The 510,457-nt window shown below is 39.8% G+C and overlaps 1 protein-coding gene and 1 pseudogene across 2 annotated transcripts; one reads left to right on the top strand and one right to left on the bottom strand.

Moving 5' to 3' along the window:
• Positions 1 to 161,290: 161,290 nt before the first annotated feature.
• On the bottom strand, positions 161,291 to 411,770 carry SHROOM4 (shroom family member 4). 2 transcript variants are annotated; one of them, XM_087859655.1, is made up of 10 exons: positions 411,264 to 411,770; positions 301,171 to 301,322; positions 204,465 to 204,599; positions 199,421 to 201,914; positions 194,231 to 194,292; positions 175,092 to 175,886; positions 171,412 to 171,561; positions 170,363 to 170,543; positions 166,155 to 166,424; positions 161,291 to 164,943 (listed from the first exon to the last, which is right to left on the bottom strand). In XM_087859655.1, exons 1-10 carry the CDS (start codon positions 411,378 to 411,380, stop codon positions 164,674 to 164,676), a joined length of 4,626 nt encoding a protein of 1,541 aa, XP_087715781.1. In that variant the 5' UTR covers positions 411,381 to 411,770; the 3' UTR covers positions 161,291 to 164,673. The 2 variants fall into 2 exon arrangements, with proteins under 2 accessions (XP_087715781.1, XP_045661087.2); XM_045805131.2 differs by lacking the exons at positions 301,171 to 301,322; positions 411,264 to 411,770 and adding an exon at positions 209,464 to 211,475.
• Positions 216,631 to 216,730, top strand: LOC123797331 (U6 spliceosomal RNA; annotated as a pseudogene).
• Positions 411,771 to 510,457: the final 98,687 nt, after the last annotated feature.

The following is a 510,457-nucleotide window of genomic DNA, read 5'->3' as shown; positions in this document are numbered from 1 at the left end:
GCCATTCCTACTCATTTGCTGTCCATTCCAAACCTGCGGTAGGAAGCATCTGCTTTTTATCAACACTGCCTTCCCCTCCCATTAACCACTTCCTCCCATCCTTGCCTGAGAATATTGTTTCCTTTCAAAATCCTCCGTTGGGCTTGTGTTCTTTCCCAAGAATACTGACTTTTCTTCCAACTGCAGCATAGAACTGCAGCCTTATTCTACTACTTCTTCATAGGAGAAATGGAAACTTAGAGTGGAGATGAGAACTTTGCCCAATCTGCAAGCTTCTTTGAAATTTCAGGAATAAAAGGCATAAAGATGGAAATGTCTTAAATTGTTTACATGAGCATAGCCTCGAGGAAAGCAAACAAGAGGAGCAGGAAGAAGTGCTCCAATGCAGTTTGAATCTTCTCTTGAGCTTATTGAAGAAAGGAAGTGTTGGGGGGAACTGGGAGCAGATACAGATAGTATACACTAAACTAACTCACCACTAATAACTTGGAGTTGCTACCTTTAAGGGGAATCCTAGGAGGGTGTCTTAGTCAGCTTGGGTTGCCATAAAAAAGTGCCATACAAAGGATTTGAAGAGATGTGTCTCCAAAGAAAATACACAAATGGCCGATAAGCACGTGAAAAGATGTTCGATGTCTTAAGTCATTAGGGAAGTACAACTCAAGGTTATAATGAGATATTACCTTACACTCACTAAGATGGCTGTAATCAAACAGACAATGATAAATGGTCGCAAGATTATGGAGAAACTGGAACCTTCATTCCAATCCTAGGTATGACCCCAAAAGAATTAAAAACATATGTCCACACAAAAACTTGTATATGAATACTCATAGCAGCATTATTGATAATAGTCAAAAAGTGGAAACAATCCAAATGTCTAACAACTGAGGAATGAATAAAATGTGATGTATCTATACAAGGGCACATTATTCAGCCTTAAGAAGGAATGAAGTACTGACACATGCTACAACATGGGTAAACTTGAAACTAACACGCTGTGTGAAATGTCCAGAATAGGCAAATCTATATGGACAGAAAGTAAATTAGTTGTTGCCAGGGCCTGAGAGGAGGGGAGAATGGGGAGTCATGGCTGATGGGTGTGGTATTTCTTTTTGGGGGTGATGAAAATGTCCTGGAATTAGTACCGACTGTTGTCTATCAAAGTATACCATTGGACTGTATACTTTATGATGTTGCATATTACATTATATGGATTATATCTCAATTTAAATAAAGAACCATGTTGGGGTAAATAGAAAAAAAAAAGTGCCATAGACTGGGTGGCTTAAACGATGTAAATTTATTTCTCATGGTTCTGGAGGCTGAAAATCTGAGATCAAGATGATTGGGTTCTGGTAAGAGTGTTCTTCCTGACTTGCAAATGGCTGCCTTCCTGTTTTGTCCTCATATGATGAAGAGAGTGAAAGAGCAAGCTTTCTGGTGTCTCTTCTCTTATGGCCATTAATCCCATCGTGAGGGCTCCATCCTCATGACTTCATCTAAACCTAATGATCTCTGAGAGGCCTACTTCTAAATACTATCACATTGGGGGTTAGGGCTTCAACATATGAATTTTGGTGACACACAGCAGAGAATCAAACTGCACTGCCAGGTCCTCATTGAACGTTTTCCCTAGTATTAATTAATACAGTGAGAATGTAGGGCATTGACAACAAAGTCAGTCAGCAAACCTGGGTGAAATTTGTATGACTGTCCATGTTTTCCTTAGTACCATCAGCTATGGCAGTGCCTGTAGAGCTGACTCACTTTTTGCCTTTAACCACTTTCTTTTTGCTGAGTTCAGGTTGGATTTTCACTCCTGCTCTGTAAATCTCTGTCTTCTGTGCTATATTAAGCGTCATCAAGACACACTCTGGTATGATGATAAAAGAGGTGGCTAGATTGACTACATACTGAAATATCATAGACTTTCCTCCCTTGATAAAGGTTCTCTTTTGTGTGGCAAGTAAAGGTGGGTGAGCGTAAGTCAGAGGATAGAGTTCTTAAAAGAGATTTGACTTCTTTGGAGACAAGAGTGATGAGGGAAGATTTTGTAGTCTTGACGACATCACACGTGTGCTCTCTCTCTTCCATGGAAACCAAAACGTGTGAATGAGACTGAAGAAGTCGGCTAATCCTCACTCCCCCCTCCACTCCAACTTCCCCCAGTAGCCTAAGGGTTAGTGTTTTTCTTCTTCAGTGCCAAGAAGGAATGTACTAAAGAATAGAAAGGGATATTACAGTGCCATAAGTAACTAAGTAACTTAGTTTCTTAGTTATTGTAGTTCTGGTTGCTGCTATAGAATCTTTCATTATTGCCCTAGGCTCCTTTAGAATAGAATTCATGTAGTCATTGACTGTGAACCCAGATGCTTGGGATCCAAGTAATCATGGGTCTCAATGCATGTATGTAACTCTGTGGAGATTTTTTTTGTTTTATTATGATTTTATTGGTTTAGTGCCTTTCTAGGCAGTCAACCACATTTATCCTTTCACCAAACTGCTATTGATTATCTATTATGTGCCAGGCACTGTGATAGTTATTGAAGGTATAAAGACACATAAGATACCATTTCCTGCTTTTGTTTCATTTATAGCTCTACACACAGATCTATCTTCAAGACAAAGGTGCACACAAATAATTGAAATACAGAATAATAAATGTGATGATTAGATGCCTGGACAAAATGCTAACTCAGAAGAGGAATAGTCTCTCCTTGCTCCAGGGGAACCAAGGAAGTGTTCATAAAGGAGGTGACATTTAAACTATGTTTCAAAGATGGAGAAGAAGGGAAGAGTAATTTTAGGCATGAGGAACAGCATTTGCAAAGACAGAGAAATATAAAGGGCATAGAGTGTCCAGGGATCTGCAAGAAGTTCAGTTTGACTGAAGCAATGTCAGATGATCTTGCTAGAAAAGGAAATTAGAGTGACTGTGAGGGACCTCCCTATGCCATACTAAAGCATTTGGATTTAACACTGAATATTTTGGGGGCAGAAGCGTGGTATATTATTGACAATTTACAAAGTTCACTCCAACAGTTACATGGAGGGCAGTTTGGAAGGAGGCAAGAATGGATGTTGGGAGATCAATTAGAAAGACTGTTGCAAAAATCCAAGTGAGAGGTGATAAGGGTCAGAACAAAGTCAGTGACAGTGGAAATAATGAAGAGGGAATATGATTAAGAGGCAATTCCAAAGAATGTTATAATAATATTTTGTGGACAATTGAATGTGGATATTAGGGAGAAGGAGAATTTTTTTGTGACTCTCGGATTTCTAGTTTAGATGACTTTATAGATGACGGTGTCATTAATGGAGATTAGTTGAAGAGATTCAGTAGATAGTTGAATATAAGGGTCTAGAGTGGAGGAGAAATGTGTAGGTTGCAGATAAAAACATATGTATCATCAATGTGATAGTTGAAACTAAGGGAGTGGAGAAGATTTCCCTGAGAGAGTTTGCAAAATATGAAAAGGTCATTATGAATGGGACCTCTAGAAACAGCAACCTTTAAGGGATAGGCCCAGGAAGAAAAGGTGTTGAAAGAGGAGAATGAATAATCAGAGAGATAGTAGGAAAACCTGGAGAGATGGATGGTTTGGTCCACAGTGTCAAATACTGCACAGCGGTCAAGATGATGACAGAAGCAGGGCCGACTTGATTCCATAGTTGGGATATTGGTGACCTCAAAGAGAAAATATTCAGTAGAATGGTACCAGAAGACACCCTGGCCAGGTGGGCTGAGACACAAATAGCAGGGAAGGAAGTAGAGACTAAGAGTGCAGATGGCCCCCCTTTTTTATTTTGAAATACAAATTCATAAACATTCCAATAACAATGAACCTTGCCTCGAGAGTCTGTTGTACACCGAGGTACATGGCCAGAATGATTAGGAACAGATGCTTTTTTAAATTTGTATCTAATATTTAGTATTTTTTTTTCATATTTAGTGTTTTATATAATATATACACATATATGAGGGTATCTTGTTTCTGATAGTTGAGCAACCAATTATAGTTTTGGAGATCTCTTCTGGAGAGTAAGGCCCATGGACCTGACTGAACTTTTGGTTCTGGAACAGCTCCTATCTGCCTCAAAGCAGCCCCATCTTCAGCCCAGAGGGAATGTTATTGTATAGTGCATGAAGCACTCCTGGAAACATCTCAATTTACACATGCTGAAAACACTCCTCTTTCTTTTTTTTTTAAGATTTTATTTATTTATGTGACAGAGAGACAGCCAGCGAGAGAGGGAACACAAGCAGGGGGGTTGGGAGAGGAAGAAGCAGGCTTCCAGCGGAGGAGCCCGATGTGGGACTCGATCCCGGGAACGCTGGAATCACGCCCTGAGCCGAAGGCAGACGCTTAACGACTGCGCTACCCAGGCGCCCCAACACTCCTCTTTCTGTGTACCTTTAATGAGCAGAAAGACATCCCTGCAAATCAAGCCTGGGAATCCATCAGAGATCCTCAAGGCAGTTAGGAAGACTAAACTCTGAAATCTATGGAGTCACCACCTCAGAGAGTGGTACTCAATCCTTTTATCACTCTAGCACACCTGGGAGGGGGTGGGTTCGACTTTCACTATTAATAACAGTAATTCATTGATAGTGAGGCAAGGAGTAAGATAATAGTGATGGATCACTTTTATTAAATAGCCACTGTCCTCAACATTTTACATCATTTAAGTAAATTATTACATACCCAAGACACAGGCGTAGAAACTATGTCAGAGAAGTCGAGTGACTTTCCCTGACAGATTACTGTTTTAAGAAGTGTAGTAGTGAAGGAAGAGAGAAAGTGAAAGGAACAAGTATGGAGAAGGTAAGTTTAATTTGCCATTCAACTGAATTCTTATCTGAATCCAGTCTTGGAGAAGATATAGGCTGTGTGCCTGGCCTAGTTTTGGGGAAACCCTGGATAAGAGATGAAAATGGTAGGATGCCTAACTCTGAGTTGTTTATGGGCTATTTGATGAGGCAAGAAACAAATACACAGAAAAGTAAATAACAGGTGATGTTTTAAAGTTGGGTTGTAAGACACTTGTTTGGACTTTGCAATGCATGTTATATCAGGAACTTGCTAAAGATGGGTACTTTTACAGGTGCATCCATAAATCCAGTTTGTTCCATGGCATAACTGAAATTGTATATTTGTTACAAAAATTCACATGAGAATTAATGTTATTGTACTAATAATTAAATAAAATAAACTATAAAGTTGAATAAGATGAGTTTTAGTGCTGGTGCTTTGAAAGAAGATGGTTTAATTAGGAGTGGGATAAAGTAAGATGAAGGCTTTTGTAGAGATTCTGAATAGGACTTTTGGCACTTTCAAGGACTTTAGAAGATGCTGCACAGGTTTTTTTTTTTATCATGTCTAATTTCACTTTAAAGCATACGGCTCTTCATTCTTTAATTTGGTTGCATCAGCACTGCTCTTAACACTCATCAACCATAATTAGAGCTCTTGGTTGAAACACAAATGGAACAAAGAAGAAAATGTTCAGGCCACCATAGATTCTTGGCTACCTAGGAGTGGTAAACTTTTCACCTTTAAACATTTGGCCCTTAGTTTCCATCCAGCCTATTTTCTCAATCCAAGGATCTAGTTGCATATCTCCCCCAATTTCTGCCTTCATTTCCCCCTCTTCCCCAGACTGCCTCATTCTCTCCTTTCATTTCTCCATTCATCTCCATTCATCACTTCTGGGGTGCTTCTACCCATTTTAATACCTAGCCTCTGGTATCTTTTGTGAAATTCCCAAGAGCTGCCCAACATAACCACAAGATCTTTGCTGCTCCCACTTTTCTTTCTTTTTTTAAAAAGTAGGCCCCAAGCCCAGCATGGAGCCCAATGTGGGGCTTGAACTCATGACTGTGATATCAAGACCGGAGCTGAGATCAAGAGTCGGATGCTTAACCTACTGAGCCACCAGAGGACCCCCTTCTCACTCTTCTTGAAGTAGCAACAGTTGTAACTTCCCACCTATACCCATTTTGTCCCTAATGTAAACAACAGAGATGAGGGAGTCTCTCTGGGTCAGTGGAAAAGAGCCAGAAGAGAAAGAGCAATTGGGCTTGAGGTTATGAGAATATTTATTTTAAAAATCCCAGAAGAAGAAATACGAGTGGTAGAAGAGAGACAAAAAAGGAGGGAGCACAGTATTCTTAAGTGGAAAAGAAAAAGCTGTATGACAGATATCAGAGAAGATGATGTCCTTAGGCAGGGAAAGTGTATTATTCTACAGAGAGGTCTTGATGTGGTAGGAGAAACTGTTTTAAAGGTTAAAGAGAGAGTATCCATGAACCAAATGAGAAAGTAAAGGTGCTAAAGGAATTTGTGGAGTTGGCGATTTCAGTGAGATCAAATAATCACAGATTGTTTCACAGAAGAGAGACGGTATAATCTTGGTCTTAAAGATGAGTACGACTCAAATTAATAGAGAAGGGGACTAAGCAAAAGCGGCGCTGTGAATGTAGGAAGCAAATTCAGATTTAAGGGAAGGTACTTCCAACTGAAATGCAGTTTCTTTGGGGGAAGTAACTAATGATAAAGTTAGAAAAGTGGAATGGAGCTCAATTGCGACCTTAAGTGTCCAGGTCAAGGAGTTTATATTTTATCTGAAATGGAAAGAGGAGCTAGTGATCATTTCTTGAGCAAGAATAGTGACATGATTAACGTGAAGTTTGTGAAACTTAGATCAGCTGTGGTTGGGAGGATAGATTAGAGTGTTTAGAGGATTGATGCAGTGAGACCGGATAGGAGGTTGAGGCCCTGGCCTGGGTTGATATTACATGGGATGGGAAAGGGTGAAATACAAGAGACATTACCAACTAAAAAGTAACTTTGTAATTAATTGGATAGGAAGGAGGGCAAAAAAAAAAAAAAAACGGGAGTAGTGAACAATGACCATGAGGTTTGAGTCAGAGCAAATGATAAATTTTAAGGAAGGAATTTATCATAGGAAAACAACTCCACATATACGGAAGTCATTCACTGTAGCATTGTTTGAAACAGTAAAAATTTGGAAACAACCTAAGGGTCTGTATTAGTCAGGCTAAGCAATGATAGATGTTGTAATAAACAATCCTAAAGTCTTAGTGACTTAACACCATAAAGATATATTGCATGCTCGCATGGCATTCCACAATGTGGTCAGTGAGAAGAGGGATCATCCTCGCAGTTATTCAGAGATCCCATTTCTCCCATCTTGTAATACCACCATCTTCCACATATGGCCCCCATGGTCACAATAGAAGGGGAGAGAGCAGTTGCAGATTTTAGTGCCAGGCCTAAAAATAGAATGTGTATTTCCATCCACATTCCATTAGCCAGGTCTAGTCTTGTTGTCCACCTGTGACTTTTTGTGTGCCCAGGAGGATAACGGAGTGGTTTGCTGAACACAGCAGTGTCTGTGACACAAGGTTCATTATTAATAGGAAACGGCTAAACTATGGACGTCTTTTCTATGGAATACTATTCAGCACTTAAAAAAGAATGAGCTATGTCTATGTGGATTGACATGGAAAGATCTACCAAATATTTTGTTGATTGCAAAGAACAATTTGAGAATGATACATTATAATATAACAGTGAGATTTTTTTCAAAAAAGAACAAAACAGTGCGTTATGTTTTCTATAGTGACATATTCTGTATATGTATGCAAATGTGTAGAAAGAGATCATTCTACACATTCATTGGGTTTTCCAAACCCAAACTATCAACAACAGTTATTTCTGAGGAGGAGAGGGGTGGACCTTGATTGTTGATGGTATACAAAATGGACTTTATTTATAACTTTAAAAATTTTTACAAGGAAAATGAATTCATGTATTATGTATGATTAAAAATACATGTAAAAGACATATTTGGAGATGCGTAGGTTTGTTTATTTTTCTCCAAAAAGGATTTCATGTATGAGTTTAGTTTTTAACTTGTTGAGTTTAAAGAATATATTGGGTTGGTGGTGGTGGTTGTGGTCTAGCAGGCAGCTAAGATACAGGTTTGGAGCTCTGGGAAGAAGCTGGGTTTAGAGATGCTGATTTGAATGAATTTTATTTGAATAGAGATGAATACTGAAGCAGTAACAGTGTAAAAAATCTCGAGGCACTAGGCCATGGCAAGAGGACACACTTGCGGCAGAATGTAAATCGATGCACTGCTTCCTTCATCGAGAAAGCTTTGTTACCAAAAAATGCCAGTTGAACTAATCTATGTGCTTAGTGATGTGAGTGATTTACATTCTGGATAAGCTTCTTATCTCATTGTGGACCAGTAACTAGTGCTGATGGGCATTGGTACATGGACTATAGTTTGAGTAGCAGTGATCTATGAAAGAGAATCTAGAGATATAAGGGATTTCAGTTGTGAATCTTAGGATGTGACCACATTTGGAGGAGATAGGAAGAAAAAAGAAAGGAATAATAAGACACTACACTAATGCATAGTGACAGAAACCTTCAAGAATGGAAGGAGAGTGGTCAACAGTGTCAAATGCCACAGAGATAACGAATGAAAGAATGAAAGCCATTGGAATTGACTGTGTGTGTGTGTATGCGGGGTGTGTGTGTATGTGTGCATATGCATGGGTGCACACATATGCTTGCTTATGTTTGGGAAGATGTACCATGTTATTGAGTACTTATTCTGTGTCAAGAACTGTGCCATATGCTCTACCAATATTATTTCATTTCATGGGTTTACTGATGAAAGTAGAGGAGTGTAGAAGAGTGGTGGAGATAGAAGCCAGAGTCCTGGAGGTTAAGGAAAGGGCAAGTAGACAAATACAGGCAGTTGTTGCAGAGAAGATAGGTGATACAAAGAAGAAAATAGAATATTGGGTAGAAATGTAGGGAGAAGGGAGTTCCAGGGAGCTCACTTAATGTTGACTTTGGTTTCAGTAAGGTGGGAGGTAAGACTGAGTAGATGGGGCTTGTATGAGCAGAGAAGTTATGTGACAGATACTTTGGGAAATGAGATGGGGGAGCTGAAAGCTATACCTAAAATGACTTTAGCATCATTTTATGACCTCTTTTATCAAGGCTCAGAAGAGCAGAAATCACAAATGCAGAAGGCAAGGATTACTTGTGCATTGGCAGAAGGTTAAGGTGGTTGAAAAATTGGTGTTACCAAACCCCCTAACCACTTTCTTAATTGTGAATTTACAATAGCTTATTTTTTTTTTCAGGATCCTATTTCAAATAGACAACTGTGACAGCTGAAAATCCCTCCTCTAGATTGGGATGTCATTGATGCATTGGTAGAAAAAGCTTTGGAGGCTTCCAGCTTCCCCCTCCCCCAAAATAAATCTGAAAACAAACTGAAATCTGAAAAACAAGCTCATGTAACTCAGGTCCATGCAAACATTGTCGCTGCCACTCTGTAAGTGGCTTTAACACAGAAAGGATAGATGGGAGCCTGTCTGACCTGCAAAGAGGCAGAAGATTGGGTAAGTCTCAATGCGGGGTGAAAGTACCACATAGCATAGCCTAGGGCTAAGGACAATTGAGGAGATTATACTGGGGAATGGAAGACCAAGCGCGGCTGATTAATAGCGATACAAAGATGACAGCCGCTGAGCTCAGGGATCATAAAATTCCCAATAGCGTTTGCAGTGTGACTCTCAAATAATTTCTGTGCAGATTCTGTCCAGCTAGTAAGTATTGGAAATTTCAGACTTTCACAGGTTCTTATCCCCATCTAAGTCCTTGAATAGTTTGAAATCCACCATGCTTTCTTTTTCTTTCTCCCTGTTCTCTCTTTATCCTTCTCTTTGGGTCCTTTCTTTTATAGCTTTTGTTGTGTACATTTAAGTTTGCAAGGCACACAGAGAAAGAGCAGTTCTGGACAAAGTTGTGAGCAAAGGCAATTAATGGACTATTTCAGGATTGGACTGGGGAGTCAGTGCTGCCACTAATTGGCTGTATAACCTTGGATGAGTGCCTTCCTTCCCTGGACTTCAGGTTCTACATCTTTAAAATGAAGAGTTTGAATGAGATCAACTAGGTTTGTGATTGGAAGCAGTAAGAGGTACATTTGTTGAAAATCTAGATGCCTAGGTACACATGCATTGAGACCCAGCTTCAATAGATATGGAGTAGGGCTCAGGTATCTATAGCTTTAAAAAGTGACCTAGCTCAACATCACTTGGCATCAGGGAAATACAAATCAAAACCACAATGAGATACCACCTCACACCAGTCAGAATGGCTGAAATTGACAACTGAGGAAACAACAGATGTTGGAGAGGATGTGGAGAAAGGGGAACCCTCTTACACTGTTGGTGGGAATGCAAGCTGGTACAGCCACTCTGGAAAACAGTATGGAGGTTCCTCAAAAAGTTAAAAAGAGAACTACCCTACAACCCAGCAATTGCACTACTAGGTATTTATCCAGAAGATACAAAAATAGTGATTTGAAGGGGCACCTGCACCCCGAGGTTTATAGTAGCAATGTCCACAATAGCCAAACTATGGAAAGAGCCCAGATGTCTATTGACAGATGACTGGATAAAGAAGATGTGGTATATATATATATATAACAGAATATTACTCATCCATCAGTAAGAATGAAATCTTGCTGTTTGCAATAAAGTGGATGAAACTAGAGGGTATTATGCTAAGCGAAATAAGTCAGTCAAAGACCAATACCATATGATTTCACTCATACATGGAATTTAAGAAACAAAACAGATGAACATAGGGAAGGGAAGGAAAAACAAAATACAATGAAAACAGAGAGGGAGGCAAACCATAAGAGACTCTTAACTCTAGGAAACAAACTGAGGGTTACTAGAGGGGAGGTGGGTGGGGTGATGGGGTAACTGCGTGATGGGCATTGAGGAGGGCACTTGATGTAATGAGCAATGGGTGTTATATGTAACTGATGAATTACTAATGTCTACCCCTGAAACTAATAATACAGTATATGTTAACTAAGTTGAATTTAAACAAAAAATTAAAAAATAAAAATAAAAAGTGACCTAACTGATTCCAATCCATACCCTCAAAGGAGAAATGCTGGCAACAGATGATTGTTAAAGGCATTTCAGTTGTAATATTACATGAGAAGATGAGAGAGAGAGAGAGAGAGAGAGAGAGAGAGAGAGAGAGAATATCTTTCACTCTCCTCAAAAGAAGCCATCTATTGTTTACAAAATTCAAAATTGGGGGCCTGGGATGGTAATTGAAAATTTCTATGTTTTCACTTAGTATTGCAAGGAGCACTGGGTGTTATACGCCAACAATGAATCATGGAACACTACATCAAAACCTAATGAAGTACTGTATGGTGACTAACATGACATAATTAAAAAAAAAGACTTGGCAGATAGTACATATAGACATTCAACTGCCTTTCCCAAAGAAATAGAAGCAGGGCCTGCTTGGGGACTGAATATATAGATGTGTCAGTCACAGACCAAGCCCTGAAGAAGCTTGAGGTTTATGTCCCATATTTTCCCAAGTTGCTGTGAAAGGACTCCCAGAATCACTGACACTCAAGTATTAAGACTTATTGTGCTTTAAAGTGTTATTCTGCCAGTGATATTTGCATTTTGAGGAGCCTATACCAAAGAACTGTATTTCAAACAAATGTTTATGGGAAAATTTAGGGAAAGCTTGCATACCCCGAGACTGAAATCTAGTTTTTGGATGCCTATGATGGTGTGGGGGGAACTAAATAATTGAGAGTCTATCATGGAAATGGATACCTGCTATGGGTATTAAGCATAGAGCAGAGGGCCTTCAGAGACAGTGGGGGAGAGGAGCTTTGCATAAGCCCTATGAGGTACATTGTTACCTCTGATGGTAGCTACTAGAAGTAGGAGTTTAGGAATGTCAATATGGATGTTTCAGGGTACAGAATTCTAAGCATGGACTTTAGTTAGTGGGAGAACTGAGAAGGCCCATGTATCCAAGTTCCATCCTCTTTTGGAATGAATTGTCGGTGAGGCAGTATTTTGTAGTCATTCCACTGGAAGGAAAAGTCCATCCCAGCCATGTGGACTCACTGCTAAAACAGATTTACAGGCTCCATGTCTCCCACTAGCTCCCAAAGACCCAAGGTGTAAGCTTAGGCCTGAACTAGTGCCAACAGTGTGGCTTGGACATGGTTAAAAAAAAAAAAACCCAAACACCCCCAGGGTTGGCTGTCTGCCATTGTGGCTCTGGTGAGCAGTGAAGAGGAGATTCTCCCCTAGGGCCTTCTCATGTTGCACATAGTAGCTGCAGTCTCTGAATGAAGAACTGGCTTACAGCTTTTCGTGATTGGAGGGGCAAGTTCCTTGCTCTAAAAAAGCAACCCTACTTTGTGCTTCTCTATAGGCAGAGCTGCAGTCTCTCAGCTTCCATAATCCCCTATTTAAAATGCAGTTGCTCTGGAATCGTCCCTACCTTATTATCTTCTAAAATCTCTTGAGCTGCTTTTAGATGTTCTTTGAAAGTGAAGCTCTAGTTTAGTACTTTTGTGCAGTGATCCTTAGTGTGGTCCCTAGACCAGAGCATCAGCATCACCTGGGAACTTGTTAGAAAGATAAATTCTCAGGCTCCACGCAGACCTAAAATTTTAGTGGTGAAACCTAGTAAACTGTTTTAGCAAGCGCTCCAGGTCATTCTGAGGCATGCTATGGTCTGAGAACTCCTGCTATAATGGAGGGAATTTGGGCTTTGCGCCCGAGAGACCTGGGTTTGATTCTGATCTCTATACAACTTAGGTAACCTTGGATAATGACAACAGCTAATATTTATTGACCAATGATGTTCTATTTACCAGATAATGTGCTGAGCACTTTCAAGAGATGTGTGTGTGTGTGTGTGTGTGTGTGTGTGTGTAATCCCTATGGAGTTATATATTATTTTTATCCTCACTTTAGAGACAAGAATGCTGAGGCTCTGAAAGATTAAGTGAGTTGTCCAAGATCTCATAGTGATGGAGCTCAGCTCCAAAGTCTGAGCTTTTAAACTTTTATTTAACTTGAGTCTCAGTATTCTTATTTGCAAAATGGGGGTAGTATTATTTTACTTTAGAGGTCATATATCTTGGACCAATTCTTGATAGTCCAGCTTAGTCCTGCTGAACTGATGCTTTTAGAAAGAACTTTCTGTAGAATCTACAGTATAGATGGTGCTTTTCCATAAAGATGTCACTGATAGTGTAACTAGGGCAGCAGGAGAGAGCTGCAGCTGTAGAAAAAGCCCCAGAGGTGGCACAGAGCCTATCTCCTGCTTCACAAATTGCAGCTTTAATCCAGGCTAGGCCCCCTCCCCCTTGCCATCCCCACCTTTCACCTAGGCCTAATGGAGCTAAAGGAAGCAGCCTTCTCCATGGAAACTCCTCCCCCGCAGTGATTCAGGTAGGCCCCAAGGGATCACCTTACTGGGAAACTGGCACTGTGCTGCACTCCTCCCATTAGTGAGCTTCAGTGGGAACAAGATTGATGAAGAAGCCTCTCCCCAAACCTACCCTGCAGGCAGTTTGGAGATCCACACCCTGTTAGTGGAAAAGAGAGTTGATGTGGGCCTTAGAAAAAAACACCTCTCCTTTTTTTTCATCTTCCTTCTAGCTTCTATTGGGCCCGGTGGAAAGGTATAAGATAAATTCCTTCCTATGCTTTCTATTGAAAGGTTGCCATGGAGATCAGGCCCAGCCTCTGCCTTTGGCCTGTTGGCAGTCAACAAATGGCTTCTGGGCTGCTTTCCTCATTATTGTGGCCCTCTTTCCCAGTGGCTCTCCCCATCTCAATGTCGCACACAGTAGGTGCACACCCATTCCTTCATTTAACCATTGTTAGTTGAGCATCTACAATGTGTCAAGCACTTCCTAGGTTCTGGAGAATCAGAGGTGAATAAAACAAATAAATGCTTGTTGGACTAAATTAAATCGAATCAGATTGAATTGCTCAGCCCTGGGCAAGACGCAGAACTAACTCAGTACTGAAAATGATCCCAACTGATTTTCACCATAATTTATTTCATGAATATTTATTAAGCCAGCTTCTTCTGTATGAGGCACTATTCTAGCTGCTGAGGACACAGCAGTGTATAAAGCCTTTGCTTTAATAGAACCTACTTTCTTAAAAAGGAAGACACACAATAAGCAAATATATAAATAAGATAATGATATTAGATGGTGATAAGTGCTATGACGGTAATGGTTTAGGAAGTGACCAATGGTGGGATGGAGGGTTACTTTAAATGGAATGGTCAGGGAGTGATATTTGACTTGAGACCAGAAAGATGAGAAGGCACCGGTCCTGAAAAGATCTGTAGGAAGAACATTCCAGGCAAGGGGAACAGTATTTGCAGTCTCTAAGCTGGGAATAGTTTGGCTTGTTCAAGAGACTGAAAGAAAATCGGAGCAAGGTAGAGAATTGGTTAAGAGAGGTAGGTAGGGATTGAGTCATTTAGGGCCTGTTAGGTAGGAAGTGTGGATTTTTGTTCTCATTTGGTCTGAAGTCAATGGAGAGTTGTAAGCAGTGTACATACATGATATAAATTATGTTTTCATGAGAACACTCTGGAAAGCTATGTGCAAAATGGACTGTGCAAGGGAAAGAGTAGAATCCGGGAGACCAGTGGAGTATAGAGATGGCAATGTTCCATTTAATTTTTTTAAGTTGTGACCAGACAAGTATGCAGTATAAGCAACAAATTAAAAAGACTCAATATGCATGCCTGAGTTTAAATTAGTGGCTTACGAAAGTGTCAGGCTATGTTCATTAAGCTGCATCTTATCTCAGTTAACTGGGACCCTCTCAGGTTAGAACTGAGACCAAAAAGATCTCTTTAATTTACAACCCTTGTTCCTGTGTGTGTGTGTGTGTGTGTGTGTGTGTGTGTATGAGAGAGAGACAGAGACAGAGACAGAGAGACAGAGAGAGTGATCTCAGTGTCTTCTCATCTAGTTCTCTAAAATTAATTCTGATCCTACCTAATTTATAAATACATATTCCAAGGAGGAAAAACAGTAAAATTGCAAAATTTAAAGTAATCACAGGAGTATGTTTATGTTTGCAGGAAAAAAAAAAAAACAAACCCCAAAACCCTGTTTATGAAATCTTGGATTTACTAACCAGATAATTAGGAGATAATTATTCACATTACACATTCCTTTTTTTCTTTCCCCAAACATTCACTAGCCTGTTCTTTTAAATAGCAATTTCTCTAGTTTTTGTTTACAGATCATGAACCAATCCTTACTAAGCATTAATTGTGTGACAGTGGGGCTAGAGGGCAGAGAAATTCAATTCAACAAACGTTTATTGAGGTCTACTTTGTACAAATAAGGAAGAAGGTAGGTCCCAGGGAAAATACAAAGATAAATAAGGTTAATTCCCTGCCCCCTGGAAGCATGAAACATTGTGAAGGAAGACATCTAGTACATAGCTAGTTATAACATGAGACAGCCTAGAATAGAAGTCTGTAAAAAAGTGCTATGAAACATGGAAAGAGCAATTTGTTCTGACTGGGAGAGGTGGGAAAGGCTTCACAGAAATTAATTTTCTTTCAATTATTCATTCAACAACCTTCATTGAGCATTCACTATGTGCCAGAAACTGCGATAGATGCTTGCAACTACCATGATGAACAAGACCGCAAACAAGCCATTAGGATCAAGTGTGATCAGGGCTATGAGAGGAGTACAGAGGAATGGCATTGAGTCTAGCCTTGGGTAGCCTTGGATGGACTTCTTGGAGGTATCATCTAAGCTGAGAGAAAAGAGTACAGGTTAACTGAGTTGGAGCTGGGGTGGAAATGGGGGACAGTGTTCTAGGCAGAGGAAGCAGCTTGTGGTAAGGCTTGGAAGTATGCACAAGGAGGGAAAGAGTGAGACAGAGAGAATAGGCTGGATGAAAATAATAATTTCCTGATATTTTATTGGGTAAGCCAACATTTGAATCTGCACCAGGAGATTTTTGTATAGCTGCTCCTTAGCAATCAGGTTCTTTTCCACTTTAGTCACTCTTAGTGAATCATCCTTGGTTAAGACAAAGAAATATCCAATAACAAACAATGCAGTAACTCTTCCACCATTCTTGTATTTCCAACTAGTCCTGGATAGGTTAGGAAATAAGGGTGAGATGACCATTCTTGGGTGCTTGTTTTTCTCACAGCAGCATTATATCTAGTCATTGAGCTTCAGATAATGTCAACAGGATTCTAGAAGACAACAACACACAAAAAATTTTTTTCAGAGATTTGTACCCCAAACTAATCCTTGTGGATCTACTAGAGGTGATTGCTTTCATTTGATAGGGGCAAAGTAAGCCCTTTAATGGGGATTTCAGAGTTAATGGAGGTCTTATCACTTATGACATGTTGTTCCAGAGATAACAAATACAACTATTACTTTTACATATTTCAAAAGCACTGTCTTATAATCATCTATTACATTTTAATACTTCAAACAATCTCCACAAGTACATATTTTACATTGTCAATTGAAAACAACAGAACTTCTTAAGAGCTTTTTTTTGTGAAATACAACACACATACAGAAAAATGCATGAAACATAAATGTGCAGCTTAACAAATTATTTTAAAGTAAACACCTGGCAGAATGCCTGAGTGGCTCAGTTGGTTAAGTGTCTGACTCTTGATTTTGGTTCAGGTTATGATCTCAGGGTGCTGAGATCGAGCTCTGTGCTCAGCAGGGAGTCAGCTTGAGATTCTCTCTCTCCCTCTCCCTCTGCTCCTCCCCCCTGTGTTCTTTCTCCCTCTCTCTCTCAAATAAATAAATAAGTCTTAAAAAAATAAAATATAAACACCTGGCTAACCACCACCCAACAAGCCATTGGAAATACGGATTTGGAATGACCGTTTTTATTATGTGTAAGATTAGATTCAGCCCTGCAAAATGTATATTAAACTCTTCAACACGATAGGCATATATTTGTTTTTTTTGAAAAAAAGATAAGAATGCTTTAAAATTGGCCTTGTCTTAAAATGTGAGATCACACTTTGCATGTAGCAGAACTGTCTACATGCAGTAGGAGTATATCAAGTGGTTTTTCTAGCAAGGTAGATTGCTTGCAGAATACAGAGTATTCTGATTCCCAGTATTACCTCTGGGATCAGGGTGTTCTCTAGAAGGAAAAGGTGGAGGGAGTAAGCAAGCAGCCCCATCTGCCATGTTCTCCCAGCATATAAGCAATGTTCAGCCACCATTTCTGGGAAGTTGCCCCGTTCTGCCTGAAGTCAGTTCCTTGGAGAATAAGATCAATTTGCTATTTATCTGAAGACTACTGGAATTTTCCACTTATTTAATTCACTTACTCTGTTTTTTTTTTGAGTACCTACTATGTGTCTAGCCCTGTTCTAGGCAGTGCCGTGGATGACTATTCTCTACCCTTGATGAATGCACAGAAAAGGCAGCAGTCTGTGTGATCAGACTCCCAGAGCAAGATAGATGCCACAAACAGGGCAGTTGGTGTCCTGAGAAGCAGGACATTATTAGGGCTTGATGTGATCTGAAGGACCAAGCATTAGTGGAGATAGAAGTGAAAATAAATTCTGCTAGATTTATCATATCTCAGAAAAGAATTTTATGTTTTAGCTCACCCTCAACTTTCTATAGGAGGGTGCATGTATGTGCACATGCACACACATACATATCTTGAATCGTATAAAACAGTTGTGAGCACTCATGTGTCAGGCACTAGGCATTAAGGGCATAAGATAACTAAGGCTGTGTGTCTCATTTGGTTCACATCAAGCACCTCTTAAAATAGCCAGACCTCAAGTACTTTTTAGCTTGATTCTTTACCACATGCTTCTCTTTTTCCTAGTCCCAGCCTCTTGAGGACTCTTTTTTCTGGTTTTTCTTTTCCTCATCACTTCTTTTTACCACCTCTTGCTTGTGTTTTTTGCTTTGAGCCTGTTGAAAAATGAATGGACATATCTACAGCTCATCCCTATAGATAACCCTGAGCTCCCCCTTGCCTGCTACAGTCACTCCAGACTGTGTTCTACCCTGGAGTTTCCTTCATGGCCCCAGTCCTGCAGCAGGCAGAAAGTCAGCACCGCTGATTTCCTTCTCCATTTCATCACTGTTACCATCAAACATCCCCAGGGTGTCTACAAATCCCTCTCCCACCCCTTTTTCTTCTTCCCCTCCTCCCCTCTACCTTGTTTGTCAGTGCTTCATCTCTCCAACCCCCCATCTCTTTAGCATTTATAAATCTTTTATTTTTCAGTGGCAATGAGCTTCCAGGCCATTCTATTCTTTTTCTCTGGGGTTTTATCTAGTTCTTTAATTTCTAGTCTATTCTCAACCAGATATCAAACGTGATCTACCTCTGGATAGCTAAAATATATATGTGTCTATTTTCACTGCATGGATTTCATCAGATTACATGTTTGCATGTACCTCAGGGTGCCTTCAGAGAATCAAATCTACTCTTAATTACATGCACTACTTGAGGTTATCATTGGTACTGATAAGCTCTGAATTTTCTCCTTTTGACTTAGAGATATATTTAAGAATTTGTTTTATAGTTACCTCTGTTCCTAATTCTGTTTTTCTTGGGCTGATATTAGAATGAGTTTGCATTTCCAGAGCACACATGAATTGTTGGCAAAGGGAGGGGGGAGCCTAGTGGTTGGGAGTGGAGGTGCCTGGATTCAGCCTCTGCAATTGGGAGGAGGGGCAAACTAGGGCTCTAAATGACCACAGATAATTCACAAAATAAATGATCCACAGGCTGATAATAAAGCGGCGAATGTGCTTTAAACACTGCGGCAGGCTTCAAGCCATGATGAAGTGTTTTTTGGAGCTGCTCTTGTCGCAGCTGTGAGGCTGCTTTTCATAACAGAGCAGAGCAGTACTGCGGACACTGACTGGGCTGCAGAGGCCAGACTTTGAGGGGCCCCCAGTGGGTCTAGTGCATGGTGTTTAAAGAGTGAGGTAAGCCTCAGGCCATCAGAAAAAGTGGATTGAGAGTCAGAAGCCAAAAGGGTAAAGGGTTCCTCAAAGCCAGGGCTTCTGGACAATTAACTTATTAACTGTAGATTCAATTTAGGGACAGGAAGGTTCAGAGATCTGGGTTCAGCCTCATCCACATGGACTAGGATTTGGAGTAGGGCCTTAGGACCAAGCTGTAGAATAGAATTTAAGAAGGAAATGGAGACAGACAGACAGACAGATACCCTGTTGTACTGCCTGGACTAACACAGAGAAGTGGGAGGAAATAAGAAAAGAGGGATACATTTTAAGGAAGTGCTGTAACTCAGAGATTATACAAAAGCTTTGTGTTTAGCCCTAGCATTGCCAATGGGTTGCTAGTGAGGCTAATTTAGGTCCCACCAAGTGGTGAGCTAAAACAGCAGATACTCATGTTTAATCAACTTTAAGATGCATGCTATTCTTTTCTTTGAACACAGGATGGGTCTTAGAATCAATGGCATCTTACAATGGCTCTCAGCCATTTTTCATTTTGATGTTTTTGAAATTTAGATGTTACTTCCATTTGATGCCATTTTAGACTTGAAATGCACTACATGCCTTGCCTAAGTCAGGATGGCTCACGATGAGGACAGGGCTGAGCTGCAGTGACTCTAGCTGTGAGGGGTTGAGCTAATGAGGATTGCTATCCCTTTAGATTTTTGGCAGCCACATCCCACTGTTGGCTGGAATAGGGATTATTGTCAAACCAGTCATCTATATGGTTCTTACACTGGCTGGTGTGAAGACAAAGATGCCTGTACTGTATTGTACAGCTGGTTCTTGGAACTCAAAGGCAGTCCCTTACACCCTTACATTCATTCCTGGTAAATTTCATTTTGTTTCATTCAACTTATCATTCTGTTCATTCACTCAGAAAACATTTAGTGGTATAGGTCTTGTGCTGGATGCTGTGACACAGGCATGCCTGACCCCCATATATTATGAAAGGAATAGAGAATAAAAACACTGATAGATAAATGCCAAATTAAAAGTGTGTTTATAATTATGTAGAAACACATAAAAGGAGTACCCAGTCTAAGCTTAGATTTGGGAGGGATGATCCTAGAGTGATAGATTCACTTAGTCTCTTATTAATTGTTTGATCCCTCTGTGCCTCATTCTCTTTATCAATAAAATGGAAATAATAGTATTACCCACCAATGGGATTGTAGGGGGAAAAAGAGTTAATGCTTATGGAACTTATAGAATACGTCCTTGGGTGTGATAAGGGTTATGTTAGTGTTAAATAAATCAAGGAAGGGTCTTCAGCAACTTAAGCTTGAACAATTGAGCAGCTTCTTAAAAGATGAAAAGTTTTCTTAAAAGGGCAGAACAAAATCTTCCAGACAGTAGACATAGAAAGAACATGGTACATTTTGAAGACTCAAACCTTCCTAAGGAGAGTATAGATTGTGTTATCAGCAATGACAGGGGAGGAAGTGACAGGGAAGGTGTCAAAACATGGGACTAAGCCTTGTTTGCTATGGTAACGGGTTTGGATTGGATCCTAAAAGAGAGGGAAAGCCTTTGAGGAATTTTAAGTCATAATAACCTACCCTTCAACGTATGAGGTAGTTGAATCCAACTTTACAGATGATGAAGCTAGTGCAATAAAAAATTAAATAACTTGCCCATAGCTATGTAGCTCATAATAAACTGTGCTTGAATTTGAATCTAGGCTCCAGAGTATGCATGGTTTACCACTATATTATATTACCTCCATGGAAATACAGGCAAAAATCAGGTTTCAGGTGAAAAATGATGAACTTAATTTTTGACCTGTTTGGTTTGTGATATTTGTGAAGTATTCAATGTTCATGTTCTGTAGGCAATTGGATATATGGATGGGGAGTGTGAAAAAAAGAACTGAACTTGATATATAGATCTGAAAGTCAATCATGATAGGATATAGGGTGAAAAATTAGAAATCTGAGAGTGAAACCTGGGAAACCCCAAAACCTATCAGGTGGGCAGGGGAAAAAGAGCTCAGTGTTGACTAAGAATGAACAACAAGGCAATTAGGAAGAAATTCAGAGAGTGGGATAACAATAAAAATAAAGAGAATTTCAAGAGGAAAGGTGTAGTCAAAAGAGTCAAATGTTGCAGGGAGGTCAAATAAATCAAAGATATAAAATGATTATTTGGGATTATGGGGCTTCTGCTTCCAGTAAGATGGGGTAAACATACTTCTCCTTATTTCTCCCACCAAATATAGCAAAACCCCCTGGTAATTATTTGTAGAATGAAAATAAGACTCTACAAGGTGGAAAGAAGGCAGACTGTTAGAGAAGCTTTGGACCCCAATGAATGACAGAAAAGTGAGGCCTCCAATGTTGTTCTGTGCTTCATATATCTCAGGTTGGATGTTGGAGAAGCCAGCAACAATGGGCACAGAGCCCCTTTCCCCCAAAAAAATCCCTAGTAAAGCCTGCTGTCTCCAGACAAAGGACTGGGAAAAGGGAAAAGTAGCAAGGCAGAAAACTCCAATTAAACACCACAGAAAAATCTCTGGCCCTACCCCATCACTGTCAGCAAAGACCAAATAGGGAAGCTAGACTTGCACCCTGTGACAAGGCACCCAGCCTTTCATTATCCCCTGCCAAGGAGATGTCAGAGAATGCTGAGTGGGGAGCTGGGATTTTTATCCTCACCAAGAGATAACAAGACCCCTCTTTCTTGGGGTCAGTGAAAATCACATGGAGAGCTTGAATGTTCATTTCTACCTGGTGGTAATGAGGAACCCCACACTCTACTTGCTGGAGTGATGTTAGGAAAAGCCTTGTGGAGAGTTGAGACTTTCTTTTTTTTTTTTTTAATAATGATTTTTTATTATATTATGTTAGTCACCATACAGTACATCCCCGGTTTCCGATGTAAGGCTCGATGATTCATTAGTTGTGTATAACACCCAGTGCACCATGCAATATGTGCCCTCCTTACTACCCATCACCGGTCTATCCCATTCCCCCACCCCCCTCCCCTCTGTAGCCCTCAGTTTGTTTCTCATAGTCCATAGTCTCTCATGTTTCATTCCCCCTTCTGATTACCCCCCCTTTCTTTATCCCTTTCTTCCCCTACTGATCATTCTAGTTCTTATGTTCCATAGATGAGAGAAATCATATGATAGTTGTCTTTCTCTGCTTGACTTATTTCACTAAGCATTATCTCCTCCAGTGCCGTCCATGTTGTAGCAAATGTTGAGAACTCATTCTTTCTGATTGCTGAGTAATATTCCATTGTATATATGGACCACAACTTCTTAATCCAGTCATCTGTTGCAGGGCATCTCGGCTCCTTCCACAATTTAGCTATTGTGGACATGGCTGCTATGAACATTGGGGTGCATATGGCCCTTCTCTTCACTACGTCTGTATCTTTGGGGTAAACACCCAGTAGTGCAATGGCTGGATTATAGGGTAGCTCAATTTTTAACTTTTTAAGGGACCTCCACACTGTTTTCCAGAGTGGCTGTACCAACTTGCATTCCCACCAACAATGTAGGAGGGATCCCCTTTCTCCACATCCTCTCCAACAATTGTTGTCTCTTGCCTTGTCTATTTTTGCCATTCTAACTGGCGTAAGGTGGTATCTCAGTGTGGTTTTGATTTGAATTTCCTTGATGGCTAATGATTTTGAACATTTTTTCATGTGTCTGTTAGCCATTTGTATGTCTTCATTGGAAAAGTGTCTGTTCATATCTTCTGCCCATTTTTTGATTTGTTTATTTGTTTCTCGTGTATTGAGTTTGAGAAGTTCTTTGTAGGTCTTGGATACCAGTCCTTTATCTGTAGTGTCATTTGCAAATATCTTCTCGCATTCCGTGGGCTGCCTCTTAGTTTTTCTGACTGTTTCCTTGGATGTGCAGAAACTTTTAATCTTGATGAAGTCCCATAAATTCATTTTGTCTTTTGTTTCTCTTGCCTTTGGGGATGTATCATGAAAAAGGTTGCTTTGGCCGATGTCGTAGAGGTTGCTGCCTATGTTCTCCTCTAGGATTTTGATGGATTCCTGTCTCACATCGAGGTCTTTCATCCATTTGGAGTTTATTTTTGTGTATGGTGTGAGATAGTGGTCAAGTTTCATTCTTTTGCATGTAGCTGTCCAATTTTCCCAGCACCAATTATTGAAGAGACTGTCTTTTTCCCACCGGATGTTTTTTCCTGCTTTATCAAATATTAGTTGCCCAAAGAGCTGAGGGTCCATTTCTGGGCTCTCTATTCTGTTCCATTGGTCTATGTGTCTGTTTTTGTGCCAGTACCATGCTGTCTTTGTGATCACAGCTTTGTAGTACAGCTCGAAATCCGGCATTGTGATGCCCCCAGCTTTGTTTTTCCTTTTCAACAGTTCCTTGGAGATTCGGGGTCTTTTCTGGTTCCATACAAATTTAAGGACTATTTGTTCCAGTTCTTTGAAAAACGTTCTTGGTATTTTGATCGGGATAGCATTGAAAGTGTAGATTGCTCTGGGTAGCATGGACATTTTAACTATGTTAATTCTTCCGATCCATGAGCATGGAATATCTTTCCATCTTTTTATGTCTTCCTCAATGTCTTTTAAGAGTGATTTATAGTTTCTAGAATAAAGGTCCTTTACGTCTCTGGTTAAGTTAATTCCAAGGTAACGTACGGTTTTTGGTGCTATTGTAAATGGGATGGATTCCCTGATTTCTCTTTCTTCGTTCTCGTTATTCGTGTACAGAAATGCAACTGATTTCTGAGCATTGATTTTGTATCCCGCCACGTTACTGAATTGCTCTATAACTTCTAATAGTTTGGGAGTGGCTTCTTTTGGGTTTTCCATATAGAGTATCATGTCGTCTGCGAAGAGAGACATTTTGACTTCTTCTCTGCCGATTTGGATACCTTTGATCCCTTTTTGTCGTCTGATTGCTGTTGCAAGGACTTCTAGTACTATGTTGAATAATAGTGGCGAGAGTGGGCATCATTGTCGTGTTCCTGATCTTAAGGGAAAGGCTTCCAGCTTTTCCCCATTGAGAATAATATTTGCAGTAGGCTTTTCATAGATGGCTTTTATGAGATTGAGAAATGTACCTTCTATTCCTACACTCTGAAGGGTTTTAATCAGGAAAGGATGCTGTATTTTGTCAAATGCTTTTTCGGCATCGATTGAGAGGATCATATGGTTCTTGAGTCTTTTCTTGTTGATATGATGTATCACGCTGATTGATTTGCGAATATTGAACCACGCTTGCATCCCAGGTATGAAACCCACTTGATCGTGGTGGATAATCCTTTTAATGTACTGTTGGATTCTATTAGCAAGGATCTTGTTGAGGATTTTGGCGTCCATATTCATTAGGGAAATTGGTCTGTAATTCTCCTTTTTGAGGGGGTCTTTGCCTGGTTTGGGGATCAAGGTAATATTGGCCTCATAGAATGAGTTTGGTAGCTTTCCTTCTGTTTCTATTTTTTGAAATAGCTTTAGGAGAATAGGTATTATTTCTTCTTTGAATGTTTGGTAGAATTCCCCAGGAAAACCGTCCGGGCCTGGAGTTTTGTTATTTGGAAGGTTGTTTATCACTGACTCAATTTCTTCATAATTAATTGGCCTGTTTAAGGAATCAATTTCTTCCTGTTTCAATCTTGGTAGTTTATAGGTTTCCAGGAAGGATTCCATCTCTTCCAGATTGCTTAGTTTATTGGCATATAGCTGTTGATAAAAATTTCTAATAATCCTTCCAATTTCAATGGTGTTTGTCGTGACCTCTCCTTTTTCATTCATAATTTTAATAATCTGGGTCCTTTCTCTTTTCTTTTGGATAAGTCTTGCCAGTGGTCTGTCAATTTTATTGATTCTCTCCAAGAACCAGCTTCTAGTCCTGTTGATCTGCTCTACCGTACTTCTGGTTTCTGCTTGATTGATTTCAGCTTTAATTTTGGTCAACTGCTTCCTCGTGCGTGGATTAGGCCTGTCCCTCTGTTGCTGTTCCAGCTTCTTGAGGTGAGAATATAAAAACTGCATTTTAGATTTTTCTATTCTTTTGAGTGAGGCTTGGATGGCTATGTATTTCCCCCTTAGGACTGCCTTTGCAGTATCCCATAGGTTTTGGACTGTTGTATTTTCATTCTCATTGGTCTCCATAAATTGTTTAATTTGATTTTTGATTTCCTGGTTTATCGAGTCATTCCTGAGCAGGATGGTTCTTAGTCTCCAAGTGTTTGAGTTTCTTCCAAATTTTTCCTTGTGGTTGAGTTCCAATTTCAGAGCGTTGTGGTCTGAGAATATGCAGGGGATCATTTCAATCTTTTGGTATCGGTTGAGACCTGTTTTGTGTCCCAGAACATGGTCTATTCTTGAAAATGTTCCATGGGCATTAGAATAGAATGAGTATTCTTTGGTTCTGGGGTGTAGTGTTCTATATATATCTAAGAGGTCCAACTCGTCGAGTATGGCATTCAAAGCCTTTGATTCTTTGCTTAGTTTTTGCCAGGGTGTTCTGTCTATTTCTGAGAGTGGAGTGTTGAGGTCCCCTACTATTAATGTATTTTTATCTATATGTCTCTTTATTCTGGTTAAGAGTTGGCTTGTGTATCTTGCTGCTCCCCTGTTGGGGGCATATATATTTATAATGGTCATATCCACTTGTTGAATACTTCCTTTAAGAATAATATAGTGCCCTTCTGCATCTCTATCTATAGTCTGTAGTTTAAAATCCAATTTATCTGATATGAGAATTGCTACCCCAGCTTTCTTTTGAGGTCCATTTGCGTGAAAGATGGTACTCCATCCCCTTACTCTCAGTCTGAATGCATCTTTGGGTTCGAAATGAGTCTCTTGTAGACAGCAAATGGATGGGTCATTTCTTTTTATCCAATCTGCAACCCTGTGTCGTTTTAAGCAAGAATTTAAACCATTAATGTTAAGGCTGAGTACTGAGAGATATGCTTTTAATTCTGCCATGTTGTCAGTAAAGTCTTTGTTTGTATTGGCTGTGACTTTCTGTTTTGTATCACTCTTGGGGCCTTTTTACTTTTATAGAACCCCCCGTAATACCTCCTGTAGGGCTGGTTTCGTGGTTACGAAATTGGCTAGTGACTGTCGATTCTGAAATGTCTTTATTTCTCCATCAATTCTGAATGACAGCCTTGCTGGATAAAGGATCCTTGGCTGCATGTTTTTCTCTGAAAGAGCTTTAAAAATGCTCCCCCAACCCTTTCTCTCATTCCAGGTCTGTGTAGACAGGTCTGACGTAATTCTGATGCCTTTGCCTTGGTACGTGAGAAATTTCTTTGCCCTGGCCGCTTTCAATACTGTCTCCTTGGATCTCATATTTGCGAGTTGCACTATGACGTGACGTGGTGTAGGTCTGTCATGGTTGAGCTTGGGAGGGGTCCTCTCTGCCTCTTGGACACGAATGTTTGTTTCCCTTGCTAGATTAGGGAAGTTTTCAGCTACAATTTGATCAAATATCTCTTCTAGACCTCTGTTTTTCTCTTCCCCCTCGGGGATGCCGATGATTCTAACATTGGATCGTTTCGTTGAGTCAGTAATCTCCCGTAGCCAACATTCGTGGGCGTGGATTTTTTTAAGACCATCTTCTATTTTTATTTTTTCCTCTATTAACCCATCCTCCAATTCACTAACCCTTTCCTCCGCTTCGGTGACCCTGGCCGTCAGAGCCTCTAGTTTTGCCTGCATTTGGCTCATAGAATTTTTAATTTCTGTCAAATTCGCTCTCATTTCCGCCCTTAGGGATTCTATATTCTCAGTAATATTTTCCTGAATACTTTTTTCAAGTCTACTCATTATCTTGACCATTGTTACACTGAATTCCATTTCTGATAATTTGGTTACATCCATATCCGTTACTTTTGTGGCAGAGGTCACTGACTCACTGTCTTTTCTTTGCTGGGGGGGGGCTTCTCCTTCTTGTCATTTTAATGAGGGGAGGTTGCGGGGTTGTCCAGAGCCCAAAATTATTGACTGGGTCCCAGGCCGTGCCCCTTGTTTTATAGGGATCTTAGAGATGTGGGCTTCTTCTTTAAAGATTTTATTTATTTACTTATCTGAGAGAGGGAGACAGACAGTCAGCAAGAACGGAACAGAAGCAGGGGAGTGGGAGAGGAAGAAGCAGGCTCCCAGCGGAGGAGCCCGATGAGGGACTCCTTTCCGGAATGCTGGGATCACGCCCTAAGCCGGAGACAGGCGCTCAATGACTGCGCCACCCAGGCGCCTCCGGTTGTGGGCTTCTTGATTTTTCAGCCTGCCTTCTGTGTTCTGGGGGAGGGGCCTGCCGCACCGATACTCAGGCAACCCTGTTTGGGTAGAGTCTCCGTGTCCCCTGCGAGGGAGGATGGGGATGGGCACTCTCTGAGCCGGTATTTCCAGGCTTTTGTTCTCTGGCGGCATTCTCTGGCGGCCGGCTATGCCTCTTCTGAGGGTCAGAGCAGCAGAGGCTGCATTGTCTCAGAACAGAGGGATTGCGGCCCGTTCTCCACTGATGTTCTGGCCACTTTAACTCTATTATTGTTGGTGCTGCTCAACCCTGCAGCATCCCGGGATGTGCGCACCAACTCGGCGTCCCTGCCCTCACTTCCAGGGCCAGCGCGTCTCTGTCTTTTGTGTTTCTAATGCCGCCAGCCACCTGCCGCCCCGCGCGCGCTCCCGGATCTCCCGGTCTCAGTCTATGCCCGGTGAGCACACCTCGATTCCGGAGTTTCGGGAGAAGCCTGGTGGCGCGCGCACCCGGTTCAGGGTCTCAGTTTGCTGTTTCGCGGGTGCCGACCGCGAGTCCGCCTGCTCCCCCGTGCAGGTGGCCCGCCAGCCGCCAGCCGCCCCGCGCGCTCTGGGAGTTCCCGGTCTCAGTCTGGATCCCGTGAGCACACCGGGATTCCGGTGTTCCGGGAGATGCCTGGTGGCGTGCGCGTTCACGGCTCACCGGTCTCAGTCCGCTCTCTCGCGGGTGCCCTCTGTGAGTCCGCCCGCTCCCCCGTGCAGGTGGCTGCTGCTTCCCGGCGCCCAAACGCGGCGGCTCCCTCCCCCTTCCGTTTATCTTCCGATATCCGTGCACGGTTTACAGCTCCCCTCTTCGTACCTCAATACTCAGCGCTGGAGATGTTCATTTGTAGAGATCCAGATGCATCATCCTGCGTCTCAGGCTGATTCCGTGGTTATTTAGGCTGGTCTGGTACCTATCCAGCTCGACTCAGGGGACCGGCTGAAAAAGGGGTCCCCTACTCCTCCGCCATCTTAACTCTCTCGAGAGTTCAGACTTTCAACAATGCTCTCTCTGAATATCACTAGAGGTCTATGGAGAACCTGGATTTCAATTCCATCGTGGCAGTAATGAGGTAGCGCCCACTCTTCTATACCAGAGTGGTATGAGAGGAGAGCTGTAAAACAAAATATTTAAATAAGATCCAGTTTCATAACACGATACCCCAAATGTCCAGTTTTCAATAAAAAATAACTCACCATACGAAGAACCAGGATGATCTCAACTTGTATGAAAAGACTATCAATAAACACTAACAAGATAACACAGATGTTAGAACTATCAAAAAATTGTAAGTAGCTATCATAAAAGTGTTTCAATGAGCAGTTACAAACATGCTTGAAACAACTGAAAAAATAAAAAGTCTTAGCAAAGAAATGGAAAATTTCAGCAAAGAATGCAAGATATGAAAAAGAACCAATGGAGATTTTAGAACTGAAAAATACAATAACCAAATACAAAAACTCAATGGATGGGCTCCATATCATTGAGAAAGGAGAGGAAAGAATCTGTAAACTTGAAAATAGAGCAACAGAAAATACCCGATGTGAAAAATAGACTGAAAATTTTTTTAAAAACTTCACTAATTTCCATGCCATTGCAGTTCCAGAAAGAGAGGGAAAAAAGGGTGGGACTGGAAAAGGATTTGGAGAAAAAAATGGCTGAAATTTCCCCTAATTTGGCAAAAACCAAAAACCTATAGATTCAAGATGCTAAGTGAACTCAAAACTTAATAAAAGAAATGTATGCTAAGACACAATGTAGTCAAACTCCTGAAAACTAAAGACAAAGAAAAACAATCTTTAAAGCAGCCCTAGGAAAAGAATGTATTTCCTAAAGGGAGCAAAAAACCCAATTAGACTGATAGTGAATTTCTCAAAAACAAACAAACAAACAAACAAACAAACAAACAAACAAACCTATGGAGACTGGAAGAAAATGGCACGAGATTTTTTTTAAGAGCTGAAAGAAAACAACTGCTGTATCAGAATTCCATAGCTAGTGAAAATATCCTTTAAATATGATGGAGAAATCAAGACATTCTTAGAAGAATGAAACTAAGAGAACTTGTGGCTAGCAGACTTATTTAAAAGAACGGCAAAAGAATTTCTCAAAACAGAAAGGAAGTGATAAAATAAGGGATCTTGGAACATCAGGAAGAAAGAACAGCAAAAGAGCAAAAATACGAGTAAATGCAATATGCTTTTGGTTATGGACTGAATTATGTCCCCCCTCCAATTCATATGTTGAGGTCTTCAGCTCCAGGTCCTCAAAATGTGACTGTATTTAAGGATAGAGCCTTTAAAGGGGTAATTAAGGTAAAATGAGGTCATACGGGTGGACACAGATCCAATATGACTGGTGTCCTTAACAAGAAGAGGAGATATAAGACACAGACATGCAGGCACAAAAGGAAAGACCATGTGAAGACACAGCGAGAAAATGGTCATCTGTAAGCCAAGCAGAGAGGCCTCAGAAGAACTCAAACCTGAAAATGTTGTGATTTTAGACTTTTAGCCTCCAGAACTATGAGAGTATGATTTTCTGTTAAAACCACCCAGTCTGTGGTGTTCTGTTATCACAGCCCTAGTAACACACTTTCCTTCTCATGAGTTTATAAATTACATTTGTTGGCTAAAGAAAAATGATAACACTGGTGTTCTCAATGTATATAGAGAAAATATTTAGGACACTTATATTGTAAATAGAGGAGAACAAAAGAACATAAAGGGAGGTGAAGTTTCTACACTTTAACTGGAAAAATGTTAACACCAGTAAAATGTGGTAAGTTATGCATGTATAGTGGAGTACTAAGATCAATCACTAAAATGCTATACAAAAAGATCAATTAAAAACTAAACTAGGGGGTTGGGGTGGGGGGAGAAAAAAATAAAAAATAAACTAAACTAAAAATGTTCTAGTAACCTAAAGGGAGGCTAGGGGAAAAATGGAACACCACAAAACAAACAAACAAAACCTCAGAACAACAGAAAAACAGATTTGTTAAAAATAAAACCATAGGCTTAAAAGCAACCTTTTTCATGACACATCCCCAAAGGCAAGAGAAACAAAAGATAAAATGAATTTATGGGACTTCATCAAGATTAAAAGTTTCTGCACAGCCAAGGAAACAGTCAGAAAAACTAAGAGGCAGCCCACGGAATGGGAGAATATATTTGCAAATGACACTACAGATAAAGGACTGGTATCCAAGACCTACAAAGAACTTCTCAAACTCAATACACGAGAAACAAATAAACAAATCAAAAAATGGGAAGAAGATATGAACAGACACTTTTCCAAAGAAGACATACAAATGGCTAACAGACACATGAAAAAATGTTCAAAATCATTAGCCATCAAGGAAATTCAAATCAAAACCACACTGAGATACCACCTTATGCCAGTTAGAATGGCAAAAATAGACAAGGCAAGAGACAACAATTGTTGGAGAGGATGTGGAGAAAGGGGATCCCTCCTACATTGTTGGTGGGAATGCAAGTTGGTACAGCCACTCTGGAAAACAGTGTGGAGGTCCCTTAAAAAGTTAAAAATTGAGCTACCCTATGATCCAGCCATTGCACTACTGGGTGTTTACCCCAAAGATACAGACGTAGTGAAGAGAAGGGCCATATGCACCCCAATGTTCATAGCAGCAATGTCCACAATAGCTAAATTGTGGAAGGAGCCGAGATGCCCTTCAATAGATGACTGGATTAAGAAGTTGTGGTCCATATATACAATGGAATATTACTCAGCTATCAGAAAGAACGAGTTCTCAACATTTGCTACAACATGGATGGCACTGGAGGAGATAATGCTAAGTGAAATAGGTCAAGCAGAGAAAGACAACTATCATATGATTTCTCTCATCTATGGAACATAAGAACTAGGATGATCAGTAGGGGAAGAAAGGGATAAAGAAAGGGGGGGTAATCAGAAGGGGGAATGAAACATGAGAGACTATGGACTATGAGAAACAAACTGAGGGCCTCAGAGGGGAGGGGGGTGGGGGAATGGGATAGGCTGGTGATGGGTAGTAAGGAGGGCACGTATTGCATGGTGCACTGGGTGTTATACACAACTAATGAATCATCGAGCCTTACATCGGAAACCGGGGATGTACTGTATGGTGACTAACATAATATAATAAAAAATCATTAAAAAAATAGAATATTCTGACTAAAGAAAAAAAATAAATAAAATCATAGGCTTAAATCCTAACATATCAATAATTACATTAAAAGCAAATTGTCTAAATACATCAATTCAAAGATAGATTGGCTGAGTAAATTTTTTAAAAAATGACCAAACTTAATGCTGTCTATAAGAAACTTATTTAAAATATAATGATATACATATAAGATGAAAGTAAAAGTATGGAAAAAGATATAACATGCAAACATTAATAAAAAGAAAGCAGAAGTGGCTAAATTAATTTTAGATAAAGTAAATTTCAGAGCAAAGAAAATCACCAGAGACAAAGGAATATTGCATGATGATAAAAGGGTCAATCTAACAAGATGACATGAGAATCCTAAATGTGCATTAACAAAGCAATGGAACTACAAAATATGTAAAGCAAAAATTGACAGAACTGAAAGGAGAATGTGAAGCAAAACTTGATAAAACTGAAAGGACAAATAGACAAATACAGAATTAAAGTTGGAGACTTCAACGCTCCTATCTTAGCAATCAAAAGAACAACTTGTCAGAACATCAGCAAGGATATAGGAAACTGAACAACACCATCAACCAACAGGATCTGACTGATGTTTATAGAGCACTTCACCACAAAACAGCATACACATTCTTTTCAAGTGCTCAAAGAGCATATACCAAGAGAGCCCATAGCCTGGGCTATAGAGCAAGCCTCAATAGATTTAAAAGAAATGAAATTATACAAAATGAGTTCTATGATTGCAATAGAATCAAACTAGAAATCACTAACAGAAAGACAAGTGATGTTTATTTCAGGGATGCGAGGTTGCTTTAATATTAAAAAATCAATCAATGTCATCCACCACATTAAGTGGCTTACAGAACAAAAATCACATGATTCTATCAATTGATGCTGAAATGCATTTGACAAAATTCAACATTCATTAGTGGTAACAACTCTCAGCAAACTAAGAATAGAAGGAGACATTCTCAAGTTGATAAAGAACGTATACAAAAAACCTACAACTAACATCATACTTAACAGATAAAGACTGAATGTTCTCCTAAGATCTAAAACAAGCAAGGTTATCCACTCTCACCATGACTATTCAGTACAGTACTAGAAGTTCTAACCAGTTCAATAAGGAAATAAAATGTACACAGGTAAAGAAAAAATAAAACTGTTTCTATTTGCAGAGGACATGATTGTCTATATGTAAAATCCCAAGAAAGCTGCAAAAAACTCATGGAACTATAGTGAGTTCAGCAGTCACAAGATATGATATCAAATACAAAATCAATTGTATTTCTATATACTAGCAAGGAGCATATGGAAACCAAAATTTAAAATACAATGCTATTTATAAAATCACTCAAAAATGAAAATTGAACACTTAGGTGTATATCTAATGTAACATGTGAGAAATTTGTATGTTGAAATTACAGAATGCTAATGAAAGAATTTTAAAAAGATTTAAATAAATGAAAATATATACAGTGTCCATGGATTGGAAGATTCAACATAGTAAATATGACAATTATCCCCAAAGGGTTATGTAGGTTTAATGCAACCCTATCAAAATCCCAGCAAGACTGTTTATAGATATTAGAAAAAATTATTATAACATGTATATGGAAATGCATAGGCTCTAGAATAGTTCTTAAAAATTTTTGTTTTTAATGGCCCAAACTGGAGACAACCAAAATGTCCTACACAGGTGAATGGATAAACTGTGGTATATTCATATGATGAAATATAATTCAGCAATAAAAATGAATGAACTATTGATACATGCAACAATTTAGATGAATCTCAAAGGAATTATGTTGAGTGAAAAAAAGTCAATCTCAAAAGGTCACATATTGTATGATCCTATTTATATAACATTCTCAAAATTATAGAGATGGAAAACAGTTCAGTGGTTACCAGGAGTTAGGGATAATGAGGGTAAGGGGGAGGCAATTGGACTATAAAGGGATAGCATGAGGAAGATTCTTATGGTGATGGTATGGTTCAATATCTTGATTCCAGTGGTTGTTACAGGAATCCACACATATGCTAAAATCAGTGTCAACTTTCTGAGTTGATATTGATTAAATAAAGTGTAATCGCTGGGGGAAACTGGGTGAAGGATACATGGGGCCACTCCTGAACTAGCTTTGCCATTTCCTGTGAATTAAATTATTTCAAAATAAGTTAAACAACTTAAAAAAAATGACTGTCTCCAAGTAATCATTGGAGACATACAGAAGGACCATTTTAGCAGAGAGGGAAATGTGAAAGGTACAGAAGAGAGGGAAAATAATTGAGCAAGGTTCTTGAGGAACAAGAGTGTGAGATTAAGAGCACAGATGGAGGGGCACCTGGGTGGCTCAGCTGGTTAAGCATCTGACTTTGACTCAGGTGATGATATCAGTGTCCTGGGATAAAGCCCCACATTGGGCTCCCCACTCAGTGGGGAGTCTGTTTGTCCTTCTCCCTCTGCCCCTCTTCCCCCCCACACCCCAGCTCCTGCTCTCTCTTTCAAATAAATAAATAAATAAAATCTTTAAAAAAAAGAGTGCAGATGGAGGAATAAACCTTAATTAGAAGGAGACACCTCTTCCTCTGAGGCGTGAGGGATCAGGTTAGGGTCGTTGCCAGTGCAGATAAATTTCTAGGTACAGGAATAAAGTTGGGAGAGTTCCTGTCCTGATGACCTCTGCTTTCTTAGTGAAATAGGAGGCAAGCTCATCTACTATACATGTTGGGAAAAATGGTGGGTTGGTAGGGGACTTAAGGGCTTGATGAAAGTTTCAAAGAGCTACTGAGAGTATTGGGAAAGGAATTTGGTTAGGGTCACATAGTAGGATTATCTGACTGCTTGAAGATGAAGCTAAGGTTGGATATCAAAATTTTATACTGGTAGTCATCCACAAGCTTGTGTGATTTTCCTCTAGCCTTATTTAGCTTAAGATAGGTGAAGAAAGGGCAGGTGACCCACAAAAGATTTTGGTTTTTAGGGTGCAATTGGAAGGACACATGGAAAGGAAGTAGCAGAGAGAGGATAGTGAAGAGGTGAAGTTATTGCTTACGGGATCTATGCTGGTTAAAAAAAAGTAACTTAAGGTCTCAATGAGATTAAAAAATTAATGTCATAGGAGTAAGGGAGTGAGAGGCTTAGAAGGATAGGAAAGTGTAATTAGATGGTAGGATAGTAGAGTTCAAAATTTCAGAAATGGAGCAGTTTCAATCACCAAAAAGTCCAAGGTGTGGTTGTAGTTGAAACAGAAAAGAGAAGTTCATTAGAAAGAAACTGTGAGAGCATGGGGTTGAATGGGCTGGTGACCACTGAAGTCCCCAAAGGATGACAATGAAGCCTATGTGAGAGGAGAGGTTAGGGATGGGTTCCAAAGTCTTCAGTGAATGTGGAAGAATGACCAAGAGGTTTTTACATGGTATTGACTACCTGCTAAAGATATGAACCTCAGAAGAGGAGGATTATTTTTATAATAATTTTTTATTATATTATGTTAGTCACCATACAGTACATCCCTGGTTTTTGATGTAAAGTTCGATGATTCATTACTTGCATATAACACCCAGTCCACCATACAATACGTGGCCTCCTTAATACCCATCACCAGCCTATCCCATTCCCCAACCCCCCTCCCCTCTGAAGCTCTCAGTTTGTTTCCCAGAGTCCCTAGTCTCTCATGGTTCATTCCCCCTTCTGTTTACCCCCCCTTTCTTCTTCTCTTTCTTCTCCTACCTATCTTCCTACTTCTTATGTTCCATAAATGAATGAAACCATATGATAATTCTCTTTCTCTGCTTGATGTATTTCACTTAGCATAATCTCCTCCAGTCCCATCCATGTTGCTGCAAATGTTGTGTAACTGTTCTTTCTGATGGCTGAGTAATATTCCATTGTATATATGGACCACATCTTAATCCAGTCATCTGTTGAAGGGCATCTCGGCTCCTTCCACAATGTAGCTATTGTGGACAATGCTGCTATGAACATTGGGGTGCATATGGCCCTTCTCTTCACTACGGCTCTATCTTTGTGGTAAATACCCAGTAGTGCAATTGCTGGATCATAGGGTAGCTCAATTTTTAACTTTTTAAGGGACTTCCACACTGTTTTCCAAAGCGGCTGTACCAACTTGCATTCCCACCAACAGTGTAAGAGGGATCCCTTTATCCACTTCCTCTCCAACATTTGTTGTTTTCTGCCTTGTCAATTTTTGCCATTCTAACTGGCGTAAGGTGGTATCTCAATGTGGTTTTGATTTGAATTTCCCTGATGGCTAATGATTTTGAACATTTTTTCATGTGTCTGTTAGCCATTTGCATGTCTTCATTGGAAAAGTGTCTGTTCATATCTTTTGCCCATTTTTTGATTTGATTGTTTCACATGTACTGAGTTTGAGAAGTTCTTTGTAGATTTTGGATACCAGTCTTTTATCTGTAGTGTCATTTGCAAATATCTTCTCCCATTCCGTGGGCTGCCTCTTCTTTTTTTTGACTGTTTCCTTGGCTGTGCAGAAGTTTTTGATCTTGATGAAGTCCCACAAGTTCATTTTATCTTTTGTTTCTCTTGCCTTTGGAGATGTGTCATGAAAAAAGTTGCTTTGGCTGATATCAAAGAGGTTGCAGCCTATGTTCTCCTCTAGGATTTTGATGGATTCCTGTCTCACATCGAGGTCTTTCATCCATTTGGAGTTTATCTTTGTGTATGGTGTGAGAGAGTGGTTGTGTTTCATTCTTGTGCATATAGCTGTCCAATTTTCCCAGCACCATTTATTGAAGAGACTGTCTTTTTTCCACTGGATGTTTTTTCCTGCTTTGTCAAAGATTAGCTGCCCAAAGAGCCGAGGGTCCATTTCTGGGTTCTCTATTCTGTTCCATTGGTCTATGTGTCTGTTTTTGTGCCAGTACCATGCTGTCTTTGTGATCACAGCTTTGTACTATAGCTTGAAATCCAGCAACGTGATGCCCCCAGCTTTGTTTTTCCCTTTCAACAATTCCTTGGTGATTCAGGGTCTTTTCTGGTTCCACACAAATTTAAGGCTGTTTGTTCCAGTTCTTTAAAAAATGTCATTGGTATTTTGATTGGGATGGCCTTGAAAGTGTAGATTGCTCTGGGTAGCATAGACATTTTAACTATGTTTATTCTTCCAATCCATGAGCATGGAATATTTTTCCATCTTTTTGTTTCTTCTTCAATGTCTTTCAAGAGTGATTTATAGTTTCTAGAATATAGATCCTTTATGTCTCTGGTTAAGTTAATTCCAAGGTAACGTATGATTGTTGGTGCTATTGTAAATGGGATGGATTCCCTAATTTCTCTTTCTTCAGTCTCATTGTTCATGTATAGAAATGCAACTGATTTCTGAGCATTGATTTTGTATCCTGCCACATTACTGAATTGCTCTGTAAGTTCTTGTCGTTTGGGGGTGAAGTCTTTTGGGTTTTCCATATAGAGTATCATGTCATCTGTGAAGAGAGACAATTTGACTTCTTCTTTGCCAATTTGGATACCTTTTATCCCTTTTTGTTGTCTGATTGCTGTTACAAGGACTTCTAGTACTATGTTGAATAATGGTGGTGAGAGTGGGCATCCTTGTCGTGTTCCTGATCTTAAGGGAAAGTTTTCCAGCTTTTCCCCATTGAGAATGATATTCGCTGTAGGCTTTTCATAGATGGTTTTTATGAGATTGAGGAATGTACCCTCTATCCCTACACTCTGAAGGGTTTTAATCAGGAAAGAATGCTGTATTTTGTGAAATGCTTTTTCTGCATCAACTGAGAGGATCATATGGTTCTTGACTCTTTTCCTGTTGATATTATCTATCACAGTGATTGATTTGTGAATGTTGAACGACCCTTGCATCCCAGGGTTGAATCCCACTTGGTTGTGATGTATAATCCTTTTATGTATGTATCCATATATGTATGTATTTATTTATTTTTATAATACAAATTTTTTATTTCTTGTGATGAGAATTTCTAAGATCTAATCTCTTTTTTTATAATAATATTTTTTATTATATTATGTTAGTCACCATACAGTACATCCCTGGTTTTTGATGTAAAGTTCTATGATTCATTAGTTGCATATAACACCCAGTGCACCATGCAATACGTGCCCTCCTTACGACGCATCACCAGCCTATCCCATTCCCCCACCCTCCTCCCCTCTGAAGCCCTCAGTTTGTTTCTCAGAGTCCATAGTCTCTCATGCTTTCAATGTACTGTTGGATCCTATTTGCTAGGATCTTGTTGAGAATTTTGGCATCCATATTCATCAGGGATATCGGTCTGTAATCCTCCTTTTTGATGGCAACCCACAATTTAACACTTAGATGATATTAAATAGCTCCCATATTTTGCTTTCTTGCCTTGGGGTCTTTGCACATGCTATCTCCTTTGACAAGAATATCTTTCTATCCCCTCCCTTACTCTTTTTGCCTTGTTAATTCCTACTTGCCCTTCAGTCCTTACCCTAGCTATCACCTCCTCCCAGAAGTTTTTTCAGCCTCCAGGAGGCATAATATTGTCCCCTCTTCTACTTTCCTATAGTACTGTATGTTTCACTCCATAATAACCCTATTCTATAACTGTAATTGTGTTTACTTGTCTGTGTCTCTTAACAGTCTGTGAGCTCCATAAAGCCAGGGACTGTGTTTTGTTCATAAGTGGATCTCTAGTACCTTGTACAGTGCTTGCCACACAGTAGACACCCAATAAACATATGTTAAATGAATGAGTGACCAAAATTTCTAAATCAAATGGTTTAAGATGTTGATTTGCAACTATGAATATACAAAAAGGATCATGCAGCTGAATATTTTAAATGAGAACTGACCCGGAAAATCCAGGACTTTTGGTAGCCAAATTCATTTGCTAGGTCTGTTTTCCTTACCCACATAGAATTCTCCTCTGAGAAATCAAATTAATTCTCATTCCTCACTTATTTCTCACAGCCTCACATAGTACGGAATACATATGAGCATCTCAAAATGTACTTTTCAATTTATAGATGAAACTAGAGCACCATTTTAGCTACATGTTATTTGATGCTGTTTCCATTTAATTAATTCAGATAATGAGATGAAGAGCCCATTTCTCTCTTGTTACGATGGTCCACCTATCTTACAGGCATTTTTCTCTTTTATTACTCATTTTAGGATCTATTTACTTTCTGCATGCTGGAGATGGGGGTGGGGGGAAGGATTGCATTTGGTGCCAGTGTCTCTTTGTCCCAAATCTCCTCAGTTCTGGACCCACACAGATGGCACCAGTGACCAATTGTATGGAGATGAGCACAGGTTCCTTGTCTAAAAGCCCAGATTCCACAGTAATTCACTGGGCAAATGCGTCTGCTTTCTGAGCCACAGTGTCTTTATCTGTCAAGAGGGAGGATTCAATTAGCTGATTCCTTAGTTCTAAAATTTATCTGATTCTCTCCTTTGTAAGCTTTATTTCTAACCCCACAATATGCAGCTGTCCCTGGGGCCTCCAACTTACATCAAATTCTGTCACGCCTCAGATTTGAATCGTAGCAAATAGATCCCTGGGAAGCATCCCAATGTATGAATTATTAATGTTCCCACCACACAGTCTCTGTGTGAATATTTACTTATATCACTGGGTATCTAATCCTGACAACAAATCATCATTTGAATGGTTTACTGATGTTTTCTCTTCCCCTCAGTGATTCTGCACGTGTCTTCCTTTCACCTTGAGGATTGTGCAATTCTTTCTTCTCCCATGAGGCTCTGACACTAAACAGCACAGAGAATGTCAACATCTGAATCCCACCTTTAATGTGTTTTTCTTACTCCCTTACAGATTGTTGCATTTTTTTCTTCCATTCTCTATCTTCCTCCACCCCCAACTCCTTGAAATCATTCTCACATCCAGGAGCTTGTCTTTTGCCTTCCCCAATCCATAGCTCCAGCAGCTGTAGCCACAGTTCTGCTCAATGAGGTTCTTTTTTTTTTTAAAAGATTATATTTATTTATTTGAGAGAGCAAGCAAGAGAGTGAAGGCAAGAGCCGGAGGAGGAGCAGAAGGAGAGGGACAAGTAGACTCTGTGGTGAGTGTGGAGCCTGATGTGGAGCTTGATCCCAGGACCCTGAGATTATGACCTGAGCCCAAATCAGGAGTCGGACACTTAACCAACTGAGCTACCCAGGCACCTCTCAATGAGGTTCTTAATACGCTCGCTGATCTGGTTATTTCCCAGAGAAAACACCCTTCCAGATAGCTCTGTGCTTTGGGGCTTGATCAGCAGCTGTTGCATCCTTCACCTTCTCTCTGGTCTTGGCTCTCCAGTATTCCCCTCACTCTCACCCTTCCATACATGCCTCTTATCTCCCTTCCTCTATCTCTCCCTTTTCCCTCTTTTCTTTCCCACAGTAGTTGCTGCAAGCTTTGTTTCAGCCAATACTTTTCTCTGTCTACAGGTTGGAGAAGTCCTTTATTCCTTCAGATATCCTGAGCTAACTACCCTTTATCATCTCTACTGGGGGTGGGTGCCACAACATTGATTTAATTAAATGTGTAATAAAATCAAGCTGCAGAAAACACTTAGAATGGTAATTCTCTGGATTGTTACAAACCACTCTCTCTACTGCCTTGTAGATTGGAAACTTGGGGGTGGGGGATCAAGTATATGCTTCATTTCTTATTCATGATAGGACTGGGGGGGTGCCCACTTCAATTAGTGTATGCCTTTCTGTAAGCAAAGGTATCCCAGCCAGCTCAGTGGGGGCTCTGGCATGATAAACCTGATTCTGAATATGTGGGAGAACCTAAGTTGAATGTCTTTGAGTGGCATGTAGTGAGGTATTGGTATGTCAGATAGAAGTGCCTTTAGGAGATAGGGTTTGGGCTAGGTTCTTGTCTGCTCTATTTGGCCATCATCCATTAAAACTAACAAAACATTACTAAAACTCAGTCACCAAACTGACATGACAAGTGTTTGTCAAAAAACAAGGCAACAAAAGGCAAGTGAAGTGAAAGGTAAGTTGGATAGTAAGGGGTTAGGGGAGACAATTATTTTGACAATCCCTATTGGGAAAAATCAAGTTTGCTCCTGGAAGGACAGCAAGTTCTCAAAGTTCTCATGGGGCTTGCTTAGGTCTAGTATATTCTTATATTCCTTACTATGTCATGCCTCCCCTCCCCTAGACTGTGCTCTACCCCTTAACAAAGAGGACATAGATATCTAAATTAAAAGTTCAAACTTTCTTAAAGGGGACACTCCCATCATGAGTTAACTCTGGCATTTCTCTTTGGCATGGTACTCGTCCTGGGTGGTACATAGGGCAAACTGAGGAGAAATTTAATGTTCTGACACCAATCACTGTGCATTTTCTAAGATGAGGTTGTAGGGATTTAGTCATGGGAAATCTCTGAAAAGATGGACTCTGCCCTTGCTAAATTCAGGGATAGGGGTGAGGAAGTAGTTTGTGACATCTATGCCCCTAGGCTGCCACATGCTCACCTCTCTGACTTTGGAGTAAAGCAGGGGAAGAAAAAGAGATAGTCAGAAATGCTGATTTCCTCTGCTGACACCAAATCTCTCTTCCTACTTCCTATCACACCCCCCCCCACCAATAACAAGGAAGAATTTTTGCTAATGGCCTTGTAGAATTGGGAAGGCAAATGCCTCCTTCTAGCCAACTAGGCCTAACATGATGCAAGCAGCCTACTGTACTTAGTTTAAGAGACAGATCACTTGTGTTTGATTTATTGCTCCATCATTTTCTTTACTGTGTGATCTAGGGAAAATTGCTTAGCTTCCTTGTGTCTAATTGTCATTATCTGTAAAATAATATGGTAATACTAATGCCTACCTCATTGAGGGTGCTGAAAGAATTAAATAACTTAATAAATGTAACACCCTAAGAAACATGCTTTGTAATTAATAAATTCTGTATGAGAGTTTGTTACCAGTATTCATGGAAAGAGCACTAAAACAAGTCCAACTGATCTTTACCATTTATAAGTCATTTCACCTTCCTGTCCTCAGCATTATTACCATAGAATAGGAGGAAAGCCTCATTTCACATTATTACTTTAGGGAATAAATGAAATAACGTACATCAAATATCAGGTACCTAAGAGGCATTCAATACCTGGGGAATTTTTTTTTATTCCCCCATCTTTTACTTACAAAGAACCTATGCTTTAAGCCCTAGCAAATCCCATGCCCTTAAGCCTCAAGAACCTTTCCCTAACTTGCTTTCACTAAGAATTCTAAAATCAAGTGATCTCTGCCAACTCTATTCCATTTCCATTATTTATTTAGGTAATGGTATTATTACTGCCATTTATTATGCATCCACTTATTGAAATGGTACTGTAGTGGTTGCTGCATGGGGCTATGCCACCTTCTCTGAGAAACCTTCCCCAACATCCTCCCCCTGCATACCCCATCCCCCAGTTAGTTCTTTTCTCTGTGCTCCCTCAGAGCTCTATGCATGCTTTTACCTCTATTATAGTTTGTTGAATGAGTGAGTGATGAAAGAAAGACAGAAAGACAAAAAGAAGCTTATCTCAGGTTCCAGAATATGCAGACATCTCCCTGCCACTAATGACTAATGGAATTGATGATCAAGCCACACTACCTTGCCTAATATCATCCATAAACATGATTCATGTCTGTTTCTGTTTGATTTTGAAGGTGAAATTGTGGATTAAGTTGGAAGCCGATTCTTATTAAATAGATATTTATGATACCTATTCCTTGCCAAGCACTATACTACTAGGCACACTGGAACTATAAAGATAAATAAGACATGGTTGTTCCCTTCAATTAGCTCAGAATCAACCGGGGATGCTGAGAGAAACATGTGAAGAGAAGCCTAAGGACACCAGTTGGTGGAATATTGTGGGTAAGAGTATGGTCTTGGGGATTATTACATGGCTTGGATTGGAACCCTGTCTCCTTCACTTACTACCCATGAACAAATTACTTAGCCCTGCTGAGCCTCAGTTTTCTCATCTGTACAATGAGGCTGTTAATAAAAGTATTTAACTCTGGGCTTCTTGGGAGAATTAAAAGAAATCATGCATTAGCTGATCCTAGGTACACATTAGGCATTCAGTGTTAGTCACTAGTGGTGATGTCAAAGGTTTGGTGTAGACACTGAGAATTCCAGAGTCGAGAGGCAAAGAGATTGGCATAAACTGGAGATCAAGTCAGTGGGGCTCCATTATGCAAGGCAGACTTTCATTTAGGCCTTGATTAAGAGAGGGGGTAAAGAAATGGGAAAAGACATTCCAAGCAAGGGACATAGTGTGTGCAAATGTGTGCTGGGGCAAGGTACATTTGGGGGCCAGTGAATATACTAGTCCGAAGAAAGCAGTTACGTAAGGGAGAATTGGGCAATAAAGGAAGGGGAAGAAAACTCTAGGACAAAAAAAAATATATTCATATAAAGCTCGAATTCTGGATCCACCACTTCTAGCAGTAAGATTTTAGACAAGTTACTCTTTGTATTCCAGTTTTTTCATCTTTAAAATTAACCTTCCCCAGCCTTTTCCGGTCTTGCTCCAGGCCCAATTCAGTCTTTCTAGAAGGCATTGTTTGAAAGATTTTATGTGAAATAAGCCACTTAATACCTTATCATGCTATTATTATTATCTTTTTGTAAGGGAAGAAACTGAAACAGAGAGGTTACATAACTTAATGAATGTCACACAGTAAGTGGTAGAGACATAATTTGAACATAAGCAGTTGTTTTGTTGTTGTTGTTGTTGTTTAATTTTGAAGCCAAGGGAAAGGAAGCAAGATGTCAATGTATTGAAAGAAAGAAGCTTACAAATCACAGCTGTCTGACCTTGAGTTTAGGCCTAGTTTGTCTTGGCTGATAAAATTGACTGATTACCTGTCCCTTAGCTAAATGAATAACTATAATAGTACCCTTTATTTAGCATCAAAGTCCTATGAGCTACGTGCTGAATTTAGTCCTCTATAAACATATTTTCTTGTCACAGAAACCCTATGAGGTAGGTACTGTTATTCTTCCCATTTTACAGAGAAAGAAACAGAGACACAGAGTTAATTCATTTGTGCAAGGCTAAGATGCAAGAACTGAGATTTGAATTGAAGCAGCCTGTTAACTTAGTCATGAGCAAGATAGTTAAAAACAGAGGGGTTGCGCTTTGAAAAAACAAAACAAAACAAAACAAAACAAAACAAAACAAAACTAATATGAATGATGACAAAGCTGGTTTCTTGTTCAGTATGATTGTTCTGGTTTCATAGTTAATTTCACTTCCCAGATTACATGTGTGACATTCCCCTGTCCATATATCTGGGGGCCTTTTAATGTGTCTCCCATGTCAAAGCAGGCTTATAGGAGACTAGCACATAGGAGGTGGTCATCTCTACATGAGATTGGAAACTACAAAGAATCAATTCATAGTGCCAGTCCAGACCCCTGTCTGGCACCTCTTTCATACCCACACATTAGAGCCATTGTAAATTGGAGTGGTAGGTTGAAGGCTCTGAAAGGTGTATATTGCAGTGTTCGGTTCTTTCTCTAGTGTAACTGCCTGTCATGTCAGCTCTATAAAGACAACCTGCCAGTCTTCAGTTGATGTCTTATTTTTATAAGAATAAAGGAAAAGATATCCACTGCCTCTCCTCTTATTGTTGAAATAATTAGGAAGAACAGTTTGGGGGTGGTTTGAGGTTCATATTCATCCAGGAACCTCAAAGTCTGGCTATTTGCATTCCATAGTTATTATTCTGTTATATTCTCTTTAAGAAGGTTGAAAAGACACACAGCCTATGGAAGAACAAATAAATAAAATCTTACGTTTGTTAACTGGTAACCTCGGGAAAGCTGATAAATTTCTTTCGGTCCATTTTGTATTTGGTCTCTGATGTTTGAACCATACTCAGGGCCCTTTGGCACTGATTAGATAAATCATACAGGCCCCTTTCTTAGTGATGTGTATTATGAGACTTGTTACAAAGTTGTAAATTGGTTACATCATTTGTTTCCAGCAAATGATTTTAGTTATAAAGTCCATTATCATTTGGATCCCTTGAATAGAATTTATAGTTCTTTTAACTATATTAAGAAATACATTTCTGTTCTATTTTGCTAACACACTAATTTGCCCATATGTGAAAAAAAAACAGTATTCTTATTCATTTGAGAACACTGAAAGATTATATCTGTAACAATCATTATGGCTTCATTCCTCTCTTCCCAGGACTTCCAGAATTTCTGAGAAAAGGGGAGAAAAAGGGTGTGGGAGCACTGGTCCAAGCAGAATCAAAAAGGAATCTTTAGAAGCATTTTCCTAAGTGGGGTCTACTCAATGCATTTTGGTAACCTTAGTGTCTCTCCTGGAGACAAGAAGAAATTAGATAATTAGATAATTCTGGGAGGAAGAGAATATAAGCTGAGAATTCCTTCATATGCAAACTTGAGAGGCTCTCTGAGAGTCTCAATGTGTACTCCCCTTTAATAGAATATAAGTTCAATAAAATTTCCCAAAACTGGTAAATCTGCCAACAACTTCTCACACAAGTTGTTTCAGATAGCTTCCCACTAATGCTCCAGTGATCTTCATTTTTCAATGATCTTTCAAATTTTCTTATTACACGATATAGAGAGCTTTGGTTAGGTGTCTGGAATAATCTGTTTTTTCAACAAATATTTGTTGAGTACCGACTATTTCAGGAGCTGCTCTAGGCATTGGGGATATAGCAGTGAAAAAAAAAAACAGATCGAAATCTCTGCTTTTGTAAGGCTTATGTTCCTCTGGGGCTGTATTAATAATCCTCACCATCACTGTATAGCAGCATTTTGTGCAAGAATGCACACCACAGATATTTTCTCAAAGAGGAGACATTTGAGCAGAGACCTGAATGATGTGAGAGAATAAGTTGGGGGAAGAGTTTTCCAGGCAGAATAACAGCAAGTATCAAATCTCCTGCACAGGAGTATTCAAAGACCAGATTAGTGTAATAGTAAGGAAGCTAGTATGGCTGAAGTGCAAGGGAGCAAGGAGATTGTATTCAAATTTCGTTTGAGCACCCACTGCACGTCTTTCACTCTGCTAAGCATCAGGGACACAATGGAAAGCAAAACAATATAGTTCCTGCCCCCCTGGAGCTTACAGTCTAATGAAGGAAATAGAGATTAATTAAATAACCATGCAGGCAAATCTGAAGGTCCAAATTTGAAAAGTTCTGGGAAGGAAAACTTCCACATGCTGTGAGAGAATAATATGAAAGCCTAATTTAGACTGGCAGATCAAGTAAGGCTTCTCAGGGGAATTGCTATGTAGTAGAGATCTAAAGAATGAATAGGAGTTAAGTAGGTGAAGAGTGAAGAAAAGGAAAAACACTTCAGACTGAGGGAACAGTGTGTTCAAAATCCCCATGGCAGTAGAGGCTTGGGAAGGAAAAAAGGCTGAAAGAAGGCTAGTATGGCTGAGTGTAGAAAGTAGGGGGTGCATGCTTTGAGGTGTGATTGGAGATATACCAGGGAACAAACTGTAAAAGGCAATGTTAAAAAGTTGTTTTCTAAAAGCAATGAGAAAACACTGAGGAGTTTAAAATGTGTGTAGCACAATCAGATTGGTTTTCTATAAAGGTCACTGACTACAGTGTGGAATGGATTGATTGAGGGTGGCAAATATGGATGCAGGAGGATATTGAGGTAGTCCAGGTGAGAGATGTTGATGGCTTGGGCTATGGAGGTAGCAGGGGAAGCTAGTATGGCAGGAGAAAAGCAGGCGAATTCTAGATACATTTGTGGGGTAGAGCTTACAAGATTTGCTGATGACTTTTATGTGGAAATGAAGAGGTAGGATGTGTCAAGGAAAATTCTCCAGGGTTTTACCTGGTGCATATGGGTGCTTGTGGTGTCATTCACTGAGATTAAGAGTACAGTAAAAGGATAGACCATAATTTGGAGGAGATGGTAATAATTCCCATACGTACATATGCAGAGCTGTGCATTGTTCTGTGTTCAAGTTGGTTGATAGTACTAATGTAGGAGTTCATATGAATTATGTATACTTCTATTACTTGTTGTAATAGACCCTCACACATCTCTATAATCTGGTTCAATCCAACATTTTCCATCCAAGCTATTCACTTCAGCAATAACCCTTAAATATACCCTGGGTAATTCCTGCTTTAATGCCCTGGATCCCACTGTTTCACCTGCGTAGGATGTTTTCTGTACAGTTCTAAATATTGTAAGTTCCTCAGATGCTGTCTACAGAGTCACCTAGAACAAAGACCCTTCCCTATGTACCCAACCCCTGAAGTAACTATACCTGAACTGGTCATGTTTTAAAGCTTTCATCATTAATTTCAGAACCCACATTTTTTCCAACAGTCCTCATCTTTCAGTCACCTCCTTACTAGTCTTTCTAGGTGTCACTGAGTCAAGGTTCCTTTTTTCTACAGACCCTAGTCCTCACACTCAGGTATTTGCCTGAACCAGAACACATTTCAATTTCATTTTTGTAATTCTAGTACAATGTAAAAGGAAGACTGTTTTCAAACCACAGTTGACTGAATAAGAAGTACAGCAATTTTTGCTGTCAAGAGTCCATTTTCTTCCACAATTTAGCTATTGTGGACATTGCTGCTATGAACATTGGGGTGCATATGGCCCTTCTCTTCACTACGTCTGTATCTTTGGGGTAAATACCCAGTAGTGCAATGGCTGGATCATAGGGTAGCTCAATTTTTAACTTTTTAAGGGACCTCCACACTGTTTTCCAGAGTGGCTGTACCAACTTGCATTCCCACCAACAATGTAGGAGGGATCCCCTTTCTCCACATCCTCTCCAACAATTGTTGTCTCTTGCCTTGTCTATTTTTGCCATTCTAACTGGCGTAAGGTGGTATCTCAGTGTGGTTTTGATTTGAATTTCCTTGATGGCTAATGATTTTGAACATTTTTTCATGTGTCTGTTAGCCATTTGTATATCTTCTTTGGAAAAGTGTCTGTTCATATCTTCTTCCCATTTTTTGATTTGTTTATTTGCTTCTCGTGTATTGAGTTTGAGAAGTTCTTTGTAGATCTTGGATACCAGTCCTTTATCTGTAGTGTCATTTGCAAATATATTCTCCCATTCCGTGGGCCCAGATGCCCTTCAACAGATGACTGGATTAAGAAGTTGTGGTCCATATATACAATGGAATATTACTCAGCTATCAGAAAGAACGAGTTCTCAACATTTGCTGCAACATGGACGGCACTGGAGGAGATAATGCTAAGTGAAATAAGTCAAGCAGAGAAAGACAACTATCATATGATTTCTCTCATCTATGGAACATAAGAACTAGGAAGATCGGTAGGGGAAGAAAGGGATAAAGAAAGAGGGGGTAATCAGAAGGGGGAATGAAACATGAGAGACTATGGACTATGAGAAACAAACTGAGGGCCTCAGAGGGGAGGGGGTTGGGGGAATGGGATAGACCGGTGATGGGTAGTAAGGAGGGCACGTATTGCATGGTGCACTGGGTGTTATATGCAACTAATGAATCATCGAGCTTTACATCGGAAACCGGGATGTACTGTATGGTGACTAACATAATATAATAAAAAATCATTAAAATAAAAAAGAAAAATTGTTGACTGAAAAAAAAAAGAGTCCATTTTCTTGCACCATCAGTTTATACATAGTCCAACACCCACACCATCAAGGTATGAAATGGGAACTTACCAATGTAATGTACCTTTTGTACATTTCTTTGGCTGTTTCTTTTAATAGGAAGGATTTAGAAAGTATTCCCTAAACCACAAATTTGAGATGATTTTTGTCTTAAAACTTTTAAAGCATTTTTTTCTCTTATTCTGCTATTTGATAACTTCAGTCTTACTTTGAATGTTGAACTTGGTTTTGATTTAGTTTACTTCTAATTTGGAAGTGAGCAATAAATTGCATTTGCATGTTATTAAAGCAGACTATAATCAAGTTGTGAATATCTGTTTATGTTATAGTTCTATAAGCTGAAGAGAAGTCTGTCACCGAAGTTGCTGGTTGACTGAATCTGAATAAGTTGATGCACGTTTAATCAACAGATTGGATGGAAATGGATTGTCACTTGCTAATTAATGGAATAACAGGGGAGGAAAAATTTTAAATTCACCTCTCTTTTGACAAAGGGGTAAATCTAAAGAAAGCCTTTTTTTTCTTTTTTATAAGGCTGAAATAGCAATTTCCGACTCTTACTGCTTCTGTGGCAAATGACATGAAAATTCAGTTTTGTGTCCAATTACTCTTCATCGCTTTGCTGCCATAAAACTTCTGTGTGCCAACTAGAATGTCTTCTTACCAGGAGAAGAAGGGGTTTTTGTCTGATAGAGAATATCAGTTGGGCAGCTATCATTTTGATCTGCTTATTTGGGAAGTTGAAAATTACCTGCAGTTCCTATATATCTCTTGCCAAACAAAGAAAGTAAAAAGAAGGCAAAGATTGAGAGGGATAAAAGTCCTGTTAAGATACTTAAAGGTCTGTACCAGATTTTTCTCCTAATATCAGGGTTTTAACTGTTGCTAGAAATGTACAGCTCTCTGCTCAAGACCCCAAATCTTCCAGACTTTTTAGCTACATGACATGTTTTTTCTATATTATTGAATTTATTTTCCTTCTTTATTCCATTCTATTCCAAATATCCAAATAATTGGGGGTGACTTTTATTCAACTTCGAACAATCTCCTGGACTCATATGAGTCAACAAGATATTTTACCAATATGGCATTGATTAGGTAAAAAAAACAAAACCAAAAACCATGCAGTCCTTATTGGTGCAGATTACAGAGAGTAGGAAGGGGAGTGTGGGAGCAGTCATCTATCAAGTTGACCACTTTAGCCTCTGACCAAAACTATACCCAAATCCCCAGGAATAATCCTACTTTAAAATTCTTTAAATGATTATTTTTTCTCATTTTAAAGGCAATTACTGATCACTGTGAAAGAAAAAAGATCGGTAAATACAAGTAAACAAAAAACGCAAAGATCTTATGAAATTTTGGCTTAACACATTTTCTTACTTTTTGATTTTTCATGGGTGTTAAGACTTATTTCAGTTACTGCTGCAAAACTAAGTTGTTTAAAACAATGTTTTATTATTTTTCATGATTCTGTGTGTTGACTTGGCAGTTCTGCTTCATGCACTATCAGGTGAGGTGCTGGGATGGCTGGAAGGTCCAAAATAGTCTCATCCACATGGTGGTTGATTGGTGCTAGCTGTTGGCTAGGAGTTTTTGGACTTTTGGCTGAAGGCTTGGTTTTCCTTCATGCCAGCCTCTTCACATGGCTACTTGGGTTTCCTTACAGCAAGGCAGCTAGGTTCAGTAAGGAGTGCACTAAGTGGTGAAGACAGAAATCTTATGTCCCTAACACTCAAAGTTACAAAGCATCATTTCTGCCACATGCTATTGGTGAAAATGAGTCACAGGGCCAGCCATAGTCAATGTGGGAGGGGAGCATACAATGGTGTGAACACTGGGAGGTATGGTTCATTTGGAGATTAACTGCCACAAAGCCCTTCTCATCACCTGATCCCACTAGCCTTTGCACTTTTGCAGCCATAACTGGGCAGATTTGGGGGAACAAGGACGGTGGTGGTGGTGGTGGTGTGTGTGTGTGTGTATGGGAGTCACGTTAAGGGGATTGATTGGATATGCAGCTGAGCTCCCTGATATTGAATGCCTCCTAATTTATGTTTTGGCCCTATTTCTAAGTAACTGACCATTGAGAAGATTGATGAAAATCATGGTTTCAACTTACACATCACTTCCTTGAAGAATTATTTTTTTTAGGTTTTATTTATTTATTTGTCAGAGAGAGAGTGCACAAGCAGGGGGAGTGGCAGGCAGAGGGAGAAGCAAGCTCGCTTCTGAGCAAGGAGCCCCATGTGGGACTCAATCCCAGGATTCTGGGATCATGACCTGAGCCAAAGGCAGACATTTAACCGAATGTGCCCCCAGTCATCCCATCCTCAAAGAATTCTTGAGGAATTTCCCCAATTATTCTCCCCTTTATGTCATCACGGTTTTAATAATTTCCAATTTACATTTCTTTTATATACATTCATGTGGTTATTTGTTTTGTTTTGTTTTTTTCTTAACAACCTCATGTATCACATAAAGGTAGGGACTTAATCTGTATTGTTCAGACCCCACCTAGCACAGAATCTGGCAGAGAGTAGATGCTTGCTGAATTTTTGTTGAATGAATGAGTGACTGAAAGGGGACCTGAATGTCTGTCCTCATCACTCAATCACTCACGCACATGCAACCACAGTAATCTAGCCCTGGCTTCTATCTGGGAAATTTCAGCTTTATCCCCAAACTTTGTACCTCTATTTGCAATGGCTGTAAATCACTACCTGGATATCTCATGTTTACATTAAATATAACCAGTCCTATTTCAGCATTTTTATTTCAATTCAACTAGCTTTCCATTCTCTGCCATTGATAGGAACATCCCCAATTATCTTTTCTGCTTTATTCATCTTACCCACCCAAGGCCTATTGTCTCTTCTATTTTATATTCCTATGGTTGCTACCATAGGTTGGGTCTCTTATTTTATATAGGGAGAAGGTTGACAGCTTCATCAATTCATCCTTTAAATTCAACAAACATTCATTGAGCACACACTATGTGTCAGGCACTGAAGATACAAAAATATTTATGAACCAGTTTCTGTCTTTGAGGAATTCATAATCTCATTGGGGCATATAATGATTGCCATTGGAATCTATTAGTGCTAATAGAGGTACTGTGTTGAAATAGAGGGCAGAACAACAAACTGGAGGATTGGGAAATATGGAAGAGGAAAGAGTGAAGAGATTTCAGGGCAGTGAGTCAGGAATGGTGGAACAAAGGAAATTACATTTGAACTGAGTCTTGAAGGAAGAGAATTTCAACCAGTGACCAAGGAGAAGAAATGTATGAAAAAGTGGGAAAACACATATAAAGGCATGAAGGTATGAGAAAGCAAGGCATTCAATATGGCCGGAACACAAAGTATGCAGGAAGGAGAGAGGGAAAATGAGGCTGGAAGTTTAAATAAGGGCCATAATTCTAAAAAGCCATGTACAACATACTATCCAGTTCTGTATTTGAATTAAAGGATTTTAAGCAGAGCAACAACAACACGGTTAGATTTACATTTTAGAAAGTTTGTTCTTACAGCCAGTGTGGAGAATAGACTTGAGATAGTAAAAGTGGGGAAAAGAGATTAATCCAGACAAGCAATGATGGGGATCTGAAGTAAAGGAGTGGTATGGAAGTTGAGAATAAGAAAACACAGTGGAATAGGGACAAGGAGAAGACTGGAAACAGACTAGGTAATATGAGGTGTGAAATAGGATTTGTCAATTTGGTGGCTTTGGCAAAAGTGATATCATGCAGTGGTAGAGACAAAAAATCAGATTTCAGTGTGGGAGCTGAGAAAGTAGAGACAGGATAGAAAAATATTTACAGACATGTGAAATGAAGGGTATGAACTAGGATGGTGTTTATAGGGAAAAAATAACCTTGGGTGAAATTGACCCTTTTGTTGGCTCAATATTATTTTTTAGTAGATAAGACTTTAGGGTATATATTCACTGAGAGGAAAAAGTCCATGGAAGTAGAGAGGTTGACTTTGTAAAAGAAAGACAGGGGATAGTTGCTGAAGAAAGACCCCAAGGATGTGGGAGGAGATAGTTGAAATGGAACCCTCTCAGGGTAGTGGTGCAGATACCACTCAGTCTCAGACGATAATAGTTATAAGGTGATCTTGGAATCAAATAACCCTAGGTTCAAATCCCAAATCTGCCACTTGCTATCTGGGTGAACTCGACAAGCACTTAACCACTCCAAGCCTCAATTTTCTGTTACAAATTGAGGATAACTAAACCTTTCTCACAGTGTAGTTGTAAGGATTACATGAGACAGTAAGTGCTCAAAATAGTAGCTATTATTACTAGGGAGGATAAGATGGGGGCAAGCTAGATATAAATTTGGCAGTAGAGAGTAAGAATGGAAGGCATTCCTACATAAGGCCTTTACCTTTCTTTCAATAAAGGCCAGTTGCTGAAAGCAAGCAATGGGGGTGAGTAAAGGACTGAAGAAAATTGTTAAAAAGCTTGGGGGTTAATCAGAAGGGGGAATGAAGCATGAGAGACTATGGACTCTGAGAAACAAACTGAGGGCTTCAGAGGGGATGGGGATGGGGGAATGAGATAGGCTGGTGATGGGTAGTAAGGAGGGCACGTATTGCATGGTGCACTGGGTGTTATATGCAACTAATGAATCATCGAACTTTACATCAGAAGCCAGGGATGTACTGTATGGTGACTGACATAATATAATAAAAAAACATTAAAAAAAAAAAGCTTGGAACCTGTTGAGAGGAAGAAGAGAGGGAATTGCTGAGGAGCAAGATTGCTGAGCAGTGTCAAGAGCTCTGACTTGTCTCCTGTCCTTCAGTCTCTTGCCCTCAAATCCATCTTGCACAATGGCACTTGATTAATATTCACAAAAGGATACATTCATCATGTCACTCCTATATATGTCTGCTGAATAAAGTCCATGATTCTCTGTGTGGCATTTCAGGCCATCTGCATTCAGATGTCTTCCTTCTATGCCAGCTTCTGCAAATCTACAAACCAGCTGAACTCTTTACTGTTTCCCATCTATGTATTGTCTTCTCAGTTCTGCACTTTTGTTTATGCTGTTCATTATACCCCCAACTTAATGTTCATTCCAGAAGTTTATAAAGTACAGGCTTCAGAGTCCTGAGGAACTGAGTTTTAATCCAGATTCTACCACTGACCAACCATATGTCCTTGAGGAAGGGATGTTGCTATTCTATGCCTCAGGTTCCTTGTATAAAACAGGGATAATAATGATACAAACTGTGGAGGATTATGGCAGGGTTGCAGTAACAGATGTAAAAAAAAATGCAAGAGTAGAGCACCCTGCACATAATAGAAACTCAGTAAATGGTAGCTGGTATTCATGTACAGAGCATTTACAGAACATCTGTTATATACTAGGCACTGTGCTAGGTTTTATGGATACAGATATGAAAAATACATTTGGAAACCCACAGGTCTAGTGAAGGAACAAATGCCTAATTTAGTATAGGGGTGCCAAGGATAGCCTCAGAGAGGAGTTGGTATTGGAAATGAATCTTGAAAAATTTGTAGATACTGTCAGGTAGTCAAAATATATAAGTGGGATACTCTAACTTCTTGAAGAGCTTCTGAGAAGACGATGAAGCAATCAAAAGCTGGCTCATTTGCTGAGTAACACAAAGAGCTCATGAATTGATTGGAATTGTTATTGTAAGCAACAGAAGCTTAATCTAAAATAGACAATATGTTTATTAAAAGAGTGCTGAGTAGCTTTGGGTACATGAGGGAAGGGATGGAGGAGGGCAGAAATTGTCAAGATTCGGGGCGCCTGGGTGGCACAGCGGTTAAGTGTCTGCCTTCGGCTCAGGGCATGATCCCAGTGTTCTGGGATCGAGCCCCACATCAGGCTCCTAGGCTGGGAGCCTGCTTCTTCCTCTCCCACTCCCCCTGCTTGTGTTCCCTCTCTCGCTGGCTGTCTCTCTCTCTGTCAAATAAATAAATAAAATCTTAAAAAAAAAAAGAAATTGTCAAGATTCAACCAGAAAAGTGGTCAGAGACCAGGTCAGGAAGGGCTTTATAGGACATAAGAAATTTGAACAATATCCTGTTCATGATGAGGAACTGTCATAAGGTTTTTACAAGGATAATGATAACATCATTTGTGTGTTATAAATACATCATTCTGGCTGCTGTGTAAAGGATGGGGAGGTGATGGGACTAGACTAGAGACCATTGGGTCAAAGCCAGACATGATGGTTGCTGCATTAAGGGACGGGCAGTAAGACTAGAGACAAAACGATGAATTTGAGAGATAATTGGAGAATAAAATCAATAGGACTTGGTGACCTGATAGAATTGGCAGTGGAATAAGGAAGAGCAATTAAGGATGATTTACAGTCTTCTCCTTTGGGGGGCTAGGTGGAAATTGTCACAATCCATTGAAAATGAGAATACAGAAGGTACAGGTTTGAGGGGAGGTAGATGATAAGGCCTGATTTGTAGATGCTGAATTTGAAAAGCCCAAGAAACAGCTGTGTGAAGTTTTTCAGCAGGCTTTTGGATACACAAATATCAAGTTCCAGGCAAGGTTATATAGATGTAAATTTGGGAGACACTTTAATATTGGTAGTACTTAAACAAAGAAGGTGAATTTGATTACCTAGGGAGAGTTCATAGAGGAAGAAGTGACAAGGAGGGAAGTCTGGGAAAACCCAACATTTAGGAGGCAGACAGATAAAGAAGAGTCTAAAAGATAGAATATCAAAGCATAGTTTGAGAAGTGGGAGGGGCGCCTGTGTGGCTCAGTCTGTTAAGTGTCTGCCTTAGGCTCAGGTCATGATCCCAGGGTCCTGGGATCGAGTCCTGAGTAGGGCTCCCTGCTTGGTGGGGAGCTTGCTTCTCCCTCTCCACCTCCACCCCCTGCTCATGCTCTCTCTCTCTCAAATAAATAAATAAATAAATAAAATCTTTAAAAAAAAGAGAGAAGTGGGAGGACACTCAGGAGAGAATGACATCACAGAAAACAATGTCAAACTCTGTGAAGAGTTTCTGGCGAAATTAGAACTGAAAAGTGTCTATTGATTTGACAGGTTAGAGGTCATTAGGAGATTTACCACATGGGAATAGTGGGGACAGGAGCCAAACTTCAATAGGTTGATAAAGGAATAAAAGGAGGAAGTAGAGAGACTAAGTGTAAACAACACATTCTACAAAAGTGGCTACAAAGAGAAAAAGGATGTTCCAATCCCCAGAATGGCAAGTAAGGCGCTCAAGGAAACCTCTCCCCCAGAAAAATATCTGAAAAATATTTGTTGATCAAAATTAGCAAAATCTCTAGGAGCTGATTAACAGGCTTACAAGGGGCGCCTGGGTGGCGCAGTCGTTAAGCGTCTGCCTTCGGCTCAGGGCGTGATCCCAGCGTTCTGGGATCGAGCCCCACATCAGGCTCCTCCACTGGGAGCCTGCTTCTTCCTCTCCCACTCCCCCTGCTTGTGTTCCCTCTCTCGCTGGCTGGCTATCTCTGTCAAATAAATAAATAAAATCTTTAAAACAAACAAACAAACAAAAAAAAGCAGGCTTACAAAAAAGTTGAGATACATTTATTTTTAAAATGTATATAAACTCAATAAAAACAGTAGGAGGCCATGGCATTTGAACTAGAGACTGCAGCCATCCCTGAGAGCTCTGCCATGCAGAAGAAGTATTTCATCAGGTTTAGTTGCCAAGTGGCAGATCTCATTTCCACAGACCCCTAGGATGGAAAAGCTATTTTGTGTGCTTTTGGCAGTAAACATCATCAGGTCCCATTTTCCACAGCTCTGTTACATAGAAGGTCTATATATAGTGGGTGGCAGTAACCTGGAGGTGCCTTTTCCCCACCCCATCAACTCCCACTATGTAAGGAGGATCCAGACAGGGCATCTGGTAAAGAAAACAGTCCCCTAATTGTGTAGAGTTCTGTGTTCTGAGAGAGGTGCTCCAAAGCACTTGTCAGTCTAGTGGTAGCTCTCATCTTGCCAAGATTTCTGGGACAGAAGACCTATTCCAGGTAGAATCAGGAGCCAGTAAACATTGCAGATTCCATCCTTCCCACCTCTGAGATGCAGAAGATCCATACTAATCAGTGTCAGCAGCTGGGAGTGGCACCATGCCTCCAGTACATGCACGTATGCACACACACCCATAATCTGCTCCAAAGAGAGGATCTAGGTGGGACATCTAGGGAATAGTGGGTTTTCCATCCCCCATTCCCACCCTACCCTCCAGTTCCTGATTTATAATTCAGAGGTTCTTCTTTTAAAAAAAATATTTATTTATTTATTTGACAGAGAGAGAGCACAAGCCGGGGGAGTGGAGGCAAAGGGAGAGGGAGAAGGAGGCTCCCTGCAGAGGAGCCTGATGTGACCTAGCCAAAAGCAGTTGCTTAACCAACTGAGCCACCCAGGGGCCCTCAGAGTTTCTTCTTAAAGATAGATCTGAGTAAGCATAAAAGGCTTGTAATACTGTGTCCCTGTCAAAGAGCCCAGCTACAGTTGGATCATATTGTGGAGCAATTTATGCTGCAAAGCACTGTTAAAAACAATAGAGCAATCAATAGAGACTAACAGCCGGGTATATTACTAATAGAAGCATACCAGCCAGAAGTTTAACAAATACATCAGGAAAGAGACACAGAGACAGAAGCTAAAACCACCGTCATTCATGGTGGTCAGGAAAACTGTATGCATGCTTAAGGTTGTGTCCTCTGGGGAGAAACAGGAGCTCTACATCAATGGGGAAATACACTTCACTTAAATAGTCCAGCTAAGTCACAAAATAAGCAAGCAAGCAAGCAAGCAAGTAACCAATAAAATCCTAGAAGGGAGAGGGAGAATGTGTATCCAGAGTTGTTTCAATATATTATCTAAAATGTCCATTTCAACAAAAAAATTGAGACATGCAGAAAGAAATAAGAAAGTATGACCCATATAGAGAAAAAAATAGAAACTGCCTTTAAGGGGACCCGGATACTAACTTAGTAGGCAAAGACTTCAAAGTAGCTATCACAAATATGTTCAAATAAGTAATGGAAACCTTGCTTAAAGAAAATAAGGTATGATAACAATATCTCATTAAATAATTAATAAAGTGAGATAAATTATAAAAAAGAACCAAATAGGATATCTGGAATTGAAAAATACAATAAACAAAATGAAAAAAAAAGTTGCTAGAAGGGCTCATAAATAGATTTGACCTGGTAAAAAAAATTAGCAAACTTAAAGATAGATTAATAAAGATTAGGTAATCTGAACAGAAAGGAAGAAGAATGAAAAATAGGGACAGGGATTCAGATAAATATGGGACATCATTAAGTATATCAACATATACAATGCAGGAATACCAGAAAGAGGGGAGAGAGAGAGAGAAATGAGCAGAAAAGTATTTAAATTGTATGGTGACTAACATAATACAATAAAAAATTATTATATAAATAAAATAAAATAAAATTTCAAAAAAAAGTATTTAAAGAAATACTGACTGAAAATTTTCCCAAATTGATGAAAACTATTAATCTACACATACAAGATGCTCATTGAAAGCCAAGAATAAATTTAAGGAGAGCCACACAGACATATCATAGTCAAAATGTTGAAAGACTATGATAAAATGAAAATCTTGAAATTAGCAAGAGAAAAACGACATTATGTACAAGGGAGACACAATAAGATTAACAGATGGCATCTCCTCAGAAACAATGGAAGCTAGGAAGCAGTGGCATGACATCCTCAAAGTGGAGGAAAAAAACCCTGTCAAGCAAGAATATTATACTCAGTAAAACTATCTTTTAAAAATGAAGGGGCTATAAAGACATTCTCAGATAAAAAAAACTGAGACAATTTGATGTTAGCAGTCATGATTTACAGAAATATGAGAGAAAGTTCCTCAGGCTGAAAGCAAGTGACATGAGATAGTAATTAAAATACACACATATGAACAAAAAATCAAGTGAGCACTGATAAAAGTAGTTATGCAAGAAATTATAAATATCAACATAGTTGATTTAAAAAAATCACATTAGGGGAGTTAAGATGGCGGAGGAGTAGGGGACCCCTTTTTCAGCCGGTCCCCTGAGTCGAGCTGGATAGGTACCAGACCAGCCTAAATAACCACGGAATCAGCCAGAGACGCAGGAAGATACGTCTGGATCTCTACAAATGAACATCTCCAGCGCTGAGTATTGAGGTACGAAGAGGGGAGCCATAAAACCGCGCACAGATATCGGAAGATAAACGGAAGGGGGAGGGAGCCGCCACGTTTGGGCGCTGGGAAGCGGCAGCCACCTGCACGGGGGAGCAGGCGGAGTCATGGACGGCACCCGCGAGAGAGCGGACTGAGACCGGTGAGCCGTGAACGCGCGCCACCGGGCTTCTCGCGGAACACTGGAATCCCGGTGTGCTCACGGGATCCAGACTGAGACCGGGAGCTCCCGGAGCGTGCGCGGGGCGGCTGGCGGCTGGCGGGCCACCTGCACGGGGGAGCGGGAGGACTCGGGTTGGCACCCGCGAAATAGCAGACTGAGACCCTGAACTGGGTGCCCGCCACCAGGCTTCTCACGGAAGTCCGGAATCCCGGAATCCCGGTGAGCTCACCGGAAATAGACTGAGACCGGGAGACCCGAGAGCGCACGGGGCGGCTGGTGGCTGGCGGCATTAGAAACACAAAGGACAGAGATGTGCCGGCCCTGGAAGTGAGGGCAGGGACGCCGGGTGTGGGGCGCACATCCCGGGACGCTCCAGGGTTGAGCAGCACCAACAGTAACAGAGTTAAAGTGGCCAGAACATCAGTGGAGAACGGGCCACAATCCCTCTGTTCTGTGACAATGCAGCCTCTGCTGCTCTGACTCTCAGAAGAGGCATAGCCGACTGCCAGGGAAAGCCGCCAGAGAACAAAAGCCTGGAAATACCGGCTCACAGTGTGCCCATCCCCATCCCCCTCACGGGGGACACAGAAGACTCTACCCAAACAGGGTTGCCTGAGTATCGGTGCGGCAGGCCTCTCCCCCAGATCACAGAAGGCAGGCTGAAAAATCAAGAAGCCCACAACCGGGGCGCCTGGGTGGCGCAGTCATTGAGGGCCTATCTCCGGCTTAGGGCGTGATCCCGGCATTCCGGAAAGGAGTCCCTCATCGGGCTCCTCCGCTGGGAGCCTGCTTCTTCCTCTCCCACTCCCCTGCTTCTGTTCCCGTTCTTGCTGACTGTCTGTCTCTCTCTCTCAGATAAATAAATAAATAAAATCTTTAAAGAAGAAGCCCACATCCCTAAGATCCCTATAAAACAAGGGGCATGGCCTGGGACCCAGTCAATAATTTGGGCTCTGGACAACCCCGCAACCTCTCCTCATCAGAATGACAAGAAGGAGAAGCCCCCCCCCCAGCAAAGAAAAGACAGTGAGTCTGTGGCCTCTGCCACAGAAATAATGGATATGGATGTAACCAAATTATCAGACATGGAATTCAGAGTAACGATGGTCAAAATGATGAGTAGAATTGAAAAAACTATTAACGAAAAGGTTACTGAGAATATAGAATCCCTAAGGACAGAAATGAGAGCGAATCTGACAGAAATTAAAAATTCTATGAGCCAAATGCAGGCAAAACTAGAGGCTCTGACAGCCAGGGTCACCGAAGCAGAGGAAAGGGTAGGTGAATTGGAGGATGGGTTAATAGAGGAAAAAATGAAAATAGAAGATGGTCTTAAAAAAATCCACGCCCACGAATGTAGGTTAAGGAAGATTACTGACTCAATGAAACGATCCAATGTTAGAATCATCGGCATCCCCGAGGGGGTGGAGAAAAACGGAGGTCTAGAAGAGATATTTGAACAAATTGTAGCTGAAAACTTCCTTAATCTAGCAAGGGAAATAAACATTTGTGTCCAAGAGGCAGAGAGGACCCCTCCCAAGCTCAACCACGACAAACCTACGCCACGTCACGTCATAGTGCATTTTGCAAATATTAGATGCAAGGATACAGTATTGAAAGCGGCCAGGGCAAAGAAATTTCTCACGTACCAAGGCAAAGGCATCAGAATTACGTCAGACCTGTCTACACAGACCTGGAATGAGAGAAAGGGTTGGGGGAGCATATTTAAAGCTCTTTCAGAGAAAAACATGCAGCCAAGGATCCTTTATCCAGCAAGGCTGTCATTCAGAATTGATGGAGAAATAAAGACATTTCAGAATCTCCAGTCACTAACCAATTTCGTAACCATGAAACCAGCCCTACAGGAGATATTATGGGGGGTTCTATAAAAGTAAAAAGGCCCCAAGAGTGATACAGAACAGAAAGTCACAGCCAATACAAACAAAGACTTTACTGACAACATGGCATCATTAAAAGCATATCTCTCAGTACTCAGTCTTAATGTGAATGGTTTGAACCTTCCCATAAACGCCACAGGGTTGCATATTGGATAAAAAGAAATGACCCATCCATTTGTTGTCTACAAGAGACTCATTTTGAACCCAAAGATGCATTCAGCCTGAGAGTAAGGGGATGGAGTATCATCTTTCACGCAAATGGACCTCAAAACAAAGCTGGGGTAGCAATTCTCATATCAGATAAATTGGATTTTAAACTACAGACTATAGTTAGAGACGCGGAAGGGCACTATATTATTCTTAAAGGAAGTATTCAACAAGTGGATATGACAATTATAAATATATATGCCCCCAACAGGGGAGCAGCAAGATACACAAGCCAACTCTTAACCAGAATAAAGAGACATATAAATAAAAATACATTAATAGTAGGGGACCTCAACACTCCACTCTCAGAAATAGACAGAACACCCTGGCAAAAACTAAGCAAAGAATCAAAGGCTTTGAATGCCATACTCGACGAGTTGGACCTCATAGATATATATAGAACACTACACCCCAGAACCAAAGAATACTCATTCTATTCTAATGCCCATGGAACATTTTCAAGAATAGACCATGTTCTGGGACACAAAACAGGTCTCAACCGATACCAAAAGATTGAAATGATCCCCTGCATATTCTCAGACCACAATGCTCTGAAATTGGAACTCAACCACATGGAAAAATTTGGAAGAAACTCAAACACTTGGAGTCTAAGAACCATCCTGCTCAGGAATGACTCGATAAACCAGGAAATCAAAAATCAAATTAAACAATTTATGGAGACCAATGAGAATGAAAATACAACAGTCCAAAACCTATGGGATACTGCAAAGGCAGTCCTAAGGGGGAAATACATAGCCATCCAAGCCTCACTCAAAAGAATAGAAAAATCTAAAATGCAGTTTTTATATTCTCACCTCAAGAAGCTGGAACAGCAACAGAGGGACAGGCCTAATCCACGCACGAGGAAGCAGTTGACCAAAATTAGAGCTGAAATCAATCAAGCAGAAACCAGAAGTACAGTAGAGCAGATCAACAGGACTAGAAGCTGGTTCTTAGAGAGAATCAATAAAATTGACAGACCACTGGCAAGACTTACCCAAAAGAAAAGAGAAAGGACCCAAGTTATTAAAATTATGAATGAAAAAGGAGAGGTCACGATGAACACCATTGAAATTGGAAGGATTATTAGAAATTTTTATCAACAGCTATATGCCAATAAACTAAGCAATCTGGAAGAGATGGAATCCTTCCTGGAAACCTATAAACTACCAAGATTGAAACCGGAAGAAATTGATTTCTTAAACAGACCAATTAATGATGAAGAAATTGAGTCGGTGATAAACAACCTTCCAAATAACAAAACTCCAGGCCCGGACGGTTTTCCTGGGGAATTCTACCAAACATTCAAAGAAGAAATAATACCTATTCTAAAGCTATTTCAAAAAATAGAAACAGAAGGAAAGCTACCAAACTCATTCTATGAGGCCAATATTACCTTGATGCCCAAACCAGGCAAAGACCCCCTCAAAAAGGAGAATTACAGACCGATTTCCCTAATGAATATGGACGCCAAAATCCTCAACAAGATCCTTGCTAATAGAATCCAACCATTCATTAAAAGGATTATCCATCACGATCAAGTGGGATTCATACCTGGGATGCAAGTGTGGTTCAATATTCGCAAATCAATCAGCGTAATACATCATATCAACAAGAAAAGACTCAGGAACCATATGATCCTCTCAATTGATGCTGAAAAAGCATTTGACAAAATACAGCATCCTTTCCTGATTAAAACCCTTCAGAGTGTAGGAATAGAAGGTACATTTCTCAATATCATAAAAGCATTCTATGAAAAGCCTACTGCAAATATTATTCTCAATGGGGAAAAGCTGGAAGCCTTTCCCTTAAGATCAGGAACATGACAAGGATGCCCACTCTCACCGCTATTATTCAACATAGTACTAGAAATCCTTGCAACAGCAATCAGACAACATAAAGGGATCAAAGGTATTCAAATTGGCAAAGAAGAAGTCAAAATGTCTCTCTTCGCAGATGACATGATACTCTATATGGAAAACCCAAAAGAAGCCACTCCCAAACTATTAAAGTTATAGACCAATTCAGTATCGTGGCGGGATACAAAATCAATGCTCAGAAATCAATTGTATTTCTGTACACGAATAACGAGACCAAAGAAAGAGAAATCAGGGAATCCATCCCATTTACAATAGCACCAAAAACCATACGTTACCTTGGAATTAACTTAACCAGAGACGTAAAGGACCTATATTCTAGAAACTATAAATCACTCTTGAAAGACATTGAGGAAGACATAAAAAGATGGAAAGATATTCCATGCTCATGGATTGGAAGAATTAACATAGTTAAAATGTCCATGCTACCCAGAGCAATCTACACTTTCAATGCTATCCCGATCAAAATACCAAGGACATTTTTCAAAGAACTGGAACAAATAGTCCCTTAAATTTGTATGGAAACAGAAAAGGCCCCGAATCTCCAAGGAACTGTTGAAAATGAAAAACAAAGCTGGGGGCATCACAATGCTGGATTTCGAGCTGTACTACAAAGCTGTGATCACAAAGACAGCATGGTACTGGTACAAAAACAGACACATAGACCAATGGAACAGAATAGAGAGCCCAGAAATGGACCCTCAGCTCTTTGGGCAACTAATATTTGATAAAGCAGGAAAAAACATCCGGTGGGAAAAAGACAGTCTCTTCAATAAGTGGTGCTGGGAAAATTGGACAGCTACATGTAAAAGAATGAAACTTGACCACTCTCTCACACCATACACAAAAATAAACTCCAAATGGATGAAAGACCTCGATGTGAGACAGGAATCCATCAAAATCCTAGAGGAGAACATAGGTAGCAACCTCTACAACATCGGCCGAAGCAACCTTTTTCATGATACATCCCCAAAGGCAAGAGAAACAAAAGATAAAATGAATTTATGGGACTTCATCAAGATTAAAAGTTTCTGCACAGCCAAGGAAACAGTCAGAAAAACTAAGAGGCAGCCCACGGAATGGGAGAATATATTTGCAAATAACACTACAGATAAAGGACTGGTATCCAAATCTACAAAGAACTTCTCAAACTCAATACACGAGAAACAAATAAACAAATCAAAAAATGGGCAGAAGATATGAACAGACACTTTTCCAATGAAGACATACAAATGGCTAACAGACACATGAAAAAATGTTCAAAATCATTAGCCATCAAGGAAATTCAAATCAAAACCACACTGAGATACCACCTTACGCCAGTTAGAATGGCAAAAATAGACAAGGCAAGAGACAACAATTGTTGGAGAGGATGTGGAGAAAGGGGATCCCTCCTACATTGTTGGTGGGAATGCAAGTTGGTACAGCCACTCTGGAAAACAGTGTGGAGGTCCCTTAAAAAGTTAAAAATTGAGCTACCCTATGATCCAGCCATTGCACTACTGGGTGTTTACCCCAAAGATACAGACGTAGTGAAGAGAAGGGCCATATGCACCCCAATGTTCATAGCAGCAATGTCCACAATAGCTAAATTGTGGAAGGAGCCGAGATGCCCTTCAACAGATGACTGGATTAAGAAGTTGTGGTCCATATATACAATGGAATATTACTCAGCTATCAGAAAGAACGAGTTCTCAACATTTGCTGCAACATGGATGGCACTGGAGGAGATAATGCTAAGTGAAATAGGTCAAGCAGAGAAAGACAACTATCATATGATTTCTCTCATCTATGGAACATAAGAACTAGGATGATCGGTAGGGGATGAAAGGGATAAAGAAAGGGGGGGTAATCAGAAGGGGGAATGAAACATGAGAGACTATGGACTATGCGAAACAAACTGAGGGCCTCAGAGGGGAGGGGGGTGGGGGAATGGGATAGGCTGGTGATGGGTAGTAAGGAGGGCACGTATTGCATGGTGCACTGGGTGTTATACACAACTAATGAATCATCGAGCCTTACATCGGAAACCGGGGATGTACTGTACGGTGACTAACATAATAAAATAAAAAATCATTATAGGGGCGCCTGGGTGGCACAGTGGTTGAGCGCCTGCCTTCAGCTCAGGGCGTGATCCCAGCGTTGTGGGATCGAGCCCCACATCAGGCTCCTCTGGTATGAGCCTGCTTCTTCCTCTCCCACTTCCCCTGCTTGTGTTCCCTCTCTCGCTGGCTGTCTCTATCTCTGTCAAATAAATAAATAAAAAATCTTTAAAAAAAATCATTATAAATAAAAAAAAACGAAAAAAGAAAAAAAATCACATTAAATACATAATACATATATATATATATATATATATATATATATATATATATATATATATATATTCATTCATATTTTGGGCCTATGACATACAGAATGTGATCAGTTTGATAATAAAAGGACAAAAGATGCAGGTTGGAATAAAGCTGATTTGGAGTAAGAAAATGACACCAGATATTAACTTGAGTATAATAAGAAGAAACAAAAAGAACCAAAATTGGTTAATTAAGAAGGCTACTATGATGAATTATATAAAATATACTTGCTATCCTATCTTCTCCCAGCTTCTTTCAAATATATAAATTTATTTTATAAATAAATATATACAAATAAAATGCATTATTGTTTTTGTGTTATTGGGTTTTTTTAGAGAGGGAAGAGGGAACGATAGAGGGAGAGAGAGAGTATCTTAAGCAGACTCCATGCCCAGTGAAAGTCCAATGTGGAACTTGATCTCACAACCCTGAGACCATGAACTGAGCTGAAATCAAGAGTCAGATACTTAACTGAGCAAACCAGGCATCCCTGTGTTATTGTTTTTTAAATCATATATAGATATAATATGTATAACAATTATAGCACAAAACAGGGGAAGATAGAACTCTAAAGGAATAAAATTTCCACATCATACTGAATTAAGTTAGTATACATCTAGAGTAGATTCTAATAAGTTAAAATGTGTTTGGTACTCCCTAGAGAAACCAGTAAGAATATAACTAAATACATAGTGAAAAAATCATTAGTGGGAATAAAATGTTACATCACAAATATTCACAAAATGCAAAACAAAACACTTAAAGAGGAACAGAGGAAAAGAAAAGACATAAGACAAAAAGGAAAATGATACACAGACACAAATCCTATCTGTCAATATTAATATTCAATATTAACATATTTAAAAATTCAATAAAAAAAGAAATTATATCAAGGTAGGTAAAAGTACAGTCATTAAAAGACTAACATCTAATTATAAGATCATAGAATGTTTCCCTTCCCCTCACACCTAACTACAACAACAACAGGGTCCCTTTATGATAACAGTGGCTTACAGATGAAAGAACAGTGGGCTTTATCTGGGAAGGAGTTTCTAGGCAAACTCAAAGACAGTAGGGAAGACAAATATAGGGACCCTAGATGAAATTGAAACTTTCTATAGAAAACATTAAACATAGCCACATTCCTAGCCAGATAAACATAAAACCTCACACTAATGGCATATTACCTCAGTTCCCATTACCTAATATATCATGTTTAGGTTTCAATAAAAATTAACAGAGAGTGGCAAAAGGCAAAACAAAACCAAACTAAAACAGTCTGAAGAGAAAAAGCAAGCATTATAACAAGACTCAGATAGGGCAGAAATTTTGGAATTATCAGACTCGATTTAAAATAACTGTGAATAATATGCTAAGGACTGTACTAAAAAACGGACAGCATACAAGAGCAGATGGGTAATATAAGCAGAGAGATATAAACTCTAAGAATCAAAGGAAAAATTATAGAAATCAAAACCACTGTAACATAAATGAAGAATGCCTTTGATGGATTCAACAGCAGGCTGGATATGGTCAAGGAAAGAATCAGTGAGCTTGAAGGAATGTCAATAGAAACATCTGAAATTGAAGTGCAAAGAAGAATGAAGAAAATGTAACACTGTATCTAAGAACTTGGAACAATTGGAATATATTTAACATATGTGTAATGGAAATACCAGGAGAAAAAGAGAGAAAGGAGGAAAAAAATTATAGTAATAATACCTGAGAATTTTTCAAAATTAATGACAGATATCAAACCACAGATCCAGGAAGCTCAGAGAACACCATGCGGGATAAATATCAAAGAATCTTCCAAATTCATTCTATGAGGCCAGAATTACCCTGATTCCAAAACCAGGCCAGAATTACCCTGATTCCAAAACTTCTCTACTAAAAGAACTACAGGCCAATATCCCTGATAAAAATGATGCAATAAAATATTAGGACACCAAATCCAACAATACATTAAAAAAAACCATTCACTACAATCAAGTGGGATTTATTCCTGGGATGCAAGGGTTGTTCAATATTTGCAAATATATTAAGTTGATAAACCACATTAATAAAAGAAAGGATAAGGACCATATGATCATTTCAGTAGATGCAGAAAAAAACATTTGACAATGTACAACAATCACTCATGATAAAACCCACAACAAAGTAGGTTTAGAGGGAGCATACCTTGACATAATAAAGGCCATATACGAAAAACCCACAGCTAATATCATCCTCAATGGGGAAGAAACCTCAATAGATCTTTTCCTCTACAATTAGGAACAAGACAGAGATGTTTACTGTCGCCACTGCAATTTAACTGGAATTCCTAGCAACAGCAATCAGACAACAAAAAGAAATAAAAGGCATACAAATGGCAAAGAAGTAAAATTTTCACTATTTGCAGATGATATGATACTCTGTTTAGAAAACCCAAAAGACTCCACCAAAACACTGTTAGAGCTGATACATGAAGTACAAATAATGAAGTAGCAGAGAAATTAAGAAATCGATCTCATTTACAATTGCACCAAAACCAATAAGATACCTAGGAACAAACCTAACCATAGAGGTAAAAGACATGTGCTCCTTAAACATTGTTGAAAGAAATTGAAGAGGACACAAAGAAATGGAAAAACATTCCATGGTCATGGATCGGAAGAATAAATATTGTTAAATATTTATGTCTATACTACCCAGAGCAATCTAAACCAATGCAATCCCTATCACGATACCATTGACATTTTCCCAGAGCAGGAACAAATTATCCTAAAATTTATACAGAACCAGAAAAGACCCCAAATAGCCAAAGGAATGTTGAAAACAAAAACCAAAGCTGGTGGCATCACAATGACAGACTTCAAGCTCTATTAAAAACCTGTAATCATCAAGACAGTATGGTAGTGGCAAAAAGCAGACATATAGATCAATGGAACACAATAAAGAACTGGGAAATGGACCTTCAACTCTATGGCCAACCAATCTTTGACAAAGCAGGAAAGAATATCCAATGGAAAAAAAGACAGTCTCTTCAAGAGTTGGTGCTGGGAAAATTGGACAGCCATATGTAGAAGAATGAAACTGGATCACTTTCTTACACCATATACAAAGATAAACTCAAAATGGATGAAAGCCCCCAGTGTGAGACAGGAAGCCATCAAAATCCTAGAGGAGAACACAGGCAGCAACCTCCTCGACCCCAGCTGCAGCAACTTCTTGTTAGACACGTCTCCAAAGGAAACAAAAACAGAAGCAAAAATGAACTTTTGGGGCTTCATCGAGATAAAAGTTTTCTGCACAGCAAAGGAAACAGTCAGCAAAACTAAAAGGCAGCCTATGGAATGAGAGAGGATATTTGCAAATGACATATCAGATAAAGGACTAGTATCCAATATCTATAAAGAACTTATCAAACTCAAAACCCAGAAACCAAATAATCCAGCGAAGAAATGGTTAGAAGGCATGAATAGACATTTCTCCAAAGAAGACATACAAATGGCTAACAGACAAATGAAAAAATGCTCCACATCCCTTGGCATCAGGGAAATACAAATCAAAACCACAATGAACCAAATGAATCAAAACCTCACACCAATCAGAATGGCTAAAATTAACAAGACAGGAAACAACAAATGTTGGTGAGGATGCGGAGAAAGGGGAGCCCTCTTACACTATTTGAGGGAATGCAAGTTGGTACAGCCCCTCTGGAAAACAGTATGGAGGTTCCTCAAGAAGTTAAAAATAGAGCTACCCTACAGCCCAGCAATTGCACTACTAGGTATTTACCCCAAAGATACAAATGTAGTGATCCGAAGGGACACCTGCACCCCAGTGTTCATAGTAGCAATTTCCACAATAGTCAAACTGTGGAAAGAGCCAAGATGTCCATTGACAGATGAATGGATAAAGAACATGTAGATGGATAAAGAACATGGAATATTACTCAGCCATCAGAAAGGATGAATACTTACCATTTGCATCAAAGTGGATGGAACTGGAGGATATTATGCTGAGTGAAATAAGTCAATCAGAGAAAGACAATTATCATATGGTTTCATTCATATGTGGAATATAAAAAACAGTGCAGAGGATCATAGGGGAAAGGAGGGAGAACTAAATGGGAAGTCATCAGAGTGGGAAAGAAACCATGAGAGACTCTTTTTTCTAAAGATTTTATTTATTTATTCGAGAGAGAGAGAGACAGAGACAGAGAGACAGAGATAGTGACAGAGAGCACAAGCAGGGAGAAGAGGGAGAATCAAGCTCCCTGCTGAGCAGGGAGTCCTACACCGTGCTTGATTCCAGGACCCTGAGATGATGACCCGAGCCGAAGGCAGACGCTTAACTGACTGAGCCACCCAGGAGCCTCAAGAGGGACTCTTAAGTATAGGAGATAAACTGAGGGTTGCTTTAGGGGAGGATGGTGGGGGGATGGGGTAATTGGGTGATGGGCATTAAAGAGGGCACATGATGTGATAAGCACTGTGTATTATATGCAACTGATGAATTATTGAACACTATATCTGAAACCAATGATATGTTGGCTAATGGAATCTGAATAAAAAAACTACAATGAGATATCACCTCACACCTGTCAGAATGGCTAAAAGCAACAACACAAGCAACAATAGGTGTTGGTGGGGATGTGGAGAAAAAGGAACCCTTCTGCTCTGTTGGTGGGAATGCTAACTGGTGCAGCCACTCTGGAAAACAGTATGGGGTTTCCTCAGAAAGTTAAAAATAGAAGTACTCTTCATTCCAACAATTGCACTATTAAGTATTTATTGAAGAATACAAAAATACTAATTCAAAGGGATACATGTTCCCTGATGTTTATAGCACCATTATCTGCAATAGCCTAATTATGGAAATAGCCCAATACCCTTAACTGATGAATGAATAAAGAAGTGGTATATAGATATACACATACACAATGGAATATTACTCAGACATAAAAAGGAATGAAACCTTGCCATTTGCAATGACATGGATGGAGCTAGAGAGTATTATGCTAAGGGAAATAAGTCAGAGAAAGACACATATGATTTCACTCATATGTGGAATTTAAGAAACAGAACAAATGAGCAAAGGGGGAAAAAAGGGGAGAGAGAGGCAAACCAAGAAATGGACTCTTAACTACAGAGAACATACTGATGGTTACCAGAGGGGAGGTAGGTGGGGGATGGGTTAAATAGGTGATTGGGATTAAGGAATGCACTTGTTGTGATGACCATCAGGTGTTGAATTACTATGTTGAACACCTGAAACTGATATTACACTGTATTAACTATAGGGAATTTAAATAAAAACTTAAAAAATATTTTGTCACCCCCTAAAAAAAACAAAAAATCTGCATTTAGGTATATCATATTCAAAGTACAGAAAATCAAAGTCAGAGAAAATTTTTTTGTTATTTTTTTCTTCAAATTTTTACTTAAATTCTAGTTAGTTAATGTGCAGTACAATGTTGGTTTCAGGAATAGTATTCAGTGATTCATCACTTACATATAATACCCAGTGCTCATCATAACAAGTGTCCTCCTTAATAACCATCACCCATCTAGGCCATTCCCCACCCAACTCCCTACATCAACCCTCAGTTTGTTCTCTATCTTTAAGAGTCTCTTACGGTTTGTTTCTCTTTCTCCCCCCCACCCATCTCCAATATGTTCATCTGTTTTGTTTCTTAAATTCCACATTTGAGTGAAATCATATGGTATATGTTTTTCCCTGACTGATATATTTAACTTAGCATAATACACTCTAGCTCCATCTGTGTCATTGCAAATGGCAAGATGTAATTCTTTTTTGAGGGCCAAATAATATTTCATTATATATATATATACACACACACACACACACACACACACACACACACACACACACACCCTACATCTTCTTTATCCATTCATTAGTCGATGGACTTTTGGGCTCTTTCCATACTTTGGCTATTGTTGATAGTTCTGCTATAAGCATGGGGGTGCATGTATCCCTTCAAATCTGTATTTTTATATGCTTTGAGTAAATACCTAGTAGTGCAATTGCTGGGTTGTAGGGTAGTTCTATTTTTGACTTTCTCAGGAACCTCCATACTGTTTTCCAGAGTGGCTGCACCAGTTTGCATTTCCACCAACAGTGTAAGAGCGCTCCCCTTTCTCCTCATCTTTGCCAACGACTGTTGCTTCTTGTGTTAATTTCAGCCATTCTGACAGGTGTGAGGTGGTATCTCACTGTGATTGGATTTGTATTTCCCTGATGATAAACGATGTTGAGCATCTTTTCATGTATCTGTTGTCCATCTGGATGTCTTCTTTGGAAAGGTGTCTATTCATGTGTTCTGCCCATCTCTTAACTGGATTATTTATTTTTGGGGTGTTGGTTTAGGTTCTTTCTAGATTTTGGATACCAACCCTTTATCAGATATGTCATTTGCAAATATCTTCTCACATTCCATAGGTTGCCTTTTAGTTTTGTTGATTTTTTTCTTTTGCTGTGCAGAACCTTTTGATCTTGATGAAGTCCCAATAGTTCATTTTTGCTTTGTTTCCCTTGCCTCTGGTGATGTGTCTAGTAAGGAATTGCTCCAGCTGAGGTCAAAGAGGTTGCTGATGCATTCTTTTCTAGGATTTTGATGGTTTCCTGTCTCACATTCAGGTCTTTCATCCAAATTGAATTTATTTTTGTGTATGGTATGAGAAAGTGATCCAGTTTGATTCTTCTGCATGTGGCTGTCCAGTTTTCCCAAAACCATTTATCGAAGACTCTGTCTTTTCCATTGGGCATTCTTCTCCACATTCAGAGAAAATCTTAAAAGAAGACAGAAGAAAATAAAATATCTTATCTATAGTGGGGCAGGTAAAAGAATTATTTCAGTTTTCTCTTCAGAAACCATACAAGAGAGTAGAATGAAGTATTTAAACTTTTGAAAGAAACCCCCTACCATCAACCTAGAGTTCATCATCCTTTAAAAGGGAAGGAGTAACAAAAGTTGGTTCCTCAGATTTACTAAAATTGTAGGAGTTTGTCACTAGTAAACCTTCTTTGCAAGAAATGTTAAAAGAGGGGTGCCTGGGTGGCTCAGTTGTTAAATGTCTGCCTTTGGCTCAGGTCATGATCCCAGGGTCCTGGGATCAAGTCCTGCCTCAGGCTCCCTGCTCAGCGGGAAGCCCACTTCTCCCTCTCCCACTCTCCCTGCTGGTATTCCCTCTCTCGCTGTGTCTCTCTCTGTCAAATAAATAAATAAAATCTTAAAAAAAAAGAAATGATAAAAGAAGTTCTTAAGAAAGGAGGAAAATGATATAAATTAGAAATTTAGATTTAAATAAAACAAGAATGTTGGAGAATGACAAGGGAAAAATAAAATATATTATTTTTCTTACTCCTAGTTAATCTAACAGATAACACTTTGTCCACAGTGATAATAGCCACAATGTATTTGGTGATTGTAGCTTATGGATAAATAAAATGAATGACAGCAATGTTATAAGAAGTGAGAGGGAGGAAATGGCAATATGGTCTTATAAAGTACCCACGTGTCCTGTGAATCAGTATATGATATATTTTTTTAAAAGTTTTTTTTATTACATTATGTTAGTCATCATACAGTACATCCCTGGTTTCTGATGCAAGGTTCGATGATTCATTAGTTGCGTATAACACCCAGTGCACCATGCAATATGTGCCCTCCTTACTACCCATCACCAGTCTATGATATTTTAACATTTAGAGTAATTGCAAATTTATATTACACTCTACGAAAACTACTAAAATATAATAAAAAGCATAGAATTGATATGCTGAGAAAGGAGAGACATTGAAATAATACAAAACACTCAATTAAAATCAGAAAAGGTAGAAAAAGAGAAGATAAAAAAAGAAAGAAGGAACAAGTTCAAGCAATATAATGAAGTTAAAGACAAGGTAAATATTAATCTAATTAAATCAATAAGAACTTTAAATGTGCATGATACAAATACATCAATTAAAAGGCAGAAACTGTCAGAGGAGGTAAAAAAAAAAAAGACCAAACTATATGTTGTCTAAAAGAAGCTTACTTTAAATGTACAGAAACAAATCAACTAAAAGTAAAGAAATGGAGAAAGATATACCAAGATCCTAGTAAAAAGAAAGCTGGAGGAGCTATATTAATTTCAGGAAAAGTAGATTTCAGAGCAAGGAAATATATCAGGGACAAAGAAGGAAATTACATAATAAAAAGGTCAATTCTCTAAAAGGATATGATAATCCTGAAAACATATGCATGTAAAGACAGAGCATAAAAAGATGTGAGGCAAAAATTGATAGACCTACAAAGAGAAATAGATTTCAGTATTATAGTTGGAGACTTCGACACCCCTCTATCAGTAATTGACAGATCCATCTGACAGAAAATCAGTCAAGATATAGTTGAACTCAACAGCAACATCAATCAACTAGATCTAATTGACATTTATAGAATACTTTACCCAGCAATAGAAGAATACACATTATTCTTAAGCCCACATGAAGCAACTCCAAGATAGACCACACTCTGGGTCATAAAAAACAACTTAACAAATTAATAAAAATAAATTATACAAAGTATGCCTTCAGACCTCCATGAAATTAAACTAGAAGTCAGTAACAGAAAGATAATAGAAAAATCCCAATACATTTGGAGATTGAGGAAAATATTTCTATATAACACATGGGTTGAAGAAGAAATCCCACAAAAAACTTTAAAGTATTTTGAACTGAATTAAAATGAAAACTCTACTTACCTAAATGTGTGAGATGCAGCAAAATCAGTTTGGGGGGAAATCTATAGCATTGAATGCATATTTTAGAAAAGAAGAAAAATATAAAACCAATAATCTTTGCTTCCACTTTAGGAAACTAGAGAAAGAAAAGCAATATAGAATAAAGGAAGAAGACAAAAGGAAATAATAAAAACAATATTAAAAATCAGTGAAATTGAACACAGAAAATCAGTAGAGAAAATTAACAGAATCAAAAGCTGATTTTTTGAAAAGATTGGCAAAACTGATGAACCAGTAACCAAGTAAACCATGAAAAAAAGGGAAGATATGAATTATTAATATCAGAAATGAAAGGTCATCAATACTGATTCCATGGGCATTAAATGGGTGATAAAGGAATATGAATAACTCTATGTCCACAAATTTAATAACATAGCTAAAACAATCCTTGAAAGACAGAAACTACCAAAACTCAGACAGTGAGAAATAGGTAAACTGAATAGCATATATTAATTACCTAAATTGAGTCAGTAATTAATAACTTTCCAAAACAAAAGCATCAGGCCCAGACGGTTTCACTGGTGAATCTACCAAACATACAAGGAAGAAATGATACCAATTTTCTACAGTCCCTTCTAGAAAATGGAAGTGTGATGGGTTGAAAGTCGGAGTGCATAATCTGATTTATGTTTCAAAAATTTTACTCGAGTTCTCATTCCGGGTAGGATGGAGTAAATATATGCCAGCCTTTCTCTCCCACTGAATATGACTATAAAACCTGGAATGAATTCATGTGCAGTTCTTTGAGAACTATAAAAAGTAAATATCAGCAGATAGAATGTGCCAGGAGTCAGAGTACTCCTGAAACAGCTGTGACTTTACCATTTTTCCTCCTCTGGAATCCTGTGGACTAAAGTTAATGGAACTCAAATACTGAAAGTGAACATTTTAATATGGGCACAGACAGAGATATATAGGGAAAAAACACTGCTTCTGGATAAAGTAAAGAAGGATTAAAAAGAAATAAAGAAGGATCAAATCATAGTGCTCAGAGGGAGTAGAAAAAAAAATCTCATGATTCTTTTTTCCTTCCCTTTTCTCCATTCTCTCATGCCCCATTCCACAAGTCCTTCCTCAGTGAAACAGGAGGTAGAAGGGAATGGGAATAGCAGCAGGACACTGGAGGAGCCAAATCCAACTTTTCACTGTTCAGTAGAACTGTGGCTCTAAGAAAGCCAGCCAAACTCCATTGATTATTTTACACTCTCTTTTGATCCTCCTGTTGCTTGGACTCTGATGCACCAAATCATAGAAGTGGGCAGTTTTTGGATGGAAGACAGAAAAAAGAAGGTCCATGGAACAAGAAATTAACAGGGAGATAGCAGAGAAGGAGCATGAGAAAATAGTCCCATAAAGAAGTTTATGAGGGGAGCCTGGGTGGCTCAGTTGTTAAGCATCTGCCTTCAGCTCAGGGCGTGATCCTGGAGTCCTGGGATCGAGCCTGCATTGGGCTTCTCCACTGGGAGCCTGCTTCTTCCTTTCCCACTCCCCCTGCTTGTATTCCCTTTCTCACCAGCTCTCTCTCTCTCTGTCAAATAAATAAAAAAAATCTTAAAAAAAAGAAGTTTATGAATTCCTGGGTTCAGTCCTGAATGTGTGGGGCTGATCTCCATTATCGTGATGAGATTTTGAGTACAAAGATACTGGAAAGACCTCATCCCAGGTCCTAGGCTGACCATTGAGTGCTGCACACACAAGGCAGATCCAAATAGCACCTGAAAGCTTTGAAAACTGAATTGACATTGGTACCACAGCCTACAGAAACTGGATTGGAACCTGTGGCTTGAACTAAAGAAGGTCAAGTGTCTCCTAAAACAAAACATCAATCTTTTTCATAGGGTTGAAATAAGACCCAAATATCATAGCAGAACAGTCAACATGTCTAGATTACTAACATACAAAGAACCATGAAAATCTCATCTCACTGGAAAGAGGCAGACAAGATGGCAGAGATGTCAGAATTATGTGACAAAGTGTATATTATAAAAATACTTGAATGAGGGACTTCTGGTTTCAGTTTCAAATGTAAAGAGCTCACCTCTACCCTCACAACAACAACAAAGTTGGATAACCTGAAAACTGACTTTTCTTAGATTTACCAGAGAGTTGAGGTGATAGGATGAACTGCAACATCAAAAGTTGAAGAGACAGGGGGAGGAGTTAAGATGGCAGAGGAGTAGAGGACCCCTTTTTCAGCTGGTCCCCCGAGTCAAGTTGGATAGGTACCAGACCATCCTGAACATCCACGGAATCAGCCTGAGACACAGGAAGATACATCTGGATCTCTACAAATGAACATCTCTAGCGCTGAGTATTGAGGTACGAAGCAGGGAGCCATGAAACCACGCACAGATATAGGAAGATAAACGGAAGGGGGAGGGAGCTGCCACATTCAGGTGCCAGGAAGCGGTAGCCACTTGCACGGGGGAGCCGGTGGACTCGCGGACTGGCACCTGCGAAAGAGCAGACTGAGACTGTGAGCCGGGGAACAGGCGACCAGACTGAAACGGAGCTCCGGTGCGCTCACTGGAACCAGACTGAGACTGGGAGCTCCGGAGCGCACGGGGGCAGCTGGCGGCTGGCGGCTGGTGGCTGGGGGCTGGCAGTGATAGAAACACAAAGGACAGAGACGTGCCGGCCCTAGAAGTGAGGGCTGGGACGCCGGCTGTGGGGCACACATCCTGGGACGCTGCAGGGTTGAGCAGCACCAAAAGAAACAGAGTTAAAGTGGCCAGAACATCAGTGGAAAATGGTCTGCCATCCCTCCGTTCTGAGACAGAGGCTGAGATTCGGCTACTGCTGCTCTGACTCTCAGAAGAGGCATAGAAAACAGCCAGGGAAAGCTGCCAGAGAACAAAAGCCTGGCAATACCAGCTCACAGTGTGCCCATCCCCATCTCCGCTCCCAGGGGACACGGAGACTCTACCCAAACAGGGTTGCCTGAGTATCGGTGCGGCAGGCCCCTCCCCCAGAAGGCAGGCTGAAAAATCAAGAAGCCCACATCCCTAAGGTCCCTATAAAACAAGTGCGCACTGCCTGGGTCCTGGTCAATAATTTGGGCTCTGGACAACCCCGCAACCTCTCCTCATCAGAATGACGAGAAGGAGAAATCCCCCCCAGCAAAGAAAAGATATTGAGTCTGTGGCCTCTGCCATAGAACTAATGCATATGGATATAACCAAATTATCAGAAATGGAGTTCAGAATAACAATGGTCAAGATGATGTGTAGACTTGAAAAAAGTATTAATGAAAATGTTAATGAGAATATAGAATCTCTAAGGGCGGAAATGAGAGCAAATCTGGCAGAAATTAAAAATTCTATGAACCAAATGCAGTCAAAACTAGAGGCTCTGACAGCCAGGGGAATGAGGCAGAAGAACGTATCAGTGAACTGGAGGATGGTTAGTAGAAGAAAAAGCTAAAATAGAATCTGGACTCAAAAAATCCAGTCTCAAGAATGTAGGTTACGGGAGATTACTGACTCAATGAAACATTCCAATGTCAGAATCATCGGCATCCCCAAGGGGGTGGAGAAAAACAGAGATCTAGAAGAGATTTTTGAACAAATTGTAGCTGAAACCTTCCCTAATCTAGCAAGGGAAACAAACATTCATGTCAAAGAGGCAGAGAGGACCCCTCCCAAGCTCAACCATGACAAACCTACGCCACATCATGTCATAGTGCATTTCGCAAATATTAGATCCAAGGATACAGTATTGAAAGCGGCCAGGGCAAAGAAATTTCTCACGTACCAAGGCAAAGCTATCAGAATTATGTCAGACCTGTCTACACAGATCTGGAATGAGAGAAAGGGTTGGGGGGGCATTTTTAAAGCTCTTTCAGAGAAAAACATGCAGCCAAGGATCCTTTATCCAGCAAAGCTGTCATTTGGAATTGATGGAGAGATAAAGACCTTCCAGAATCGCCAGTCATTGACCAATTTTGAAACCACAAAACCAGCCCTACCGGAGATATTAAGGGGGATTCTATAAAAGTAAAAAAGCCCCAAGAGTGATACAGAACAGAAAGTCACAATCTATAGAAAGAAAAACTTTACAGGCAACATGGCATCATTAAAATCATATCTCTCAATAATCAGTCTCAATGTAAATCACCTATATGCTCCCATAAAGCACCACAGGGATGCAGATTGGATAAAAAGACATGATCCATCCATTTGCTGTCTACAAGAGACTCATTTTGAACCTAAAGATACATTCAGACTGAAAGTAAAGGGATGGAATACCATCTTTCACAACAATGGACATAAAAAGAAAGCTGGAGTAGCAATTCTCATATCAGACAGATTGGATTTTAAACTAAAGACTATAGTTAGAGACACAGAAGGGCACTATAATATTCTTAAAGGATGTATCCAACAAGTGGATATGACAATTATAAATATCTATGCCCCCAACAGGGGAGCAGCAAGATACACAAGCCAACTCTTAACCAGAATAAAGAGACATATAGATAAAAATACGTTAATAGTAGGGGACCTCAACACTCCACTATCAGTAATAGACAGAGCACTGGAGCAGAAAACCAGCAAAGAAACAAGAGCTTTGAATGGCATACTCGATGAGTTGGACCTCATAGATATATATAGAACACTACACCCCCCTAACCAAAGAATACTCATTCTATTCTAATGCCCATGGAACATTCTCAAGAATAGACCATGTTCTGGGTCACAAAACAGGTCTCAACCGATACCAAAAGACTGAAATTATTCCCTGCATAGTCTCAGACCACAACGCTTTGAAATTGGAACTCAACCACATGGAAAAATTTGGAAGAAACTCAAACATTCGGAGAGTAAGAACCATCCTGCTCAAGAATGATTCGATAAACCAGGAAATCAAAAATCAATTTAAACAATTTATGGAGACCAACGAGAATGAAAACACAACAGTCCAAAACCTATGGGATACTGCAAAGGCAGTCCTAAGGAGGAAATACATAGCCATCCAAGCCTCACTCAAAAGAACAGAAAAATATAAATGCAGTTTTTATATTCTCACCTCAAGAAGCTGGAACAGCAACAGAGGGACAGACCTAATCCACGCATGAGGAAGCAGTTGACCAAGATTAGAGCAGAGATCAATGAATTAGAAACCAGGAGTACAGTAGAGCAGATCAACAGAACTAGAAGCTGGTTCTTTGAAAGAGTAAATAAAATTGACAGACCACTGGCAAGACTTATCCAAAAGAATAGAAAAAGGACCCAAATTAATAAAATTATGAATGAAAAGGGAGAGGTCACAACCAACACCAATGAAATTGAAAGGATTATTAGAAACTTTTATCAACAGCTTTATGCCAATAAATTAAGCAATCTGGAAGAGATGGAGGCCTCCCTGGAAACCTATAAACTATCAAGACTGAAACAGGAAGAAATTGATTTTTTAAACAGGACAATTAATTATGAAGAGATTGAAACAGTGATAAAAAACCTTCCAAAAAACAAAACAGCAGGACCAGATGGTTTTCCTGGGGAATTCTACCAAACATTCAAAGAAGAAATAATACCTATTCTCCTAAAGCTATTTCAAAAAATAGAAACAGAAGGAAAACTACCAAACTCATTCTATGAGGCCAATATTACCTTGATCCCCAAACCAGGCAAAGACCCCATCAAAAAGGAGAATTACAGACCGATTTCCCTGATGAATATGGATGCCAAAATCCTCAACAAGGTCCTGGCTAATAGAATCCAACAGTACATTAAAAGGATTATCCATCATGACCAAGTGGGATTCATCCCTGGGATGCAAGGGTGGTTCAACATTTGTAAATCAATCAGTGTCATAGATTTTATCCAGAAGGAAATAGCAAAAAATCATATGATTCTCTCAATCGATGCTGAAAAAGCATTTGACAAAATACAGCATCCTTTCCTGATTAAAACCCTTCAGAGTGTAGGGATAGAGGGTACATTCCTCAATCTCATAAAAACCATCTATGAAAAGCCTACAGCAAATATCATTCTCAATGGGGAAAAGATGGAAAACTTTCCCTTAAGATCAGTACTAGAAGTCCTTGCAACAGCAATCAGGCAACAAAAAGGGATCAAAGGTATCCAAATCGGCAAAGAAGAAGTCAAAATGATCTCTTCGCAGATGACATGATACTCTATATGGAAAACCCAAAAGAATCCACTCCCAAACTATTAGAAGTTATAGAGCAATTCAGTAATGTGGCAGGATACAAAATAAATGCTCAGAAATCAGTTGCATTTCTATACATGAACAATGAGACTGAAGAAAGAGAAATTAGGGAATCCATTCCATTTACAATAGCACCAAAAATCATACGTTACCTTGGAATTAACTTAACCAGAGACATAAAGGATCTATTTTCTAGAAACTACAAACCACTCTTGAAAGACATTGAAGAAGACATAAAAAGATGGAAAAATATTCCATGCTCATGGATTGGAAGAATTAACATAGTTATAATGTCCATGCTACCCAGAGCAATCTACACTTTCAATGCTATCCCGATCAAAATACCAATGACATTTTTCAAAGAACTGGAACAAATAGTCCCTTAAATTTGTATGGAAACAGAAAAGGCCCTGAATCACCAAGGAATTGTTGAAAAGGAAAAACAAAGCTGGGGGCATCACAATGCTGGATTTCGAGCTGTACTACAAAGCTGTGATCACAAAGACAGCATGGTACTGGTACAAAAACAGACACACAGACCAATGGAACAGAATAGAGAGCCCAGAAATGGACCCTCAGCTCTTTGGGCAACTAATCTTTGATAAAGCAGGAAAAAACATCTGGTTGAAAGGAGACAGTCTCTTCAATAAATGGTCCTGGGAATATTGGACAGCTACATGCAAAAGAATGAAACTTGACCACTCTCTCACACCATACACAAAGATAAACTCCAATTGGATGAAAGACCTCAATGTGAGATAGGAATCCATCAAAATCCTAGAGGAGAACATAGGCAGCAACCTCTACGACATTGGCCACACAACCTTTTTCATGACATATCTCCAAAGGGAAGAGAAACAAAAGGTAAAATGAACTTGTCGGACTTCGTCAAGATCAAAAGCTTCTGCACAGCCAAGGAAACAGTCAAAAAAAATGAAGAGGCAGCCCACGGAATGGGAGAATATATTTGCAAATGATACTACAGATAAAAGACTGGTATCCAAGATCTACAAAGAACTTCTCAAACTCAATATGTGAGAAACAAATAAACAAATCAAAAAATGGGCAGAAGATATGAACAGACACTTTTCCAATGAAGACATACAAATGGCTAACAGACACATGAAAAAATGTTCAAAATCATTAGCCATCAGGGAAATTCAAATCAAAACCACACTAAGATACCACCTTACGCCAGTTAGAATGGGAAAAATTGACAAGGCAAGAAACAACAATTGTTGGAGAGAATGTGGATAAAGGGGATCCCTCCTACATTGTTGGTGGGAATGCAAGTTGGTACAGCCACTCTGGAAAACAGTGTGGAGGTTCCATAAAAGTTAAAAATTGAGCTACCCTATGATCCAGCAATTACACTACTGGGTATTTACCCCAAGACTACAGACGTAGTGAAGAGAAGGGCCATATGCACCCCAATGTTCATAGCAGCAATGTCCACAATAGCTAAATTGTGGAAGGAGCCGAGATGCCCTTCAACAGATGACTGGATTAAGAAGTTGTGGTCCATATATACAATGGAATATTACTCAGTTATCAGAAAGAACGAGTTCTCAACATTTGCAGCAACATGGACGGCACTGGAGGAGATAATGCTAAGTGAAATAAGTCAAGCAGAGAAAGACAATTATCATATGGTTTCACTCATCTGTGGAACATAAGAAGTAGGAAGATCGGTAGGAGAAGAAAGGGATGGGGAAAAGGGGGGTAATCAGAAGGGGGAATGAACCATGAGAGACTATGGACTCTGTGAAACAAACTGAGGGCTTCAGAGGGGAGCTGGGTGGGGGAATCGGATAGGCTGGTGATGGGTAGTGAGGAGGGCATGTATTGCATGGTGCACTGGGTGTTATATGCAACTAATGGGTCATCGAACTTTATATCAAAAACCAGGGATGTACTGTATGGTGACTAACATAATTTAATAAAAAAATTAATAAAAAAATAAAAAAGAAATAAGTATAAATAAGAACTGATTTTTTTCAAGTATAGATAATCAAGACATGAATTCAATAAATGCGAAATCTCAAAGCACAGAAATTAAAAAAAAAGTTAAAGAGACAGGGAAATTCAGAGAATCACAGCTTAATGGAGTAGGGAGATGGGAGTAACACTTAAATGGTAACTTCATTGGGTTGATAGAGGCTTAGTGTGTACTATCTTGAGAGTTAAAAGCTCCAGGGGGATGTCCAAAACATATACACTTTTTTTTAATGATTTTTTTATTATATTATGTTAGTCACCATACAGTACATCCCCGGTTTCCGATGTAAGGCTCGATGATTCATTAGTTGTGTATAACACCCAGTGCACCATGCAATACGTGCCCTCCTTACTACCCATCACTGGTCTATCCCATTCCCCCACCCCCCTCCCCTCTGAAGTCCTCAGTTTGTTTCTCATAGTCCATAGTCTCTCATGTTTCATTCCCCCTTCTGATTACCCCCCCTTTCTTTATCCCTCTCTTCCCCTACCGATCATCCTAGTTCTTATGTTCCATAGATGAGAGAAATCATATGATAGTTGTCTTTCTCTGCTTGACTTATTTCACTTAGCATTATCTCCTCCAGTGCTGTCCATGTTGTAGCAAATGTTGAGAACTCGTTCTTTCTGATAGCTGAGTAATATTCCATCGTATATATGGACCACAACTTCTTAATCCAGTCATCTGTTGAAGGGCATCTCGGCTCCTTCCACAATTTAGCTATTGTGGACATTGCTGCTATGAACATTGGGGTGCATATGGCCCTTCTCTTCACTACGTCTGTATCTTTGGGGTAAATACCCAGTAGTGCAATGGCTGGGTCATAGGGTAGCTCAATTTTTAACTTTTTAAGGGACCTCCACACTGTTTTCCAGAGTGGCTGTACCAACTTGCATTCCCACCAACAATGTAGGAGGGATCCCCTTTCTCCACATCCTCTCCAACAATTGTTGTTTCTTGCCTTGTCAATTTTTCCCATTCTAACTGGCGTAAGGTGGTATCTCAGTGTGGTTTTGATTTGAATTTCCTTGATGGCTAATGATTTTGAACATTTTTTCATGTGTCTGTTAGCCATTTGTATGTCTTCATTGGAAAAGTGTCTGTTCATATCTTCTGCCCATTGTTTGATTTGTTTATTTGTTTCTCGTGTATTGAGTTTGAGAAGTTCTTTGTAGATCTTGGATACCAGTCCTTTATCTGTAGTGTCATTTGCAAATATATTCTCCCATTCCGTGGGCTGCCTCTTAGTTTTTCTGACTGTTTCCTTGGATGTGCAGAAACTTTTAATCTTGATGAAGTCCCATAAGTTCATTTTATCTTTTGTTTCTCTTGCCTTTGGGGATGTGTCATGAAAAAGGTTGCTTTGGCCGATGTCGTAGAGGTTGTTGCCTATGTTCTCCTCTAGAATTTTGATGGATTCCTATCTCACATCGAGGTCTTTCATCCATTTGGAGTTTATTTTTGAGTATGGTGTGAGATAGTGGTCAAGTTTCATTCTCTTGCATGTAGCTGTCCAATTTTCCCAGCACCATTTATTGAAGAGACTGTCTTTTTCCCACCGGATGTTTTTTCCTGCTTTATCAAATATTAGTTGCCCAAAGAGCCGAGGGTCCATTTCTGGGCTCTCTATTCTGTTCCATTGGTCTATGTGTCTGTTTTTGTACCAGTACCATGCTGTCTTTGTGATCACAGCTTTGTAGTACAGCTCGAAATCCAGCATTGTGATGCCCCCAGCTTTGTTTTTCATTTTCAACAGTTCCTTGGAGATTCGGGGCCTTTTCTGTTTCCATACAAATTTAAGGGACTATTTGTTCCAGTTCTTTGAAAAATGTCATTGGTATTTTGATCGGGATAGCATTGAAAGTGTAGATTGCTCTGGGTAGCGTGGACATTTTAACTATGTTAATTCTTCCAATCCATGAGCATGGAATATCTTTCCATCTTTTTATGTCTTCCTCAATGTCTTTCAAGAGTGATTTATAGTTTCTAGAATATAGGTCCTTTACGTCTCTGGTTAAGTTAATTCCAAGGTAACGCATGGTTTTTGGTGCTATTGTAAATGGGATGGATTCCCTAATTTCTCTTTCTTCGGTCTCGTTATTCGTGTACAGAAATGCAACTGATTTCTGAGCATTTATTTTGTATCCTGCCACGTTACTGAATTGCTCTATAACTTCTAATAGTTTGGGAGTGGCTTCTTTTGGGTTTTCCATATAGAGTATCATGTCATCTGCAAAGAGAGACATTTTGACTTCTTCTTTGCCAATTTGAATACCTTTGATCCCTTTTTGTCGTCTGATTGCTGTTGCAAGGACTTCTAGTACTATGTTGAATAATAGTGGCGAGAGTGGGCATCCTTGTCGAGTTCCTGATCTTAAGGGAAAGGCTTCCAGCTTTTCCCCATTAAGAATAATATTTGCAGTAGGCTTTTCATAGATGGCTTTTATGAGATTGAGAAATGTACCTTCTATTCCTACACTCTGAAGGGTTTTAATCAGGAAAGGATGCTGTATTTTGTCAAATGCTTTTTCAGCATCAATTGAGAGGATCATATGGTTCCTGAGTCTTTTCTTGTTGATATGATGTATCACGCTGATTGATTTGCGAACATTGAACCACGCTTGCATCGCAGGTATGAATCCCACTTGATCGTGATGGATAATCCTTTTAATGTACTGTTGGATTCTATTAGCAAGTACCTTGTTGAGGATTTTGGCGTCCATATTCATTAGGGAAATCGGTCTGTAATTCTCCTTTTTGAGGGGGTCTTTGCCTGGTTTGGGGATCAAGGTAATATTGGCCTCATAGAATGAGTTTGGTAGCTTTCCTTCTGTTTCTATTTTTTGAAATAGCTTTAGGAGAATAGGTATTATTTCTTCTTTGAATGTTTGGTAGAATTCCCCAGGAAAACCGTCCGGGCCTGGAGTTTTGTTATTTGGAAGGTTGTTTAACACTGACTCAATTTCTTCATAATTAATTGGCCTGTTTAAGGAATCAATTTCTTCCGGTTTCAATCTTGGTAGTTTATAGGTTTCCAGGAAGGATTCCATCTCTTCCAGATTGCTTAGTTTATTGGCATATAGCTGTTGATAAAAATTTCTAATAATCCTTCCAATTTCAATGGTGTTTGTCGTGACCTCTCCTTTTTCATTCATAATTTTAATAATCTGGGTCCTTTCTCTTTTCTTTTGGATAAGTCTTGCCAGTGGTCTGTCAATTTTATTGATTCTCTCAAAGAACCAGCTTCTAGTCCTGTTGATCTGCTCTACTGTACTTCTGGTTTCTGCTTGATTGATTTCAGCTCTAATTTTGGTCAACTGCTTCCTCGTGCGTGGATTAGGCCTGTCCCTCTGTTGCTGTTCCAGCTTCTTGAGGTGAGAATACAAAAACTGCATTTTAGATTTTTCTATTCTTTTGAGTGAGGCTTGGATGGCTATGTATTTCCCCCTTAGGACTGCCTTTGCAGTATCCCATAGGTTTTGGACTGTTGTATTTTCATTCTCATTGGTCTCCATAAATTGTTTAATTTGATTTTTGATTTCCTGGTTTATCGAGTCATTCCTGAGCAGGATGGTTCTTAGTCTCCAAGTGTTTGAGTTTCTTCCACATTTTTCCTTGTGGTTGAGTTCCAATTTCAGAGCGTTGTGGTCTGAGAATATGCAGGGGATCATTTCAATCTTTTGGTATTGGTTGAGACCTGTTTTGTGTCCCAGAACATGGTCTATTCTTGAGAATGTTCCATGGGCATTAGAATAGAATGAGTATTCTTTGGTTCTGGGGTGTAGTGTTCTATATATATCTATGAGGTCCAACTCGTTGAGTATGGCATTCAAAGCCTTTGATTCTTTGCTTAGTTTTTGCCAGGGTGTTCTGTCTATTTCTGATAGTGGAGTGTTGAGGTCCCCTACTATTAATGTATTTTTATTTATATGTCTCTTTATTCTGGTTAAGAGTTGGCTTGTGTATCTTGCTGCTCCCCTGTTGGGGGCATATATATTTATAATGGTCATATCCACTTGTTGAATACTTCCTTTAAGAATAATATAGTGCCCTTCTGCATCTCTAACTATAGTCTGTAGTTTAAAATCCAATTTATCTGATATGAGAATTGCTGCCCCAGCTTTCTTTTGAGGTCCATTTGCGTGAAAGATGGTACTCCATCCCCTTACTCTCAGTCTGAATGCATCTTTGGGTTTGAAATGAGTCTCTTGTAGACAGCAAATGGATGGGTCATTTCTTTTTATCCAATCTGCAACCCTCTGGCGTTTTATGGGATGGTTCAAACCATTTACATTAAGACTGAGTACTGAGAGATATGATTTTAATGTTGCCATGTTGCCAGTAAAGTCTTTGTTTGTATTGGCTGTGACTTTCTGTTCTGTATCACTCTTGGGCCTTTTTACTTTTATAGAACCCCCCATAATATCTCCTGTAGGGCTGGTTTCGTGGTTACAAAATTGGTTAGTGACTGGCGATTCTGAAATGTCTTTATTTCTCCATCGATTCTGAATGACAGCCTTGCTGGATAAAGGATCCTTGGCTGCATGTTTTTCTCTGAAAGAGCTTTAAATATGCTCCCCCAACCCTTTCTCTCATTCCAGGTCTGTGTAGACAGGTCTGACGTAATTCTGATGCTTTTGCCTTGGTACGTGAGAAATTTCTTTGCCCTGGCCGCTTTCAATACTGTATCCTTGCATCTAATATTTGCGAATTGCACTATGACGTGACGTGGCGTAGGTTTGTCATGGTTGAGCTTGGGAGGGGTCCTCTCTGCCTCTTGGACATGAATGTTTGTTTCCCTTGCTAGATTAGGGAAGTTTTCAGCTACAATTTGTTCAAATATCTCTTCTAGACCTCTGTTTTTCTCCACCCCCTTGGGGATGCCGATGATTCTAACATTGGATCGTTTCATTGAGTCAGTAATCTCCCGTAACCTACATTCGTGGGCGTGGATTTTTTTAAGACCATCTTCTATTTTCATTTTTTCCTCTATTAACCCATCCTCCAATTCACTAACCTGTTCCTCTGCTTCTGCGACCCTGGCCGTCAGAGCCTCTAGTTTTGCCTGCATTTGGCTCATAGAATTTTTAATTTCTGTCAGATTCGCTCTCATTTCTGTCCTTAGGGATTCTATATTCTCAGTAACCTTTTCGTTAATAGTTTTTTCAATTCTACTCATCATTTTGACCATCGTTACTCTGAATTCCATTTCTGATCATTTGGTTACATCCATATCCATTATTTCTGTGGCAGAGGCCACAGACTCACTGTCTTTTCTTTGCTGGGGGGGGCTTCTCCTTCTTGTCATTCTGTTGAGGAGAAGTTGCGGGGTTGTCCAGAGCCCAAATTATTGACTGGGTCCCAGGCCGTGCCCCTTGTTTTATAGGGATCTTAGGGATGTGGGCTTCTTCTTTAAAGATTTTATTTATTTATTTATGTGGCAGCCAACCAGCGAGAGAGAGAACAGAAGCAGGGGAGTGGGAGAGGAAGAAGCAGGCTCCCAGCGGAGGAGCCCGATGAGGGACTCCTTTCCGGAATGCCGGGATCACGCCCTAAGCCGGAGATAGGCCCTCAATGACTGCGCCACCCAGGTGCCTCGGGTTGTGGGCTTCTTGATTTCTCAGCCTGCCTTCTGGGGGAGGGGCCTGCCGCGCCGATACTCAGGCAACCCTGTTTGGGTAGAGTCTCGGCGTCCCCTGCGAGGGGGGATGGGGATGGTCACTCCCTGAGCCGGTATTTCCAGGCTTTTGTTCTCTGGCGGCTTTCCCTGGCGGTTTGCTGTGCCTCTTCTGAGAGTCAGGGCAGCAGCGGCCAAATTTCAGCCTCTGTCACAGAACAGAGGGATTGCGGCCCGTTCTCTACTAATGTTCTGGCCACTTTAACTCTGTTTCTGTTGGTGCTGCTCAACCCTGCAGTGTCCCGGGATGTGCGCCCCACACCCAGCGTCCCAGCCCTCACTTCCAGGGCCGGCGCGTCTCTGTCCTTTGTGTTTCTAATGCCGCCAGCCGCCAGCCGCCCCGCGCCCGCTCCCGGATCTCCCGGTCTTAGTCTGGATTCAGTGAGCGCACCGGGATTCCGGTGTTCCGCGAGATGCCTGGTGGCGCGCGCACCCGGCTCACGGTCTCAGTCTGCTGTTTTGCGGGTGCCGTCCACGAGCCCCGCCCGCTCTCCCATGCAAGTGGCTGCCGCTTCCCGGCGCCCAAACACGGCGGCTTCCTCCCCCTTCCGTTTATCTTCCGATATCTGTGCACAGTTTCATGGCTCCCCGCTTCGTACCTCAATACTCAGCGCTGGAGATGTTCATTTGTAGAGATCCAGATGCGTCTTCCTGCGTCTCAGGCTGGTTCCGTGGTTGTTTAGGCTGGTCTGGTACCTATCCAGCTCGACTCGGAGGACCGGCTGAAAACGGTGTCTCCTACTCCTCCGCCATCTTAACTCCACCCCACATATACACTCTTAAGACTCAACAATAAGACAGCAAACAACTTGATTGAAATATGAGCCAAAGACTTTGACACTTCACCAAAGAAGATAAACAGATGGCAAGTAAGCATATGAAAAGATGCTTTACATCATATGCCATCAGGGAAATGCAAGTTAAAACAACAACGAGATACCACTAGATTCCTATTAGAATGGTGAAAATGTAGAATACTGACAACACCAAATGCTGGTGAGGTTGTAAAACAACAGGAACTCTCATTCATTGCTGGTGGAAATGCAAAATAGGAGAGCCAGTTCAGAAGACAACTTGTTAGTTTCTCACAAAACTAAACATACTCTTTCTATATGCTCCAGCAACCATGCTCTTTGGTATTTACCCAAAGGAGCTGGAAATTTATGTCCACACCAAAACTTGCATGGGGATGTTTATAGCAGCTTTATACATAATTGCCAAAACTTGGAAGTAACCAAGATGTCTTTCAGTAGGTTAATGGATAGATAAACTGTGGTACAGCCAGACAATGGAACATTATTCAAAGTAGATATTATTGGTACCATTTTTTAAAAGATTTTATTTATTTATTTATTTATTTATTTATTTATTTATTTATTTATTATTTAGAGAGTGCATGCTCATGTGCACAAACAGGGGGAGCAACAGAGGGAGAGGCAGAAACAGACTACCAGCTGAACAGGGAGCTCAACGCAGGGCTCGATCCCAGGACCCTGGGATCATGACCTGAGCTGAAGGCAGATGCTTAACTGATTGAGCTACCCATGTGCCGCTTATTACTACAATTTTACAGATGAGGAAACAGGATTGGTGAAATGACCTGTCCAAGGTCATACACAGTTATCTGGAAGAATTTGGAGTCTTTTTCTTTTCTTTTTTTTATTAACTTTTTAATGTTCATTCCAGTATAGTTAACATACAGTGTTATATTAGTTTCAGGTGTAAAATATAGTGATTCCACAATTCTATACATCATTTGTCAGTGCTCAAGATGGTAAGTGTACCCTTAATCCCTCTCATCTATTTCACCCATTCCCCCCCATTCTCCTCTGATATGTTTTATTTTAAATCAGTACCCTCCGTTAAAATTACTTTTTTTTTCCAACAAGAACATTTATCACTTGAAGCATACTTCAGAATACATGGTTCTAAAAGATATATATAAGATATATATATATAAAACATCTCATCCAAGAAAAATAGAGTACACATTTTCTTTAAGTACACACAAAAGAGCCCCTTGGTTAAATCACATAAAAAGAGACATAACAAATATTACAAATTTAAGAAGACTGAAATCATACCAAGTATATTTTCCAACCACAATGGTACAAAACTAAAGATCAGCAATAAAAGAAAGCTAGAAAGTCTACAATGTAAATATTAAATATTTAATATGTAAATATTCAACAGTACACTACTGCACAATGGTCCAAATAAGAAATCAAATAAGAAATCAGAATATGTCTCAAAACAAAAGAAAAAGAAAACACAATACTCCAAAATCTATGGGATGCAGCAAAAGTAGATGTTAGAGTGAAATTTATGCTATAAATGTTTGTATTAAGAAAAAATAAAAGCTCAAATAAACAACTTAATATTATACCACAAGGAACCAGAAGAAGAAACTTAGCTGAACTTTAGTAGAAGAAGGAATTGACAAAGAAAAATCAGAAATAAATAACATAGAGATCAGAATAAATGATAACATCAAAAGTAATGACCAGTTTTTTAAAAATTGGCAATGCTTTAATTACATTAACTAAGAAAAAAAAGAGAGGACTCAAAAACCAAAATGAGAAATGGAAGAGAAAACAATACAAGAGATAACCACAGAAATACATAGTGTGATAACAGATTACTATGAACAATCAAATACTAACAAATGAAATAATTTAGAAAGAAAACCAGATAATTACTAAAAATGCACCTGTTATCATGATTGAATCATGAGTCTTGAATACAAGAAACAGGAAATCTTAGACCAATAACAAGAATGAAATTTGAATTAGGAATCAAAAATCTTCCATCACAGAAAATCTCAGGACCACATGGTTTCATTGGTGAATCCTACCAAACATTTAAAAAAATAATGACAATCTTTATCAAAATCTTACAAATAATGGAATAGAGGGAACACATTCAAAATCATTCCATGAGGCCAGTACTACCCTGAAATGAAAGCAGGATAAAAACAATACAAGAACAAAAAAGTCTAGTTTGTCTGATATAAGTATTGCTATTCTGACTTTCTTTTGACATCCATTTGTGAGATAAATGTTTCTCCACCCCCTTACTTTCAATCTGCAGGTGTCTTTAGGTCTAAAATGAGTCTCTTATAGGCTGGAAGAATTAGGATATTAACTCAGGTCTGTCAGATACGAAAAGCCCGTGCTCCTTCCATTATACCTAGTTCAGAAAGAAAGTGATAAATCAGATTTATTTAAAGTTTAATGACCTCAGAATTTTATTACTCTTTTTTTAATTTTATTTATTCATTTGAGAGAGAGAGACAGACAGCGAGAGAGGGAACACAAGCAGGGGGAGTGGGAGAGGAAGAAGCAGGCTCCCAGCAGAGGAGCCTGATGCGGGGCTTGATCCCAGAACGCTGGGATCATGCCCTGAGCTGAAGGCAGACGCTTAACGACTGAGCCACCCAGGCGCCCCAGAATTTTATTATCCTTAAACAGTTTTTATTAAACTATAATATGCATACAGAAAAGCACATGGGTAATAAAGTCATTTAATAATCACAAACTGAACACATCCATGTAACCAAAATTCATATTAAGAAATAGAACATTATCTTTCCCAGTCCCCCATTCCCAGAAGGCCTCCTGTGTCCTTTTTTTTAAGGCACTATTACTGACTAAGGAAAAACACTATCCTACTTTGAGCACCATATACTAATTTTGCCCATTACTAAACTTTATATAAAGGAAGTTATATAATTTGTACTCTTTTATATCTTGTAAATGTTGATCAACAATTTGTTTTTGAGGTCCATCCATTTGTTGCAGGTAGGTGTATATGTCTCCATTTTCGTAAGCAGTATAGCATTAAATTGTATGGCTAGCAGTATACGTACCCATTCTATTATTGATTTCATTGAGTTTAGAGCTATTATGAATATGAACTGCTACGAACATTCTTGTATATTCTTGTCTTTCTGTAAATGTGATTACATTTTTGTTTGTATAATCTTCATTAGGTGATTGAAACTGGCAATAGGGCAGAGACAGGTGGAGGTAGAGAGAGCAAGTGGAGGGCTGTTGCAAAAGATCAAGCATAAGGTGTAGATGGTAAATAAAAGTATGATAATGGATAGAAAGATAATGGAAATAAAGAAGTGGAAAAGAAATAAAAATGCTTAGATATAGAGATCAATTAGTACTAAAGAATAAAGGCAGTAGAGAAGTCAAAGATGACACTAAAATTTTAAATCCATTTAAAGAGGAAAGAAGTTGGGTCAGAACACTCATTGGCATGGGGCGATTACAACTTCGGTCATGAAATGCTCAGAGGATGAGGAGGAAGAGAGTATCTCAAATGGGAATGTATTGGAAATCTAGAATCAGAGAAACAAATCTGAGAAGAGGATGGGGGTAGGAAACAAAACCATAATAGAAAAATTTCTGGGGAGTGGTGATTATGATACAGCCTGCCAGGATCAGACTTGAGGAATCATCACCAATGTAAGGAGAGGCAAAAGAAAAAACAGTGAAGAAAACAAAGAAGGCAAAGAGGTAGAAGGATCCGGATAGGGTCCTGTTATAGAAGACTAGAAAGAGAAGAATTGTGAAAGTGTGTGTGTAAGGAGGGGGTGTGTTAAATTAGATTCAGGGTAGACTAAAGGAGAAAAAGTTCCTGAGGAAGGGCCTTTGAATTTGGCAGCAGCAAAGCTTTCAACAGAGCAGTTTCCATAGAGTTCTGGTAGCCTTGCAGAGTTCTGAAAGAAGTGGGGGATGAGAGAATGCCTCTGGGGGTTCCAAAGACTCATTTAAGAAGATTGGTAAGAGAATTGCTAGGCTAAAGGAAAGATTCAATGGAAAGAGAGAATGCATGATGTGTGTGGGATCTGAGATGGTTAAGGTAACAAAGTGAGATCTCCGATACACATATATTGAGATCAGAGATGAGGGAGTTGATTTATTCATTCGACACCTATTTATTGAATATTTCTTATAAGACAGGCACTGGGCTAGGAGCCAGAGATACAGAGATTAAGAAATGATGTCTCTACCTTCAAGTTACTTGTATAGTTGGAAAAATACTAGACTAAATTATAGTCTGGTAAGTACAAAATAAGAGTAGAGGATGCTGTAGAAATTTGCATAAGAAGCAGAGGCCTAAGAAGGTTTCTTGAAGGTACAGACATCTGAAATGATACTTGAAATTGCCAAAGAAAAAAAATGAGAAAACGGCATTTTAAGAGACAGGAGTAGCTTATGCAAAGACAGAATTTTGAGTAAGCTCTTCATAATTAGGGAAGTACAAAGATTTCAGTATGGACAAAGGGTAAAACTGGAAAATTAGTGCCATAAGTATAGGAGCTGAGAATGTAGGCAGGAGCCAGATTGTGGAGATCTCAGAGGCCAAGCTATTTTATGTGTCTTTGGACTTAACCCTACAGATTAATAATTCACAGATTTGTACAACCATCACAACAGTAAATTTTAGAACATTTTTGTCACCTCAGTAAGAAACTTTTCACACTTTATAACCATCCTGTCTCTCCATCTCTCCCATACCCTGAAGTGTAAGGAACATAATACATTTCCTGTGTCTATAGACTTTCCAATTTTGAACTTTCATATGAATGGAATCATATAATATGGGGTCTTTTGTAAGTGGCTTCTTTCACACAGCATACTGGTTTCAATGTTTATCCATACTGTAGCATGTATTAGTACTTCATCCCTTTTTATGTTGAATAATATTCTAATGGATGGCTAGGCCACATTTTGCATATTCACTTATAATGAACATTTGGGTTTTTTACAACTTTGGCTATTATGAATAATGCTGGTACAACATTCATGTACAAGTCTTTGTGTGGGCATATTTGGCAACTCTATGTTTAATCATTTAAAGAACTACCAGACTGACTTCCAAATTGGCTACACCATTTTACATCTCTACCAGCAGTGTATGAATGTTCTGACTTCTCCACATCCTCACCTACACTAGCTTTTATCTGACTTTTTGATTCTAGCTATCCTAATGGGTGTGATGTGGTAATTTATTGTGTTTTTTATAAAAATTTTTTGATGACTAAGGATGTTGAACATCTTTTCATGTGCTTATTGGACATTTGTGTATCATCCTTAAAGAAAGGTCTTTTCAGATTCTTTGCCCATTTTTTTTAAAGATTTTATTTATTTATTCAACAGAGATAGAGACAGCCAGCGAGAGAGGGAACACAGGCAGGGGGAGTGGGAGAGGAAGAAGCAGGCTCATAGTGGAGGAGCCTGATGTGGGGCTCGATCCCAGAACGCTGGGATCACGCCCCGAGCCGAAGGCAGACGCTTAACCGCTGTGCCACCCAGGCGCCCCAATCTTTGCCCATTTTTAACTGAGTGTTTTGTCTTTTTATTATGGCACTATAAGAGTTCTTTATATATTCCTGATACAGGTCCCTTGCCAGATATATAATCTGCAAATATTTTCTCCCATTCTCTGGGCTATCTTTTCACTTTCTTTATGATATCCTTTGAAACACAAAAGTTTAAATTTGGATAAAGTTTATTTATCTATTTTTTCCTTTGTTGCTTATACTTTGATGTCATAGCTAAAAATGTTTGCCACATCCAAATTCATGAAGATTTACCCCTGTTTTTTTCTAAGAGTTTTGTAGTTTTGTTATATTTACATCTTTGATGATCTAGAATTAATTTTTTAAATATGGTGTGAGGTAAGTCTCTGAAACGATTCTTTTGCATGTAGCTATCCAGTTGTCCTAGCACCATTTTTTGAAAAGACCATTTTTTCCCCCATAGAATGTTTTTGGAACTCTTGGCGAAAATCAGTAGATCATAAATGTATGGGTTTACTTTTGGATTCTAGATTCTATTACATTGATATATAGGTATACCCGTGTACTAGTTCCACACTGCCTTGATTATGATTGCTTTATACTAAATTTTAAATTGGGAAGTGTGAGTACTCCTACTTTGCTCTTCTTTTTCAAGATTGTTGAAAAATTTGGGTCTCTTGCAATTCCACATTAACTTTAGAATCACATTGTCAATTTATGCAGAGAAATCAGCTGAGATTCTGATAGAGATTGCATTGAATCTGTAGATCAATTTGAGGACTACTGTATAGAATCTATAGATATCTTTGGGAGTATTGCTACCTTAATACTATCATGGGATGTTTTAGATATTCTTTCTTTCAACAATGTTTGGTAGGGGAAATTTTGCAAGATGGTGGCATAAGAAGATCCTGAGCTCAACTCCTCCCATGGACAAACCAAACCTATAACTACATATGGATCATTTCCCTCTGAAAAAGATCCAAAAACTAGATGAACTGCTTCTTTACAACAAGGGATAATGTCCACATGGAGATGGGTAGGAAAGGCAGAGACAGAATATTACCCAAAATCCCACCGCTGGTGTGGCAACACACAATAGAGAGGAACCTCACCAGTCTGCTGCTTCTTCCACAGGAGTGAGGGGTAGGTGCCCAAATCAAACACCCCAACTTCTGAGGTTTGCACTGGACAGATGAGCCCCCAAAACATCTGGCTTAGAAAACCAATGGGGCTGACAGCCAAGTGACCCAAAATGTCATAAAAAATGGAGCTCCCCTTTATTTATTTATTTATTTATTTATTTATTTATTTATTTATTTATTTATTTATTATTGAGCTTTAATTTTAATTCCAGTATAGTTAAAATGCAGTGTTATATTAATTTCAGGTGTACAATATAGTGATTCAACAATTCTATACATTACTCAGTGCTCATTGAGGTTCCCCTTTTAAAAGGCCTCACCTGCACGATTACTCAACACAGAATCCAGTGAAAAAAACAGCAATTTCCAAGGTTCCTGAACTATATGTGAAGGAGATTCATTTGCTAATCTGCAAACATCTGCTGGAGAGGCAGAGGAGAGTTGAAACACTCTCCAGAGGTATAGGCCTTAGTTGACACCATTTTTGCATTCTCCACATGCCCTGCTAACACAGATGGGTGAGCTTGGATATGGCACGCTCCCACTGCCTTGCTAAGACAGGCAAAGGCAAGTGGTTATGACACTATCCCACTGCCTTGATGAAACCAGAGAGTGCTTGTGGTTGTAGCACTCACCTGCTCCTTGACTGGGGCTGGTGAGCATGAGCAGTTGCAGCACTCTCCTGTTTCCAGACTACAGCCAGTGTACAAACACAGGCAAGGCACTGTTCCACTGCATTCCTAAAGCCTACAGTCATATGTAGTTAGGACATCTTCCCACTGCTTTTCTGAAGCCAGGAAATGTGCCCTGTCCCCTACCCTCTCCAGTTGCTTAGCTAAAGCCAGCAGGCATGTGCAATCCACACAGGGGTAACCCTTGATCACCTGGCCCTACTAGCCAAGAAGGGTGGCATTTTTGACCTCCAAGGAAATGTGACAATTGGAAAGACTGTTCCTGGCAGGCCACTACCTCCAGGGCACTGCACAGAGAGTAGACTGAAACACAATCAGTCTTCCTGTTGAAAAGGCCTTTTTACTTAGCCTAGAACTTCACCTGAGGGATAGGCTTCAGGTTTCCCATACATATAGAGGCTAAAGAGGCATTCCCAGAGAACATGAGAAGGGAGATATCATCCTTGTGCACCAGTAGACTTGCTATAGCTCAATGAGACCACCCAGAAGGGAGTCCACTCCACTCATCTGAGCCCTGATTTTTGCAACTGTTACCCAGGGGACACCTCTAAACCTCATGATCTGGAGGCCAGCTGGAACTATGATTGCAACCCAATAGGACTATAAATATTTGTATACTTTAAAAGCTGCTGCCTAAAGGGCTGGCTTCTAATAAGCTGAAGCTGGGCGCTAAATGAGATTCCTCCCCTTGGAACAATGATAGGTCTTGACACACTCACAACAATGGGAGTATATCAAGAATAAATCAAAAGTTTAGACAGTAACAAAGGTTCACGAGACAATTGAGAACTAGGATAAGCTTGAACAAGAGGGATCATCAACTAAAGAATGCCACTTCTTCAAGACAGAAAGGTAGCTGCTTCACCTAATACATAGAAACACAGAGAGTCAAGCAAAACAAGGAAACAAAGAAATATGTTCTAAATGAAAGAACAAGACAAAACTTAAAAAAAAAAGAACTTAATGATACAGAGATAAGTAATCTACCTGATAAAGCATTCACAGTAATGGTCCTAAGGATGCTCACTGAACTCAGGAGAAGAAGGGATGAATACAGTGAGAACTTCAACAAAGAGAAAGAAAATATAAGAAAGTACTAAACACAAGCCATAGAGTTTAAGAATACAATAACTACACTGAAAATACACTAGAGGGATTTAAGAGCAAACTGGATGAAGCAGAAGAGATCAGTGAACTCGAAGACAAAGCAATGGAACTCACCAAGGCAGAGCAGCTAAAATGAAAAAGAATTTCAAAGAATTAACAACTTAAGGGACCTATGGGACAACACCAAGTAGACTAATATCTTCATTACAGGGGTCCTAGGAGAAGAGAGAGAAAAAGGTGCAGAAAACTTATTTGAAAAAAATGATTGAAAACTTCCCTAACTCGGAGAAGGAAGAAGACATCCAGGTCTAGGAATCCCAGAGAGTTTTAAAATAAACTAAAAGATACCCTCACCAAGATACATTATAATAATTATTATTTTTTTACTTTTCAAATTTTTATTTAAATTCTTGTTAGTTAAAATACAGTGCAATGTTGATTTCAGTGGAATTCAGTGATTCATCACTTACGTATAATACCCAGTGCTCATCCTAACAAGTGTCCTCCTTAATACACATTACCCATGTAGCCCATTCCCCACCCAACTCCCTACATCCAACCCTCAGTTTGTTCTCTATCTTTAAGTGTCTCTTACGGTTTGTTTCTCTTTCTTCCCCCTCCCAATACGTTCATCTGTTTTCCACATATGAGTGAAATCATATGGTATATGTCTTTCCCTGACTCTGATGTATTTCATTTAGCATAATACACTCTAGCTCCATCTGTGTCATTGCAAATGGCAGGAACTCATTCTTTTTTGAGGGCTGAGTAATATTTCACCATTTTATCTATATCTATCTATCTATCTATCTATCTATCTATCATCTATCTATCTATCATCTATCATCTATCTATCTATCTACCTATCATCTATCTATCTATCTATCTATCTATCTATCTATCTATCTATCTATCTATCTATCATCATCTATCTATCATCCATCATCTATCTATCTATCCACACCACATCTTCTTTATCCATCTATCTATCTATACACCCCACATCTTCTTTATCCATTCATTAGTCGATGGACTTTTGGGCTCTTTCCATACTTTGGCTATTGTTGATAGTTCTGCTATAAGCATGGGGGTGCATGTATCCCTTCAAATCTGTATTTTTATATGCTTTGAGTAAATACCTAGTAGTGCAATTGCTGGGTTGTAGGGTAGTTCTATTTTTGACTTTCTCAGGAACCTCCATACTGTTTTCCAGAGTGGCTGCACCAGTTTGCATTTCCACCAACAGTGTAAGAGCGCTCCCCTTTCTCCTCATCTTTGCCAACGACTGTTGCTTCTTGTGTTAATTTCAGCCATTCTGACAGGTGTGAGGTGGTATCTCACTGTGATTGGATTTGTATTTCCCTGATGATAAACGATGTTGAGCATCTTTTCATGTATCTGTTGTCCATCTGGATGTCTTCTTTGGAAAGGTGTCTATTCATGTGTTCTGCCCATCTCTTAACTGGATTATTTATTTTTGGGGTGTTGGTTTAGGTTCTTTCTAGATTTTGGATACCAACCCTTTATCAGATATGTCATTTGCAAATATCTTCTCACATTCCATAGGTTGCCTTTTAGTTTTGTTGATTTTTTTCTTTTGCTGTGCAGAACCTTTTGATCTTGATGAAGTCCCAATAGTTCATTTTTGCTTTGTTTCCCTTGCCTCTGGTGATGTGTCTAGTAAGGAATTGCTCCAGCTGAGGCCAAAGAGGTTGCTGCCTGCATTCTCTTCTAAGATTTTGATGGTTTCCTGTCTCACATTCAGGTCTTTCATCCAAATTGAATTTATTTTTGTGTATGGTGTGAGAAAGTGATCCAGTTTGATTCTTCTGCATGTGGCTGTCCAGTTTTCCTAACACCATTTGTTGAAGACACTCTCTTTTTTCCATTTGATAGTCTTTCCTGCTCTGTTGAAGATTAGTTGACCATTTAGTTGTGGGTCCTTTTCTGGGTTTTCTATTCTGTTCCATTGATCTACATGTCTGTTTTTGTGCCAGTACCATACTGTCTTGATGGCTACAGCTTTGTAATATAGCCTAAAGTCTGGTATTTTCTGATTCCATACATATTTTAGGATTGTTTATTTTACCTCTGTGAAAAAATGTTGGCGGTATTTTGATAGGGATTGCATTGAATGTGTAGATTGCTTTGGGTAGTATAGATATTTTTAACAATGATTGTTCTTCCAATCGATGAGCATGGAATGTTTTTCCATTTCTTTGGGCCTTCTGCAGTTTCCTTCATAAGTGTTCTATATTTTTCAGAGTACAGATCTTTTATAACTTTGACTAGGTTTATTCCTAGGTATTGTATTGTTTTTGGTGCAGTTGTAAATGGGATTGATTCCTTGATTTCTCTTTCCGCTACTTCACTATTGGTGTATAGAAATACAACAGATTTCTGTACATTGATTTTATATCCTGTGACTTTGCTGAGTTTATGTTTTAGTTCTTTCAATTTTCAGGTGGGGTCTTTCAGGTTTTCTACATAGAATATCATATTGTCTGCAAAAAGTGAAAGTTTGACTTCTTCCTTGTCGATTTGGATGCCTTTTGTTTCTTTTTGTTATCTGATCTCTGAGGCTAAGACTTCCATTACTATGTAAAATAGTAATGATGTGAGTGGACATCCCTGTCTTATTCATGACTATAGAGGAAAAGCTCTCAGGTTTTCCCCATGAGGATGATATTAGTTATGAGTCTCATATATGACCTTTATGGTGTTGAGGTATGTTCCATCTATAACTATTTTGTTGAGGGTTTTTTTTTTTTAAATCAAGAATGGAGCTTTATTTTGTCAAATGCTTCTTCTGCATCTATTGAGAGGATCATATTTTTCTTATCCTTTCTTTTATTAATGTAGTGTATCATGTTGATTGATTTGCTAATATTGAACCACCCCTGCAGCACAGTAATAAATCCCACTTGACTGTGGTGAATAATTCTATAGTGTGCTGTTGGATTTGATTTGCTAGTATCTTGTTGAGAATTTTTGAATCCATGGTCATCAGAGATATTGGCCAATAATTTTCCTTTTTAGTGGGGTCTTTCTCTGGTTTTAGAATCAAGGTAATGCTAGCCTTGTAGAAGGAATTTGGAAGTTTTCCTTCCATTTCTTTTTTTGGGGGAACCAATTTGAGAAGGATAGATATTAACTCTTCTTTAAATGTCTGGTAGAATGGAAGACATCTGGCCCTGGTCTTCTGTTTGATGGGAGATTTTTGACGACTGATTCAATTTCTTTGCTGGTTATGGGTCTGTTCAAATTTTCTGTTTCATCCTGTTTCAGTTTTAGTGGTTTGTATGTTTGTAAGAATTTGTCCATTTCTCCCAGATTGTCCAGTTTCTTGGCACATAATTTTTTAAATAATATTCTATTATGATTATTTGTATTTTTGTGGTGTTGTTTGTGAGATCTCCTTTTTCCTTCATGAATTAATTTATTTAGGTCATTTCTCTTTTCTTTTTGTTAAGTCTGGCTAGGGGATTTTATTCTTTCCAGGAACCAGCTCTTAGTTTTGTTGATCTGTTCTGGGTTTTTTTTTTTTCTATTTCATTTATTTCTGCTCTAATCTTTATTATGTCTGTTCTTCTGCTGGCTTTAGACTTTATTTGCTCTTCCTTTTCTAGCTCCTTTAGATGTAAGGTTAGTTTGTGAATTTGAGACTTTTCTTGCTCCTTGAGGTAAGCCTGTATTGCAATATCCTTCCCTCTTAGGACCGCCTTTGCTGTATCTCAAAGATTTCGGACTATTGTGTTTTCATTTTCATTTGCTCTCATGTGTTTTTTAAATTTCTTCTTTAATTTCCTGGTTAACCCATTCATTCTTTAGTAGGATATTCTTTAATCTCCATGTATTTGTGGTCTTTCCAAGTATTTTCTTATGGTTGATTTCAAGTTTCATAGCATTTTGTTCAGAAAACATGCATGGTATGATCTCCATCTTTTTGTACTTGTTGAGGGCTGATTTGTGACCCAGTATATGATCTATTGTGGAGAATGTTCCATGTGCACTGAAAAAAAAATGTGTATCTGCTGCTTTAGTATGAAATGCTCTGAATATACCTGTTAAGTCCATCAGGTCCAGTGTGTCATTCAAAGCCATTGTTTCCTTGTGGATTTTCTGTTTAGATCATCTGTCCATTGCTGTATATGGGGTGTTAAAGTCCCCTACTATCATTGCATTATTAACCATGAGTTTCTTTATGTTTGTTATTAATTGATTTATATATTTGTGTGCTTCCAAGTTGGGGCATAAATATTTACAATTGTTAGAGCTTCTTGATGAATAAGCCCCTTAATTATGATATAATGCCCCTTTTCATATCTTGATACATTCTTTGGTTTGTCTGATATAGGTATGGCTACTCCAGCTTTCTTTTGTTGTCCATTAGCATGATAGTTGGTTCTCCATCCCCTCACTTTTAATCTGCAGGTGTCTTTAGGTCTAAAATGAGTCTCTTGTAGGCAGCATTAGATGGGTCTTGTTTTTATCCATTCTGATACCTTATGTCTTTTGATTGGAATATGTAGTCCATTTACATTCAGAGTGACTATTAATAGATGTGGATTTAGTGCCATTGTTTTACCTGTAAATTTGGTGTTTCTGGTGATATTCTCTGTTCCTTTCTAGTCTTTGTTGCTTTTTGTATTTTTCCCTTGCTCAAAGAGTCCTCTTTAATACTTCTTGCAGGGCTGGTTGAGTGGTCACAAAGTCGTTTCATTTTTGTTTGTCTGGGAAACTGTCTCTCTTTTTATTCTGAATGACAGCCTTACTGAATAAAGTGTTCTTGGCTGCATATTTTTCCCATTTGGCATGTTGAATATATCCTGCCACTGCTTTCTGGTCTGCAAAGTTTAAGTGGACAGATCTGCTTTGAACCTGATTTGTCTTCCCTTGTAGGTTAAGGATGTTTTCCCTTCATGGTTTCAGGATTATTTCCTTGTCTGTGTATTTTGTTAATTTAACTATGATTTTTCTGGGTGATGGCCAAGTTTTTTTTTAATTTAATGGGAGTTCTCTGTGCTTCTTGGATTTGGATTTCAATGCCTGTGTCCTTTCCCAGATTAAGGACATTTTTAACTATAATTTGCTCAATAAACCTTCTGCCCCTTTTTCTCTCTCTTCATCTTCTGGGATGCCATTGATACAAATGTTATTACATCTTAAGAAGTTGCTGAGCTCCCTAATTCTACCTTCATGATCCAATAACCTCCTTTCCTTCTTTTCAGCTTCATTATTTTCCATAATTTTATCTACTGTATCTCTGATTCATTCCTCTGCTTCTTCCATCCTATTGTTATGGCATCCATTTCGGTTTGCATCTTGATTAAAGCATTTTTAATTTTGGCCTGACTAGATTTTAGCTCTTCTATCTCTGCAGTAAGGGATTCTCTGGTGTTTTTAATGCTTTTTTCAAACCCAGCTAGTATCCTTATAATTGCTGTTTTAAATTCTAGCTCTGACATCTTACTTATATCTGTACTGATTAAATCCCTGGCCTTTAGTTGTACTTCCTTTTCTTTCTTTTGGGTTGAATTCCTCTGTCTTGTCATTTTGTCCAGAAAAAAAAAACAAAACAAAAAAAAAGATCCTAGGTGTGTTTTGGTCTGCTTGTTAAAAGAAGCGAGATCCACTCCCCCATGAAGTAAGCTAGATTCTATTTCCCCAGACCTGAAGCTTTGTCACACTCTATGATCCATAGACTTGGTGTGTGCAATAGGTTTACACTGGTCTTCTTGGGGGAAGTCTTGTACTGATTTTCAATCCAACTTGCCCTTATAGAGATGCACCTGGAAAGCACAAGGGGGCATGGCTTGCTGTAAATGGTTCTGTTCTTCACTTGGTGTTGTTTAGCTCACTGAGTTCAGTCAGTGTTGATGGGTGGGGGAAAATGGCATCACCCCACTCTCTCATTCCCTGAGAAGAGAGCTTGCACACATTGCACTTTAGGAAGCCTTCACAGAACAGCAATCACCCCTCTTGTGTTCTTGGCTTCCACCAGATCACTACCTTCACCATCTGTGTGTCTGAGTTCTTTTCCTGCCAGGTGTCACAGCACTCCTGTGTTTTATCTCAGGCACACAACTTGGTTCCTAAAGTCCAAATTTTAGGGACTCACCTGGCAAGCCCCAATGCCGAACCTCTGGGGAGGGACTCGCTACACTTTTGCCATTTGCCAGCTCACTGTAGGAAAGCAGTCACAGGACCATGCAGTGGTTTGGAGTTTATGGAAAAGTGGAGCAGAAATCCAGCACCAAGGTTTACTGCCCTCAGCCAGGTTCCCTGATCTTATGCCTGGGAACAGTGTAGCACATTGGCACAACCCATTCTTCTGTCCCTGGAGAGGCTTTGCTGCCACTGCCAAATGCACTCCAAGCAACATTACAACTTCTCCCTGTGTGACCCAGGAGATCCTCAGACCACACTGTCTGCTCCTGGGTTTCTCTCCTTCCAACCAGGAGCACTGTTTAGCCAGGAACAACTTTGGTGGTGGCATACTTCTAAAATGTCAGATTTTGTGCTCCGCTGTTTATACTTTGCGGTAGTCTCTGTAAACACAGCTCCCTCTCCTCTGTAGCACCTGCAGTTCTTTTTTTTTTTTTTTTAAGATTTTATTTATTCATTCGACAAAGAGAGAGACAGCCAGCGAGAGAGGGAACACAAGCAGGGGTAGTGGGAGAGGAAGAAGCAGGCTCCCAGCAGAGGAGCCTGATGTGGGGCTCGATCCCAGAATGCCGGGATCACGCCCTGAGCCGAAGGCAGACGCTTAACCGCTGTGCCACCCAGGCGCCCCAGCACCTGCAGTTCTTATCTCTTCCAAATCAACTCTCTGCGACTCCTACCATCCATATTCTACTTGTAGACTTGCAGTTTTGTTCTCTCACTCCTCAGATTGATTTTTGGAGTGTTCAGAATGATTTGATATTTATCTATCTGTGTTTGAGGGACAAGGTGAGCTTAGGGTTCCCCTACTTCTCTGTTATCTTAACTCCAACTCCAAGACACATTATAATTAAAACGTCAAAAGTAAAAGACAAAGATAATCTGAAAAGCAGCAAGAGAAAAAAAATATAGAAGGGAAACCCCATAAGGCTGTCAGGAGATTTATCATAAGAGAGTGGTGTGAAATATTCAAAGGGTTGAAAGGAAAAAAACTAACCAAGAATACTCTACCCAACAAAGTTATCATTTACAATTGAAGAAATGAATAATAAGTTTACTGGACAAGCAAAAGCTAAAGGATTTATTACTACTAAACCGGCTTTACAAGAAATGTTAGAGACTTCGCTAAGCTTAAAAATGATGGCACTAATTAACAAGATAAAATGAGAAAGTAAAAATCTCACTGGAAAAGGTAAATACATAGAAAGCATAGTGGGTTAATCACTTACCAAGCTACTATGAAGGTTAAAGAGAAAAGTAGTTAAATGAACTAAAAGTACAATACTTAAGACATACATAAAATAAAAAGATATAAAATGTGACATCAAAAATATGAAATGAAAGAGGAAGTAAAAATGTAGAGCTTTGTAATGTGTTAAAATGTAAGTTGCTATCAACTTAAATTGGAATGATTTAGGTGAACCTCTTGGTAACCACAAAGCAAAAACATAGTAAACATACAAAAGAAAATGAGAAAGAAATCTAAACAAACCACTAAAGAAAGTTGTCAAACCACAAAATAAGAGAAAAAGAGAAGAAAGGAACAGAGTAAGTAGATATCTACCAATAATTACTTTAATTGTAAATGGACTAAATTCTCCATTTAAAAGACATAGTGGTTGAATGGATTAAAAAAACCAAGATGAATCTATATATTGCCTACAGGGATTTACTTCAGGAGTCCAGACACGAAGACAGTAAAGGGATGTGAAAAGATATTCCATGCAAATGAAAACCCAAAGAAAGCTGGTATAGCTATATTCATATCAGAAAGAATAGAATTCAATACAAAGATTGTAATAAAAGACAAAGAGGTGCATTACATAATGAAAAAGAGGTCAGGCCAGCAAGAAGATATAACATTATAAATATATATGCACCTAACATAGGAGAACCAAAATACACAGAGCAAATTTTAACAGACCTAAAGGGAGAAATTGTAACAACATGGATGGACCTTGAGGGTATTATGCCAAGTGAAGTAGATCAGACAGAGAACAAAAAATACTGCATAGGGCGCCTGGGTGGCACAGCAGTTAAGCGTCTGCCTTCGGCTCAGGGAGTGATCCCGGCGTTATGGGATCGAGCCCCACATCAGCCTTCTCCACTAGGAGCCTGCTTCTTCCTCTCCCACTCCCCCTGCTTGTGTTCCCTCTCTCGCTGGCTATCTCTGTCTCTGTCAAATAAATAAAATCTTAAAAAAAAACTGCATAATTTCACTTATATGTGGAATTTAAAAATAAAACAAACAATAAAACAAGAGCCAATTAGCAATGTAAACATATTTTAATCATTATGTTGCACACCTGAAACTAATGTAATATTGTATATCATTTCTACCTCAGTAAAAAGTAGATTTTTGTTGTTTTCCAAATATGTTTTGTATTTTTTTTGTTAAACTTATTCATAAGTATTTTATTCCTTTTTGGTGCTATTATAAATGAAATCATTTCTTTAATTTTATCTTTGGAATGTTCATTGCAGATGCAGTAGAAATACAACTGAATTTTGTATATTGATCTTGTATCTTGTATCTTTGCTGACCACGTTTATTCTAGTAGTTTTTCTAGTGGATTCCTTAGGATTTTCTATGCACAATCCTTAGGATTTTCCCGCGTCTCCTGTCAATGGAGATAGTTTTGCTTCTTCTTTTTCAATCTGGTCTCCTTTTACATCTTATGTTTGTCTAATTTCCTTGGATAGTTAATTTTGAATAAATGTAGTGAAAGCAAACATCTTTGTCTTGTTCTTGTCTTAGAGAAAAAGGATCTAGACTTTCACAATTAAGTGTGATGTTAGCTGTGGATTTTTCATAGATGCTTTTTATTGTTTTGGGAAATTTCTTATTTTCAAAATTCCTCCTTGTTGAGAACGTTGGATTTTGTCAAATGGTTTTCCTTATCTATTGAAGGATAGTGTGACTTTGTTTTTTATTCTTAAGATATGGTGTATCACATTAATTGATTTGGGGGTGTTAAACTAACCTTGTATCCTTGGGTTAAGTACAACTTGGTCATGGTATATTATTATCTTTTATATGTTTCTGGATTAGGTTTGCTATTTTGTTAAGGACTTTTGTATCCATTTTCATAAGAGATATTGGGCTGTAGTTTCTTTTTCTTTGACGTCCTTTTCTGATTTGGAATCAGGGCAATCTGATCAAATAAAATGAGTTGAGAATTATTTCCACCTTCTAATTTTTAGAAAAGTTTTAGAATAACTGGCATTCTTTAAAAGTTTGGCAAAATTCATCAGTAAATCAGTCTCATGCTGGGATTTTCTTAGTGGATAATATTTTTTTTATTACTAATTCAACCTCTTCACTTGCTATAGATCTATTCTGATTGTCTATTTCTTCTTGAATGAGTTCCAGTAGTTTGTGTTTTTCTAGAAAATTTCCATATAACATTTCATGGGTGGAATTGCACCCTCCAAAAAGATATGTTGAAGTCTTAATTCCTGAAACCTGTGAATGTGACCTTACTTGGAAATAGGGTTTTTGCAGATGAAATCAATTAAGATGAGATAGTACTGGATTGGGATGAGTGCTAATCCAGTTACTGGTGTCCTTGTAAAAGGAAGAAAATGTGGACACAAATATAAGGAGAATGCTATGTGAAGACAGTGGGTACTTAGAGTGACACATATATAAGCCAAGAGACACGAAGTGTTGCAAGTAACAGCAAGAAGCTGGAAAGAAGCAAGAAAGGATTCTCCCCCAAGAGCTTTAGAGAAGCATGGCCCTGATGGCACCATAATTTCAGGCTTCTATTCTCCAGAGAATAAATTTTTATTGTTTTAAGCCACCCAATTTTTAATCCCTTGTTACAGCAGTCCTGGGAAACTAATATGTCATCTAAGTTTTCTAACTTGTTAGTGTTCATAGTACTAATTTTTAATCCTTTTTATTTTTGTAAAGTCTTTGGTATATCCTCTAATTTCTGATTCTAGTAATTTTACTTTTTTTTCTTGGTCAGTCTAGACAAAGGTTTGTTAATGTTGATCTTTCCAAAGAAATAGCTTTTGGTTTTATTGATTTTTTCTATTGTTTTTCTATTCTATATATTTATTAATTTTCATTCTGATCATTATTATTTTCCTCCTTCTTGCTTTAGGTTTACTTTGCTCCTCTTTTTTCAATGTCTTAAGATAGAAGGTTAGGATATTGATTGTAGATTTCTTTCTTTTTTTCTTTAATTTCAGTGTCATTAACATACATTGTTATTTAATTTCATGTGTACAATAGTGATAAAATAATTCCATATATTACTAAGTTCTGGTCAAGATAAGTGCACTCTTAATACCCTTCATGTATTTCACCCAACCCTCACCCACCTCCCCTCTGGAAACCATCTGTTTGTTCCCTGTAATTATGAGTCTGTTTTTTGGTTTTTCTCCTTTTTCCCTTTGTTTGTTTGTTGTTTCTTAAATTCCACGTATGAGTGAAATCATATGGTATTTGTCTTTCTCTGAGTGACTTAGCATTATCTCCTCTAAGTCCATCCATATTGTTGCAGATGGCAAGATTTCATTCTTTTCTATGGTTGAATGATATTCCATTGTATATATACCACAGTTCCTTATTCATTCATTGATCAATTAACACTTGGATTACTTTCATATCTTGGCTACTATAAATAATGCCGTAATAGACATAGGGGTGCATATAACTTTTCAAACTAGTGTTTTTGTTTTCTTTGAGTGAATACCCAGTAGTGGGATTACTGGATCATACTGTAATTCTATTTTTATATTATATTATATTATATTATATTATATTATATTATATTATATTAATTTATTTTTAGAACAGGAGAAGTAGGGGAGGGGCAGGGGAAGAGAAAGATTCTTAAGCAGGCTCTACACCCAGTGCAGAGCCCAACATGGGGCTCAATCTCATGACCCTGAGATCATGAACTGAGCCAAAATCAAGAGTCAGAGTCATTTGGTTAAGACCAAATGAGTCACCCAGGTACCCCACTGTAATTCTATTAATTTTTTTGTGGAACCTTCATTCTGTTTTCCACCGTGGCTACACCAATTTCCATTCTCACCAGTAGTGAATGAGGGTTCCTTTTTGTCCACATCTTTGCCAACACCTGTTATTTTTCTCTTTTTATTTTAGCCACTCTGAGAAGTGTGAGGTGATATCTCATTGTGGTTTTGATTTGCATTTCCCTGATGATTAGTGATGTTGAGCATCTTTTCATGTCTGTTAACCATCTCTGTGTCTTCTATGAAAAATGTCTATTCAGGTCCTCTGCCCATTTTAATAAGATTATTTGTTTTTCTGGTGTTAAGTGATGTAAGTTCTTTACATATTTTGGATATATCACTTGCAAATATCTTCTCCCATTCAGTAGGTTGCCTCTTTGTTTTGTTGATAGTTTTCTTGTTATGCAGAAGCCTTTTATTTTGGTGTAGTCTTAATAGTTTAATTTTGCTTTTCTTTCTCTTGCCAGAGGAGATACAATTTGAAAAATGTTTCTATGGCCAACGTGGAAGAAATTACTGCCTATATTTTCTTTTGTTTTATGATTTCAGGACTCACATTTAGGTTTTTAATCCATTTTGAGTTTATGTCTGTGTATGGTGTAAGAAAGTGGTCCAATTTCATTCTTTTGCATGTAGCTCTCCAGTTTCCCAAATTTTCCATTTGTTGAAAAAACTGTTTTCCCATTGGATATTCTTGTTTTTTTTTGTCATAGATTAATTGACAATAAAAGTGTGGGTTTATTTCTGAATTTTATTCTGTTCCATTGATCGAGGTATCTATTTTTTTAACCATTACCATACTGTTTTGATTACTACAGCTTTGTAGTATGTCTTCGAATCTGGAATTGTGGTATCTCCAGCTTTGTTCTTCATTTTCAAGATTGTTTTGACTATTCGGGGTCTTTTGTGGTTTCATACAAATTTTAGGATTACTTGTTCTATTTCTGTGAAAAATGCTGTTGGTAATTTTGATAGGGATTGCATTAAGTCTATAGATAGCTTTGAGTAGTATAGAACTTTTAACAATATTTGTCCTTCCAATCTGTAAGAATGGAATATCTTTCCATTTGTTTGTGTTGTCTTCAGTTTCGTTTACCAATGTTTTATAGTTTTTGGAGTACAGATGTTTCACGTCCTTGGTTAACTTTATTCTTATATATTTTATTTTTGTTGCAATTTTAATCAAGATTGTTTTTTTAATTTCCCATTCTGCTACTTTATTATTAGTGTACAAGATACAACAGATTTCTGTATATTAATTTTTTACCCTGTGAATTGACTGAATTCATTTAACAGTTCTAGTTTTTTGGTGGAGTTGTTAGAGTTGTCTGTCTATGGTACCATGTCATGTGCAAATAGTGAAAGTTTTACTTCTTCCCTACCAATTTGGATGTCTTTTATTTCTTTTTGTTGTCTGATTGCTGTGACTAGGACTTCCAGTACTATGTTGAATAAAAGTGGTGAGCGTGGACACCTTTGTTTTGTGCCTAATCTTAGAAGAAAAGATCTCAGCTTTTCATTATTGAGTATGATGTTAGCTGTGGGTTTTTCATATATGGCCTTTAATATGTTGAGGCATGTTCCCTCTAAACCTACTTTTTTGAGGGTTTGTATCATAAATGGATGTTGCATTTTCTCAAATACTTTCTCTGCATCTGTTGAGATGATCATGTCTTTTATTCTTTCTTTCGTTAATGTGATGTATCATGTTGTTTAATTTGACAATATTGAACTACCTTTCCATCCCTGTAATAAATCCTGCTTGATCATGAATATTTTTAATGTATTGTGGATTTGGTTTGCTGATATTTTGTTGAGGATTTTTGCATCTATGTTCATCAGAGATATTAACGTGTAGTTTCCTCTTTTTGTATCGTCTTTATCTGGATTTGGTGTCAGGGGAATGCTGACCTTATAGAATGAATTTGGAAGCTTTCTTTTCTCTTCTATTTTTTTGGAATAATTTGAGAAGAATAGGTATTAACTTTTCTGTAAATACTTGGTAGAATTCACGGGTGAATCCATCTGGTCCTGGATGTTTGTTTGTTGGGAGTTTTTTTTTTTTTTTTTTGATTACTGATTCATTTTCATTGCTAGTATTTGGTCTGTTCAAATTTTCTATTTCTTCTTGATTCAGTGTTACAAGGTTATATGTTTCTAGGAATTTATCCATTTCTTCTAGGTTGTCCAATTTATTGGCTTATAATTTTTTATAATATTCTCTCATAATTCTTTTATTTTTGTGGTATCATTTGTTATTTCTCCTCATTCATTTCTAATTTTATTTATTTGAGTCCTCTCGTTTTTTTGATGAGTCTGTCTAAAGGTTCATCAATTTGTTTTTTTATCTTTTCTAAAAACAAGTTCCTGGTTTCATTCTGTTCTTTTTTTTTTAAGTCTGTATTTCATTTATTTCTGTTCTAATCTTTGTTGTTTCCTTCCTTCTACCCACTTTGGGTTCTCTTTGCTCTTTTTTTTCTAGCTTCTTTAGGTGTAAGTTTAGGCTGTTTATTTGAGATTTCTCTTGCTTCTTGACATAAGCCTGTATTGCTATAATCTTCCCTCTTAGAACAGCTTCTGCTGCATACCAAAGATTTGGGACCATTTTGTTTTCTTTTATTTGTCTCCGTGTATTTTTTATTTCCTCTTTAATTTCTTCATTGACTGTTCATTGTTAAGTAGCATGTTTAACCTCCATCTATTTCTGTTACTTCCACATTTTTTCTTGTGATTGAGTTATAGTTTCATACTGTCATGGTTGGAAAATATGCATGATGTGATTTTAATCTTTCTGAGTTATTGAGACTAGTTTTGTGGCCTAACATGTCAACCATTCTGAAGAATGTTTCATGTGCACTTGAAAAAAAATGTGTATTTTACTGTTTTTCTATGTAAAGTTCTGAATATATCTGTTAGGTCCCTCTGGTTTGATGTGTCATTCAAAACCACAGTTTCCTTGTTGATTTTCTGTCTGGATGATGTATCCATTAATGCAAGTGGGGTATTAAAGATCCCTAATATTACTGTATCACTGTCAAATTATTCCTTTATGTCTGTTAATAGTTACTTATGTATTTAGGCACTCCCATGTTGGGGGCATAAATATTTACAATTGTTATATCTTCTTGTTGGATTGTTCCCTTTGTAATTAAGTAGAATCCTTCTTTCCTCTTTTTACTGTTTTTGCTTTACAGTCTATTTTGTCCAATATAAGTATTGGTGTCCCAACTTTCTTTTATTTCAATTTGTGTGGTAAATATTTTTCCATCCCTTCACTTTCAGTTTGTATTGTCTTTAAGTCTGAAGTGAGTCTTTTGTAGGTAGCTTATAGATAGGTCTTTTCTTTTTATCCATTCACTCACCCTATATCTTTTCAACAGAGTATTTAGTTTAGTTACATTCAAAGTAATTATTGGTAGGTATGTACTTATCATCAGTTTGTTAGTTGTTTGCAATTGTTTTTGTAGTTTTTCTCTGTTCTTGTCTTCTCATGCTCTTTTACTTTGTAGTTTTATGGCTTTCTTTAGGGATATGCTTGGATTCCTTTCTCCTTTTATTTTTTATTTGTCTGTTATAGGTTTTTGAATTGTGGTTACCATTAGGCTCCTATATAGCATCTTATGCATATAGCAGTCTATATTATGTTGATGGTTGCTTAAATTTGAACCCATTCTAGAAGCACTAAATGTTTACTCCATCCCTAACACATTTTATGTCTATGATGTCATACTTCACACCATTTTATTTTTTGAATGCCTTGATTGATTTTTAGATACGTAATTGATTTTACTGCTTTTGTGCTTTAACTTCCATACTGGTTTTATAAGTAATTAATCTACTACTTTTATTATGTGTGTATTTACTTGTGAAATTTTTCCCTTTATAATTTTCTTACTTATGATTATGGCCTTTTCTTTCCACTCAAAGAATACTCTTTAAAGTTTTCTGTAAGGCTGGTTTAGTGGTGATGAGTACCTTTAACTTTTGTTTGTCTGGGAAACTACCTCTCTTTCTATTCTGAATGATAGCCTTGCTGGATAGAGTACTCTTGATTGCAGGTTTTTCATTTCAGCACTTTGATTACTTCATGCCACCTTCTTATGGCCTGAAAAGTTTTGCTGAAAAATCAGCTGAAAGCCTCATGGAGTTTCCCTTGTATGTAACTATCTTCTTTTCTCTTGCTACTTTTAGAGTTCTTTCTTTATCACTAGTTTTTGCCATTTTACTTATTATGTGTCTTGATGTGGACCTCATTGGGTTGATTATTTGGGGGGTTCTCTATGCTTCCTGGATCTGGCTGGCTGCTTCATTCTCCAGATTAGGGAAGTTTTCAGCTATTATTTCTTCAAATAAATTTTCTGCTCCCTTTTCTCTCTCTCTTCTCTTCTGGGATTTCTATAATGAATGTTATTATGCTAGCTTTTTTTTCTGCATTCCCTTAACTTATTTTCATTTTTATTATCTTTTTTCTCTTTGCTGTTTAGCTTGTCTTCTTTCCATTAGTTTGCCTTCCAGATCACTGACCTGTTCTTCCACCTCCTCTAATTGAGTATTGATTCCTTCTTGTGTTATATTTCAGCTATTGAGCTCTTTATCTCTGGTAATTTTTTACATTTTCTTCCCTTTTGTTGAAGGTCTCACTGAGATCCTCCACTCTTCCTCAAGCCCAATAAGTATTTTTATGATCACTACTTTGAATTCTTTATCATGTATATTGCTTGTTTCCATTTCATTTAGCTTTGTTGCTGTTTTTTGCCCTTTTTATTTGGGACATATTTCTCTGTCTCCTCACTTTGTCTAACTCACTGTTTTTTTCATCTATTAGGGAAGTTATTTATGTCTCCTGATCTTGAACGTAGTGGCCTTACAAAGAAGAGGTTTGGTGGTGCCCTGTGGTGTAATGTCCTTTGTTCACTGGAACCAGGCTTTTCAGGGATGTGTCTTATGTGGGTTGTGTGTGCCCTACTGTTGCAGTTGAGCCTTGTTTGGGTGTGTTCATTCTTGTCAGCTGCAATGGCCTGCTTTGCTTGTTGTGGGCCTGGGTGGTCTCTGTGTTGTTAAGGGGCCAGTGTGGTGTTTCTGTGTGCTTGTGGTTGTGTGGTGTCAGCAGTCAGACCAGAAGCCTACCCTCAGCTCAGTTATCTCTCTGTTATTGACTTTTAGTCTTATTTCATTATAGTGCAAGTGTTTACATTATATGATCTCTATTTTTTAAAAATCTGTTAGGGTGTGTTTTGTAGCCCAGAGTGCAATATATCTGGGTGAATAATCCATGCGAGGTTGAGAAAAATGTGCATTCTCTTATTGTTCAATAGTGTCACTATATCCAGTTGATTGATGATGTTATTGAAATCCTGTATGTCCTCATTGATATGCTGCCTGACTGATCTGCCCATTACTGAGTCAGGGGTGCTGAAACCTCTAACTATGATTGTGGGTTCATCTATTTTTCTCTTCAATTCTTTCCATTTTTGCCTCATATAATTTGATACTGTGATATTAGGCACATACATGTAAAGAATTGCTATGTTTTCTCAGAGAATTGACACTTTTGTCATTATGTTATGGCCTTCTTTAATCCTGATAACTTTACCTACTTTGAATTCTGCTCTGTCTGAAATTAATATAGTTATGTTCTTTTGATTAGTGTTAACATGATATATTTTTCTCCGCCCATCTACTTTTAATCTTTATGTATCTTTATATTAAAATGTATTTCTTGTAATCAACATATAGTTGGTTTTTTAAAAAGATTTTATTATTTTTCTGAGAAGGGGGGAGAACAAGCAGGGGGAGCAGCAGAGGGAGAGGGAGAAGCTGATTCTCCACTGAGCAGGGAGCCTGAAGCCCGCTTGATCCCAGGACCTTGGGATCATGACCTGAGCCAAAGGCAGATGTTTAACTGACTGAGCCACCCACTTGCTCTGGGTTGTTTTTGTTGATACACTTTGACAATCTTGCCTTTTAGTTGATGAATTTAGACCACTGATATTCAAAGTGATTATTGATATAGTTGTATTAATATTTACTATCAATTATTTTCTATCTGTTGCTTTTGTTCTTTATTTCTAATTTTGTCTTCCACTATTTTTCTGCCTTTTGTGTTTTATTTTATTTATTTATTTCTAAAAAGATTTTATTTATTTTAGAGAGAGAGAGAGAGAGAGAGACAGCATGAGTGGAAGGAGCAGAGGGAGAAGGAGAGAGAATCTCAAGCAGATTCTGCACTGAGTGTGGAGCCCGATGTGGGGCTTGATCCCAGGACCCTGATGTCATGACCTGAGCTGAAATCAAGAGTCAGACATTTAACCGACTGTGCCACCCATGAGGCCCTGTCTTTTGTTGTTTTAATAGAGCATTTTATATAATTCAATTTTTTCTCTTTTTTAGCATATCAATTATAATTCTTTTTAATTTTTTTAGTGGTTGTTCTAGAGTTGGCAATATACATTTACAACTAACCCTAGTCTACTTTCAAATAACACTGCCACTTCATAGGTAGGGTATCTTATAATAACAAAATATAATAATTAATTTACTTATATACACATACATAAGTGTGTATATATATGATATATACATTAGCATACATAATTGAATACATGGTTGCTATTTTTATTTTGAATGAACTTTCACCTCTTAAATCAATTTTAAAAATAAAGTTTTTATTTTACCTTCACTTACTTCTTCTTCAGTGCTTTTCCTTTCTTTATATAGATCTGAGTTCTGACCTATATTATTTACCTTCTCTCCATAAAACTTCTTTTAACATTTCTTGCAACTGGGTCTATTGACAACAAATTCCCTCAATTTTTTTTCTTCTGATAAAGTCTTTATTTCTCCTTCACTCTTGAAGAATAATTTGCAGTGTACAGAATTCTAGGTTGGTGGTTATTTTCTCTCAACACTTTATATATTTCACTCTTCTCTCATCTTCTTACATGGCTTTTGAAGAGAAATTGGATGTAATTCTTATCTTTGTTCTTCCACAGGTAAGGTGCTTTTTTCCTTTGGGTTCTTTTAGGATTTTTATTTATCTTTGATTTTCTGTAATTTAAAAATGATATGTTTAGGTACAGCTTTTTGGGTGTTTATCCTGCTTGGGGTTCTCTGAGATTTTTGCATCTGTGGTTTGGTAACTGACATTAATTTGGGGGAATTCTCAGAGATTATTGTTTCAAATATTTCTTCTGTTCCTTTCTTTTTTTTCTCGTAATCCCATTATGTATATGTTATACTTTTTGTAGTTGTCCCACAGTTCTTTGATATTTTGTTCTGTTTTTCATCTTTGTTTTCTTTTCTTTTAGTTTTTTTAAAAGATTTATTTATTTATTTGAGAGAGAGAGAACAGGGAGGGGCAGAGAGAGAGAAAGAGAGAAACTTTAGCAGACTCCTCACTGAGCTCAGAGCCCAATGAGGAGCTTGATCTCAGGACCTTGATTTCCTGACCTGAGCTGAAGCCAAGAGTTAGATGCTTAACTGGCTCTGCCACCCAGAAGCCTCTTCTTTTAAATTTTTAAGGATTCTATTCATATAGTCTCTAGCACAGAGATCCTTTTCTCAGCTATGTCCAGTCTACAAATTAGCCCATCAAAAGCATTTATTTTTTTATAGTGTTTTCTTATCTCTAGCACTTTTTTCTTAGGACTTCCATCGCTGTGCTCATATTGCCCATTTGTTCTTGTATGATGTCTAATTTATTCATTAAAACCCTTAGCAAATTAACTGTACTAGTTTTAAATTCCCACTCTGTTAATTCCAACATCCCTGCCACGTCTCATTCTGTTGCCTGATCTGTCTTTTCAAATTGTGTTTTTTGCTTTTGATGTGCCTTGTATTTTTCCTTGATAGCAGAATATAATGTACCAGGTAAAAGAAACTGCTACAAATAGGCCTTTAGTATTGTGGTAGTGAGGTGTTGGTGGGTTGAGGGGAAGCATTCTATAGTTCTGTGATTAGGTCTCAGTCTTTTAGTAAGTTTATGCCTCTGGCCTTTGAACTTCACAAGTGTTACTCAGTTTTTGTCTCCCTCCTTAGGTGGGAGAGGATGGCTAGATATAGCTAGATTTGGATATTTCTCCTCCCCTGAAAAGTAGCTTTTCAGTTAAGCACTGATAAACTCCAGCAGGTTAGGCCCTTGATTAACTAGGTTCCCCTGAGTGCAGGTCTTGTTTAGAATAGAGTGTTTTGGTGTAATTCAAAATGGTTCCTTTCCCCTCCCCCTGCCAGAAGTCCAAGAGAATTTTTCTTTGATACTTACCATGGGAAACTGGTCAAGCTACTGGAAGTATATCTCACAATATTATGAAACCCCATAACTGAGTCCTTGTGGATTTGTTTAACTTAAGAGTTTTTTGATGCTCAGCCTCCAGCAATTCATCAGTTATAGTTCAGAATTTTCTATTGGCACTGTTCTCCTGGTGGTTTCTGCTCATGAGTCTCTGCTCTGGTAAGCTGTGATAATCTTTATTTGCCTGTCTGTCTCTCTAATCTTGGGGGGCAGCAGTTTACCTGTGTTTTCATTTCTCTTACAAATCTAAGGTTTGTTGATTTTTCAGTCTGTCCAGCTTTTTACTTTTTGTTAGAATGGAGTAGCAACTTCCCTGTTCCTTATAAGAAACTGGAAACAAAAAGTCCAATTATTATACGTTTTTAAGTCCAGAATTTTCATTTTCTTAGAAGCAATAGTTTCTGAGTACAGTGTTTGATGTTTGTTCTGACCCAAGGAGGGCTCCTCCCAGCTGTCTTATTCCCCAGTTCTCTCCTGAAAACTGGCTGGCCTACAATCTAGACTGTATCTTTTTAAAAAGATATATCTATTTATCTATCTATCTATCTATCTATCTGGTGGGGGAGGGGAAGAAGTGGGGAGGGGCAGAGGGAGAGAGAGAATTCCAAGCAGACTCTGTACTGAGCATGGAGTCTGATGCAGGGCTTGACCTCACAACCCTGAGATCATGACCTGAGCCAAAAAAAAGTCAGATGCTTAACCGACTGTGCCACTCAGGCATCCCTGGACTCTATCTTTATTAAATACATGAACCTCCTCCCAATCACTTTTCACCTCATCCTCTACTGTTCTTGAGAGTTTCTTTAGGCTTGTACCTCTTCAAGCTCTGTTGAAATAAAGTCAGTTCCTTTGTAAGAGATTAGGTTCCCTGAGCCCATAATGTTGGGGACGAGGAGATGAGGAGCTGGGGATGCGGAGACGGCAAATTTCTTTCTGAGTAATGTTCCCACTCTAAGATTCTTTGGTGTGGGGAGGTAGTTAGTAAGCTGAGATCCTCTTAGCTTTCCTCTTCTGCCATGTAACTACCACCTCATGAGGCAGGGAAAGGGTGACCGAGGTCCCAGTATTGTCAGCATGCTTCACCCAAGGCAGACTCTCTGTTCCATGAGTGGGGACTGGGTGGAAGAAGTGAGACACCACCTCTTGACCACAGTCACCCAGGACTTAGCCTTAGCAACAGGTAGCTGGGAACAGGATGAGAAATGCTGAATCCTGCTTTTCATGGAAAGAGAGTCCTCTGACTGGGAGCTGGGAAAGAGGGAGCCCTATTTCTCAGCCGCGGTAGTCTGGAGTGGAGTTCTCCCTCTTCCTGAGCTGGGGGGGAGGATGGAGGAAGCAATCTAGGTTCAAATACCATGGACTCTCACCTTTCTTACTGAGTTTTTGCAGACTTTCTTGAATAGATGTTTCTTCATTGGCTGTTTGCTCTTAGGATAATTTCCAGAGATTTAAATGGTTCTTTTAAAAATATTTTTCACCAGTTTTACTGGAGAGTGGGTCAGTGGAGCTCCTCACACTATTATGATGCTTCCATAATATTGCTTTCAGTCTCCACAGAGGAGTTTTAAATTTTATAATGACATGGGGAGGTTTGAATTTCATTCCAATTATTTTGTGTATAATAGATTAGTAGGGAGTTCTGGTGGAAATACAGGGAGACCAGTTAGGAGATTATTGTTATGCTCTAGGCAGGAGATGAAGAAGCCTAAACTAAGGCAATAGAGGGGGGGAAAGGGCTAATATATTAGAATTAAAAAGGCTCAGGGATATTGGATAGCTTAGAAAGAGAAAGAAGCCAAGATAATTCATAGGCTGAGATATTCATTACTGAGATAAGGAAGACAAAGTGTGAAGTAGACTTTATTTATTTTTTTTTGAAGTAGACTTCAGACAGTGTGAGTTGATGGAAAATATAATTGTTGAAATGTGTAGGAGATGTCTGTTGAAAATCCAAGTAAAGTTGAATTGCTGTCATTTGTGCACATATGTCTGAAATTTAGGAGAACAATCTGGGTTGGAGACATATGTTTGAGAGACAGTCACATGGGAACAGTGGTGTGCTGGAGCCTACTTGTAATGGCTCATGGGAGACTGCCACATTTTCAAAGATCAGTGAGCTTGTTGTCAAACATAGCAGTTACTAAAAATTAAGTTATATAAAATTATAATTAAATAAATTATATTAAAAACAAAGGTAAATATTAAAAACTCAGCACTTCCTGTTTATTTTAATATTATCTATGCTCTTGAAGTTATTTAAGTGTACCATATTTATATGGTGGAAATTTAATACAATGGTATGCAACCGCACATCTCTTTCCATCTCTGTATTTAGTGATGTCATGTTGATAACTTGAAAACTGCCATGGTGGAAATATTTACACAAGAGAAATTAGCAAACACTACATATAAATCAGGAAGTTTTTTTTTCCCTCAGAGCCAGTGGTTAAATATTTACCAGTGCATCACTGCATGGGAGCCATTAACATAGAGGCAGGCAGTAATTAAAATTATGTGAATGGATATGATCCCCCAGGTAGAGTACAGGGTGGGATGGGAAGAGGGCCAAGGAATTGGACTAGGAAAAGAAGCTTTGAAACCTTAAGTCAGAATCCCTCAGTGGTCCTCAGACCGGTAAAAAGAAGGAAAATTACACTTTCCCCACTATATAGCTAAGGCCTCTGGTCAGGAAGGCAAAGTGTTAGCCAGTTAGGTTAATCAGTTTCCTAGAGACAAGTCCGAGAGTGAGAAATGAGCAAGTTAACTGGGGGGAAAAAATCCTGGGGTTCGTGGGTGGCTCAGTCGGTAAGAGTCCAGCTCTTGATTTCAGCTCAGGTCATGATCTCAGGGTCTTGGAATCAAGCCCCAGTGTCGAGCGCCTGGCTCAGCAGTGAGTCTGCTTCTCTCCTTCTCCCTCTGCCCCTCCCCCTACTTACACTCTTCCTCTCTCTCTAAAATAAATAAGTAAATAAATCTTTTTAAAAATACCACCCTAATATGTGGAATTTAAGAAACAAAACAGATGAACATAGGGGAAGGGAAGGAAAAATAAAATAAGACAAAATCAAAGAGAGAGACAAACCATAGGAGACTCAACTCTAGAAAACAAACAGGGTTGCTGGAGGCGGGTGGGGGGGGTTGGGATAACTGGGTGATGGGCATTAAGGAGGGCACTTGATGTAATGAGCACTGGCTGTTACATGCAACTGATGAATCACTAAACTCTACCTCTGAAACTTATAATACACTGTATGTTAATTAGTTGATTTTAAATAAATAAAAAAGTCCCACCCTGAAATTGAAATCTTGTTAAGCTAAGCTGTAAAAGAGTAAGAATGCCTGTACTGCCTAACTGGGCAGCAGGGCAGCTGGGAAGAGTCATCACATATCAAAAACAGCTAGCAATATGACTCCTTTATTCACAGATTTGTGTGTCTCCACAGGGATTCATTGAGCACCTTCTAGGTTCCAAGCATAGGTTAGGGACTGAACACAGAGTGGGTAACATGTTCAGGCAGGAAGTACTGGCAAACTGTGATGGTCAGAGAAATCTTTTAATTTAATTTTTATTTTAATTATAGTTAGTTAACACATACAGTGTTATATTAGTTTCAGGTGTACAATATAGTAATTCCACAGTTCCATACATCACCCTGTGCTCATCATGACGAGTGCACTCCTTAATCCCCATCACTTATTTAACTCATTCCCCCACTCACTTCCCCTCTGGTAACCATCAGATTGTTCTCTACAATTAAAAATCTGTTTCTTACTTTGTCACTCCCTTTCTCTCTTCTTTTTTTGCCCTTTGCTGGTTTGGTTTCTTGAATTCTGCACATGAATGAAATCATATGATTTTTTACTTTCTCTGACTCACTTATTTTGCTTAGCATTATACACTCTAACTCCATCCATGTCATTGCAAATGGCAAGATTTCATTCTTTTTTATAGCTGAATAGTATTCCATTATATATATACCTCTTCTTCTTTATCTGTTCATCAAACAATGGACACCTGGGCTGCATCCATATCTTGGCTATTGTAAATAATGCTGCTACAAACATAGGGGTGCATGTATCTTTTTGAATTAGTGTTTTTGTATTTGTTGGGTAAATACCCAATAGTGTGATTGCTGGATATTAGCTCTTTTTAACTTTTTGAGGAACCTCAATACTGTTTTCTACAGTGGCTGCAACAGTTTGTATTCCCACAACAGTGCATGAGTGTTCCTTTTTATCCACATCCACACCAACACCTGTTGTTTCTTGTGTTGTTAAGTTTAGCCATTCTGACGGGTGTGAGGTGATATTTCATTGTAGTTTTGATTTGCATTTCCCTGATGGTAAGGGATGTTGAGCATCTTTTCATGTGTATGTTGGTCAGCTATATGTCTTCTTTGGAAAAATGTCTATTAATGTTTTCTGCCTATTTTAAAATTGGATTATTTCTTTTTTGGGCATTGAGTTTTATAAGTTCTATATATATTTTGGATACTAGCCCTTTATCAGATATATTACTTGCAAATATCTTCTCCCATTCCATAGGTTACCTTTTGTTGATTCTTTCCTTTGCTGTGCAGAAGCTTTTTATTTTGATGAAGTCCCAATGTTTATTTTTGCTTTTAGTTCCCTTGCCTCAGGAGACATATCTAGAAGGAAGTTGCTACGGCCAATATCAAAGAGGTTACTGCCTGTGTTCTCTTCTAGGATTTTTATGGTGCTTTTCAGTTGGCTTGAGTTAGGGAAATTGCCCCACATGTGTACCCACCATTCCTAGGAGGTTGTGCTCCCTTTGAGGTACTACCATCGGGTTGAAGACAGCTAGAAGGGAAAGAGGCTATATCCTCCTTAACGTCTCTTCTTGATATTGGTCAATATGTCACTGCTAGACTCTGGAGATATCTGCATTTCTCAGTCTCTTTTATCAGTATCAGTCCAGTTCTGGGAAGAAAGCAGTGAATAATTGTGAAACACATGGTCTGGGCATCTTGCTGGGACTCTGGCCTCTCTCCACTTCCTAGTACACCTTCTTTCCTCTCTAATGAAGTGTCCTTTTATTTTTTGGATCTGCTAAGGAAACTCTTAACCTGCCTGCTGTCTTCCTGGAAATGCAGTTGTTAGAGGTGCATAATTGAAAGCATGACTAGGATTAGCTGCTATTCTCAAGAATCTTGAAACTGTAAATCCTAATAGTCAGGACCAAAAATCAGGGAGGGGAGAAGGAGCAAAACCTTTTACTTTTCACATGTCTCCAAATACCTTAATGTACAGCTGTCATTGAAAATAAAAAAAACAAAGCGTTTCTCTCTTCTAGTTTCTAAATGTCTGTCATGAGATCTGAGGGATTTCTTAAAGATGACATAACTGAAGTAGAATGGGACAGAATTCCTCTAAGATTCTGTCAAGTAGGCCTCTGCTGACTATCTGCAAGAGCCATATTATTTCCTGCTCAGGCCGTAATAGCTGCCTCACCCAGGAGGCAAATGAGCCTATATAGCCTCCAATTTCAGAATATTCTCTTTTCCTGCAGTGGTCCTGGGGCAAGTAATGCAGGCTAGGATAGGGCACATCAGGTCAGTTGCCTCACCTTCACTACAGTGGTTCAATGATTCTTCTGGCTTTAGCTCTTTCCCATGATTCCCTAGAGGGTAGTAGACTCCCCAGAGTATCCATAGAGTTGGATTAAAACTGAGACAGGAAGAGAGGATGAAAATTAATGGCTGCTGCTTGGTCAAAACAATTCTTGGGGCCAAAAGAGTGTGCTAAAGGAGTCTGAACCAGACATTCTTAACTCCTCTCTTTACACCTTACAACTATTCTTCCCCTACAATTGGGTCTACCTTCCATTTTTCTCATAAACTGATCACTTTTTTATCCTTTTCACCACTACCACTTTGTTCTAAGCTACGGTTCACTCACTGTAGCCTCTGTATTCACCGCCTTCTTTCTACCATTGCCCTTCTATCATTTGTTTTCCTTATAGCAGTCAGATGAGTGCTTTTGTTTCTCAAGTCAGATCATATCACTCCTGTGCTCCAAATCCTCCAATGACTTATCATCTCATTCAGAGTAAAAATCAAAGATCTTACAGTGGCTTACAAATCCCTGGGTGATCTTTTGCTCTATGACTTCAGGCCCTACTACGTTGCCTCATGCTCATTCTCTTCTAGTCACATAGGCTTCCTTACTGGTCTTTGGACATACCAAATGTGCTCCTGCCATAGGGGCTTTGTACCAGCTGTTTTCTCTGCCTTGAAAAAAAATCTTCCCCCAAATATTTAAATAATTAACCCTTCGCCTTCTTTAGATATTAAGAAAAAATAATGCCCTTTCAATGAGATCTTCCTTGACTGCTCTATTTAAAGTAGCAGCTATCTCTATACTCTTTTTGTCTCTTCTGTGTTTTATTTTTCTTATAGTACTTAGCAACTTTTAATACACTACTTTTATTTTATTAATTTGTTCATAATCCATCTCTTCCCTGCAATATAAGCTGTATTAAGGAAAGTATTTTTTTAAAGATTTTATTCATTTGTCCGAGAGAGAAAGAGAGAGAGTGAGAGAGAGCACAAGAAGGAGGAGTGGCAGGCAGAGGGAGAAGTAGGCTCCCCGCTGAGCAAGGGGCCCGTTGTGGGACTTTATCCCAGGACTCTGGGATCATGACCTGAGCTGAAGGCAGATGCTTAACTGACTGAGTCACCCAGGTGTCCCAGGCAAGTATTTTTTTAACTGTATATCTCCAGCACCTAGAAAAGGGCCTGGCATTAGTAGGTGCTCAGTAAATATTTGTTAAATGAATTTTCTTAAAAGATGCCCATGGTTTACCTCTTACATTGTTGGTGTGGATGCAAGCTGATACAGCTACTCTGGGAAACAGTATGGAGGTTCCTCAAGAAGTTAAAAATAGAGCTACCCTATGATCCAGCAATTGCACTACTAGGTATTTATCCCAAAGATACAAATGTAATGATCCGAAGGGGCACATACATGCCAATGTTTATAGCAACAATGTCCACAATAGCCAAACTATGGAAAGAGCCCAGAGGTCCATTGACAGATGAATGGATAAAGATGTGGTGTGTGTGTGTGTGTGTGTGTGTGTGTGCTATAATTAATATTATTATTTATAATAATAATAATATATATAATATATATAATATATATATTATCATCTTGTGGTACTGCCTATGTGGTACAAGAGGCTCATCTTGTACATCTATATATATATATAATATATAATAATAATATATAATAATAATATATAATATTATTAATATTATAATTAAGATAAAAATATATATATTTATATATATAATGGAATATTACTCAGCCATCAGAAAGGATGAATACTTACCATTTGCATCGAAGTGGATGGAACTGGAAGGTATTATGCTGAGTGAAATAAGTCAGTCAGAGAAAGATAATTATATGGTTTCACTCATATGTGGAATATAAGAAGCAGCACAGAGGATCATAGGAGAAGGGAGGGAAAACTGAATGGGAAGTCATCAGAGAGGGAGACAAACCATAGGAAACAAACTGAAGGTTGCTGCAGGGGAGGTGGGTGGGAGATGGGGTGATTGGGTGATGGGCATTAAGGAGGGCACATGATTTGATGAGTACTGGGTTTTATACACAACTGATGAATTATTGAACTTTATATCTAAAACTAATTATATGTTGGCTAATCGAATTTAAATTAAAAAAATTTAAAAATGCCCATGGTTCAGAAAAATGTTCCTTTCCCTAGTTAGGTTTTACTTTCCTTTATTGATAACATAAGGGGGTTGGAATGGGTGGTCTCTCAGGTCTTTTGCATCTCTATAAGTCTAGAGATCTGGGTAAAAGCATAGTCTCTGGAGGCAGATTTCTTAAGATTCTTTACCTACAACTTTGAGACAAGTTACTTCATCTTTCTGGGCCTCTTGGTTTTCTTACCTGAAAATGAAGATAATAAAAATAGACCCTGTCTCCAAAGGTTGCTCTGGAAATTAAATAAGATCATCCATATAAGTGCTTTAACACAGAACATGGCAGTCAATAAATATTAACTATTGCTTTTAGGGTGATGATTAGCAAGTAGCCACATTAACAAACTCCCTTAGGCTCAAAACCAGCTTTGGTAGCTGATGGTATAAAAAAAGCAAAACAGCCTCCATAATAACAAACTCACCTGAGGTTCATATGCAGCTCATATGCGACTCATATGCATACAGCTGGTCTCTTCCCCTTCCCCCATCCCATTACTAAGACAGAAGAACAGCTTGTTCCCTTGTAACCTGATGTCCCTGGATAAGAAGGAGGGGGGAGAGAGGCAACGTGTGATTGCCATGGCCACCCGCTGCATCTCAGATTCCACAGAGAGAAGCAGGGCATGGGGGTTTATTCACAATCACCCACATACCTGACCATGAGTGGTTTCAACACAGGGTGTGTAGAATACGTGTGGTCTCAGTGTCAGAGGCTCATCACAGAGGTTCTGCTAAGAGGGCAAAGGATGATGTTCAAAGCCATCATCAGCAAACATGATTCAGACAGCTAGCCTGGTCTTTGGGGCCAGAGATGCGTGGGCTTGCCAGAGAAAGAGGTTGTGGATAGGTTACCAGAATGGAAACTAGAAAAGGTAACCAATGAATAAGCCTAATAATAATGATGGTAATATTAATTATAGCTTACATTTCTTGTGTATTTATTGTGTACCAGGTGCTTTATACATGCTTTCATTTAATTCTCCAGTGAACTCAGTAATTCTCAGTCTTAGCTACACATTGGAGAACTTTAAAAACAGTATCTGTGCCTAGCCTTCACTGTAACAGTTAAATCAGAATTTCTGGTAATTTTTTTTTATTTTTCCAGGTAATTATAATATATACTCATGATTGAAAACCACTGCATGAGGGAGATATATATATATATTTTACAGGTGAGAAAAATTAAGTTCAGAAATTTTGCACCAGGTCACCCAGTTAAGAACCAGCACTAAGATACACGGCTTTGAATTCAGTACTACACACTGTGTGCCACAAGGAGAAAGTTTGCACTCAGGACTTGGGGGCCAGAACTCCATTTTAACAGAACAGGTGCATTGTGATGGGGCCAGGTGTGGCTTGAGATGAGCCTCTTGTACCACATAGGCAGCCTGAGGTCAAGTCTGGGATGCCATATTCCAGAGATTGATGAAGCAATACAATGAGCAACTGCTGTTGTTTAAGGACTTCCTGCCTCAGTCAAGATACCTGCCTTAGTGGTAAATATCACAAAGGTATCCCCCTGCCATTCACCCTCCCTTGCTTCCTCTGCCCATCTGATCCAGGCTTCATGCAACAGCATCAGTATGATTATTTTCTTAAGCATGGTGTTTATACCACTTGGGGTTCACAAGATGATTTAGAAAGTAAACGGATGAGCATTTTTTCAATAGTTATGTATTCATCTTAATATAGATCAGGAATATATTTTATATATACATTAGGAATATATATTTATATATATCCAATACACACAACCTATAATTTCAGACATATTGCTTAGAACAAGACTAAATTGATTTAAAATATTGAAAGTGACTTAGGTTAAAGAAAAATACTAAGCAAATAATCAATGAAGGTGATCAGCACAAAAATAGGGCTCCAAAATTCAGAACAGGAGAGATGAATGGCTGAAAGGAAAAAACACTGTTTAGGGTCATTCATTTGTTCACTCAATCATTTATTCATTCAACAGGTATTTTCTGAATAACAAGTATGTGCCAAGAATCATGTTAGACACAATATAGATGATTAAGAAATGGGGGGCGCCTGGGTGGCGCAGTTGTTAAGCGTCTGCCTTTGGCTCCGGGCATGATCCTGGCATTATGGGATCGAGCCCCACATCAGGCTCCTCTGCTATGAGCCTGCTTCTTCCTCTTCCACTCCCCCTGCATGTGCCCCCTCTCTCGCTGGCTATCTCTATCTCTGTCAAATAAATAAATAAAATCTTAAAAAAAAAGAAATGGTTTTTGCCTTCAAAGAGCTCACATAAAAGTAAATATACATTGGCAATTCAATATAAATAAGCATAGGGCATAGTAGGAGTTATAAGGGTGGGCAGGTTATGGACACATGGACAGAGATTTCCAAAATGAGGTGACTTAGCCATGTAAATGGAAGACGGAGAGGAGGCCAAATTGAGGGCAGTAGGAACAAATCACAGAAGTGAGAAACAGCAGGGTGTAAATGTGTAATGGTTGGCTGAGAGAGGGGGAGGATGACGGAGGGAATATTCAGTTATTAGAGCAAAAGATACAAGATGGAGAAGTGGAGAGAGAAGGCTAGGAAGATCTGCTGAGACTTGATTATTGCACTCCATGAAAAGGGGTTTGAGTCTTATTCTTTGGCCAGGCTTGGCTTTGTTCCTGAGAGAGAAGCTAGATACTCAAATCCTAGTTTAGCTTTTTTTTTTTTTTTTAACTGTGTGTCAGTGGACAATCTTTCTAAGCTTCAGTTTTTTCATCTGTCATTTGGGAAAATTAATAGTACTACTTTCTTAGCATTAACTGTAGAGAGTTAAATGATATCTCATTTATAAATCACTTTTCAAGGTGCTTGGCATGCAAGGTAAGTCCTACTCTAACTGTTCTTCCCTGGTTTTCCTCTTTAGAGAGCAGCATGTGTTTATAATATGAGCTTGTCTGTATTACTCTCTCATTTCATCTCCATATTCAACAAACTTTTAAAGAACATCTGCCACGTAGCAGACCTTTTACCTATTTTATTTCACTTAATTTGCACAACAGTCCTGATGGCAGGATGACTGTGTGATGAAAAGTTAAGTGAAAAGGGTAAGGCTGCTACACTACCCTGACTTCAACTAGAGCAGCTATGCTTTGCTTTTTCCACAACACTTAAGGTGCAATGGGTGCCACATTTTTTTTTCTTCGTGGCTAAAAACGATGAAGAAATATTTTCCCAAATATGTGGGAGGAAAAGGAGCTAAAGACATAGGGTCTATGAGCTAGGAATTTGCTCCAACGATCTCTGCTAGCCTGTGAGTCTGAAAGCGTTGGTATTTTTCAGAGTTTTGTTGTTTTGTCTCCTCGTATTCTTTTTTTTTTAATTTGGTAAAAAACACATAACATTAAATTTAGCTTCTTAACTATTTTTAAGTGTACAGTTCAGTAGTGTTAAGTATATTCACACTTCTGTGAAATAGATCTCCAGATTATTTTTTAATCAAATAAAATACTATATGAGTATGTTCATTTTGTGATAGTTTACTGGTGTGTAAACTTTAAATTCATTTACTTTTCTGTGTATTATACCTCAAGAACTTTTTTTTCTTTTTTTAAGTGATAATATTGAACAAAACCTCAGTGTGTCTCTGCTGACTTATTGGTAAATAATCCAGCTGGCTATTCAAATGTAAGATGATGTTAAGTTTCTTAAATATAAAGGAAGAACAGTATTTTCTAAAATGTTCTATACAATTTAGAAGAGGAAAGAGGTTAGTTCAATGCTAAGATATCCTACCTAGCATAAAAGAGAATACAGAGCTCTTCTGGTCCAGATAAGATGGAATAGACTCATTCTCCCTACTCTTCCTTACTAGGTACAGCTATAAATGCTGGAAATAAAACTCTTTGTTCTTGTGCTCCTTGAGGCTCCCTTCTCCACTGAAAGGCACTGGGTAGCCAGGGAGTCTCCTGAAAGCAGGAGACACTTGTCCCTCCAGAACAAGTGACCTATCCTGGAAGCTTCTTTGTGTTCAATGGTCTGAGAATTCCTTCCCCCACACAGACTGGCCAGGCTGTCCTGGAAGGCGGGATCCTGCCACAACAAGTGGTCAAATGCAGAAAGTGTTCTTCATGGAGACTCCCTTTCCCCACCTAGAGGCACAAAACAACCTAGCCTGAGGAAGCACCTTCTGCCTCCACAGGCAGACCAGCATAGACCAGTGGGAGCCCCAGAAGCGCCAGATAGCCTAAGCAGATCAAAGCACAGGAAAGGCTCTGAAAATTAAACTGTTACTGAAACTACAGCACATAAAAGTAGGACAGGATCTATGTGCTAAACCTAAACAAGGAGACTGCCTGCTAAAATAGAGGATTTATATAGAACTAAAGTTTCCTAACACAATAGCCAAAATATTCAGGATACATTAAAAAATCACCTGTCATACCAAGAACCAGAAAAATAACTCAAATGAGAAAAAGACAATCGAATGACGCCAACACTGAGATGAATCATGTTGGAATTATCTGACAAAGATTTTAAAGAAGCCATTATAAAAATGCTTCAGTGAGCAATTATGAACATACTAGAAACAAATGAAAAAATAGAAAATCTCAGCAAAGAAATAGAAGTTATAAAAAAGAGCCTAATGCAAACTGAAAAGTATATTAACAGAAAAAAAAACACCAGGTAATTATGTTGAATGAAAAAAAGCCAATCCCCAAAAGTTACATACTGTATGATTACATTTATTAAAATTTTTGAAACGGCAGTATCATAGAAAATAGGGAACAGTTTAGTGACAGGGCTTAAGGTTTTAGTTCAGGGGAGGGTTACTGCAAAGATAAAGGGCAAAGTATTAGGATATTAATTGAGTAGTGTATTGCCCTGCCATGCACATAAAAATTTCATTTAAAAAGTGGGGGTCTCCAATGCCACAAAAAGCTTGAAAAATATCAATTCTGATAATGCTAAATATCAACTTTGACTGCAGTTTACTTTTCCTAGTGGATATTTGGTTGTTCGGCTTAGGTTCTAAGTTGAACAACCTGGGTCTTCAGGATCCTGAACCAAAGATAAGTTGTTGGAGGAAATGCTGCACACTTGAGGAGGAGTAAATTCAGAGGTAATCATCAAAATATTTAACAATTAGTTTAACCTGGGCACTAATCAATCAGAGGAGACATTAGTCCTAGAGCAAGTTTCCAGAAGCGTCTGTTGAGCTGGATCCTGGTGGAACCTAGGAGATACATGGCGGGGGGGGGGGGCTAGGATAGTGGTGGAAGCAGTTGGAGAGCTTGAGTATTAAATAGCTATTTACTGGCTGGTATGAAAATGTTTCAATATTTTTACAATCAATATGGCTGAAATACAGCATGTCGGCTTCATATAAGCCCTGGATATATTTATCATTTTCTTCCTCTCTGTTGGTGCTATTTGTTAAGTGGTGTTTGCCACTATGAACAGTCCTAAAAGGATTTCTGAAAAACCATTTCCTATCCTGAAGTTAGGGTAGAATTTGCCTTTTCCTGGGGTCAATTCATCCCAGACAGGAACTTTCCTAGGTGCTGGGGACACTAAATATCTGCCTTTAAGGAGCTTGTACTCAGTGGGGGAGACCGATGAATAAATAGACAATGATCATAGAGTCTTATAAATGCTATGATAGAGGAAGGGATTCTTAGAGCAGCCTGGGTTGGAGGTCAAGGTTCAGAGTAAGCTTCCTGAAGCAGATTGCTTGAACCGAGTTCTGAATAAATAGAAATTACACAGATGAAAAGGATTAAGGAATAAGAGCCTGAGGAGAGGACATTGCAAACAGAGAAAAAAGCATGGTGTGAACAGGGAATTCTAAGCATAGGTCTTTGTTGATAGAACATGAGATGAAGGAGACTAGTTGTTGAGGCCTAGTTCGTGGAGTGCTTGAATGAAATGTAAAGAGCTTGAAATTTATCCTATAGTTGATGGGGTGCCATTGAAGAGTTTTAAGTAGGGTATTAACATAGTCATATTTTCATTTAAGAAAAATCAGTCTTGTTATTAGGGCCACTACATTGCACCCTGAAATACTTTCAAGGAAAAGATAGAACGTTTAGGTGGCAGGATTTGGCCTCCTGGATGTAGAGAGGAGGTGAAATGAAGGATGGCTTTCAGGATTCTGGGTTGGGTGACCAGATGTTACCATTGACTAAAGATAAAATATCAGATAGACTATTAGGAAGGTTGAGATAGAAGAATATCAGTGCTGATTTGGGCAGAGAGAGGTGGAGGTATCCAGTGGGCAATTGGATATATGTCAGAATGTTAGGCAGGACTTGCTACATAATTTGCAAGGTCTACTGCAAAATTAAAATGTGAAGCCACTTGGGGCACCTGGGTAGCACAGTTGGTTAAGAGTCTGACTCTTGGTTTTGGCTCAGGTCTTAATCTCAGGGTCATGAGATCGAGCCCTGCTTCAAGCTCTGCACTCAGCATGGAGTGTGCTTAAGACTCTCTCTCCCTCTCCCTCTGCTATCCTCTCTCTGTGTCTCTCTCAAATAAACAAATCTTTAAAATAAAATAAAATAAAATAAAATGTGAAGCCACTTGTTCAAAAATTATTAAAAATTTCAAGGCAGTGATAGCAGAGCATTTAATGAAGTGCAGGGTCTTTTCTAAACATGGGACCCTGTGAACCAGCACAGAGTTCATGCCCATGAGACCAGTCCTGAATTTGGCAGAGAAGCCAGAATGGTAAGTATGGGTTTGGGAATCATTGGCATATAGATAGTCTTTTAAAATAATGAGAGTGGGCGAGATTTTCTAAAAAGCAGAGGGTTAAGGATCAATTCCAGGGAAATGCTAACAGTTAAAAAATAGAAGAAAAAAAAGTCCTTGATGGCGACTGTAATGATGGCAAGAGCAGTAGAAGTTAAAGGAAAAGATTTTGGGTCCAGACTGCCTAGGTTCGAATTCTACCTCTGCCACTTTGCTTAGTAGCCTTAGGTGCTTTCATTACTTTATTTCTAAATATGCTGGCAATAGTATCTATTGTATAAGTTTGTATGTGGACTAACAATTTAATATACGTAAATGCTTAGGATGTTACCTAGGATGTAGAATATATATGTATTATATTTATAATATATATTATTGTTAGCTATAACATACATTTCTTCTTCTTAGTAATAGTAATAGAAGCAAAAGGAAACAGGAAAGAGCAGTGTTTTGGAAGCCAAAGGAGAAGATTTAAAGAAATTTGAAAACTTAGCAAATACAATAAAAAGGGCCAAAAAGATGACACCTAAAATGTCATTGACATTTGGACTTGACAATTAGGAAGGAGATCATTGTTGAACTTAAAAATGGGGCAGTGAGACAAAGTGTGGAAACCAGATTTTAACTGATTGAGAAACGAAAATGAAAAAATTGTGTGTGTGTGTGTGTGTGTGTGTGTGTGTGAATTAACCTTTTTAAAGTCTGTGAAAGAAGGAGAGAAGTAGAAGGATAAAAAGAAGAAGGAAAAAAAGATGGGGCATACTAGATTGTTTTAGGGTACTTATAGAATGAAGCAGTGGAATGAGGGTGGTTGAAGATGTTGGAGAAAGAGGAATAGTTAGTGGTGAAATGACACAGAGGACACAGAAGAGATGTCTTATCCTTGTAGCTAGAGGGGAAAAGGCAAGGATGGGTGTAGATGTGGTTGCATTGACCAGTAAGAGAGTAGCAAGCTGGGAGAGTTTATACCAGATAGTCTACATTTTTTCTTTCCAAAAATTTTAAAATAGTGAAATGTAAGTATCATACAGTAAAGTACATAAATCATATAGCTCAATGAATGGTCACAAAGTGAATACATATGTGTAACCATCACTCAGAGTAAGAAATAAAACAGGGGCACCTGGGTGGCTCAGTCGTTAAGCGTCTGCCTTTGGCTCAGGGCGTGATCCTGGAGTCCTGGGATCGAGGAGCCCCACATCAGGCTCCCTGCTCTGCTGGGAGCCTGCTTCTTCCTCTCCCACTCTCCCTGCTTGTGTTCCCTCTCTCGCTGGCTGTCTTTCTCTCTGTCAAATAAATAAATAAATAAAATCTTTAAAAAAAAAAAAAAGAAGAGAAATAAAACAATGTCAGCAGCCAGGAAGCATTTCTACCTGTATCACTTTCTATTGCACATCCCTCCACCCTGCTAAAAGGAAAATATGATGTGACTTTTGTGGTAGTCACTTTCTAGCACTTCTTTATACCTTTAGCACCCATGTGTGCATCCCTAAGCACTACAGTTAAATTTTGTTCTGAAATTTATATTGGAATAGTATATTTAGATTGGAATAGTATATGCTATCTTCTTTTGTGTCTGACTTCTCTTGTGCAAGATTACATTTGTGAAATTTATCCATGTTGTTTTGTGTACTGTAATATTTTTATTTTCTTAGTTAAATAGTAGTTTATTATATGAATACAGAAAAGTTTATCCTTCCACATGGAAAAAAATTTAGATTGTATCAAGTTTTCAGCTGTTATGAGTAAAGCTATATATCATTTTTGTGTATTTTCACACATTTCTGTTCCATTTATTACCCAGGATAAATCTTTTGGGTTATAGTGTAAGTATATCTTCTATTTTAATTGGTAATGCCAAACTGTTTTACAAAATGCTTATGCCAATTTACATTCCCACCAATAGTATATGAAAGTTACTGTTGATCCACATCCTTTCCTATATTTGGCCTTTGTCATACTTCTAAATTTTAGTATAGACGGGTGTACTTTGATGTCTATTAATCATTTGGATTTCCTCCTTTTTGAAGTGACTTTTCAAGTCTTTCATTTTTCTATTGGGCTATCTCCTATTGATGTGTAGGAAATTTATATCTATCTATCTATCTATCTATCTATCTATCTATCTATCTATCTATCATCTATCTATCTATCTATCATCTATCTATCATCATCTATCCATCTATATCTATCTATCTATCTATCTATCATCTATCTATCATCTATCTTCTGAATGAAGTTCTTTATAGATTGTGTGTTTTGCAAATATTTTCTCCCCATTCCAAGGATATGAATATTCCCCTATAACATTTTTCAAAGCTTTCTAGTTCTGCCACTTGCTTTTAGGTTTTTAATTAACTTGGTGTTGGTGTGAAATAGGCTTCCATCTGATTTTGTGTCCCATATGAATACCTCATTGCTCCAGCACCATTTAAAAAAAAAAAACTTTCTTCATCCACCACTTTGCAGTGCCATTTTGTCATAAAACAAGGGTCCACATATGTAAGAGTGCTTTGTGTGTTCTAGTATGTCTCATCGGTTTAATTGGTTTACTGCCTATACTTGTGTCAGTACCTCACCACCTTAATGACAATAGCTCTGTACTAAGTCTTGGTATCTGGTAAAGCAAGTCTTCCCACTTCATTCTATGTTAAGAGTGCTTTGGATATTTTTGGCCCTTTGCGTTTCCCCATATACTTTAGAATCAGGTTGTCAATATCTCAAATACACCCACCAAAACTCCTGTTGGGATTCTTATTGGGATTTCAGTGCATCTATAGATCAACTTGGGGAGAACTGACATCTTTACAGGTGATGCAATTAATGAATATGGTGTATCTCTCCTTCATAAGGGTTTTCATTTCGTCTGTCTTAGTCTGTGGGGCTGCTATAATAGAATACCATAAGCTGTGTGGCTTATAAACAACAGAAATTTATTTCTCATAGTTCTGATGTCTAGGAAGACCAAGATCAAGGCTCTAACAGATTCAGTGTCTAGTGAGATATCACCTCCTGGTTCATAGGTGGCTGTCCTCTCTCTGTTCTCACATGGCAGAAGGGTCAAGAGAGCTCTCTGGGGCTTCTTTTATAAGGACACGAATCCCATTGATGAAGGCTGCACCCTCAGGACCTTACCACTTCCCAAAGGCCCCACTTCGTAATACCATCACACTAAGGATTAGATTCCAACATTTAAATTTTGGGGGAACACATTCAGTTCCATAACAATACTTCCCAATTAATTTTTATAATTTTCCCTAAAGTGTTATCACACATTATGTTAGGTTGGCTACTGTGTCTTCAGTATTTTTTTGATGCTGTCATAAGGGTATCTTCTAAGAATTTTGTTTTCTAACTCTTTGTAGATGGAATATAGAAGTGTAATTGATTTTGGGGTTTTATTTTTTAATGTAGATACAGTAAAATTTACTATTTTTGGTGTACATTTCTATGAATTTTGACAAAAGTATAGTGTCTAACCACCACCACAATGAAGATATAGAACAATTCCATCACCCCCAAAATATCCTTGACCCTCTTCTTTGTAGTTAAACCTTCCTTCCCAACATTTAACCTCTCTCACTAAGTAATCCATTCTCCATTCCTACAGTCATGACTTTTTCAGAACATTATATATGTGGAATTGTACAATATGTAACCTTTTAAATCTAGTTCCTTTTATGTATCAGTAGTTTCTTCTTTTTTATTGATGAGGTATATTCCATTATATAGATATACCACTGTTTGTTTATTCATTAAACATTTGAGAGATAGCTGGGTCATTTTCAGTTTTTGGCAATTAAGAATAAAGCTGCAATAAACATTTGTATACAGATTTTTGTGTGAACATAAGTTTCCAATTCACTTAGGTAATTATCCGAAAGTGGAATTGCTGGGTCTTGTGGTAAGTGAATGTTTAACTAAGAAATTACCTAGAGGGAAGACAAACGTGAAGACACACAGAGAGAAGGCTACCACCAGAAGCTAAGAGAGAGAAGCATGGAACAAATTTCTCCCTCACAGCCCTCAGAAGGAATCAAAGCTGCTGACATCTTCACCTCAGACTTCTGGCCTCCGGAATTATGAGACAGTAAATTTCTGTTGCTCTAAGCCACCCTGTTTGTGGCACTTCGTTATAGCAGCACTAGCAAACTAATAAACTTATCTACACACCTTTAACACCAGAAAGAAGAAAGGCATAAGACACTAAAAATTAAAAGGGATTCACTTTCAAAAAAATTTGCCAAAATATTTTTCAAAATAACTGTATCACCTTTTAATTCTCACTAATGATGTATAAGAGTTCCAGTTGCTCTGCAGCCTTGCACTACTTGGTATTGTGAGTTTTTAAAATTAGCCATTCTAATAGGTATAGAGTGGTATTTTAATGTGGTTTTAATTTGCATTTCCCTAAGGGCTATTGGTATTGAGGTTTTCTTTCACTTTGCCAAGGACCTTTATAGAAAAGTTGCCAAGGTAGTACAGAGAGTTCCCATATCTCTCACACCCAGTTTCCCCTATGATTAACATCTTACGTTAATAAGGTACATTTGTCCCAATCAATGACTTAATAGTGACACATCATTAAGTAAAATCCTTACTTTATTCAGATTTCCTTAGTTTTTGCCTAACGTCTTCTTTGGTCACAGGATACCACCTAGGATACATTTTATTCAGTCATCATGTCTCCATAGGTTTCTCCTGGTTGTGATAGTTTCTTAGATTTTACTTGTTTTTGATGATCTTGTCCATTTTGAGGAGTACTGGTCAGATATTTTATAGAGTGTTACTCAATTGGGATTTGTCTGATGTTTTTTCTAATGATTACATAGGAGTTTAGTTTTATTTCTTCCTTTACATTCTGTATACCATTTATTTCTTTTTCTTGCATTATCGCAGTAGTTAGGACTTCTAATAAGATGTTAAATAGGAGTGGTAAAAATAAGGATGCTTGTCTTTTTTGTGGTCTTAAAAGTATTCAATCTTTTATAAGTATGATTTTAGCTATAGATGCACTTTATTGAGAGATGAGTCTATGCCATTTTGTGGATCAAAGTCCCTAGACTATTTACATTTAACGTAACTATTGATATGTTAAGTCCTTCATTTTGTGTATGTGTGTGTGTTCTGTTTGTTCCCTCTGCTCATTTCTGCTTTCTCTTTCCTGCTTTCCTGTGGGTTATATCAAGATTTTTTAGAATCTCATTTTGAGTTATCTAGTATTTTTTAGTACATCTCTTTCTATAGAATTTTTAGTGGTTGCTGTAGTTATGTTATACATACATAACTTATCAAAGTCTACACATTGTGTAGACATTTTATTAGTTTGAATGAGTTATAGAAAACTATTTCCTTTTAAATTCCTACACCTTCCCCATTTATAATATAATTTTATCAAATATTTCCTCTATATACCTTGAGAATCACATCAATATTCTAATTTTTATTTCAATCATAGAACGTAATTTTATTTTATTTTTTAAATTTTTTAAAGATTTTATTTATTTATTTGACAGAGAGAGAGAGACAGCAAGAGAGGGAACACAAGCAGGGGGAGTGGGAGAGGAAGAAGCAGGCTTCCATCAGAGGAGCCTGATGTGGGGCTCGATCCCAGAACACTGGGATCATGCCCTGAGCTGAAGGCAGACGCTTAAGGACTGTGCCACCCAGGCGCCCCTAGAATGTAATTTTAAAAACACAAGGAAATTCTATTGTGTTTACCTATCATTTTATTCTTCCATTGTTTTTTCTTCTTGAAGTTTCAGGTTTCCTTTTTTTAAAAATCATCACTTCTTTTATGTTTCAAGAACTTCCTTTAGACAAAGCATAGGCCTACTTGTGGAAAATTCTCTTAGTTTTCTTTCATCCAAGAATCTCTTGATTTCTGCTTCATTCCTGAAGGCTATGTTCACTGGATATGAAGCTAGGCCTGTGATTTTGCTTTCTTGTCATTTCATTGTCTTCATTTTCCTCTGAAGTAAAACTCGAAGTCCTTACAGGGCTGCAGTCTAGCACAACTAGATATATAATTTTCACTGTGTTCTATGTTATGTTCTAAGATGGCCATTCTCATATGAGAAAGTGCCTCTGGAGATGCACAAGTTGCTATTTCTCAGTCCATTGCTGAAAAGAAGAGGGTTTGGAGGGGCTTGATCAGTATGGTGGAGATTTGAATAGGTACTGAACAAGTAGAAGAGAAAGCTGACAAGTAAAGAGATAGCTGAGTGATGCTAAGGGCCCAGGCAAAAAAAGAAGCCACGTGTTTATGGTGGCTTCATTTGGCTGTGTGGTTTTCTTTAACAGTCTGGAATAGGGAGTAATTGGAGGCAGCAGTGAGAAGATACATTTAAGGAAAGTTTTTGAAGTTTGCTCTTGTAGTTCCTCTACTTGTCACAGTACCTATATTATCAACCCCTTCAGTACAGAAATCAGTGGAATCATCCCAAACCACAGTGACTAATGTCTGTGGATATATTAGAGTATATCAGGGCAGGAAAACTCTGCTTGTTTGAGTGGGAGGTTGTTTAAAATAGGTGGGGGCTACCTCATTGGATATTCACTCTTCTATCCCTTTCAGATCTCCAAGACTGGTAGATTACAACCTGGGGCATTATCTTCTCACAATTCCGCTTCTTTCAAAGTTTCAGGATGAAAACTTTATCACAGCAGCTGACTATGGAGTAGCAGCAAATGGGAATGATCAATAGGCTCTGTGGTACCTAGTGCTCCTTTCTGCCCATTCCTCAAACACATTGTGGCTGACACTGACTAGGAGAGATAAGACCTATATATGTATATGTATGTATAAACACATGAACACACATTATAATAAAATTTAAGAACATCAAAGACTTCTCAAATCTCCTAGATAGAAAAATCAAATTCTCTACAAAGGAAAGAATTAAATTGATGATTCCTTGTTAGCAAATTTGAACACAAGAAGACAACTGAGTAATATTTCAAAGATTGGACCTATAATGTTAAAAAGAACTTTGAACTTATAATTTTATTTTCATCCATTTTTATTGAAGTGTAATAAAATAATAAAAATATTCTGGGACATATACTGTCTCAGAAAGTTTGGCACACCTACTGCCCACAAAGATCCTGGTCGAAGCAATTTTGGAAGAGGTCTTCAGGTGAGAAGAGAAAAAAGAGATGCTGCAAGAGATAGGGAAATAAGAGTGATTAAATATCATAGTATAATTTATTGCTGATGCAAACAATTAAAAACTACTGGGCAGAAAAGAAGAAAAAGCTTACTATGGAGTAACCCAGAACTAAATTTTTAAATATTATCAGGGAAGGTGTGATGAGACCCAAAGGACATAAGAACATTTTCAAATAGTTACATTGTTAAGAGGAAAACATAAATATTTATAAATTGACAGAGTTAAATAAACATCGTTGTTAGGGGAAACCACAGTAAGAACAAAAATAACGTGTGTAACTTTTAAACCAGAAGAAGAAAATTCCGTCTATCCTATAGAAAACAGGAAAGAAAAAAAGATAAATGAGACAAAAAAGATTTCCAATGTGGATTTCCTCTAAGTGTTGAAAACATCCACTGTGTTGTCATGGGTAACAGTGGCTGAAGTGAAATAGAATTGAGACATTCAACAGAACTGGGAAGCTAAAGTGCTGCATGACATGTCTGCACGGAACCCATTGCCAGAGAAGAGAAACTGTATCTTCTCTCAAGACTCTTGTTTTTGGGTTTTCCTGTCTTCTACTTTCTTTGCCAATCTCCATAATTTATGAGTAATAAAAAAATAAAAAGATTTCACTAGAGGAGGTTGTATGGAAAGTAGAATCTTCAGGGGGAGTACCAGGTCTCAGTTAAGGAATGATCAATGAAGAAGAGCAACGACAATATTTCTGTATATTTCCATGGCCTGAGCTTGCTTTACTGTGCAACAGGGTTTCAGGGAGAGCTGTGGAAAGGTTTTAAAAGTGGGAAATCAATAATGGGAAGAGAATTGGATAAGGAGTTTATGATTAGAGTTGGAGGGTAGGAAGAAGGCAGGTGGTAGTGCAGGCAGGTACTTGCCTTTGGGTGGTATCTGGTGATGAAAAGTAAAGATGAAATTGGTTGTCCACAAACTCCTCAACATTGGTACATGTTGTTTTGTATCCAGAATGAGCTGATTTATTAGGTGGTAAACTACCTGATACCAGCACCTCCTACTTTCTCACCCTAGCTGACTTGCTATGTTCAAGGCAGCGATAAAGCTCCCTCTAGCCCTGTTTCTCATTCCATCTCTTTTCTTACTCTCCCATGTCCCACTTATCTCTCACATCCTTATAGCACATTACTACCGACTACTTTTTGACAGTTAGGTAACTAGACCAGAGATATACTTATTGTACCATTGGTCAACTCATAGGACTTTAGACAAAGGTTGCCACCTTGTGGTTGGAAACCAAAATAACCAAGATGGGACTTGGGTAAAATAGATGTGACTTGAATTTGGGGTCTCATACTTGAGTGTGCATCGGAATCACCTAGAGGGCTTGTTAAAACAAAGTGTTGGATCCCATCCCCATTGATTCTGATTCAGTAAGTCTGGGTTGAGACTCAAAAACTTGCATTTCTAACATGTTCCCAGGTGCCACCACTGTCGCTGCTTCAAGGACCACAGTTTGAAAACTGCTTTAGACAAACCTCATTCAGGATAGGCAGACTTCCATTTTGGCCATCCAAGACTGATAGAATTAGAGTTTGAACCTAGATCTAGTTAACTCCAAAATACATTAGTTTTTTGCTACACTATTATTAGGAAATGCAGGTGATACTGCTTGGGCAGCAGTGCAGTTTGTATTCTGTGTCTCTGGGAAAGGATAACTACTTACTAGAGGAAGGAATGGTATACCTTCTTCCTTCATGGATTAGATTTACCATGGTATAATTAACAATTCCCCTACTGTTGGACATTTAGGTTGCTTCCAAATTTGCACAATTATTAAAAATTTTAAAGTGAACTTCTTTGTTCATAAACCCTTCTCTTGCTATTTACTGATCACCTCTGATAGAATAAGTTTGATACATTTTTATGATGTTAACAGTCTCTTTTCTCATGAGGGATAAGGATAGGCGGGGGCAAAGGGGATGTGGGAACTAAGAATCCTATTCCACCAAATGTACTACTATGAGCAAAACTGAACATAGGCTCTTGCTCTTCTGGAGATAACAGTCTAGCATGAGACTCAAACATTAATCAACTAGTCATACAAATAAATATAAAGTTGTGGCTATAAAAATGCTATAAAGGAGAGGTCACCAGTATGGTTGGCAGTGTGACAGTGCTTGGAAATTTTGTTCCCAGATTACAATGATAAACTTTAAAAAATGACTGCTAGCATTTTAATAATTTTATTATGAGTAATATTTTGATATAATTGCCTATTTATTCTTGTATATCAGAATTTGAATATATAATGAGGATTTTGGGATTTGGTCTTAGCTTTGGCTGAGTATTGATTTTGATACCTGTCCAAGCAGCATTTGGCCAAACTGTGGATTAGGTGAACCTCTACCACCTACCTGGCACCATCATGTCCCTCTGTGGTGGACAGATTTTGAGGTGGCCCATTATGTCCCCATCACCTGGTATTCACTCCCCTGTATAATCCTCTCCCCTTGAATGTGAACAGGAACTGTGGCTTGCTTCTAACCATAGAATATGGCAAAGGTGATGGGATATCACCTGTGACTACATTATGTTATGTGAGACTCCATCTGGCTAGCCAACTTGCTGAGTCTCTCTCTCTTTTCATTGCTGGTCTAGAAGAAACAAACTGCCATGATTCCTAAAGTCACAAGAAAAGAACTCTGACAAATGGAGTGAACTTAGAAGTGGATGCTTCCCTAGTTGAGCTTGTAGATTAGAGCCCAGTCCTGATTATTACCTTAATTGCAGCCTTACAGAGAACTCAGCTGAACTTTGCCTTGACTCTCAGTACAAAGAAACTGTGAGATAACAAATGAGTGTTGTTTTGATTCATTAAGTTGTGGTAGCATTGTAAGCTAATACACCTTCCCTGCAGCACTTCAGCCCTTCTGGTATGTATTCCATCTTCCAATTCTTTTATATGCCACTCCTCAACCTGGAATCTTCCCCCACCTTCTTCATTCCACTTCTGCCTGGCTAATTCCTTTGGGTTTTAACTGAATTGTTTCTCCCCTTGGAAATGGTTTATTAATCTCCATTTTGGATATTTTTCTTCCCTGAAAAATTTGAGGTGGCAAAGTTGACATACATACATGTTTTAAGCCACCCTCATAGGATGTGAAAAATTCCCACATAAGATTTTTTTTCTTGAAAGAATGTCATTAACAACTAAATTTTAAATAAATATTTATTTTGTTTAGTGTTACAAGTGTTAATATCTCAAGCAAGTCTACAGTTTGGAATTACAGCATACTTGGATCTTTACTTTTTGAAAAATTTAAAGACTTATTGGCTCAAAATTGATATCGTATTCTTCCAAAGGTTATCTAGTGAGTGCCCTCTCTCAAAACTTATATTAACTACCAATCTACTTCCTTATTTAACTATTTTAAAGCTTTTAAGTTTTATGGAGATAAAATTAGTAGTTCTTACAGACACAATTAATTTTTGTTATATTTTGATTTTACAATAATAGATAAACATTTATCCTTCAAATGATTGATGGAATTAAAACTGATTGATATATTTTCTCTCCATGTTACATCTAGAATGTTTATCTATGTTTAAAGTGAATATTAAGATATTAACAATAAATCCAAATGACTTCCCTTGTTCATATTATTGTCATTGTTATGCTAAGAATGAGACTAGACCACTTTCTTACACCAAACACAAAAATAAATTCATAGAGGATTAAAGACCTAAATGTGACCTGAAACCATAAAAATCCTAGAAGAGAACACAGGCAGTAACTTATTCGACATTGGTCATAGCAACTTCCTTCTAGGCATGTCTCCTGAGGCAAGGGAAACAGAAGCAAAAAATAGCATATTGGGACCATATCAACATAAAAAGCTTCTGCACAGTGTAGGAAACAATCAACAAAACTAAAAAGCAACTAACAGAATATGAGAAGATATTTCTACATGACATATCTGATAAAGGGTTAGTATCCAAAATCTATAAAGAACTTATCAAACTCAACAACCAAAAAATAAATAATCCAATTAAAAAATGGGCAAAAAGCATGAATGGACATTTCTCCAATGAAGACACAGATGACCAACAGACATATGAAAAGATGCTCAACATCACTGATCATCAGGGAAATACAAATCAAAGCTACAATGAGACATGACCTCACCCCTGTCAGAATGGCTAAAATCAATAAAACAAGAAACAACAGGTGTGGCAAGGATGTGGAGAAAGGGGAACCCTCTTGCACTGTTGGTGGGAAGGCAAACTTGTGCACCCACTATGGAAAGCCATATAGAGGTTCCTCAAAAAGTTAAAAATAGAACTACCCTACCATCTGGCAATTGCACTACTAGGTATTTACTGACAGAATACAAAAACACCAGTTCAAAGGTATAGATGACCCCTGATGTTTATAGCAGAATTATTTACGACAGTCAAATCGTGGAAACAGCCCAAGTGTCCAACGACTGATGAATGAATGGGGGGGAGGGAAGAGAGAGAGAGAGAGAAAATAGAATATTACTCAGCCATAACAAAGAATGAAATCTTGCCATTTGCAATGACATGAATGGAGCTAGAGACTATAGTGCTAAGTGAAATAAGTCAGTCAGAGAAAGACAAATACTATGTGATTTTACTCCTATGTGGAATTTAAGAAACAAAACAAGCAAAGGGGGAAAAAAGAGAGAGGGAGGGAAACCAAGAAACAAACAGACTCTTAACTATAGAGAACAAACAGATGGTTACCAGAGGGGAAGTGGGTGGGGGTTTGGGTAAAATAGGTGATGGGGATTAAAGAGTGCACTTACTAGGATGAGTACTGGGTATTGTATGGAAGTGTTGAATCACTATATTGTACACCTAAAACTAATATAACAGTGTATGTTAACTAACTGGAATTTATATAAAAACTTAAAAAAAAAAGAAAGAAAGAGAACATGGGTTGTCTGGGTAGCTTGGATCAGTTAAGCATCTGACTCTTGATTTCAGTTCTGGTCATGATCTCAGGGTCATGAGATTGAGCCCCACATCAGGCTCCCTGCTTATTGGGGAGTCTGCTTCTCTCCCTCTTCCTCTGCTCCTTTCTCTGCTCATGCATTCTCTCTCTCTCTCTCACTCTCTCTCTCTTTCTAAAAATAAATAAATAGGGGCGCCTGGGTGGCACAGCGGTTAAGCGTCTGCCTTCGGCTCAGGGCGTGATCCTGGCGTTATAGGATCGAGCCCCACATCAGGCTCTTCTGCTATGAGCCTGCTTCTTCCTCTCCCACTTCCCCTGCTTGTGTACCCTCTCTCGCTGGCTTTCTCTATCTCTGTCGAATAAATAAATAAAATCTTTAAAAAATAAATAAATAAATAAATAAATAAATAAAATCTTTTATTAAAAAAAAGAGAACTATAAAGCCAAATTACTTCCCTTGTCCATTTTATTGTCATTGTTATGCTAATGAACAGCAGCCAAGGGGATAACATATCATTGATCATCACAAGCTTAAGAATAGCAGAAATTAAGCTTTTGTTAGATTGTATTATGCATTCAAAATTATTCCTTCCCCACCCTGTAGGCAGAGTATACCTTACTGCCCCATTGTCCTTGGGATTGGCTGGCCATGTGACTTACTTCTGTTAATAGAACGTAAGTAGATGTAATGTGCAGTCTCAAGAATGGCCTCCACAATCCTCATCTGCTGGTGTTCATACCCTTGTGCAATTCCTTCCCCTTGAGTGTAGCTGGGAATTGTGACATGCTTCTAACTGATAGAATATGGCAAAGGGGATGAATTGTCATTTCTGTGATTAAATTGCATTATATAAGACCTAGTCTTGCTTAGCAGATTCACTTTAGAGACTTCATGCTAACTTCATGAAGTAATCAACCTTATTGCTACATTGCACTGAACTTCAGGAAGGCCTCTAGAATCTACAAGTAGCATCTAGAATTATGGGAAGCTTCTAGGAGCTGAGGGCAACCTGTAGGCAATAAGGGTATCCTTCAGCTGACAGCCAGCAAGTAGCCAGTAAAATCATTAAGCAGAGAACCCAGTTAAGCCATGTTCAGAATCATGACCCACAGAAAATGTGAAAAAATAAATATGTTGTAAGCAACTAAGTTTTTGGTAATTTGTTAGATAGCAATAGATAACTAATATATAGACATAATATAACCCAATATCAAAGCAGAAGTTTTAAATATCTTTTTATGGTTTGGTTCTGTATTCCTTGAGATTTAGCCTTCCAACAAGAGATGAGTGTGCCCAAGACAGGAGCAGTTCCTTAGCTAGGGTCCTTAAATGAAAAGATTCATGAAGCCACTTGAACCCAGCTAAATTCAACAAAGTTATAGGTAACCATTAACCATCATATAAGATGACCAGGAACTGTTTGTTCTTGTAAGCTGCTGCAATTTAGTAGTTGTTTGTTGCTGCAACAAAAGCTAAGTAATTCAAAGTTGAAGAAGATATTCGGCTATTCAGCCTTTAAATATCAAAGCCAAAGCTGAGGAATAATGTCACCAGGATAATGAAGTAGAAGACCCCAGCCTCTGACCTCCCACAAATAACAAATTACCTAGCAGCTCATGAACAAAAACAGCTCTCAGAGGCAACAGAAGTTCACTTAAGAAATTTCAGAAACACAGTAGAACAAAGAACTTGAGAATAACCATACCAAAAAGGAAGAAAGAACAGCTTAATGGAGATATGTGAATTGCCTGACAATTCAAAATAATTTTCCTAAAGATTCTCAAAGACCTACAAGAGAACAATTTAATGAGATTAGGAAACAATACAAGAACAAAATGTGAAGTCCAACAAAAAGAAAACATAAGGAAGAATCAAACAGAAATTTTGGAGTAATGATTACACTGAAAAATTCAATAGAGAGCCTCATTATCTGACTGGAGCAATCAGAAGAAAGAATCAACAAGCTTGAAGACAAGATCATTTAAAATTATCCAGTCAGAGGAGCAAAAAGAAAAAAAAGGATGAAAAGGAATGAAAAAAGCCTCTAGGACTTATGGAACACCGTTAAAGGAAACAATCTATGCTTCACTGGAGTCCCAGAAGGAGAAGAGAAGAAAAAAGTTTATTTAAAGAAATAATTGCTGAGAATTTCCCAAACCTGAAGAAAGATTTGGACATCCAAGTTCATGAAGTTAATAGCTTACCCCATAATTTCAATCCAAAACAATCTTCTCTAAGACACATTATAATAAAATTATCTAAAATTAAATACAGAAGAGATTTTAAAAGCAGCAAGAAAAAAAAAATCTCACACAAGGGAACCCCCATAATGTTATCAGTGGATTTCTCAGCAGAAACCTTGCAAGTCAAGAGAAAGTGAAATGATATATTTAAAGTGCTGAAAGAAAAACTGTCAACCAAGATGACTTTACCCAGCAATGTTGTCCTTCAGAAATGAAGACAAGTTTTTGTTTTCCCCCCAAAAAGCTGAGGAAGTTTATCACCGTGACTTGGACATGCCTGATAGGAAAAGCTAAAAGGAGTTCAAGCTAATCAGTAATATGAAAACATAAGAAAATATACAACATACTGGTAACCATAAGTATATAGTCAGATTTACAATACTCTAATACTGTAATATGGTGGTATATTGACCAATTAACTCTCGTATAAATGTTAAAGGACAAAAGTGTTTAAAATAGCTATAATAATTTGTTAATGGCTACATAATATTAAAAGACATGAATCGTGACAAAAACATAAGATGTAGGGTGGTAAAAGTGTAGAGTTTTTATATGCAATCAATGTTAGGTTTTTATCAGCTTAAAGAGACTATTAGACCAATAAAATGTTTCCAGTAAGCCTCAGGGTAACCACAAAACAGAATCCTATAAGGAATGAACAAGATTAAGGGAAATGAATCAAATATGGAAAATCATCAATTCACAAAGGAAGAAGAAAAAAGAACAAAGGAACTTCAAAACATCTGGCAAACAATTAATAATATGTCAATAGTAAAGTCCTTACCTATCAATAATTACTTAAATATAAATGGATTAAATTCTCCAATCAAAAGGCATAAAGCGACTGAATGGGTAAAAAAATAAACAAGCAAGACCCAACTATATATTACATACAAGAGACTCACTTCAGCTACAAGGACACACATAGACTCAAAGTGAAGGGATGGAAAAAAATATTCCACACAAATGGAAACCAAAAGAGAGCAGAGATAGCTATACTTGGACTTTAAGTATAGCTTAAAACACACTTTAAGTCAAAATTGTAACAAAAGAAAAAAGGTTATCATAGTTAAATAATAATAAAGATAGATAAGGATAAAGAGGTCATTTCATCAAGAGTATATAACTATTGTAAATATATATGCACCCAATATCGGAGGACCTAAATATATTAAGCAAATACTAGCAGATCTGAAGGGAATAATAAACAATACAATAATAGTAGAGACTTCAACACTCCAATTTCAACAGTGGATAGATCACCCAGAGAGAAAAACAATTAAAAAATTGGACTTAAACTATACTTTAGACCAAATAACAGACACTCAAAACATTCTTTCCAACAATAGTAAAACATAAATTCTTTCCAAGCATGCATGGAACATTCTCCAGGATAGATCATATGTTAGGTCACAAAACATACCTCAGAAAATTTAAAAAGATGAATTTCATACCAAGTATCTTTTCCAACCACAATGATATAAAAATAGAAATCCATAAAAGGAGAAAAACTGGAAAATTCACAAACATGTGGACATTAAAAAACACATTCCTAAATAATCAATGGGTCAAAGATGAGATGAAAAAGGAAATTTAAGAAAATCTTGAAACAACCAATAGAAATATAATATATCAAAACTTACAGGATGCAGCAGAAACAGTGCAAAGAGGAAAGTTTACAGTGAAAAAAAAGAAAGATCTCAAATACACAATCTCAAGGAACTAGAAAAACAGAAACAAACTAAACCCAAAGTTAGCAGAAGTAAGGAGATAACAAAGATCAGAGCAAAAATAAATGAAATGGAGAACAGAAAACTAATAGAAAAGATAAACAAAACTAAGAATTGGTTTTTTAAAAAGATAAAACTGACAAACCTTTAGCTAGATTTACCAGGAGAAAGAGAGGCTTCAAACAAATAGTTATAAGTGAAAAGAGCAGACATTACAAAGTGTAATAAGAGACTACTATGAAAAATTATATGCCAACAAATTGGACAACTTAGAAGAAATTGATAAATTCCTAGACACATATAACTTACCAAGTCTGAATCATGAAGAAATAGAAAATTAGAGCAGATCAATAACAAGTAAGGAGATCGAATCAGAAATCAAAATCCTCCCATCAAAGCTGTGCCAGATAGCTTCATTTAAAGAATTAATGCCAATTCTTCTCGAACTTTTCCCCCAAAATTGAGAGGAGCAGACACTGCCAAACTCATTTTATGAGGTCAGCATTATACTGACATAAAAGCCAGATAAGGATACTACCAAAAAACCCCACAAACAAACAAAAAACTAAAGACTAAAGTCCCTGATGAATGTAGTTGTGAAGATTCTCAACAAAACATTAGCAAACTGGATTCAACAGCTTTTTAAAAATTTAAATTCAATTAGCCAACATATAGTACGTCATTAGTTTCAGATGTAGTGTTCAATGATTCATCAGTTGTGTATAACACACATTGCTCATCACATCACATGCCCTCCTTAATGCCCATCACCCAGTTGCCCCATCCCCCCTCCCACTTCCCTTTCTGCAACCCTCAGTTTGTTTCCCTCCCTCTCTGTTTTCTTCCCATTCAGTCTTCCCTCCCTTCCCATATGATCCTGTGCACTATTTCTTATATTCCACATATGAGGGAAACCATATGATAATTGTATTTCTCTGCTTGACTTATTTCACTCAACATAATACCCTCCAGTTCCATTCATGTCAACTCAAATGGTAGGTTTTCATCCTTTCTGATGGCTGAATAATATTCCTTTATATATATGAACCAAATCTTCTTTATTCATTCATCTGTTGAAGGACATCTCAGCTCCTTCCACAGTTTGGCTATTGTGGACATTGCTGCTATAAACATTGGAGTGCAGGTGCCCCTTCAGATCACTACATTTGTATCTTTGGTGTAAATACCTAGTAGTGCAATTGCTGGGTCATAGGGTAGCTCTATTTTTAACTTCTTGAGGAACCTCCATACTGTTTTCCAGAGGGGCTGTAGCAGTTTGCATTCCCATCAACAGTGCAAGAAGTCTTCCCTTTCTCCACAACCTTGTCAACTTTTGTTGTTCCCTGTCTTGTTAATTTTAGCCATTCTAATTGTTGTAAGGTGGTATCTCATTGTGGTTTTGATTTATATTTCCCTGATGACAAGTGATGTGGAACATTTTGTCATGTGTCTGTTGGCCATTTGGATGTCTTCTTTGGAGAAATATCTGTTCATGTCTTCTGCCCACTTCTTGATTGCATTATTTGTTTCTTGGGTGATGAGTTTGGAAGTTCTTTATAGATTTTGGATACCAGACCTTTATCTGTATGTCATTTGCAAATATCCTCTCTCATACTGTAGGTTGACTTTTAGTTTTGTTGATTGTTTCCTACACTGTGCAGAAGCTTTTTATGTTGATATAGTCCCAATATGCTATTTCCTTTGCTGTGCAGAAGCTTTTTATCTTGATGAGGTCCAAATAGTTCATTTTTGCTTTTGTTTCCCTTGCCTTTGGAGACGTGTCTTGCATAAAATTGCTGTCTGTGTTCTCCTCTAGGATTTGGTGGCTTCCTATCTCACATTGAGGTCTTTCATCCATTTTGAGTTTATCTTTGTGTATGGTGTAAGAGAATGGTTCAGTTTTCATTCTTCTGCATGTGGCTGTCCAATTTTCCCAGCACCATTTCTTGAAGAGACTGTCTTTTTTCCATTGGATATTCTTTCCTGCTTTGTCAAAGATTAGTTGACCATAGAGTTGAAGGTCCATTTCTGTTTCACTGATCTATGTGTCTGTTTTTATGCCAGTACCATGCTGTCTTGATGATCACAACTTTGTAATAGAGCTCGAAGTCAGGCATTGTGATGCCACCAGCTTTGGTTTTCTTTTTCAACATTCCCCTGGCTATTTGGGGTCTTTCCTGGTTCCATACAAACTTTAGGATTGTTTATTCCAGCTCTGTGAAAAATGTCAATGGTATTTTGATAGGGATTGAATGAATGTATAGATTGCTCTGGATAGCATAGACATTTTAACAATATTTATTCTATCAATCCATGAGCATGAAATGTTTTTCCATTTCCCTGTGTCTTCTCAATTTCTTTCATGAGTGTTCTGTAGTTTTTAGAGTACAGATCATTTACCTCTTTGGTTAGGTTTATTTCTAGGTATCTAGAAATTTGGTGCAATAGTAAATGGGATTGATTCCTTAATTTTTCTTTCTTTAGTGACATTGTTAGTGTATAGAAATGCAACTGATTTCTGTGCATTGATTTTATATCCTGCCATGTTGCTGAATTCCTGTATGAGTTCTAGCAATTTGGGGGTGGAGTCCTTTGGGTTTTCTACATAGAGTATCATGTCATGTATGAAGAGTGAAAGTTTGACTACTTCTTTGCCAGTTTGGATGCCCTTTATTTCTTTTTGTTGTCAGATTGCTGAGGCTAAGACTTCTAATACTATGTTGAACAATAGTGGTGATGGTGGACATCCCTGCTGTGTTCCTGACCTTAGGGGAAAAGCTCTCAGTTTTTCCCCTTGATAATGATATTTGCTGTGGGCTTTTCATAGATAGCTTTTCTGATATTTCGTAGATGGCTTTTCTGATAGCTATCCCTACACTTCGAAGAGTTTTAATCAATAAAGGATGTTGTATTTTGTCAAATTCTGTTTCTGAATCTATTCAGAAGAGCATATAGTACTTGTCATTTTTTCTGTTAATATGATCTGTCACGTTGATTGATTTGCAAATATTGAACCACCCTGTAGCCCAGGAATAAATCCCACTTGATCATGGTGAATAATCCTTTTAATGTACTGTTGGATCCTATTGGCTAGTATCTTGGTGAGTATGTAGGAGTCCATGTTCATCAGGGTTTTGGTCTGTAATTCTCCTTTTTGATGGGGTCTTTGTCTGGTTTTGGGATCAAGGTAATTCTGGCCTCATAGAATGAGTTTGGAAGTTTTCCTTCCATTTCAATTTTTTGAAACAGCTTCAGTAAAATAGATATTATTTCTTCCTCAAATGTTTGGTAGAATTCCCCTGGGAAGCCGTCTAGCCCTGGGACATTTTCAATTACTGCTTCAGTTTCCTTGCTGATTATTGGTCTGTTCAGATTTCCTATTTCTTCCTGTTTCAGTTTTGGTAGATTATGAGTTTCCAGGAATGCATCCATTTCTTCCAGATTGCCTAATTTGTTGGCATATAGTTGCTCATAATGTGTTCTTAAAGTTATCTGTGTTTCCTTGGTGTCAGTCATGATCTCTCCCCTTTCATTCATGATTTTATTAATTTGGGTCCTTTTTCTTTTCTCTTAGGTAAGTGTGCCTAGAGGTTTATTGATCTTATTAATTCTTTCAAAGAACCAGCTTCTAGTTTCATTGATCTGTTCTACTGTTCTTTTGGCTTCTATTTCATTGATTTCTGCTCTAATCATTATTATTTTTCTTCTCCTGCTTGGTTTAAGCTTTTTTGCTGTTCTTTCTCCAGTCCTTTAGGTGTAAGGTTAGCTTGTGTATTTGAGATTTTTCTAATTATTTGAGAGAGGCTTGTATTGCAATATACTTCCCTCTTAGGACCACCTTTGTGTATCCCAAAGGTTTTGAACCAATGTGTTTTCATTCTCATTAGTTTCCATGAGTTTTTTAAATTCTTTAATTTCCTGGTTGATGCATTCATTCTTTAGTGGGATACTCTTTAACCTCCAAGTGTGTGAGTTCCTCCCAAATTTCCTCTTGTGACTGAGTTCAAGTTTCAAAGCATTGTGGTCTGAAAATATTCAGGGAATAATCCCAATCTTTTGGTAACAGTTGAGGCCTGATTTGTGACCCAGTATGTGATCTGTTCTGGAGAATGTTCCATGTGCACTTGAGATGAATGAGTACTCTATTTTTTAGGATGGAATGTTCTGTATATATCTACGAAGTCCATCTGGTCCAATGTGTCATTCAAAGTCCTCATTTCTTTGTTGATCTTTTGCTTAGATTATCTGTCCGTTGCTGTGAGTGGGGTGTTGAAGTCCCTTACTATTTTTTTTTTAAAGATTTTATTTATTTATTTGACAGAGATAGAGACAGCCAGCGAGAGAGGGAACACAAGCAGGGGGAGTGGGAGAGGAAGAAGCAGGCTCATAGTGGAGGAGCCTGATGTGGGGCTCGATCCCATAACGCCAGGATCATGCCCTGAGCCGAAGGCAGATGCTTAACCGCTGTGCCACCCAGGCGCCCCTGAAGTCCCTTACTATTAATGTATTATTATCAATGTGTTTTTTTACTTTGGTTATTAATTGGTTGATATAATTGGCTGCTCCCATGTTGGGGGCATAAATATTTACAATTGTTAGATCTTTTTTTTTTTTTTTTGGATAGGCACTTTAAGTATGGTATACTATCCCATTTCATCTCTTACTATAGTCTTTGGTTTAAAATCTAATTTGTCTGATATGAGGATTGCTACCCCAGCTTTCTTTTGAGGTCCATTAGAATGGTAAATAGTTCTCCACCCCCTCACTTTCAGTCTGGATGTGTCTTTAGGTCTGAAACAGACTCTTGTAGACAGCATATGGATGGATCTTGCTTTTTTATCCAATCTGATACCCTGTGTCTTTTGATTGGAGCATTTAGCCCATTTACACTCAGAGTAACTATTGAAAGATATGAATTTATTGCCATCTTATTGTCTATAAAGTCCCTTTCTCTGTAGATTGTCTCTGTTTCTTCCTGGTCTCTGCTACTCTTGGGCTCTCTCTTCACTTACAGGATCCCCCCTTGATATTTCTTGCAGGGCTGACTTGGTGGTCACATATTCTTTCAGTTTCTGTCTCTCCTGGAAGCTCTTTATCTCTCCTTCCATTCTAAATAATAGTGTTGCTAGATAAGATATATTTGGATGCATCTTCTTCTCATTTAGTACCGTGACCATATCATGCCAGCCCTTTCTGGCCTGCCAGATTCCTGTGGATGGGTCTGATGTTACTCTGATGTTCCTCCCTCTGTAGGTTAGGAGCCTTTTGTCTTGAGCTGCTTTCAGGATTTTCTCTTTATCTCTGAAATTTGCAAGCTTCATTATTTTGGGATATTGATCTATTTTTATTGATTTTTGGGGGGTCCTCTCTACCTCTTGAAGATGAATGCTTTTTTTCCTTCCCCAGATTAGGGAAGTTCTCAGCTATGATTTGCTCAAATATACCTTCTGCCCCCCCTTCACCCTCAGGCACCCCAATAATTCTGATGTTGCCATGTTTCATGGCATCACTGATTTCTTGAAGACTCTCTTCATGGGCTATTAGTTGTTTTTCTCTCTTCCTCAACTTCCCTCCTTTCCATCAACCTGTCTTCTAGGTCACTTACTCTCTCTTCTGCCTCATTCACCTTGGCTGTTATAGCACTCAATTTAGATTTCCTCTCAGTTATAGCATTTTTAATTTCAGCCTGATTAGATTTCATTTCTGCACTTAGAAATCTCTAGTGTCTTTTGTGCTTTTTTCAAGCCCAGTTTTTAACTTTATAACTGTTATCCTGAATTCCATCTCTGACATCTTACTTATATCCATATCAATTAGATCTGTGGCACAGAAGCCTACCTCCAGTTCATTCTTTTGTTGTGAATTCCTCTTTCTAGTCATTTTGCCCAGAGAAGAATGGATGAGCAAGTGAGCAGAATAAAAAATATCAACCATGACCCCAGCAAAATACACACTAGATAAATCCGAAGAGGTCAGAAACTAAAAGAGAAAAGCAAACAAAAAGAAAACAAAACAAAACAAGAAAAGGGGGGAGAGAGAATATAATCTCACAGGGTGGAACAAAACAGGGTGAACTACTTGTTCTTGAGTGAATTTTGGTCTGTGTGTTAGAAGACACTAAATCACAAAATTGCAAAGAAAGCAAACATATATATATATATATATATATATATATATATATATATATATATATATATAGAATAGAGTGAAAAAAGACCAAAAATGAAGCATATATCTATAAAATGTAGACTTAAAAAATAAAAGTTAAACAGTGACTTAAGAACAAAGAGTTGACAAAATTAGAAACTAGTTGAAAAGGGAAAAAAGGAAAAAGAGAAATGGAAAATTTTAGACTGAAAGATAAACAAATCATGAGTAAAATCCTCAAGTTCTATATACTATTTTCCTCTAGCACTGGAGTTTTACAGTCTTGTGGGAATCTGTAAACTTGTTGTGCACCTGTTCTTCCAGTTGGTCTTTTGGGGGAGGGACCTGCTGTGCTGCTTCTCTGGTGTCTTTGACTGGGCAGAATTGCACCACTCTTTGCCAGGGGGCAAGCTGGTCCTTTGTGCGGCTTTTGTTTCCTGAAAGCTTTTGGCACCTCTTTAGAGGATCAAAATTAAAATGGCTGTGCCCTGATCTTCAGCCCCAGAGCTAAAAGATCACAGTCCCCCCCCCCTTCAGTAAATCCTCTGGGACAAACAGTCTTCACTTTTGTGTGTGCCAAACTCTGCAGTGTGTGTGCCCACAGTGATCATCCCTGGGTGGGAGGGGGTGTCTGAGGATCCTGTGTTACTGTCCTTTGTAGGGCTCTGGCACTGAGAGTGGTTGTGGGACTGTGCATGTACTGCTTTGCCACTCCTGGGGGATGGCAGGTGGTCCCCGTGCTCCAGTCTGCTGCTGGATGCCCAGGCAGAGAGCAGTCACCTGATCAGCCTGGCTCACAGTGTATGGTGACCTGAGCTGAGAGTCCCCTCCTGGGCTTGCTGACCATAACCAGTTTCTTTGCTCCATTGCTTGGGTACTCTACTGGCTCAGGCACCCCCGTTAGTTCTGTGATTCCTGGGATCCTGAGACAACACTGACCCACCTAGAATTCTGCCTGTTTCATCCCCTGAGCCCCTTTCAGACAGGGATGACTCTTACTGGAGCCCGTCTGGGGCTCTACCACTTTCTGGTAGCCAGCTTATGGAGGCTCCCTACGACCTCTGTTTATCATCCGATATCTCCCCTCAGATTCACTTCTCCACACCTCTTACCTTCTGTAAAGCAGTCACTTTTCTACTAATAGAGTTCCAGATATTTTTTTCTTACATCTCAGGCTGATTCATGGGTGTTCAGAATGGTTTGATAGTTATCTAGCTAAATTCAAGGGACCAGATGAAATGAAGTCCCCTACTCTTCCACCATTTTGCCTCCTCTTCCTATGTTTTATCAAAACTGGATTTGTTTACAGAAGGTTTTAGTAAGTGTCTGATTCTTACAACAGGCTTACTTAATAGCTACCTGGCTCTGGGAACGTGACCAAAATTATGTTCTAAATGCATGGCATTATCTAATTTATCCAGTCTCATTATTCTCTTCTATCTGCTTCTCCTTACTCTTACCACTGCTTACTTTTCTAAAAGAAAACTAAAGATTTCCAATTTGTAAAAGATGTTTAAATACATAGTCATTTATGAGACTTCTAAACAGTAGTTGTTTAAGCTTAGCCAAAATAGGAGTTTTCTCTTAAATAGAAGTTATCATCTGTTGTATCTATTAATGGGTTTTGTCTGCTACTACACTTTTATCAAACTAAAAAATGTGGACAAATCAGGATACAAATTGTTTTTTTTTTTCAGCACTTTAACTTATTCACATTTAACGTAATGTATTTTCAAGGTGGAAAGATTTTTCACTCATGGCCTTTTCCCAAATTATTTCCCCAGCAAAAATACAACCAATTCAGCACCTGAGGAAGTGAGTTCCATTAATTACTCTTTTTTAGATAGAAAATCAGTAGCTGGGAGGAAAATGGGAATTCAAAACCATGTGGTTTTACTCAGTTAACAGCAGTGAGCAAATCCTGGATGAAGGGCCATATTTAAGAAACTTAAACAGTTGAAAAATAGAGCATGGTCTCTTAAGGTTTAAATTGCCTAGTAGGAGAGGAGCTTTTGACAGAGCTCTTTAGCCTGTGGCTGTGTTTGAACCATGCACAAAATGGGCAAGATTTCCATGTGATATGAGTTGGTTGTCATTATCAAGAGTGGAATTCAACGTTTCTGTTTAAACTATCTTTAAATCTAACTTCCTTCAGTGACAGGGGTTTGCCATCTTTTTGCTAATTAAAAAAAATCCTATTACAAATTCCATTTAGTGAGAAAATAAGAACATCTCTGCTAAAAATTAATGTAAAAATATTTTAGTTACTGCAGTAATAAAATTTAGCCTATTGCTAATAGCTGTGGAATCAAGGAAAAATCTGTTTTGCCTTGATGTACTAGGGTAAAATGATTACGTATGTGTGTATATTTTTATATATAAAGTATCATGTAATTGTGTAAATCTCTTTTATTAGGACAGAAACCCCATAAAGGTGGGGACCTTTGCCTGTTTTGTTTACTTCTGAATCTTCTGAGCATAAAACAATACCTGAAATATTGGTTGAATAAATGAATGGATGGAATTATACACTTATATCCCTTTTGTTTAATTGACAAAAATGGTGCTATATAAAGTCACAGAGCTATTGTAAAAATTAAATTAGGATTTTTGTTTAAAAAATTGTATATTCAGACTTTAAAAGTAGTAGAAGTGAAGATATTTGAAAGGTAAGGAACTCAATAACACTTAAGTTGACCCCAAATCTAAAGAGGGGTTTGAGAAGAGGATTTCCTTAAACCATCCTCGAATTCAAGCCCAAGTAATCTATAGGTGAAATAATTCTTTCCCTACAGGTGAAATAGTTCTTTCCTTACTGTTATGAATGGGTCATTTTCTTGGGAATATAGATGGTCATCATGCCAGCAGGTAATAGATGACATTTTTCGCATCAGATGGTAGTGTTGAGATTGCCAGAACATTCTTCTATAGGGACCTCCTTAATTTGAAACATTTGATCTGCAAGTCCAAAAAAATCTTGACCTGGTGCACAGAAAGGATGGCTGAGGAGGAGAATCACCATTTACTGAGGACCAACCACATGTCCAGCTTTACTAAGGGTCTCATTTGTTTCCTACTTTAGCTTTATAATAATAGTTAATATTCATTGAGTACCTACTCTATGATAGGCACTTTACCTGGATTAACTCAATAACTCCTCACACCAACCCAAGGAGGTTAAGTATTTTTGTCACCTCCAATCGACAGAAGAGCACATCCAGGCACAGAGAAGTTAAATATGCTCTAAGGTGCACAATTTGTTAAGTGGTGGAGCCAGTATTCAAACCCAGGTGGTGTGGATTCCAGTGTCCATGTTTTAAACTGCCTCCCTAGAGGAAAATTATTATATTATAACAGAGGAGCTAAGGCTTTATAAATGAAGTGACTTCCCAAGGTCATATTAACAGAGCTGTCTGACTCCAAAGCTGAGGGCGCTTTACTTTTCCTTGTATTGTTTTGCTTTAATCTCACCTCAGTAAAAATAATAAATCTAGCAGCACACATTTATTGAATACTTAGTGTATGGAAAGCATTATCTTAAGTGTTTCACATGGACTATCTCATTGAATCTTCATAATGACACTTCAGATGGTGCTTTTATTAGTCCCCTTTTACAGCAAAAGTTGAGAGGTCAAGTAATTTATAAAGGTGACATAGTAAGTTGGTGGAGTCAGGATTTAAAACCTGGTTTATTTGCCTAAATAGCTGAAGTTCTTAACTACTCTACCTGCCTAGAAATATTGTTTCTCTTCCCCAGTAGGGCTTATCCCTCTTAGTCCTGCTGAAGTCATGAGACAGAGCTGAGACTACTCTTACTCCTTGTCTTTCTTGGTCTGTCATGTCTGAAAGGGAAGGAAATGATGAAAAGTTCCCTCCTAAAATTCAAACGCTGTGAATATTGTACCCTTTGGGCTCAGGCATGAACTACATGCTTACCATCAATTCAGACTTGGTCAAAAGGAATGAGACTGAAAAATAAGCAAAAGTTTTTTTAACACCTTTATTGAGAAATCAAATATCATGGAGTTGACCCATTTAAAGTATACAATTCAGTGGTTTGTGGTACAATCACAGGGTTGGGCAACCATGATTACAACCTAATTATAGGATATTTTTATCACCCCAAAAAGAAACCCCATGTCCATTAGCAAACACTGCTCATTCTCTCCAGCTCTCAAGCCCTTGACAAATATTAATCTGCTTTCTGTCTTTATAGATTTGCCTATTCTAGACATTACATATCAATGGAATCACACAATATGTGGTCCTTTGTGACTTAGTCATGCAGCATAGTGTTTTCAGGGTTCACCATGTTGCAACATGTATCAGTACTTCATCCCTTTTTATGGCTGAATAATAATCTGTTGTATGGCTAGACCAAAGTTTATCCATTCTTCGTTGGTGGACATTTAGGTTGTTTCCACTTTTTGGCTATTATAAGTAATGACTCTGAACATTTGTGTGCATGTGTTTGTTTGTTTTTTTTTTCATGCTATGCTTTATCTTTTTTTAAAAGTTTTTATTGTAATTCCAGTTAGTTAACATACAGTGTTATATTAGTCACAGGTATACAATATAGTGATTCAACACTACTATACAACACCCGCTGCTCTTCACAGCAACTGGACTCCTTAATCCCCATCACCTATTTTACCCATCCCCCCACCCACTTCCCCTCTTGTAACCATCTGTTTGTTCTCTATAGTTAAGAGGCTGTTTCTTGGTTTCCCTCCCTCTCTCTTTTTTCCACCCTTTGCTCATTTGTTTCTTAAATTCCACATATGAGTGAAATCACATGTTATCTGTCTTTCTCTAACTTACTTATTTCACTTAGCATTATACTCTCTGGTTTCATCCATGTCATTGCAAATGGCAAGATTTCATTCTTCTTATGGCCAATATTTGATGTATATATAAAAACACCATTTCTTCTTTATCCATTCATCAATCAATGGACGCTTGGGCTGCTTCCATATCTTGGCTATTGTAAATAGTGCTGCTATAAACATCAGGGACATGTATACCTTTGGATTAGGGTTTTTGTATTCTTTGGGTAAGTACCTTGTAGTGCAAATGCCAGACCATAGGGTAATTCTATTTTTAACTTTTTGAGGAACCTCCATATGATTTTCCATAGTGGCTGCACCAGTTTGCCTTCCCACCAACAGTGCAAGAGGGTTCCCCTTTCTCCACATCCTTGCCAGCACCTGTTGTTTCTTGTGTTGTTGATTTTAACCTTTTTAATAGGTGTGAGGCAGTATCTCATTGTGGTTTTGATTTGCATTTCCCTGATGATCAGCGATGATGAGCATCTTTTCATGTGTCTGTTGGCCATCTGTATGTCTTCTTTGGAGAAATGTCTGTTCATGCCTTCTGCCCACTTTTTAATTAGATTTGTTTTATGGGTGTTGAGTTCTGTTAAGTCCTTATATATTTTGGATACTAACCCTTTATCATATATGTCATGTGCCAATATCTTCTCTCATTCTGTAGGTTGCCTTTTAGTTTTTTGATTGTTTCTTTTGCTGTGCAGAAGCTTTTCATTGTGGTGTAGTCCCATCAGTGTATTTTTGCTTTTGTTTCCCTTGTCTGAGGAGATACATCTGAAAAAAAAATTGCTATGGCCGATATCAAAGAGGTTACTGCCTGTTTTAAATGACTGCTTTCCAATATGGCCACATCATTTTACATTCCCACCAGTAATGTATGAGTATTTCAATTTATCTGTATCCTCACCAACGCTTGTTATTGTCCTTTTGATTATACCCATCATAGTGTATGAAGTGGCATCTCATTATTGTTTTGATTTGTATTTCCTTAATGTTGAGCATCTTTGCCTGTACTTATTGCCCGTTGCATATATTCTTTGGAGAAATTTCTATTCTGATCCTTTGCCCATTTTTTAGTTACTTATTTTTATTATTGAGTTGTAACAGTTCTTTATATGTTATGGATAAAAGTCTAATATTAAATATGTGATATGTGAATATTTTTCTGATTATGTGGATTATCTTTTCACTTTCTTGGTGGTATGGTTTGCAGCACAGAAGTTTTTAATTTTGATGTACTCTAATTTATTTGTATTTTCTTTTGCCACTTGTGCCTTTTGGAGTTCTAAGTAATCTTGCCTAACACAATTTCAAGATGATTTACTCCTATGCTTTCATTTAAGCGTTTTGTAATTTTTTTGTAAATGTGATTCTTACATTTACGTTTATAATCCTTTTTTAGTTAATTTTTGTGTGTGGTGTAGGGAAGGAGTCCAACTTCATTTTTTTCTGTGTGGGCACCCAATTGTCCCCACATCATTTGTTGAAAAACTATTTTTTCTCTATTTTTTATTGTCTTGGCACCTTTACTGAAAATTAACTGATCCTAAATATGAGGGCATCTTTTTTTTTTCAAGATTTTATTTGTTTACTTGACACAGAGAGAGAGAGCACAAGCAGAGGTAGTGGCAGGCAGAAGGAGAAGCAGGCTCCCTGCCCAGCAAGGAGCCCAATGCGGGACTCGACCCCAGGACCCTGGGATCATGACCCGAGGCGAAGGCAGATGCTTAACCACCTGAGCCACACAGGCACCTCTGAGGGTTTATTTCTGTACTTTCAATACTATTCTGTTTATTTACATGTCTATCTTTGTATGTGTACCACACTGTCTTGATTACTGTAGCTTTGTAGTAAGTTTTGAAATTAAGAAGTATGAATTCTCTGTTCTTTTTAAAGACTGTTTTGACTTGAGTCCCTTGCAATTTCATATGAACTGTAAGTTTGACTTTTTAATTTATGCAAAAAAGACAGCCAGGATTCTTCTAAAGATTGGATTGAATGTGTAGATCAATTTGGAGAGCACTGTCCTCTAAATACTAGACTTAGATTTTGTGTTTTTTTTGTTTTGTTTTTTTATAATAACATTTTTTTATTATATTATGTTAGTCACCATACAGTACATCCCTGGTTTTTGATGTAAAGTTCGATGATTCATTAGTTGCGTATAACACCCAGTGCACCATGCAATACGTGCCCTCCTTACTACCCATCACCAGCTTATCCCATTCCCCCACCCCTCTACCCTCTGAAGCCCTCAGTTTGTTTCTCAGAGTCCATAGTTTTAGATTTTAATCTAAGTTTTTAAATTTTATTTAATTTCTTTCAACATCTTATAGTCTCAGTATAAAATTCTTACACTTTTTTTTGTTAAATGTATTCCTAAGATTTCTGTTCTTATTGATGCTACTGTAGATGGAATTGTTTTCTTAATTTTATTTCCAGATTGTTGATTACTAGTGTGTAGAGATACAAGTGATTTTATGTATCAACCTTATATCCTGAAACCTTGTTGAACTCTTTTAGGTAGGTAGTTGTGAGCAGTATGAAAAGCTCAATAATATGCCTGGGATTACAAAAGAATGAATTAGATAAATCAGGACTAGAATAATAGGTTACCATGTACTGAGCATGTTTATGATAGGTTAATGCTTCTCAACCTTTAATATGCATGCATATAAATCTTCTGGAATTTAGTTAAAATTCAGACTGCTGTTAGTGGGTTTGGGGTGGGGCCAGGATTCCACCTTTCTAACAACTTCTCAGTAGATAGCTGGTAGCTTTCATTTGTTATTATTATTTTTTAAAGATTTTATTTATTTATTTGACAGAGAGAGCCAGCAAGAGAGGGAACACAAGCAGAGGGAGTGGGAGAGGAAGAAGCAGGTTTCCAGCGGAGCAGGGAGCCCGATGAGGGGCTAGATCCCAGGACCTTGGGATCACGCTCTGAGCCGAAGGCAGATGCTTAATGACTGAGCCACCCAGGTGCCCCTCATTTATTATTTTTAAGCCACAACTATGCAAGATATATATTATTATTTCCATCTTACAGATAAGAAAATAAACTCAAAAGTTGAGCAAATAACCCAGGTTCATAGAATAAGTGGCAAAACCAGGACTTGCACACAGTTCATGTTAATGCCAACTGGGCACTTTCCACTCTATCACACTGGCTATCTGGAATAGGAGGAGCTCACTTGGGATACAAACAATGTATACACTGAGGGAAAAGGCAAGCTTTTCAGGGTCAGAGTTGCTTCCTGGAGTGCACTTGGGTCTAAACCTTGAGGTTATCTTGGAGAGTCGATCAGTGAGAACCCTGCTTTCCAGGTTGCTAAGAGGAAATGTATGAGATTGGACTATCAGGTAGAAGATGATACTAGGAGACAGAACTCATGACTGGAGGGGGTCTGAAAGTGCCTCACCTCTCTGATCAGGCTATACTCCACAACTGGACTCTGTATACTGCTGAGGTCTATACTTGAGATTACACATATTGTTGACTCTTCCTGAATTCTAAATTATTTTACTGGGGTTAATGAATGGTATAGCATCAGTGCTATCCCTGAGGGACCAGGGTAAGAGTAGGGATATGGGTAAGGCTGTGGTCATATGGTTACATATTATAGATAGGTGACCAAATTCCTTTCCAATATTTTTCAGTAGAATATTAGAGAATTTTCATCACCTCAGTCAAAACACTTGAGATAATTTTTTTTGTCCTTAGCACCCTTTATTGAAGTATAACCCTTGATGACAATCCGGCAGGCATATCAATGTCAGCCAAGAAGGGAGTGGTGGAGGACACAATTGCAGAAACAATAAGATTCAGAAAAATAATAGCTTCACATGGCATAGATGACCCCCAACAGTTGTACAACAAACACTGGTTCTTTATCTATAGAAATTGCCCCCTGCCCCACCCCCCTCTAAAGATCTACTAATCTTCAAAGAATATAATACGCTGTTACAGAACTATTATTGGCATAGACGACTCCTTTGGCAAAGACAGTGGAAGTCACCAAGCTCCAGGCGGGAGGAAGTGGCCATAAATGTGCCCAGCTTCCTCCAGCTGGGACTTGCTGCTATGGGCAGAGCAGCACCTTCAGGGAGACTGGAGTTCAGGTTGTGGCTCTGGTGCCCCCGGGGCAGCTTTTTGACACCGGAGGTCAGGTGGAAAACAGAGCCTGAACCTGGCCTTGAAAAAGGCTTTTCTTCTTTCATCCTCTCACTTCCTCTGCTTCCAGTCTCTCGTTTCTAGAGTTTTGTGTTTAGTGTGTCTCTCTTGGGTTCCCCTGGAGCATTTACCACTAAACCCTGGCTGAGTCTGCAGCTCATGGGACGCCAGGAGATTCAATTACCCAGAGCCCAGGGTTGGGGTGGGGGAGTAAGAAGGGGCAAGTGATAGTAACCCTTGCACTGATTCCTCTCTTTCTATCAACCTATTACCCACTGGGGCCTGTATGAGTATCTGAAGGGAGAGGACAGAAGTCAAGACCAATGTCTGTCTTTGGGGAAATCCCTTGGCCTGCCTTCCAAACGGCTACCCCCTGCAGACCTTGCAAGAGGGCTGAGCCCAGGAAATGAGAACAAGGGAGAGACTGCATCTCAAGTAATACCACCAGCTCTGGAGCACTATCACTCACATCAGGAGCGCGGGGCATTAGTTCCTGTTTAGTAGCTCACTTTGTCTGCCAAGCTTCACTGCTCAGTAGAGTTTGGGGCTTATTTTATTAAGTGCTTTAGAAACCATCCTTCTGTGTGAAAATGAGCATCCTTGTGTTCTGATTCCAGCTCTAATCTCAGGTGGGATGAGGGACAAAAATAACACAGTCAATAGCACTTCTAGTGTGATAAATTTAATGTACAACCAATCTAACGCTGACTAGAAAAAGCCAGACCGTGGCCATCATGTCCAGGTAAGTGACCACTCTTTCCTGGGCCCGTGTTCCCAAAAAGCCGTTCTACCCCCCCATCTTAGAATGTTGGATTTTGTTGGCCTTACCCCCCAATACAGGACATCTCAACTTACTCCTTATTTATCTTAGAGCCTGTTTAAGAAAAAAAAAAGATGGCAACCACAGCTTCTATTCATAGCACTCCCCCACCTTCCTCAACCTTGGCTTGGGTAAGCCTAGCCCTTTACAAGCCATCAGCCCTTCCTGAATAGAGTAGACTTCTCCACTGGAGGGGAGAATGGCAGGTTGACATTTTCAACAGTGGTTCTGACAGCAGCAGTGTACTAAGAGCATACCCAGGGCCCCCCTCAGGACACCCTGCTGGCCAAGATTCTTCCATTGTTTCCAAATACAATTAAGAGGAAACGGAAGCTAGAGACCAGTATTTGTAGCAGTGGCAAAGTTCTTTGGCAAATTCTTTGGCTGAATGAGGCACCCCTGCTGCTATAGTTAACCTCCAAGTTCTCCTCCCCAGGAACTCAGCAGTAACTGGAAGAGATGCCAGCACTCACTGGGCAGGGCTGTGCAGCATGAATCATGGGCGCCAGTGAGCAAGGAACAAGGAATGGAGCTGGATAATAGGCTAGAGTTTGGCCACAACTCCTTTCCTGGCGTCGCCCACCTGAGGGCTTTTCCCATTTTCCAGGACAGAAACTGCCTGGTGGTGTCAGGACCTTGGCAACAACAGCAGCGTTAGTTGTTTGTGTGTCTAAGATCCTGGCTGGGTCGTAATTTGCTCTGGGCAGGGGTGGGGGGGTGGCCAGGGGGATGGCCCTGGCTGCAGCTTCTAGCTACCGTGAGTATCAGTTCCCTGAGTCAGGCCACAGGCTGGAGAAGGCAATTGTGAGATGGAAGATCTCTTCCTGAGCTCACTTCTACACAATTTCTTAGATGGGAGGTGGTAGAGAAATGGGTGAACCTTTGTCAGTTTCAGATTTCTTTGGTTTCAAGGGGAAAAAAAGGTAAGAAAAAAACAGAACTCTGTTGGGGAATGCTAAGTTTATGGGTATCCTGACTTCAAGGAAAGTATAGGGCCAGGCCATAGCAAGCTGAGTTCAAGGTGATAACTCCTTTCTTAGACACTGGTAGGCTTTGGTGGGAAGAATTCAAGGCTTTGGCATTCACTCATCTAGCCATGGTGACATTCAGGCTGATCTGCAGAAAACGCTATCCTTCTGGGATTACTTTTCCCTCTCCAACTCCCCTCTACTCACCTTCTTAGTTTAAAAAAAAAAGGAAAAAATCAAAACATAAAAATAAATAAAATCAAAAGGCCATTTAAAATACAACAAAGAACCCCTCACCCGAATAATGAAATGTGTATCCAACAGAAGTCAGTTTTAGTAGAGCTCTTAATGGTCCATAGTGTGAAGCCCTTAGGGTGGGAACCTATAACCCCCAGCAATGAAAGGCAGGAAGGGACAGGAAGCAGTAGGCCAAAAATCTTAGGACAGGAGGAGGGCCACACTAGCTAGGGCTGAGAGTAGGCCTCCTTCTCCCTCAACAAGATGCTGGGGAAGGGGGGGGTGGAGCCAATTCCTTTAAGCCTGGCTCCTGCAGGGGCACCTAGGGATTCCCAATCTCTGCTCACATTCTGTTTCGTGTAATTTCTCCTTCTGTGCTTCCTCCCACTGTAAAGCTTACGTGAGGCCCTTAAGTTGCTGGGGAGTGATGCCCTCAAGACAGCCAGATCTCTGTGGGAAATGGCTGCGCCACGAGCCTTGGGAAGAATGGAGCTGCCCACGCAGCTTCTCTCTGAGCCTTGAGAGGCTGGCTGTGGCGTGGGTGGGTGGTGAGGGCACGATGTCTTTGGAGTCCTTGTACCAAGAAGAATGAAGGCACTTCGTTGGTTCCATGTGCGGTGCATGTTTGCCTGTGCAAACGGTGGGAAGGAGAGTGTGGTTGTCTAATCACACCTTGCTGCAGGCACCTCCTACTTCTTGCTGCTGCTCCCTAGGGTAGCAGTGTGGGGCCTCCTCAGGGACTCCCGGCTGGTTGGGAGCAGTGCTAGGTAAGGGGCAGTGAGAGGTGTCCAAGGTAGAGGCTATGGGACAAACTGCTAACTAACTGCTGGCTACTTGCTAACACAACTGCTAACAGGCTGGGCAGGGACGGCGTGTCAGTCTGCTGGTGGAATCAGAAATTGCTGGGCCCCAGGAGTAGGCTCTCCCTGAGACATTTGAGCTGCTCTTCCCCAAGCTTGATCTTCTCTTCCAGCTCTCGCTGTTCGATGATGAGAGCAGATTTCATCTTCACAAAGTGCTGGTAATCTTGGAGCTGGTCCTGAGGCAGGTAGCGGGAGACCATGTCGAACACCAGCTTCTCCCGGCGGTCCACATGCTCCTTCAGCTCCTTGGCATCCGCCAGCTGCCCTGTCAGCTGCTGCTTCTTCTCTATCAGCACCAGCTGAGGAATCAGGTAGACCAATTAAGAGCCATCCCAGTTACCAGTCGGCTGCGTAACCCACGGCTTCAGCAGCAACGCTGCCGCCAACAGCTCCCCACTCAGCTAATTGATCAGTCCTAGATCTCCTGCCCTGAAGTGTACCTGCATGCAAAAGCCCTCCTTTCCTACAGCAGCGGGGAGGATGAACACAACAGTGATTCTGGACAGGGCGGTGAGCATGCACTCCTTCCCATCCCGAAGAAGCTGTCTTTAATCCATGGACCACCTCCGGGGTTAGGGTGGGGGAGGGCTCTGGCAAAGCCAGCTCATGCCCCTTCCGGCACGCGAACAAGGATCCCTGGGTGCGTGTCTCCGTGCGAGGGTACATGCATGAGTGTGTATATCCGTGTGTGTACGCATATGCGTATGTGCCTCTTATTGTGGATTCCGATTTGTATCCCAAACCACATGCGTGTGGAAGGGTAATGCACTTTTGGTTCAGGGATGTATGCAGAGTGGTCCAACCTGTGAAACTGACAGCTACTTGGTGAGACCTCGTCCTCCAACTCGGAGAGAAAGTGAGGTGAAATTGCTGCTGCTGCTGCTGCTACTACTCTTACTACCACTATCACTATCAATACTACTACTATTACTGCTACTACAATTACTATTACTACGATGACTGCTACTACTACTGGCAGGTAGCACTCATTCAGTGTTTAACCTGTTCCAGGCCCTGTTCTAAGTAATTAATACAGATTATCTAATTTATTTATTTTTAAAGGATTTTATTTATTTATTTGAGAGAGGAGGGGGAGAGGGGATAAGAGAGCACTGAGGGAGAGGGAGAAGCAGACTCCCCGCTGAGCAGGGAGCCCGATGTGGGACTCGCTCTCAGGACCCCAAGATCATGACCTGAGCAGAAGGCAGATGCTTAACTGACTGAGCTACCCAGGCGCCCTGAATCATCTAATTTAATTCTTACAACACCATGAGGTATAGGTAGTGCGTTTTCAAAGAGACTGAGACAGAGTATGGGTAAGCAAGCTGCCCACAGTCACACAGCTAATTATTGGTAGAGCCAGAATTTCCAGGCACTTCAAAGCCAGTGCCCACAACTCTTAACACTGTGCTTTACTCTCTCCCAGATGAGCCAAGCTTGAAAGAGGGAGCCTCGAGAAGGAACAGATGGCATTTCCCTCCATCCACACCCCAGAGACCCCCAACTCTACCTTTTCCTGGTTGGCCTCTGAATCGATGCTGTTGAGAGCATTCTCCACCCGGGCCAGTCGTCCAGAGAGGGACAGCAACAGGTTGACCACTTTGTCCAGGTCCCCGATAAACAAACGGTATTTTTCAAACTCATTGGATTTACAGACCGCCTTTAGGTTGGCCTCCACCTCCTCCCCCAGGGCGGAATTGGCACTGATGTCCTCTAGCAGTCCTCGCTGGGCCTCCCGCAGGACGGAAAGCTTTCTGCTGATGCTTTCAATAAGCTGTATCTAGGGGAAGTCAACAGGAGAAGGCAAAGGATGAGAATGGGGACTGACAGACACTGAACTGTGCCTGTAAGCTCTGTTTTGGGATCCCTGAAACAGGTGGCAGCTCTACCCGCCATCAGAAACAAAGGAAGCCCGAGCAAGTCTCGAGCAAGTCCAGCTTTCCGCACAGGCGCCCCCTCTCCCATCTCTTCAGATCCCATAGGAATCAGTCACCACCAAACTTCTTCTTGGCCTCAGATAAGTGGTACCCAGGGGCTAATTCTCATTTGCCAGATGTGACTGAATAAATACTTGCTGAGACCATTTAATAAACAGGCATTGGAAAGCTTGTGAGACCCCAGGTTGCAAAAGCATCATCAACAAGCATTTGCCTCCAGCGTCATTGATTCTCCTTCAATCCACTGAAGTGCCTCTTGTGTGAGTGACGCTGCTGGCTCTTCACCGCCCCCCCCGCCCCCCGCTTGGCTTTGGAGGCCTTTTGGCTTTTTGACCGTGAGTTCTGAAGTCCCGGTGACTAGGTTCAACTTCTAGTTCTGCCACCTCCCTGGCTGTGTGACCTTGGGTGAATTTCTTTATGGAGTTTTACACTCTGGATCTGCAGAATGGGCATCAGTGCAGTACCCACTTCATTGAATGACAGGATGCATGCAAAGGACTTAGCAGGGACCAAGTGTTTAATAAAGGCTGGTGGCTGTTGCCATCCTTCAGCCAGGCCCCACACTACCATTCCAATCTCAAGGCTCTGAGCCTTTCCAGATGGGCCCCTCATTCCACCTGCATTTACAACACTCGTCCTTGCGTTCCTGATTTGCTTTATGCAGTTCTACATGCTCTCCGTCGCTTCCTTCACTTTGGCTATTCCCCTTCTTTCTTCAGAGCCCAGCTTTGCTCCTTTCCTCCGTGCAGGAAGCTTCTGCCCCCATACCCCTTCTCTCAATGATCTCTTTCTTTTCTGAACTCTCCTGCCTGTCAGAAATAGAAAGCTAGAGTGTAATTTGAAGTTGTTCATTCCCTGTTTCACGTTGAGTGCATCTGATCCCTCTCCTACTGATGATAAGTTTTTTTTAAAAAAAGATCTTATTTATTTATTTGAGTGAGACAGAGAGAGAGCAGGCATGCGCGAGAAAGCACAAGCAGGGGGAGCGCCAGGCCAAGGGAGAAGCAGACTCCTGCTGAGCAGGGAGCCTGATATGGGGCTCGATCCCAGGACACCTGGATCATGACCTGAGCCAAAGGCAGACGCTTCACCGACTGAACCACCCACGCGCCCTGATGATAAGTTTCTTAAAGGAAGCTCTGCCTGTGTCTTCTGATCTGTCTTCCCTGTGGGTGCAACCAGTTCTGGAACTCCACTCACAGGAACGTAGTGTGATAGAGCAGCCGTTGGAGTCAGAGATGCCTGAATTCTAATTCCACCCCCTCCAAACTGTGTGACCTTGGGCAAGATACCCAATCTCACGGAGTCTTTTGTTTCTTCATCTGTAAACTGGAGAAGCTTCTCTTCTCCTCCCCCACCCTGCTACCGTGGTGAGACTTAAATGGGATCACAGAAGTAAAATGCTTAGTATTGTGCCTGGCAACTTACGTGCTCAATACCTGTTTAGTGCTGCTGCTGCTGCTGCTGCTGTTGTTGTCATTATTATTATTACCAGGCACTCCAAGCTAGTAGACGCTTGTCTGGCGCACAGTCCGAACAAGAAGTGAGCCGCCCCAGGGGGCTCACAGCCTTTGCAGTCAGCATCGCATTGTGATTGAGAGGATGGACTCGAGCGCCAGACTCCTTGGGTTTGAACCCCAGTTCTGCCGCAAAGCACCAGTGTGCCCTTGAGCAAATCACTCACCCTTTCCATGCTTCAATTTCCCCACCTAAAAAATGGGCTAACAATAGCACCAACCTCAATAGTATAGTTCTGAGAATGAAATGAGTTAATACAGGTTACACGCTTAGAACAGTATCTCGTATCTTGTATATATATATACTGAAGTGTGCTTCAGTGTGTGTTTTTTTTCATAATTTTTTTTAGAGAGAGAGAGGGAGAGAGAGTGCATGTGAGCAGAGGGGAAAGGGCAGAGAGAGAATCTTAAGCAGGCTCCATGCCCAGCGTGCAGCCCGACGCAGGGCTCCATCTCATGACCCTGAGATCGTGACCTGAGCTGAAACCAAGAGCCAGGTGCTTAACCAACTGAGTCACTCATGCGCCCTGCTTCAGGGTTTGTTTTATTATTCACACCCAGGTACTCTGGGACCACAGGCTCATAGTTTTCTAGCATGTGCTCCTTTCGAATAGTTTATTTAGAAATTTCCAAAAGTGTACAAGAAATGTCCCAAGAGAGCCTGCTTTGGGTCCAGAGCCTGGTATCTATTTCAGAACTGGCCAGAAGTCAGGAGATCACTATGATCTTAAGTCTGAAGTGTCATAGGTTTACATGTAGGGAAAATTCTAAAACCCACTGGGAATTAGGGATCAATGATATGAATGAGGCAAAACAGTTAAATGCCAGGATGCTCCCAGTTATATCCCTGCCCTCTGTTCCCCAAACAAAACTCAATGCCAGGGACAAAGGAGGCCTGGGGGCCAAACGATCAACTTGGAAAATCACCTACCCACCCTCGCACTTCAGTTCCATCGTCCCACGGATCTGGAAAGATGCAAGTGAGGAGAGCCCTTTGTTTCTTGGCACCTGCCTTTGCAACCTGCACTTCAGTCCTGGGGAAAGTGCAGTGGATGGAGCTGAGGAGTCAGCAGAGACCCAGCTAGAGCTGAGTTGCTTTTCTAGGATATTGCAATTTGGTGACTTTCTTCACCTGTCTTCCTCAGACAACAGCTGTCCTAGCTCCCCCACAATCACTTCAAATCACTACCTGCTGTTCCGTGATTTGCCATTTCTGATCATTTTTCTCTTTTCCTGGTCAGACTCTTATTAGGTTTGCTTCTAATAGAAAGGTCCTGAGTAAGCCGGGAGCAGCCTTGCCACACTCAGGGAACACAGAATCCAAGGAGGCAGGCATCTGGATCAATACAACTTTGATACCACCATGCTTCCAATTCTTTCCCTGACATTTTGCTTCAGATTTGAAAGTGGTGGGGGGTCTCCTGCAAATGGCCTCCAGCTTTCCTACAGGTCATGTCCTGAATGAGAAGCATGGGCAGAGGAGCAATTTACATTGAGTTCAGATGTTCACAAAGTGGTAAATTAGGCCTTTGGGGTTGCCGTGGAAACCCCGTTTGCTTACGAAATAAAAAGGGTAAGTGCAGGGAGGGCAAAGTGATTCCAGGAATTTGATTAGAAAACTAGCCTAGTGATGCTTACAGGAATAAGGGGAGGCTTTGAAACAACAACATCATTTCTGTCGCTCATTCTAGTATTTTTAAGAGATTATTGATTATTCTCACAAATAAATACTAAAATTTACCAGCCTCTAATTTCTCCTTTTTTTGGCTTAGTCTCTTCCCTCTTCCAGAAAATTACACAGAGAATACAATCACTGGCTGCTATTGGTTTGAGCTCACTGGCAAAAACTCTGATGTGCCATGGGCGGCGACTTACTTACAAGGCTGGCTTATTTCAGAGGGACAGCACGATAAAGCAGAAAGTGAGACGGTCTTGACTTCAAGTCCTGGATCTACCACTGGGTCTATAACCCTGGGCAACCTAAACCTCTTAAGTGGTAAAAAATGGGATCACTGTCCAGTTGTTTTAAGGATTCGAGAGACACAGTGATGATGATAATGATGATTCTATTACTATCATTACTATTATTGGCTGGATCAAAAAGAGACTGGAGTTACATTTGTGAGGAACCTAGAGAGGCTATTTGATGTCCATACTGAAGACACAGGGATGCACCAAGTTGTTCTGGAGAGCGTAGAGGGCAGGTCAACCTCCAGACGTGCAAACTAAATGCTGGAAATCTAAGGCATATCAGAAAACTTCACCTTTTTTTGAGCCAGTTCGTGGTCAACTTCTTCCTCTCCCAGGCCAATCTCTGCCATCTCGGGTTGGTCTTTCAACTTGTTCAACAGTTCTGCCTTGGCCACAGAAATATTGTAATAAGCTGAGTAAGAGGTAGGGATCCCTGGAGGCCCTGGAGGAGGTGAGAAGTGCTGAAATTCTGGTCTGTGGAAACAAAGAATAACCATTTAAGCACCTCAGTTAAGAGGCTCCTGACCCTTCTGCTTCTTAATTTCCCCATTTGTGAAAATGGGACACTGCTTCACCAAGGAGCTATGGAATAAGGAAATGATAGACCAGGAAACACTGTTGAAAAATGGGCTGCATGAAGATTACCCAGAAGACAAGGCAAGGCCAACTTTGAGAACTTAGAAGACTATTTCTATGCCCCTGACTTCAACAGGTAGGGGAACTTCTTTAGGGATGATTTGGTTTGGTCAGAGCCCCACTAAGATCCAGAAAAACTGGCAGGCCCCAAAGTTCTGTGATTCTGATCTTCCATGACTCCCCTCAGTTCATGGCCCCAGCATATGAATCCCCAGGGAGGGAGGAGGTGGTAGGGATCTATCTGAGACCTTAGCTATTCCTCCTCCAAGACTGCTGGCTTCCCTCCTACCCAGCCTGCACCGCTGCTCACTCCAGCTGTATCTAGGCTGCTTGCTTATACAAAGGCACCCCATGGCTTTTCTGGACCCTCTCATAATTTCTTCTTTCCTGGTAGTGCCACTCCTGCTTGAAATGACCCCTCCGCTGCAGATCTGCCACAGCAAAGAGGTCACCCAGGACCTCAACAGTGGTCACCATGCTGGAGGCTGGGGTTAACACCCCTGCCAGGGACTTGTCACAGCCTACCACATCTCTCATGAGCTCCTCTGAGACCGCCTGTGAGGCAGGCCTTCGGCCTGGGGAGGGATAGCATCTCTCCACTTCTGGCATATCCCCAGTGGCCCCAGCCTCCTCCATGGTTGCAGAATGAAATGGGGGAAAAATGGAACCAGTGGCACCCAGGGGCTTGACAAGTGTAGCGGCAGACCCTGTTGTCTTGGGTTCACTGAAGCCCGCAGGGCTGAGGTGCTGCTTCTCAGGGCCCCAGCTCGTGAAAGAGAACTGCTCCTCAGGGGAGAAGTAGCCCCGGCTCCACGCTGGCTTGGGTTTGGACTCTTCTGCCATCAAGGCTTCTGGTCTGGTGTGAGGAAGGAAACAAAGATAAATGCTTTAATGCCAGGTTTCAGGGATGGAAGGGTGAATAATTCCACCCATGGTTTATGCAAGAGGGAGGACCCCCCCGCCACTATATTCTTGTTGTCTACCAGCCACCCCTACCCTCCACCTGTCCATGTCACTGCCCCTTTGCTAACCTCTAGCTGTTTGAAAGGAAAAATAGGAGAAACTCATTAGTCATTTTTGCAGCTACTTGCAGCTCTTAGATAAAGGTCAAAAATAATGGTTAAAAGGCTCCACAGCTATTTACTGATTCATGCTATGTTGTCTCCTAATTCACCACACAAAAGAAACTTGGGCGGGCCAGTATTCTTCATCCTAGGTATTCATTTTGCATGTGGGTTTTTAAGCTAATAATGCTAATAAGCGAACAATACTAGCTAATATTTGCGCACGGCTTACCATGTCCTAGAAGCTGTCTTAAGATGTGTTTTTCTGATGTGCGCCTGTGTGTGTGTGTGTGTGTGTGTGTGTGTGTGTGTGTGTAGACAGAGATAAAAAATTTAATGCTCATGACAACCATTTTACAGACAAGGAACATGACTCACTGAGAGGGAAAGTAACTTCCCCAAGGTCACCAGACAGTAAATGACAGACCCATGATTTAGACCCAGGTGACCTAACTCCAGAATCTATACTTTTAGCCACTCTGCTATTACTGCCAAAGGGACAACTTGACATCATATAAAACCTTGCATGTAAGGAATTTTCTGGCTGGACTATATCTACATTAGCAGACAAGAGAGAATATTCTGGAGGGAATATGAATTTATGAACTTAGGGAATTCTTATCTATAAGAAAAAATATTTAGGGCATGTGTGAGAGAGTTCTGAATCTGAAAGTGTTGAAAGAAAGTACAGAATTAAGGGGGAAAAAAGGATGTGGCTGTATGTCAGTTATATCTCAATAAAACTGGAAATATTTTTTTAAAAGAATATGCTAATTATAGACTCAGATCGCAGTGGACACAGCCCTGTACCCTATCCCAGTGTATCATATTAAGCATTATGTCCTAGTGCTCCTGTCCTCATAATCTCCACTAATAGGGCAGGAGTTACAGGAGATCTATGACAACATAATCTGCATTTGATAATGAACACTGAAGCAAAAACCAGATTCCTTCTGCAGAGCCCTGAGAGGAAACGCATAGAGTTCAGAAAGCAAACTATACCTGTACTCAAATCAGTTAGGAGACTTAACCAACACTTGAAAATTCCACTAACCTGCTTTTATATGTATCCCAGCCTTTTGTCACTGAATAGTATGTGGGTTATAGAGATGTTCTGGTTTGACTTGGCTGAAATTAGGATGTCTCTTTTTTTTGCATTTTAGATTCAAAACATGATACATCTACTTGCCCCTAACACTTCTCCCTTACAAAATCTTAAAGCTGCTTCCTTCTGGTTAGACCCCTATGCTCTCCCAGGGTCTGGGATAGGATCTTGAGGAGCCCAGAGATCCTGGGGGGATGTAATGGGCACAGGGAGCCAGACGGCTTTGGTTCTAACTATCTGTGATCTTCTGCAGGTTACTTTGGCCCCCCTGTGCCACACTTTTCTCACCTAAAAGATGTAGGACACTAATAATGTCTACTTCATAGGTGGGTTGTGAAGATTAAATCCATCAACACATGAAAGTGCTTAGAACAATGCTTGGCTCATAGGAAGCAGGCAAAAAATATTAGCTTTGTTGGGAATAATGCTGTTCCTTAAATCCACATCATTCAAAAAGGCATCTATAATTGATTTTCTGCAGCCACAGCCAGCTAGGGCTGTGTGCAAACAGATGTTTCCCCTTGCATCCTATAGTCATTAAAAAAAATTAATCTCTGGAACGAGTTACAAGATCTCTAGTAATAGCAGTTTCCTTCTCTCTGGCCAAGGCGCCAAGGTGAATGGAGGTACATAAAAGGAGGAAGGACTGGGAGGCTGAAAGGGGCAAGTCTGGGGCCTGTAACTACGACCTCCGGGACACCTACAGGGGCCAAGAGGGCCGCGTACAGGCCTGGCCTGTTGTGAGAACAAGATCTCTCAGAGAGAGGCCGCCTCAGACAGCAAATGAAGCACAGCTTTAGAGTCACACAGGTCTAGCTTTGGAATCGGAGTCTGTCAGTCCCTTATTTTCCTCAGCCGTAGTTTCTTTATCTGGCAAGTGGGAATCATGCGTCAAACGGCCCACAGGGCTGCTGGGAGGTTAGATGAAATAATGGGTATAAAATGACTGGCGTGGTGTGGCACACAGCAAACGCTCCATACACGTTCAGCCGTTTGTTAATTCATTCTGTCTTCTTAAATGTTCAGTGCCTACTATATGCTAGGTCACCTTCCCTTCTCCCTGCCGTGACAGGGAACAACCACAGTCACTTTCCACAACGTGTTTTCTAATTACAGTAAGAATGCTCCCCAGCTAGAAGGACAGCTTGAGAAGCGGCCGTGAGGGCTCTGATGAGAGAGTCTCACAGGGTCTAGGAGCTGTGTGTGGCACCTTGTGCTGGAAAACTTCTCAGCTAGTTCCAGATTGCCAGGTAAAGGAGTTGTGCGTGGGTAAAAGACATGAAAACAACGTATTCCTAATAGCAACGAGTCTCAGGCAAGTGCCTTCTATAAAGGGATTTAAAGAAAGCACTTACAGGATAGATACCTGCCCCCCACCCTCTCCCCCAGCAGAGTGTGGGCTGAGCTCTCAGCAGGATGACCAGCAGAGCTAAGGCCAGAGCTCTTTTGCTTTGGAGCCAAGAGGACAACCACCAGGCACTGGAGGCCACACAGATGAGTTTTGGCACAGTGAGGCAAACAGACACCAGCAGCCCCATGGCTAGACTACACTCCTGCTTTGGCCTCCCTGCCTGGGCAGCTCCCCCATCAACTACCAAAGCAAATGCAAAGAGGCGGGGGGACAGGGCTGCAGGTGATGGAAAAAGTGGAAGAGGAAAAGAGTGCCCTTAGCTGTTGTAAGGAACGAGCGGAGCATAAAGTGCCCACCCCCAGGAACACCTGGGAGAAGAGTTTAGAAGCCCAGGCAGGTCCTAGAACAGAGGCAGGTCAGGGTATGAGCTGGCCTCTCCTTCTAGAGCGAGAGCAAAAGAAAAGGCAGGAAAGGGCCTGAGCCAGGCTTTGGGGAAATGCCAGGAGGCAACAAGGGTTTAATGCCTTCTGGCTCAGGGGCCTGAAACCGATGCATACCTTAAAGGCAAACCGAGCAATAAGATAGTATTTTGACAGTGATATTTAAGAACATCAACAATGACCATTTACCAAGCACCTACTATGAGCTACACACAGGGCTCTCTACTTTATAGAGATTATCTTCATCTTTACAACAACCATATGGAATGGGTATCATCATGCCCGTTTTCCTGGTGAGAGAAATGTGAGGCTGGGAACGTTTTAATTAATTGACTAAGCCAAGGTCACACAGCTGGTAAACGGTGGAGGTGAAGTTCAAACTCATGCTGCAACCGCTTCGGGGACCTTCCTTTCATGAGGACTTACTTGGGGGAATCAGTGGTCTCCTTCTCTGATGTCCTCCAAAGCCCACCCGTACCATAACAGCAAGGGGGCTGAGCCTTCTCAGGTTGAGATCCCAAGTGGCCCCTAATTGGAGGCAGGAAATCGCTGGGATGGAGACCAAAAGATTCTTGCTCTGCTGGGAGGCTTTGGGAGCTCTGCCTCGAAGCCTCCAAGTGGCCAAAGCCCAGGGGTTGTGGCTGCTCCAGGACCTCTTCAGGGTTGAGGGCACCCGTACCAGTGGTTTCTGAGCTGAAATACTGGGGTGGCAGCTCCTCCTCCTCCCCCTCCTCCTCCTCTCCTTCCTCCTCTTCTTCCTCTTCTTCCTCCTCTTCCTCCTCCTCTTGCTGCTGCTGCTGCTGCTGCTGCTGCTGCTGCTGCTGGGCTGCCCGGAAAAGCCTGTACTTCTCCCAGTTGGGAGGAGGAGGGCGAGGAGGAGGAAAGGCCTTCTTCCTGGCTCCCAGAGGATCCGGCTGGGTCTCATCAACTTTGGTAAAGAGCTCCCTCCTATGCTGCCCCCAGGCCCGGGAGCTCTGCGGCTCCAAGCTGATGTGGCTCTCTGAGAAGGCACGGCTACGCAGTGGGCGGGGCATGGAGGCCGGGGAGCTCCCCTCCTCGTAAACAGAAGTTTCCTCTGTTTTTTTCGAGGAGTGCTTGAAGTCTCCGAGAAGGTCAAGGGAAGACATCGCTCGGTAGCTTGACAAGTCCAGTGCTGGGTTCTCAAGGCAAGGGTGGAATGGGGTTGCCCACGAAAAGCTAGCCTTGGAATGAGCCATTTCCCTGCAAAACAGCAAAGATGAGGATTGTGTAAAACGAGCAAGTTGTAGATGGCCCCGTGTTTTGGATAAATCATTTCTGCAAACTTTAAGACGGCCATAGAACAATGCAAATGTATGTAGTAAACGCAATCATAAGAATAGTAACAGTAACATATCATATTGATAGCTAACACTTATTAAGTATGTACTAAATGCCAGGCACTGTTTTAAGGGCTTTCCATGTCTTAACTTAGTTAATGCTCACAATGACCCCAGGAGGTAGCTATTATTATCGTCCCAATTTTATAGCCAGGAAAACTGAGGCACGGACAGGTTAAGTAACTTGCTCTGGGTCATAAAGCTGGTAAGTGGTAGAGCTAGGATTTGAACCCGGACAGCCTAGCTCCAAAGACTGGATACACACACTACCCCACTCCGTAGCACTCAGATTGAATGTGCTGCGTACTGGGGCTTACGAGTCTGGTTATCCTGTTACATTGTTTTTGTTTTCTTTGTTTTTAATCACGAAAAATCTTAAATATTTAGAAACATGCAGAGATTGCTATAATAAATATTCATGTTCCCACCTACTGCCCCAGGATTAGCTCATTTTAATACTCTGCCATCTATACCTGATGATTTTTTTAAAAGAAATACATAAAACCCTTTGTTTCACTCCCCACTTCCATTCCCCTGCTGCCTCTCCAGATACAAGCTGTATCGTGAATTTGACATGCTTTCTGCCCGTGTTTTTATACTTGTATCAAAAAATATCAAGCAGGCAATTCACAAATATCTACAATTTTGGGTTTAAAATAGCTCCTTCTAATGCAATTCTAGTCAGAATTCTCAACAGGAATTTTTAACTACAGCATTTTTTATTAACTTGCAACATAAAGTAAGATATAATATTAAAAAGTATTTTGCTACAGAAGAAATGGGGGTACGGGATTAGGCATATTATAAAACAATTATAATTAAAACAGTGTGTTACTGATTAATAGAACAGAATGAAAACTCCAGAAACACATCAAACTATCTATAAAAACAATGTATATAATTCACCTTCCATAACAAGGAGATAAAGAATGATTCTTTAAAAAATGCTTTTGAGATAACTGCAGAGCAGTGATATTTGCAGTTGCACCCTATATTATGTACCAAAATAAATTCCAGATTCAAGAGTAAGGGTGTGTGTGTGTGTGTGTATTTTAATGTATGTGTTATATGAGAATACATGTATATATATTCTATGTTTATAAGGAAAAAACTATCAGAAGATTAAAAAGACTGTCACTTGTGAGGCAAAATGAGATTCTCAAATTATAAGCAATAGAAAAAATATCCAAGGAAAGATGTCCGGGTTGATTTAAATATGTACAATAAAAGGCATAAAAAGTCAAACTTCTGTATACTAAAGAGTGACCAAAGTCAAAGGACGGCTCTTTAGTCTCAGAGGATAAAGAGTTAAACCCTCTAAACCAGAAGATCTGGTTTCCTGCTGTAGCCTGTGAGCAAACAGCATCATGCTAAGTACTGCCTAGTGACAGGAAATTCCAGCGGTTCAATTAAATCATCAGACAGAATACCCATTCAATAGCCATACTGAAGACTGAGAATATTTCCTTAAAAAAATAATCATACACATAATAGTAGCCAAGCTTAGATAGAATGAAGAACCAAATCTCCTTCAGTCGGCTCATCTCCAGTTCCCATTGTGGCTAGCTCGTCACTCACATGGATCGGAAATTCACCTCCACACGTCCACACTCCCTTCTCATTTCGGCCTTCGCCCACCTAGAATTCCTTAAGATGATAAGTTCCTCCTTGTGTGCAAAGCGTTCCACCTGGCATTTCCTCCAGCAGGAAACAAACAAGGTGGTGAGTGGAGAGTAAAAGGTTGTCAAATGCTATCAGGCGGAGGATTTTCCTGACCACCTTCTCTCAAATAGAGATGACTTATCCTTCACTATTCTTTTTCTATTTTGTTCTTTCTCAGAACACACATCCCCACTTAATATATATCACATACTTACTTTTTTACTTGTTTATTTTGTGCTTCACTCTCTAACTAAAATGTAAGCTCCATGAGGCAGGGATCTTATGTGTCTTGTTTATTTAGTACCTAGTGCCTGGCACTCAGTAGGCATTTAATAAATTTTGTTTAATAAATGAATGAATGAATGAATGAATAGAAATATCATATGATCCAGTCATTCCATTAGGTATTTACCCAAAGAAAATGAAGAGACTAATTTGAAAAGATATATGCCCCCCTATGTTCACTGCAGCATTATTTACAATAGCCAAGATATGGAAACCCAAGTGTCATCAACAGATGAATGGATAAGGAAGACGAATGGATAAAAGATGGTCCAACACACACACGCAAATATTACTCAGCCATAAAAAAGGATGAGATCTTGCCATTTGCAACAGTACAGGTGGACCTAGAGGGTGTTATGCTAAGTGAAATAAGTCAGATAGAGAAAGACAAATAGCATATGATCTCACTCACATGTGGAATCTAAAAAACAAAATAAATAAACAAAAAGCAGGAGCAGACCCATAAATACAGAAAACAATCTGATGGTAGGCAGAAACGTACAGGTGGGGGGAGAGGGGATGGGCAAAATGGGTAAAGGGGAGTGGGAGATACAGGCTTCCAGTTACCCTTGTGAGCACAGCATAATGTATAGACTTCTCAAATCACTATGTTATACACCTGAAGCTAATGTAACATTGTGTATCAAATATACTTTCATAAAATAATTAAATAAATGGATTCATGCCAAAAATGAGAAAAAGCAAAAGCCATGATATTCATATCATAACAAAGTAGAATTAAAGGCAAAAATCAACAAACAAGGCAAAGAAGTGTGCTATAAATTAGTGATTAGAAAACACATGATTAAGATCTAACTACCCTAAATCTTTATGTGTCAAATAACACAGCATCAAAATTCATAAAGCAAAAGCCATAGGAAATGCAAAGGTTGAAAAAGGGAGCAATGAAATATGAGGCTGTTTCAGCTGATGACAGATAAAAGAGTCAAAACTAAGATAATGGGAACGTTTAAGTTTCTCTATTTTCAAGGGTCTATTGACCCTTTCTTAAATTGACTCCATATTAAGCCAAAAAATGAAAAAAAAATACAGATTATGGTACCTAATCACAACACAACAACACTAGAAATTAGTAACAAAAATGAAAGACAAAAGCTTCCAGTACATAGAAAATAAAAGGGAAAAAATATCCCCCACTCTAGTCAAAGAAGAGATCTGGAATTGTAGAATACCTAAAACATAACAACAATGAAATACCAGAAGCTAGAGAATTTGATTGACTAAAGCAACGGTCACAGGAAAATCTGTAGCCTTCAATGCTTACATTAATACATAAAAGCAAATTAAAATCAATGAATTAAGCATTGAACAAAAGAAGTCAAGAAAAGAGCCACAAAAATAGACCTAAGCAAAGCAGGAAGAAAACTAATGGCAGAAATTAATACACCAGAAAACAAATGGTAGAATTAATAATTAAAGCCAAAAGCTACTTCTTCAAAAGAAAATATAAGACAATAAAAAAGATAAACCACTTGCTAATCTAATGAAAAACCCCAAATGCACAAAATTAGAAACGGAGAAATAACCATAGTTGCAGAGTAAATGAAAAGAGTAAGAGAATACTTTGCTCTACTCTATGAAAACAAATGAGAAAGCTTAGGATGGTTTTCTAGGAAAACAAAAATTACCAAAACCGATTGCAGAAGAATGGAAATATCTAAGTGCACCTGTTACCATAGGAAACAATGTTGATAAATTTGACAAAAAAAGAGCACACTCATGTGGTCTTGAGTTAATTCTACCAACCTTCAAAGAACAGACAACCTCAATGCTAGACTCTGGAATCTATTGAGGGAAAATAAAAGAATCCTGCATAACGTCAATACCAAACCCCAACAACTAGAACATACAAAAAGGCAAACTAGAAACCAGTATCATCTAAGAATACTAATGCAAAAGTCTCACCATTTTTTGCATTTAAAAACATAAATATTAGGCATGAATACATATAAGGGATTTATTAATAAACTACCAACATATATGGAAAGTGAAAGCTCAAAAAATTCTGAAGAGGGTGCATGATCCAAAAAAGTTGGAAAACACTGGTCTGGGACGGTTGTTCCTAACCAAAGTGGCTCCTGAGCGAAATTACCCAGAATGGTTGTTGAAAATGCTAATTGGTGAGTCCTATCCCCCAGAAACTGGGATTTAGTACCTCTGTGGTGGGGCCTGGGAATTTGCATTTTTAACAGCTGTCCCCAAGGGATTCTAATACAAGTGGTTCTGGGACCATACTATGGAGACAAGGGTCCAGGGTGAAAGTGATGGGAGGGCTGCGGTTTGGGGTGGAGGTTGGGGGGCAGAGTTCTTTGTTCCAGTTAGGTTGGTTTCCTACCTATACAGCCTGTCTTCCACCCCTCACCATACACCTTCTCACCTTCTTTCCCTGCCTCTCTTCCCTTTTTCTGCCTTCATCTCCAATCTAGCTCTTGTGAAATGCAAGTGGTAGCAGCAAGGTCTCCAGAGGCCCCCGCTGGGCCTATGTCCTGCAGCTGGGGTGACAAGAGTCCTGCCGCATGATAGTACTCAAATTTACCACGCTTTCCTCTTTCCTCACCAGAGCACAGGAAAGGCAAGGCAAGAGAGTAGAGTGGAAAGAACACAGTGTCAGAAAGATTTGGGTCTGCATTCCAGTAAAAATTTAAAATCGGGCTCCATAACCCAAAAGCTGCATGACCTTGTGCGCAGTATTTAATTTATCTGTTTCAGTAAAATATTTATCTTACAAAGCTGCTGTGAGGATGAACTAGATAAAAACAACCTAGCAACGATGTTGGGTACATGGAAAGGTGATTAATAATGACAGAACTATGTTTATTGTCAGAACAGAGTCCCTTAAGTAGGGCTAGTGCATGTGGCTGTGCCAGTTGTGCAGTGTACAACCTTCACTGCTGTATGCCTTGTTCCTTGTTCTCACCAAAGGAGTTGGACTGCACTGTCCCCTGGTTAATATTCAGCTTTGCTCAATAGTCAAGAAACCAGGAGATCTCGGGTCCTAGCTCAGCCACATGGCTGCCTAGCAAGGAGGCCCGGGCTGACCAAGGATTTTACCTCTGGGCTCATTTCTCACTCTTTTCACCTACTAAAAAGGGACGGATAATAAAAGGCAAGTTTAGGTTTAAGAGCAGTGTGAAAATCAAAAGGACTAGATATTCTGTCTTGTTCAGGTACTAATCACTTATGTCAGCCTTACGGAATTCACCTATAGGTAGCCAACTCCAGAATCAGAAGAAACAAACATGCCCTTCTAGACATTTGATGTCCTAACTCATGGCACTGTAACCTTACCTGGGGGCATTGGGCTCTGACAAGGCAACCTGGAAATTGCTATTCTCTGCATCAATCCTAATTTTATTTTATTATTTTATTAATTTTTTAGAAACATTCTTTTTTAAAAAAGATTTTTTTAAATTTACTTGACAGAGAGAAAAAGCACAAGCAGGGGAAGAGGCAGGCAGAGGGAGAGGGAGGAGCAGACTCCCCGCTGATCAGGGAGCCTGACGTGGGGCTCGATACCAGGACCTCGGGATTATGACCTGAGCGGAAGGCAGAGGCTTAACCCACTGAGCCACCCAGGCGCCCCATCAATCCTAATTTTCAAAGTACTACCCCCTCCCCACTTACTTGGCCTGTGCAGGGCCAGGCTGAGCCTTGCAGAGTCACTTACATCAGGGGAGCAGAAATGGGCGTGACTCTGCAAAGGGAAAGGAGAACCTTCAATGGATCAGCTGGGTCAATGTGTGTACAAGTCCTTCCACGTGGCCATTGAATATTCTACTGTGCAAGGTGACCAGATCAAAGGGGAGGAAAACTGACATAGCCCCTTCCTTCTGGGCACTACAGCTGAAGCAAGCTGGTGAATGGAAGGCTTCCATTGAAGTATGTCAGGCTCAAACAAAGGATACTGGTCTCTGTAGCGGTCCTATTTTCCAAGGACTCAAGCTGTCTATGTTACAGAAATCTACAACTCCTCTTTGGCACCAAGTGGAGTGGAGTGAAGGATAAGGAGTTTCATTAAAGGAAACGAGCTATGGTTTCTTATTTCCTAATGTGTGTTAGGCACTGCTTTATGCACTTTCGTGTATGTATTTCTATTAATCTTCACATCAACCCATCAAAGTCAGTGCCATCATTGCCAGTTGGCAGCTAAGAATCCTGAGGCTTAAAACGGGTAATTCGGGGGCACCTGGGTGACTCAGTCAGTTAAGTGTCTGCTTTCAGCTCAGGTCATGATTCTGGAGTCCTGGGAATCGATCCTCGCGTCATCAGGCTCCCTGCTCAGCGGGAAGGCTGCTTCTCTCTCCCTCTGCCCCTCCCCACCACTGGTACTCTCATTCTCTCTCTCTCTCTTGAATAAATAAATAACATCTTTATAAAAGGGGGGTGGTAAATCATTTTCCCAGCTAGTAAGAAGCAGTCGTGTCCAGACTAGAACTTGCCTTATCTGACTCCAAGGGACAATCCCACTGGAGCTAGGACTCCTAGGGTGAGCCAAAAGGTATTTGCACTGCAGTCATCCCCAGGTGTCCATGGAGACATTAGCTCTTTGCATGGAAGCACGAAAGCTAAGTGTAAGAAAGGGCTTTGTTGACACCAGCAAGGAGACTACATCTCAAAAACAAAAGGAAGTTGCTTGCCAGGTCCTGGGCTGTTCTTCTCTTTTCCTCTTGGCCCAGGTTACCTTTTCTTCTGATGAATAGATCTTCCCCTTTTGCTAAAATCTTTTTTTTAGCCTAATAGTGATTGAAAATGAAAACTAATATTTGCAGAGACTGAACAATCTCCTTCTGCCTCTTCCTCTGCCCTTCTGAAGTTTTCTTGTTTGGGAATTTTACTTTTAAACTCACCACAATAGCTTGGAATTCCAGGATCTCAGCAGCAAGAGTGCACAGGTCCAGCCCCTCTCCCCTTTCCCTTTCCTCAGCAGCCAAAAGATAAGACTGCTCCAAGAGAAACAGCCACTCCCAGGTTATTGCTGAAGGAAATATTTGCAAGATCCAGGAAGTGAGACACAAGGAGGCTTACACTGGGAGGGGAGAAGGGCCCAGAGGGATTGTTGTTGCCACCCTTCTCTGCCTCTGGGTCCACAGAACTTCAAGTAAGGAACAATTAGTCTGGCAATGACAAATGCAAGTGGCAAGACTTGCCCTGAACCTTCTACAGTGTCTGGGAGGCTGGTGCCAAGTGTCCTTTGAAGAGATCAGAGAAGTCCTTGCTTTATTGGGGCTGTCCTGGGTAAAGCCTAGCTCCCCCTTCTCCAGTGGCCCCAGCTTGGAATTTCCAAGAAGGTCTTCCCATTACTTGTCTGGATTTTACATAGTGTCATGGACCTGGTGGTAAGGGATGATAATGATCGGTCTTAGGTTTACTGAGAGTCCGTCATGCGTCAGGCACAGGATTGGACAGTTGACAGACCTGCTTTCATTGAACTCTTGAGACAATCTTCTGGCGTGGGTATTCTCTTGGCCATGTTAGAAATGAGGCTCAGAGAGGTTAAACAACTGGGAGAATGCGAAGGGAATAGTGGCTAGAAGTTCCAGCTATGGTCCATCAGACTCCAATGCCCACACTTTTGTCCACGCAACATGCTGCCTCTCTAGCGTTCAGACAACCTTCTCGAGAGATTTAATAGAAGACATTTTAGGAGTAAACAACACATTGTCAGGGGACCTGGAGGGTCTGACACAAGAATAACTCAGCTGAGGATCAGGCCGGACCAAGTTATTAAGGCTCTATTCACTGCTATCCAGAGGTAATGAAACCTGGGCATGCATTAGAACCACCTGGAGGGCTTATTAAAACACAGGTTGCTGGGTACTATCCCCAGAATTTCTGATTTAGTAGGTCTGGGCAGGGTGGAGAATTTTTATTTTTAATAATTTCCCAGATGATGATGGTACTGCTGGTCTGGGATCACACTTTGGGATCTACTGCTCTCATCAGTCATTACCTACCAGGTTCCCAACTTATCAGGGTATTTTAAGAGGTATAAAGCCATTAAAAAAAACACTTCTCAAAACAAAATTCATTTAATTAACTATATACATACCATCCATGTGACAACTGGGATGAAGATTTACAAAATAAAATAATGGGAATACTGCAGGTCCAAAAAGCTCTGGGAATCCTGATGTTATTCAAGGAAATTTGGTACCCCACATGGTTAAGCAATGGACGGGTCAAGGAAAGAGAGGACGTGTTATCTGTTTGAGTCCTCATGTATACCAGATGTTAATGTACTGACTTTTAAAGACCTAGGATACAATGGGAAAGACTTAACACCAAAGTTATAAAGAACATGATTCTGTCTCGGCCGGTTTAAAAGGCATTCTTGTTGCTCAATTATTAGTGAGAATGATTATTGTAGAGTAGTTCATGGGCCGCAGGTATTTAACGTTTAAGATTTTAACCCTTTGAGAGTAACCCTAAAGATTCACCAAATGTAGTACCTTTTGCAAAAGGTATGAATTTGACATCCAAGGCATCACAATACTGGTTGAGAGGACAAGGCGCCCAGTGAAGGAGGGAGCCTTGTCAACCGCTTGGCACTGCCATCTCAACGTAGCTTGATAGGTCTCTTTGCTGACAGGGTACACAGATGTAGTCACCATGGCGGAGAGAAAATGTGCTTCTTTATGAATAATGGCACTGAAGTGCGAACTATCTGCAAGCTAGTGCTGGTGATCTAAGAGATGGAACCGTCTTAAGAAAGTGATGCTTCTGAGCTAGATAATATAGTGTTTATTGCTGGGGGCGGGGAGGTGCTATGTTGCAGTGGCGGTGACAAATGTGGAAATTTGCAAAGATCTGGTGATGTACACCCTCAGGAATGTCAAAGTTCTCACAGATTTACATATGCAGAAGTGCTGGTTGATTGAGAATTCTAGCAAACAAATTGTAGTTAACAGTGAGATCAAGCATGTCTGGTAAGTAACACTGCCTGTCATTAGTACGTGGATTTTTCCAAAGCCCTTGATCTTGAACTTCCTGGGCCTAAATCAAACCAATCAATCCTCTTCTTTAGATTTTCTCTTTTTTTATTATAAATTCCAGCAACTTGACATGTGCCCTCAAAACACTGTGTGTATTTAACTCCAGCTGTTTACAGCTTACTAGCTGCCTTCCCGAATGTTCTTTGTGTATGGCTACTATCAGATTCAACATGTGATTTAAGATTTAGCCTTTTTGGGGTTAATATTACTACAAATACTCATTTCTGTGCAAGACCCAATATTTGTATACCTGTCATTGTTAATAGCTTATTCTGTTTCCATCACGATGATCTATTCGATCAGTAAATCTTTTCCATGATTATCAATAGCACTACTAGGAACATCTTTAAACAAATCATTTTTTTTTCTTTTCAGGTTATTTCCTTGGGGGTCTGCTGGGTAAAAGGGTATGAACAAACAGTTTTATAACTCTTGTCACATATTTCTAGATTGTCCTCTCGGAAAACCGAACCAATTTTATACTGCTCCCCAGAAACGGTTTCCTCACAGTCTTGTCAAGATAGGGTATTATAATTTCTGTTGATCATTTCTATTAAGTGTTGATAGTTTAATAAGCAGGTCATGATACGTGGGAGTTGTTTTTGTTTGCATTTCTTTAATTGCTAGTGAACCTGTACTTTTCCATGCAGTGATTTTACCGCCTTGAGTTTCTCACGTGTAAACTGCTTGCTCGGTTTCCTTGCCCTTTTATGAAGCCGAATCTGAAAGCCGACCTTCTATTATCTATTTCCATTCTTTATATTTTTTGGACAGTCAACTGTTATCAGTGATGCTGACCCCAGACATTTGCCTCATTCTGTTTTTAGCTTTTAATTATATTCTGTTGTACAAAGGTTTTCCCCAAAACTTTTGTATATTTAAAATCATCCATCTTGTCTCTGATGATATCCTCCATTTAACAGACACAAATTTATCTTCTATCCATAGTTGGAACAAATATGCTATTTCACTGTCTGCTTTCTGGAATTTACTGTGGAATATTCTATGTGCTATGGATCTAAGTTAATTATTCTCTGTATTGATACCTAAAATTCCAACATTTATTAAAGAAAGAGTGATTGCTTTCCCCAGTTCAGGGATTCTTCCAATGTGCTTTATATTCTTAGAATAGCTCAGATCTATTCCTAGAACCTCTTTTTAGAAAAAATTCACTGTTTGCCTTTTTTCAACCCCCTATCATATGGTTTTGATAACTGTCACCTTATCACAGGCTTTAAAATCTGATAGGGTAAGTCTACCATCATTGCCTTTATAAATAAATGTATTCTTTGGTATTCTTGCCCACTTATTCTTCCAGATAAATTTCAGTATGAATTTGACAAGTTCTATAAAGCATCCCACCATGACTCTAATCGGTAGCACATCACATCTATACATTAACTTAGGGAGTACTGTAATCATTGCTATATTTAGTCTCCCCAAATTGAAGCAGAGTATAGCTATGCATTTATTCAGGTCTTTATTTCTCCCATTAGATTTTTATAATTTTCCTGGAATGAGTTTTGTGAGCCCAGGATTACATTAATACCCAAGTATTTAAATTCACTTTGTCACGCTTTTGACAAATCCTTCCATGCCTCGGAAGACTGCATTCTTCTTAGGTGGCAAAGCCTTCCTGAAAGTCTTTTTTTTTTTTTTTTTTTTTTTTTTTTTCAAAGATTTTGTTTATTTATTTGACAGAGATAGAGACAGCCAGCGAGAGAGGGAACACAGGCAGGGGGAGTGGGAGAGGAAGAAACAGGCTCCCAGCAGAGGAGCCTGATGTGGGGCTCGATCCCCTAACGCTGGGATCACGCCCTGAGCCAAAGGCAGATGCTCAACCACTGTGCCACCCAGGCGCCCCTCCTGAAAGTCTTAATACAATGAGATTCAATTCTGAATTATCCATTTTCTTTCACTCTGTCAGCAAATAGGAAATGTGTACTGGATATTCCACACTCTGCTCATGGTGTGGTTTGATAAAAGGAAGCAAGAAAGCCCGAGGCTGAGAACCAAAAAACTTGGGTAGTAGTCTAGTTTTGTCACGTACTTGCTTTATAATCTCAGAAGCAAAGGGCTCTGGAGTCCGATGCCTGTTGGACCTTGGGCAAATGACTTTCATCTATCTGTAAGTTCCCTCATCTGTAAAATTGGGTCAATAAGTGGTAACTATCTCATGGGGTCATGAGAAATCATAAATAATTCATGTGAAGTGCTTATAGCAGTGCCTGACACATAAACACTTCATCAATGTTAGCTATTATACCTTTTGCTGTTGTTGTTAATAATAGTATAGTACGGCCTCTCCTGAGTCTTGGCTTCCTTATCAGTGAAATGGGAAAAATCAGGCTCAACTGCATAGTGTTGTTGTGAAGATTAACTGTAGCCATGTATATAAAAGTGCTGTACACATTCGAAAGCTCTGTGCCAAGTGGAGAAATGGACAGCAAGCAATCACAGGTATAGAAAACCAAAAGAGATAATCTAGGAAATACTTTCTTTTGGCTTTTAAATACATCACTTATGTATATAGCTTTTTCTCCCAGCAGATCTACTCACCACCGTTTTTCCCTCCTGCTAATATTATAATGCATTTGCATTCTCAGCACAGAAACCAAATAACAGTGGAGGGAGACAACCAAGAGTGTAACTACCTGGAATTAAAATTCATTGCAGGCTTCCAGGCAAAGAGAGTGGCTCAAGAATATACATTTGATTCTCCCACCTACACCCATCATTCCAATTGTGACAGAAATGACATAAGAAATGTTAAAAACGTGTGTGGGGGTTGGAGCGGAAGGTGAGTGAAAACTCCGTCAAGATTTCTCCTCTTAAATGTCATCTCTGTCCTTGACCTTTTCATCTTCCCTGAGGTCATAAACTGTCATCCATTTTAAGCATCAATACTCTTTTTCTTTCCATTGACCTCTCTTTTCTGTTTTTAGATTTAAACCGGTTTCCCAGATCCTGACCAAACCTGCACTTATACCAGTGGTTCTCATAATTAGTTTGCATCAGAATCGCTTGGAGGGCTTGTTAAAAACACAGACTGCGAGCCCCATCCCAGGTTTCCGATTCAGTAGGTCTGAGTGGGGCCTGAGGATTTGCATCCCTAACAAGTTCAGAGGTGATACCGAGGGTGCCGGTCCTGGGACCACATTTGGAGAACCATCGACTTAAATTAAACATTTCTGCTCCCTCTAATTACCACTCCATTTCTCTCCTTCCTTTCACCAGCCAATTTCTTCTTTTAAGACATTTTTAAATGTTCAACTCTGTTTTTAAAGTTCTTCTTTTAAAATATCTTTCTAATGACACAGTGGCATTAACACATAATCATTGTATTAAAATTAATGAAAGGAGGGACGCCTGGGTGGCTCAGTTGGTTAAGTGTCTGCTTTCGGCTCAAGTCATGATCCCAGGGTCCTGGGATCGAGCCCTGCATTGGGCTCGCTGTTCAGCGTGGAGCCCACTTCTTCCTCTCCCTCTGCCCCTTCCCCTGCTTATGCTCTCTCTCCCCCACCCCGACAAATAAATAAATCTTAAAAAATAAAATGAAATTAATGAAAGGAAACTGAAACCTTCCTATGTTATTTGTGGAAACGTGAAACAGTATAGCCACTTTGAAAAACAGGCTGTTTCTCAGAAAGTTAATAGAATTACCATATGGCCCCCAAATTCCACCCTTTAAGTACAGACCCCAGAGAACTGAAAACATGGCCACACAGAAACTTGTACACGAATGGTCATAACAGCATTATTCACAATAGTTTAAAAGTGAAAACAACCCAAATGTCTGCCAACAGATGAATGGATAAATAAATAGTGGTATATCCACAAGTGGAATATCATTTGGCAAAGAAAAGGCATGAAGTACTGGTACAACACAGTGGACCACTAAAGCGTGCGAAGTGCAAGAAGCCAGACACAGAAACCCTCAGACTGTCTCGTTCCACTGGTAGGAAATGTATCGAATAGGCAAATCCACAAGAACCGAGAGTAGATTAGTGGTTGCTTGAGGTTGAGGGTGGGAATGGGGAGTGACTGTAAATGGGCACAAGGGATCTTTTTAGGGAGATGGATAGGTCTTAAAATTGGATTATGGTGATGATGGCACGCACTGTCAATTTACCAAAACTTATTGAATTCCACACTCAAAACAGGTGAATTTATGACATGTAAAGCTCTGTATATTTCTTTTTCTAGGAATTGCCCTTATGGACCATCATGCCATCTACTTTCTAGGCCCACGACTTTACTAAGCTTGCTTTCCTGAAGGTCACTTGTGATTCTGAATTGTCAAAGCCAGTAGCAGTCCTCTCCTTATCCCCTGTCATGGTGCACTGGCCTACCTCTCTGCCACGCCAGCTGCTCGCCCCTTCAGTTTCCTTTGCTGGTTCCTCTTCTTCATCCTACACCCTAGCTGACCGATCGACAAACCTCCTCCAGAGAATCTACTTGTCTTCCTCACTAATTTCAAATTCAGCATGTCCCCACTCAAATTTACCATCTGCACCAAGCTAGCTCCCCTTTCCCACCTGCCCCAGCTCTGTTAATAACTTTCTCTGGGTCACCTGGGGCTCAGAGTTATCTTTGACTTATTTCCTTTCTGTCTCAAATTTCAGTCACCAGTTCTCTCTACTTTTCCCTCAAAAGGTGTCACTTGTAAGCAAATCCTTTGAACAGACAATTCACATGAGAAGCAATGCAAATATTAAATAAACACATGAAAACACTTCAAACTAGAATAATCAAAGGAAGCCAATGGAAATTATCCTAGGTGCCATTTACACCTATTGCATTAGAAACATTTTCCACAGATGGAAAGACTTGGGGGAAACTGGTATCCTTATATATTGCTAATGGCAGCGTACAATGTCTCCTGGGAAAAGAGTTTGGTGAAATCTATCAAGAACAATAAGAATGTTCGTATTGTTTCGACTAGTAATCCCAACTCTGGGTAATTGTTTTTAATGAGATAATTCAAAATGAGAAAAAGGTTATAGCTACTCAAAATTTTTCTGCAGCACTACTATATAATAGCAAGAAATTGGAAACAACCTAATTATCCAACAATTTGGGAATGATTAAGCAAATTACAGCACATTGAGCTGGTGAAATATGCAACCATTAGAATTTATAACTATTGAGGAAGCCTGTATAGCAACATGAAAAATTGTTTACCAAGTAATGCTTAGTGGGAGGAAAAAAGGCGCAGGACGCACAAAATCACATCTACATAGTTATTATAACTCTGCCAAAAAAAAATCTCTATACTTATAGATAAAAGCTGGTAGGGAAATGAAAACAATCAGGGTGTTAGGGTGGTAGGACTAAGGCTACTTTTTCTTCTGTTTTTAATTTCCTGTAATATTGTTTTCATAATAAACATTTTCTCCCCAAAATATCACACATATTTATCTATCTCTTCTGCTTTGCTCCTGTTGCACCTCCACCTTCCCAGTCCAGGGCCATCCTCATTCATGCCTGGATCACTGACCCCAGCTGTTCTTCCTTCAGCTTATCTAGGTTGCAAATGCAGCCCAGTTGCCTCAAGTGCCACACGTATCACATCACTTACCTGATCGATAACCTTCAATAGCTTCCATATTTGTGATACTATATAGTTTTTGAGGCCTCCCTATCCTGGTCCAGTACCTCACTACTCACCCCTTTTCTCTACTGTTACTCCTGCTGTTCCTCCTTCTACATCCTTATTGTCACACTACCGTTTACTGAGGGTTTACTGTGACGGGTTTTGCTCCAAACGCTTTACACATATTTGCTCATTTAATCCTAGAAACAATCACAGGAGGTAGGTACTCTGCCCCCATTTTACAAATAAGGAAACTGATGGGCCAGAGAGAGTGCACACGTGTGTGACAGCAAGAGCGAGAATGAGGGAGGGCCAGCCACTGGCCAAGATCACACAGCTGGAGAAAATAAGAATCTGGATTTGAACCCAAGCAGACTGACTCCAAGACCGGAACTCTTAACGAGTGAAGTTTATTTCTTCAACATACTCTGCTTAGCCCCTCTGGGCCTTTCCTCCCGTAGGTCCCAGTCTTCAGTTCTCTTACCCACCAACAAACTTAAATAGAGAACAATTTACCATGTATTGGCCCCGTACCATGTGCCAGATGCTTCTTGTTTGAACCATGTATTTGACACTTTTTGTTCTATGGTGACTCATTGGAGTAAGCAAGAGCTGGGTTTCAATCCTGGTTTGTCCCTTTAGTAGCTGTGAGACCTTCACTAAATGACCATAACTTCTGTGAATCTCATGTCCTTTACCCGAGTCAGTGGTTCACAGTGTGTGACCCCAGGACCAGCTCTGTCAGCATCACCGGCGAGCTTGTTAGAAATGCAGATTTTGGATAGGCTGGTGATGGGCGATGGGTATTAAGGAGGGCACATATTGCATGGAGCACTGGGTGTTATACGCAAACAATGAATCATGGAACACCACATCAAAAACTAAGGATGTACTGTATGGTGAGTAACATAACATAATAAAAAATTATTATTAAAAAAATTATTATTAAGAAAAAAAGAAATGCAGATTTTGAGCTTCACTCCATACCTACTGGCAGGGGTTGGGCGGGTAGGGGTGGGATCTATCTGTCTGTGTTTTAACAAGCCTTCCAGGTGTTTCCAAAGCACATTCAAGTTTGAAAACCACTGCCCTAGTTAGAATAATACCTACCTGACAGAGTTGTGGGGCATAGAAAACATAACAGAATATGGGGAGCTTAGCTGACAGCGGCACATAGGTTGTTTTGTAAATGGTAATTTATTATTACTGCTACTTAACTTGGTGTGGGTTAGTCTTCCTTGCTCAAGCTGTGAGTGGACAGGCATTGTGCTTCCTGATGCTCTTTCTCTAACCTTCCCCTGCTTGCCTAGAAAAAGGCAGTACATACACTAGATTTTGAATAAAATCCTCTTACTTCACTGGCTGATTGGTAAGAGAACCAGTTTGGAGATTAGTCTCATGTCTCCACAGGTAGACTGCCTGGGTCTCGTCAACTTACCAGACCTGTGGGACTTCAGGCAAATGAATTTATCTGAATTTAACTGAATTTATGCTTCAGTCTCTTCTCTCTGCCAAAGAGAGAGTCTAATAATAACTACCCCTTAAGGTTATGGTGATAAATACAGTTGACCTTTGAACAATGGGGGGTTAGGGGCACCACCCCTCCCACCCCCATGCAGTTGAAAATCCATGTGTAACTTTTGACTCTGCAAAAGCTTAACTATTCATAGCCTACTGTGCACTAGAAGCCTTACTGATAACACAATCAGACCCTATTTTGTATGTTCTATGTAGTATATGCTATATTCTTATGCTAAAGTAAGCTAAGGAAAAGAAAATGTTATTAAGAAAATCATAATGAAAAATACATTCACAGTACTGTATTGTATTCACTGAAAAGAGAATCCATGGATAAGTGGTCCCATGCAATTCAAACCTGTGTCATTCAAGGGTCAGCTGTAAATATTTGTAAAGTGCTTTGAATGGTGCCTAGATGAGAACACTATGCTCAAGAGATGCTAGTTCGCATTTCCCCCATTTGCTGGTGGAGGAGGCTGTTTCTTCAGTTGGTAAGCCAATGACAAATACCTCTTGAGCAGCTTCTCTGGGTCAGGTGTTGTGGTAGGCACAGAGAAGTCTGCAGCCACAATGTGGTCTCCTCTGTCAGTCTCGGTCTAATATGCGAAACTCAGCAGACCCACCAGACTGAAACGATCTCTCCAAGGACATGGTACAAGTCAGTCCTCAGCAGGGAATCAGATCAGCCATAGAATCCCATAATATCCCCAAGCAGGCCTCATACTTCTGAGACATGATGCTGAGGGATCCCTTTGAAAGGTTTCCTTAGGGATCCTACTTGATGCAGTTATAAGTGGAAAAGCATCAACTCTGGGGCCAGAGAAACAGGGGTCCCAGTCCTGGCTCTGTTGCTAAGTAGTTGTGTGTGTGACCTCAGCTAAGTTATATAATCTCTCTGGACCTCATCTATAAAATAGGTAATAAAATGAACTGTTGTGGAGAATAAATGAGACTATGAGTTAAAAAGGGTCCAGCCCAGTGACTGACATTTAGTAGATTATTCATAAATGTTGGGTTCTTCCCTTTTTCATGGCCAACCAGAAAACTGAAAGGTTTCTCACACTTTGGAGTCAACAGAAAGCCCAAATTATTCCTGACTATCCCACCAAATCACAGGGGATAATATAGATCCCCAGAAAGACCCTTAGGCTCTTTGGGGGTCAGGAGACCCAGAGTTTAGTCCTCTCCCTTGGTGTCCCCACAGAGGCACGGCTAAGGGCCTTCTTCCCTGTTCCCCCATCATTTCTAGAGTTTGAGTTAAAGAATCAATATAATTGAGGGGTATCTTGTATAACTTGGCCTGGAGAAGAACTGGCTAAAAGAATATATTAAGGAATTTCACAAAAAAAGAAGGTCTTGTCAAACTGATGGAGAGCAACCCAGAGAAGGTAACTCTCCACCCCTTATAGCCACCTATGGCAGCTGGGCTCATCTCTGGGGAGCATGGTTCCATGTGCCAGGTTCCCCACATTACAGGAGCAGACTCTCCACTTTGGGCATTATTTTTTCTTAAAGTCTTCACCCAAGAAACTCTTTTCCGCCTCGTCCAAGCCATGTGTGCCATTTGCCAAAATGTCCCTACCTCCTTCCAGGAATTTTAATCTATTACTAGCATGACCTGCCCCTGGACTTTCAGGAGCAAACCCTAAGTTCTCAACAAGCCCTAGAAAAAGAACAGTGGCTGAGCCCAAGAAACAAGTGCCTCCCACAACTGAGGCAAAGGCACAGCTGTAACCGGACAGTCTTACCTCCTCTGTCCTCTCCAATTGCCCAACGGCTGCCGGGAAGGCAGGCATCGTTTATGCCTTCTCATCTATATTTCAGCATTATCTGCTCCCACATGTCCTTGCAACCTGCACAGGCCTGCCCCAGGTCTCTGAGCTGATGGGCCCAATGTCCCACGATTCTGCCTGACTACTCCATACTCCAAAATGTCCTAGTTGGGTCTGTCAGTTGGGTCTGTAGCTCAGCTGCCTGCGGGGGGCAGGCTAGATTACATCTACGGTATCAAGTTCTTGGTATGGACACCAGGCTGGGTTCCTCAAGGGAAACTGAGCAAACAGAAGATCTTAGCAATTTCTATAGAAGTCTCAGAAACGCCAACTCGCCCCAACTCCCTGAGTGATCACTTACCTCCCTGACTGGCTGGTCTTCCTGTTTCCTGTTATTGGTTTCCATTTGTCCCCAGGAAATTCCTGCAAGGCAAAATTCTGATAAGTTAGGGAGCTCTGAGCAGACAGGTATCCAGATGGCCTCAAAAATGTGAAGAGGTCAGGAGCCCGTCCCTGGCCAGACCCCCCCCCCCCCCATTGGTTTCTTCTACTTTCCCACAGGGGCTAGAGAAACATGTACCTGGAGAGCTGCCTTTCTTGTCAGGAGGCCCGGTGAACAGCTGGGGGCATTCAGAGACTAAAGGGAGCACTCAGGGACCTGGATCCTGTGCACTAGAAACTCTGCCTTTCCCTCTCTTTCTCCGCTCCCCTCCCAAACCACCTTATAAACCAGTTTAGCACGTTTGCTGTTTGCCCTGGCTTTTGTGAAGGAGGTCTTTTTGTTTGTTCTGCCAGGTGAACCTGCTCATTCCTCTTTCCTCCCCCAACATAGAAAGCATCTTCTTGGAAGCCCTGGCCCTTGAGGGGGCTTTGAGGCCCGAGGCTCCTGCTGCAACCTTCTCCCAGGGTGAGGCAGGGGCAGAGCGTGCAGCCCAGTGCACCCCTGTACTGCAGGGTCCCTTCCTCCTCGCCGCCCAGCGCCCAGCGCTGCTGGCAGGGGCCGAGGAGGGCTCATCTCTGGGGAGCACGAGTGCCAGGTGCCACATTCCCCACATGACAGGAGTACACTCTCCACCCTGGGCATTCTTTCCTTAAGGGCTTTGCCCGAGCAACTCTTTACCCTGCCACCCAAGCCACAGATGCCATTTGTAAAAAATGTCCTTTCCTTCCTAGTCTAGCTCCAAACCTGATGCACATTTACCTCTGACATTCTCCCCCAGATTTTGCACCCAGCATCCTCTATCTAGCAACTCAGAGCTTAGCTCACCAGGAATGCACAATTTTTCCTAAACCTCACCGACCTTCCAAATTCCCTCTTTCTCCAATGCTATCATTGGTCCTGTTCAAAGTTTTATTACCTTTGCCCCAGTAAAAAACAAAAAACGACCCCCCCCAAAACCAAAACCAAACAAAAAAAACACCATAAAGAAAACACACCAAAAATTTACTCCCTTTTGGGGGTAAGATACTTGGTGTCAGTCATACTGGCTGAGATACTTCCTAGCTGTGTTATTTGAGGGAAGTTATGTCACCTCTCTGAACCTCAGCTTCCTATCTGGCAAATAGAGACTATGCTATCAAGCTTTGCCGGCTTCCCAGGAGTGAGAACAAAGTGGGATGCTCACAGAGGATTCCTAGTGCAGCGCTCAGCTTGTAGGAGGCTGCAGATGTCAGGAGCCACGGAAAAGATGAGGTTTTACAGCTTTCCCAAGATCAGAGTGGTGCCTGCCCGTACCTATCATGTTAGAGCAGCTCTGATCACTTGTTAGACTTTAGACTCTGCCTCGACGCCCTTCTGAGATGTCCCTGCCCTCAAAGACACTATTACTCACTCAGCCACAGTGGGAGCCAGGATTTCCTGTCCATGCCCTGTGGAAAGTGCTCAGTAAATAGCAGTGGCCAAACCAAACAAAGTCCTTCCCAATTCGCAGCCTCCTTCTCAGCTCCCCAGTATATCACCTTCCTTTTTTCCCTTGAGCCACTTAGGTTGTCATAAATCGCCTGTGCTCTTTGAACCAAGGAGGCAGTTATCCCTTATGGCTTATTGCAGATGGGGGTCGCTTGCCGCCCCAGCGGAAGCCATACGGTCAGAAGGCATCCTGCCATGCTGGAGAGGGTCTGGGCTTTTCCGTCAGCTTATGGAGAGGCAGCATGGCACGACTAGGAGCTTAGCCTTTGAAGATAGAGGACATGGATTCAGATCCCACACCTGCCCTTCACTAGCTGTGTGACCTCAGGCCAAGTACCCAGCTTCTCTTTAGCTGGTTTCTCCCAGCTATTTCATAGTGAGATCATCCTAATAACAGGACCTGTTTCCTGACTGCGTCGAGGACTAAGTGAGTACCTGGTGCACTGTGGATACTGAAATGTTAGTTACTATGAGACTATTCAAGTTTGGGATTTGCCACTTGCTAGATGGGTGACCTCTCTGAGCCTCAGCTTCCTTGGCTATATGATGGGCATCCTGTTATACCTTATCTCATACAATTGGTCATTTGAGCTGGGGTGGCCTATCCCATACTGCAAGTTTTCCCTCTGTCTGGGGTGTGTATGTGTGTGTGTTCAGGTGGCAGGGGTAGAAATGGTCATGAAGTGGCTCCACGTATCCGAAAGCCTAGTGTCTAAGCAAACCTGCTGAGCTGGTCTAACAGGCACTGGGAGCCCAATGTGCCCCCTCCTGCGGAGTACAAAAGGAGAGGCATGGTGTGGGCACAGGCACACCCCCATCGCCGTCGCCAACTGCTGCAACCTGCAAATGTCACCTCCTGCCCTTATGGAGTTACTAGCCGACCTTCTGCAAGCCTTCATGTCCTCTCTCCCAGCGTCAGCCCCCTTTCTCTACTATTCACTTGCAGAACCTTCTTTCGGCAAGCTTTTCAAGCTAAGCCAAAGTCTTCCTTTATTTTAGGAGAAAATAACTCACACTTAAAAGATGATTACTATCCAGTAGTCACTGTTCTAAGGGCTTTACACATATTTCATCATTTAATCCTCACAACCAACTTATGAAGTAGGTACTATTATCCCCGCATTTTTTTCGGATGGGAAAGCTGGGGATTTGAACACAGGCAGTCTGGTTCCCGCATCACTGCCCTTTAACCATTATTTTATATTTCCTCTCCTCTTTGCTTCCACATTTTGTTATAAATATTTTCAAGCATACAGAAAAGTTGAACAAGTTGATAAAATGACCCATATAATCCACCACTTAGATTTGACAATTAATATTTTACTAAAACTGCCTTATCCCAGACCTTTTCACTTCTCTATCCAACCACCAATCTTTCTTACCTTCTTGATGTATTTTAAAGTGACAACTTTATCCCCAGAAATTTGAAAACATAAAGGGAATAGAAAAATTTCTTGACGAATTACCAACGCTCACTCAAGAAAAAACAGATGACCGAAATGACCTGTATCTAGTAAAGAAATGGAATTTGTAGTTTAAAATCTCTCCACAAAGAAAACGGCAGGTCCTGATGGCTTCGATGATAAATTCTACTGAACACTTAAGGAAGAAATAATACCAATTGTATGCAAACTCTTCTTGAAGATGGAAGAGGAGGGGCCACCTCCCAACGTATTTGGTAAGGCCACCGTCTTGACATGAAAACCAGACAAGGACAATAAAAGAAAACTACAGATTAAAATCCCTGATTAACATAAACACAAAAATCCTTAACAAAATATTCACAAATCAAATCTAGTAACATATAAAAAGGATACTATGTCATGATCAAGTAGGATTTAATCTGGCAACGCTAGTCTGGTTCTTATTTCAAAAACCAATCAATTATAATTCACCATATCAATAGAGTAAAAGAGAAAACTATAGGATCATTTCAGTAGATATAGACAAAGCATTTTTAAAAATCCAGCATCCACTCCTGATAAAAGTTCTCAGCAAACTAGGAATGAAAAGGAATTTCTTCAACCTGCCAAAGGGCATCTACAAAAACCCTATAGCTCACACCAAACTTAATAGAGCAAGATGAGGAACAAAGCAACACTACCCACACTTACCACTTCTACCAAACATTGTATTGGAGGTCCCAGGTGGTGCAGTAAGCCCTCCCCCCCGAAAAGGCATACACAACGGAAAGGAAGATAAAAGCCAATTTCTTTTGCAGATGACATAATTGCCTATGTAGAAAATCTTTAAAAATCTACCACAAAGCTACCAGAACTAATAAGTGGGTTTTGCAAGGTTGCAGTCTACAAGGCCAACATACAGAATTACATTGCATTTCCACATAGTATTAACAATGAATTTGAACTTGATATTAAGAAAACAATACTATTTAAAATAACATCAACAACATGAAATCCTAAGGATAAATAACAAAATACACGCAACATTTGTATGCTGAAAACTGTAAGCTGTGTACATCAATATAGCTCAAAAACTTCAGCATACTTATCATTAAATAAAGTTTGATATTTGTTTATAATGTTTTTAGGCAAAATTTACCTCCAGTGAAATGCACGAATATTAAGTGTACATTTGTTGAGGTTTCATGAATGCATACACCTGTGTGACTCAAACACTTACAAAGATACAGAACATTATCACCATCTGACAAAGTTCCCTCGTGCCTTTTCCCGCTCAATCTCCGTGGCACCTTCCATAGGTAACCACTGTTTTGAACTTGTTTCCCACCGAACAGCTGTTCTAGAATGTTACATAAAAGGAATAGTATATACACTTTTGTGTGAGGCTTCTTTGACCCCTAAGGTTCCTTTTTTCGAAGAATTTGTATTGAGAAATGTCAGACACTGAGTCATTCAGAAGTGTCTGCCTATGCAATAACAGTTCGACACAGGGATTAACTTCTGATTTGAGTGCACCAGCCAAAAGGTGGTGCTAGGGAAGCCACGGAGCAGGAATGTGGCAGGGGCCTGTGTTGAGGTGGTAGGTCATAACCAGAGTATAGCGACAGCTAGTCTAGCCCTGGGTCTCTGGCAAAGATAGGCTGGAAAAGGGCATAAGGATTTGTTCTTTAGAAAACCAGACAGATCAAATCTGTAAAAGCAGAACCTGGGGGACATTTGCAAAGTTTGCAGCTCCAAGTAGTTTGTAAGCAGGAAATGGAAGGGAATAAGTGCTATTTTGTCAGGCACTGGGCCTGTTTTGAGCCTTACAAGTGATCTATGAGGCAGCCATTATTGTCCTCCTCTTTAGAGATGAGGTAATAAGACTTTTCTCAGTACTGGCCATTTTATGAGGCAAAAATTCTCTTTTTGCCCTTTCAAAATCATGCGACCTGCTTAAGGCCACTCAGATACCCATTTTACAGTCAGGATACAAGTCCCAGTTCTGTCCCTGTTTTGTGAAGAAAAAAAAAAGTTATTTTCTCTCATCCCTCAAGACGGGTTAACTGCAATTTTGGTGGCTGAGCGTCTTGCCCAGGGTCCCGAAGCTACCGTTCGGTGAATCCAGGGTCTATACGGTTTCAAGGGATTGTAACTGTGATATTTCCCAATGATCTCCCTCGCTTTCTCCTCACCAAGAGAATAACAAAGCAAACCCACCCAAGAACCAAGGCCTCACCTGCACTGTCGGCTTCCTGGGCTTCCAGGCGTTGCCAGGCACCAGGCTGCCGTCCTCAGGGCCCGCGTGCTGGGGATTATGGTAGCAAGCTGAGCACCGGATGCACTGGTGGTGGTGGCATCGACAGTTGTAGCAGTTTGGCATCATGTTTCTCTTCCGCAGAGCAGGGCAGAGCTCCCCGGAACAATAAACGCAAGGCTCATGGACGACGGCTCCCTGGACGCTGCAGGAGTAAGAGCAGGTCCTGCGGTAATCGAAATCACTGCAGTACAGTGGTTTGCAGCACATGGATTGTTCTAGACCTTTGCTTGCAAAACATTCTGAGTAGGTGGGAGTTTCTGACTGAAGGGGTGACAGAGAATGATATGATTGGTCTGGGGCACGATATGGCTGGTCTGTGGAATGGTAGGACTGGTCCATCGGATGGTGCCTCAATTCCCTATAGCTGGAGCTCATCGGCTGGAAGTTTTGGTCGATAGCTTTTGGTCTCTGGGTAAAAGTCTTATTGCTATGAGTGGTTAAACCCGGCAAATGAGATGTGGATAAGGATTTGCTACTCTCTTCAAAGAACTTTCTTCTGTCTGCAAAGGGCAGGAGGACGGCTTCCTCCCCAGCCTGGGCCGTCGAAGCCTTCAGTTCCTTGCTGTCACCTGGGTTAGGAGGGCCTTCCATGGCTAGCGCCACATGTGGCTGCACATTGTGCTCTGGAGACCATCTCCAGTGACCTCCACGGACTCCACGGTGAACATTTGTTTTCTCAGAGTCTGAGGAGGAGGGGTCAGATGCTTTCCACCAGGTGCTTAGGCCCGCAGAGGGCTGGCCAGGCCTCTGGCCAGGGCTTATTTGTCCCTCCAAGCCTGTCCTAGATTCACGGCCCTCCGGGGCTTGGCTGAGGCACTCGGATGACCGAGCCCTGAGGATCACGCTCTTGTTGAAGAGCTTGTCTCTTGGACTTGGTGGCTTTTTATATGAAGACAGAAGAGCTGAGTTAGAAGCAGGAAGTGGAGTACTTTCTAGGGGCTCCTCGGTCTCCTCCACCGGTTCCTTAGTGTCACACAGCTGCACCAAGGGGTTCTTGCTTTTCTGCAGCTGGGCCTTCCTCCTCTGGATTTCATTACGCAGATTGGTAGCAAAACGCTCACTCTTCCGCCGGTTTTGGATTGAGCGGCCCCGGGGCCCTCCGTTCCGCCTACCTCCCACCCGGCCACATTCCTTGGGTTCACTGGCCCCTTCTTCGGTGGCCTCTGTGCTGCCAGCTCCTTTAGCAGTTGACGAACAAGCCCTGGTTTGTGGAACAAGGGAGCCAGAGGCAGAGGGCTGCTGGCTGGCTAGTTCGCTGCCGGCTCGGCATGCTCTGTTTGGGTCCTGGAAACCTTTTTCTGGAGGGTGTCTGTCAGCCTCTCCGTGTGGGGAACAGCTGGGGCTCTGGTGCCCTGAACCCAAAGGCCTATCATCCACTTTCCTGGCCTTTCTTTCTTTGCTGGGCTGCTCTTGGGTTCCTCCTGTAGGGGGACATGGACTTTTCTTCCCTGTGTGGCTGCTGTGCAAAGGTGACAGAGTCCACTCGTGGCCATCCTGCCCGGCTGGGAGCTCCTGGCCCTTGCTTCCTCTGGTATCAAGGTGTACCTGCTGTAGGTGGGATGCCAGCAGCTGTTCCGGGGCACTATGGCGATGCCCTGTGGGTCCTGTGAGGTGTGGAGGGCTGCCAAACGAAGGAGCCTTAGCTAGCTCTGCTGAAGCCTTGTTGAGTGGGCTGGAATCTATGCCGGAAGCTTTGTCATACACTTTTGGGAATCCAACAGCTTTGGCTGAGGCCTCCATCAGTAGATGCTCAGAGCTCTGCTGGCTGGATTCAGGAGCTTGGCTGAGCTCACAGTTCTGATGGCCCTTGTTTGTCACTTGGTCTTGCTCGCTGAGGCAGCAGAACCTGTTAGGGTTCCTCGGGGATAGCACGGTGTCTAAGCTCACTTTCTCCTTCTGCTGCAAGGAGTCCCCAGGCTCAGAAGCCCTGCGCTGCTCTCCATTGAGGAGCTGGGCTCTGGAGGCCTGAAGACTATCTCGCCTCACGGGAGGCTGTGGCGGGCCTCTGGCAGCCTTGGCAGGCGCTGAGTGGTGGGCCTCCTGCGGGCGGGATGGCATCTGGGAGCTGGGAGTCAGGTGGCCCCCGTTGGTGCGCCGGCTACCTCCTGAGGGCTCGGCCACGCTGGGCCGGCCATTAGGGGCTTTAGTTGGCCCCGGGCCTTGTGTGAGGCACTCCGCAGAGCCTGGCTCCTCTGGCCTGAGGGAAAGGGCACAGTCGGAGGCATTTGAGCTGGCTGAGAAGGAGCTATAGGCTGAGTCACGCTGGTTGGGGTACATGTTCTGATCAATGGGCAAGAGGTGGCCCTCATAGGTAGCTTGGCCCGGTTGCTCCAGGCTCTCCATGCTGCCAATGGAGCTGCTTTTCTCAGTGCTGCAGTGGCGGGAGAGTGGGCACCACTGCACACACACGTCACTGCAAGACACAGGGCACACTGGTTAGTCAGCCAAATTACCAGATCCCTTTCCCAGCTCGGCCAGCCCTGTCATGGGAGAAGGCAGAGCAACCCAGAGGCACCCATGCCACAAATAAGAAGGAGATGGCCACAAAGGAAGGAAGGGAAACAGCGAAAGATATGGTCACAGGGGCGCCACAGAGATGTGGTAAAATGGGAGACAAGACAATGTATGGGAGCAGGAGAGGGCAAGATCCCAAAGACTAAAAGTGTAAGAACTCCATTGCGGCTTATGCTGTTTCCCTGCCTCCAGTGAGTCTAGAATTGCTTCTGGCCTGTCACTGTCCTTAGGGAGTCAGCATGTGGCTCTCTGCCAGGAGAGACAATCATAGAATATTAGTATCAGAGAGGGGCTCTAAAGGGTTGATTCAATTTCAGCCAGCCCATTTTGTAAATCAGTGGCTGCTGAGTTTGAGTGTGCATCAGGAGTGCAGGGAGGGCTCGTACAAACCCGGGTTCCTGGGTCCCACCCCCCGAGTGCTATGTCTGGGTAGATCCTGAGAATTTGTCCTTCTAACAAGTTTCCAGGTGATGCTGGTACTCGTTGCTGGTCCAGGGACCACACTTTTGAGAACTGCTGGAGTAAAGCAAGCCCTGCAAAAGGAAGTGATTCTGAGGAGGTGATTTTTCTCAGTATCACCCAGCTGTAGCCTGTGACCCAGACAGGGCCGGAATTTCGGCAACCCCCTGTTCTCTTCTTCTTGATACTAGTAAGCCTGACCATTTACCAAGGGCCTACAATGTGCCAGGCACTTTACAATGGCTCATTTCAAACTGAAGGGGAGAGATTATTATCCCCACCTTGCAGGCAAAAAATCACGCTTAGCGAAGTAACCTGACCAGCTCATGAAGGTGCCAACGAAGCAGAGCTGGAATTTAAACCCAAGCCTCTGTGAGTCCAATGTCTTAGCTCTTCTGCTATAATATTTGTTAAATGGGACTGATATGGGACACCTGGGTGGCTCAGTTGGTTAAGCGTCTGCCTTTGGCTCGGGTCATGATCTCAGGGTCCTGGGATAGAGTCCAGCATCGGGCGCCCTGCTCAGTGGGGAGTCTTCTTCTGCCTCTGCCCCTGCTCACGCTCTCTCTCTCGTTCTCTCACTTTCAAATAAAAACATAAAACCTTTTTAAAAATGGGACTAAAAATAATATCTGTATCAGAGGGTTGCTTTGTGGGTGAAATCAGTTAATAAATATAAAGCTCTTGTCACAGCCCAGGCACCTAGAAAAGGTTCAGTACGTGCTAGCTGCTTCTCTTTTGCTTTTTGTTTTAATTGCAATTGTTATCAGCACCCTCTGTACCACTAGTGTTGACATTAGATTTGCTGTCTACCCATCCCTCCCTCATCCCCCACAGCAAAGCCAAACCAGGGAGACCAAGGAAGGGACCGGGATCAGACACAATCTTGAATTTTAAGTACCATTTCCCACAAAGAGAGCCAAAGTGAGCCAAGTCATGCCAGTAACTCCCTATGACTAGAACCCCAGAGGTCGCAGACTATTCTCAGAAAGGCCACAGTTCAGAAAGCCAGAACTGAGCAGTGGCAGGGGCCCACACATCCTCAGATCAGCCTTCCTTAATCCTTGCTCCCTGCTCGCCCCTTAGCCACTCTGCTCACTTGATCCCTGGGCTAAGAATCCATCAATTCCTTGTTGGCAAGGGAAGCTGCCATGCCATCCATCCTACCACCCTTCCTGCTGCAAACAACCACACACCCACTCAAACGGGAGCCAAGCTCAGAATACGTTTCAGTGTATTCTTCCAGAACAAAACTGCCTCCGCCTCTGCTCGGAGCCCCTGTCTTCCGATGCCAAATAAAGTCATTGACTGGGGGCAAACCCAACACGTGGCTTCCCTGAGCCTCATCCACAGAAATTCCTCCTGAGAGGGAAGATCTTGCTGTGGAAGGGAAAGGTCATCTTTGCTCGCTCTGAGTTTTCGCAGAAATAGTTCTCTGTCTCTTCTGGGCAGCTGTCTTGACAATAGGCAATACCAGGCCCACTGAATTGAGAGATCCTCATGGCAAGTAGACCCCGTTATTCAGGGAGGTGCCCCGCCTGAAGGCTTTGGCTCTGTGACAGAGCTGATGAACTCTGGATGAGATCACCAGTGAGTCACTGTAGCTAGAGAAGAGGACCAGTACTGAGCCCCGGTGCGCCCCCTGCATTAAGAGATGGTGGGGGAGGGGTGCAGAAGAACCAGGGGAAAAGACTGCAAAGGAGCAGCCGTTGAAGTAGGATGAGAAGCAGGAGAGTGTGGTGTCTTGCAAGCCACGTGAGGTAAGTACTTCAAGGAAACATTTTCTAGAAGGGAAGGGACTGTCCCAAAGTCACAGAGAATTAGCAGTAAGTAGCCAAGGACTAGAACCCAGGGACTATGGATTCCCACTCCATTTTCCATTACAGCACTCTAGGCTTGGCAATATCCAAAGGGGACTAGAGCAGAAGAGGAGGCATGGCCAGGCTGTCTATCCTCCAGCCCATCTTGAGGGGGAGGATTCTAGACTCACCTCGTGTTGCAGCCGGAATGCCAGGACAAGCTGAAGGCTTCAGAAGGGAAATGCATGGTGGTGGCCGCTTCAGGGCATTCCTCCAGCAGCTTGGCCACATGCCATGAGTGCGGCCTACTGACAGGGGCGTTTCTCCTACAGCAAGAAAGGGACAGGAAGTCAGCTTAGGGAACCAGAGCTGAAATCACTTCCCATGCAGCTTCCTCCCCCACCCCCTCTTTCCCTTAAATGAAGTAGAACATCTTGCAAGGAGCTGATATAGGAATCTTAGTGGCCCTCCTCAGCTCCCAGCACTCAAATCTCCTTCATCCTGAGGGTGAGGTGTGGCTATAGAGAATGTTGGTTTCGCCGGGCTGTTTTGCTCATGGGTGTATCCCAAGCACAGACAGCAGTAGTAGATGCTCAGTAAGTACCTGTGGAAGAAATGAGTACTGCCGCCCAGTAAACAGTGAGCTACCCTAAGTTTTCTTTGAGAAACAAGAAATCAATCTGGTCAGTTTTCCCATTTTTCTCTGAGAAAAGAAGAGGCAGGTGATTGAGAAGTTCAAACAAGTCAACACGAGGCTGCAAATCCTCCAATTTTCACTTGTTCATTAGATAAGCATTTGTCATATGTACCGTCTGTGCATAGCTCTGGGGATCAAACACAGTCTCAGCCCTCGAGAGCTTACAGATGAGTAAGAGTGAGGGAGCTAATTCAAATGAAGCCTGGTGAAGGCCCTGAGAGAGTGAAGGATAAGATGGGCACAGAGATGAGATGCCCGCGTTTACAGGCAAAGAGGGGGGCAAGGAGCCCCAACTTCTGCCAAGGAACATAGCACAAAGTGGTGAAGGGCGCAGGGTGAGGCTGACAGAGGAGACTGGCTGCTTAACATGGCAGGCGTACATAAAGGGAAATAGGTCTGAGGCCAAGGCCTTGGATGCAACCACAGGGTCTGCCTGGTGCTCAAGGTTGCAGCCATCCTCTTGCACTGAGCAGCTCAGGCAAGACCCATTCCTGTCCTCTGGTATATTTCCTGTGAAGAGACGCTGCCCTTGCAAGTGGGGGAAGAATGACATGGGGAAGGGCAGAGCACACGTGGGACATCGGTCATGCCAGAAGATTAGGAGGAGACTGATGAGGTGGGTGAGGGAGAGAGAGAAAGCAAGCACACAAGCAAGCAAGCAAGAAAAAGACAGATGTCAGAAGGACCAGGTATATGATAGAGATAAGAGTGAGAGAGGATACCAAGAAAAACAAATGACAGAAAGGGAGAAAACTGAGAGAGATTGTAGAGAAATACATAATAAAGAGAAATGGGTGATAGAGAGATGAATGACAGAGTAAGAGAAAAAGATGACAAAGAAGGAGATGAGAGAGAGAGAGCTTCTTTATTAATTTATGCAGTCATTTACTGTGGCAAGCTCCATACTAGACACTGAGGGTACAGAGTTGACTAGGATAAGCGGCCCTGTTTTGAAGAAGCTTGTTATCTAGTGTGATAAATCAGCTCTCTACCTCCCAGGAGCAGTGGTGGATAGACTTGAGCTGGATTCTATCCTAGCTGGGAATGCCCCTCACCCCAGCGGAAACACAGAAAATCCCAGCAGTGCACGGGTCTAGAGGCCCAAGGCCTAAAAAGGTAGTCCTGAGGAGAATGGCCTTGCTGGGGAAAAAAATGGTTTGAGTGGTAACATGCCAGACACGGACAAGGAGGTGTGAGAGGAAGGGCAAGGGAAGCTGCTTGTCAAAGTTCAGGAACCAGAGCCACAGGTCAGCAGCACTGGCTAGGATTTGTGGGGAAGAAAGCCAAGTGAGGCCCCCACTTTTAACTAGAGTGTTCTATTATGGGTTTCAGAGTGCCCAGCAGGGAGGCTCGAGACACAAGAAGACCTTGGTGGGGGAGGAGGTGGGGGACCTGTTCCAGCGTCTCACGCACAAAGCCATGGTGCTAGAAATCCTTCCAGCTACTCTCAGGTGGCAGTCACCCATTAGCAACTATGTATAAAGCAGCTCATGGAAGTACTATGTACTGCTACACACTATGAGCCATGCGTGTCTACTATGTCCTATGCTGCTAGGCACTGAGGAAAGATACAATGGAGAACAGGGTACCTCCCTTATTTGGGGCCCTTCTTCCATAACCAGGATTTCTTTTTTTATTATTATTATAATAATATTTTTTATTATATTATGTTAGTCACCATACAGTAAGTACATCCCTGGTTTTTGATGTAAAGTTCGATGATTCATTAGTTGCGTATAACACCCAGTGCACCATGCAATACGTGCCCTCCTTACTACCCATCACCAGCCTATCCCATTCCCCCACCCCCCTCCCCTCTGAAGACCTCAGTTTGTTTCTCAGAGTCCATAGTCTCTCATGCTTCATTCCCCCTCTGATTACCCCCCCTTCTTTATCCCTTTCTTCCCCTACCGATCTTCCTAGTTCTTCTGTTCCATAGATGAGAGAAATCATATGATAATTGTCTTTCTCTGCTTGACTTATTTCACTTAGCATTATCTCCTCCAGTGCCGTCCATGTTGCAGCAAATCATAACCAGGATTTCTGAAGTTCTTTTGAGTCCAGGGTTTACATTTGGGTGGTCAGCCTTGATACCACCTTCTCCCCAACCATCTAATCCCTCACTGAGTGCTACTGAGTCTTCTTTTATATCTTTCTGGTCTCTCTCTCTCTCTCCATTTTCATTTAGACTATTGCACATAATCACACTTTTCCTCCACAGAACTTTCCACCAACACCTTCTGTTCTAGTCCAGGCCCTTAACATTTCATATCCAAAATACTGTGTCAGTCTCCCAGCCAGGCTCCCCTTATTCCACCTCCAGTCATTGCTTTTATTTTTTTTTTTTGAGATTTTATTTATTTGAGAAGGAGAGAGAGCATGAGTAGGGGGGAGAGTGAGGGAGGGAGGCAAACTCCCCACTGAGCAGGGAGCCCAATGTGGGGCTCGATCTCAGGACCCAGGGATCATGACCTGAGCGAACGCAGATGCTTAACTGACTGAGCCACCCAGGCGCCCCTCCAGTCATTGCTTTTAGATCATACCATGTCAAACACCAATTGAATTGTGGCACTCACCTATTCAAGAATCTTCCCTGGCTCCGTATTTCTTACCCTGTTCTGCATCAAATATAAACTGGATCTGACTTTCAAAGCCGTCTATAAGATAGCTTTACCCACCCAGCCCAGTCTCCCATGGCTGTGCTCCAATCACGTCCTGCAACCAACTTTGTGCCTTTGCTGTTGGTTTTCCAGTAGAATTTGGCCCAGGCTCTGGAGGTGGAGCACATAAAATATCTAATACATGCGGTTGTAAAGAACAAATGAGATAATGCATGTCAGCTGCTTAGAAGAAAGTCTGGTAAGCCCTCAGCCAATTTTAATTATTGCTCTGTCCCCTTGGCTTGGAATCCCCCTCTCATTTTGTCAATCTGAATCCCACCTGTTCTTCAAGGTACTGCTCAAGTACCATATCCTCCTGGGTGCTTGTCCTTAGTAATCCAGTCCTTGCAATTTGGCCCATAATAATATAATGTTTTTATATTACTTATTGTCATTTCATCACACCAACTGTATCAGGCCAGTAAGTAAGGAGACAGACACGAGTAGATGGATCTTGGTTCATATTCTAACTCTACCACTTTGGATGTGTGACTCTACACATGTCACTTAACCCATCTGAGCTTCGATTTTCTTATCTGAAAAAGGGAACAATAATCCTTACTTGGCTGGGTTATTGTGAGGAATAAGGATAATATTCTCAAAGCATCTGAGACACAGACTGATGCATAACAAGTGGTCAATAAATAGTACATAGTCTGTAACAAGGGTTATCAGCTCAGACTTGACCTTCTCGATGGTTCAAGTGTACTCCCACTGGATTCGTCTACCCACTGTCAAGGTTCTGTTACATCACTCCCTTGTCACACTTTGAAACATAGCTTACAAAGGCCCCTACTCTCTAGGGTTTCTCCAGGAATAGGTAACAATCCCAAAGGAGACAGAAGCAAGGCAGTGGGGGCTTTGGGACCATGGGGAGAAAACCACAAACTGGGGAAAGAAAAACCCCAGCAGAGGAACTGCAGCTAGAGCTGGGGCCTTTTAGCCCTAGTTTGGGAAAGAAGAGGAAACTATCTATAGTGTCTGATACTTGGTCTAGTATTATTCCTAATTGGAGACAGTCTATAATTACTTTCCACTCCTAGCTGTGTGACCTTGGGCAAGTCACTTCCCTGAGTTGTAGATTCTTTATCTGTAAAATGAGGAAGATAACTATCCCTCACTCACAAGTTATAGCCTGGATTAAAAGCAATCGGGTGTGTGAAATCACTTGGCATAGTACCTGACATACCATGAACTCAAAAAAAAAAAAATAACAGCAGGGACCATTTATTGAATACTTAAGATGTGCCAGGCACTAAGCACTTTGTATCCATTAGTTGATTCTGTCCTCACTCCAACCTTATCAGTAAAAGCTATTATTATCCCCACTTTCCAGATGAGGAAACAGAGACACAGAAAGCTGAATCGCTTTGCCAATTTCAGAAAGCTGAAATTGCTTTGCCATGAGGATGAGGCTTAGAACCTCCAGTCCTTTCTAGGATGCCACATGACCCTTCCTCCCCAAAGAGGGACCTGTCTCAATGAGCTTGCATATCTGAGGCTTCTCCTTGCTATTTCCACAAGAAGCAGTCAGAAAAGGAAAGTCTTGGTGGTCCCAGAGTTTAAACCATACCCTCTTTAGGCAGTGGGGAAGAGGGATGAAGGGAAATAAGCAGAGAGGCAAGAAAATGCCAACCACCAACCATGCAGCTCCAGGCCTAGCCATGGAAGGAATGGCGCCAGTGGCCAGCCCTTTCTCCCAAGGCTGGCTCAGGTACCCAACCATTCATTACCCCAAAGTTACTTTCTTGGGGAGCAGAAAGAAAGGGATATTGGAGAAAGAAAGCAGAATGGGGGGGAGGGGTGGCAGCCACGACTACCAGCAGTACCTACCATGGAAGTTGCCCCTGGTGGGGAGATGGCTTCAGAGAAAGCTGGGTATCCAGCCAGCTCAGGTGCCCAACAACCCCTACAGCCAGCCCCCAGGGCTCCTTTCTGCAGGCTGGATCTTCTCTTAGCTGGGACCCATCTGCCTTCCTGTTAAGACCTCCTGAGATGAGGGGCCATCAGCCCCAGCTCCTGAGTGTGATCCAAGGAGCTCAGGCACAGTCAGGTCCCAGTTCCAAGAACAGAGAGGAGTAGCATTGAAGGCAACGTATGGCCATCAGCCGTTGGACCTAGATGTGGCCACAGCCGGAGGGACTGAAAGCCAGTGTCAGAGAGTGGGACGAGAGTGAAGACGCTGCTCCAGAAACCAGCCAGCACCCTGGTGGCAAAGGGAAGGATGAAAGGCAGTTCCAGCAGCATAAACAGCCCCCCTGTTCCCTACTCCAGCCTCCTCTGGGCCCTGGCCCACCCCCTTCCACAGCTCAGGGGCCAATAAGGAAGCTGGGCCCCCAGCCACTGCTAGAACTCAGGAAAGGAGCAAGGAAATGATGTTTGGGAAAGATAAAGTGAGTGTCTAAAAAGAATTTTTAAAAATACACGTAAGTGAGAGAGAAAAATACCCCAGACACATACACTTAAAAGAATTCCTGTGCTTCCTGAACTGAGCTGACCCCACCCAGCTATCTCCGTAGGTCCTCTGGGCCCCAGCAAAGGGAAGCCCGGATCGGCCAAGCCTAGTGGCCTCCAGGTCCAGAAGAGCAAGTGGGAAGGGCTACAGCTTATTTTACATAGCTGGGGGCAAGTGACCTAGAGATTTTCCAAGGGGAAGGTCTTGTTGAGACAGAAAGACTTACAAACCAGTCTCGGTCGTATTTTACAGGGTCTGCACTTCTTGTGGGCACCTGAGCAGATCCAAAGAAAACTTCATTTCACAGCAGAGACCCCAAGTCCAGAATAGTGGTGCTTGGAGTCAGCATCCCTGGCTCTGCCATGAATTTGCTGTGACCTCTGACAATTTACTCCCCCTCTCTGAGCTTCTGTTTCCTCTCTGCAAAATAAAACATTGGGCTCCACTGAAACAAACAACGCTTCCAGCTATAGCATGCTAGGATGTAAGAGTCCTGGGCCCCAGGCTGGGGCTTCAGATGATGTCCTCACTGACCTGTGCGATAGCCAGAAAGCAGAGCAGCCCCACATGAGTTTGTTGTATACCCCAATCCCCAAATTAGGCATCAGAGTTTAATTTCTCTCAGTGATTTAGAGTTGGGGGTTTCCCTTCATAATACTCTTGATCCCCATTCCAGTTTCCTTTGGCCCCTGGTCCTAATTCCAGCAATTTCTGGCTCAAGAGGGCTGACGTGAGCCCCCTCAGGACAAGAAGTATGCCCAGGCCATTCCTCTCTGGGGAAATCATGCCTGGAGGCCTCTTCCCCTGGCTTCCCTCTATACTGCCTTAGGGAAGTCTGGGTTGACTTTTGTCTATTCCCACAAAGGCAGGTGCCATCCAAAGGAGCCCATAGCCTCTCCTTTGGTAGTTAGTACTGTATAGGGAAAGGCTGGGGATTTTATGGGCATATCAATCTGGCTTGGAGTCTCAGCTGTACTGTTCACTCCTTGTTTGGCCTTGGGCATGTCACAGAGCTTCCATTTTCTCACCTGCAGGCATTCAATAAATGGTCCCTCCTGTTAATATTATCTTCTACCCCAAATAATAATGAGCAAAGTACTGTTAATAGCAAGAAAAATAACTTTTTCAATCCAAATGAAGATGAAAGGACTAGTTAAAAGAAGGTTCAAAACCAATGGTTACCAGAGGGGAGGTGGGTGGGGGATGGGTGAAATAGGAGATGGGGAGTAAGGAGTGCACTTGGGATGGGATGAGCACTGGGGGTTATATGGAAGTGTCGAATCACTATATTGTACACCTGCAACTAATATAACACTATATGTTAACTACACTGGAATTGAATACAAAATTTAATAAAAAGTTAAAAAAAATAATAAAAGAATGTTCAAAAGCCAAATCTAGTAATCTAGAGCAGAGCTTCTCAAACTTTAGTGGGCATACAAATAGCCTGGCCATCTTGTTAAAATGCAGATTCCGAGTCAGTAGGTCTAGAGCAGGCTCCAGATTTGACTTTCTAACAAGCTCTACAGTAATGGTGATGTTGCTGGGGTGATCACCAGTCTTTGACAATACACGATGCAGTACTATTAACAGTACATGAAAGGATAACCCCTGGCCCGAAAAAGCATCAGGATAAGCAGTTTCTTCTCGTGTCATTACTCGGCCTTCCCTAATCTTCTGGTCACCAAGTGCCTTCCTCCTTCCACTCAGCAACCCATCGCCCAACAGTGCTTCCCTGATGAGGCCTGCTGATCCCCACTTCCTAATAAAATGAAGAACAAAGAGTTTGATAGTAGTCTGGCCCTCTCAGTAGCCAGGTGAGGTTGAGGAAATTATGATGAAAGGTGCAATCATGTTCCTGGGATTGCTGAGGTAGGGGAGGCAGGGTGGGCTGATGAGTTGGGGAGTCACAGATGAGGTGATAGGATGGGCAGGTGGGCACAGACAGCATATACTTGAAAAATATGTAGGCAAAGGAAGATAAAAGAGGAACACAAGCAGTTTGGCCAATCTGGGATTTGGGAAAGAGGCTGGGGGAGGGGTGTAAAAGGGGCATCCTCTCCCTTAGCAGTGTTGAGTTCCAGATTATGTGACCAAGTATAACCTCTTATGTTTGGGGGAAGGTAAAGATGACTGCTTCTTTTTTTTTTTAAAAGATTTTACTTATTCATTTGTCAGAAAGAGAGAGAGGGAGAGAGAAAGGCAGAGGGAGAAGCAGGCTCCCTGCTGAGCAAGGAGTCGGATGCAGGACTCGATCCCTGGACCCTGAGATCATGACCTGAGCCGAAGGCAGACGCTTAACCGACTGAGCCACCCAGGCATACCAAGATGACTATTTCTTTTCCAAGCACTCAGAAAATAAGAACTGGGCATGGGTGCAAGAGGAGGATGGGCACATACGGGTGAAAGTGGCACATAAGCCAGAAGCTAGCTTCCAGAGGAGTCCTCCGGTCAAAACTTGTGAGAGATTAAGAGAGGGAGGCTGAAAAATTCAGGAATGAGTGCCTTAGTGGGCTGTCCCCCCAGTATCTTCTTCTTTTTTTTTTTTTAAAGATTTTTATTTATTTATTTGACAGAGATAGAGACAGCCAGCGAGAGAGGAAACACAAGCAGGGGTGTGGGAGAGGAAAAAGCAGGCTCATAGCGGAGGAGCCTGATGTGTGGCTCGATCCCATAACGCCGGGATCACGCCCTGAGCCGAAGGCAGACGCTTAACCACTGTGCCACCCAGGCCCCCCCCCCCAGTATCTTCTGACAGCATACCTGTCTCTGAGCCTGGCTCCCAGCAGACCTGTCAAGCAATACTTAGAGGCAAACAGAGAGAGAGAAACATGGCTCTGCCCCAATCCAGGGCAAGAAGGAAAATATGGCCTGTGTTGCTGGAGACTGTGTTTAATCCGAGGTCTGGGCCATAACCTACTGCAAGCTCTTCCCTCTTTTGAAAGTGTTTAGATAAGGAGAAGCACAAAAGAGTGTCCTTGATTAGCTCTGTTTACTTTCTACAGTTCTTCCAGCCTCCCCCTGAACAGCACATTCCACCTGCCCCACATGAAGGAGTCCAAGCTCATTCTGGCCCAAACAGCAGGAAGGGAAGCCTGCACACAGACCGGTGGACAGAACAATGCACGGCTTGTTTATCTGTCAAAATAGGGGAAAAGCAGCTTGATCACCATGGAGGAATACAGAGCTATGGAGGCCCACTCACACCCCACTGTTAGTGGGGGACCTTGCTTCCTGGTGACCCACAGACCTTTTCTTATTATAGACCAAACCAAGGGGGAACACATACACGTATGTGTGTGTGTGTGTAAGTGTGTGTGAATGTATGTGTAATTTTAAAGACTTCTACAACAGTGGCTTTCTCATCAGTCTGGGAGAGTTATAATTTGGGTCATCTGAAATGTGGGCATTTTATGTAAAAAGGGCTTTGGTATCCTTCTGCTACCCCACCTTCTGCACTTCCTCCAACCTCCCCTCACTTCTCTGAATTCTCAGGTCAAGTTCTTTCGTGTAAATCTGCTGGGTCTTCCTCTCCACCCTCCACCTAAAGGAAATCCAGGGTAGGGAATAAGAAAGGGAATGCTGTGGTAGAAAGAAAGACTCCCTCAAATGCTGTGGTGTGTGTCAGGGGGTGCCTTTTGGCTCTCCAAGTAGACAGTGATACCTCATTTGATTGGGGCCTTTATATTTGACCTTCTGTTTTCATGTATCCATTTTCACATTGGAATCTTTAAAACATGGGGACACCTCTTTTTCTTTTCTTTTTTTTTTCCCAAAGATTTTATTTATTTGAGAAAGAGACAGACGGAGACAGTGAGAGAGAGCACATGCAGGGAGGAGAAGGAGAAGCAGGCTCCCCACTGGGCAGGAAGCCCAACACGGGACTCAATTCCAGGACCCTGGGATCATGACCCGAGCCAAGGCAGACGCTTAACTGACCAAGCCACCCAGGTGCCCCAACACCTCTTTTTCTAACCAAGGTTGGAAAGAAGCAAACTGTGAATTATGCAGGAGAGCCTTGCAAATATTAGGGGCTAAAAAAGTGCTTAGTACTTTAGAAACATAGTACTTGGAATTCTCTTTCAGAGTGGGCTGGAGAGCATATTTTAGTTTTTCTAGGTATAGTCTAATAAGACATACCCATCATAGACTGCTTCTTGTCAGTGATTCCAAAGGCAAGGAGGCTGACTGCATATTTCACAGCTTTTAGAAGCAAGGGGAGCAAGTCAAGGATCTGAGTAATGAAAGAGAGTTTTTCTCACTTTCCTGTATATACAAAAGCTAAGAGTGCCCCACCAGAGGCCAGAGGGAGACTTCTGGAGAGCACACAGGGAAAATGACAACAGGTTCACAGAGCAACATCTTCTGAGTCAGCTTCTGCTGTGATGCCCAATTTCCTAAACTAACACCCAGAGTGATAAAGAAGGTGGAGGATGTTTGTCCTCCAGCTCTGGTTTCTATTAGTAATATTTGTCATATCCCATGGGAAGGAGGTTATGGGAATAATACAAGATTTCCTTTCTTCTCCCTTGAAGCCAAATATCTTCTTCCACTCAAACTCAGTATTAGAGATACTACTTTTCAGGGGGATGAGGGAACCCACAGAGGTTTCCCCCGAGTCAAGTCTCAAAGCCCTTAGAATTACTTCTGGTCACTCTTCAATTCATCTCCACTACTAAGGAGATGAGGCCTTAGGACGATAGCCAACAACAGTGAGTACCCCAGTAGAACCAAGAGCACCCAGTCACTCTGCTTTGAGCAAACATGACAATGAGGAAGGGCCAATGCTCAGTGGAGCTGGACCACAGTGGGCTAGGGGGACAGTAGTGGGAGATGAGGTTGTGAAAGTGCCAAGGCCAGATCGTGGCATTTTCAAAGGCCAAGGTAAGAAGCATACATTTAAGTCTCAGTGCAGTGGGAAGCTAATGGACATTGTTAACAGGAGATTACTATGATAGAAGTTTTATAAAGATCTCACCCGACCGATGGATTTAGGTAGGACAAGAGTAGAAGCCAGGGAACCAGTTAAAAAGGCTTTTGTAGGTAAGAGATGATGGTGGTTTGTTCTAGGGAGGAAGCAGTAGGGTAGAGAAAAGAAGCTTGATTAGAGATATCTCGAAGAGGTAGAGCTGACAGGACTTGTTGATGGATTGAATGCGGAGAGTGAGGGAAAAAGAAGAAGCCATGACATTTGGGTCATCTGGCATCTGTACCTTCTTAGCACAAAATTCATTCCCGAAACTGAGTCATTAGTAGCTCTAAAAAAAAAAATTTTGGCAGGCTTCACCATTCTTGTATTCAAGCATTGACGGAGCTTCTATCTACATTTAAGGTGAATGGAGAGGTACTCTGGGACTTGCCAAAATGAAGAAGATATAATCCCTGTGCTCAAAGAATTTATAATGTGATAGGGGATGAGTAGAAATACCTAAGCAACCACTAAACCCTAACCAGAATGTCATGTCATGAAGGAAATGCTGACAAAAGGAATGTTTAAAAAAGGAGAAAGCACAGCTGGTTAATCAAGGAAGACTTCACAGCGCCTCTGAGCTAAGTCTGGAAGACTCAGTTTAAACTGGAGGAGACTAGAGAAGTTGTGCCAGGTTTCGCATAAACAAGAGGGGGAAAAGCAGGAATATGCTGAATGAAGAACGTACGGTTTCTATAAGGCACACAGAAAGTAAAATTAAAATGATGTTAAGAATACGGAGGGCCGTAAGTGTCAGGATAAATCATTTACTTTATATAACCTAATAGGCAAGAGAGAGGCTTTGGAGGTTCCAGGATGGGAGAGCAACATGGTAAAAGCAGTGTGTTGGGGAGATTATTCTGGTAGCCACAAGTAGGATGAATTATGTGGGTAAATACTGAAGGCGCAGAGAAGTGAGCAGGCTGGCACCACAGATACGATAAAAGGTAGAACTAGAGCAGGACAGCAGGGATGGAGCAGAAGGGAAGGATGGGAGGGAGGACATGAGAGACAGAATCAACAAGGTTGGACTACTAATTAAATATGGGGGAGAGAACAGGGTTAACGTGGCCATGAAGCACATGGGAGAACAGCCATATAGCTCATCTAGATAGGGAAGTCAGAGCAGGAGCTGGCGTCAGGAGAAATGTTTGATTTTAGACAGGAGTTTGTTTTGTAGGCTGTCAAATTATGTAGATAGGCATGCCCAGAAAGCAGCTTAATGTTGAGGCTGCAGTGCTAGGAAGAGTGTAAGGCAGGCTATGGACATGCAGTCATTATCCCGAGAGGAGGCAGCTGATGCTGCGGCGGATATAACTACCCACAGTAAAGTGTGCGAAGAGGGTGGGTGACAAGTCTCCACAGAACAGCTAGAGTTCAGGTGGGAGAAAAAGAGAAGCTAATCAGAGAAACAAAACAGTAAAAGGCCATTTTCAATGATACTGGCTATATGTATTTTTAAACTAAGTGTCAGCAAAGTTGCGTTCTTACGCATTGCTGGGTGGGAAGGGATATGGGTACACATTTGCTGGAGGGAAATGTGCCATAGCAAGAGACATCCAAATGTTCCTACTGTGCTTGCTTCAGCCAACATATACTAAAATTGGAATGATATAGAGATTAGCATGGCCCCTGCAAAGGATGACATGCAAATTTATGAAGCACTCCATTTTTCTCCCCTGGCATTAGACAGTGTTATTGGTTGCGCAACCTGGTGACTACACTAAAAACTACTGAACTACACACTCAAAAGTACTGAATTTTATGGTATGTGAATTACATCTGTTTTAAAAAATGTTCCTACCCTTTGATCAGTTTTTCTACTCCTAGGATTCTATCCTAAGAGAGCAATTAGAGATGCACACAGTGATTTATGTACATGAAGTGTCATCTACTGCAGGGATATTTATAATGCTAAAACAGGAATATCCTAACTGTCCAACATTTAGGAAGAGTTAAGTGAAGTATTGTACATCTACATGAAGGAATAATAGTCTGCCATTAAAAACCATGTTTCTCAAGACTACTTAGTGATCCTGAAAAGGCTCACGATATAATGGTAAGCAAAAGAAAAAGCATACAAACCTATATGCAGTACCAGCCCAATGCAAAAAATATATATGCATGTACCTAAATATACACATACAATCATATATATATTAAAAGCCTGAATACAATACACTAATATCTTACCAGTCAGTATTTATCTCTATATGGTGGCATTAAGGGTCACTCTTAATACTTTTTACACCTTTAAAAAATTTCAAAGCTTTCTACACTACACATGCATTATTGTTGAATGAGAAAAGGTTTTTTAAAGGAAAAAGACACCATTCTACATGGACATATCATTTGCCCTGACAATTGTCCGATACAACTGTCTGATACACTTAAGTTAGGAATATGCAATTATACTTGTAATTCCACGTAACTCTTTCAAACATCTTGCTTTTGCCCTCAGTAAATCACCCTAGAACCCACCAACTAGCAAAATGCTTCCCCAACAAATGCTTTGCTGCTTGGTAGTGTATTCCTTTGTTTATTCTACTACTAAAAAAACCCAAAAAACAAAAAACAAACAACAACAACAAAACCCCCAAAAAAACCAAAAAAAAAAAAAACCCTCCATCTGATAGTTTTTTACCCCAATATTAACACTGGGAGCTGTTCTTTGCTGTGAGAGGTGGCTAAGGCTGGAAGAATAAAGAGCAAGTTGGAGGGAGACCAGGCAAAGGAAAAGAGGGGTCAAATCAAAGTCAGCATCAACGCTGTGCCCAGTGGGTTGAAAAAAAATTACTACTCAAGGCCTTCTTGGCTATAGTTTCTTCCCAGGCACCTGATGAACTTGGTGGGACAAAATCACATGGAAAGGGGACAAGGCACAGGAAAATCTGGTGGGGTTGTGTGGCAGCAAGAACCATTTGTGAAGCCATCTAATTGCTAATACTTGTATACAGTTCACAAAGAACTTTCATAGACACATTCCATATAATCCTTACAACCACCTTATAAACTCCACTTCAGGAAAGATGAAACTCAGGCTCAGAGGTGAAATAAATCACACAAGGCTTGAACCCAAGTTCTTCACTTCCAAATTCCTGTGCTTTTTCCCTAAACAGTGGTTCTCAAAAGTTTCTTCTATAGATCAGCATCAGCATCACTGAGAATTCGTTTAGAAATGAAATTCAAAAACTAGTGATGTACTGTATAGTGACTAACATAACATAATAATAATGAAAAAGAAATGAAATGAAATTTCTGGGGCCCTGCTGCAGACCTTCTGGATCAGAAACTCTGGGAGTGGGACCCAGCAATCTGAATTTTTAAAAAGATTTTATTTATTTATTTATTTGACAGAGAGAGAGAGAGAGCCAGCGAGAGAGGGAACACAAGCAGGGAGAGTGGGAGAGGAAGAAGCAGTCTCCCAGCGGAGCAGGGAGCCTGATGTGGGGCTCAATCCCAGGACCCTGGGATCACACCCTGAGCTGAAGGCAGACGCTTAACAACTGAGCCACCCAGGTGCCCTCAGCAATCTGAATTTTAACAAGCACGCCAAGTGATTCTGCTGCACACCCAAGTTTGAGAGGCATCACTCTAAAGAATGCTACCATGCATTTAAAAACAGATTTTCAAATGGCTTCTTTAAAATACTTGACTTATGTGAGGTCTTGTCTTCCAAGGCAGGCTGGGAGCCTCTCTTCAACTGTCAGTGGCTGTGTACATAATCAAGGGGGCTGCCTGAATACAATTTGGGCTCCAGGGGCAGGTGGGAACATACTACTTCATGGTGAGGAAGGTCCCAGAACCAAGAGGGCAATTCCCTGCTCACATCTTCCCTGTTTGGAGGAGATATGAACTGGTGAGCAGCTGCCATATATCTACCTCCCCTTCTGAAGTTTCTCTCCAGAAAGGCTTTCACATGGTTCCACAATGTCCTGCATGAGCCCCTGGGAAATTTCCTGATCTGATGTATTTACATTTACAAACCTCTCGTTGCTCAAACTTTTCATTTCTAGGGTTTTCATTTTGTTGTTTTTTTTTTTTAGAGGTTCTTCAAACAACAATTTAGAAAAAAATGCAGCAATTGAAACAAAATTGTTTTCCTTCTGGGGAACACAAACTCCCCTACTCATGCCTCCCCAACCCACTCCCTACCCAGTTTCCTCACTGCAGGTAACTGCTCTCTCTCTCTCTTTCTCATGCATGCACGCACTCCTGCACTCAATCATACACATTCCTTCCCCTTGGGATAGAGAATAAACAAATCAGTCTTTTTTTTTAAAAATTGGACTTGACTTAAATTGGATTTCAAATTTTGTCAAGGTAATGTTTTTAAAATCGAAACAAAACTCATACATAAATATAGATTTAATTTGAAAATACTAAAGCTAAAAGACAGAATGACAGAATGAAAATTATAAAGTATTCAAAATTCTAGCAGTGAACAGAATTTGTTCATTGCTTTGTCCCCAGCATCTTGAATAGTGATTGCTTGGCTCTCAATAATTGAATGAATGAATGAATGAATGAATGAATGAATGAATGAATTCAATACTAGTACCTATGTAGAGAAGAAAATACATTTTTTGTATTTTTGTATTTCCCTTTCTACATAGATACCAGCATTGAAATATGTTGGGAGTCCACACGCTGGGAGTCCATATGGGTTAGGAGTCCACAAGGAGTATGAATGCACAGCATTCAGGCAAGAGGGCTTAGGCTCTGGATACATGTCCTGTGGAACATGAGAGACGACAGAACTTTAGGGTATCCTGACCTGTCCAGAACAGAATACATATAACATCTACTATCCTGCAGGCAAAAAATCTACATAAAGGAGGTCATGCTTGAGGTCTGACCTTAAAGGAAAGGTAGGGATTGACCCAGATGAAAGGTACTCCTGTAGAAGGAATACCATGTGAAAATCATGGATATGGGAGGAAAAAATGGTGTCCTGAGAGTAGGATGTGAGAGGACGGGTGGTGAGAGGTAAGGCTAGAGAAGCAGGCTGGGCCAGAATATGCAATAACTAAGTCGCCATGTTAATGAATTTGGACTTTCCCACACGTACTGGGGAGCCAGTGCAAGATTTTAAGTATGACAGTGGCAGAACCAGATTTGCATTTTGAAAAGATGTATCTGTTGGCATTTTGTAGGGAGAAAAGAGGCAGGTGGACCACTTAGGAAATACATGTTACAGTTCAAGTGATCTCTGATTCATGGAAAGGGTGGAGAGGTATATTTGAGAATTGTCTTTTCTGGGAGGTAGGACCGATAAATCTTGGTGACTGATTGGGCAGACGTGAGGAGTAAAGAAGAGAAGGGAGTCCAGAATGTCTGCCAGATTTCTCACTTCAGTAAATGATTCAGCCTGCCACCAATACCAGCAGAAGAGTAGGGAGGGAAATCAATTAAAAAATGAGTCCCCCACGCTCCTGGGGAAACCACTGTTAACATTTTTTTGTTTATCCCTGGGTAGCAGTATAGTATAGTATAGTATTAACAGCCTAAGCTCTGGAACCAGATTGTCTGGATCTGAATCTATCACTGCCAGCTGTATGGCCTTGGGCTAGTTATTGAACATCTCTGCCTCACTTAACATCATCTGTAAAATGGGAATTATAAAAATAGAACACCAAAAAAGCACACTAGAATACTGTTCAGAAACTTGATGTTTCTGTTTAACAATATATCTTGGAGATAATTTCATATCTGCGTGTCCTTTTTCACAAATTTTTAACAACTGGATAATATTGCACCATGCGAATTTTGTTCAGTTTATTTCACCTTTATCTAATTAATGAATACTGAGGTTGTTTCTTTTTTTTTTTTTGCTATTACAAATAATGCTGCAGTGAATATCTCTGTAATCTTCACACACACAGATGATTATACCTATTAGATAAAGTGGAATTGTGGTCCACGGAATATGCAAATGTTTGTGATAACGTCTCCTGAAATCCAAAGAGGTTATGCTAATTTGCACTTCCACCAACAGTGTATTACAGTAATGCTTTTCAAACTTTAATGTGCAAACAAATCACCTGGGGATCTCATTAAAATGCAGATTCTGATTTAGTAGATTTCGGTTGGGACTGCATTTCTAACAAGCTCTGGGTTGATACTGCTGGTCCAAGGATTTCATTTCGAGTAGCAAGGTATATAGCAAGGTGTAAGAGTGCGTTTCTCCGCATGCTTGCCAAAAAAATAACGCATACTGAATGCTCTGATTTTTGCCATTCCGGTAGGTGAAGGTTGTATCTTAAGGTAAGAGTTCTTGCTTAAATAAATCTATATTCCTTTAATTATGAGTGTTGGTGAGCATCTTTTCATATATTTTTATAGACCAACTTTCTTTTTCTCTGGACTGCCTGTTTAGGTCCCTTTTTCTCTTTTATATTGATTTGTTAGTATTTTCCTTAGTGATTCTCAATCTCAAGAGCTCTTTATATATAAAGGAAACAAGCTCCCATATCAGATGCAAAACCTTCTTCCCAGTTTTTTGTCTTTAGATTTTGTTTATGCATTTTTGTTCTGCTGTACTTTTTAACTTTGGTGCAGCCGAATTTAACAATTCTCTCCTTGATGGCTTCCTTTGTGTCTTGTTTAGAAAGACCTTTAATATTTCAAGATAAAATCATATATTAAAAATCATATACTAAACTATGTCTTTGGATCAATTTCTAGACCTAATTATGGTCCATTGATCTGGCACATGAATATGTGCCAGCTTTAATTAAACTGCTTTAATTACTGTAGTTTTATAATATGTTTCAAAAGGGCTGGCCCCTTTCTCCCTTATTACTTTTCTTTTTCAGACCTTTCCTGACTAATCGTATAGATTTGTATTTCCATATGTACCTTAGAATCACCTTGGGCATGCTAGATTATGTGTCTGGGAGACAGCTTGGTGGAGAAGTGCATCTCAAAGTTCAATACTCAGACCGGCAGCACCAGCACTACCTGAGAACTCCGTGGGTCCTGACTGGATCAGAAACTGTGAGGAGGAGGGCGCCAATATGTTTTTCAACCTGGAGGATACTAACACACCTTGGAACTATACAGAGAGGTGTGTTGTGGTAGTGGAAGACGCCAGACTGCAGTGGGGAAATGGGAGGGAGGAAAGGGAGACAATGAATGTAAGAATACTTTTCAAGAGCCTAAGGAGCTGGGCTGTGAAGGGAAAGAAAATGGTTGTTAGAGGAAGATGAAGGACAAGGGTAGATGATGTTTTTAGGAGGAAGTGACTACCTAAAGATACTTATGTGTAATTGAGACTAGTTTATTTTTTCTTTAAGATTTTATTTATTTGACAGAGAGAGAGAGAGCACAAGCAGGGGGAGTGGCAGGCAGAGGGAGAAGCAGGCTCTGTGCTGAGCAAGGAGCCTGATGTGGGGCTCCATCCCAGGACCCCAGGATCATGACCTGAGCCAAAGGCAGACGCTTAACCGACTGAGCCACCCAGGCACCCCTTGAGACTAGTTTAGATTGGAAATAGTAGTCTATGGGTCTAGAACAATCTTTGGTCCTGATCTTTCACCTAAGCACCACACCAGTTCTACCTATGCTCTACAACTGCCAGTTGAATCTCTATGTATCTTATCAATTACCTCAAACTGAAGAGAAAACCAAAGAAAAGACAAACAAATACTGACATCAAGCCTAACTCTTCCTACTTTAGCTTTTAAAAAATTTTAGTTGTTTGCTTTACATCTTTAAAAGTCTGACTGGCTCAAACCTTGTAACCACCATTTACTTCTCCTCTTCTATTTAGCCTGTGTACTGAATAAGTCACCAAGTCCTGGCTTTGAAATATCTCCCCTATTAAGTCTTCCAGTCTATTCCTACTGTCACTACTCTACATAAGCAATAACATCACATGGCTACCCTACATCCAGTCCAACCCACACCAATTTCCCACCAACACCAATTTCATTCTTACTTAGCTCCCTACTGCCTACTGGGTAAAGTTTGCTTTTCTGGACTTTCTACAGATTATTTAAATTTTCCTCTTACTGATTCCCTACATAAATCTTAAGTTGGATGGTCTTCCTTAATAGTTTCCAAACCTATGTTTCTTTCCATCCTCTCTTTATGGCTTCCCACATATCATTTAGGAATTCAGCCAACCTCCCCCTCTTTTTTTTTTTGCAAGCTTCTTGTGATGTTCTTCTTCCAATTTTCATAATCACTTTCTGCCAATATCACTCATTTTGACAATCATATATTTCCTTGCTCAAGCATTTCACCTATATATGTTTCATCTCCCTCCACTAGAGTTCAGAACTAGAGCATACTTCTGCTATGATCGCCACCACGTTATTTAACATATTGCTATGTACATGCTAAGCACTCACACTCAAAAATATTTATTAAATCAATGACATTGTATCATAGGAACTTGTTATTTAAAGAGATATTTGGTGAATTAATGTTTAGAAAATACCTATTTCCTTTTAATTTTCAAATGCCATATTGAAAACAGTACACATTCACTGGCAATATACCTCATATCAGGTACTGTTCTAGGCATTCTCTCATGAAGTACCTATTTAATCTTTACCAGATCCCTGTCAGGTGGGAATTATAGTCCTGAATCACCCGTAAGGACAAGACTATGAGATGATTAGAGGCTTACCTAGTATTTCCACTATTTCCACTGAGTGCTCAGAGTGTATACTTAAAACCCTCAAGTCCATTGCTCTATTCCTCATAACAGATTCCTTTCTTTCCATTTTTATTTTTTAAACGGGGTCCCATGGTTCTTAGTTGAATTATAAACATTATTCTTCTAGAGTCTTGGTGTAAGAAAAATTCTAATTAACAAAATAGGTAAATAATGAGTATATCTCAAGTTTAGTGTCTAATTACAGTTACTATGAGTACTATGAGAGAAAGTACCATTGTGTCCCCAAAGTAAATCTGTGCCATAATGCAAAGGGGGATAAGATGCAGCAGGGTGCTGTATTAACATTCATAATTATGCATCTTATGTTCCAAAAATGAATTGTTGTTTGATAGCAAGGGAAAATGACAATCATAAGAATTACGGCAAAAGCACATAAGGTTAATCAACATATAATTGACTCTCAAATATGCACATTTTAGATGTTTTCTTTTATTGGTGTTTATGATTTATTATTTAGAAACACTGTAAACTAATCTACCAGAATATATTTCCCTATTAAAGATGCCTGAAATGAAAACACGCACACATAAAGTGAATTAATTTTTTATGACACATAGTAGATATATCACTTAAGGGAGATTTTGTTCCACAAATGCAATAACCTACACATAATGAGGTGTCGACTTCTTCAGTGATACTTAGTCTAAAGCACACACATATACACACACAAATGCACACTTTGGGGGCAATTTAAACCTATTGGGAAAAAAGGACTAGATTAATTTAAACTCTTTTTTCGTATCTTCTAATGCATGCTTTATTAAACATAGCACACCCCCAAAAAAACAGGAGGAATGCAGAATACAAATGACAACATTTTCCCAGTGGCTGAGACTGACCCAGCTTCAGGTCAGAAAAGAAGATACCTTCACCCACCAGATGGCTATTGGATGTCTTAATGTAAGAAGCCAAAAACCATCAGTTCAGTTGCACAGACCCACACCCAGAACTTTAACTCTAACCCTATCTAAGAGCTAATTAACTCAGTTTATTATTCCATTGAGACTAGCAAGCATCCCAGGTCAAGGCAAAGCTAAAGCCCGGGTGACTGAGAAAGACCCAATTATCCTCTTAGACCAATTTACACTTGATTTTGCTCTGGGCTTTACTAGGATGCAAGGTTACAAGTAAGGATAATACAGGGTGAGGCAAGGAAGAAAACATGCATGGCCTAAAGATTTTTAAAGTCATATAAGGATTTCTTGAAGGTCTCAATTGAAATATTTAATTTAAAGCCTCTGAGGATATTACTGAGACAGAAGCAAAGTAGGTAGGTAGGCAGGAACCAACTGATGTGTTTAGAGAGCAAACTATATACAGTCAGACAGATCTGGTTATAAGATAGTAGATGTGCCAATTACCTCATTTCTTTGTACCTCAATCTCTTCATCTGTAATACGGGTATATATTCATCCCAATACCTCATAAGAGAGCTGTCATGATTAAATGACATGATGTACTTGAGAGCTGCTGGCACTGCATCTGACCCATAGTAAGCGCTGGGATAGAGGGACAGAACTGACATTTACAGAGTGTCTATTACATCTGAAAGGAATCATGGTTTTGACTGAACCTCTTTAAACTTAGGTAGGAAGGCACCTTAGTGGATCCTTTTCACCTTACTCCAAATTCTTAGGGACAACTCAGTTTGTCCCTTAATGGTATTAACATTTTCAAACCAACTATTGGGTAGAGGACAGATAACAGCACTATCTCAGTAAACTATGAAACTATGATAGTCCCAGTGACTGGAATTCAACAAAACTCAGCAATGTTGAAATGGTGAAAATAGATGGGTTCTGGAGTCACACACACAGACTGGATTTGAGTGCCAGCTCTGACATTTATTAGCTATTTGGCTTTAAACAACTGACACGTCCATTCTGAGCAATTGGGAAGGGAGAAGAAATTCTTTTTACTATGGCATGAGAAGGACTTTTAGCAATTCTTCCTCTTTTGGGGGATTCATCATCATAGTGATCCTGAATCACATTTTAGAGATCAGCCATACTCCCCACTCATCCTTAAACTCTCCTTTATTAAACACCATGCTTCTCCCAAGAAGTACAGAGTAGCAAAGAATCACACACACACACACACACACACACACACACACACACATACACACACACACACACACACACACTACAGAGAGAAAGAAAGAATGAGAGGTAGAGAGGGGGAGGGAGAGAGAAGGAAGATGGGGGACGAGGAGGAGGAGGAAGGATATCATAAGAGAAAAATTTCCTAATCTCATACAAAATATTTGCACCAAAACTAGTTTTTAATTTTTATTCAAAATGTTCCATTCTGTTGGAAGAGCCATGGGTACTTTAAGAAATATATTCCTGAAGTGCAAAGAGGGACAACTTCAGGTAAGTAACTTTTACTGTGTGTAAATTTAAGTCAAACAAATTTTATGACTGGGAGAAAGAGAAGGGCAGGTGATGTTCTGCTCTTTCCCTTAGGGAGAAAACCTGAACTGTATAACTTTTCAAAGACTATTCAAAGGCATACATTAACTTTATACTTAACAAAATTGAAGGATATTCTGCACCCTCATTACAGGGGGGAAAAAGGAAGAATATATCTTTGCATTCGGAGCCAGAGACATAATCATTTTTAGCTGAACAAGGATGCTAGAATGGCCAACCAATGCTTTCCCTTTGATTAGTTGGAAAGCAATCAATGCACTCTTGCTAGATTGGAGCTTTCACTCAAAATAGAAACTGGCCTGAAGTCCAGAAATCTGGCAGTTCAGAGACAAATACCCAGAAGGGATCTTGACACTTGCACTAAGATCCAGGTTTGGCATACTCATCAGGACTTAAGCTTAAGACTAGGTCTTGAAGAAGCTGTTAAGTAACAAGAACTGGTAAAACATACTGATCATTTTTAGGATTCATACATTTCTTTTCTTTCATCAGCTAAAAGAAACACCTTTGGTGCCTAAGGTTTGCTTAGTTTAGCTGTTTTTAATAAAGACATTAGATTTTTAAGAAGACTATTTTAGGGAGGTGCAGTTTTAGGTTTACAGTAAAATTAAGAGGAAAGTACAGTGATTTCCCATATATCCCCTGTCCCCATACATGCATAACCTCCCCCATTATATACATCTCCCACCAGAGAGTACCTTATTTACAACTGATGAACTTACATGGATACATCATAATCAACCAAAGTCCACAGTTTATATTAGAGTTCACTCTTGGTATTGTACTTCTACAGGTTTGGACAAATGTGTAATGGCATGTATCCACCATCAGAGTATCATACAGAATAGTTTCTCTACCCTAAAAATCCTCTGTGCTCTACCTTTTTATCCCTCCCTCCTTCATCCCTAAGGCCTGGCAAACATTGATCTTTTTACTGTCTCCATAGTTTTGCCTTTCCCATAATTTCATATAATTGGAATCATAGAACATGTAGACTTTTCAGATCAGCTTCTTTCATTTAGTAATATGCGATAAGGTTCATGGCTTGATGGCTCATTTCTATTTAACGCTGAATAATATTCCATTGTCTGGATGTACCATGGTTTATTTATCCATTTACATACTGAAGAACATCTTGGTTGCTTCCAAGTTTCGGAAAATATAAATAAAGCTGCTATAAACACTCATGTGCATGTTTTTGTATGGACACAAGTTTTCAAGTCCTTTGGGTAAATACCAAGTAGTGCAATTGCTGGATCATATAGTAAGAGTATATTTAGTTTTGTAAGAAACTGCCAAACTGTCTTACAAGTGGCTGTACCATTTTGCATTCCCACCAGCAATGAATGAGTTCCTGTTGCTCCACATCCTTGCCAGCATTTGGTATTGTCAGTGTTTCAGATTTTGCCTGTTCTAGTAAGTGTGTAGTTATATCTCATTGTTGTTTTGATTTGCTTTTCCCTGATGACCTATGACATGAAGCATCTTTTCATATGCTTATTTGCCATCTGTATATCTTTGGTGAGTTGTTTGTTCAGGTCTTTGGCCCATTTTTTAATCAGGGTTTTTTTTTTTTATTGTTGTGCTTTAAGAATTCTTTGTATATATATTTTTAAATTCTTTATTTAAATTCAATTTAGTTAACATATACTGTATTATTAGTTCCAGGGGTAGAATTTGGTGATTCATCGGTTGCATATAATACCCAGTATATTTTGAATCACAGTCCTTTATCAGACATATCTTTTGGAAATGTTTTCCTCTAGTCTGTTGCTTGTCTTCTCATGGTCTTGACAATGTCTTTCACAGAACAGAAATTTTTAATTTTAATGAAGTCCAGCTTATCAATAATTTCTTTCACGGATCATGCCTTTGGTGCTGTATCTAAAAGGTCATCACCATACCCAAGGTCACCTAAGTTTACTCCTATGTTATCTTCTAGGAGTTATATAGTTTTACATTTAGGTCTGTGATCCATTTTGAGTTAATTTTTATGAAAGTGTAAGGTCTATAAGGTCTGTGTCTAGATTCATTTTTTGCAAGACATTTTATTTTTAGGAAAGACATTCATTCAAGTTAAACATTTATTTAATTTTGAATTTATTAAATATATGAGGAGGTAAGGCTTATAAATCTCAAGAAGAGGGATTATAACATAACTGAGACCTATGCTTCTGTGGAAATGAAGCAGATAAACTTTTCCCTATTCGTCCCACTAAGTACAACTAAAAACCTTGGATATTACGTGTAAAACAAGCATAAGAAGACTCTCATATGGTTTCCTTAAATACCACTCATTAGGAGAAAATATTTGCAAAACACGTGTATGACAAAGGACTAGTATCTAGAATACAAAGAAAATTTAAAACTTAAGAGTGAAAAACAAACAACCCAATTAGAAGAGTCTTAATGTATTGAAGAAGACTTCTATTACATTAAGAAGGAAGACTTGCTAGGGATACAGTGATAAGTTCCTTTTTTTTTTCCCCTTACATATCCCAGGTTTGGAGCTGAGAAGCAACAACCTGAAAATGCTAATGGGGACAGACAAAATAAGTCCCAACAGAAGCTTGCTCTCCCTATCCTGAGAACCAGGAAAGGGGTGACCTAGAAAGATAGAAAAATTTTAGACAATAACTGCTTTACTTCAGCCAAACACCACAGAAGAACTGTGCCCCATCTCCACTCATGTCAACAAAGGCCTAGGGGAGAGCCTAGACTTCCACCCTGGCCAGGCTATAATGAGGTCTTTTCTGACATCACCATGGCCAAGATGACAGCAGAAAAGGCTGAATATGGAGACAAGACTTTCATCTATGCTGGGTGGTAACAAGACCTCCCCTACTAACAATGTCAATAGAGACTATATGGGGAGCATGGTCATGTATCCCAACCTCATGGTAATAAAGAACTACTCCCTCTCCATAGTGAGGTGGTGTCAGAAGAAGCCTATGGAGAGTCAGAACTTTCACCACTGCCCAGCAGTAAGGAGGCCACAGTGGGTACAGCAAGGAGGCACCCTACCTCTCCCAGCAAGGGAAGTATCAGTGGGGATTGAGCAGGACAAACGAGCCTCCCTCCTCAGATATTAATAAATGCCAAATACGGAACCTGGACCTCTACCTCCATGTGGTATTACTAAGGCAGAAACCTCTTTCCCCTGACAAAGTGGTGTTGGAGGAAGCTAGAAAATAGAAAATTTAAATATGATTCTAAGTTTCATAACATAATACTCAAATTTTCTATATTTCAATTGAAAATGACTTGTCATACTAAGAACAAGGATGATCTCAAACTATAAGAAAAAAGATGATCAATGGAGACCAATATCAAGATGACAGGAATGTTAGACTCATATGACAAAGGAGCCATCCTAAAAAACATTTCAATGAGCAACTACAGACATACACGAAACACATGAAAAAAATACAAATTCCAAGCAAAGAAATAGCAAGCCTTGACAAAGAAATAGAAGATATAAAGGAGAATCAAATGGAATTTTAGAACTTAAAAATACAATATAAAAAAACCCTAAATGAATAATCTTAACATCAAAATGGAAGGAACACAAGAATTGGTGAACTTAAAGACAGAACAATAAAAATTACCCAGTAAGAAATACAAAAGAAACTAGACTGAAAAAAATGCAGAGAAACCCAGAGACCTGTGGGACTATAATGAAAGTTCTAACATTAATGGCACTGGTATCCCAGAAGGAGAGAGGAAAGCAGGACTAAAAAAATGTCCTTGAACAAATAATGCCTGAAAACTCCCCATATATGGCAAAAGATATAAACCTCCAAATTCAAAAAGGTAAGCAAACTCCAGTAGGATAAACTCAAAGAAATTCAATACCAAGACACATCTTAGCCAAATCCCTGAAAGCTAAAGACAAAGTCTTGAAAGCAAAGAGAGAGAGAGAGAAAGAGAGAGAGTGGCTATCTTTCTTCTATAGGAAAGACAATTTGAAAGACATCTGATTTCTCATGGTGAACCAATGCAAGCAGAAGAAAGTGGCACAATATTTTTCAACTGCTGGAAGAAAAGAACTGTCAACCCAGAATCCCATATCCAGGGAAAATATCCTTCAGAAATGAAGGGGAAATAGAGACATTCTCAAATGAAGGAAACTAAGATATTCATCACTGGCAGACTTATCCTAAAAGAATGGCTAAAGGAAGTTCTCTGAAAAGGAAATGACAAAATAAGGAATCCTGGAATATCTGAAAGGAAGAAACAACTTGGAAAAAATACACACGCACACACACACACACACACACACACACACACACGACTTCCTTCTCTTCAGTTTTCTAAATTATGTTTGATAGTGGAAACAAACACTATAATAATATTTGATGTGATTCTAACTGTATATAGAGTAAATATTGAAGGAAGTTTTATTATAAACAAGGGAGAATGAATGGATGTAAAGGAAGATAAATTTTCAATAATTAACCCAAACTGATAAAATGACAATACCAAAAGACTGAGATAGAATATATATATATATATAGATAGAATATATATATATATATATATATATAACGTAATACCTATAGATAGAATATATATATATAGATAGAATATATATATAGATAGAATATATATATATATATATTCATATATATAACGTAATACCTATAGCTACCACTATAAAATCAATATGAACAGATATACCTAAAAACTATAGATAAATAAAAATTGAATTCTAACCAATGTTTAACCCACGGTAAGGCACACACACACAAAGAAAACAAAGAAACGAAAGACAAAAAAGTACAAAGAGAAAACAAATGTTAGATTTAAGTCCTAGCATATCTATAATTACATTAAATATAAATGGTCTAGAAACATCAATTGAAAGACAGAGACTGGCAGAGTGCATAAAACACATGGCCCAACTATATACTGTGGAAAGAAAGTCACTTCAAATAAAACAATAAAGGCAGGTTGAAAGTAAAAGGATGGAAAAACACATCATGTAAATATTAATCAAAAGAAGGAAGGAATGGCTATTTAATGCTCATTTCAGAATGAAGAAAATTACTGGAGAAAGAAAGCAACACTGCAAAAATGATAAAAGTGTCAATCCACCAAGATGATATAACAATCCTAAATTTGTAAGTATCAAACAACAGAACTGCAAGATACAAGAACAAAAATTGATAAAACTGGAAGGAGAAATACACAAATCCACAATTATACTTGGAGACTTCAATACTCCTCTCTTAACAGAAATAACTAGAGAGAAAACAAACAAGGATATAGAAGAAGCAACATTACCATCAACCAACAAGATCTAATCTACAATTAGAGAATACCTCACCTAACTACAGTAGGATACATATTACTTTCAAGTGCTCATGGAACATATGCCAAGATAGACTATATCCTGGGCTATGAAACAAACCTGAACAGATTTAAAAGAACTGAAATCATACAAAGTATATTCTCTGAACACAATGAAATCAAACTAGAATAATAGAAAACAAATGGAAACTAAACAACATAGTTATAAATAATCTATGGATCAAAGAGGCACTCTCTAGAGAAATCACAAACTACGTTAACTAAATGAAAGTAAAAATGCAACATATCAAAATCTGTGAGATACAGCTGAAACAGTGTTGAGGAAAATTTATAGCACTAAGTCCTTATATTTGAAAAGAAAAAAGGTTCAAATCAATAAGCTAAGTTCCTACAGCAAAAAGCAAGAAAAGGAAGGGTGAAAGAAACCCTTCAGAAGGCAGGATACAGTAAAGATAAGAGCAAAAATCAATAAAATTGAAAAAAATAGAGAAAATCAATGGGAAAAAACCTGATTCTTTGAAAAAGTTAATAAAATTGAAAAATCTCTAGCAAGATGGACAAAGAAAAAAAGAGAGAAGGTATAAATTACCAATACCAGGAATGAAATAGGGACTATCACTATAGACTTTATGGATATTAAAAAGACAATAAGGGAATGCTATGAATAATTCTATATACATAAATTTGACAATTTAGATGAATTGGACAAACTTTTTGAAAACTACAAATTACCACAGCTTACCCAATATGAAATAGATCATTTGAATACTCCTATAATTATTAGGGAAATTTAATTCATAAATTGAAAATTATCACACACAAAAAAATTCCAAGGCCAGATGGTTTTGCTGGAGAATTTTACCGAATACTTAAAGAATTAGAACCCATTCGACACAATATTTTCCAGAAAATCAAAAAAGAAGGAATACTTCTCAATTCATTTTATGAAGCTAGTGTTACGTTGATGTAGAAACCAGACAGAGCTAGTATAAAATATAAAATACAGTCCTCATGAAGAATGATACATTTAACTTAAAAATCCTTAACAAGAGAGGAGAAAAGATGGCAGAGGAGTAGGGGACACCTTTTTCAGCTGGTCCCCTGAGTCGAGCTGGATATCTACCAGACCATCCTGAACACCCATGAAATCAGCCTGAGACACAGGAAGATACATCTGGATCTCTACAAATGAACATCTCGAGTGCTGAGTATTGAGGTAGGAAGCAGGGAACTGCGAATCGGGGCACAGATATCGGAAGGTAAATGGAAGGGGGAAGGAGCCGACTTCCTTGGGCACCAGGAAGTAGAAGCCACCTGCACTGGAAGCCAGACTCCCAGACCCGCACCCACTAGAAAGCAGACTGAGACCGTGAGCCTGGGAATGCGCATGTGACCAAACTGAAAACTAGAGCTCCAGAGCGCAGACGAACCACACTGAAACAGGGAGCTCGGGAGTGCCTGTGGGAATGGGGGGTGGCTGGCAGTGTTAGAAGCACAAAGGACAGTGATGTGCCGGCCCTGGAAGTGAGGGCTGGGAGAGCGGCTGTGGGGTGCACAACCTGGGACACTGCAGGGTTTTTAGCAGCACTGACGGAAACCGAGTTAAAGTGGCCAAGAGAGCTCAGTGGAGAGTGGACTGCGATGTCTCTGTTCTGAGACAAAGGCTAGGATGTGGCCACTGTGGCTCTGACTCTCAGAAGAGTCACAGCAAACCACCAGGGAAAGCCTCCAGAGAACAAAAGCCCGGAAATACCAGCTCACATTGTGCCCATCCCCATTCCCCCTCACAGGGGACAGGGCGACTCTACCCAAACAGGGTTGTCTGAGTATTAGCGCGGCAGGCCCCTCCCCCAGAAGGCACCCTGAAAAATCAAGAAGCCCACAACCCTAAGGCCCCTATAAAACAAGTGCACACTGCCTGGGTCCTGGTCAATAATTTGGGCTCTGGGCATCACCGCAACCTCTCCTCGTCAGAATGACGAGGAAGAATAAATCCCCCCCAGCAAAGAAAAGATAACGAGTCTGTGGCCTCTGCCACAGAACTGATGGATATGGATATAACCAAATTGTCAGAAATGGAGTTCAGAGTAACAATGGTCAAGACAATGTGTAGACTTGAAAAAAATATTGACAAAAATATTAACAAGAATATAGAATCTCTAAGGGTGGAAATGAGAGTGAATCTGGCAAAAATGCTATGAATGAAATGCAGTCTAAACTAGACGCTCTGACAGCCAGAGTAAATGAGGCAGAAGAACGAATTAATGAATTGGAGGATGGGATGGTAGAAGAGAAAGTTAAAACAGAAACTTGGCTCAAAAAAATCCAATCTCAAGAATGTAGATTACAGGAGATTACTGACTCAATGAAACATTCCAATGTCAGAATCATCGGTATCCCTGAGGGGATGGAGAAAGAGAGAGGTCTAGAAGAGATATTTGAACAAATTGTAGCTGAGAACTTCCCTAATCTGGCAAAGGAATCAAGCATTCATGTCCAAGAGGCAGAGAGGACGTCTCCCAAGATCAATGAGAACAGACCAACACCACATCACATAATAGTACAATTTGCAAACATTAGATCCAAGGATACAATCTTGAAAGCAGCCAGGGGGAAGAGAATTCTCACCTACAGAGGGAGGTACAGGAGAATAACGTCAGACCTGTCTACAGAGACCTGGCAGGCCAGGAAGGGTTGGCAAGGTATTTTCATAGCTCTGTCTGAGAAGAACACGCAGCCAAGGATCCTTTATCCAGCAAGGTTGTCATTCAGAATCGATGGAGAGATGAGGACATTGGCAGAAACTGACCAAATTTGTAACCACCAAACCAGGCCTACAGAAGATATTAAGGGGGGTTCTATAAAAGTAAAAAGGCCCCAAGAGTGATACAGAACAGAAATTTACAATCTATAGAAACAAAGAATTCACAGGCAACATGACACCATTAAAAACATATCTCTCAATAATCACTCTCAATGTGAATGGCCTAAATGCTCCCATATTATGCCACAGGGTTGCAGATTGGATAAAAAGACATGACCCATCCATATGCTGTCTACAAGAGACTCATTTTGAACCTAAAGATACATCCAGACTGAAAGTGAAGGGATAGAAAACCATTTTACATGCCAATGGACCTCAAAAGAAAGCTGGGGAAGCAATTCTTAATGGATGTATCGAACAAGTGGATATGACAATTGTAAATATCTATGCCCCAATAGGGGAGCAGCAAGAAACACAAGCCAACTCTTAACCAGAATAAAGAGACATATAGATAATAATACGTTAATAGTAGGGGACCTCAACACTCCGCTATCTGCAATAGATAGATCAACTAAGCAGAAAATCAACAAAGAAACAAGAGCTTTCAATGACATACTAGACCAGATGGACTTCATAGATATATATAGAACACTACACCCCAGAATAACAGAATACTCAGTCTTTTCGAATGCACATGGAACTTTCTCCAGAATAGACCATATACTGGGTCACAAAACAGGTCTCAACCTATAGCAAAAGACTGAGATTATTCCCTGCATTTTCTCAGACCACAGTGCTTTGAAACTGGAACTCAATCACAAGGAAAAATTGGGAAGAAACTCAAACACTTGGAAACTAAGAACCACCCTGCTCAAGAATGATTGGGTAAACCAGGAAATTAAAAATCAGTTTAAACAATTTCTGGAGACCAACAAGAATGAAAACACAACAGTTCAAAACCTATGGGATACTGCAAAGGCAGTCCTAAGGGGCAAATACATAGCCATCCAAGCCTCACTCAAAAGAATAGAAAAATCTAAAATGCAGTTTTTATATTCTCACCTCATGAAGCTGGAATTGGAATAGAAGAACAGGCCTAAACCACACACGAGAAGGCAATTGATCAAGATTAGAGCAGCGATCAATGAATTAGAAACCAGGAGCACAGTAAAGCAGATCCATGGAACTAGAAGTTGGTTCTTTGAAAGAATTAATAAGATCGATAAGCCACTGGCCAGACTTTTTCAAAAGAATAGAGAAAGGACCCAAATTAATAATATTATGAGTGAAAGGGGAGAGATCACAACCAACACCGATGAAATAGGAAGGATCATTAGAAACTTTTATCAACAGCTTTATGCCAATAAATCAAAGAAACTGGAAGAAATGGATGCCTTCCTGGAAACCTATAAACTACCAAGACTGAAACAGGAAGAAATTGATTATTGAAACAGACCTATTAATTATGACGAGATTGAAGCAGTGATCAGAAACCTCCCTGAAAACAAGGGTCCAGGGCCTGACAGATTCCTTGGGGAATTCTACCAAACATTCAAAGAAGCAATAATACCTATTCTCCTGAAGCTGTTTCAAAAAATAGAAATAGAAGGAAAACTACCAAACTCATTCTATGAGGCCAGTATTACCTTGATCCCCAAACCAGGCAAAGACCCCATCAAAAAAGAGAATTACAGACTGATATCCCTGATGAATATGGATGCCAAAATTCTCAAGATCCTAGCTAATAGGATCCAACAGTACATTAAAAGGATTATCCATCAAGACCAAGTGGGATTCTTCCCTGGGATGCAGTGGTGGTTCAACATTCAGAAATCAATCAGTATAATAGATCATATCAACAACAAAAGAGTCAAGAACCATATGAACCTCTCAATTGATGCAGATAAAGCATTTGACAAAATACAACATCTTTTGCTGATTAAAACCCTTCAGAGTGTAGGGATAGAGGTTACATTCCTCAATTTTATCTATGAAAAGCCTCCAGCCAATATCATTCTCAGGAACATGACAAGGATGCCCACTCTCACCATTATTATTCGACATACTACTAGAAGTCCTTGCAACAGCAATCAGACAACAAAAAGGGATAAAAGGTATCCAAATCAGCAAAGAAGAAGTCAAAATGTCTCTCTCTGCAGATGACATGATACTGTATATGGAAAACCCAAAAGACTCCACCCCCAAACTACTAGAACTTATAGAGCAATTCAGTAATGTGGCAGGATACAAAATCAATGCTCAGAAATCAGTTGCATTTCTATACACGAACAATGAGACTGAAGAAAGAGAAATTAGGGAATCCATTCCATTTACAATAGCACCAAAAATCATACGTTATCTTGGAATTAACTTAACCAGAGATGTAAAGGACCTATATTCTTGAAACTACAAATCACTCTTGAAAGACATTGAAAGAGACACAAAATGGTGGGAAAATATTCCACGCTCATGGATCGGAAGAATAAACATAGTTAAAATGTCTATGCTACCCAGATCGATCTTTCAATGCCATCCCGATCAAAATACCAATGACATTTTTCAAAGAACTGGAACAAACAGCCCTCTGTGTGGAACCAGAAAAGGCCCTGAATCGCCAAGGAATTGTTGAAAAGGAAAAACAAAGCTGGGGGCATCACGTTGCTGGATTTCAAGCTATACTACAAAGCTGTGATCACAAAGACAGCATGGTACTGGCACAAAAACAGACACACAGACCAATGGAACAGAATAGAGAACCCAGAAATGGACCTATGGCTCTTTGATCAACTAATCTTTGACAAAGCAGGAAAAAACATCCAGTGGAAAAAAAGACAGTCTCTTCAATAAATGGTGCTGGGAAAATTGGACAGCTATACACACAAGAATGAAACTTGACCACTCTCTCACACCATACACAAAGATAAACTCCAAATGGATGAAAGACCTCAATGTGAGACAGGAATCCATCAAAATCCTAGAGTAGAACATAGGCTGCAACCTCTTTGACATTGGCCACAGCAACTTTTTCATAACACATCTCCAAAGGCAAGAGAAACAAAAGAAAAAATGAACTTTTGGGACTTCATCAAGATCAAAAGCTTCTGCAGAGCCAAGGAAACAGTCAAAAAAACTAAGAGGCAGCCCACAGAATGGGAGAATATATTTGCAAATGACACTACAGATAAAAGACTAGTATCCAAGATCTACAAAGAACTTCTCAAACTCAATATACGTGAAACAAATAATCAAATCAAAAAAATGGGCAGAAGATATGAACAGATACTTTTCCAATGAAGACATAGAAATGGCTAACAGACATATGAAAAAATATTCAAAATCATTAGCTATCAGGGAAATTCAAATCAAAACCACATTGAGATACCACCTTACATCAGTTAGAATGGCAAAAATTGACAAGGCAGGAAACAACAAATGTTGGAGAGGGTGTGGGTAAAGGGGAACCCTGTTACACTGTTGGTGGGAATGCACGTTGGTACAGCCACTTTGGAAAAAAGTATGGAGGTTCCTTAAAAAGTTAAAAATTGAGCTACCCTATGACCCAGCCATTGCACTACTGGGTATTTACCCCAAGATACAGATGTAGTGAAGAGAAGGGCCATATGCACCCCAATGTTCATAGCAGCATTGTCCACAATAGCTAAATTGTGGAAGGAGCGGAGATGACCTTCAACAGATGACTGGATTAAGAAGATGTGGTCCATATATACAATGGAATATTACTCAGCCATCAGAAAGAAGGATTACACAACATTTGCAGCAACATGGATGGGAGTGGAGGAGATAATGCTAAGCGAAATAAATGAAGCAGAGAAAGACAATTATCATATGGTTTCACTCATTTACGGAACATAAGAAATAGGAAGATCAGTAAGAGAAAGAAGGGAAGAATGAAGGGGGGGTTAAGGAGAAGGGGAAATGAACCATGTAGGACTCTTGACTCTGGGAAACAAACTGAGGGCTTCAGAGGGGAGGGGGGTGGGGGATTGGGATAGGCCAGTGATGGGTATTAAGGAGGGCACATATTGCATGGTGTACTGGGTGTTATACACAAATAATGAATCATGGAACATTACATCAGAAACTAAGGATATTCTGTATGGTGCCTAACATAACAAAATAAAAATTATTATTAAAAAAATCCTTAACAAAATATCAGAAAACAGAATTTGGCAATATATACAAAGAGTTACATAATGTGGCCAAGTGAGATTTATTCTTGTGTTGTAAAGCTGGTTCTTTCAAATATCAGTCAATGTAATATCCTATCAACAGGCTAAAGAAGAAAACTCATACAATCATACAGTGATGCAGAAAAAGCATTTGATAAAATCCAACATCCTGTCATGTTAACAACTCTCAGCATACATGGAATAAAGGGGAACTCCATCAACTTGATAAAGGCTATCTACAAAAATCCTACTGCTAACATCATACTTAATAATGAAAGACTGAATGATTTCCCCCTAAGATCAGAAAAAAGTAAATGATATCTCCTCTCACCCTCTTATTCAACACAGCACTGGAATTTATGGACAGCATTATAAGTAAGTAAAAGCAATAAAAACCATTCAGAATGGAAAGGAAGAAATAAAACTGTCCCTATTTGCAGATGACATATGTAGAAAACCCCAAGGAATCTAAAACCAAAAACAAACAAACAAAAGAAACTCCAAGAACTCACAAGTTCAGCAAATTTGAAGCATACAAGATCAACACACAAAAATAATCACATTTCATACACTAACAATGAACATATGGAAACAAATTTTTAAAAATAACATTTATAATTGATGCAAAGTAGATGAAGTACTTAGGTGTAAATCTAACAGAACACATATTGGATGTGTATGCTGAAAACTACAGCAAAGGTGATAAAATAAACCAAAGGTCTAAATAGAGATACACTGTGTTCATGGATTGGAAGACAACACAATAAAGATGTCAATTCTCCCCAAATTCATATACAGATTTAATGCAATTCCTATCAAAATCTCATCAAGATTTTTTGCATGTATAGACACAATTATTCTAGAAAGGCAGGAGAAGTAGGAACAAAATAGAAAATCCAAAAATAGACCCAAACAGATATGCTCAACTTATTTCCAATAAAGTTGCAAAAACAATTCGAAGGAGGAAAGATAGCCTTTTCAACAAATGGTGCTGTAACAATTGGACAACTACTGGCCTAAAATTGAACCTCGATGTAAATCTCATACAGAAAAAAACTCAAAATGGATCATGGATCTAATGTAAACATAAAACTACACGTGTTTTAGAAAAAAAATAGGAGAAAATCTTTAGAATCTAGGATTATGCAAATGATTCTTAAATTGACACCAAAAGCATGATCCATTAAAAGAAACATTGATAAACTGGATTTAGGGTACATCATTCATTCTTCATTAACTGTTACCACAGACTATTACATACTAGGTGCCGCAACTTTTAAGATGATTATGATGCTGTCCTAGCCTTTAACAAGTTCATAGTTTAGCAGGGAAAAGAGACACCTAAACTGAGAGTTATGATGACATACGGTAAGTCCACAGAGAAGAGAACCATGAGCTGTCTTATGGGAATGAGGAATGGCCTGTAATGTATAGTAGGGCCCTTTATCACTGAGTAGGGGCTTACCAGGTAAAGAAGAAGTGGGAGACTATTCCAAGCAGAGAGATAAGTATCTGTAAGGCAAAGAGTTGTGAAAGGATACTGTGTTCAGGAAATGGTTAAGATGTTCAAGGAGGCTAAAAACCATGAAATGTGAAAGAAGACATATTTGAGGTAGCTTCAAAAGGATTTACTAACTGCTTAGATAAAAATGAAATGGGTAGCTAAGATAAAGGAGGGATCAAGGTGCTTCTCTAAGTCCTACTTTAGGGAACTAAGACTATTCAATGAGATTGGGAACAGGAAAGAAAGGGGGTTCTTATTTTTGGATGGGGGGACATATCAAGACATTTTGAGGTTGAGAAACTGTGTTTCTAGACAAAATTGTCCTTTGAACAACTGGAAATATGAGGTTGGTATTCAGAAAATAGTTCTGGGCTAGAGATGTAAATGTGAGAGGCATCAGTATTCAGGTAGTTGAAGCCATGGCAATAAATTATGTTACATATTGAAAGGATAGACTGAGAAGCTGGGTTTGTGTGTATGTGTGAGGGACAAAAAGAAATTGATGGAGCAAAGTCCAGTGTTCTTTTTTTGACTGCTTGCCATTCAGTCTTCACAAAAGTAGTTTAGATTCCCCCCAATGCATTAACATTTAGAGAACTCTGGCTTGAATAAAATAAAGGGATGAAAGGCTGTAGTTCATCCATTTCTCAGCAATTGCTGCCAACTCCCTTCTCCTCTTCAGTCTCAGCATGGCATCTCTGGGGAGGTAAGGATCTGCTGAGGTCAGAAAAGAAAATTCCATAGCTTTCTTTGGTAAATTATCACTGACTACAGAAAGTGATTTGGAGGTCCTCTAGAAGACCTCACTAAAATACCCCCTGCTAGAAATGATGCCATTTCTTTTTGTGCTGTCCTTAATGGGGGGACAAAACAACAGACATCCTGTTGTGCATATCACAGAAAGTGTTTTTTGGTATGGACAGCATGGGAAAGTAGATTTTTCAAAAAAGTTAAAAATGAAGTAGCTGATGAGAAGTCTTAGGGTTGACAGCAAAAAAGGGATAGATGGGGAGACCATGGGACTCAATTATGGTACAGTAGAAAAGCAGATCTTTTTTCTAGAGAATTATTTCAGTACTTAAAAGCAGTTATTAAGTCATTATGTCCTGTTTTACAAAACAAATATATAAAGAATCCAATACACAGCTTATTTACTTTGCAAGGCAAAAATCCTCCATGAACATTACATTCGTTGTGAAATAAATTAAGTTGGCATTTTTGTTTTCATTTTTTTAAACCATCCATGGCAAGTGGCTATTTCTAAGAGGCTGAAAACTTTATCTTCTCCGGATTGAATAATCTTGATTTTTTTACAAAGCCTGCACTTGGATGACTTTTCTATCCATTAATCATTTTATAGCACTTCCTGGATTGCTCACCAAACTCTCTGCACCCATCTTTAGCCATTATGATAGGATCACTTCAACTCTCTGATCAAAAACTGTGTTTAAATATTGTTCAAAAAAGCCCTTGAAGAAAACATTTCAGAGAAAAAAGTGTCAGACAGTGTTGCTAAAGGAGGTAAACTACCTTGGGATATTAATTAAGTCCAGTTATTGTGTTCAAATTAAACTAGTGTCCCCTGACTCCAGTTTAAAAAGCCGCAAAGTGGAAGGAAGAAAAGAAATACAAAAGAGAAAAATAGAAAACATCTCCTGCTTAAGGAAAGAAAGAAGAGAGATTTTTATTTCTTTAATGAACCTATTCTTTTCCCTGTAAATTCTGTCTGGTGTGGAAGGACAAAAAAAAAATGACAGAAGGAAATCTGGAAGCAAGGAGGTTGAAAAAGTAAATTTGGAGTTTCTCACTGGTTAGCTCCAACGGCTAAGGCTGGGGAAACAGCTTATCTGTAGCCAACATAGTGTGAATTACAGTTAATCTCTGAGAGAGGCAGACTGGATATTTCGGATACTGAGTGAATCCCAAGGATGAGAACATGTTGCCAAAGAGCTTTTTTAGTTTGTTTGCATTAAGATTTGCTGTGAGTTGATAAAAAGCCAAGTGACGGAATATCATACCTGGTAGTGCCTTAGCTGTTTATTGTTTTTAAAAGATTGCTCTAAAATTGACTGCTATGTTGGTTACTGTTAACCTCAGCTGTTTTAACATTAATATGTATTGTTATTTAACAAGAAAAGGCATAATTTCTCTCTTTTCCCAATGTTGTCAAACATAAACATAAAGTCTGACTTGTTTGTAGAGATTAAATCTGGAAAAATAAACGGAAAAGACAGCTAATACTTCTTAAGCTGTTAAATCTCAAGTATCTTATCTATATGCTCTCATTTCATCCCCAGAAGAACCTATTGAAAAGGTGAGAAAACTGACTCAGAGGTATTAAGGAACATGTTTAACCTGTCAGTCCACTGCTTGGATTATATTGGTGTTCTAAGTTTTCTTCCCAAGGTGTCATTCATTCATCAGCTGTTTATTCATCTAGTACTATATTCCAGGCTCTGGGGTCAGGTCCTGAAATCAATGGTGAACAACACAAGGTCCTATCTTTAGGGAAATTTATTTGTTCCTGACCAACCCTTCAACTTTCAGGTTAGTTTGAGTCTTCTCCAATCTGTTGGCCCCCAGTCCACATTCAGTCATCTGCCTAATCAATGGACATTCTCAAATTTATATCCTTGTGGTCAGTGCAAGTATGATTCACTCAACAGGGGGGAAACAAAATGTTCAACCAGACTTTTCTCTGACACAATCAACCAAATTAGTGTAGGAAAAAGCTATTAGGTCATATCCAGTCCATCCCTTTGGGAACTGAGCAAAACCGCTCCTTGTATTATGCCACATTATTTCTCAACTACATTGTCCTGCCTAATTGTAAATAATTATAAATGACTCAGTGGCAGGGTTTCCACTATTTCCTCTCAAAGGTTAGCCCACAATCCAGTAATTTTCAGTGTCAAGATGGTTTCTCTGATAGCCTAAAAAGCCCTTGTCTTGATTTCATCTAATTATGCTCTCATCTACCCTGATTCCCAGTCTATGTAATCTTCATTTGTTGTTGTATTTATACCCTTCAAATATAGCTACCTGACTATCATACCTAATTCCCTCCTGGCTCTAAGAGTCAGTTGGGTGACTCGAGATAATTTGGCAGAGGAAACTCTGCAACCCCATCACAACATGTAGCAACCTCAGTATTTCCTACTCTATGCAGAGAAAGCCATCTACAGATGGTTCCCAACTTACAATGTTTCGGCTTCTGATTTTTTGAATTTATGATGGTGTGAATGCAATACATACTCTGTAGAAGCCATACTTTGAATTTTGAGTTTTCATCTCTTCCCGGGTTAGCTATATACAGTACAATATTCTTCATGATGCAGGGCAGTGGCAGTGAGCAGTGAGCCATGAAATCATGAGGGTATTAAACCAATACACTTACAACCATTCTGTATTTTTTTTTCACTTTTAGTACAGTATTCAATAAATTATAAGCCATTCAATACTTATTGTAAAATATGCTTTGTGTTAGATGATTTTGCCCACCTGGAGGCTACTGCAAGTGTTTTGAGCATGTTTAAGGTAGGCTGGGCTAAGCTACGATGTTTAGTAGGTTAGGTTTATTAAATGCATTTGCTACTTAGAATATTTTCAACTTATGATAGGTTTATCAAGACATAGCCCCATCATAAGTCAAGGAAAGTCAGTAAGTTCTTACATTTCTGGGGTCAGATCTTGCCAGGTTTCTGCCTAAACACTGGGCAGTGGTGTGAGTGTCCAGAGACCACAGATTACTTTTGAACTACCTCCTTTGTCATTTCCATTCTTTATTCCTCTAGGGTACAGAAGCACCTCTTTAGCTATTTTTTCTCCAACTATATGTTTTGTGGATAGAACGGATCCAATTTCTCAAAAGAACATCTTAGAAGATTTTGTTGACTCTATCTGAGTACAGAATTCACTCATTTCCTCACATACCCAACTTTTATTGGAAACTAGCAGTGTCATACCCTATACAAGTCACTAGATAAACCATGTGAATCTGACATATTCCTCTTCCTCAAGGAATGTGCAATCTAATAAAGGAGACAAATAAATCCTTCTTTTCAACTTATACCCCACCTCCTTTTCTAAAGATTATTGTGTTCATATGCAGTTCCTTACCTCCCGTTTAACCTTCACTGAAATTGTTTTAATGAAGCCTCTCTGCCAACGTCAACCAACAACTAAATAGCAAACCAAATAGCCTCTTTTCAATATTCATACAACTTGAATGCAGGAACATTTAACAGAATTGATCAATGTCCTGCTCCTTCTTGACATCTTCCCCCTGCCCTTGGTTTCCATGACACCACTCCCCCATAATTCCCCTCTTACATCTCTTACTGCCCCTTTTTTTCTCTTTTATACCCCTTTTTCCTCTCACTCTCAGCTGGTGGCTTCCCTTACATTTGGTTAAAAAAGAGAAGCACTGAGAACATCCTCATCTTTCCATTAGTACATCATCAACATACTTTGTCTTACCTCATCTTAATATATATAAATTATCCTTTTTTAAAAAAATCAGCCCGGCGGAGTTACGATGGCGGAGGAGTAGGAGACACCGTTTTCAGCCGGTCCCCCGAGTCGAGCTGGATAGGTACCAGACCAGCCTAAACAACCACGGAAGCAGCCCGAGAAGCAGGAAGATGCATCTAGATCTCTACAAATGAACATCTCCAGCGCTGAGTATTGAGGTATGAAGCAGGGAGCCATGAAACCATACACAGATATCGGAAGATAAACGGAAGGGGGAGGGAGCCGCCGCATTCGGGTGCCAGGAAGCGGTAGCCACTTGCACGGGGGAGCGGGCGGGCTCGTGGAGGGCACCCGCAAAACAGCAGACTGAGACCGTGAGCCGGGTGCGCGCACCACCAGGCATCTCGTGGAACACCGGAATCCCGGTGCGCTCACCGGATCCAGACTGAGACCGGGAGCTTCCGGAGCACGCGCAGGGCGGCTGGCGGCGTTAGAAACACAAAGGGCAGAGACGCGCCGGCCCTGGAAGTGAGGGCTGGGACGCCCGGTGTGGGGCGCACATCCCGGGACACTGCAGGGTTGAGCAGCAGCAATAGTAACAGAGTTAAAGTGGCCAGAACATTAGTAGAGAACGGGCCGCAAACCCTCTGTTCTGTGACAGAGGCTGAAATTCGGCCGCTGCTGCTCTGACTCTCAGAAGAGGCACAGCAAACCACCAGGGAAAGCCGCCAGAGAACAAAAGCCTGGAAATACCGGCTCAGAGAGTGCCCATCCCCATCCCCCCTCGAAGAAGACGCGGAGACTCTACCCAAACAGGGTTGCCTGAGTATCGGCGTGGCAGGCCCCTCCCCCAGAACACAGAAGGCAGGCTGAAAAATCAAGAAGCCCACAACCCGGGCGCCTGGGTGGCGCAGTCATTAAGCGCCTGTCTTCGGCTTAGGGCGTGATCGCGGCATTCCGGAAAGGAGTCCCTCATCGGGCTCCTCCACTGGGAGCCTGCTTCTTCCTCTCCCACTCCCCTGCTTCTGTTCCCTCTCTCGCTGGTTGGCTGCCACATAAATAAATAAATAAAATCTTTAAAGAAGAACCCACGTCCCTAAGATCCCTATGAAACAAGGGGCACGGCCTGGGACCCAGTCAATAATTTGGGCTTTGGAAACCCCGCAACCTCTCCTCATCAGAATGACAAGAAGGAGAAGCCCCCCCCCCAGCAAAGAAAAGACAGTGAGTCTGTGGCCTCTGCCACAGAAATAATGGATATGGATGTAACCAAATTATCAGAAATGGAATTCAGAGTAACGATGGTCAAAATGATGAGTAGAATTGAAAAAACTATTAACGAAAAGGTTACTGAGAATATAGAATCCCTAAGGACAGAAATGAGAACGAATCTGACAGAAATTAAAAATTCTATGAGCCAAATGCAGGCAAAACTAGAGGCCCTGACGGCCAGGGTCGCAGAAGCAGAGGAACGGGTTAGTGAATTGGAGGATGGGTTAATAGAGGAAAAAATGAAAATAGAAGATGGTCTTAAAAAAATCCACACCCACGAATGTAGGTTACGGGAGATTACTGACTCAATGAAACGATCCAATGTTAGAATCATCGGCATCCCCGAGGGGGTGGAGAAAAACAGAGGTCTAGAAGAGATATTTGAACAAATTGTAGCTGAAAACTTCCCTAATCTAGCGAGGGAAACAAACATTCATGTCCAAGAGGCAGAGAGGACCCCTCCCAAGCTCAACCATGACAGACCTACGCCACGTCACGTCATAGTGCAATTCACAAATATTAGATGCAAGGATACAGTATTGAAAGCGGCCAGGGCAAAGAAATTTCTCACGTACCAAGACAAAGGCATCAGAATTACATCATACCTGTCTACACAGACCTGGAATGAGAGAAAGGGTTGGGGGAGCATATTTAAAGCTCTTTCAGAGAAAAACATGCAGCCAAGGATCCTTTATCCAGCAAGGCTGTCATTCAGAATTGATGGAGAAATAAAGACATTTCAGAATCGCCAGTCACTAACCAATATTGTAACCACGAAACCAGCCCTACAGGAGATATTACGGGGGGTTCTATAAAAGTAAAAAGGCCCCAAGAGTGATACAGAAGAGAAAGTCACAGCCAATACAAACAAAGACTTTACTGGCAACATGGCATTATTAAAATCGTATCTCTCAGTAATCAGTCTTAATGTAAATGGTTTGAACCTTCCCATAATACGCCACAGGGTTGCAGATTGGATAAAAAGAAATAACCCATCCATTTGCTGTCTACAAGAGACTCATTTCGAACCCAAAGATGCATTCAGACTGAGAGTAAGGGGATGGAGTACCATCTTTCACGCAAATGGACCTCAAAGGAAAGCTGGGGTAGCAATTCTCATATCAGATAAATTGGATTTTAAACTACAGACTATAGTTAGAGACGCAGAAGGGCACTATATTAGTCTTAAGGGAAGTATTCAACAAGTGGATATGACAATTATAAATACATATGCCCCCAACAGGGGAGCAGCAAGATACACAAGCCAACTCTTAACCAGAATAAAGAGACATATAGATAAAAATACATTAATAGTAGGGGACCTCAACACTCCACTCTCAGAAATAGACAGAACATCCTGGCAAAAACTAAGCAAAGAATCAAAGGCTTTGAATGCCATACTCGACGAGTTGGACCTCATAGATATATATAGAACACTACACCCCAGAACCAAAGAATACTCATTCTATTCTAATGCCCATGGAACATTCTCAAGAATAGACCATGTTCTGGGACACAAAACAGGTCTCAACCGATACCAAAAGATTGAAATTATCCCCTGCATATTCTCAGACCACAACGCTCTGAAATTGGAACTCAACCACAAGGAAAAATTTGGAAGAAACTCAAACATTTGGAGACTAAGAACCATCCTGCTCAGGAATGACTCGATAAACCAGGAAATCAAAAGTCAAATTAAACAATTTATGGAGACCAATGAGAATGAAAATACAACAGTCCAAAACCTATGGGATACTGCAAAGGCAGTCCTAAGGGGGAAATACATAGCCATCCAAGCCTCACTCAAAAGAATAGAAAAATCTAAAATGCAGTTTTTATATTCTCACCTCAAGAAGCTGGAACAGCAACAGAGGGACAGGCCTAATCCATGCACGAGGAAGCAGTTGACCAAAATTAGAGCTGAAATCAATCAAGCAGAAACCAGAAGTACAGTAGAGCAGATCAATAGGACTAGAAGCTGGTTCTTGGAGAGAATCAATAAAATTGACAGACCACTGGCAAGACTTATCCAAAAGAAAAGAGAAAGGACCCAGATTATTAAAATTATGAATGAAAAAGGAGAGGTCACGACGAACACCATTGAAATTGGAAGGGTTATTAGAAATTTTTATCAACAGCTATATGCCAATAAACTAAGCAATCTGGAAGAGATGGAATCCTTCCTGGAAACCTATAAACCACCAAGATTGAAACAGGAAGAAATTGATTCCTTAAACAGACCAATTAATTATGAAGAAATTGAGTCAGTGATAAACAACCTTCCAAATAACAAAACTCCAGGCCTGGACGGTTTTCCTGGGGGAATTCTACCAAACATTCAAAGAAGAAATAATACCTATTCTCCTAAAGCTATTTCAAAAAATAGAAACAGAGGGAAAGCTACCAAACTCATTCTATGAGGCCAATATTACCTTGATCCCCAAACCAGGCAAAGACCCCCTCAAAAAGGAGAATTACAGACCGATTTCCCTAATGAATATGGACGCCAAAATCCTCAACAAGATACTTGCTAATAGAATCCAACAGTACATTAAAAGGATTATCCATCACGATCAAGTGGGATTCATACCTGGGATGCAAGGGTGGTTCAATATTCGCAAATCAATCAGCGTGATACATCATATCAACAAGAAAAGACTCAGGAACCATATGATCCTCTCAATCGATGCCGAAAAAGCATTTGACAAAATACAGCATCCTTTCCTGATTAAAACCCTTCAGAGTGTAGGAATAGAAGGTACATTTCTCAATCTCATAAAAGCCATCTATGAAAAGCCTACTGCAAATATTATTCTCAATGGGGAAAAGCTGGAAGCCTTTCCCTTAAGATCAGGAACTCGACAAGGATGCCCACTCTCGCCACTATTATTCAACATAGTACTAGAAGTCCTTGCAACAGCAATCAGACGACAAAAAGAGATCAAAGGTATTCAAATCGGCAAAGAAGAAGTCAAAATGTCTCTCTTCGCAGATGACATGATACTCTATATGGAAAACCCAAAAGAAGCCACTCCCAAACTATTAGAAGTTATAGAGCAATTCAGTAACGTGGCGGGATACAAAATCAATACTCAGAAATCAGTTGCATTTCTATACACGAATAACGAGACCAAAGAAAGAGAAATTAGGGAATCCATCCCATTTACAATAGCACCAAAAACCATATGTTACCTTGGAATTAACTTAACCAGAGACGTAAAGGACCTATATTCTAGAAACTATAAATCACTCTTGAAAGACATTGAGGAAGACATAAAAAGATGGAAAGATATTCCATGCTCATGGATCGGAAGAATTAACATAGTTAAAATGTCCATGCTACCCAGAGCAATCTACACTTTCAATGCTATCCCAATCAAAATACCGAGGACATTTTTCAAAGAACTGGAACAAACAGTCCTTAAATTTGTATGGAAACAGAAAAGGCCCCGAATCTCCAAGGAACTGTTGAAAAGGAAAAACAAAGCTGGGGGCATCACGATGCCGGATTTCGAGCTGTACTACAAAGCTGTGATCACAAAGACAGCATGGTACTGGCACAAAAACAGACACATAGACCAGTGGAACAGAATAGAGAGCCCAGAAATGGACCCTCGGCTCTTTGGGCAACTAATCTTTGATAAAGCAGGAAAAAACATCCGGTGGGAAAAAGACAGTCTCTTCAATAAATGGTGCTGGGAAAATTGGACAGCTACATGCAAGAGAATGAAACTTGACCACTATCTCACACCATACACAAAAATAAACTCCAAATGGATGAAAGACCTCGATGTGAGACAGGAATCCATCAAAATTCTAGAGGAGAACATAGGCAACAACCTCTACGACATCGGCCAAAGCAACCTTTTTCATGACACATCCCCAATGGCAAGAGAAACAAAAGATAAAATGAATTTATGGGACTTCATCAAGATTAAAAGTTTCTGCACAGCCAAGGAAACAGTCAGAAAAACTAAGAGGCAGCCCACGGAATGGGAGAAGATATTTGCAAATGACACTACAGATAAAGGACTGGTATCAAAGATCTACAAAGAACTTCTCAAACTCTATACATGAGAAACAAATAAACAAATCAAAAAATGGGCAGAAGATATGAACAGAGACTTTTCCAATGAAGACATACAAATGGCTAACAGACACATGAAAAAATGTTCAAAATCATTAGCCATCAAGGAAATTCAAATCAAAACCACACTGAGATACCACCTTATGCCAGTTAGAATGGCAAAAATAGACAAGGCAAGAAACAACAATTGTTGGAGAGGATGTGGAGAAAGGGGATCCCTCCTACATTGTTGGTGGGAATGCAAGTTGGTACAGCCACTCTGGAAAACAGTGTGGAGGTCCCTTAAAAAGTTAAAAATTGAGCTACCCTATGATCCAGCCATTGCACTACTGGGTATTTACCCCAAAGATACAGACGTAGTGAAGAGAAGGGCCATATGCACCCCAATGTTCATAGCAGCAATGTCCACAATAGCTAAATCATGGAAGGAGCCGAGATGCCCTTCAACAGATGACTGGATTAAGAAGTTGTGTTCCATATATACAATGGAATATTACTCAGCTATCAGAAAGAACGAGTTCTCAACATTTGCTACAACATGGACGGCACTGGAGGAGATAATGCTAAGTGAAATAAGTCAAGCAGAGAAAGACAACTATCATATGATTTCTCTCATCTATGGAACATAAGAACTAGGATGATCGGTAGGGGAAGAAAGGGATAAAGAAAAGGGGGGTAATCAGAAGGGGGAATGAAACATGAGAGACTATGGACTATGAGAAACAAACTGAGGACTTCAGAGGGGAGGGGGGTGGAGGAATGGGATAGACCGGTGATGGGTAGGAAGGAGGGCACGTATTGCATGGTGCACTGGGTGTTATACACAACTAATGAATCATCGAGCCTTACATCGGAAACCGGGGATGTACTGTATGGTGACTAACATAATATAATAAAAAATCATTAAAATAAAAAAATCAAAGTTTAACCCCCCACATCTGCTCTGACCTCTCCCAGGAAATTGCTGGTAAAATTATCCCTTCTTTTCTAAACCATCAATTTCTCCCTCACTACCGGGTTATCCCATTAGCAGTCAGATAATTAATATACATTATTTAAAAGAAAATAACCCTTTCTTGATCCCAATTGCCTTCCAGCTAATACTCCACTTTTCTTTACCCCTTCACAGTTAAATGCATAAAAAGACTTACTGTCTTCACTTCTTCACTTCCCATTCTTTCATAAAACAATCCATTCAGGCTTTTGTCTCTAACATTTTATTGTCAAGGTTATCAATGACCTCCATGTTGCCAAAATCAATAGTCAATTCTCAGAATTACTGTCTCATCAACATTTGACACAGTTGACTACTCCCTTTTTCTTGAATCAGTTTCTTCACTTGGGCTGTGGGACATCACTTTCTTTTTGTTTTCCTCCTGCCACACTGGTCACTTCTCAGTTTATTTTTCTGGCTGCTCCTTATCTGCCCTATCTCTAAATCTTGAGCTCAGTCCAAGGACCTCTCCTCTTAGCCATCTACATTTAACCCATTAGTCATTCCATCTAGTCTCAAAGCTTTAATTCACAGAGGGTGACTCCAAACTTTATATATTTAATATTCAATTATTTCCTGAGCTTTAGATTCAGCTATAATTTCTTTCTTTCTTTTTTTTGTAAGAGAGGTGGGGGGCAGAGGGAGAGGGAGAGAGAGAATCTTAAGCAGGCTCCATGCTGAGCACAGAGCCCAATGTGGGGCTCGATCTCACGACCCTGAGATCATGACCAGAGTCAAAATCAAGAGTCAGATGCTTAACTGACCGAGCCACTCAGGAACCCCTCTGCTATACTTTCTTACTAAACATTTACTAAATGTTACTAAATGTTACTAAACATTAGCATGGAGCTGCCCAATGAACATCTCAAACTTTACATGTACAAAAGCAAGCTATTTATTTCTTACTTCATCCCAGCACTCATTAAACTTGTTCCTCCTCCAGTCCTTCTCACCTCAGTAACTGGCACCACCCAGTTATTCAGGCTCAAACCAAGGAACTTTTTATTCTTTGCCTACTCATTGCATACCATAACTCTTCCCAACTCACACTGAATCCATTAACAATTTCTTCAAAACAAATCCCATATCTGAGTACTTTTCACTATCTCCACTACTAAAACTTAAGTCCTAACCCATAATGACCTCTTGCTTGAATTTGCAATTAGCCTTCTAACAAATTTCCCTGCTTTCCTCTATGACCCCTACAGTGTATTCCCCATACAGCAACCAGGGTGTTCATCTTCAAGTCCAAAACAAATCATACCATTGTGCTGCTTAGAACACCTTCCCTCTGCAATTAGAATAAATTTGAACTTCTTACTGGAGCTTATAAGGCCCTATGTGATTGTGTTCCTGACTACCTCTTCATCTGTTTTATGCTTCTACAGTTCTTTTTGCTTACTACAGTTTAGTTTCAGTAGCTTTCTTTCTGATCCTTGAATATATCAGGTATTTTCCCATTTAAGGGCCTTTATACTTGATTTTTTTCTGTCTGGAATGCTCTTCCTCTCAGATCTTTATATGTCTGTCTCTCTCTCATCATTTAATTCTACTTCAAATATCCTCAGAGGGGCCTTTAGCAACTTCAGGGAAGGCCCCTCTGAAGGCCCCTACCATACCCATATTCAGCCATTTTATATGCTCTTATACTGCTTTTTCTTTATAGCACCTCTCACTAACCAATATTATATGTTTTCTTGTTTGTGATTATTGTCAGCTTCCTCTATCTTCATGAGAATATCAGCTCCATGAGGGGAAGGACTATTTTGTTCACTGCTATATCCTCAGTTCCTACAAAAGTACCTAGCACTGAGTATGGCCCTAGTAAATATTTGTCGAAGGAAGGAAGGAAGGAAGGAAGGAAGGAAGGAAGGAAGGAAGGAAGGAAAGAAGGGAGGGAGGGAGGGAGGAAGGAAGGAAAGGAGAGGGTCCTCTTCCTGTGCTTAGCTCTTAAATATACGCTCCCCAGGATCTTGTCCCAGTCCTCTTTCCTTCCTTCTATACTACCCTTTTTGGAAGATCTTCCCCCCACCCCCATCCCCGCCCCATGGCTGTAATTACCATCTTTCCAAATAACTCCCAATCTAATTATTGAGTTCTTGTTTCTTTCCTATACCCAAGAATTACAGTTAGAATTGCCTGCTGGACATTTCTATTCAGAGGTCTTACAGATACTTAAAACTCTACATGTCTAAAATGAAACTCATTATTTTCCTTCCTTCTGATATAACATATATAAAATACTGAGTCAAATGCTCAGTACCTAGTAGGCATTCAGTAAGTGCTCCATCTAGTCTATTCGAAATTTTGGACTCATCTTTGACTCATACTTATTTCCTTTATTGAACCCACCACCTCAAGCATTTGGAAGTCTGACAACACAACACCCCTGGTATTCTCATCTTTTAATCCTCACTCCAGTAACCCTGATTGCCCTTGCCTGGCACATATTCATTCAATTCAATTACCTATTCAATGAGTATTGAGCTTGTAACCCTGTTAGGCACTATGATGGCTATGCTAGAGATATAAGGATAAATAACACATGGACACTGACCAAAATTTCCCGGGGAAAGAGATGGGTAACAGGCTGTTACAATAGCATAGACAGTTACAGATAGAAGAAATTAGAGGATGCTGTTTAAGGGAGGAAAATTTAATGCAGTCCAAGGATGAAAGAGCTAACGAAAGAGTCTTAGAAGTGGTAAAGCCTTGGTCAAGTCTTGAGTGTTGAGTAAGAGTTAGCTAAGCAAAGAAGAGGGAGCAGTGGTCACTACAGGAGTAAGAAGTGGAATGTGAAAAGACACAGGGATATGAAAGATGATGTTACTGTTGGTGGAAATGCAAACTGGTGCAGCCATTCTGGAAAACAGTATGGAGGTTTCTCAGAAAGTTAAAAATGGAACTACCCTATGGCCCAGCAATTTCACTAGTAGGTATTTATCCAAAGGATACAAAAGTAATTATTCGGAGGGGCACATGCACCCCAATGTTTATGGCAGGAAGGTCCATAATAGCCAAAATATGGAAAGAGCCCAGATGTCCATAAATGGATAAAGAAGATGTGGCATGTGTATATACATACATATATATATATATATGTATATATATATATATATAGAGAGAGAGAGAGAGAGAGAGAGAGAGATACATGTCTATATATAGACATATATATACATATGTATATATGTATGTCTCTCTCCATATATATGTCTATATATAGACATATATATGTATATATGTCTACACAATGGAATATTACTCAACCATCAAAAAAATGAAATCTTGCCATTTGCAACAACATGCATGGAACTAGAGGATATTATGCTAAGCAAACTAAGTCAGTCAAAGAAAGACAAATACCATATAATTCCACTCATATGTGGAATTTAAGAAACAAATAGTTGAACATAGGGGAAGAGCCAGAAAAATAAAATAAAATAAGATAAAAACAGAGAAGGAGGCAAGCCATAAGAGACTCTATAGTTAAGAGAACAAACTGAGGGTTGCTAGAGGGGAGGTGGATGGGAGAATGGGGTAATTGGGTAATGCAACTGATGAATCACTAAATTCTACCCCTGATACTAATAATACAGTATGTGTTACCTAAATTGGATTTAAATAAAAAATTAAATTAAAAAAAGAAAGGTGATGTTATAGTTGGGAAAGTACATGGAGTTGAATATGGCTATAGTATACAGTGTGAGCTTGTGTGGTGATAAATAAGGATTATATTCTAAAGGACCTTGTTCAACCAAATTAAAGTTTGCATTTTATCCTGAACACAACAGGGAACCTTGAAGGTTTGGTGGATAAGGTTTTCATGACCAGATTTACATTTAAAAAGAGGACTCTGTTTGCAGAGTGGAGAATAAATTCAGGAAGTAGGGAACATAGCAAGACTGGAGACAGATAAACTAGTTGAGAGACTACTGCAGTGAACAAACAAGAGAGGAGAAATTTGAGAAAAGATCAGTAGGTAAAAATTGCCAAGACTTGATCAATGGATACAGAAGAGAGTAGTTTAAAAAACTGAGTTCACTATGAACTATTTACTTATATTGAGGTACCCAGGAGGAGATTCAGGTGTTGGAGGTAGAGGTTAATGAGTTTAATATATATGTGTGGAGATTTTGAGATAACCATAGGGACATTTAAATGGGGAAGTCCAGAAAGAAGTGGGATATGTGGGAAAGTAGTGTGGGATGAAATGAGATTTAGAAGTCTTACTTGCTAAACAAAATCATGGTAATAAATTAAAATTACCCAGACTGTGTAGTGTGAAAGGAGAAGAGAACCTTGTGCTGAACTTTGGGTACATCCAATGAAGAGATAAACTCTTTTAATACACAACGCTTTGGGTTTCAGAAAGATAAGGATTTTTTTAAAAAAGTCATTTAGACCCATCAATACAGGGTCTTCAATGCTGGAACGAAGTTTTTAGACTTAATTCTAGAAGCAATTGCAGCTTTTTTTTTTTGATAAAGGGAATGATATGACCCAGGCTAAGCACAATCAAGATCTCATAACTCATGAAGTTTACCCGGAGCACAATTACTGCTGATTGAAATGAATACAGAGATGTGCTTTAGGGAGATTCATTTGGCAGAATTGCAGAGAATGGGTTGGAGGGCATCCAGATAAGAGGTAATGAGTCCCTGGCAGTAGCAGGAAGAAGTCAAAGGAGACAGATGAAATGGATAATAGAAACACTGCAGAAGGAGCTCAGAAAGGTTTTGAAGACTGTTTGGGATATAAGAAGGAATTGAAAAGGATTCTACAGGTGTGAGCTTGACTTACAGGGATGGGAATATGCCATGGACAGAAATAGAGATATCAGAGAGGGAGGTTGGGTGAGGGGTAATGCACACTTTGGAATGCAAGTTTGCAGCTTAGGAAGAAGATAAAGCTGGGCAGAGCGATCTGGCAGTCTTTTGTATAGAGGAGAGGTGAAACCCTTGGAAGTGGATCAATTCATAAAGGAAGAGTTGGCAGAGGAAAAAGATAAGGTAAAGGATAGAACCATGAATGTACTTTGGGGTGTAATAAGAAGACATTTCCCTCAAGTGCAAGAAGGCTTCCTAGAGGAGGTAGCAAATGTGACACATCCCAGAAACAGAGGAAAGAATGCTTGACTGGTAAACAGAAGCTGCTGGTTTAGTCCTACCTCCATCACTTCCAAGCTGTGTGGGCTTAGGAAAGTCCTTTCTTGTCCTGGACCTGAAGATTTTCCACCTATAAAATGGGGGTTGCTGAGTACAGTGATTATAGAGACCTCTTTAGTTCTGACATTACATTTTCTTTTGCAATTTGACTTTAGTGCATGGCCAGTCTTTGGTTTGGCAGAGAGTGGTGGAAAATTTTCTAGGTCAAGGGAAAACACAGAAAAGGCAAAGAGGCACATTTAAGAAATGAGAAGTAAACTAATTTGGAACTAGTTGTTTTTCACACCTTGAGATATCAAACCTAACAATTACTCTGATTGCAATTATTAAGGTACTAAATGATTGATAATAATATCTAATCTATGTTGTCAAAAGTGCTAGCCATTAAAAGGAAATTTGTGTAATTAAGTTTTAGCCAGTATTGTACTCCCTGCTAAAATAAGTACCTAAGAATATGTATTGCCTTTCTTTTATTTATTCAGGAAAACAAAAAGAACAGTTACCAAATGCCTACTCTTATTTCAGGTACTTTCATATATTGGACTAAAAGGCAATTTCCATGAGGCAAGATTTTCTTTTTAAATCTGTTGTATTAGCTGCTGTATCACCAATACCTAGAATAGTGCTTAACACATAGTTGGAACTCAAATATTCTTTGTATGACTTGGAAAAAATACATAAAATCTTACTTAATCCTTACAACAAACTTGCAAAAGAGGCATTAGTATTCTCATTCTAAAGTTGGGAAAAGAATGGCTAAAAGAGGTTCTATAAACTCAAAGTCACATAGCTAGTAGGGTAGTACCAGGTCAAATACAATACACTATATGCTTTATATGGGCAGGGAATGTGTCAGTCTTATTCTCCATAGTATTCCCAGCAGCCAGCTAGCTCAGTATATAGATTACAGTAGCACTCAACAAATATCTTTTAATGGGAGGAAGCAAGCAAGCAAGCAACACATACTTGTTTGTGAACACAAATACCACTCATTTTGCCTATACTAACCACATCCTCACCCAAATTCAAAAGAAAAGTACAGCATAGGGAATATAGTCAATAATATTGTAATAACATTGTATGGTGGCAGATGGTAACTCCATTTATTGTAGTGATAAGCACATTCCACACATGATAATGTATAGAAGTGTTAATCCACTATGTTGTACAGAAGGGGGAATGAAGCATGAGAGACTATGGATTCTGAGAAACAAACTGAGGGCTTTAGAGGGGAGGGGGTGGGGGAATGAGATGGACTGGTGATGGGTAGTGAGGAGGGCACGTGTTGCATGGTGCACTGGGTGTTATACGCAACTAATGAAGCATTGAGCTTTACATCGGAAACCAGGGATGTACTGTATGGTGACTAACATAATATAATAAAAAAACATTAAAAAAAAATAAAAGCAGTCACAGACAACATGCCTGTGTTCCAATGAAACTTTATTTACAAAAACAGGTGGCAGGCCAGATCCAGTCATAGTTTACCCACCCTTGCTTTATATTACTTTGATTCCTCCATCTCTTGCTTTTCCAGGACTTCTCTAAAACTGTGCCAACTGTGAAACTCCTATCCCTGAAATATATATATAATGGAAATATATATATTTGATTTTTAAATTTTATTTAATTTTTTATTACATTCAATATATGTTTTTAATTTTAATATGATTTTAAACTTATAATTTCAGGTGCACACCATATTGATATTTGTACACACCAAGAAATGATCAACACAAAAACTCTCGTTACCATTTATCACCATACAAAATTACAAAATTTTTTCTTCTTGTGATGAGAACATTTAAGATTTATTCTCTTAGCAATTTTCAAATATGCAACACAATATTATTGACTGTAGTCAACATGTAATGCATTACATTCTCATGACTTACTGATTTTATAAGTAGAATACTGTACCTCTTGACCCTCTTCACCTGTTTTGCCCAATCCCCAAACCCCCTGCCCCGTTGCACCGCCATCTTGTTCTCTGTGTCTATGAGTTTTTGTTTATTCATTTGTTTTGTTTTTTATATTCCACAGATGAGTGAAATCGTATGGTATTTGTCTTTCTCTGTCTAACTTATTTGACTTAGCAAAATACTCTCAGGGTGTCTCTATGTTGTTGCAGATGGCAAGACTTCATTGTTTTTTATGGCTGAGTAGTATTCCATTATATCAAGATAGATAGATAGATAGATAGATAGATAGATAGATAGATAGATGATAGATAGATTAGATAGATAGATAGATAAATCTTCTTTTCCATTCATTCATCAATGAACACTTAAGTTGTTTCTGTATGTTGGCTATTGTAAATAATGCTGCAATAAAAATAGGGGTGAATGTATATTTTCAAATTAGTGTTTTTGTTTTCCTTAGGTAAGTACCCAGAAGTGGAATTCCTGAAACATACAGTAGTTCTATTTTAATTTTTTTGAGAAACCTCTATGCTGTTTTTCATAGTGGCTTCACCAATTTACATTTTCATTAAAAGTGAACTGGAGTTTGCTTTCTCCACGTCCTTGCCAAAACTTGTTATTTCTTGCCTCCTGATAATCATTCTAACAGGTGTGAGGTGATATCTCTTTGTGGTTTTCATTTGTATTTCCCTAATGATTAGTGATGTTGAGCAAATTTTCATGTGCCTCTCAGCCATCTGTATGTCTTCTTTGGAAAAATGTCTATTCAGATCCTCAGCTCATTTTTTTAATTGGAATCATTTTTGCTATTTAGTTGTATGAGTTCTTTATATGTTTTAGATATGAATCCCTTATCAGATATATAATTTGCAAATATTTTCTCCCATTCAATAAGTTGCCTTTTCATTTTGTTGATAGTTTCCTTTCTACAGAGAAGTCAGGGAGAGAAAGAGAAAGTGGGAGAGAGAGCAGCACATACAGTTTGCACAAGACACTGTGGTGTGGGGATCCCCTGCATCACATTGGGAGAGAATGCTCCCCTTCTTGGAATACATTTGGAAGAGGGTATTTTGCCTCTCCAAGGACAAAAGGCCTGGCAGGCAAAATTGAGTGGCCATTCAACAGCAAGGGACAGGGGGCAGATAACTTGGTTTCAGGTTTTGCTGTGCTTCATCATAGACTCCAGGCAACCATGCAGGCATGCGACTGCTTTTCTGGGACACAATAGTGCCAGGTGCAGTGCTGTGAGGCTCTCCTCCAGGAAGGGGGAGTGGGTCCATGCTTTGCTGGGTCCTTCCTTTAAGATCTGAAGTTTTGAATCCCAACCACCAGCCAGAGATAAAACACAAGAGAACTGTGGTGCCAGGTGTGCCAACAGCCCATGCACAGACAGGTTAAGGGCAGGGATGTGATGAAAGCCTTTTGGACTTGAACACCTGTTTCCTTCCCCAGATTAGAGAAGTCCTCAGCTATAATTTGAGAACTCCCCTCGAAATCAACAGAAATGGGTCAACACCAAGACATAGCATAGTGAAACTTGCAAAATACAAAGATAAAGAGAGAATTGTGAAAGCAGTTAGGGACAAATTGTCCTTAACCTACAAGGGTAGATGCTTATGGTTAGCAGCAGATCTGTCCATAGAAACTTGGCAGGCCAGAAAGCAGTAGCATGCCATATTCGACATACTGAATAGGAAAAATATGCAGCCAAGAATACTTTATCTAGCAAGGCTGTCATTTAGAGTAGAAGAAGAGATAAAGAGTTTCTAAGACAAGCAAAAACTAAAGGAGTTTGTGAAAACTCAATCAGCTCTGCAAGAAATAACAAGGGGGACACTTCAGCGGGAAGAGACCAAAAAAGCAACAAAGACCAGAAAGGAACAGAGGCAATCCACAGGAACAGCAACTTTAAAGGTAATACAATGGCACTAAATTCCTATCTACCAATAATTACTCTGAATGTAAATGAACTCAATGCTACAATCAAAAGACGTAGGATATCAGAATGGATTAAAAAAATAAGACCCAGTGATATGCTGCTTACAAGAGAATCATTTTAGACCCAAACATACCTCTAGATTGAAAGTGAGGGGGTGACTTATTTCACTTAGCATTACCCCCTCAGAGAAAGACAACTATCATGTGGATTCTCTCATCTATGGAACATAAGAACTAGGAAGATCGGTAGGGGAAGAAAGGGATAAAGAAAGGGGGGGGAATCAGAAGGGGGAATGAAGCATGAGAGATTATGGACTCTGAGAAACAAACTGAGGGCTTCAGAGGGGAGGGGTGTGGAGGAATGGGATAGGCTGGTGATGGGTAGTAAGGAGGGCATGTATTTCATGGTGCACTGGGTGCTATACGCAACTAATGAATCATCGAAATTTACATCAAAAAAATAAAAATAATTAATAATTAATAAAAAAAGTGAGGGGGTGTAGAACCATCTATCATGCAGATGGACATCAGAAGACAGCTGGAGGATCCATACTTATATCAGACAAACTAGATTTTATTTTATTATTTTTTTTAATTTTTAATTTTTAAATTTTTTAAATTTTTTAATTATATTATGTTAGTCACCATACACTACATCCCTGGTTTCTGATGTAAAGTTTGATGATTCATTAGTTGCGTATAACACCCAGTGCACCATGCAATACGTGCCCTCCTTACTACCCATCACCAGCCTATCCCATTCCCCCACCCGCCTCCCCTCTGAAGCCCTCAGTTTGTTTCTCAGAATCCATAGTCTCTCATGCTTCATTCCCCCTCTGATTAACCCCCCTTTCTTTATCCCTTTCTTCCCCTACCGATCTTCCTAGTTCTTATGTTCCATAGATGAGAGAAATCATATGATAATTGTCTTTCTCTGCTTGACTTATTTCACTTAGCATTATCTCCTCCAGTGCCATCCATGTTGCAGCAAATGTTGAGAACTCGTTCTTTCTGATAGCTGAGTAATATTCCATTGTATATATGGACCACAACTTCTTTTTTTTTTTATAAAGATTTATTTATTTATTTATTCGACAGAGAGAGACAGCCAGTGAGAGAGGGAACACAAGCAGGGGGAGTGGGAGAGGAAGCAGGCTCATAGAGGAAGAGCCTGATGTGGGGCTCGATCCCATAACACCAGGATCACGCCCTGAGCCGAAGGCAGACGCCCCAACCACTGTGCCACCCAGGTGCCCCTGGACCACAACTTCTTAATCCAGTCATCTGTTGAAGGGCATCTCGGTTCCTTCCACGATTTAGCTATTGTGGACAATGCTGCTATGAACATTGGGGTGCATATGGCCCTTCTCTTCACTACGTCTGTATCTTTGGGGTAAATACCCAGTAGTGCAATGGCTGGGTCATACGGTAGCGCAATTTTTAACTTTTTAAGGGACCGCCACACTGTTTTCAAGAGTGGCTGTACCAACTTGCATTCCGACCAACAATGTAGGAGGGATCCCCTTTCTCCACATCCTCTCCAGCAATTGTTGTTTCTTGCCTTGTCAATTTTTGCCATTCTAACTGGCGTAAGGTGGTATCTTAGTGTGGTTTTGATTTGAATTTCCCTGATGGCTAATGATTTTGAACATTTTTTCATGTGTCTGTTAGCCATTTGTATGTCATCATTGGAAAAGTGTCTGTTCATATCTTCTGCCCATTTTATGATTTGTTTTGTTTCTTGCATATTGAGCTTGAGAAGTTCTTTGTAGATCTTGGATACCAGTCTTTTATCTCTAGCATCATTTGCAAATATATTCTCCCATTCTGTGGGCTGTCTCTTAGTGTTTTTTTGACTGTTTCCTTGGCTGTGCAGAAGCTTTTTATCTTGATGAAGTCCCACAAGTTCATTTTATCTTTTGTTTCTCTTGCCTTTGGAGATGTGTCATGAAAAAGGTTGCTTTGGCTGACAGACAAACTAGATTTTAAACCAAAGACTGTAATAAGAGATGAGGAAGGACACTGTATCATAATAAAGGGGTCTATCCAACAAGAAGATCTAACAATTGTAAATATTTATGTCTCCAGCTTGGGAGCAGCCTAATATATAAATCAATTAATAACAATCTTAAATTCATTGATATTAATACAATAACAGCAGGGGACTATAATACCCCATTCACAGAAATGGACAGATAAAGCAGAAGATCAACAAGGAAACAAAGGCTTTGAATGACATACTGGATCAGAAGGACTTAACAGATATATTCAGAGTATTTCATTCTAAAGCAGGAGAATACACATTTTTTTTGAGTACATATGTAAAGTTGACCAGAATAGATCACATACTGAGTCACAAATCAGCCCTCAAAGTACAAAAAGACTGAGATCATACCATGTATATTTTCAGACCACAAGGCTATGAAACTTGAAGTCAACCACAAGAAAAAATTTGGAAAGACCACAGATATAAGGAGGTTAAAGGACATCCTACTAAAGAATGAATGGGTTAATCAGGAAACTAAAGAACAAATAAAAAAATACATGGAAGCAAATGAAAATGAAAACACAACAGTCCAAAACCTTTGGGATGCAGCAAAGGTGGCCATAAGAGGGAAGTATATAGCAATATAGGCTTTTCTCAAGAAAAGCAAGAGGCAAGAAAAGTCTCAAAAATACAACCTAACCTTACATCTAAAGGAGCTAGAAAAAGAACAGCAAATAAAGCATAAAGTCAGCAAAGAAGGTAATAATAAAGATTTGAGCAGAAATAAATGACATAGAAAAAAACAGTAGAACAGATCAATGAAATTAGGAGCTTGTTCTTTGAAAGAATTAACAAAATTGATAAACACCTAGCCAGACTTATCAAAAAGAAAAGAGAAAGGACCCAAATAAATACAAATCATGGATGAAAGAAGAAAGATCACAGCCAACACCAAGGAAACACAATTATAAGAGAATATTATAAACAATTTTATGTTTACAAATTAGGAAATCTGGAAGAAATGGATAAATTCCTAGAAACATATAAACTACCAAAACTGAAACAGGAAGAAATAGAAAACCTGAACATACCCATAACTGGCAAAGAAATTGAAGCAGTAATCAAAAATCTCCCAACAAATGAGAGTCCAGGGCTGGATGGCTTCCCAACGGACTTCTACCAAACATTTAAAGTAGAATACCTATCCTTCCCAAATTGTTCCAAAAAATAGAAATGGAAGGAAAACTTTCAAACTCATTCTGTGAGGCCATCATTACCTTGATCCCAAAACCAAAGACCCCACTAAGAAGGAGAATTACAGACCAATATCCCAGATGAACATGGATGCAAAAATTCTCAACAAGATACTAGCTAATTATATCCAACAGTACATTAAAAGGATTATTCACCATGATCAAGTGGGATTTATTCCTGGGCTGTAGGTGTGGTTCAATATCCACAAATCAATCAACGTGATGCACCACCTTAATAAAAAAAAAGGGTAAGAACCATATGATCCTCTGAATAGATGCAGAAAAAGCATTTGACAAACTACAGCATCATTTCTTGATAAAGAACCTCAAGAACATTGGGATAGAAGGAACAGACCTCAATATCATAAAGGCCATATATGAAAGACCTACAGTGAATATCATTCTCAATGGGGAAAAACTGAGAGCTCTTCCCCTAAGGTCAGGAACACAACAGGGATGTCCAATTTCACCACTGTTGTTCAACATAGTACTGGAAGTCCTAGCCTCAGCAATCAGACAACAAAAAGAAATAAAAGGCATCTAAATTGGCATGGAAGAAGTCAATGTTTCACTCTTTGCAGACAACATGATACTCTATGTAGAAAACCTGAAAGAGTCCACCAAAAAATTCTTAGAACTGATACATGAATTCAGCAAAGTCGCAGGATATAAAATCAATGTACAGAAGTCTGTTGCATTTCCATTACACTAATAATGAAGCACCAGAAAGAGAAATCAAGGTATCAATCACATTTATAATTGCACCAAACAAAGACACCTAAGGAATAAACCTAACCAAAGAGGTAAAAGATCTGTATGCTGAAAAATATAGAACATTCATGAAATAAATAGAAGACACACACAAAAAATGGGAAAACATTCCATGCTCATGGATTAGAAGAACAAACATTGTTCAAATGTCTATACCAACCAAAGCAATCTACACATTCAGTGCAATCCTTATCAAAATACCACCAGCATTTTTTGCAGAGCTAAAAAAAAATCTTAAAATTTGTATGGAACCAAAAAAACCCTCAAATAGCCAAAGTAATGTTGAAAAAGAAAAGCAAAGTGGGAGGCATCACAATCCTGGACTTCAAACTTTATTAAAAAGCTGTAGTCATCAAGATAGTATGGTACCGGCACAAAAATAGACATATAGATCAATGGAACAGAATAGAGAACTATGGACTCTAGGAAACAAACTGAGGGTTTCAGAGGGGAGGGGGGCAGGGGGATGGGCTAGCTCAATGATGGGTATTAAGGAGGGCACGTATTGCATGGAGCACTGGGTGTTATATGCAAACAACAAATCATGGAGCGCTACATCAAAAACTAATGAAGTACTGTATGGTGACTAACATAACATAATAAAAAATTAAAATAAAAAAGAATAGAGAACCCAGAAATGGACCCACAACTATATGGTCAACTAATCTTAAACAAACCAAGAAAGAATATCCAATGGAAAACAGTCTTTTCAACAAATGCTGGTGGGAAAACTAGATGGCAACGTGCATGGAATGAAACTGGACCACTTTCTTACACCGCACACAAAAATAAATTCAAAATGGGTAGCAGAGCTAAATGTGAGATAGGAACCATCAAAATTCTAAAGGAGAAAACAGGCAACAACCTCTTTGACCTTGGCAGCAGCACCTTCTTCCTAGACACATCTCTGGAGGCAAGGGAAAGAAAAGCAAAAATGAAGTATTAGGGCTTCATCAAGATAAAAAGCTTCTGCACAGTGAAGGAAACAATCGATAAAACTAAAAGGCAACCGATGGAATGAAAGAAGATATTTGCAAATGACAGATCAGATAAAGGGCTAGTATCTAGAATCTATTAAGAACTCATCAAAATCAACACCCAAAAAATAAATAATCCATTTAAGAATTGGGCAGAAGACATGAATAGACATTTTCCAAAGAAGACATCCAGATGGCTAACAGACACATGAAAGATGCTCAATGTCACTCATCATCAGGGAAACACAAATCAAAACCATAATGAAATACCACCTCATAGCTCATAATAGCTAAACTGAACAACTCAGAAAACAATGATGTTGGCAAGGGTGTGTAGAAAGGAGAGCACTCTTGCACTGTTAGTGGGAATGCAAACTGCTGCAGCCACTCTGGAAAAGAGTATGGAGGTTCCTCCAAAAGTTAAAAATAGAATTACCCTATGACCCAGCAGCCACACTACTAGTATTTACCCAAAGTATACATAAATGCTGATTTGAAGGGACACATGCATCCCCAATGTTTATAGCAGCACTATCAAGAATAACCAAATTATTGGACAGCTACACGCAAAAGAATGAAACTTGACCACTCTCTCACACCATACACAAAGATAAACTCCAAATGGATGAAAGACCTCAATGTGAGACAGGATTCCATCAAAATCCTAGAGGAGAACATAGGCTGCAACCTCTTTGACATCGGCCATAGCAACTTTTTTCATGGCACAACTCCAAAGGCAAAGGAAACAAAAGAAAAAATGAACTTTTGGGACTTCATCAAGATCAAAAGCTTCTGCACAGTCAAGGAAACAATAAAAAAAAAAAAAAACCTAAGAGGCAGCCCACAGAATGGAAGAAGATATTAGCAAATGATACTACAGATAAAAGACTGGTATACAAGATTTACAAAGAACTTCTCAAAATCAATATGCAAGAAACAAATAAACGAATAAAAAAAACGGACAGAAGATATGAACAGAAACTTTTCCAATGAAGACATAGAAATGGCTAACAGACACATGAAAAAATGTTCAGAGAGTTAAGATGGCGGAGGAGTAGTGGACCCCTTTTTCAGCCGGTCCCCTGAGTCGAGCTGGATAGGTACCAGACCAGCCTAAATAACCACGGAATCAGCCTGAGACGCAGGATGATGCATCTGGATCTCTACAAATGAACATCTCCAGCGCTGAGTATTGAGGTACGAAGAGGGGAGCTGTAAACCGTGCACAGATATCGGAAGATAAACAGAAGGGGGAGGGAGCCGCCGCGTTTGGGCGCCGGGAAGCGGCAGCCACCTGCACGGGGGAGCGGGCGGACTCACAGAGGGCACCCGCGAGAGAGAGCGGACTGAGACCGGTGAGCGGTGAACGCGCGCCACCAGGCATCTCCCGGAACACCGGAATCCCGGTGTGCTCACGGGATCCAGACTGAGACCGGGAGCTCCCGGAGCACGCGCGGGGCGGCTGGCGGGCCACCTGCACGGGGGAGTGGGCGGACTCACGGTCGGCACCCGGGAAACAGCAGACTGAGACCCTGAACCGGGTGCGCGCGCCACCAGGCTTCTCCCGAAACTCCGGAATCGAGGTGTGCTCACCGGGCATAGACTGAGACCGGGAGATCCGGGAGCGCGCGCGGGGCGGCCGGTGGCTGGCGGCATTAGAAACACAAAGGACAGAGACGCGCCGGCCCTGGAAGTGAGGGCAGGGACGCCGAGTTGGTGCGCACATCCCGGGACGCTGCAGGGTTGAGCAGCACCAACAGTAATAGAGTTAAAGTGGCCAGAACATCAGTGGAGAACGGGCCGCAATCCCTCTGTTCTGTGACAATGCAACCTCTGCTGCTCTGACCCTCAGAAGAAGCATAGCCGGCCGCCAGGGAAAGCCTCCAGAGAACAAAAGCCTGGAAATACCGGCTCAGAGAGTGCCCATCCCCATCCTCCCTCGCAGGGGACACGGAGACTCTAACCAAACAGGGTTGCCTGAGTATCGGCGCGGCAGGCCCCTCCCCCAGAAGGCAGGCTGAAAAATCAAGAAGCCCACAACCGGAGGCGCCTGCGTGGCGCAGTCATTGAGCGCCTGTCTCCGGCTTAGGGCGTGATCCCAGCATTCCGGAAAGGAGTCCCTCATCGGGCTCCTCCGCTGGGAGCCTGCTTCTTCCTCTCTCACTCCCCTGCTTCTGTTCCGTTCTTGCTGACTGTCTATCTCCCTCTCTCAGATAAGTAAATAAATAAAATCTTTAAAGAAGAAGCCCACATCTCTAAGATCCCTATAAAACAAGGGGCACGGCCTGGGACCCAGTCAATAATTCTGGGCTCTGGACAACCCCGCAACCTCCCCTCATCAGAATGACAAGAAGGAGAAGCCCCCCCCAGCAAAGAAAAGACAGTGAGTCAGTGGCCTCTGCCACAGAAGTAACAGATATGGATGTAACCAAATTATCAGAAATGGAATTCAGAGTAACAATGGTCAAGATAATGAGTAGACTTGAAAAAAGTATTCAGGAAAATGTTACTGAGAATATAGAATCCCTAAGGGCGGAAATGAGAGTGAATTTGACAGAAATTAAAAATTCTATGAGCCAAATGCAGGCAAAACTAGAGGCTCTGACGGCCAGGGTCACCGAAGCGGAGGAAAGGGTTAGTGAATTGGAGGATGGGTTAATAGAGGAAAAAATAAAAATAGAAGATGGTCTTAAAAAAATCCACGCCCATGAATGTTGGCTACGGGAGATTACTGACTCAACGAAACGATCCAATGTTAGAATCATCGGCATCCCCGAGGGGGTGGAGAAAAACAGAGGTCTAGAAGAGATATTTGAACAAATTATAGCTGAAAACTTCCCTAATCTAGCAAGGGAAACAAAAATTCGTGTCCAAGAGGCAGAGAGGACCCCTCCCAAGCTCAACCATGACAGACCTACACCACGTCACGTCATAGTGCAACTCGCAAATATGAGATCCAAGGAGACAGTATTGAAAGCGGCCAGGGCAAAGAAATTTCTCACGTACCAAGGCAAAGGCATCAGAATTACGTCAGACCTGTCTACACAGACCTGGAATGAGAGAAAGGGTTGGGGGAGCATTTTTAAAGCTCTTTCAGAGAAAAACATGCAGCCAAGGATCCTTTATCCAGCAAGGCTGTCATTCAGAATTGATGGAGAAATAAAGACATTTCAGAATCGACAGTCACTAGCCAATTTCGTAACCACGAAACCAGCCCTACAGGAGGTATTACGGGGGGTTCTATAAAAGTAAAAAGGCCCCAAGAGTGATACAAAACAGAAAGTCACAGCCAATACAAACAAAGACTTTACTGACAACATGGCATCATTAAAAGCATATCTCTCAGTACTCAGCCTTAACATTAATGGTTTAAATTCTTGCTTTACACGCCACAGGGTTGCAGATTGGATAAAAAGAAATGACCCATCCATTTGCTGTCTACAAGAGACTCATTTCGAACCCAAAGATGCATTCAGACTGAGAGTAAGGGGATGGAGTACCATCTTTCACGCAAATGGACCTCAAAGGAAAGCTGGAGTAGCAATTCTCATATCAGATAAACTGGATTTTAAACTACAGACTATAGTTAGAGATGCAGAAGGGCACTATATTATTCTTAAAGGAAGTATTCAACAAGTGGATATGACAATTATAAATATATATGCCCCCAACAGGGGAGCAGCAAGATACACAAGCCAACTCTTAACCAGAATAAAGAGACATATAAATAAAAATACATTAATAGGAGGGGACCTCAACACTCCACTCTCAGAAATAGACAGAACACCCTGGCAAAAACTAAGCAAAGAATCAAAGGCTTTGAATGCCATACTCGATGAGTTGGACCTCTTAGATATATATAGAACACTATACCCCAGAACCAAAGAATACTCATTCTATTCTAATGCCCATGGGACATTTTCAAGAATAGACCATGTTCTGGGACACAAAATAGGTCTCAGCCGATACCAAAAGATTGAAATGATCCCCTGCATATTCTCAGACCACAACGCTCTGAAATTGGAACTCAACCACAAGGAAAAATTTGGAAGAAACTCAAACACTTGGAGTCTAAGAACCATCCTGCTCAGGAATGACTCGATAAACCAGGAAATCAAAAATCAAATTAAACAATTTATGGAGACCAATGAGAATGAAAATACAACAGTCCAAAACCTATGGGATACTGCAAAGGCAATCCTAAGGGGGAAATACATAGCCATCCAAGCCTCACTCAAAAGAATAGAAAAATCTAAAATGCAGTTTTTATATTCTCACCTCAAGAAGCTGGAACAGCAACAGAGGGACAGGCCTAATCCACGCACAAGGAAGCAGTTGACCAAAATTAAAGCTGAAATCAATCAAGCAGAAACCAGAAGTACAGTAGAGCAGATCAACAGGACTAGAAGCTGGTTCTTGGAGAGAATCAATAAAATTGACAGACCACTGGCAAGACTTATCCAAAAGAAAAGAGAAAGGACCCAGATTATTAAAATTATGAATGAAAAAGGAGAGGTCACATTGAACACCATTGAAATTGGAAGGATTATTAGAAATTTTTATCAACAGCTATATGCCAATAAACTAAGCAATCTGGAAGAGATGGCATCCTTCCTGGAAACCTATAAACTACCAAGATTGAAACAGGAAGAAATTGATTTCTTAAACAGGCCAATTAATTATGAAGAAATTGAGTCAGTGATAAACAACCTTCCAAATAACAAAACTCCAGGCCCGGACGGTTTTCCTGGGGAATTCTACCAAACATTCAAAGAAGAAATAATACCTATTCTCCTAAAGCTATTTCAAAAAATAGAAACAGAGGGAAAGCTACCAAACTCATTCTATGAGGCCAATATTACCTTGATCCCCAAACCAGGCAAAGACCCCCTCAAAAAGGAGAATTACAGACTGATTTCCCTAATGAATATGGACGCCAAAATCCTCAACAAGATACTTGCTAATAGAATCCAACAGTTCATTAAAAGGATTATCCACCACGATCAAGTGGGATTCATACCTGGGATGCAAGCGTGGTTCAATATTCGCAAATCAATCAGCGTGATACATCATATCAACAAGAAAAGACTCAAGAACCATATGATCCTCTCAATCGATGCCGAAAAAGCATTTGACAAAATACAGCATCCTTTCCTGATTAAAACCCTTCAGAGTGTAGGAATAGAAGGTACATTTCTCAATCTCATAAAAGCCATCTATGAAAAAAGCCTACTGCAAATATTATTCTCAATGGGGAAAAGCTGGAAGCCTTTCCCTTAAGATCAGGAACTCGACAAGGATGCCCACTCTCTCCACTATTATTCAACATAGTACTAGAAGTCCTTGCAACAGCAATCAGACAACAAAAAGGGATCAAAGGTATTCAAATCGGCAAAGAAGAAGTCAAAATGTCTCTCTTCGCAGATGACATGATACTCTATATGGAAAACCCAAAAGAAGCCACTCCCAAACTATTAGAAGTTATAGAGCAATTCAGTAACGTGGCGGGATACAAAATCAATGCTCAGCAATCAGTTGCATTTCTGTACACGAATAACGAGAACGAAGAAAGAGAAATTAGGGAATCCACCCCATTTACAATAGCACCAAAAACCATACGTTACCTTGGAATTAACTTAACCAGAGACGTAAAGGACCTATATTCTAGAAACTATAAATCACTCTTCAAAGACATTGAGGAAGACATAAAAAGATGGAAAGATATTCCATGCTCATGGATCGGAAGAATTAACATAGTTAAAATGTCCATGCTACCCAGAGCAATCTACACTTTCAACGCTATCCCGATCAAAATACCGAGAACGTTTTTCAAAGAACTGGAACAAATAGTCCTTAAATTTGTATGGAACCAGAAAAGACCCCGAATCTCCAAGGAACTGTTGAAAAGGAAAAACAAAGCTGGGGGCATCACAATGCCGGATTTCGAGCTGTACTACAAAGCTGTGATCACAAAGACAGCATGGTACTGGCACAAAAACAGACACATAGACCAATGGAACAGAATAGAGAGCCCAGAAATGGACCCTCGGGTCTTTGGGCAACTAATCTTTGATAAAGCAGGAAAAAACATCCGGTGGGAAAAAGACAGTCTCTTCAATAAATGGTGCTGGGAAAATTGGACAGCTACATGCAAAAGAATGAAACTTGACCACTCTCTCACACCATACACAAAAATAAACTCCTAATGGATGAAAGACCTCGATGTGAGACAGGAATCCATCAGAATTCTAGAGGAGAACATAGGCAGCAACCTCTACGATATCGGCCAAAGCAACCTTTTTCATGATACATCCCCAAATGCAAGAGAAACAAAAGATAAAATGAATTTATGGGACTTCATCAAGATTAAAAGTTTCTGCACAGCCAAGGAAACAGTCAGAAAAACTAAGAGGCAGCCCACGGAATGGGAGAAGATATTTGCAAATGACACTACAGATAAAGGACTGGTATCCAAGATCTACAAAGAACTTCTCAAACTCAATACACAAGAAACAAATAAAGAAATCAAAAAATGGGCAGAAGATATGAACAGACACTTTTCCAATGAAGACATACAAATGGCTAACAGACACATGAAAAAATGTTCAAAATCATTAGCCATCAAGGAAATTCAAATCAAAACCACACTGAGATACCACCTTACGCCAGTTAGAATGGCAAAAATAGACAAGGCAAGAAACAACAATTGTTGGAGAGGATGTGGAGAAAGGGGATCCCTCCTACATTGTTGGTGGGAATGCAAGTTGGTACAGCCACTCTGGAAAACAGTGTGGAGGTCCCTTAAAAAGTTAAAAATTGAGCTACCCTATGATCCAGCCATTGCACTACTGGGTGTTTACCCCAAAGATACAGACGTAGTGAAGAGAAGGGCCATATGCACCCCAATGTTCATAGCAGCAATGTCCACAATAGCTAAATCGTGGAAGGAGCCGAGATGCCCTTCAACAGATGACTGGATTAAGAAGTTGTGGTCCATATATACAACGGAATATTACTCAGCTATCAGAAAGAACGAGTTCTCAACATTTGCTACAACATGGACGGCACTGGAGGAGATAATGCTTAGTGAAATAAGTCAAGCAGAGAAAGACAACTATCATATGATTTCTCTCATCTATGGAACATAAGAAGTAGAATGATCAGTAGGGGAAGAAAGGGATAAAGAAAGGGGGGGTAATCAGAAGGGGGAATGAAACATGAGAGACTATGGACTATGAGAAACAAACTGAGGGCTACAGAGGGGAGGGGGGTGGGGGAAAGGGATAGACCGGTGATGGGTAGTAAGGAGGGCACATATTGCATGGTGCACTGGGTGTTATACACAACTAATGAATCATCGAGCCTTACATCGGAAACCGGGGATGTACTGTATGGTGACTAACATAATATAATAAAAAATCATTATTAAAAAAAAAAAGGAAACAATAAAAAAAAAACACCTAAGAGGCAGCCCACAGAATAGAAGAAGATATTAGCAAATGATACTACAGATAAAAGACTGGTATCCAAGATCTACAAAGAACTTCTCAAAATCAATATGCAAGAAACAAATAAACGAATAAAAAAAATGGACAGAAGATATGAACAGACACTTTTCCAATGAAGACATAGAAATGGCTTACAGACACATGAAAAAATGTTCAGAGAGTTAAGATGGCGGAGGAGTAGGGGACCCCTTTTTCAGATGGTCCTCTGAGTCAAGTTGGATAGGTACCAGACCAGCCTGAACATCCACAGAATCAGCCTGAGACGCAGGAAGATACATCTGGATCTCAACAAATGAACATCTCCAGCCGTGAGTATTGAGGTACGAAGCGGGTAGCCGTGAAACCGCGCACAGATATCGGAAGATAAACGGAAGGGGGAGGAGCCGCCATGTTCAGGCGCCGGGAAGCGGTAGCCACCTGCACAGGGGAGCGGGTGGACTCCCGGACCGGCACCCGTGAGAGAGCAGACCGAGACTGTGAGTCGGGGAACATGCACCACCAGACTGAAAACCGGAGCTCCGGTATGCTCACTGGAACCAGACTGAGACCGGGAGCTCTGGGAGCGCGCGGGGGCGGCTGGCGACTGTCGGCTGGCGGTGTTAGAAACACAAAGGACAGAGACACGCCGGCCCAGGAAGTGAGGGCTGGGACACAGGGTGTGGGGCTCACATCCCGGGACACTGAAGGGTTGAGCAGCACCTACAGAAACAGAGTTAAAATGGCCAGAACATCAGTGGAGAACAGTCCGCAATCCCTCTGTTCTGAGACAGAGGCTGAGATTCGGCCACTGCTGCTCTGAATCTCAGAAGAGGCACAGAAAATCAACAGGGAGAGCCGCCAGAGAACAAAAGCCTGGAAATACTGGCTCACAGTGAGCCCATCCCCATCCCCCCTTGCAGGGAACATGGAGATTCTACCCAAACAGGGTTGCCTGAGTATCGGCGTGGCAGGCCCCTCCCCCAGATGGCAGGCTGAAAAATCAAGAAGCCCACATCCCTAAGGTCCCTATAAAACAGGGGCACATGGCCTGGGTCCCGGTCAATAATTTGGGCTCTGGACAACCCCGCAACCTCTCCTTATCAGAATGATGAGAAGGAGAAATCCCCCCCAGCAAAGAAAAGACAATGAGTCTGTGGCCTCTGCCACAGAACTAATGCATATGGATATAACCAAATTATCAGAAATGGAATTCAGAGTAACAATGGTCAAGATGATGTGTAGACTTGAAAAAAGTATTAACGAAAATGTTAATGAGACTATAGAATCTCTAAGGGCAGAAATGTGAGCGAACCTGGCAGAAATAAAAAATTCTATGAGCCAAATGCAGTCAAAACTAGAGGCTCTGACGGCCAGGGTGAATGAGGCAGAAGAAGGTATTAGCGAATTGGAGGATGGGTTAGTAAAAGAAAAAGCTAAAATAGAATCTGGACTCAAAAAAAATCCACACTCAGGAATGTAGGTTATAGGAGATTACAGACTCAGTGAAACGTTCCAGTGTCAGAATCATGGGCATCCCCAAGGGGGTGGAGAAAAACAGAGGTCTAGAAGACATATTTGACCAAATTGTAGCTGAAACTTCCCTAATCTAGCAAGGGAAACAAACATTCGTGTCCAAGAGGCAGAGAGGACCCCTCCCAAGCTCAACCATGACAAACCTACACCATGTCACATCATAGTGCAATTTGCAAATATTCGATCCAAGGATACAGTATTGAAAGTGGCCAGGGCAAAGAAATTTCTCACGTAACAAGACAAAGTTATCAGAATCACGTCAGACCTGTCTACACAGACCTGGAAGGAGAGAAAGTGTTGGGGGCCCATTATTAAAGCTCTTTCACAGGAAAACATGCAGCCAAGGATCCTTTATCCAGCAAGGCTATCATTCAGAATTGATGGAGAAATAAAGACCTTCCAGAATCGCCAGTCATTGACCAATTTCATAGCCACAAAACCAGCCCTACAGGAGATATTAAGGGGGATTCTATAAAAGTAAAAAGGCCCCAAGAATGATACAGAACAGAAAGTCACACTCTATAGAAACAAAGACTTTACTGGCAACATGGCATCATTAAAACATATCTCTCAATAATCAGTCTCAATGTAAATGGCCTAAATGCTCCAATAAACACCACGGGGTTGCAGATTGGATAAAAAGACACGACCCATCCATTTGCTGTCTACAAGAGACTCATCTCGAACCTAAAGATACATTCAGACAGAAGCTAAAGGGATGGAATACAACCTTTCACGCCAATGGACCTGAAAAGAAAGCTGGGGTAGAAATTCTCATATCAGACAGATTGGATTTTAAACTAAAGACTGTAGTTAGAGACACAGAAGGACACTATATTATTCTTAAAGGATGTATCCAACAAGTGGATATGACAATTATAAATATATATGCCCCCAACAGGGGAGCAGCAAGATACACAAGCCAACTCTTAATCACAATAAAGAGACATATAGATAAAAATACACTAATATTAGGAGACCTCAACACTCCACTATCAGCAATAGACAGATCACCTATGCAAGAAATCAGCAAAGAAACAAGAGCTTTGAATGCCATACTCGATCAGTTGGACCTCATAGATATAAATAGAATACTACACTCCAGAACCAAAGAATACTCATTCTATTCTAATGCCCATGGAACATCCTCAAGAATAGACCATGTTCTAGGTCACAAAACAGGTCTCAAGCGATACCAAAAGACTGAAATTATTCCCTGCATATTCTGAGACCACAATGCTCTGAAATTGGAACTCAACCAGAAGGAAAAATTTGGAAGAAACTCAAACACTTGGAGACTAAGAACCATCCTGCTCAGGAATGACTCGATAAACCAGGAAATCAAAAATCAATTTAAACAATTTCTGGAAACCAACGAGAATGAAAACACAATGGTCCAAAACCTATGGGATACTGCAAAGGCAGTCCTAAGGGGGAAATACATAGCCATCCAAGCCTCACTCAAAAGAATAGAAAAATCTAAAATGCAGTTTTATATTCTCACCTCAAGAAGCTGGAACAGCAACAGAGGGACAGGCCTAATCAATGCACGAGGAAGCAGTTGACCAAGATTAGAGCAGAAATCAATGAATTAGAAACCAGGAGTACAGTAGAGCAGGTCAACAGAACTAGAAGCTGGTTCTTTGAGAGAATCAATAAAATTGACAGACCACTGGCAAGACTTATCCAAAAGAAAAGAGAAAGGACCCAGATTATTAAAATTATGAACAAAAAAGGAGAGGTCACAACCAACACCAATAAAAATCGAAGGATTATTAGAAACTTTTATCCACAGCTTTATGCCAATAAATTAAGCAATCTGGAAGAGATGGAGGACTTCCTGGAAACCATTAAACTACCAAGACTGAAACAGGAAGAAAATGATTTTTTAAACAGGCCAATTAATTATGAAGAGATTGAGTCAGTGATAAACAACCTTCCAAATAACAAAACTCCAGGCCCGGACGGTTTTCCTGGGGAATTCTAACAAACATTCTAAGAAGAAATAATACCTATTCTCCTAAAGCTATTTCAAAAAATAGAAACAGAAGGAAAGCTACCAAACTCATTCTATGAGGCCAATATTACATTGAGCCTCAAACCAGGCAAAGACCCCATCAAAAAGGAGAATTAAAGACCGATTTCCCTAATGAATATGGACGCCAAAATCCTCAAGAAGATCCTGGCTAATAGAATCCAACAGTACATTAAAAGGATTATCCATCATGACCAAGTGGGACATCCCTGGGATGCAAGGGCGGTTCAACATTCGCAAATCAATCAGTGTCATAGATTTTATCCAGAAAGAAAAATTCAAAAATCATATGATCCTCTCAATCGATGCTGAAAAAACATTTGACAAAATACAGCATCCTTTCCTGATTAAAACCCTTCAGAGTGTAGGGATAGAGGGTACATTCCTCAATCTCATAAAAACCATCTATGAAAAGCCTACAGCAAATATCATTCTCAATGGGGAAAAGCTGGAAGCCTTTCCTTAAGATCAGGAACACGACAAGGATGCCCACTCTCGCCACTATTATTCAACATAGTACTAGAAGTCCTTGCAACAGCAATCAGACAACAAAAAGGGATAAAAGGTATCCAAATCAGCAAAGAAGAAGTCAAACCATCTCTCTTCACAGATGAAATGATACTCTATATGGAAAACCCAAAAGAATCCACCCCCAAACTATTAGAAGTTACAGAGCAATTCAGTAATGTGGCAGGATACAAAATCAATGCTCAGAAATCAGTTGCATTTCTATACACAAATAACAAGACTGAAGAAAGAGAAATTAGGGAATCCATCCCATTTACAATAGCACCAAAAACCATACGTTACCTTGGAATTAACTTAACCAGAGACGTAAAGGACCTATATTCTAGAAACTACAAATCACTCTTGAAAGACATTGAAGAAGAAACAAAAAGATGGAAAAATATTCCATGCTCATGGATCGGAAGAATTAACAAAGTTAAAATGTCCATGCTACCCAGAGCAACCTATACTTTCAATGCTATCCCGATCAAAATACCGATGACATTTTTCAAAGAACTGGAACAAATAGTCCTTAAATTTGTATGGAAACAGAAAAGGCCCCAAATCGCCAAGGAACTCTTGAAAAGGAAAAACAAAGCTGGGGGCATCACAATGTGGGATTTCGAGCTGTACTACAAAGCTGTGATCACAAAGACAGCATGGTACTGGCACAAAAACAGACACATAGACCAATGGAACAGAATAGAGAACCCAGAAATGGACCCTTGGCTCTTTGGGCAACTAATCTTTGATAAAGAGGAAAAAACATCTGGTGGAAAAAAGACAGTCTCTTCAATAAATGGTGCTGGGAAAATTGGACAGCTACATGGAAAAGATTGAAACTTGACCACTCTCTCACACCATACACAAAGATAAACTCCAAATGGATGAAAGACCTCGATGTGAGACAGGAATCCATCAAAATCCTAGAGTAGAACATAGGCAGCAACCTCTACGACATTGGCCAAAGCAAATTTTCATGACACATCCCCAAAGGCAAGAGAAACAAAAGATAAAATGAACTTGTGGGACTGCATCAAGATAAAGACCTTCTGCACAGCCAAGGGAACAGTCAAAAAAACTAAGAGGCAACCCACGGAATGGGAGAAGATATTTGCAAATGATGCTACAGATAAAGGACTGGTATCCAAGATCTACAAAGAACTTCTCAAGCTCAATACGCGAGAAACAAATAAATTTAAAAAGCGGGTAGAAGATATGAACAGACACTTTTCCAGTGAAGACATAAAAATGGCTAACTGACACATGAAAAAATGTTCAAAATCATTAGCCATCAGGGAAATTCAAATCAAAACCACACTAAGATACCACCTTACGCCAGTTAGAATGGTAAAAATTGACAAGGCAAGAAACAACAATTGCTGGAGAGGATGTGCAGAAAGGGGATCCCTCCTACATTGTTGGTGGGAATGCAAGTTGGTACAGCCACTCTGGAAAACAGTGTGGCGGTCCCTTAAAAAGTTAAAAATTGTGCTACCCTATGACCCAGCCATTGCACTACTGTGTATTTACCCTAAAGTTACAGACGTAGTGAAGAGAAGGGCCATATGCACCCCAATGTTCATAGCAGCAATGTCCACAATAGCTAAATCGTGGAAGGAACTGAGATGCCCTTCAACAGATGACTGGATTAAGAAGTTATGGTCCATATATACAATGGAATATTACTCAGCTATCAGAAAGAACGAGTTCTCAATATTTGTTGCAACATGGACGGCACTGGAGGAGATAATGCTAAGTTAAATAAGCAGAGAAAGACAATTATCATATGATTTCTCTCATCTATGGAACATAAGAACTAGGAAGATCTGTAGGGGAAGAAAGGGATAAAGAAAGGGGGGGGGGTAATCAGAAGGGGGAATAAAGCATGAGAGACTATGGACTCTGAGAAACAAACTGAGGGCTTCGGAGGGGAGGGGTGTGGGGGAATGGGATAGGATGGTGATGGGTAGTAAGGAGGGCATGTATTGCATGGTGCACTAGGTGTTATACGCAACTAATGAATCATCGAACTTTACATCAGAAACCAGGGATGTACTGAATGGTGACTAACATATTATAATAAAAAAACATTAAAAAAACCCACAAAAACAAAAAAAACCCCAATGATCTCTCTGTCAACTTTTACAGAATTAGATGGAAACATACAGTTTTTGTAGTGTATGGTGACTAACATAATAAAAAAATTAATAAAAAATTAGAAGAGAGAAAAAAAAGAAAAAATGTTCGAAATCATTAGCCATCTGGGAAATTCAAATCAAAACCACATTGAGATACCACCTTACGCCAGTTAGAATGGCAAAAATTGACAAGGCAAGAAAAAACAGATGTTGGAGAGGATGTGAAGAAAGGGGATCCCTCTTACACTGTTGGTGGGAAAGCAAGTTGGTACAGCCACTTTGGAAAACAGTGTGGAGGTTCCTGAAAAAGTTAAAAATTGAGCTACCCTATGATCCAGCAATTGCACTACTGGGTATTTATCCCAAAGATACAGACGTTGTGAAGAGAAGGGCCATATGCACCCCAATGTTCATAGCAGCATTGTCCACAATAGCTAAATTGTGGAAGGAGCCGAGACGCCCTTCAACAGATGACTGGATTAAGAAGATGTGGTCCATATATACAATGGAATATTACTCAGCCATCAATAAGAATGAAGTGTTGCCATTTGAATGACGTAGATGGAACTAGTGTATTATGCTAAATGAAATAAGTTAGTCAGAAAAAGACAAACACCTCATGATTTCACTCATATGTGTAATTTAAGAAACAAAACAGATGAACATCGCAGAAGGGATGGAAAAATAAAATAAGATAAAAATAGAGAGGGAAGCAAACCATAACAGACTCTTAAGTATAGAGAACAAAGTAAGGGTTGCTGGAGGAGAGGAGGGTGGAGGGATGTGCTAAATCGGTGATGGGCATTAAGGAGGGTACTTGTGATGAGTGCTGACTGTTATATGTAAGTGATGAACCACTAAATTGTATTCCTGAAACCAATATTTCACTATATGTTAACTATCTTGAATTTAAATAAAAAAAAGAAAGATGATACCAAGACTTTCATGGCTGGATAGATGTCACTGTCTGGCATCAAAGGTTCAAAGGACAGCCTAACTTTCCTGCTAGGGGTTGCTGGTGACTTTATGTTAAAGGCAATGCTCATTTACTTTCTGAAAATCCTAGGGCCCTAAGAATTATGTTATATCTAGTCTGCCTGTGCTCTATAAATGGAAAAATAAAGCCTGGATGACAGTACATCTGTTTACAACATGGTTTATTGAATATTTTAAACCCACTTGTTAAGATCTACTGATGAAAAAAAAAAAAGAAAAGATTCCTTTTAAAACATTACTGCTTATTGACAATGCACCTGGTCACCCAAGAGCTCTGATAAACATGTACAATGGGATTGTTATTTTCGGACTTGTTTACACAAAATCCATTCTATAGCCCATGAATCAAGGAGTAATTCCAACTTTCAAGTCTTATTATTTAAGAGATACGTTTTGTAAGATGATAGCTGTCATAGATAGGGGGTCCTCTAATGGATCTGGGCAAATAAATTGAAAACTCTCTGAAAAATATTCACCATTTGAGATATTATTAAAGACATTCATGATTGGTGGGAAGAGGTCAGAATGTCAACATGAACGGAGTTTGGAAGAAGTTGATTCCAACCCTCATGGATGACTTTGAGGGGGTCAAGACTTAAGTGGAGGAAGTAACTGCAGATGTGGTAGAAATAACAAGAGAACTAGAATTGAAGTAGAACCTGAAGATGTGAGCGAATTGGTGTGATCTCATGATAAAACTTGAAGGGATGAGGAGTTGCTTTTTATGGATAAACAAAGAAAGTTGTTTCTTTTTTTTTCTTTAAAGATTTTACTTATTTATTTGACAGAGAGACAGCCAGCGAGAGAGGGAGCACAAGCGGGGGGGGGGTGTTGGGAGAGGAAGAAGCACGCTCCCAGTGAAGGAACCTGATGTGGGGCTCGATCCCAGAATGCCAGGATCATGCCCTGAGCCGAAGGCAGACACTTAACGACTGCGCCACCCAGGCGCCCCAGAAAGTTGTTTCTTAAGATGAAATCTACTCCTGGTGAAGATACTATGAAGATTGTTGAAATGACAAAAAAAGTTTAGAATATTATGTAAATCTAATTGATAAAGCAGCAGCAGTTTGAGAGGATTGATTCCAATTCTGAAAGAAGTTCTATGGGTAAAATGTTATCAAACCCATTTTGTGCTACAAATAAATCATTCATGAGAAGAAGAGTCAATTGATGCTGCAAACTTCACTGTCTTATTTTAAGAAACTGTCACAGTCACCGCAGGCTTCAGCAACCAACACCCAAATCAGTCAGCAGCCATCAACATTGAGGCAAGACTCTATACCAGCAAAAATATTTCAACTCCTTGAAAGCTCAGATGATAACTAGCATTTTTAGCAATAATGTGTTTTTAATTAAGGTATGTATATTATTTTAGACATAATTCTGTTGTAGACCTTAAATAGACTATAGAGTAGTGTAAACATAACTTTTATATGCACTGGAAAACCAAAAAATTCATTTGACTTGATTTATTTGCATTATTGTGGTGTCCTGGAACCAAAACCACAATATTTCTAAGGTATGCCTGTATTATGTTGAATAAAAGTGTCAAGAGTGAGCATCCTTGTCTTGATCCTGATTGTAGAAGAAAAGCTTTCAGCTTTTCACTATCAAGTATGATGTTAGCTGTGGGCTTGTAGTATATGGTCTTTACTATGTTGAGGTATATTCCCTCGAAACCTACTTTGTTGAGAGTTTTTATTATAAATGGATGTCAATTTCAGTCCCTTCTCTATTCTTTTGAATAAGTCTGGCCAGTGGCATAAATTAATAAAATAATGAATGAAAGGGGAGTGATCATGACCAACACCAAGGAAATAGAAACAATCATTAGCAACTATTATCAACAACTATATGCCAATAAGTTAAACAACCTGGAAGAAATGGATGCCTTCCTGGAAACCTATAAACCTCCAAGACTGAAACAGGAAGAAACTGATAATTTAAACAGACTGATTAATCAAGAAGAGATTGAAGCAGTGATCAAAAACTTTCCCAAAAAGAGTCCAGGGCCTGATGTATTCCCCGGAAAATTCTACCAAACATTCAAAGAAGAAATAATACCTATTCTCCTGAAGCTGTTTCAAAAAACAGAAACAGAAGGAAAACTACCAAACTCATTCTATGAGGCCAGTATTACCGTGATCCTCAAACCAGGCAAGGACCCCATCAAAAAGGAAAATTACAGACTGGAATCCCTGATGAATATGGATGCCAAAACTCTCAACAAGATCCTAGGTAATAGGATCCAACAGTACATTAAAAGGATTATCCATCAAGACCAAGTGGGATTCATCCATGGGATGCAAGCGTGGTTCAACATTCACAAATCCATCAGTGTGATAGATCACATTAATAAGAGAAGAGACAAGAACCATATGATCCTTTCAATTGATGCAGAAAAAGCATTTGACAAAATACAACATCCTTTCCTGATTAAAACCCTTCAAAGTGTAGGGAATAGAGGGTACATTCCTCAATATCATAAAAACCATCTATGAAAAGCCTATAGCCAATATCATTTTCAATGGGGAAAAGCTGGAAGCCTTTCCCTTAAGATCAGGAACACGACAAAGATGCCCACTCTCACCATTATTATTCAACATAGTACTAGAAGTCCTTGTAACAGCAATCAGACAAGAAAAAGGGATAAAAGGTATCCAAATTGGCAAAGAAGAAGTCAAACTGTCTCTCTTCACAGATGAAATGATACTCTATATGGAAAACCCAAAAGACTCCACCCCCAAATTACTAGAACTCATACAATAATTCAGTAATGTGGCGGGATACAAAATCAATGCTCAGAAATCAGTTGCATTTCTATACATGAACAATGAGACTGAAGAAAGAGAAATTGGGGAATCGATTCCATTTACAACAGCACCAAAAATCATAAGGTATCTTGGAATTAACTTAACCAGAAAGGTAAAGGATCTATATGAAAGACATTGAAGAAGACACAAAAAGATGGAAAAACATTCCATGCTCATGTATTGGAAGAATAAACATAGTTAAAATGTCTATGCTACCCAGAGAAATCTACACTTTCAAGGCCATCCCGATCAAAATACCAATGACATTTTTCAAAGAGCTGGAATAAACAATCATAAAATCAGTATGATAGCAGAAAAGACCCCTAATCGCCAAGGAAATGTTGAAAAGGAAAAACAAAGCTGAGGGCATCATGTTGCCTGACTTCAAGCTATACTACAAAGCTGTGATCACAAAGAAAGCATGGTACTGGCACAAAAACAGACACATAGAACAATGGAACAGGGGGCGCCTGGGTGGCACAGCGGTTAAGCGCCTGCCTTGGGCTCAGGGTGTGATCCCGGCGTTATGGGATCGAGCCCCACATTGGGCTCCTCTGCTATGAGCCTGCTTCTTCCTTTCCCACTCCCCTTGCTTGTGTTCCCTCTCTCACTGGCTGTCTCTATCTCTGTCAAATAAATAAAATCTTTAAGAAAAAAAAAAAGAACAATGGAACAGAATAGAGTCTCCAGAAATGGACCCTCGGCTCTATGGGCAACTAATCTTTGACAAAGCAGGAAAAAACATCCAGTGGAAAAAAGACAGTCTCTTCAATAAATGGTGCTGGGAAAATTGGACAGCTATATACAAAAGGATGAAACTTGACCACTCTCTCACACCATACACAAAGATAAATTCCAAATGGATGAAAGACCTCGATGTGAGACAGGAATCCATCAAAATCCTAGAGGAGAGCACAGGCAGCAACCTCTTTCACATTGGCCACAGCAAATTTTCATGACACATCTCCAAAGGCAAGAGAAACAAAAGAAAAAATGAACTTTTGGGACTTCATCAAAATCAAAAGTTTCTGGGAGGAGTTAAGATGGCAGAGGAGTAGGGGACTCCTTTTTCAGCCGGTCCCCTGGGTCGAGCTGGATAGGTACCAGACCAGCCTAAACATCCACGGAATCAGCCTGAGACACAGGAAGATACATCTGGATCTCTACAAATGAACATCTCCAGTGCTGAGTATTGAGGTACGAAGCGGGTAGCCGTGAAACCGAGCACAGATATTGGAAGATAAACGGAAGGGGGAGGGAGCCGCCACGTTCAGGCGCCGGGAAGCGGTAGACACCTGCACGGGGGAGCTGGTGGACTCGTGGACCAGCACCCGCGAAACAGCAGACTGAGACCATGAGCCGGGAGCGCGCAGGGGGTGGCTGGCGGCTGGCGGGCATTAGAAACACAAAGGACAGAGACGCACCGGCCCTGGAAGTGAGGGCTGGAACACTGGGTGTGGGGCTCACATCCCGGGACACTGCAGGGTTGAGCAGCACCAATAGTAACAGAGTTAAAGTGGCCAGAACATCAGTGGAGAATGGGCCACAATCCCTCTGCTCTGTGACAGAGGCTGAAATTCGGCCGCTGCTGCTCTGACTCTCAGAAAAGGCACAGCAAACCGCCAGGGAAAGCCACCAGAGAACAAAAACCTGGAAATACCAGCTCAAAGCGTGCCCATCCCCATTCCCCCTCGCAGGAGACACAGAGACTCTACCCAAACAGGGTTGCCTGAGTATTAGCGTGGCAGGCCCCTCCCCCAGAACACAGAAGGCAGGCTGAAAAATCAAGAAGCCCACAACCCGGGGCACCTGGGTGGTGCAGTCATTGAGCGCCTGTCTCCGGCTTAGGGCGTGATCCCGGCATTCCGGAAAGGAGTCCCTCATCGGGCTCCTCCACTGGGAGCCTGCTTCATCCTCTCCCACTCCCCTACTTGTGTTCCCTCTCTCGCTGGTTGGCTCTCTGCCACATAAATAAATAAATAAAATCTTTAAAGAAGAAGCCTACATCCCTAAGATCCCTATAAAACAAGGGGCACGGCCCGGGACCCAGTCAATAATTTGGGCTCTGGACAACCCCGCAACCTCTCCTCATCAGAATGACAAGAAGGAGAAGACCCCCCACCCCCAGCAAAGAAAAGACAGTGAGTTGGTGGCCTCTGCCACAGAAATAACGGATATGGATGTAACCAAATTATCAGAAATGGAATTCAGAGTAACGATGGTCAAAATGATGAGTAGAAATGAAAAAACTATTAACGAAAAGGTTACTGAGAATATAGAATCCCTAAGGACAGAAATGAGAGTGAATCTGACAGAAATTAAAAATTCTATGAGCCAAATGCAGGCAAAACTAGAGTTTCTGATGGCCAGGGTCACCAAAGCAGAGAAACGTATTAATGAATTGGAGGATGGGTTAATAGAGGAAAAAACAAAAATAGAAGCTGGTCTTAAAAAAATCCACGCCCACGAATGTAGGTTACGGGAGATTACTGACTCAATGAAACGATCCAATGTCAGAATCATCGGCATCCCCGAAGGGGTAGAGAAAAACAGAGGTCTAGAAGAGATATTTGAACAAATTCTAGCTGAAAACTTCCCTAATCTAGCAAGGGAAACAAACATTCGTGTCCAAGAGGCAGAGAGGACCCCTCCCAAGCTCAACCACGACAAACCTACGCCACGTCACGTCATAGTGCATTTCGCAAATATTAGATCCAAGGATACAGTATTGAAAGTGGCCAGGGCAAAGAAATTTCTCACGTACCAAGGCAAAGGCATCAGAATTACGTCAGACCTGTCTACACAGACCTGGAATGAGAGAAAGGGTTGGGGGGGGCATTTTTAGAGCTCTTTCCGAGAAAAACATACAGCCAAGGATCATTTATCCAGCAAAGCTGTCATTCAGAATTGATGGAGAAAAAAGGCATTCCAGAATCACCAGTCATTAACCAATTTCGTAACCACGAACCAGAACTACAGTAGATATTAAGGGGGGGTTCTATAAAGGTAAAAAGGCCCCAAGAGTGATACAGAACAGAAAGTCACAACCGACACAAACAAAGACTTTACTGGCAACATGGCGTCATTAAAATTCTATCTCTCAGTTCTTAGTGTCAATGTAAATGGTTTAAACACTCCAATAAAATGTCACAGGGTTGCAGATTGGATAAAAAGAAATGACCCATCCATTTGCTGTCTACAAGAGACTCATTTCAAACCCAAAGATGCATTCAGACTGAGAGTAAGGGGATGGAGTACCATCTTTCACACAAATGGACCTCAAAAGAAAGCTGGGGTAGCAATTCTCATATCAGATAGATTGGATTTTAAACTAGAGACTATAGTTAGAGATGCAGAAGGGCACTATATTATTCTTAAAGGAAGTATTCAACAAGTGGATATGATGATTATAAATATATATGCCCCCAACAGGGGAGCAGCAAGATACACAAGCCAACTCTTAACCAGAATAAAGAGACATATAAATAAAAATACATTAATAGGAGGGGACCTCAACACTCCACTCTCAGAAATAGACAGAACACCCTGGCAAAAACTAAGCAAAGAATCAAAGGCTTTGAATGCCATACTCGACGAGTTGGACCTCATAGATATATATAGAACACTACACCCCAGAACCAAATAATACCCATTCTGTTCTAATGCCCATGGAACATTCTCAAGAATAGACCATGTTCTGGGACACAAAACAGGTCTCAACCAATACCAAAAGATTGAAATTATCCCCTGCATATTCTCAGACCACAACGCTCTGAAATTGGAACTCAACCACAAGGAAAAATTTGGAAGAAACTCAAACACTTGGAGACTAAGAACCATCCTGCTCAGGAATGACTCGATAAACCAGGAAATCAAAAATCAATTTAAACAATTTATGGAGACAACGAGAATGAAAACACAATGGTCCAAAACCTATGGGATACTGCAAAGGCAGTCCTAAGGGGGAAATACATAGCCATCCAAGCCTCACTCAAAAGAATAGAAGCATCCAAAATGCAGTTTTTATATTCTCACCTCAAGAAGCTGGAACAGCAACAGAGGGACAGGCCTAATCCACTCACGAGGAAGCAGTTGACCAAAATGAGAGCAGAAATCAATGAATTAGAAACCAGAAGTATGGTAGAGCAGATCAACAGGACTAGAAGCTGGTTCTTTGAGAGAATCAATAAAATTGACAGACCACTGGCAAGACTTATCCAAGAGAAAAGAGAAAGGACCCAAATTATTAAAATAATGAATGAAAAAGGAGAGGTCACGACCAACACCATTGAAATTGGAAGGGTTATTAGAAATTTTTATCAACAGCTATATGCCAATAAACTAGGAAATCTGGAAGAGATGGAATCCTTCCTGGAAACCTATAAACTACCAAGATTGAAACAGGAAGAAATTGATTTCTTAAACAGGCCAATTAATTATGAAGAAATTGAGTCAGTGATAAACAACCTTCCAAATAACAAAACTTCAGGCCCGGATGGTTTTCTTGGGGAATTCTACCAAACATTCAAAGAAGAAATAATACCTATTCTCCTAAAGCTATTTCAAAAAATAGAAACAGAAGGAAAGCTACCAAACTCATTCTATGAGGCCAATATTACCTTGATCCCCAAACCAGGCAAAGACCCCCTCAAAAAGGAGAATTACAGACTGATTTCCCTAATGGATATGGATGCCAAAATCGTCAAGAAGATCCTTGCTAATAGAATCCAACAGTACATTAAAAGGATTATCCATCATGATCAAGTGGGATTCATCCCTGGGATGCAAGCGTGGTTCAACATTCGCAAATCGATCAGCGTGATACATCATATCAACAAGAAAAGAGTCAGGAACCATATGATCCTCTCAAATGATGCCAAAAAAGCATTTGAAAAAATACAGAATCCTTTCCTGATTAAAACCCTTCGGAGTGTAGGAATAGAGGGTACATTTCTCAATCTCATAAAAGCCATCTATGAAAAGCCTACTGCAAATATCATTCTCAATAGGGAAAAGCTGGAAGCCTTTCCCTTAAGATCAGGAACGCGACAAGGATGCCCACTCTCTCCACTATTATTCAACATAGTACTAGAAGTCCTTGCAACAGCAATCAGATGACAAAAAGAGATCAAAGGTATCCAAATCGGCAAAGAAGAAGTCAAAATGTCTCTCTTCACAGATGACATGATACTCTACATGGAAAACCCAAAAGAATCCACCCCCAAACTATTAGAAGTTATAGAGCAATTCAGTAATGTGGCGGGATACAAAGTCAATGCTCAGAAATCAGTTGCATTTCTATACACGAATAACGAAACTGAAGAAAGAGAAATTAGGGAATCCATCCCATTTACAATAGCACCAAAAACCATATGTTACCTTGGAATTAACTTAACCAGAGACGTAAAGGACCTTTATTCTAGAAACTATAAATCACTCTTGAAAGACATTGAGGAAGACATAAAAAGATGGAAAAATATTCCATGCTCATGGATTGGAAGAATTAACATAGTTAAAATGTCCATGCTACCCAGAGCAATCTACACTTTCAATGCTATCCCGATCAAAATACCGAGGACATTTTTCAAAGAACTGGAACAAATAGTCCTTAAATTTGTATGGAACCAGAAAAGGCCCCGAATCTCCAAGGAACTGTTGAAAAGGAAAAACAAAGCTGGGGGCATCACAATGCCGGATTTCGAGCTGTACTACAAAGCTGTGATCACAAAGACAGCATGGTACTGGCACAAAAACAGACACGTAGACCAGTGGAACAGAATAGAGAACCCAAAAAATGGACCCTCGGCTCTTTGGGCAACTAATATTTGATAAAGCAGGAAAAAACATCCGGTGGAAAAAAGACCGTCTCTTCAATAAATGGTGCTGGGAAAATTGGACAGCTACATGTAAAAGAATGAAACTTGACCACTCTCTCACACCATACACAAAGATAAACTCCAAATGGATGAAAGACCTCAATGTGAGACAGGAATCCATCAACATTCTAGAGGAGAACATAGGCAGCAACCTCTACAACATCGGCCAAAGCAACCTTTTTCATGACACATCCCCAATGGCAAGAGAAACAAAAGATAAAATGAACTTATGGGACTTCATCAAGATAAAAAGCTTCTGCACAGCCAAGGAAACAATAAAAAAAAACTAAGAGGCAGCCCACAGAATGGGAGAATATATTTGCAAAGGACACTACAGATAAAGGACTGGTATCCAAGATCTACAAAGAACTTCTCAAACTCAATACACGAGAAACAAATAAACAAATCATAAAATTGGCAGAAGATATGAACAGACACTTTTCCAATGAAGATATAGAAATGGCTAACAGACACATGAAAAAATGTTCAAAATCATTAGCCATCAGGGAAATTCAAATCAAAACCACACTGAGATACCACCTTACGCCAGTTAGAATGGCAAAAATTGACAAGGCAAGAAACAACAAATGTTGGAGAGGATGTGGAGAAAGGGGAACCCTCTTACACTGTTGGTGGGAATGCAAGTTGGTACAGCCACTTTGGAAAACAGTGTGGAGATCCCTCAAAAAGTTAAAAATAGAGTTACCCTATGATCCAGCTATTGCACTACTGGATATTTACCCCAAGGATACAGATGTAGTGAAGAGAAGGGCCATATGCACCCCAATGTTCATGGCAGCATTTTCCACAATAGCTAAATTGTGGAAGCAGCTGATATGCCCTTCAACAGGTGACTGGATTAAGAAGATGTGGTCCATATAGACAATGGAATATTACTCAGCCATCAGAAAGAATGATTACACAACATTTGCAGCAACATGGGTGGGACTGGAGGAGATTATGCTAAGTGAAATAAGTCAAGCAGAGAAAGACAATCATCATATGGTTTCACTCATTTATAGAACATAAGGAATAGCAGGGAGATTGGTAGGAGAAGAAAGGGAAGAATGAAGGGGGGGGTTAGAAGCAGGAGGAATGAACCACGAGAGACTATGGACTCTGTGAAACAAACTGAGGGTTTCAGAGGGGAGGAGAGTGGGGGAATGGGATAGGCTGGTGATGGGTGTAAGGAGGGCACGTATTTCATGGAGCACTGGGTGTTATACGCAACTAATGAATCATCGAACTTTACATCAAAAACCAGGGATGTACTGTATGGGGACTAAGATAACATAATAAAAAATTAAATAAAAATTTAAAAAATCATTTCATCTTAAGAAAAACAACACAAAAAATGGATGTGAAATTTTATCAAATGCTTTTACTGCATCTATTGATATGATCATATAATTTTTACCCTTCACTTTGTTAATGTGTTTCTTTACATTGGTTGCTTTTCAGATTTGCTGAACCATCCTTGCATCCCTAGAATAAATCTCACTTGATCATGGTGTATGATCCTTTTAATGTATTGTTGAATTCAGTTTGCTAATATTTTGTTGAGAATTGAGGCATTGATCTTTTTTTTTTTAATATATTATGTTAGTCACCATACAGTACATCCCTGGTTTTTGATGTAAAGTTCCATGATTCATTAGTTGCGTATAACACCCAGTGCACCATGCAATACGTGCCCTCCTTACACCCATCACCAGCCTATCCCATTCCCCCACCCCCATCCCCTCCGAAGCCCTCAGTTTGTTTCTCAGAGTCCATAGTCTCTCATGCTTCATTCCCCCTTCTGATTCCCCCTTTCTTTATCCCTTTCTTCTCCTACCGATTTTCCTAGTTCTTATGTTCCATAGATGAGAGAAATCCTATGATGATTGTCTTTCTGTGCTTGACTTATTTCACTTAGCATTATCTCCTCCAGTGCCGTTCATGTTGCAAGAAATGTTGAGAACTTGTTCTTTCTGATAGCTGAGTAATATTCCATTGTATGTATGGACCACAACTTCTTAATCCAGTCATCTGTGGAAGGGCATCTCGGTTCCTTCCACAATTTAGCTATTGTGGACAATGCTGCTATGAACATTGGGGTGCATATGGCCCTTCTCTTCACTACATCTGTATCCTTGGGGTAAATACCCAGTAGTGCAATGGCTGGGTCATAGGGTAGTGCAATTTTTAACTTTTTAAGGGACCACCACACTGTTTTCCAGAGTGGCTGTACCAACTTGCATTCCCACCAACAATGTAGGAGGGATCCCCTTTCTCCACATCCTCTCCAACAATTGTTGTTTCTTGCCTTGTCAAATTTTGCCATTCTAACTGGCGTAAGGTGGTATCTCAGTGTGGTTTTGATTTGAATTTCCCTGATGGCTAATGATTTTGAACATCTTTTCATGTGTCAGTTAGCCATTTGTATGTCTTCATTGCAAAAGTGTCTGTTCATATCTTCTGCCCATTTTTTGATTTGTTTATTTGTTTCTCACGTATTGAGTTTGAGAAGTTCTTTGTAGATCTTGGATACCAGTCTTTTATGTGTAGTATCATTTGCAAATATTTTCTCCCATTCTGTTGATCTTTATCAGGAATCTTAGCCTGTAATTTTTATGTGTGTGTGTGTGTGCTGTCCTTGTTTTGTTTTGTATCAGGGTAATGCTGGCCGCATAAAATATGTTTGAATGCATTCCCTCCTTTTAAAATTTTTGGAAGAGTCTGAGTAAGATAGGTATTAAATCTTCTGTAAATGTTTGTTATAATTCACCACTGTAGTCTTCTGGTCCTGGAGTTTGTTTGTTGGGAGGGTTTTGATTACTGTTTCAATCTCCTTACTAGTAACCAGTGTCTTCAGATTTTGTATTTCTTCATGATTCAATCTTGGAAGATTGTGTTTCTATGAACTTACCCATTGCTCCTAGTTTGTTCAATTTGTTGATGTCTAATTGTTTATTATAGTCTCTTATTTCTGTGGTGTAAATTGTAACTTCACCCTTTTTATTTCTTATTTTTTTTATGTGAGCTCTCCTTTTTTTCTTAGTGAGTCTACCTAAAGTTCATCAATTTTGTTTGTCTTTTCAAAGAATCAACTCCGTTTCATTGATCTTTCCTAGTGTCTTTTTAGTCTTTATTTCCCCTCTGATCTTTATTATTCCCTTCCTTCTGCTAACTTCAGGTTTCATTTGTTCTTCTTTTTTCTAGTTGCTTTAAGTGTAATGTTAGATTATCTGAGATTATTCTTGTTTCTTGAGGTAGGCCTATATCTCTATGAGCTTCCCTTACAACTGCTTTTGCTGCATCCCATAGATTTTTCTATGTTGCATTTCCATTTTCATTTGTCTCAAGATTTTTTTTATTTCTCCTTTGATTCCTTCATTGACCCATTAGTTGTTCAGCAGCACATTGTTTAATATACATATACTTGCGATTTTTCTAGTTTTCTTCTTGTAATTGATTTCTAGTTTCATACCATTGTTATTAGAAAAGATGCTTGATAGGATTTCAATCTTAAATTTATTGAGACTTGGTTTTTTTAAAGGTTTATTTATTTATTTTAGAGAGAGAGAGAGAGAGCACATAAGTGGGGGAGGGGCAGAGGGAGATAGAGAATCTCAAGCAGACTCCCCCCTGAGTGCAGAGCCCGATGTGGGTTTCAATCTCACAACTTTAGGATTATGACCTGAGCCGAAGTCAAGAGTTGGACACTTAACTGACTGAGCCACCTAGGCACCCCTACACTTGTCTTTTATTAAGATCTTATTCATTTATTTTGACAGAGAGAGAGAAAGAGTGCAAGTGCACAAGTTGGGGGGCGGGAAGTGGGAGAGGGAGAGGCAGAGAATCTCTAGCAGGTGTATTTCCCTTTACCAAGAAAATGAATGCATTTTCTTGTTAACAATTATTAGTATCCTCTTTTTCAGCTTAAAGAAGTCCCTTTAACCTTTCTTATAAGGCCAGTTTAGTGGTAATGAACTCCTTTAGCTTTTATTTGTCTGGAAAATTCTTTACCTCTCCTTCAATTCTCAATGATAAACTTACTGGATAGAATATTGTTGGTTGGAAGTCTTTTCCTTTCAGCACTTCAAATGTATCATGCCACTCTTTTCTGGTCTGCAAATTTTCTGCTGAAAAATCTGTTGATAGCCTTATGGGGGCTCCCTTTTGTGTAAAAGTTTTGTTTTTTTCTTGCTGCTTTGAAGATACTCTCTTTAACTTTGACATTTTCATTATAATGTGTCTTAGTGTGGATATTTTTGGGTTCATTTTATTTGAAACTCTCTGGGCTCTCTGTATCTGGATGTCTATTTCCTTCTCTGTCTTAGGGAGGTTTTTAGCCATTATTTGCTCAAATAAGTTTTCTGCCCCTTTCTCTCTCTCTCCTCCTTCTGGAACTTCTATAATGTAAATGTTATTTTGCTTGATGTTGCCCCATAAGTCCTTTAAGCAACTTTCTAAAATTCTTTTTCTTTTCACTGTTCTGTTTGGGTGAGTTCCATTACCCTGTTTTCCAGATCACTGATACTTTCTTCTGCTTCATCTTGTCTGCCATTGGACTCCTCTAGTGTACTTTTCAATTCAGTTATTGTATTCTTCAGCTCTGATTTCTGTTTGGTACTTTCTTATATTTTCTATTTCTTTGTTGAAGTTCTCCCTGTATTCATATTTTCTTTGCCCAAGCTTGGTGAACATTTTTGTTACCATTACTTTAAATTCTTTATCAAGTAAATTACTTATCTCTGTTTTATTAAGGTTTCTTTTTGAGGTTTTATCTTGTTCTGTTATTTGGAACATATTTTTCTATTTCTTCATTTTGCTCGACTCTCTGTTTCTATGTATTAGGTGAGAAATCTACATCTCCCAGCCTTAGAAGAGTGGCCTATGTAGATGATGAACCTTATCATTTAACTTTTCCCTTGCTTTTGGTTGTCTCTGGAATGTTTGTGATTATCTAAGTAGCCTGATTTATTCTTGATAGGTCCCAGTTGTCGAGGGTGTGCCAAGACCTGTCATCTTAGTCAGCACCTAGTTTCAGGCTGATTGGAAGCCAGCCCCCCAGGCAGCAGGTTTTAAAGTATGCAAATATATACAGTCATGTGGGGCTGTGGTCATAATCCCTGCTGACCTCGTGTCCCGGCAATGTGGAGGTTTCCCCCAGGCAACATTTGCAAAAATCAGGGCTCTGAACAATGTAGAAGTGCCTTTCTGGAGGGTACCAGCAAACTGTAGCAAGGCAAGGATGGTGTCCCCTAGCCTATGTTCCCTGAGAGTACCTCCTTAGCCTCTACATATATGGGAAACCTGACACCTGCACCTCAGGTTGAAGCTCCAGGACAAGTAAATAGGCCTTTTTCACAAGAAGATTGGGGGTGTGTCTCAGTCTGCTATCTGTGTAATACCCTGGTGGTGGTAGTCTGTCAAGAACTATGTCTCTGATTATTTCAGTCCTATTGGGCCGACAGATGCAAGGCTCCTGTCATCAGATCCAGGAGATCAAGGGGTATCTCCTATGTGGACTACATGTGCCCACTGGCTTTAGCAAGGTAGAACAAGATTGCAGGGCCAGTCTGTGCCCACTGGATTTAGTGGAGCAGTGGGAAAGCACAGGGCTGGGGCATGCCTGCTGGCTTTTGTGAGAGAGTATATTCCTGGTATATTAATACATGACAGAATACTTACAGTTTTTTTTGAGTTTTAACAGTTTTAACCCCTTCTTCCTCCACCCTCATGCAAAGTCCCTTCACTTTTGAAATTCAATTTAATTGTTGATGGCATGGGTATAATGACAACAGAGTGAGGTCAACTAGGGAAGCTGACAGGTAGCTTGGACAAAGCCCCAAAATATGGTAGTTCCTTTTCATATTCATGTTGGTCTAAGATCTGGACATCAGGTTTACAGGATAAAAACTGGACTTTTTTAGTTTTTTGATCAGTGTGCCTTGAGTTGATCAGTTACTGAAAAACAGAGTCACAAGTAATCATACTCATAAAGGACTGAATGCAGTCTCATCTGCCAATCTAGGTAACCTTGAGTAATATAACTACCAAGTGGAGCAGTTACTCATATTCTCTACCTCCCTATATCAGAAGTGTAAATAAAAAATTCTGAATCTTTCCAATGGATCAAACATCTACCAGGTGCTGGGACACAACAATGAACACAAAACAGCCCCTCCCCTCATGCTTCTGGTCTAAGAGTTGGCAAAAAATTTTTTTCTGTAGAGGTCTAAATAAGAACTTTTAGGATTTTCAGGTCATACAGTTTCTGGCAGAACTATTAAATCATGCTGGTGTGTGAAAGCAGCCATAGACAGTACATAAATGAATAGCCAGGATTTTGTTCCAATAGAACTTTATTTATGGACACTGAAATTTGACTTTCATATAATTTTCACATGTCATGAAATACTATTTTTCTTTTGCTTTTTCCCTCCCCAACCATTTAAAAAAGATTTAAAAAAAAACCCACTCAGCTAGCAGGCCATTCAAAAACAAGTGGTGGGCTAGATTTAGCCCATGAGCTAATGTTTGCCAACCCCCGTCTAGTCTAATGCAGAAAATAAATTAAAAAAATAAATACAAAAATAAATTATTTCAACACAATATGATAAACGCTAGAGTTCTATGGTTCTGTGGGAGCCAGAGGAAGGCCATCTAACTTAACCCGAGGCATCAAAGAAAGTTTCCTATAAACATCAACCCCAGAGCTGAGTCTTAAAGAATGTTAATATGGGGGCGCCTGGGTGGCACAGCGGTTAAGTGTCTGCCTTCGGCTCAGGGCGTGATCCCGGCATTCTGGGATCGAGCCCCACATCAGGCTCCTCCGCTGGGAACCTGCTTCTTTCTCTCCCACTCTCCCTGCTTGTGTTCCCTCTCTCGCTGGCTGTCTCTCTCTATGTCAAGTGAATAAATAGAATCTTTAAAAAAAAAAAAGAATGTTAATATGAAGGCATTAACTAAGCAAAGAAAGGGGAAACTATGCTCCAAGTAAAAAGCAGAGAATGAACAGTCACAGAATTGATAAACAGCATGAAATTCTTGGGCAATGATATTATTCTAGCATAAAAGATAAAGAATGCCAGATGAAGTTGTAGGTAAGGATAGGGATGAAGCTATAACATGTCCTATATACCATGCCTCTGGGCAATGAAGGCCACTGACAAGTTTTCAGCAGGGGATTGATATAATTGAATCTGTATTTTATTTATTTATTTATTTATTTTTTTGAAATTTTTTTTTGAATCTGTATTTTAGATTTATCTATGTGGCAACACTTTGGCAGACAGATCTGAGACAGCTGAGAGGCTACTGAAGTAGTCCAGGAGTGAGATGATGAGGGCCTGAACCAGGCAAAAGCAGTGGAAATGGAGAGAAGAGAATAAATTCTAGAAGTGTCTAAAAGGTAAAATTAACATGGCTTAATGAGGAGAGCAAGAAGTAAAAAATGACTCAGGTCATTGGATGGCTAGGTGGATGAAAGTACCACCAAGGGCTATTGGAAGGAGAGAGAGTTTTATAAGCTAGATAATGAATTCAGATTTATACACATTGCACTGTATTTACTGTTGGGTTTTCCTGTGCAGGTTTTTACCAGGCCACTGTACATATGAATTTGGGGGACAGATTAGAGCTAGAGAGACAGTTATGAGCACAGACATGGTTTTCAAACCATGAATGACTGTAGTTGCTCAGATTCAGCAAGTAGAGTAAGGAGAGTCATAGGCCACGATGATTAAAGGAGACTGAAAGAATAGGAGAAAATGTTTAAGGCTTAGCTGTAAAGAGAATGGAGTATGAGAAAGCTAAAAGGAGAAGAGGTTGCTGTCAGAGAGGTGAATTTAGTCTTTCACAATGGATTCCTGAAAATTAATCCTTAATGCCTCAAGGCAGTGGTTCTCAAACTATAGGCTTTTTACCTGGAAAGGTTGTTAAAACACAGTTTTGTTTTGTTTTGTTTTGTTTTACCATATACATCCTCTTTCTTTCATACACATTTCTTCTTAAGGCCATTCCTAAGAATTTTATGTGTTTGGTTGCTATCGTGAATGCAATGTATTTCTGCTAATAGCTCCAAATTGGTTATTCTGGTCTACTGTTCTTTTAAATTAAAGCACCACCCCCAGAGTTTTGATTCAGCAGGTCTCTGGTGGTGCCCAATAATTTGCATTTCTAGCAACTTCCGAAGTGATGCTCACCAGTGAGAACCATGGCCCTAAAGCATCCATTTTATGCAGTGAATTAACTTCTTTTTTAATGCATCTAGAATGCTCCTAGTTGTGTATCATCCTTGGGGATAGTAAGATAATAGACACTCAACTTATTTTCTTTGTTTTGTGATTCAGATAAGGAACCCTGTCAGCAAGACTGGAAGGTGACAGAGTCTGTGAGAGCAGAGATGTTATGTCATTCATGATCGATTCACCAGATTCTAGCATAGGTTAAACATTCGATTAATATATGTTGACTGAAAGATTGCAAGGTCCGTAGTACAGTTGGAAGAGTGAGTTGCTGATATAGAGGGTTTACTGCTGAAGTTATGATCAAGGACCCATAAGACTAAAGTTTGTGATCCTATACAAGGACAATAAAAGCTTTCAGTATGACAACATGAATTGAGGTAGGGAAAATGATGGTGAAGCAGGTGCCAAAGTATAAAATGGAAATGGGAGAATGACCTGAAGGCTGATAGAGGACAGTGGTAGGGAAAGGAAAATGATATAGCCTGCATGTTGAATTTCAAAAGTGAAGGGACTTTGCATGAGGATGGAGGAATAATGCTTTGGAAGTTTCTATAGAGAGCATGCCTAATCCAGAGCATATGAACATACCACTGCCCATTAAATTGTGTCTTGCCCTGAGACTTTACCCACTCCATCAAAAATCATTTTTACACATTTTCTCTCTCTGGATAGTTCTATAATTTTTTTTTTTTTTTACCATATACATCCTCTTTCTTTCATACACATTTCTTGTTAAGGCCATTCTTGAGAATTTTATGTATTTGGTTGCTATTGTGAATGGGATATATTTCTGCTAATAGCTCCCAATTGGTTATTCTGGTCTATTGTTATTTTAAATTAAATTCTAGCATCTTTGACCTACCCCTTGAACTGGTTGTAATACCTTACAGTTCCCTCATTAATTAAATAAAATATTTAACATATGTTCATTTTTTATATCATTATGAGAGTTAAGATTTTTACCTTTTAAAAATTATCTTTTGGGGCACCTGAGTGGCTTAGTCAGTTAAGTGTCTGCCTTAGGCTCAGGTCATGATCTCAGGGTTGTGGGATCGAGCACTGCTTCGGGCTCTCTACTCCCTCTCCCTCTGCCCCTCCCCACCACTTGTGCTTGCTGTCTTGCTCTCTCTCAAATAAATGAATAAAATCTTCTAAAAATTACCTTTTAACGTTTGCAATGAATTGTTATTATACAATATTATTGAAGTAGATTTTATAGAATTCATTTATAGGTATTGCATCTAAGTTCGCAAACTGAAGAGAATATTCTTTTTGGAATAGTCTGTTGGATATTGGTATCAGAATGATGCTAGTTTCAAAATCAATGTGAATAACTCTGCAAGATTTTCAATTCTATAACAATGTGAATATTCCTAGAAAATTTAAAGGAACTCACTGATAAAAAACATCTGGCCCTAAAGTATTTTTGGAAGTTTCTCTTTGATAATTGTTTTCAATGTTTCTAGTTACAGGCCCATTTTATTTTGAACTTCTTATTAATGGTTGGTGTTTAACATTTTATTAGATATTTCAAATTTGCTGAGATTTTCAAATTTACTAAGGTACAATTATAGTAGTTTCCTATAATTTAAGAAAAGTTCTTTATATTTGTTGTTCTATTCCATTTATCATTTAAATTTTATTTATAATTTATCTTTGTTTTCTTAATTAAATTTGCTAGAGGCTTATCTACTTAATTCATCTCCCCATAAAAACAACATACCCCTAGGCTTCAAATTATATTGGATTCTTAATCATGTTATTTCATTCTTCATTTTTAATAATGAAATATTTAAGGTTATGAATTTACTTCTGAATATTGCTCTCAAAGTTTTGACAAGTCGTGATCTCATTTTTGTTATTTTTTATTAGTCTGCTAGTATTTCTTTTGGCTAATACTTGCATATAAATGTGTTCTGAAAGATTAAAGCAGTGGAAGACTTTTGTTCAAATTTGTTTCTAAATTTGTAGAAGTTTTACATTGTCATCAGAGAACAGGGCAAGGATGATTTCTACTTATAAGAGTATGCAAAGATTTTCTTTGTGGTATACCATATGATCTCTGAATATTTGAAAGAGGGTGTATTCACTGTCAATAAAATATAATTTTTGATATTAATTAAATCTGACGAATTGTGTTTTTCAAATATTCTAAGTACTTATTTTTTTGCTCTACTTTATCTGTCATAGTTTAATTGTATGAGTCTTCCATATAGACATTTCTATAATTTTTCTTCTTGTATTACAAATAATCTTTTCTTCAAATATTTGGATGTAAAAAATGTTTCATGAATATAATATCCTTAAAATGGTTTGTATCTTCTATCAGTATAAAATAAATCTCGTGGGACCGACAAGATTGTATGGTTATCGTTCCTGTTTTGTTTTGTTTTGTTTTGTTTCCAAATAGATAAGTGACATGATCAGATGCCTTATTTGGAGAATGGATTGATGAGAAGGAGGTGAGACCAAAAGATGAGAAGCCAGTGGAAAGACTCAGAATAGTCCAGGTAAGAAATCATGAGTGATTGGATGAAGACAAAGGCTGCAGAGAAGTTTATAGCAAGTAGAATCATTAAGACTTGGAATTACTTAGTTGAAGGGGATTGGGACAAGTGAGAAGAGCTGAGGGTTAACACCTGATTTCTGACTTAGTTGACCATTATCTAAAAGGTAATGTAGGAGAAAGAGCTGGTGTGGCTTTTCAGAATAGGCCATTTTCTAAAGTTCTTTTTTCTCATTATATTCATTACAAAGGACTCGAGTCCAGACCTAAAGCTCACTGTTGAATCTTTGCCAATGGACTGCTTACTCAAACCAAAGTCTACCTTAGTATAAAACACTAGGCTAAATATTAAATTTCAGGGGATCACGTTTCATTTATGTGCTAAGAGCTCCTTTATAAATTTGAGGAACCATTTGGACTAAGAAAGAGGGAATAAATACCTGATAATACCATTCCTGGGGTAATCCATACATGAAGGTGAAGTTTTCCACAAGAGGGCAGCATCACCTAATAAATTATGTCATTGAGCGCCTCTTCCACTAGGCATTGGGGGAGGCTGAAAGGGTAGACAGTATAGGATCAGGGAGCCATAGGACCTGCCGCACCATGAAAACCAAAGGGCCCTACTATCTCCAAGGCCATAATTAGAGCCACTCCTAAGTGACTGGTAGTGACAGATGTTGCTACAGCAGGAACAAAGAGAACATGGTACTCACCAAGGGAGGATGAGTAGGTGACAGCCAGATACTCTCATTCTTATGACTGGCTCAGAAACCACTAGGAATGGTGTCTACATTCCCTCCAAGTGGTGGCATCTCTGTATAACCCGTATCTCCCAGGGAACTTTATGTCATGTTGAAATCTTTGTCACCTCTAATGGTTTCTTTGCAAATCATGTGCTGTACAGTTCTGATGTTCTCCTTATTTAATGTTTAGTTACTCTAATTATGCTTTTCTTATATCCCAGGGAAAGGAATGGGAATGAAATTCCTTGAGAACCTGGTAAGTGAAAGGTATTTTACATACATTGCCTCATTTAATAACCACAATAATGCCATTATATAGGAACTATATGTGACAGAACTAGGCAGCACCATACATGGGTCTATCTGACTCTAAAGCAAAAATTACCAAGCTACCTCTCCAAGAAGCCTTATTTAAAACCTAAATCACAACCGATTCAAGATTGAGTCAGTGGCAATGTCTCTGTTGTACAAGGCATTACTTAACAGGTCACATCCATGTAGGATTACGGGAAGATGCTTTAAAAATATTTTTTTCTAGTAAAAATAATTAAGATGGAGAAGCTCGGGCTCGTGTATAGGGTAAAGGAAACTTACAGAAGGGAGAAGTACGAGCTCCAGTAGCACAGAGCAAAGATACAGCAGCAAAATGGAAGAAGCCATATGGAAAGCTCACCAATAAGCAAATGTGTAAAGGCAGCAGAACAACTATGCCCAAATATGTCCTTGCCTTCCTTCTGCTTTGGCCACTCCACTTATCTGGAATGCCTTTCTCCTCCTGATGGCTTATTTGTCCAATTCTGCCCACCCTTTAGATCAAATTCCACTTCCTCTATGAACTCTTACCCTACCAACCTCTTCTGAAGTACTCTCTCTTTCTCTTGAATTCTAATAGCAATTTCTGTCTGGACAAGCCATTTGACAATCACCCTTCAGCCTGTGAAATCTCCTTTATTGCTTTTTTCCCCAAAATATATTGCTAATTAATTTGTCACACATGTGTCTCTTCTCCCCCATTTGACTGTATTCTCCTCAAGGGCAGGATTTCTCAAAGAGTTTGCCACAGCTTCCAGAATGCCTACTGCGGCTGGTAGTAGGGTCTCTTTAAATCTATGTGGTTGATTTAAATAAAAACTTGAAAAAATAAATCTCTGTGGTTGAACAGGGGTACCCTGTTATGAAGGAGACAGAAAACACCAGGTTAGGTAGGCCCTTGGTGTATATGGAGTCATTTACTTCTCTCGGTAGCAAATAAGGAGACTGAGTCTTGCAGATATAAAATAAATTTAACCAGAGTGACACAGGTAATATGTAGCAGTGTTATGATTTGAACCAAGGACCTTTTCTTCTATGCCATTCTGCTTCAGTTGTCTGCAAAACTCTGTTCATGTGAAATACCTTTCTTTGATGATGTTTAGAGATATAACTCTATTGAGGCTTTAGTATCAACCAAGTGGTTTCAGTGGCCCCTATTCCTTATAGCAGCAAATCTCCATGTACCTTACCTCCTGACAATCAGCTTGAGGATCCGGAAGGAGCCTTTGATGAGGATGAGGGCCTCTTGGCGGGAACCATACAGTGGAGTGCCATTGATATTCACCAGCTCATCACCAGTCCTCATCTTCTGGGACAAGGCTGCCTTGCCCCCATCTTCAATCTGTGTTGCAGAGAACAAAACAGAAAGCAGGTGGTGAGATGACTCCTTACCCGAAATTCTATTTCCTGGTTCCTCCCAACCTCAGAGCCACTAGTAGTACTGGCAGAAGGCTCCAGGAAGCTCCAGGAAACAGCTAAGAAGCTGATCACAGGCTAGTATTTACTAAGGCCAACCTTGGGCAAACCCTTGAGGAAGGAGGCCATTTAATGCCGAAACCATGCAATCTGTGCTCTGGAGGAATCCACCTCTGTCTGAGGAGACAAGCACTTCTAAATGAGAGTGATGTTTGGGAGGAACGTGACAGTGTGAGCTGAAGTAGCAGCATAGCATAGCAAAACGTAAAAACAAATTAGATCCAGAAGAGACAGGCTCCAGCAAAATGACCTTTGGCAAGCCCTTTCTTATCTTTGGGCAGCCTTTGAAGTCTGATAAAGTTGAGTTTGAATCTTGGTTCTAGTGCTTCCTAGCTGAGTGACCCCGAGCAAGTTATCTGACATCTTTGTGTCTCAATTACCCGATAGGGGAAGTATAATAACAAGAGTACCTACCTCACAGGGTTGTCAGCATAGGGAATATCTAGGAGCATTTAAGTCCTCAATAAACGTGAGCTCTGACAATTATAGCAAGGGAGCTGACTCTGAAGACCTTGAGCTTCCGGCTCAAAATTATGTGAGTGGAATTGTGAATTCAAAAGATACAAGGGATGTACAAAGTAACTGATCTTTTATCTATGTCTTTTCAACAAGTGCCTAGTATGGTGCTTCTAGGGTATGGAACACAGTGGGCATTCACCAAAATCTGGAAACATGGGTGTTCACTGTACCATCACAGCCTACAGAATTTCCATTGACCAGGGCATTCTTGGCAAGAAGGTAGTCAGGCTGGAGGGCATAGAAAGGAAAGGCAGAAGTAATAGCAGGTGGTAGGCAAAAGAAAAGCAAAGCAGAATGTCCCCCATGGGTCCTCGATTACGGCTACTTTTATGTCTAATATTCCTTGTACCACAAAGGTGAGTTCTACGTATTAGGACATCAATTCCATCCATGGTGGTAGGAGTCATCTCAACCATCCATTAATCATTCCTCAAATTTTTAGTGACTTTCTACACAGGCCAGTATGCTAAGTGCTAGAGATAAAGAAATGAACAAAGCACACATAGCTCCCAGCCTCAAGGTTAGGTTACTGTCTGAAGTTCATATGTCCACAGACATGGTTAGATGAAAAAAATAAAAAAAAGGTCCACCCCACTGATGAATCAGGAAGAGATGTTTGTTTTCCTCCTAGGGACAAGGAAGGTAAGGATGATTAAACCATGCAATCCTTAGGGAAAGACAAATTCTAAGTGGGGCAACCAAAGGCTGGTCTTGCTGTAGGTGTTTTAACATTTCTACTCTTCTTCCAATCTTTTTCTCAGTCTTTTATAGAATCCCTCCAATCTATCCCTCACCATGCAAGTTGGAATATTGCTGAGCTTTAGGTTGGCCGGCTCATGTGCAATTTGGCAGTTGAGACCTCCTGAGTGCAGAGAAAAATGTTAATTCAGGATTTTAAAAATCCCATCAAATAAATTGAAATTCTAAGTTAAATCACAGACTATTATTAAATTTATTGCTGTTAACCCAACAGTTTTTTTTAATTAACCTTTGTCTGACAAATCATAGGTTAGCCAAGTGACATTGAATATATATATACCCTTGTTCCAGTACCTGGGCCACCACTCAAGATAAAACAAGCCAATATTGGTAAATGGGGAACAACTCTCAGCAAATTAATTAAGATCACATTCTTATTTCCATTGTCATTATCATTATTACTTCACAGTCACTGCTGCCTGCTGCCAAAAAAAAAAAAAAAAAAAAAGAAAGAAAGAAAAAAGAAAAAAGAAGAAAGCAAAGTGCTGTACTTGAATTTCAGAAGTTCTATTTGAATTACTCATTCCTTTGGCATCCACAGAGGGCCCTCAGCATCAGCAGGACTTTCAACAGGCATCAGCCATCTAAAAGGGCTTCCTTAGGCTAACAAAGAGCCACAAACAGGAGCCTAACTAATGAATGCTAATAGATTTTTCCGGTTGATGTACATTAGTCTTAATTCACTCTACCCATTTTTTATTCATACAACTCAATTATCCATATTACTGTTACCAATAGCAAGTCTCCCCTTCAATATGTGTTGATATTAAGTACCACCTCAAGTTAATTAAGCACTTCGTTACATCAACTAGATCTCTGTTTATTCTAGGCCAGAAAATGAAAGGGGGGAACCTTTTAAACAAAAGTGGTTACTTATTGCTGCAGCAAAAGCTTAAGCGTTTTGCATTCCCTACTGCCATCAGGGCTGCCACTGAGTCCTTGCAGGGACTCTTTCCTGGACTACAGCCTCAGGCTGACTATGAATGCCCCTTTTCTTTTTTTTTTTTTTAAGATTTCATTTATTTATTGAGAGAGAGAGAGAGCAGGAGGAGGGAAGGGCAGAGGGAGAGGGAGACTCTCCAACAGACTCCCCGCTGACATGGAGCCGGATGTGGGGCTCGATCCCATAACCCTGAGATCATGACCTGAGCCGAAACCAAGAGTCAGACACTTAACCGACTGAGCAACCTGGGTGTCCCTCATGCCCCTTTTCTGTTTCCTGCCCCTTCTCAGTCACTAGCAGCCTCCTCCTTGGGACAGATGTGTTGAGTGTAATGATACCGTTTTAGCACAAGTGCAAGAACTTGCAGACAACAAACCAGTAAATTATGGGCACCTGGCACAGTCCCAGGATCCAAATGGGTCCAGATCAGGAAATGAAACTCCATTTGATTAAAGGTCCCTTGCACTATACTCCAAAACTAGCCCTTTCCCAGACCCAGGGCATTTACTGGGCTATGCAACTGATTCCTTCTTACTTCTGACTTTTTAATGCTTTTAAAAATTATTGTTCACTAGTCTTTCCTGCACTCCACCTCTAGATTCCAGCACGTCTTCATTTATTGTTTTGCCTTCTGACAGCCAGTTCTCCAGGTCAGTGGCTCAACGACACATTTGTTTATATAGAAGATAAAGCAGCTGCTCACTTTCCTATCAAGGAAAAGGAATGAAAAGGAAAGGAAGGGAAGGAGAGAGGGAGGGAGGGAAGAAGATGTGTGTATTCTTTTATAAAACGTTTTCTTTCCCCTTTCCACTGCCCCATGTACAAGTCCAGCTGAGGCCCAGGAATGGTGTGAATCAACAAACTTGTTGAGAATAATAACATGCCCTGCTTGAGGACGGCTGTATAGCATCATTTGATGCTGCGCATTCAGTAAGGCTAGTCAACTTCCCAGCTCTTCCTGAATCAGACTTTTAGGGTGGCTTTCTTGTTTCATTTCAAGTGTTGTGAATTCTCAGATTGTACCCAGACGCACTGGAATGTCAGTATAAACACACATCACAAAGCCCAATGTAAACGATGGTTAACTTATGTGTCATTTTGGTTTATCCAAGTGATTGCTGGGCTAAGCAGTGAGTGGCCCAAGTAATTGAAAATGGATTGCATAAAGGTCATATAACCAAAAGCCAGCTGGTGCCTGGAAAATTGGGAAGAGCTGATTGACCTTGGATAAGTCTCTTTCCCCTCTTGCGGCTTCTTTTACCCTTACTGGTAAAAGGTAGGGGGGTCTGAATAGATGATCTCTGAGGGTCTTGGAGCTCTGACATTCAGTGACCTGTGAACAGTTAACAAAATCATGCATTATCCTTCTGCTGACACAGTAATCCCCGCTTTTTGCCCCATTATACTTTGTCTTCACCCATGTTTCACTCCTTCAAAACTGACTTATTAACATCCATCTCTCATTTCCCTGTGGTCTTTATCCATTGTTTTGGACTGGTCCATCAAGGCTGGAACACTTAAAAAAGCACAGTTGGGACCCAGAGAGAAAGAGATTCCTGAAGCCCCATTTTGTGCTAATGAGCTAGCGATCTGGAAATTTTTGATGGATCTCCAATGAAGCATGAAGTGCTCTGATAGCTGTCAACAAAGTGACAAGCTAGCCCCTTGAGAGTAAAAGCAAAGAAAAATGGACTTAACAACACTTACAGGCTTTCTAGCAGTAGCTTTTATTTAGTCCGATACTAGCAGATACTTGCTTGGGGCTTTTGAATAAACTTGGGAGATATGAGAAAGTGAAGGAAAGAAAAGTTAAATAAGGTTTAGCTTGAAGAAAAATGTAGTCAGCAGGAGAAACATCATCTGCAACAATAACCAACAAGTACTGAAAGCTTATTATAATAGTGTAAGAGCCGCATTAAAAATCAATGGCATGATTGTGAATACCTCAGCTTGCTACAAGAAATTTATTGGAAAAAACAGGCATTGACTGAAACTTTCCTGGCCAGTTCTAAGAGCCTCTGGCCAAATTACCAGCCCACACTCCTACCTTGACCAGCTTGTCTATAGTCTAAGTAGGCAAACAACAGAGTTAATTGTTTAAATTGATTTATTTTTTGCAAATAGATAGAAAAGGTCCACCCGGAATGGTAGTCGTATTGCTTAAAAAAAACAGAACATCGTCTGAATGTCTTCTTACCACCCTTTAAAAGATTTCCAAGTTTTTAGTAACATTCTCGACACCCCTTCACAGCAATTCGGTCTTTCTGGGGAATCAACTGAGGGAAAATGTAGAGAGGGAGATAAAGCTGGATTTAAGAAGTCTGACTGTGAGGGAGGAGGATCAGCAAATACTAGATCAAGTCTGTGCTTATTCTGAAGCTTAGTTTGAAACCTTAAGCAGACCACAGTTTGGGGACTGTTTCTGATCTGCCGTCTCTCCCGTGTTGGTATCCCTTAGAATCTGATGCTAGCAGAGATTAATCAGAGTGCCCTGGACAGGGAAGACAGAGGCTTTGAAACTTCTGCAATCTCTTTGCCATGGCTTTCAACAGTCTGCCCTAACTTTTCTGTCTTAGCAATTCTCTCCCTTCAAAATCCCTCTCAAATCTCCAAAGTAGTTTAGATTAGAAAAATAAGAAACTCCGTTATTCCTCACCTTCCCTACATTACCCAAAGCAAAACGGAAAACAAAACCTGTCTCTTACACGAGAATCCAAAAACCACCACCAGTAACAAAGATGTAAGTGGGCCTGGTTCTATGTGGTAATCCCTGTATGCAGATAGCTTGAGGAGGTGGACACCAAGGGAGGAGATACACTTTCATTCTACCAGCTAAGAAACAGATGCTCAAATCCTACATAGGGCTGCCCCAGAGTGTCAAGTTCTGTGGATCAGGCCCATGGTTTCCCCAGATCTTGGACCAGTGGAACTATGCTGTGCTCCAAAGCATGACCTATCCCTATAGACAGTGCCTTTCTCCCCAGCTGCTTAATCACCATCTAGTTAACTAATCCTCACAACAAAGGTCCTCTAAGCACCGATCATTAAATTTCCCTAGGGATTAGCCCAAGTCGAATGCTAAGTATCTTTGCCAAAAATTCATTCCAGAGCCAAGCTCAGTTCTAGGAATCTGGTGATGAGGAAAGGAGTAGAGAATCAAAAACACTGTACCCCACAACACCAACCGAAAGCAAGTTATCATCAGTGACTCCTACCAAGTCAGATTATTCTGCTGTCTACATAAATCAAGTAAGGGGGAACAAACATCACTGTGCAAGAATAACCTCGGGGCGCGGGGGCGGGGGCGCCTGGGTGGCTCAGTCGTTAAGCGTCTGCCTTCGGCTCAGGGTGTGATCCCAGTGTTCTGGGATCAAGCCCCATATCAGGCTCCTCCGATGGGAGCCTGCTTATTTCTCTCCCACTCCCCTTGCTTGTGTTCCCTCTCTCGCTGGCTGTCTCTCTCTCTCTGTCAAATAAATAAAATCTTAAAAAAAAAGAGTAAGCTCAGGGCTTCTTACATTATCAGCAAATATGCTCATTGGGGTCCCGTTCACAGTTTGTCAACTCGAGCCATCTATTTACACTGAAGTCTTTTGCTGATATTATCAGTGTTCATCAAAAATGTCAGCTTTTGGTGGTTTAGAGCAATGATCTCCAAAGCAGGGTGGATCTATACCCCAAACTATGCACAAGATGATCCACTGGAAGAGGACATATTTGAACTTGTTTATATTTACATTTCTCTAAAATAATTCAAAAGTCAAACATTATTAATATTTAATATTAATATTAATAATGTGGTAGTAAATTGTAACATTCATAAATAAAATTACATGTACCAGGGACACATACTCAAGACATTTTTGCTGGTGTACATTTTTACTAAAACTTTTCTCCAAATCATAGACTTAAATGAGAGGGCTAAAACCAAAAGACTTGAGGAAAACATGAGAATATCTTTGTCACCTTGAGGTGGGCCAAGATTTCTTTTTTTTTTTAATTTTTAAATTTTTTATTTAAATTCAATTAATTAACATATAATGTATTATTAGTTTCAGAGGTAGAGGTCAGTGATTCATCAGTCTTATATAATACTCAGTGTCCATTACAACATGTGCCCTCCTTAATGTCCATCACCCAGTTACCCCAACACCCCCACCCCCTCCACTCCAGCACCCCTCAGTTTGTTTCCTATGATTAAGAGTCTCTTATGGTTTGTTTCCCTCTCTGATTTTGTCTTGTTTTATTTTTTCTTCTCTTCCCCTATGATCCTCTGCTTTGTTTCTTAAATTCCACATATGAGTGAGATCATATGATAATTGTCGTTCTCTGATTGACTTATTTTGCTTAGCATAATACCCTCTAGTTCCAACCACATCATTGCAAATGGCAAGATTTCATTTTTTTTATAGCTGAGTGGTATTCCATTATATATATATATATATATATCACATCTTCTTTATCCATTTATCTGTCAATGGACATCTGGGCTCTTTCCATAGTTTGGCTATTGTGGACATTGCTGCTATAAACATTGGAATGCAGGTGCCCCTTCAGATCACTACATTTGTATCTTTGGGGTAAATACCTAGTAGTGCAATTGCTGGATCACAGGATAGCTCTATTTTCAACTTTTTAGAGGAACCACCATACTGTTTTCCAGACTGCTGCACCAGTTTGCATTCCCTCCAACAATGTAAGAGGGTTCCCCTTTCTCTGTATTCTCACCAACATCTGTCATTTTCTGACTTGTTAATTTTAGCCATTCTGATCAGTGTGATGTGATATCTCATTATGTGGGTAAAGATTTCTTGGACAGGATATAAAAAGCAATAACCATGAAAGAAAGAGTGCTATATTAGAGTTCATCAAAATAAAAAATATATTATATTCATCAAAAATGTCACTAAAAAGTGAAAAGGCAAGTCACAGACTAGGAAAAAATATTCATAATACATATATCTGACAAAGGATTTGTATCCAGAATATGAAAAGAACTCCTACAAATCAATAAGAAAAACACAACCAATTAACAATTGGCAAAAGACTTGAACAGGCACCTCACTAAAGATAGCCAAATGCCCAGTAGACATATGAAAAGGTACTCAATATCACTTTTCATCAGAGAAATGCAATTTAAAATCACAGTAAAATATCAGTACACATCCACTAGAATACTTAAAAAGACTGAAAATACCGTGTATTGGCAGGAACATATAACATTTGAACTCTACATTGCTGGTGGGAGTATAAAATTGTATAGCCACTGCAGAAGTCTGTACACCCTCTGTCAAACCCAGAAATTCCACACTTAGGTATACCCAAGAGAAAGAAGTGCAGGTGTCCACAAAAAGATGTGATAGGATATCTTTTAGATTTATTTTTTAATATTTTATATATTTATATATTTTATTTTTAGCTTTATTCATAATAGACAACAAATAAGAACAACCCCAATGTCCATCAAAACACACAGATTACAAGAACTTGGGAATATGGCAGAGTAGGAGGACCCTGGGCTCATCTTATCCCACATTTACAACTAGAAATCATATGCATCCAAGTCAATAAACAGGAGAGTGATCTGAAGACTGGCAGAACAAACTCCACAACAAAACATAGAGAAGAAGCAACATCTGAGAGATTAGGAAGGTCGTAAAGGCAGAGGGAGGTTGACTGCAGGAAGGAGGGAGCTATGTGTAAGGAGAAGGAGAGAAATGGGCACTCGCACCAGGAAGCACACATGGGGAACACTAATACCCATAACATTCGGCTTTAAAGACCAGGGGGATGAATTCTGTGAGTTTGCAAAACCAGTGGAACTGGGAGCCTGGAGCTTTAATAGTCAGCTGACTCAGCACTGGGCTATCGGGGAGGACTAATGATAGCTGGGTTGCTGACTTAAAGACACAGTGACAGAAAAACAGCAGTTTACAAAAATGCTGGGGGCAAATGGGAGACAGATCTGTTCATATTGATTTCAGAGCAAGTTGGGGGACTTTCCTGAAAATGGGTGAGTTGGCAGCCATGATTTTCTTCCCCCACTCCCCAGCCGAAACACAGAGACAGGTGTTTGAGGGAGGGCTGCACAGATACTTGTAGCCTGGGCTCAGGGCAATTATTTTTAAAGCTGTGCGCATGCCCCACCCAGCTGCTGGACGCAGAGTGGCCACTGCATGCCCTGCCCAGCCCTTGTACCATGCCCAGCCACATGCCCCCAGCCACCATCATACACTGCACCTACCTTCAGCCCCCAGGCACCACAGTGCTTCAGGGGATCTGGCAGAGGACTAGTGGCCCAATGTAAATTATACTAACAAGGCTGACCCACTCGCAAGTTCCTTGGAGGGCATGCCCCCCCCAACCCAGAGCTGGCCTGCCTGGGTCACACTAACACCAAAGAGGGCAAGCACAGCCCACAATAGGCAGAGAATCAGTACAGAAGATTGCACTGAAAGGAAAAGTGACTCAGACACAACAGCAGGGTGTAAACCACATACATAGGATATTCTCCTGAACTGCCAGGTTCTGGTGGACAAGGGATACTGCAAAGCATGGCACTCCAGGATCTCTTCTTCATAAAGTCACCACTTTAGAGACAGTGCTGATGTTCTTAACACACAGAAACAGACACAGAGAGGCAGACAAAATGAGAAGACAGAAAAAATTTATCCCAAATGAAAAAACAGAACAAGGCAACAGCCAGAGATCTGGGCAAAACAGATATAAGTAACATGCCTGATAGAGACTTTAAAGCAATGATCATAAGGATACTCACTGGACTTGAAAAGAGTGGAAGACATGAGAGAGACCCTTAACACAGAGTTAAGAATAACATAGCAGAGATAAAGGGCTTAAAAAACAAAATGAGAAACAGGCTTGATGGAATGAATAGCAAGATAGAAGAAGCAGAGGAAGGAATTAGTGACTTAGAAGACAGAGTAATGGAAAGTAATCAAGTTGAACAAAAGTGAGAAAAAAGACCTACCCAAAATGAGAATAGACTCAGGGAACTCAATGACTCCATGAAACATAACAACATTCACATTATAGGAGTCCCAGAAGAAGAAGAAGAGAGAGAAGACAGCAGAAAATTTATTTGAAGAAATAACAGCAGAAAACTTCTTTAATCTGGGGACGGAAACAGACATCCAGATCCAGGAGGCACAGAGAACTCCCCATCAAAATCAACAGAAGCAGGACAACACCCAGACATAATTAAAATGGCAAAACATAGTCACGAAGAAAAAAATCTTAAAAGCAGCAAGAAAAAGAAGACAGTTATATACAAGGGAAAGCCCATAAGGCTAGCAGGAGGTTTTTCAACAGAAACTTAGCAAGCCAGAAGGGAATGGTATGATAGATTCAAAGGGCTGCATGGCAAAAATCTGCAGCCAAGCATAGTCTATCCAGCAAGGCTATCATTCAGAATAGAAGGAGTGATAAAGAGTTTGCCAGATAAACAAAAACTAAAGGAGTCTGTGACCATTAAACCAGCCCTGCAAGAAATATTAAAGGGGACTCTAAGTGGAAAGGAGACACCAAAAGTGACGGTATAGAGGTAGGAAACACAAAAACGCTAAAAATGATTATTTCTGTAAAAAATCAGTCAAGGAACTCACAAAAAAGGATACAAAATATAATAACATATACCTAAAAGGTGGGGAGGAGAGGAGAAAAGAATGGGTTCAAACTTAAATGACCATCAACTGAATATAGACTATTATATTCAGAAAAGGTTATATACAAAATTAATGGCAACCACATATCAAAACCCATTAATAAATAGGCAAAGAATAAAGAGAAAGAAATCCAAATATATCACTAAAGAAAATCAGCAAACCATGAAAGAGAAAAAGAAAGGATCAGAGAAAAACCGAAATAACCATAAAACAGGTAATAAAATGGCAATAAAGACATATCTATCAATAATTACTGTGAATGCAAATGGACCAAATGGTCCAATCAAGACATAGGGTGACTATATGAATATATATATATATGCATATATATATATATATATATATATATATAGAGAGAGAGAGAGAGAGAGAGAGAGAGAGAGAGACTCATCTATATGCTGCCTACAAGAAACTCATTGTAGACCTAAAGACACCTACAGATTGAAAGTACGAGGATAGAGAAACATCTGTCTTACATTTGGATGTCAACAGAAAGCCGGAGTACCAATACTTATCAGACAAAATCAACTTTAAAACAAAGACTGTAATAAGAGACAAAGATGGACACTATATGATCATAAAAGGGACAATCCAACACGAAGATATAAGAATTGTAAATATTTATGCACCCAACATAGGAGCACCCAAATACATAAAAAGGTTAATAACAAACATAAAGGAACTAATTGATAATAATACAATAATATTAGGGGACTTTATCACCCCACTTACATCAATGGACAGATCATCCAAACAGAATATCAACAAGGAAACAATAACTTTGAAAGACATACAGGAACAGCTGAACTTAACAGATATATTCAGAACATTCCATCCTAAAACAGCAGAATACACATTCTTTTCAAGTGCACATGTAATATTCTCCAGCAAAGATCACATATTAACCCACAAAACCAGCCTCAACAAATTCAAGAAGCTTGAAGTCATAGCATGCACCTTTTCTGACCACAATGCTGTGAAACTAGAAGTCAACCACAAGAAAAAATCTGGAAAGACCACAAATACATGCAGGTTAAACAACATGCTACAAAAACAATGAATGGGTCAACCAGGAAATCAGAAAAAATATAAAATTACATGGAAACTAATGAAAATGAAAACACACAGTCCAAAACCTCTGGGATACAGCAAAAGCAGTTCTAAAATGGAAGTTTATAGGAATACAGGTCTATCTCAAGAAGCAAGAAAAAATCTCAACAACCTAACCTCACATCTTAAGGATCTAGAAGAAGAACAACAAACAAAACAAAACCAGCAGAAAGTAGGAAATAATAAAGATTAGAGCAGCAATAAGTGATATAGAAACTAAAAGAACCTCAATAGAACAGATTAATGAAACCAGGAGCTGATTCTTTGAAAAAAATTGATAAAATTGATAAACCCCCATCCAAACTTATCAAGAAATAAAGAGAAAGGACTCAAATAAAATCACAAATGAGAAAGGAGAAATAACAACCAATGCCACAGAAATACAGCCAATCATAAGAGAATATTACGAAAAACATGTGCCAACAAATTAGACAACCTAGAAAAAATGGATAAATACCTAGAAACATATAAACTACCAAAACTGAATCAAGAAGAAATAGAAAATTTGAACAGACTGATAACCAGCAAAGAAATTGAATCAAGAATCAAAAATCTCCCAACAAACAGAAATCGTGGACCAAACGGCAAATTCTACCAAACATTTAAAGAAGAATTAATACCTATTCTTCTCAAAGTATTCCAAAAAATAGAAAAGGAAAACTTCCAAATTCATTTTATGAGGCCAAACAATACCCTGATACCAACACCAGATAAAGACACCACTAAAAAAGAAAACTACAGGCCAATATCCCTGATGGGTATAGATGCAAATATTCTCGACAAAATACTAACAAACCAAATTCAACAATATACTACAAAAATTACTCACCACAATCAAGTGGGTTTTGTTTCTGGGTTGCAAGAGTGGTTTAATATTCACAAATCAATCAACATGATACATCACAACAGGGAGAGAAAGGATGAGAGCCCCATACGGTTATTTCAATAGACACAGGAAAAGCATTTGACAAAGTACAACATCCGTTTATGATAAAAAAAGAAAAACACAAAACCTCAACAAAGTAGGTTTAGAGGGAACATACCTCAACATAATGAAGGTCATATATGAAAATCCCACAGCTAACATCATCCTCAATGGAGAAATACTGAGAGCTTTTCCCCTAAGGTTAGGAACAAAGTACAGATGTCCACTCTCACTACTTTTATTCAACATAGTTCTGGAAGTTCTAGCCACAGCAATCAGACAACAAAAAGAAATAAAAGGAATCCAAATTGGTAAGGTTATAGAAAACCCAAAAGACTCCACTAAAAAACTGCTAGAACTGATAAATTAATTCAGTAAAGTAAGAGGATACAAAAATCAATATATAGAAATCTACTGCATTTCTAAACACCAATAGTGAATCAGTAGATAGGCAAATTAAGAAAGCATCCCATTGACAACGGCGCCAAAAATAATAAGATACCTAGGAATAAACCTAACCAAAGAAGTGAAAGACCTGTACTCTGAAAACTAGAAAACACTGATGAAAGAAATTGAAGATGACACAAAGAAATGGAAAGACATTCCATGCTCAAGGATTGGAAGAGCAAATATTGTTAAGTGTCTATACTACTGAAAGCAATCTACACATTTAATGTAATCCCAATCAAAATACCAACAGCATTTTTCACAGAACTAGAACAAACAATCCTAACATTTGTGTGGAACCACAAAAGACCCTGAAAAGTCAAAGCCACCTTGAAAAAGAAAAGCATCACAATTCCAGACTTCATGTTATATTACAAAGCTGTATTAATCAAAACAGTGTGATACTGGCACAAAAACAGACACATATATCAATAGAACAGAATAGAAAACCCAGAAATGAACCCACAACTACGTGCTCAATTAATCTTCAACAAAGCAGGAAAGACTATCCAGTGGGAAAAAGACAGTATCTTCAAAAAATGGTCTTAGGAAAACTGGACAGCAACATGCGAAAGAATGAAACTGAACCCTTTTCTTACACCACCCACAAAAATAAATTCAAAATGAATTAAAGACCTTAATGTGAGACCTGAAACCATAAAAATCCTAAAAGAGAACAGAGGTGGTAACTTCTTTGACATTGGCCATAGCAACTTCTTTCTAGATATGTCTCCCGAGGTAAGGGAAACAAAAGCAAAAATAAACTATTGGGGCTTCATCAAAATAAAAAGCTCCGCACAGCGAAAGAAACAGTCAACAAAACTAAAAGGTAACCTACAGAATGGGAGCAGATATTTGCAAATGACACTGATAAAGGGTTAGTATCCAAAATATACAAAGTACTTACAAAACTCAACACCCAAAAACCAAATAATCCAATTATAAAATGTGCAGAAGAAATGAACAGACATTTTCCCAAAGAAGACATACAGATGGCCAACAGACACATGTAAAGATGTTCATCATCACTTATCATGAGGGAAATACAAATCAAAACTACAATGAGATATAGCTTTACACCTGTCATAGTAGCTAAAATCTGTAACACAAGAAACAATGGGTGTTGGCAAGGATATGCAGAAAAAGGAATATATGTGCACTGTTGGTGGGAATGCAAACTGGTGCAGCCATTCTGGAAAACAGTGTGGAGGTTCCTCAAAACCTTAAAATTAGAACTACTTTATGATCCAGCAATTGCACTATTGAGTATTTACCCAAAGAACAAGAACACTAATTCAGAGCTATATGTGCCCCTCTATGTCTATAGCTGCGTTATTTACAATAGCCAAGATATGGAAGTAGCCCAAGTGTCCATCGAATGATGAATGGATAAAGAAAAAGTGATATATATATGAATATTCATTACTCAGCCATGAAAAAGAATGAAATCTTGCTACTTGCAATGACATGGTTGGAGCTAGAGAGTATAATGCTAAGTGAAATAAATCAGACAAATACCATCTGATTTCACTCATATGTGGAATTTAAGAAACAAAAGCAAAGGGAAAAACAAAGGTGAGAGAGAAACTAATCAAGAAACAGACCCTTAATTATAGAAAACAAAGTGATGTTACCAGAGGGGAGGGAGATGGACAGATGGGTGAAATAGGTGATGAGGATTAAGGACACACCTGTATTGATGAGCCGAGGGTGATGTATGGGACTGTTGAATTACTATATTGTACACCTGAAATGAATATAACACTGTATGTTAACTGGAATTAGAATAAAAACAAAAAAAAAGACACATGCACAAAATGGCATACTACACAGCAATTAAAAATAACAAGGTATTGATATATGCAAGAAATTGGATGAATCTCAAAAATATTAAGCTGAGTGAAAGAGAACAGACTACAATACATACTGTGTGATTCCATTCACATGTAGGTCAAGAACAGGCAAAGCTAATCTCTGTTGATAAAACTCAGAATATTGCTTATCTCTAGAGTGGGTGTACTGAATGTAAAGGCACATGAGCATTATTTTTAGCAGTGCTGGAAATGTTTTACATATTGATCTGGGTGCTGATTACCTGGAACTATACATATCTAAAAATTCATCAAAATTTTTTTATTTTACTGTGTGTGTGTATTATTCCTTAACTTAAGAATTTCAAAATTAAGACCACTAGATTACAGATTATATTTCTAAGGTAGAGACCAGCAACCAGGCACATACTCAACCAGGCACAACCAGTTTTCACATACTCATCGCTTTAATCAAGGCAGAGCATTTCACTTTAAAGGGTAATCCTGCGCAATAGGGCTATAATTTGAGTGCCCCCATTGTTCCTCTCTGCTTTGAGACAGTGTTCATCAGGTGAATGATTTCAGGAGGAAATGAAAATGAAGACAAACACTTCATTCTTTTTATCTGCTAACTGGTAAAGGTGAAGAGTTTTTTTTTTAATCACCAACTAATTTCTATCTTGACATATTGTAAAAATGGAATCAACCCCTTATCTAATCTTGGAGCCATCTACTTCTGCTCTGCCTGTTTATCCCAGATATGCCTCTTTCTTGTGGTCCTCAGAGTTCCTAATACCCACTCTGAGAAGCAGAACTTCTGATCAGCCCACGACCACACCAGCAATTACGTCTTCTCCTGGCATCAACCATTATTGCCTCCTATTGGATTGCCTATGCTTCTTGGCTGGCTGTCTACTAAACTATGAATTTCAGTGGTACAAGTGAGCAAAGAACCTTGCAAAGCTGACGTAATAGAGAGTTCAGGGAGGACTGGGTGCAAGAAGGTAGAGGAAAGGTTATGGTAGTATGTTAAAGACTTTGTTCCTGACTTTTGAAAGCAGTTGCCAGCGATGGGATTCACTATATACAACCATGATGTAAGTTTCCTCGTATAGGGTTAAAGCAGTCTTAAGACAAACCAGAAAGCCCATAGGATGCCCCCCAGCATTAAGACAGCATGGCATGCAAATCTAGTGTGTGAGCTACATGGCTGGAAAGACCAAGAGTCTTTTTCATACCACCTAATATAAAACTGCTGGAAATAGGATATTCGAACTTATTGGCATTTATGAACTGTGCATCGAATGCATGTAAGAAATGCCCCAATTAAAAGAAAAATGGGCATTAAATTCCACCAGATTACTAGAGAGAGATGGAAATCATTCTACTTGGATTAACATAATCTTTATTTCTCCAGCATCAACCCATTGTTGACGTTAAAACTATTCAAGTTGATCCAAAGCATCTTTTTCACTTTACAGCTGAATGTGAATAAGTTAGATACAGCCTTTCAGCCCAAGAGGATGTGATTAACTATCCGGAATCTGAACCATCCCAAAGCCAGGTTCACTCAATAACTCATTGCTAGTTCCCTGAAGCCATTTATTTATAACCCATTATGCAAAAAGCTAAAGACAGTTTCTAAAGAGTACACATACCCAACATTAGTCATTTCTGACTGGAAAAAGACCAAAGGACTAACACCCTTCAGGAATGGGACAAAAAGCTGCCTCTGGAAACCATTCAGCCTGCTCTACTGTCTGGAAACCCCTTGCCCACCTTACTGGGCACCTGTGTGCCCTCTACCAGATGTGGACAAAGGGAAAAGGAGCTTGCTTTCTATTTTCCACAGCTGGGCCCCTGTATTCTGCTCCCAGAACATTGTTTGTCTCTGCCCAGGCCTCCTTTCCTCAGCAGTGGTTTTAATCTTTGGTCTTCACTTAGCCCTCTGAACAGTGTTTGATGAAGAAGGGGGAAGAGGGGCATTTAATTTCCTCCCATGCTTCTGTATAACTGCTATTAAAGCAAACCATTCCCACAGAAATAATCTACCAAGGTATACATGTATGTTGCAAAGGCAATAACAATAATATGCTTTACTGACCCTAGGACAAATCCAATTTTAAATTAAACTGGCACACTTACTGCTGCTTTCACATAGTGCTGCAAATCTGGGAACAAATAAGCCATCACACTGTTCTGTTCCAAGCTACTGTCCTGTTCACATGGTGACTGAGAAGTGACACATACCTATCTCTTTCCCGCTCAGCAAGATCTGTCAAATAACACAAAGCAAAACTGTGTCTCCACCGTTGAAAAAAAAAAAAAGGAGAGAAAATACACTCAATTGTTTGTGTGTTTGTGTTGGGTAGGGACTCTTACATCAGAGTGCATTTCCCTTTGCAACGCCAGGATTAGTTGGAGAAGCAAATGAATCAGGAAATGGTGGGCATTTGAGTTCAAGATCTGGGAAATCAATAAGGGTAGAGCAGCATAAAAGCCCTTCACCTGGTAGCAGGCTTGCTTTTCAGGTTGAAGCTGGACGAAAAGAAAGAACCTGAATTTTAAATTATTATTTGAGTACAGTTGACACACACCGCTACATTAGTTCCGGGTATACAAAATGGTGATTCAACAACTCAGTATGGTGTGCTGTGCTCACCAGAAGTGTAGCTACCATCTGTCACCATACGATGATGCTATTACAATAACACTGACTATATTCCTTATGCTGTGCCTTTTATTCCTGTAACTTATTCATTCCATAGCTGGAAGCCTGTACCTCCCACTCCCCTTCATCCATTTTGCCCAACCCCCCACACCCTCCTCTCTGGCAAATTTTTAGCTCCTGTCTCTGCTTGTTCCTATTCTCTAATCTTAAACACAAGGATAGAGCCCTGCACCTTCTCCCGTAATGGTTGACACCTTCTGACAGCAGACTCCACAAACCTTGGCACTGAGAGCGTTCCTCATAGCCAAGGTCACTCTGGTGCCTTTCCTCCTCCCTCCAGACTTCCTGCCTCTCCCCCTAACCACCTCTCCTGAGTACACACTCTCTTCCATCCACACTCCTTTCTCCCTCAGGCATCTGAGCTTGTTTTGTCTGTCTTAGCCTCTCCCCCAACCCCCACCAGTGCCTCGTCCTGGGTTTCTTCTGGGCAAACATCAAGCACGCCTATCATTAACATCTGGCACTTATGTTCACTAATTAAATCAGACAGGGAGACCAAGGAATGATTCCTACAATGTAAATAGCAGAAGATTAGAAGCACTACACAATCTGGCCATGCCTGCCTTTTGGGCCTCATTTCCTACACACACTGCAGTCATACTGAACTTTCTGTTCTTCAGAGAGGTCGAACCCATCCTCATCTAGGACCTTTGCACTTGCTGTTCTCTCTGTTGAGAACATTCTTTGTCTAGGTCCTTATGTAGCTCCTTTCATCATGCAAGTGTCAGATCAAATGCTATCTCCTCAGAGAGGCCTTCCCTGACCACCAGGATAAAGTCATACTCTTCTCTTTCCCCAACCCTGATCCCCATCATTCTCCATCACATTATTTTATCTTCTTCATAGATGTTATCATTTTACGTTATCACATTTATTTCTGTGTATGTTTACTTTCTGTCAGGATACTTGCATTATAGTGGTAAAGACAGTCACACTATCTTTTTATAGTTTTGCTTCTGGCACCTTAGAAAACAAATGTTTGTATTGAGCACACAGTAGTTGCTCAATAAATATTTGTTGAAAGGAGAATTAAAAGACTTTCAGGATATCCTCCTACTCATTTGCTGGATTCTGGACAAGAAACATTTTCACTTCACTGATCATGCAGCTGTGGTTCATGGGTGTTATGTGACTTGCCCAACATAGAGAATCTATTAGACTTAAGATATTTTCTTCTGTGTGGATGTGACAAAACATTTTTGTTTTCCTTGGGTATATTGTTACTCATGATCCTTACCTAGCAATGCAGAGTTCTGGTTAAAGAAGGTCTTTAAGTCTCCACGCCCCCATTTTTGTTTTTTTGTTTTTTGTTTTTGTTTTTTAAAGAGAGAGAGCACGAAAGTGCAAGCAACCAGGGTGGGGGGAGAGGCAGAGGGAGAGGGAGAGAGAGAATCTTAAGCAGGCTCCACACCCAGTGCAGAGCCTGATGTGGGGTTCAATCTCACCACCATGAGATCATGACCTGAGCCAAAATCAAGAATCTGATGCTTAATCAACTGAGCCACCCAGGCGCCCCGAGTCTCCAAACCTTTTAAAAAGCATTATTATTATTGGCTCAGAATATTCCAAAATAATTATGCTTTGAGCTAACTATCTTCCGTTGGCGGTGAATGCCCAGAGGTGACTGTTAGACTCTTAATGCGATGGGAGGAATGAAGTTTTTAAGTAAATTTAGGTGTATGGTAACAATACTTTGTATCCATCCATACATGATTCTCCTTCATTTTTAACATTCTCAGCGTGGGGAAGTTAATTTAAAACACACACAAGCCCTCACAAACAGACCATGAACACTGGGAGATTTAACTGCTCCCAGCATCTGGGAATTCAAAGTAACATCTACTCCACCTTCCTGTGTACAGACATTACAACAGGCCCTTTCAGTCTACCATCCCTGAAAATTTTAAGAGCAAATCCAGACGATGGGTTTAAACCAGATTCTAATTTGATTTAGTGCTTAGTTAACCAATTCCCTCAGACCCCTAAAAAGGTGTATGACGGCAGGGGGTGGGGGGCTCACCAATGTCTGAAAGAGAGTTTGACCTAACCCAATTTCATGTGACTATAGTTCCTTCCTTAAAGGACATTTGTTCAGTGTTTAAGTATAGTTTACTGTTTATCCCTTTGCGAGGCTTTTCATATAATCAAATTCACAAGTCAGGGGGAAAAAAATCCTTTGTCAAGGCAGGTTTCCGGATTTGGGGCTTGGAAAATATGGCCACCATGATATGACTAAAAAAGTTTAAGTAACTGTAGAGTACGCATTTGGCACTAATGGACAATAAGTGATAGGGAAGTTTTGTCAGGTCTGATTCAGATTACCTGTGGCTGCTGTGAATTATATGGAATTACACAGAGTTTAATGGTTCTCTGGCAATTTGCCTTGGCTCAGTGCCAAGGCAGCTAATGCTTCAATCAAACTGCTCTCCCCACCCCCACCCCAAGACAATTTCTGTTCCTGTCTATGTCTTGAGCGTATCTGTGATGAAGCCTTCAACGACACCCTCATACAAATGCCAACTTTTTTTTTCTTCTCTGTCACTCTCTCTTCCTCCTTTATGGCTGGATTCATTAACTGCTCCTGTAGCTTTGCTGAGACAAACTGCCTGACTAGGCTTTGTGAAGAGAAGAGCTTTTACGGTTTGATTAAAAAGGAGGAGCCAACAGTGAGAAGATGAGGACAGGAAAACACGAGTTGGCCCTATCCCTTTCCTCTGCAGTGTCATTAGCTAGATCTATTTCACCCTGATTGGCTTGGGTCTTAGACCCACGCTGCTGCATGACGTAAGATAGCAGCCGTCGCACGCTATGCAACAGCTCAGAAATACATCTCACCAAAGGCAGGTAATCCACCTGCCAAAGAGAATCCCGTTGCATGGCAAGTGACCTCCTCTCTTTAGGAACCCAACTGGCTCTGAGGTTGGGATTCTGCCACAGATCGCTGGCATCCCTTTCACGGAGTTGGTACAGTGGACAAAGGCCAAGTGCACAAACAAAAGCCAGACAAGTCCTCTGCAAACTTGCAAAACTGGCATGTACAACTCCGAGGTGCAATCATCCTGTAGATGGCAAACATTCTGGGTCCAGTTCCTCTCGTGGATCCCTATTCACCCCTGTCGCCCTCCCCATCCCCTCCTAAACTTCACTGGGAACTTCAGCACTAGCGCCTCCTGCTTTTCAGCTAAGGTGATTCCTAGCCTCCGTGTCCAGCTGATTCTAAAGTCACATTTACCGGCCTTACTAAGGAGGGAGCTCATTTTAAAGAGACTAGCTGCCATAGAACCAGCAGGAGGGAAGGGCAGAAACCACAGGATTCCTACTCTGTGCTGATTGCCGCTAACTCATTTCAGCTGCTAAGGGGAGGCCCTGTTGGGGGAGCCGGGAGAGGAAATGGGTTCCATGTACAGTCCACTTTAAATTGTTCACAATTGCGTGCTCAAAAATAGTCTCTACCAAACATTTAGCACGTCCATTAGCACAAGTCATAAAGCTTTAGGCTTTGCTGCACTGTTGGCCCAAACTGCCTAAGTTGCTTCCCTATGGCAAAGATCATTAAGTGGTTGGCAAGTCAGATACATGCGGGAAGGAAAAAGGAGCTCCAAGGATGGTTAAACCTGGGCCCAGGAAGGATGGTTTAATAGGACTTTCATGCATATAAAGAACATAGAGGGTAAGGACCAGCTGTTCTTAATTTTGACTGAAAGCAGAACAAGGGGGAAAGAAGCTGAAATTGCAATGTGAGAGACTGATGTTAGCAAGAAGGAAGAACTTCCTGCCAGAGAAGGTAGGTAAATATTAGACTGGGTGGCTGGTCAGTGAAGATTGTGGAATTTCCTTCTTTGCAGTGGCTCTTCTGTCTGGGCTATTTCTGTGTGGTCCTTCCAGAGCGTGAGAGTGGGGGTAGGGAGGGGGAGGAAGAAAGAGAGGCAGCCAGAGGTCCAATTCAGTCCTTCTCAGAATCTCGTATTTGTAATGTTTAAGGATCTATAACTGGGATCACTGAGGCTTAAAAAGAAGAAGAAGAAGAAAAGGAACAAGCAGCTTGTTGCTCATCTCAACTGTTTAGATTTACCCCAATTCTCTAGCCCTTTCCAAGAGCCAAGCTTTTGCCCTGTTCCCCACAATCTCAAGAAAGAAAGTGAAGACTAGTGTTTGGCTCCCTAGGGCCATGCATATGGGAACAATATTTTCTGAACCCAAAAGCACGACATGGTCTGACAATTATATTTATGGGGACAAAAGGACAGAATATGTGAAATCAGAGCTGTCCCAGGAAATATGGGACGTATGGTCTCCATAGCTACATATTATCTCTTTCTAAGGGTCCTGACACAGGAGGGAGTTAATTAGAACTGTGTCATGTGGTTTGGGGCCTGGGCTCTTTCCTCGTCTGTGGCAAGATCAGTTAGAACTGTGAAAAAGCCAGGGTCCTAATAAGCCCAGCACAAATTCTTGTTGTGCAGGTTGGAGAAAGAGGTAGTGTATATATCCTCCCTAGTATCCCCCAACTCAGACTGAACAGGAACAGGCACATGCTACACAGGGTGTGAGTATTCTCATTCACTCAACTATAAATAATGCCTTGGGGTTATAGAGGGGAAGCAACATGGTCTTGGGCAAAGGATCCTATTCATTCATTCATTCGTTCAAGTAGTGGCTCTCAAAAGTGTGGTCCCTGAACCAGCAGCATCTCCAGGGCGCTTGTTAGAAATGCAAATTTCCAGGACCCACTCTAGGTCTAATGAGTCACAAACTCTGGAGGTGGGTCCCAGCAATCTGTGTTTTAATCCACTGGGGGTGATTGTGATAAGCTTTATTTTTTTTAAGATTTATTTATTTATTTGAGAGTGAGAGAGAGAAATAGCAAGAGAGAGCAGGAGTGGGGAGGAGAGGAAAAAGCAGGCTCTCCGCTGAGCAGGGAGCCCGACGCAGGGCTTGATCCCAGGACCCCGGGATCATGACTTGAGCCGAAGACAGATGATTAACCGACTGAGCCACCCAGGCGCCCCTGTGATAAACTTTAAATTGTGAAATTCCCTAGGTAAGAAGTCCTAGTGGCAATGCTCACACTGCCAACTAGCAGCGGCACCATTAACCAAGAGGACCAACACCACAGGTATGTTTGGTAGGCCCATCAGTATCTCTGCTAATTCAACTAATAATGCCTCTCACATTTCCCGAATCATGAAGTAGCCAGATTCTTACTACATATCAAATTACTCGAAGCCTGGGTTTCCAGGAAGTAACACAGCTTATCTGGTCTAATACGCCTTTTTCAAATAGGCTGAAGGCCCTTTGGGTTATCTATATCCTACTCAGGCACACACACTCCTTTGAATGTTCCGTGTATATTTTAGCTCTTAGCCATGATCTGGGTTTCAATGAACTGATTGGAGCTCACTTTGAGGACCAAGCCGGGAACATTTCATGTTTAGCAGCATTATTTTTATTTTTAAGCAAACACAGATGAAAGAGTCCCTGCAGAAAAGAGCAGCCATTAATGCTAGCATTTATGCATTTACTGACATTAAATTACAATAAAATAAAATAAATTCATTGTTTCACCTCAGTTTAAACTGATAAAGTTAATTGCTGTAATCAACAGGCAACCCTTCACAAATGTTCGCTTGAAGGAGAAGAAATGCTTCCAGATGAAATTTATCAAAGTGAAGGGCCCTAAGGACCAGATCTTGTTAAATGACACCTGGTTCTTCCCCAGAGTACCAGTCAATGAAGGAAAAGCTATCTCAACACAGCTTCCCAGTTAGAATCATTGACTTCCAGCTGCCAAAAGAGCTGCTGATTCAGTTAGGGAAGTGGCACAGCACTTAAGAACAACATACGTGAGGGGTGCCTGGGTGGCGCAGTCGTTAAGCGTCTGCCTTCAGCTCAGGGCATGATCCCGGCATTCTGGGATCGAGACCCACATCAGGCTTCTCCACTAGGAGCCTGCTTCTTCCTCTCCCACTCCCCCTGCTTGTGTTCCCTCTCTCGCTGGCTGTCTCTCTGTCGCATAAATAAATAAAATCTTAAAAAAAAAAAAAAAAAGAACAACATACATGAAAGAAATTTCTGGGTTGATAGTGATGTTTTCCACATTGATAGGGGCTTGGGATATACAGGTGCAGGGTGTGTCAGAACTCACCCAAAGATACACTGAAGATTTGTAAAGTTCGTTGTATGTGAAGTTTACCTCCAAAGAAAAGAGAACTGTAAACAAACATTAGCGGTATGCATGCTGGAATATTTATAGGGACCTGTACTGATGTCAATTTACTTTGAAATGTATCAGAAAACAGTAGGGATTGATGGAGAGACAGAGGGAATCAATAAATGGATAATGTGATAAAGCAAATACGGTAAAATGTTAGTAAAATCTAAATGATGTTATAAAATATCAGAAACACAAATAGGCAAGAAAAATGCTACTGGATTTAATTGTCAGAAAGACCTCTCATTAATTTATTCATTCCACAAACAATATACATGAGCCGACACTCTATGTGTTAGGCACTAGTTCAAATCCTGGCTCCACCATTTAGTGGTATTAACCTTGGGCAAGTCACTCCACGGTTCTGAAACTTGCTTATCTGTTAAATGGGGAGAAAAGTAACCCCTTCCTCAGAGTGGTTAATTGTTGGAATTACATTTGAATTGCTGAGCTCTTAATGAGAGCTATATTGAGTAGGGAGCTCGCAATGAAGTGCGTCTTGTTCCTCACTCCCTTGAGACCCACAGGGTCTCAACCTTGGAAATCCTTTCATGGCAACTTCAACTTAATTGCTGAGCACTTTTTGTTTCTTGGAAATTGTTTGCAGCTTGGGCCAAGACCTTAGATTATGGTGTTTGTATGGGACTCAAATGTTTTTAACTGATTTGCCTGACATTCAACCATGTTTTGGTTTGTAAACTCCCTTTTGCTAACAAATAAACAAAAAAGCTGGAAAGCAACTTTTTCTTTTGAAGGGAGTATAAAGCAAAATTTAATTAAAGTAGTGAAGTTGGGATGTTGTCGAAGGTAGTTGTGCCACACCCACTTGAACCCGTGGTCAAAATGTTTGATAGCTCATCATCTCCCACAGCTCTGGCATCTTTTCCAACTCCTGGATGAGTCTCAGAAGAAAAGGAGACCTGCCATTTGGAGAACATGCACACCCCTTCTTGGTTTCCAATTATTTTCTGAAAGGATTCTCTCAGCACTCTTCCACTTAATGCAGATCCCATCATTCACTAATTGGTGTGTGAGAGGGGAAACATTCCATTCTCCAAGGCCAGACCCATGTAAGTGGTTGCCTCTGGCTTTTGTGAGTCCCCGAGCTGGTGTGGGGCAACAGGGAGGTTGGCTGGGTCCCCCAGGAAAGCGCCGTCAAACTTTGGGCCCGGAGATGCAACCTGAGAACAGGCAGGTGGCTAGGTACCTCTGGAGGTAATAAAGCACAGAGTCTGCCAAAGAGCAGAAATTTGGGCCTGAGATGCTGTCCGGGAGGGTGCTTTATGAGCTCGCTGAACAGCAATGCTCTTCATAGCACAGGAAACCGTGCACCAGAAGTGCAGCAGACTTCTTAGTGGTTGAATCCAATCAGACTCTAATTAAGACATTTTAAGAGGCAGCCATGGGCAGCAAAGATCTCCACAGAAGAGTGATCAGAAAGACCTTTCATTAATTTATTCCACAAACAATATACATGAGCTGAGACTCTATTACGTGCTACGCACTAGTTCAAATCCTAGTTCTGCTGCTTAGTTGCAGTATGACCTTGGGCAAGGCACTGTCACTGGGACTCAACATCCAACCCTGAGGTTTGGTTCAAGGAATAGATTCTACAGACTTTATATACCCCATCGTCACAGCGCCGCCAGCAGGGATTACACAGTTCAGGGAACTGTTGAGGTCAAGGAAAACAGCACTTGAAGAAACTAAAAGGTTGCTTTATATTAAAGTATATTTTGTTATTTTAAAAATATGCATAAACCCTTCATAAACATCATTTTAAAATATGGTCAGATGGCAGTGTATGATAGGGGATTGTAATTTTTAATCATAGGATATGTGAGACTCTATGGTCCTAAACAATCTTTTCTGCAAAAGTTGATCCACATGCCCCAACCCGTTATCAGGGGCTTAATCTTCTGCAGTTGCCAGAGGATATGCTATGAAAGATCATGAAGGTACTGTTCTGCCCGTGAGGGTCAGTGTTCAATGACAATTTGAAACCCTATTATGCATGGAGATGCTCAGATTTCAGACTGTAGATATGGACTGGAAGCTCTGGGGAGTATGTGTGGGTTAACCACAACATATGGAGAGGAGGGAGAAAAGAATTCCTCACCCCATTGTTTACTCATTGTTTTCTACAGGCTCTACTCCTTAGTTTTCTCCTAAAGTACAAAGTAAGAAGGCTGTTTGGAGGTTCTGCTATACATGTACCTATGTTATATGGTACATTTCTTATCTTCTTATTGCTTTATAAGGTCCTGACACCACTCCATCCCTACCTACATCCCTATGTAGCCTGGATAGGTCAGTAACTCCTGTGTGCTCCCAAAGTACTCTGCACACACCTCTACTGTTCCATGCACTTACCACATTGTATTGAAGCTGTCTGTTCATGGGCCTGTCTCCTGCTCTCCTGGTGGCTCCCTGAGGGCAGAGACTAGGTCTTTTCTCATATCTGTGCCTCCAGCACCCATGGGTGCTTAGTAGATGTTTGTTGAACTGTTTAGGGGAACTTGAGGTTATTTTTTTTTAGTTTTTATTTTAATTCCAGTTAGTTTACAATGTTATATTAGTTTCAGGTGTACAAGATAGTGATTCAACACTTCCATACATCACTGGGTGCTCATCATGACAAGTGTGCTCCTCAATCCCCATCTCGCATTTCACCCATCCCCCCCACCTCCCCTCTGGTAACCATGAGTGTGTTCTTCATGGTTAAAAGTCTGTTTCTTGGTTTGTCTCTCCCTCTTTCCCCCTATCTTTGCTCATTTGTTTTGTTTCTTGAATTCTACCTAAGAGTGAAATCATATGGTATTTGTCTTTCTTTGATTGACTTCTTTCACTTAGCATTTTACTCTCTGGCTCCATCCATATCATTCCAGATGGCAAGATTTCCTTCTTTTTAATGGCTGGATAATATTCTATTCTATTCTATTCTATTCTATTCTATTCTATTCTACACACACACACACACACACACATGCACACACTACATCTTCCTTATTCATTCATCTATCAATGGACACTTGGGCTGCTTCCATATCTTGGCTATTGTAAATAATGCTGCTATAAACATAGTACACATCCCTTTGAATTGGTGTTTTTGTGTTTTGTGGGTAAATGTCAGTAGTACAATTGCTGGATCATAGGATAGTTCTATTTTTAACCTTTTGAGGAATCTTCATACTGTTTTCCGCAGTGGCTGCACCAGTTTGCATTCCCACCCACAATGCAAGAGGAGGAACTTCAGGTTATTAGCTAGGTTTGATTTTAAGCTTGTAATCTAATAGTGCCTTGTATACGGTAGGTGTTCCATGTACATCTTCTCTTATGATAGTAATTTAAAAAGGTCTCAGATGGCACTTTATATGGCTTACCAAATGCTTTCACATTAAGTCATGTGATCCCCACTGCAAGCCTGTTAGGCAGCAAGTCAGATACTATAACGATTGTCATCTGACACATGAGGGAACTGGCTCAGAGCAGTTAATTGAGTTGTATAAGGCCACACTGTTAATATGAACTAGGTGGGTACTCTGAACCTACCCTATTGTTCTCCAGTGCTCATGTTTCTCTATTATCTAGAGAGACAGAAGTGGGCATATTTGACACCAATGTGGTTTCCTGGATTTACTAGTTATTAGATTTTTCTCCTCCTGCTAGATGAGAACAAGGTAACTATTTATCCTAGTACCTGCTGACAGTCATGAGAAGCTGAACCTACCAACCTCTCCCTAGACTTCCTTTCATGTGAGATAATTTCTAGTTAGAGTCAGATTTTCAGTTACTTGCAGCCTAAGTCATGCCCGATGTATGAGGCCTGTTTCCCAAGGAAGACTGAGTTCTTTGAAGATAGGGCTCAGCCATTCTCCAAGTCTGGCCTTCTTGACAGAACTCACAACTTGGCTGGCTATAGTTGACTCTTCTCATGGGGATAGGAAAGATAGGTTGTCAGAGAGGTTCCTGAAACAAAAGTTAGCTTGTTGCTCAAGGGACCACCAGTTATGAATCACGTTAATGAGGCAGAAGCTGGCAACCAAATCAAGAGAGATGTAATGTATATTCTCCACCTGAGCTCCACAAGCCAGTGTCTCTCCTGGCAGTGCTGGAGGAGAAGGGGCAAGAATATTTACATCACTTCCAACAGATAGTCCTCAGGTCCCCTTAGAGAGACCGTAAGCCAACAACTCCCCAGAAGGCAGCTATCTACAATTACTCACATTAGGGCAACACTTTTCACCCCCAAATCCCAAAGGGTTTTATAGCACTGTGGGTAAGGAAAAGTTCCAGAGACATGACTTTATGTCTCAGTTCTATTAAGCATTCATTGTGTGGTTGAGACACTCCTGAAATACTTCCATCTCCCCAGTAATAGAATGGAAATAGTACTTTCTCTCTCTTTCAAGGATACTGGAAATGTGACTAGTATTCATGAGGTATGTATTAAGACCAGGAAAGTGCCTTGCACAAGCTTCAGGTATGGACCCTGGAGTAGTTTATAAGTTTACAAACAGAATGGTCCCATCTACTAGCATTCTCTGTGTTAAGAGACAAACATCGAGTGTTCACTTTTGTGTTGGGTCCTGAGCTGGGCTTTGGGACTACATTGATAAGAGAGGCACTCTCTGTGCCCTCAAGGAGTTTCCAGTATGGTGAGAGAGACAGGAGTATAAATTCAGACATGGAATATGAAAATTTCAGTGTTGTTGACATCTGTGGGGAGAACTTGTTAAAGATGGGGCCAGAATGGTGAGCTGGGATGAGATGAATAATGAATGCAGAGGTAATTCTCAAAATATTTAAAAACCCAAACAGCAGGAGCACCGAACAAGCAGAATGGATGCAGGTCAACCCATGGAATAGTGCCCTCCAGGCTCCCTGCTGTGCTGGGCACTATCACTTTAGTTTCTGGGTCCTGAGGAAGTCAAAAAGAGGTCCAGAAGTGGGGAACAGGGCAGCAGAAGGGGTCTCAAGGGGACTCAGAGGAACAGCTGGTATCAAAGTATTCCACAATTTTAACAAGATGTGTGGCTGCTTCAATGACATGTGAACGAGCATGAATGTTACCCTTGGCATCCAGGAGCCCAGGAATCCCATGTGTGTTGGAAAGAACATGTTAGCAGCAGTGTGATGGATGGACTGGATTGGAGTAGCATGAAGTCAGGGAGATAAGTAGAAAAGCTTTGCGATACAGATAGATAGATAGATAAGGCAGCTTAATGCAGTTGCAACAGGGCATGTTATTTCTATAAAAGGCCCAAAGATGCTTGCACAAATCCCCATCTCTACATATCACCTTTGTTCCTAATGGTTCTCCAGTCTTCTTGCTGTCACGGCTCCACTATCCTAGCCCAATGCAAGCTTACACACACACACACACACAGGTGTGTACTTGTGTGACCGATCCTGTTTAAGTATGCACACTGAACTAGTGGCTGGCAGGCTATAATTATGGCAGGCAAGAGTCTTGCCAAGAAAAATTCATTCAAATACTGAGGTCATCCTATTCCCAGCTGCAGGAGAGTGGCTATAGTATAAACACCTGCCTTCATATACCAACCTATGTTGTGGATAATCCTCCCTACTTTTCCAATCAGTCACACAATTATCTCATTTGTTTTCTTAACAATGGTTCTAGGAGGTGGGTAAGATTGGTATTATTTAGTTAACAATGTATGGCTGGGGAAACTGAGGTTCAGAGAGAAGGACTTGCCCAATGTCACTCACAATTAGTGATGGCACTAGAACTAAGATGCCTTCTGCCTCTTAGTCTCATGTTCCCCTCAACCTTCCATATGGCCTCCTTCAGAATAATTCCAGATCATTCTTATTTCCACCTCCTGCAAATGAATACTCATTTAATCCATTCTTTTTAAAAAAAGATTTTAGTTTTAAATAATCTCTACACCCGACGTGGAGCTCGAATTCACAGCCCTGAGATCAAGAGTTGCATGTCCATTGACTAAGCCAGCCAAGCACCCCTCATTCAATCCATTCTAATGGACATTTCTAAGAGGATACTGCAGATGACTCCAATCCTGTCCTTCAAAGCCTTGCTCTAGTCTCAGCATCCCCTCCAGGAAATGTGCCCTGGGACTCCAGTTCAGTAACCTCAACCCCTTCTCCTTTAATATTTAGTCTGTATTATTGCCTTAGTGCTTTCTTTATTCTCTACTGTTGTGTTCTGATTACTCCGTCTGTGACTTCTGCTTCCCTGGCTTCTTTTCTTCTTTCTGCCTAGCGCAACACTTGGCACACAAGGGAACACTTAGTAAAGTGTTGTTAATGGACGATTTGATCCAATAAAGCCTTACTCTGGCATCAGAATGCCTGAAATTCCCAGCTCACAAGAAAGCGCTCTCGATGTGTGTGTGTGTGTGTGTGTGTGTGTGTGTACGCATGCGTGCGTGTGTCCACACACAACTCATCCAGTGACCCTGAAGGTAACTAAATCAATGCTGTCAAAGTGCAGCATCAGCATATAGTTATTTTACATTCCAGTAGAAACTGAAGCAAGGAAATTTTTCCTCTAATTTTTAAAAAATAAATACTGTTCTGGTTCCAAGTGGTATATTTTTGACATCTTGTGTACATTTCTGAAATAGAGTCCAGATGAGAAACCAGCTCATGTGCATGTCCATCCCAATCTGAGAATAGTAGATTCCTACTCATGGACATTTTCATTTCTGAAATCCTAATTGCTGGAAAAAAAGACTAGGGAGCAGGTTGTAGGCAAGAACAAGGCCAACATGGGAGTGACTTGCTAGACAATCTCTTTGAGGCTTGGGGGCAAGACTAGGGCATGAGGAAGAGAAGAAAGAGTTGCTAAAATTTCATCCCTCCTCCCTTATACCTGCCTCTACAGATTTCTAAGGAATATGAATGGGAAGGCAGCTGATAGCTGCTCCCAGGAAGGCAGGATACTTGCAAACACCCTTTAGACATGGGTGTGGCCAAAGGCAGGTGAACCCCAAGAACACAACTATGTAAAGCAGGTCCCAGAGAACACCACTCACTGGATTTCCTGGTGAGAAAACCTCCTTAGAGTCCCAACTAGGGATAAAGGAATCATTTTTCTATTTCTTTTACAACATGCAACATTACCTGAGTTCCTAACATGTACCAGGCACTGTGCTTGGCACTTATCAACATGACCTCCTCCCTGTTGGGAATCATATTCCCATTTTACAGATGAGGAAACTGAAGCTCAGAGAGAGCTTAGGTCATTTATTCATTGAGCTCTGGCAACAAGAAGTAAGCAGCCTAAGTCATGAAAACCCTCCCCAGTAAGCCTAAGGTTTCACAGAAGCACTTGTTCTTAAATGATGAATGGGACATATCTTAACGGAGAAAAAGAGGAAAGGGTTATTCACTACTGGCTGAAGGAACAGAAGATGCAAAGGAGCTGATGCAGGCAAGAAAAAAGCAGTTCAGGAAAATGGTCAATAGTTTGGAGCGGTTACCTGAGGATGAAGACAGGTGATGGAACATGAGACCAGTTTATACAGGGTCTCATGTATCATATTAAGAATTGTGGGTTTTCTCCTGAAGGAGATGAGAGACTAGAAGGGTGCAGAGATCTGATCTCTGTTTTGGAAAGAGCACCGTGGCAGCCATGTGGGCAGACAGTTCAGAAAATGCACTCCTGGCTGCAGGGAGACTGAGTTGGAAAAGTATGGCAATAGAGAAAGCCAGGGTCAGGGTGGTGAAGCAAATGGAGGCCCAGCTAAGAAAATGCTGCCTCCAGAGCAGTCATTGCAAGTCAGCTTCAGTTTAACTTCAAAGCTGAGATTCCAGGCTTTGCACCATCTACCCCCACAGCCCTTCAACACTGCCTGTGTTGCTCCGGCTCCAAGACTAGTAACAAGTCTTGCTTTGTCCTTTGGGGCCTCCCCATTTGTCTCCATCTTCTAAGCTAGCGGCTTTGTAGCTCCCCCGGGCCTAGCCTAGCCCAGCTGGCTGAGGAGGGTGGAGAGAAGTCAGGTAGGCTCCAAGCAGAAAGGGCCCTAATAGCACATGTTTCACATTCCCCACATTGCATGGCAATTCAAAGCCAAATCCTACAGGATTGTTTTCTTAAAGCTTTGGGATGGGTTTGGGGCTTCCTCTTTTTCTTTCTTTTTCTTTTTCTTCTTCTTCTTTTTTTTTTTTTTGTATTAAGTGTGTTTCTGGACTGCAGCTATTTCCTCTGTCCTTGAGTTAAGTAATAGCAGAGGGGAAGAGAAAATGAAGGTTTGCAGCAATGCAGAAAAGATGTTTCTGTAAAAGTCCAGAGGAGGGAGGGAAATCCAGTGTGGGGGCCCACAGCAATGTTCCTGGGAAGGCTAGGGAATGTGGCTATTGGGGGGCAGGGCTTCAGCTAGGACGTGTATAGAAGTCAGGCAAAAGCCTACCTAAGAGAAGTGGCCCCTGGCACACTGGCCAGCGCCAGCTCTTGGCTCCTCTGCAGTCAGCACTCAGATTGACTTTGCTCTGGTCATTAGCAGCTGCCATAGTGCCAGCACAACCAAGTTGTGGGCTTTCCCTATTGACCAAGGAAAACTGAAGCCCGGAAAAGTACCAAAAGCACTTCACAGGTAAAGGCAGCTAACAATGCACCCCTGGGAAGCCCACACTCCCAAAGAACAGGATGGTCTTACAAAAAAAATCCCCAGGCTTCCTTCTTTATATATCTGTACAATTCTGAAATAGAGCCCAAATGAGAAACCCGGTCATGTGTATGTCTGTCCCAGTCTGAGAACAGGAGATTCCTACTCACAGACAGTTTCAGTTTTGAAATTCCAATTACTGAAAAAAGACTAGGGGAATAGGTTCTATTTTCTCTCTTGTTCCCTATCCATCATTTCCTACATACATATACATATAGGTACACACATACATGTATGTATATATATGTCAAAGTACAATGAAGTCTTGTGACAATGTGTAGCATTTAGGGAAACAATTATTTATAATTTTTAAATTAACACCTTTATTGAGATATAATTTACACACCATACAATTATACCATAAAGTTCATCAATTTTAAGTGCAATTCAATGGTTTTTAGTGCATTTATAGAGTTGTGCAACCATCACCACATCAAATTTAAAACATGTCCATCACTGTCAAAGAAACTTTGAGCTCAGACACAGTCTGTGTTCCCACTCCCAACCCTAGGCAACCACTAATCACTTTCTGTTGGTATAGATTTGCCTTTCTTATAAATGGAATCATAAAACATATGGTCTTTTATGTCTGGTTTCTTTCCCTTAGCATAATGTTTTCAAGGTTCATCCATGTTGTGGCATGTATCAGCACTTCAATTCGCTTTATTGCCTAATAGTTAGCCATTGTATTGATATCACGTTTTGTTTATCCATTCACCAGCTGATGGATATTGAGGACATTTCCACATTTTGGCTATTAGGAATGATACTGCTATGAACATTCATGTACAAGTTTTTGTGTGGATAATGTTTTCATTTCTTCTTGGGTAGATATCTAATGGTAGAATTGCTGGATCATGTGGTAATAAACCATAGATGTATGGGCTTATTCCTGGACTCTCAATTCTGTTGCATTTATCTATATATGCTTTTCCTTATGCTAATACTACATTGTCTTGATTACTGTGGCTTTGTATCAAATTTGAATTTAAGAGGAATGGGTCTTCCAACTTTCTTTTTCAAGATTGTTTTGGCTAAAGAGAGTACATGTAATTTAATATAGATTTCAGAATTAACATTAAAGGAATATGAATGAATGAAATGAACATCCAGCTCTTCCACTTCTGCAAAAGACGCCATTGGGATTTTGATAGGAACTGTGCTGAATCTGCAGATTGCTTTCAAAGTATTGCCATCTTGACAATATTAAGTCTTCCAATCCATGAACATAGGGTGTCTTTCAATTTATTTAGGTTTTTCTTAATTATTTTCAACAACATTGTGTAGTTTTCAGTGTACAAGTCTTGTACTTCCTCGGTTAAATTTATTCCTAAGTATTCTTTTTGATAGTATTGGAAATGGAATTTTCTTAATTTCATGTGTGGATTGTTCATTGCTTTTATGTAGAAATACAATTGGTATTTTAAATGTTCATCATGTATCCTGCAAATTTGCTAATTTTGTTTACCATGTCTAATAGATTTTTTCTTATTGTTTAGGATTTTCTATACGTACAATAATGTCATCTGTGTATGGATAACCTCTATTTCTTTTTCTTGCCTAGTTGTCCTGGCTAAAAATTCTAGAACAATGTTGAATAAAAGTGTCAAGAGTGGGCACTTTTGTCTTGTTCTTGAATAGGGTAAAGCTTTCAGTTTTTCACAATTAGGTATGATGTTACTTGTGGATTTTTCATAGATGCCCTTTTATTCAGTGTTTTTCTCATGAAAGTTTTCTGAATTTTATCAAGTCTTTTTAATGCAGCAATTGAGTTAATTGTATGGTTTTCTTCTTTCATACATCATCTGGTCAAAAAATCAATTCACCATAAATGTAAGAGTTTATTTCTAAAATCTCAAATCCATTCCAGTGATCTAAATGTCTGTTCTTATGTAGGTACCACAATGTCTTGATTACAGTTTTGTAGTAAGTTTTGAGATGAGTAAGTTTAAGTCCTCTTTCATCTTTATCAAGAGCATTTTCATTGTTTTGTGTCTTTTTTAATTTTAATATGAATTTCGGTATCAACTTTTCAATTTCTAAAAAAAATAAAAGCTGGGATTTTGATATGGTTTGCATTGGATCTGTGAACCAAACTGTGGAATGCAGCTATCTTAACAACATTGATATTTCTTTTCTTTTTAAAGATTTTATTTATTTATTTGACAGAGAGAGACAGCCAGTGAGAGAGGGAACACAAGCAGTGGGGAGGGGGAGAGGAAGAAGCAGGCTCCTAGTGGAGAAGCCTGATGAGGGGCTCGATCCCAGAACGCTGGGATCACTCCCTGAGCCCAAGGCAGACGCTTAACAACTGCGCCACCCAGGCGCCCCACAACATTGATATTTCTTATCCATTAAATTGGGATGTGTTTCCATTTACTGAGGTTTTCTTTATTTTTTTGGCCAATATTTTCTAGTTTTCAATGTATAAGTTTTGTACTTATTTGTTATATTTATTCATGTTTTTAATTTTTTTGATGCTTCTATGAATAGAATTGTTTTAATTTTATTATTAGATTGTTCATTCCTAGTATATACAGATATGATAGACTTTTGTATGTTTACCTTGTATTTTGTCGCGTTGCTTAACTCACTAGTTTTAGGTGTTTTTTTTTTTTAAGTTTTCTATATACAAGATGATGTAATCTATGAATAGGGTTTAACCTCTTCTTTTCCAATCTGGATGCCTTTTATTTATTTTTTTTTCGTACTCACTTACTTTGGCTATAGCCTCCAGTATAATGTTGAATAGAAGAGGTAATAATGGACATCCTTTTCTTGTTTAATATTTGGGGGAAGCAATCTGATTTGCACTATTATCATGTTAGCTGTGGGTTTTTAATAAATGCTCTTCATCATTTTGAAGAAATTGTCTTATTCTCCTAGCTTGTTGAGGGTTTTTTAAAAATAATATTTATTTTGTTATATTAGTCACCATACAGTACATCCCCAGTTTTTGATGCAATGTTCCACGATTCCTTACTTGCATATAACACCCAGTGCACCATGCAATATGTGCCCTCCTTAATACCCATTACCGGCCTATCCCATCCCCCCCCCCCTGAAGCCCTCTGTTTGTTTCTCAGAGTCCATAGTCTCCCATGGTTCATTCCCCCTTCTGTTTACCCCCCTTCATTCTTCCCTTCCTTCTCCTACCAAACTTCCTATTTCTTATGTTCCATAAATGAGTGAAACCATATGATAATTGTCTTTCTCTGCTTGACTTATTTCGTTTACATAATCTCCTCCAGTCCCGTCCATGTTGCTGCAAGTGTTCTGTAATCATTCTTCCTAATGGCTGAGTAATATTCCATTGTCTAAATGGACCACATCTTCTTAATCCAGTCATCTGTTGAAGGGCATCTCGGCTCCTTCCATGATTTAGCTATTGTGGACAATGCTGCTATGAACATTGGGGTACATATGGCCCTTCTCTTCACTATGTCTGTATCTTTGGGGTAAATACCCAGTAGTGCAATTGCTGGATCATTTGGGTCGCTATTTTTAACTATTTAAGGGACCTCCACATGGTTTTCCAAAGTGGCTGTACCAACTTGCATTCCCACCAACAATGTAAGAGGGATCCCCTTTCTCCACATCCTCTCCAACATTTGTTGTTTCCTGCCTTGTCAATTTTTGCCATTCTAACTGGTGTAAGGTGGTATCTCAAGGTGGTTTTGATTTGAATTTCCCTGATGGCTAATGATTTTGAACATTTTTTCATGTGTCTGTTAGCCATTTCTATGTCTTCATTGGAAAAGTGTCTGTTCATATCTTCTGCCCATTTATTGATTTATTTGTTTCATGTGTATTGAGTTTGAGAAGTTCTTTGTAGATCTTGGATACCAGTCTTTTATCCGTAGTATCATTTGCAAATATCTTCTCCCATTCCGTGGGCTGCGTCTTAGTTTTTTTTACTGTTCCCTTGGCTGTGCAGAAGGTTTTTATCTTGATGAAGTCCCACAAGTTCATTTTTTCTTTTGTTTCTCTTGCCTTTGGAGATATGTCATGAAAAAAAGTTGCTGCGGCCGTTGTCAAAGAGGTTGCTGCCTATGTTCTCCTCTAGGATTTTGATGGATTCCTGTCTCACATCGAGGTCTTTCAACCATTTGGAGTTTATCTTTGTGTATGGTGTGAGAGAGTGGTCAAGTTTAATTCTATTGCATGTAGCTGTCCAATTTGCCCAGCACCATTTATTGAAGAGACTGTCTTTTTTCCACTGGATGTTTTTTCCTGCTTTGTCAAAGATTGGTGGCCCAACAAGCCGAGAGTCCATTTCTGGGTTCTCTATTCTGTTCCATTGGTCTATGTGTCTGTTTTTGTGCCAGTACCATGCTGGCTTTGTGATCGCAGCTTTATAGTACAGCTTGAAATCCGGCAACGTGATGCCCCCAGCTTTGTTTTTCCTTTTCAACAATTCCTTGGAGATTCGGGGTCTCTTCTGATTCCACACAAATTTAAGTGCTGTTTGTTCCAGTTCTTTGAAAAATGTCATTGGTATTTTGATCGGGATGGCATTGAAAGTGTAGATTGCTCTCGGTAGCATAGACATTTTAACTATGTTTATTCTTCCGATCCATGAGCATGGAATATTTTTCCACCTTTTTGTGTCTTCCTCAATGTCTTTCAAGAGTGATTTGAAGTTTCTAGAATATAGATCCTTTACGTCTCTGGTTAAATTAATTCCGAGATAACATATGATTTTTGGTGCTATTGTAAATGGAATGGATTCCCTAATTTCTCTTTCTTCAGTCTCATTGTTTGTGTATAGAAATGCAACTGATTTCTGAGCATTGATTTTGTATCCTGCAACATTACTGAATTGTTCTATAAGGTCTAGTAGTTTGGGGGTGGAGTCTTTTGGGTTTTCTATATAAAGTATCATGTCATCTGCAAAGAGAGAGAGTTTGACTTCTTCTTTGCTGATTTGGATACCTTTTATCCCTTTTTGTTGTCTGATTGCTGTTGCAAGGACTTCTAGTACTATGTTGAATAATAGTGGTGAGAGTGGGTATCTTTGTCGTGTTCCTGATCTTAAGGGAAAGGCTTTCAGCTTTTCCCCATTGAGAATCATATTTGCTGTAGGCTTTTCATAGATGGTTTTTATGAAATTGAGGAATGTACCCTCTATCCCTACACTCTGAAGTGTTTTAATCAGGAAAGGATGTTGTATTTTGTCAAATGCTTTTTCTGCATCAATTGAGAAGATAATATGGTTCTGTCTCTTCTCTTATTAATGTGATCTATCACACTGATGGATTTGTGAATGTTGAACCACGCTTGCATCGCATGGATGAATACCACTTGGTCTTGATGGATAATCCTTTTAATGTACTTTTGGATCCTATTAGCTAGGATCTTTTTGAGAATTTTGGCGTCCATAATCATCAGGGAAGTCAGTCTGTAATTCTCCTTTTTGATGGGGTCTTTGCCTGGTTTGGGGATCAAGGTAATACTGGCCTCATAGAATGAGTTTGGTAGTTTTCCTTCTGTTTCTGTTTTTTGAAACAGCTTCAGGAGAATAGGTATTATTTCTTCTTTGAATGTTTGGTAGAGTTCCCCGGGGAATCCGTCAGGCCCTGGACTCTTGTTTTTGGGTAGGTTTTGATCACTGCTTCAATCTCTTCATAATTATTCGGTCTGTTTAAATAATCAATTTCTTCCTGTTTCAGTCTTGGTAGTTTATAGGTTTCCAGGAAGGCATCCATTTCTTCCAGGTTGTTTACTTTATTGGGATAAAGCTGTTGATAAAAGTTTCTAATAATCCTTCCAATTTCATTGGTGTTGGTTGTGATCTCTCCCCTTTCATTCATAATTTTATTAACTTGGGTCCTTTCTCTATTCTTTTGAATAAGTCTGGCCAGTGGCTTATCGATCTTATTTATTCTTTCAAAGAACAAGCTTCTAGTTCTGTTGATCTGCTCTACTGTGCTCCTGGTTTCTATTTCATTGATCTCTGCTCTAATCTTGATCAACTGCCTTCTCGTGCATGGGTTAGGCCTGTTCTTCTGTTCCAGCTCCAGCTTCTTGAGGTGAGAATATAAAAACTGCATTTTAGATGCTTCTATTCTTTTGAGTGAGGCTTGGATGGCTATGTATTTTCCCCTTAGGACCGACTTTGCAGTGTCCCACAGGTTTTGGACCGATGTGTTTTCATTTTCATTGGTCTCCAGAAATTGTTTAAACTGATTTTTAATTTCCTGGTTTACCCAATCACTCTTGAGCAGGATGGTCCTTAGTTTCCAAGTGTTTGAGTTTCTTCCCGATTTTTCCTTGTGATTGAGTTCCAGTTTCAAAGCATTGTGGTCTGAGAATACACAGGGAATAATCTCAGTCTTTGGGTATCAGTTGAGACCTGTTTTGTGACCCAGTATATGGTCTATTTTTGAGAAAGTTCCATGTGCATTTGAAAAGAATGAGTATTCTGTTTTTCTGGGGTGTAGTGTTCTGTATATATCTATGAGGTCCATCTGGTCCAGTATGTCATTCAAAGCTCTTGTTTCTTTGTGGATTTTCTGCTTAGGTGATCTATCTATTGCTTAGAGTAGAGTGTTGAGGTCCCCTACTATTAACGGATTAGTATCTATATGTCTTTTTATTCTGGTTAAGAGTTGGCTTATGTATCTAGCTGCTCCCCTGCTGGGGGCATAGATATTTATAATTGTCATACCTTGTTTGATGCATCCTTTAAAAATAATACAGTGTCCTTCTGTATCTCTCACTACAATCTTTAGTTTAAAATCTAATCTGTGTGATATAAGAATTGCTTCCCCAGCTTTCTTTTGAGGTCCATTGGCATGAAAAATGGTTTTCCATCCCTTCACTTTCAGTCTGGATGTATCTTTAGGTTCAAAATGAGTCTCCTGTAGACAGCAAATGGATGGGTCATGTCTTTTTATCCAATCTGCAACTCTGTGGTGTTTTATGGGAGCATTTAGGCCATTCACATTGAGAGTGATTATTGAGAGATATTATTTTAATGATGTCATGTTGCCTGTGAAGTCTTTGTTTCTATAGATTGTAAATTTCTGTTCTGTATCACTCTTGGGGCCTTTTTACTTTTATAGAACCCCCCTTAATATCTCCCGTAGGGCTGGTTTGGTGGTTACGAATTGTTTTAGTTTCTACCAATCCTGGAAGGACCTTATCTTTCCATCAATTCTGAATGACAGCCTTGCTGGATAAAGGATCCTTGGCTGCATGTTCTTCTCAGATAGAGCTTTGAAAATACCCTGCCAACCCTTCCTGGCCTCCCAGGTCTCTGTAGACAGGTCTGACGTTATTCTGATATTTTTCCCCTGTATGTAAGGATTTTCTCCCCCCTGGCCGCTTTCAATACTTTATCCTTGGATCTAATATTTGTGAATTGCACTATGACATGACATGGTGTAGGTCTGTTCTCATTGACCTTGGGAGGGGTCCTCTCTGCCTCTTGAATATGAATGCTTGTTTCCTTTGCCAGATTAGGGAAGTTCTCAGCTACAATTTGTTCAAATATCTCTTCTAGACCTCTCTCTTTCTCCATCCCCTCAGGGATACCGATGATTCTGACATTGGAATGTTTCATTGAATCAGTAATCTCCCATAATCTACATTCTTGAGATTGGATTTTTTTGAGGCAAGTTTCTGTTTTAACTTTCTCTTCTACCATCCCATCCTCCAATTCACTAATTCGTTCTTCTGCCTCATTTACCCTGGCTGTCAGAGCGTCTAGTTTAGATTGCATTTCATTCATAGCATTTTAAATTTCTGCCAGACTTGCTCTCATTTCTTCCCTTAGAGATTCTATATTCTCAATATTTTCATTAATTGTTTTTTCAAGCCTACACATCACCTTGACCATTGTTACTCTGAACTCCATTTCTGACAATTTGGTTATATCCATATCCATCAGTTCTGTGGCAGAGGCCACAGACTCATTATCTTTTCTTTGCGGGGGGGGGGGATTTCTCCTCCTCGTGATTCTGATGAAGAGAGGTTGCGGGGATGCCCAGAGCCCAAGTTATTGACCGGGACTCAGGCAGTGTGCATTTGTTTTATAGGGACCTTAGGGATGTCGGCTTCCTGATTTTTCAGCCTGCCTTCTGGGCGAGGGGCCTGCCGCGTTGATATTCAGGCAACCCTTTTTGGGTAGAGCTGCCCCATCCTCTGTGAGGGCGGATGGGGATGGGCACAATTGAGCTGGTGTTTCTGGGTTTTGTTCTCTGGTGGCTTTCCCTGGCGGTTTTCTGTGCCTCCTCTGAGAGTCAGAGCAGCAGTGGGCATATCCTAGCCTCTGTCTCAGAACAGAGATCGCAGTTTGCTCTCCACTGAGCTCTCTTGGCCACTTTAACTCTGTTTCTGTCGGTGCTGCTAAAAACCCCGCAACATCCCAGGATGTGCGCCCCACAGCCTGTGTCCCAGCCCTCACTTCCAGTGCCAGCGCGTCTCTGTCCTTTGTGCTTCTAACACTGCCAGCTGCCCCCGGTTCCCATGCACGCTCCCGAGCTCCCTGTTTCAGTGTGGTTTGTGTGCGCTCTGGAGCGCCCATTTTCAGTCTGGTTGCGGGCGCACTCCCGAGCTCTCGGTTTCAGTCTAGTTCGAGTGTGCGCTCTGGAGCTCTGATTTTCAGTTTGGACACGCGTGCGCTCCCGAGCTCCCGATTTTAGTCCGGTTCCAGCGAGCACTCCGGAGCTCCAGTTTTCAGTCTGGTCACGTGCATTCCCGGGCTCACGGTCTCAGTCTGATCTCTTGTGGGTGCCGGTCCCCGAGTCCGTTCTGCTCCCCAGCACAAGTGACTATTGCTTCCCAGTGCCCGAGCACAGAGGCTCCCTCCCCCTTCCGTTTATCATCCTATATCTGTGCGTGGTTTCATGGCTCCCCGCTTCGTACCTCAATACTCAGCACTGGAGATGTTCATTTGTAGAGATCCAGATGTATCTTCCTGTGTCTCAGGCTGATGCTGTGGGTTTTCAGGATGGTCTAGTAGATATCCAGCTCGTCGGGACCAGCTGAGAAAGGGTCTCCTACTCCTCTGCCGTCTTTTCTCCTCCTTGCAGAAAGTGGTTGCTTTTCTGTTCATAGAGTTTCTGCTACTCTTTTCTTCATTCTCTAGTTGTGTTCATAGGTGTTCAGAATGGTCTGATAGCTATCTAGCTGAATTCCTGGGACCAGACGAAATTTAAGCCTCCTGCTCCTCAGCCATCTTGGACTCCTCCCTTGATACAAGATGGCTGGGCTTCAGTCTTCATATTATTCAGTCGTCTAACACCAAAGGGAGTATAACATCTTACATTTCTCTAGGCCAGTCAGCTTCTTTTATCCAAAGGCAATGCTCTTGCGCTGTAAGGTCTGGAGGAAGGCCAGTGGCGGGAAGGAGATGGTGGCTGAGCACTCCCGACCAAAGGGAGAAAGTCTGTTGATGGTTTTTATCATGAATGTTTCCCATGTTTTTCATATGCTTTTACTTCATCTATTGAGATAATATTTTTGCCCTCTTTTCTACTAATAATATGTGTTACATTAGTTGATTTTGGGTGTTTTTTTAAGTATTCGTGGGCCATGACTTTTCTCCTGACCATTGCTTTTTTTTCATATCTATCTATCTATCTGTGTCACATGCTCTACTGACCAAGCCAGCTAGGTGCCTACATTAGTTGATTTTTGAATGCTAAACCAGCCTTGCATTCCTGTTTATTTACATATTAAAACATAGTTTTTTTAATGTTACAAATCCAAGAATTTAGTATTATAATGATTGCTTTGTAATCCAGTATCTTTCGAAGAATCTAAGACAAAGAAGGAGAAAATATATGCAATGATTTTTGTATTAACATTCTTATGTACCATTATTTTTCATTTCCTCCTGTGCATGAAGTTACTCTCTGGTGTCATTTCCTTTCTCTAATCTAACTTCTTTCCCTTTTTCTGCCTTGTGCTGTTATTGTTATACTATAGATATATTATGCTATTGCTTTTTAAAAATATTTTAATTTTTAGAGCAGCTTTAGGATCACAGCAAAACTGACAGAAAAGTATGATAACTTCCCATATATTCCTTGCCTACACATTCATAGCCTCCCCATTTTTTACATCTCCCCAGAGTGGTACATTTGTTACAACTAATGAAACTACATTGATACATCACAATCACCCAAAGTCCATAGTATACATTAGGGTTCACTCTTAGTGTTGAATCCTATGAGTTGGACAAATGTATAATGACATGTATCCTTCATTATAGTATCACAAAGAGTATTTTCACGGCCCTAAAAGTCCTCTGTGCTCTGATTATTCATCCCAACCTCACCCTCCCCCAACCCCTGGCAGCCACAGATCTTTTTACTGCGTCCATAGTTCTGCCTTTCATATAGTTGGAATCATATAGCATGTAGCCTTTTCAGATTGGCTACTTTCACTTATTAATATGCATTTAAGGTTCCTCCATGTCTTTTCAGGGATGGATAGCTCATTTCTTTTTAGTTCTGAATAATATTCCATTGTCTAGATGTACTACAGTTTATTTATCCATTGACTTACTGAAGGATCTGTATGCATGCTTTTGTGTGGACATAAATTTTCAACACTTTTGGGTAGATACCAAGGAGTGCAACTGCTGGATCATATGGTTAAGAGTATATTTACTTTTGTAGGAAAATGCCAAACTGCCTTGCAAAGTGTCTGTACTATTTTGCATTCCCACAAACAATAAAAAAGAGTTCCTGTTGCTCCACATCCTTGCCAACATTTGGTGTTGTCAGTGTTCTGGATTTGGGTCATTCTAATAGGTGTGCAGTGGTATCTCATTGTTGTTTTAGTTTGCATTTCCCTGATGACATATGATGTAGAGCATCTTTTCATATGCTTCTGTGTCATCTGTATATCTTCTTTGGTGAGATGTCAAGATCTTTGGCCCATTTTTAAGCTGCGTTGATTTCTTATTGTTGAGTTTTGAGATTCTTTGTATATTTTGGATAACAGTCCTTTATCAGCTATATCCTTGCAAATATTTTCTCCTAGTTTGTGGCTTGTCTTCTCATTGTCTTGACAAAGTCTTTTACAGAGCAGAAATTTTTAATTTTAATGAAGTCCAGCTTATCAACTGTTTCATGAATCATGCCTTTGGTTCTATATCTAAAAATTCACTGCCTTACCCAAAGTCATCTAGGTTTTCTCCTATGTTATTTTTTATAAGTTTTATAGCTTTACATCTTACATTTAGATTTATGATATATTTTGAGTCAATTTTTGCAGAGTGTAAGGTCTGTTTAGGGTCTAGATTCATTTTACTTTTTTTGTATATGGCTATCCAGTTGTTCCAATACCATTTGTTAAAAGATTACCTTTTTTCCATTGTATTGCCTTTGTTCCTTTTTCAAAGATCAGTTGACCATATTCATGTGATCTATTTATAGGCTCTCCATTCTGTTTCATTGATCTAATAGTCCAATATTTTGCCCATACCACACTGTTTTTGATTAGTAGCTTTATAGTAAGTCTTAAAGTCAGATTGTGTGAGACCTCCCAATTTTGTTCTTCCTCAACATTGTGTTAGCTATTTCAGGGTCTTTTGTCCCTCCATATAATCTTTCAAATTAGTTTGTCAATATTCACAGAATAACTTCTGGGATTTTGATCAGGATTGCATTGAATCTATAAATTAAATAGGAACAAATTAACATCTTGACAATATTGAGGTTTTTTTTAAATCTGTGAACATGGAATATCTATCCATTTATTTAGTTCTTCTTTGAATTCTTTCATCAGAGGTTTTGTAGTTTTCCTCATATGGCTCTTATATATATATTGTTTGATTTATACCTAAGCTTTTCATTTTTGGAGGTGCTAACATAAATGGTATTGTGTTTTTAATTTCAAGTTCAGTTTATTCATTGCTGGTATTCAGTAAAGTAATTGACTCTTCTATATTCACCTTGTATCCTGCAACTTTGTTATAATCATTTATTAGTTCCAGTTTTGTCAATTCTTTCAAATTTTCTACATAGATCATGTCATTTGCAGACAAAGACATTTTTTTCTTTCTCTCACCCCAAAATGTATTCCTTTCATTGTCTTAATGCATCATCTAGGACATCCAGTGAAATTTTGAAAATGAGTGGTGAGGGGGGACATCCTTGCATCATTTCTGATCTTAGTGGGAAAGCTTTTCACCATTAAATATGATGTTAGTACTATTGCTTTATAATAAACTTTTATTTTAGAAATAGTTTTAGATTTATAGACAAATTGCAAATAGAGTATAGAGATTTCCCATATACCCCCACACAATGTCCCCCATTATTAATATATTACATTAATAGGACATAATTAACCAATATTGATGCATTATTATTAAGTAAACTCCATACCATTCAGATTTCTTTAGTTTTTACCAAATGTCCTTTTCTGTCCCAGGATGCCATCCAGGATATGACATTACATTTAGTTGGTACATCCCTTTAGGCTCTTCTTTCCTTCGACTCCTTTCCCTGTTTTAATGACCTTGACAGTTTTGAGGAGTACTGGTTAGTCATTTTGCAGAATGTTCCTTTGTGGGTATTTGTTTGATGTTTTTCTCATGATTAGACTGTGGTTGCAGGTTTTTGAGGGGAAGATCAAGAAGTGAAATTCCCTTTCATCACATCATGTCAAGAGACATACTATCAACATGACTTATCACTGTTGATGTTAACCTTCATCACCTGGCTAAGGTAGTGTCTGTCAGCTTTCCTCACTGTAAATTATTCATTTTTTCCCCTTTCCAAACTGTACTTTTTCAAAGAAGCCACTATGCACAGACCTTACTTAAAGAGTGGGACGTTATACTCCATGTACCCGAAGGAAGAGTAGCAACATAAATTATTTGGAATTCTGCATGAAAGAGTTATCTATTCTCCCTGTTTATATGTTTATTCAATCATTTATTTCTACCTGTATAAACTCATGGATATTCATTTTATACTTATGGATATAATTTATTACTACTTTATTATTATTGTTTTATGCTTAAGTTGTTCTAGCTTTGGCCATTGGGACCTCTTTCAGTTGACCATGGTATCCCTTTGACATAGCCCCTTCATTGTGGGTGGGTTTTTTGTTTGGTTGGTTGGTTGGTTTTTGTTGTTAGAAGCACTCCCTTACTTTCTGGAACTACAAGATTTTCCAGGCTCATCTTACATATTTTTTTGCCCAGTTCTAGGATAAGCCATTTCTCCAGTTCCTTTTATTGGAGAATGGTATAAGCATTATTGGTTAATTTTTATCACTTTGAATATGTCTTCCTCCTGTCCCATGATACCCATGGTTTCTGATGACAAGTCAGTTTTCTTTCTTTCTTTCTTTCTTTCTTTCTTTCTTTCTTTCTTTCTTTCTTTTTTAAGATAAAGCTTATCTATTATAAAAACAATTTTCAAACTTACTGGGGTTGCTTTTTATGATGGGTCATTTTTTTCTTGCTGCTTTAAAGACTTTCTCTTTGGCTTTACATTCATCATTTGACTATATCTCTACATGTAGATCTGTTTAGTTTATCCTACTTGGAGCTCACTGAACTTCTTGGATGTTTAGATAAATGTATTTTATCATAATTGGGAACTTTTAAGCTATCATTTCTATGAAAAAAATTTCTGTCCCTTTCTCTCCTCTCCTTCTGGCATTTCCATTATACATATGTTGGTGAGCTTAATTGTGCTCCATGTGTATCTGTTTATTTTTCTTCATTCTTTTTACTTTCTCTTTTTTAGAATGTATACTTCTTATTGATCTGTCTTCCAGTTAGTAATTCTGTCTTCTGCCATGTCAAGTATATTGTTGACCCTCTCTTATTAATTTTTCATTTAGGTTATTATACTTTTCAAATCCAGAATTTCCATGTGGTTCTCTTTTTTAAATATGTTCTATCTTTTCCTTTGATATTCTTTATCATTGTCATCATACTTTTCTTTAAATCATAAAACATGGTTTCCTTTAGTTCTTTGAATATCTTTATAATAACTGCTTATAAATCCTTATCTGACAAATACAACATCTGGGCTCCCTCAAAAGTAATTTCTATTGTCTGATTTATTTCTTTTCCATGGTCACACTTTCTTGTTCTTTGTCTTTTTTACATTTTTTTGGACAGGGCTCATCATTGTTACAAACTAGATATTTTAATTATATTGTAGAACCTCTGGATTCTGTTTATCCACCCAGAGGTCCTGTTGCTGTTTGTTCTGCTTTGTTTTGCTCAATTTGTTTAGTGACTTTCCTGGACTAATTCTCTCTGAAGTCTAGTTTCTCTGCAGTGCAGTCTCTGACATCATGCTCATTTTCCCCCTTGTTTTATTTTTAAAGTTTGGCTTTCTAGGAGTCACCTCTGGTTCAGCATAGTTAGTATTTATCTGTGATCAAACAGGGGTTTTCTTAAGCTCCTATATCTAGTAAGGTTTCTACCCTTTCCCAGGGTATCTTTGTATGGCTTGGGGAATGCCTTCACAGTTCAGGGAGTTTTTGATTCTACCCTGCATTTAAACAGAGTTTAGCAGTTCACAAATAACATCTCTAATGCATGTGTATAGCCTCCCCATCTACTAGGGGTGAGTCTGATCTTAGCAGGGCTCTTCTTGATGGTTTCTTTCCCTATGTCTCTCTGAGGATTATCTTGCTGATCTGCTCTTTTCTGTCTGCTATTAGTATCTAATTACTTTTCTAATTTTCACTATTGTGATCTCTATGGTTTTCAACAACACCTTTAGGCATGAGTTCCTTCATGCTCTGATCTATTAAAAAAAGCCTCCATAGGCTGTGCCACTATGATGGAGCTAGATGGGGAAAGAGTGATATGGCAGCCTGCTTCTTCTGGAGTGGCACCACTGCCCTCTGAGCCCTTGAAATACTTGTCTGACAATTACATCTGGGCCCTGCCCTGGGAGGAAGAAATTGGGAGCCCCCAGTCTTCTCTAAATACCACTCACAGTTTCCTGCACATTTCTAGGATATAGACTCCATCTTAGGAGTAGGAGCGTGGCAAAGGATGGGAGCCTTCAATCTACTTGGCCATACCCACCCAGAATAAATCTAGGACACAAAACTAGAGGGTGGAATAAGAGTCACTAGCGGCCTTCCCATTCTGAAGTACACCTATGGCCCTACAACCTGATGCTGGTAAAAAGGAGAACCTCTGTTGTTTTGGGGTTTTTTTTTAGGGGGGGTTGCACCCACCTGAAATAAATCTTCTGCAATATAAAGCTAGGTGAGGAGTAGAAGCAAGTCCTGGCTCAAATGCCAGGGATGCAACTTGTTCTTACCAAGATTCCATACATTTTCTTGAATAAATGCTTTTCAATTTGTTGCATGATCTTAAAACCAATTTCCAGATATTTTAAATGGTTGTTTTTGATAACTTTTGCCAGTTTAATGGTTATTTCATTGATGAGAGGGTCTGTTGAGCTCCTCTCACAACTGTTCCAGAAATTGGTCTGTCACAATTATTTATCTTAATTCAACACATATTTAGCAAGCATCTACTATGTTCCAGGTATTATGTGCACTGAGTTTGTTTTAAGTAACAGCTTTATTAAAGTACTGTTGACATACATTAAACTGCATATATTTAAAGTGTACAATTTGACGACATTTGACATATGTATGTACCATTGCCACAGTCAAGATAGTGAACATATATATTAACCCCCAAATCTTATTTCTACCCTTTTTATTGCCACCAACCTTTCCCTTCCTCACTTCCTCAGGCAAACATTGATCATCTTTCTGTCACTATAGGTTAGTTTTTGTGCCTATTTTAATTTACAAAGATGGTTGGTGATGAAGTTTATCCTTCACTAAGGAACCCGTCTCAGCCAGATTGCTCTTTTCTTGTGGGCAGAATATTTTAGGGATTTTCTTTTAGTCTCCAGGTCAAGATTCCTCAACAGGAAACAAATATTGTAGCCACCTCCCTTCTCTCAAAAGGGAGCCTTGGTGACTAGTTCACCAGATTCATGAATATATATTTATAGACATCTAAATAAGGCAGCAGCATTTCACTCTTATTTGGGTTAGTAAATCCAAGTTTTTGCAGGTAAAAAATTGTGGGCCAGAGTATAATAGGTACCTGAACTCCCCAGGGTTCTCAGTGTCTTTGTCCATATGCCACCAAAGGCTATTAAGCAATCCAGTGTGTTTTCATTGCCCTTCAGGAAAATGATTATAAACTTCTAGCAGAATCTGAAGGACCCATAGTGGTTCAGTTTCTACATGAACCCAGGAATTAAATCCGCAAATCATGGACATGATATTACTTCTTTCACTCTCCAATGGGAAATGATACTGTAGCTCCAAGTGCTTAGCTGTTACTAACTGGAATTGATTGCAAGAGCAATGATTTATTGCTTGCCTTCCATGTGCCAAGCACTGTGTTAAGTAGTACAGAATTCTTAACCTCATTTATAATACTAACAATAAGTCTTCAAGGTTGATATGATTGTTTCCCATTTTACATAAAGGAAAGCTGAGATAACATGGGGTCAGGGAACTTGTCCTACATCATACAACTAGTGAACGACAGAAATGACATCCGAACTTAGATCTAACACCAAGATTGCCCTCTGTTCGTTCTACTGTAATGTCTGATTGCCAAGCTTAGGGACTTCCCTCCACATCCCAAAATCCTTTCATAGAAGAGAATTCCAGTAATATGGCCTTTTATCAGTGAGGCACTGAGTTCCATTTTGGTCTCTGTATTTTTATTGATTTTATGCAAACCTTCATCATCCTTTCAGAGGAATTAAAAACATCAATTCATAGAAATTTTCCTCCTCCACCTCAAACACACACACACACACACACACACACACACACACACACACACACGAATCATATTATTCAGAAAACCTGTGAATGAATTCAGATTCGGGCTGTGATTTTGACTGTTTTCATGACAGTGAACAACACATACTGGATTATATCACAAGCATCCATGATTAGCACCTTGGGATCTTATGATACTAAAAAGTTCTCACCAATAACTATCCATGCAATATAGAATGCTAACTCAGATGTGCTGTGTCAGAAATTGGCTACGATACTTACCACAATATTTTTACAAGGACTGCTTTACAAAATTGGAGCCAATCTGCCAGTTTGTGTAATATCTCATGCAAGATTGCCATTCTCTAAAGGGCTAAAAAGAAATTAATTGGAACAGAGCTACTTGGCTACAACCAGAAATTCAAGTTCAAAACAGTTACTGACTCTTCTCAGTAGAGGGCAGTGGTGGGCAGGGCAAGGATGGCAGAAAGAGATGAGAGGAGAGGGAAGTTAACTTCTATTATGCACCCACTAAGTGCTCAGGCACAGTGCTTAATGCCTTATAGACAGTATCTAATGAATCCTGACAATGATCCTATGAAGAAAGGATATTTATCACTATTTTAGTCTCAAAGAGGTTGAATGAATTGAACACAGATCTGGTGCCCTCCAATTAAACTACACCATGCTGTTTCATGAGAAGTACTATTCCAAAGTCGCATAACTGAGAACTTATCCTGATGAACTAAAAGAGCAAGCTCACCCAAGACATAGCAGGTCCTACATATGATGGGATCCTAAATATACAGACTGGCTGGAACAATGGGAAACATTTTAACAAGGATAACATGTAACACATAAACTTTGAAGCCAGTGACAAGATGGAAATTATCTAGAAGAAGTGATTCAAAGGACTGGAAATTTGACATATGGGAAACTGTTGAGGGACCTGGAGAAGATTAGGCCAGGGTGCCTGGCACTAGGAAGGTGCTTATAAATGTAAAACAAAAAAACAAAAACAACAACAACAACAACAACAACAACAACAACAACCACCAAAAAACCCTGAATATAAAAAGTGTCATTAAGAATCCAAAGGGCAGTCAGCTATTAAGAAGGTACAGGCTATTTTGCATGGATGGCTCCAAAGGCTAGGCTTTGGACCAGTTGGAGGCAGATTTTAGTTCTTTAAAAGGAATAATCTTCTAAAATACAGAGAAAACTCTCTAGAAGGCAGCAACTAAAAACTGGCATGAGATGCTTTGTGATATTTGGTTATGAAGATAACCTCTGAGAACCCTTTCAACTCTAGGATGTTCAGATTTTGAGCTGGTCAGGATTCCCAGAATGGCTCCTTGACCCTTGTCAAGTCAAGGCCTTAATGTTTTTCCAGAAGGAACTAGTTGGTTCACAACACTTAGGAGCCAAAGCATTCAGACTATTAGAAGAACTCTACTAAGAGGAACTTGTCCACAGATCTCCTTAAAAATTAATTATAGGAGAAATTCTGAGACTGCCTCACAAGAGGGAGCCAGTGATGTTCCCTTGGAATCTGGGCATTGGACCAATTCACTCAAAGCCTACAAATGTGTATTTTTCTCAAAGAAACAAACAAAAAAAGGTCAAAAAGTTTAATCATTTCAATAAACAAGAGGTCCCTGAAATACATATATAAGGATATGATACCAAATCAAGCCTAACGATGACAGAATCCAGAAACATGTAACCCCAGCTGAATCTGAATAAATAATTCAATTACTTAATTAGAATTCACCTGGTTCAGCCTGTTGTATGCCAGTCTCTGCTCTGGCTAATGGAGATAACAGGGATAAGATGTAATTTCCACCTTTGAAAGGGTCACAGTCTAACAGAGAGGCGTCCTCATAGGTAATTTACTACCTCATATGAGCAATGCTAGAATAGAGATCTATACAAAAAGCTGTGGGACCACAGAAAGGGTAAGGTGGGAATGAGGGAAAGGTATGCAGATGATATATCATTTGAGCGGGACCTTGAAGAAGGTTAAAGAATGGACCTTGAAGAATGCATATTCTAACAAAGGGTATGACATATGCAAAGACAAAAAAATGGGAAAGATCTTGGTATGTTTGAAGAAGACAGTTTTTCAGATATGGATTGGTTAGGGTATAGATGCATAACGATGTGGTGAATCAACTTCTCGGTATTCTTGCTCTAGGGAGGTTTTCTCTAAAACTAGACTTTCAGCCAACTTACTAATTGCTGTTACAATGTCCTGCCTTCCACTGCTGATCCCAGACCAGGCCACCAGAAATCTGGTTGTTAGAAGACAGACCTCCATCATCTATCTCTTGAAGGTTATCAAAGCCACAGTGCACTAATACTGGACAACAGAGATGCTTCTTGAAAACTTAAAGTTGGTCACAAGTCACCAACAAAAAAGGACTTGCCAAGCCATTAAAACATCATTTCATATGATATTCCATATTTAACAGGCTCTTTTTTGAAAATTTAATTTTTTTATTGAAGTATAGTTGACATACAATGTTACATTAGTTTCAGGTATGTGACATAGTGATTCAACAACTCTATATGTTATGCTATGTTCATCACAAGTGTAGCTGTCTTGCTCAGTAAAAGTGGGATGAAATTTTAAGACCTGCCTTCATTATTTTCACCCAAGTTTTCATTTAAACATAGGGGACTGGGATAGGCCAGTGACGGGTATTAAGGAGGGCACGTATTGCATGGAGCACTGGGTGTTATATGCAAATAATGAATCATGGAACACTACATCAAAAACTAAGGATATATTGTATGGTAACTAACATAACATAATAAAAAATTATTATTAAAAAAACTTAGTGCCTAAAAACAACAAATGTTAAAAAAAACCATATATATAGAAGGATGTATTTTTGGAAGCATGATAATTAAACTTACCTTTATTCATTTATAACAAGATGGTTGTTTTTATTAAGGCTTATGAGGCAATAATAGAATCCTGTCACTCCAACTGAAATCATGGACTCCATGCTAAACATAGTTGAGAATACAGATGGACCCATGTGGTTCCACCACTCTGATCAACTGTGAAATTGTTGCTCCTAGGGTGATGTGACAGTAGAACAAAAGAATAATGGAACTTTTATCTTCTAGAACTATCAAGCATTGAATCTTAGTTATAGCTCCCGAGGGAACAACAGAAGACTAGTATTTCTCCACCCACCAGTAGAAATCAGACCTAGTCTTACCCAAAGGGTGTCTATCACTGTGGCAAAATAATATTAGCTAAAGAGCTAATGACACTCTGTTTATCAAGAAAAGCTGGGATTCATTGTTAGATTTTGGTACAGGTTTGTTTCTGCAGTAGTTTGAGGGAGAGTTACCATAGTCATTTTCTTTAGCAACACTGGGCTGCATTGTTTATAACTCCCCGTTCACTTTTCCTACTACCCAATATGATATTAACCAATACCATCAGGGAAATATAAAGTCTGACCTGCCTGACCTTAGAACTGTTCCAAATCATGTCAAATATATGTTGTCTCTACTTCAATTATTAGAGCTCAATTACACTTAACATGGTACTTTCTTTCCTCTGATTGTTTCTTGAGAATATAAGTCATGTCTCCATAGCTAAACAGTATGATTTAAGACAGTGGTGTGGGGTAGTGGGAAGAATGGAGTTTGGAATAAGGCATATCTAGGTTTGAGTCCTCTCCCCACTAACTATAAGTCATATATGTTCTGTGGGTCTTAGTCGCCTCATCTATAAAGTGTAGAATATGCCATCTACCTCACAGGATGGCCTTAAGAATATGTAAAGTGCTTAACACATCTCTGTAAATGAAAGTTACCTTCCTCTTCCCCTCTACTATCCCTACATCTGGTAAGATAACACAGAATGTTCAGTAAATCTTGACTAAACACAGAGGATAAACATTTTATTTCATGCTTTTTGTGCCCAATATTACAAGGATCCCTTGTCCTGATCTCCCTCAAGTTTTAAACCCAGGTTTAGTCACTGCTGGCTGCACATGGTTCTTCAAGAAGCAGACTAAACTTCTGGGAAATGTGGTCTTTAAGCACTTCCTATTCTGATAGAGCAGACAGGGTAAGTCTTACTCACACCTAAATCCTAAGGAATGTGCCTTTTCTCTTCTATTTTGATGTGCTGGCTTAGAGCCACATCTTTTCCCTGGGGAAAGCAGACAACAGTCTGTGATTGTGTCTGTTTTAGGACAGCAAGAATGGTCATTCTACGAATGTCTTACTTTTCAGATGATTAACCCCATTAGCCAGAATGCCTTTACAAGCAGTCTGAGAGAATGCCTAATGTAGCTTAAGGGCTGCTGCAAAGAATCCCTCCTAAAAAGTACTGTTTCCCATCATTCCTTTCCTTTCTACCTCAAAAGGTTTAAAAAAAAAAAAAGAGAGGTGCCTGGGTGGCTCAGTCGTTAAGCGTCTGCCTTCGGCTCAGGGCGTGATCCCGGAGTTCTGGGATCGAGCCCCACATCAGGCTCTTCCGCTGGGAGCCTGCTTCTTCCTCTCCCACTCCCCCTGCTTGTGTTCCCTCTCTCGCTGGCTGTCTCTATCTCTGTCAAATAAATAAATAAAATCTAAAAAAAAATTATATAAAAAAAAAGAAAGAAACTTGCTGAGGCACCTACGTGGCTCAGTGGGTTGAGCATCTGACTCTATTCTGGCTCAGGTCTTGATCTCACGGTTGTGAGTTCCAGCCCTGTGTTGGGCTCCGCGCTGGGCATGAAGCCTACTTAGAGAAAAAAAAAGAAACCTGCCTTTTCCAAGGGCCCTCTTAAAAAACCCATTTCTAAATCTCAAATCAAGGAAGACCTAAGGCAACTCTAGTAGTCCTTTATGTGAGAAAATAGATTTAAAATATTGTCTTCCAAAGGAGAACACAATTTCAGTTTTGAATCTTCCTCTGTGATAGCCCCTGCAACTACAGGGACAGTCTGTCATTGGAAATTGTTAGGTGAGCTCAGGGTCCAAATTCAGGCTCCATTTACTTCTGTTTCCTTAGAGGACACAAACTAGGAAGAATTTTTTTTCCCTTGCTTATTTCTAGATATACTTTTGGGGCTGTGAACTCATCTAGCTATCCATTACTTACAAAGCTGAACCCCGATAGCACACATGGCCCCACACAGTCATACACCCTCACATAGTCACTGTGTGACTTCATACACTCACACATACAGTTACACATCCCTCCAGAGCATAGAGGAAACAGAGGGAGCCTCTGAGGGATGGAATGTCCTAGGAGAAGAGATTGAGCAATGGAAGGGTAGATGGAGAAAAGAGAGAATTCTCAGGCAAGTAATTAGTTCTTTGTTGGTCTTTTCCCTCAATCACTTGAAGGACTTGAGTGGCAAGTGCCTTTTCTCTGATGACTCTGAAGTCCCTACCTTAAATAGCTTCCTGCCTCCGTTCATGGCCACCTTGCAGAAGTCTGTGACCTCCCTGCCTTGGAAAATGTTTGCATAATCAAAATGATGTCCTGATTTAAGAGAATTACTCTCCCAGAAGCAGTGGAAGAGACTTTGAAGGAGCTTAAAAGATTGCTAATGTTACATGGGGTTTCAACCTCCTGATTTGCAGCCCATGTAGGTAATAATTGAAAGAACAGATTTCTGCTAAGCAAATTATCAGACTCGTTCCAGCTGATGTGTCTTTCCTCATCACTTCACAGAAAGGTATTAATACATTTCAGTATCCATGAGAGCAAGGCCTAAAACTGTGCTGTCCAGTATAGTAGCTACCCACTAGCCATATGTGACTATTGAGCACTTAAATGTTACTAGTCCAAACTGAGATGTGTTTGTAAATTCAGTATATACACCAGATTTCAAAGACTTAATATGAAAGAAAAGATGTAAAATATCACATTAATAAGTTTTTAAATTGATTACATGTTGAAATGTTAACATTGATATATTGGGTTAAATAAAATACATTATTAAAATTTATTTCACCTGTTTCTTTTTACCTTTTTAATATGACTACTTGAACATTTACAATGGCATATATGTAGTTCTCATTATATTTCTTTTGGATAGCACTAGCCTCACACCTTTCCTGCCACATAGTTGGCATTCTACAATGTTTGCTGAAGGAACAAAAGAATAACAACAACAGTTATAGGACAAGAACCTTAACAGAGGTATCAAGGAATGATCTGTTCAGCCCTGGGTTTAACCCGATCCCTTTCCACCTCTTTCTGAGTCTCCAAGCCCAAGATGGGGAATTTGTGCTTCTGGACTCCTTATATGACACTTGAAAGCCCCTTTTACTAGCATTAAGTATATTTGGCATGTTTGAAAGAACATTCTTGAAAGGAAAGGTTGTATTCATATGGCCCTGACTCATCTGATAGAAGGGAAACATTTTGGGGGGAGCATTTCAAGTACTGAAAGCAAAAAGAAAACCTTTGGGAGTTGGGTATAATAGAGTTTATAAAACCATTGCTTGAGATTTCATTCATCTTCTGGGACTAAATAAGACACTCTCACCCCAGGGAACTTGCTGAAGCATTTGAGAAGAGGAGGGATGGTTATTTAATGACCCCTGGTAGCTCCAAATCACCAGGCAATCATAGTTATGGAAAAGAGGGGAAATGGTGTTAGAAAATAGAAATGTTTTTCAAGGCATTTCAGCAAAGCAAGATTCCCCCTTCCCTTAAGAAGATCTAAGTGTCTGGCATACAGTAGAGCTTGGGACTTAATAAATGTTCCCTGAATCAATGAATAAGTAGTAACACAGGAAAGGAGACAATATAGTATAGTGGAACAAGCACAGGATTAATAGTTGGGAAAAACTGGGCTTGATTACTGGCTCTTCCTCATACTAGCTGTGCAGCCTTGGGCAACCTACTTAAACTCTTCAGGTCTCAGTTTCCTCTTCTGTAAAATGGGCCTAATTCAATGTCTATTCCACAGGGTCATTACGAGGACTTAATGGGTTAATGGACGTAAAGCACTTCTCTCTCTACCTGGCACACAGTAGCACTCAACAATTGGTAGCTATTCTACTCAAAGACAGTGAAGAGGGCTTCCCAAAGCAATGTTACACATCTCATCACCCAAATGACACTATTTGTCTTTACATAATTGCTAATGGGATCCTTAGCTGGAAAAATTGTGAGAAGCTTCAGTGTTGGTCTCTTAGGGATCTGTGAAAAAACTTGGGTGTCAAGCAGTAGCCAAGTCTGGAAAAGAGCTACAGGCCTGGAGGCAAATCTTCTGTTCATCCATCCATTAATCTATCCAACATACTGAATGTCAAGCACTGTTCTAGACAACAGGGATATAGCAATGAACAAAACAAAGGTTCCTGCTGTTATGGAGTTTTATTTCTAGTAAAAAATAGGCATAGACCTGTCTCTCTTCAGAAACTTGCTTCAATCATTTATACCCCCAACTTGATTTGGAAACCACTACCTCCAAGGACAGCACTGACCTCTCAAATGGACAATTCTAAGCCCTGCCTGAGGCCCAAAAGGAATGTGCTGCTTCAGCATCTCTTCCACACCCCTAAAAAAGTCAGGAACTCCTAGCCATTCAATTCAGTCCCTCCTTAAACTCAAATCAGTCAGAGTTTAGAAGTTCTCTGCCCCACATCATGCATTTATCTTCACTGCCTTCCCTGCCTGCTACTCACAGAGAGATTACCCTAACATCCACCAGCAAGCCCAAAGTCCTATAAGTTATGTACTTATACCAAATCCTTAGAAGGTGAACAATATCCAGAGCACTGCCCTAGGAAATATCATGGTTCAATGAAAGTAGCATCAGATTTGGCATCCTAACAATCAGGATTCAAATCTTAGCTCCTGTGAAGTGGGTATCTTCCTCACAGGTTTATGAAAAGGAGTATTTATAGGGCACAGTGTCTAGCACAGAATTGGTACTATAAAAGCATTAGTTCTCTTCTTCCCGAAGTCCCTCCAACCAAGTTGGGTGGTATCTCAGGGAGAGTATGAAAGCTATTCTTGGGTGGGAGGATTAGGACTAAACAATTGCCTCTTAGTAAAGGGCTCAAACTTGCTAGCTGTTCCCAACTCTGCATTCAGTAATATCACATTAGTAAATTGAAACTGGCTATGGTGGGAGTACAGCCACTATAGAAATCACAAATACTACAAATCAGGTTTTATTTATTTAATTTTCCATGGAAAGCCAGTGCCAGCATGCCAGTACCATAAACCCTAAGACACAAAGACAACTCAGGGACGAAGAGAAGACAATTAGACATTTGTCACTTTCATTTGTTTTTAGACTTGTTTATTTGAGAGAGAGTGTGTGTGCACGGGGAGGGGTGAGGGGAGGAAAAGAGAAAATCTCAAGCAGACTCCCCGCTGAGTGCATAGTCCAACACAGGGCTTGATCCCATGACCCTGAGATCATGACCTGAGCCGAAATCAGGAGTCAGACGCTTAACCGACTGAGCCACCCAGGCTACCCATTTGTCACTTTTAAATAGAGACCGTTTCATTAGTTGAGCAAAAATTGCCATGAAATATAGCTACTGTACGGACTTCTACACAGAATATTTTATGTGACACAGTAAAAATTCTTATTGCTCCCCAAATATAAGTTTCAGCAACATAAGGTCCCGCAAGTATCATTATAGGGTCAAGTACACAGCAGGTGCTCAATAAATGTCTGTTAAATATATAAACCCAAGAGAAAATATTTGCCACATTTACCGAAGAGATAGAACCAGCAGTTTGAGAAAAACACTCAGGATTTGGAAATGAAATAAACCTCAAGAGAAAAAGGCTTTAGGAGAGAAATGAGAGCACAAACCAGAATGGTGGGGGAGAAAGAAGTTTTGGAAGGGTAAATAGGTTCAAGGCAAGTGAAAACATGGAGCACAAAATCCAAAGGAAGAGGTCTATGGTAGGGTACAGAAAGAGTACGTGGGGGAAAATGACAAATAGAACAAGGTCCTGAAAAGGTAACAGGAATTTGAGATTATACTCTATCTGGGAATGGACTTTATAATTTAATTTGTTTTAGTGATCTTATTCTTTATAAAACCATCCAAATTATCATCTTAAACCACTGCATTTTAACAGGTTTGTTGATATGTAATTTACATATGATAAATTTACCCATTTAAAATGTACAATTTAATGAATGTTAGCATATTCACAGAGTAGTGCATCACTCCCATCTAATTTTAGAACATGCCTATCACCCTAAAAATCCTTATGCCATTTACAGTCAGTCTCCATTCCCATACCTAGCCCTAGGCAACCACCAATCAATTTGTCTCTACAGATGTGCTTTAAAAAAAAAAACAAACACATTTCATATAAACAGAGTTATACAGTGTGTGGCCTTGTGTCTGGCTTCTTTCATTGAGCATGATGTGTTGGAGGTTTATTCTCATAGTAACATATAACGGTGCTTCATTGCTTTTCATTGCTGAACAACATTCCATTGTGTAGATATACCATATTTCATTTATCTATTCATCATCAGATGGACATTTGGGATGTTTTTGTTTGGGGGCTAGTATGAATAATGATGTTATGATCATTCATGTGCAAGTAAAGAGGTTATGATCATTCATGTACAAGTTTATGATTATTTGGGAGCCAGTATGAATAATGATGTTATGATCATTCATGTACAAGGACATATATTTTCATTTCTCTTGGGTGAATAGATATGTAGAAGTGGAATTACTAAGTCACACAGTAATCCTATGTTTAACATCTTGTGGAACTGCCAAACTATTTTCCAAAGAACAGCACCATTTGTATCCCCAGTATATGAAAGGGTTCCAATTTCTCCACATCCTCACCAACACTTGTTATTGTCTTTTTTTTAAATTAATATAGCCATTCTAGTGAGTGAAAAATGTTATCTCATTGTGGTTTTGATTTTTGTTGTCCTAATGACTAATGATGTTGAATATTTATGTGCTTATTAAGCTATTTGTATATATTCTTCAGAAATATATTTATTCAAATTCTTATCCTGTTTTTTAATGGGTAATTCCTCTTTTTAGTATTGAGTTGGAAGAGGCCTTTATATATTCTGAATCCAAATACTTTATAAGATAAATGATTTATAGGTATATTCTCCCAGAGTTTGGGGTGACATTTCACTTTCAGGGTAATATCTTTCAAAGTAAAAAAAAATTGTTATGATTAAATCCAGTTTATCATTTTTTTTATCACTTGTGCTTTTGGTATCATGCCTAAAAACCTTTGTGTAACCTAAGATCATGAAAATTTACTCCTATGTTTTCTTCAAAGAGTTTTATGGTTTAAGCTCTTATACTTAGGCCTATTACATATTTTGAATTAATTTTTTGTGTATGGTGTGTCAAGGACCAAATTCATTATCTTTGCTTGTGATATCGTATTAGCTAAATACTATTTGTCTAAACACCAATCTTAGTCAATTCTATTGACTAACCCCTATTAGTTAAACACAATTTCTTTTCCTTTGAACTTTTTTGGTAATTTTATCAAAAATCAATTGATCATAAATGTAAGGGCTTATTTCTGGGATCTCAGCTGATCTCCATTTATCTATATGTTTATCATTATGCCAGTACCACACTGACTTGACTACTGTAGCTTTGTAGTAAGTTTTGAAATGGACAAGTGTAGGTCCTCCAAGTTTGATCATTTACAAGACTGTTTTGTCCCTTGTACTTCCACATGAATTTTAAGATCAGCTTGTCATTTTCTGCAAAAAAAAAAAAGTTATCTAGGATTTTGATGGAGATTGTGTAGACTCTGTAGACCCATTTGAGGAGTATTGCCATCTAAACAATATAGTAAGTCTTCTAATTCATGGACGTGGGATGTCTATTTATTTAGGTCTTCTTTCTCATTGCTCACACTAATGTTTTAAAGTTTTCAGTATACAAGTCTTGTACTTTTTTTATCAAATATATTTCTAATTATTTTTTGTGCTTTGTGAATGGAATTTTTTAAAATGTCATTTTCAGATTCATTGTTACTATTAAAAATACAATTGTGTTTTAATATTGATGTATTCTGCAAATATGATCAACTTGTTCATTAGTTCTAGTAGTTTTTAGTGGATTCCTTAGGGTTTTCTATATATAAGGTCATGCCATCTACAAATAAAAACAAATTTACTTTTTCTTGTCTAGTTGCCCTGGCTAGAACCTCCAGTACAATGTTGAAAAAAACCACCACCAACAACAAAAGAACTGGTGATAGCAGATATCCTTGTCTTGTTCCCATCTTAAAGAGAAAACATTCAATATTTCTCTATTAAATATGATGTTACCTGTAGGTATTCACAGATTCCCTTTATCAGCTTGAAGAGTTCTTTTCTCTTCCAAATTTGTTAAGGTTTTTTTTTTTTAAATCACAAATGGGTGCTGGATTTTGTCAAGTGCTTTTCCTGCATCTATTGAGTTGATGTGCTCTTTTTGTACTTTGTTCTACTAACACATTGATTGTTTATGTTAATTCAGTCTTGTATTTCTAGGGTGATTCCCAATTGATCATGATGTGTAATCCTTTTTATGCAGTTAGATTCAGTTTGAAAATATTTTGTCTTGGATTTTTACATCTATATTCATAAAGAATACTGGTCTCTATTTTCCTTTTCTTGTGATATCTCTGGCTTTGGTATCAAGGCAATACTTGTAGAATACACTGGAATTTGTTCCCTCCTCTATTTTCTGGAAGAGTTCATGAAAGATTGGTATTAACTCTTCTTTAAGTAGAGCTGGTAAAATTCACTGGTAGAATTCACCAGTGGAGCTCTCTAGGTCCAGGCTTTTCTTTGTGGGAAGATTTTTAAATACTAATCTAATCTCTTTATTAACAATCTTTTCAAATTTTCTATTTCTTCTAAGTTATCTAATTTGTTGGTATACAGCTGTTTATAGTTTTCCCTTATCATTTTTTAGTCACTTTTCTGTAAGTTCAGTAGTGATATTGCCTCCAGTGATATTCCCTTGTCAGTCTTGATATCAGTGATTTTGGTCTTCTTTTTCTCAATCAGGATATTTAAAGTTTTGTCAATTGTTATGGGCTGAATTGTGTCCATCCACAATTCATTCATTGAAGCCCTAATTACCGGTATCTCATAATGTGACTGAATTTAGAGGTAAGGTCTTTAAAGAGGTGAATAAGTTAAAATGATGCCATTAGAGTGAGCTGGTGAGTGAGCTAATCCAATCTGACTGGTGTCCTCATAAGAGTAGGAAATTTGGACACAAGAAAGCACCAGGTAAATACACATGCACAGAGGAAAGACCATGTGAGGACATAGTAAGAAGGAGGCCATCTGAAAGCCAAAGAGAGAAGAGTCTCAGGGAAAACCAAACCTGTAGACACCTTGATCTTGACTTCTAGCCTTCAGAATTATGACATAATAAATTTCTGTTGTTTATACCACCAAGTGTATGGTATTTCATTATGACAGCCCTAGCAAACTAAAATACCATTTTTAAAAATCTTTTCAAAGAACCAACTATTGGTCTTGTTGATTCTCTATGCTATTTTCCTGTTTTGTATTTCATTTATTTCCACTCTAATCTTTATTATTTCTTTCCTTCTGCTTTCTTTCCATTTACTTTGCTCTTAATTTCCTAATTTCTAAAGGTGGAATTTTGGTTATTGATTTTTAGCTTTTTCTTCTTTTTAATATAGGTATTTATAGCTCTAAATTTCCATCTAAATATGGTTTTAGCCACATCCCATAAGTTTTGACATGCTATTTTCATTTTTACTCATCTCAATGTCTCTTCTAATTCTTCTGTGATTTATTCTATGACCTATTGATTATATAAAAGTGTGCAATTTACACATATTCTTTAATTTCCCAAATTTTCATTTGTTGTTGACTTCTAAATTGTGGTCTGCGAATGTACTTTGTATGATTTCTATTAAGTGTTTTTGAGACTTTTAAGTGTTTTATGGCCTAGCATATGATCTACATTCTGGAAATGTTCCATATACACTTGAAAAGAATGTGTATTCTGCTCTTGGGCAGAGTGGCCTGCAAATGTCTGTTAGGTCTGGTTGGTTTGTATAGTTATTCAAGTCCTGTATTTCCTTGTTGATTTCTAAGTATTTTATCCATTATTGAAAGTGAGATTTGGAAGTCCCCAACTATTATTGTTGAATTGTCTATTTCTCTCTTCAATTCCGTTTTTGCTTCCCGCATTTTTGGGCCCTGTCATTGAGTGCATTTGTCTTTTATAGTTGCTGTACATTCCTGATGAATTGACCTTTTATCATTATAAAATATCCCATTTTATCTGTAGTTACTTTTTTGTCTTAATATGTATTTTGTCTGATATTTAGTATAGCAACTCCTGCTCTTTTTTTTTTATTCCTATCTTCTGATTGTAGTTTACATGAATTTTGTTTTTTTTTCATCATTATACTCATAACTTATTTGGATTTTGAATTTGGGCAGCATACAGTTAGATTTAAGGTTTTTTTTCTTTTTTTTAATGTTTTTCTATTATATTATATTAGTCACCATACAGTACATCCCTGGTTTCTGATATAAAGTTCGATGATTCATTAGTTGCGTATAACACGCAGTGCACCATGAAATACGTGCCCTCCTTACTACCCATCACCAGCCTATCCCATTCCCCCACACCCCTCCCCTCTGAAGCCCTCAATTTGTCTCCCAGAGTCCATAGTCTCTCATGGTTCATTCCCCCTTCTGATTACCCCCCTTTCTTTATCCCTTCTCCTACCGATCTTCCTAGGTCTTATGTTCCATAGATGAGAGAAATCATATGATAATTGTCTTTGTCTGCTTGACTTATTTCACTTAGCGTTATCTCCTCCAGTGCCGTCCATGTTGTAGCAAATGTTGAGAACTCGTTCTTTTTGAAAGCTGAGTAATATTCCATTGTATATATGGACCACAACTTCTTAATCCAGTCATCTGTTGAAGGGCATCTCGGTTCCTTCCACGATTTAGCTATTGTGGACAATGCTGCTATGAACATTGGGGTGCATATGGCCCTTCTCTTCACTACGTCTGTATCTTTGGGGTAAACACCCAGTAGTGCAATGGCTGGGTCATAAGGTAGCTCAATTTTTAACTTTTTAAGGGACCTCCACACTGTTTTCCAGAGTGGCTGTACCAACTTGCATTCCCACCAACAATGTAGGAGGGATCCCCTTTCTCCACATCCTCTCCAGCAATTGTTGTTACTTGCCTTGTCAATTTTTGCCATTCTAACTGGCATAAGGTGGTATCTCAATGTGGGTTTGATTTGAATTTCCCTGATGGCTAATGATTTTGATCATTTTTTCATGTGTCTGTTAGAAATTTGTATGTATGTCATCATTGGAAAAGTGTCTGTTCATATCTTCTGCCCATTTTACGATTTGTTTATTTGCTTCTCATGTATTGAGTTTGAGAAGTTCTTTGTAGATCTTGGATACCAGTCTTTTATCTGTAGCATCATTTGCAAATATATTCTCCCATTCCGTGGGCTGCCTCTTAGTTTTTTTGACTGTTTCCTTGGCTGTGCAGAAGCTATTTATCTTGATGAAGACCCACAAGTTCATTTTATCCTTTGTTTCTCTTGCCTTTGGAGATGTGTCATGAAAAAGTTTGCTTTGGCCGATGTCGTATAGGTTGTTGCTTATGTTCTCCTCTAGGATTTTGATGGATTCCTGTCTCACATCGAGGTCTTTCAACCATTTGGAGTTTATCTTTGTGTATGGTGTGAGAGAGTGGTCAAGTTTCATTCTTTTGCATGTAGCTGTCCAATTTGTCCAGCACCATTTATTGAAGAGACTGTCTTTTTTCCACTGGATGTTGTTTCCTGCTTTATCAAAGATTAGTTGCCCAAAGAGCTGAGGGTCCATTTCTGGGTTCTCTATTCTGTTCCATTGGTCTATGTGTAAGTTTTTGTGCCAGTACCATGCTGTCTTTGTGATCACAGCTTTGTAGTACAGCTCGAAATCCGGCATTGTGATGCTCCCAGCTTTGTTTATCTTTTTCAACAGTTCCTTGGCGATTTGGGGCCTTTTCTGGTTCCATACAAATTTAAGGACAATTTGTTCCAGTTCCTTGAAAAAGGTCATCGGTATTTTGATCGGGATAGCATTGAAAGTGTAGATTGCTCTGTGTAGCGTGGACATTTTAAATATGTTAATTCTTCCGATCCATGAGCATGGAATATTTTTCCATCTTTTTGTGTCTTCCTCAATGTCTTTCAAGAGTGATTTATAGTTTCTAGAATATAGCTCCTTTACGTCTCTGGTTAAGTTAATTCCAAGGTAACGTATGGTTTTTGGTGCTATTGTAAATGGGATGGATTCCCTAATTTCTCTTTCTTCAGTCTTGTTATTCATGTATAGAAATGCAACTTATTCCTGTGCATTGATTTTGTATCCTGCCACATTACTGAATTGCTCTATACTTCTAATAGTTTGGGAGTGGATTCTTTCGGGTTTTCCATATAGAGTATCATGTCATCGGCAAAGAGAGACAGTTTGACTTCTTCTTTGCTGATTTGGATACCTTTTATTCCTTTTTGTTGTCTGATTGTTGTGGCAAGGACTTCTAGTACTATGTTGAATAATAGTGGCGAGAGTGGGCATCCTTGTCGTGTTCCTGATCTTAAGGGAAAGGCTTCCAGCTTTTCCCCATTGAGAATGATATTTGCTGTAGGCTTTTCATAGATGGTTTTTATGAGATTGAGGAATGTACCCTCTATCCCTACACTCTGAAGGGTTTTAATCAGGAAAGGATGCTGTATTTTGTCAAATGCTTTTTCTGCATCTATTGAGAGAATCATATAATTTCTGAATTTTTCTTTCTGGATAAAATCTAACACCCCGATTGATTTGCAAATGTTGAACCACCCTTGCATCCCAGGGAGGAATCTTACTTGGTCATGATGGATAATCCTTTTAATGTACTGTTGGATTCTATTAGCCAGGATCTTGTTGAGGATTTTGACGTCCATATTCCTTAGGGAAATCGGTCTTTAATTCTCCTTTTTGATGGGGTCTTTGCCTGGTTTGAGGCTCAAGGTAATATTGGCCTCATAGAATGAGTTTGGTAGCTTTCCTTCTCTTTCTATTTTTTGAAATAGCTTTAGGAGAATAGGTATTATTTCTTCTTTGAATGTTTGTTAGAATTCCCCAGGAAAACCGTCCGGGCCTGGAGTTTTGTTATTTGGAAGGTTGTTTATCACTGACTCAATCTCTTCATAATTAATTGGCCTGTTTAAAAAATCATTTTCTTCCTGTTTCAGTCTTGGTAGTTTAATGGTTTCCAGGAAGTCCTTCATCTCTTCCAGATTGTTAAATTATTGGCATAAAGCTGTTGATAAAAGTTTCTAATAATCCTTCCAATTTCATTGGTGTTGTTTGTGATCTCTCCTTTTTCATTCATAAATTTTATTAATTTGGGTCCTTTCTCTATTTTTTTGGATAAGTCTTGCCAGTGGTCTGTCAATTTGATTGATTCTCTCAAAGAACCAGCTTCTGGTTCTGTTGATCTGATCTACTGTATTCCTGGTTTCTAATTCATTGATTTCTGCTCTAATCTTGCTCAATGGCTTCCGCATATGTGGATTAGGTCTGTCCCTCTGTGCTGTTCCAGCTTCTTGAGGGGAGAATATAAAAACTGCATTTTAGATTTTTCTATTCTTTTGAGTGAGTCTTGTATGGCTATGTATTTCCCCCTTAGGACTGCTTTTGCAGTATCCCATAGGTTTTGGACCGTTGTGTTTTCATTCTCGTTGGTCTCCATAAATTGCTTAAATTGATTTTTGATTTCCTGGTTTATCGAGTCATTCCTGAGCAGGATGGTTCTTAGTCTCCAAGTGTTTGAGTTTCTTCCAAATTTTTCCTTGTGGTTGAGTTCCAATTTCAGAGCGTTGTGGTCTGAGAATATGCAGGGAATAATTTCAGTCTTTTGTTATTCGTTGGGACCTGTTTTGTGTCCCAGAACATGGTCTATTCTTGAGAATGTTCTATGGGCATTAGAACAGAATGAGTATTCTTTGGTTCTGGGGTGTAGTGTTCCATATATATCTATGAGGTCCAACTGATCGAGTATGGCATTCAAAGCCCTTGTTTCTTTGTTGATTTTTTGCATGGGTGTTCTGTCTATTGCTGATAGTGGAGTGTTGAGGTCCCCTACTATTAACGTATTTTTATCTATATGTCTCTTTTTTCTGGTTAAGAGTTGGCTTGTGTATCTTGCTGCTCCCCTGTTGGGGGCATATATATTTATAATTGTCACATCCACTTGTTGGATACATCCTTCAAGAATAATATAGTGCCCTTCTGTGTGTCTACCTATAGTCTTTAGTTTAAAATCCAATCTGTCTGATATGAGAATTGCTACCCCAGCTTTCTTTTGAGGTCCATTGGTGTGAAAGATGGTATTCCATCCCTTTACTTTCAGTCTGAATGTATCTTTAGGTTCAAAATGAGTCTCTTGTAGACAGCAAATGAATGGGTCATGTCTTTTTATCCAATCTGCAACCCTGTGGTGCTTTATGGGAGCATTTATGCCATTTACATTGAGACTGAATATTGAGAGATATGATTTTAATGATGCCATGTTGCCAGTAAAGTCTTTGTGACTTTCTGTTCTGTATCACTCTAGGGGCCTTTTTAACTTTATAGAACCCCCCTTAATATCTCCTGTAGGGCTGGTTTTGTGGTTACGAAATTGGTCAATGACTGTCGATTCTGGAAGGTCTTTACTTCTCCATCAATTTTGAATGACAGGCTTGCTGGATAAAGGATCCTTGGCTGCATGTTTTTCTCTGAAAGAGCTTTAAAAATGCCCCCCCAACCCTTTCTCTCATTCCAGGTCTGTGTAGACAGGTCTGATGTAATTCTTATACCTTTGCCTTGGTATGTGAGAAATTTCTTTGCCCTGGCCGCTTTTAATACTGTATCCTTGGATCTAACATTTGCGAATTCCACTATGACATGACGTGGCGTAGGTTTGTTGTGGTTGAGCTTCGGAGGGGTCCTCTCTGCCTCTTAGACATGAATGTTTCCCTTGCTAGATTAGGGAAGTTTCAGCTACAATTTGTTCAAATATCTCTTCTAGACCTCTGTTTTTCTCCACCCCTCGGGGATGCCGATGATTCTGACATTGGAAAGCTTCATTGAGTCAGTAATCTTCTGTAACCTACATTCCTTTGCGTGGATTTTTTTAAGTCCAGATTCTATTTTACCTTTTTCTTCTACTAACCCGTCCTCCAATTTGCTGATACCTTCTTCTGCCTCATTCACCCTGGCCGTCAGAGCCTTTAGTTTTGACTGCATTTGGCTCATAGAATTTTTGATTTCTGCCAGGTTTGCTCACATTTCCACCCTTAGAGATTCTATATTCTCATTAACATTTTTGTTAATACTTTTTTCATGTCTACACATCATCTTGACCATTGTTACTCTGAATTCCATTTCTGATAATTTGGTTATATCCATATGCATTAGTTCTGTGGCAGAGGCCACAGACTCATTGTCTTTTCTTTGCTGGGGGGGGGGATTTCTCCTTCTCGTCATTCTGATGAGGAGCGGTTGCGGGGTTGTCCAGAGCCCGAATTATTGACCGGGACCCAGGCAGTGTGCCCTTGTTTACTGATATTCCCTCTTTGATGACTCACTGTTACATCTTCCTTTCATCATTTTTAAAAAACTGGCTCCTTTAGTTCTTTGAAAATATTTATAATAGCTATTTTGAAGTGTTTGTGTTTGTCTGCTAAGTATATCTTATGCCCCCCACCTCAAAAGTAGTCTCTATTGCCTGACTTTTTCCTATACAATAGTCACATTATTTGTTTGCATCTGTTTTAATTTTTGTTGAAAACTGGACATCTTAGATAATATTTTGTAGCATCTCTAGACTCTGATTAGTTCTACCACCACCACAGACCTTGTTGTCTGGTGGCTTGCCTGAATTAAGTTTCTAAAGACCAATTACTCTGCATTGTACCTCTGATGTTATTACTTAGTTTTTCTGTTTGTTAACTACCTCAGAGTGGCTCCTAGGTCAGCATAACTTAATAATATTCAGCTAGTGATTGGTTAGAGGTTATGCTTATGCCTCTTGAGTTGGTAGGGCCTCAGAACTTGATGCTGGATCTCTGTGTGGCTTGGGAAATGCTTTGAAGTCAGCTCTATGTTCAAACAGTGACTAGTAGCTCTCAAATTCCCACTCTGTTTGCTTTTGAGTGAATGCATAGTAGTATATGTTTACAGCCTTCCCGATCTCCAGGTATAAGTTTGACCTTATCAGGGCTCTTTTTACCTGTCTCTCTCTCTCTCTGGTTCTGTTAAGCTTCTGGGTGGTCTGCCATTTCATTTCTTGCTCCTAGTTTCATGGAACTATTAGCCTTCTATGAGTTGTTCAACATCAAAATCTCTACTGTTTTTGACAACACCTTCAGGAATAAGTTCTTCTGTGCTCTGTTCCAAATAAGGTTAGCTCCCTCATCAAAGATGCTGAGCTGCCAATCCTCCCATCTTGCCTAATCTCCTAAGCAGAATCTCTGTACTAATTCACTGGAATGAGGGTGTGGTGGTAGCCTGATTCTCCCTGCGTGATACCTTCACTCTATAAGCAAGACCTGGAAGGTGGGAATGGTAGCCCCCACCTTGGTAGGTCTCTCTGGTATGTAACCTCTACCCTACAAGCAGGACCTGGGGGAGGCTGGTAGGCTGTGGTCTTCTAAGCTTACTTCTTCTGGCGTGGAACCTTTTACTTAACACATGGGAACTGGAAGGGAACTCCAGTCTTCTTGTCCATGCCAGCCCCAAATAGAGTTTCTACAACATGAAGCTGAGAGTGTGGGAAGAGAGATGCTGATAGACTGTTTCCTCCCCACACCACCTGGAGTGAAACCACAGCACTATAACTGAGAGCTAGAGGTAAAGAGAGCTCCATGTTAGCTATACCTGCCAAGAGTAAAGCATCCATGACATGGCGCCAGGCTGAAGTGACAACTAGACTCCCACTGTTCTTACTGAGACTTAGTAGACTTCTTTGAATAAATGCTTTACAATATGTTGAATTCCCCTAAGTCAATTTCCAGAGACTTTAACTGGTTGTTTTTGGTAATTATCACCAGCTAAGTAGTTATTTCACTGGGAAGAGGGTCTGTCAAGCTCCTCACACAGCCTCTTTGGAAGTCTTGCTCTCAAACCATTAATTTTTAAAAGCTTTGATTAAGCTTTTTTTGGCCGCTGGGAAACAATCCATTTTAAAATTTGCAGATGGCTTGGGTCCACTTACCAATGGTTTAATTTCTACACTGTAGTCTTCATGCCCATAACAGGAAAGAAAATATTTCACAAATTCACTAAGTATATGTTCATGTGAACAGCCAATTAATTTTGTGTCTTATGCATACTGGTCCCTCATTTTTCCAGAAGGTGGGGATGAGCTGTTTTCCCATAATTGAATCTTCTTGATATGTGGACTTTATTCCTTCAAGCACTAGAATCATTTTAGCCATCTTGATGTATTCACTCTAAAATGTCTCCTAAATAACTTAGGCAAAAGGCAGAGACTACTAGAAACTACTCCTTGAAACAGAATGAAGAATTGCAGAAAAAGAACTAGCTGTGATATATGAAAAATATCACAAGCCCTGTCAATTATAGAGACGCATCAGACATATTGGTAGATACTATAAAGGGTAGACTTGAAACTGCCAAGGAGCCCAAATATCAAAAGTGGTACACACATTTACCTCACTCACATTTCAGAGAATAGTCTGGCAAACAGATAACAACCTTCCAAATGAAATGGACTGGCTTAGAAAACCACTCTGATTATGGCACTGTCATATTCCTAAACTTTCTCCATACCAAAACAAAGGAAGAATCAATGCCTCCTCTTGATATTTAAGATCCACCCAAAACTGGCCCCACCCTTCCTTTCCTGTCTCAATATCTACTATTCCCTAACTTTTAACTTTCTCCAAAGACATCCATTGCCCTTTGTTCTACCTCCTTCTGGTATGTTTCCTTTAGTAGCACCTGGTCTTGCTAGTCTGAGAGCTCCTCGAGGTCAGGGTCAGGTCTTGTTAATCTTTACCCCTAGCACACAGGACAAGGCAGAATAGTTGTTCAGTAGGTGGTTTTCTTTTTTTTTTGAATGAATGAAATCCTGCCATCTGAGCCCTTCTTAAATGTCACTTCTGTCTTGAGGCCTTTCCTTATCTCAGGTGGAATCTCTCACTCCTTTAAATTCTCACAGCTTCTTGCTTTTTAAAAAAAATATTTTTTTATTTATATATTTGAGAGAGAGAGAGAAAGAGGGTGCATGTGCAAGTGGGAGGGGGGAGAAGAAGAGGGAAAAAGAGAGAGAGAGAGAGAGAGAGAGAATCTTAAGCAGACTCCGTGCTGAGTGCAGAGCCCCACACGGGGCTCAATCTCACAACCCTGGGATCATGACCTGAGCCCAAATCAAGGGTCAGGCACTTAACCAACTGAGCCACCCAGGGGCCCCTGCTTCTTGCTTTTAAGATCTGTAACAATACCTATCATAGTCTTCTTTGTACTTTGTTATAATTATTTAAATATCTACTTTATTACTACCACTGCCACCCTTCCCATCTTCAGGGAAAGAGGGAAAGCAAGAAACAGACACGGATCACACACTTGGAGAGCATGGGCTTTGCCTTATTTTTACAAAAACTTTCTTATGATACTTAGCACAGTGTTTAGCACATAGAAGGAGTTCAAGAAATATTTTGCCAAATTGAATTGCTAAAACATTTGGATATCAGCGTGGAGACTGTACTTTAGATCCATACCTCATACCATACACTTCAATAAATTCCAGATGGGTCCAAGAATTAAACACAAAAAAGAAAAAACACCCTGGGGGAGTAGAGAGGACAGAATCACATATTTGTCCCAGCTGTGGAGGAGTGGTAAATTTCTGAATATTGAAAAATGAAAGAAACATCACAGACAGGATAGATGGATCTGAATACATAAATGTAAAAAAGAACACTTTTTCATAGTGAAATATAATAAAGCACACATAAAAATGAAAGCAATAAAATTGGAAAAATATGTGACAAATATAGATGACAACGTTGGACTATTCAAAGTATAAGGGATGGATAAAGATATAAAAGGTCAATGGATTTAACTTGATAAGTGCTCAAAGTGAAGAAGGAAATGGACAGCAAATTATGACATTAAGAAATGTAAAGCTTCATCAAATAAAAATTAAAACAAATGGATAGTATACTTACATACCTATTAAACTAACAAAACGTTAGAAATGACAACATTTAGTGCTGCAGAACTGTGAGAAAATAGACATACACAGTTTAATCTTTTGGGAGTACAATCTGGTAACACGTAACAACAGCTATAAAACAGCTCGTACCTTTTGACCTGCTTATCATACTTTTGGTAAAATACCAGAAAGCAATAACTCTAAACAGAATAAAGGCAATTTGTACAGAAACCATTCACATCACTTTTTATAAGAGTGAAAATTTTTAAATAACTTAAATCCTCAATAATAGAGCAGCTAAGCAAAATCTGGCATATCAATACTACAGAAGACCACAATCTTTCATTTTTGTGTGGAAGGCTGTCTACCTATTCCATACTGCCAGGTCTTTCTTTTTGTGATCTCTCTATCTCAGGTGTCTAGTATACAACTGTCACTGTGCCTATTTCTAGGGTAAACTACCTCCTCGAAACCCGTGCAACTTGCCACCCCCAATTAGAATTTACTGCTTGTATTCTGCTATAACTGAAGGAATACAGGTTTCCCGTTATCTGAAAGTAGACCATTCCTTTGAAACCTTCCATAAGCCAAAATGGTGTAAAGGAAAGAAGCACTTACTATTAATTTACAGTTAACCCTTGAACAACATGGGTTTGAACTGCATAGGTCCATTTATATGCAGATTTTTTCAATAAATACAGCACACTACTGTAAATATATTTTCTCTTCCTTATGATTTTAACATTTCCTTTCTCTAGCTTATTTTATTGTAAGAATACAGTACAGAATACATGTAACATACAAAATATGGGTTGATTATTTATGTTACCAGTTGGGCTTCCACTCAACAGTAAGCTGTTAAGAAGTTTTCAGGCAGTCAAAGTTATACATGTATTTTTGACTGCGTGGGGATTGGCCCCCATCCCCCACATTGTTCAAGGGACAGCTGTATATGGAAAAATGTTTTAGTGTTCCTAGACCCAAAATATAACCTCTCTTAGGCTTTTCTGATACCTTAGGAAACATTTTGCTAATGGATGCACAAAACAAGTCGAGATAAAGTACAGATGCTCACAGACACAGTTCACCACTATGCAGCTGATGCTGAAATGCTGAGTGTAGTTCCTGGGGGAGGAGCTTGGTGGGGCCACTCTTGCTGCCTGTGTAATAACTTGCTGCAAAACAAACACTGAACACTATTTTCACTTTTCACCTTTTTTGTAAAAGCAAAAATCCTCTTTGGATTTGATTAGTGAAAATGGGTACCAATACAGATCTTTCATAAAAGCATGGTGACATAGTGTGAACTTTTGAAAAGTGGGGGCATACTTATAACGAGCTCCCATTAAATTAAGGACCAGTGGATCTCTTTAAAGTCAAGCCAGGAAAGCCTCTTCCCCATACCATGGGCTTTGTGGCAGCTGTTTCAAAATCTTAAAGCCTTATTTTTTAAACTTATTCTTGGAATCCAGGATATGTTCTGAGCTTCCAAGCTCAGAGGCATTACTGAAAATATTTTTGCCTTAATTATAGACCCTTAGTAAAACTGCATTTCATGAACACTTTTTTTGAACAAGACTCTTCTCATACTAGAAATGTTTTCATATGAAAACACCTCTCATCAGCAAAGATAGCCTTAAACTCTATAGATTATAAGTCTTCACCTGTCAGAATGGCTAATATCAAAAACACAAGAAACAACAAGTGTTGGAGAGAATGTGGAGAAAAAGGAACCGTTGTTCACTGTTGGTGGAAATGCAAACTGGTGCTGCCACTCTGGAAAACAATATGGAGGTTCCTCAAAAGGTTAAAAATAGAACCACCTTATGATCCAGTAATTGCATGATTGGGTATTTACCCATAGAATACAAAACACTAATTCAAATGGATACATGCACCCCTATGTTTATTGCAGCATTATTTACAATAGCCAATGTATGGAAGCAGCCCCTGTGTCCGTCAATAGATGAATGGATAAAGAAGATGTGGTGTATATATGAAATGGAATATCATTCATCCATAAAAAGAAGAAATCTTGTCATTTGTATCAACATGGATGGAGCTAGAGAGTATAATGCTAAGCAAAATAAGTCAGAGAAAGACAAATACCATATGATTTCACTCATATGTGGAATTTAAGAAACAAAACAAATAAGGAAAGGGGAAAGAGAGAGAGAGAGAGAGACAAACCAAGAAACAGGCTCTTAACTATAGAGAACAAACTGCTGATTACCAGAGGGGAGGAGGGCAAGGGGGATGGATAAAACAGGGGATGGGGATTAAGGAGCGCACTTGTCATGATGAGCACTAGGTGATGTATGGAAGTGTTGAATCACTATATTGTACACCTGAAACTAATATAACACTGTATGTTAACTATACTGAAATTAAAATTAAAAAGTAAGTCTTTTTAAGAATATATACGGTCATGTTATGATTAAAGAGAAACTTGGGGACAAGTAATAGCAAATTCATTCATTAGAGCCATGCTTACGTGCCCATTATCAACTAAAATACATTTATTTAAACTTAGGTTTTTTTGGCTTATTGCAGCTTACTACAACTTTGAAATAAGAGAAATGAATTTCACAAATATGTAAAACACAGTCTTATATTTCTTGTCAAGCACCCACTCAAACATTCATCATCAAGGACCCAATCTCAAACTTATTTTTTTTAAAGTCACTATTCTGTAAGTTACAGGTTTTCTTAAAGTCATATGTGATTAGCTTTCAAATCTGAAATCAAGGCATGGCCCAAATACAGACCCTAACACGAAAATATTAGAGCCTTTTTGTGAAAGACCCAGATGCCAGCTTTATCAAAGAACTCAGTAGACACATTAAAAACAATTCAAAATAAACAGAAATAAGAACATTTTGGAGTGGAAAAGGGATTGCTGGCAATGTTAAAAGAGAATGACATCATTTTGAGCAGCACAACCAACAAAACAAGACACTTAGAAGAAATCCAAGGTATGAAAACTTGGCTGTGAGGACAAGAAGATTTAAAAAAAGTGAAGTATTTCCCACCTTGGGTCTGTTCCCTGGATTGGACTAGGGGTGTTAATTCTGCTTATATAATGTGGGAAACAATAATCCTAATAGTTCTGAAAGGAATCCCTGAATGGGAGCCATTCTTTGATCTTGGTCATTCTGCAAATTGCTTGATTTCTGTAAAAACAGTCAGTGAATCTATAAATCTTTTTCTCTACCTAGGAACATGAGCTGCTTAGTACTTTGGTCAGCTACAAATACTGCGTACACTCTTAATTCAGCTTTAATGGGGTCCAAAGAGTCCCATATGTTGAGCATCTGAAATAAAAAAATGTAATTCAAGTTGTTGGGCAGGAAAGGAAGGAAGAGCTCAAAGAACCGCAATCTCGAATCCCACTTTCAGAATGCGTATCTTCTGATTTCTAACACCGACACTCTGATACACATTTAGGTGACTTAGGTTGGCAGGTTGAGAGATTTCATTACCAAAGTTTGGTTTCTTGGACTCTTAGGACACTGGAAGAGAATATTTGGACAACAGTCATACTGGTAGTAGGCCAGGAGGGTGAGACCTGCAGGAGATAGTGGCTGAGCCTTTTCCTGAGTATATCAGAAGGGAATGATTTCAATTATTGTCACACAAGGAGCCAAATGCTCTGTCTTACCCAGGCCTCACCATGCTCCCCCTTCCAAGACAAAGAGGAAGGAAGGAAAGAAGAGAGAGAGGGAAAGGAGGGAGGGAGAGGGAGGAACTTTACAATTAAGTCAAAGCAAGCATTAACAACTGTAAGAAATAAAGGTTACTTTTGCATAAAATGAAAATATAAAAGGTCAGTGTTCAGGAAATGTTAACACACTAGCTCAGTTACTCTCAGTTCATAGGCCTGAGTCATTAGGCTGAAGCAGGTCCAGGGAATAGTACCATAGTTTTGTCACTTGCACTTTTATGAGGCATATCTGTGCTGGTGGCAGCTAGCAGACTGGCAGGGCTACAAACTGGCATGCCCTCAGGTCATAAACTAATTATGGCACAATTATTCACTTGTTCTAGCCATTCTGCCAATTACTTCATGAGTGTGGAGGGCGGGACCCTTGTCTAAGGCCAGCTCTGGAAACAAGACCTCCCGGGCTTAAGCCTTCCTTCCTAGGGAGTTATGTGGGACTCTAGGGCCATCAACAGTCTCACTAAGCCTAGTAGTCTATCCTTCTGCCTTAATAATTCATTCACTGTTTATTAAGCATCTGTGTTGTACAAGACCCAGAGAGGAAATGCAAAAATATGAAAGAATGTACCTTCAAAGGGCTTAGAGTCTAGACAGGGTGGGGAACATAAGTACCATTCAAAACCTTTGCTTGTCTTAAGCCCACCTGCCCATCTCAAGCGCCACGGTTTCCCGAACAGAAGAGGTCTTTTGAATCTAGACCCTCCACTAGTCATCTGAGTCCACTCTACACGCTCTAGGGAAAAAAAATGAAGACATTGTCTTCCAGAATCAGAGTAATCTTCCATCTTTTCCCCAACAATGGGGAATAAGCTTCCCTGTTCTCTAGACCCATAATTCAATTAAGGGCTCACCAAATTCTGCTTGTCAAAAAAAGGCCAATCACTCCCCTCCAGCCCAATACCTCTCTTGCCAAGCATGCATACCCATAAATGCATGAGAACACATGAAAAGTCATTGTACTCAAGTCTGCTTACTGAGTCCGAAGAGAAAGTAAACAGATTAGGGAGGGGTGGTGAAAGTTCACAGCTCAGTGAGCTGGAGACCTGGGGAGAAAGGAAGAGGATTGAGTTCAAAATGCCCACCGGGTCTGCTTTTTCAAAACAGCAGCATCCACGTAGCCAACAGTGACAACCAATTAACTGGGATCGGAGAGAACGGATTTGCAAAGAGAACTCAGGAAAGAGTTTGAGGATCAATAGGCCCCATCAGTATGCCAGTGATTTAATAGTAATATAGTTAAGGCCTCAGAATAAATCATTCCCATGCTCATTATTGCTCATGGCAAACATCACTCAAATCAGACTTAGACATACAAAGAACCCAAGCTCTCTGAAAGGCATCATTGAAAACTTTTATTCCTGCAAGGAGCACCCTTTATAAGGTGGAGCCTGGCCAAGCAAATAGGCATCTGCTCCCTGCCATGGTCACATATTCTCCTGCTGCCTTCCACCCCTGTATAGGCCTCCACAGTCTGTATGCATTCCCACACCTGGACCCACCTTCTAGCAGGGGCCAAGAGCATCATTCCTGGACGAGTGCCTAGCCTTTGAAGTTAGAGAGAATTCAGGCTGTTAGATGAGGAGATCCAGATTCAAGATTTCTCAACACACACTTCCCCCTACTCAACAATGCTTATAATAAAGTTACACTCCAGAGGCACTCTGGCTGCTGGAAAAACAGGATGCCAAAGGAGTGGGTGGGTAAGTTAGGCTCTCTAGGCTGGCCTGAGCTCTGTGGAATGTGAAGCTTGCTGAAAAGTTGAAGGTGTGACCAAGGTACCCTCAGTCTGGGTACTGACCAACCAGTTTTGCCATAGAAAAGTATTTCTCCTCAACACCTGCCCCCAACCACCACACATACACACAAAGTAGCTAGGCCCTCAGGATTGGGTCTCAAGAGTATAGCAGAACAACTCAGGGCAGAAGCAGCTTGGGAGAACTTATGCTTCTCTAATCAAGTCCTTTCCTAGAATTTGAGGCTGGCAAAGAATAGGTCTTAACATTTGGCTGGAAGCAGCCATATTTAAAAGCAATGTTTTCACTTCAAGATGACAAGAGCCTTTCTTCATCTTGCCAGTTTGGAGAGGGAGGAGAGACACAGATCCTTCAGAATAGACAGTAACTACCCACTTACGAATGCATGTTGATACAGGTATATTTCATGTTCATATAGGTATATTTCATGGGGAGAAATGAAGCCTTCTCCCCTCTCCTAGTCCTTAAGGTCGTCAGCCTGCCACGCCTCTAACAATAACAACCACAATGCAATAACTCATACTTACACAGCACTTGACAGTTGCAAAGCTTCTTCCCATTCAATAAAGATTAAACCAGTGTGTGCTGTAATGAATGAATGGGATGATTTTAAAGTATATTCCCTCAGGGTGCCTGGGAGGCTCAGTTAAGCGACTGACTCTTGGTTTCAGCTCAAGCCCTGATCTCAGGGTCATGAGATCAAGCCCTCCATCAGGCACTGTGCTGAGAGCAGAGTCTTCTTGGGACTCTCTCTCCTTCTCACTCTGCCCCTCCCTCCTGCTCTCTCTCTCTCTCTCAAATAAATCTTTAAAAAATTAAAAAATAAAGTGTTTTCCCTTTGACCTAGCAATTCTTTCTTTTATAAACATCTCTTGATAAATTTAGACAAGTGTGTGAGGAGGTATGTTTATAAATGGCTGCTATAGCACTGTTTATAATAGCAAATCATTAGAAGCAAATTAAATTAATATGGTACTAGTTAAAACATAGTATTCATAAAGTCATAAAGTGTGATACTATGAAGACATTAAAATGGTTATGTAGATCTGAAAAGATTTCTGCAATGTATTATTAGGTATAAAAAAGTGGACTATGAAACAATATATTCATACAACCTCATTTTTAATTTTTTAATTTTTTTAAAATTTATTTTTGTGAGAGTGAGCAAGCACGAATGGAGGGAGGGGCTGAAGGAGAAGCAGATCCCAGATGAGCAGGGAGCTGGATGCGGGACTTGATCCCAGGACCGCTGGGATCATGACCTGAGCCAAAGGCAGATGCTTAACTGACTGAGCCACCCAGGGGCCCCCATATAACCTCGTTTTTAATATGTGTGTATAAACATAGGAAAATAAGGTGTGAGATATGCATACACCTAATTATTAATGCTGGTTATCTCTAGGTAGTAGGCATGCAGGTAATTATCATTTTCTTCTCTAAACATTTAGGTATTGTCGAAGTTGATATTAAAACAACAAACAGTATTGCTTTTGGTGACATGGAAAGCAATAACACTATATTCATTTTGAAAAGGAGAGGAGATATGGTATGTAATAACAATAGTAACTAACATTTATAGAGCAATTATTATATACCATGGCTTTAAGCACACTTATCATATTTTAGACCTCATAATAACACCAAGAGGTATTTAATATTGTCCCCCATCTTACAGATGAGGAGAGGAGACTGAGGCTCAGAGAGTTTAAGGGACTTCCCAAAGACACATAGCTAGAAGTGACAAAACTAGGATTTGAACTAAGGTTTCTCTTGACTCTAAATCTCATGCTCTTATCTGCTGCCCTATCACCTTCTTTCTCAAGGGCCATTCTCCCTTGAAGTGCTAAATGTACCAAAGCCAGCTTTTATATTTTTGAGTACTTATGCCAGAGAGACCCCATTAACAGTACAACTATTTCCAGCTCAGAGAAAAGTTTCAAGGGATATGCAGAACCATCAAAGCCTAACGTCAAAAGCCTAGGGCAAACAGCAATAGCCCAAACTGAAGCCTGGTCCCTAAAATTTCACAAAGGGGAAGAGTCCTTGTTTGATTCAAGCCCTTGTTGCCTTCATCCATGTATTCCTTCACTGTGTACCTATCATTTGCCAGGAACTGTAGAGATACAATGATGAATAAGGCAGACTCCCTGCCTTCAAAATTACTTGAGAACAAATTCCAGGCTGAAATGTGACCAATGGCCAAGGGGCCACAGCAGGAAACTTGGAAAGACAGGAAGCAGGTGGCCAAATCCTTCTTTACTACACTTTAAAAGAATAGTGTGTATATGGATTCAATTACCCAAAACCAGCAAGTGTTATTGAGCAATGACTATGTACCAGGCCCTGTGTTAGGTGTTGTCACGTATCTTATTAGCAGTACTGTTATTACTACTAGAAAAATAGCAGCTAACATTTTATTAAGTCCCTACTGGTAAGTGGCAGGAACAGGGCTAAGTGCTTTAATTACAATATAAATTTTCACAGCCACGATTCTATTAACTTGGATTAAGGCAGGATTTTATATGAAAACAAAATGGAACAAATCCAACAAACAAAGCTTCTAGAATTCTTCACAGATCCTTTATTCATCACTAGAAATTGACGGTCATCTTAGAGGTAGAGTGGTTTGAATATCCAGACAACAGGACAAACATTTCCCATTTGTTCCTTTCTTATTTTTAATTTTGGCTGGACACAACACACATTTATCTCTCAGTTTCTGTGGGTCAAGAATCCAGGCATGGCTTAGCTGGGCTGTTTACAGGCTGTAATCAAGGTGTTGGTCAGGGCTGAAATATCATCTCTCGCTCAACTGGAGAAGGATCAGCTTCCAAGCCCACACGACTGTTGACATTTTGACTTACTCATGTTAAGAAACCAACATCTGACTTGGGGACAAGTAAAAGGAGATGTTTCTAGCAACCAAAGTCTCTTCAAGGTGCAAGAAATGAGAGGAGTCCCCTAGTCCAGGCTAAGAGAGGCAGTGGAGGATAAGGGATTGCAAAAGCCAGGCAGAAATTCCAGTCAGAAAACAAAGGCACGGTAAAATAATTTGCACTTAACCATGGACCAAATACAATCCTATTGGCATTTTTATTTAAGTCTTCTTAGAACAATCTGGAGACCTAAATATGATTGTTATTTAACAAAGGAGGGAATGGAGACACAGGGAATTGTTTCACAGAAATTGCTCGGGGGCACCTGGCTAGGAAAGAAAACTTCCAGGCTTTGAACCCAGATGTCTGGGGCTCCACAACTTGTAGTCTTTCAACTCCCACTGCTGCTGAACAGTGCCCAGCCCTGCACAGCTAAGGAACCAAGCCCCCAAGATCGGTGATGGGAGGAGGGAGAGAGAGCAGCAACTTTCCCTTGGCAGCCCTGGTACCAGATAAAAGCTTCTTTCCTGAAGTAGCGCCAATCAAAATTGAATTTCTAGGCTTCTTTAAAGACCTACCCATTCTGTTGTTTCTAAATACAACTATAAATAACATATGTGTGTCTCTGTGTGTAACTACGTAACACACAGTTATATTTAGAAACAACAGAATAGGGTAGGGGTATAGAAAGATATATACACCCACATATGTATTTAATTACATATGTATATTTTTGTGTTTTACTTGATAATATTCAATAATAATAATACTAGGTAGTACTTATTACCTAGTAATAAGCATTACTGTGTGCCAGGCGCAGGACTATGCACTTAGTGGCTTAGATCATTTCTTCACATCAGAATATCTACATATAAATACTGCCATCAATTCACAGGTGAAAAATTAGGCTCAAAGAGGTTCAGTAACTTGCCCAAGGTCACACAAGAACTAAAGGACAGAATTTCAGTTCATCTCTGCCTCTGGATCTATACTACATTGCCTTTCTACCACTTCTTCATAAATACCACAGAAAATATAGATTGGCAAAAAGAGGGGGGGAGAATCATTCAAAAATCAGTAACATCCCCTTCCTCTACAGACTTTCAAGCTACATAAGCTGGTGTTTTGATTCGCTCTGTTCCCTAATTATCCAACACGTGTCAGGCCTCTCTCCCCAAAGAGCTGATAAGGCCCTTGCAGGCAGGAAGTGGGCCTTCTATTTTGTTCTCCCCACCATCTCACCCCAACTTCCGTCCAGAGCCCAGTGGATAGTCATACCTGTTGCTGATGAACCAGCATCAGGAGACCCAAGATCGAGGATGATGACAGAATGCTGCAGAATTTTCCAAAACATGACTTCCTGAACCTGGGGGCCCAGCAAGAGTTCACTATGTAATCTAAGACAATTAGAGATACTTGGGTAACATCCTCAAACCCCAGACCAACCCAATCTTTTATCAAGCATTCAATCAATAGGTTGTAAATTTGTAAGCAGATTTCTAAAAGAGTTGATACATCTTTAGGTAAATTATCAGATGCTTGGACAAAGATGTATGTACAAAGATGCTTTCCACAATGTTATTTATAACAGCAAAACCCTGAAAACCTGAATGGCCAATTACATGGGAGTAGTAAATTAAATTGTCATGCATCCATATGGGGGCTATTATTAAGCAGTAATTTAAAATCAACTTTTCAAAACATTTCAAATGAGAAGGACAAAGAAACATAATAAGTGGAAGAATCTGAGGGAAGGATACAGACAATATAGCCATATAGTAGGATTTCAAATATATATCACTTGTATAATCAAAATACATTACTCTGTTAATGAGGAAAAAAATCTATTTATAAAAACAAGATAATTGCAACCCTTTTCACAGTGTCTTTTCTCTTACAATTAGCTTTGACTTTTCTCAGACATGGTTTAAGCTGCTGCTATGTTATCTCAGTTTCATTTGTAAAGTGGGGGTGAAAGTAACTACTAATTTCCCATAGTTGCTGTGTTGATAAAATGAGTTAATGGATGTGGAAGTGATTTTTTTTTCAAACATTAGAGTACTATTAACTTCTGAGCTATTATTGAGGAGATCCTAAGTGTGCTGAATTTTTGGTGATTTGCAGAAATGAATCTCTTACAGCCAGGCCTTCCTGCCCATTTCCACCGGCATAATCACACTCTAGGCCTTTACCACCTCATTGCCTGAATTTCCACACCAGTCTCAGAGCTGGACCTCCTCCAGTCTCTGCCCCCGCTCCGTCCACTCTCCACAAAGCAATAGGAATCACTTTTCTGACCACATTAATCCTTTCTTCAGACTGCTGGAGATTTCCAAGTACTCTTCACATACTACAATGATCTTTAAACCAATTCTTCTAGGACATTCTCCCACTATCACCCCAGTCCCCACACAATGAGTCAGCTTGAAAGTCTTCAGTATGTCTTTGCTTAACTAGCATGCACTGTATTACATGGTAGACCTTCAATGTGCCATACCCTTCTACTCAAAGTGCCGTACTCTTCTACTCAAATCATCAGCCTTACCTGGGAGTTGGTTAGACAGGCAGAACCTCTGGCTCCATCCAGACCAATTTAATCAAAGTCTGCATTGATTAAAGAGAGCAAGAGTATTCCCAGGTGATTTGTATCCACAGTAACGTTTGAGAAGCCCTGGCCTGGATGGCGTTAAAGCTATCAAGGTAAAGCAAAGTGTTGACAACTGTAATTAACTGACAGATTTATTTACTCTTTCGAAGCTGTCCTTATGCCTCTCTCATGTGTTTGTCTGTCTCCTCCCCTAAATGGTAAGATCGTTTTTGCCTCAACTTCTGTCATCCAGGAGTCGCCCAGTAAATGCTCATCAACTAAAAATAGTTTTAATGGCCATATTTTAAAGTCACCATGATCAAATTTATTTCATATAACAGAGGGGTTAAAAAGAATATGGACAGCCTGATATCACTAACCAGACCTTGCCACTTCCCAGCTGAATAACCTTGGGCAGTTTTCTTAACCTCTATGTGCCTCATTTCCTCATCTGTGAAATGGAGATACTAATATTTAAAAGGTTTTTGTGGGGCACCTGGGCAGCTCAGTAGGTTAAGTGTCCAACTCTTGATTTCGGCTCAGGTCATGATCTCAGGGTCATGAGGTCGAGCCCCGCCTTGGGCTCCATGCTGAGCACAGAGCCTGCTTAAGATTCTCTGCCTCCTCCATCTCTCTCCCTCTCTAAAAAATAAATAATAAATGAAAGTAAAAGGTTTTTGCCAGAATTAAATGAGCAACGTGATAGGAAGCTTTAAACAGCATCTACCACAGTTACCACTATATAAATTTTAGGTATTACATGTTTCCTTAGAACATCATTACGGTAAGTATTTCAAAATTTAGGCCATTAATAATCATGACTACTGAATTATTTCCCTGAGGGACTATGTGATGGGAATTTAACAGGCATAGTCTTACTGAATTCTCACAAGTTTTCAATGAGATTGATGGTAGTCTTATTTTAGAGAAGGCAAAGCTTACACAGCTACACTAGAACTCAGGTCCAAAGGATTTCACAGCCCACGTTCTCCAGGGTTTATAAGCAGGAGGCTTTATAGGCAATAGAGAAAAGAATCAGTTGACGGTTTTAAAAGACAATATAGAATGAGGTTAAAGTTGGGGGATTGACTATTTTGGTTACTCTGATTTTGGAAAAGCAGCATCTAGCTTTGTAAGAGTCCCTAAGCTCACTGAGACAAATAATTAGTGTTGGAGATACCGTATTCAGTGACCTAAACATGAAGTGTAGTTTTGTGGAGGGTAAGCCAAAGGTAATAATCTGGGCCTCTGGGATGTCTCCTTCAGTATTCCAGGCCAAGAATTGGTTAATGGCCACTTCTCTGCACCCCCGGCTACCTAGACCGACACCAGACAGGAATTTGGCACATATTTCTATGCTGGAACCGGGGGTTCTGGAACACACAGGAAGAAGAAAGGCCCACAGCATGCTTCCAGCACTACTTTCCTGGACATTGCTACCCCTGGTTCTTCATTCTTGCCCTAGGGATTTCCCCAGTCACCATCATCACCATCAACACCACCACCTGTTAAAGTAAACCACACACTGCTCTTAAGAGTTGTCACAGGAAGGGGTGCCTGGGTGGCTCAGTCGGTGAAGCATCTACCTTCGGCTCAGGTCATGATCCCAGGGTCCTGGGGTTGAGCCCCACGTCGTCGTCATCATCGTTGTCTTGGGCTCCCTGCTCAGCAGGGAGTCTGCTTCTCCCTCCCCTCTGCCCCGTCCCAGCTCCTGCTTTCTGTCCCTCGCTCTCATTCAAATAAATAAATAAAATCTTAAACAACAAAAAAAGAGATGTCACAGGGAGATAATGCCTGGGATTAGGGACAGAGCTGGGAAAGTAGCATAACGTTCCCTCCCTGCTGAAAAGAATGGAAAGGGGATGGGGTGAGTGGTGGCCTTTGAGAACCCTCCAAACACACAGCAAGCAGTAGCAGCATCTTGTGAAGAGAAAAGGCCCTGGAGCCAGAGGTATAGCGGTGGAGCTCCTGGTATGGTGTCCGGCACATGGGGAGGACCTCTTTGCATGGCTGTTAAGTAATAAATCCCTTGGATAAGGAAGTATGCAAAAAAAAGAGTCCTGAGTCACCCCCATGCATACTAAGGGCAGGAAAACAGACACTGAATTCTCTGTGCGTACAGATGAGAGACTATTTAGCCATCTAAATGAATAAGATAATTTTTAAAAAGTCAACCAGCAAGTAGGCAGAGATCATGAGACCTTGAATCAACCAGATGACATGCCAAACAAAGGGTAAGAGAGGAAGAAGAAACAATGATTGAATTGCAACCTCAAAGAACAAAGAACGCTGCAGTTGAAAATGAGTCAGTGACGGCAGTGATAAGATCCGATTGGAAAACTCAAATGTAAAGAGTCAGAACAACAAGCAAAATTGAGTCCTCTCTGTAAAGGACATTATGAAAACTGCATAAGGTCCCCATGTGGAGGGAACAAATGGGAACCTGGGCTCTACTTACCCAGCCTGGTGCCTCTCTGCAGGGCTGGGTACCCCTGAAGAAAGGAGAGTCTCTTTGTAAATGGCACTAAAGCACCATCTGGGCTCATGGGAGCTCAGAAGTCTGTGTCCTCAGGGGCTTTCATACTGATAAAAATCATGATTAGACAAACAAATATTAATGTGTTAACTCCAAATAGATCCAGCAATTTCATCTCTAACTCACTTTAACTCACTTGATGTCTTTAAAAGTATAAAGCTGACAAATTTGTATAGGGAAAAAAAGAGAGAGAGAGAGACAAACCAAGAAACAGAACTATAGAGAACAAACTGCTGGTTATCCAAGCGAAGGGGGCCGCGGGGGGGGGGGGGGAAGGAAATGGGCAAAACAGGTGATGGGGATTAAGGAGGGCACTTGTGATGAGCACCCGGGTGTGTATGGAAGTGTTGAATCACTGTATTGTACACCTGAATCTAATATAACACTGTGTTACTAACTGAAATTTAAATAAAAACTTAAAAAAAAATAAAAATCAATAAAAACATAAAGCCGGATGAGAGTTTTACTTAATTGCCTGAAAAGCAAAACTCCTAACACAGTTAAGATTCAAATAGGTAGTTAAAATTATTTTTTAATCTAAAACGAAACCACCACCATCACGACTTAAAATATTTTGTTATGCGGGGCGCCTGGGTGGCACAGCGGTTAGGCATCTGCCTTCGGCTCAGGGTGTGATCCCGGTGTTATGGGATCGAGCCCCACATCAGGCTCCTCCGCTATGAGCCTGCTTCTTCCTCTCCCATTCCCCCTGCTTGTGTTCCCTCTCTCACTGGCTGTCTCTATCTCTGTCGAATAAATAAATTAAAAAATCTTAAAAAAAATATTTTGTTATGCCCCCTATTGCACTCACAGAAGGAAAAGAAAGGTTGGGATCAGAATTTTGAAGACTGAAAGTGGTCCTTAGTGTCCTGTTTTTAGGTTCTTCACTTTACAGATGGAGGAAATGAGACCCAGAGAATGGTAGCAATTTGTCCAAGGTAACAGAGCATGGAAGGAATAATCTCAACTGTACACTGTTGGGAATTTTGTTTTACATGACCTAAAAATCTGGTGAAGGTGAGGTGGGATGGGATAAAGTTTTCTGAAGTCCTGGACCGTGCATGTTCTCCATTTCCAGTTCTCTACTTGAGATTAACTGAATAAACCTCTCAAATAGTCACTTTGCCAAGCCAAACACCCCCCAAACAAACAAACAAACAAACAGACGGGTAGAGAAGGAAATAACCTAGATTTCAAAAAATGGAAGCCTTACACACAACAGATGGCAAACCATGTTTAGTGAATGCATATGTAGTTTGGGGGAAAGTAAATTAGGAGACAGGGGCCTACCTGTGTAGGAACAAAAGCACTGCGGGTAATTTAGATAGCTAGGCTACTTGGATTCCCCTGTCCTTCCCCAGAGTAAAGTCTCAAATCGAACTTATGCCTGGGCACAATCCTCCTTCTCTCATTTCCACCCCCACCCCACCCCCTCCAGCTATCTGAGTTAATTTGAAATGACCTGAGTGCGTTCTCTTCTCTGGCACAAGAGTCATCAAACTATACCAAGTTAAGCTGCAAAAATTTCCTTCATTTTACATCTTTAGGTTCTAAGACCAGGACTATAACAGAAGGCAAACATGAAAGGACAGTCTGGTATAGGCATCTTATCTTCATTTTTCCAAACCAAAATCCTTATTTTGCTCCACACTGGTCATGTAAATAGAGCTGAAGCCCACTGCAGGTTGGGGTAGGCAGGGAATATTGGCAGGCAGCTCTATAAATATGCATATATTTCCAGTGAGTGCTCTTGGTTAGAAGAGCAGAGATGGGAGTGCAAGGGGGAGTGGGGAGTTTGGACACATTCAATAAGGCTTTTGTCTGACCCTGGGTACCCATACTTGCATGCCAGGAGACCAAGAGACCTTCCAGCTACTCCAGATACAGTCTCAACAGGGACAAGTATAAGATGATGATGATGATGATGATGATGATGATGATGATGATGATTATTATTATTTAGTATAGGGTTCAGCCTCTGGGAATGTGCATGCCAGGCTATTGGCTCTGAACAAGGAAAGGGATCTGGAAATCACTGTAGACTGTCTTCTGAAGACACCAGTTATTTTGCTGTTTTAGTGAAAATAATAATTGGTCTAGGCCTGTAAGGAACAGAATAAAAAGGAAGATGCTCCCTTCCCTCACTCCCTCACCTCCCCTGCCCCCAATTTATTCATCTTGGTTTCCCTTCACCTGGGATACTATGTGCAGGTCTGGTCACCACATCTCAGGGACAATAGCATCAAGCTAGAGAAGGTCCAGAAAAAGGCTTAACAATAGTAAATTTACATCAAATAAGTCTTATCTATATGTCATACAATTCAAATTTCATACAACTAGTATACCAATAAAACACATTGCTCCCCAAAGTTTAGAACAACCTGACAATATAAATGTGGGTTTTTTCTTTAGGTTTGGATAAATTCATTGACGACAGGTATTAAAAAGGAAATTAACGTTTGGAGGGCATCCCTTAGTATGGATGTTGACTTTGTGCAATAGGAGGAAGACCCAAAAGACGAGCATTTAGGAGCCATATATTCTACCAAGTCTTGTACTAGTAACATTATTTAAATTACCTTACTGAGTCCTCACAATAATCCTATGAGTAGGTACTGTTATGATCCCCCTATTACTGATGAGGAAACAGAGGTTTAAGAGAAGTTACATAACACCTCTAACCTACACACTACGGGTTAAAACCAGGTTTGGATATGAATCGGAAAGGAACTGAAGTCATCTTTATTCACAGACCACATGATCAGCTAGGTGAAAACTTCTAAGGAATCTACATAAAGGCTACTAGAACTACTAAGTGAGAATAGTATGGCTGCAGGACCCAAAAACCAATAGACATAAATCAATCATATTTTTATATACTAGCAATCAACAATGAGAAAGTAAAATTTTAAAATATAAACCACTATGAAAGCATCAAAAATATGCAATACTTAGGGATAAAGTTGACCCACGATGTGTAAGAAGCTGTAAACTGAAAGTACAAAACATGGCTGAGATAAGCTAAAGATCTAAATAAATAGAGATATATACCCTGTTCCTAGATAGGGAGAGTCAGTACTGTTAAGGTGTTAACTCTCCCCAAATTGATCTAAAGACACAGCGTAACCTCAATCAAAATCCCAGCAGGCTTTTTAAATAGGAATTGACAAGTTGATTCTAAACTTTATATGAAAATTCAACTAAGAATAGCCAAAACACTTTTGAAAAAGAACAAACTTGGAGGGCTTACACTACTTGATCTCAAGACATTATAAAGATACAGTAATCACAATGAGATTTTGGCATAAAGATAAACATATAGGTCAATGATACATAACAGAGTGTTCAAAAATAGACCCATGTGTATAGGGTCAGTTGCATTTTGACAAAGGTGCCAAAGCAATTAAATGAAAAAAGGATAGTCTTTTCAACAAATGATGCTGGAACAATTGAATGTTCATATGCAAAACAGACATATAAGCAAAACAAAGGCAAACAAAAAAAACCTTGGCCCTTACCTCACACAACATACAAAAATTGACCCTAAATGGATCCTAGACCCAAGTGCAAGAGCTAGAACTATATAACTTCCAGAAGAATCTACAGGAGAAAAATCATAGTTAGCTTGGGTAAGGCAAAGATTTCTTAAAAAGGACACAAAAAAAGATGAAACTAAAATAAATCATTACATTGGATTTCACCAAAATTAAAACCTTTTACTTTTCAAAAGATGCTGTTAAGAAATGGAAAGACAAGCCCACACTGGGAGAAAATATTTGCAAATCACATACATCCCACAAAGGACCTGTATCTAGAATATATAAAGAACTCTTATACCTCAATATTAGAAGAGAAAAACAAATAAAAATGGACAAGTAGACACTATTTAAGTAGACACTTCACTAAAGAAGATACTACATATGGCAAATAAGCACATGAAAAGGTGCTCAACATCACTAGTCCTTAGAAAAATATAAACTAAAAAGTACAAAAAAATACCAATACAGACTGACTAGAATGGCTGAAAGTTTTAAAAAACTGACAATAATAAGTATGGGTGAGGATGTCGAGGAAAGAAACTCTCTTACACTGCTGGTGTAAGATATTTACAACCACTTTGGAGAATAATGTGGCAGCTTTTAAAAATGATAAAGATATACCTCCCATATGACCCAGTCATTTCACTTGTAGATTTAACCAAGAAAAATGAAAGTATATGTTCATACACAGACTTATAATGTTCATGGCAGTTTTATTCATAATAGTTAAATCTGTTTATAGTAGCCAGAAATAATCCAAATGTTAAACAGTAACTGAATAGGTAAGCAAATTTGGTACATCCGTGCAATGGAATATTACTCAGCAATAAAAAGGAACAAACTGTTGATACATGAAAAGCATGAACAAATGTAAAAATATTTATGCTGAATGAAAGCTATAATAATACTATACTGTTATATAGATAATACCATGTTATTCTATTGATATAAAATTCCAGAAAATGCAAACTAATCTATAGCAATAGAAATGCAGATATATCAGTGGTTGCCTGGGGATTGCAGGGGTGGATTATAAAGGGGTACAAAGAAGCTTTTGGGGGTGATGGATATGTTTATTATCTTTATTGTGCTGACGGTTTCACAGGCATCGTCAAAACTCATCAAATTGTATATGCAGTTATAGATGTATAATTTATTATATATATCAATTATACTTCAAAAAAGCTATAAAATATAAAATTAATTCAACTTTGCCTCAATACCATAGTGAATATGCCTGTAAAACAGGGACTGATTCCCCGAGCAAATAAAAATCAGTATTCTTATTTTGTAGTCAAACTTTACACAGTATGCACAGCTCATTCTGGAAAAAGAGACTAAGTAATGACTCCCAGGCCCTTCTAAACCAAAAGATTGTTAGTAAAAACAATAAGGGGTCATGAAGGCTGCACACTAATGTATATCGCAGTAACTGGCATCCCCTCCTGTAGAACAGATTTCAGGTGTTAGCTGAAAGAAAAAAGAGGGGCTGTTAACTTTGCCTTTATAAGATGATGAAATTAAGGCAGAGCTACTTGGTAATAAGTTTTTCAATAGTTAGACTAGCCTACTAGCCTTGTTTTTTTTTTAATTCATTTAAGAAGACATAACCATTATTCAAGAACATAGAAGAAGAAAAAAACAAGACGTGTGGTTCCCATATGGTTTGGTAATAATCACAAACAGTCTATAACTCCCTTAGAGTCTGATGAAATATATGAAGGGAGAAAAAAGGGGGCCCAGTGAAAGGTGTATGGGATGGAGGGGGGGGGTTGACAAAGATATTATGGGGCCAGGGAGAGATCAAGAGCACATTTTTACTCCACAAAACCAACTTAGAGACCCTTAGGAAGGTGGCTTATACTCATGTAAAATACCAGCCAATCCATCAACAGATTTTTTTAAAGTACCCACTAGTGATTTATAGTTAATGCTTAGTGAACTGGAACACTGCAACTGGAACTACTTAAATTTTTCTGACTTCTGAAATGTAATTAAATTGGTACACACAGGGAATTAGCAACAGTATCATGATCCTTTAGAGAACAATGTGTTACCCATTGAATTAGTCTGTCTGGCTGGGTAGTAAATCATGTTCTTGTCTAACATGCAAGATAAGCATATCTCACTCAACCAGAGAGCTTGGAAACTTCAGATGGAAATCATTTACAAAATACAAATGGGAAACCACAATCACTACCAAAAGAAGGGAGGAAATAGAGAAGAGGAGAGAAAGGAGAGAGAAAGGAAGGGGGACAAGTTCTGTAGAATGTAGTATTTTAAAAGGGCTTTCTAAGCACAGAAGACAAGGAACACTTCTACTCCGAAAGAACCACCCCCCCAATCACCCAAGCACCACCACTACCACCACATCTCTGTCTGTCTCCCTCTCTCTCTCATGCATACACACATACAGACACAAATTCACAATCTCTAGGTCAAGTAGTGAGGTATCTATCCATCCATCTATGTAAGAAAGCAAAATTCATATTAGTTCATAGAGAGCACAGCAATAAATGTTAAGGGCAAGGGAGAGGGAAAATGAGAAGTAATAAACATTAAGCTTAAAGCTTTTCCTGTAAGATCAGGAACATGATGAGGAAGCCCACTCTTGAGAATTCTATTCAACATAGCCCTGGAACTCCTAGCCAGAGCTAGTGGGCAAGAAAAAGAAACAAAAGTCAACCAAATTAGAAATGAAGTAAAATTGTCTCTGTTGCAGATGACATGATCATATATATATAGTTATATAGAGAAAGACAGAGAGATACCACAGATATAATATGTGATATATATACCACACAGATGATAACACACACACACACTGAAATATTATTAAGCCATAAAAAGAAGGAAATTTTGCCATTTGTGACAACACAGATGAACCTGGAGGACATTATGTTAAATGAAATAAGCCAGACACAGAAAGACAAATACTGTGTGGTATTACTTATATGTGGAATCTAAAAAAATAAAAAAAGGAAAGAAAGTTGAACTCATAAAAACGAAGTGTAGAATGATGGTCATTGATGGGGCAGGGAAAATGGGGAGATGTTGGTCAAAGGGTTCAAATTTTCAGTTATACGATGACTAAGTTCTGAGGAGCTAATGTACAGCATGGTGACTACAGTTAATAATACTATATTATACACTTGAAATTTGCCTAGAGTAGATCTTAAGGGTTCTCACCAGAAAAGTATACATATATCAAATCATCACACTGTACACTTTGAATATGTATAATTTTACTTGTCAATCATATCTTGATAAAGCTGGGGGAAAACAATAAAGGGTTTTATTTAGCACAGAAGATGAGGAACCTTTCCATTCCCAAAGAACCACCTACCTCCAACCATCCAATCACCCCCCAACCACTACCACCTACTCCCCCCACCCTCACATACACGCGCACAAAAATTCACAATCTCTAGATTAAATGGTGAAGTATCTGTCTAACTAGCCATCCATCCATCCATTGACATAAGAAAGCAAAATTTATACCAGTTTTTAGAGAGCATAGCAATAAATGTTAAGGGCAAGAGAAAGGAAAGATGAGAAGTAATAAATATTAAGGCAGTCAGATTGGCGATAGAGCTCTAATAAAATTTCTCCTTCATTTTTAGTTTGTTCGTCATTCAGCTCCTAGTTTAAGTATATACATATATTTATATATTTTAAAAATATATTTATACATGCATAAATATATATTTACAAAATATATTAAAATATATTTATTACAAATATAATTACATTTACATACATAATTATAATATATAATAAATATAAAAGTATTAAGTATATAATATATACAATATATAAATTATATTACTATGGATGGCAATGCTTGAACTGTTTGATTTTTGTCCCTGTCAACTGATGGTACCCAAATACACATGTGTGAACCACACGGCAATGGCAGAAATGAAATTTAGAGCCTAGGATAGAAGGCAGATTCAGAAAGAAAAGATTCATGCAAACTCAAAATATGAGAAGAAATCCACTTGTTTTCAAGATTTTTTTTTACTTATTTGACAGAGAGAGAAAGAGGGAGAGAGAAAACACAAGCAGGGGGCGCAGCAGGCAGAGGGAGAAGCAGACCCCCTGCTGAGCAGGGAGCCTGATGTGGGGCTTGGTCCCAGGACCCTGGAATCATGACCTGAGCTGAAGGCAGATGCTTAACTGACTGAGCCACCCAGGCGTCCTGAAAAGAAATCTACTTTGCGAGAGATCTAACACAAGTTCACACTGCTCATTAGAAAGAACATGACAAGCTCTAGAGAAGAGGTGGAAAAAAAATCCTAGCACTACCCTGTACTAGCTATAAGACTCTGGGTAAATCATTTGGATTTACATACGCCTCATTTTCCTCCTTGGTAAAATGGGGAAGAATAATAGAAGCTTATATGGTTGCTGTGTGGATTAAATGAGGTAATACGTGTAAAATGCCTTACAACAGTGTCTGACATCCAGTAAGTGCTCAATAAATGTTAGACGTTTTTTATTCGGATGAAGTGCAAAGGAAATATCCAGGATTTAAGGGTGGAAGAGAAGGTAGGAGCCCTATTATGGAGAACTTGTGATGCCAGACTTGAGGGGTTGGTACTTAAATCAACATGAAGGAAGTTTTGAATAACAGAGTGTCACAAAGGCAGACAAATTGGTGTCTGTTTGTAGTAGATTTATAACGACTCTAGCTGCCTGGCAATGCAAAGGGCTGGCTTGTGAGAGAGTTGTTCCCATCAATGGAAGGGTTCAAGCACAGCCTGGTCAACCAAATTCAAGGGTGTTATAAATGGCAGTCAGGCAGTAGGTCAGTATTGACCAAACTGAACGGCCTCTAAGATTCCTTTCAACTGTAAGCTGATTTTGGATAAAGAAACTAGGAAAGACTTGTGCAAGGCACTACTAGGAGCATGGAGCCATAGCGACTATTCAAGTAAGAGAGGGTAGTGCAGGGGTGGCAATGGTGGGAGGTGGGAACACACTGTTTAGGAAGATTGCTGGTCTAGAATGTCAGAGCTGGAAAGGACTGCAGAAATCAACCAGTCTAGTCCAGCTTCCTCATTGTACAGACGGGGAAACTAAAATTCTCAGTTTGGGGAAGTGACTTACAGGGTAAATTTAAAAGGGGTGAACCTAGAGGCAGGGGAGCCAGCAGGAATCCAGAAATCCAGAAATAAGGTCATATGAGATTCGAAAAGGGTGGAAGTAGCAGGAATTGAAAGGAAGGGAGTAGACATGAGGGCTATTTTGAAGGAAGAAACACCACAGGGGTGGTCATTGATTGGATATAGGGGATGAATAAGAAGTGACTGCAAGATTTCAATGCTAGTTTAGCGGGAGGCAGAAGGCTAAGGACAGAGCCTGTTTGGCAAAGGGAAGATAAGTTCCATTTTAGACATATTGGGGTTTGAGATTTAAAAAGAAGGAAAAATAATTCAAATAGACACTGTCCCTCAGACAGTTGAAGAGCCTAGAGCTCTGATGGAAAGTTAAGGCAAAACTTAATTACTAATAGCCTACTGTTGACTGGATGCCTTCCAATAATGTAAACAGTAAATGAACATATATTTTGTATATTATGTGTATTACATATTGTATTCTTACAATAAAGCAAGCTAGAGAAAAGAATATGTTATTAAGAAAATCATAAGGAAGAGAAAAATACATTTACAGTACTGTATATATATTTATTGAAAAAAATCCTCGTATAAGTGGTCCCACCTAGTTCAAGACCATTTTGTTCAAGGGTCAGCTGTATTTAACAAGCTTCCTAGGAAAGCTTGGGAATGACTGGGCTTTTCTCTAATGCTATGGCACAAAGAACATGGTCACAGGAATAGTTGATATTGGTATAAGAAAGAGAACATGAGGGCCACCTGGGTGGCTTAGTCGATGGAGCGTCCGACTCTTGATTTTGGCTCCGGTCATGATCTCAGGGTCGTGAGGTGGAACCTGTAGCAGGCTCCACGCTCAGCAGGGCGTCTGCTTCGGATTCTCTCTTTCCCTCTCCTTCTGCCCCTCCCTCCCAGTGTGTGTGCTTTCTCTCTCTCTCAAAAATAATACATAAGTAAATCTTTAAAAGAAAAAAAGAAAACATGAGGCACAAAAAGAGGGCTTTGAAACAAAATTCCAAAGTATAGTGGGACAAGTTCAGGATTGGGGTCAGGTAGAACTGGGTTCAAATCACAAATTAACAGCTCTGTTACTTCGAGAACGTTGTTTGGCCCCTCCAAGCCTTTTCTTTTCTTTCTTTCTTTTCTTTTTTTTTTTTTTGGTCATCTGTAAAATAGGAATACTATCACTTAATTTACATTAGTGATGAAAAGATAAGAGATTATGCATCAACACCTCCCAGAACATAACTGGCGTTTAGTTATGGTGACTTTGATCATCCCCAGCCCAGAGTTGAGGCTCCCAAGCACACAAAAACAGCAATGCCAATTTCCTACTGTGCACTTCCATTCCCTTGTCCCTTCGGGCCAGCACTCAAAAATAAATAAATAAATAAATAAATAAATAGCACATCAGCTATCCCTTTGATTTTTCAAGCACCTATGAGGTCTTCCAAAGAATTCCCTCCTGCCCTTTGAACTTTTAATTCATTCTCAAATGATTTACTGGCTGCCTGGCCTCCAAATGACCATACTAGCAGTCATGTCCTTCCTCTCTGAGGCTCTGTCCCTTTGATAACAACAGTGCCCCTGATGGGGTTTACCATTCCCACACTCTAGGAGCATGCTTCCAAAACAAAACTTTCAGCTTTGGAAGGACCTTAACGGAAAGAGCAGTAAGGAGAAAGCTAACATTTTCTTCTTCCACCAATGCCTGCGAAGGCTGAATCATCGCCTGTAAGACTTTCTCAGGCTGTGTGTATTCCTTTCAGGCTTACTATGTGATCCTGATAAGGAGAAACACTTTCCGAGGTCCCCTTGAGCACTGTTCCTAAAGTTGCCTCCAGTGATTCAAACTCTCCAGCAGTGGTCTGGGTAGGAACGAACTAAGAGAACGTCCCACAGTGTGTCTTTTAAACTGTCACAGTACTGCCACTATGAGTTTCAGTCTGTTTCCTTTAGTGCCCTCACATGACCTAATTGACTTCCACAGAGACAGTTAGCCACCAATTAGATTAGACCCCATTAGGAAGGAGAACAGAGATGGTTCTTCTGAGCCCTTTTCAGCATTCTCAGCTTTGAATAAAATAGTGAGAAAAGGAATGTCATGGTCAAATAATGAGGACACTTAAGGCACTGGGTATAAATACCAGACGATGACTCACATCCAAGGCTAGTCAGACAGAACACGTTAGGGCTTGCTTAAGCAAAAGTGGAAACACACACACACACACACACACACACACACACACACACACACACACACAGTGTATGTTCACATAAAGCTATCTCCTTTGGGCTGAAGCAGTGAAACACTTGAGACAGACGGAAGACTCACACTCTGCCCTCTCCAAACACATAGCAACAGGAGGGGTGGCTGCTGTTTTAAGAGTCTCAAAACAACACTGCCCAACAGCAAGGGGAATGCTGTGATCATCGGCCAGCAGGCCTCTCTCACATGCAAGCCTCAGGAACACAGCTCACACACAAGAGCTGCAGCAGCAAGAAACCCAACTGTTGCAAACCAAACTCTAAGCAGCTTGGAGACAAGCAGGTAACCACCCCCATCCCCCACTGATGTCATCGTCCAGTACCTCCTATCCAAGGTTGCATCTGGGATCCCTCTCAACTTCCACCTGCACTACCATTTCCTTCTATGTGGTGCCTCTATCCCTAGCTCACACACACACGTGTGTCATTCGAGGCTCACCCTGCTTACTAGGTGTCACTGAAAGACTAGAAAACTTGGCTAGTATATCCAGCTCTTCCAATCATCTCCTCTTTCGAATTTGAGATTGGAAGTGGAAAGGGAAAATGACCAATTACTGAGTACAAAATTTACGCTTGACTTCTCCAGCAAACCATTACAGAGAGACTATTCTGTGCTCTGTGCCGAGGATGATGATGAAAATACAGAAGATATAACTGTTGTCCTCTAGAAGATTTTGGTCCAGCAAGCCAGACACAAGGCAGCCAAAGTACCCACAGATTTCTACTGGAAAATCAGAACTCCAGTATTCTAAAGAGGGAGAAATGACTTCTACCACGAGCAGCCTGAGATGACATCCATGCGGCTGAGAGCTAGGGCTTGGAGGTTAGGCCCAACTGGAAGGGGCAGAGATGAGGAGAGAAAAGCCAAGGCACTCAGGGAACATCAGGATGGGGAATTTGGAGGCCATAGTTTCCCCAGTGTGTTGGGGGGGAGCAGAGAGGAAACTACCCTGCCTGAAAACCTGGGTCCTGGAAAGAATGCTACAAATAAGACTAGAGCCAGATTGAGAATGGTCCATACACCACGCTAAAGTAGTTTGGGCTCTATTTTACAGGTAACAGGGAACCATTAAATAACTTTAAGTGGGGGAGGGGGATGATCAAATGGAGAACCCACTATGGAGGCCACTTACAGTAGTATAGTTGTTCCAGAAGGAGGCTTCGTCCTGCCCGTCCCAGCTCTTGCAAGATCCTCCTTCAAAGCTGCCCTCTGTCTGAGCTCACTATTTCAGAGCTCATTACTATGCATCTCTTTTAAGTTGGGTGAGATATGAGTGGCATTTCTTATTCTGAATGAGACTCCTAATGTTGTACTGAAGTTGGGTCAGGGACTGGAGTAAAAGTAAAAAGTCGAAGCTTCATCCATCCAAGTCCTCCAGTTTAGAAGAAAGGAACTATGAAACATCCTTTAAATTTCTGTAATAGCTTCAGGTGGCTTAGCCCCTGGAGTCACTGGTCTCCTGTAAGATCCCAACAGAAAAGCGGGGGCAGGGAGAGAGGGGGGAGAGAGAGAGAGAGAGAGAGAGAGAGAGAGAGAGAGAGAGAGAGAGAGGCAGAAAAGAACTGCCAACATAGGGCAAAACCTGATTGTCAAGTGCTTTTCTGGGGCCTGTTCCAGATCACTGTCACTTACAGGCTTAGACTAGAGCTCAGCCCTAAATTAGGGCTCCAGCCTAGAAGATGGGATGGGAGGTGGAAGGGCCCCACCTGGGTCTTAGCAGTGGGAATTAACTCTCCCTGATTCTTAATTCTTTTGGCTTTTATTAGTGGCTGGAAGGGGAGAGGGATGTAACCCGAACCCTAATGAAGCTGAGAAGGGCTAAGAGCCAAACCCCCCCTTAAGCAGATACAGTATGTGCAGGGCCTGGGCAAGTTTAAGAACACTGCACATTTCTCCAGCCAAAGGCACAGGAAAATATGAAAATTACATATTTAACCCTTTACATCCAGAGGGGGCGAGTATCATCTTCCTACCAGAACTCACACAGCAGAGAGAAGTTGGCAAGCTGGCTCTTGTAAAAGCCAGGGCACTCAGGTAGCCTTTTTCACAAAAGTACCCCCAGCAGCTACTCAAGTCAATTTCAAATATAAATTATAAGCTATTTCACCTTGACAGAAGAGTTAGGTAAAGGAACCCATGTGCCAATTGGCCCTTAGCCTGAAATGAGTTCTGTCTACAAGGAGGGAGGAAGGGACGGAGTGAACACACGAAGTTCCGCAGCACAAGCATCTTTACAAGATTCTGACTTTTAGTTCTTCACCACGCAGAAAAGTGGGCAACACTCCACAAAAGTAACGGATCTAGAAAGTAAATCTCAGAAGGATGGGGGCAGAAGACGGATGGGCAGGCCCATCTGCACATAAAATTGACCTTTCCAGAGAATTTCATGAAAGTATACACGGCATCAGGGCTAGGGTTTGGATCAGATTAATTGCTCCAAATTTGCAGAAGTCTCTTAATAATAAAGTGGCATTTTCCAGCCAGATTTGCAGTAAATGAGTTTTTGAAGCAACACTCCATTTTCTCCTTTTTTTAAAAAAAAGATTTTATTTATTTATTTGCTTAAGAGAGAGAGAGAGAGAGAGAGAGAGAGAGCAAACACAAGCAGGGGGAGCAGCAGGCAGAGGGAGAAGCAGACTCCCAGGCATTCCTGTCTTCCTTATTTTTCTCAGGATGAGAGTACGGTAAGGACACCACTGAAGGTAGTCGAATCATACTTGCAAGTTTAATAATGCTTTTTTGAAGGTCACATTTAATGACCAATACTACTGTAGAAATACTGAGAATGATAATATTCACAGGTTACTGATCTCACGCTATGCAGAATATAAAACTGCTAACAACAAAAATGCAATACGGACTTGAAACTCCAGCGGTCTGAGGTTTGCTTTACTATGCATCCACATTCTGTTTTTCATATAGAGAAAACAATCCTTAAACATCTTGGCAAGTCAATGGATGTTTTTTAACAGCCTCAAACCTTTTAACATTTCAAGCTTCATGTCTGGCATCTTGACAGTTTCTTCTATTTTTTGTTTGTTTGATTTGTGGACTTTCCCATCACTTGAAAGTCTGAAGTTAGACAGAAGGAACTTCGGCCAGTAACACCTCAGGTGACCACGCGTCCAGCAGATTGGAGGAGATAAGACAAAGCTATGACCAGAAAAGACCATTAAATAAAAATGCAGGCCTGTTCCAATGTCTCTTGGAGCATGAGATTGTCTGGCAATTCACTAATTTCCAAAACGATCAGCAGATTGGTAAATTGTCTATGTTAACCATTACGTTCCTAAAATAACGATTTGCTGTTTTAACTGATCGGGGGCCTTAAATAAACAAATCCTTTTTTTTTCCAAACTGCCTATGGAACTTCTTAACTGACTAGGCCTACAGACACCTAGGTCTCCGAAGACCCAAAACTCAACGAAAAATGGCGGACCTTCCTAATCCCCATCACCACTTTGAGACTTCTAGCTTAGTGATACTGGATTCATCTCTAACCCCCACGTCTCCTTCATTTCTCCAGATCCAAATGGCGTGTATGACCACTAACCTCTGGCAACTCGCTAATGTATAACAACAGCAGGTTGCTAAGATGGCCAATTCCCTTGAAATGCCCCTCTGTATTGTTCAGGTTCGGTCTTTCTTCATGCGAGGTGTTTTACCTTTAATACATTCACTCTGATCCTCCAAAACAACAAAATGGCTACCCACTTCCAACCCGAATCTATCTGATAACCCAGTTTTCTGGGTTCTTCAGAATAGCTGGCTCAAATCCATTCACCTTTACACTCCACCAGTCTGCAACAATCAAGCAGATCTCCATTGACTCATGTATCTCACCACACAAGCAGTATGACACTGGGCAAGTTAACTAACCTTCTATGCCTCAATTTTCTCATCTGTAGAATGGTACTAATAAGAGTTCCTAAGAGTTAAATTGGAAAGCCACTGTCTGGCCCGGGGTATGCACCATGAAAGAATTTGTCAGAAAACAAACAAAAATGACCTTTATGGAGCTCTGTGCTGGTTTCATAGGCTGTAGGAAGACTAGCTCAGTTCCTAGAACAAACACTCAATAAATTTAATGAATGAGTGAACAGGTGAATAAATGAACAAACAACACACACCTTGCCCTTGGGGAGCTCATGCTGTTAGTTCACCGTGAGGTGAGCAAACTGACCTCAATCACCTGTCTGTGTCTTTAGGACATGCAGCATATATACTAACTGGAATGAATGTCTTTCATCCTCCTTAACCTACCTAAATCCTATCTGTCCCACAAGGCCCACCTCCAATTCTTCCCTTTTCCACTAAGCTCCCTGACCACATCAGCCCACAGTGAAATCTCTTCCCACTGAATAAATGTTGCTCCTATCCCATGGTTTCGGCACTTAAAAGTTTTTGTTTCCTGAGCTTGCAGTAGTGCCTCCCCTCAACAAAACTGTCACTTCCAGGGAACAGGTCTTCTGTGGTGGCTATCTCTTGTATTCTCTAGTTTAGAGTTAGGCACTTTGCAAAGTACTCAACAAATATGTGTTGACTGGTTGGTTGATTGATTGATTGATTGATTGGAGGCTTAGTTGAGAGCTCTTAGGTAAGAGCCAAACAAGGTTTAGCATACATAGCCTTTCAAATTGCTGGCTGTTCAGACATTAGCCAGAAATCATGTCTGGTCTTCCAACTTCTGGCAGCAGAAGACATCCCATGAAGGGTGTCCTGCCACTTTGCATCTTCCCAGAGATTCCATAGCTGCATACAATTCATTTTTTAAGTTCAAAATTCTCTTAGAAGAATATTTGTTTAATAAGAGACACCTGTGGAATGCTTTTTCTTTCTTAAATCACATACACATCTAGTATTTATATGAGGTACAGGATAAAATCCATCTCCCTCCCTCTTTGAAAAAAAATTGTGAGTTTTATTATTTTCATTTTGCAAAAGAGGAAATTGAGACACGGGGGGAAATGACTCGCCCAAGGACACACAACTTGAGTAGCAAAGCAAAGACTGAACTTCAGGCCTTCTGAATACAAGCCCATACCCCTTGCTCTAATTTGAGATTTAAAACAAAACAAAACAGAATCCTTCCTTTCAGCCTGATCCCTGACGCGCATGTATCGGTAATGTTGGTTTTTGCACAAAATTACATTTCTCTCATTTCTTTCTCCATCCCTTCCTCTCTCCCTCTCTCCCCCACCCCCATTCATTTTTCTCTTTCCTTTCTAATTTCTCTATTTCATTTCTTTCCCTCCCCTCCCCAGCCTCATATTCTTATCCAGTTCTTTTTTTTCTTTCTCTTTCGTCTGTTCACCTATGTAAACATGGTGTTGTAGAAAGAATCCGGGATTTGGAGTCAGACAGAAGTAAATTTCAATGCCAGCTTTTCCACTTATGGTGTGCCTTAGACTCTATAACTTAACTTCCCCGAGCCTCAGTCCCCTCATCTGCACAATGGAGACATCAGTATCTACCTCAAAGAGTTACCACAGAAATGAAATGCGAATACATGTAAAACACCTAGAAACAGCAGGATTTGTGACGCAGCAGGTCTAGTACCTCTCCTAGTGCACCATGTCTAGGCCTTGACTCCCATTTGGGTTCAAGAGGTTGCTGAGATCCAACCAAACTACGTGGCCTCCGCCCAGTGAGGCATATTCACACCAGCAGAGTATCCAGGGTCTTGGCTTGTCCACTTTTCAGCCTGTTGTCTTGATACTCCCTGATTGCAAGCTTAATTAACACAGAGCTCCAAACTCTCAGTCAAGCCCTCCAAAGAACATGAGAATCAAGACCTTGTTACTCACCCCTGAGGCTCCAAGATGTCATCACTCACCCTCTCAGTCAGATAAGATGCCATCAAAAGCTGCCTACCTGCAGAAGTTTTCACGGGAGCATTTACTTACATCAAACATAAGCAAAAAGAAATGGAAAACAGCAAGGCAGCTTGACAAAGACAAGGCTTTAGCTTGTCATCTTCTCATAAGCGAAGATGGGGCTGCAGCCATGAGACTCTAACCCTTTTCCAGAATAACTAGTTGAACCAGCTTTACTCCCAGGTCTACCTCATATCACCCCCAACCCCCATCCCCAAAAGAAAAAAATCAATTTCTGATGGACCGTGAAAGGCAGTATAGGAGAACCATTCAAAACTTCCGTGCCAGAGGCTCAGGAAGAGAGCCGAGCACGCAGCTGGGAATCTGTCGAGTGGCATTAGGGTGGGGGCCAGGAGACTCCACAAAGGGTCTGTCCATCACTGGGCTTAACCCTTGATCTTGTCAAATTAGTCCCACCTCTCGCATTCCTCCCAGATGTAACATTAAAAGACTCGAGTGAAAGTTAACAGACCATGCCACATGCCATCCCTGAGAACATACCAGGAAACAGGCACTTCTGGGAAGAGAGGAAGTAGTAGTGTGGAGAATAGCAGCGCACCGTAATCACCGCCCGCCGCCGGCCAGCCTTCCCACTTCTGCCGCCCAGACCAGGCAAGGATCCTGGAGCCCTTCACAGCCCTTCAATAAAGCAGAAGCTCACCCCACAGAGAGTCTGAGAAGAAACAGGAGGGTACAGAGAGGTGAAGCAGCATGCCAAGATTACTCGCAAGTTGATAAAAGAGTATGAGAAATGCAACGAAGGGCCCATCCTCTACTGAAACAGGATAGAGAGAGACACGGGGTGAGAAACTATCCCCCTGATCCAGCTATCAATTTGCTGAGTGTCTTCAAACTTTATCGACCTTAGCTCTGTGAGCTTCTCTTAGCCCCCCCCCCCCACCGGAAGCATGGCTGAGCCAAGAGGGACAAAGTTGATACAGCAGACTAGAAGGGCTTTCTGTGACCAAAGAAGAAAAAAAGTTGGGTTTTGGACAGAGGGCAGAGCAGCCAATGAATGAACAAAGAGGCAATGGCACTTGAATGAGCCAGTCCAAAATGTAGGCCTCAAGCAACTGGTGCTAATGGGTGGGGGCTGGGAAGCAAAGACTGGACAGGAAAGAAGGGCAGCCTGGATGCCTGGAAAATGTGTCTGCTGCTACTAGGCAGTGCTCACTCTGTGGCCCAGTACAGTCACAGACTTGAGCTGAATGAGGAGGGAGTGGAGGCGAAGTCAAAGGGGAGGCGTTAGTCACTTTGAGAAACCAAGTCATCTTGATCTTTGCAACTTCAGTGCCCGACCAGGATGGCTATGCGCCCAAGTAAATATGCCAGTGTGATGTGAGGAAGAACGGATCATCCCTTGCAAAACTAATGCCCAAGACAATCTTTCCACTTGGCCTGTTTACACTGGATGTGGCAAAGGGGCGTAAGGAGACGAACCTCTACCCCATCCTGGTCCCTGGAACACAATCTTTAGCCAGGAAAAAGAAAGATCTAAGCTTATTCATTAGTGACTTAATTGAAGTCTGTCTGAAGGGAATTTTTCGGAAATTTTTCAGAGAGTGCCAGGAGACAAAAATACTGGCTGCACGGAAATTGAGTGAAAGCGATCTAGATACCAACATAAGCAATCGCTGGTTGCAAGGTAACAGGTAAGCCTGGAGTTCAATTTTGCAGATAAATTGAACCATATATACACTGTGCACACGCATCTGGTCTCAGCATCAGGAATAGGAACACACTGGGCACGGATAGTAGTAGAAACCCCAAACCCACCCAGGTCTGTGTAACAGAGATTCTAGAGCACTTGCCTCTAACTTACGAATAAATTGTTCTCCAAGAATCCTTTTTGTAAATAAACAGCTTGGAGCTCTGGATGGTTTCCTGTAGGCAGAATATTATCAATGGTGGTTAGGTTCTATAATTTCATCAGTCATACCCCATGGATTAAATAGACCTCTCCAGGGGCACCTGGGGGGCTCAGTTAGTTAAGCGTCTGCCTTTGGCTCAGGTCATAATCCCAGGGTCCAGGGATCGAGTTCCACATCAGCTCCTTGCTCAGCAGGGAGCCTGCTTTTCCCTCTGCCTACTGCTCCCCCTGCTTATGCTTCTCTCTCTCTCTCCCTCGCTCTCCCTCTCTCTCTGACAAATAAATAAATAAAATCTTTAAATCGGCCTTTCCAGAACTGCTGTGAACCTAGCCACAATCAAAAACACTGAGTCAGAAAGACATGTTTCCTATCCTTCCATTGTCTCTTCTCCAGGCCTCTCATCCTTCCATAATAATGAGGATTAAGTTCCATTCCAATATACTCCCTGACCAGGGCTTTAGTAGCAAGGAAAAATATTTGCCCAACTTAGGTGACAAACCAGTGGATGTGAGGGGCCTGGGGAGACAAGGATGTGGGTGCAAGTCCTCCAGCAGAAGTGACTCTTATGGGTATTCCAGGTATAGACAGAAGACCTCAGAACCCAGGGATGGCAGCAACAGCAAAAGCTTTGTACTCCACGCCAGTGGCAATATGCAGGGAGGTGAATATCTGACAGGCTGTTGGGACGGGGACTGCTGGATCTAAATTCCTACATAGGGGCTCTGTAAGTTGGAGACTGTATGTCACATAGTCAGCATCTTCAATATTGGAGATACTTATTTTTCTCAGAAGGAGAAAATTCAGCTCAGAGACATTACTCCTATAAATTCCAAGCTAAAAGGTGATAAAAAATAAAATAAATCTGACGTTCTAAAGGTCTGATTTTGACACTATTCATTAAATGCCACTTCCTTCTTCTATTATACAACTTCCTTCCTTCTCTGGAACTTTTTATAAAACATGCATGCTCCTTGAGGTCAAGAGCTTATATCTTCTCTCTCATCTTCCTTAGAACACTTCTCTCAACACCAGTCTGGGCTAGGCATGGGGCTGGGACAACTCTAAAGAAACAATAAGAGATGAAATGTGTCCCTCCCAAATCTATTACATGGCTGTCTCAGATGCCTATGTAGAGGCCTTCGGCAGGTATGGGTTAGCAGCAGCAAAGTACTTCCACTAGGGTCTTTGTATGGCATGGATATACCAGAAAGAGCCAAAGTGGTCTTCAGCTGCGTTTTTTAAAAAAGAAGGGTCCTACTCAAATATGATCAGACTCTTATCAGTTATTGTATGTGGGCTCCATAACTCAAGAGGAACAGGGACCAGGGACCGGCTGGAGTGCCTCCAGAGTGGCAGGAGGAAAGAGGAGAGGAGGCTGGATCTCAGATGCCAGTAAAGAATAGCTGAAATGTCTAGGGCTCTTTAGCCTAGAAAAGTGAGACAAGGGGACATAGTCTGTGTCATTGGACCTGAGACAAAGAGAAAGCATTCTCGTTTTGTGTGGTTCCAGAAGCTAGGGCTAGGACCCATAGATAGAAGGTAGAGGGATGATGATTGCCACTCAACAAATGAAAAAGTTGTCTACAGTCAAAACTTTCCAACCAGGAAATGGACCGTCGAAGAAGGGAGTAAACTCCCCACATGAGCACAGGAAAACAAGCTCAGAGCTACTAGACAGAAGGCTAATGGACTGGTTAAGATTAAGACAAGGTGACCCCCAAAAGGCCCTCTTGACTCTGAGAATCTGTGATTCTAGGCCTCCTCCAAGAACAGCATTAGATTAGCAGCCCTGAGTCAAGGCTGTCCTTTGGTGCTTGGTGGGGGTGGGGAAGTGATTCACTTTCCTCAGATGGGTCAACATCTCCCCCCCCCCCCGGTTCTGAAGAAGCCTAACTATAAAAACTGTGATGTTCCCTCTAGATAAATCATTCCATAAACTCCAATCTCAAGCCTGAGTCTCTCTTTCCTCTTAAAAAAAAATTCCTGGGAGGGGGTTGGGAAGAGCAAAAGGGGAAATCATTTTAATTTTTTTCTTTTAAAAGGGACAACGCTCAAGTGTCTTCCAGCTGGAGTTGAATTATTTTCTTTGTCTGGGGTTTTGAAGAGGGAAAAACCTCTAACAGGCTTGGCCTTTTTCACTTTAGGGAGCACATGTGTGGGTCTCAATAGAGTACCAGGTGTATTTTGACAGCTCAGCAGACCCCAAAATAGTGTGTACCCAAAGCTCAGCCAAGGGTTGCCAGACATACCACCTGCCCTTCTTGCTCTACTTCCCCTCCAGCCTTCTTTATATTTTTCCGGATGGTTTCCTACTCCAGGTCTCCAAATGCCTTCTACTCTCTGAGAGAGTTGGGGAACTGAGGCCCTAGACACCTTTGCTGATTCTAGAGGCAGATGGGGGGGGATTCATGTAAGTACCCAGGCTGGACTGAGCTCCCAAGAAGCACACCCCATGAAGGTCCCTTTGTGAATGTCAAGCTCTGGTCTGGGGTGGGTCCAGCCTGTAACATAACTATGAAGTCTTCATAGGAACTACTGGTTCTCATATACCACTACCTTTGCAGCCAGCAAGAACTCAAATTCGCAGCCAAATTTACTGCCAGCCACAAGACGGCCTCAATCTGACTTAACCCGTGTCCTCTTGAAATCTCAACTGCCTCTTTGTGTGCTTCTTCTAGAAATAAGGTCACGGTGGGGACGGGGGGTGGGGAGGGAGCTAAAAACAACTTAAAGAGCATGCCCTGCCATCTTGCTAGGCTAAAGATGGCAAACAGTATGAGAGTTTTCCTAATTCCTTCTCACATCGTCTTTGATAATAAAGACGCCACAAAAAATGGGCCAGCAATAGGGCAAATATGTAGGAGAAGCCCGTCTTCTCCTCCCCAATTTTCCTCCTTCTCCTGCATCCCCTCTGATCTCCACTCTTTCTCTTCCCCACCCTCAGCCAACCTTGGGACACATTTCCAAGGACTCACAATGAGTATAGGAACCTCACGCTACAGGTCAGTAACTCTGTCTCTGTCGGTCTGTCCATCTGTCTATCTGTTTGCCTCTCTTTCTATCTACCTCTCTCTCACACACACACATACATGCCACAGGAGGATACAATTCGAATCTCTGAGGCCTCTGAGAGGCCCTATTTCATACAGAATCATTGCTGCCAGAACCTTGGAAAGGTCACGCATCCCCAAAGAAGATCTTTCCCAGTACAGGGAGCCAACTTCATGGATGACTGTCTACACTGTAGAGGGGGACCCCTAAGTAGCAAACCAGATACATATGATTGGAAGAGAATCTCCACTTTATCCAAACAGGCCTCCTGGGCCAATGAAGTAGTATAAGACACTAACCAAAGGAATTAATAATACCAAGATCACGGGCCCAAGTCCCTTGCAGGTTATGTTTCTTTGGAAACATCACAATGTATGGGGAAATCATAAGCCATCCCTTAACACTTGGGATAATCAATAGCAGGTTTTTTTTTTAAACATTTCCTTTTTCTTTCTCACTGAATTGTGAGAAGACTACACCAGTCTCCTGAAACTTGGGCTGTTGAATTCCCCACATTCAGGGAAATCACAGGAGCCAGCAGGAATCGACCATTTCCCAACCTGATCATTTCCTGGTCCAAAGGTTCTCCCATGACAAATATGAGGTAGCCTTTCACACTCTATACGATCTTTTCCCACCAATCACCCTTTCTCAAATCCCTCCACTCCCGAGATGTCTCCACAAGCTATCTCCAGGCATGTACACCCACCAGACCCAAATTGCTTTTTTTTTTCCATGACACCAAAGGAGGTTCTCCAGCATTTCCCACCATGGTTCTTGCACCCTACCTCTCTCTGCCTGACCTGAGATCATCACGGTGATTTGGAGGCACTAAAACAGTCCTCTCCTACTCCCTGAGCCCAGACTTCAGCAAGGAGTGTCTGCAACCCAGTTCCTCACCTACTGTGGAACCACAGGCTGGCATGGAAAGAGTCACTGGGGGAGCTGTCGAGACTAGATACATCCCTGAATGGTTCTGTTCCATGCCCCTTCACAAACTGCAGTACTACCAGAAGAATCAAGAAACTCTCCAAGTAGTAGAAAATATGATAGACTTGGAGCCTACCCCTGACTCACTGTATGGCAGCCCTAGACAAGCCACTCAGCACATCACAGCCTCAGTTTTTCTATCCATTTCTCCACAACCTTCCTTGACTGCCTCACAGGGTGGCTGGAAGAGGCTAATGAAATAAGGGATATAGAAACACCGTATAAACAGTAACAGTATGCAAATGGAACAAAGCCTCATCTTCTTCAGTCCACAACCCTTGTGAGGAGAAAAGGGCCAGAGCTAGCATAGAAGATTGCCAACTGGGCTGTCATAATCTTATTTAAAGACCACCCACTTGAACCTCATTATAGACGTGGGGACACCTAAGCCCAAGGAGGGCAAGTGATGCACTCAGGATCCCAAAGCTAATGAGTGACAGAGCAAGGACTAGAACCCAAGGTTCCAATCTGCCCATACAATTCTTTCTGTGGCCTCCCATCCCATCTGCACCAGTGGGTGCAGACTGAAGTTGTTTTCGAGAAGAAAACTGTATTGTTCTGAAGCAAGGGGAAACAAGACTAAGTTAGAAAAATGAAAAGGGGACTAATGAACTATGCCACAGAGTGCCTTGGCAAGAAAAAAATACAGGCAATCATTGCACTTTAAAAAAAATACTATGGCCCCTTTATATAATGTTGGGGCTAACCAGATTATATACAACCGGCTTTTACTGTAAGGTGCCAGGCTATTTGGGAAGGATAGGATAAATGATTTTACCCCCTGCATACCCAAATGTGTGTAATAATGAGTTTTCATATAATAGGGGTCAACTGTATGTTCAGTGGAAAGGGAATCATTAAAAGGCACCCTGCCTCTCAACACACGAGTCACTTCCTCAACAGCTTGGCCAAGGAAACCCTCATCTACCCTCAAATAATCCCCCAGCCAGACCACAAATTGCTGGCTGCCCCATACTTAGTAACACCCCCTGCTATGCTCAGCACTGGCTCACAAAACAATCCAGGACCATAGCAGTAAGCACTCTCTGGGGCACTTCTCAGGATGGCTCAGCCCTGGGCAGAGGTGAAAAATGACCTCTCCAAGATAGGTTGTCTAGGCAGACTGTGGAAATTCTGTGGATGGTGTAAGGAGAAAAGAAAGGGTGGAACTGCCAGACCATGGAGGGCTGCATAGCCCATTCTGACCTTGTTTGAAAGAGGGAAGAGAGGAGTCTGATTAGAAGAAATTCCTGAAAGGCAGGATTCCCCTCCCCAAAATGGTTGTTTGAGGGTGTTCTTGTTTTCTTTGGTTTTTCAAAAAAAGCTTATTAACTCCCTCCAGAGAATAGCGGAGGGACAGTGCCTTAGGAGGAGATGTTACAGTGGGTGACAAAGGCATCTCAGGCTGGTTAGAAATACATGACCAGTGTGGGTGAGGGAGAGCTGGATGAAGATACGGGCTGGTTATTGGCGTTTGAGGAGGCCAAAGATCCCAGGTTTCCCCCACAGCTCCTCAAAGTTTTGCCTCAGGTACCTGAGACTGCTCAAGCTGATGGGTACGCCTGATGGCAATACCCAACTGTTGCTAAGAGTGTGGGCCCCAAGGCCTGAAGGACCTCTCCACTGCAAGTTAACCAGCAAGTCCAATGCAAGGGGGAAAGCAGCGCAGGTTACTGTGGGGGTGTGGTAGGGCATTGGCCACCCCCTGCTGAGACGTGACCTCCCTTACAAAGCCAAAAAAATAGTGACATTTGTTCCCTGCTGAGAAGCCACATCTTTCTATCTCCAGCCCAAACCCACATCTACAACCTCAACTGCAATTTGAGTGGGGTGGAAGGGGAAGAACTTTTCAGATTTGAGCATTTAAGAGAACAAAAACAAACAAAACAAAAAAACAAAAAAAAAACGGGATGAAGTTCGTGAAGTTCCTTCCCTTGGCAATCCGGCGCCTCAAGGTGAATGGCCCTGCAAATCTCTCTTCCCGGTAACAGCCCCCGTGGCCCCCACACCCCCTCACCCCTACTGGGGATGGCTCGTTTGGGGGGTTCTGGAGCACTCAGGAGAGCTCCTCTCCCCTGTCCTCGGCTGCAACTTGGCTTCCAGCAGATCACAGCCTCCTAAAACAAACAAACCCTGGCGGCGGCAGCGGCAGCTCCAGCACAGCTGCGCTCCATGGCGCAAAAGTTTCCTCCACACTTCTCAACGTGCAGGAAATCTCGCCGGCGCTGGAGCAGGACTCCGGAGGGGGGAAAGGCCGAGCCGAACCGGCAGGAGCAACGCCTCGCCAGCTGAATGGATGTGCGCGCGTCCGGCCGTGGGAAGTAAGGCTGACGAAAACCACCAGTGCCTCATCTCCTTTCCCACACCAGACCCTCGCCCAGCAACCTGCCCCGGCGGGACGACCCGCTGCTCGGCGGAGGGGCCAACGCTGCTTAAGAGAGCTGCCAAGCGGCGCTGCCTGTCCCGCAGGGGCGCGGGAACTTCCAGGGAGAAACCCCCAACAGCCACCACTTCCTCCAGCTCAAACTGAGGGGAGAAGCCGCCCCGACGTGGGGGAGCAACAAACTGCCCCCCAGAGCCTCCCGAGTGTGTGCGCGCAGGGCTCTCAGCCCCGGGCCAGCAATGCTCCCATCCCGTGCTCCCGCCACCCGTCATGGGTGTCTGCGCCCGGGCTGGTGGCGAGACCCCTCCGTTCCGCTAATGCTCCACAGGAGAGCTTTCACCCCCAGTCCGGACCAAGTTTCAAAGTTGGTCTGAGGGCCGCGTCCCGCCGCAGCCTGCGCGCCCGCTTGCCCATTCAGAGTTGGGCACCGCTGGGACAGAGGCTCCAGTTCTTACCTTAGACACCGTGAGCGGTTCGCAGTGTTCCAGACCCCCCTTAAGGGTGAAGCCCCAGGGCGCCCCCCCTTGCAGCTGCACAGGGACGTACTGGAAGGACCCAGGCCGGTTCTCCATCCTCCGCTCGGCTCAGGCGCCGCGGGGCTCCTTTTCCGCGGGGGCTACGTTGCCTCCGCCCCCAGCAGCTCCGCCACCATCGCCCTCCAGCGCTACGCCACCCCGCACCGCCCTGCTCCGCCTACTCTCCCGGCTGGAGACGCTCGGGCAGCCGGGGAGCGCGAGGAGGAAATGACACGGAGCTGGAGAAAGGGGGAGGGGGGGAAAGGAGAAGGAAAAAAAAAGAAAAGAAAAGAAAAGAAAGTAAGAGAGGCGGAGGGATAGCGCGTAATGGACAAGAAAACGGAGCAATGGGGAGGGGCAGTCAGTGGGACTTCGCCTATAGGATCGCTGGGGAGCCGGAGCAAGGCAAGGCCTCACATCAATTGTTACATTGTTTCATTCAAGCTGCTCCCCCCCCCCACTTTGGTCCTCCTCCTTACGGCCCGGTTCCCCGCCCCTCCAGCCGGCCAAGGCGAGGGGAGGTGAAAGTCCTTAGTGTGGATAGCCCGCGTGGCCGAGTGGGCTGAAATGCTGGCTTCCCGATTAGCGCATTCATGTTTCTCTGACTGCCTTTTTCTTCTGAAGGTCCCAAAACCGGGTCCTGGGAGGGTTATAAGGCTGCTAATTTGTGGACCTTGCCTAGAGCGATGGAAAGTAAAGCAAGCAGGCCAGCGAACACAGTGGGGCTGTGTGTATAGGCTGCTCTGTGTGTATGCACTAGGTGTGTGGGGTCATTATGAAACATTGCCCCGGAGCATAGTTTAAATAAAGAAGCACTTTGAGGATGCCCCCTGCCCGGGCTTAGCCTCACCCTGGCTCAGCGCTGGCGTCTGTGGGTAGCACTGTGCTTGTGTATGTTCCAGTCATCTGGAGTTCCTGGCACGGCCTTGCACTTGCCCCACTGAGATGACCAAGCCAGGAATCAGCAAACTGCTAGCAGACTAGTGGTATTGTTTCCACTCCTAAACAAACCCACAGGAAAGAGCATCCATTGATAAGTTGGCCAATTAACAATGTTGTGCTTTTGGAAGAACCAGCTTTTAGACAACGGTCTAGAACATTTCTGCTCATCCGTTCATGCTCAAGGCTGTAGTTTTTGAGCTGGGCTTTTAGAACAGACCAAACGCGCACGCGCACGCACACACGCGCACCCACACCCACAGTAATAGTCTCGAGAAGTGAATCTGTTATTAAATCTTATGCTGATTTCTCAGTCTTGAGCTAGACAAGCTACCTACGTTCCCTGAGGTATTGTCTCTAGAGCCACATGCAGGCAGTAAGTTTTTTTTAAAGGGCCTCGCACTAGCAGGGAAAGTTCTGACAACTCCGTTGTGACTCGAGGGGACCTTCCACTGCCTCTTGCTTGTTCAGTCTCTTGCCCTCTTCCTGTAGAGCTTGTTCCTCATCACCAAGGAATACATTGTGGCTCCCTGCCTTCCACAGCCAGCTTTCCGCAGGTTTCCGCTAATTCCTTTCCCTCAGCTGTCAGTGACTCTTCCCCTTGCCCGCTATGTAGCCCAACAGGCCAATGAAACCTCTCACAGGCCTCCCTCCCTCCCCCAATCCTTTCTTGTCAGCCTTCTGAACTGCCTGCATTAGATGATGCTGATCTGACTTTTCTTTAATAAAACTGCCATTTGGGTGTTTATAGCCTCCCTTTGTAAAGTCCTTGGAGATGATTCACAGAGGAAACCACCTTCAATCTTTTAGACTTCTAAACCTACAAAAACCATTCTGATCATGTTCAGTTTTGCATTTCCCTTCCTAGAAAGCAGAAAACTTGAGAAAATGGCATCTCAATTTCTTGACTCTTAATCGTGTGTCATCCTATGACATTCATTTGCTCGGTCCCACCCTGAAACTGAATTGAAACTGATTTTTTTTCTTTTTGTGATAAGACTCTTATCTTCATGATTATTGCTTGGTGGAACTCAGCATGTTTCAGTCTCAACATATTGAAATCTCCAAAGTTCAGTTCACAGGATATGTAGTCATCACTCAAGGTCTACTAGAATTATGTGTCTAGACTAGAGGAAGAAGTGTGGAAGCAGGAGACACACATGTGAGCCCTGGCCTTGTCTCTAACTAGATAGGTGACCTTGGGCAAATCACTGAACTGTTTTTAGTCTCATTTTCTTCATTTGTAAACTTCAGCTAGTAAACCCTGACCTACCTACCTCCCAGGCCTGTTGAAGCCTAAAATGAAATAGTACTTATGAAAACACTATGTCTTCTTGTACTCTTCAGTTTATCCTCTTTATCATTACTGCAGAAGAACATAAATTACATAGCCCCTGGTGCAAACAGCACATAAGTAGACATTTTGAACATCAGATGGCTTGATAATGTTGCTTCTTTACTGATAAAAATCACTGCTAGTAGCAGGGATCTTATTCTTCCTTCTAGTTAGTGGGAGCATGATTATGTGGTGGAAGGGGTACTGGGTAGAACTTGAGATGCCTGGATTCTAAGCTGATTCTGCTGTTAAATTGTTGTGTGATAGGGGCACCTGGGTGGCTTAGTCGGTTAAGTGGCTGCCTTTGGCTCAGGTCGTGATCCTGGGGTCCTGGGATCAAGTCCTGCAGCGTGCTCCTTGCTCATTGGGCAGTCTGCTTCTCCTTCTGCCCCCTGCTCATGCTCTCTCTCACTCTTTTCTATCTCAAATACATAAATAAAATCTTTTTTAAAAATTGCTGTGTGATATTAAAAAGATCACACCCCCTTTCTGTAAATTGAAGGGATCGAGATACTTGATTTCTTAAGTTTCTCTACAGTTGGCAAATTCTGTGACTCTTTCCTGGAAAAGGGCTAAAAAGAGCATATGTGCAAACAAAGCCTTGATGGTGGAAATGAACCAAGTGAAAATAACGCAATGGAGAAGAATCCAGGGATGTTTTTCTGTGTGGGCACGCGTGCGCACATGGTGTGTCCAACCGACAATAATTAATGCACTCTAAAGCATGTTAAATTGCCTGTGGAAAAAAAGGTGGAAAGTCCAGTAGGCAGGTAAAAATAGGAAACTGCATTATAAGAGAGGGGTGGTGTTTGATAATACACATTTGGATTATAGTTGAAGCCATTTGGAGTGGATAATCTCACCCAGGGGTACCACAATGATAAGAAAAGGGGGATTTAGATAGAATCTTGGATTATGCTAATATTTAAAAGTCAAGAAGGATCACAAAGGATCTAAAAAGGAGCAGACAGAGGAGGTGGGCAAAAGGCCAATCAGTAGAAACAGGGAGAGAAATCAAAAACAGGCTGTTTACTTCAACCTCATTAAAAAAAATCCTCACAAGTCTTTTCTTCATTAGAAATCTATTGACCAGTTTATCTTTTTGGAAGGAAGAAGACTAAAATAGCAGTCCTTCCCTGAACTTTTTTTTTTAAACTTCCTTAGCTCCATCTTTTGTAAACTCAAATTTGAATACAATTTCCCTCATAGCAGTGCCTCTAAATCCTTTCTGAATTAAGGATTCTTTTGAGCTTCTAGTGAAATCTATGCGTTCCCTCCCTAGAGAGCTACACATCATCATGCAATGTTATATTCAGTTTGGGCTGACTTATAGACCATAGCTTCAGAATCCTTGCTCTAATAAAATATAAGATTTTTTATTGTGGTAAAAAACACATAACATGAAATCTACCCTCTTAACAAATTTTTTATTTATTTATTTTCCTCTTAACAAAATTTTAAGTGTACATTATGGTATTGTTAAGTATATGCACAGTGTTATACAGTGAATCTCCAGAACATTTTCATCTTGCATGACCGAAACTTTATACCCATTGAACAGCAACACCCATTTCCACCTCTCCCCAGCCCCTGACAACCACCATTCTACTTTCTACTTCTATGAATTTGACTACTTTAGATACCTCATATAAATGGAATCATGTAGTATTTGTCCTTTTGTAACTAGCTTATTTCACTTAGCCTAGTGTTCTCGAGGTTCATCCATGTTGTAGCTTATGACAATATTTCCTTTCCTTTAAGAGGCCGAATAATATTCTATTGTATGTACATACCACATTTTCTTTAGCCATTTAACAGTCAGTAAGCATTTAGGTTGTTTCCACCTTTTGGCTACTGTGAATAATGATTTGGTGAACACGGGAGTCCAACTATCTCAAGATCCTGTCTTAAATTCTTTTGGATAACTATCCACATGTCGGATTGCTGGCTTATTTGCTAGTTCTACTATTACTTTTTCGAGAAACTTCATACTGTTTTCCATGGTGGCTACCCCATTTTTACATTCCCACCAACAGTACACAAAGATTACAATTTTTCCACTTCTTTACCAACACTTGTTGATATAGATTTCTTTTTTTTTATATAGTGGCCATCCTAACAGGTGTGCTGTGATATGCATTGCATTTCCCTGATGATTAGAGATATGTAACATCTTTTTATACTGCTGTTGGATATTTGTATGTGTTCTTTGAATAAATATCTATTCAAATCCTTTGCCCATTTTTTAGTCAAATTATTTTTTTTTATTTTTGGGTTTTTTTTTTTTTTTGGTTATTGAGTTGCAGAAGTTCCTTATATATTTTGGATATTAAGCCCTTATGAGATATATAGTTTACAAATATTTTCTCTCATTCTTTTGCTTATCATTTTGTTCTTTTTGTTTGTCTGTTTTGCTGTGCAGAAGCTTTTTATTTGATGTAGTCCCAATTGTTTACTTTTGCTTTTCTTGCCTATGCTTTTGGTGTCATATCCAAGAAATCATTACCAACACCAATGTCATGAGGGGCGTCTGGGTGGCTCAGTCATTAAGCGTCTGCCTTCGGCTCAGGGTGTGATCCCAGAGTCCTGGGATCAAGCCCCACATCAGGCTCCTCCGCTGGGTGCCTGCTTATTCCTCTCCCACTCCCCCTGCTTGTGTTCCCTCTCTCGCTGTGTCTCTCTTTCTGTCAAATAAATAAATAAAATCCTTAAAAAAAAAAGACCAATGTCATGAAGATTTCCCCCTATGTTTTCTTCTAGGAATTTTATGGTTTCAAGTCTTACATTTAAGTCTTTCATCCATTTTGAGGTCATTTTTGTGGGTGATGTAAGATAGGGGTCCAGTTTCATTCTTTTGCATGTGGATACCCAATTTTCCCAACAGTGTTTATTAAAGAGACTATCTTTTCCCCATCGTGTATTCTTGGTGCCCTTGTTAAAGATTAGTTGACCACATATGCTTGGATTTGATTTCTGGGATTTCTATTCTATTCCATTGATTTATGGGTCTGTTTTTATGTCAGTATTATACTGTTTTGATTACTATGGCTTTGTACTATAGTTTGAAATTAGGAAATGTAACGTCTCCAGCTTTGTTCTTGCTCAAGATTGCGTAGGCTATTCGAGGTCTTTAGTAGTTCCATACAAATTTTAGGATTGTTTTTTCTCTTTCTGTGAAAAATGCCATTGGAATTTTGATAGAGATTGCACTAAATCTGTAGATTGCTTTGGGTTATATGGACATAACGTGTTTATTTAAAGAGCTCACATATATTACTGGAATAAAATTTCAAATGCAACAATATTCATTCAGTGAGTTTAATTTGCCCTAGCTTGAGAGAACAACTGCTAAATGCTAGGCATTCTGCAAGGTACTTTCCACACATTATTGGCAATGATTACAATGACCCTGCAAAGTAGGTATTTTTAACTGTTTTCCAAATGAGGAGTGAGTGAGTTTCCAAGTGAGCTAGGAAGTGGTAAAACCAGGATTACAAGGCAAGCATCCTGTGATAACTTTGTATTTTCCTCTTTTGTAAGGGAGGCAAGTGATTGGAGTTCTCCATCCTTTTTTTTTCCTTTTGCAACTCAGTTTTCTTTAATAAATTCATGGAGTTGTCCATTCTGCTCTCTTCATGTTTCTACTTGGGACTACTTCTGCTAGAATAACTCACTTGTCCTATTTCTCCACCCCTGGGGGAGCTAGAAATTCTGTCTGGTTAAGTGAGAAGAGTATTAGGAAGCCTATTATTACTGCCTGTAGATTCCCTGTCCACCAATCCAGCTTTTAACAGCAATAAACAGATATTTTTCATCTCTGCCTCTCTGTTTCCTGTGTTTTTCAGTTTGTTCTGAACTTGAGAGTAGATGAGATAGGTGTTATTTCTACATAGTTTGTGTGTCCTCTGTCCACTTATATATTCCATACTGTCTCCTGAAAGTCTATATAGGCCTATTTCTGTTTAATTAAAGAATTTATTTATTTATTTATTTATCTATTTATTTATTTATTTATTTATTTAAGAGGCAGCACAGGCAGGGAGAGGGGCACAGGGAGAGGGACAAGCAGACTCCCCACTGAGTGGGGCTCCCCGCTGACATGGGGCTCAATCCCAGCACCCTAAGATCATGACCTGTGCCGGAGTCAGATACGTAACCAACTGAGCCACTCAGTTGCCCTGTATGGGCCTATTAACATGGCACTGATTGAATAAGCATCTCTCTGTGTGCACATCTGTCTCCAAAGAAGACATCCAGCTGGCCAAGAGACAAATGAAAAGATGCTCAGCATCACTCATCATCAGGGAAATGTAAATCCAAACCACAGTGAGATAACACCTCACACATGTCAGAATGGCTAAAATCAACAACTCAAGAAACAACAAGTGTCGGCATGGTTGTAGAGGAAAAGGAATCCTCCTGCATTGTTCGTGGGAATGCAAACTGGTATAGCCGCTGTGGAAAAAAGTATGGAGTTTCCCTAAAAAGTTAAAAATAGAACTACCATTTGATCCAGTAATTCCACTACTGGGTATTTACAAAAAAAAAAATAAATAAATAAAAACACTAATTCAAAAGATATATGCACTCCGATGTTTGTTGCAGTATTATTTACAATAGCCAAGTTATGGAAGCAGCCCCAGTGTCCACTGATAGATGAATGGATAAGGAAGATGTGATACACACACACTCACAGACATACACAGACACAGACACACAGACACACACACAGACACACAAACACACACACACACTGGAATATTACTTAGCCATAAAAAAGAATGAAATCTTGCCATTTGCAACAACATGGATGGAGCTAGAGAGTATAATGCTAAGTGAAATGTCAGAGAAAGACAACTACCATACGATTTCACTCAAATGTGGAATTTAAGGGAAAAAAATGAACAAAAGAAAAATAAAGAGAAACCAAGAAACAGACTCTTAACTCTAGAAAACAAACTGCTGGTTACCACAGGGGAGGTGGATAGGGGGATGAGTGAAATAGGTGGTGGGGATTAAGGAGGACACTAGTCGTGTGATGAGCACTGAGTCATGTATAGAATTGTTGAATCACTGTCTCGTACATCTGAAACTAATATAACCCTGTATGTTAACTAAATGGAATTAAAATAAGAAAAATAAAATAAAACAGGATGGGAAAAAAATTTTTTAAAAGAAAGTATGTGTGGGTATTAGGCCTAAGCTCCATATGATCCTGAGGGGAGTTTGATTTGAGCGTCTTCAGGAAAGAGACAGAGAATGAAGAACGCTCCTTGAATTTGGCTTTACGGCCATCTTCCCATAGTTATCACAATGATTGTTGCCCTTCTCCCCTTGAAGCAAGTTCTACCTGGAAAGGCTGCTTAATCCCATTTCTTTACATTTTCTTCCATCTGGAGCCACAGACTTCCCTCTTCCTGTGTGTGTACTAGCAGTCACCATTTAAGAAACCATTTCTGTTCTGGCTCAAAGATTGTTTACAGATTATTTACTGACTAGGGAAGTTCTCATTTGTCATAAGCAAATTATCACATTAGAGAAACCTAACCTGTGTTTTGTAATTGTTACCTAGTGTTTTATGGCACATTACTCAGCAAATTTTTATCAAGTCATCTTTATTTCATGACAGCCTTGGGAAAAATAAGGTAAGAGAATAAAAGTCACCATTTTATAGGTGAAAGCAAAGGCAAAATAGATTCATTGCTTTACTAATCATCCATCCATGCTTCCCTGGAAAATCGAATGTTGGTGGGCCCAGAATATTCCTGGACCAGGTGACCCATAGGCAAAAGGGGACCCAGAGCATTTTATTTTTTTAAGATTTATTTATTTATTTATTTGACAGAGATAGAGACAGCCAGCGAGAGAGGGAACACAAGCAGGGGGAGTGGGAGAGGAAGAAGCAGGCTCACAATGGAGGAGCCTGATGTGGGACTCAATCCCAGAACGCCAGAGCGCCGGGATCACGCCCTGAGCCGAAGGCAGACGCTTAACTGCTGTGCCACCCAGGCGCCCCCAGAGCATTTTTTAATGAAACAGATTTTGTCATAAATAATATCAAAAGTTGTCTATTTTAATCTCATCAATTAGATCTGCTGGACTATTCTTCTTGGATTTCTATGGCCCCTCTTCCTCTCCTTCCCCATTTATCCCCACCCTACCCAACAACCACTCTGGCTCTTCTGAATGTTTCTCACAGAGGAGAGATCTGGGGCAATGATAATTATCAATGGAGAGGGAAACAAAGTCTAATGTTTCAGGTATTATTCATATACAGATTACATGAAAACAACAGAAAGCTCCTCCCTCCAACCTAACTATGCATCTAAGGGTGTGTTGGGGGAGTACAATAGAGGACAATTTTAAGTAGACTATCCTACTAGAGAGTCTGATTCCTGCAGAATTTTGCCTATGGCTAAGGAAAGATTTTATGGTTTAGGCCTAAGGCCTTCTTTTGCGCTAAAGCAACTATAACATTAGTATACAAGATACTATAGCGTTATTTAACTATTTTAGTTAAATAAATCCTCGCAAGTACATGATGCTAAAGAAATATGGAGTTTTAGTTTCTCCTTGGGTAACTTTATAAAGATTCCTCCTATTGCCAAGGTATCCCATTTGGATCATGCTCTGCTTTTATCCACTCAGAAAAAAGTACCGATTGTCTCATGGAATTTCAATATCTTGGCTTGGTCTTTTGTTTGAGACTATAGAGTAGAGCCTCTTTATCCTTGAGGTGACAAATCTGGACAGCTTGTGTGTGTGTGTGTGTGTGTGTGTGTGTGTGTGTGTGTGTGTGTATGTGTAAGAGACTGCCGTCTGTGGTGGTTGGTGCTCTCTGGGAAGGCTTGTTGGAGCAGGAGTTGGTTTGTTTGTGCTCTAAGTTCACATTAATGTCAGCCCAATTGGAAAACCTCAATTTGCCATTGGCAAAATCAGTCATCTGGTACAGGCTCAGCTGGGCTTTAATGAATGTTTGCCATTGCTCTGGAGGAGTTTCAGCCAGGGATTGATTCCTTCATATCAAGAATGTGAAAACTAGATGAATTGCTCAGACCCAACATGTGGGCTTGAATGTGGCCCCTTCTTGGTACCCAGCTTGGACAGGGGCCACTCCTTGCTTTGAGTTGTGGGTTAGCCAGACTGTTGTACTTCTCAAATGCTGTTTTCTGTGAGCCATTCATTGCTCCTTGGTTAATAAAATAATATTTTTGGTACATATTAAGCTCTTACCTCAACTTCTCCATCTATGGAAGGAAAGAAATCACATGCACAAACATGCAAAACCCAGCCTTTTTGCTTTCAGAAAGTTGCCATCATTTTGCTTTCCTGTAGAGACAGAGGAGGTACATCAGTTCAGTGTGCATTTGAGCAAAACAAAGAGCCCACCACAGTTTTGATGAAGCTCTGGAGAAGTACGCAGCAGACACTCAAAATATAGATTTAGATATGCTTATTTTCTTTCGTAGTTTATTTTTATTTTGGACTAAGTAGAAATGAACCCCATTTATGAAACATTAGCCAAAGAGGAAACCATCTTGCTTTGGTTGGAATCTAATATGACCTAACCCAAAGAGGAAAGAACAACGAACTGCCTTTGTCCAGGAGTATCAGATGGGCTTCTGAAAAGGATTCATTTCTCCAACTACTTTATTTGGGGGAGATAGTTCCGGGCAGGTATACATGTGCCTAGATGTGTACACACAACCCTCCACTCATACAGCTACATGAACAAAGCCACACATAAGAACCAACGTTCAAATTTGGGAATGCCTGGCTCCTTTCTCTGAGGGTCTGGCAGCTCAGATTGCTAAAGAAAGAGTATTCTGGAACAACTCTTAGGAACCTGACAGTTACTTGACATTCTAATACATAGGGCACTTTCACTGTTTTCTCTTTCACTGGTTTAGATTAAACTTCAGAAACCTGGCCATCATACTTAACTCCCTCTTTCTTCCCACATCACTGACATCCACTCAGTCACGAAGCCCTGTCATTTCTAGTCTTAAAATAGCTCTCAAATCCATCCACTCTCTCCATGTTTACTGCCACTCCATCATCATCTCACACCTAGAAAACTAGAACAGTTTCCTAACTGGGCTCTCTGATGCATGCAGTTCTGCCCAGATGCCTCTAATTCATTCTCTGCTTTGTAGCACTTTGCAGCCAGGGCACTCTTCCTAAAGCACAAACTCTATGTCACTCCTCTATTTAAATTTTTTCAATGGTTTCCGATTGTTTACTAAATAAAATCTAAGTCCCTTGACTAAGATCCTTCTTATGTGGCTCCTGTCTACATAGATGGCACCTTTCTCCCACGCCACCCCAACCCTGTCCCAACCTCCCCCACATGCACACTTGGATCTCCAGAGATACCAAATAATGGGCAGTTATCCAAGCACAATCTGTTCTCTTGTACTTCTATGCCTTTCCACAAATTTTTCTTTCTGCCTGGAAGACCCTCCATTTCATCCTTATCCATTTGGCAAATCCCTACTCTTTCTTCAAGTCAGTTCAAAGATTACACTTATAGAAGAAATGTTCCTTGACACCTCTATGCTATTCTTTCTTGATGTTCCCACTGCCCCCTTTATAACACTCCATTATGGCCCTGATCATATTTGATCATAATTATCTCCTGCCCTGGTCTGGATGTTCCTTGAGGGCATGAACAATGTCTGATTCTTCAATTTTCTCCCCAGTGTTTAGCATAGGGGATGGACATAGTTGATGTTCAATTGTCACTGACATGTGACCCTGGAACTGAAAGACCAAAGGCATTTTTGGTCATATGAGAAGGAACTTTGTGATTGGTCTCTTGATATATCTCCTTTTTAATTGAGGCATAATTGACATGTAACTTTGTATTAGTTTCAGGTGTACAATATAATGATTGACCTTTTGTATACAGTGAGAAATGATTGCCACAATAAGTCTAGTTATCATCCACCACCATACATAGTTACAAAATTTTTTTCTTGTAATAAGAACTTTTAGGATTTTACTCTTAGTAAATATGCAATTCAGTATTATTAACTATAGTCACCACGCTGTACATTACATCCCCATGACTTATTTATTTTATAACTAGAGGTTTGTACCTTTGATTTCTTTCACCCATTTCATTCACCCCACCCCTCCCCTCTCCTCTGGCAACCACCTGGATATATCACTTAATCATGGAATGGAAGATATGGATTGTCTTTCCTATGGCAACCAGCAAATAGGACACCACAAGGAGGCTCCTCTAGTGATTCAGAACCAAAAAGAACCTTGAGATTGACCAAATTCCAAGCCCAGAAAGCTTTTTACGTTGATGCTGTTTATTGGTACATGTTACTGAAGAACTAATAATAAGAAGAGGGAAAAAATGTAAAAATGTGGCTGCACTATAGAAAAGGAATATATGGAATACTAATTGCCATCTTCTTAACATAGCATTCCAGATGCTTCAAAAACTGGCTCCTGTCCTGCTCTTCAGCTTTGCCTCTCCCTCCTCTCTTACTTTACCCTCTGGCCATACCAAACCCTATCCCTGCCACCCTCATTTTGTGGTATATCCTACCTCCATAATTTTACTCATACAGTCTCTCTACCTAGCTTACATTTGCCTTTGCTTTAGGCAACTTCTACCAGCACTTTAAGATTTAGCCAAGGCCTTACTTCTTCCAGGAAGCCTTCCTCAATTAACCAGCATACACATATGTATGCATGCATGCACTTACAGACACACACATAGTCTAGATATACGTCTGTATAAATCAGGCCTCTTGCTCGCAAGTAACAGAAATACAACTCAAATAAACTTAAACCAAAAAAAAGGGTTATTGATACTAATTGAAAAGCACAGGAGTAATTTTATGCATAGCTAGATCCAGGTGCTCAAACAATGTCATCAGCAATCTGCTTCTATCTCTTAGTTCTGATCTTCTTTATGTTGACTCAGTTCTCCAGTAGGCTCTCTCTACATGGTGGCCAAGATAGCCACAAGGAGCTACAGGTTTGCATTTTGCCACTTAGCAACCCCAGTGGAAACACAGACCCACTTTCTCAATGGTCCCAGCAAAACTTCCAGAATTAAGTCCATTCCTGAACCGGTAACAATGACCAGAGAAGAATTCTCCAATTAGCCAGGTGTATTAGGGTTCTCCAGAGAAACAGAGAGGCAAGAAGTCCTATGATCTATCTGCTGTCTGCAAACTGGAGAACCAGGACAGCTGGTGGTGTAATTCAGTCCAAGCCAGAAGGTCTGAGAACCAGGAGCACTGACATCCAAAGACAGGAATAAACAGTGATAGCCCAGCTCAAGTCAATAGCAAATTTGCCCTTTCTCTGCCTTTTGTTTTATTCAGACCCTGAACATGTTGGTAGATGCCCACAGGCATTGGTGAGGGTGATCTTGGTTATTGAGTCTACTGATAAAAATGCTAATCTCTTCCAGAGACACCCTCACAGACACACACAGAAATAAAGTTTTACCAGCTATTTGGGCATCAAGTTGACATAAAATGGGTGGTGTCCCCATCTAGGTGAGATAAGATCTGTTACCAGAAGAAGACATTTTGGGCAGCAAAAGCACTCTATATATGTTCACACTGAGTTTTCCTCTTACGTTCTTCCATGTTTCTCTCCCTTTTGATGTTTCTGATCAGATAGTATCATCTGTATTTGTATATACATATGTCTCCTCCACTAGACTGTGAATTCTCATGTCTATCTCTGTATTGCAAGAGGTCTCATGAGAGCTTGGTTTCTAGGAGGTATTCTCAATCAATGAAGGATGAATGAATGGCCTTGCTGTGCATTTTGAAAAGATGATTAAATTACATGGAGCCATACTGAAGGCTAATCCAGGCAAATAGTTTAATTTGATAATTAGACAAATTAATAGCATAAGTCTTATTTATTTGATTAAATGCACAATTATTACTGGGTTGCATGGTAAAGAGGCATAAACAGTGAACAGTTCATTCACCATTCCAAAATTATATAATAAATGCTCTCTATGTGTCAGGCACTGTGCTAGAGGCTAGGATTAGCCTCTCCCTATTAATTAGCCATTTAGCATTAAAGAGAGTCAGTAGTGTATAGTGGTTGTATGTGTGGGCTCTAGGGCCCTGGATTAAATAAAATTCTAGCGCTTGCATTTACTAGTTAAGTGCCCTTAGGCCAGTTACTTTACCACTGTGCCTAGTTTCTTCCTCTATCAAATAGGAATAGAACCTACCATAGAGGGTTATTGTGAAAATTAAATGTAGAAATGAATGCAGAGTCGAGAATAGTACCTAGAACATTTTTAAGGGCTTAATAAGTGTTAACTCATGATTAGCTATTAGCAGAATCTTCTCTCCACCTAAATATTGCTTTACTCATTATGCTTGATCTGAAGCAAGACTCTAGTTTAGGGATTTAAAATTGAACCTAAATACAATTTCAGGGCTTCAAGAAAGGAAAATAGAACAGAATAGAAGCTTCTCTCAGCCCTAGCAGAATTATATTTGGACATAAAACAGAGGATGTTGGCTTTCTTAGTGTGAAATTACCATTTCCCAGTGAACCACTAGTCCAAGCTTAATGGATATAAAGAAGGAAGAAGTCTTTTCTGTTGGGGAAAAGGTGGTGTTCCACAAGAGCTAGGAGATGAGTCTTAAATCCCAACATTGCCACTGCATGTGGTTCACTAGGAGAATCAGCGTATAAGCAAACAGTTTGAGCGGCTCAACAGGGTTTTCTAGCAACATACACAACTTCTAAGTGGGCACTTTGATTTAATGAAGAAAGGGTGTTTGGTGGTCAGCCAACCTGGGTTAAAATTCCGAGTTCTCCTCTTTATTGACTATGGCATCTTGGGAAATAATTATCACACCTCAGACCTTTTGAGTGCTTACTATGTGTCATTAACTATGCAAAGCACCTTGTAATATTGTTTTCTTCAATCCTTGCAAACAACCTTATAAGGTAGGTTCTTCTATTACTATCTTCTTCTTTTTTACTGTTTTGGGAATATTTATTATTAATTACAAGACTAATAGAAAATCCTTGTAAAAGAAATGTAAACGATACAGAAATCTTCATATCCCCACCCAACCCCACCCTGAAGTAAATGTGAAAACATTTTGTTCTATACTCTTTCCAGACCTGTTTCTATGAATACACAAACATATATAGATATCTATCTTTAGAAAAAAATAAACAGCCCATAAATACTCTTCTACAATTTGCTTTTTCGATTTTGTGATATATCATGGACATCTTTTCATGTCAATACATTTGGAGCTATCTTATTCTTTTTAATGGGTATAGAGCATTCCATTATTTGGTGGTATAATAATTTAATAACTAGTCCAATATTGATGGACATTTAGGTTTCCAATTATTTATATTGCAAACTATGCTGCAACAAACACTTTCATACTTACATTTTAGGATATTTTTATACATATTGCTTTAAGATAGGATAAATTTATAGAGATATGAGAATGCTGGGTCACAAATAAACACACAATATTTTGATCAAGGCTGTGAAATTTCTCCCTAAAAGTCCATTTTTTTATGTTTTTGAGTAACATTAAGTTAAAATATAGTGAATTGCTGAAGATCTATTTAAATACAACAACTTTCTTAGGTTGTTCAGTATAGCTACCTAGTTTTCCATTGGATCTTAAATAATTATTAATAAAGTCACATTGATATCATCTTGATTAAACTTTTCAAAGGAATGAATGGATAAGTAGTGTTTTGAATTTTTTAATGTTATTTTATTTTTATTTTTTATGATTTAACAATTCTATACATTACTCAGAGCTCATCATAATAAGTATACTCTTAATCCCCTTTATATATTTTACCCATTCCCCCCACCGATCTGCCCTCTGGTTACCACTTATTTGCTTTCTGTATTTAAGAGTCTGGTGGGTTTTATCATTTCTCTTTTTTTCTTTGTTCATTTATTTTGTTTTTTAAATTCTACATATGAATGAAATAATATGGTATTTGCCTTTCTCTGACTTATTTCTCTTAGCAGTATACCCTGTAGGTCCATACATGTCGTTACAAATGACAAGATTTCATTCTTTTTGATGGCTGAGTAATATTTCAATATATCTATATCCATATAGCACACCTTCTTTATCCATTCATTAATTCACAGACACTTGGGCTGCTTCCATATCTTGGCTATTATAAATCATGCTGCAGTAAACATAGGGGTGCTTGTATCTTTCTGAATTAGTGTTTTCATTTTCTTTTGGTAAATACCCAGTAGTGGAATTACTGGATCATATGACATATCAAATTTTAATTTTTTGAGGAATCTCTATACTGTTTTCCACAGTGGCTGCACCAATTTACATTCCCACCAACAGTGCATGAAGGTTTTTTTCTTCTTCTACAAGCAGAAGAAACTGAAAGACAGGAAAGTTAAGTAACATGCCTAAGATCATATACCTAGTAAGTGGGGAAGCCATGTTTCCAACCCGGGCACTCTAGCTCTGCTATCAACTTTTCTGAGATTCAGATTCCTCATTTGTAAAGTTGGCTTAATTGTACTCACCTCCTAGGGTTGCTGTGAGGATTAGAGATGTACTGGGGGAAGCATTTTGCACAATACTGGGCACATGGAAGGAGCTCTCTAAATCAGAGTTGTTATTATTCTGTCTTCCATTTTTCCTAGGAGTAGCAGGTCCGGACTTTCCTTCTTTGTTGCCAGTACGACTTCTTGATTCTAATTAGTCTGACTACAAATTATTTTCTGTATGAGGGAGGTACCACTGGGTTAATTACAGAATAAGGGAAACTCTAGGGCCAATGGTCTTCTCAGTTCATCCTCAAACTGTGATTCTGCTTTTTATGTCCTGATTACACGTGCCACATACCAGGTCTTCCAATGCTGCAAATGTCTCTCCCCATTCTCCATTTTACCTTCCCAACTGGGACACCTGCCAGGCTGGCCATATTTCCACTTATCATCTCATTATGGAAAAACGGATCTGAGAAATACTGAAAAGCCAACCTGCTGGGAGACCCTCATGGACACGAATACCCTTAAAGGGATTTTATTTAATTTTTTGTTATTGTAAGTATTATTTTTATTGAGGTACAATTGATATACAATATTATATTAGTTTCAGGTGTACAATATAGTGACTTGATATTCATATACATTGTGAAATGATCATTGCAATAAATCTAGTTATCATCTGTCAATATATAAAGTTAATACAATATTATTGAGTATATTCCCCGTGCTGTACATTACATCCCCATGACATTTATTTTATAACTGGAAGTTTGTACTTGATCCCTTTCACTCAACCCCCTTCCTCTCTGGCAACCACCATTCTGTTCTCTGTATTCGTGAGTCTGGATTTTTTGTTTTGTTTTGTTTTGTTTGTTTCATTCTCTGGATTTCACATATAAGTGAAATAACACGGTATTTGTCTTTCTCTGTCTGAATCATTTCACTTAGCATAATACCCTCAAGGTCCATCCCTGTTGTTGTAAATGGCAAGATTGTATTCTTTTTTTTTTTTTGGTGTGTAGTATTCCATAGTGTATATGTGTGTATATATATATATACATATATGTGTGTGTGTATTCCACTGTGTGTGTGTGTGTGTATACTTTATCCATTTATACATTGATGGAAACATGTTGCTTCTATATCTTGGCTATTGTAAATAAGGGCACAATGAACACAGGGGTGCATATATCTTTTCAAATTAGTGTTTCCATTGTCTTCAGATAGATACTCAGTAGTGGAGTTGTTGTATCATATGGTAGTTCTATTTTTTTTTTCATTTTTTAAATTGAAGTGTAATTGACATACAATATTATATTAGTTTCAGGTGTACAACATATTGATTTGACAATTCTATACACTATTTTAAAAGATTTATTTGAGAGAAAGAGAGAGCACGCACAAGTTGAGGGGAGGGGCAGAGGGTTAGGGAAAAGCAGGCTCCCCACTAAGCAGGGATTCCCAGATGAGGGGCTCGATCCCAGGACTCTGGGATCATGACCTGAGCCGAAGGCAGATGTCTAACTGACTGAGCCACCCAGGCTCTCCTATAAGCTATTTTTAATTTTTTGAAGAATTTTCATACTTTTGTCATTTATATTTATAAGTATAAATATATTCACCAATTTACATTCCCATAAACAGTGCACGTGAGGATTCCTTTTTCTCCACATCCTCACCCAACATTTGTTATTTCTCGTGTTTTTATTTTAGCCATTCTGCAGGTGTAAAGTGATATCTCATTGTGGTTTTAATATGCATTTCCCTGATGATTAGTGATGTTGATCATCTTTTCATGTATTTTTGGCCATCTGCTTCTCTTCTTTGGAAAAATGTATATTCAGATCCTCTGCCCACTTTTTAATCAAATTGTTTGTTATTTTTCTATTGTTATTGAGTTATATGAGATCTTTATATATTTTGGGTATTAAGCCCTGAAAGGGATTTTAAATTGTAGCCAGTTATTTCATTCCTTATTTGTAACTTTTATTTTACTGCCACCTTCACACTATGTTGAGTGTGTATCTAATCATAGAAACAATATGGATTGAGACTAAATTTAAAACATGGAAAGAAAAATAGCAACTAAAAAAACCCATCTGCCAGTGATGAGCTTGCACTCTTACAACTGCAACGCAAATAGGTCTGATCCTTTGGGAAAACAATTTGGTAATTTGCATCAAGAGCCATAATTATGTTCCTGCCCTTTGACACTGCAATGTCTCTCCGGGAATTCTATCCTAAAGACAGACTCCAGTAGAAGGAAAACAAAAGTCTATAGATACAGAGATTGTCAGTGCAGTATTACTTTAACTAGTGAAAACCTGGAAATAATTTTAATGCTGAACAACTTGATGTATGTTTGTGTCCACCAATAAATGAAACAGGAATGATAAAAGGTTCAATTCATAATGTTAAATGAATAAAGCAAAATACAAAATAATTACAACCAGGTAAAACTGTTTTAATATGGACACAACCTAGGAAGGACTACAGAAAATGAAAATTCTTTCATTAGGACAGTGGGCCATATTATAGTTTCTTCCTTCCCACTTCAGTGTGATTATTGACTTCAGAAGTTTTAACATGTGTTTGGTTTGGGGGTGAGAAGTGGGAAGGAATTGAGCAAAGAATTTTATTTTTTTTTTATTTTTTTTTTAAAGATTTTATTTATTTATTCGACAGAGATAGAGACAGCCAGCGAGAGAGGGAACACAAGCAGGGAGAGTGGGAGAGGAAGAAGCAGGCTCATAGCGGAAGAGCCTGATGTGGGGCTCGATCCCATAACGCCGGGATCACGCCCTGAGCCGAAGGCAGACGCTTAACCGCTGTGCCACCCAGGCGCCCCTGAGCAAAGAATTTTAAATGCCAGCCCTCTTAACTTTATTTCCTAATCATTACCTTACGAGTAAAGCCAACCAAGAAATCAAATTAATTTTGTCTTTCAGTACAAAGATATACAGCACTCGCACCTATTCATCCTGTCTAATATGTGTACTCATATGCTTCCACTCCTCAGCCCTTCTTTTCCTTGTCTAATGTGGCATGCAGCAGTGCATAAAAGCAAACACACTCAAAAAAGAAAGAAAAAAGCAGCAAACACACTCATATTTCCATCCCAAATCTGCCACTATCAGCTGTGTGACCTTAAGCATCTTACTTTAACTTGTCCAGAGCTTGGTTTGTTCATTTGAATAGTGGGGCTAATAATGGTACTTAGATTTTCAGATGGTATGAGAATTAAATAAGTTAGTGTATACAAAGTGCTTAACACAGTACCTGCTCAATAAACATTAGTTTCTGGCAACAAAATTGGGATAATACTAGCACCTACCTTATAAGGTTTATAGGGATGAAATGTAAAAATAAATCTCAAGCCTCTGGCCTAATAGGTGCTAAATGTATGGTAGCTGTCATCTCAAAAATTGTTGCACTGGGCAGTCTCATCCAGTAAAAAATTTTCAGATGATAGAGGAGGCATTTAATGCTCATTGTGATCCCAAGTAGACTTTTACCTGGAGAGAAATACCTGTTAAAATTCCTTCTAAGCAAGCAGTATGAATCTTGGTGATCTGAAGTTCAAGGGGAGCCTGAGATGGTGACTTAGCAGGAAAACATGTGCAGAATAAAGATGAAGCTCTTTTCAAAACCATGAAGAAACTAGAAAGTAAACAGGATGATTAATGCAGATTGTAGAAATTCATGGGGCAGCTCTCAAAGGAGTATGCTAAGAGGTCAGAAGCAAGTCAGATAGAAAACCTTAAAAGCAAACTTAGGGAAATTGAGTAGAAGTGGGGGGTGTGATCTGAGCTCAGATAAGAAAGAGGCTGATAATAATAGCTAATCTATACTTAGAATTTACAGTGTTAGGGATTGTGCTAAGCAATTCATGTGCATTAGATTATTTTTATCTTCCTTTTCATTTTATGAGGTAAATTTTTATTATTTCCCCCATATTATAGTCTGGACCCAGCTACTAAAAACTTTGAAGTATACCAAATCTCAAAAAAGTATCTTCTGGAAGTAAGCCACTGAATCATCTTTAGAGTGTCCAAAATTGAATTCATGATCTTTTTCCAGGGAATCCATCCTTTTTCTGTACTTCTCATTATAACACTACCATCAACCCAGGGCAGAAACTTGGAAGCACTCTTGAATTTTCATTCTTTATTGAATTAGCCATTAAGGCCTTACAGTTCTTCTTCCTAAATATTTCTCAAATCCATCTTTTCCTCTCTACCTCCTGCAATCCATACTTCTATCTCCTCTCCTATATGGACTGTTCTAGTAGTGTCCTATCTGGATTCCCTGCATCTAAGTTTGACTTCCTTGTAATCTATCCTACAAACTACACTCAGCATGATCTCTTTTCTTTTACTTTCTCTTTTGTACAAAGTAATCCTTCTAAAATGCAAATCTGACCATGTAATTTCCCTACCCCCAAACTTCCAGTTGTTCCACTGTCTTCCAGGTGTCCTCTGAGTGATATCCATGACCTGACTCTCCATGTCCTCCTGACTTGTGCCTACTTCTCTGGTTTCCTCTCCTGCCACTCTATATCCACTGAACTTCATGTAGTTCCTTCTTAGTTCACCTCACTAGTCCATGGCTTCATGACTTTGCTTCGATAGTTCCTTCTGCCAAGTTCACCCTTTCCAACTCCTTTCCTCTGAGACTTTGAGTCTCAGGTTAGGCATCAGTACCTCCAGAAAGGCTTTCCTGACCATTAGCTGTACTAACTCTTGTCTACCCTCTGCCCTGCTCACCCCGTGTCTGACTACTTACTACAAATATTATAATGATCCTTGTGGCTATGGATTATGCCCTATTCACCATTATACCCCCAAAACCTAGTGCATCCCTGATCCATAATTAGGTTTTCATATGTCTTTGAACTGTTGCAAGCACTTGAGTTCTGTATCAAAGTAATACACTCGAAGTATAGAAACCAGAGACACCTAACAGAAATAACTACCATTTATGAACCATCTATTGTGTGATGATCTCCAACTCTGGCACTTACTAGTGCTCATCCTATCTTAGTTTTCTCAATAGCTCTTATCACCATCTGTCATATTATATATTTTACTTGCTTTGTTGTTTCTTGAACTTCCCTCACTATAGTATCAACTCCATACAGGTAGAAATAGTTGTCTTTGTTCATTGGTGTATCCTCAATGTGTATAGTAGTGTCTGACACATAGTAGGTTCTCAGTAAATATTTTTTGAATGAATGAGGAGGGTAGGCACTTTCAATGTATAATCTCATTTAGTTCTCACAAAAATGCTGTAAGATTAGTATTAATGTTTCTATTTTACAAGTGAGGAAACTAAAACTCCTTATCACCCACATAAAGAATGACAGAGATTTTGAGAAAATCATATATTCGTTGAGCCCATAGATTCAAAGATGATTGATTAGAGATCAGGGTCACAAAGCCTGGGGATGCAACAAAAATACAAGCCCAATATAATACCAGTTAATAAGTGAATCTCTGATAATCTGAACTAAATAGAATGACTGTATACCCTCTCCCCAGGGGGAGACTATATACTCTCAAATTCTACAAATAAAGTCAGTTTTGCAATCTGAGTAAAATTCCGTAACTGCTGTCCTAAAAGAATCTGGGGGCTTGTGAGGACTGCCATAGGAATATTATAAGGCAAGACCATTAAAACAAGGGCATCTGTATGGTGACTAACATAACATAATAAAATTAAATTTAAAAAAAAGAAACATGAAAACTACAAAGAAAAAACACCAAGGATACAATTTTTGCAGACAAGCCCCTAAGGATTTGCAGAGAAAAGTTTGCTTGTGGTACAGAGAATTAGGATGCTTGCTATATGGCCTCTGTAGTTGCAAACTGCACCTACCTCCATAAAGGAAGATGAGAACCAAGCACTTTGCAAAAGGTCTTGCAAGGCTGCCTCCAGTCAGGGTCTGAAATTTAACCCTTGTGTCTAGAAACTGGCTAGATCTCAATACAGATGACGTACCTCTAGAATTTTTAAATTCTACCTCAAGTTTTGGTCTCTGTAGTCCAAGCTTAAGCTTTGGCTCCTTCCAGCTCGTTGAAGACTTACTTTCAATTTTCTGACCTATTTTTAGTTTAGATAAATTAGGACGGGAGAAAAACACACGTTTAGAACAGGGAGGGTTGTTCCTACGTATTCTTGAAACTCTTTTTATTGCCTCAGAGGGGAAGAGTTTCCTGATGTTTACTAAGAGATGATCTAAAAGTAAGATTTTTTTTGTGTCGCCCCTCCCCAAAAGAAAAATACCTGGTATTTGGATCATACTTTATACCTTATTGAGTAATTTTCACTTATAATAGGGCATTTTTAATTATTACAATCATCTCACAGTGGAGGAAATGGTGGCTCAGCAAAGGCATATAGACAGTTGAAGGACACACAGGTACAAAATGGTAGAATTTGCTTTGCTAGTCTTAAATAATAGCAAATCCCAACCTTGTACATCCTATCCTTTTAAAATTTTTTTTACATTTTTAAATTATTTTAAAGATTTTTATTTCTTTCTTTGGGGGGCAGAGGGGGGAGTGGAAACAGACTCCCCACTGAGTGCAGAACCCTACCTGGTGCTCAATCTCACAACCTTGAGATCATGACCTGAGCCGAAACTAAGAGTCAGAAGCTTAACTAACTGAGCCATCCAGGCATCCTTACATCTTATCTTTTATTAGACATCTCCACTTGGATGTTCTACAGGCTCTGCAGGCTCACCATGGTGAAAACTCAACTCATCATTTCTATCCCCCATCACCCAAATCTTGCTCTTTCTGTTCCTTATCTCAGAGGATGGAGGCTTTAGCCATTCTGGTGTTCAAGTCAGGCATCTGGGAGTTAACCTCGACTTCTACTCCCATGATGACTCTTGAATATGTTCCCTCGTCAAAAACACTCTGCCTTACTACCCTACCCCAGATTCTAATCTCCTCTCATCTGAACTGATGCAATGAACTCTTCATTTGTTTTCTTCCTCTATTCTTACCCTGCCTAATTCTCCAAGCCAGAAGGACATTTCTAAAACACAAACTAAATCAAATAATTAAAACTTCTTAACAACTTCCCATTGCTTTTAGACTAAAGTATGTATTCCTTAGCTTGGCATCACATCCTCCCTCCTTTCTCCCTACATTCCCTGACATGAACCCTGCATTCTATTGACAGAAACTTCTAGTTTCCTGAAAGGCATATAAACTGAGATCATATTTATTTGGCACCTATTATGTGTCAGGTCATAGCTAGCCTAAATGTACCATCTCTTACAATTTAATCATCAGCAACTCACCTATGTAGTAGATAATGTCATCATTCCCATGTAACAGATGATGAAACTGGGAGAGGGAGAGGCTAATTAACTTACACAAGGTCATGCAGTTAATAAGTGGAAGACTGAGATCTGAACCCATGAAGTCTGGTTCCAGAGTCTGTGTTCTTGACTACTATATTACGTCTTTCATTTCTTTCTATCTACCAAGAATGTCCTTCCCCCCTTCTTATTGTCCATCAGGCTAACCCCTTTAAGGCTTAACTTAAGAATCTTCCCTGGGAAATGTTCCCTGACCTCTCCACATTCCTTTGCTACCTCTGATCCCCACACCTGGCTGAATAATATATGTCTCTTCTGGCTTCTCCTAGAACCTGTGGATTTCTGTAATTATAGCACTTAGCACATAATTTACATGTCTATTCACGGACTTCTTGAGGGCAAGAAGCTTGCTTTAGACATCTTTTATCCCAGCATGTATGTAACACAGTGCTTGGCACACAGTAAATATTTGTTGAGTAATTATCCTTCTCTTGGAAGATCTCCCACAAATAACTGGGATGAGTTCACATTTGCCAAAACATGCAAATCCACAGGTGACATTTTTCACTATTCTGAAGCCCTGAGAACCTCCACAAAGCTTCTAAGGATGAGATGGATCATGAGTTATATTTTAAAAAATGTTTTATTTAGATATATTTTTAAATAAGAAAAGTTGTAAGAATAAGAGCAGTACAAAGAATACTCATTTACTGTTTACTCAGATTCACCTATTGTTGTTTTCACCACTTGCTCTATCATTTGCTTACTTGTTCATTCTATCTATATGTATGTATGTATGTGTCTGTCTATCTGTCTACCATCTATTTAACTATCTATACAGTTGACCCTTGAACAGCCTGGGTTTGAACTGCATGGGTCCACTTACACATAGATTTTTTTAAAGATAAATACAGTACAGTTCTGTAAATGTATTTTCTCTTCCTTATTATTTTCTTAATAACATTTTCTTCTCACTAGCTTACTTTATTGTAGGAGTATACTATGTATTACATATAACATATAAAGGGGGGTTAATTGACTATGTTATCAGTAAGGCTTCCAGTTAACTGTAGGCTATTAGTAGTTAAACTTTGGGGGAGTCAAAAGTTATACTCAGACTTTTGACTGTGCAAGGGGTTGGGGGTTGATGCTCCTAGCCCTGTGCTGTTCAAATGTCAACTAAACATATATCACAATTGATTTTTCCTGAACCATTTGAGAATATGCATATATCATGGTCCCTTTCCTCATAAATACTTCAGTATTCTCTTACATAGCCACAGTACAGTTATCAACATCATTAAATTTAACATTGATGTGATACTTTAATATCATCTACTTTCCATGTTTTGTATATGGAATGCTCCATATTCCAACTATGACAATTAACTGTCCTTTTTTAGCATGTTTGTTTATTTCTGCCAGTACAGAATCCAGTCTAGGATCAAGTATTGAATTTAGTTGTCATGTATTTTTACTCTCTTTTGATCTAGAACATTTCTGCAGCATTTCTTTGTGTTTCATGACATTGGCATTTTTGAAGAATACTGTCTTCTCCATTTTATGCTTTAAAAGAAGTATAATGTCTCTCACTGTATTTGTCTGATTTTCCCTCATGGTTATATTCAGGATATATATATTCCAGGCTAGAATACCACATAGATGATACTATGTTCTTCTTAGGGAATCACATATGAAGGCAGATAATATCCATCTGCCCCTTCATTGGTCATATTAATTTTGATCACCCAGTTAAGATTTTGCCCAATACTTTCACTGTATAGTTACTATTTTATCTCTTGAAATCTGTGGGAAGACACACTAAAAGCCTGCAAATAACCTGCTTCTCATTAAAAATGTTCCTAGATTTAGTATCCATTGATCCCTGCCTGAACCAATCTTTATTTTTTTCCTTTTTTTTATAATGATTTTTTATTATATTATGTTAGTCACCATACAGTACATCCCCGGTTTTCGATGTAAGGCTCGATGATTCATTAGTTGTGTATAACACCCAGTGCACCATGCAATATGTGCCCTCCTTACTACCCATCACCGGCCTATCCCATTCCCCCACACCCCTCCCCTCTGTAGCCCTCAGTTTGTTTCTCATAGTCCATAGTCTCTCATGTTTCATTCCCCCTTCTGATTACCCCCCCTTTCTTTATCCCTTTCTTCCCCTACTGATCATTCTAGTTCTTATGTTCCATAGATGAGAGAAATCATATGATAGTTGTCTTTCTCTGCTTGACTTATTTCACTTAGCATTATCTCCTCCAGTGCCGTCCATGTTGTAGCAAATGTTGAGAACTCGTTCTTTCTGATTGCTGAGTAATATTCCATTGTATATATGGACCACAACTTCTTAATCCAGTCATCTGTTGAAGGGCATCTCGGCTCCTTCCACGATTTAGCTATTGTGGACATTGCTGCTATGAACATTGGGGTGCATATGGCCCTTCTCTTCACTACGTCTGTATCTTTGGGGTAAACACCCAGTAGTGCAATGGCTGGATCATAGGGTAGCTCAATTTTTAACTTTTTAAGGGACCTCCACACTGTTTTCCAGAGTGGCTGTACCAACTTGCATTCCCACCAACAATGTAGGAGGGATCCCCTTTCTCCACATCCTCTCCAACAATTGTTGTTTCTTGCCTTGTCTATTTTTGCCATTCTAACTGGCGTAAGGTGGTATCTCAGTGTGGTTTTGATTTGAATTTCCTTGATGGCTAATGATTTTGAACATTTTTTCATGTGTCTGTTAGCCATTTGTATGTCTTCATTGGAAAAGTGTCTGTTCATATCTTCTGCCCATTTTTTGATTTCTTTATTTGTTTCTCGTGTATTGAATTTGAGAAGTTCTTTGTAGATCTTGGATACCAGTCCTTTATCTGTAGTGTCATTTGCAAATATCTTCTCCCATTCCGTGGGCTGCCTCTTAGTTTTTCTGACTGTTTCCTTGGCTGTGCAGAAACTTTTAATCTTGATGAAGTCCCATAAATTCATTTTATCTTTTGTTTCTCTTGCCTTTGGGGATGTATCATGAAAAAGGTTGCTTTGGCCGATGTCGTAGAGGTTGCTGCCAATGTTCTCCTCTAGAATTTTGATGGATTCCTGTCTCACGTCGAGGTCTTTCATCCATTTGGAGTTTATTTTTGTGTATGGTGTGAGAGAGTGGTCAAGTTTCATTCTCTTGCATGTAGCTGTCCAATTTTCCCAGCACCATTTATTGAAGAGACTGTCTTTTTCCACTAGATGTTTTTTCCTGCTTTATCAAATATTAGTTGCCCAAAGAGCTGAGGGTCCATTTCTGGGCTCTCTATTCTGTTCCATTGGTCTATGTATCTGTTTTTGTGCCAGTACCTTGCTGTCTTTGTGATCACAGCTTTGTAGTACAGCTCGAAATCTGGCATTGTGATACCTCCAGCTTTGTTTTTCCTTTTCAACAGTTCCTTGGAGATTCGGGGTCTTTTCTGGTTCCCTACAAATTTAAGGACTATTTGTTCCAGTTCTTTGAAAAATGTTCTCGGTACTTTGATCGGGATAGCATTGAAAGTGTAGATTGCTCTGGGTAGCATGGACATTTTAACTATGTTAATTCTTCCAATCCATGAGCATGGAATATCTTTCCATCTTTTTATGTCTTCCTCAATGTCTTTGAAGAGTGATTTATAGTTTCTAGAATAAAGGTCCTTTACGTCTCTGGTTAAGTTAATTCCAAGGTAATGTATGGTTTTTGGTGCTATTGTAAATGGGATGGATTCCTTAATTTCTCTTTCTTCGTTCTCGTTATTCGTGTACAGAAATGCAACTGATTTCTGAGCATTGATTTTGTATCCCGCCACATTACTGAATTGCTCTATAACTTCTAATAGTTTGGGAGTGGCTTCTTTTGGGTTTTCCATATAGAGTATCATGTCATCTGCGAAGAGAGACATTTTGACTTCTTCTTTGCCGATTTGAATACCTTTGATCCCTTTTTGTTGTCTGATTGCTGTTGCAAGGACTTCTAGTACTATGTTGAATAATAGTGGCGAGAGTGGGCATCCTTGTCGTGTTCCTGATCTTAAGGGAAAGGCTTCCAGCTTTTCCCCATTGAGAATAATATTTGCAGTAGGCTTTTCATAGATGGCTTTTATGAGATTGAGAAATGTACCTTCTATTCCTACACTCTGAAGGGTTTTAATCAGGAAAGGATGCTGTATTTTGTCAAATGCTTTTTCGGCATCGATTGAGAGGATCATATGGTTCCTGAGTCTTTTCTTGTTGATATGATGTATCACGCTGATTGATTTGCGAATATTGAACCACGCTTGCATCCCAGGTATGAATCCCAGTTGATCGTGGTGCATAATCCTTTTAATGAACTGTTTGATTCTATTAGCAAGTATCTTGTTGAGGATTTTGGCGTCCATATTCATTAGGGAAATCGGTCTGTAATTCTCCTTTTTGAGGGGGTCTTTGCCTGGTTTGGGGATCAAGGTAATATTGGCCTCATAGAATGAGTTTGGTAGCTTTCCTTCTGTTTCTATTTTTTGAAATAGCTTTAGGAGAATAGGTATTATTTCTTCTTTGAATGTTTGGTAGAATTCCCAAGGAAAACCGTCCGGGCCTGGAGTTTTGTTATTTGGAAGGTTGTTTATCGCTGACTCAATTTCTTCATAATTAATTGGCCTGTTTAAGAAATCAATTTCTACCTGTTTCAATCTTGGTAGTTTATAGGTTTCCAGGAAGGATTCCATCTCTTCCAGATTGCTTAGTTTATTGGCATATAGCTGTTGATAAAAATTTCTAATAATCCTTCCAATTTCAATGGTGTTCGTCATGACCTCTCCTTTTTCATTCATAATTTTAATAATCTGGGTCCTTTCTCTTTTCTTTTGGATAAGTCTTGCCAGTGGTCTGTCAATTTTATTGATTCTCTCCAAGAACCAGCTTCTAGTCCTGTTGATCTGCTCTACTGTACTTCTGGTTTCTGCTTGATTGATTTCAGCTCTAATTTTGGTCAACTGCTTCCTCGTGCGTGGATTAGGCCTGTCCCTCTGTTGCTGTTCCAGCTTCTTGAGGTGAGAATATAAAAACTGCATTTTAGATTTTTCTATTCTTTTGAGTGAGGCTTGGATGGCTATGTATTTCCCCCTTAGGACCGCCTTCGCAGTATACCATAGATTTTGGACTGTTGTATTTTCATTCTCATTGGTCTCCATAAATTGTTTAATTTGATTTTTGATTTCCTGGTTTATCGAGTCATTCCTGAGCAGGATGGTTCTTAGTCTCCAAGTGTTTGAGTTTCTTCCAAATTTTTCCTTGTGGTTGAGTTCCAATTTCAGAGCGTTGTGGTCTGAGAATATGCAGGGGATCATTTCAATCTTTGGTATCGGCTGAGACCTGTTTTGTGTCCCAGAACATGGTCTATTTTTGAAAATGTTCCATGGGCATTAGAATAGAATGAGTATTCTTTGGTTCTGGGGTGTAGTGTTCTATATATATCTAAGAGGTCCAACTCGTCGAGTATGGCATTCAAAGCCTTTGATTCTTTGCTTAGTTTTTGCCAGGGTGTTCTGTCTATTTCTGAGAGTGGAGTGTTGAGGTCCCCTACTATTAATGTATTTTTATTTATATGTCTCTTTATTCTGGTTAAGAGTTGGCTTGTGTATCTTGCTGCTCCCCTGTTGGGGGCATATATATTTATAATTGTCATATCCACTTGTTGAATACTTCCTTTAAGAATAATATAGTGCCCTTCTGTGTCTCTAACTATAGTCTGTAGTTTAAAATCCAGTTTATCTGATATGAGAATTGCTACCCCAGCTTTCTTTTGAGGTCCATTTGCATGAAAGATGGTACTCCATCCCCTTACTCTCAGTCTGAATGCATCTTTGGGTTCGAAATGAGTCTCTTGTAGACAGCAAATGGATGGGTCATTTCTTTTTATCCAATCTGCAACCCTGTGGCGTGTAAAGCAAGAATTTAAACCATTAATATTAAGACTGAGTACTGAGAGATATGCTTTTAATTCTGCCATGTTGTCAGTAAAGTCTTTGTTTGTATTGGCTGTGACTTTCTGTTTTGTATCACTCTTGGGGCCTTTTTACTTTTATAGAACTCCCCGTAATACCTCCTGTAGGGCTGGTTTCGTGGTTACAAAATTGGTTAGTGACTGTCGATTCTGAAATGTCTTTATTTCTCCATCAATTCTGAATGACAGCCTTGCTGGATAAAGGATCCTTGGCTGCATGTTTTTCTCTGAAAGAGCTTTAAAAATGCTCCCCCAACCCTTTCTCTCATTCCAGGTCTGTGTAGACAGGTCTGATGTAATTCTGATGCCTTTGCCTTGGTACGTGAGAAATTTCTTTGCCCTGGCCACTTTCAATACTATATCCTTGGATCTAATATTTGCGAATTGCACTATGACGTGACGTGGTGTAGGTCTGTCAAGGTTGAGCTTGGGAGGGGTCCTCTCTGCCTCTTGGACATGAATTTTTGTTTCCCTTGCTAGATTAGGGAAGTTTTCAGCTACAATTTGTTCAAATATCTCTTCTAGACCCCTGTTTTTCTCCACCCCCTCGGGGATGCCGATGATTCTAACATTGGATCGTTTCGTTGAGTCAGTAATCTCCCGTAGCCAACATTCGTGGGCGTGGATTTTTTTAAGACCATCTTCTATTTTTATTTTTTCCTCTATTAACCCATCCTCCAATTCACTAACCCTTTCCTCTGCTTCGGTGACCCTGGCCGTCAGAGCCTCTAGTTTTGCCTGCATTTGGCTCATAGAATTTTTAATTTCTGTCATATTTGCTCTCATTTCCGCCCCTAGGGATTCTATATTCTCAGTAACATTTTCCTGAATACTTTTTTCAAGTCTACTCATTATCTTGACCATTGTTACTCTGAATTCCATTTCTGATAATTTGGCTACATCCATATCCGTTACTTCTGTGGCAGAGGCCACTGACTCACTGTCTTTTCTTTGTTGGGGGAGGGGCTTCTCCTTCTTGTCATTCTAATGAGGAGAGGTTCCGGGGTTGTCCAGAGCCCAAAATTATTGACTGGGTCCCAGGCCGTGCCCCTTGTTTTATAGGGATCTTAGAGATGTGGGCTTCTTCTTTAAAGATTTTATTTATTTACTTATCTGAGAGAGGGAGACAGACAGTCAGCAAGAACGGAACAGAAGCAGGGGAGTGAGAGAGGAAGAAGCAGGCTCCCAGCGGAGGAACCCGATGAGGGACTCCTTTCCGGAACGCTAGGATCACGCCCTAAGCCGGAGAGAGGCGCTCAATGACTGCGCCACCCAGGCGCCTCGGGTTGTGGGCTTCTTGATTTTTCAGCCTGCCTTCTGTGTTCTGGGGGAGGGGCCTGCCGCGCCGATACTCAGGCAACCCTGTTTGGTTAGAGTCTCCGTGTCCCCTGCGAGGGAGGATGGGGATGGGCACTTTCTGAGCCGGTATTTCCAGGCTTTTATTCTCTGGTGGCTTTCCTGGCGGCCGGCTATGCCTCTTCTGAGAGTCAGAGCAGCAGACGCTGCATTGTCACAGAACAGAGGGATTGCGGCCCGTTCTCCACTGATGTTCTGGCCACTTTAACTCTATTACTGTTGGTGCTGCTCAACCCTGCAGCGTCCCGGGATGTGCGCACCAACCCGGCATCCCTGCCCTCACTTCCAGGGCAGGCGCGTCTCTGTCCTTTGTGTTTCTAATGCCGCCAGCCACTGGCCACCCCGCACGCTCCCGGGTCTCCCGGTCTCAGTCTATGCCCGGTGAGCACACCTCGATTCCGGAGTTCCGTGAGAAGCCTGGTGGCGTGCGCACCTGGTTCAGGGTCTCAGTCTGCTGTTTCGCAGGTGCCGACCGCGAGTCTGTCCGCTCCCCCGTGCAGGTGGCCCGCCAGCCGCCCCACGTGCGCTCTGGGAGCTCCCGGTCTCAGTCTGGATCCCGTGAGCACACCGGGATTCCGGTGTTCCGGTGTTCCGGGAGATGCCTGGTGGCGCGCATTCACGGCTCACCGGTCTCAGTCCGCTCTCTCGCGGGTGCCCTCTGTGAGTCCACCCGCTCCCCCGTGCAGGTGGCTGCCGCTTCCCGGCGCCCAAACGCGGCGGCTCCCTCCCCCTTCCGTTTATCTTCCGATATCTGTGCACGGTTTACAGCTCCCCTCTTCGTACCTCAATACTCAGTGCTGGAGATGTTCATTTGTAGAGATCCAGATGCATCATCCTGCGTCTCAGGCTGATTCCGTGGTTATTTAGGCTGGTCTGGTACCTATCCAGCTCGACTCAGGGGACCGGCTGAAAAAGGGGTCCCCTACTCCTCCGTCATCTTAACTCCTGAACCAATCTTTAACATGATAATTGCAAAATGATGATTTTTCCAACTCTAGTACTTTCTCCACATATACCAGTCAGTACTCAGTGTTCTGCTATAAGCATGAGGTCTCCCTTCTCCTCCTTTATTTATTTGTCTGTTGTTACTATCAGCTCATGGATTCCTGCTTTTTTAATATATCTTTAATTTAAATTAAATTAATTAACATGCATTATTGGTTTCAGAGGTACAGGTCAGTGATTCATGAGTCTTATATAATACCCAGTACTTATTACATCACCTGCTGTCCTTAATGTCCATCACCCAATTACCCCATCCTGGTAACTCCCCTCCCTTCTAGCAACCCTCAGTTTGTTTCCTATGATTACAGTCTCTTATGGTTTGTCTCCCTTTCTGGTTTCGTCTTGTTTTATTTTTTCCTCTCTTCCCCTATGATCCTCTGATTTGTTTCTTAAAATCCACATATCAGTGAGATCATATGATCATTGTCTTTCTCTGGTTGACTTATTTTGATTAGCGTAATACCCTATAGTTCCACCCACATCATTGCAAATGGCAGGATTTCATTTTTTGATGACCATGTAATATTCCGATTTATATATATATATATATATATATATATATATATATATATATATACACACACACACCACATCTTTATCCATTCATCTGTCGATGGACATCTGGGCTCTTTCCATAGTTGGGCTATTGTGGACATTGCTGCTATAAACTCTGGGGTGCAGAGGCCCCTTTGGATTACTACATTTGTATCTTTGGGGTAAATCCTTAGTAGTACAATTGCTGAGTCATAGGGTAAATCTATTTTCAACTTTTTGTGGAACCTCCATACTGTTTTCCAGAGTGGCTGCACCAGCTTGCATTGCCCCCAACAGTGTAGGAGGGTTCCCCTTTCTCCACATCCTCACCAACATCTGTAATTTCCTGACTTGTTAATTGTAGCCATTCTGACTGGTGTGAGGTGGTATCTCATTGTGGTTTTGATTTGCATTTCCCTGATGCTGAGTGATGGTGAGCACTTTTTCATGCGTCTGCTGGCCACCCGTATGTCTTCTTTGGAGAAGTGTCTGTTCATGTCTTCTGCCCATTTCTTGATTGGATTATATGTTCTTTGAGTGTTGGGTTTGATAAATTCTTTATAGATTTTGCATACTAGCCCTTTATCTGATATGTCATTTGCAAATATCTTCTCCCATTCGATAGGTTGTCTTTTGGTTTTCTCGACTGTTTCTGTTGCTGTGCAAAAGCTTTTTATCTTGAAGTCCCAGTAGTTCATTCTTGCCTTTGTTTCCTTTGCCTTTGGAGACATGTCTAGCAAGAAGTTGCTGTGACTGACGTCGAAGAGGTTGCTGCCTGTATTCTCCTCTAGGATTTTGAGGGATTCCTGTCTCACATTTAGGTCTTTCATCCATTTTGAGTCTATTTTTTTGTGCATGGTGTAGGGAAATGTTCCAGTTTTATTCTGCATGTGGCTGGCCAATTTTCCCAACACCATTTGTTGAAGAGACTGTCTTTTTTCCACTGGATATTCCTTCTTGCTTTGTCAAAGATTAGTTGACCATAGAGTTGAGGGTCCATTTCTGGGTTGTCTATTCTGTTCCACTGATCTATGTGTCTGTTTTTGTGCCAGAACCATACTGTCTTGATGATTACTGCATTGTAATAGAGCTTGAAGTCCGTAATTGTGATCCTACCAGTTTCGGTTTTCATTTTCAACATTCCTTTGTCTATTCAAGGTCTTTTCTGGTTCCATACAAATTTTGGGATTATTTGTTCCAGCTCTGTGAAAAAAGTTGATGGTAATTTGATAGGGATTGCATTAAATGTGTAGATTGCTCTAGGTAGCATAGACATTTTAACAATATTTGTTCTTCCAATCCATGAGCATGGAATGTTTTTCCATTTCTTTGTGTCTTCCTCAATTTCTTTCATGAGTGTTCTAAAGTTTTTTGAGTACAGATCCTTTGCCTCTTTGGTTAGGTTTATTCCTAGGTATTTTATGGTTTTGGGTGCAATTGTAAATGGGACTGACTCCATAATTTCTCTTTCTTCTTTTTCATTGTTAGTGAATAGAAATGCAACTGATTTCTGTGCCTTGATTTTATATCCTGCCACTTTGCCAAATTCCTGTGTATGAGTTCTAGCAATTGTGGTGTGGAGTCTTTTGGGATTTTCACATAGCAAAGAGTGAGAGTTTGACTTCTTTTTTGCTGAATTGGAGGACTTTTGTTTTCCTGTCATGTTCCTGACCTTAGAGGAAAAGCTTTCAGTTTTTCCCCATTGAGAATAATAGTCACTGTGGCTTTTCATATATGGATTTTATGATACTGAGGTATGTTCCCTCAATTACTACACCATGAAGACTTTTAATCAAGAAATCATGTTGTACTTTGTCAAATGCTTTTTCTGCATCTATTAAGAGGATCATAATGTTCTTGTCCCTTCTTTTATTTATGTAGTGTATCACATTGATTAATTTGAGGATGTTGAGCCACCCTTGCATCCCAGGAATAAATCCCACTTGGTCATGGTGAATAATCCTTGTAATGTACTGTTGGATCCTGTTGGCTAGTATTTTGGTGAGAATTTTGGCATCCATGTTCATCAGGCATATAGGTCTGTAATTCTCCTTTTTGGTGAGGTTTTGTCTGGTTTTGCAATCAAGGTAATGCTGGCCTCATAGAAAGAGTTTGGAGGTTTTCCTTCCATTTCAATTCTTTGAAACAGCTTCAGAAGAATAGGTAATAATTCTTCTTTAAATGTTTGGTAGAATTCCCCTGGGAAGCCATCTGGCCCTGGGCTCTTGTTTGTTGGGATATTTTTGATTACTGTTTCAATTTCCTTGCTGGTAATGGGTTTGTTCAGGTTTTCTATTTCTTCCTGGTTCAGTTCTGGTAGTTTATATGTCTCTAGGAATGCATCCATTTCTTCCAGATTGCCTGATTTGTTGGCATATAGTTGCTTATAATATGTTCTTATAATTGTTTTTATTTCTTTGGTGTTGGTTGTGATCTCTCCTCTTTCATTCATGATTTCATTTATTTCTGTCCTTTCTCTTTTCTTTTTGATAAGTCTGGCCAAGGTTTTATTAATCTTATTAATTCTTTCAAAGAACCAGCTCCTAGTTTCATTGATTCTTTCTACTGTTCTTTTGGTTTCTATGTCATTGATTTCTGCTCTAATCTGTATTTTTCTCTTCTCCCACGGGCTTTAGGATTTATTTGCTATTCTTTCTCCACATCCTTTAGGTGTAAGGTTAGGTTGTATATGGGAGACCTTTCTTGTTTCTTGAGAAAGGCTTGTATTGCTATATACTTCCCTCTTAGGACTGCCTTTGCTGCATCCCATAAATTTTGAACAGTTGTGTTTTCATTTTCATTTGTTTCCATGAATTTTTAAAATTCTTCTTTAATTTCCTGGTTTAGCCATTCATTCTTAAGTAGGATGCTCTTTAGCCTCCATGTATTTGAGTTCTTTCCAAATTTTCTGTTGGGATTGGGTTCCAGTTTCAAAGCAACATAGTCTGAAAATATGCAGGGAATGATCCCAATCTTTTGGTACCAGTTGAGACCTGTTTTGTGACCCAGTATGTGATCTATTCTGGAGAATGTTCTATGTGCACTTGAGAAGAATGTGTATTTTGTTACTTTAGGATGAAATGTTCTGAATATATCTGTGAAGTCCATCTGGTCCATTGTGTCATCCAAAGCCCTTATTTCCTTGTTGATCTTCTGCTTAGATGATCTGTCCATTGCAATGAGGGGGGTGTTAAAATCCCCTACTATTATTGTATTATTATCGGTGTGTTTCTTTGATTTTGTTATTAGTTGGCTTATATAATTGGCTGCTCCCATGTTAGGGGCATAAATATTTACAATTGTTAGATCTTCTTGTTGGATAGACCTTTTAATTATGGTATAGTGTCCTTCCTCATCTCTTTTTACAGTCTTTGGTTTAAAATCTAATTTGTCTGATATGAGGATTGCCACCTCAGCTTTCTTTTGATGTCCATTAGCATGATAAATTGTTCTCCACCCCTCACTTTAAATCTGGAGATGTCTTTGGGTCTAAAACGAGTCTCTTGCAGACAATGTATCAATAGGTCTTGCTTTTTTATCCAATTTGATACCCCGTGTCTTTTGATTGGGGCATTTAGTCCATTTATATTCAGAGTAACTATCGAAAGATATGAATTTAGTGCCATTGTATTGCCTGTAAGGTGACTATTACTGTATATTGTCTCTGTTCCTTTCTGGTTTATGTTACTTTTGAAATCTCTCTTTGCTTAGAGGATCCCTTTTAATATTTCTTGTAGGGCTGGTTTAGTGATCACAAATTCTTTTAGTTTCTGTCTCTCCTGAAAGTCTTTTATCACTCCTTCCATTTTGAATGACATCCTAGATGGATAAGATATTCTTGACTGCATATCTTTCTCATTTAGCACCCTGAATATATCACGCTAGTCCTTTCTGGCCTGGCAGGTCTCTGAGGATAGGTCTTCTGCCAGTCTAAAGTTTCTACCCTTGTAGGTTATAGACCTCTTGTCCCAAGCTGCTTTCAGGATTTTTTTTTTGTCTCTGAGATTTGTAAGTTTCACTATTATATGTTGGGGTGTTGACCTATTTTTATTGATTTTGAGGGGGGTTCTCTGTGCCTCCTGGATTTTGATGCCTGTTTCCTTTCCCAGATTAGGGTATTTCTCCATATAATTTACTCCAATATACCTTCTGCCCCTCTCTCTCTTTTCTCTTCTTCTGGGATCCCAATTATTCTAATATTGTTCTGCTTTATAGTATCACTTATCTCTCGAAATCTCCCCTTGTGATCCAGTAGTTGTTTATCTCTCTTTTTCTCAGCTTCTTTATTCTCCATCATTTGGTCTTCTATATGAGTAATTCTCTCTTCTGCCTCATTTTTTTAAAAGATTTTATTTATTTATTTGAGAGAGAGAGAGATAGCCAGCGAGAGAGGGAACACAAGCAAGGGGAGTGGGAGAGGAAGAAGCAGGCTCCCAGCAGAGGAGCCTGATGCAGGGCTCGATCCCATAACTCCGGGATCACGCCCTGAGCCAAAGGCAGATGCTTAACGACTGAGCCACCCAGGCGCCCCCATGCCTCATTTATCCTAGCAGTTAGAGCCTCCATTTTTCATTGCATCTCATTAATCACCTTTTTGAGTTCAACTTGGTTGGATTTTAGTTCTTTTTTTTTCTCCAGAAAGGGATTCTCTCGTGTCTTCTATGCGTTTTTCAAGCCCAGCTAGTATCTTTATAATCATTATTCTGAACTCTAATTCTGACATCTCATTTATGTCCATACTGATTAGGTCCCTGGCAGTCAGTACTGCCTCTTGTTCTCTTTTTTGAGGTGAGTTTTTCTGTCTTGTCATTCTGTCCAGAAAAAAACAGACAAATGTGAGAACAAAATACTAAAATGGCAACAACAACACCAGAGAAATATACAGTAGGCAAATCATAAGAGACCCGAAACCAGGGGAAAATAAAAGATAATATAATAAGGCAGGTGGCAGAATAAAGCAATATACTGGATTCTGTGTGTATTTTGGTCTGTTTTTTAGAAAACTAGATCCCAAAATTGTAATGAAAGAAAAACTTACATATGTAGAAAAATAAAATTGAATACAATGAAAGGATAGAATATAACTATAAAAATGGGAATTAAAAGACAAGAAAAAACAAAAGGAAAAAAAAACAATGACAAAAGGCAGGGATATAAACAGACAGGTGAACAGAATGGAGCAATACACTCTTTCCTGAGTGTATTTTGGTCAGTTTGTTAGAAGAAACTGCATCTCAAAATTACAAAGAAAGAAGAACTTATACATATAAAAATAAAAGTAAATACATTGAAAGGATAGAATGTAACTTAAAGATGAAAATTAAAAAAGACTTTAACAAAACAAACAAAAAGGAAGAAGAAGAAAAAACCCCAAACAAACAAAAAAGAGAATATGATCAGACAGGTGAATAGAACAGAGCCATACACTAGATTTTGGATATATTTTTGTCTTTTAGAAGAAACTGCATCTCAAAATTGTAAAGAAAGAAAAACTTTTATATATACAAAAATACAATTAAATACAATGAAGGGATAGAATGTAACTGTAAAAATGAAAATTAAAAAAAATTTACAAAAGGAGTTGATAAAATAAGGAATTGGTTGAAAAAGGAAGGAAAAAAATTTTTTTAAAAATTAAAGTTGAAAGACTAAAGAATCATGGGGAAAAAAGCCATGAATTCTATGTGCTGTATTCCCCTAGCACTGGAGTTTTGCAGTTCTCATTGACTGGTAAATTTGGTCTTGGCTGGATGTTCTTGTTGATCTTCTGGGGAAGGGGCCTGTTGCACTGATTCTCAAGTGTATTTGCCCCAGGTGAATTGTACCGCCCTTGCCAGGGGGCCAGGCTAAGTAATCCGGTCCAGTTTGCTCTATGTGGGTTTTGTTCCCTGAAGGATTTCCATGCAGCTTTAGAGAATGAGAATGAAAATGGCGGCCTTCCAATTGCTGGCTCCAGAGCCAAAAGCTTGGAGGCCCACTCCTCAGTGAGCCCTAAGAGAAAAGCTGTCAATCACTCCTGTTTCCCTGGTCTCCAGCTGCACTCTGTGCTCACCCAGCCTGTGACCAAGCATTTTTATCTCAGGCACACAACCCAGTTTCTAGTCTCCAAACCTTGCAGACTCCTGTGGTGCATTCCCATGCTGCTCCTCCCAGGGGAGGATGGGGGTCTCGATGTTCTGCCACTTTTTGGACCCCTGCTAGGAGAGCAGTCACCTGACTGCAGTTTATGGCAACCCCGAGCTGAGAGCCCACTCTTGGGCTCAATCTTTGCAGCCAGCTTCCCTGCTCTGATGCCTGGGAGATCTGTTACATGAAGACCCCTGTGACCCCAAGGATCCTGAGACCACACTGTCCCAGCTAGAGTTCTGCCCCCGCTTAGCCACCTGAGTGACATCCCTCACTGGAGCAGACTTTTAAAAGTTCCAATTTATTCTCTGCTGCTACATCACTTGCTGGTAGCCAGCTTATGGAGGCTCTCTTTCCCCTCTGTTTATCTTCCCGTATATTGCCTCAGATTCACTTCTCTGCACCCCTTACCTTGCAGAAAGTGGTCCCTTTTCTATTTGTAGAGTTGCAGCTATTCTTTTCCTTGATCTCTGGTTGAGTTCACAGGTATTCAGAATGATTTGATAACTATCTAGCTGAATTCCTGGGACCAGATGAAATTAAGGTCTCCTACTCCTCTATCTTGGACTCCACAGCCCTCATGGATTCCTATTTTTCATCAATGGTTTATAATTCATTACTGTCCTTAATTATATTGATGCTTAAATTGCTCTATATTTGGACAGTGGGAACCCCCTCAATCTGGTTCCTGTGTTCCTGTGATATGTTCTATCATTTTTTTCAGCATGTCCTTACTTTCTGGAATAATAAGATGTTCCAGGCTCATCGTGTACCTACCCTGCTCCAACTGTATAATCACCCATTTTCCCCAGAGATCTCTGACTTCTTTTAGTGGGAAATGATATTAGAGATGAAGATCTGGGCACTAGGTTGATTTGAATGACAGAAAGCACTATGGAAGCTAGCCAGATGGACAAGGGCTGTCTTACCCATGAGGAAAAGAGAGGAGAACAAGGGTTAGAAAATGTTCTTAAGGGTATGTTCAGCTACCATGGCGAACATTGTAGGTCGCTCACCTGACAGCCCCACATGCTCACCCTTTATGCTAAAGAAAGAACTCAGAGTTGTTCTTTGTCCAGCCCTGGGAGATAAATCATTATTGGCTTAAGCTAATGATGGCAATCCCATTCCCATTTGCCTAGTGAGGCCAATTGGTGAGCATGTGACCAGTTCTGGTTAATGAGATCTTAGGGAAAATCTGTTGTGGTATTTCTGAAAAAGATCACACTTTCTGATAAAAGCTGCAGGCCTTGGAATAAAACAGCTTCTTTTTCCTGTGCCTCTTTCTTGCTGCCTAGAATGTCATTGTTTGAGGATGTGATGTTTAGTGCTGTAGCAGTCATCTTGTGGCCATTTATTAATTCAATAAATATTTATGGAGTGCATCTATGTGTCAGGCAATATTCTAAGTATTGGTGATACAAGGGTAAACAAAACAGATTAAAGTCTCTGCTTTCATGGAGTTTACATTCTAATGTGGGAGAGAAGAAACAAATAAAAAAAATATATGGTATGCCTGATGGTGACAAGTGATAGGAAAAAATGAAGCAGGGAAAGAAGAGAGGGAATACCAGAGGTGAGTTTGTAATTTTTAATAGGGTTATCAGGGACAGCCCAATTAAAAAGGAGTTATTTGAGGAAAAATGGCATGCTTCATGAATTCAATTATTTTTATACAGGAGTCATGGTAATCTCTTCTATTTCATTTTGGTTTTGGGGAATATGTGCTGTTGAAGAAAAGGGAGACATTACTAGACACCCTAGGATGATAGAGTATAAAGATGGAGAGAGCTTCGGTCTTTGATGACATCACTGAACTGCTGAATTAAGCAACTTCGGAATTGACTTGCTTCCATACTTCTTGTTATGTGAGCTCATGAAATCTCTTTATTGTCTAAATGACAATTAGTGAGATATCTGTAGTCACAGCCCAAAGCACTGTAACCAATGCAGGGGTCATTAAGTAAGTTTGCTTAACTGGCTCAGAAAGCAGATAAAGGGCTAGCTTTGTGATTTCACATGTGCAAGATTTGGAAGATGGCAGTAGTAGAGTTGTAAAAATTATCATTTCACAACCTTCATGGTTAAGATTGGTGCAGGCAAGATCAATGGACAAAAGTCTGGGGGACATTTTAATGAGAAGGTTATAGACTGGTTAGAGAGTCAATGCTAAAGACTGGATGTTACCAGGGATCCCAGGATGGGACTTACCAATCAGGTAAGTTGAAGATTACCATAAGAACATAAAATTGGGAGGAATAAAGCTACTAGAAGAAGGAAAATCATTTGGGAGGGGGGAAATCACATGAGGCAAGAAAGAACAGCCTTTGGCTTAAAAGTCCTGGGTTGGGGCACCTGGGTGGCTCAGTCAGTTAAGCATCTGCCTTCAGCTCAGGTCATGATCCCAGGGTCCTGGGACTGAGCCCCGCGTTGGGCTCCCTGCTCAGTGGAAAGTCTGCTTCTCCCTCTGCTTCTGCAACACCCCCCCCCATGCTTGCCTTTCTCTCTCTCACTCTCTCATTCTCGCTCTCTCAAATAAATAAATAAAAATCTTAAAAAATATATTTTTTAAAGTCCTGGGTTGCAGCTCTAGTTCTGATGGTTGTTGATTGGGTGACCTTGGGTAAGTGGCTTCATCTCTGAGCTTCAGTTCACTTGTCTATAAAATGAGGGTGATGATGCCTGCCTTAAGGTAAATGTTGGAGGATTAAATGAGGTAATTTATATAAAAGTTTCCTGGCATATAACAGGTTTTAATAAGTATTAGGGCTTGGTCAACCATGTCAGCATAGTATAGTCGGTATACATGTGGGCTCTGAAGTCAGTCTGAAGTCTGTCTTAGTTCAGAATTATGCTCAGCCACTTACCAGCCAAGTGGCTTGGGCAAGCTAAATAATCTCTGGGTTTCAGTTTCTTCAACATTAAATAGTGATGATAGTGATGTCTGCCTGAGTAGTTATCTTAAATTAGACTGTACACCTAAATGTGAGACCTGAAACCATAAAACAGAAGAAGAAAACATAGTAATTTCTTTGACATCAGCTATAGAGACACTTTTCTAGGTATGTTTCCTGAGGCAAGGGAAACTAAACCAAAATTAAACAATTGGGTCTACACCAAAATGAAAAACTTTAACACAACAAAGGAAACCATCAACAGAACAAAAAGGCAGCTTACTGCCTGGAAGAAGATATATACAAATGATAGATTCGACAAGGGATTAATATCCCAAATATACAAAGAACTTACATAACTCAACAACAAAACAAAACAAAAACAAGAACAAAACAACAAATAGTCCAATTAGAAAATGGGCAGAGAACCTGAATAGACATTTTTCCAAAGAGGACATGCAGATGGCCAACAGACACATGAAAAGATGCTCAACATCACTAATCATCAGGGAAATGCAAATTAAAACCACAATGAGATATCACTTTACACCTGCAGAGTGGCTGAAATCAGAAACACAAGAAATAACATGTGTTGGTGAGGATGTGGAGAAAAAGGAACACTTATGCACTGTTGGTGGGAATGCAAGCTGGTGCAGCTACTATGAAAAACAGTATGGAGATCCCTCAAAAAGATTAAAAATAAAATTACCATATAATCCAGTAATTCCACTGCTGAATATTTATCCAAAGAAAACAAAACCATTAATTTGAAAAGATATATAAAACCTTATGTTTATTGCATCTTTATTTACAATAACCAAGACGTGGAAGCAACCTAAGTGTCCATCCATAGATGAATGAATAATGAAGATGTGAAATATATATAATGAAATATTATTCAGCCATAAAAAGCATGAGATCTTGCCATTTGCAATGACCTGGATGGACCCAGAGGGTATAGTGCTAAGAGAAATAAGTCATTCAGAGAAGGACAAATCCCTTATGACTTCAAACATATGTGAAATTTAAGAAACAAACAAACAGTGGGGGGGGGGGGAGACAAACAAAAAAACAGACTTTTAAATATAGAGAACAAAAAGGTGGTTGCCAGAGGGTAGGTCAGTGGGGCAATGGGTGAAATAGATAAGGGGATTAAGATTGCACTTATCTTGATAAGCACTGAGAAGTGTATAGAATTGTTGTATTGTATACCTGAAACTAATATAACACTATTTTAATTGCACTTGAATAAAAATATTTCTTTTAATTTTAAAATAAATAAATACTTCCAGTACTAAGTTGAATAAAAATGGTGACTGGACACCTTTGTCTTGTTCCTGACCTTAGGGGAAAAGCTCTCAGTTTGCAAATGACATATCCAAAAAAGGGTTAGTATCCAAAATATATAAAGAACTTATAAAACTCAGCACCCTAAAAACAAATAATCCAATTAAAAATGGGCAGAAGACATGAACAGACATTTCTCCAAAGAAGACATACACAGCAGACGCATGAAAAGATGCTCAAGATCACTCATAATCAGGGAAATGCAAATCAAAACCACAGTGAGATATTACCTCACACCTATCAGAATGGCTGAAATCAAAAACACAAGAAACAGTGGGTGTTGGCAAGGATGTGGAGAACAAGGAGCCTTCTTGCACTTTGGTTGGGAATGCAAACTGATGCAAACTCCACTTTGGAAGACAGTATAGTGTTTTCTCAAAAAGTTAAAAATAAAACTACCCTGCTGGGTATTTACCCAAAGAATACATTCACCCCTATGTTTATAGCAACATTATTTACAGTAGCCAAAATATGGAAGCAACTCAAGAATCCATTGATTGATGAATAAAGAAAAGTTGTATATATACAATGGAATATTATTCAGCCATAAAAAAGAATGAAATCTTGCCATTTACATAGACATGGATGGAGCCAGAGAGTACAGTGCTAAGCGAAATAAGTCAGTCAGAGAAAGACAAACACCATACGATTTCACTCATATGTAGAATTTAAGAAAAAAAAAACAAATGAGCAAAGGAAAGAGAGAGAGATCAAGAAACAGACTTTTAATTATAGAGAACAAACTGATGGTTACCAGAGGGGTGGTGGGTGGGAGTGGTATAGGTGATGAGGATTAAGGAGTGCACTTGTGATGAGCACTGAGTGTTGTAGGGAAGTGTTGAATCACTGTATTGTACACCTAAAACTAATAAAACATTGTATGTTAACTAATTGGAATTAAAATAAAAACTTAAAAGAAAGAAATTAAAATAAATAAATAAGATAAATAAGACTACATGTAAAGTGCTTAGAATAGTGTCAGGTTGAGTAAGTGCTTAGGTAAATGTTAACTGATATTATTAAATGTGACAGATATTTCAAGGAGGATCACTGCCTTATGAAGAAAATGGTGCAATCTACGGTACTAAGAACTGTCAGAGGAACAATAACAGTAATTAACAAATCCCAACTTACATATTTAAAGAAAATCTTTCCTGTCTTTCATCACGAGCTCTTGGAATATATTGGTAATCTTTATAACACTAAATCCACTTTGTTACAAAAAGCTTAAATGTCTACCTCAGCTTATGATGTTGAGAATTAGAACCCAGCCCTTCATTGACTCTGGCAAGAAGGAGTGGCCAGGACCAAAGCTGTACTTGAGAGGCTTTGGGGAAGTGGCTATTTACAAACCAGTACAGAGGTATGTTAATACTTTAACCATAGAATTTTAATCACAGTGCATACCAGGAGTATATCAGTCCTGGGCTTAGAAGAGCACTCTTAGCCATCTCTTTGGTGTTTACCCCTACACTGCCATAGAGAATTCTTAAATTCCTTGAGATCCTCATGTCAACTGTAATTAGTCCTACAGCCAATACATATCATTGCAAAGAGGTGATTTAAACAAGTCTCTAAAATCTTCTACCATCAACCTTGCAGATGTGTGCTGAAGACACCAGCAATACTGGAGTCTTGACCAAATTGCAAACCAGGCAATACCTGTCTTCTTGGCGTTGTCCTGAGCCATGCTATTCTATTGCTACTGTATTTATACTTAGAGCCAAGATGGGGTTTAGTGGATAAGGGAAGTACAACTTGCCAGTGTGGTGGAGTTAAGGTAGAGGGTCTTCAACTACATCTTTCAAGTGGAATGTGTCCTCTAGTTTGAGAATGGCCAAGGAGTAAGGTGAGTCCTCTCAGCTATTCACATTTCTCCAGTGTTGGCTGCCAAGTGCAGACAGTGCCGAGTGCCTCCTGTTCTTCTGTTTTTAAGATTAAACTTTAGATTCAGGGAGCTGGGCAGGGATCCTAGTGTGAACTCGGGATCTTGACTGCTGCAGGAGAAACAGCCCACGTGACTTTGGGAAGCAGAGGTTCCAGTCTCCCATCCTGAACTTCAGAGCTTCCCCTTTGCCACCCAGGAAACAGGTGGGGCTGAAGCTGAGCACCAAGAGATGGAGCCAGCCCAAGGCACCAGAGTGTCAAGTGCAGAGGGGCCTGGAATCTATCTGTTCCACTCCACCAGCCTTTCTCCACCCAGGCTCTCACCAGACTCAGGCTAGAAAAGCTTTCAGATCACCTGCTCCCACCTTCTCTACCTGGTGCAAGACTCCCCTCCTCAGCCTTCCTGCCAAGTGCTCCCCACCCAGCTTCCCAGTGAACTGGGACAGACCTGGAAACTCCCTGCCTCAGCAGGCACAGGATTCCACTTGGCAGCATGTTCTTCCTGCTGGTGAGCCAAACCTACTCCCCTGTAACTTCCTCCTGCACACCCACGTTCTGCCCTCAGGACAACCAACCAGACAAAACTGCTCCTTATTCTTGGGAATGTCCTTCACATATTTGAACACAGCTATCTCTGCCATTCTGGCTCCCTAGACAGGCTTCTCTTTCCCAAGCTAAATACCCTCATTTATTTCAGTCATTTTTCATCAATGCCAAAGGAGATAATGCTTATCTTGATGCCTGAGTGAGGCAGCTAATTGCCCAGCTTGGGCAACTTGGGTGTGATTTACACTTGTGAAACTTTGGCCAAATCACTTTGCCTCTCTAAGACTCAGTTTCCCCATGTGTATAATGGTTTTCTTTCTGATAATGGAATATTTTACATTCTATGCCAGATCTTGTAGAACATAATGGTAGAGTTACACCTTACTAATCATGATTTTTTTCTAGAAATTTCAGTGTGATGTTAATAGGTAAGACTGTGCATATACCACATCTTAGCTAACACTTAGCTAACAATGTCATGTCATTTGCTCTTGTCATTATTTCTATTCTTAATTTTGCATATTTCATGGTGATCACTTTTTGCATTTTAACTCTAATTCCCAAAAATATATTAATGGCTCAACAGTAGTTTGCTCAAGCACAAAAGCAATGGTGAAAAATAATAGCAACTCGAGGTAACATTAAAAACATAAATAGTGAACTTGACTTTGGAATAAATATAGAATGTGAAGATATATGCATTAGGACAAGTAAATATGAAAATATGATGATTTAATATAGCAGACAAAAAAGGCTTTTAATTTACAATGCTGCTTTCTCATGATTAATAGGATTAATATGTGGCTTTTTTATGACCAAAAATATTTTCTGCAAATGTAGCAGCAGAAATCAGTAAAGAGTAATTAAAATAATGAATATCTGAACACTGACTTTTATTATGTGGAGACCATAGCCTGTTATGAAACTTTATCCAAATTTTGCTACCATAGCTTTCATGTCATTTTAATAGAAAACACAGGGACCCCTCTGGCAAGCAGTCAGATGTCTCCAGAAAAAGCAGAAAATAATGCTTTCCAATACTAAACTGATGAGTATTATTACAAATAAGAGATAAGAAACCCAAACTACAATGGCATTAACAAAATTGCATATATTCTAATATATGCACTATTTCTGACGCTATTTCTAAAACCTTACAATGCTAACCACAAAGTTTGTGGCAAATATTATATTCATAAAACTTCAGAATGAATGTTTGGCACTATTCCTTTATCTCTATCATATGTTGCATAGTATCATTGGATTGCACAGTGTAAGAACAATTTCTAATATGTGAACATGCTGTGGGATAATTTTGTTGGCATTACTGATAAATATATTCAAGAAAACTGCTAGTGAACTTTTGTTCCATTTATCGCTGAGAAACCAGCCTTCAAGAGATGATAATATTCATTTACTTAAAGATCAGTTTCTGATGTGTGATAAAGACTGAAAAAAATAAAGCTAAAATCAGTGTCAACAAAGCAGCAGCTATGCATGCAACAAGGAAGGATGCTGCAGCCACATGAATAAAAGAAGTTGTACCTGAACATCAATTCATACATAGATGTATTAAAAGGAGCATTAGTGGTCAAAAATATGCCTCTTGATTTTGATTCAGTGTTGAAGAGTCAAGATTGGGAGTGTGATAACATATCTCCCATTGAGTGCTCATCTTTTCATGATGTTAAATGAAGAAATGGGCAATAAGTACAAGCTTATTTTTCCATACTGGTTTATGAGGCCTATCAACAGGAAATACATTTTCAAGTTTTTTGAGGGATGGAATACAAAGCATCTCTTCATGACTGTGATAACACCGAAGACCATTTGAATTATTTCAACTGAATTGTTCAAGTGGTATATCTCAGCAATGTATTTCATATTTTGAACAGCCTGAACATATCAATTCAGGGCTTAAATATTATCATTTTATGGTATCGGGATTTCTTTATATGACTGAAATGTGATACAAATGGTTCAATCACCGAGTTTGACATAGTGATTTTCTTCACTTATCGGAGAAAAACGTCTGGCATATTTTAAAACCACATCCACATGCTGTAATGAAATGTGAAAAAATACCTTTCAGAACTGAATGCAACCAAAGAAACGATTTGATCCATTTGCTATTATCTTCCAAGTTGAAATATTCACACTTTCAGCTTGAAGTATGAAATGCTTATCATCTTCATGTCTGATGGAGTGTTAAATGTAGTTTTTAGTGAGAAATAATTCCACAATTTCTAGGTTAATATTTTATCTAATATGACTATCGAAAACACTCTGCCAGAACCACCAAATACTTGCTGCCATTCCCAACGAATTTAATTTGTGAATTAGATTTTTTCTTTTAGTAAAAATAGAGGCATGAAAAGAAACCAAAGGGATATCAAACCTGACCTACAACTCCAGCATTATTTAGCTAGATATAGGTGTCTTGGTGAAATATTGCAAATAAATTACTGTTATTCTCACTATAATGAAATGATTATTATTGATTTTTGAAATTCGGTTTCCTTGTTTAAGTTAAAGTTTGTAATGGATATGTGTGTGTGTGTGTGTGTGTGTGTGTGTGTGTGTGTGTGTGTATAAAACATGGAAAACACTAACCTATATGAATTGGAGGCTAGGAAACTTTTCCAACCTAAATATCTCTCCCATGCCTGAATTTCTATCATCAGAGTTTTTTCTTTTTTTCATTATCAAAGTGAAAAATCCCACTGATGGCTAGCACATTAAGCTTCTATCAGTTACCAATGCCTTATGGTCAGATGAATTTACTAGATCTTTTCCCAAGTAATTGATAGACGAGAACAAATTTTGATAGATGAAAAGGTGGGGTGGGGAAGACAGACCCCTGAGAATAGAATTAGAACCATCATCTAAGAAGCTGTGAAAAAATACTGATACTTAAGCTCCACCCTAGACAATTGATTAGGGAAAAAAACTCCCCACATGATTCCATCATTCAACCACTGGTTTATAGGCTTCTGGCCAATTTTGTTTAATTGGTGGTTATGGGGGAGGGAGCTGATCCTGGGCTCCTGACAGGGCTGTGAAGGGGAAGGACATTGGGCAGCAGAGAAGGCAGAATGCTGGAAAAAGAAGAGGGCACTAATAAAAGGGAATAAGAAAGGCCCTGTAATAAAACTAATTTAACTATCAGCTCAAATTTTATTCAAATTATTTAGTTAAGATGGAACACATATGGTCTCCATTTTCTGGAGCACTTTGTAAGTATGTCCATTGTTAAGGTGTTTCTAGGAGGAATTAGCTAAGAAATTTAGTAGTAACCTTAGCAATGTATGTAAGCAACTCTGCTTGAGGCACTCTTGTGGAAGGGTGGAATGTAGAATGAACTCTAATAAGGAAGAAGGGAAAAATTACGTACAAGAAAAAAAAATGCTCAGGCAACATAGCTATAAAACTGTATAACTGAGGTACACCTGGCACGTGGTGCATTTGATTTTGCTCAAGGAAAGGAAGAAAGGAGAAATGTTAGAGGAGAGAGACCGCCACTAGTTTTCTCCTACGCTCTTGCCTCCACTTAAGGTGTTTTTTCAGGCTGAGAGAGGGACAGACAAAATAGGAAGACAAGTTGATCTAGCAGCTGAAATGAAAGCTGAAAAGATTTTTATGCTGAATAAGAGGTGCAGACCAAACTGCCAGGAAAAGCTTTCCTTTCCAAAGTATCACAAGGAAAAGGAATTAAGAACAAGAGAAAGGGGAGCACCTGGGTGGCTCAGTCAGTTAAAAGGCTGCCTTCGTATTCCTGTTGGCTGTTTTTCCTGTGTTTCTGGGTTGCTGGCTTTCTGAGCTCTAAGTCTGAGATACTTAAAGCAAAGGGGAATCTCATGGACCTCACCATCGTGTGATTCCTTGGGTCCTGAAGTAGCTAGGCAGTCTGCTTTCTCTCCACCTTTTAGAGTCTTCTTATACTTGTTTTATAATAATGTCCATGGTCCTTAGTTGTCCATGGTCCTTAGTTAGTAGGAGGAACAGGAAAAAGTACATACATCTACTCTATCTCTTGGAAGCGGAATTCTTCCCCCATACATTTTGAAGTTGACAAGGAAATTCTCACTGTTAAGTTTAAATATAGGTAAGTTTGGGTCTCCTGGGTGGCTCAGTTAGTTAAGCATCTGCCTTCAGCTCAGGTCATGATCTCCAGGGTCCTGGGATCGAGTCCTGCATTGAGTTCCCTGCTCAGTGGGGAGCCTACTTCTCCCTCTCCCTCTGCCTGCTGCTCCCCCTGCTTGTGCTCTCTCTCTCTCTCTCTCAAAAATAAATAAACAAAATCTTTAAAAAATAAATACATGTAAGTTTATGGTCAATATTGGCATTTAAAAAATAAAACTATTACATCATTAAAAAAAAGGCTGCCTTCAGCTCAGGTCATGATCCCAGCGTCCTGGGATGGAGGGTCCTGGGATCAAGCCCCACATTGGGCTCCCTGTTTGGTGGGGAGCCTGCTTCTCCCTGCTCCCCCTGCTTGTGCACTTTCTCTCTCAATCTCTCTCTCTCTCCTTGTCAAATAAATAAATAAAATCTTAAAAAAATAAAAAGAACAAGAGAAAGAGAGCAAAGATGTCTAATTTTATCTAATAATTTTGTTTAAAAGCAGCCCTAAATCATCAGCTTTTAAAAGGAAATATTTATTCGAAGGTCTTTTAAGATAGGTCACATGTTTGATATAAGGAGGTGGGGTAATTAACTGTGCTTTGAAATCTTATGAATCTATGTTCAAAATCCCATAGAAGACACATGCTTTTCTACTTATGCTTTGACAGTGTATATAGACTAGCCTCTCTCCCAGACTAGCCTCTTCAAGTGGAGAGACAGCTTTTAAGGTAGCATGGTGTAACAGAAAGCCTGTGAGATATGGGCATCACACACACCTAGATTCAAACCCCAGGTCTGCTATCATGATCTTGGGCAAGGCACTTTGCCTTATTGATTCACAATTTCCTCATTAGTAGAATGGGAAAATAATTGTGTCCACTTGTCAGGTTTTGTTGGAGAATTACATGAAATGATTTATGTAGTGTGTTAAGCATGTAGTGGTGCTCATATAATTACAATACTCGGTTGAGCTGTATTGCTTCTTTGTTCTCAGTACTGAAAATGACCTGTGAAGGTGGAACTCAAGATTAAGGAAGACCAAAAATATTATGTTAAAGTGGGGAACCACAAATATGTCCAATTCACTGCAAAGAGACAACTTGAGTTTGCAGAGGTGATGGTACCACTCTTTTCTTGCATGCATAAAATCTGAACCAGTATCTAAGCACTCCAAATACATTTTCCATATTTGAGTAAAAGGAGAGCCTTTATGGACCGGAAACTTTAAAAAGAAGGCCAAACTGTTGATAGCCCAAATTTCAGAGAACCCAAATTTCTCAACATGGCTCTATAAGCACTACCTCTGTCCAGGGGTGTTCAGTGGATAGTCTCACCAGAACAAGGTGTTTTGTTCATAGGCTCAATATCAATTATAAAGACAATTTTCATGGCTGAATAATATTCCATTATATATATAAACCACATCTTCTTTATTATTCAGCCATAAAAAAGAATGAAATCTTGCCATTTACAACAACATGGATGGAGCTAAAGAGTATAATCCTAAGTGAAGTAAGTCAGTCAGAGAAAGACAAATACCATATGATTTTACTCATATGTGGAATTTAAGAAATAAAGCAAGCAAAGGAAAAAAATGAGACAGAGATAGACAAAGCAAGAGACAGCCTTTTAATTATAGAGAATAATCTGATAGTTACCAGAAGGGAGATGGTGGGGGTGATGAGTGAAATGGGTGATGGCGATTAAGGAGGGCACTTGTGATGAGCACCAGGTGTTGCATGGAACTGTTAAATCACTATGTTATACATCTAAAACTAATATACCACTGTATGGCAACTAACTAGAATTTAAATTAAAAATAAAGATAATCGTGGAAGGAGCCGGGATACCCTTCAACAGATGACTGGATTAGGAAGTTGTGGTCCATATATACAATGGAATATTACTAAGCTATCAAAAAGAATGATTTCTCAACATTTGCTGCAACATGGATGGCACTGGAGGAGATAATGCTAAGTGAAATAAGTCAAGCAGAGAAAGACAATTATCATATGGTTTCTCTCATCTATGGAACATAAGAACTAAGAAGATCAGTAGGAGAAGAAAGGGATAAAGAAAGGTGGGGTAATCAGAAGGGGGAATGAACTACGAGAGACTATGGACTCTGGGAAACAAACTGAGGGCTTCAGAGGGGAGGGGGGTGAGGGAATGGGATAGGCTGGTGATGGGTGGTGGGGAGGGCACGTATTGCACAGTGCACTGGGTGTTATACGCAACTAATGAATCATCGAACTTTACATCAAAAACCAGGGATGTACTGTATGGTGACTAACGTAATATAATTTAAAAAATTTAAGAAATAAAGATAATTTTCAGCAACAAACAGATTATGCAATTAATTGGAGGTATTCTGCTTTGGAGCTATCCAGTATTTAAAACTACCAAGTGTAGGGGTGCCTGGGTGGCTCAGTCGGTTAAGCATCTGCCTTCAACTCAGGTCATGATCCTAGGGGCCTGGGATCGAGCCCCGCATCGGGCTCCTTGCTCACTGGGGAGTCTGTTTCTCCCTCTGCCTCTGCCTGCCACTCCCCCTGCTTGTGTGTGCTCTCTCTCTGTGATAAATAAATAAAATCTTTAAAAAAAATAAAATAAAACTCCCATGTGCAGTTTCTTCTCTGGGTACCAGGAAACCACAGTGTTTATTTACTGTCTTAGTGTCAGCACTCATCCTTTCAGACATAGAAGACTAGATCCTCTTGATCACATTCCAATGACAGTTGGCAAACAATCCTCATCTCACCTTAGCTTATCTCTGTCTATTCAGGTTTCTCTGAGTCTGCAAGTAGCCCAGGGTTACCTACAGCGGTGTGCTACTGGCTGGTACCTGCCCATTAGAGCTGATAGTTAAATTTTCAAGAAGTTTTCAAAGAACTTGTTTAACACAACCATCATTAAAAATTAAATTATATGAACTTACGTTTAAATAAAGGTAATAGATACTCATCATTTATTATTTTATATTTTGCTATCATCTGTTATTTTGAAGTTAATTATATCTGTTGTATCTTTATAGTGAAAATACTATATAATGGTGTGCTATAGAGCATTTCTTCTCAACTCTGCATTCAATGATGCCACACTGATAGCTTGAAATTGACCATGATAGGAGTATTTACAAGAAGAAAATTGGCAAATGTCACAAATTAATGTCTCCCTCTACCCAGAGAGCAAGTTGTTAAATATTTACCAGCATACTATTGGACTTACCTTCCTTAAGTCTCTAGGGAATCTCATGGCCATAGTCTCAAGTGGAACACTAAGACCTCTCTCAATATCTCTGAGCCCTGAACAGTATTTTCTTGTACAGACTTGTAATTGGCTGTTACTCCTCACTGCCTTCTTCTCATTCACATTCATTCATTCATTTTCTCCCCCTCCCCACCTTTTTCTCTCTCTCCTTCTTGGGAGCAAATACTGGATAAATTTCTCCCCTTTAAGCCCTTAAAAGCATGAGCTATAAACCCTTCTAAAAAAGGAAAAGACTCTGGTGTCCACTATAATTAAGTAGATCTATGCTGGCACTATTATGCATTCATTTATTCATACACTCAGGAAGCTTTTATCAAGCATGTACAATGTGGGAGGCAGACAAGTAAACATAAAACAATCAGACAGTATGATAAGTGCTGAAAGAGAGGTATGTATAAAGTGTTAAGGGAAACTGGGGGAGTAAGCAACTAAAGTTTTCTAGAGAGAGTGGGGATTGGAGAATTTTCACAGAAGTTATGAATCATGGAACACTACATCAAAAACTAATGATGTACTGTATGGTGACTGACATATCATAATAAAAATAAATAAATAAATAAATAAATAAATAAATAAATAAATAGTAACATTTGGATTGGATATAGAAGGATGAGTAGACATTCTTTTTAAAAAATTTTTTAATTTAAATTCGGTTTAGTTAACACATAGTGTACTATTAGTTTCAGTGGTAGAATTTGGTGATTCATGAGTTGCATATAACACCCAGTTCTCATTTCATCAAGTGTCCTCCTTAATGCCCATCACCCAATTACCCCATCCCCCCACCCACCTCCCCTCCAGCAGCCCTCAGTTTGTTTCCTAGAGTTAAGAGTCTCTTGTGGTTGCCTTCCTCAGATGAATAGACATTCTTAAGGCCAAGGAAACATGGAAGGGCATTCTGGGGATTGGAAACAAGGACTTTATGGGGGGAATAGCAAGCATCATGTGTGATGAACACCAGGTGTTGTATGGAAATGTTGAATCACTATATTGTAGACTTGAAACTAATATAACACTGTATGTAACTAACTGGAATTTAAATAAAAACTTAAAAAATAAATAAAAAATTGCCAGACTTAAGCAAACTAGAACAAATGAAGGAATTTAATGGAAAAAATGATAAAGGCTTTGGGGGAAGATAAAACAAAACATGAATTAGAATGTTTCTGGGGATCTAGGTGGATAGTAATAGATGCATGTTCTTTTCAAGCTACCGTCTACAGCTGAAACAGGTCCAACTATTTTCTGTTCTTGTGTTCAAGATTAAAATTACTGAGAGAGGATATATTTGGTATACCATGTATCACGTGTCTACCCATACCCTCACGAGGGTTGGGCAGAGTACCTTGCATGACAGTATCACAAAGACTAAACCAAATGGGAGAAGAGCAGTTCCCTAGAAAGAAAAATAATGTTGTAAATATTAGAAGATATGGCAATGGGTGCTGATTAAACAACAACAAAATGTACCCAGCACAGTGTTTTCTAATTCGAGTGGCATCTCTGGCTCTAGCTGGTTCTCCTACATTCTGGTTTCTGCTGAGGAGCCTTACCTCAATTGTTACAGCTTTTACCTGGAAGTCTCTACAATGAACAAGGCACCTGGGCCATAGTAACACTACTTCTTTCCTGTATTCTTGCAGTCCTAGGGATTGTAAGCAGGTTTCTACAATTTCTAATCTTTAGGTTGCCTCATTTTCTTCTGTTTGGTCTCAGCTCTTTGAATTTGCTACCCTATCAAATTTCATCTATTAGACACTTGATGCAAGCTCTGCTTTCCCGACTAGATTCTAACTGATGTATTTCCTACTCTCTTTGCCAGGGTAAAAACTGACAAAAATCAACACGGGGGCTGCTGGGCTCAGAATAGCCCACATATCAAAGCTGCAAATAGAGCTATTTTATTCACATACCTGGACTTTAATCTTTGAATCACTAGTGCTGAGCAAGATTGGCAAAGGAAGCTGAAAAATCACAGCAGTGTATCAAGGGCAAAAAAAGTAGCTATAAACTGTAACCAAACATTCACTAAGCTGTTGTTTTGTCCTAAACCTCCATGGGGGGTATTTAAAAAAATGAGTTTTCCATTGACTTAGTTAATTATTATAGGCTTTTTCTTGTGACCTTGTCCCTTTTTTGGAAATAAATGCTTTGCTGTTGTTGTTTTAGAGTAGAATCATGCTGTGTCTTGGCTCATAGCATGTGTGTGGGGTGTGGTATGTGGACTCTTAGGGGAACACGTGAGTGCAGGGGACTGGGTGTGCATGCCTTCAAGTCTGGTGACCAGTTTAGGCTTTTTATCTCTAATCTTATATAGGACTGCCCTTGTCCTGGACAGTCAAGCTGGAGATTTCTGCTGTCTCATCTGACCGGTCTTTTCTTCCACTCTTTCAAGTCCATTTCTGCAGATGATTAGTCATTACTTGTCAGGAGCACTTAGGGCCATCCAGGGGAGAGACACATAGCTTGGCAACAGGGCAAAGGTAGAGCTTTAGACTCCTCATAACCTCCACTAGTCAATCCTAAAACCCCCCAGAAAAATATACAGTCTAATTCAAAATAGTATATAAATGTAGTTTCAGAACAAATTCTGTAGTTTGCCTTCACCCTGATCTTTTACAAACAGAACAATTATTCAAGCTTCTCCTTCATTGAAATTTAGAAAGCCTCCACTGCCCAACAGCATCATTTATTTGAGATTCACTTGAATTTCCTTCAGCCTCTGGATTTGAGAAGTATGACATTTTGTATGGCTATTAAGACCAGTAGTAACCCTGCCTTTGTAGAGTGAGATTAAGCCAAGATCAAGTCCTAGATCTCATGTGTCCAGTCATAGCTGGTCTGGCTTTACTGAGACTTTGATTCACCTAGATAAAACTCATTAGTATAAGGGCTGTGGAGCTAATGTTGAGTGGTAATGACTGTCTGCCCTCTTTAGGAGCAGTAGGAAAGGGAGACATGCGTGGAGCATAACTCACCACTGGACTTCCGTTCTGGATTTCTCAAAGAATCCTGACATAGAGATACCAGAGAGTGTCACAAAGCCTCCAGTTATGCCCCCAGGAAATTAAGCCACAACTTATAGGCCACACAAGAAGTTGTCAAATTGAGTTTGCATCAGAATCACCTACAAGGCTTGTAGGAACTCTGTGCTCCCACAGAAGCATCAAAAAGCGGGGGGAAAAGTCAGAACCAACTTTCCCAGAACTGTGGTAAATAGTCAAGGGTTTATAGTAACCAACTGAACGCTTCATCAAGAAAAATGCAACTTCAAAATGGCAGGAAATCCTTGTGGCACTTAAACTTGCTTTTCTCCCATCTCCTTCCCAGAGCAGAAATAAACAGTCTTAGCCCATATTCCCAGTGTGGGATGCTGGTCCCTGATTCCAGAAGAAGAGACCTTATTTGCACATAATTTGCTATATCTGTTCTAACCTGTCTGGGGCAACCTGAAGGACTGACACACAATTCTCATTTCTGTTTCACCTAACTTGGAACTCAGGCTGGAAAAGCATCAGGCATTGCTTGAAAACATTGCAAGCTGAACTAACAACCCACAGATGCCTGGGGCAAAACATTACTTTCAAAATATACAATAGTCTGGTCTAAAGCCTGGGAACTTAAGCTGGAAAGAGTTTCTTTGGGAAATTAGGACATTCAAAAGCACCATATACAGGAGAATTTAGAAGGCCACATGCATGCTTAGGGCAAGGCATGCTAAGAAAATACTTGAGAGAACCCTAAATTTTCACCTCAGGCTGATCTCTAGGCTCTGTGCAAGCTTGGCTAAGAGACAATCTGCAAAGACTAAAAGAGGTGTTGGTTTGTTTTAAGCTGTGGGCATTTGAGGAAACATGTCAAAATACTAGCTGATTACAAGCTAAGGAACAGATATGCCAGTGAATACACACAATATACCAAAACTTTTGGAATGCAGCAAAGGCAGTGTTCAGGGGGAAATGTATAAATGCCTATATTTAATGTATAAATGCCTATATTTAAAAAGAAGAGGGGCACCTGGCTGACTTAGTCAGTAGAGCATGTGACTCTTGATCTTGGGGTTGTGAGTTTGAGCCACACATTGGGTGTAGAGATTATTTAAAAATAAAACCTTTAAAAAGATAAATAAAATAAAATTTAAAAAGAACTATCTCAAATCAATACCCCAACCTTACACCTTGAAAAACTAGAAAAGAAGAGCAAACTAAACACAAAACTAGCAGAATGAAGGAAATAATAAAGATAAGAGTGGAGAAAAGAAAACGTAACAGAAAACAGTAGCATCTACAAAACCAAAAGTTTGTTCTTTGAAAAGATTAATAAAAGTAACATAATCTTTAGCTATTCTGACAATGAAAAAAAAGAGAAATAACTAAAATAAAAACTGAAAGTGGGGACATTACTACCAACATCACAGAAATTAAAAAGAATACTATATACAATTATATGCCAGAATATTTGATAACCTAAATGAAATGGGGAAATTCCTCAAAACACACAAACTACCTAATTTGACTCCAGAAGTGGAAAATTTCAACAGACCTGTAGAAAGTAAAGAGATTGAATCAGTAATCAAAAACCTCCCAAGAAAGATAAGTCCAGGACCAGAAGGTTTCAATAGTGAATTCTAGCAAATATTTAAAGGAGAATAAACATCAATCTTTTTCAAACTTTTCATAAATAGAAGAGGAGGAAATGCTTTCTAACTCATTCTATGAGGCCAGCATTACCCTGATACCAAAGTCAGACATCACAAGAAAATAACAGATAAATATCCCTTATGAATATAGAAGCAAAATTCTCAGCAAATTCTAACAAACCAAATCCAACAGTATAGTGAAAGGATTATACACTATGACTAGGTCAGAATACAAGAGTGGTTCGACATAAGAAAATCAATCAATGTAATATGCCACAAAAATAGATGAAAGGAAAAAATCCACATGACCATCTCCATGGATACAGAAAAGGCACTTTCCAAAATCCAACACCACTTCATGATAAAAGCACTCAGAAAACCAGGAATAGAAGAAAATTTCCTCAACATGATTCAGGGCATTTATGAAAAACCCACAATAAATACCATACTCAACGGTGAAAAACTGAAAACTTTCCCTTTCAGATCAGGGACAAGGATGCACACTCTTACCACTGCTATCCAACATTGTACTGAAAGTTCTAGTCAGAGCAATTAGATAAGAAAAAAAGTAAAAGGCACCAAGTTTAAGAGAGAGAAGTCAAACTATCTCAACTTAGAGATGACATGATCCTACACATACAAAATGCCAAAGAATCCACAAGAAAGCTACTAGAACTAATAAAATAATTTAGTAAAGTTGCTGGGTACAAGAGCAACACAAAAATAAGTTGTGTTTCTATATAACTGCAATAAACAATCTGAAAAAGAAATTAAGAAAGCAATTTCATTTACAATAGCATCTAAAAGAATAAAATAGGAATGCATTTAACAAGGAAATTAAAGACTTGTACACTGAACACTACAAAACATAGCTGAAAGAAATTAAAGAAGGCCTAAATAAATAGAAAGTCATCCTATATTCATGGGCTGGAAGACAGCATTGTTAAGGTGTCAATATTATCCAAAATGACCTACAGATTTAACACAATGCCTATCAAACTCCAAAAGCCTTTTTTTTTTCAGAAATGGAAAAGCAGATCATTAAATTCATATGGAATTGTCAGGGACCCAAATAGCTAAAACAATCTTTAAAAAGAAGAGAATAGTTAGAGGACTCACACTTACAGATTTCAAACCTTACTAGAGGCTACAGTAAACAAAACAGTGTGGTAGTGGCATAAGGATAGACATATAGACCAATGGAATAGAATTGAAAGTCCAAGAACAAACCCATACATCTGTGCCTAATTAATTTTTGACAGCAGTGCCAAGCCCATTCATTGGGGAAAGAATAGTCTCTTCAACAAATAATACCGGAATAACTGGATTTCTACCTGTAAAATAATGAATTTGAACCCCTACCTCATACCATATACAAAAACTGACTCAAAATTCATTAATGATTGGGGCATCTGGGTGGCTCAGTCAATTAAGCATCCAACTCTTGATTTTGGCTTAGGTCATGATCTCAGAGTCATAAGATCAAGCCCCACATCAGGCTCTGTGCTGGGTGCAGAGCCTGCTTAAGATTCTTTCTCTCTCCCTCTCCCTCTACCCATGCCCCTGCTCTCACTCTCACTCTCCCTTTCTTTCTCAAAAAAAAAAAATTCATCAATGTAAGAGTTATATAAGATATATGTACATAGGGGTACATCTTCATGACCTTGAATTTGGCAATAGATTCTTAGATGTGACACCAAAAGCATGAGTAATAATGGAAAAATAGCTAAATTGGACTTCACAAAAATTTAACTTTTGTAGCATTAAAGGATATCATTTAGAAAATGAAAAGACAATCTACAGAATGGGAGAAAATATTTGAAAATCATATACACAATAAGGGTTTAATATCTAGAATATATAAAATCTCTTAACTCAACAACATAAAAAGACAAAAAGCCCAATTGAAAAATTTGAAAAGGATTTGTGTAGACATTTCTTCAAAGAAGATATAAAAATGGCAATAAACATGTGAACTAATGCTCAACATCATTAGTCATTAGGGAAATACAAAAGCAAACCACAATGAGATGCCTCTTCATACTTACTAGGATAAATATAATTTTTAAAAATTAAAAACATCGAGTGTTGGCAAAGATGTGGTGAAATTGGAACCCACATACTTTGCTGGTGGGAATGTAAAAACAGTTTAGATGCTGTGAAAAACAGTTTGGCAGTTCCTCAAAAAGCTAAGCATAGAATTATTATATGACTCAATAATTCTATTCCTAGATACATAACCAAAAAAATTCAAAGCAAGTTTCAAACAGATACTTGTATGTCAATATTTATTGCAGCATTATTCACAATGGTTAAAAGGTAGGCCAGTGATGGGTATTAAAGAGGGCACATATTGCATGGTGCACTGGGTGTTATATGCAAATAATGAATCATGGAACATTACATCAAAAACTAAGGATATACTGTATGGTGACTAACATAACATAATAAAAAATTATTATAAAAAAATAAAATAAAGAGTAAGTCAATGACTTCTAAAAAAAAGGTGGAAGCAACCCTAATGCCCGACAGACTAAGGTATAAACTAAATTGGTGTATCCATACAACAGAATATTATTGGCCATGGAAAGGGATGAAGTTCTGATACATGCTACAACATGGATGCATATTGAAAATATTATGATAAATGAAATAAAACAGACACAAAGGACAAATATTTTATGATTCCATTCATATGAAATATCTAGAACAGGAAAATTCATAGGGACAGAAAATAGATTGGCAGTTACCAGAATCTGGAGAGAAGAGGAAGTGTGAGTTATTGCTTAATGTTTACAGAGTATCTGTTTGGAGTGATGAAAAATTTTGGAAATAGATGGTAGTGATGGCTGTATAATATTATGAATGTAATTAATGCCACTGAATTGTACACTTAACAATGATAAAAATGGCAAATTTTATGCTATATGTATATTTTACCACAATAAAAAAAAGAGGGGGTAGGAGATGGGGAAGAAATGACAGCAGTAAAAATAACTTCCCAGTTGCAAAAATGAAAAATTGGAAATACAAACTAATCTCTTATGTTAGAAATCAGATCAGTGATCACCTGGGGAGAGAGGGATTACAAAGGGACAGGAGGAAATTTTGGAGGTGGTAAATATAAGTATTATATTGATTGCAGTGATGGCTTCATGATATATACATACATCAGGATTCATTCAATTGTACATTTTTAATGTGTTCAGGTTATCACATGGCATGCATACCTCAACAAAGCAGTATTTTTAAAATGAAAACTTTTAAAGTAGACAATTGTGATAAAGACAGTGTCTACATAATCAATAAGACAGGCCCAGTCTCTTCTCTGTGGAGTTTACACCCTAGTAAGGGGAATAGGCTTTAATAAAATTGTCCCATAAACCACTGCTTAATTCAAAACTGGTATATGTTCTAGGAAAGAAAATTATGGGGAGTTCTGAAAGCATATTACTTATTTTATTTTATTTATTTTATTTCAATTCCAGTATAGTTAATGTACGGTATTATACTGGTTTCAGGTGTACAATATAGTGATTCAACACTCCATACAACAACTGGTGCTCATCGCTAAAAGTGCACCTCTTAATCCCCATCACCTGTTTAACCCATCCCCCTACCCACCTCCCCTCTGGTAACCATAAGTTTGTTCTCCATAGCTAAGAGTCTGTTTCTTGGTTTTCCTGTCTCCTCCTGTCCCATGTTCATTTGTTTTGTTCCTTAAATTTCACATATAAGCAAAAATATGATATTTGTCTTTCTCTAATCGGCTTATTTCACTTAACATAACACTCTCTAGCTCCATCCACATCTTTGCAAATGGCAAGATTTAATTCTTTTTTATGGCTGAATGATATTCCATTGTGTATATGTATATATACACGGTATATATGTATATATGTATGTATACATACGTGTGTGTGTGTATATATATATATATGTATATATGTGTATATATATATATATTACATTTTTTCCTTTCATCTATCAGTGAACACTTGGGATGCTTCTATAATTTGTCTATTTTAAATAATATTGCTATAAACGTAGAATTTAAATGTGGGGTCTGTTCTAGTCTGGTAATGATTAGGGAAAGCATTCCAAAGCAAATGACCTTTGAGTTAAGGGCTTATGTATTGCCTATGACTGCTTTTATATTCAATGACAGAGTTGAATAGCTGGTACAGAACTATATGTAGCCCTCAGATCCTAAAATATTCACTATCTGGCTCTTTATAGAAAAAGTTTGCCGATACCTGATCTAGTACGATGACTTTAAGGTATCTGCTTGTGTGACTAGATGGATGAATGGTCGGTGCAGGTAGAGGGAGAAGAAGGGAGAAAGGAAGGGAGGAAAGATAGAAGGAGCAAACTCCTGGAGAAAGAAGCACACATCCTAATTCAAGGAACTTAACAATCAACATGAATCACCTTTGTAAATGTAAGATTGTGAACATAGGTCCCAAACATGACCTAGTGCAGCTTATTAAGAGATGATGGAGCTTAGCAACAGTCTGAATAGAAAAGGCTTGAGGGTTTCATTCTCAGTTCTCAGTGCAGTGTGGTGTGGCTACCCAAAACTACTGAGAATATAGTCTGCATAACCAGAAGTGTCCATAGCAAGGAAGATCATATTCCTGCTCGGGCCTCACCTCTAGCCAGTACACAATGATATGGTCATAATGGTTGTTAAAATATCAAAATTCTTCACTCAGATGTGGAACATAAGCAATAGCACAGAGGACCATAGGGGAAGGGAGGGAAATCTGAAGAGGGAGAAATCAGAGAGGGAGACGAACCACGAGAGACTATGGACCTTGGGGAAAAAACTGAGGGTTTCAGAGGGGAGGAGGGTGGGGGGAGGGGGTAACAGGGTGATGGGCATTAAGGAGGGCACATGTTGTGATGTGCACTGGGTATTATACATAACTAATGAATCACTGAACACTACACCAAAAACTAATGATGTACTATAAAGTGGCTAACTGAACCTAATAAAAATCGAAATTCTTTTATTTTTATGTTTAAGTTTTTAATTCCAGTTAGTTAATATACAATATTATATAGTTTCAGGTGTACAATATAATGTTTCAAGAATTCCATACATAACCCAGTGCTCATCACAAGTGCCCTCCTTAATCCCCATCACCTATTCCACTCATCCACCCCCCCCCTTTCTGGTAACCATCAGTTTGTTCTCTATAGTTAAGAGTCTGTTTATTTTTGCTCTTTTTTAAAGTTTTTATGTTCACTCCAGTTAGTTAACATACAATGATATATTAGTTTCATGTGTACAATACAGTAATTCAACAATTCCGCGCATCACTGGTTCTCATCACAAAGAAGTGCCCTGCTTAATCACCATCACCTATTTAACCCATCCCCGCCCTTGCCCCACCTCTGGTAACCACCATTTTGTTCTCTATAGTTGAGTCTGTTTCTTGGTTTGTCTCTCTCTTCTTTTTCTCCTTTCCTCATTTGTTTTGTTTCTTAAATTCCACATATGAGTGAAATCACATGGTATTTGTCTTTGTTTGACTTACTTTGCTTATCATTACACTCTCTAGCTTCACCCATGTCATTGCAAATGGCAATATTTCATTCTTATGGCTGAATAACATTTCATTATATATATATATATTTATATACACATCTTTTAATATATATATAATATATATACATCTTCTCTATATATGTAAATATATATATTTATATACACATCTTCTATACCTATTTATCAGTCGATGGACACTTGGGCTGCTTCCATAAATAGACTATTATAAATAATGCTGTTATAAAAATAAGGATGCAGACATTCCTCTGATTTAGTGTTTTTGTATTCTTTGGGTAAATACCCAGCAGTGTGATTGCAGGATCCTAGGGTAGTTCTATTTTTAACTTTTTAAGGAAACTCCATACTGTTTTCCCCAGTGGCTGCATCAGTTTGCATTCCCACCAACAGTGCACGGGGTTCCTTTTTCTCCACATCCTTGACAACACCTGTTGTTCTTGTGTTGATTTTAACCATTCTAACAGGTGTGAGGCAATAACTCATTGTAATTTTGATTTGCATTCCCCTGATGATGAGTGATGTTGAGCATTTTTTCATGTGTCTGTTGGCCATCTGTATGCCTTCTTTGGAGAAATGTCTGTTCATGTCTTCTGCCCATTTTTAAGTGGATTATTTGTTTTTTGGGTGTTGAGTTTTGTAAATTCTTTATATATTTTGGATACCAACCCTTTATCGGATATGTCATTTGCAATATCTTCTCCCATTCAGGAAGTTGCCTTTTAGTTTTGTTGATTGTTTCCTTTGCTGTGTGGAAGCTTTTTATTTTGATGACGTCCCAATAGTTTATTTTTGCTTTTGTTTCCCTTGCCTCAGGAGACATATCTAGAAAAAAGTTGCTACAGCCAATGTCAGAGAGGTTACTGTGTTCTCTTCTAAGATTTTTATCTTTTCAGTTTTCACATTTAGGTCTTTTGTCCATTTTGAATTTATTTTGGTGTATGGTGTAAAAAAGTGGTCCAGTTTCTTTCTTTTATGTAATGCTGTTCAATTTTCACAACATTTGTTGAAGACACTGTCCTTTTCCAATTGGATATTCTTTCCCGCTTTGTCGAAGATTAATTGACCATAAAATTGTGGGTTTAGTTCTGGGTTTTTTAATTCTGTTCCATTTACTTATGTGTCTGTTTTTGTGCCAGTACCATGCTGTTTTGATCTCTACAGCTTTGTAATATCACTTGAAGTCTGGAATTGTGATACCTCCAGCTTTCCTTTTCTTTTTCAAGATTGCTTTGGCTGTTTAGGGTCTTTTGTGGTTCCACACACGTTTTAGAATGGTTTGTTTGAGTTCTGTGAAAAATGCTATTGGTATTTTGATAAGGATTGTATTAAATATGTACATTGCTTTGGGTATTATAGACCTTTTCACATTATTTGCTCTTCCAATCCATGAGCATTGAATGTATTTCCATTTCTTTGTGGCATCATCTATTTCTTCAGTGTTTTATAGTTTTCAGAGATCTTTCACCTCTCCAGTTAGGTTTATTTCTAGGTATATTATTATTTTTAGTTCAATTGTAAATGGGATTATTTATTAATTTCTCTTTCTGCTGCATCATTATTGGTGTATAGAAATGCAACAGATTTCTGTACATTCATTTTGTATCTTGAAACTTTACTGAATTTGTTTATAGTTCTAGCAGTTTTTTTGGTGGAGTCTTTCAGGTTTTCTATATATAGCATCATGTCATCTGCAAATAGTGAAAGTTTAACTTCTTCCTTACTGATTTGGATTCCTTTGATTTCTTTTTGTTGTCTGATTGCTGTGGGTAGGACTTCCAGTCCTGTGGAGAGTGGACATCCCTGTTTTGTTCCTGACCTTGGGGGAAAGCTCTTAGTTTTTCCCCCATCAAGGATGATGTCCAACCTTTGGGTTTTTCATATAGGGCCTTTATGTTGAGGTATGCTCCTTCTAAACTTACTTTGTTTGAGGGTGTTTTTTTTTTTATCATGAATGGATGTTGAACTTTGTGAATTGCTTTTTCGCCATCTATTGAAATGATATATGGTTCTTATGCTTTCTCTTATTGATGTGATGTATCACATTGATTGATTTGCCAATATCGAACCACCCTTGCAGCCCGGGAATAAATCCTACTTGATCATGGTGAATGATTTTTTTAATGTATTGTTGAATTCAATTTGTTAGTATTTTATTAAGGATATTTGCATCTATGTTCATTAGGTATATTGGTCTGTAGTTATCTTTTTAGTGGGGTCTTTTTTTAAAAAAGATATTATTTATTTGTCAGAGAGAGAGAGCGTGAGTGCACTCAAGCAGGGGGAGCAGCAGGCAGAGAGAGAAGCAGGCTCCTTGCTGAGCAAGGGGCCCAATGTAGGACTCGATCCCAGGCCCCTGGGATCATAACCTGAGCCAAAGGCAGACACTTAACTGACTGAGCCACCCAGGCATCCCTTTAGTGGGGTCTTTATCTGGTTTTGGTATCAGGATAATGCTGGACTCCTAAAATGAATTTGGAAGTTTTCCTTCCTTTCTTATTTTTTGGAATAGTTTGAGAAGAATAGGTATTAACTCTTCTTTAAATGTTTGGTAGAATTCACCTGTGAAGCCATCTGGCCCTGGACTTTCGCTTTTGGGAGTATTTTGATTACAGATTCAATTTCTTTGCAGGTTATCAGTCTGTTCAAGTGTTCTATTTCTTCCTGATTTAGTTTTGATAGCTTATATATTTCTAGGAATTTATCCATTTCTTTTAGGTTGTCTAATTTGTTGGAATATAGGTTTTCACAATATTCTCTTTTAATTGTATTTCTGTGGTGTTGGTTGTTATTTCTCCTCTCTTGTTTGTGGTTTTATTTATTTGAGTCCTTTCTCTTTGTTTCTTGATTAGTCTGGTTAGAGGTTTATCAAATTTAGTAATTTTTTTACATAGGAAAGGCTTTTATTTATTTTTTTAATAGTAATTTTTTATTATATTATGTTAGTCACCATACAGTACATCTCTAGTTTTTGATGTAAAGTTCCATGATTCATTACTTGCGTATAACACCCAGTGCACCATGCAATATGTGTTCTCCTTCATACCCATCACCAGCCTATCTCATTCCCCCACCCCTCTCCCCTCTGAAGCCCTCAGTTTGGTTCCCAAATTTAATACTTTTTTTGAAAGAATCATCTCCTGGTTTCATTGATCAGTTTTATTGTTTTTTTAGTTTCCATGTCATTTATTTCTGCTCTGCTCTTTATTATTTCCTATCTCTTGCTGGTTTTAGGTTTTGTTTGTTCTTTTTCTAGACCTCTTAGCTGTAAGATTAAGTTGTTTATTTGAGATTTTTCTTGCTTATTCAGGTAGGCCTGTTTTGCTATAGACTTCCTTCTTATAGCACTTTTACTGCATCCCAAAGGTTTTGGACTATTGTGTTTTCATTTTCATTTGTTTCCATGTACTGTTTTTATTTCTTCTTTCATTTCCTGGTTGACCCATTCATTGTTTAGTAGCATGTTATTTAACCTCCATGTATTTGTGGTCTTTCCAGATTTTTTCTTGTGGTTGACTTCTAGTTTCATAGCATTGTGGTCAGAAAAGATGCATGGTATGATTTCAATCTTTTTTTTATTGTTCAGGCTGGATTTGTGACCTATTATGTGATCTATTCTGGAGAATGTCCCATGTGTACTTGAATAGAATGTATATTCTGCTGTTTTAGGATGGAATGTTCTGAATATATCTGTTAAGTCCATCTGGTCCAGTGTGTCATTCAAAGTCATTGTTTCTTTGTTGATTTTCTGTTTGGATGATCTGTCTATTGATGTAAATGGGGCGATAAAGCCCCCTAGTATTATTATATTATTATCAGTTAGTTCCCTTATGTTTGTTATTAACTGTTTTATGTATTTGGGCACTCCTATGTTGGGTGCATAAATATTTACAATCATTATACCTCCTTTTTGGTTGTCTTCCTTTTTATTATATAGTGTCCTTCTGTGTCTCTTGTTACAGTCTTTGTTTTAAAGTCTATTTTGTCTGATATAAATATTGCTACTACAGTTTTCTTTGACATCCATTTTCCTGAGACATTTCTTTTCCCCTCACTTACAATCTGTAGGTGTCTTTAGGTCTAAAATGAGTTTCTTGTAAGTGGCACATGGATGGTTCTTGTTTTTTTTTTAATCCATTCTGTCATCCTATGTCTTTTGATTGAAGTATTTAGTCCATTTACATTCAAAGTAGTTATTGATAGATATGTACTTTTTGTCATTTTATTATTGTTTTGTGGTTGTTTCTGAAGATTTTCTTTGATCCTGTCTTGTCTTTCTCTTTCATGGTTTGCTGATTTTCTTTATTGATGTATTTGGGTTCGTTTTTCTTTATTCTTTCCATATTTATTAGGGGTTTTTAATATATGGTTACCATTAGGTTTGTATATAACTCAAAATTTTCCATACTGATTAATAAATATCAGCAGGCCAGGAGCCTCTTAGTGCCTCTACTATTACCTCAGTGAACCCTTGAACCCTTGACCTCGCCACTTCAGAAATTAGTGAGTTAGTGCCCAGCCCAACAGAGAGCCAATAGGACTTGCTTCTTTGCTGAGGCCATTCTGACAGGTCATGTCTATGCTTTAACAGGTGCTAAATTTGTGGAATATCAACTAATACTTACACTATCACCCCCAGATCCTTCTCTGTTCCATTCTAATGAGAACACATCAGTGGAAGGTGAGAGCAATAATCTGGAAATTCACTTTATAAAAAGCAATAATAAAAGTAAATCCTCCACTAAATGTTTTATGATATACTAGCTCATGTAAGCATCATTATTACCCTATGAAGTAAAAACCAATATTACTATTTTTTTTATGCTGGGGACACTGAGTCATAGAGAGGTCAAGTGACTTAGCCAAAGTTCCACAGAGTGTGAATTAAACCCATATTTCTAACCCCATTTATTTGAAATTTCCAGAATAGATAAATCAATAGAAATATTAAGTAGATAAGTGGCTACCTAGGCCTTAGGTGCTGGGGAAGAGTAAGTTAATAGCAAGTATAAGATTTCTTCTTGAGGTGATAAAAATTTTCTTGATTGTGGTGATGGCTGCACAAGTCTGTGAATAAACTAAAATGTATTGAATTGTACACTTTAAATGGATGAATAATTTTATGGTATGTGAATTATATAACAATAACACTGAGGGGTGGGGAGTGGCTGGTTAGGGAGCCAGAATGGCAGAGATAGCTGTGTTCAAATATGTGAAGGACATTCCCAAGAATAAGGAGCAGTTTTGTCTGGTTGGTTGTCCTGAGGGCAGAACGTGGGTGTGCAGGAGGAAGTTACAGGGGAGTAGGTTTGGCTCACCAGCAGGAAGAACATGCTGCCAAGTGGAATCCTGTGCCTGCTGAGGCAGGGAGTTTCCAGGTCTGTCCCAGTTCACTGGGAAGCTGGGTGGGGAGCACTTGGCAGGAAGGCTGAGGAGGGGAGTCTTGCACCAGGTAGAGAAGGTGGGAGCAGGTGATCTGAAAGCTTTTCTAGCCTGAGTCTGGTGAGAGCCTGGGTGGAGAAAGGCTGGTGGAGTGGAACAGATAGATTCCAGGCCCCTCTGCACTTGACACTCTGGTGCCTTGGGCTGGCTCTATCTCTTGGCTGCTCAGCTTCAGCCCCACCTGTTTCCTGGGTGGCAAAGGGGAAGCTCTGAAGTTCAGGATGGGAGACTGGAACCTCTGCTTCCCAAAGACATGTGGGCTATTTCTCCTGCAGCAGTCAAGATCCCAAGTTCACACTGGGGTTCCTTCCCCTGCCCAGCACCCTGAATCTAAAATTAAAAATACAATTACTATATGATCCAGTAAATCCACTAATGGGTATTTACCCAAAGAAAATAAAAACACTAATTTGAAAACATCATGCACCTCTGTTTATTGCAGCATTATTTACAATAGCCAAGATATGGAAGCAGCCCAAGTGCCCAGGCATAGATGAATATAGAAAGATGTGGTGTGTGTGTGTGTGTATGGATTTTATATATACATATATGGAATATATATATGTAATGGAATATTACTCAGCCATAAAAAAGAATGAAATCTTGCCATTTGCAATGACATGGACAGATGGTACTAGAGCATATAATGCTAAGTGAAAAAAGCTGGGTCAGAGAAAGAAAAATACCATATGATTTCACTCATATGTGGAATTTAAGAAACAAAACACATGAACAAAGGAAAAAAAGACAAACCAAAGGGGCAGGGGAACCTCTTATATATAGAGAACAAAATGGTGGTTACCAGAGGGGAGGCAGGTTGGGGGGTGGGTGTAATGCGTAAAGGGGATTAAGAGTACACTTATCATGATGAGCAATGCGTAATGTATAGAATTGTTGAATCACTACATTGTATATCTGAAACAAATATAACACTATGTTAAGTATATACTGGAACTTAAAAAAATAAATAAGGTGTAATTTTGAAAGTAAGAGAACAAAATGGATTCAGGTTGTCATGGGCTTTAACTGTTGGTGTCATTGCTTCTGATTAGATTGGGCAAACACTGTTCACAATTATTCTCTCGGTTCCTTAGAGTGTGTAGCATTGTAGAGTGTGTGTGAGGAAGAGGCTTATAAGAGGTGAATCTCCTTCAGACTAAGAGTTTGGGTGCCTGCCCTCATTTTGTTGCAGATGGCAAAGCAGAGGCCACAGATAGTAAGTGGCCTGTCCAAGGTCATAGTGATTTATTGAATTAGCATATAGTAAGTTAATGACAAACCCGGAGTAATTAATCATGGGTCTATTTCTTGACTTAGGACTATTTACTCTATCATCTATCTATCTATCTATCTATCTATCTATCTATCTATCTAATCATCTATCATCATCTATGATCTATATATTATCTATCTCTCCATCCATCCATCTACCCATCTATTTATCCTCTGTCTGTCATCTATCATCTATCCATCTTTCTAAATAGCCAAATCTGTGTTTGATCAAAGAATGGAGAAAGTGTCTTGAATAAGGGTTATATAACATGAGAATCATGTCCCTGGACCAGACTATGCTAATTTTAACTCCCAAGACTTTATTCAAGTTGTTCCCTTGCCTGGAGTATCCTCTTTCCTTCCCTCCCTGCCTTTTCCCTTTCCCGCCTTCACAAATCTAACCATTTTTTAAGGTCCAGCAGCTCAGTTCACTTTTGCCTTCCTGGGGTCTCTGAGCCCATTCATTTGGCCCTTTAGTACATTTTGTAATGGAACCCAAGGTTTTGTTTAATCTTTAGCAAAACCTAGTTCTTAGCCTATTTGTATCTACTATAATCCCCTTCTGAGGCTAGGCACCAATTAAGTGCCCACAAAATCCAGATTAAAATCCAATTGATGAGCAGTGGATATAGTACAAGCCAGTCAAGTAGCTAGCCCCATAGCTGTAGCTGTATATTTTTGTTGAAATACATTAATATTATGTAAGATACATAGCATAGTTTTCACGTTCAGTCTGAGGTATCCTGTGTTTTCCAAACCTCACTAAGCCTCTCCCAGCAGCCCCTCTGCTATTAAATGGCCAGTGGGTGTTTGCTTAGCCATCCTTATAAGATCACTGTGGGCATTACAAAACAATAAAAAACAATACAAGTTCTGTTCTAGGTTATACATGGTAAATTTAATGTCTGCAAACTCTACTCACCATTGTCTCTCTGGTCCCAGTCCAGGCACTGTACTTATGCTCAATCCAGCCTCCTTTAGATCAGTCCTTCAGTCCAGTCTGTCCATAAATCTCTCCCTTCCTTCTCTTTCCTTCGTATCCTCCCACTCAAACCTCAGTGAGCAATTGCCAATAGTCAGGAGATCTGAAAACCCAAGCAGGGGTTTTCCAGACAATTTACCTTTCCCTCATTGTCAAAAAATGTGTTTAGCTCACTTGAAGTGATTGGATTCCTCCTGCCCTCAGTGAGACCAAAGGTCACAGCCTGAGCAGAATTTAGCCAGTCTTGTCTCAGAAATCCTAGTATGTATAAACTGTAATCATGTTCTCAGGCCCTTCATACACACCAACTTAGGACATTTTAGAGCAGGGTATGGTTATTTTGCCCCCTACTCTCTTTCTTCTTGAGAACCAGGGTTGCTGGACTGTTGATCAACTCCTTGTCTTCCTCCCTACTTCTCTCTCTCACTCATGGTGTCAAGGTAGACAATGTGTAGCGTGGACTGGGACACATTGATCTAATCAAAGTCTCTCATTTGCTCTGTACCTTGGCCACCCCCTTTATCAGAGAGACCAGCAGTGCATAGGGTGGAACCTTTTTGTAAGGTTTTACAGGTTTTTTTTCTCCTTGCCACATCAGTTGATCTAGTCTAGCTTCTTTCTGTACCCTGGGACTCTTCTTGCCAAACCCAGACCAGCTCCTGGGCCATTACAAGGGTAAACAGAAGACATTAGCAGACTTTGTAGCCCACGGTCTGCATAAGGGAAGAGTCTATTTATAGAACACTGTGCTCACACATGATTTAGCAATCTTGGGCCTCTTGACACTGGCAGGGCAAACCCTAGAAACTTTATCTAAGCTTCTGGGGAGTTGTTGCTTACCTGTGAATGTGAAGCTAAGTTACACGGAACCTGAGCTTCAAGGCTTGCACAAAGTGATTTGGGATATTTTCTAAGTTTAGTTTTAGCATTTACACTGCTGTTAAGATGACAAGGCATCTCCACATCTTTTGCCTCATTTGATCCTCATGACAACCTGATGAGATAAATATTCTTATCTCCATTTTTGTATAAAAATATTAAAGCATAGGGGCACCTGGGTGGCACAGTGGTTAAGCGTTTGCCTTCAGCTCAGGGCGTGATCCCGGCATTATGGGATCAAGCCCCACATCAGGCTCCTCCGCTATGAGCCTGCTTCTTCCTCTCCTACTCCCCCTGCTTGTGTTCCCTCTCTCGCTGGCTGTCTCTATCTCTGTCAAATAAATAAATAAAATCTTTAAAAAATATATTAAAGCATAATAATAACATTAATGACTAACATTCATCAAGCACTTGCTATGTCCCAGATAGTGTTCTAAGCACTATGTATTTACAGGTATACCACAGAGATATTGCAGGTTTTGTTCCAGACCACTGCAATAACATGAATGTCTCAATAAGTAAGTCAAATGATTCTTTTTGTTTCCCAGTTCATATAAAGTTATTTTACATGATACTGTAGTCTATTAAGTATGCAGTAGCATTATGTCTAAAAATATTCATACCTTAATAAATACTTTATTGCTAAAAATTCTAATCATCATCTGAACTTCAATGAATCATAATCTTTTTGTTGGTGGAGGGTCTCACCTTGATGTTGATGGCTGCTGACTGAGCAGGGGTGGTTGCTGAAGGTTGGGTTGGCTGTGGCAAGTTCTTAAAAAAGACAACAATGAAATTTGCTGCATCAATCCTTTCAGTAGCATGTGATGTTCTTTGATAGCATTTTACTCACAGTAGAACTTCCTTCAAACCCTGCCACTGCTTTATCAACTAAATTTATATAATATTCTTAATCATTTGTTGTCATTTCAACAATTCACAAGGAGTGGATCCACTTCAATAAACCACTTTCTCTGCTCATCCATAAGAAGCAGTAAGTTTTATTGAGATTGTAGCAATGCAGTTACATCTTCAGGCTCCACTTCTAATTCTAGTTCTCCTGTTATTTCCACCACATCTGCATTACTTCCTTCATTGAAGTCTTGAACCCTCAAAGTCATCTATGAGGGTTGGAAACAACTTCATCCAAACTCCTGTTAATGTTGTTATTTTGACCTCTTCTCATGAATCACAAATGTCTTTAATGGCATCCAGAATGGTGAATCCTTTCCGGGAGGTTTTCAATTTAATTTGCCCAGATCCATCAGAAGAATCACTACCTATGGCAATTATAACCTTACAAACTGTATTTCTTAAATAATAAGACTTGAAAGTCAAAATTACTCCTCGATCCATGGGCTGCAGAATGGATGTTGTGTTAGCAGGCATGAAAACAACATTAACCTCATTGTACATCTTCATCAGAGCTCTTTGGTGACCAGGTGCATTGTCAATAAGCAGTAATATTTTGAAAGAATTCTTTTTTACTGAGCAGTAGTTCTCAACAATGGGCTTAAAATATTCAGTAAACCATGTTATAAAAAGATGTGCTGTCATCCAAGTTTTGTTGTTCCATTTATAGAGCAGAGGCAGAGTGGATTTAGCATAATTCTTAAGGGTCCTAGGATTTTCAGAATAGTAAATGAGCATTGGCTTCAACTTAAAGTCACCAGTTGCATTAGCCCCTAATAAGGGAGTCAGCCTGTCCTTTGATGCCAGAGGTGGACTTCTCCTATCCAGCTATGAAAGTCCTAGATGGCCTCTTCTTCCAATAGAAGGCTGTTTCGTCTACACTGAATACCTGTTGTTTAGTTTAGCCACCTTCATTAATTATCTTAGCTAGATCTTCTGTATACCTTGTTGCTTCTATATCAGAACTTGCTGCTTCACCTTATTTTTCTGTTATAGAGATGGCTTCTTTCCCTAAATCTCACGAACCAGCCTCTGCTAGCTTCAAACTTTTCTTCTGCAGCTTCCTCACCTCTCTCAGCTTTCACAGAATTGAAGAGAGTTAGGGCCTTGCTCTGGATTAGGCCTTCACTTAAGGGACGATTGTGGTTGATTTGATCTATCCAAACTCCTGAAACTTTCTCCATATTAGCAATCAGTCTGTTTCATTTTCTTATCATTCATGTATTCACTGGAGTAGCACTTTTAAATTCTTTCAAGAACTTTTCCTTTGCATTCATAACTTGGCTGTTTGGCACAAGCAGTTTAGCTTTCAGCCTATCTCAGCTTTCAACATGTCTTCCTCACTAAGCTTAATAACTGCTAAGTTTTGATATAAAGTGAGACATGTGACTCTTCCTCTCACTTGAACACTTGGAGGCCATGGTAGGGTTATTATTTGGCCTAATTTCAATATTGTTGTGCCTCAGGGAATAGGGAGGCCTGAGTAAAGGGAGAGAGATAGGGCTGAGGTGGGGGTGGTGGGCAGCCAGTTGGCAGAGCAGTCAGAAAACACACACTTATGGATTAAATTTGCAGTTTTATATGGGTGTGGTTCATGGCATCCCAAAATGATTACAATAGTAACATCAAAGATAACTAATTACAGATCACCATAGAAATATAATAATAATGAAAAACTTTGAAATATTGTGAGAATTACCAAAATATTATACAGAGACATAAAATGAGCAAATGCTATTGGAAAAATGATGCAAATAGACTTGTTCAAAGCAGAGTTGCCAAAAAACCTTCAATTTGTAAAAAAAAACCCACAATATTTGCAAAGTGCAATAAAATGAGGTATGCCTGCATTAACTCATATTTCCCTCACAGCAGCCCTGTAACTTTATTACAATTATCCTAATTTTAGATTAGGAAACTAAGGCCCAGAAAAGATAAGAGATTTGCCCAAGGTCATAGATCCACCCACTGACTTTGCCGTGCTCTGGCACCTGCTCACGTGGGAAGTGGTAGGTCCTCAGACCCACCAGACATGCTCTGATGCCTCGTGTCCTTCACTGTACTGATGTGCTCAGCCACGCGGCATGGCCGGCCCTTCCCACCTGCAGCCCCCCAGTGCTCCAGGCCTAGCCAGGTACCCGGTGTGCAGGAGCCTACTGAAACTTAACCTGAGGACTGACAGACTGGCTGACCTGTGAGCCCAGATGCAGTGATGCCCTGTACCTGCTGAACTCCAAGCTCCTGAGGATGTCTGTGCTGAAGAAGGGGTCTTCCATACTGTGCCTATATGATGAAATTGAAGAAATGTTGTAATTCTTTTGTTGTTATATTTGAAGAAAACTTCATGATTACCCAAGGAGTTGAATGATATACACCTTAAGTATAGATTTTAAAGGGAACATAATTAAATGTAGTATTTATTGACACTTGTAAAAAAAAAACAGTGGTGGTGCCTTATTTAGAGCATAGGCAGCATGGCTCCAGAGCCCACACATATAAATAGTATATACGCTATTTGGGCTTAGAAAGGTTGACTCACTCACTAAACGCCACAAGAATTGTCAGATGGTAGATACTAGGCTGGACACTAGGCTTTCTGATTCCAAATTCTGTGCTCTTTTCACTGCATATTTTTTTCACTCACCCAATAAACATTTATTAAGCACTATTATGAGCCAAGCACTGTACTAGGCCCTGGGCATAAAACTGCTGCTCATAAGTAACACATAGGAAGAGATAAAGAAGTAAGCCAAAACAAAGCATAGCTTGATGATTAAAAGCATAGTTTTCATACTCAACATATATGGGTTCAAATCGTAATACAATCCTCATCCGTAAAATGATATGATAATATCAGTACTCGTAATAGGATTGTCATGGTGATGACTGAATGCATTAATATATGCAATAAACTTAGAAAGTTGCCCAGCACATACGTTTTAGATATTATTATTATTATTATTAATTATCATTGTTGCTGGTGGTGGTGGTGGTAGTTTCTCTGTTCTATGATGCAGTGCCAATGACTAAGGGAAGGCCCTAAACCAGTGTTTAGGGAAGAGCCCAAAGATGTCTGGAAGAAGGACTGAGAAGAGGTAGGCAGGGGTCAGATCATATAGAACTTTGAATGCCATGCACTATGCCAAGCTATGTAGCAGAATGGGATTCGAGCAGAGTCTCCAAATAGGTGGCTGCCCAATACTTACATTTCTGCTATTTCAAGGAAGAACAGGCTAGGTGATCAAACTGTATGTGTGGCCTAGTGCCCCTAGCACACAGCAAACTTGTTTCCATAGCTCATGGTCACAAGAGAGACCTGGGAGTGGCCATATGAACTCTGGTCTGTTTTGAAAGAATCTCAACACTTCCTCAGTTTTCAGCAGCCTTCTGCTCTACCTGGTAGGAGCTGTAAGTCATCATATAATGCCCATGGCCTTGGGCAGTGAGTGGCCCAGGAGTAATGAGGATCGGACAATGGCTTTTGGAGCTGACTTCTGTAAAGTGAGTATTTGGAAGCTGGGTAGAGAGAAAAGGGATGTGATGTTGCACTGGGCTGCTGGGTAGTCTGAGACCAAAGGAGTCAGACACCTTAAGAATCTAGTCAGAATGTCTTCCAAACAGCTTGAGATGTTTCAATCTGCTTGCAGGGATTGTTCTTCCTAAAATCATACGTTCCAACATGGGTCCGTCAAGCCAGTGTCAGTTTTAAAGCCATCGGTGTTTTTTGGTTGTCCCATCTTCTCTTTCTCCAAAGCCACTTGGTTGAGCTGCCAGGCCCTGGGGAGTCTGGAAAGAAAAATAACAGTTATTCTTCACATTTGTACAATGCTTCATGATTTACAAAGAGCTTCCACACTCATGGATTCTAAAGTAACCCTGAAAGGGAGGCAGGGCAAGAATTTGCATGGCCGTCATTTCCTATTTTATAAATGAGCAAATTGGGGCAAAGAGAAGGAAAGGCCCATGCTTAGAGTCACACCGCCAGTGAGTAGTGGAGCTAGGACTGTGTATTAGTTTTCTATGCTGCACAACAAATTACCACAAACTTAGCTGCTTGTAACACCACATATTTCTTATCTCTCAATTTCTTTTGTCAGAAGTCTGGACATTGTTTAGATAAGTCCTCTGCTTTGGGTCTTGCAAGGCTGCAATCAGTGTGTTGGTCAGGGCTGGGTTCTCATCTGGAGGCTCAACTAAGGAACAATCTGCTTCTACACTCATGTGATTGTTGGTAGCATTCAGTTCCTTGTGGTTGTAGGACTCATGGCAGCTTGTTCTTCAAAGCCAGCAAGGGGAGAGGGAGTGAGTCTGCTAGCAAGATTGTGTCATATATAACATAATGTAATCATGACAGTGACATCCCATTACATTTGCCATATTCTACTGGTTAGGAGCACATTATAGGTTATATCCCTACTCAAGGGGAAGGGATTACACAGGGACATGGATACCATAAAATGGTTATTATTGCTGCCATCTAAAAGTCCCTTTGTCATAGACTCCAACCCAGCTTTGTCTGACTCCAAACCTGGTGATCTTTCCACTGGATCACATTGTTGCTGCCAGGGATGCACGATATCCATTCCTACTACTCCCAGATGTGTGTTCACCTATTCAAAGGTACATTTGCCAAGAACAGAGTAGAGGAAATCTAAGAAGCCTGCTCTCCCTTTAAACTTGTGCCCTGTTACACAGCCTAGGGTCCTAACCAATTGACATATGAACACACTCCCGTTTTCTTAACTTAGAAGAAACAATTTGTCACTTCTAAAGATGGAATATAGTTTTGGGACAATTTTGTGCAAACCTTGATCTTGTTATCTTCAAAAAACGAGGCATGCCTTTTCCTTTTAGGAGACTTCAAGTCTTATCCTGACAACTTCCAAATTACATACAAAGGCAAAGGGAGTCATGCTGTATTTTCCTTCTTTTGCCTTTGTAGCTTAGCCCCATTAGTTTGATCCCATTAATGACTCTCAGAGAAGATGTGGCCTTGGAGGAAAGGGGTTAAAGAGAACTCTTTAAATCTCCCAACCAGGAACAGAAAGCTCTCTGTAGTTGGCTTCTAAAGTTTAGGCTTGCCTGCTAGAAAAGCCCTCTCCACAGGCCTGTTATTAATTGACAGTAGGGGATATCTCAAATATTCATTTCATTTCATTTATTTCATTTCATTTCATTCATTCAGTAAGTTATTCAAAAAGTATTTTTGAGCACTTTGTGTAAGGTGCCATTCTAGGTACTAGCAATACTGAGATCACTGTCCTTATATTCAAAAGGCCCACAGTAAAGACTCAAATAAGAAAACAGGGATGCCTGGGTGGCTCAGTCAGTTAAGCCTCTGTCTTCAGCTCCAGTCATGATTCCAGGGTCCTGGGATCAAACCCCGCATTGGGCTCCTTGCTCTGCAGTGAGCCTGCTTCTTCCTCTCCCTCTGCTTCTCCCCCTGCTTGTGTGCTCTCTCTCTCTCTCTGTCTCTCTCTCAAATAAATAAAATCTTAAAAAAAGAAAACAATCAGAAGGCAGTAGAATTGCTTTAATGCAGGTAGGCACTGAGCCTGTAGAACTCTGTCTGAGGGAGTGAGAAAAGAGAAGTGCTTACTTAAGATTGCAAACCCAAAGCTTCTAGGACCAAGCAAATGAATCAAACAGGTGGATACAAGGAGTACTGGAGTTTGTACTAAACTGGAGGGTATTGTAATAAAAAAAATGTAAATACCATGTGGTCCTAATAAAACGTAGCCTACAAGCTACCCATTTGTGACCCCAGTTTAGACAAAGGAGGTAGTGTTTGTGCTATGATTTAAATAATAACAGCAAATGCTTATATAGAGGTTACTATGTACAAGCTACGCTTATAAACAATTTAAATGTATTAATTCATTTAATCTCCATAACATCCTATTAAGTAGGTATTTTTATTAGCTCTATTTTATACATGGGGAAGTAGAAACCCAGAGAAGTTAGATAGTTTGCCTGAGGTCGCATAGCTAATAACCAGAGCTGGAATTTAAAATCAGGCAGCCTGGTTTCAGAGCCCATGCTCCAAACTATATATATACATACACCTTCAGCTTTTGCTAAAAGATGATTAAGAGGTTGCAAGGTGGTAAGAAAACATGCCATGCAGAGGAAACCATACATGCAAAGATGGAGACCTAGAGAGTTTGAGGGATTCCAAAGTCTATAAACAGTGTAGTATTTCTGGAACAGGAAGTGTGTGTTTTGGGGTGGTGGGTTGGGGATAGGTGGAGCAGGATAAGGGGATGGATAGAGAGAAATTAGGCTAGACAGAAAAAAACAACAAAGTACTTGTATGTTGTGCAACGATCACATTCATTCCTTGGATACACATTTATTAAGCATTTGTATGCCAAACACAAGGCATTACGTTATTAAGATAGACCTAGGCATGAAGTGTTTGGGGACAATGGGTTTAGAGAAGGGGCATTAAATTCAGCATGAGAAACTCTGAGAGCACTTCCCAGAAAAATGGTTAAATTGACCTAAGTCTTGATGGATAAGTAGGTGTCGACTGGACAAAGGAGACAGGAGAGGGCATTGTAAAAAGAAGGAACAGGGTATACAAAAGCATTTCTGAACTCGTGGTAAAAATGACCTTTCTTCTTATCTCAAGTTTTCCTTTTCCTTTCTCATCCTCTCACCTATTCACATGTCACAATGGGAAATTAAAAGCCAGACAAGAATTGAACTAGGAATTGCTCCATGGTATTTCCACATTTTGGCATACCTAGGACAGGCAAAGGGAGTAAATCTGGGGTTAGAATAACTGAGTTTGGGCTCAGGCACTTTATTCACATTAACTCCAGTAAACTCAAATCATCAATCAACCCTGAAAGATTTTCCTTTTAACTCTTCATCCCCATTTTATACATGAGGAAATGGAAGCTTAGAGAAGTGATGCCACCTATTTAAAGTACTCTGCTAATAAGTGGCACAATTTGGGGTTTGAACCCAAGACTGTCTGGCTTCAAAGCCTATATTCTCATATTCTCAACCTCTGAGAATCTTCCTTCAACCAAAAGCAATTCTGTCTCTTAGTAACAATAGCCAAAAATCATTTATTGCAAGTTTGGTCCACAATTCCAAACTGCTTCCTGCAACATGTCGTTCCTCTGAGTCTTAGCTTTCTTAGTTATAATATGAGGCTGTGATGGAAATTACTACTGTTCATTACTCTTCATTTCTTTTCTACATTCAGTAATACAGGAATATTATACTTCTTTGTCATCTTAAAGTTCAATATGGCTCACTGACTTCCTCTCACCAATGCAATATGAGCAGAAGTGATGTGTGTCACTTTAGGGTGGAAGGATTTAAGAGATCGTGTGATTCTCTGTCCTTTCTTGCCCCTGCTACTAGACAACATTTCAAATGGTAGTACTTCTATTTCCTTGGGTTTCTGTGTGAAGATGACATGGACCAGAGTCTTCTACTGACCAGCAAATAAATACATAGAATAAGTAAAAATACATACTTTCATTGGTGTAAAGTCACTGAAATTCTGGGATTGTTTGTTACCTCAGAATAACCTATTATATTCTGAGCAATACAGAGGCAAATGCTCTCTATCTCATGGATTTATTGTAATGGGATTGGAAGTGTTTTATAAACTCTGAAGCAGTGTGCTCGTAGTGCCAACTGGTATATCTGAATGCAGGTTCTACTGAGTTGTGTTCTAATAGAGTTTCACAAATAGAATTTTTGTAGATACTTGCATTGCATTTTTTTTTTACTAATGGAAGATATTTACTTGTTTGCATAATGCTCTTATGTGGGAGATTTCTCTTTTGATAGGGAGGGAACCAACTCTGAGATCTGAAGACTTCTCAAAGACTAAGGGTAGCTGATAACCAGTCACTCTGAACACAACAGTTACTACTAGTTCCATTTTCCTTTATCTAGCTCAAAGAAACAATTGGGGTAGAGGTGAAATCCCACTCCTCTTAAAGAGCAACTCTGGATTCTACCTCTCCTAAAGCATAGGAAAAGCTCTTGGACTGTAGGCCTGATAGTTCCAAGTCAATAACTCCACCAGATGACGACTTGCAAACATTAGCCTGAAAGGGCTAGTCATGACACTTGTCATGTAATGTGGCTTGGATCATTTACGAATATGAGAAAAAGTCAGCCCTTCCCCCAGGACCTTCTTCACTCAAGCCCAACAAGTTTACCATGGAGAAGCTGCGCACTAAGGGAGTTTGTGGGCCAAAGAGGAACCCAGACCTAAACAACATCTGCTACTAGTCTCTCTCTTGTCCATGAAACTCTAATCACAATATCTATCTTTTTCTTCTTTGAGCATAGAGGTTATTCCTGACTAAGAATATTTATGCTTCCTGTTCCCTCTGACTAAAATGCTCTTCCCATGCCTGCCTCTTCTCACCATTCAGATTTTAGCTCAAAGAAGACTTTTTTGTCCCTTTTAGTGTTATCCCCACCCCAGTTGCTCCCTATGTCCTTCTCTTAATTTATTTTACTTTAGAGCATGTATTATCAAACTGATGTTATATTTTGTATTTATTATTTATTTTATATAGTTATTTGTTTATTTCTTATATATTTATTTTAGGCTTTGTTTTTTTTTTTTTTGAGAGAGAGACTGAGAGTGCAAGTAGGAGGAAGGGCAGAGGGAGAAGGAGAGAGAGAATCTGAAGCAGGCTTCATGCTCAGCATGGAGCCTGATGCAGGGCTCACTTAATCTCACAACCCTGAGATCATGACCTGAACTGAAATCAAGAGTCAGATGCTTAACAGACTGAGCCCCCCAGGAGTCCCAATTTTGTTATTTATTTTTATATATGTATTTATTTGGTGTATATAATATATTCATTTTTTATTTTATTTGTGTCTTGTTCATTTGCTCTACCCTCATGTCTGGAACAATGTTTGGGACATAGTAGGTGCTCAAAAAATATTTCTTGAGTTTCATGAGCAAATAATATTCTTTCAACAGCAGAGCATCATTTCTCAAGTAAATTACCTAAATTCTAAGTGTCTTTTGGAAGTGTCAGTGGTGTGGGAAAGCAGATATAAACTTGTTTATACTTTGACATCTTTCAGCAATCAAACGCCATGCTGTGAATTTCTTTTCTCTTTTATTCAATTAACAAATGCTTATTGAGCACCTAAGGGAAGAAGAATATAGAAGAAAGCCCTGGGCTTGTGTTCCAGTCTTTATTCTTCTGGATGACTTCTAAAATATTACTGAGAAAATAAACAGGCAATAACATCAAAGAATGTTCTGAAAAAGCTGAGCAATAACGGGGAGAGGTAGGCTCCCTACAAGATACGAAAACCTTTTATAAAGGACACTGTCAATGGATAAATGGATACATGGAATATTATTCAGCCATAAAAAGAATGAAAGCTTGCCATTTGCAACAACAGAGACGGATTTAGGGAATATAATGCTAAACAAAATAAGTCATTCAGAGAAGAAAAATACCGTATGATTTCACTCATATCTGAAATTTAAGAAACAAAACAAACAAAAAAGAGACCAAAAAACAGACTCTTAATATAAAGAACAAACTGGTGGTTATGTGAGAGGAAGTGGGTGGGGGGATGTGTGAAATAAGTGAAGGGGATTAAGAGTACACTTATACTGATGAGCACTGAATAATGTATAGAATTGTTGCATCATTATATTATATACCTAAAGTTAATATAACATTGTATATTAATTATATTTCAATAAAAAAATCTTTTACAAAATGACAGTAATAGAAATGCAGTGGGAAGGAAGAGTTAAGATGTTGAAATAGTAGGGGGACCCTACACTTGCCTCGTCCATTGAACGCAGCCAGATAAATATCAAAGCATTCTGAACAACCAAGAAATTGATCTGAGGACTGAGAGAACAAAGTGTATATATAGAGGGAGAAAAATGGCCACATTGTGGAAGGTAGGAGCTGCAGAGAGTTGATTAGGGGGAGAAAAGAATTGCAGGTGCTGTGGAGGGGAGGGAGCCCTGATCATGGAAAGAGGAGAGAGAGAGAGAGGGAAAGAGGGAGAGAGAGAGAAAGCAGCATGCAGGGGTTTATGCAAGAAAAACTCTTTCCCAAAACCATTGACTGGGAAAGGAGAGGGGCTCAAAGTCTGAAGTTTTAGAAGTCCCTACCATTGCCAGGGTTGTACCTGGCAGGCTTAGTGGGGAAGGAGGTGGAGGCCAAGGAGTGGACAGTGTGGTATAAGGATCTCCTGGGCCAAAAGGGGAGAAACAGTTCTTCTTGAAGTGCACTTGGGAGAGATGGCAAGGCTCTCTGGGGACAAAAGAGCTGGGCAACAATGTGCTGCCCTGTTCATTAGCATAGGAACAGAGACACCTGCTGAGGGCAGCAAACCTTGTTGCTGGCTTTTTGCTGCACTTTATCTTAAACTCTGAACAACTTCTCAGTCTTGCAACTGCTTTTCTGGGACAAACTGGCACCAGCCACAGCAGCAAGACCCTCCCCCAGAGGATAAGTGCAGGTCTGCACTGGAAATTTGGAGTTTTGAAACCCAGCCATGCACCTGCGATAAAACACAGGAGTATTATGCCTCCTGGGAGGCAGACAGCTTGGAAATAGGGTGAAGGCAGGGATTTGATGGAAACCAGAGACACAAGAGGGGAGATTGTTTGCTCTTGTGTGAGGGCTTCCTGAAGAGTGGTGGGCATGAATTCCCCACTCGGGGTGAGAGAGCAGGCCAAGGCCATTTTCTCCTTTCCCATCAGCATTGATAAACTTCAGTGGAGGTTGGAGACACTTACACCAAGTCCCACCCCACTGTGCCCTGCAGGTGGCATCTTTAGAAGGGAAAGCCTGATTGAGAAACAGCATAGCAGGGCCATCCTCCAGAAGATGAGCACCAACCCCTTGAATACACCAAGTCTATTGATCACAGAATGCTGCAAAGTTTCAGCTCTAGGGGAAATAGGATCTAGCTTCTTTTAACAAGCAGACCAAAATACACATAGTTAAAACTTCCCACAGAGTGGACAAGGTTCAAACACTCTTCACTGTGGGCAAGGAGAAATTCTTCAGAGGACTGACCTGAGGGGAGGAACAGCCAAAACACAACAGCAGAGTGCACACTCTGAAACATTCCCTGAAGCACCAGACCCCAGACAGTATAGGACTTCTTCTTAATATAGCCATTAATCTCAGGAGCAAGAATATAACAGGCTTTCCTAATACATACACTAAAAAAACAGTGACCTAGACAAAATGACAAGATGGAGGAATTCACCCCAAAAGAAAGAACAGGAAGAAATCACAGCCAGGGATTTGATCAAAACAGCTATAAGTAAGATGCTTGAACCAGAATTTAAAACAACAATCATAAGGATACTAGCTGGGTTTGAGAAAAACATAGGAGACACTGGAAAATCCTTTATTACAGAGATAAAAGACTAAAAACTAGTCAGGCCAAAATAAAAAAAAATGCTATAACCAAGATACAAAACTGACTGGTTGCAATGGTAATGAAGATGGACAAAGCAGAGGAATGAATCAGTGATATAGAAGATAAAATTATGGAAAATAATGAAGCTGAAAGGAAGAGGGAAAGAAAAGTATTGGGTCACGAATGTAGACTTAAGGAAATCAGCAACTCCTTAAAGTGTACTAACATTAGTATCATAGGAGTCCCAGAAGAGGAAGAGAGGGAAAAGGGGGCAGAAGGTTTATTTGAGTAAATTATAGCTGAAAACTTCCCTAATCTGGGGAAGGAAACACACATTGAAATCCAAGAGGCACAGAGAACTCCCATCAAATTCAACAAAACCCAGCTGATACCAAGACATAGTATAGTCAAATTCACAAAATACAGAGACAACAAAAGAATCCTGAAAGCAGCAAGGGGAACCTACAAGAGAAGACAACTCAGGTTCACAGCAGATCTGTCCACAGAAACTTGACAGGATAGAAGATACTGGCAGGATATATTCAATGTGCTGAATGTGAAAACTATGCAGTCAAGAATATTTTATCCAGCAAGGCTGTCATTCAGAATAGGAGAGATAAAGGATTTCCCAGACAAACAAAAACTAAAGGAGTTTGTGACCACTAAACCAGCCCTGCAAGAAATATTAAAGGGACTCCTTGAGTGGGAAAGAAAGACCAAAAGCAACAAAGACTTGAAAGGAATAGAGAACAACACCAGAAACACTAATTTACATGTAACACAATGGCACTAAATTAATATCTATCAATAATCACTCTGAATGTAAATGGACTAAATTCTCCGATCAAAAACATAGGGTCGGAGAAAGACAAATACCATATGATTTCACTCATATATAGAATTTAAGAAACAAAGCAGATGAACATAGTGGAAGAGAAGGAAAAATAAAATTAGATGAAAACAGAGAAGAAGGCAAACCATAAGAGATGCTGAACTCTAGGAAACAAACTGAGTATGCTGGAGGGGAGGTGGGTGGGGGGAAGGGGTAACTGGGTTATGGTCATTAAGGTGGGCACTTGATGTAATGAGCATTGGGTGTTACATGCAACTGATGAATCACTAAATTCTATCCCAGTAACTAATAATACAGGATATGTTAACTAAATTGAAGTTAAATAAAGAATTTTTAAAAAAGACATGGGGTATTGGAATGGATAAGAAAACAAGGCCCATCTATATGTTGCGTACAGGAGATTCATTGCAGACCTAAAGACACCTGCAGATTGAAAGTGAGGGGATGGAGAACCATCTATCATGCTAATAGATGTCAAAGAAAGCCAGAGTAGCCATACATATAGCAGACAAATGAGATTTTTAAAACAAAGACTGTAACAAGAGATGAAGAAGGGCATTATATCATAATGAAGGGGTCTATCCATCAAGAAGATTTAACAGTTGTAAATATCTATGCCCCCAACTTGGGATCACACAAATGTATAAATAAATTAATAACAAACTTAAAGAAATTCATTGATAATAATATAATAGTAGGGGACTTTAACACCGTATTTACAGAAATGCACAGATCTTCTCAGGAGAAAATCAACAAGGAAAAAATGGCTTTGAATGCCACATTGGACCAGATGGACTTAACAAGTATATTCAGAACATTTCATTCTAAAGCAACAGATACATTCTTTTTGAATGCACATGGAACATTCTCCAGAATAGATCACATACCGGGTCACAAATCAGCCCTCAACAAGTACAAAAATATGGAGATCATAACATGCATGTTTTCTTTTTTTATTATTATATTATGTTAGTCACCATACAGTACATCCCTGGTTTTTAATGTAAAGTTCGATCATTCATTAGTTGCGTATAAAACCCAGTGCACCATCCAATACGTGCCCTCCTTATTACACATCATGAGCCTATCCCATTCCCCCAACACCCTCCCCTCTGAAGCCCTCAGTTTGTTTCTCAGAGTCCATAGTCTCTCATGCTTCATTGCCCCTTCTGATTACCCCCCTTTCTTTATCGCTTTCTTCTACTACCGATCTTCCTAGTTCTTATGTTCCATAGATGAGAGAAATCCTATGATAATTGTCTTTCTCTGCTTGACTTATTTCACTTAGCATTATCTCCTCTAGTGCCGTCCATGTTGCACCAAATGTTGAGAACTTGTTCTTTTTGATACCTGAGTAATATTCCATTGTATATATGGACCACAACTTCCTAATCCAGTCATCTGTTGAAGGGCATCTCGGTTCCTTCCACAATTTAGCTATTGTGGACAATGCTGCTATGAACATTGGGGTGCATATGGCCCTTCTCTTCACTACATCTGTATCCTTGGAGTAAATACCCAGTAGTGCAATGGCTGGGTCATAGATAGCTCAATTTTTAACTTTTTAAGGGACCTCCACACTGATTTCCAGAGTGACTGTACCAACTTGCATTCCCACCAACAATGTAGGAGGGATCCCCTTTCTCCACATCCTCTCCAGCAATTGTTGTTTCTTGCCTTGTCAATTTTTGCCATTCTAACTGGCATAAGGTGGTATCTCAATGTGGGTTTGATTTGAATTTCCTTGATGGATAATGATTTTGATCATTTTTTCATGTGTCTGTTAGCCATTTGTATGTCATCATTGGAAAAGTGTCTGTTCATATCTTCTGCCCATTTTATGATTTGTTTATTTGTTTCTCGGGTATTGAGTTTGAGAAGTTCTTTGTAGATCTTGGATACTAGTCTTTTATCTGTAGTATTATTTGCAAATATATTCTCCCATTCCATGGGCTTCCTCTTACTTTTTCTGACTGTTTCCTTGGCTGTGCAGAAGATTTTTATCTTGATGAAGCCCCACAAGTTCATTTTATCTTTTGTTTCTCTTGCCTTTGGAGATGTGTCATGAAAAAGGTTGCTTTGGCCAATGTCGTAGAGGTTGCTGCCTATGTTCTCCTCTAAGATTTTGATGGATTCCTGTCTCACATCGAGGTCTTCCATCCATTTAGAGTTTATCTTTGTGTATGGTGTGAGAGAGTGGTCAAGATTCATTCTTTTGCATGTAGGTGTCCAATTTGCCCAGCACTATTTATTGAAAAGACTGTCATTTTTCCACTAGATGTTTTTTCCTGCTTTATCAAAGATTAGTTGCCCAAAGAGCTGAGGGTCTATTTCTGGGTTCTCTATTCTGTTCCATTGGTCTATGTGTAAGTTTCTGTGCCAGTACCATGCTGTCTTTGTGATCACAGCTTTGTAGTACAGCTCGATATCTGGCATTGTGATGCCCCCAGCTTTGTTTTTCCTTTTCAACAGTTCCTTGGCGATTTGGGGCCTTTTCTGGTTCCATACAAATTTAAGGACTATTTGTTCCAGTTCTTTGAAAAACGTCATCGGTATTTTGATCGGGATAGCATCGAAATGTAGATTGCTCTGGATAGCATGTACATTTTAACTATGTTAATTCTTCCGATCCATGAGCATGGAATATTTTTCCATCTTTTTGTGTCTTCCTCAATGTCTTTCAAGAGTGATTTATAGTTTCTAGAATATAGATCCTTTACGTCTCTGATTAAGTTAATTCCAAGGTAACATATTGTTTTTGGTGCTATTGTAAATGGGATAGATTCCCCAATTTCTCTTTCTTCAGTCTCATTATTCGTGTACAGAAAGGCAATGGATTTCTGAGCATTGATTTTGTATCCTGCCACATTACTGAATTGCTCTATAACTTCTAATAGTTTGGGCGTGGATTCTGTTGGGTTTTCCATATAGAGTATCATGTCATCTGCAAAGAGAGACATTTTGACTTCTTCTTTGCTGATTTGGATACCTTTTATCCCTTTTTGTTGTCTGATTGCTGTTGCAAGAACTTCTAATACTATGTTGAATAATAGTGGCGAGAGTGGGCATCCTTGTCGTGTTCCTGATCTTAAGAGAAAGGCTTCCAACTTTCCCCATTGAGAATGATATTTGCTGTAGGCTTTTCATAGATGGTTTTTATGAGATTGAGGAATGTACCCTCTATCCCTACACTCTGAAGGGTTTTAATCAGGAAAGGATGCTGTATTTTGTCAAATGCTTTTTCTGCAGCTATTGAGAGAATCATATGATTTTTGAATTTTTTTTCTGGATAAAATCTATGACACTGATTGATCTGCAAATGTTGAACCACGCTTGCATTCCAGGGATATATCCCACTTGGTTGTGAGGGATAATCCTTTTAATGTACTGTTGGATTCTATTAGCCAGGATCTTGTTGAGGATTCTGGTGTCCATATTCCTTTTGGAAATCGGTCTGTAATTCTCCTTTTTGATGGAGTCTTTGCCTGGTTTGAGGCTCAAGGTAATATTGGCATCATAGAATGAGTTTGGTAGCTTTCCTTCTGTTTCTATTTTTTGAAATAGCTTTAGGAGAATACGTATTATTTCTTCTTTGAATGTTTCACAGAATTCCCCAGGAAAACCATCCGGGCCTGGAGTTTTGCTGTTTGGAAGGCTGTTTATCACTGACTCAATCTCTTCATAATTAATTGGCCTGTTTAAAAAATCAATTTCTTCCTGTTTCAGTCTTGGTAGTTTATAGGTTTCCAGGAAGTCCTCCATCTCTTCCAGATTGCTTAATTTATTGTCATAAAGCTTTTGATAAAAGTTTCTAATAATTCTTCCAATTTCATTGGTGTTGGTTGTGACCTCTCCTTTTTCATTCATAATTTTATTAATTTGGGTCCTTTCTCTATTCTTTTGGATAAGTCTTGCCAGTGGTCTGTCAATTTTATTGATTCTCTCAAAGAACCAGCTTCTAGTTCTGTTGACCTGCTCTACTGTACTCCTGGTTTCTAATTCATTGATTTCTGCTCTAATCTTGGTCAACTGTTTCCTCATGCGTGGATTAGGCCTGTCCCTCTGTTGCTGTTCCAGCTTCTTGAGGTGAGAATATAAAAACTGCATTTAGGTTTTTCTATTCTTTTGAGTGAGACTTGGATGGCTATGTATTTTATCATAGGACTGCCTTTGCAGTATCCCATAGGTTTTGGACCATTGTGTTTTCATTCTGATTGGTCTCCATAAATTGTTTAAATTGATTTTTGATTTCCTGGTTTATCGAGTCATTCCTGAACAGGATGGTTCTTAGTCTCCAAGTGTTTGAGTTTCTTCCACATTTTTCCTTGTGGTTGAGTTCCAATTTCAGAGTGTTGTGGTCTGAGAATATGCAGGGAATAATTTCAGTCTTTTGGTAGCGGTTGAGACCTGTTTTGTGACCCAGACCATGGTCTATTCTTGAGAATGTTCCATGGGCATTAGAATAGAATGAGTATTCTTTGGTTCTGGGGTGTAGTGTTCTATATATATCTATGAGGTCCAACTCGTTGAGTATGGCATTCAAAGCTCTTGTTTCTATGTTGGCTTTCTGCTCCAGTGCTCTGTCGATTGCTGATAATGGAGTGTAGAGATCCCCTACTATTAACATATTTTTATCTATATGTCTCTTTATTGTGGTTAAGAGTTGGCTTGTTTACCTTGCTGCTCCCCTGTTGGGGGCATATATATTTATAATTGTCATATCCACTTGTTGATTACATCCTTTAAGAATAATATAGTGCTGTTCTGTGTCTCTATCTTTAGAGATAGTTAACTGTCTCTAACTAGAGACAGTCTAGAGAGTGTCTCTCTAGAGATAGTCTAACTGTCTGTAACTGTCTTTAGTTTAAAATCCAATCTGTCTGATATGAGAATTGCTACCCCAGCATTCTTTTGAGGTCCATTGGTGTGAAAGATGGTATTCCATCCCTTTACTTTCAGTCTGAATGTATCTTTATTTCAAAATGAGTCTCTTGTAGACAGCAAATGGTTGGGTCATGTCTTTTTATCCAATCTGCAACCCTGTGGAATTTTATGGGGGCATTTAGGCTATTTACATTGAGACCGATTATTGAGAGATATGATTTTAATGATGCCATGTTGCCAGTGAAGTATTTGTTTCTATAGATTGTGACTTTTTGTTCTGTATCACTCTTGGGGCCTTTTTACTTTTATAGAACCCCCTCTTAATATTTTCTGTAGGGCTGGTTTTGTGGCTATGAAATTGGTCAATGACTGGCGATTCTGGAAGGTCTTTATTTCTCCATCAATTCTGAATGACAGCCTTGCTGGATAAAGGATTCTTGGCTGCATGTTTTTTTCTGAAAGAGCTTTAAAAATGCCCCCCAACCCTTTCTCTCATTCCAGGTCTGTGTAGACAGGTCTGATGTAATTCTGATACCTTTGCCTTGGTATGTGAGAAATTTCTTTGCCCTGGCCGCTTTCAATACTGTATCCTTGGATCTAAAATTTGTGAATTGCACTATGACATGACGTGGTGTAGGTTTGTCATGTTTGAGCATGGGAGGGGTTGTCTCTGGCTCTTGGACATGAATGTTTTTCCTTTGCTAGATTAGGGAAGCTTTCAGCTACAATTTATTCAAATATCTCTTCTAGACCTCTGTTTTTCTCCACCCCCTTGGGGATGCCGATGATTCTGACATTGGAACGATTCATTGAGTCAGTAATCTCCCATAACCTACATTCCTGAGCGTGGATTTTTTTTTAGCCCAAATTCCATTTTAGCTTTGTCTTCTACTAACCCATCCTCCAATTCACTGATACCTTCTTCTGCCTCATTCACCCTGGCCGTCAAAGCCTCTAGTTTTGACTGCATTTGGCTCATAGAATTTTTTAATTTCTGCCAGATTCGCTCTCATTTCCACCCTTAGAGATTCTATATTCTCATTAACATTTCCGTTAATACTTTTTTCAAGTCTACACATCATCTTGACCATTGTTACTCTGAATTCCATTTCTCATAGTTTGGTTACATCCATATCCATTAGTTCTGTGGCAGAGGCCACAGACTCATTGTCTTTTCTTTGCTGGGGGGATTTCTCCTTCTCGTCATTCTGATGAGGAGAGGTTGCGGGGTTGTCCAGAGCCCAAATTATTGACCAGGACCCAGGCTGTGTGCCCTTGTTTTATAGGGATCTTAGGGATGTGGGCTTCTTGATTTTTCAGCCTGCCTTCTGGGGGAGGGGCCTGCCACGCCGATACTCAGGCAACCCTGTTTGGGTAGAGTCTCCCTGTCCCCTGGGAGGGGGGATGGGGATGGGCACCCTGTGAGCGGGTATTTCCAGGCTTTTGTTCTCTGGCAGCTTTCCTTGGTGGTTTGCTGTTGCTCTTCTGCGAGTCAGAGCAGCAGTAGCCAAATCCCAGCCTCTGTCTCAGAACAGAGGGATTGCGGACCGTTCTCCACTGATGTTCTGGCCACTTTAACTCTGTTTCTGTTGGTGCTGCTCAACCCTGCAGTGTCCCGGGATGTGCGCCCCACACCCTGTGTCCCAGCCCTCACTTCTAGGGCTGGCGCTTCTCTGTCCTTTGTTTCTAACACCGTCAGCCACCAGCCTCCAGCTGCCCCTGCATGCTCCCGGAGCTCCCGGTCTCAGTGTGGTTCCAGTGAGTGCACTGGAGCTCCGTTTCAGTCTGGTGGTGCACGTTCCCCGGCTCACGGTCTCCGTCTGCTCTCTCACAGGTGCCGGTTCACAAGTCCGCCCGTTCCCCTGTGCAGGTGGCTACCTCTTCCCTGTGCCCAAATGCGGCGGCTCCCTCCCCCTTCCATTTATCATCCGATATCTGTGCTCGGTTTCATGGCTCCCACTTAGTACTTCAATACTCAGCCCTGGAGATGTTCATTTGTAGAGATCCAGATGTATCTTCCTGCATCTCAGGCTGATTCTGTGGATGTTCAGGATGGTCTGGTACCTATCCAACTCGACTCAGTGGACCAGCTGAAAAAGCGGTCCCCTATTCCTCCACCATCTTAACTCCCAGTCCATGCATTTTCTGACCATAATGCTATGAAACTTGAAGTTAAGCACAAGAAAAAATTTGGAAAGATCACAAATACATGGAGGTTAAAGAACATCCTACTAAAGAATGAATGGGTTAACCAGGAAATTAAAGAAGAAATTAAAAAAAAATATGGAAGCAAATGAAAATAAAAACAGGATAGTCCTGAACCTTTGGGATGCAGCAAAGGCAGTCCTACGATGGAAGTATATAGCAATACAGACCTACCTCCAGAAGCAAGAACAGTCTCAAGCATACAACCTAACCTTATATATATAGGAGGTAGAAAAGGAACAGCAAATAAAGCCTAAATCCAGCAGAAGAAGGGAAATAATAAAGATTAGAGCAGAAATAAATGATATAGAAACAAAAAGAACAGAACAGTGGCACCAGGAGCTGGTTCCTTGGAAGAATTAATACAATTGATAAACCACTAGACAGACTTATCAAAAAGAAAAGAGAAAGGACCCAAATAAATAAAATCACAAATAAAAGAAGAGCTATCACAAACAACACCACAGAAATACAAACAATTAGGGGCGCTTGGGTGACTCAGTCGGTTAAGTGTCTGCCTTCAGCTCAGATCAAAATTTCAGGATCCTGGGATCGAACCCCATATCAGGCTCCCTGCTTGGTAGGGAGTCTGCTTCTTTCTCCCTCCACCCCTCTCCATGCTCATACTCTTTCTCTTGCTTGCTCTCTCTCTCAAATAAATAAACAAAATCTTTTAAAAAAGATATACAATTATAAGAAAATGCTATGAAAAATCATTTGCCCACAATTTGGACAATCTGGAAGAAATGAATAAATTCCTAGAAAGACACAAACTACCAAAACTGAAACAGGAAGAAATAGAAAACCTGAACAGATCCATAACCAGCATGGAAATTGAAGCAGTAATCAAAAATCTCCTGTGATACACCACATTAATAAAAGGATAAGAATTATATGATCTTCTCAACAGATGCAGAAAAAAAACTTTTTACAAAACACAGCATCTTTGCTTCATAAAAACCTTCAAGAACATAGGGATAGAAGGAACATACCTCAACATCGTAAAGGCTATATATGAAAGATCCACAGCAAATACAATCCTCAATGGGTAAAAACTTGAGAGCTTTTCCCCTAAGGTCAGGAACAGAAGAGGGATGCCTACCCAAACCACTATTATTTCACATAGTGCTGGAAGTCCTAGCCTCAGCAATCACACAACAAAAATAAAAGGTATCCAAATCTGCAAAAAAGAAGTCAAACTTTTACTCTTCCCAGAAGACATGATACTCTATGTAGAAAAACCTGAAAGAGTCCACCAAAAAATTGCCAGCACTAATACATGAATTCAGTAAAGTTGCAGGATACAAATTCAATGTACAGAAACCTCTTGCATTTCTATACACCAATAATGAAGCAGCAGTAAGAGAAATCAAGGAATGAGTCTTATTTGCAATTGTACTAAAACCCATAAGATACCTAGGAATAAACCTAACCAAAGAGGTAAAAGATCTGTATGCTGAAAACTATAGAACAATTACAAAAGTAATTGAAGAGGACACAAAGAAATAGAAAAACGTTCCATGCTCATGGATTAGAAGAACAAGCATTGTTCAAATGTCTATACTGCCCAAAGCAACCTACACATTTAATGCAAACCCTATCAAAACACACCAGCATTTTTCAAGAGCTAGAACAAACAATCCTAAAATTTGTATGGAACCACAAAAGATCCTGAATAGCCAAAGCGATCCTGAAAAAGAAAAGCAAAGCTGGAGGCATCACGATTCTGGACTTCAAGCTATATTACAAATTATAGTCATCAAAACAGTATGGCACTGGCACAGAAACAGTCACATAGATCAATGGAACAGAACAGAAAGCCCTGAAACGGATCCACAACTATATGGTCAACTAATCTTTGACAAAGCAGAAAAGAATATCAATGGGAAAAAGACAGTCTCTTCAACAAACAGTGCTGGGAAAACTGGACAGCAACATGCACATGAATGAAACTGGACCAGTTTCTTATACCATACACAAAAATAAATTCAAAATGGGTGAAAGACCTAAATATGAGACAGGAAACTATCAAAATCCTAGAGAAGAACACAGGCAGCAACTTCTTTGACCTCAGCCATAGCAATCTCTCACTAGACATGTGTCTGGAGGCAAGGGAAACAAAAGCAAAAACGAACTATTAGAACTTTATCAAGATAAAAAGCTTCTGCACAGCAAAGGAAATAATTAACAAAACTAAAAGGCAACCTACAAAATGGGAGAAGATATTTGCAAATGACATATCTGATAAAAGGTTAGTATCCAAAATCTATAAAGAACTTATCAAACTCAACACCCAAAAACCAAATAATCCAGTTAAGAAATGGGCAGAAGACATTTTTCCAAAGAAGACATCCAGACGACTAACAAACACATGAAAAGATACTCACATCACTCATCATCAGGGAAATGCAAATGAAAACTACAATGAGATACCACCTCACACCAGTTAGAATGGCTAAAATTAACAATTCAGGAAACAACAGATGTTGGCGAGGATGTGGTGAAAGGGGAACCCTCTTACACTGTTGGTGGGAATGCAAACTGGTGCAGCCACTCTGGAAAACAGTATGGAGTTTCCTCAAGAAGTTAAAAATAGAGCTACCTTACAATCCAACAATTGCTCTTCTAATTTTATAGTTTCAGATCTCACATTTAGGTTTTAATCAATTTTGAGTTTATTTTTGTGTATGGTGTAAGAAAGCGGTCCAGTGTCATTCTTTTGCATGTAACTGTCCAGTTTTCTCAGCACCATTTGTTGAAGAGACTGTCTTTTTTTCCTCCTTTTTTGTGGATTAATTGACCATATAAGCATGGGTTTATTTCTGGGATCTCTACTCTGTCCTATTGATCTATGTCTTTGTTTTTGTTTGGGTACTTTATTGTTTTGATTACTACAGCTTTGTAGTATATTTTGAAATCTGGAATTGTGGTACCTCCAGCTTTGTCCTTCTTTATCTAAATTGCTTGGGCTATTTGAGGCCTTTTGTGGTTACATACAAATTTTAGTATTATTTGTTCTAGTTCTATGAAAAATGCTATTGGTATTTTGACAGGGGTTGCATTTAATCTGTAGGTCGCTTTGGGTTGTATGGGCATTTTAACAATATTTGTTCTTCTGATACATGAGCATGGAATATATCTCCATTTGTGTCATCTTCAATTTCTTTCATTAGTGTTTTATAGTTTTTGGAGTATAGGTCTTTCATCTCCTTGGTTAAGTTTATTCCTAGATATTTTATAATTTTTGGTACAATTATAAATGAAATTATTTTCCTAATTTCTCTTTCTGCTACCTCATTATTGATCTATAGAAATGCAACAGATTTCTGTATGTTAATTTTGCATTCTATAATTTTTCTGAATTCATTTATCAGTTTTAGTAGTTTTTTAGCGGAATCTTTAGGGTTTTCTATATATATCGTCATCTGCAAATAGTAACAGTTTTACTTCTTCCTTACCAACTTAGATTCCTAAAATAGTTATGTTCTTTGACCTAGTAATCCCATTCCTGAAAGTCGATCCTAAAAGAATAATTCAATAGAAAGAAAAACTATATGTAGAATATTTTTACAATAGTAAGAATACAGAAACACCTAAAACATAACAACCTAGTAAAGGCTTTGCAAATTTAAAGTGATAATTATGAAAACTGAGCAGAAATATGGCACTATATGTTAGAGGTGAAAAAACTAAGGCACAGGAAAGCCAAGTAAGTTATCCAAGTTCACCCTGTCAGTAAGTGGTAAAGCTGGAACTTGAACTCAAGCAATGCAGCAATCAGAGTCTGGGGGTGTCTTAGTCTTCTCAGTCTGTGATGACAAAATACCACAGACAGGGTGGCTTAAGCAACATAAATTTATTTTCTCACAGTTTTGGAGCCTGGAAATGCAAAGATCAAGGCTCTGGCAGAGTTCAGTTTCTGGTGAGAGCTCTCTTGACTTGCAGAGAGCTGCTTTCTTGCTGTGCTCTCATTTAGTAGAGAAAGAGAGAAATCTATGGTGATTCTTCCTCTTTTCTATGGAGACCAGTTCTGTCAGATCAGGGCTCCACATTTATGACCTCATTTAGCCTTAATCATCTCCTTAAAGATCTTATCTCCATGTCAATCCCATGGGGAACAGGGCTTCCACAATATGAATTTTAGGGGGACACAATTCAGTCCATAACATTTTGCTCCTGACCCCAAAAATTCATGTCCTTATTGCATGCAAAATACATTCATTCCATCCTAACAGCCCTCATTTCAGCATTATTCTAAAGTCTAAGTCCAAAGTCTCATCTAAATATCATCTAAATCAGGTATGGGTAAGTCTCAAGGTATGATTCATCCTGAGGCAAAATTCCTCCCCAGCTGAGAACTTGTGAAACCAGACTAAGTTATCTGCTTCTAAAATGCAATTGTAGGATAGGCATAAGATAGGCATTCCCAATTGAAAAGAAAGAAATAGGAAAGAAAGGAGAAGTGAAGGGTCCCAAACAAGTCCAAGACCTAGCAAGGTAAATTCCATTAGATGTTAAAGCTCAATTTTTTTCCTTTTTATGTGAATATAGTTGATACATGATATTACATCAATTTCAGATATACAACATAGTGATTCAATACCTCTATACCTCATGCTGTGCTCACTACAAGTGTAGTTACCATCTGTCATCATACAACGCCATCACAATATCATTGACCACATTTTCTATTCTGCACCTTTTATCCCCATGACTTATTCATTCCATAACTGGAAGCCTATATTTTCCACTCCTCTTTACCCATTTTATCTATACCCCATTCCGTCTCTCCTCTGGTAAACAGTTTATTCTCTGTATTTATAGGTCTGAGTCTGCTTATAATTCTCTTTGGCTGAATGACCCATCTTCTGGATGCACAGGGGTGGTAGTCCTACTTGCAAGACCCTATGCAGCCTTTTCGCCACAGCTCTAGTCAATGGCCATCTGGCTTGTTAAATAACTGAGGGACAGCCCCCAGGCTTTGAAAACAAGCAAACAGACCTGATCATCTCTGAATTGCCTTAGGGTCATTCTTTTTTTTTTTTTAAGATTTAATTAATTAAGTTATTTAGAGTGGGGGAGCAGAAGGAGAGGGAGATTGAGAATCCCAAGCAGACTCTGCTCTGAGCACGGAGCCCTACCGGGGCTTGATCCCACAACGCCAAGATCAGGACCTTATCCAAAATCAAGAGTTGGGTGCTTAACCAACTGAGCGACCCAGGAACCCCAGGAATCATTCTTTCCTTTTCCTGAAGAATATAGTGCATGTTCACAAAGAGCTCTAAAGTCCAGTCCTGTGGGATCTAACAAGTCTGATATCCTTCTTTCATTTTGTCTCATTATTTTCTGTCCTTTTTAGTCCCAGCTGTCAGTGTTTCTGTTGATATAATGCCATCTCTATTTCTAGCTTCTGCTGACATGGCTAATCAGTTTATGAGTCACATGCATGAACTCCTTATCAAATGATTGTTCAGCCACACCCTTAGTGTTCTCTTCAGGACAAGCTTCCTGATTTTTAAAAATAGAATAGATAGAATAGACTGAGAATATAGAATACTGAGACTGAGATAGCCTAAAAACTGTCCAAATCTCCAAGTTCTGGTTCTTTTTTGCCTAATAATTCCTTCTTAAATTCATCTCTCTTCTCTCATTTTACTATAAAAAGTAAGGATGACCACAGCTGCATATTCAATACTTTGCTTAGAAATCTCTTCTGCTAATATCCAATTTTATCACTCTCAAGTTCTACCTTCCACGAAATGATAGACACAATTCAGCGAAGTTCACTGCCACTTTATAACAAGGATCACCTTTCCTCCTCTTTCCAATAATAACCTGTTCATTTCCCTCTGAGATCTCACCATTCTTGCCCTCAATGTGAAAATTCCTACATGCATCTCAAAAGTCTTCCAGCTTCTACCCATTACCTAAGTCCAAAGCCACCTCCACATTTTCAGGCATTTGTTGCATCAGCACCCTGCTTCAAAGTACCAAAACCTATATTAATCAGGGAGTTCTACAGAGAAACAGAACCAACAGAAGGCATATATATATGCCTTGATATATCAATAACACACACACACACCATATATACATATATATGTATATATACTATATATATATGTATATATACTATATATATATATATATATATATATATATATATATATATATATATATATGACTTGTTATAAGAAATTAGCTTACATAATTATGAAGGCTAAGAAGTCCCAAGATCTGTAGTAGGCATGCTGAGACCCAGGAGAGCTGATGATGTAGCTCCAACCCTAGTCTGAAGGCTCAAGAAACAGGATAACTAACAGTATAAGTTCCAGTCTGAGAGCCAGTAGGCTCAAGACCACAAAGGAATTGATTTTTTAGTTCAAGTTCAAAGGCAGGAAAACACCCATGTCAGGCAGGAAGAGCTTCTTCTTTTTCACAGGAAAGTCAACATTTTTGTTTTATTCAGGCCTTCAGTGAATTGGGTAGGGCCCACCCACATTAGGGATGGCAATCTGCTTTACTCAGTCTACCAATACACATCTTAATCTTATCTTGGACTATCCTCACAAACACACCCAGAAAAATGCTTGACCAAATGTCTAGGCACTCCATGGGCCAGTCAAGTTGACACAAAATTAACCATCACAGTGGGTTTAACCATGGGGTTATTTTACCAGTGCCTGCCTTCCTTGACACCTATTAATTGGCCTTTTGTACAATTTTCTTAATTGTTTTGCCATTTACTTTTCCAAGTGTATTTTTGGGGATTCTAAAAGTTACTATTAGGATTTTCATTGGAATTGCCTGTCGAAGTCAGTCTCCAGGGTTCTGCCAAGGCAAACTTCTTCAAGTACAAATCAGATACTGTTTCTCTCCTGATTAAAATATTTTTTATAGTTTGCCAAGTTCTCTAAACTCCTCAGCTGGGATACTAGACCTCTCGTAATCTAACCCCTGTCAATTAATGTAGCCTCCTACCCCACCTCTCTTGCTGTACTCTACTTACTCATCTTTAATAATTTGCATTTCCCAAAAAGTGTGCTCTCTCTTTTTCCCATGCTTTTGCTCATACTTATCCCTCTGCTTGGAATATTGTACTAGTTCTCCTGTGCTAGATAAACTCCTATACTTTTCAGTCCATTTTCTCTGTGAAGATTTCCTTAAGCCTACAGTCTTGGTTAGGGGCTACCCTTCTGTGTCCCACAGCTCCCGTATTTACATCTATTTTGACACTTACTTCTGTTAGGGTTATTTCCTTTTTAGTTGTCTGTTTTTCCTACTGGACTGCATGTTCCTTGAAATCAGATACAGTGTTGAATACCCAGTGCCCAGCATGCTGTTAATTGACTCCATATATGTTTGTTGAAGAAACAAGCTGTTGTAGCAATAACGAAATGTATAAAGAGGTTATTGTAATTGTTCAGCAGAGAGGTAATGAGAACCAGACTTAGTGTGATGGTAATGGGAATGGCAAAGAGAGAACATACTTAAGATACTTTTGAGAGGTAGAATTAATAGGATGTGGTGACCAAATATGAATGTGAAGGAGAAAGAGAAGTCAAAGATGACTGGGTTTCTTGGCAGAGAAAGTGGTGGTGGCAACAATAGAAGGGAATACATGATGGAGAACTGGCTTGGGAAAGTAGATATGTGTTGTTAGGATAAAAGTAGCAGGTGACAGTAGGAAATCCAGGTAGAGATGTCCAGATAGCTGTTAGAAATACTAACTAGAGCCTGAGATTGAAATGAAGAGACCAAAATCACTCAGAGAGGATAGTTGTTGTTGTGGAAATGTGGTGGTAAAGAAAGAGTCTGCAGAAAGAGAAAAAAGAGAATCATGAGGAAAACC

Source organism: Ursus americanus, chromosome X (assembly GCF_024610735.1).
Source record: "Ursus americanus isolate L20-20 chromosome X, mUrsAme1.1.p, whole genome shotgun sequence".
Classification (NCBI taxonomy): domain Eukaryota; kingdom Metazoa; phylum Chordata; class Mammalia; order Carnivora; family Ursidae; genus Ursus; species Ursus americanus.
This window is presented reverse-complemented; position numbering and strand designations above follow the sequence as displayed.

Coding starts and splice junctions, on each gene's coding strand:
- SHROOM4 (XM_087859655.1), bottom strand. CDS start 411,380: ATGGAGAACCGGCCTGGGTCCTTCCAGTACGTCCCTGTGCAGCTGCAA. Junction 201,915..204,464: donor CATTCCGGCTGCAACACGAG/GTGAGTCTAGAA, acceptor TGTGTCTTGCAG/TGACGTGTGTGTGCAGTGGT. Junction 171,562..175,091: donor GAGACCACTGATTCCCCCAA/GTAAGTCCTCAT, acceptor TCCTCACACCAG/ACCAGAAGCCTTGATGGCAG.